At 39.6% G+C, this 475944-nt stretch overlaps 2 protein-coding genes and 2 long non-coding RNA genes across 6 annotated transcripts; 1 reads left to right on the top strand and 3 right to left on the bottom strand.

Moving 5' to 3' along the window:
- Positions 1-42025: 42025 nt before the first annotated feature.
- Positions 42026-371026, bottom strand: LOC134565593 (uncharacterized). Its single transcript, XR_010083946.1, has 16 exons — positions 370279-371026; positions 303129-303254; positions 278234-278337; positions 275471-275553; positions 272402-272465; positions 270009-270588; positions 258098-259429; positions 257545-258013; positions 257192-257328; positions 232472-232577; positions 107255-107381; positions 105664-105767; positions 102332-102464; positions 58507-58655; positions 44501-44690; positions 42026-42712 (listed from the first exon to the last, which is right to left on the bottom strand). It is a non-coding gene; the product is annotated as an uncharacterized LOC134565593 (long non-coding RNA).
- Positions 237550-242901, bottom strand: LOC134565600 (uncharacterized). The gene is made up of 3 exons (XR_010083947.1): positions 242623-242901; positions 240576-240693; positions 237550-239256 (listed from the first exon to the last, which is right to left on the bottom strand). It is a non-coding gene; the product is annotated as an uncharacterized LOC134565600 (long non-coding RNA).
- A 2797-nt stretch (positions 371027-373823) lies between the features above and the next one.
- Positions 373824-376021, top strand: ID2 (inhibitor of DNA binding 2). The gene is made up of 3 exons (XM_063425210.1): positions 373824-374282; positions 374474-374538; positions 375212-376021. The coding sequence occupies exons 1-2, from the start codon at positions 373935-373937 to the stop codon at positions 374528-374530; spliced, it is 405 nt and encodes a 134-aa protein (XP_063281280.1). The 5' UTR covers positions 373824-373934; the 3' UTR covers positions 374531-374538; positions 375212-376021.
- A 21243-nt stretch (positions 376022-397264) lies between these two features.
- KIDINS220 (kinase D interacting substrate 220) lies at positions 397265-472362 on the bottom strand. 3 transcript variants are annotated; one of them, XM_063425199.1, is made up of 30 exons: positions 472206-472361; positions 466207-466345; positions 464872-465021; positions 460531-460629; positions 459042-459140; positions 457535-457633; positions 456467-456568; positions 455943-456041; positions 454836-455033; positions 452830-452928; positions 450411-450509; positions 449653-449751; positions 448518-448695; positions 447832-447996; positions 446288-446467; positions 445770-445935; positions 444712-444863; positions 442073-442362; positions 438486-438626; positions 437644-437887; positions 437387-437475; positions 436273-436417; positions 434563-434725; positions 419052-419230; positions 415786-416012; positions 411517-411627; positions 404495-404641; positions 402678-402776; positions 401565-401813; positions 397265-399658 (listed from the first exon to the last, which is right to left on the bottom strand). In XM_063425199.1, the coding sequence occupies exons 3-30, from the start codon at positions 464977-464979 to the stop codon at positions 398390-398392; spliced, it is 5295 nt and encodes a 1764-aa protein (XP_063281269.1). In that variant the 5' UTR covers positions 464980-465021; positions 466207-466345; positions 472206-472361; the 3' UTR covers positions 397265-398389. The 3 variants fall into 3 exon arrangements, with proteins under 3 accessions (XP_063281269.1, XP_063281261.1, XP_063281256.1); XM_063425191.1 differs by having other exon boundaries at positions 466217-466345; XM_063425186.1 differs by lacking the exon at positions 466207-466345 and having other exon boundaries at positions 472206-472362.
- Positions 472363-475944: the final 3582 nt, after the last annotated feature.

Below are 475944 nucleotides of genomic sequence, written 5' to 3'. Positions count from 1 at the left end.
CTTCTGGTCACTAGTGACTTCAGTGTTTGAAAAGAGTTTCTTTGCTTACACAGATTGGTAGAAGAATGGTCTTTACAATGACAGAGATCTCTGGAACTAACTGAAGTGCTCTTTGTGGAAGGTGTTTGGCTTGTAGCAGAAGTAGGCACCGAAAAAAATCTCTTTCAACTTCCACTTCCTTGTAGAATAGAAAGTAATTACTTTGGGTGTAGATGCTGCCCATGATCCTCTCCCTCAGGATGGTCTTCCTGTTTCCCTTGATGTTTTTCCTCTTTTTTTGACACTTGAAGAGGAGCCTTACATTTTACGAAGGTTCAAATATTTGTCTGAATCTAATTCTCCCATATTCAGCACCAAGATATCAAGACAACCTGTGAGAGGAGGGGGAAATGTATTAACAAAGGGATGCAAACAATATTGTAATTACCTGCTTTATGACTTGCTGTATGCTACTGTGTGCTGTTGTAGTAGACTGCTGAGGCCACCAGAAGATAAGAACATCTCTCACCTCTCACAGCCTGTTGGAACAACAACCTGGATACAAATGCCTGCTCCACACACCCCTATGCCCCCTTCCTCTGTCAGCCAATGGGTTCCATTCTGTTCCTACAGCTGCCAAGCTGTGCCCTGTGTACCATCAGCAGGCCATGAGGTTGTGCTAATGATCAGCACAAGTCTAGTGAAGTGTGATAATCAGTCATTATGTCGCCTTTGTGCTCAGTAAACGCGTGGACCAGTAGGATATGTAGCGGCAACAGGGATGTCCAATGGTTGGCCAAAACACTTCCTGATTCATCAGAAATGTTGTGGGTTGAACAGTAGCTTTAGGCTTCAAAAAATGAAAAACTCTGTTTCGAGCTGTAAGGCTGTTTTAAGTTGTACCAGCTATGATGTCAAATCCCAAATAACAACTTACCAAGTTTTCTGCCTGCATCTTCTTAGAACCCTCTCTGCATAGTTTCTTGGTGAAATTAAGGTTTCCAGGGTTTTCACTCCTCTTAGTCCCTCTGATCCAGCAGAAGTTTTATTTCTTCTGCTATAGTAACAATGTCTTGGCTCTGCCCCAGAAAACCTACTGAAAACACTGAGGCTGTAGTATTGCCACTGATGACACAACGTGGCTTCTGAATACCTTTGATCCAGCTGAAGAAGACATCAGTGTCCTTGATCTCATAGACATTTCATAGTACTATAGTTACAAACATATGTTCTACTTGTGAACCTAGTATATTTAATGAAGATAAATATTTCAAGGCCATCAATATGCAATATTGGCAATTTATGCCTATATGTTTACTGATTATTGCAGTCACTCTTAAGAAAGCTTTTGAATCCCACTCTTACAAGTCTGACACAACTGTCTCTCAGAAGCAGTGAATGAAAACAGAGCTGAAACACACAAAGCTGAACAACTCCTTTTCACAGAATCACAGAATCACAGAGTCATGGAATCACAGAATCACAGAATCAATTACAGAATCACAGAGCAAGTTGGAAGGGACCTACAAGGATCGTCAAGTCAAAGTCCTGGCCTGCATAGCACAGGACAGCCCCAAGAGTCCCACCATGTGCCCAAGAGCATGGTCCAAATCCTTCTTCAGTTCTGTAAGGCCTGGTGCTGTGACCACTTTCCTGAGGAGCCTGTTCCAGTGCCACCCTCTGGGTGGAGAATCTTTTCCCAAAATCTGACATAAATCCCCCTTTGATTCAACTTCAGGCTATTTCTTTAGGTGCTTTCATTGGTCACCAGAGAGAATGTATCAGTGTCTGCCCCTTCTTTTCCCTTCATGAGAAACTTGTAACTGCGGTGAGGTCTCCCCTCAGTCTGCTCCAGGCTGAACAGAACAAGTGACCTGAGCCACTCCTCATACACCTTCCCCTCAAGATCCTTCACCATTTCCATGGCCCACCTTTGGATATCCTCTCATAGTTTAATGTCTTTCTCACATTGTGGCACCCAGAACTGCCCCCAGCACTGGAGGTGAGGCTGCCCCAGCCCAGAGCAGAGTAGGACAATCCCCTCCCTTGCTTGGCTGGTGATGCTGTACCTGATAACCCCAGGGCACAGTTGGCCCTCTAGAGGAAAGCACAAGGTCAACTTTTATAATTTCAGCTGCTTAAATTTAAGCACCTTGCTCTATAGTAAGGCCTTTAGGCGACTTAATTTTTACTGAGGTGAATCACATAAAGCAGCCAAGATTAAAAATAAAAATAATCCTATCCCAGGTCCTGAGGAATAAAAATGCTTTGAGAAAGATTACATGGGATGTTTAGTGTTCAGAGCCATCAGCTCTCAATAGTTCATAGAGAATAGATTCATTTCTCTGTCCTACAGGGAGCACCAAGCCTAGCTGAAAACAGTGATGAGTTGTGTGGGATCTCCACTTCACCATCAGGAGTCCGAATTCTCCCTCAGATATCCAAGTACCTCAATAGTCATAGTTAATTAATGACTGTCCTTCCTCATACATATCTCTTAAAAAAAAAAAAAACAAAAAAAAGAACACCAAAATAACTCAAGACCTACACTTTCAACCTTTGGAGCCCTGAAACAGAGGACCCTCAAACTACTGGACATTTTTATCATTACAACCAGCTCTCCATCCATTACAGTATTTTTACTGGTCTCTGAGCTTAGACATCATGTTGTGTCTTTTGCTATAAGAGCCAAAAGTTCGAATTTCAGAAAAATCAAAGACCATATAAGGACATGGATATGGAAGTGTTAAGTTAATGGCTGGACACAACGATTTTAGAGGTCTTTTATAACATAAATAATTCTATGATTGTATAAGGAACTCCTGAAAGAAAAATATTTACACCTGAAATGATAGGGCTTGGCTTGCTCCTTGAGTTGCCAGTGCTTCTGACCCAATACACAGTATGTCAGAAATCTCCATTGGAGCAATTTCATTTGATCCCAGTCAGTGAACACAGTCATAGAATGCAGGAATTATTTCTTCCCATTTGACTATCTCCTAGTGTTCTGTGAAATAAACCAAATATATATGTTCCAGAATCAAAAAGTCCAAAATCTTAATACATTCTGTATCTTTGATTGTATTTTATGATAAAAGTAACTTCATTAGTTTTAGTATTAAAATCAGCTTCACTTAGGTTGCCTGAAAAAAGTATTTAATTCCTTTTGCTTTAAGAAAATAAACTGCCAAATCAGTATTTAGGTTACAATCTCTAGAGGGAAATCTGCCCAAGAACTAAAAACCGCAGTTGTCACAGCGAATGATCAGTTAATAAGGGGCTGTCCACAAAATACATGCAGTAATTTGAGTTGCTTTCGAAAGTCAAGAGAATGCTGTGCAATTCATTAATTTAGTATGAATACTGAAATATTTGTCGTTTCTCTTGAAAAAGTAACTAGTGAAGTGACACTGCTTAAGTGGAAATCTCAATGTCTCATTAAAAAAACCAGTAGATTTCTAGCCCTCATATTTGTGGCAAATGTTGAATCACACCATAGAAAGGCAAATCAGAAAAGAATTTTTTAAAAAATATTATAGTTTTTAAGTTTCATTATTGCATGAGGTTGATAATGTTTCATGATCCCAGCCTCAGATATACATTTTTTACCTGGAAAATACTTTGGAAGTCCATTAAAAACATAGCAAAATGCACAACTTCATTAAAAATAGTCTGTTGGGCAAGCTTATGAAAGAAGGATTTCAATACTCAATAAGCACAACATAGAAGAAGGTGGTGCTGCTCTGTAGCCCACTGGCTTTTCAGAAGAAAGCTTCCATTATGCTATAAAAGCAACAGAGAAGAAGCCATTTAAATACTTTGCCTCCATCCCCCTGTTTATTATGTGGCTGTTCAGTGGATTATGAAGTCTGTGTGTTTCAGGAGTAACTGGAAAAGGTAATGCATGCCTAAAACATCCAGTTCTGGCAAACTGTTTTCAATTAAAGGTCATAGCAGGAAATGTGGAAGCTTCCTTCACATCTGCCTTAGGACTTACAGGTCCTGATCACTCACCTTTTATTGATCTTTATTTTTTTGTTCATTTTTCCTTCCTTGTTCAGGTTTTGTCCTCTTCTTCCTCACTTATCTTTGTTTTCTACTCTTATCTTTTCACAGAGAGTGATTCTCAAGTCCTTTGGTGAATTATTTTAAAATGCCCCATCCCAACAGCAGCTCTTCTCTTCCTGCTAGCTGCCTCCAGGAGCTGGCAGCAGAACAATCTAAATGAAACAATTGCTTTCAGAGATGCCCTTTTGGATTCTTTGATGCAGGAAGGGAATTCTAATAGTCACTGTGGAAACTCCATGGACCTTTCCAATTCCCAGTGAAGAGACTTCTAAGCCTTATCCACCAGAAGTCCTTAGCAGCTGCTGGACCACAAATGTCTGGCTGCTCTACAGACCACATATGGTAGAGGACGCTTCGATAATGAGTGAGAGATCTCTTGTCCACATCAACTGTACAAAACTTAATCATTGTTTCACCTTGCCTCTTTCCCAGAAATAGATCATCTACATGGAAGACAAAATAATATCCCTGGAAAAAGGATGATGGAAGAGTATTTGGTCATTGCATACACTGGAAGCAAGGATAAAAATTCAGTTTCTAATCAACATTTTTTTCCTAATATCTTCTGCTTTGATTAATAGCGATAGGCAAAGACGGGTCTTTCCACCACTGGAGGGGTTTTTTTTTGTGCAGCATTCTGTGGTAATACATATTTTTGCATTGTTCAAACAGAAAACATATTTTGCTGTTTCTTGAAAAGTCACACAATTCACACTGGGATTTTTTGCCTATCCTGATTTCTGTTCCAGAATCACTCAAACTGAGAGAGCTGAGTACTTTCCTTTGTATGAATGTATATGAAGCTAAACTGGGGTATTGTGAAAAACAGTTCACAAAGCCAGTAGAAAGCTATATATAAAATGATATTCTCATTTCAGATGAAGGCTGAGACAAAAAGGATATAGGTAAACACAGCTGCAACATTTTTAGGCATATAATCAAAGGCACAAAAAAATATTGGAAAACTATGTAATTATTGTAATTAAAATGTGAACAGTATTGATGGAAAATATCTTTAAAGCATATAAAATCAAAACAAATCTTTTAACATATGGGAATTTGTTCTACAGGAAAGATATGGCAGAACAAATGTACCAGTTACCTACTTCCTTCTTACTGCTAGTAGAAGTTGAAACTTCAGAGAGAGGCAAGAAATAGAAGAAATGTTCCTCAGTTCTGGTTCACTGAATCATCTGCTTTATGAAGAAATGGGAAACTAGCATCAAAACAATAACAGAAGGATATTTTAAAAATGTTCTGTATTAAGGCACTCACCTCTCCATCTGCATCTCCAATGTCATTCCCTTCTTATTTTGTGTTTCGGTATAATTTTCTTTCCTTCCTTCTTTTCAAGTCTTTTGATTCTGATCTTTTCCTTATTACCTGTAGATATTTTCCCTTTGTCTCTCTGAGACTGTCTCAGCAAGCAAGTACATGCTCAACTTTCAGTTGGAGTTTCTTCCACTGGGTTTAAGCACAGGTGAAAAATGAAACTGGTCTGTGGAAGACCCTTAAGCTCTCTATACAGTCTGTGCAGACGGGCAAGCACTCACCAGATGGAGTCACATTCCAAGCAGAAGCCAGACTAGACAGTTTGGTGTTCCAAAAGCTGCCATGGCTGTGCAGAACACCTGAGACAGTCAGGCACCTGAAGGAGGGCTCTTCCAAGGCTTTATCATTCCACAGAAGACAACCAAGGCCCCACAGAACTTTCCACTGCTTTGTCTTTCTTAGGTTCATGCTTTTTTTTTTTTTTTTTTTCCAGCAGGACCCCAACAACAATCTTCTATTCAGCAGTCATAACAGATGAGGAATAGTTCTGAAACCTAATGTGTTATGTGGCATATACCCACCCAAAAACTAGGGTAGTCTAAAGACTAAAATGACTGTATGCTACTCTACTGTCTACCCCTTGCCATGGCTCCAGTCATGCTGGAGTAAACCTAGCTACAGTCCTGCTAAATCCTCTTTCAAAGTGAGAAGTGCAGTGGCCTTGATATCACCTTTTCGGTGGCCTGTGAGTACAGCTGGATGCAGAACCATATTCTGCACTTCAGCACAGCCCTGGCCCTGCTCCTCATGCTCAGAGGCAATCTCTGTGCCTCTTACAGACCCCTCTCCAGTCAGTACAGGCTGGGAGGCATCAGTGGTCCTGAGAGTTGTATGAGGAGTGGAGTTACCTGCTCTAGAAAGTCAATGAAGTCCTAAAGCAGGGTGGTGAGAATGTACTGATAGCTCCACAAATGAAAATAGCTACCTGGCAATTGTTTGGAGAGATGGGTTTTTTCTGGTTTTCCATTCAGAAACAATTTTTCTCAATTTATCATTTGGAGGGAGATCTGACATCTTCCTTCCATAGAGAAACATTTAATTTTAAGATAATTTGCTCATAATACTTTGCTTTTGCATTGCTTCAAACAGAATGATTTCCCATTAAGATAAAGCAAGGATGAGCAGACTGGGACCACTGAACAGAGTGTTCTGGCAGAGCAGAGTAGCAGTATAATGACATTAAGAGTTTGATTTTTAAAACATTTAAAAAATAAATTAAATTACAAAATCAAATTTTAAAAAAATGTTCAAAATTGTCTAAGCAATACAGAGTCACTTGGAGGTCCTTCACAAATACAGAACAATTGGCTTCAACCACAGGCCTTAACTGCTCCAGCTGGACATTACCTGACCACTAAAGCCCTTTGGATGAGCCAGTAATGTTTAAATAATCCACATCCAGACACTATCTTACACCTTCCTTGGTGGACTGCGCTGCAAATGCCTGGTACAATTAATTAACATTGGGACCAAAACCAGAGTCTCCAGCTTCCAAAACAAATGCTCAGTCATGTAGCCAAAAGCACAGCTCCGATGGCATAAGCCAATTTACTCCCTGTTTTATTAAACTTTCACAGTGTTTAGAATCACTAAGGCACAGTAGGTCTGGCACTTCATGTTATGAACCTTGGTGAGCATTTCCTTACCCACCCAAACAGAAATGTAGCATCTATTGCTAACTCTGCTGTCTGAGGCATTTCTGTTCTACAAATCATATGTAATTTCTGTTCTGCAAATCATATGTAATGATGTGAAATTTGGCAATATATGTAACATACACGCCTGAGCCCAATTAAGACATGAATCTGCCTGCATATGTGAATGTGTCTGCTCCCTTTCTAAAAGTTTCAGCATTATTTTGTGGTCTGTGTGTTTCTCATGTCACTGTCTGTGATCATTCTTAATACTGGTGGCTATAGCAAACCTTCCCTCTCATCCACAATTCGCCCTCACTTACTTGCAATCATCTGAAAGTTAAGTTTCAAACATGAGTGGATTTTCTGGTTTTCCTGTATATTCAGCAGGCTGATGTAGACACCTCCAGGAGGCAATTTGTCCTGCCAAAACATAATTGTCAAGGAGGGTCATATGCCCTGAGGTGGCTCATCTCTCTCTGCTGATCACTGATGTAATCTAAGCACTGCCTTACAAATAAAGGGACTTCTCCTATGGCATGAATCACCTGGGATGCATCCCATCTCTGCATGCTATTGGCTTGCAAATTATAGCTCAGCTTTGTAATTTCAGATTAGTTTTCCATCTATAAATAAGGAGAGATTAAAGAAACTATGAAAAGTGCATTTCGTTACGTAATTTTGAAAATGTTCAAACACTGTATGCAATTTAAGGAGAACAACTGTCTTGGTTTAGGGTAAATTTGGGAGGAAATTTCAAAGGGGTCCCTCTAGAAAGTAGATTCAAGTGGTCCCCTCAACTGGTTTGGGAAAAGATTTCTTTGGATAAAAGTGGAAAAAATGGTTCTTTAACAAGCAAAGTATTCGCAAGCATTAAAAAATGAATAATACTAAACAATAAAACTTCTCAATGTTCTGAAAAGACGGCAAATTCAGAGAGTCTTGTGGGCTGTAGCTCAGCTCACTCAGCCTCTTGTCTCTGACTCTTATCTCTCACTCAGTCTCTTATCTGTCCTTCTGGTGCTGGAATGCAGCATCCCAGGCCCTGGTGGTTCACAGGTGTGAGCTCACGGTGTTTTTGTGGGTTTTTGGTCCACAGCAGGGCAAATCAGTTCCAAGAAAAGGAAAAGCCAAACTATGGGTAAAGTCTGGAGATCTGCAAAATTTTACTGGTTTTTACTTTTCTGTGGATGTTCTTTATAGAAATAAGTTTTATTGAAATACTTGTTGGACGGCACACAGCCAGAGGTAAGACCTGCTTGCTGGCCGCTCTTAGCTCTACTCATACCCTTGAGGGGAAGAAGAAATTGTTCTCTAGTCTCCATTGAGATTTTTGTCTTTATTCCTCTACCTTCCCAGCAAGAAGCAAGTGTAAAGAGCATTTTTTTAATGAATGTACAAGTATAAATTCCTTATAAGTTTAAGGATCCTACAAGTGTAAATTGATCAAATTTGGAGCCTTAGAACCAGCTCCCCAGGGAAGCAGTGGAGTCACTATCCTTGGAAGAGTTCAAAAAATGAGTAGACGTGACACTTCGTGATATGGTTTAGTGGCCACGGTGGTCAGGGGTTGGAAATGATGATCTGGGAGGCCTTTTCCAACCTTAATGATTTCATGATTCTATGAGAAGAGTATTCATAGCAAGGGAAGAACTCAACATTATGAATGGCATTAATTAGATTTCAACACCAACCCCTAGTCACCCAAAGTTCCCTTTGCACCCCCTTAGTAAAGAAAAATGTATGCTTTCATAATGTGATTAATCTGATAGACTTCAGACTGAGATGAAATTTTGGCCTTTGTAGCAGCCAGTTTTTCTCTTTTGATGATAAGGAAGCTTTATGGTGGCCAAATCAGCTGTAGAGATCTTAAATACAGATAGAAACATTTCACCCAATCTGGTGGTCATGGGAAAAGATCAATGTGCTTTGTATTTAATCACTTCCTAAATAGATTAAGGCAAAAGAAAATCATAGTGGTCACAAAAAAGATTTTCTCAAGTAGTGTGATTTAAGTTGCTACTATTCCTAATCAGACTTTCATCTCACCAGACCAGACTATATACTTTAGGGTGAGCTGAATGGTATTTTGCACTTCATTGACTAAATTGATATTTAGGCTGCATTGCCCATTGACCAAATCCAGCCTGTTATCTGGGATTGCCTAAGATAATTTTATATCAGTTATTTATATCAAGAACATTGCAAGATGAAGTTTTCTGTTTCTAATACACAGATCAACACAAGTGATTTTTTTTTCACCAAGAATGAGCTGGTTCTCTGAATGTTTTAAATTACTAAAAAATCATTCCACCCTTCTAATGCACTAGCCCTTTAAAGAACTCTTTCTAGACTTGCGAAGTAAAAATATGACTCTTGGTTCCCATATATTTAGAATTTTACAGGTTATTGAAACAGCATAAGCTGGAAATAATTGCGGTCAGCTGGATTGGTGCAATAATTTCATTTTAGTTCATTTCTAGCCTGTACTTGTTTTTAAAGCATCTTGTTGTTTCAACATCTGTCGCTTTTGAGATATAATTATCACTTCAGATTTGTTTTGTTTCAAAATAATCTTGAGCATCAGAGGTTATTTGTTTGTCCTTCTCCTCCATTTCATAGATGTAGGTGATTTATAGTAAACCAAATTCTTCTTCATTATCTATGCTCCCTAAGCCAGGTCCTCTGGTTGCCCCATTCTGACAGAACAGCAAGGTCTGAGTCTTTGTTTCTGCTGTACAACTTGCCAGATGCACTCTCCTGGCATATCTATATGACTTGGCTTTCTCCTTTAAGTATTTCTACCACACCATCTTTGATAGCATTTACATATGGTATTGAATGTTTCTTAATAATGTTGATACTCACCAAAAAAACCAAAAAACAAAAAACAAAAAACAAAAAAACAAAACCAACCAAACAAACAAACAACAAAAAAAAAAAAAAAAAACCACCACAACTAAAATCTTCCCAGTAGAAGAAATCTTTACTAATAGAAGTTGCGTGTTTTCTACTTTTTTTATGATAATAAAACTTTTTTTATGATAATAAAATCACTTTCTAACAGGACATGTTTCAAAGATTTCAATGGCACCTCTAATGCATATTTAATGTAAATTCTCCCATCATTAAAACTGCTTTGATGGTATTCCTGAAAGTTGTGTTGGGTACCTGCAGAAAGCAAGGGAGAAAGTAGGAGAAGAGAGGGAAAGAGTTGTGTGAATTTCTAGCTAGCACCTATCACAGAGTCCTAAAAACATCCACCAGTGTCCAGATTTCTTGAGAACATGAGACAGTCTTGTAGCGAGCAGAGGCGGTTTGGCTCATCATGCCTCATTCCCTTTTCCATCTACACCATGATGTCTTCTAATTGATTCTTTAATGACCTCCGTGTTTTTGCCTTAACTATCTTGCCTAGTAAGCCATTCCACACATTTATGATTCGCTGCTTGAAAAAAATGCTTCCTGACATCTGTTCTGAATTTGTTTTTCTTTAATTTTCATTTATGCCCTCTCGTTCGATCATCTGTGTTGGGCTGAAAATAGGAACCCATGTTGACATTTTCTGAACCATTTAAATTTTATGTTCTTTAATTAAAAAACTCCTTCTCAACTAGACAGAAGTCTAACCTGATGGTAGAGAATATAGTACTGTACTTAAAACAAAATAATACTTTTATAAATATAAAAATCCATTGATATGTATATTTAGTATTCCATAGTCCAACTCATCAATGTCTCCAAGAGAAAATTCCAACATTTGCTAAGATTCTCTCATAAATATAAAACAGGAATGGAATACACTGAAAACCTTAAAAAGGGCCAGGACTAAAGGAGATTTTTTTTCTGGTTTTGTCTAAGACAACCTTTATTTTAGGTTTTTATTCTTCTTTAGATGTCCTAATTATATGAACGTCAATGGAACTGAAGAATTCTCTTAGTCAGATTTTCACATTACGTAACCAATTTTCAAAAATACTAAGCATTTTACCTTTTCAAAATTTTTTTTTTTTTCAAAGATATCTCAACTTGGACTGCCACAGATTGAAATATCCTCTCAGTTCCTCTTAAAAGATGGAAAGAACTAAGAGCTTTCAGTAACTTTAATCACCACAGCTTTGTGATGCTAGTGCTCCAAGCCAAGCTCAAATTTTGACACTATATGCTTCTCCAATTGGTCTATGCTGTGAATTTATTTAAAATCATGCTTTTCAGTGTGTTTTTACTTCCTTCTGTTAGTCCTTCCTCTAATTTTCACTCATCATTTTTCTCCTTCCTTTTGCCAAACAGTGACTAAAATGTCAAGATGACCCTAATTTTCTAAAGTTTCAGTCACCATAGTCAAGAACAGTAGTAGCACTAAAAGTGATTTTCGCTTCAACCATTTTATGTGACTAATGAACAAATTTCTTTTTAGTCCTTCTGCTTAGCATGCTTAGGCAAATCTTTCCTGACATAGGTTCTGAGGACCATTGCCTATTCTAGTCTGGTATGCAAGCAGCCTCCTTGGGAAGAACAAAACAATAACCCAAACTATAGCTGTGAAAAAATGTAGATGATCATAGTGCCTCCCTGGGACCAAGTGGAATTTTGATGCCTTGGAATGTTCTTAAGAGGCAATACACTACTAGGTAGATTTTATAGCAAAAATCTCCCTTGTTAAAAACATGGGTATTCTTATCAGCACATTGAAGGCAAAAAGAAGACAGGAAAAATAGGTGAATATCATAAAGTTTCAAAAAAATTGAATGAGAAATTTTACCATTCTGAGTAATTTTAAATGCAGTTTTAGATCCCATGCCAATTTTCGGTACCATGCACTTAAGTACTATTTCTGGGAATGCAACTGATTTAGAAGAATCAAGTCCTGTCACTTCCCTGAGCCTGTATGCAGTATGGAAAAGGAGCCCTTGCTCTTTCTATGCACATCAGAAGTAGCCCAAAAGGAAAAAGACAAAGCTTGTACCATTTACTTTAACCTGCGGGCCATAGGGGAAAAAAGGGCCAGCACTAACCTCTCTCAACCAACTTAAGCAATAACTTTTCTCTGTTTCACTTTAGCACCTTTCTGCTTAGATCCTAACTTCCTTCTGCCAAATTCTTGTTGCCCTTCTTTTTACCTTAGCGTTATTCTCTGACTTTTTGTGTCGATGCTCTAAACATGTGTTCAGATGAGGTCATATATTACTATCCAAGCAGATAACAGGACCCAGGAGCTTCCAGTATGCCATGTTTGAGTGTCATATATCCTCCAGAACTTTGCTGGAGTTTGTACTGATTTTTGGGCCAAGTGCCTCGGCTGAGCCTGTATCAATAGAATTTCAGAAACATACACAGAAACAAAGGAATGCAGAATCAGTTTAACAGAACGAGAAGAGATAGCCATCTCAACAATTTTCTGGGGTAATTTGGCTTGATGTTTATGCTGAAAATTCATTTTGTTAGAGTGACTGATCTTCAGGAGAATTGTGTAATGAATGGACAGCTAGGTTAATGTCAACGTGCTGTTACAGGCAGAAGCCGAGAATTCTCTTTAATGTTGTCTCATTAGGAAGCTCCTGTGTAAGCATCTTTCCCGGAATACTGTGAGAATCTGTGCACCAGAGCTGGTGGGAGGGGACCTCCACCAGCTGCCAAACATGACATTTCTGGACAGGCTGCTGAACCCTCAGCAGGTGACATCTGTGAAGCAGCCTTTCATCTTCCTGTCTCTCAATGGCTGGGTACCTGCATGGGGCAGGGATCCCAGAGAGGCTCTATGAATGCAGCCTGTCTCTTTCTCCCAGCTGGGTTTCCACAGCCACAGGCTGAGGATCCCTGAATTTGAGCTTCCAGTGTCAACATCTGCTCTCAGTGCCTCTTTTGTCCATTTCTCTCTTTATGTGCTGACAGCTAAAGCCTGGGCCAGCCAATATAAACTGTCTGTAATCATCAGAACACAATCTACTGACTGTTTACAGCTTACAAGCAATAGGTATATCTTTTCACTTCTGTGATGTATTTAACTGAGTAGGAGAGTGATTAACCAGCAGAAAGGATTGAGCAGTTTAGAAATTTTTCAATTGCTGTAAAAAAGGAAAAGCTTAAAAGCATGATCTGAGTAAAAACCTAGGAAGAGATCATATCAGAAACATTTTAAATTATTTTTATTTAAATTCTTTAAATTTAAAACATTGGTACACAGATTGTGGTTTTCTAGAAGATCTTGCAAAAAATCAATTTTCTGACATGGGAAAAATAAAATAAAATGGAAAAAATAGAAAAGTGTTTTATTTTTTCATTTTCACAAAGTCCCCAAAAGGCAAATGTTCTTTTCACAAAATTCCAAGTGTTGTTAAATGTAATTTATTCATAACCATTAATGTTATCGCAATGAATACCAAATGAATTGCTAATCAGTGGCCACCCTGTTTTAAAGTGTTACCTATCCATCTGTCTGTTTTGCTAAAGGTACTTTTCACAACATATGTTTCTTTTGGCTCTTTGAGTGCCACTAGCAGAGGCGTAGTCACCCATCAGAAGGACATTCAAATACATAACAAGCAAAAAGTTGTTCAGAAGATTTCCATGTCTTGAACAGATATTTCTGGTTTACTTTTCTTTACGAAGGAAGAAAGGTTTTACCTCAGTGCTGGGTAAATGTGGGTGAGAAGATTATTTCCTGTGCCCAAAGGATAAGGACGTAATGGCAGGACATGGTGGAATGGCCTTCGGCTGACGGAGAGTAAGTTTAGGTATTAGCAAAAATTCTTTGCTGTGAGGGTGCTGAGGCACTGGAACAGTTTGCCCAGAGAGGTTATGGAATCTTCCTTCACTAAGGTGTTTATGACCAAACTGGATGTGGTTCTGAGTAACCTGGTCTGGTGGAATGTTCCCTGCCCATGGCAGGGGATTGGAACTAGATAATCTTTAAGGTCTCTTCCAACCCAAACCATTCTATGGTTCAGTGGATTAGAAGCATAAGATCTGGATACTTCTCTGACTTCTTTCACAGGCAACTTGGCCCTCATGATCTTGAGCCTTTTAGAATAGAGCAAGAACCTAAGTGGATGTTTACAATTTGAAATATCATTCAATATCAAATTGAATTTGCGTCCTAAATCAACTGTAAATAAATCAACCACTACTTTTGAGTATTTCTTGTTTGGTGTTTATAAAATGAGCATCCCAGCAAGCCTGTAATTGTAATAACTAATTTATAGATATTCATATTGAATATTGGGAGCCTTACACTAAAGGAGAGCAGTAACTGCATGGTATTACCACCTTCATGAAGTACATCTTCTGACACTGGTGAAACAGTACAGTCATTTTTTGCTACCTCTTATTTTCAGTTGACCAGTGCCAAAAATTTACTAAAACATGAATAATAGTTGATATGGACATGGCAGTGCTCGATAAGGAACATTGCCCTATGCACCAAATGTGAGATGTGCATGGCTGAACACCTGGCCTGGCCTGCCCTGGCTCTTCTGCAGGGGCACCACTCTTAAACCTTTGCACCCAGAGCCTGTCACAATAGCCACTGAGAGCAATAAAGATCTGAATTGCAGCCTGAGGGGAGATAGAAGCCTGAAATATACACCTTAGAAGCCAGCTGTGAGCAGGCAAAGTACCAAGAGATATCTTCACTACAGGAAAATAGTGAGTTTCTACTTCAGTATAGTTTAGAAAGCAAGATTAAACCACTGGATGATGTATTCAATATGAATAGGTGGTGACATGTGACAAGTCTTGTAATCCTAACAAATAATTTAGATTTATGTTCTTGCTGGAACATTCAGAAAGCATGTGTGTGTGTATATGAATATAAGTATTTAAAAATTAATTAAAATTTGAAGAAACTCTGAGTACTTGGTTGTGGATGTAGATCATGAGCATTTCTGAGTCTGTACCCATCAAGACTTTCTCTGTGGGTACAAGGCGTGGATGAAAGTTGGATAGTTATGAATACTACAGCATATAAACACAAATAATAATGAATAGCTCTACACTTCGCTACTTAGTTGTAATTCCAGACCATTATAATTCTGAAGTAATCTGCCAACTAGAATTTTAATGCAATGTCAATGTTACTAGATCCTGAGAATATTTCCAAAGCACCATCAACAAAGAGCCAAAATAGACCTGATTTTTGTCACTTTAAAAAAGTAATTTTTGCTCACAGTAAAGCAAGACCTCATAACTCAGAAGGAAACACAAGCACTCTCTGGGTCATCATCCTGCCCTTTGCCAGGAGTGTTTGCAAAAAAGATTAAAACAACAAAACACAAAAAGCAGTGATGTTCGTATCTCCAGTACTGCGGAGAACACAAATATTAAAGAATAAAGGTATAATTCTGTCTTCTTTAGCAATTATATCATGTAGGTAGCCAAGAAAAGTGTCATAAACCTTTCTAAATTATATTGGGGAATCAGTTATTCAATACTAATAAATTAATGTCATCTTCCAGAAATGTATACAACCCAGTCCTATTTGTATCTGCATTTACATTCAAGTGCATATATTTAATCTCAGCTCTCTCTTAAATTTCCAGTTCACAAAACCAATATCCTGGTTCAGCACCTTCTCAGTGAACAGATTCTCTGGAGAACACTGACAGGTTTTGCACAGTGTTCACCAGCATGAAGGCAGGAGAACCACCTGCTTGTGTTTGAAACTCTGTCATTTTAAAATTATATCATCTCAAATTCTTAGAGCTTCTTTGAATGAAAATACTCTAATTCGCTGCAGATTTATTTTCCTAATTCCAGATACGCAATTATTTTGTCATTTCAAAGTGCAGAAAATCAATGCAGTTCATAAAAAAAATTAACCAAAAGATAACAAATCCCCACCCCCCCCCAAAAAAAAAAAAACCAAAAAAACCCAAAAAAACCCAAGCAGCTAACCAACTTGGGAAGAAGGAAAAACACCTGAAGAACAAAATTATCAGTTGTGCAGAAAAAAAATAAACTGCTTGTTAAAAGTGCTGGTTAGTGAAGAACATCCTCTGGCCAAGGACAGGAATACAAATTGAGACAAATGGGCCTTGAATAAAATTTCTCTATTAATTTATTGGCCAAATGTATACATATTTTTTAAAGATTTGGGTTTAGGTTATTTGGGGTTTTTTCTGTTATTGCAAAGAATTTGTTTGCATTACAAACTTTGTGGAAATAATGATACTTTCCATCTGATTCTAATTTACTGTCAGAAAAATGTCAAGGAAGGAAGGGCAGAATCTTTTAGTGTTTATTTCTGCTGTTTGAAAATGCTCTGGAAAAGGCACTGTGACTCTGGTGGGGGCTCTTTGATGGAAGTTTTTATGAAGTTAATGTTGCAGAGAGATGGTCGGAAGCCCCCAACAAGCAGACTGTGGCGTGTCGGATGGTCAAACGATTCCATCTGTAGTTAAATCTGCTACTGGAAGCATTTATCAACCTCCCAGTTGTTTAATTTGGGATCCTGCTGCTCCCACACTCTATCTGGATTTTGTCATTTACTAGAACTGCACCCTTGTTAGGTTTGGAAAGAAAAGCAAAACCATGCAAATGTTTCAGCTGCTTCAGATACTCTTCAGAAACCAGAAATATTGAAAAACCAAACACTCTTAAAACTTTCCTCATGTTATCTGTTTTGTAGATAAGTGAGCAGGTTTTGAATAACTAAACTTCACTAACTTCAGTGTAAGCCTGGCTTTTTTTTTTACTGAAGAGACTCAAAACTAAACTGCAAATGGGAGCCATCCTCTCTTGAACGTGTAAAAATCTAAACTTTGATTTTTATAGCTTCATCCTTCTTCTCCAAACAGCTCAATCTAGCAGACCACATATGCCTATTTAACACTTCACCTTTCTCTCCTTTACCTTCAACTGCACCATTCTTCCCAGCAGTTCCACTGCTGGGCTGTGATATTCTCAATACAAGGGCAACTTAGAGCTTGTGCTCTCAGACCATTTCCTCTCTGCCAATCAGTTTATTCTAAAACTGCAGCTAAGATGCAGGACTTGTTGGCCTGAATAATTAACATATTATTCTTATGCATAAGGGAGTCTGGAGCTCCAAAGAGGATCTTTGGATATACTTCTCATTGCAATATTCCCTCTCCTTTAATATATTGTGAACCTTAAGTAGCTTAGCTGGAAAACATCTCTTTGTTATATTTTACCAGTGCACAGCAGCCATGTTACAGGATCCCTCCCAAGGGGAGAAGAGAGTTTCATTACAATTTGCATCTCATTCCTTTTCAAGCAGAAAGGGGGCATCACACAGAGCTCTTAACTGTGAGGAGGGTAGGCACATCAGGGGGATCTAGAGGTGGAAAGATCCAAATCTTGCTAGTAGTCATGTTAGCTAAGAACTCCAGTTAAACATTCCTGCTACTGGAATCAATACTTCTTCTAGTGATGCTGGATTGGCAATGTTCTAGCATGGCTGCAGAGACTAGAAAGAAAAGAAGGATAAGTCAATGGAAACTTAATAATAATGAACATGCTACCCCAAAACCAGCAGATGAATGAGAAAGAGGGAAACACAATGAGAGAGGAAGTGGGAAAAGGTATAAAATACAAACCCATGTACATGACTTCTGGGTAACAACCATACCAAGTATGGTTTAGAACGAGTACATTTTTTGTTCTAGTGTTGGCAGTGTAGTTGGAATATCCCTTTGAACAATGTGATCTGGATGCCAATATCATACTGTTGGAAGCATCTATAATAGGAGTAGTTTCATACTAATTTTTTATTGTGGATTTGATAGTAGCAAGAATTAATTGCAAGAACCTGCCTTAGTGTCAACTATGTTTGATACACTTCTCCCATTCAAACTGTTATAAAGAGAAAGAAAATAAGACCAAAGAGTAAAAGCTGAAAAGGAAAAAAAAAAATAGAGTGAAGAGAGGAAGGAAGAAGAGAGAAAAATTACAATAAAATGCTGTGGTGAATTTGCCTCAATTACCACCCAAGAACAAACTAGGCACTCGCTCACTTCCCTCTTTCTCTCCCCTACAGCTGGATGTGGGAGGAGAGAAGAATGAGATTGAGAGATTCTATGGGTCAAGGTGAAGGTGGGAAAATCACTTGCTAAATACTGCCACAGGCAAAACAAACCCAACTAGAGATGTTTAATTTATTGCAAATTACATAACTATTTAATTAGTCATTAGAGCATCGCAAAATAAAATGAGACAAGCATTAAGCTCTTAGGGGAAAAAAAATCACCTTTTCTTCCACTTTCCCAGGGAATGAGGACTCCTTTGTCCTTCCTTTCTTCCACTTCACTCATTCACTTCAGACTGCTCTCCACCCGCATTATTGATACAGGTTACACTCAGTCCCTGCAGCAAGGTAACAAGGGGCACCAAGGTGGAGTCAATTACACAGTAGTTTCTCTGTTTATCACCCTTTGCCTACACTCCACTGGGGGTTTTCTTCAGGCCAGAGTTCCATCTTTGTACACCTGCTTTCCCTCCTCTGACTTTGTTGTTCCCTCTTGTTTTTCATTCTTTTCTTTGCCTCTGGTGTTTTCTGGCCTTTCTCATACGTGTGTTCACAAAGATGCCATCAATTCAGCTGATAGGATCAGCTGTGCCCTGTGGCAGGTCTGCTTAGGAGATCCTAGATGTATCTGACAAGTCAGTCAGTCCCACCTTTCTTCCCCCAAGGACCACCCCCACAGCCCTCTCCACTGCCATAACTTTGCCATTCATACCAAATACATTTATGAGACATTTAGATCTATCTATACTTTCACTGATACTTTTGATGGGAGTGTCAGTCAGTGTCACACGTGACAGAGTATACTCTATGAACCAGAGTATACTTTATGTATGTGTGGAAGGATGCAAAAGAGTTGCAAAAATCTCAGTGGATAATTCCCTTTGTTCCAAATCAGTCTCTATTCCCTAAGATTCAAGAATTACTGTAGATTAATACAAGCCATGATGGCAACGTGTGCTATTTGCAGTTCATAAAAACATAGAATATGCTAAGTTGGAAAGAACCCACGATCATCAAAGTTCAACTCCTGCCACTGCATAGGACAGCCCCAAGAGTCACACCCTGTACCTGAGAGAATTATCCAAATGCTTCTTGAGCTCTGTCAGAAGCTGGAGCTGTAACCACTTCCCTGAGGATCCTGTCCCAGTGTCCAAACACCTTCTGGGTGAAGAACTCTTTTTGAATATCCAACCTAAACCTCCCCTGACTCAGCTGTAGGCCATTCCCTCAGGTCCTGTTAACAGTCACCACGCAGAGGAGAGCAATGCCTGCCCCTCACTTCCTCTTGTAAGGAAGCTACAACTGCAGTGAGGCCTCCCCTCAATCTCCTCCAGGCTGAATAGACCAAGTGACCTCAGCTTCTCCTCATACAACTCCTCCTCAAGGCCCTTCACCATCCTCGTTGCCCTCTTTTGGCAGTTTATAACTGCTTTATGTCCTTCTTGTGTTGTGGCACCCAGAACTGCCCCCAGCACTGGAGGTGAGGCTGCCCCAGCCCAGAGCAGAGGGAACGATCCCCTCCCTTGCCTGGCTGCCTGGTGCCCCCAGGAGAGGGCTGGCCCTCCTGGCTGCCAGGACAATGGCACCAGCCAGGACACCCCGCTCTCTTTCCTGAGCACTTCTCTCCAGCATCTCATTCCATAGTCTGTTTGTACATCCAGGACTGCTCCTTCGAGGGAGCAGAATCCAGCACCTGCTCAGAGCTGACCATGTGTAAAAAAGAACTGCCTGCCTTACAGAGACTGTTATTTCAGTCTCATAAGTTCAGTGAAGTTACACATTAAATTAAATTGAGCCAAGTCATCAGTGCTAGAAAAATGTTAGTATTTACTTCAGCTGCCAGATCCTGTTATTTTCCCAAATCAGCTTCCATGAAGCAACATCTATATTAGAAATGTGTCCCTCCTTCTCCTTCTTCTTCCACATCTCTACTTTATCCTCTTTCAACTGCTAGTCCAGGGATCTCATGTGTGTTCTGTTGGAACTGATTTGACTCCCTATGAATCCAGCAGTTCTGCCAGTCTCAATATTCTTCAGAGTAGGCTGTGAATTTGCTTGCTTAATTTTCAAACATAAAAATGGCTAGAAAGTCAGTTACCAATGAAAACTGAAGCAAACTGAATTTTCTAATGTTATATTCATAATAACCTTTTTAGCTAATACATAGCCTAATACTATGAGCCTGGTTTACAGTGCAATACCATCCTTAGCTCAAACTCTGGTTAAGTAAAGGAGTGAAAATGAAGACCCATTCCTAGCTCTTTTTCAAAATTAAAGCATTTAACACTATTACAAACAGAGCTTATAGCTGCTTTGTAGCTGTGGAAACAGCAATATAGAGTAAAAGCCAGAGAGCCCATATATTAGGTGCCCCAAGACAGAACCAATAAGTGGTATAAATGCATTCTATATGGCCTTTTGTAATTAGTAATTAAATGCCTGAAATAAATCCAAAGCCTTGCAAGAAGTCAGCTTTCCTTAGAAAACCTGTTTTCAAATGGCATCATACTTCAGCATTCTTCAACTTTGTGAGTTCACAGCATCTGCTGCTTAAATATAACAGCACATATGGCAGCATCATTTTAGAGAGCAATGTAAAAAAAGACTGAAGAAACTATTATGAGGACTGCTGTCATGCTCTTGGGGCACAATTGCAATCTTGTGTTCCCATACGGCACCTCTGGAGAAAGACTGTGGAGTTTTAATAGGGTAGATAGGGTCAAATACTGTATAATAAACTGACTCAAATGTTCTCTTTTTGTATTCACATTTTATTAGCTCCAAATTAAAGACACAATATAATTTAGGTCCTGACCTTTTTTTCTTGGACTAAAGGATGTGCTTGAAGTTTAGCCTGAGCCTAAGTGCTGTTTTGAAGTTTAAAGCAGCATTCATGCAAATCCCAGCAGATGCTGACACTCTATCTCTGGCAATCCAGTAATTAATTTGTAGATCATCATACACCACTTTTGTGAACTGGTATCACCATCTAACTATTCTTCCACTGGGCAAACGTGATTTTTATCAAAAATTTTTTTTTCTATCTGACTCATAGCAGAGAGGACTTGTGTCTCTCAGGGTCTAACACATGCATCTGGAATTCTATTGATGTTTCATTATTGACAGACTTTTATAACATGAAAACAACGAGGGTGCATTTTTGCCAACTAGGGTACAGCCTCAACCCAAAAGGAGAAGCACACCCAAGAGATTTCTGAAGATATAATTCTTTCATGAATTCCTGGAAATACTATTGCCATTTAATTGTATTAAAGAATGACATTATCCCCATTTGAGGAGTTATGTATCTTTGGAAGAGTGTGAAGGAAACTGATCCATCTCTTCTGTAAATAAAAATAGGCATGGTCACTATACAGGGATGATTTTTCCTTTCTGTCACTAACCACACACAGTAATTTTCAAAGGTGTGGGGAAGTTTTGAAAGTGAACAATTGGAAGTTCAAGGTCCTAAATGAGTTGACCACTGGGATTCTTTACCAGAACCAAGCAGAAATAACCCATCCCTTCTCTTGGTCCATGGAATCCCATTTGATTTGTGCTGTGATGGCTCTCACAGCAAATGAGTGCGTAAAAAATATAATTATTGGCAAGCAAACAGCACAAGGAAAGTCACTGGGAGATTGATATTGTCATGTACCTTCTCTTATGTTACTCACTTCTTGGATGTAAATTCAGTAGTGGGCAGTGGAACTTCTTGTCAAAAAGCATTAGTGAGCTGAGCAAGAATTTCAAAAAGAAAAATGAAATTTAGTGGCAACTACTTCTCTTTGTTTCTTTTTTCTCTCATAAGAAACTTTAAACTGTACTTTTTCACTCATTATTAGGTTATTTTTAGGTTATTCTTGGGTAATTTTGTAATACAAAATAAAATCCCAGAGCAGCAGAACAGCACTTCACGTAATTACTGGCATGTTCCTCTTCAAACAATACTTATATTTCCTTGTCTTTCTGTGACAGAATTGCATTAGAAAAATTGATCTCCCTGCAGCTGTCTAAAAAGACCCCCAATTTTTACCACTATAAATGCCATGCCAGAAGTATGATTTCATGAAGAACTCTTTCTCATTTACTGGCTCTCCTCAGAAGACTCAAACTGACATTTTTAGTTCAATCTATCACATGTAGGTTCACTTAGAAAGCAAGGGTTTATCTCACAGTCTGCTGAGTTCAGGAAGCATTTGGACAATGTTTTCAGAAACACAGTGTGATTCCTTGGCTGTCCTGGGCCAGAAGTTGGACTCGATGATTCCTGTGACTCCCTTCCAACTCAGCAAAATCTGTGATTGTGCAATGTGATCTTGAACCTGGTAGTCATCATTAACTTGTAAACTAAATTCATTCCACCAGTCCACTCTGGAGATTCAGCTTGCAATGTAATTGGTCCACATTCTGGTCTGTAGAGAAAGAGACATACAGATTACCAGTTTGTTTAAAAGGGATGTGTACCTAATGATTTCTTTCCTAAGACATGTACATGAGACACTGTACACCTCAAGGGTTTATTCTCAGGATAATATTATGATTCCAAAAAGGAATTGTTTGCATACCACCATCCCTGCAACTCTTGACCGCATATGGGTAGAGGAGGTATTCAGTGTCTGTGTCCTGCTTTTCTATATAAATTGGTACCCCCCTGAGCATTTCTCAAGATGTCAGAGCCTAGGACCATATTTTGATAGAAAAAAGTACTGGAAAACTGAAAATGTTTCATTAATTCTCCAGAAGATAAATTTAGAACAATTATTAGCAGAGAAAGCAACATTTTTATTTCAATTACTGTCTGAGGAAATATAAGATCTTAAAAGAACTCAGTATATTTTTGAGAAATATGAAGTACTGAGAATATTTTAGACTGCTCTTCTCCTTTTCTTTTTTACTAGTTCACACCTCCTTCCTTTGATATATAGAGTTTGTTTTTTATGAATACAAAAACAGGAATTTCATGCTGTGACCCAGATTTCTATCCCTTCACATACGTTCCCCTGTGCATCAAGTTTAAAAGCTAAAAAGACCCAGAGTTTTGCATGAAATTTGCAACTTTGATTTTTTCTTTTCTACTTTCAGATTTTTTTTTTTCGAAAATGAGTCATTTTATAGCAAAGGAAAAAGTCACATTTTACAAATATGGCCTCTAAGGAAAAATGTTAGGAGAAATTCTGTGTTATAGACAAGGAAAAACCAGATACCTACTTATCTAATGTGAGAGAGATCTTTAGTGCCAAGATCCTGAGTTTCTCTAGGTTTTATTATGATGAAATTAAAAGCCCATTACACTCCAGCTGCACTGTTCCAGAATAGACAAAGACTTTGAGACTGAGTTCAGCAAGGTAAAAAGATTAAAAGAAAATTCAAGCTACAATAGCAGATGAGGCAATAACTCAGCACAAAAGAGCCATATTTATAAAGTGATTGTACAGAATGCCTTTTAAAGCTGTCCTACACCTAGGATTTTCTACTAGCAATCTTTCCTCTAGGCTTCTGTTGTGACTTCTTTCCTTCTACTTCACGTGTGACTGTACTTGCCCTTTGTCTTCTGAAACATGTCTTCCAAAAGATGCTAAACCACCTTGTTGGCAATCAGTTGTTCACGACAGTTAAACAGATTCCCTCCTAAAGGATGAGCTCTGATTCTTAACAGATTTTTCAGAAAGAGATAAACTAAATAGCAATGTTAACCCCATATGTGAAGTTCTCTGTGGTCTTGTCCTAAAAGGCACCAAATGCTTAAACATGGAATCAAAGTTTACTTGAGGAGTCTCACAGCAGCAGTCTTATGTCTATCTCTATGTTTGTCTCAAAACGGGAACAGCGATGCTTGAATTAAAAATCCCAGGCATTCCTTCAAGAACTAGAGCCTGTATCTTCAACCAATAAACAGAACAAATGAGATTTTGTTTTGATCAAACCATAACATCACATTATGTCCTTATTTTTAAGAATGGGGATTCTTCCATGTTTAAACAAAAATAATTTCCTTCTCTCAACACTTGCCTTTGCTTTTTTTTAGAAAACAAACATCTTGTAGCTTTCTTTACAAAGGACATTTATAGAGAACAAATGGTTAGACTCTCAGTTCTCCTAATTTCACTTGCACTATTTATTATTTTTTGAATCTACAGAAAAGAAATTAGGTTTTGAATTTGAGTCAAATCAGTCATATTGCCTCCAAGACAACTAATAAAGGTGCTCTGCTCTTTATGAAGAACATTAGAATTGGTATAAAAACTGGTCTCAATCTATAACTTTACTAATTACCAGATTTTAGGTCGCTCTACAAATCAGATTCTCACAGTCATACAGTTCTGGCTTCAAGCTTAATCTCTGTTTGCCACAAATGTTCGGTGTCAACAACCTTGTTTATTGTACTACACCCATATATTAAAATGATGAGTACATTGTAAGAATTCATACAAATAAATTTGCTTCTAAACTAGTTAGACTATCTTTTTTTCACTTGGATGAAAGAATAAGTATAAAATAATTTGTTTGTCAGAACTGGAAACCGTACAATGCCAGAGTCCTAAATGCTGCAGAGCCATTAGTGAGAGAATGCTATAGCAGCATTCTGCTAGGAAAGAAATGTACATCCTGCTTGTTTGGGTAATAGTTCTTCCATTAGAGGCAATATTAGAATTTCAGCTTTTGATCTCTCCTTGTGGACCCCTTAAAATCCAAGCTGTGAAACAGCAGCTGATGCTTTACATACTATCACAACAGCCAGCAATATATGAAACCTGGAAACGGCATGCAAGGGAAATTAATGATGGGCTGTTAAGGGATATACAGTAACTCACGTTTGCATTACACAACATACAGCAAATTAAAGCTGCCTTTCCTTTGTTGTGCTGGTGATAGAACAAATAAACATCAGGCAGCAATGCAGAATGGCAATATCTGAGATTACCTTTAATTTCTAGAGAGCCCAGAAAAAAGGATATTTTTATCAGTAGTGCAGAACAAGCTCAGAAAGTTACACTGATCAGTAGACAGAAAATGAGCTTCATGTCACCAGCACTAGCCTGAATAATAGCATATGGTACAGTAGATCCACAGCAGGAAAAGCCAGATAGATCCTGAAACACTTATTTGTCAAATTAACAATTGCTAAAAGCACAACAATAACATAAGTGCATTTGTTTCTTTTCCGTGTGGGGGGTTTTTTAATATTTTTTGCATATGATTGCAAATAAGAAGCAATAAATGACTTCTTTTTGATTCACAAGGACTGTCTTGCATATATGTTGTCTCAATGCAAAGAAATCCATGTTGCTAAAGAACCAGAACATTGTAAGTACAATGCAAAATGGGTAAATTTGAGGGTTGAGTATTTATTTTCTTAATATGCCACGGGTTACAGAGTGTTTGTGATAAGGGTGGTATTTCAAGTTGTGAGAGTAAACATCTAGTGACTTCTGCTTAATATTTTGTTCTTAGGTGCTTTCAGGCTAAAAAAGTAAGGAGATTTTCTATGGATTCTTTAAAAAATGTGAGTGCATCTGAATTATTTTTTCTTAGTGTACTGTCAATTTCTATTGCATGATCGTATCTTTAATTAAATCAAGTTTGACTTAATTATGTTTAATTAACAAAAATGTTAAAAAAAACCCAGATGCTTCTTAACCTAAATCTCAAATACCATTTGTAGCCCTTCTTCAAAGTAAATTAGTGTTTCCTGTTGGAGCCTTTTGAAGAATTCCACACTGACTTCCCTTAGCTTTCATTCCCCTCAGTGGATGCATAGTTAGACACAGGTGGATGTTCTCTCAAAGAAATCTCAGCTTCATTGAAGGAGTAATATAAATCTAGGAGCCTCAAACAGAATACTATTATTATTACTATTTTTACAAGTGTTCAGTAAAAAGTGATGGCAAGCTAAAACTCTTTATAAAGGTTGTGCTGCAGCAGCCCTGAGACAGAAAATGTAAATTTTTTTTCTGAACAATGCCACAACATGACCATGAATGAAAAGTGTTCCAAGTCTGCCAAATGAGGTTTAGAAAATGTTACTATGTGTCACCAGGACTTCTGTAAATCATTTTGAAGCCTAAATTAATGGCAGGAGGAAAAGGATGGTGTGAGAGACTGAAATGTTAATGGTTAATGGCTCAGACAGTCAGCCATCTGCAGAAGCAGTGGTGTCTGCTGATGATGTGAATGGTAACAGCCCAGGTGCAGGGGCGTGAGCACCAGAGGATGGACAGGACAAATCAATGTTGATTTAGCAAGAACCTGGGTTGTGAGCCAGGTAAGGGAGGAGGCAGACAAGAAGCAGATCCTGTGAGCTGGGATAATGCTGTTTATCATGCCAATGTCCTCTTGCACAATGGGCTCAGGTGTGAAAACTCCACTCCATGGGACTATTAAGACATTCAAACACAGGCCTGAAGGTGTTCATCCCTTCTGCTGGGGAAAGACTGGCTCAGCCATGCTGACACGAGAAGCAGCTATGGTATGGTAGAAGGGGTCATAAAGAATCACAGACCCCTGAAGAGCTCTCAGACTCACTTCTGAAGCTTTCCACTAAGAGTGCACCTAATCCACAGTGTAACATCGTACAATGTAAAATTCACCTCTCCAGAGCAGGTATGTGGGTGTTCCTTCATAAACCTAAGTGTGTATTACACCAATGAACTTCACGTTTTGTGAGCTTTGCCTCATCCCCAATGGATCAAGACTATGACCATCACTTTGGTCAGAGGACATTGAAATTGCAGCAATCAAGTCTTGTTTCTGGATGGTGGTAATACCACAGAATCAGAAAATATGCTGAATTGGAAGGGACTCACAAGGATCATCATGTCCAGAACCTGGCCCTGCACAGACCATCCCCAAGTGTCACATCATGGACCCAAGATGCTTCTTGAGCTCTCTCAAGCTGGGTGCTGTGACCACTTCCCTCAGGAGCCTGTTCCAGTGCCCAAACACCTGCTGGGTGAAGAACCATTTTTTAATATCCAACCTAAACCACCTCCAACACAAATATCTTTCTACTCTTCTCCTTGCTTTCTCATTCTTTTTCTCTTCCTTCTCCCAACTTCTCAAAATATATTGTAACCCAAACTAAAGAATTCCATTCAATGTCTTACAAAGTGCCTTGTTTTGTCTGGATAAGTTAAAGTTGGCCAAGTTTAAGTTTGCTAAGTTAAAGTTCATAAAGTATCTTACTTTGCCTGGATGTGGTTTTAAATTTTGCCAAGTACCCTATTCTACCTTAATGTTCTAAACTTTGTGAGTAAATGTTTGTTATAGAACCTCCTGAGAATTTTGGTTTTTTCTCCCATGCGCCACCCAGGGTGAATCAAACAACCTTCCCCTAAAACTGCCGAGTGGATGGGGCATAACAGATGGGACATAGTCTTGTATCCATGTACATAGGCAAAAGTCATCTCAAGTCTGAATTTCTGTCTCATCACTTTACTTTGCTGGACAACACTGTTGATGGTCACGCCTCACCCTCCAGCCATGTAAGCAGGACATTTAGGTGTGTAGCACCATGTAAGAGTGCTACATACCAGTCTATAGCTGGCACTCTAAGGTGCAGAGCATTAGGAGAGGAGCCCAGCACACCATGTGCTGTCCCCTTTACTCATCCCCTAATTCCTCTATTTTGTCTCTCACCTGGTTGTTGGACACTAAGAACATCCATGTACCTCTTCCTGGTGGAGTTCCTGGCAGAGTTCCTGGCAGACCTACCCAAGGCAGCTGTAACTAAGCCAACTCTCAGAGCAGAAACAATTAGGTCGGTTGGTGAGGTGCCCTACTTAAGGTTGGTGACCCTTTTTAAGAGGAGACTCTTATTACCTTGGATTGGCATATTAATAAATTCACACCACTTTCAGGTGCAAGGACATACTCTCACTTCACTATCTCCTGTCCCATTTGTCCACAGACACATGCTCAGGTTAGAGGTATTTAGCGCAGTAAGAACTGTCAATATTTTATTTTCTCTGCAGCAGAAATGAATGCACCAAAGAAATTTTACTGACTGAAACACTATGTCTCTGAAAATGGGCAATAGCTGCAACAGAGGGAAGATAAAAGTCAGGGTCTGAAAACATGAAGTTTAACTTCTATGACAAAATTGGCGAATAAATACAATCTTTCTATGGATGTATTCCTTCCTCCCCTGTCCTTGTTCATAACCTCAGTCATAGCTGTGCAGGAAAAAATACCCTGAGAAGATTTTGTTATCATTTATTTTTTGTTACATTTATAATCTACCTATCATATGGTATTTTTATAACTTAAATTTCATAGAAAGATTGAATATGTATTTAAACTGTGTCTAAAGCTGTATGTTTAACATGCAAGCATCAATTCAATAAACCTGTCAGAATCCACATTTGACACTCCTGCTGCATCAAAAAAATAAAACTATCCTACTCTAAATGATATTCAAACAGACTAAATGATCCTTTTCCTGTTTCAGAGCAGGAATTCAAACCTTATTTGTTCAGGATGTCAAATTGCTGGCAACGAGTACTTGGCTTGGCACAGTGTAAATCCTGTACTTAAATTAAATGTGATACCTTTTGACTGAAAACATTCTGCCAATTTTTAAGGCATACACAACTAGGATTAAGAGACACTAATGGTGCATTTCTTGAAAGTGTTGCTAGTCACAAAAAAAAAGCAAAACTAGACAAACTATTTTATGGTACCACAGATTGGTCTGAAACATTAGGACACTGGTTTGTTCTTGAAGATCCCAGAGTCTGACCACTGTGCCTTATCTAGGCATTTATCCTGTAGTATAAATGGCTCCAAGCCATACCTTCATCTCCCTCCTAATGCAGTTTAGTCTGGTTCAGTCTTCTCCAGGAGCAGCACTAAACTCTGTACTCTTGCTAACTCCCCATTTAGACATTAACAGAAACAAAAAATATCCAAACACTCTATTCACACACACATACACATACACACACACACACACACACACATACACATACACAACACACACATTGCATCAAGAGCGTTTACAGACAAATCCCTAATTGCTCAAAAAGTGTCAGCTAAGATTATTCTTAAGCAAAACATAGAAAAAATGTTTAACTTTAGAATTCTACACTGTCAATAGTCTATATAAAAACTAATCCTCTTAAAATCCATCAATTTCAGTTTCCTACATAGTCAATGGAAAGAAGAAGGCATGTATATGGTGCATTTTATCCAACCTGTTCTAGATGTCTGTGTGAGGATGAGATTCACTGCACTCCAGAAGTACCTAATAATTTTCATTGCTTACCAAAAAGCTAGCACATGTGTAGATGGTGGATAAGGGGAATCTCACTTTAAATTTCCTGTGGTTTAGATATTTATAACTGATAAAATGAATCTCATCTTTAATATCTTATCCTATATGCAAAGCTTCCAGGTGATGCTCCTATCTGCACCTCTAAAAATGCCTCCTGTTCCACAAATACTCGTCCTAAGATTGGACTCCTATCTGTAATTATACCAAATGTTATAAAGCTCATATACTTCCATTGCCAGCTCCCACACTGCTTCAAGGGCCTCCTCCATCCTCTTTCACAAGGCTTTTAGTTCTGTAACCCATTATGTTGAACTTTGCTTCCAAATCCTTGATAATAGACAGATTTAGAAAGAATTTTTTTTTTCCTCATGAACACTAAACTATCTCAGGTACAATAACTTCTGCAGCTTCTCTTAATGTAGCATGAAGTAAATTTAAGCAAAGAAAGACACAGCCAGGTCTATGCATCACTTCAGATTCTAAATAAGCCTTGTGCTGGCTCTGAGAAGTGAAGTTCACCCTTTGGGAGGAATTTCTCTCAAGTCAGAAGAGAACAGAAGGAAACTCTGTTCTCTCTCTCCATAGAATTATATTCCCCTTATAAACAAACTTTGAATGTGAGACGCTCTGTAATGCCAAGGCTTCCAATTTTATCACAAGCCCAAACACAGTGGATTTCCCCCACACACCCCCATTAAATCCCAGCTCCTGGAGTCATGTGAATACCCAAGGAATTTCAGTTGTCTTATAAAAAGGTTGCATTTCTGGCCCACACAAAGGCAGAGGAAACCCTGCAAATGTGACCCCATTGCACCCTAAACACTCAAAACCAGAAGGCAAATAAAAGAAGCCAAGTACATTCAGTTGTATGATTTTCAGGCCAATCTCATGATTATTTCAAGCCTGATTCAAGATTTTTGGATGGTTTGGGTTGGCAGCACTGAAGACTTCATTATAGTTTCAAAGACTATAAAAAGAAAAAAGTTTCCAAGCTGTATAATTATCAAAATGATGGAGAGTCTGAAATACAGCAGGAATGACAGGCACACTTGGGCCAGCATTTTCAAATGGGGCCTGATAGAGCGTGCTTCAGCTATTTCATTGCCACATCCAGACACAGTGGACCTGATTAGCCTAAATATAGCTCTCACTGGAAATCAATTGGCTAAGGCAGGAGTTCAGCCACACAGGTCTTTTTCTTGACAACTGCCAGGGGTGAATTTCACCCTGAGAAAGTCACACGAGGAGGGAAGGATTGCTGACCTTACTCAGACTGTGTCTTGAGAAAGCAATTTGTACAATGCAGGACAGAGGTTTATTCAAAAACATGTGGAAGCGATTTATGGATTCTATTGAAGCTTTCTGGTATTAAAGCATTGAAATAAGTGCTACTCCCATACTTTGGTTTTAATAAGGGATATATTATGGTATTTCATCTTTAGACAGGATAGGCTTTAAACTAGCTTCCTAAAATCCATTGTCCTTTTATTCTCTTTTACTGTTCTACATTTCCTTGATTTTTCTTCTTTTTTTTCTTGATAGTCTAAACTTTGGCTGTAAGGCAGGCTTCAGAGAGTAAGGAAATACATGCTCTGTATATTCTTATTTGGCAAAAACTTTCTGTCCCCCTTCATGTTGAGTTTATTTCTCCCCAAGCAGTCCTGCTGACATTAAGAGGCATCTCCTAATGCCAGTGTGGCTGTAATATGGAAGAATATATAAAAGGAGGGTGAAACAGGCAAAGAGAGCCAGGAGGTAATTTAAAGGATGTAATGAGACAAACAAAAGCTTGTAATCTTTACATGGATTTTTCCATCGTGACTTATTCTTTCTTTCATTTAAGTCAATGGGAAAATTCCAACTGATTTTAGCAGCAATAGACAATGTTTCTTTCAGCCTATAACCATTTTTATGATATTGTATTACCATATTAAAATTTCCTATTTATAACAGAATTTTTTGCCTTTAAATTTAACTCTTAATTTAGTAGGAAAAATTCTACATTAATGACTAAATGCACCATGGTGTTCATGCACTTCCTCAACTTTAGTCACACAAGCAGGTCCACTGTTTTACTTTAAGAAAACTCACCCTCAAGTCAGCCCTGGTCATCACCAAATTTAAACCCTTTTTGCTTATTCTAAATAAATATATGTGCAGAAATTAGTCCTGAATCCCCATCAGCTCTGCTGCCACACAACACCAGGATGCACAACCCAGAACGAAATCGTTCTTGGTAACAACACCAAGCGAGCAGTTTGCATATCACCAGTGAGAGAAAAAAATGGGAAGATGCAGGAGTTCATGACTTTCCAGGGCCAGAGATTTAACATCAGTTACTTAATATCATGTAAAGAGGAAAGTCTCTTCACTTATTTATTTATTTGGGGGGAAGGAGGAGGGGGTGAGAGGCTCCTTCAGAAAACCTGCAGGCAGGAGGCCCCACACGGTGGGGGGAGAGGGGCTGATTTCACTTACAGGCGTCCTGGTAGCTATTCTACCTTCTTGAAACATTTTCCTGACAATCTTCAAAAGCAAAGTCCCAATTTGCATTTTTAATACTGTAATGTAATACGCTGTTACCGGGAGACACCCCTGAGTGTTATTACTTATCACTGGGCCATTATAAACAATCATGAAAGATTACAGTTGATCTGCCTGGCCAGATGCATTCTTGAAAACCCAGAAAGAGGGTTAAATGAGAACCAACATATGTAAAAGATTCACAATGCTATATTTCAAATAAGAAACATGTCGGGAGTGGGAAAAAAAAAAGCCAAAGAGCACAGTGGTTAAAGAAAAACTGAAAGAAAAACACATAATTGCTTTTAGTCTGTCATTTCCCCCCACAGAGTAGTAAATAAGCGCTTTGATACATAAAAGCCGTTATCAAACAGTAACAAATTAGTTCTTCACCATCTGTGATCCACGCAAGGGGGGTGACAGTTATAGGCAAGATTTTAAAATATGAAATCAACTATTTATGAACTGGCTTCAGAGTCTTGCTGTCTACTTTGCCTCTTAAAATGTGGCCACAAGAAAGAGCTGGGTTTTCGAAGCTAACAAAAAGCAGCCGCTGTGGTTCCACTGTTTAAATGATGCTAATTGCTGGCTGACATTCGTAAACAAGATGTTTCCTATCATTGCCTACTATAGCTCTTCGTCACTTTCCAGAATTATATCTCACATTAAAAAAAAAAAAAAATCATTACTCTGACCTTACCAAACCCTATTACTTTGAGCTTCTTTATGTTACACATGATTGGCCCATTATTTCATGCTAGACCCGCCACTTCAGAAATATTGAAACTTAGATATATTTCTTTCCTTGGTTCTTTGCCTTCCTGCTTTCCTTCTTGCCCTCCTTCTCACTTTCTCTCATGCAGGCACAGTTCCTCACTTTCTTGCTTTCTGCCTGGCTTCTTTTCTTTCTCTCTTTCTCTCCTCTCTCCCTTTCTTTTTTTTCAGCTTCTTTTTCTATATTTTCTTTTTTTTTCCCCTGCTGAAACATCTTCCTTTGGAACTGTATTGACAAACAAATATTTCAGCTCCTAATTTTAATAAGGAAAGTGCCAAATTTTTCATGATGTGCAAATTACTATATATTAATGGACAAGTAACCCTAACTTAATTTAGGAGAAGGAAAAAAACAACTCAAACCCACTCATTCTTTACTGGTGCATCTAGCATTTCTCTTTTGCTTCATTCCTCTGTGCAGAAGGGGTGTTTTTCTGGAGCGAAAGCAATTAAATCTCAGAGAGATGGTGGTAATTTGTTTCTGCTTGGGAAGTGAATGCTTTTGAAAAATGAGTTTGAATTGATCTAGGGTTTTTTCCATCTCTTCAATGAAAGAAACAAAACAGAACTAAAAGCCTGAAATGTAAGAGGCTCCATTACTTAGAAACTGCTGAGAATGGCTAGTATTATTTTTTTGAAAACAATGTTTTTTCTTGCAGTTTGGGGCAATATGAAAAGGAAAAAAATTACATTAACGTGCTGTGGATTGCTGTATTTCATGGGACAATCCAATGCCTTTGCAGTGTGTCATTTTGACTTTCAGTGAAATACAATGGACATTTCAGCAGGAATACAAAAGTGAAAAAGGATTGACCTTATTCCCACAAGCCCATATCCGTTGACTACAGTGCCAAGAGCTCTTTCATTTAGGTTAAGAGGCTCTGACTGACAACAATATATTTCTCTGCTGTCATCATTTTCTTCCAAGACAATAAAAGATGTACATGTGGTAAGTAAAAAGTACTATACAAAAAGACAAATCTATTTGCATCTGCTTAGGTCCTTGAACAGAGGAAATACATATTTGCTTGGGTGCCCTATGGTAACTGATAATTGAAATATGTGAATTATATGAAATAATCTGAATTTCTCACAAAGATCTCAGCATCTGTAGTGACATCTATCTCACCAAATGTAAGCTTGTATAATGTACGATAGGCATGAGAGCAGGCTGTCCAAACCCAGTGGAAGCAGATTTATCACATGATAACACATCAATATCACTGAATCTGTGACTGAGATAGGCAAACAAGCAGTGCGTAGAAAGACTCTTCTACAAGTATTCAACCCAAATAAAAATAGGCACTAAACACAGTACACAAACTGTCGTGTGTTTTTCTTTCATTAGAAGAGAAGTGTGGGGTCAGTCCTCAAATGTAAGCGTGGATGTCCAGCAATCAGTGAAATGAGTTCTCTCCCTACAGTCTTAAAGTGGTGTTAGGCAGAGTCTAACTCACCTCAGTCTGTAGCAGTAGTGGCCAACAATTTTCAATTCCAGCATTTTTAAAAGTAAAAATGGAAGAATTCTTTTCATTAAATGCACAATCACTTTGCTGAGTTATGAAAAATGTTCAGTCTACATTGCTATGATCAAAGTCTTGGTAGCATCAGTAGTATGGCAACATCAGCATTAAAATGTAACCCTTTCAATTCCATTCTGATAACTTAAATGATTTTAGATAGCAACATTTTAGCTATTATGACATAATTTATCTAAAAGATCAATGTATTTCTGAGATGACAACATTTTGCCATCAAGGTGCAATTTAAATTCACTGCATACCTTGTTAGGATAGTCACGACTCAGAAATGAAAGGGCTGGTAGGCTGCAATCTCAGCTGGAAGCAATTTGTCCTGGTAATTTCAGTGCTCCTGGCATTTATAACGATGCTTCTGAAAAGGATATAGCATGCTTTATACTTGCACCGTTAAAAAAAATCACATTTTCAACTTTTTCTCCACTTTCAAGAGTTATCTGAGATTTCTCCAGTAATTCAAGTATATCTCACTGATTCCTCCAGTACCATTCATTCTCTGTTTCTGCAATACATGAGTGTGACTCTCTGAGGCAGTAATGATTTTTGCTGGCTTCCAGCTGTTCCTGTTTGGTCTCAGGTGGCCTGGCTACCAGCCTGGACAGCAGTTTTCTATGTCTGTCATAACATTTCTGTTTCTTTTGCCTTTCAGCTGGATTTGGAAATTTGGTATTTGCTCAAGTTTAACTCTTGTGAAAAGAACAGCCAATTAACATCTGTTCAGGAGTAGGCACTCTTAGTTATTTTCTTATATTTAGCAATGTAAAGGACAATTTTTCATCTCCGCTATCAGTTTCTTTGAAAATATAACTGAATAAAAGTGTTCAATAGGATAAAGCCAGTAAAACACTTAAATAAGTGCCTAATTTCAGCATGAGAATAGCTGCAGTACCTTTAATACTTTCAGTTATTTTCCTCCTTCAGAAACCCTTTGCCTTTTAAAAAAGCTAATGTCTGTGGTTTCCCATGAAGAGCAGATTTCATTGTTTCATTTTGTTAATAACTAAAGCTTCCTTAGAGAAAGGTATAGCCATAGTTAGGATTTTGCTCAATATTACTGTTCTCAATGTCTCAATAGTTTTGAAAGAATTTGATGAATAAAACCAGACCAGAGTTAACTCAATTAGGTTATGTAGCCCATTTTCTACACATTGATCTTAAGCCACAGTCTGCTTTGGGCAGATAATGTATAGTTGATATATATGAGCAGTTCTAGAAGCCCTTTCACTTGCACAGGGTGTTCTATACAGAGGCACAGAACAGAAAACCACTTTTCAGGAGCACAAATGGATGCCTCATCAAATACTTTAAGATTTAATCAGAGGCCAAGCTGAAGCAGGATCATCACTGATGAGAACATATTGAAACTCCTTAATTAATTTGTTTTCTGAACCACATGCAGATTGTTATCTGTGAATCTGTGATCTGATACAATAACTAAATATATCTTCAGAGAAGCAAGAAATGTCCTAAAATTTTTGAAGTAAGCAATACTAATAAGTAATAAATAATGACAATATATCTCTGTCAGTGCTAGTGATGGAATACCAAATTATTTCTGATAAATACCAGGCTGGATTTAGTTTTCATCACTGCAAGATTATAGAACTGAACTGGTTTAATCTGGATCCACAGGGATTCTCAGGTACTGTTTTTGTAGTGCTGACAAACAGTCAGCCTCCAGTTCGTACTATACTGGTGCACAGTATTATGCTTTTTCCCAAGTGCAGGACTTAATTCTTGTTTCTGTTGGATTTCATGAGGCTCCTGTTCTTGGAGCCTGCTGAGGTCTGTCTGTCTGGACTGTCTCGGTCTTGTTCTCCAGTTATCAGTCTCTCTCCCCTGGCCTGTGCTGCCCTCACACATGCTATCTGTGTGAAGACTTTACCACCCCTTCTATCAAACACAAAGTGACATTAGCCTTTAAGCTCCCTCAACACGCTCATATGTATCCTGTCAGGTCCTGGAGTGTATGTGTGTGATCAGCTCACCCAAGTATCCCTAAGGTGACCCTCTGCAAAGCTTCAATGTGTTTCTATCACTCACAAATTTTACTTGGCCTGCAGATTCAAGAGGCCTGTGAAAGACCTTTTCTGTGAAGGCTCTGAGCAGCTCATTCATCTCCCAGCCCTCATGAGCTTGCTTGCACTATTCACTAGCAGCTCTGCATCTGCCCCGGTGTTTCCTTCACCAATAGGGAGTCCTGTGGAGGTCATTCATATTCATCATCCTTCACCAGTTTCCACTTGGCCAAGGTCTGGCTTTCCTAACTCCCCCAAAGTGTTTGGGTATATTCCTTCTTAGTTACTCTTCCCCACTCCACCTCTTCAAGTCTGCTTTTGAATTCAGTTTAAGTTCCCCATTCAGTCAAGCTAGTTTATTTTACAGTGGGGGGGATTGTTCTTGTGTTTTGAGAAAACTATATATAAGTCATCAAGCTTTTAATGGTTCCTTTGCTCTTCAAGGCATCTTCATAGGACCTCACTCATCTTCAAAGATCAGTTATTTCATTTTATAACTTAATCTCTTCAAAATGTGAGGTTTAGCAGTTCAGTAACCAAAATTTCTTGAGCTAGTTAACTTATAGCCTGTTATGAGATATCTGGCTTGTTTTCAGGGTAAATAAATGAGCCGCATAGACATTGCAGTAGGAAACTGTCATTTTCCTTAGTCTTCTCCATTATCTAGAGTAACTTCTCAGTCTCATAATTGCTTTAAAATTCTGACAATTTTGAACTCTGCTATATGAGTTTTGTATTTAACAGTCTCATACAAAAAAAAAAACAGAGAATTGTTTTCTACACTGCTAACAGAATCTGCATGTTTTTATTAACTCCTTTACATTTAGTATTTCATGTGGCAGTTGCAGATTTTCTGCTTCAGCATTAGAAGTTGATTTCCACATGAAGATAAAGGCAAAATACTATAAACAAACTTCAGCTGTCTTATGATGTGTTTGGATGCAAGAGTTTTTCTCCTTCCATACATACAAATAGAAATTAACCACTTGCAAGCGTCAGGATACTCTTTCCAGCCTTTCTTAACTATCTTTCAAGGAAGTTGAGTGCTGTCTTTGTCTGTCTCTAAAATCTCTTCCAAAGTTTTGACCCAGTGAGTTGGTGAATTCTGGATTCAGGCCACATTATACAATCACCAATTACTCCCTTTCTCTTCCAGATATATTTTTTCTCTCTAGGAAACTATCTTGGTTCAAAATACAATGTTATTGTATGTTTTCCAAAACACCTGTTTTGCCCAGATATGCCTTACTTCAGCTACTCCCTGAAACATGAACTCTAACCATTTAAAATCAAAATACTAAAACTGCAGTAAGACTTGATTTGAGTGGCACCTAAAGCTGTACTAGGTGTATTCTCATTTACCTGCCAAGTCATGCATGTCACATTCAGTTAAGTATTTAAACAAGGTGCTTATGATTATTTCAGTGTAGTTCTTGCAATGCTTGCCATTCTTTGCTTAAGAAATTATATAAATGCCATAAGGAAAACAAGTACCATGGTGTGCTAAACAGCCACTGTTTATGATAATTTCCTTTATTTGAAAAAGTTATTTGTTTTTTTCTTAGAAAAAACAAAATGCAGTAATGATCCAAAACAGTGTAATCTTGTTCTACCACAAATGTTGAATGCTGAAGTGTGTTTTAAGGGCCCAATCTAATCATAGATGTTTGTGTATATATATGACAAGTCTTTTTCCAATATTCTCAGAAATATATTTCTTAAATTGCTTCAGTATGCAGTCTGTATTTTCTGCAAGCAAATTTCTGCAAGCAAAAATTCTTAAAAATTATGCAATCCAGAAATCTATTACAGGATACCAGTACAGAACTGTCCCATAAATAGATCTCTTTACTGGCTGTAAGGGGTTAAATTTTAAAGTTTTCATATTTGTGTTCAGTTCAGATGAGACTAGTCAGTTTGGATGTTTATCTGAATACTCATGGATTTGAAAATTTAACTGGAAATCTTAAAAGAATCTAAATACTTTCTGCTCAAAATCAAGCCTGAAATATCTTGAGCACTGTCTTTGTTGTGGCATTTGGGTACTTGCTTTTCTAGTCTCATACAGAAACCAGAAGTGCAAAAGCTTGTAAAAACTAGAAGAATGGGAAAATTTGTTAACAAAACACTCAAAAATGTATGACTCTTTGGAGGTCTGAGGTATAGAGTTTGGGGTATTTGCCATTTATCTATAAAAGAAATATTCAGTATTCTCTTTCTGAGACTTGTGATCCTCTGTGAAGTGTATTACATAATATACTTTAAAATAAATATATTTTTATACAGTTATAAGCTATTTGTAAGAGCAGGGGTTCATTTCATCTGCATTATATTTATTTTTATTATATTTTCAATTGTGAAATTATGTGAATTAAAAGATTAATTCACTGATAACAATGACAGTTACTCTTTAGAAAAGAGGGAGACAGAACAAGGATTGGGAGAGAATAATCTGACTCTAGTAAGGTTTTTAGCTGCCCAGACTTGAACTTGTTGAACAATGGCAAGTTGCTTGTAGATCTTGAAGTCTGATCCTTGTGTGTATTTGGTGGACAGGTCTGAGTGCCTGGTTCTACCAGATTATCCAAGCAGCTCTTGTCATGTATGGGAGAAAGTGTTAACCAAATAGCTGAAGGAAAAAGCAAGTGTAAGACTTACTGAAGCACTGCTGTTTGTTCATAATTAGTTTAGAGGGAAGCTTACCCAGAAGCACACATATTGAAGAATGTCATGGCTCCAGACAAAACATTTCCCTTGTTTCCTAATACCATATATCCATTTGTAGATGAACAAATGCTTAAGACATTAACCTTTCTAGTACTAGGGGAAAAGAAAAGACCAAATCAAAATTTTCAAAATGAAAAGTTATACTTCTGAAGAACTTCTACTGAAGAATACAGAGAGAAGGAAATAAACTATAGTTAAAATACATATTAACTAACACAGCAAGCTCAGTGTTTGTGTCCTCTGATGTTTCATAAAGATTAAGACTGCTCTTCCTACAGAGTTATGTTCTCATTTACCACTTTATCATTGGGAAACAGGACTTTCGACACACTAGTGGATCAAATAATTTCTTTTAAAACTACTGGCCTAATTAATAGAAATATTCATAATAATGATGTTGTAATGAAATAAATTATGAAAAATTATTACTCATTCATACTGCCAAATGACCCTGGGTAAAAGTGCAATGATAAAACTCCTAAGGTATCAATTTTTAGAGATACCCAATTCTCGTTAAAAAATGTTTATATGTTTAATGTTCATCAGCTATTTGTAAATTCAATACTTAGGTCTTTGCAAAGGCTTTCAGACTTTTTGCCACATCAAGGGCCTCAGGAATCAATTTTTTTTTTTAATATTTTACTTATTACTTTGTCTTTCAAATCAGTGATCCAAATGCTCAATTCTTCACCTATTCTTTTTGTACTGTAGTCTATCACAGGCCCACTGCTACTGTCTGCTTCTGAGCAAATACCATCCCTTGACCCAGCTAGAGAAGTATTATGGAAGCTTAGTAGGAGCTAAAAAATCCCTGGATAACATGCTGGTGGGGGGGGGGAACACATCAAGAAGAACAGTGATGTAGTTTAACATCTCAAAACTAAATTTTAAAAGCAAAGGAAGGAATGTGGTCCTATAGATAGCATAGAGAAATGAAGAATAGGAAGAGAAAGAAAGAGAGAGAGAAAGAAAGAGGGAAAGAGAGAAAGAGAGAGGAAGTGAGAAAACAAGAAAAGCAAGAAAGTGAGAAAGCAAGCAAGAAAGAAAACAAGAAAGAAAGAAAGAAAGAAGAAAAGAAAGAATGCTTTTCCTAGGAAATGCTTCTTCTGAAAAGCTACTGACCAGTCAAGGCCACATTGGTCCTCCCCAGTCTATTGCTCAGTTGAGAAAACACACGAACACAGGGAAAGCAGTGCATTGACAATGCACTGACACCATGCTGTCCTCTGTGCCTTCTTAGAGTTTCTATCTGTGCTTTAAAAGTAGTTCTGAATCCATTTCTATGGATTAGGATGAGCAAGAGTTCCATTACAAACATGGAAAAGGGACTCCCTATGCTTGGTGGCCGTGCTCACCGAGGGTTGACTTCTAACTCTATCTGCCTGTTCTACATATAGGCTCTCTGGTCAGAAAACTCTTCCCTGTTTTACAGCCACACTCCAGTCCCAGTGATAAAAGGAAACAGGCATGAACTGAAACATGGGATGTATTGTCTGAGCACAAAGAAATATCTTTTCTTGGGAGAGTGAGCCCTGGAACAGATTGTCCAGACATGATGTGGAATGTCCATCCCTGGAGATATTCAGAAGCTGTATGGACATGATCCTGTGAAACAGGCTGCAGGACCAGGTCACCAGGTCACCAGACATCTAGAAGTTTCTTCCAACCTCAGCCATTCTGAGATTGTGTGCAACATGATCCTTCCTTCTGCCTCCTTCCAGCACAGAGTGATAATATATTCTTGACACACACTGGATGCAAGAGTTAAGAGTCCTGTGAGGTCATTTTCAGCTGAAGCCCATTTCTGTCACTAGCTGTCCTGGTTTAGGGGGAATTTGAGGCTAGGCTTTTACCCTCTACCATCTTTGAAGCAAAGCCAGGTTTTAGGGTATTTAGTGCTATGAGACCCAACTAAGAAGGTATACTTTAGCCTAGATAAACATGGAGGTTAATATTGTATTCAACCTAATGATCATTGCACTTAAGATTTGATATATCCTTCTTAACCTAACAGGAATAAGAACAGCTTTGAAAAAAAAATAAACTTCATTGTCTTCCAGCTCGCCAAATTTTTGTCATCAAAAGAGTTTTTACATATACAAAAAACTACATAATATTGATTATCACTTGCTGTATCAAGAATACTTTCCAAACCAGGAAATTTTCTCAGTAGTCAGCATTTCCACCTTTTTCTCTTCTGTATTTTAATGGTCTCCCATGAGGTATGACATTTCCCTGTTTTTAAAGATGAAACATAATATTTCATCCCTTGTTCATTTTGAGTTCCCCTCCTTCCTGTAAATCTGCTGTTTTTCAAAAGTGCCCCAGAAATTTTAAGTGTCATCTTTGGTTTTTTCTGTAAGAGTCTAACAGACATTAATAGTTAATTCATTTCTGGACAAATTCTAGAAACCATGAAGAGCTCATTGTGTTCCATAAGTAAAGTAAAAAATGAAGAGATATGGAAAAATTTCAAATGTGAAATTCCTCTAAAGGTTCAGCTGTCAACATTGCTGTAACGTCTCCTATTACTTGCTTGTGTTTTACATCTGTTGCAGGGTTTAGATATTTTTTTGTTAAAGTTTTGTACAAACATAGCAAAACCTATGGATTAAGTAAATTGAGATGTTTTGTATTTAGTTACTGAGGAAAGTTAAAATTGAACTAGGTAATTATGTCCAGATCTTTCTTTCTTTATTTCCATGATCATTCTTCATGCAGCATATTTACTACCTTTTTCAACTCAGAGCCTTGAGTGAACATATGTTAGACAGTAATTCATTTCTAAAACATTTATAGCTTTGCAATAATTGACATGCTATTTCAACAAAGAATTTCTACAACGTGTATTTTTCTTCTATCAGAATATATACAGTTAAAGGCATCACAGATGAGTAAAAGAAAGTAATGCAAACATCTTTCTTATCAGTTAAACTAAAAATGCAGTGGGTTCATTTTGGCCTTCAAGTTACAAAGTACATTTTCAGTCCCTACAGCAACAACAACTTGCATGTAAATACTAAAGTCAAGCCTCCTTCATGACTTGAATCATCCTTGAATTTCACAAATTTTTAATTTTTTTAATAATGTTGTAGTAGAAACACTATATTTACCTTTTAATTCATAATAAATTATTTTTCCCATCTGAATTAAATCACAGTAGGTGATTATTTAGTTACAGAGCACGAGGTCGGGACCAGGACCCTTTACCATCCAAAGGAAGCTAAGGGAAAACTGTGCACAGTAAAGTGTTGGGCTGGTTGAAAAATACTGAATTTCAAATGTTTTTCATGGAAAGTAAGACTTTTCAGTCGATGTGCTGACCAGAAAGAAATTCTTCTACACAGAACTATCAGCTGGTCTGCAAGCTAGAGCTAATCCAGCAGTATGTGCATCACACTGGAGATACTAAATCTTGGCGGCAGAAATCTTTGTGATAGGATTTATTGTTCTTGAGCAATACATCCCACGATGCTCTTTGACACTGGAGTTTATTTAATACGATCAGTCCCAGATTCTTTCTTCCAGACTCTCCTATTTCATTGCTCACAGTGGGTTCTTAGAAGTTCATTTTCTTACATGTGACTTCTTCATAAATATGAGACAGAAAGGTCTTATTTTATTTGCCATCTGTTTATACTCCCTCAATGTTCCTTTTCTACATTAACTTCCACATCTGGTTCCACACTTTCCATAGCAGGCCAAAATTATGGCCACATCTACTATCTTCACAACCCCTTCTCCATTTCATGAATTTATCTGCAGTAAAACTTGCCAGAGTAACAGTGTAATTTGAAGTTTTTTGGGGAAGTTCATTGCTTTGGGGTGCTTTGACTTCAAGCTTCTTTCCATTTTTGCCACTGAGGAAAAATTTGGAATATATGATTACTTCTAGGCATTACCATACCCATACTGTCCTTGTATCCTACTTGGAGTGTGGAATGTGTGCCAAGTGCCATGTGCTGTCCACTGTGAGGGTATGTTTAAAAGCTGGGGGATTTGCCCACAGAAAGGTGACTGAGATCTATGACTCATTTCATGTAATTTCTCAGAATAAACAGTTTTTACTTGGCTATGATTCCCCCCCTCCCTTGTTAGCTGAGCCAGATTTGCAATGGTGGCCTAGAAATAAGCGTGTCTGCTATGCTGAGACCATCAAGTTAGAAAGTCACTGTTTCCTTCTCCCATCATTCATTGTAATTGTTTTAATTCTTTTGACTTTGATCAAATGAGACCACTAAAAGTTCTACAATCTGACTGTCATGGCTATTCTTTTAAAAGCTCTCAGCTTTGTCAAATTTTTATTCTAATCCTCTTTTCCTGAAAGCTAAACAATGACAGGTCCCTCCCACTGATCTCTGCCCGTGTGTGTCCACCCCAATATTGTTCATACATGCTCTTCATGGGAAAAATGTACACAGAGATTTGAAGCAGAGGTTAGGATGTCAGGAAAAAACGTTTGATGGAATAACTTGACTGAAGGTGGTCAGCTGCACCAGCAAAACACCTGAGACTCTGAGTATATTCCTTGTCCACTCACTTTGTGTCCCCTGAATGTTTTCTAAGCATTTGAGAACTGCAGAAGTATCACCTGAGCTCCCTTTTCAAAGACACACCACAGAGGCTCCAGGGTTGTAACTAAGCAGCTCCACCACCAAGGGGTTATGCTGGTGAAATGTTACTATTTTCTGGTCTAGGCTTTTAGTTTTAGTAGTTTCATGCCACCTCTATTTCTATAGGATAATTTTAACTCCATAGCCAGACTTTTTCTGGAAAGTAGCAAGGCAATCAAGGTAACTTTTCATTGCTACTCAAAATAAACAGTCTATACTTTCTAGCAGTTTCTCAGTGTTTCTCAGTGTTCCTTAGTGATTTCTAAACTTCTCAGTTTTCTTTTAAATGCCAAAACAGATTGCCAGACTCTGGGGCATTAATTGCACCCTAGGTGCCAATCATTTCAAAAAAAACCTGCCCACAGATGTTGCAATGAGAATTGCAAATTCCATGAGTACTTCAGAAATGTTGGCCTTTTTTCAGAATCAGGCAAAAAAATCTGACCATGGGATCTTTCAAAAAATTTACCTTCACACATTGCAAACTATATTTTCACCTCCCTGGGAAGATTTGAGACATGATGCATATATATGTATATGAATATATATATATATATGATCTTCTAACGCCTCCATTCAATGTGTGTTCAAAAAGTACAGCATGTTTCTTACTTCTCTGAGTTTATCACAGGATGAGGGGGAGGAAAATAAAGAGTCAAAATTTGGTACTTTCAAGAGAAAAAAAAAACATTTGTGACACTGTGGAAACAGGAAGGAAGGAAGTTCTCCTTCATTCACTCAAAGGTAAAAGAGCTGGTTTTGATCCTGAGCACTTCTAATATTTAGAATCATAGAATCATAATCTCTATGCTAGACAAGTAATTAATTCTGTATTCCATGACAGAGTTATTTAGTTTGAGAAAAATCCTTAAGGTCACCTAGTCCAATCGTTCACCACAAACAGTGTACCCAAAAGCCATATCCACATGTTTTTCAAAAACTTCCAAGGATTTCACTACTTTCCTGGGTACCTTGTTCCAATAGCTAACCACATTTTCAGCAAAGACATTTTCCTAATACCCGATCTAAACATACTCTGTGGAACTTCAGGACATTTCCTCTTGTCCTGTCTCTTTTTAGGAGGAGATCTAGGTACACTCTCCTTTCAGGCAGAGAGCACTTTCCTTTGAAGAGAGCAATAAGGTCCTGCTGAGCTGCCTTTTCTCCAGATTAAACAACCCTGGCTTCTTCAGCTTCTTTTCATAGGGCTTGCACCTCATTGCCACTAGCAAAAACAAGAGACAGAAAAAGACAATGAGAATGAGCAGATTGATAGCTCTACATCCACAGAGGCCTCATAGCCAAGACCCAGTTAATCACGTTACCTGTGAGGTTATTAACACCATCTGCAGTGACCAGATGAATACAGATGACTGAGTAAAAAGATCAATTTCAAATATGTCCTGCTTTATTTTCTGTTGGCAGCTGATTATTTTCTACCCTAGTCTGGCAGTGTTTTCAGTAATAATGAAACTATCTTAGGGAATGAGTGCTTCTCAGCATTTCACAATAATTTGAGATCTTTATCACAATTAAGCTTTGTGAACTGAATCATATTCCTTCAGTTAGCTCTACATGATGCCATGTCAATTACAGTAATATAGGTATAAATTTTTTAAAATATTTTGTAACTATTTTTCTTTTGTTTTTCTGGTTTTTTCTGTATTTTTTTGAGTGCTTCCTTAATGCACACTAGTGGACTTATCACAGAAATCCATGGAAATATTGTGATAATATGATGTATGGTAAAAACATGCTCAAGTAATTTCTGAGTATTATATTTTCATAAGCTAGTCTTTTGTATCATAAAGAGAGCAATTTTCACCTTTTTATACAGGAAAATATTACATCCAAGATCTGTGATATAAGATCTAAATTTTCTCTTTTATGGAGGATCCAGCTAGCTTTATTTTGTCAGTTTCTCCAAACCAATGTGTTTGAAAGGAAAATTCAAACCTAATATACCATTCTTTTGTAGCCTTGACAATGTTTGGCCCTCAGCTTTGAAAACAACACTGTTTTGTTGGGAAAAAAAAGTGTTTTCAGATGTGATACTTTTAAAGTGATGTTGAGACATCTCAAAAATGCTTGGCATTAGCTAAGCTCTGCCCCAATTAAAGTCAAAAGATGTATTAACACCGCCTCCAACATGCACCAAATAGAGCCAGCAAGTCTCACTTTTCAAAATTTTATTCAGAGTTTGTGAGATAAAAAAGTACTTTTTAAAAAAGAAAAACAAATATTGGCTGGCCTGACAACTGCTCTGCAGACTGAGTCAAGTAGGATTATTTCTGACTTTTGCCACATCACCAATACCAAAATACTTTGCAAGCACTTTTTCAACTCATTAACTTTATGCAGCCCCATTACACTGAAGAAGATTGTACAACTCTTAGTGATGATGACAGATTCTACCCAGCAACTAAAGCAAAGCTTTTACCTCGTTATGTTGATGCGAAAAACAGCAGAGTATCTCACATACCTCTTTAACAAAACTGTGTGCTCCCTTTCAAGCAGATTAGCTCCAAGTAGTCAGAGAAGAGATAATGTTTACTGATAAAACTGTGATTGTAGAAATTTGTCTTTATTCCTCTCTGTGAACAGAATTCCTCTTAACAATAGGAACTTACACATCATACTTACACATCATAGAATGAAACAGAGGCACACATCACTTATAAATATTTGCTTCTTGTTTTCAGAGCAACAGTACTGTACTGAGTGTGATATAAAGGCCATACTGTGCCAATCCACGTAAGATTTAAAGTGTTACCTTCTTCTCAACAGCAGTCTGAGCATTTAGCTCAAGCTGTGCATACCTCTGTGTGACAAAGTCCCAAAGGTGTGTTGTGCAACTTCTCTACCAGACTCTAGAGGTGGTCATCACATTAATATGTGATTGTCTTTGTATGGGTTACGTCTTTTTCATAAAAGAGTCTCTGAAGAAAGCCAATACCCACCAACTCTGATGTAGATCCACCAAGCTCATCAGCGACGATGGTAGGATCTCTGGGAAAATGTACTTAACAACAGCCAGAGAGAGCAGTGAGAGTATGTGAGATAAACAGCTCTGGAGACAAGGTTGGTGAAAGAGGTGAAGGAGCAGTTGCTCCAGATACCAGAGCAGAGATTCCTCTGCAGCCCTTGGTGAGGCAGCTGTGCCCCTCATGTCCCTATAGAGGTTCATAGAGGAGCCCACACCAGAGCAGGGCATGTCCAAAAGATGCTGTGACCATGTGGGAAGCCCACACTAAAGCAAGGTCCTGGCAGGAGCTTTGTGTCTCTTTGGAGAGAGAAGCCCACACTGCAGCAAGTTTGCTGGCAGAAACCCATGGGGCAGCCACACTGGAGCAGCCTTTTCCTAAAGGATTGCACCCCATGGAAGGAACTCATACTGGAGCAGTTCATGAAGAGCTGTACTCATGGGAAGGAGTCATGTTGGAGAAGTTTGTAGGGAACTGTTTCCTGTGGGAGGGACCCCACGCTGGATCAAGAAGAGAGTATGAGTAGTCCTTGCCCTGAGGAGGAAGGAGACAAAGTGTGACAAACTGACCACAGTCCCCTTTCCCCTTCCTCCTATGCCAGTGGGATGGAGGAGGTAGAGAAAATCATGAGTTAAGCCTGGGAAGAAAGGAAGAGCCTGAAGCATTCACATTTTTCTTCCAGAGCAAGGAGCCCTACTTCTCAGGAAGTAGAAGTGAACATAGAAGTAGAGAACAAATCTTTAGGTTTTTTTAGCTTCCATGCTTGCCATTTGCTTTTGGTTTATGAAACTGCCTTTATCTTGACCCACAAGTTTTGTTCATCTTATTTTCTCGCCCCTACCCTCATGCTGCTGAGGAGGGAAGCAATAATGCAGCTTGATGTACACTTGGCATCCAGCCAAGATCAACCAACCACGACATATTAATATTTTTGATGAGATAGTTCTTACTCTTTGAGATTTTTCAATGAGTGATGAAAAGAAAATTCTATCATATAGTTTTAAAGAAGCATTAATGAAATATTGCATAACCTTTATCCTCAAACACACACAAGCTACCTCACACATTACAGGTATTGAAGTATCTCGGTGTTATGAGACACAATTCTTGTCACAGCAATCTCTTTTGACTATATTTTTTGCCATGACACATTTTCTAAGCTTATTTTAATCCTTTTCTTCAGGTAAACAGTAGTACTCAGTAAACATTACAACATTTTCTAGTTTTGAAGTCCAAGGGGTTGAAGGACACACTTTCAAATAAGAGAAGAGGAGAAAAAAAAATCAAATCAAAAAAGCTTTTAAAGACTTTAGGGCATACTTTCTCATGTACCAGGAGATTATTGTCCCTTGCAGATTTGATGCAGCCTCCTGCCGTATCAGACAAAGGTACTGCTCTCAACCAAATCCTGTGGAGCTGAAGCGTAGCTTAGATACACAGACAATGCTGGATTTTATAAGATCCAGGGATTTTCTTCCCCCTCTTCTCCCGTCGTGTGCGCCAGTGGTCCCCTGCTTCCTGTCTCCAGCTGATAGCAGTGGGAGGGTGGAGGGTCAGGGAGAAGGGAGGGTGGCTGGGGCGGGGGCTGGCAGTGTCTGACAAGTGAAACAGATGATGCCGTGCACCACCTATGTAAACAGAAATAGGCGCTGGGGCTGATGGAGCGCGGAGATATGACCCTGCCCATAGAGCCGCTGAGTCTAGACTCCAGATGTGTTCTCACTGTTACCAGGCCAATTCAGATCCAACTGGTAAATATTTCTACCAGATGACAGTGGGCTCAGTTACAGAAATGAGGACAAAGGACAAAAATAGGCAGAAAATGAGTACTGGGCATTATTGCTGCTTAGAAAAATATTCTGCATAGTTTTGGAGATGTTAAGGGGCAATTATTTAAATAGATCATATACATTCTTTTATTTTCTTACCATGTTCAGCTGAAAAAGTTCCAAGTCAAACTGAAGGCTATTTAGGCAAATTAGTCACTTAAAATGAACTGAAACAGAGGTCTGTAAAGGATAAAATAAAATTTATACTAGGACTCTACCATATGGACAAAAAGAAATGAGAAAAAACTATAGTGTTGATAACCTCAGGCTGGTAAATATAAGTTTATTGGGAAGTGAGTGTTATGTGATTTATTTACAGAAATGAGTGATTATGGAACAAGGACACTCTACAGAAACAAAGTTCAGGACAGAAACCCCTGTCTGCTGGTGTTTCATCACCCCATATGTAAGATTGGGACTCCTGATCCATGTGGTGCTCTGAATGTCGTAAAGTGTGTTAATTAAGGAGCAAGCAAGCACCACTGATGAAATCAAGGCTCTGACAGGATTTAATATTACATCCTTATTTTTATCTGAGGCTTTACATCTGCCTCAGAAAACTAGAGTGAAAAACAGAGCTCTGCAGTGACCTGAGCTCTTTTCTTCTGCCTTCTTCTTCATAGATGGTATCATGCCACATAACCACAGGCTGAAGATTTGTCTTTGCAGTGAGTTGCTGTTCTAGACAGTATATGGTAAGCACAGGAGTATAAGCACAGGAGAATATTATCTATATCCTTTGTGAAGACATTTGCAATTTACACAAGTATTATAAGGTCCTCTGTTTGAGTCCCATGTTTGCAAGATGACTGCCAATAAATGATTTCGGGAGAAGATGTGGACAGAAGAAGACACATGGCTTTAAACAGGCTCTTTCACTGATTGACAAAAGTAGGAGTCCTGCTTTTTACACTTGGGTTGAGATTGTCTGGCAGATGAGTAGGACAAAAACCACCATACATCAATGGAGATAAGATATAGAGTTCCAAATATAAAAGCAAATAATGTTTGGATAAACAAATTTGATTTTCAAATTTTCTTTCATATAATGAGAAGTTTCTATGAATGTTGTTATATTGTTTTGTAAACCATTTATTAGACTATAGAGGTTTCTTGGCACGTCTCACACCGAACATGTCGGTGAGAAACATATGATCTCAGCCTTGCAAGAGTATTTTGGGGGTGTTTTCCCCTCACCCCAGTAATTGGTAGCCAAATGCTTTTATATATGGGCATGCAAAAAGCATCCAGATCAGCAGAGATCAGAGCCATGATATCTATAAAAGTAAAGTTAGAAATGGCTTAGCTATTAAAATGATCACATTAAACAAGGAATAGCTTATTTCCTCACTTTGGACTCATAAACCAGCAGCAGGAGCTTTGAACTGAAGAAGAAAGGCTCCCTAATTTAAATGTTCTTTGAGAAGACCTTTTAAATAGTTAACCTGGTTATGTTATAACTGCAACTTTTTCTGTGCACACCTGTGAAGTGATTGCTTTGTGTTCAAAAGACAGAGTGGATTTACTTACTAATTGGCTCTCCTTGCACTATGTTCCTTTGCTTTTTCTCTTCCCTCTCATCTTCCCTTTGTGTTTGAGGAGCTCTAGCCAAATGTTAAATATTCCTGAGGAGAAGTTTGCAAGCAGTGGTACAAAATGGTTTGGCTGAATGCTCAGAGAATATCGGTATATATTCTCTGGTGAGCAGTAGTGTACTGTGAAATTGCTACATTTAATTGGGTTACAGCTGCTGATCATTTTGTGCAGCTATACTGGGGATTTACTAACAGATTATCTCACTTAACACAGTTTCTTTTCTCACACCTTTTCACCCATATACAAAGGAAAAGAAGGTACAAGACTGAGAATATGTGAATCTAAGCATTCAAGACACTGAAACTCTGTCTTTGAACAAAAACACAGTGCTTCATCCTTCCAGAGGGAGCACACTCTTAGCATTTATAGACCTAATGAATTGGCACCAAGCTCCACAGTACCAAAAATAAAGAATTAAAAAATGAAATAAATTAGACTTATAAGGCCTGAGGACAGAGAAGACACAATACAAAGTTTTGATTTTGGCAGAAACTAAAGGACATTGAGCAGACCTTACAAGAGAAAAAAACCCAACTTTTTGTTTCTTTCACCAGAGGATGCCTTCTCTTCCATCACTGTCTGTTCTCAACAGGAGTGACATCTAAGAACTTATCCCATTCTCTACTCCTTTCTTTCCTGAGAAAAGCTTTTTAAACAGTGAAGAACTCTTTGATCTGCTGGCTTCCTGTAACTATTCACAACATGGTTATTCAGCAGCTCCACCTCTGGCCAGGTCAATGAACATGCTTGAAGCAATATCACATAGTACTGCCTACAGAATATTAAAATATTCACCTTCCAAAACTTGTCTCACAGAAAATCTGCTGACTACTCAGCCTTCCTCCCCATGAATTAATCATCTATTTTTGGCTGACTGGGAGTAGGTGAGGACCTCCATGTCCCAAGAGTATTTAACTCTAAGAATGGAATGACACATCTCATGTTTTATTTATTAAGGGACACGCTAAATGTTTTCAGCATCAAGATTAATTATCCCAAATTTGTACACAAACATTTCTAATCTAGAACAAAGTGCCTGGAAATTAAAGGGTGAGAGAAATAGAGCTAGAAACCTGTGAGATAATATAAAGTTGAGAGTTGGAAACAACTGACATTTTCATGTACCATTAATACCTTGCCAAAATATCCAAATTGTCACAAAGGTTTCGAATATAGTTACATCAAAAAGTGGTTATAATGTAAGAAGATAAATATTTATTTCAAGACAATTCTAACGTAGTCTCTGAAGGAAGTAAATTTTGTTGGAAGATGTATTGATAACTGTGATGAAACAGATTTTTTAAAAACTACCTGAAATAAACAAATCCATTTTTTCAGTCCTGCACATAAATATTTGTTTGCCAATACAAATGCATTTTTAGATATACTATCTTAATATACTATCTAGATCATATAAAAGAACTATTGCGTAGTACGATCTCTCCCACCTTTCCCCTTTCCCTTTCCTTTTCCCTGTCCCTATTTTTTAATCTATCTCATAGGTTTTCATTTGTACTTTTAGACTCAAAAGCTCTTTAGACATCCAGTTGTGTGCTCATGTACAATGAGCTCAATGTTCCTAGCATGTGTATTTCGTCATTTTTGTTTTAAAGTTTTCTCCCAATTTTTGGTCACTCTTGTAAAATATTAGAAGGCAATTCATAAAATAATAGTGTGTTTAAGTTTGGGGTGGGGAGAAACATATGCATATATGATTTTATATGACAAAAAATAAAGTTTAAAAAAATTAATAGACATTTACTTTAGCTTAACTCATTTTTATTTGCAATGAAGACCTGTCACAGTAGTACTGCATAAGATAATACAACTTTTCTTGGGTTTTGTGGGGTTTTTTTGGAAACTGCTAAGACATCTTTTGATTCTTTTTAGAACAGTTGCATTTTCCACAGATTAGAAAAGGTTGAGAATCACTGCTCCAGAAAATCCCCACCGGAATGATGGGTAGGTATAGGCTAAGGTAATTAATGGCTATATTCATTAGATGGTTAGTGTGCAAGGGAGAAAGCCTGAATCAGAAAGTCATTTAATTTGCGAGGAAAAAAAAATACCTCAGAAAGTGCAGAATTTTCAGAGGCAGAGCAAAGAAGCCAAGGCACCAGCAGGAATATTTAGAATGGGCCCACACAGGAAGTTTCTGAGCAGAAGACAGGAAGAGATGGGAATTCAATCATTCCTAGTGGAAGTCAGGAGAGAGTTTGGGTTCACTAGGAACCAGCCAAGTTCACAATGAGTTATCTTGGTTCAGAGATAAATCTCTTTGATTCTGGAGAAAACTCATGCAGGAAAAATGTTCCTGATCTTCAAAAAGCCTCCAGGAAGACTTGAGCACAAACCTCAGGAATGATCCAGACCGTGAAACTGTTGGCTTACAGCAGGGAAACGAGGATAGGGACTGCATTTTTTGCTTCTTTCTTCTGAACTTCTTTTACTAAAGCATTACAGTTTTATCCTTTACTTTTCAATTAATACAGCAATGTTTAAAAAACAGAACACAGGTCTGAATGGGTGGCCCTACACTTACAAATTATGCAGTGCTTTCCAAAGGCTGGCAACAGGTAACTTTCACTGCTAAGTAGCTGAAATGATCTCATTATTAGTCCCATCCAAGAGAATGTCTGGGTATGGTGTAGGAACAAGAACAGGCCAAGCGCTCCAGCAGGCAGCTGGGGTGGGGCCATCCTGTTTGGAAGGCAGGACAGTTGGACAGTGTGGATACCAGTGTGGATACCAGTGTGAATACCAGTGTGAATACCAGTGTGAATACCAGTCCACTGATTCCAGTCTGCCTCAGTGCCAGGGGATCACACGACTGATTGGCTCACATAGATACAGACTCTGTGCATACATGTGCTGTGTTTCTCGTGCAGTCCCAAAAAGGCAAATCATAAACCAGCAACATCAGCACATTTAGTAGGATTATTGAAACTATATGAGAACTGCAAGAAATGTGTTAATTTCTTTTCAAGGTTAAAATATCAGTATCAAAATACGAAAAAAATCCTTGACTGTTGGAATTCTCACTCAAATCAATTTTACAGAATCAGAGAGTAGATAAGGTCAGAAGGCCTGCTTGGATATTGATTTGTCTAATCAAGGAGAATCAAGGAGAGCAGGCTGCCCAGGATCATGTCCAGACAATTTTGAATAACCCCCAGGAGAGACACTCTGCAAATTCTTTGGATCACCTGTTTCACTGCTCAGAAACTGTTATAGTAAAAGAGTTTTTCCAATGTTTAAATTGAATTTCCTTTATTTTGGTCTGTGCCTACAGCTTCTCATCCTTTAACTGGATACCACAGAGAAGTGCCTGGCTCCAGCTATCTTAGTCTCTCTTCATACATCAAATGCTTCAACTACTTCATCCTGTTCATGCCCTCTACTGGACTCACTCCAGTATTTCCATATCTTTGCTGGGAGCCCAGCAATGGATGCAGCACTTCAGCTGTGTTTCACCAGGGCTGAAGAGAGGGGAAGGATCACCTCCCTCAAACTTCTGGCAAAACATCAAAAGAGGAAAAAGTAATATTTCAGAAAAATTAGCTGGTGATCTCTAGATCCTTCCAAAGGCAAAAATTATTAACTCAGTTCAATGTGCTTCTAAATCAACTTTATGGCGTCTTGTGATTTTTTTAGGTATGAATTTTTCCCCTTTTTCACCTGAGACTTCTCATTAGATATCCTACACTCTCACTATAAGAAAAGAATATACAGATATAAAATTATACATAATAAGGAATAATTAATAAATTTGTAGTATTTATAAAATTATGCTAGTAAAGGAGGAGGATGGATACTGATGAAGAGTTTTTCCAAGGGAGAACTCATATAACTTAAAATCACGTTCCCACTTTTCTAGCACAATAGTCTATATAAATCATGGAAACAAATTATTAATATTTACTACTACACTGCCTGTAACAGTTTAAAGCTATGTTAACCTTGATTAGGATTTGCATACTTAAAACATAGTTTAGATTGAATTAAGTGATACTTTGGCATAGTTTTGGTTCATCTTTTCAGTTACTGTTGACAAAGACACAGCAGGATGATCAGTGTTTTTGAAGTATAAATATTTTTAAGCAAGTACATGGACTGCTTTTGGCAGTGTTTGGAGTCATTTAAAAAAAATCTGAGGGGTAAAAATTTGGTGCCCTGACAACACCCATTTCCTCTCAACATTTGATTTGGCACATTTCATTTATAATATCAGACTAATGCATTACCACTAGCCAGGGTAACTGGAAGATAATTATCCCTGGATGCCACGCTTGTAAGTCTGTTGTTACTAGAGGGATCCCATGGTGTTTCCTGCAACCCTCATGACCACACAGACAATATTATAACATCTACATCACCATGACTGTTTTCTGTCAGATTTCATCTTTCCTAGACTCCAAGTGTGGATAGCAGGGGAACACAGTGTGCTCACAGGTCTCACCTGGTAGGAAATCACTATGCAAAGGGAACATGACTCCAGCCCTCAGAGTGAGAACTGCAAATATAACCCAACATGTGCAACACAAACAACAGCAGACCATTAAACCCTTGTGTTCATTTGTCAGAATATTCTTATTTGGCTGTGCTGGCATACCCAGGGTTTTACTGGCAGAGATATAACTCCTTCCTAAATCTACAATAAGATTTCCTGAAGGGAGGACAGGGAAGAAAATGAGATGTATAGAACTGCAAACACCACAATGTGTCTCTCCCACATAGCATTGGAGGGCACTCAGACCAGGGCAATGCTTCAGACACTTTTGCTACATCTCCAGCAGTAAATGAAACAGGGCCAAAGACGTCATACATCATTTTAAGTGCTGGCACATCCCCGGACTGAGCTTGATCCATCCCTAGCTGGCAACTCCTTTAGGAAACCCCCAGCCATGGCTTAATGCCAGAGATCATTGTCAGGAGACAGTCCAGCCAAGACTAGAGAGTTCAGCAATAGGAACACCAGCACTGGTCATGCTTTGTGCCCTAGCACAGACACAGAAATTGTAACAAAGTCCAGTCTTCTTCCAGAATGTCAGACATTTACATAAAAGAAAGTTTATATAAAATAGCCCTTCCCACAAGCCACTGTTGATAAAATAGATCATGGGAAAGGATTGCCAGATAGTTGCTATTAACTTTTTTTTCTTAGTCCACTGTTTCTGTGCTTCTGTGCAGTATTTAGCCCAAGATGAACATGGCCCTAATCTGGGGATGTTGGAGGCTCCAGTAAAAATCATGCACATAGATCCAGTCACACTCCTTATTTTGTCCTCTAAGTTAATTGCAGTGTTCTTCAGGTGGAGTTTTCAACTTTGAAGACTTTTTCTTTCTGGAAACCAAACTGGTAAATGGGTGACTAAAGGAATTATAGTAAATTATTGATTTTTCCTAAGCAACTCTCCCCACTTTTCATGCAAATTAAGACATGCTCAATTAAAATTGAGCTAGAAAGTGCCCTTGCCCATGGCATAGGGATTGGAACTAGATGATTTTTAAGGTCCTTTTGAATCCAAACCATTTTATGTTTCTACAAAAAATGCTTTATTGTGTTTTACATTGTGATTAACTGGCCTCTCCTAGAGCAAAATAAGAAACCTCTAAAGTTTCCATCTCTAAAGTCTTGAAGAACATAACAGCATAGTCTTTAGCCATTCAGTTTTAAGTCATACTGATAGATTTGTCTCTTTCAAGAGAGCATTTTTTTCACAGGATTGTTCTACAAAATTTGCACGAGGAATTTGCACAAGGAATGTTGTGGAATTTTGCTAAAGATTAACAGAGAAAATTACATGGAAATTGCAAGCCCGGTCATCTAGCAACTGACTAGCCTGACCAGGCTTGACACCTAAAAGTGATCTGGCTGTAATCTGTGAATATATGTGTTGCACAGTCCTCCTTCTGCCTTTGGTAATAATTTCTGTATTGTGATCAAGAAACTTTGATAGAAGCTGGACACCTTTCTGCTTGGCCTGTGTGTGAACATCTAGGCTCCTAAACTGCTACATATGCAGAAAAGAGAATAAAATGTTAGACCAACATAAGTATTCATTCCAAAGGGATGTATTCCAAAGTGTGACCATTTGTCAAACTGAGGGCTGGTCTCCAGCTTGCCATTTTCTACAGCAGTGCTACATCCAGCATAGAGACTGTCTTCTGAATGTGACTTGAAAGTGCTTTAAACAGATTTCAGTGAGGTGAGGATGACTCTAGCTCACTGAATTGTCACTTCCATTGTAGTAGTATCTGGACAATTCATTGATACACATAAGCACAGTAAAAAAACACCCATCACTTCCTGTTCCACAAGTTTATAGTTAGCAGTGAGTAACTGATTTGAATTACTAAGCATTCAAAATCATAGTTAGAAGAAGTAGAACTTCCTATTTTGGAAGAAAAAAATAAAAATAATAAATCCACCACGTTCACGGGTGTTTCCAAAAAAAATGACTAATTTCCAGTCAAGCACGATTACAAGACCTAAAATGTTACATCCATTTTATAAAGACAAGTTTCTTCAGTCACGTAAAGCTTCTGGTAATAAATGTAACTTCTGTTTAAGACTAATATAAAACTGAATCTGCAAAATAATTCTCTGTATAAGGAGAACTTCCCTGTCACTCTTTTTCCATTAAAGTATTTATAACAGAGATCAGACAAAGTGTAGTCTGATGGAGAACAACACTTTATTCTCTTTTACTGAAAATAACACTGAAGCACAAAGGCACTATCTTCCACAAGATGTGCATTCATTGGAATCATTTGATACGGATTCATTGATTAAAAACTCGTGTAAACCCATTTCACACTTCAGTATGCTGTTGCATACAACCCACCAAGAGACTTAACATCTGTTTTTGCAACCTGCATTTTGGTCCAGTTCTGTGCATGTGCATCATTAAGAAATCCACTATATCAGTTTCCTTATCTGTGCACTGTAAAACACTTCTGAAGAGTTTTTGCTTTATAATTTAAAATTGCAAAAACTATCATTTCCAGAAGCCCATGGGCAAAAACTCTGTTCCTCTATGGCTTTACAGACTGAACATTTCCTGTTACATGCAAGAAATACTGAGTCCAGTAGGGTGTGGTACACAATTACACACATTGTTTTGTTAAAATAATTGTCTAGTGTCCATCAAATAAATCGTAAAAATAAAATCATGCCTTGAGACCTAATGGAACCAGTGGCTTTTATAATAATAAATACATTTACCAAAAAAAACCCCAAAAACTGATTTTCTGGGGTTTTTGACTTGTTGTTGTTGTTGTTGTTTTATTTTGGTTGAGGTTTGGGGGGCTTTTGTTGTCAGTTTGGTTTGGTTTGAGGTTTCTATTGCCAATCCTTCCTTTCCCAATCTATTGTAGAGAATGGAAGCACCATTTACTACACAAAAGTATCTGCTAAAAATCTGAGCTCTCAAAAAACATGGGCACTCTCTAAATCTTTAATGTCTGTATCACACTTTCTTCAGTACTTTCCTGCTTTTATTTTCTTTAATTAAGACTTGGAACATAATGTCTTTGGAGTGGAGAGCAAATCAATTCATGTAAACCTCTTCATATTTTTGTGTCCAAGTACTAGCTTAGAGTAAAATCCATGTGCATTACTTTTTCCTCTGTAAGTAGAGTTTTCATAGTCATGCAGTGCAGTACATCAGCTCAAATTTCCACATAAGCATCAAGAAAAACTGGAGTTGCACCACTCAACCTGTATAACCCACACACTCACTTTTCCCGTTATGCAGATTTCCAAATTATTGAATGAGGTATAAATTTTGAGTTACAGGGATCAAAGAAAGACAAAATATCAAAGGCATCTAGAAGACAGAAAGGTAGCAGAAAGGTCTTCAGCTTTGTCTCCAAAAAGTCAGTATGATATCAGCTTCCCCAAGCTTTCTAAGTGGTGGGCATGTATGTGTAGGTGGTTAAAATCTATTTCTGCTTTTATTGACTAGTGAGAATACCTAGGCAATTGCTAAGGGGGCATTACCAATGTTTGAGGTGCAGATAAGGTGTGTTGGTCCAGCCTGGAGCTATTTCCTCCTTAATATTGTTCCATTAACCCTTGTATTTTTGACATTAATTTTAATGGCATTTCATTGCAGTATTTCCTTAATGTATTTTCCTCAACGTTTCACTCTAGTCTTCTGAAATAATAACATTTTGTAATAATATGAAAAGAAAGAGAACCAAGATGTAATGCCAGTGCAAACCAACAAAAAATATTCCACTGCACCATCAAAGGATCTGATATCTTCTTGTTCTAAGGTATGCTTTTGGTGGATTGGGAAGATTGAAAATGGAAAATAAATGGTAGATCATCACAGGAAAAGGAAATAATTAGAAGTAACAAAAAAAGAAAGATGTAAGTGACCCTCTTAACAAAGCTGATGGAGAAAAATAGAAGGAAAGAGAAAGAATCAGTAGAGAGATTAATTTTTTTATCCAGATAAATTTTAATTCTCTGTGTACAACTATATAAATGTCTACAGTTCATTATATTTAGACCTATAATATAGGTCTCAAAGGGAACTCTTGTTCCCTTTGCTTAATATTTATTATTCAAATGAAAGTTTTTAAAACCCTTTAAAACAAAGATCATCATACTTCTACTAACCTTTTATTCCTTGGCATTTTCACATGGGGTACACTTTAAAATTATCTTCAGCATAGATGTTGTCCCTGCAAGACACTTCTGGACTTCTCCATGCAGTGAAGATGTGATTCTTCAGCAGTTTTTCAGGAGCCTGCTTCTCCCAAATGTGCCTAGAGCAAAGGAGGGAGAAACAGTATTTGACTGAACACTCCCCAAAGAGGGAAGGCTAAAGGTCAAAGTGAAAAGACAGAATTATTTTTCTTGGGAAGACACCCATTTTTTTCTTAGAGGAAGTCATTCCCATATTAGTAGATTTGCAATGCTGACCATGCTGCTATAGATACTACAAAAAAAAAGTCATTATGAAAGGTCTACAGCCTTAATATACCTTATATTTTAACATTAGCTGTGACAATCACTCTACGACTAGCTTTTCATCCCAGGTGCACTTCTGTCTAGCAAGAGAGCTGCAATTCAGCTTGCAATAAACATAACCCACTATAATAGGTTCATTTTGAAATTTTCACTTTAGATGTAATTTATAAGGATTAGATGCTGTACATCATGGTTCATAGAAACAATATAGAAAAGACAATTATTAGGACTAATTAAAAATTCACACATCTGGGACTATCGAAAAACACTTCAGAATAACTATTTATCTACCCAAATTGATATCAGACACAGTGAGAATACAAGAAAGACAGATGGATGCTATGTTTCTGGGAACATATACACTGCTAGTGGGTAAAATTATTTTGCTCATATCTCTGTTTATAGCTGTAAAAAACCAGCCCTCAGGTTCCAATAGAGAATGACACAAAATGTGACTTGTGCAAATGTAACATGTTGGTGCAATTGAGAAGACCTCACATATGTTGAATTGACTACAACACGGCATAAGCCACTCGGGGCATTTGGTTAACGAACTTAATTTAGCTCAGTAATTGCTGTATGAGAGCAAACAAATTGCCAAGTTATTTCTTATACTGTGCTTAACACTAGTTATTTTCCTTTCTTTTACTGTGTCTGACTTACTTTTTTTCTTTTTCTCCCTATTTCATCTTTATTTTAAGGAAGTTTTCTGTGACCCTATTAATAAAGTAGGCTCTGTGCTACACTCAGACACAGGAAAGTGCTTTTTTCTGACTGTGGTTTCCCAGGTTCCTGAAATTGACTGTATTGTAGTTTGAGGAATCCAGCAGTTTTCCTGAGTAATTTTTTTCTGATATAACTTGTTTATTTGTTAGAATTAAATCAGCAGATACGATTTCCTACCACATTAGTCAAGCCAAAAGAAGTGCTCTGAAGTAACAACAATTTGTTTCATTAATATTTATCCCATGAAAACATTTGTCTTACAGCTGAAAGTACTGAGTAGTTCTGCAAGTGGTTCATAAGAAGGATGAATATGTCAAGTCACCTATTTGAGCTCGCTGGCTGCTTTGTATATTACTATGAAAATAAGCCATGAGATATTATGGGTTTAACCATGATGGGAAAATAAAAAGTTCCTACTCTAGAGTTGACAACCAAGGAAAAATAATACTAATACCTGAATTGAAATAACAGAAAATAGGGGGATAAATAGAATTAGCACAATAAGCTATTCCTATGTCTACTTTATGGGTTTCATATATCTGTGATGTCTGCACAGGAACCATCTGCTTACTTCTCTTTACCATCAGTGTAGAGAGATGCATGTGAACTTTAGGATGAGATAAATCCATGATTCCCATCTGACTTGACTACTAAGTGTGTTGGGACTAGTTCAGACATAGCTTCTATGTGAAAAACACAACATTTGAGCAGGTGTATTCCACTCAGACTGCCAAATTATTCCTAAGGTTTTTGTAGGTTTCTTGGGAGAGGAAGGTGGTTTCTTTTTAGAGGGAAGTTTCAGAGGACAAGGAAATTATACTGATAAGGATTATGGGTTTTTTCCTCTATGTACAAAGAAGTCTATGGGAAAAAAGCACACAAAAATATAAACAATGACAATACAAAGATTGACATCAACTGCTAAGGCCAGCAGAAATCAACTTCTCTCCAGCAAATATGAATTAAGTAGGTAGAACCTGGGAGGGATTTAAAGATCGAGAAAGTGATTTAAAAGAAAAAGGGAAAATACTGAACTGATATTATTTCCTTGGCACAGTTTTATTGAAATCAAGAATCTATGTACCTTTACAACAGAAGAGAGAGGATAGAAACAAAAGGGGAAAATCGTATCTCTGAAGTAAAGATATGATTGAGATTAAAGATGTTGGAATTGATTAAGAATGAGGATGTAAGGAAAAATGCTTGTAAAATGTTTTCACAGTGAGAAACAATGAGAGAGAATACAGCTTACACACCTTCTAGATGCTCCAGGAAAAATCCACAAGACCTAGTGATACCCTAGATGGCAGAACATGGAGAGAGGGCCAAGTGAAAAACAACACTAAATTATATCACAAACAAGCAGGATGATGTCACAGTGATGAAGAAAATAAATATTGTGGACAGTTAAGTAGTTAGAATTCTTTTTTTAACTCAGCTTGATCTTTTAAAACATATGATGTAATAGTTGATTATTTTCTGTTTGGAGATCAGGAGAGAAATCTGAAGGAGAGCTTTGTCTGTGAGTCATCTGCAAAGAAACAGTGGTTGATTCTGCATGTGTTATTCAGAGATACAATATAGAAGGAAAGAAGAACAAGAAAAAAGAGTCTTATTAATAGATGATCAGTAACAAGAAACTATAAAAGAAAATACTTGAGGAATTGTCAGTAGTGGAAGAGGGAAAAACAACATATGTTGACGCCTCAAAAGCCAGTGGATGATGGAATTTTAAGAAGAGTATTTCAATGACGTGATGAAAATTGATAGCACAGGGTATTGAGTATAAGATTTGGCTAAGAAGGCATTTGAAATTTCACAAGAGTAATTTCAGCTGAATGAAACTGGTCTGTGGAGGGCTTGGGGAACAAAAATGGAGCAAGAGGACACAGCATACACAGGAGCGAAATACAAAGTGGTGCAGTAAGTGGAAAAGAAAATGGGGGCACAAGTGATTTCTTTTTTTTTTTTTTTTTTTTTTTTTTTTCTTTTTTTTTTTTTTTTTGATAAGGGGATATTAGCACAAAGTTCAAAAGAAGAATAAGAGAGGAACCATCCCTAACCTTGTTTCTTCAAGAGGTGTTCTTCTCTGGTCATTTGCTACCCAATTTCTTTAGTAAAAAATCCCTATTTTGTTAGCCACACTACTTTATTGCACTAACATGGCAAAGGACTATCCCAGTACTTCACTGTCAATTTTCAGCCCCTTCCTCCCAGAGGGAGTGCAGGGCAGTAGGGTGCTTCTGCACAGATTGCCCACTAGCACTTGCTGATAGTTAAATATGTCCCTCTTTGGGTGGTTATATGAATATAACCTGTCCCTGCCCTCCTCTGAGCCAGCAGTGTCTACCCCGGTCAGCAAGCTTCTGGCTCTCTAGCCACAGATGGTCTCTCTGGTAGCATAGCTACTGACTCTGATTTTTATTGATCAGCAGCAAACAAACCTCGCTGTGCACACAAGCTCAACAGCTGCTATTTCTTGAGCAGTTCATAATTCATGCTTTCTAATTTACCTATAGCAAGCTAACAGATCTGCACTTAGCTTTTAATGAAAGCAGAAGAGAGGGCCACAATACTGATGGCACTGGAAATGACGACAGGCAGACTTACATTATGCGAGTGGAAAGGTGTCAGAGTCATGCTGAGGTAAGACCAGGAGAGGATCAAAGTTAATGAATGTTGAAAGAGCCCCTTGTACATAACCAGAAGCCAAAAAGGGAACAACATTTGAAGACTGAGCTATGCAAACAGCCCTTTGACATGTGGGAGAGTTGTATCAAAGCTGGGAGTTGTACAAAGAGCTGAAAGAAGCAACAAATATTTGAGGCCTTAGGTGGGCCATGAGTATGAAAGTTAATGTCAGAGATGCTGCAACTATGAAGGAAGAGAGAACAAAATTAAGTTAGCATGTAGATGGGTAGAATGAGGTAGAGAATGAAAGGCATCAGCATGTTACAGAAGTGGAAGCTAGAGTCAAACACAGAGAAGAGCATAAGGGAGGGAACTTGGTGATATAAACCATTAATAATGCATATCCTTCAGCACTGTGTTTGAGCTCCGTGGCTTTTATCATACCAGATTAAAACATAGTACTTTTTATGATGGTACTTTAAGCTATTAACATGATCTCAGTTCTGCTTCCAGGATATCAAGAAATAACATAACTTACTGCTTTCTGCCCTTCCACCATACACCAGCATGACTGCAAGTTCAGTCCCTCTTTTTTTTTGTTAGGCTCTTTGTGGGTCAAGCTTCTCTTTTTCTTTTTTCTTTTCTCTTTCTTTATTTAAAAAAAAAGATTATAGATGTTATGTTTTTCTGTCCCTGTATTTGTTTGCATGTTACCTCTCTGATGTCATTCTCCACCCAGTGTTAATTCTCAGTACTCCTAAGAGTGTCTGTTCTATTAAATTAAGTCTGAATCCAATTCTATTGTGGTTGAAAATTATTACCATTCTGATGGCTGCTCAGTGTCCTTTCTGAAATGAACTCTGATCATGGTCCAGCTCCTGGTGGATGGTCCACATCTCCCAAGCACTGTTACAGCTGGCACTAGTTGGCACCCTCATTCTCAGTCTTAGTAGGCAGGTTAAGCACCAGATTGTGCAATGAATAATTTTCTCACTCCTGGGTGTGATCTACCTGTGTCCAAGTTGAAGCAGAATAAAGAGGCAGCAAAGGAAAGCCCAAGTAATTACTGCTTTTACTGTGCCATCGCTGTGACTCAGGTTGACAGGGCTTTTCACATTTTGTAATCTTGGAGTTAAATGTGAAACAAAGTCACTTATGAGATGCTCTTGAAAAATTATTTCTATTTCTATAATTCTTCAGTGAATGATAGTAATCTGAATACTAACACAATAACAGGTTGGCAAACATATTTTATTACCTTGTGGATGAGAAGTAATTCTCCAAAAAAGAAAGAGGGAACTTGTCATCCCACGCTTCAGTGGGATTCTCAGACATACTCCGTTAGAAGCCGAGTGCTATGGATGTCAGATGGTGGGTCCCCCAGGCTCCCTGGCAACCTGCATGCAGCTAAGAAAGAGGCAACAGCTTGCTTCAAGTACCCTTCCTAGAGATGACATAGTTAGATAAACCCAACAGGGAGTATAGCACGTGGAGGGAGCAGTCTGGTAAGAGGAAACCATTCCCTGTGGGACTGGCTCCATATTGCCACATGAAATGTTCAAAACACTGCTAGCCAGGAAAGTTGAATTTATTGCTTAATGAGCAGAGGACCCGGAAAAGATCATTGACAACTGCAGTGTAAACACAGCCACTTAATAGGGTGTTACTGAATGCCAAGAGGAAATTAAAAAAATCTGTCCTACAAGCAGCACTTTCTACCATATAGAATAAGATTGGAAAAAATAGAGAACACAGAAAGCAGCTGTAGAAAACAGATGAGATATTGGATATGGTGGAAAGAAGAGAAGAACTTATATCCAGAGGGCATTTTTTAGACTGCATTGAGTATAAGAGTTGTGTAAAAGAAAAGATGAAGGAAGACAAGCTAGCATAACAGCAGCAGAGTGACAGAAGTAACGCAAAATGACACTGTGACATTATTAAGAAGCTCAGCAACACACTCAACCTCCATCACAATGTCATCAGGACAGATGGCAACAATTGGCAAAGACAAGGCACAGCATGTCTGGAAAGCAATAAGAGCCTATAGAAGAAAAGAAATAATATGAGCAGCTATGGAAAACACAAGAGAATACTACAGATTTTTGTAGAGGTAAAACAACAATTTACCATCCACTATGCGTATTTGACACAACTGCCTAATATAGCTGACATAATTTCCCAATGTGTCAAAGATTTGCAAAGAATCAGGGTTTTCACAGAACTCATTACTATAATTTGGGGTTTTTTTAGTACCTGTGAGACCTATTGTGAAGGACTGCATCATGCTAGATACTTATCTAAATATGAATTAAAAAATAGTCTCTGCAAAATGAGTTTACAATAAAAACACTGCATGAAACAAAATATTTGGGTGCAGATTCAAAGAGGTATAATGAAAATGGCTGGTCTTCTAGGAGTGTCAGCAAAGATCAGAGAGAAATGACAAAAAAGAGGAAAGTGAACCTACTGAGAATGTGGCAGTATTGGATCATAAAGCTCTCACTTTTAAAATTAATTGAAAAAAACAGGACAGCAACAGCATACATGAAGGACATGAATGTAAGAAACAATAAACTTCAGATAGGAAGTAGAAACTTTAGGAAAAAAAATGAAAAATGTACAATTATACATGTGTAATAGTGCAAAATCTGAGATCGGGAAAGCACTAAATAAACAAAATTTTGAGAAACAGACCAGTTCAGCTGGAGTGCTGTATGCCAGGCAAGACACATGAAGCTTGTTCTTCCTACACCAGGGTCACCTGTCATGAAGTTCCCCCAGTATCACTGGGCAGTATCACAAAAAATTGAGCCTCCATATGTCGAGCTCCCACTGGAGGAGGAAGTTAAACTCTTCTGGCTAATTGAGCTCCTGGAAAAAAGGATCAAAAAATCTTCACAAGGTAGGGCAGCAGGTGCAAGAGGATTGAAGAAAAAAATATTTTACTAGCCAATAGTTAGAATTATATGGGCTTTGGCTGGACACGTTTTGTCTGAGAAGGTCTAGCCACATTTTTTTTAAGAAGAATTTAATATTCTTTATTTTTTCCTCTTTATTTTTGCACAAAGACACATTTTGAACATGAGTTACGAGAAATTTACAGAAAGGTAGAGAGCAGCAAAACATAAAAAAGGGAAGTGAGAAGCCGTATGTGGCACCAGGCCCTGCTGCTCAATTCCATGTGTGTTGGGTATTTGTTTGACCCTTCCCAGCTGTTGTGTACTTCCTGATCCCCCGGATAATACGAGCCCCTTGCCTGATCAGCTTCCAGATGCTATGCTGTTCCCAGTTCCTCCTGATCATAAGTCTCAACACCAACTCAGTTCCAGCTGCCATAACTCTCATCCCTCCTCACCGAAGAGCTCCCTACCCAACAGTTCCCCCAAATGTCATAACCTGCCTGACCCACCCCAGCTGTTGCAATCCTCCTGATCCCACACTGTAAAACCTCTTTGATTTGTCCCCTTCCCAGCTGCTCTGCCTATTACCACTGAAGGCTGTGGTCCAGATTCTATCTCCTTGAAGTGTCCTACAAGTCCAAAAATTTACTATTATAGCTCACAGATTCTTTACAGGATATAACTTTTCAGACAGATTTCAGAAAAAAATCCTGCTGCAGTAGATTTACAGTAGTAAAAAAACTGACAATGTAGATTTATCAGCATCTGGAATATTACAAAATTACATGCTATAATACAAACTATTTTGAATAACACTATATTAATATTATATTAATTGTATGTTATATAATATAAAATGTTTTTATTAGAAGATTATATAGGCTACACACATAAAGAAATAAAATTTAATAATGAGCATAGTATGATGCAATGAATATCGTTAAAATTTACTTTTATGTATGGTAACTGAAATTAAACTGCACAGAACACTGAAGCTCTCTTTACTTAAGAGCTGTCCACCAAACCTAGGCTTCAGACATCTTTATCCCCTTCTAACAGCATAGTCAAAACTTTCTTAACTTGTTTCAACTTCACTTTGTAAAACTGATGCAAAGAAACACTGGCATAAAGGGAATTCAGAGGTCCTCACAACCTAATACTGGAATTCGTAATTCTTTTTTGTATACAGATTGTTACAAATCAAGGTAAAAAAGCATTTATTTTTCAAACAAAACTATTAAATACATTAGGGGAATAAGCTCATTGTTTACATGATTTTCGTGTCTCTTGAACATACATTAAAAGGATCACAAGTCACAGTTTGTTACTATTTCACTTGAACAGTTTTCTCCAGAATTGCTGAAGAGTTCTCTATGTACCAATTGTTACGGTCTTCTAAAAGATTCAATTATTTATTTAGAAGGAGAGGGGAAAAAACAAAACAAGACAAAATGTGTAACTCAGATCACTACTCCTCTAACTCAAACAATCTATATTGAGTATACGGAGAAAGGATCTGTGCTTCAATATCTGTCTAAGTCAGCAGTACCCAAGGTAAACAGCAGCCAACATAATAATGTCTTCAGCTTTTCAGTAGTGGAGCTATTCCACCTCTATCCACAATTTCCCTGTTGTCCCATATACACTGTTAAAGGTGCTTTGATAGCTGTTTTAGCTGTCTTACCACACTTCCCCTTATTCCATGTCCATTTTGTGACCCTTCACCACACGTTGGTTAAGTACACACTGGTACCAGCTGTGGCATTTCCAGCTGGGGATGTGATGATTCACTGGAATGTGTGAGCCACAAGAGTAGCTACAGGTATCAGGAGCACCAGTTTAGGTAAAGGAATAATGGATCAATGCACTGTCTTACAAGCATGTCCATGCTATTCTCTAGACTTTGTAGTGACCATAGATTTGGCAACATGGAGTCAACTGAGAAACTGATGCCTGAAATAATCATCACTTTAAGTAGTTCTACACATGAGGAATTTATAGATCTGAACAACTGATTTTCTGTGTTACAGAGGAAATACAGCAATGTAACATTTCAATATTTTGAAGAGATTTTTGTACTTTTTTTATTTTTAGAATCACAAGTTTGCTGATGATGCTGCATAGCAGTCCCTATAAGTGGTAAAAGACCATTTATGTCTTCTTTTAAATAAGACCATGTAACCCAAAACCCATGCCTTCATGCCCCTCTGTACATACTGGGAAGAAATAAGAATAAATTCATCTCAGAATCACTAAGAGTAATTGTATCTCCTAATTTCACACATTTGCAAAACTGGGGTGTTAATCTCATGACAGACATTTCTGAAATGCTTCCATTTCTGTATAGTCATCAGTACAACAAAGGCAAAAAAACAAAACAGGAAACTGGAAAACAAAAATTACAGCAAAATATTTTAAGTCAGACACACTGTCAAAACTGACAAATTTATTTGTTGGCCTATAATTCTGAATTTGCAACGAAGTATTAAATAACAAGGGGTTTTGTGCTTGCATTATTTTTTTCATTAACAAGCTATTCTAAAACAAATTATATTAATGATATAACAGAGTAAACAAGCTAATAAAGACAAAATGCTTCAGTGAGAATTTAGAGAGGCAACAATAGGGAAATGTGAAAACAGGTAACATTTCTTTTTCAGGGAAAGAGACTTTCAGATACTATTCCTCTATGCCAAATTCTGATGGAATGCTTTCTATCTTTTTCCCTAATAAGGACAAGGGCTAGTCATTAAATGGTTTCTTTTAGTTATTAGCCAGAGTAGCTTTTTAACATCTTCATTGTACAAGGACACAATTTCTAGTAGAAGTTCTCAGAGGAAAATGTCTGACAAGGACAATGAAGAGCAGGCAAAAGGTGAGGAGATGCAGAGAAGATGTACACTCACAGCTGGTAGGTTAAATGTCTGCCTCAGACTTGACAGTTTCTATTAGCAGCAGTCCTGTGGATGGCAGTTCTATATATATGGGAATCTGAGGACAAGTGCAGTTCACAAGTAGGAACAAATGCAGAAAAATTAATATTTGCACAGGCTTCAGAAAAATACCCGTTCTCCTTTGTGTGTGTAAGAGAGAAAAAGAGAAATCTCTAGTAAATCATATCTCTAGGCCTCTGTTTCCCATTCATAAAAGAAACAATCAGGTAATTTTCTTCCTATCACAGCATGTATAATTTCTGATGCACAAATATTTGTCCTCACCTTCCTTAATGCATTTGTTTTGCATAAAATTGAAAATAATTGTTCCTTTCATTAACAGAGTGTGTTTTGTAGCATCAGGTACTTCATTAATTTTAATCTCAATTCCTACATTTGAGTTACTGCTGAATACTTCTTCTCAAGATAAGTGCAACACCTTTCATTTCTGTCTTTTTCTATCCCATATGTGTAGAATAGTTACACTGAATCCCTGGGGTCAGAAGAGACCAGGAAGTCAGGCTGATTTGTTAGGCCCCAAGGCCTGGCCTCAGGCACAAGTATGTACAGTCTGAGAGGTTCATTCTCATCCTCAGCACATATGTAATCTTTTTTATTGTTGATGGAAGTAATGCACCTACACTAAAAGACCTGGGGTTTTTTGTTTCTCCATTAAGAATATCAGAAACAGAGAGCAGAACTATCCAACCAGACAAGGAAATCTCTCCCTAGGGTGTGTTTTGCAGAGGAGCAATCTGGGATCCAACTTTTGAAATGAGAACTGTGATACATTCTTAAACTGAAATATGCTTGATACATATTATTATTGAAAGCTTCTCCCCAAATCTGGAGCAGTGCCAATAGACCATTCAAAGAGAACCACACCAGCCAGGTCCTGGCACGGTAGGTGTAGTGACACAGTAAAGTTGTTCAAAAATGAGAGCAGGAAGTATAGACACTATATCTCAAGAGGAGTTGCTCAGAACTGGATTTTGCTCTGTTATCCTTAAGGATACATTTCCTGTAAAGGAGATATATTGTCCCATTCACTTCATCCAGGTGAGGCTGCCTTAAGTCTGCCACCCAAGTGAGGGAGTAAAAGGAATTACTACAGGCCGCACAAAGTTACATTTAAAACTTGATACACATCCCTTTGAAATCACTAGTCCCTTTTAAATCAAATCCCTGATATCTCATGGTACAAACACTCCTATTCCACTTACGTAAACTTTAGTCTGAGGCCTATGTTTATGTTGGAAAAATATCCACAACAGAGATATCAGGAGTGCTTCTGGCTCAGTTCAAATCATCCTTAAGTGTTTTCTGCCCCACATTCTCCTCTCCTATTTTAAGGCAGCCCAGTTCTGTGCTTCATTGTTCAGCCATGCAGACGAGGAAGAGGAAGATGGGCAGAGCAGCAGTGCTGACCAGCAGCTCCCATGTACATGCTGTGAGCAAAACAAGACTGTCCTGGGCTGGAAGGTGCTGCTCCACAGCATAACTTAGTTTGTAGCAGTTCATCCTGAACTAAACTGGCTCTTTCCAACTCACAAGCCTGCCAGATGGCTGTAGCTGTCTGGGCACCCTTATCATAAGATGGCTGGGACAGCGACCGGCTCTGCTGGTGAGTCACTAAAGATGGGACAAATGGGAGCTGATCAGGATGGCAACTCCACTGAAGTGAGGACTGCAGCCTTGGACCAACAGCTCCCAGCCAGCTGTCACAGCATAAGCAGTCACTGTTAGTGAAGGAAGGGAGGGAGGGGGAAGGACACCTGTGGTTCGACAGAAAGGTGAGATTTTTTAAAGACTTGAAAATATAATTTCCATGGGAAATAGGATTCAGTAGTTTTGTAAGTCCTTGGATGCAAAAATAATAATTTTAAAAAATTATCTCATTATTTCACTCACAGGATTTAAACAATTTAAGACTCCACACAGAGGCAACAAGGCAAACAGAAGTGTTATATTTGTATACAAATGACCTTAAACTTTGTGGCTCCATGACAGTTTCATCAATCTAATGAAGTACTGTTGAATAAAAGTCCAGCATTTTCTGGCAACTAATCCACAGAGAATAAATTACGTAAGTTATTTCTTTGCCCCTTCAGGATTCAGGAAAAAAGATGTTTACTGAGGGACAGGACAGATGTATATGGGTCTGGAAATATAATTCTTATTGTTGTTAGCAGTGTCGGTGTTCCTGCTGTTGTCATCATTATTATTATTCAGATTTTTCCCTCAAAGTGAACCCCCCCTCATATTTGGATGATTAGACCACATTTGGACAACACTCCACCAGCTAGAAAAGCCTTCCTCCTTTGTATATTCAGAACAAGTTCCATAAGAAGTATCTCAGAAACATCTGCCTTCATTATAATTATATTTCTATTTCAGCTGCACCAAGCTATTTACAGATGAGCCTGTTCATAAAGAGCTTTATAATTAAGCAAACAGAAATATCTTTTTATAGGATGCAGATCTAGGGGTGATAATCACACACAAAATACACAGCAACAGTTGCAAATAGAGTGTTTAATGCTAGTTATATAGTTAGTGATGTGCTCAATAAAGCCTGACATGTCTTTGTTCCTAAATGTAAGAAAATATGGTCTTTACTACACAACTGTGCAAACTGCCTTTTTTGTATACAAAAGGCCATACATTTCAGGGGGTATGGCTTGAAAACCCTCCTGAAAACAAGCCCTCATGTCTCCAATGCAATATGATTATCCAGCTCTTGGTGGAAAAGGGAGCTGACAGCATACATATGAATTTCAGATATGTGACATCTTCCTTATGCATGAACTGTGACCTGATATTTCTGCTGCTGAACACCAAAAGACAAAGAAGTGAAATGAGAAAGTATTGGCAGAAGGAAAAAAGATAATCTATTATTTACCAAAATTATTGTCTGAAGTCTTTTCACAGTGTATGTGCTCCAGAAATTCAACTTTATCTATTCTGAAGAACATATTTGTCACTTACTTCTCTCAAGATTGCAAACTTGCTCTTTTGCAGCATTTTCTTGGAATTTTTATAACCATTTGTAGAGCAACAAGTGGGTTTGTAAACTGAACTGCTGTGATACACCATATGAATCCCAAGTGTGAGCAACGTGCCAAAGAAAACCACACAAAGATTAAATTAAACTATACATGACACCTCATTTTTCAAAAAAGGTTTTATTTGTAGGAATTTTTATAGTGGAGTTTTTTCCATCCTCACATTTAAATCAGCCAAAATAGATGTCTGAAAGAAGACAGCAGAAAACAGGCCCCTAGATACAACATAAAAAATAGCTATGAACAGAAGTGATGAGTACAATAACATACTTGCTAAGATCTTTGCTAAATCATGTGGAATGGCTTTAATAAATATATATATTCCAGGTGAGCTAAATACTCTAATTTGGTTTAAGAATGGCTTTATTTTTAAACCTTTGAACATATTATAAATATTTTAGTGAGATATTCCTAGAAAGATTTGAAAGAGAAATGTGAGGAAAATTTCAGTATTTATCAATATCCTTGAGTCTTTATAAGGGTTATTCATGCTTTCTACTTCAATTTGGTTTTACACATTAAACTTGGGTACTTTGCCTCCCTACAGCACCTCTCCTTTGTCTGTTGACTACACAGAATGAGGGCACAGAGCTACAAGTGTGCAATGAAAATACTCTCTTACATTCAACTGCACCACCTCTAAATTGATTTCTTCATTGCTATACCATGGATTTCAGAAAGCATTAAGTGATTCTTTATAATTAGGTTAGACAAACAATCTGAATCTTAATGATGGAATTACAAAAGTGTTCTGATGTCTGATTTGTACTTCTCTTTAATTTATGTTTAAAGGGTCTCCCAATAAACATCGAAAAATTACTTCATCAAATTTCTTGAAACCAAAATCTAAACAGCAGTTAAACACTGGGTAAGTTGTGGCAGTCCCTTCTCTCTCCAATCAGCATGTTATTCTCGTTTCTCCAGGCTTCTCAATCAAGCTCTTAGAGAAAGACATGTTACTGTTCTCTCTATGCAATGAAGCATAACGGAGTCAAGAACTGTCTCTCTTAGGTGCCACAACCATACAAACAGCAAACACTATAATATTGCTTCATCTGCAGAACTGCACAGAGCAAGGGACTCAAATAGAGAACAGTATTATGTCAACAAGAACATTGTTTCTGTATTATGTTTTCATGAACTAAAAGCAAGCTTGTTTTTTCATTATCAAAGGGTTTCTGGTTTAAATTACAGAGGGAGAAAAGAAATATGTCTAAGTGAGGTTACAAGATGTTTCTTGCCTACAATGTGGACAGCAAAATCTCAGAGAAAATAGCGTCCTCCCAAGGGATTGATGCTATTAAAAATATGACAGAAACCATATTTCAGATAAAATTGGGCAAGAAACAGGCAATCTCCTGATGATCAACATGATCAATCCCTGAAGCCTGGCTCAATGTGTGACTGTTAAGCTGTGGGAATGCGTGAAATTTGGCAGCCCTGAAATCTCAAGTCACACACACAAAAAACTGAAAGCATCATTGCTGTCTGTTTCAGGTTTGTTCCAGTTGTAGCTTCCTAGAATCATTGTCCCTGTCAAACAGATTCCAAATGAACTGATATTTCTAAAATTACAGCTACATTTCATTCACTTTTTAGTCCGCAGCTTGTGAGGCTTAGAACACAGTCCTAGATTTTGGTTGAAATTCCCAACTGGATAAAGTGTGGAAAGATAAATGTTAAAGAAGAAATTAAAACTGATCTTATTGATGGTTTCCATCACCTCTCTCCATCCTCCAGTATGATGTTGGAAGCAATGCAAATGCAAAGCATCTGATTCTTGAAGTCTTTGCTCCCAGAGGTGCAGGTTCTGGGCTAAGCATTCACTTTCTGGCTCATTCCCAGCTTGCTTTCAACTCACATTACTGCACTGTTCCAGACCAAAATCCAACTCCACATAAGAATGTTAAATGATAGAAATGGAGGAATTATAATGAAGACGCTTTCTATCAAGTACTCCTGATTGTGTGTGACTGCTGAGTTTCAATAGCTGCTGGCAAGCATCAGTTACTGGTGACTACTGGATAGCCTTTCTAGCTGAACAGTACAAAAGTAATACAGCTAAATGTGTGTACATCAGGTGAGCTAAAGATTTCATGATAACCTCAAAGCTGCAGATGAAGACCTGTCACTATTAAGCCTGAAATGCTGGTAGAGGCTGTGGGAGATGCAAGTGTCTACTTGCTATCTCAGGGCCAGCAAGGAGGTTTTAGGTGTTGTTTGATTCTCACATGTCAAATCATCTGCTCCATGTTGTCCCTACGATGTGGTCAGAAACTTATCAGAGAACTCTTTGATGCAATTCAGTGTGGGTTGGATGAAAGAATAACTTGTAGTAGACAAACACAAAGCCTCTGGACTAGGGTTGTGATGCCTTCTGTGTGGGTTATGTTTCATCAGCATATTCATAGCTTGCACCTCTGACAGATCTGAGTTTGAGTCTCAAGGTGTGAAAGTGTCGAGCTATCATCAAGTCCCATTTTCCCATGCATCAAGTTTCTCATGTTTATCAGGAGAGGAGAGCCATAAAGCTCCCTGGAGTGGATATCTTCTATTGTGACTGTAAAAAAGAAGAATAAGGATAAGAGTTGTAGTTGCCTTTATCAGTCTTCTCAGCCAAATAAGAGCTTTTCACTTAGTTCTTCTGCAAGAAGCTGACAATGGAGCTCCCAAGTTCTTGTCAGTATCAGAAGGAAAGGGATGTAGTCTTCCCATGTCTTTGAAAAGGACAGAAAATCCTTATGACAGGAAAAAAGGCATGGAAGGAATTAGCTTGGACAATGCACATTGTTAACAGTCTATCATCCACATTGTTAATGTGATGCGTGTGGTCTCCAATATCTGAACTGTGGGAATAACAGCAGCATGATAATTATATAATAAATATAATTTTTAAAATATCTAATTCATGGAATTTCATTTAGATAGTTTTTAAACTATCCTCACAAGAAAAAAAGAAAAAGAATGAATTAATGCTTCAGCTGAAGACTTGGAGAAGGTGAACAAGGAGAGTCAGATCGGAGAATGAAAGATAGCCAAGTCAAAATAACTCTTAAAATCAAGCTTGGCTTATAAGCTGTCAAAATTATGTTGCCATTGACTAAGAAAAAAAGAAAAGGTGAGTTATCAAAGTATATTTTTCTCTATTGAAATAAGTTTAATTTTAAAAGTAAGAGAGAAGGGGGAAGAAAAAGGCAGATAGACTGTCATCTTGAAAGCAAAGAATAAACTTAAAAGGGAAGCCCATCAGTTTTCTGTATGACCTTTAAACCTAAATCCTGAAAAAGCCCAGCATTCAGATCACAAGGTGAACAGTGGTCTGTTGAGACATGGCTCAAGATGAGGGGCATTAAACAAATAAGAAAACATCTTATCATGCATGTATTCTACAATAGAAACTGATGTTTTATTTACCTTTTCTAAATGCCTCTACAGCTTTTTTTATGGAGCGCTTAGCCCACTGCTAGGCTAATTGGGCTTGTTTAATAGACAAGTCCACATAAAACTGAAAAATAGGATACAGTATAATAAAAGATCACTGCAGGCAGTAAATATTCAGTTAAGGTGAGATGGTCATAGAATAGTTTCGTACAGTGGGAGGCAAGGGAGCAATGACTTGTTGTCTAAAAATGTCACTTTTCCTCTGACATTTGGAGCTCCAGATTTTTGGGAGCAGCAGATCCAACTGCAGGAAGGCAATACATCTGCTCCCGCTCCTTTGCTCCACTGCCCCAGCTCCCTGTTCTGGCACTACCAGGGCATGACAACAGTCAGTCCTCCACAACACTTGCTCTATACCATGGTCAGAAACTGGGAGAGACTGTTCCTTTTCCCCATGGTCAGACAGAATTAGCCCCTGGTGAACCCTAAACATGAGCAACTCGTGAGTCAGGGACAGAGGGAACCCCAGGGAGTTCATAAGGACAGGAGAAGATGTAAGCTTAGCAAACGAGAACGCAGTTGTGGCAAGCTGGTCAAAAGAACTTTCCTGGACTGCATTAGCCAAAAATCCTTTGTGAAAGAAATTATTAATAACAGATGCATCTGTACAGCAGAAAATAAAACCCTATTTTATCTATATATATTTGTTTTAAAAGAGCAGAATCTATTCAAAGCCGAATCAATAGTGGTACTACTGGAATTCATTTGGAATGGACAATGTTTGGCCTATTGCGTTAAATTCCTGAGGGTTTGCCTATTTTTGTATCAGATTACAGCTTTATTAGGTACAACTGTTTTTACATTGCATTTTTGTGATTAATGATGCTAAAAGGATTTTGGCATTTCAAAAGTTGTACACAAACCTAATGGGCAAAATCTTCTGTAAACTTCTTCTAAGCTCTTGGCAAACTTTCCTCAGGAGCAAATATTAACTCCAGATAGTGTTTATTAGCTTTTATAAAATAATCACTGTAATAGTGGCATGTAATTGCTAAAGGTAAGGAAACATCCAGGCCAAGATTTAATCAAGTTTGAGCTCCTTAATATAAAAAGGTCAGGAACAATTTATTTCTTGCTCAGTTTGTATTTAAAACAATGTAATATTCCTGATTTTTGTTTCATATACCAAGAGTGACTTCATACACAACATTCCCTGAATAAATTGTGTTCTTAACTAGAGATATATCTGAACAGCAGAGTTCAGGACCCACTTCATACTGACAAAGCATAGAGGCATTTGGACTTCAGATTTTAATTTGCACATTATATAGGGAAGAACAAACAAAACATTCAGATCTGACTCCAGCTCCATTGCCTTTTTTTACCTTCTGCCCAAATTTTGCAGGCAGGTTTTTATTGTGTTTCTGTAGCCAAGTTTTTGTTCACGGCTGTCCTGACAGCATCAGGCAAACAAGAACTTGTTCTTCAAAGGGATCAGTGTGAGTATGCCAGACTCATTAAGCTTTTACTTGTAATAAATTATAGGGTACAGCTGATAAAAAAAATCACATTAGGAGGAATACTACCATGACTTCTTGTATATGGTATCTTTCATGTAACAGGCATAAAAGTCTCTTGCAATTGCACCCTAGGAAGTAAGCCACACCTTCCTATTGAACCAGCGTGTGCCAGTAACTCCTCGATCAGAAACAGTGCAGAAACAGTTTTTTGACAAAGAGACATGAGGAAGGGTTAAAACAAGAATATAGACATAGCTAAGATGGTACCAGGTGAAAAACAAAAGGCTGGAATTGTCCCCGAAACAAAGGACTTCTGAGTTTAGTTCAGTACAAACACCACCATATAGCCTCACAATTTGGAATGCTAAGTAAGGTAGATTTACCATTTAGGGTTGATGTTACTGCAGATACCTCTAGTTCTCACTCTATGTGCAGTGAGGTTGTTAGTCATGCTTTTCTTTGAAGTTAAAGCCATAGCATAAGTTGCATATCAGGAGATGTGATCTCTCAGGCGTATCAAGCTGCATTAAGACATCCAAGTTCAGCTTCAACAGAGGAGACAGGTTCTTCTTGTTAGCTCAGCTGACATGTCTGCAAAATCAAATATGCTTGGGACCTTTCAGCACTGAGGATGACAAATTTGGAATGGTCTGTGTCTGTATTTGGCTCTCTTACTCTCCAAAGCAAAGTGGTTGCATCTAAAATGCTTTCTGGGTAAGGTCAACTCTGCATTCTTATTTGGAATTTATCTGGGAGAATGCCAGTTTGCTCAGGCAAAATCCATGCCTCTGATCAGCCTAACAATTTAACAACATGGATAACTGAGTTCTGGTAACTAGTTTTGTATGCTGAAGCTGGTAATTCACTAGGAAACAGAAACTTCGTGTATAATTATTCATAGGGGACTGTTTTGTCACTTTGTTCTGGGAAACAAATATATCCTTAGTCACAGGCCAGACCTGGAATCTGCCATTTTCCAGTTTGAAAAAACAGTGAGAGACTTGCCATGGAAGTCTTAAGACAAGGGTCTTACCAACAACATGAAGTGCTCTGTCTGGATAGGCAGGAATCAAACCCACAATGCCCACAGTGCAGAAATCCATCCATTCTCTAGTGCTAAATTTCATAGTTCTGTTTAAAAGAGCTCACAGAAACTAGTCCATTCCCCTTTTATAATCTGTTGAACATCAGCCATCAATCATATTTAATGTATATAAACATCTCTGCACAAAATCATAGGGGGTTCTAATTCAAACAAAACTATTAACTATAAGCTTTGAAACTCCTTTTTTATAATCATAAGATTTGCCTTTAGATTTGTCCTGATCAAACCAAAGTTATTTCAATGTTATTATTTTTCTAACCCTAGCTTTCTAGCATACACTGTGAAATCACAATACTGTACAGAGAAACACTGTAAATGGCTAATGACTTGCAGTTGTTATGCATTACATCATGGAAAGCAGCATTTCCCACTTCTTGGTTCTGGAGCTTCACTTAGAAAACCTGCTATTTCAGTGCCTCACGGGGCTCCCCAGCTCCACAGGTGTCAGAGCCTTCTATTTATCTAAATCACTTCTCCTATCAGCTGTGGAAAAGGTAGTATTAAACCTAAATATGTAAGCCTTTCCAGACCTGGACCTCATCCAGCTCCATGCAGAACCACACAGGTGTCTCTGAACACTGATTTCCAGGGCTCCAAGGGAATAGGGATCAGAAAAGACCACGCTGACCCTCTCCAAAACCAGCACAGGCTAAAGATTAGTTATACATGGGTTGTATATCTAATGATTGGCCTGCAAGATACACCTGGTTGAATAAAATATTTCTTATAAAATAATTTTTATAAACTTTCCTATCAGATGATCTTTTTGAAGAACTAAATGTGGGCATGTAACAGCTATCCAAAAATATAATCACTTACATATCATAACATAGTACTTATATGGAAAGAGGGAGAGAGTAGAGTACTTCAGAGGAGTCCTCTTAAGAATGTTTACAGAAGTCCAGAGTAGTGCAATTGTTTTCAGTGTTCCTCAGAAAAGTCTTTATCAGGCCTTGAAGAAAAAAAAGGAGTTTTCTTACTTCTCTTGATGAATTGGCTAACCACCTACCATAGCAGCCTAAGTAAAGAATTTTCCTTCAGGTAAGAATTTCTGCAAGAGAAATGAAAAATGTGAGAGGAAGGAACCCTCCCCACCCACTGCAGCTGGCCAGAGAGAGAGCTGGCATTTCTGACATCAGGACTGAGGCAAATGGCAACATGCAACAGACAGACTGACTTCTCACTCCACCACACATACCAGCATTCAAAAATGTTTGTACTGGTACAGATTACAGTCCTAGTGAGAACAAGTGCCATAGAATTTTTATTGTAATGCAGTTTTATGCATTATAAGAATACAGTGCTCACCGTAGAGTTGAGTAAAGCTAAAATTCATGCCTAGAAAATATATGTAATCTTGTGTTTGACAGTAGAGGACAAATATAATTCATGAATAAAAAAAAAATTAAAAAAAAAATTAAAATTTAAAAATTTAAAAATTTAAAAATTTAAAAATTTAAAAATTTAAAAATTTAAAAATTTAAAAAATAAAAATTTTTAAAAATTTAAAAATAAAAAATTAAAAAGAAAAAGAAAAAGAAGAAATGCAGAGAAAGGGCAAAGGAGAAAATGATAACATGAGATATTCACCTGAAAAGGCATTCATCAAAAATTATAGGTTTCATACATTTCTGGTCAGTTGATATATCTTTGTGAAAAAATTGCTTTTAAAATGAAAATACACATCTCAGAAGTAAACATGGTTTTCTGACAGAACAGGCTACACAGAAAAAGTACAGAGGCATAAGCAGAAATACATGTAGGACAATACGAAGTTTGCTTCAGTGTAGACATGATCTATGGAGAAGGGCAAGGCCTCCTTCCTCTGACCATCCCTGAGACTGTTTCTGTGGAACACTAGAAAAGAGCTGTACCTGCTGGCATACACACCTCTGCTTCTTCACCACTGTTAGTAAATTATGAGAAGAGAAAAAAAGAAAACTAACTTGATTTCCAGTCCATAAGGAATCTGCTCTGATTCAGTAAATCTCAAGTGTGATGTCCAAAATATCATGAGGAGCAGGCTCACACACTGAGGTGCACACACACAGATACACAGCAAAGCCAAACTTCTGGGATTGTGCCTGTTCACTTTCACCAGTCAGGCAGCACCTTCATGTGTTACCTTTGCAGTGATGATGTTAGATACATGTTTCAGACATAAAGTGAACCACAGGATCAAACTCTAGCTGTAATTTTATAATCACTCATCCAGAAGCATATTGTTATGTCAGTGTGACACTTATTCCAGTAAGAAAATACTGTTTACAAAATCTTTTTCTAAATATGTAATATCTACAGGATACTGAACACTCTGCTAATGACTGAAAACCAAAGTCCTTGTTTTAAAGGGTTCATAATCTAAATGAAAAGCATAGGCTCAAGACAGATTATGTGATGTAAGAAGCAAGCTAGTAGACAAAAAATTCTAGACATTGTTCTTTGGATATGGTACTTTTTAGAGAAAAATAAAAATCAAGATTTCCTAAAAATTTAGAGAACAATCCCACTTATTAAAGCCACAACAAGAAAGCATTTTGGAACGTTCCATGTTTCTCAGTTATGTTCTTTTGGGGTCTATTTTCATCCACTTTTTTGCAGGGCTTTCAGCCTGTGACTGAACAGAAAGTAGCCAATCTTTCTTTCTGGTTCATGTATATTACCTTGGTGCTGTTAGGTTTGCTTCTCCAAAACAGCAGGGTGCTGGGATTTTTTAAAGGTTTCCACAGAAATTAAGAGGAGAGGCATATAATACCTTCAACTCAAATTTATTTCTTTTAATTCATTTTATATGCATTTGGGGCCTAAATAACTCAAATGTAATTACTGAAAAGTAGCCTATTGTGTGACTCGCACCCCTTTGTGAGCAGCTATTGCCTTAACTCCAGATGCAGAGTGTTTTGTAACATGACTACACTCCATATTCCCTTTGTGGAGCATACAGACAAGCAGTGGATCCATTTTTCACTTGAATGCCAGAAGAGCTAAGCATATGTGTACAGTTACCCATTTATATAAAGGCCAGCAATCAATTACTGCTACTAGAAGGGGCACAGATGCAACAACTCACAACTGTATCTCTAAATAATAGTACCTCCCAAGCATACCCCAATAACAGATTAAAGCTGCTCCTGATAACACAATGTAGTCCTTAATATTTTGACTAATAAATGCCAACCTCTGGAAATGTGGTCTTGCATAACAGCAGCAATGACAGGAAAGAAATTTTAAGCATTCAAGTTACTGGTCTCTATCCAAATAATTACCACTAATAGCGTGGCTTGAAAACTTTAAAACATACATTTGTTTGAACAGAGTTCACTATGTGCAGGGCAAAAAAGGCGTCTCATACAAAAAAATTCTGGCAGCTGCACAGCGTACATATCATTATTACAGGTCTACAAGGGCTGTGTGAAATACAAATCAATGTGCAAGGGTTATCAGAGTGAAAGGGCAGAAATGAGAAAAATTTGGAACCAGCTACCCACATTTCTCTGAGCTAGATAACTACATCTTTCCTTTCTTCATTTTTCCTCTCTGTTACAAGCATCTGGAAAAAAAATTAATAAGGTGTGTTGGGAGGGGAGTCATGTCTGAAACCTTTTTCCTTTGCTTCAATAAGCTGGAAATCTCAGGATCTTTAGCAGCTGAGAATTTTTCCTCCTCCATGCAAAAAAAAAAACGGGGGGGGGATAGACTTTTCCTTCCTTAGCACAGATTTTTTAAAAAATTTTTTTTTAGACAGAGACTGGCACCTCTTTCTCTTAGAAACATTCTTTGATGAGAAAATATTTGTTAGGCAATTAGATTTTAGATAAAAGAATTAAACCAGCACTGTTCATGTACATTGCAATATGTAATACAGATAGACGTACATCTGGCTGAACACGCACCTACATTGTAATATAGTCTAAGAATTAAATTCCTTTAATGTATATATTCAAATACATGTACAAGACACAAAGACGCAACCTACAACTCAAAAAATAGCTAATGGCAGAATTAGCATTGTTCATGAAAACTTAATTCATTATCCCTTTGGGAATATATATCATGAGACAGTACAAGACATTACATCTGCACCACCTTCTAGTTTTGCATGGGACCTTGACTCATTCTCCTTGCCTTCTTCACTCAGTATGTGATGGCGTGAAGTTGTGCTGGGTATAGGATTATGAGCTTCTTTCTGAGCATTATTGCCATCCTGTCACCAGATTAACTGAATTATTCTCAAACATGAGTGAATACATCTGCCTGACACCACAAGTGTATTAAAAAAAAGAAAAAATAACAATACTACTGTATAACTTAGGAATTAATGAGATATTAAAACTAAAACTTTCTATTTAGAGGAATTTGTCAGCTGAAGAATCTAGTTTAAGACATGTGGAACCAGATGTCTCAGAAAAATAAATTTTTAGAGATCTTTGTGCATTCAAATGCAGCAACAACTAGTTGTGTCTGTAGGCAATCAACATTCCTATGAACCTGTAAGAGCATCCTGTGTTAATCTCCCTATATATAAAGAAGGGCCAAGAATGGCCTGTATAAGAATGAACAAGAGTAAAACTGTGGGTTGAAACAATGTGTGCTTAGGCACAAAAGAACCCTGTGGAGAACTGTAATCACAGAGTAATACTGCATTACTTCACACCTCTTGAGCCAAAAAGTTGTTCATCTTTGCTGCAACTCCTTGGCTCTTTGTCCATGCCCACTTACAAGATTAGGTTGTTTAGAGAATGCTCTTTAATAAATATGTTTCTAGCAAGTGCAATACCTATCTGGTGCACTAAATAAAAGTGATGCTGAAGCAAAATAAAATCTTTAAAACTCATATATTTGTTTAAATAAAAAGCAATATTTTTGAAATAGAAGGTACAAATACCCTGTAATTGAACAGGGTTATAGAATCGTTGAACCAGATAAATGCTGGAGTTAGAAAAATCTTCTAATTCCATTCCCTCTTTCATAGGAAGGGACACCTTTCACTAGACCAACTTGCTCAGGGCCCTGTCCAACCGGGCCTTAAACACTTGCAGGGAGGGGGCAGCCACAGCATCTCTGGACAATTTCTCCCAGTCTGGACTCATGTGTAGGACTGTCCCAAGCCAGGTGCAGTACCACACACTTGGACTTGTTAAAGTTCATTATATTCTCATGGGCCCTCTTCTCAAGCTTTTCTATCATACTATTATACTATATCAATTTGGAAAAACAATTTCCTGATAAATAGGCATGTTTCAATGGCAAACATGTTCTACAATATACTGTAATTGTGACATCTTTGAACACCAGATTCAAATCTTCTGTTTGAATATATGCAACTTCACAAGAGATAGGTAATTGTTTTCTAGTCAACTGTCTTAATTAATATACAGAAAACAAGTGAATTAAAATTATGTAAATATCTTTTTAAATAGTATTTCGCTTTTCAGACCGTCTACTCATCAAGTTAAAATTCTTCCAGTCTCACAGACAGGATTACAACCAATAATACTATCAGATGGAACTAAACTTGTCCAACAGGGTCTTTGACAAGTCCACAATATGAATTTTGTTCATTTGGGCCAAACAGGTAAGGAAGCATTACAGTAAATAATCCATTTTATGTAAATGTGATATACATTTTACAAAGGCATTACAGAGCAAACAAACATGCAGTTTCAGGAAGTCTGAACTAGGATGAAATTTTCATAGGATCATAGAATCATTTATATTTGAAAAAACCTTTAAGTTCATCAAGCCCTCCACTAATTGTGCTCCTAAGCACCACTACTCTCAGTCAGTCCAACCATTCAGCCCTGAGTCATTTTTGCAATCTTCTTCTGTGTGTGGTTCCCGTAAGTGCACAAGACAGTGCCTGAACTGGAACCACAGCTTCAGCTCTCTCCACAGCACCTCTTCTGGTAAAAAGAAAGGCATCTGGACATGCCTGCCATATCCTAGGTGCTGGATTTGATATCCATTTAGAGGAAAGACATATATGCCTTGTTAATGTGTATTGTCCATGTTCACTTAGAGTGCGTACGTGTACAAGAGAGCATTCAGTTTAAGAAAGGCCACCATATCAATGAGGTACTGGTGTTTCTCTTTTCTAAGCCATAGTGTCCTTGGGCTTTATAGGACAGCTTCCAAGTGAATAAGAAGTAAAAAGTCAGGGACAGTCTGGGAATATTAGAGTTTACATACTTACTTCCATACATGCTCAAACACTGTGTGAGTAGTGGCTGAACTGGATATAGATACTGTACATCTCTCCTTCAGAGTTCTTTGTATGGAGGCAAAGCATGGTTGGTGGAAAGCAACTTCGTCTGAAAGCTTAAAGATACTTGTACTGGTTTGAAAGCAAACCCAGTGAGACTCCAAGTCAGAAATACAATTTAATAGAGAAGAAATAACAAAAAAAGATAAAATAAAATAAATGCAATAATACAAAGGACAACTGACAGAATCAGAAATGCAAACCTGACACTCTGTTGGCCAGGGGGTTGGAACCAGTCCGAGATAAATCCTCCTGAAGTGACAGATGTGGCTCCATTGAAGTGGAAATGATCCTCAAGAAAAGGCCCAGCGGTCTTCTTGGAATCCAGTGGAAACAGGCTCCTTTGGTGTTTGGGATTGCTGGTTTTATCCTGGTGGAAAGGCTTTGGGTCCTCCCACTGGGTGGAGCATCTCACAATGGAATGAGGTGATGTTATCAGTCATGTGAGAGGCCTTAAATGGCCCATTCACAGGTGATGTCCCTTGGAGGAGGATGGGTACAGGAAGAGATAAGAAGGCACTGCCTTATCTGGTGTTATCAGGTGTCCCATTAACAGAAGGCATCTGCCCTCTTCCCCCCCTAGAGTTACAAGAGATAAGGAACAATATCTCCCAACCAACTTCAACAGATGAAAATAGAATACACATTTTTGGTTACATTTTTCAACCCAAGACAGATATTGCAGCAGCATAAAGAAAATAGGTCTTTCACCCTTGTCATTCCCTCCAATGAGGTATAGTGGGTTTTGCATTTCTTCCCAACACTGAACATTTGCTCAAACACAGAAAAATAACTTGGCAGACGTGTACAACAGCACCACCTGGTGATTCCCTGCAAGAGCCACCTGCTATCCCAGAACTGGTGTTATAAAACTAAAATCATCTGAGAAGCACTTCAAATACTTAAACACTGATGCTAATCTATATAAACTATTCTACATCTTAAATTGTTTGCATACTGTTTTGAAATTAATTATTCTTAGAATAATGTGTTCTTTCAATGATTCATGAGTAAGCTCAAGGGAGAAGCACATTTTTGAAATGGAATTGAACACATTGAAAAGGTTTTTGCACCATTAAGAGATTCATTGATGCTTTTAAAATTAAGATATTTTTAATCACTTAGTTGAAAAAGTATCATTATTGTTTAAATTAGTCTCTTGCAGCAAAAAGATTCTGATTTTCTTGAAAAAAAAATATGTTTTAAGATAATTTGGCCTGATTCTGAGCAAAGAAACCTTTCCTAAGACGTGTATTCTAGGAACATAAAAAAATGGTAAGATTGTACATAGCACAAAGTTCCCAGGTTGGCAAAAACTGCCAGGAATTAACTTTCCACAAAAATAAAAAACACATATTTTTTAATATGTCACACCCCAAGTAGTGAAATATCTTAGCTATTCCTTGAACTCTTTTGTTTGTTTGTTTGTTTGTTTGTTTTTTGTCTTTACAAGGATATTTTTTACAAAATACATGTCTAAATTTGAATGTAGCCTTAGGGACTAAATACTTCAGATGTACCAAAACTTGGACATATATATATAAAACACACAGAATTTCACTTTTAAAAGGAAGATTAACATCAATGAACACAAAGTTTAGATGGGTTCTAAGTTCTTGACCTCCCTTGCTGAAGACAATGGAAAATGTCCATTAACCAAACTAAGGCTTAAAAATGCGCATATGTAAATGTGTCTCTGTGTCTCTACATATCCCTACATATGCATATGTACATTCATTTCCATGGGTATGTGTATATAAGTGTAGAGTGACCTTAGAAGAAACCAGGCTTTCTAAAAATAAGATGATGATGGATGGTGGTTATACAATGGACTCCTTTTCTTCTCCAAAATTTGTGTGTGTCACCAAGTGCTAAAAAGCATAAAAAATTAATTAAGATTAGCTTTTTAAAAATGGAAATGTCTAAGCCCTACTTCTTGACAGCAGTCCTTATCCTCATCAGAGACAGATCAATCTGCAGCAGCAGCAGGCAGCTATTTGATGCCAGCGGATGGGGCCAGAGCCATGGGAAGTGCAGGGCTGTGGCTCTCGCATCTGCAGCTGCTGCATTCCTGTGCTCAGGACTGAGCCACACACACTACTTCTTGTGAGCAAGGCTATCACCAGTTTCACTTTTAGCCTCTTTATCTTTGTCTGGCATCTTCATTTACATAGATCAAATTATACCCTCTGCATGTGTGCATTATTTTAAATGTCTGGGGTTTGTTTTGTTTTTATTTAAATTTTTGATTCCAAGGATTCACTGGAAATACCTTGAGGTAAGGGGTAATAACCAGAACCTGAGCAGGTTAAATGGTGTTCTAAAGTGTATGTGATGGTATTTCTCTCCTGACTGGCTAACCCCTCTTTAGTAACACCTAAGACATGGTTACATCATTACATCCAGCCAGGACAAAGTGGCCTGAACTAATATTGCTTTAAGATGAAAACTCCTTCAGTGCAGCACAGCACTGTGAAGGGATCCATGCTTCATCTGAGAGAAGAAAACAGAACCAATACCACACTAATCTACAGCACACACCTGCTAATCCCAGGCTCACACTATGTGAGATTGAGAAGCTATCCTGAATCCTGCAGCTTCAACCTGACCTGCACCTTGGCTGGGAGTGTGAGCTTATAGTACTATATAATGAAATCATCTCCACTTAGGTATACCCCAGTTTCTTTATTTTCTTGGAGAAAAGAAATATCCTCATCTCTACTGCAATTTCCAGGTTTTCCTGTGACATTTACAGGACCAGTTTCAACCTGGCTGCCAGATAGAGGTGCCTGTATGATACCATTTCTGTTCTTCACCCTACAGCTGCGCTCCACAAGGACAGGAGGTGGTCCCAGGGCAGTGACTGCTCAGTGGGCTACAAGACCTATGTGGCAATAGGAAAATAAATAAAAGATTGTGTTTTCCTCTGTGGCCATGGGACTTAGACACTGCAGACAAAATATGAGCTGTATGGAAAATGTGGGGTCTCCTGGCTTTTTGATTGTTCTCCTTCAGGTAACTCATCTCCCCTTACTACATTTGTAAACATTAAAATACCTTAATCTAGGATATAAACTATATCGACTTCATTTTAGTAGTCTAGAGTATACAGAAATCTTAAATGTGGGTCTGCATTTTTCTAATATTATTTGTGTCATCTCTCTCACTCACATTCTGTTGTCATCTACGTTTTCTGTGCTCTGTTTTCACTACTCATTTTCACCTTCCCACATGCAGGATATCTCTGGCAAGGGACATTTATATTGTAAGTAACCTGAAAGTTTAAGTTTGCACTTATTGCACTAAAACTGTCAGAAGCCTTATTGCAATGGGGAAATGCACAGCCCTCCATGGCCTTGAAAACACAATGTAATGTACATGGGGCCTACAGTCTGTTAAACCCTCCAGGTACACAATTCTGCCATTCTATACATTCATGTTTGCCTATAAAACTTAAACTTTTATTTTGTTCTACAGAACAAATTTGAAATGAAGGCCTAGAAGAGAGTATGGGTCTGTTTGGCACATGATTCAATGGTGACTTCAAGGAAGAGAACTGTCTTATTTTAGGTTAGGAAAGAGAAAGTATCACTGAGACTCACCACCTGATTCAATCAGGGAACCAGCTTTAATACTAATGCGGCACTACTTTGTATGTTCAAATAAAAATAAATAAATAAAAAGTGCAAGTAGGTAAGCACAAAAGAGATGTGGGTTTGGCAGTAAGAAGGGCTTCTGGGGAAATCTAAATATTTACAGTGTATGCTTAATAAAAATGTTTCTTCTTAAGAAAAAGAGTTGTATTCTGGTTGGGCACTTTCCCTGAGGATCTTGAAGGAAACCCTGGCAGATGAAGTGCAAACTCACAAGGGAGCCTCAGTAGGTGGCACTCCTCCCCCTGAGTCAACAGAGGGGCTCAGATATGGATTAGAAGCTGTTCTTCTAAGGCGAAGGGGTCAAATTGTCTTGTATAAGATTTGGGATTTAACATACACATGTACACAAAAACATTTATATTCAAGCTGTAAATACATATGAAACTTAAACATCTAGGACCCAGCTTGCCTGGAGATACCTTTCTCCATATGTCTCAGTGTGACCCATTTCCTTCTAACTCCAGCTGTGGTGGTTGGAGGAACAGATGCTGTGGGGCCTGGAATGGACCAGAGGAGCAGACCATAGGCTATTGCAATACAAAAATGCTTTTGAGTATGAGGGGAAACTGTTACATCTTCTGTTTGCACAGGACATGACAAATGTAATTCTTTAGTTGCCCTATTTGGATAACTTCTGTTTGAAAATATAAAATCAACTTCTTGTTCTACACAGGAGATGACTGCAAAGTTTAGATATGTAATTTTTATAGTTGTATGGAATTTTTAAATTATTTTATTATGTTTAGAACCAAAAGTCTACAATAAGCAGTTACTATCAATATATACAGGGGAAATAATATATTTAAAACTAGCTAAGTCAGTTCTCATGTCAAAAATATTAATTTACACTGCAGTTCCTTCAGGATAGATTTTCCATATATTTTACTCAGCTGAACAATATTTCCTTAATACTTGCTGAAGGACTCACCAATCCATAAACGTAGTTCACACACCTCTATGCTATCTTCCAAATCAGAGTTTGGAAGAAAATTGTAAAGTCTAATGACAAACAGTCTCAAGAGGGAAAAGTAAGAAGATCTAGAAAATAAAGAATTGTTGGAACAGATATTAGAATTTTCCATTGCAAATTATCACCACGAACCGGCTGTCTGGGAAGCACTCCAACCTGATGTTGGGTTCTCTTTGATAACGTGGTGTTTCTAAGCAACATTTCTAGTCAGTCCGTATGTATGAGTGGTCAGCCACCACTTGGAAACTTCAAAACATGAATTTCTTTTGTTAGATGCAGATCCAATTTGCTGTTTGGTTTTCATATGAAAAATACAGCCGGCTTTTTAAGATACAGTTTTTAAAAGGGAAAAAAAAAAGGAAGGAGTGCTAAATATTGTAACACATTTCAACACATACAGCAGCACATTTAATTTATTCAATATTACATTAATGAACCCCTTTTTAGTTCTTAAGCTAAGCAGATGGGTATTCAGGTAGCATGTGTTGAAGTTGTCAAGAATTTATGTTCTAATTCCTTTCACATAGCAGCCGAAGGCACTTCTTACATAAGAATGACAGTGATAACAATTAGCTGATCTCTTCAGTCAATATGCTTCTACTGCAATCCTAGATTAAATATTTTTCAGAATTTGGACCTGCTGAACTAGAATTTCTGAAGTTCATTTCTTTCAAACCTTGTATGTGAAAAATATGTGAATTCCAATCCTAGAGAGTCCACAGACTGTCCAGCTTGCATCTATGCTTCAAACACATTCAGGAGCAAGGCATAAATAATGATTAGGTAATTCATAATTTAATTTGGAAACTGTTCCTATCTCACCCAAAAATAATTATAGTTTGATATATAGGGTTCATATCACTGATAAATAAAGAACAGGCATGTTCCTGTGAAGCAAGTAATAATCAGTTCTACAACAGACAGGCTCTCTCATCCTGACAGTAGAAGGGACCAGTCCAGTTCCTGGCTCATGGACTGAGACAGAGACCTGTAGACTGCTGGCAAGGATGGGAACACAATCGAGCCACAGGAGATCATAGTGTTTAGTGAAGTTAGGCACCATTTCCTGTGGCTCTGCTTGCATCTCAAAGAGACTCACTGCAGATCGTTGGCAAGAACAGTTGCATTCCACACTCATTGCACTCTACATTCAGGCAGAAAATATTTTAGATTTCTATAAAATCATCCTATCAAAATGAATATATTTTACCAACTCAGATCTGGAATACATGCATCCTACTAGCGCTAATTATAACAAGACATATGGTGAAACAGCATTTTAGATTGAGACAGTTTGGGGAATTTCTCTACTATGATTTCTTCTTGACACTGGAATCTTATGGACATCTGTCAGGATGTAAGTTCCAGCAGGAATGTGGCACACTCCGCTCCCTCTGATCCTTTTCTTCCATATTGACATAAAATCCACAGTAGGTGACAGAAAAGTTACTTGCACCTGGTTCATGGCTAAAAATACTGAGCCATTAAACTTTGATGATCCTCCATTTAAATGGAGCACACTTGGATAAAAATGGCAGCTATCCACAGCAAATGGTTATTTCAAGTCTGATTCCCAGGAAAGATAGTATTTGAACCACAGATTAGTTACCAAGAAGCAGACCATCTGATACACCTTATCTAAAGAAACCTGAGGTATAGCAAAGGGTTTAAAGAAGTTGTTTCCTCTGAGATTACTTCAGAAGAAAGAAAGAGGGAGCAGACAGGACAGAGAAAAACTCAGTGGTTCAGACCTGAAACTGGAGAAATATCATGGACATCCCAGAAAATTCTCTCCCTGACCAAGGGAGAGAACCGTCCAAGTTAAAAAGGAAACTTAAGCAGAAGGCTGAATGTGGAAATGTTTTGTCCATGGATGTGTGCTTCTGATGCTAGCTGAGAGAAAATGACATAATCTTTATCACACATTTGTTCACCTCAGCTATTTCATATCTTTGAGAAAATAAACTGTGGGTTTATGTCGACCATACTGTGGAGTTCTGGGAAAAGATATGCACAGAGAAGTAGGGGAGGAGGCAATGGGCTCTAGGAGTCTTCCTTTTCTGAAACAATAGTAGATAAAGAACATATCAAAGAAGTCTGCCAGAAAGAGAGGCTAAATTGTACTGAGGCTAAATCATAAGAAAGCTTAAAACATTTAGATATCTTGTAATATTACCCAAACACAGCAGCTTGGAATGTACAAAGAGAACTGAGCTTTATCAAGGCTATGACACACACAGTCCTAGTAAAATTAATTCATCTAGCCTGCAGCTATGTGTTCCTTTCTTAGCACACTGGCTCCCCTTGTTATAAGTCACAAGAGTATTTCTGTCACAGGCTGTCCCTTTCACAACAGCCAGTCTTCACACAGGCCTCAGTTTTGACTGCTCTTGTGAATCATGCCAAGGTGCAATAGATGGAGAGAGGGGCCTTTTTGACCTTCTCTACAGCATCCATCAGAGACCCAAGCAGTCCATGGACTTCCTGAGTGCAGAAGGAAAACCACCTAGTGCAACTTTTTGCATTTCAGGACCATGTGAAAATATGACCAGATGGATCACAGGTGCAGGCAGCTTCCTTCCCTAGGTCTGACTGCAGGCACTGGGGACACTTGTCACTACAGCACGAGTGGAACAGCATTTTGTGCCTTTTTCCACCAGTGCTGGATGAGGTATATTCTTCTTGATGTGCCTGGAGTGCCCTGTATCTTCATGGAGAAAGACATGGTTCTCCTCTGAAAATTTACTGAAACTATGGAAGATCTGTATCTCGCAGTCAACATATAGTCTTTTAACATTCAGCATGAGCAGCATTTAAGTTGTATAGAATTAAAAATCCCAAAGTCAAAAATAAATAAATAAATAAATAAAAGGATGTTGATTTAAGACTACAAACATTTAGGACCACAACCCCTGGAAAATACAGGTGGAGCTTCACCAACAAAAGTCATAAAAGAAATTCATCTGTAGAAAATTCACCACAAACACACTGAATGAATTCTCAAATAAAGGAAGCCAGCCATTAATTAATTTATATAAATTATTCTTTAATTTTTTTTAAGCTGGTGCTGTCTTCCATGAGCTGTGGGTGATTGCCCACTAATATGTTTGTCCCCAAATGCTATGAAGAGATCTGTGTGACAGGGAATTCCCAGGACAGACCTTGAGAACTGCACAAAAATCAAACCCAAGGTCCATCTAGGAGTTTCTTTAAAGAGCAGTGAAAAGTAGAAAAATAGTTAAAGAAAGTAAAAGTGCTAGGAAAACAATATGATATTTTGTCTATTACATCATTCCAGCTTCTAGTGCTGTGTAGATAAGTGATTCATAAGCCAGATGTTCTAACTTTGTGGTTAACACTGCCTGATTGATTTTCTGCTCTGGATTTTAACTGGTCACTACAGCTGTGGTTCAGACCATGGGATCATTTAATTTCCTTGTCTTATGAATATATCCATGCTTTCTACCTTGCAGGCCACTACACTTGAAGTAACTTTTGCCTATTACTTCATTTGATTCTTCCCATCTTAAAACTCAGCATTGCTCCAGAAAACCTCTGGTAAAGTAGCAATGAAAAGATTAATGAATGTAACTTTCAAATTGTGCATGTGCTCAAAAGCTTGATCCAAAATCCCTTTGCTGACTTAGCAAAAATCCAGCATCAATTTGAGTCAGATATATTCTACCTCCAATGTGATTTTGTTGTGAGAGATGCCAGAAAATTTCATGGCACTTGAAAACTAAAAAGTGATATAAATTAGGTTTGAACTTGAGATCCTGTATTACCAAGGTTTGTTCCCTGATTTAATTAAAGCAATAGTGTTTTCATTGCAAAAACAAACGGTTGTTAATTTGACAATGACATTTGGAATTATATTTACACAATATGCATCAGAATATTTTTGCCAGTTAACATGTTCAGTGAATATTCACAAAAATCCAGTATTTAGCCAGAACAGAGTTTAATATTATAGTACCAATAAACATTACAGTCCCTTTTGATAACCTTCATCAATCTCACCAGTCCCTGATTATGCCATTCAATACTGTGAAAAAATAGCAAAATCACTAATTTTTCACAGTCATCCAAACATCTTTGGGTGTTTGACAGATTTGTCTCTTGTCATTGTCTGTAAATATGAAATCAAGAGATCAGCTTTCTATACTAGAAATGACACCCAAACTTCACCCAAAGTTCACAAGATGGATCAGAGTCTTAAAAGACTCTTTCACGTCTTTGAAAATGGGGTCAAAGTTATCTATGTCACAACTGATCAGTACAACAGTACTGCCATTTGTCATTCCCTTTCTTTATTTCCTCCAAAATTTCTTGATCAGATAACACAGGATGAAGCCATCCTTACTGGGAGCTTTTCATTTCCTTTACCTGACAGCTATTGCTGGGAACAAAGCCATTTTCTTGGTCTGTGCTTGTATGACACAGCACATACATCAACACAGTATCCCAAGTATCAGCTCTTTCAGCTTGGTTCCTGTAGCTCCTTTTAAGCTGTTGTTTTATGCAGTCTGAAGATCTTGATTACCCTTCCTTGCTCACCTCAGTATTCACTATGACATTTCCCTCCTCTCTCCAGGACCCACAAGATGTAAGCCCTTCAGTGACTCTTCATAGCCTGCAATGGGAAGCTTCTTGAGGCTGCCAACACGGCAGCTAGCCTGCCTTCTGGTTTATGCAATTATTCTTCCAGGGAGAAGCCTGTACACACACCATCCTCTTACTCTCCTGATTCAAGCCTTTTCCTGCGCTTAACTGTCCTGTTCTGTTGTTCTCCCTTGTCAGCTTTAAAAGGTTCATTCCTCCTCCTATTTTTCCCATCGTACTCTCCCATCTCTCAGGTTTTGCCAAAATGTCTTCTGATGTTCCCAGAGAGTCCCCTCACCAGCAACTGACTTTTCCAAAAAAATTCTGCAAGCCTGCGACCATCCTACCCCTCTTTTTGCAGTTATTAGATTCAACACTCTTAATCAGTTCCAGTTGAAGTGCAAATGTTCAACCACAGGAAATTACACTTCAGTTTATTTGGCATCCCTCTGACAAACACTCCTCAACTTCACAGGATTGTACGGGTAAGTCCTTCCAGGATCAGAACACTTTCCAAAGACTTAGTTTGATTACCCAAAATATTTCAGGGTGCAAAATCAAATTTTATTCTTAAAATGTTCCTAATCTTTTAAAAGTCAGATCATACTTTACTTGAACCCTCCACCTCGGTGGTGAAGAGTTGTGTCCTACACAGGTTGTGAGAGATCCTTGGAGCTCCTCACTTGCACAGAGTCAATTAGAGAATGGGCAAGCTGGGCTCAGCACCTCCACCTCCCTTTGCTGTGGTGAGGTGATACATGTCCTGACAGTACCTTTGCAAACTGCATTGCTTTCATTGCATGGCTTTCTTTTTAAAAAAATAATTCCATTGCAGGCTTGACCCTTCAATGTGCTTGAGGTTAAGCATGTAAATATTTTAACTGATGTAAAAGAAATCGCCTACATGCCTGCACATGTGAGTAAATGTTTTGGTGGATCAGGCCAGAATGCCAAACACATTGTTGAATCAAGCAATGAGTATGTATATAAACAAGATCTTTACAAACTGACACAAACATAGCACTTGCATTTCTTTAAGAATCTCATAATTGAGTTCAGCTCTGGCTTAAAAGCACTGGTTTTAGTAGGAAAAGGCTAGCAATTAATTTAGCCTTACTTCTTTTTTGATGTGAAGACAAATTCCTTAAGTGAAATTCTGTGGTGTTAACTTTATTAGTTACAGACATATTTTCATCAGTTGCTATACAATGTTACATGATGATTTACAGTATTGACAATATGCAAAAACTTTGAAAATGTTTGGATTTCTATTTTTACCAAGCCTTAGTTGCTTTTATGAAGGATGGTGTTTGTGTTATTGGCCACTGGAGCTCAGCTAAGAACATCAGAACATAATCCTGCCCTGCCTCTGCAAGTAATGAATGCTTTTCCAGGCTGTAAAATGTTGGTGTTTTGTGGTTTCCTGAAAGGGAGATAGCAGCTAGCTGTTCCTGCTCTCGCTGAACATGGTGTCAGGGTTGTCAGCTTGTATCAGAGATTGCAGGCCCCTGCAGGCATCAGTGCAGAATTAGGGGAGGAGCATCCCTTTATTTTATTTTACCATCATGACTGCACCACTGCAAGTAATCTCCAACCTGATAGCTCCACTAATAGTCAGCCTGTTAACCACAGCTTCATGCTTCAGGAGAAGTAGCAGTGATGCTTTTATAATATCAAAAGTAAACAGGGTTTTACACATATTATTTTTATCTTGATTCTTTTTCTTTAGTAATGAAATTACTTTTAGTAATTGCTATGAATTTTCTTAAAACTTACAACACTTCTTTCTTTGCTCCTATTTCTATGCTGATATATATCACAAACCATTTTAAATGTCCCTCCAAAAGTCTCCCAATAGAATTCCTGCTTTATTGACTGATTTATTCTGCACTTTGAGAAGACAGAGCTTCCATTGATTGCTACATATTCATATAACTGTGATTATTTGTGTGGGGTAAGAAAATTGATAAAAAACTAGAAGCGACTATTTTTGCAAATGCATGTGGAAATATTCTAACCTCTCCAGTGCTGACCTCCTGTCTACAAGTGGAAGTTCCCTGCACCTCAAACGTGCTAGCATTAATGAGAATGATCTCTGCAAATGTGCTTCATGTAGCTGGGAAAGGAAAAGACTCCAAAGCTCTTGCTTGTTAACATTCTTCTTTGTTCCTGCCCTCTCCAACTCAAATGTTTTCTAGATATTTTTCTGGCAGCTTTAGCAGCATTAATGCATTCCAAACTAGAAAAGTTTCTACTTCAATATCTTACAACTAACTCAATATGTACTGACCTCAAACCCAGGATAGTAGTAATTTGATATTGCAGCTCATTACTGTTACTCCCAGCAAGTTTCCCCTTGGAAGTGCCTGATGCTTCCCCCTCCCTCTCACACACCCTCCCACCCTCCATTCAGAATTTGGTTTTAATTGTTTGGGAGAAAAAAATCAGACTGTGAGCCAACGATATATTTCCAGGGGGTACAAGATATTAATAGAGCTACATCGTGGCCCCATATATTGTAATAAACTGTGCTGTAATTTGTTTACCCACCGTAGACAGTAACTAACATTCAGATAAATGGAGTTGGCGCCTGTGAGATTTATGATATACTTCTGTGCTTAGCAATGTTTAATCAGGGAGTTAAAATATTACAGTGTAAAATCCTTTACAAGCATGCACAAACAGAGAACTACCATTAGAGGCTTGGCAGACATACTCGGTGTCAAATAGTACCTCCAGACACTCTCAAAACACAAAGAGGAATATTCAAAGCAGCTACTAACTGACTAGCATTATTTGAGAACCACGTCAGAGCTCATTTTTTTAGGGGGGCTTGCTTTTGAAGTGACAGAATGATAGGCAGGGACAAGTGGGCTTGTCTGCAGAGCCCATCAAGCTTAAAGAAGTTGGGGTGGGTGGAAAGTGTTGAGGTGGGGGGGGAAGGGAGGTGAATTTTGGTCAAAAAGGTGGTAGATGCCTGTCACAGAGCTTAGACTGTTTGGATAAGACAGGCTAGCATGTGGGGGGATCAGCATGAAGCATCACACCTGGAGGAAAAGACAACTAGCTCCAGCCTCAGTGCCATAAGCCTGGCTCCACAAAGTCTAGCCAACATCTGGAATGGATATCAAGAGACACAGTGCAGCCCTGACTGGCGCTCTACTCTACCTTTGTACTTTTCACTGCAAATTGAAAAGCAAAACAGACATCAAGGATATATTTATATAACTGTCTTCAAGCTGCATTTTCTACTCCCATCTGCTGCACATGATAAGTTTCAAGTGTTTTCTAATAAAAAAAAAGGATTTTTTTTTTTTTTTACTCCTTGTTCAGTATACAGACTGACCTTTTTTTATTCACAGTTTTAAAGGAACAGTAAATATTTTACAGCCAGAGGAAGTGTCAGCACTGCAAGGCTTTCTGCTATTGACATTATTTAACCACGCTGGCTATTGAGCCAAATGTGACAGGGTGTGAGTCTGTGCGTGTGCAGATGCCTGCATTTGCCTCGGTGTGCAAACGAGCTCGTTTGTGTGCGTTTGTATGAGCATGTGTGCTTTGAAGAGGAATGTTCCTGAGAATTTTTCACTATTTTCACATCATGCTGCTGTTATGTCACTCAAAGGGGGAGGTGAGCCCTGTATGTTCAAACAAGAGACCCTGTGGTAAAGTGCTCTTCAGGAGGGCCATGCTGAAGGAATGCAGCCTCCATATCAAAAAGGCTCTGGTTTTGCTCTCTGCTTCTCAGCTATGTAGCAGATGAGACCAGATCAGCCTTCTAGTCAGGTTGATTAATTATGAGGGAAAAAAACAGGATGAGAAATAGTTACATTTGACTGTGAAAATTCGCCTTCTGACCACAAGACACCAAGCTGGGCCTGGTCATACGTGGATTTTGGCAAAGACACAGACAGCATGGATTGATGCCCTCCTCAGTAAAACTGAAAATACTCAAATATTACAAAATATATTCTGGATCACATGGGCAGTGATGTGTATGCACAGTCATAAGAAAGTACAGTTATCTGAAGCAGTCAAGTTCAACCTATGAGAGACAGTAGAACCCAGAGAAACACATCCAGCCCTAAGAGATATCTCCTCTTTAGTACAGAGCCTGATCCCTATCTACCTCATTTATTGGTATAAATTAGAGACAGCTGCATTAGTTGGAGTTATACTCCATGTAAAAGGTTCAGAAAAAAAGCTTTTTGAGTCCAAAGGTGAGAAGTTTCACCAATACTAGTAACAGAAATAACAATCCTAGAGAAATTGGCTGGAACATCAAAAGTGTTATTTACTCGTTGCTCTCATTAGAAAGGAGAATCATACTGGCAAAAGCTCCAGCTTCTCCCCATATTGAAAAATTCCAGTTTTCAGCTGTTTTAATGAACAGGATATAGGGATGTAAAACATGCTGTTTTGTTTTGACTGCACAATTCACCTTGTAAGCCTGGATAACCAGTAATATCTCTATCCACTGCTTTGTAAAATATATATTACTCACACATTACAGGGAGAATTTGAGGCTTAAACAGTGTCACCACAATTAAAATAATCCTGAATTTTGTGTTGGAAATTTACTGCTGTGTTATAAACATCTATTGAAGGGAAAATATTTTTTTCTTTTCTTCCATGGGAAACAGTACCCTTTTTTCCATAAAATAGCATTCAAGAAAAAATATATTGTCTTTAATAGAAGGGGTTTTTTAAATAAAATATTTTTCAAGTGAAAAAATATTTTTTTCATCAACATTTCTTATACAAAAAAACCCCATCATTTCTAATTCAGTTTACTTGTAATATGCTTCAGACTTTTCAGTTAAAAAGTGATGTGTAAAATAATATATTAATAGCATGGTAAGAAGCTATATTGTGAGACCCCACGAATTTCAAAAGACATAGGAGATATTTTTAGCTGAACTTGTCTAAGTAATATCTCAATCAGTGAAATCTGAAGAGTGGATTATTCCATAACACCTATTGAAAATCTTTGTTTTACCTAATGAAACATTTGCTGTCTTCCATATTATGGAAGCAAATACAAATATCTGATTTGAATTTGCTGCTGTGTTATTAGCAGCAATTATTTTGTTAGACAGCTTAGAGATTTTTGTATTTGGGGTATTTTTTTACCATTTAAAAGCCTATAACTTCACTCCATTTGGAAAATGGAATAACATAGGATCTGTGAAGTGAAACTCACAAGAAAAAGTAAAGCTGGTGAGAAATCACAAAAAGGAGAAGCCTATTCTTTAACTGAAACCAGTTACTGTGAATGAATCAGGCAAATTTCACAGACACAAAAAAAAAAAAAACAAAAAAAAAAAAAAAAAAACAAACAAACAAAAAAACCACTAATAATTGCTTGCTCTACTAATTTTGAAAATATGTTTTTCCTTTGAAATCTCACTGGCAAATTTCAGGCATGTAAATTTCGAGTTTACTACTTCTGAAGCTATGGTCCCAAGTGAATTTATCACTACAAAAGTAGCATATGACAAAGAATTGCATGTGCTTTTAGTATAGAAACTCCAGTGGAAAGAAACTCCAGGCCAGTGTTTGGACACAAAGAAGGAACTACTATTTCTCAGCAGTATTTGAGATGTATTTTGTCGTGTATATCCATTCAAAATAAAAGCTCCATGAGTTTGCTTGCTGGATAGTAGGACATTTCATTTCCCTTTTAACAGAAGGGATCACATATCAAAGGAAAGCAGCCAGGTGGGTCAGAGGGAAACACCAGCATTTCCTGACCCCATTACTTGTTTACAGATAAACACCAGACAGCTGTAAAAGTGACAATGTTTTCACAAGAGCAAGAAGGAAACAGAACTGAATAAATCTAAAGAAACAGAAGTATATGTCTAAATTTGAAAGTCTTGAGTTTGTTTAATAATGTTTCTAATAGTATTTTAGAATATCTTCAATATTATGTCTCTATCATTTATTTGTATTGTTTCATTTATTTAATTCAAATTAAAGAAATTTTACTCTACAGAAGGTATAAAGAAACCAGAAAGTTATCTCTATGTAGTTGTAGTGACTTTGCAGTGAGGGTCTGCAGCAGACCACACCAGGTCACCTCATACAACACAGAGTAATGACATCTGCACACTGTAGAGTTAGACATCCCACACTGAAAGGCCCTGACTGCAAATTCAACATTAAGATTACATTAAACTCCTAAAATATGCTGAGTCAGGTTCAGTTTCTGAGTTTGTTCCTCCCTCATATTTCATGTGGTATATTTCTCAAACAGGGAACCTGCTCATTCTCTCTGTTTACCAGTTTCTGCCTGATAAAGTAGAACTGAAAACACTGTGTTGTGCTGGAACGTGAAGAAGTTCAGAGTTCAAAACAATTGCTTGCTGCAAAAATAAAGGAAGGCCTCTCCTATGAAATCTATGAACTCGAAACAGGGATACAGAACTAGTCTTTGCCAATAACTTTAACTTCATTTATCTATATTTGGCAAAAATTGTGCTGCAGCTGGAGACGAAATGCTGAGCTAAATAACTGCAGCGACGTGAGCTTCAAAACAGCAATTACTAAGCTGTGCTGTCTTGTGTAAGATTTTACTTTTATTTATTGTATTTAAAGAAACTCTGTATCAATGTACAGTACAACAAGGACTGCCTGATCAAATAATGCCTGATTGCAAGGCATCTCAGCTCCACTGTCAATATAAGTCAGTATTTAGCAAGGAAAACATGTTTTTCATGAAGCCAGACTACAGTGCTGTGCATGGCAGTTTTATAGTTCTATATACCTTTATATTGTCTCTAATTGCAAGGAGTAGCTCATATTAAACCTAAATTTGGCTTATCAAAAACAATGTATTTTTTTCTTAGTATTAGAAAAGCTAGTCGTTTTAAAAGGCTGATAGAAAAGTGCACACAGTCCTTTCTTTGTGGAAACAAGAACAAAAAAATCATAATAATGTTGGAGGAACTGCTCATCAACACTATTTCTATCATCTTTTTTAAAAAGAAAACAAGCAAGTTGGGGGCATGTTCCAGAGTCATCTCTTCTTTCCAGGCAGAGGGTTTTGTTCTCAAAAGAGAAGCCTAAGTAGCTGCAATTATGAGTATTCTGTGGTGCTAACTCCAGATATGTGTCTACTATCACAGTGCAGCCTCACAGTGGCCTCCCTCTAAAGCACTTCATCTAGGGACATGTTGACATTTCAGAGAAAGAAGAGGAGAAAATGAAGTGCCATATGAGTATTCTTCTACTTGTCCAAGAAAATGGATGCTGATGCCATAAATCTAGCTCCTTCCCAAAAAGTAATGTGACTGAAATAATATCACAATGCCAGAAAAGCTGACTAATTGTCTGGATTCCAAAACTGACATAATTTTTCCAAGATAACATAATAGTATTAGTAGTATCCAGTTCCTCAAACAGTGAGTTTTATCCTCATTTACCATATCTCTAATTCTTTTTCTCTTTACTCTCACAGACAGGAATTCTGATGCAGAATCCTCCCTTCTTTCAATTTCTTGGTCATTCATGAGATTTTTTAACCCTAATAAATACAAACCCTTTCACTATCTCAGTCATTTTCTAGATGCAGTCAGCAGCATTTCTTTGGGACAAAGTACCTTTCAGCAGATGGTTCCCAAACATTTAGGGCCAGTGGATCATTGCTGTCCTTTAAATTAATCAAAATTAATTAATTAATACTCTTATAATCTACTGAAGGTAATAGAAAAATCTTTAATACATCTCCAGATTTCATTTGCAGATCATCTCCCATGACTCCATTGACTGACCATGAATCACTGGTGAATACAAATCTTCTGATCTATCGTAAGCAGAACTGGTGACATTTTTTCTTCATCATCTCCATCCTGCAAGCATCTATGTCAGAGAAAGTAACCACGTGGATTATAGTAGGTAATATTGCATAATTTCTCACTAACTTCATCAATGTTAGATTTTTCTGGGCTTAGAGAGAACCAAGCTGGATGTTTATATGTCCTAAAATGCTTCTGTATTTATTTCAACATCCTGGTAAAGGCAAGAGATGGAGCTTTGCCTCTTGTTACCTCCTCTCAAGTTTTGGGCCTGCCTTGTTCAATTGAATAAACCTTAGTCCAGAACTATATATAGATATATGTCTTCTGCTCTGATTTTGTCACTCCAGTAGATCTGGTGATTCCATCCTCTGTTAAATTGCTTCATTTCTGAATAGAAATGAAATCAAAGCCAGGCTAAGCAAGCCAAGAAATGGCATAGGAGTCCAGTATGGATCTTCAGAATTTTTGATGGAATTTATCCACCTTTCATTAGGGGATATAGTCTGTCAAAGCCCGGCTTCTCTCTTCATTTATCCATGCTAGAGGTCACTCTTGCAGTTCCATAGAAATAATGTAGAAAAATAGAAATATTTCAGTGTTAACCTACAACTGCATCACCACCAAGTCATCTACAAGCTATAGTTGTTCTCATAGTACCTGTTAGTGTAGGAGATCTTTCAGAATGGAAATGAGGCATTGCAACGCACATGCATCCAGCAGCCATTTGCATCCTTAGATCAGCTCTGTTGAATTGACTGAAAAGCTAATTAAAAAGTCCCTCAAACCTGATATTCCAGCCTGAGCAAGTCAGTGATTAGCTGATCTTCATGGCCAGGTCCTCATACCTTGAAGGACATGAAAATCGTAGTTTTTTCTTGCTTTGCAAAGTCACTAAGAGATGGCAGAGTTAAACATTTCAACAGCCATCATTTTAAACTCAGTAAACCAAATGAGCCAAAGCATTCCAACATCAGTGCTAATGGTTTTAAAATACAGTTTGTTTTCTGTTTTTACATCAGAAAGCTCATACTTACATGGACATCCTGCTGAAAGAGAGACTGCACACATATTTCCAGGGTAATCTAAGTTTTACCAGAGGCTGCTAGGGATTAAGTGACTGGATGTTAAGGATGTTGACACTGATATATGGCTCTCGGCTTCTGCTTTAACATCTTACAGCCATCGCACATGTTCAGTGTTGTTTGGGCTGTGGTGTTTCAACATAACATGAAGCAGGAATTACAGCAACATATAATTTACAATGGAGAGTCTACATTTTACTTTCACGTACAGAACACATAGAGAATTCTTCCTTTTAAAGTAAAGTTTCCTTGTTAATTCATCACACACCACTAATCACCACCACTTAGGCGTCTTAAAGAAAATGATGTACCATGTATCAGAAAAACTGACAGGGCAAACGGCTGAAATTGAACACATCTGTACAAATTGCAAAGAAACTGCAGGACTCTTAAACAATAATAACAGCAGTCACATTTCTTTTCTAAAAATGGAATCATTTCCCTGCCATTTACAATAGTTTAGCATTTATGCACCTCCACAATTCTTCAAACCACTCATCTTGACTTGTTCAAGGCCTAGATTGTGGCTCTGTCTCTTTGGAAAGATCAACAACTAGACAAGAATGAAACAAAATAACATCCTGGCTACCTCTTCGTGTTTAGGAGGATAATAGCACTAAGGAATTGTCTCTTTGCTAACAAGGTTACATTCTGCTTCAGAAAGATTTTAGTGCACAAGGATGTCTGATTGCACTTACTCTTTGCACTGAGCTTACTCTCCATTATCTAATTCACTGCCCTGAAGTGAATTAGATAATTATCTTCTGTTCTATTTTTAGCTATTAAATAGGAAAGACTATGGTGTTGAAGCTTGTGTTAATGTATATGATTACCTTGGTAATATAATCATTTGGTATCTTCTTCTTCAAGGTGCTGATATGCATTAGCTGTCCTTTGTCCACTATAGAGTTTTCCTCCTCTGGGCTACAGTGTCAACTCTCATGTTCCCAGCTCCTCTGCAGCAGACTGGACAGAAAGTCTATGTCACCTTCACATCCACTCAGATAGAGACACAAGAAAATAATAAGTCTTCTAAAACAAGGAGCTTCTTCTGGGCCAGAAAGCCTTTCAGCTGAAATTCACACGGTAAGATATAGGCAACTCATAGTTTTTCCCACTCCTGCCTCAAGCAGACATTGTGCTTTGCCCTTGTAGAGACATGCATCTTCATTCATAAGGGGTGCTGACATCCTTTTTTCATAAGATAGCTGCAGTGCAGGTAAATTACTGTCACAGCAGTAAGGCAATTCCCATTTCCACACTCTTCTAATCTGCCTCTGCCTCACTTCAGCTCCTTATGCTGATTTGAGACAGTAATTCTTTCATTTTTATGCCAGATCAGGGCCATACTCACCAGCCCCTTAGCTTATGGTATATCACCTCTGTGAAGCTCGTGGGTTTTTTTGTTTATACCACAGAATTCACTTTCACCTGTTAAAAGAATAACTTAGCTCCACACATGGGAACATCCTGCATATTTCAACCAAGCACAGAATTGTTGTCATTCTGGCCTGGCTGCTGCCAGTGAATGTTCAGACACAAGGCAGTGATAAACCTCATATGGGAGCTAAAGTATCTTTTACAAGGAAGTGCACAATTGATAGCTGGTAACCTGCAATCATTTAAAAGGACCAGCAAATCATATTGCACATCATGAATTGTGGTTTCAGCAAGGAAATAAGTGACTAGATCATATTATTTGATAGCAAACAAAATAGGACAATAGTTTCTGAAGGGAAACTATTGTCCTATCTTTTCTAAACAAGAAAAAATAAAATACATGGAAAAAAATTCATGAGGTTTACTAGGCTCCAGACCCTCAATTTTCATTTGGTTGGTTGGCCTGTTGGGATTTTTTTGCTTGTTGTGGAGATATTTTGTTTCTTTATAGAGAGTGTAATATGGTTAATAACTAAGGATATACTGTTGATAGTAGATCTGGCCTGAATATCATTCAACCAACTTTCGCTATAAGGTCAGAAATAATAGTTACCCTGTTATTAAATCTATATTCTAGCACAAATACTTTGCTAGCACTTTCCTTCATATGGTTGACAGGAGCTAGGAGAAGCAATAATGAGGGACAATAACAGTGGAGTCTCATTCATCCTAAAACATTCCATAAAACTTAGTTTGTCATTTTCATCTGCCATGCTGAACTGCTTTTCCCTAAATTCCCAAGAACAGCCAGGTGAACCAGGAATGTATAAGACTGAAGATTAAACAGATTTCCTTTTCTTACTTGCAGTCAGATGAGGGGGGAGGGCTCCAAAAAAGCAGTTATTTTAACTGCTTTATTTTTTTGAGGAAAAAAATTTAAAAATGAGATGGTGCCTTTTAATTTGCTAATTAACAACTTTTAATGTGGAGAATATTGCCAAAATGGCTAGGATTATTTGATAAAGATTCATTAGAGAAGAAGAAAAATAGAAATTGAAGGAATGAAGATCTTAGATAGTTCAGAATGTTCCACTGAATCAAACAGAGCCAAGGATGCAATTTAGGGTACATATTTTCCAAATTTTTGTTTCCTGTATTTTCACATATTGCCTACTAAAGCAGCCATTATGAGCAACTTGATAGGTGCTGTGGGCTGATTATATGAAAAATCAAGATCAGGTGAAATAACACGCAGCATTTGCCAAGAAGTATAATTTCTGGAATTCTGAAATTATTTCTGGATTTATACTGAACAAATGCAATAAGGGTTTGAGAGCTAGATGTTGATAATGCTGCTGTCACTCTGGTTACTTACTCTATTCCAGTTATTACAGCTCTACCCAGACACATGAGACTGGTTCCATTCTGGCCTTCACTAAACACAATTTTAACCCATATCACTCTTCTCCAAAGAGAATGCCCAAAAACACTGAACTAGGCATGTAGACTATTCAGACACTCTCTACTTATTGGATATTTGTTATTTTGATATTACATGAATTGACAAGAAAATAGCCCAGTAGCCTAATGGCTACTGAGCCTGCAGACTACCTTAGCCTCAGGCACTGTTCTGAACCAGTCATAACACAACGTGAATATTATGTTAACATCTTTCCTTTTTCAGGCAAATGTCTTAACAAGAGACTTCCAATCAATCTAAACACTAACCTCCTCAATCTGTTTCTGGTGAGCAATCCACATTAGCTCAGTGGTCAGGGCATAAGAAACATGAAAGTGGCTTCTCATGCTCTTCCACTGATCAAGTCATTAATGCAATTGAAACAGTAATGACTTAACAGATTTTTTACCAGGACATCTTAACCAGATGGCTCACATTTCCCACTATGAGTAAGACACTGGGTTTCAGTCTTCACTAGGAGAAAAGAGGGAATGTCTCCCACACTGAATAAATAAATGACCAATACTTTAAACAGACTAAGCATGGAGAAAGAAGTGGGGTAAAAAGGAGATAATAATGGACAATGACTGTCTCAGGTCAAATAGACAGTAGGTTAAAAGTGGAATTAAAATTCAACCTTCTGTCAGCCAAACACAGACTCAGTTACTACAAAGCCTTCCCTACCCTCATTTCTTTTGCTGCTAGTTTTCCTACCTTATCAGACACATTCATCAAGGCACTTCACATCACCTGGCTTTAGAGCCCAAACACATTGTCCCTAAACTGTCCTCCATTTCTGGAGACATCCCTTCCTCTTAATCTGGAACAGGTTTTAAGATAACTGAGGTGAAATATCCCTCCAGATTGCAGTGTTTGACTAAAAGAGTGGCCTATAGTGGTGAAACTGAGCTAGGATGACTTCATTTCAGATGCCTGAACAGTGCAAGGGGAACCTCTATAATCCAGCTGCCCTGTCCACGTACAACAGCTGTTTACCCTACAGAGATATCATGATAGCTACCGCATGTTCCAAATCTTCAGAAAAGGTATCAAGTACACATTATTTTCACCACTTTGCAGTCAAATTCAAATTAATTTATAGGCTGATATTACTCTTCAATTCTAGAGAGACCCATCCTAAATTTTTACAGACATTTCAGTTAACAAAGACTAAGTTCCAACATACAGTAACTATCCTTAACAGCTGGCTTTTTAATGGCATCAAGACAAAGAATAGAAAATATTTCAGTGATGCTGACCAAGAGACGTGTCATCTCTTCATGAATAAGAAAAAGGGAAAAGCATTCCACAACTGAGCAAACTCACCACTGGAAGAGACAGAGAGGCAGCAAACAGGTGCAAAAAAACCCATTTTTTTTGCTCTAACTGGTTTTTTCCATATTCCAAAGGACAAACAGCAGAAGAGTTTTCTGTGAAAAGAAATAAATCCAGTCTTAGTCCAGAAGTGACTAGTCAATTAAAAGGGACAGTATCCAAACTCACACATTTTTAAGGATTAGGCCCATCACACACACACACACACACACACACACACACAGTTTTTCAATATTGTTCTCTGCAATAAAAACTGAGATTATTTTCTGAACAGGATGCCAGCTGCTTCCTGTTCATGCTACTAATACATAACACTGCCATTGTATCACATCAAGGGATCCTCACTCTGATCACCAGCCAGCAGAACAAATGCACTATATTAAGTAAATCCTCATAAAAGGCTGCAGAATCGGTTGGTGTAATTCAGCCTAGTCACACTGACTTCAGCAGCATTTTACTCCTGCTTAAGATCTAATCTGATTTGTAATTTATCTTTCACATGATTAACTAATTGCTGTACACTTATACGCAGGAAATCCAATTCTATAGGTTATGCATGGATCACATAGTTAGTCACACTTACATATTATGAACTCTCAGGTGCACTTGCAATGAAAAGGTACAAAAAGAGGAGAAACCTTCTTGTGGCATGAGCTGTCTTGCTCTCCTTTGCCATAAAGAAGCAGTCTATGACCTTCTGCAGCTCTTACTGTGAACATTCCCTTCCCTCCCAAGAGGCGATCTTCCCCAAGAAGCCACAGCCTCATTCCCTGTAACTCAAAACTGCTGTTACTATGGTTAATATTTCTGACTTGATTGGCACCACTAGTAATTGAACTGCAGTCTCTTGAGCACAGCAAGCTCTATTCATTAGCCCCTATTGTGTTAGGACACTGCATCAACCCACATTATTTTGCTGTGTAAAGGGGAGAAAATCAGCCATGAATACAAAGTTATGTTGCCACACAAAATTATGCAGTTTTGCTGTTGGATTAATTTTATGAAATTGAATAAAATATTGCACATAAATTTTATTTATGTCAATAACAGTGCAATACAGGAAAAGGCACCTTCATTTTGACTGCATAATATTATGTACATCTAAAACCCAAAATAGTTTAGTATCAGCTTTATGAGAAGACTTTTGGTTTTATCACATATTAACAAAACCTTTGCAGTCCTCTGTCTCCTCTTCTCCCCCTTTATACAGATAGAGTTACACTTTATATGAATTTGCTGATTTGAATGGATATGTGACAGAATGCTATATAAGTAATGAAAAGAACAATATAGCAGAAGCTTTCCTTCTGGTAAGGAAAAGGACACATAAGCTTTAAAATGCAGCTTTCAACTGCCTATTCAAACAAAGACTTATTGTATTTTATGTATTTTAGTTGGTTTTATAGGTGACACTATGGTATATATAAAGAAATTAGACCAATTAGAAATTACTTCATAAACCCTGTCAATTTTGAGCTGACAGTTTAATGGAAGGAGACAAAATATGAGAAATATTTTGTATTCTGATCCCATAAAAACTTCTGTAAATTAACAACCTCCAACATCAAGAAGATGGCCATACCAGCAAGTTGTTCCAGAGTTATCCTTCTGTTCATCCTGCTGCGTCTTTAATGTCATAAATATTCTCTTGGTTTCATCTTTGCAAAACTTTTCATATTTTGTCTGTTTTATTCCTTCTTCCTTTCTCCCTTAGACAGAAGGAGATGAGAGATGTCTGAGAAATGTTCATCACATAGGTTCTTTCCCATGGGGAAAAGAGCAAAAAAGAACACAGTAAGAGAAAAATTGGTACTAAAGGAAAAAGTTTTGCTTTATTCCATCAGCCTGCCTTGGCATTATGAGGTGGACCTTGGAAGACTGAAGAGCTTGCAGGGCTTCAGAAATGTGAGTTAGAGAAAGGTGATGCAAGAGAGAGCAAAAGACAATGCCAGATACTGACAGTGGACAAACTGCTTCTTATTGTAGCTTGTTATTGAGTGGAGTAAGATATTCTTCACACTCTCAGTGCCAAAATTCTCACCTTCCTACAAGTTATACTTTGTGTTGAAAAAGCAGTAATTTATTTCCAATTCCTTCCCTTTCCAGCCTCACCTGAATCCACTGTACTATGTAGAGACAAATAAGTTTACAAGGACAACTCACACAAAACCATACATGTTCTCATGTATACATGCAGACATGGACTCATACAACACAACAGTGCAAAAGATCAGCACGGACAGATTTGCCTCCCCAAGGTCATGGGATGGATGGCCTGTCAGTGGTTCTGACTTGTTTCAGCTCTCTCTGAGGATCTTCAGTGCTTGGAACATCAGAAAAAATCTAGTTGTGTCCCATTTTACACAAATTACTATAGAAGCACACAAAATTGGTAGCACTATATATTTAGATCTTTTTCCATAGCACGTAGATAATAACACTTATCTTTCCCTTTATCATTGTAAAGCTTACTTTGTATTTGCAAGGTACTTGTTTGATAAGATCCGCAGTTGCCAAAAGAAAATTCATGGCACTGTGAAAATTCCTTATCTGGTGCATGCCTGCTGCTGGGACTGCATATGAGGAGCACTAAGAGTGACAAATAGACTGTGAAATGCAGTATTAACTAAACCTGCTTCATTCTGAGTGAGTGATTCTCTGATGCCTAATATGCTGGTTGAGCCAACCTAGCAAGGTTTGGGGGACACACACTATTTCTCCCTTCCTCAAGTCAAGTTTAGATTAGATGGTCCAATAAATTTAAAGTCATTAGAGAGAGGACTGGCCAGCAGAAAACAACAAAATACTCATTTCTCAATAAAAAAGTTAAACTAATTTTTGATCTTTTCATCCAGCAGTCTCTGTCCATGTCATTCAATAACCAATGCAGGCGCCCTTTGGAAAACCATTTTATGTGATCAAGTAATAGTTTTCATAGCACACATGCCAATGAATATGTCGGCAGGAATCAGATCAAGGCCTGTGGCTCTCACAATATTAATGCATTAACACTTCTGATTACCTCATTTCCAACTGTAAGTTGTTTCAAATGTAATCTTCCATTAATTTATCTTTGAGTGTGCATAATCTATACAGCTACATGTCTTCTTATATTTAGTCTGCATTTGTAGGTTAAACTGGTAACTTGATGTACCAGCCCACATTCGGTACCAACAGCTGCGTGTTCTCCAGGGCTCTTCCAGGAAGAGCATTGCCAGCAAGTAGCAGGAGGTGATCCTGCCCCTCTACTCAGCCCTGGTGAGGCCACATCTGGAGTGCTGTGTCTTGGAGTTCTGGGCTCCTCAGTACAAGGGAGACATGGAACTCCTGAAGCAGATGCAGCGGAGGCTACAAAGATGATTACTTGACAGGAGCATCTTTCTTACAAGGAAAGAAAGCTGGACCTGTAGACTCGAGAAGAGGTGACTGAGAGTGGATCTCATCAATGTCTATGATATGAAGGCAGGATGCCAAAAGGATGAAGTCAGGCTCTGCTCAGTGGTGCTGGGCAACAGGACAAGAGGCAATGGACAGAAACAGTTGCACAGGAGGTTCCACCTCAATATGAAGAAGAACTCTGTTGTGCAAGGGACCATGCACTAGAACAGGCCACCCAGAGGGGCTGTGGAGTCTCCCTCACTGGACATGTTCCAGAACTTTCTGGACACAATCCCATGCAATGTGCTCCAGGATGACCCTGCTAAGCAGGAAGGTTGGACCAGATGCCCCGCTGTGGTCCCTTCCAACCTTACCCAGTCTGTTTTCTGCTCTTCTTTTCACTACCTCATCACCATGTGGGATTTACAGCATTAAGCATCTCCACAAATGGTCATTTCTGGCATGCATTAACTATACACACTTGTATTTCACAATTTACACAGTCTTCTTCAAGCTCCTGCTGGGACCACTGCAAGCAAATCTCATGTATGAGCAGACTGGTTATTTTCATGCCCGTCAGCTTTCATTCTTTTTGTTGGCCAACATGCCTGCTACATAAATAATCATGGTTTAAGAATAGAGCTGAATTCTATTTCTCTGTTTGACATGCTGAACTAACTGCAAATATTCTCAGCTCAGCTTTTTAGAACAGTTTGTAAACAGCACAAAAACCAGATGTGATTCAAAGGACACTCTCATGCAAATATAAAAAGTCATAATTCAAAGTACAATGTTAAGTCTCAGTAATTCACACCAATTTGAGCTTTCCACTTCAATGACAACAATCCTGACCTGACAAATACTACTGTGTAAATTTGTATAAAATTGAGTACACTACAGGGTCTCAAAATCATAGTCACATTACAATTATAGCAGTGGGCTTTTCCCTGGAGCCCAGTACATACACACAGATTTTCTAGAGTGCCTGAGGAATGTAGGTGCATAGGCACTACTGAAGGTCAGTGGGGTTTCCATGGCTAAATCCCTAAGACGTGTTGGAATCAGTCCACTGCAATTACTAATTCAGGTACCATATATACAGCTATTCACTTCTATATTTTAATATAGATAAAACAATGGGCTTCATTTGGATTGATTCTGAATCACACCTGCTTACATACCTTTACAATGAGGTAATACATGTTGATAAAGTCATCTCTAGTAGGAGAGACAGCATCTGAGTCTGGCTGTGGCTATTTATTATCTTTGCTTCTATTCTCTTGGGTTTTTTCTCTTTATATTCAGCATATCCCATTCTCAAGGTAATTTTTTCATGTGTGTTTTGATATACACAGTGTTTTTCTTCTTGGTCACACGCTTTCATCTCTGCATCACCACGCTGAATTCAGAAGGAATTAGTGACTTAGCTGCTTCCTTCTTTACGATCATGATGACAACATTTGTGTTAACTCTTTGTGTTCTGATAGAACTGAAGCAAAATTAAATGTGTTTGTTAACCAGAGACTAACAAAGTTTTTGAAGTTAGAGATTTGTCTGTGGTACCAGAACACTGTCAGGGACAAAAAACACAGTCCTACAACCCCTATAACCTTCCACCCATACCCATCCAGATTTACTCTCCCTCACTTTCCCAAACATGTAAGTGGGATTCTATCCCAGTTTTGCAGAGCACACTGGTCAGCAGCATTCTTTACCTTAGAACACTTCTATCCATTACAGCCCAAAATCCATCAGTGAAGGAGCAAATCATTCATATAACACGAGGCAATATTGTACCTGCATTATGTAAAGGGAGCGCTCCTTGAGCAAACATCAAGTGCTGGGGAGAAACCCCCAGCAGGAGACTGCACATGTGGTCTTCTCCCTGTGAGTCGCTGAGAGATGACAGACATGGATACAGAGCAGTGCTACAGATGGGCTACTCAAAGAGATGTGCACTGCACAGCAGCTGCTTGGACACACTGCTCACTGCTACATATTGGATTCCAGTGAGTAAAATGGTCACTGTTTCACTCCACAAATGTGAAGAACAAGTGCAGCAGAGTCCAGGTGTATGAATACATATTGAACTGAAACATTTGAAACTGTTTTGTTGAAGTATTCAAACAAACAATAAAAATAAAAGTCATTTTAGTAAAATATTATCCTAATGCTTGACCCAGAGTCCCAAAGACATAAGCCATGTGAGGACTGAATATTCAGTGTTCAGCTCCCTAACAACTGGAAAGCAGTAAGATTTAATTTTTTATGGCTGGAAGATAAATAACAGTCCCTGTAGGAAACTTCAAGTAGTATTGGAAAAGATTGGCCTTATTTGGTTTTGTTTTCTTTTACACAGGGTAATATAGTTGCTGAATCATTATTAATAATTGTTTATGTCACAGTAATGCCTTAAGCAACCCTCCAGGACAAATTCTAAAAAGGATAAACCCCAAGCAATAGCTCCAGCAGAGCAAGGGAGATTTTGTTTCCCCTGAATCTGGATCCACTTGCACCCACAGCTGAGCTGCTCCCCAAACTGCCAATGCCACCCATGCATGTGATATGTGGGGTGCTACAGAGCAAGTGGTACTACTTTCTTTCATCTGCTGTGGGAACTCCATCACCCCACAGATCCTTAAGTCCCCAAGAGATCTGTCAAGGAAAATAAAACAAGCTTGGCATGCATTGAGCTATGATAGTCAATCTGAATAATTCCCTAGCTTTGGTATCAGGCACCACGCAGCTCCCACTCACCTCAGTAGGAGGGAACTGGCCCTGTGCATTGCCCAATTTATCAACATGATACATGAAGCCTGTCTGGAAGATAAACAAGGGGACATATTGCGGTGACATACGAACTCTTCTCAAGTTGTGCATCCTAGGAGATAGATTACATGATGAACATGTGCAGTATGCCTTTTCCAGCTTGTGCTTCTGAACTGAACTGTGATGTCCTTCCTGAAGAAAAGCTGTGTTTTATCTCACAAATAAAGCTGGCTATCCTTTCAGGAGAAGCCTCTCAGAATTCAGTTCTCAGGTACCCAGGTTGCCTAATGAGGAGATTCATAACCCTTTGTGTGATGAACTTTTGTCTTACCCCTTTGCCTTACCCCTTTCTCTTTGGGGTAAGGCAAAGCAGTACATTTGCATTCAGAGAAAGACAAAGGAAAAAGAGCAAGCCTTATGATGTAAAACCATCACAGTCCCTGCCTGCCTCCTATCAAAGCTGTTTGCAAAGGCAAATCCACCTCAGTTCCATGCTTCCCCTCTAATTCACCATCACTTGAGAGAGAAGAAAGAGCAGACAACACAGCAATTTTTAAAAGGTATTAGGAGTAATATTGTGACAAACAAGTCAGCAGCATTTCAACACCTCCAAATACAGAATGGCTGAAGTGCACCTGTCAAAGCACAGCTACAGAACAAATTCTGGACTTGCCATCCACAGTGTAAAGTACGAAGGTGGGAAACCTCCAGGAACCTGAAAGACATGAAGACAGCTTCTCTTCTCCCAGCCAAATTAATCTGGGGACCTTTTCACTTCTTATGCCTTTGAAAACTTACCTTCCAAATGTAGTGAATGTTAGAGTTATTATAAAATCTGCTACACCTGAACTGCACTATCTGAAAACAGATTATCTGAAGATAGTAATCTTTTAATAACATCTTTTCAAATTCTCTGTTCTCCTCTTGTCATTGATATGTTGTCATATGCTCAAAATACATTGTAAGTATTGATGCTAAGCTTGTGTCACCTGGCTGGAGAAAACAGGTCAGCATTGGAGTTTTAAGAAATTGGTGACCAAATATAGCCCTCTTAAAATAAATATATTAGTATATGGGGAATATACAACCCAAATAGCTAGACTAACAAAGAAGTTGGCACTGGATATACATTTAGACTGTGTTGAAATATTATTTAAAATACTAGATGCCTTAATCCAGTTTTTTACATTCATACCAGTTACTCCAAGGCTATAGGAATTTGTATCTTACCTTGTTGTTTGTAGGGAATTATCCTGTAGTCCCAGGAACAGAAGTCAGTCAGTGTCCTGAGATCCCTGACTCACATCAATTCTTTCATCAGGTTGCTTACTGCTCCCTTGCAACCTTGCTCTCCTAATGCTGCAGCCTCTCTAGGTAGCACATTTGTGCTGGTGGCTCAGAGTTGCTGAGAAACTGGGCCAGCTGGGTGCTATCACCAGGTAAGAGCATCCAGCATCCAGATACTCCTGTGCATGTGGATTATCCTTTTGCCCTAAAGCATACAATTCAGCCCTTGAGATCTTAGGCCCTCAGTGGTAGCCTGGGTTACCCCAGGGCTACCAGGCTGGCACCCAAGTTTGGCTCTACAGGGCTCCAAGGAAAAAGCAAAATGTATTGGTAATGATAATTGGTAATGACCTATTCCTGCTCCAGCTGCATCTGTGTTATGTTACAGCTATGAAAATATGAGCAAACTAGAGACCTTTTTCTCACTAGTGATCTTTCCTTAAGCATGGTCCAGCCCTGATTCAAACATAGTCAAGACCTGAACAGGATGACCACATCTTAACAGCTCTTTTGGGATAATTCTTGTTACGTGTTCTGTCCCCATCCATCTCCAGCTATGTGCTGCTTAAATCCATTACAGGGACCTTGCTTGGCAGTTTATGTGTGGACAATCACATACCAGTAATTGATCGTACACTGTTAACCCAGGTTAGATGTAGCTTCTGTGTCCTCAGCTGTCAAGGGAGAGATTAACCCAACCACTGTTGTCCTGGGCTGGAGGCAGGGAGTCTCACTGAGAGAGTCTCACTCTATTCAATATTCAAAAAAAAATTGGGTCCACTTTTTGCCCTAAACCCACTCACACAGGGTGCTCAGGAAAGCCTGGGTGGCATTTAACACTGTGGTTGGTAAACCAAGACTTGGAAAGTGGTCAGAACTAGGACTGGCTAAGGTGTTGTATTTTAAAGTGTATCAAGACACTCCAAAAGAAGCAAAAGTAATGGGGTCTCCACATAATGGCAATAGGGCAGCCTAAAGGATTAATGAAACAAAAGGCACAGTTTTGTCACCTTGATACTCAGCTTCCATGCAGCTGAGTCTCCTCAGTCTCCTCAAAAATCCAAACACGCTCCCCTCTGCACAGAAACACAATCCACACATAAAGGAATATGCAATGCAATTTGGAGAAACAATATTAGGTTGGAAAATTTTGGACTCTTTCTCTTACAGACACAATCGGTGCCAGTTTTGTGTTTCTGTCTACCTGCACGAATGAAATAATCACCAGACTACAGCATTCTGCAGTAATGATCATTAACTGCAGTAGCAATATTGCAGACTCTAGGGCCTTATTGTAATCCTCCTCATTTCAGTGTTAAACTACTCTAACTTCATTAGCTTCACTGGAGATACTCCACTTTACACCTACATAATTGAGAGCAGAATCAAGCCTCCACTGCTGTGGAAAATACTGGGTAGTGCAGCACTTTTCAAATAAAATGTAATTAACATGAAATTCTAGATCCATATTGCAATTTGCAGAATGATCACTGTGGGTGCAACATGACTTCCAGCTCCCTCTCTCATCTTAATTTAGTTAGAAATAAGGCTGCTTGTGTAATATTTTCTCCATAGCAGGAAACAGGCATATTTCTTTTGCTATTGTTATTTTTTTCTCTTTATAAATCTTTGTCAACAAAGGATTACTAGCTCACCTGAGAGAGGCAGTTAAAGTCAGATACTTGCCCATAATTAGGGAAACTTGGAATCCTTGACAGTGAACACCTGGCTTCTCATTACTACCTGAATTTTATACTTCCAAGTGTTAATCTCTCCTCAGGGTTTGCCTTGGAGTTTCATTCTGGTATTCAATGAAACCATCAGGTTTTCCAGGCACTGACACCTTTGAAATGTTTTCCACATGGGAACCAATATGAAACATGTGTCATTATTACTGATTTCACTGTGTTGATTTCTATTATGGTAGCACCCTGGAAAAACAGTACAGACAGCAGTAATAAAATCTTTCATTGAATAACTTTATACAGCAGGAAGAGTTGTGCTTGAAGGGGCTTGCTCGATGGGGGGAGGGGGGTGGGCATTGCTATGATGAATGGTGTTATCATGATTATAACTTGGTTTAAAGGATTCTAAGAACTTGCACATTTTTTAGCCTTGAGAGTGAGTTCCACCAGTATTTCTTTCCTCTTAAAAGCCATCACTGCTGCCACTCCTCACAGCTCTAGATGAAATACGTGGGCTAGCTGGAACCTGGGAGCATGCTGATTGTGAACTCCCAGCTAACACTACAGAGCTACAGTTCAAGCAGATTACTCTAATTTCCTTCACTGAGTGCAGAATTTTCTTCCCAGTCTGTACCAGCCTTATGGGCAGGAAAATTTTCTCTTTCCCACAAGACCAAATGTGCAGGTAACTTTGTACTTTTTACTCCAGACACTGAAAAACCCAGGCAAAAGGATATCTCTGGAGCTTTTCTTCTGTTAATCAGAAGGATTTACTATCCTGTACCTGAATAAGGGTTGTTTAAATCACTCCAGGCTCAAAGCTCTTACTGACTATTGCAAGGCAATAGAGGTAATAAGAAGTCAAAATCCTCTGAAAGAAAAAAAGCCAAAGTAAGAGTTTCCATGAAGCTGAAACTCACTCAGAAACATGAAAACAAGTGACTTTTAAACAATAGTGCATCTGGTTTTGGAAAACACCAGGTGCCAATGAAAAGAAAAACACCCAGGTTTTCTTTCCTTGATCAAGTCCAAGCCCTGATGCTCTTGACAATTTTTAAAGTTTTCAGTGAAGTCAGGGAGAACAGACTTGCTGCAGGAATAACTAGCGTGCTCAGTGAAAGAAAATATGTAAAACCTGTTTGGGATCTGCAGTGGAAAGAAAAAAAAAAAGGAAGCAAAGCACTGGAAGATTTTGTGACTGATCTAAGCCTGAGCATCTGAATTAGTAGAAAAGAGCAGTTGTCATGGAATCCCAGAAAAATACTGAAGAAAACTGAGAAACACCCAGTTAACCTATGGTGAGCTTTATGTGTGAAATGAAGTAGGAATGCAAAATGTAATTAAAACATCAAGAACTCAAAAGTGCTCATCAAAGTAGTCTTTGTCTTGAAGATCAGTAACAAAAAATGGAGAACTACAAGGTTCAATTTAGATTCCAATATCATGTCTAATGTGTCAAAGATGCTAAAAATGAGCATCAATATAGTCCAGTAGAACAAGAGAGTTTGTTCTTCACAGATGACGTAGGAAATTTTATGTCCCTATTTCCCAGAACTCAGTTTCATTTAAAAGCAACCAGAGTCCAGTTGCTATTACTGACAAATGACATCTGAAATATTTTCCCCCGGACAATAATATTTTCTTTCTTTAGTTGCACAATTATGATGGGAGTTCTGGATACGGGCCTGGGAGACACTGCTGCGTATACTTTGAAGGAGACTACATAACCTTGTTATCAGAACTGGAATGCAAGCACATTTCCCCAGACCTTTTGTGAGGTCCCAGATGCATGGCATTTCCCAAATTCCTTGGGGATATCCTACAATCTTACCAGTCCCTTGGTTGTTTGTGGAGCAGCTACAGAGTACTGACTCCCACTCAGCTGAGCTCAGGTTAAAAAAATAAATATATCTTCATAAATATAAGCTTCAGATTATTCAGAAAATAAAAATAAAATAAGCCAAAAACAAACAAACAGAAAAAGCCACAGACCTGTACGATAGGAACAGTGTACATTATACACCTATATTTGTATGTCAAGCAAGGGAAAGTTTAACTTAGATGCTTCTTCCTTCAACACTTTTAAATCTCCATTGACTGTTTCACTTCCTGCATTAACCCCCTTCTCCTCAGCTCCCTACAGGCTGTTTCCCCTCTCTGTTGTAATACCCTTCCTCTCTCTGTCTTTGATTTTATGCAAATTTGGGTTGTCTGGAGTGATGGTTATAGAACTGAAAATAGAGTAATACAATAGTCCTGTGCTAGAGCTTTAGACTCAAACAAAACACAGAGGATCACTACCTGCTCAGATTGAAGCATTTCTGAGCACTCAATGCACCTTATGCAATTCTTCAGCTCTTACTATTTGTCTTACAGTTAAGTGTGTCAGGAATAAGTTGCCTCACAAGGCTACAGGGTAGATTTGTGCAACAATCCAGATCTCTGAGACTGTCTTGCATCACAGATATGTGCCCTGTCACAGGAATGACACAATGCCAGCTTTCCCACTTCTTCTTCTGCTATTATAGAGACTAATTCTCAGTTTTCTGTTAAAAAATCTCCATAGATGAGGTCATGAAATATGCTGTGGTCATGCCTCCTGCGAAGAGTTGGTGACTCTGCCTCAGTAAAACTGAGAAACTGAATTCACTGATGAAGTTACAAGGGAAATTGTTGGGCTCTGAAATGTTTCTCTGTATTCAACTCATAGATTCTCACAAGATGTGGAACTCTGAGGAAATGCTAATCTTAACAGCCATGATTTTACCAATTTTGGCTGAAGAGACTGAATGAAGAACCAGCTTTTGCTGCCTGTCAAGAGAAATAAGGAATAAAAAAAAATCCCAAAGGTATTTTAGAGACATACACAAAAGTAATGAAGGAGAAGGGTCAAAAAATCATAGGACAAAGAAATATGTACATTCGTGTGATGGGGAGAATCTGACTTACCTAATGGATCAGCTCAAGATGTGGAAATGCTGTCCTGTACAGAAAACAGCAAGAGAAATATCTAATCAGAAGCAAAAGTACCTGCTTCCAGCACAAATTATGTACCAAGGGAATAAGGAAAAGACAAAGAAATGTATATAGGATTTATCACATTTGACTTATGCGAGTAAGTAAGGAGTAAAAGAAAACCTAAACAGAGACCTCTGAGATAGTATCAATAAATATACCCATGCCATCCTTCATACTTGAAATATAAAATAGTGTGCTCACATACTTGTCACTAGTGATTTTTAGGAAAACATGTTTAAATTTGTGAAGTCTAAAGAACTGGTGGTTTTTTTAGTGGAAGGAACTAAAAAACAAGTTGTTTTGTATGGATAACAAATGTTTTATTTTGTGTTTTCCAATTCAGTCAACAGCAAAATATACTTCATTGCTAGCATCACTTGTGAGTCAGGCATATACACAAGAAAATAAAAAAAAACCAGATTTATGTTGTCTGTTACACTGGAGAAACCCAAGGGGAAATTCTGTTTGACAGCCAAAAAAAGAACACAGGGAGGAAAGAATTCTTAATTCAAAATCTCTAACTGGATTAAAGTGACAGGGAACAAATTACTACAAACCTCAGAAGCTGAGGACTTCCATCTCTAGGTGTGCTGGTGTTTCTGTTACGAGCCTCCACTTCAAATATAACTACAGAGACGAAATTGATTTTCTGGTTTTATGACCTTTTTAAAAGCACATTAATGTTCTACATAACTGAGTATTTGCACAGTACTTTATTATGTGAAATACCATTAATTTCAATGGGAGTTTGTGTAGTATGGTAACGATGTCATTAAACAGTGCTGTTAAACTCATTGGGCTATTTACCATCCTGAATTACACCTGGACACTCCCTCCCCCGAGCAGCACGGCTTCTCCCACACCTCTGTACCTGAGCCATACAGGGTGCCCCTGCTTCCCCTGGCTAGAAGAGGCCAAAGACCAAATCAGCAGCTGCAGGTAATGACTAACAGGAGGTTTTGAGACACGGCCCATGTTGTATCCATCTGCACAAGAGCAAGATTTGTCCAAAAGACACTTACAGACCTTTACTATGTGGCTATGCCATGAGTTGGAATGGTTTCATTTATTGCTCTATCCTAAAATGTTCCAGGTATTTTCTCACAACACCTTTGTGAAAAAGAAAAAGAGCAACTTCATTCCCTGGGGTTAAACTCATGTACACACAGAAGATATGATCTGCACACAGCAAATTCCTCCAGCAGCCTGAGCCTTGAGCAGCATCCTGGCCAGAAATTGCTTTACAGACCCATTCCTGCTTGCTGCAACAAGCTGGAACATCAGTATATGGCACGTTTCATAGGTGATTATTTCCATTTTAATCCATGGATAATAACTTGCATGTTTGAGAATTTCAAGACTTTGTCCTTTTAATATTGAGGCTATACACTATATCTTCAGGAAATGCTTGGAATAGGGGAGTTGAGTAAACTACACCATCTTTGAAGTAGTTTGAGGAAGTATAGTGCTCACCATCACTGTGCTAAAGTATTGTCAAACCTCTTTCCTGTGTGTGCCAAGCTCAGAGAAGAACATCTGTTTTCTTTACTACCCTATCCATGCTGGTTGCCTTGAAGAGAGGAGAGAAATTGATGCACAGATAGATTAGGGAATGTGAGGCTGGAATGCAGGCCTGCAGGAGGAGATCTGAGGCTTTTTATGGTTGAAAAACTCAATCTGAGTCAAGAATGTGCAGTCAAAAAGACCAGCTATACACTTGGAGTGCACTGAGCACTATGTAGCTAACTGATCAAAAGTGATTGTCCCATTATACTCAGCATTGGTGAGGCCTCACCTCCAATACTGTGTGTGGTTTTGGGCTTCACAATATCAGAAGGATATAAAACTTGAGAAAGTGCCCAAAGGAGGACAACAGAGGTGGAGGAAGGAGAGCTGGACATGACTTACCAGCACTGGCTGAGGATCTCAGGTTTGTTCAGCTCAGAAAAGAGAAGACTGAGCAGTAACCACATTGCTATCTGCAACCCCTCAAGGTGTGGAGCAGAGAGGGAGACACTGATCTCTTTTGCCCAGTGTCTGGTGATAGAACACAAGGGAATGGCTTTAAGCTGCATCAGATGAAGCTTGGATTGGATATGAGGAACAGGTTCCTCCCTGAAATCGAGCACTGAAAGAAACTCCCCAGGGAACAGGTCATTGCCTCAGGCCCGTTGAGTATTCAAGCAGCATTTGAACAGTGCACTTAGACACCTGATTTAAGTTTCAGGTTTCCCTGTATGGAATAAAGAGTTGGACACAATGATCCTTGTGAGTGCCTTCCAACTCAGGATCTTTTCTAAATTTATGCAAATACAGACAGTCCCATCCTCAGCTTTCCACTTGACCTGGAGCCAGCTTGCCAGAAAAGGCCAGAAACCAACAAGGGCTTGGTATGAGGGAAGCTCTCACTTTTCATCTTCACATCACAGCTTGTAGACCAAATTATCTCGTTGACTTTAACCTCTGTCACTTTCTTTCTCAGTAATGGGTTTTTTCTTTACAATGGTTTCTTCCTGTCCCACTGAAGTCAATGAGAAATAAGATCAAGCTCTTTTTTTTTGTTTGTTTTTGTTTTTTGTTTTTGTTTTTTTTGTTTGTTTGTTTGTTTTTGTTTGTTTGTTTGTTTTGGGGTGTTTTGGTATCTAATTTGGATTGCAAGTTGTACTGATTGACAGCACTACTACAACTGCATTGAATTGCTGCCCAACTCAGTAATCTACTTTGGTGTCTTAATTAACTAAAATCAAATTTGAATTGAATTGCTTTTCTTAGAAATCTTTTAGGATAGTTGTCAGTCCAAAGGTAAAGACTTTTTATAAAATAGCTGCTGCTTTTTATTTTGTATAATTGCTTTAGATAAAGATATTTTTCTTCATCTCTTACCACTTAGTACTTGCATTTTCTTATTTTGTTTTTTTTTCTATTTCCTTTTTCCATTTTTAATGTATTCTTTTCTCACTCTTACTTTTTTAATTAGCTCTATTTGAATTTAATTATTTATTCTCTTTCAGTTAACTCCTGTCTTACATAGACCACTATCTCACCATCCCCTTCAATAAAGCTGTCTCTCAGCTTCACCTGCCTCTTTGAATTCTCGACTCTCTAATTTATTTTTTTCTCTTCTAATTCCTCTCCCCTCAATAATTCTTATTTAACTCATGAGTTTCTGTTCCAGAAACAGAAGCTAAGTTTCTCCCCCTTCGCTTCCCTTACATCAATGCAATTCTGTGGGTCCTAAATGAGCAATATCAGATTTGTACCCTTTCTGGTGTAGAGAAGAGTCAGTCCCCCAAAGCAAACCCAGTTAGGAAAACGGAGATGTTTCCTTTAGAACACAGTGGGAAGCAACTCTTCAAAGTATGACAGATAATAGAAAAAAATTTCAATTTTCTGATCCTGTGAAGGGGGAAGTGCATTGCAGTAAGCAGATATTAAATATTCCTTCTCTTTATCCATTCCCTACCAACATTTCTCTTCCCATTCATCTTCTTTCTACAAAGTTCACATACAATGTCTTATGGGCACAGGTTCTGATCTTGTTTTTACTGCTTTTACTCTTCCTCCATTGTGTTAATTTCTGTTCACTTCTCTTGAGTTATACAAACATTAGCAGATCCAGGCTCTCTGTTGGGCTGGGATTTTCTCTTTTTTTTTTTTTTTTTTTACTTTTTAAATTTGATGTCCCAGCTGATCTTAGGCAGATGGCTTTTTTCATTTCAGGAGTAGCTTAAGTCTGCACTCTTCAACATACAGCAGTTATCAGTTAATGAGATGACTTGTACCCTTGTCCACACTTGCATCACTATGGCTGTTTAAATAAGCTGATGTGCTGCAACTGAGGATTAAACCATCTTTTTCAATCCTGCATGCACTGCAGCACAAGCTACTCACTCCAGCAACCACAGAAGAGATTGCAGTCCTGGGAAACCAAGATGAGCAGAAGCCCTTGTGCATTAAAGGTAAAGCAAATTCAGCAGCAGAAAAATGAAAAGAGGAACATATCCCCTCCCTGCTGTTCAGATGCTGCTGAAATCCCCTACCATTTTCTTTTCAATTATATATTGTTTTGTGTATTTTCACATCCTTTTTTAATCCACCTACCCATGCTTCATTTATGTAAGGTGGACTTTGAACCTACCAGAGTTAGAAAGGTTACCCCAAAATTCTTTTCTTTTCTACACCATTCTAAATCCATGCACTTAGAGTATAGGAAATATGTTCTAGAAAAAGAAGAAAATTCCTAATGTTGGAATAACATCTTTGGAACTTCACAGTTCCAGGGTGAGGTAACCACTCTAGTACCATGAAGCTCGAAGTAGAGTTACTTTTATAATAATATTACATTTGTTGACACCACTAGGAACTCAGAAATTTTGGCAAAATGGTTACAGAGTGTTGGTCCAATCCAAGTGTTGGACCCACCCTGATATTCAGCTATAAATGACTACCTGGCCATTTAAATTGGGGAGCTGAAGATAATTACATACATCTTTTGGTTGTTATTGATTAAAGAAACACCACAACCTATTTTCACCCTAGGTTCAGATGTAACCTCTCCTTTATATACAGACTGCAGAAAACAAAGGTGCTTTAAGGAAGGCTTGGAAACTGGTGTCAATTTGTCTGTACAAAAGTATAATTTTTTCAGAGAACCTAAATTAATTGTCCCATTTCCCTGCTGCAGAGATAAAATTAATAATGTTTCTTCATATGTGAAAACAATATTTGCACTGATGTGGTTATATTTGCCAAAACAAAAAAATCCTCAGTGAACGAATATTTTTTCTGTCATATTCTATTACTCCCTCCTCAGAAAAAATTATGGATTAGACTTCTTTAACTTATTAAAGTAGAGAGCTAAGGCACAATTCTTATAAGCAGCTTTATGTAGTACAAAGGCTCGGCAAGATCCCAACACAACTCTAAGCACTATGCAGACACCTACAGAAAGACAAATCCATATACCCACTCAACCTTGGAAGTTATTTATACCTGTGCAAAACATATTATACTGTCATTCTGGTTTGATGGTAACAGAGGTCCATCAGCTAATTAATTGTGTGCAGCACCAAAGTAGTGCTGAGGGACACAACAGTCCCTGCCCTGGCGGCTTCACAACTACTTTCCCATCCTTTCCTTGTTACACTTGTGTGAGCTCTACACACAGGCACCAAGTCTTCAGACTTAGAAAGGATTCAAAATAAAACACACCAAAACAAAAACCCCATTGTGTACTTTCTGATTAATTTTTGAGTGCACCTGAAGCAATTACAAGAGTAGAACTAGTATTGTTTATAGTGTCTGTCCCTTAATGTGCAACATAAGAGGAAACTTGGATCCCAACAGACATGGTCTCTAAAGACTTGGGAGATTGGCAAGGGTGTGGGTGAGCAAGGATACAAGGAAGGTTATTAAACATAAGCAAGGCACCTCTGCTTGCCCCTCTCAGCACAGACCAATGCAAATATGTGGTCTGAAAATTAACACAGTTAGGAAGGAAATATCCCACAGGGAGAATCAATACTCAGCAAAGGATAATGGGAACCCTGTGCAAGCAGCTGTGATCTGCCCTCTGAACATTAGCACCTGTCCAGGACAGCAATCAATGCTGGTCAATGGGCAGCTCTCCTTACAGCTCAATTCACAGTGATCGTTAGCTGGAACCAACGCGGTGGCACCCCATGCTGCCAAATGGTGTCCCTTTCTTGCTAAATGCAGACAAACAATGACTTCCCCAAACAACTGGCACTGATCTTTTTAATCTTCTGATTTGGCTTTTTGCAGTATACAAGGGGGATCCATAGAATCCACAACTAGAAATTAAGTTATTCAGCTTAATTTCAGAATTTGAAATGCCTGTCGTGTCAAGTCATGACAGGCACTTCAGTTCAGCCACAGTAGGAGTTTGGGTTTAACCATTTCCATCAGTGCCATGTTGGTCTTGTACTTTATTAATATTATTAATGAACCTCATTTATTACCGTTTCAAGAACAGTAGAAGAGTGAACTGGAGATGCTCCAAGCAGGTTTGTATTTGAATTATTTTCTACAGGACAGAGAAATTTTGCAGGCAGTGACTTTTACATCTCAGTTGCATCACTGAAGACTGCCTTGTTACTGCCTTTTGCACATCTCCATACAGTCACACTGGAACATAGTAAAAAGGGGGAAAATGGATATAAGCAAAGAGTCATCTCTTTCATGGGGTCCATTGGACAGGATGAGGAATTAGCTTGATGTAGTCAGCAACAGATCCTGAGAACATTTCTTTCATTCAGAAGGACCTTCTTGTCTCTGGTACAAGTAATAACAAACAATATCAAGGCCTACAAATTTTTTAGAAATTTTAAGCATATAATTTTGACCCATGACTGTATGGATCCTTGTAATAGTCTTCCAAATACTGTTGTTTTTCAGTATCCCAAGATAGTGTGAAATACTTGCAGTAAACTGAGCTCCAAGGAAATCAAAGCCTCATTCCTCTAAGTGCTATGCAACTACTCACATGCTCAAAACTAGAAGTGCTTCATTAGGAGTCTGTGAATCTTCCTTAAATACTAAAAGCCAGAAGGACATCTCCAGAAGTTTGCAGGAAATCATAATAGCCACTAAAAATTACTCCAGATCTCATGGTTCCCAGGCCCTCACTCTCAGCATAATAATACCCTGTGTCCCACTAGAGAACCCAGTAGCATTAACAAACACAGAAATGCAGATTGAGCTTACTGAGATGCCAGCAAGGGCGCTGAAAGGTAGACAGCTGAGCAGTGTACTGGAAAATGACCAGATATATTTAAACTGGCACGATCCAGTTAACTATATTCTGAACTGATGCCAAAAGTTCAGGGGCATTGTGAGCACATATTACATAAGGGACACACGTTTCTGCCATCTACTCCTGCTACTGAGCACAGCTGAGTGGAGAGCAGGGAGCAGAGGGCAGAGGATATCCTAGATTGTTCTTTCAAACTTGACACAGATTTCCATTTTGTCACGTTCTTAGCATGTGTGTTTATTTTCCTTGAATATTCAAGCATTTGGTGCTTTACAGTTGCCAGAGCTTATGAAAAGTGCATATTTAGCTCAAAGAGTTCCCAGATGTGAATTTCAAAATGACACTGTGTTGATTAGCTATAGAAGGCAGCCAGTCAAAGAGCAGGAGCAACAACATGTGACTTGGCATTCCCCAGCCAGCCAGAAAATAGTTACCCATTTAATTTTTCATGAATTTTCCAAAATCTGGGAATACAGCAAAACTTAAAAACAGGAACAAATGTTTCTGTTTTCTAATCTGTACTTCACCTCTTACCTTCTCTTCACTATTATTTTGCCTCCTCCTTTTGGTAAGGGGTCATAAGAAGACCTATGGGGTCTCTGGAATACACTTTCCAGGACTTAAAGGTTCCTTCTTAACTAAAGTTATCCCACAGTGAAGACACCTGGGGCTCTGCCCCACCTCTGGGGAAAAAAATGAAATTACAGTGAAATGCCTTTATTTTCTCTAAATGTTATGCATTGTTTGCAGCTGATCATTCATCATCACAGCTCCCCCCATGAATGATTCATGAGGGGACAGCTGTTCCCAGGGCCTCTGCTCCTGAGCTGCACATACCACAGGAGGCTTCCACGGGCTGGTTACAGCCAGAAGCTGAGCACCTGAGAAGTGCTAATGCTTCTTCAGCTCAAAGACCTTCATTTTTTTAAATGAAGGCAAGGCTAAAATGCACCCTAGCAGTTCAGTTAAGGGGTATGGAATGGGTAAGTGGGTTATATAGAGAAATAAAAAATGTTTCAAAGTGTACAATAAGCCAGACATCTGGGATTGGATATCCTGTAGAGGATTCTTCTAGTTTCTGCAAAATGTATGCATAAAGCACACAAAACTGCATTAAAGTGTTGACATGTTCTGCAGATATTATCTGATTTGTGTCTTATTTTTCAAGAAAAGAACACAATTTAAACTGCAGGCACTACAAAGTAAAGGCAGTTTTCATATCCGTTTCTGATTTTCTTCTGAGTCTCGTCTTTGTCTAACAAGCTGTATGTCTCACCATTTCATGAACAGCATACATAGTGCTTTCTACTGCAGGCAGAACTAAACTTCTACTAATGAGGCTTTCCTTCTTAATGATAATTTAAAAACTATATCTTCCCTCTCTCTTTACTGTTACCTCAACTGAAGAAGAAAGGCTTAAGAAAGAATTTTTTAAAATCTACTCAAAAGATCACAGTTGGTAATATTACAGTAATTGTTATTATAAATCAGCTCTTTAAAAAAAATATTACAATTTTACCCTAAGAAAATAGGAAACTTCCTGTAGAACTGAAGTGACAAACAATTTCTGCACTGTGTCTAATGTTGCAAAAAATCAGGAACATATCTGATGCCTTCTTCTTCTCCTTTGTATCCTTACCCTTAAAAAAAAAAAAAAAAGGCAAGGATAAATTACTTCCAGGACTATATTCTACTGGCAATTTAAGGAAATCTCTAGACCCCAACAACTTCACTGAAAAAAGAGTGATGCAACTCTTTCAGGCTCTACCAATAAAAAAAAAATAAAAAAAAAAAGAAAAAAGATTGGATTGCCAAAATCTGATGCCATTTCTAATAAACAGCATCTATGTTTTACATAGAGAAAATGTTACTTAGAATTTGGGACTTGTACTCTTTGAAACTGCTTCTATTGAAAAAAGCATAATGCACTGATATTTCAAAATAATAATTCCCAACTGGAAAGCTTCAAAAACTGCAGCCCAAGTTTGGAATTCACATGTCACTTCCTTCTTTAAGGAAGAGTACCTAACCACAATGCAGAATGGGATTAGCTATTTATTTTTAACCACACCGTTTTTGTGTAGGTGTTCTTTTATCCTTTTTGGCTAGTGTTTTCTCTCAGCCTCACTCTGACCTTTCACTCATACCACGACCCTCAGTCTACAAAGTATTGAAGGTTATTTATACAATCATCTACAATCATCTTTTATACAGAAGTAGGCAAGGGAAACTCAGTTGTTTGCATGCGCAGGAGGGCAATTTAAAATAGAATGAATTTCAGATGCAGTACTGGAATTCTTTACTATGTCTTCATAAGAGATGTACAAACCACTTAGTCTGCAGCGAACAAGGTTACAAGTCACACAGCGTACATACACTGGAATTACATGGTTTGTGGTAGACCTCTCTGACAGAGCCAAACTGTTCTCAATCTCCGGAGACAATGGGCTTGTGTTGATATAATGTTGTAGAATTTGACTTTAAATCAGTAAGCAGAAACACCAGACAAAAAACAACAGGCCTCTGCAGACATATGTCATTGATCAGATATTACTAGCATATGGAAATTTTTTTAGTTACCAAAGAAAACCTTTTGCTGTCTCCAGAAAGACCAAGACTATGTCTAGGGCAATCAAATGTTAGTATCTCCCTGAAAGCAGCAATGGTCACCTTTGCTGTAAGGGAATAGAACTATGGGAGGGTTTCCTCAGGGAAGAGGCAACAGGTCCAGCCACCTTTTTTCCCATTAACAACAGTTAGAGCAGTTCAAATTCCTCATCACAGAGACATGTGGCACCAACACCATCATACATGCCTGCAGCTGGCCACCAGCTGGTTTTGCCTCCATTCACCACCTCTCACTGAGTCCAGCTGTCCAGTCAGATTTTACCCAGTGGACAGTGTACCCATCTGAGCCTTGGCAGCTTCTCCAGAAAAATGTTCTGGGAAACTATGTCAAAGGCTTGACTAAAATCCACTTAACACCCACAGACTCTTCCCTATTTACTGATCACCTTGCCATAGGAGGAGATCAGTCTGGTCAAGAGGAGCTGCCTTTCATAGGACAGCCTGATGGCCTCATTGTCCTGCACGTAGCACAGGATGGCACTCCAGATGATCTGCTCCATGACATCCCTCAGTACCTAGGTCAGGCTAATAGGCCTGTAGTTCCCCATATCCTCCTTCCATCACTTCTTCTAGGTGAGCATCACATTTCTGAGCTGCAGTTAACTGCAGCTGACCAGGATTGCTGACCAGGAGTGCTTAGAAATAATCCAAGGTGAGCACTCCCACCCGCTCCCTCTGTGTTGGGTAGATCCCTTTGAGCCCTGCATGTGTCTAAGTGGTGTAGCAGGTTGTTAACTATTTCCACTTTTATTTTCCACTGCATTATGGGGCTTCATTCTGCTTTCCATCGATGTTTTCCAGCTCAGGGGCCTGTTAACCTTGAGAACAAGTAGTCTTATGTTAAAAACTGAGGCAAAGGAGGCATTATTACCTCAGCCTTTTCCTTATTCTTTGTCACTATGTTTTCCCCTACATCCAAAATCCATGGAGATTGTCCTTAGCCCTCCATCTGTTGCTCATGTATTTGCAGAAACATTTTTGATAGTTTTTACATCATTAAATAGATTAAATAGATTAGGTTCTAGTTGGTCTTTGGCCCTTCTAATTTTCTCCCTACATAAACTCATGGTATCCTTGTAGTCATCCTGAGATGCCTGACCCTTCTTCCAATGGTCAATAAACTCTCATTTTTGACTTGAATACCAGCTAAAGCTCTCTGTTCAGGCAAGCCTCTCTTATTTCCCACTGACTCATCTTTTAGCACATGGGGATGGCCTGCTCCTGTACCTGTGGGATTTTTTTGAGGAATGCCTTTTCTTAAAGAAAGTCTTCCTTGAGTCCTTTACTCTTCAGGAATGATTTCCAAGGGAGTCTGTCAACCAGGCTCCTACACAGGCCACAGTCTGCCAAGGTGGCAGTTCTGCTGATCCCCCTCCTTACTTCTCTAAGAATCAAAAATTCTATTATTTTTTGATTGCTATGCCCCAGATAGCCTCTGACCATCACATCACCACTAGTCCTTCTCTGTTCACAAACATAATGTCCATCAGGAAACACTCCCTAGTTGGTTCACCCATAAGTGCTCAGGAAATTAAAGCAACCAGCCCAGTTGTAGACATCTATACCCACGACTGAACTGTTCTTGGGTGATCTAAGAGAGATCCTGCAGGGGTTTCCTCAACTGAAAATCGATGAAGAAGAAAAAAAAATGCTGTGCATGTAATGGGCAAGAGTGGAAAGTCTTTGAACAAGTTAGCACCACAGTCACATAGTGACTTATGAAACATCTGTGGACTTTAAGCAGTGTTCTGTGATGCCGAATAAACCTTACAGATATGACAAAATAAAAATTTGAAAGGTTAGTTTTTCTTACAGTAACATTCACTACATTTTTTCTTTGAAAATCTTAGATTTCAGTTCCCACATAGAGTACTTTTGCATCCTTACTTGAACACAGTAAATATTTGAGAAAACACTGAAATAATTCATTCAGACATGTATTTTCAGAAAAAAAATCCAGCTACATGAAGGTCAGTTAGAAAGGGAATGATTTTGTAGGTGCTGTTGATCACTACCTAAAACATCACTTATCTTTCTGAAGAACTTGTCCTAGAATAATGCCAGACACTTTTTCCATAATACTAATAGGCTTCTATTTATATCCAGAATGTCATCTGGTTCATTTGCAGAGAAGTTTGTGTGCTGTGGCTCTTTTAAAGGCTACTAATTCCTGCAGAACAACTAACCCACTGCCCACTAACATCACTTTGGGAGACAACACCTTACCACTCACAGCTGAAGCTACTTCAGATCCACTCTGCCTTTGTGGCTGTACTTTCTGTGCAGTAAGTGGCAAAGAAAACTGTAAAGCAGAGATTGGACTAAATGACCTCCAAAGGTCATTCCTCTAAATCCATCACAGAATCACAGAATGGGTCAGGCTGGAAGGGATCACAGTGGCCATCTGGTCCAACATCTCTGCTTTGGCGGAGTCATCCCAGAGCACATTGTAAAGGACTGTGTTCAGATAGCTCTTTAATATCTCCAGTGAGGGAGACTCCACAGCCTCTCTGGGCAATCTTGTGCTTGGTCATATGTACAGTTAAGTTCTTCCTCAAAATGAAGTGGAATCTCCAGTGTATCAGTTTCTTCCCTTTCCCTCTTGTTCTATTGCTTGGCATGACCGAGAGGACTCTGGCTCTACCCTCTTAAGATCCTTCAGATATCCCTTCAGATACTTAATACATTGATGAGATACACTCTCAGTCACTTCTTCTGGAGGCTGAATAGGCTCAGCTCCCTCAGCCTTTTCTCATAAGAGAGATGCTCCAGTCCTTAAATTGTGCTTGCAGCCTCTGCTAGACCCAGTCCATGTCTCTCTGTACTGAGGAGTCCTCCCTCAACCTGCTGGTTGGGAGCCCTTCCTCAACCCTCAATGCTCTTCCTAATGCATACTTCTAAGCCAAAAGGACACACTGCTGGCTCATGGACAGCTTGTTGACTATCAAGACCCCTTCTCCACAGAGCTGCATCCCAGCAGGCCAGCCCCAGCCTGTGCTGGTGCCCGGGGTTATTCCTCCTCAGGTGCAAGACCCTGCATTTCTCTTTGTGAAATTTGAAACTGTTCCTCTCTGTCCCTCTCTCAAACCCGTTCAGGTCCTTCTCAAGGACTGCACAGCCCTCTGGGTGTTGATGCTCCTCACAGCTTTGTGTCACCAGGGAACTTGCTGAGGAGGCTTCTGCCCCTTCGTCCAAGTCACTGATGAACAAGTCAAACAGTATTGAACCTTGTCACACCACTAGTGACAGCCTCCCACTAGACTCTGTGCCACTGACTATCCTCTGGGGTCTGCTATTCAGTCAATTCTCAATCCACCTCGCTGTCCACACTCCCTGAGTTTGGACATACTCAGGGATATTGTAAGAGGCATGGTGGTGATGCAGTACATGAGACAAGAGATCCTCTTCCTGCAGGAAATTGAGGATTTACTGTCTGTTATTACTAGGCTGTTGTTACAGTTCTGCCATCTGAGGTGAGGTGATGCATGGGCTCACATCTTGATAATGTGAATTGTCTTCCTCTAATATACTTTTCCACATAAAATACTAATATATTTGTCTTTATAATTAATATACTTATAAATATTACAATTCATTATATAGCCCACACAACAAAATCTATTGATGACAGTGTGAGCTAAAATAAACCCCAAGCAACTCTTTGACAATTTAGCAATGTCTGTGCACAGTACTACATCTTTTAAGCAGAAGCCCACACATGAAAATAGAACATGAAACACCTTTCCTGGGGCTTTACAGCAACAAGGGTTTTACTGCCAGGAACAGAACAGTTCTCAGCCATGTTCAACAGTTGTGCAACACTGATTTGGAGCAATATCAGAATGGGATCCCCGCTTTGTGACAAAAATAGGGCTGACAAAGTTGTGGAAGGTGACAAAACTTAACAACAGATACAGCATGTGGTGGAAGGGAATGCTGCTTGGAGCATAACATAACACTCACAGCATTGCTGTTTGCAGGAATAGAGATGTTATTCCTGCCCACCCCATTCCCCCCAACAGACACACTCACACATTGTAATGAATCACAGATTAACCACTACGTTATTCCAGCAGATTCAAAGGGCTGTTGAAGAGTAGAAGGCTGTGGGGGTGGTTGTCCTGCTGCTAACAGTGCCAAAGAGTTGCCTCATTTCACTTGAGAGGAGGCATTCCAACATTACACGAACAGAAGGGCTTAAAGAGCCTCTTTTCCCATGTATGCTGGGTTTGCTATCATGAATGCAGGTCTCAGATATTAACCATTCCAGGTTATTTCAATTAACAGTCTGCTACCTGGTGTGCATGGCCAGGCACTCAAAATCCACAGGATGGTTCAAGGTATGCACACTTCAATGGAGAGACATGCTCTGACTTCCATCCTGGCTCACATGGGCTGAGGGTCAGGCTCTAAGAGTCTGCACATGACTGGTAATTTTTAAATTATTACAATGAAAGGAAAGACTGCCTTTTTAATGTCCAAGCACAACAGCTGCAATGTCATTGAAGTTGCATTCTGAGATGCTCCTAGACTGCAGCCCAAATAAGCATCTTAATGATACTTTGAAAATATGTAAAGCACTTCTTTCATATGCAATGATAATTCTGTCTGGGCACATTGTCTGTTTGTCCAGCCAGAACAGAATTAGAATTCATGAAACAGATTCTACTCCAATTCGCACAATGTGCAGCTACAGTAAAAATAAGAAGGTTACAGTGTGTGTAAATAAGGGGTGACTTGGACTACTTTATTTGTGACAATGATCTTACAATTAGATAACAGCTTTCAACCCCATGGAATCTCCAGATTCTCTGATGTGCTACACAAGGTTCTGCTTTATTTACATGACTCTACTGTTTAACAGTTCTTAACTAGCAGCTTCAGAAATTCCATAAACAATAAAACCTTTTATTGAAACAACAGAAATTTTAGGGAAGCAAACAACCTGTTCAGGAATTTGGGCAATAGGCAAGCACTTCACCTCTACTCCTATAAGAAATACCTTTAATGGAGCCTTTAATGATCACACATAATGATGGACTTGTCTTGTTACCATATAGACACGACAGCTTATCTGGCATAGTGTCCCAAAGGTGAGGACACAGAGGTGAAAGCAAATAGTGGTCCTAAAGGTGTATTGCTGACTCAAAGAAGTCCTTACCTGAAGTAATTCTTAGGTATTGTAATTGTATGTATGGTAATTACTGATTATGTTATATACTGAAATTTCAACATATTAGCATTTATACAGTATAAAAAATGTATGTGGTGCTAAACCAATAACAAAATGTAGGCTAGCTTCTTGTCTTTAAAAAGGGATAAATAAATTAAGTTCATCAGGGTGCACAGCATTGTCTACTGAAGGGAAGAGCCAAGGTCATGCAAGTTAGTACTACTGACATCTCAAAGGAAGCAAGTGATGATCTAAATGCAACACAGAAGAAAATAATGGCTGACAAAACACTAATAGCTGACTCTGTTAGTGGGAGGTGAGTTAGGAACAGACAAATGAAGCAATATAACTTCCAGAAAATCTTTCATATTCCCGCAACCCTTATATTAGGCCAGTGTAAATACAGCAGCATCTCAGGAAATATCTGATGTATCCCCAAGGCTATCACTGCTGTCACTGATACAGACATTTGGCTTTTGTGGGTTCTTCTAGAGCATGTGAAGTGTTATGCAGGAAGATAGGAGCTTGTCAAAAGCTCTTCCAGTCTGAAAGACAGTCCACCACTAATTTATAAACTCATAAAAGACAAAAAGGAACAGCTTAATTCCAAAATTCATGGCCTTTTGTAAGTAATGTCTTGCTATATAAAGTGAGACAACCTAATGAATGATTACAGAATCACAGAATCACAGAATCACAGATATCTGCTTGTCAGCACTCTGCACTCTATACATTTCCTCATAGTAATAAATTCAATAAAATCTGGAGATAGAGAAGTTTGTAGCTCTTCCCCATCCTGGCCTTTCACTTGGTTTTATCTAGAAAAGGCAATTGTCCATTTTCTTTTTTCAATAATAGCTCCTGTACTTAAAATAAGACCTGGGAACAGAGTTCAGGGAAGAGGAGAAGGATGCTAATATAACAGTATATGGTACTAATATACAGTAATATAATAGTGTATGCTAATATACTATTATATACTATTAATATATAGTAATATAGTAATATATTCTATTATAATAGTATACAGTACTGAGAAATTTTAAGAGGATTCATTAGGTGATGTCTACACAGCCACCACTGTGCAGGTGAATAAGGGAGGTATATCTTAGGGACAAACAACAAATCAAGAGTGAGACTCCATAAATCACATGGAGACAGAGGCCCCTGGGAACGGGCAGCATGGTCCTTGATAGTAAAGTGACTTCCATGAAAACGTATGGATGCCAGCATATGGTTACACCATCTGACTCCTTATTATATTTTAAAGGACAGGTCTGGTAATACCATGAGGTTATAATGCTACAGCAGTCCCCAGCATATGTGCTTCTCCCCAGCAATACTTTTGTCTCTTTCACACACCTATCAGGCTGTGTCTGTCTGACTGACTACAGCAAGTGACTTTGGCAGGGCAACACAGAGCCCTGAGGAGGAAGGGCTATAACATATTAATATCAGAATGTAGTTGATTACAATATAAGCCATGAGCTGAGATGAGCTGACTATAGCACACGACATGAAGAATGTGGCTGTCTGCAGGGTCCCGCCGGGAGAATGCATCTATCTATACCTACAGTGAGTGGTGACCCCAGGCAGCTGTCATGCAATCCGAGTGCTCTGATGGAGTTGTCACCTATCAAACCGTTGCACTGCCATTATTGTGGGTTTAAATACATCTCCTCTTGGCAGCTAACTAGGGTTTCTCTCCTGCAAGGGAGGAGGAGGAAGGAGTCTCAGTGGGTTTGTTAAGTTTGTGAATCTCCACCTTGACAGAAAGTTTCATCCTTCAACTGGCAAATGCCATTCAGCTCTTGCATTCAAGGGAGTGATTCCATTATTAAGAACCTGATTTATTTTTAATAACCCTTCTGCTGTTTATATAGGAACACTCTGAACATTATAATGTAAAAAAAATCCCTAAGGGTAATTTGTTTTGGAATAAATATACTGTTTGGGATTTTTTAAATAGTGAACTGTAGTCAAATGGGGTGTATTTTCTGTCTGATGTCTTACAAGACAGCACTGAAGTGTATGGAGTTTTTGTTTTCTGCTTCCAAAATATACAAGCAGCATTTAAATAATAAAGCATTACAAAAATGGGTCTAAATAAATTCTTAATAAAGAACAACCAGTCCTGCAACCAGACCTATCAGGCCCGTCCTTTCTGAAAGCCAAAGAGTCCACCTGCTCTGAGCTGACTGCTATATTTATATATGTATCAGACTGGGATTTGCCAGTTACTCTCTGCCAGTTGACAGAGCTCAGCCCTGCATGGTCTCACAGAGGATGCTTAGGATAACTCTGCATAGGGCTGTGGCCACGCTCTCCAGCTGGTGCAGCATGCCTTCCCTTGCCCAGCTCCCCTTAGGAGCAGTGGGCCCCTTCAGGCACTTATCTTCTCCTTAGTGGAGCAGCCCTTGACTTTCAGCTCTCACCTTCCCTGTCCAGATCTCCTACCCCAAAGGTTTCACAGGGAAGCATTAGCTGGCCTTACCTCTCTTTCTTCAGCACTGGTTCACAGGAGCCCATTTAAACATCCCCAGTTGGAGCTTTGGATATCACCCTCCATACACATAGATCAAGAAGTCTGAGCTTTTTCCACTTCAGCTGTATGAGCTATTAGTATGTGAATGTTTTGTCCCTTTCTTCCCCTAAAAAAGAAAGCTTTAAATGTTATTTGCTTTGGATTCTGAGAAGCACAAACTCTACCACATGGCAGACACATGTGAATCCATATGCTAGCATGTCTGTAAAGCCGAGAGAGATTAAAGCCTGAAGTTTCTATTAAATGCTCTCCTTTTTCTCTTGCATGCAACATTTTTAGATCAAGCTCTAAATGTTCACCGACTCATGAATATTTTCAAGTCAGCTCTGTTCACTGTGATAAATCGTGCTGCTTGGTTTAATGACAGATAGTTACCTGGAAACTTCTAATGTAAAATGGTTTATGGCCATCTGAGGGGAACAAAAAAAACTGTGATCTTTGCCTGACTGCTGGAACAGTATGACAGAGGAAACATACTGTATTCAAGCTCCACAGTGTGCCAACTTTCTTTCTTTCTTCTAGAAATGGACAGAACTGAAAGGAAAATGACTGCTGGCATATTGTGAAAGTACTTCCAAGCTTCAGTGATAGATGCAAACACAGACAAAACCCTTCATAGGCAATGAAAAGTTTTGCAAAGAAAACTGAAAAACATCCTATGAAAGAAACAGAACTATCATGTTTAGTCCTTCCAACAAAAAGAAACAGACGGTCTCTAGGCTTATGTTCCAGAGTCAGATTTATTGTAGTTGCTAAGCCAAATATAGATATTAAAGGATGTTATTCACAGTGTAAAAACCGCATATCATATTTGAAGCAACGTGGAAAAAAACCAAATTCTCTTATTTTACAGACCTTTTACAAGGATGGCACTGTCTCCCAGAAAGCCATTTACCTTGAATCACCTCACATGACCATGGTGCATGACCCTACAAACCAGCAGTTTTCTGACAAGGTATACCCTGAGTGAGCTGCCTTGTGATAGCAGCTTGGACCTAGACATCACACATCTGTAAATGTAGGACAGTCTCATTTAGCTGATCCCTACTGGCCATCAAATTCAACCCTTAAGTTAGAGGTCCCTCTGGGATAAGGAAACAGTTGTCCTCTCTTCAGGGGAAGAATAAGAGGAAAACTACTCATAGACAACAGAGTGTTGATATTCTTCCTCATGATGCTGACTGAGCAGCAGCAACTTTTACTGGAGTCATCATCAATTGTCTCACATGCACCACACCTGCGATAATGAAAACAGAGTTCTTGCAGTTCTTCCTTTGCCAATCCTTTTTTCCTAAATCAATCCTACCTGCCAAGCTCTTTGTAGAATAAGGCAACCCCTAATTCTGGAGAAATATGAAATTTCATTCCTTTGGGATAGTCATTTAAGAGGCAATGGAAAAATGGAAAAAATTTTCTCCCAGTGTTGGGTGGAATTGCATTAGCATAATACACGATTTTGCACTTAGCCTAAAAAAACGTGTTTCTTTTCTTGATTAGGAATAAATCACATTACACCCCCACAGCAGGGGGTTGGAACTACATGATCTATAAGGTCCCTTCCAACCCAAATCCTATGCTTCTAAGATAGTTACAGTACCATCATTAATACTGATTAACTTTCAGCTCTGAATTCTGAGTATGACCTGATATAGATTTCTTACAGGGTGAAAAGAAATTTCACTATTTTAATGATGAACGTCCACAAACGAAGACTCTTTTATCCAAAAGAATTGAAGGGAATAAACTATCAATTCTGATTTTCAGTGAGATATGCACATTAACTCCCAGTAGATGCCTTTGAAAATATTAGTCTGAAGAGCTCAGCCAAGAGTGAAATTTTGCTCAGTAAATCCAGAGAACACTACTAACATCAGTTGCAGTTGCACTGAGTGGGGAGGATGAAGGGTAATTACAGTCCCAGCTGCCAATTCACCTCAGTTGCAAGTAATCATGATTTGCACTGGAATTAGGAGATGGGGAGATACAAACACTCTGAAAATGAAGCCACTTTTTTAAATGCTAAAAGATGGACTTCACAGATAAGCACTTCATCTGTGTTTGAAAATCTTCACCTCAATGACTAGGGAAGGTCACTAAATTCACACAAGGATGTGAATCACATGAATATTATTGTGATCCCCAACAAGCTGACTATGCCTCCTCTTTTATTAAAAATATCATGAAGTATTTTAGCCCCTACCCAGATTACTATTTTTGCATCTTTTATGATTAGATAATGCTAACAATGAACTTCACATAACTACCATATTTTTTTTAAATAAAGTGATATGTATTTGTAGCAAAAGTACTGTTATTTATGACACAATTGTTACACTATGATATCACTGTTCTTTCCTAAACTATCCAGTTGTTGTTCTTTTATACATATCTGATAAACTAGTGTATTATTAAAATAGACCTCTCATAAAAGGTGTTATTTAAGCATAAGATTAGACCAGCAATCTATCACACCTGTAGCTCTTAGGGACCTCTGCAGGGATAAAGGAAGGCACATGTCTCTGCAAGTGCATCACTTCATTCCTGCCTCCCAGTCCTCTGTAATGTCCAGTGTTTCCCATAGAGGTGCCCTCTCAAAGTGATGTTGTTCTACACTCCAAGCACGTTCTCAAGCCAGCCCTACAACAGCCGCTGCATACAATTGCTGTTCTAATTTAGAGGAAACTCCATCCTAGAGTATTCATTATAGTAAATAAGGAGACAAGATACTTAAGGCAAAAAATAGAGCTCTACCATGTCACCTACCATTCTTAGCATCAAAAGTCATTTTCATACTATACCACTAAACATGACCATCAAAACAGAAATGGTAAGTGGGATCAAAGAAATTTCCTAGGGAGCCAAATCAGTTTTAATGTTTTGCAAAGCTTTTGGCTCAGTGGCTTATTGATAACATGAAACATTTCTCTTACACCACTCTGCACATTTATCAGAATATTTTCAATAGAAAACACTATTGCCTTCAGTGACCTGAGGCCAATTCTGAAGCAGGCATGTTGGCCTTACTAAGCAACCTGTATCTTACTGATAATCACTCAGAAAGCTTCAGTCCAGAGCAACTTATTGTTCTCATAATCATCATATCTGATCACCTTTAAGAGCAGATTATTTGGAAGCAGTAGGTAAAGATTAATAAATTAATGCCTTAAGTAAACACACCTGCATTTTCTCCACAGCAAACACTGCTGATCACTGATCTGTATCTAATCTCTTCCTTTCAGTGAAGCAATAAATTCAGCAATGATTTGGATCTCAATCCAGATTTGAAAGTTAGATATTTAATAGGCCAAACTAAGTCCATGATATGAAGAAAGTTAGAACTCAAACTCAAGAAAGAATATGATTGAGAACAATGCTGTCTCTTCTTTAACCTTAGCCCCCCACTTTGTAATTTTTTCAGCCTGACAGTTTCAACCTGCCTCAAAACCAGTCATCATAGAAAGCAACACTTTTACCTATTACTAACAGTCTTTGCTTTGTATGCTAGAGAGGGGAGGGGAGGGGAGGGGAGGGGAGGGGAGGGGAGGGGAGGGGAGGGGAGGGGAGGGGAGGGGAGGGGAGGGGAAGGGAGGGGAGGGGAGGAGAGGAGAGGGGAGGAGAGGAGAGGAGAGGAGAGGAGAGGAGAGGAGAGGAGAGGAGAGGAGAGGAGAGGAGAGGAGAGGAGAGGAGAGGAGAGGAGAGGAGAGGAGAGGAGAGGAGAGGAGAGGAGAGGAGAGGAGAGGAGAGGAGAGGAGAGGAGAGGAGAGGAGAGGAGAGGAGAGGAGAGGAGAGGAGAGGAGAGGAGAGGAGAGGAGAGGAGAGGAGAGGAGAGGAGAGGAGAGGAGAGGAGAGGAGAGGAGAGGAGAGGAGAGGAGAGGAGAGGAGAGGAGAGGAGAGGAGAGGAGAGGAGAGGAGAGGAGAGGAGAGGAGAGGAGAGGAGAGGAGAGGAGAGGAGAGGAGAGGAGAGGAGAGGAGAGGAGAGGAGAGGAGAATGGTTTTCCCCAGAGTAATTATCTCCCTACAGCAGCTGAGCTAATTGCTTTTAGCCTATGATTCTGTATTGTCATTTCACCTTTGCTGACTATTTTCTAAGCATGTTTCCTATTCATTTCCCAAAAAAAAAACCACTCCACCTTTTAGAGTGATGTAGTCCTTTCAAGGAGAGGTAAAGTACCTTGGTGCTTCTCAGAGTGAGTTTTAAGCACCTGAAATGCAAAGTTTAAGAGCACTACTCCTTATTCTCAGTGGAAACTATCCTGCAGTGGAAACTATCAGGTGAATAATTATGAAGAGTAGCTAAAAAATTCCACTTTTGTTCTCTCTGGGAAACATCTCATTACATCCACCTCTCAGGCTTCTCTGGACACAGGCATTTGTCTAATTCCAACTTAGCCATAAGTCACAGATTTGAAGCAGGAACTAATTCAGGCAAATTTGGGAACAAGGTCAGGAAAAAGGAGAAAACATACCAAAGGTCAAATTGGACTGTCATGATGGCCATGGGTTTAAAATACACAAATGTGGACCTGTTGTCCCACACACTTCACCCTGCTCTCACACACTTCCTAGCCACAGAGATCACCAGTATATACTATCACTCAGGTACTCCAACATTTTTATTATCACATGAAAAATATTACAGGAAAAAAAGCATGTTTTTTATTACCCAGTCTGCAAAACTCTTCTTAACCAACTCAAGGGAGAGTGGCCTTAAGCTGAAGGAGAGTAAGTTTAAACTAGACATTGTGTAAAATTTATTTACTGTGAATGTGATGAGGCATTGGAACAGGTTGCCCAGAAAGGTTGTGAACTGCACATCCTTGGAAGTTTTCAAGACGAGGATGGATGGAGCTCTGCAGAACCTGGCCTAGTGAAAGGTTCCCTACCCATGGCAGAAGCTTGGAACTAGATGATGTTTAAAGACCCTTCCAACCCAAACCATTCCATGATTCTACGTGCAATATCAAGCATGCTGTGACAGGAAACATCCTTCAGACAGGTTTACACAGTTCCACAGTCACAGTGAAATCCATACATGTGATATAGGGACACAGGTAGACTTTACTGTTTCACTTTCAGGTATATGTTAGAGGCTTGGTCTCTACACAGTCAGCAGATCAGCATAAATTTGTCTATACTTCCACTGCACATTTTATTGGTTTTCTCTGTACAGAGAAAATACACATCTAGTTTATGTCTAACATCTTCAGATTATTATTTTCAGACTAAATGTTGTTGTCTGGATTATGTGCAAAATGGGGAAGACAATTCATGTTATTTCTATTTTGTAACTCAGTATGGATGAGTCAGATGATGACTGTTTTCCAATCACTACATGCCTTTTGTCCTTCCAGATTTATATAGCACCATGATGATTTAAGGATCATAGTGATTTGCCATGGACCATTTTTATTATCAGAATTTAAAGACAAGGCCCAACAACTGGATCTCAAGAGCAATCTTGGGCACACAGACAAATTTGGTGAATAATAGATTAATAGATACAGAAATCTAAGGTTAAGAAGATGAAAATTGCATGCAATCATTCCAGTAAAAAAAATTGTCATGCTTTTTTGGAAACAAACATCTAATAAAATCTACTAAGATCCTCAAAGAAATTAAAGGTTATACTTTTCAGTTTGCATCTCCTGCTATTATGAGTATCCCAGGGTACTGTCAAAAAAACCCCAATATAAAATTCCCATTTTTCAGCTGGGGTGAATTTTGGTGCTATCTTGCAGAACAGGAAAAGTTTGGAGCATTACTGCAGTTGCATAAGCCTTTAGTAGCCTGTGTGGCTGAAATCTATGGGTTTAACTTGGACATGTCTAGCTAATAAGTGTTCAGAGTAGTTTTCATTCTACTGGTGTAGTGTGCAGGTGTGTCACATCCTGTTCTGATGTGACTAGCTGGGCACAAATGCCTCCCATAAAATTCATCCATGCCTTAGTGACTGTAAATCTGATTACCCCAAAATGTCTGTTGTACTTATGAAGTTCAAGCAAACAATGCCTCGGGAGTGCTTCATCAAATCCTTTCCCCCACAACAGGACAGTCTTTCATGAAGTACAAAGAACAGGTGTGCATGTGAGCTAAGTTGTCTACATTGTTTTATAATAAGCTCTCTCATTTTTTTTTACTTCAGCCCTGTGTCCATTAAATGCAATTCAGTGGGATCATCAGAGCTTGAAAGGGCAGATCAAACAGCACTGAGGATCCCAGCTGTGCAGGCCCCGGTTCAGAGTGAACATTAACCTAGGCATTCAGCACTAATTTATTCTGCTTGATACAGGAAAATGGTCTATTTCTGTGTTGTATGTTGGCCCCATTTTTTTTTTTTTTTTTTTTTTTACTTCTGGAAAAAAGTCATACAGATATGTAGAGAAAAAGAGAGAGAGAGAGATTTATGTATTTATGTGTGATGAACGAAGGCAATTTTTATATATGTACAAAAATACATGTGACAAGGAGAATTATACATTCATCTCCTGGCTAAATTTGAATATGCACAGGACTGGACTAGTATCTCAGAAGCCCTTCAGAGAAGCAGGCTATTTCTGTTATTGTTGTTGTTATTGTTGTTGTTATTATTGGTAAACACAATGATTCTACAAGCCCGTATTCATGTCTCTGTGGTGAAACCTGATGTCCGAGGCTGAGGATTGTGATGAAAATACATTTTTTAGGCAGAAGATGCTGATCAGTGATTGTACTTTAAAGGTAGAGAGTGAAACAATGTTGAGTTGGGGTTTTTCTCTCTTTTTTTTTCTTTTTAGTCCACTCTTAGCTAAAGTTCCAAACAGGGCTTCTACTAGAACCTGAAGACAAGAGATGTGCAAAGAGTAACTTGTCAGATAGGCTGCACCTCATGTGATAAAACTATATGTATATCTCTCCATTTTGCAATGTTTTTTTAACTGTGAGAGATGTAGAGTGGTACAAACCTTAAAAGCTAGTCCAGAACCAAAACCTGCAATTATCCCTTAGGTAAAGGAAAGCAACAGTACGGGGATTTGTGTCCATGATGATCATTGCACAAATAGTTAAATTATGGACTTTCTCTCTTGCTGTTCTTTGTTCTGTATCAGATTGTGCTACATTAAATATTTTGCTTGTTTTGATTTTTTCCTAAGTACTGAAGTTTATTTTAGATCAGTGAGGTGAAAAACATCTGAAAGGCTCATGAGACACCCTAAGCCTGCAAGTCCAGCATTTGCACCTGTCAGGATCATGGTTTCCTTCAACAGATTGCTAACTTGGAAATTTAGCAGACACACTTCTGCATTTATTTCCTTCCCTGCCTTAACATGAAAAGAAGCAGTATTGTGTAGGTAACATGTAATCAAAGGTTTCACTTGTCAGATTAAGTGGATTGTGATTTTTTTCAGAAGTGAAAGAAAGCTGCAGCAAACTCTGTCTGCGTTGCACAATCCCCCAGGCACACAGAGACAGTAGTTAGCTTGTGTTAGAGAATGTTAGAAGGATTAAAAGAGTACATAAAATAGGGGAGAAAAAAAGGAGTTACTCTGATTAAGGAAAGCAGTGGTTGCCTGTGTGTTTGCTCAAATCTTCACAGTCACATTAAAAGCCTAATTATTTTTAGTTAAGGATTCAGGTTCTAGTGAGGACAAGAACTATGAAGAGACAAAACTAATTAATGCAAAATATTCAAAGTCATGGAGCACAAAAAACTCTTCAATATCCATTTCCCTTAGACACATTTACATTAGTGAAAGGTACATCCAATAATATCACACAAATTTCTCCCACTGAAGTATTGCAACACTACTTCTTTTCTCCATTCTTGCTTAGCTTCAGAAATTGCTCTAGTATTTAATTTTTATCTAGTACATATATTTACAGAACAGAAAGGCAACAGATCCTGGGATCTGGACATTTACGGACAGCATGTATCAGAGCTACAGAAAGATACAAACAGTTTTCAGTCTGAAGGTCAACAATTTCAGAACCTTCTAAGCTCATTAGCAGTCTACAGATAAGCTCTGCTTTGAAAAGCAAGAAAATAAGAGCCTAAACTTCACCAAAAAGGGAGGATCAGACTTCTAGGTCACTTCCAGAAATCAGGTATAACTTTATTTGTATCTTTTGGAAATGAGTGCCTGCAGTCATGAACCCTATTGGAAAGTAATACTGTGTATTACTGGAACATAATATGAGCCTTCAGAAACTTTCAATAGAGCCCTCAGAAACCTACCTGCTTTTTAGAATACGGAGCTATGGCTTCAAAGCATCTTAACCTCACCTACAGCCTGGCTGCATCTGAGTCTTGCTTAACTTGGTGCTGCTGTGTGAAGGGGCCATTTGCTTTCCATTCTATCACAAATGCTCAGAAGCTGTTCCAGTTACTGCTTGGCCATAACACACTGTAAACCAAAATCACAACCAACAGTCAACATGAACGAGTGTGAATGAAACAGTACATTGCCTCCCCCATTGCCTTCTCCCTTTGGACAACCACCCTTTCCATGTCATCTCAGTAACACTAAGGAAGAGGACTGTAGGTGCCCCACAGCGGCTCATCATCTCAGAATTACATTTATGCTGAGCCAGATCCTCCAGCTTTCATGTGAGTTTATGCTGACAGTGCAGAGAAAAGCAGCTGCACAATAATGGAGACTCCTGCCCTACATTTCTATTTCTATCTAGCCCACAGGAACCATAAGAGGATGACCACATCAATCATAAACAATCCAAATGTATTTTGATGCATACTATGAAGTTGGATGAATGTTGCATTAAAAAAGGTTGGGCCTATTTGTTAAAATAGAAACCATGGATGCAATTACTTTCTACTTCCTGAATATTCAGTAGTTATGCTGTGCTGTTAATATGTTCAAAGGATGCACACGTGCATTGAAACATTTACAAGCACATTTGTGCTAATATTGATGGAGGTAACAATCTCACTGCTCTCTGGACACCTCTTCATCAAAATTAATTTCCCCAAATCAGGGGACAGAGACAATGTGTTTCTCAGTCTTTCTAATACAATATATAAAGCCTGAGGTTAAATAATCGCGAAAGCTAAGGAGATTACATAGATTGTTAAGCAAAGGAAAGGAATAAGAGAATTAACAAATATCCAATAAAATATAAAGGAGATTCATAGGTGAAGCATGAAAAAACATGCCCTAGAGTTAGTTGACACTTTATCATTCCAAATTCATCATAGTCATATCACAAAGACCTTGGAAACTTATCTTCACTTTTTATATTTACAGGGGGTACCTAAGGCAGCAACACAGAGTGAGGGACAGTCTCAGTCTTAAGCAGCCTTTTTGTCCAAAACAAGCAAGTGAGGTGGGTAATAGGATGAGGCCAGGGTAGATGCATCCTGTAGATGCTGACACTGAATCCCGTTTCAGAGGTGTGTCCCCAGCACTGCAGAGATGCCCCTTACAGGGTGGCTCTCCCCAGCTTTGCTGGAAAGTGGCAGCAGGCTGGGATACAGGCCAAGAAGCAGAAAAGTGCTGGCACCTGCCAGAGTGTGCTATGAGTAATTGACAACTGGGAGAGGAGAGAAAGTCCCTTCAACCTCTTTTCCCCTGGTAAACAGAAGCCCAGGTAAGCCACAGAGAAGTGATTTGTCCTGGTAGTCCTGCTACAAATTTAGGAAACCCCAGGCTTCCCAGCTCCCGACACACTGTGCTTCCTATTAAAGCGTATTTTTCTCGAGTGCTCTTTTCAATTAATGCCACACTGAAAACCTAGCTCACAGCAGGTCATCTATTAACAGGCCATATATCCATCCCATCCATCTTTCCACCCCAAAAAAAATCTTTTTTTGAAAAATATATTCCTCTGTGCCTTTCAATACCTAATCTGTAAGAACTGTGAAGGGAAGCTCAGATTGAAGGCTACAGACCTCAGCAATAGGCTTGCATCAAGTGTGAGCCATGCATTCATCCTTGCTGGCCTCTGTTTCATCACTGATTTATGCAGAGGTGTACACAAGCTACACACAGTCCTGAGAAAGCCGTTCAGTTGTCACTGGAATCAGCAAGAAGCTTTGAAGGACTAGGCATGGGCAAGTCTTCTGAGAAAGGTGTTTTTCACTAAAGAAAGATAATTAACGTGGCAAACTGGCATCCAAGTACAATATGAACCATGTAGCATTTTATTTCCTAAGTCGCACATTTCATGCTGTCTACCAGCTTTTAAAGGTCAAACGTGTAAACTTAAGAAGGTGTGTGAGTGTATACTAGTTGCAAAGCTCTTTTTTTGTCAGCTCTATGAAGCAATAACCCATGAAATATAGTTGATATCTCATGGGCACATTTCTCCATGCCTGCAAACATTTAAAATTGCACTTGTGGTACATAAAAAATTTATCATGATCTCACCCACAAATATAAATTTTATCCCACATAGGACAAAAAGACCTAGAAGCAGAAGCAGTGAACAGCTGAACATGAGCACAGTGTCATAAATTCATAACACTTACAGCTTTTTAACAACCAGTCATAAATGTGACTGATTTCAATTTAATTTATGAGACTTTGAGATAGTACCAGGAATACCTCCTCAAAACTGAGTTTTAAAACACAGTGAGTACAGTTATGGTCTTACTAGGATATTAGTTGAGGCAAACAGGATTGGGGTGGCCATCTGGAAGGTTCCTGAGCCATGCTGCATGTGCAGGGTCAGACAACTAGAGCTGAGTGGGCACCACCAAACTGCAGTGGAGATCCTACTACCACTCCAAGTCAACGGCACATCCCTCTCCAGCACAAACTACCACAAAGGGACACATAAACACAACTTATTAGCACCAAACACAGGGTTCCTCCTATGGGTACAGCTGGGCAATAGATGGCCAAGTCATCCATCATGGTAGTGTGGGGACTATTTCTCCTGCAGGTGACAACCAAATTCACCTCATCTCCACTGCTCCATCACATCCCCCAGATATTCACAAAAATCACACATATTTAGGTGGTTTTGTTTGGACTGGAATATTTTCTGGCCTTTTGGAAGGAAAGCCTTTTTGGGAAGGGACTGGAAGACAGGAAACAGCACCAACCAAGACAACAGGGGATGAAAGAAGTGAAACATTCTTGCTCAAGCTTGCTTCCTCAGGCATCACTAGAACAGCATGTGTAAATCAGAAGACATAAGTTAAAAATCTTCACTTTGAAAAAAGTGAAAACTTTGAAAAACGTGATGTTACCTTTCTCCCACAACTGTATTGTTTCAATACAGCATCTATGGTAAAAATAAAGAAAAAACCTAATTTTATCTACATGAATCTCATAAAATCTCTAAGACAAGCCTTGATATCCAGAAAATCAACAGAACTGTTTATTTTCTTGGACATAGAGACTGAATTTTATTTTGGGTCTGGCAAGAGGAAAATTTTTTAAATACCATGGGGAGCCAAAGTTTGCCTCAGAGCTCTCTCTTTCTGCACCTGTCAGAAATTTTATTTATTTGTTTTTTTTCTCAACTGTACATATTGGCAGTTTGGAAACCTAACAAACAAACAACTTGTATATTTTTCCTGTAACTTCATCAGGATAAAAACAGAAGGGAGAAAACATGTTTTACTACCTAAGTTTTTTGCTTCCAGCTTTATCTTATGTTCCACTTGTTCTTACACATGGAAGATAACAAGCAGTTCCTTGTGTTGCCTATGTGTGTGAAATAGAAGGCAAAATATTATGCCATAGTGTGAAGTTGTAATATTGTGCCTATTAAAACATCGAAACTAACTCAGTATAGAAAAAGACATGATGAGGTCAAGCTGCAGATGTATCCCTAAAGGTATGAACTAAGGAGGACATTTCAATCCCAATTATTTTTAAATGTATGTTGATAACTAAAGCACTTTTTTTCATGTTTTGAAGGATAATATATTTGCTAATAGGTAATGGTTACATCATCTGAAAAGGTAAAATGGTTTTATTATATTGATTTTTTTTAAATGGATAGCATTTAGATTTTTTTATCAAAAAACTAATTGACCAGTTACAGAGACAAAACCTCTAAGGACTGACAAGTTAGTGTTTTTTATTAGTTACTGGTAAGTACCTTAGACAAACTAAATGGGCATCATTAAAGAGACACGTGGTAGCCAATGTGAAATGTAATAGGGATGAGTTTCTGGTATAAAATTGTACAGAAATAACTGTTGTGAGTCCTGGATCAAAAAACAATACTGTATTCTCACAGTGCTTATAGTAATTCTTAAAGCAGTTTGGAAAATAATAGAGATAATGCTTATAGGTTCTGTAATAAAGAATAAGAAATAATAGTATACCACCAAAAATTTAGTGGTGTCAGCACTGGAGTCTGAGGAGATGATCTGTGCTTTAGGAAAGGCGTAGGAAAAGAAAAGGCAATGCCAATTGGCAGGACAGCCTTGGAGAACTTGCAGGGCTCTTTGCCTTAAAATAAAGTGGTTAATATGAAGATCTCTTCACAATAATCAGGGCAGCACCCAAAGAATCCAGATACATCCTGAACTGGAGTGCAAAGTTTCAACAGCCAAAAGTTCCAGTCATGGCCTAAGAAACCACTGATCTGATAAAAGACACATACCTGTATTTAAACATCCATTTCAGTTTGTATTCCTGAGACCATCATGGTTACTAAGCTATTGTTTCAGGTTCAGGGAATAAGAACACTCTCATCTCTGAGAAAAGCAAGAGAATCAATATACATTCAACAGTTTCACTGAGAAACAAAGATTTAAAAATACAGAATAGAATTTTATTGCTTCAATAAGAAATAACATTATCACCCAAAATATCTCACCTTTTCAAAGAAAAGATATATGGCTGGAAACCTCATCTCTGACTGTTAGTGGGATCTTTCACACAGACACAATTTAGGCTAAGTGATACTCCATTTATCCAACCAAGAATTAATCTGGAATCTCTTTTAATTTTCTGCAAATATTCCATAATTGCTTTTTTGCCTCCATCTTAAGATGAAGAAGCTAAACCAAGAAGAAATAGAGTTGCTTGTGTAGACAGCACATGTCAGTGAGCTGTGTCTTTCTCAGAGTGTGGCTTCTACTCCAATGGTAGAGGTGCAATTCTTTTATTTTCAGCTTCATCACAAAAAATATCAGAAAATTATACTTTAAGATGGCAGAACTAGAAGACTTTTCTTCATCTGTGTTTAGTCTTCCACTCATGACAGCTTGGATGTTAAATTTATCATTGTCTCTTTTAAAATAGATTGACCCCTAGGAGAGAGAAAGGACAGGTATTTATATTCTAATAGATGCAGGGACACAACTCACATTTGCTCTGGTGCTTCAGCTATTAACTAAAAATTAATATTAATCCTTGGAGGCTGAGGAGAGCAAAGGGTAACCTTTTCCTCTTGAATCAGTGGCTTGGAGAACTGACTGGAGAAAACTGAGCAAGATGTTTCTATGCTTTTAGTTCTTCATGTCAAAATATAGTTAGTCATATTTTTAGGGTGTTTTCAATAAATTCTTTCAAATATGACAGTTCCAAAACCATAGTTCTGATGTAGGCTCATGTCCGTTTGTACCAAGGAAGGAAATGTGACCATATTCAAGTAGCCTGTAGCAGAACATCAAATGCTAGAGCATCTAGAGCATTTAGCTTTAAAGAGTTTGGTGAGGCATTGTTGCTTACTGCTGTCACATCCTGAGTCTCCATGCACTCGAGAGGAAACAGCAGCCACAGCCACCAAACTGGACACCACTGCAGACAGTCTGAACAGCATCTCATGCCTGCAATCAAGATTTATTCAAGAAGTTTGCATGTGCCAGTGTAAAAATAACAGATTCCAGAAAGGCTTTAAAACTGTAAATATTAGGGTTATCAGAGCTAAACAATTAGCAACTGAGTCACACCAAAGGAGCAGTTACTCATGTGCACAGTACAACTTCAGTAGCAGATCCTAAATCTGACCTACTATAGTAACTAAAACATTCTCCCTACTCTTTCAGAATATTATACAATTGTCATCAATGTTTACCCACTCCAATTAAAACAAATATTCATCTTGGCACTCCAATTACAGGTAGTAGAACAGCTGTGGAGTTGTAAAAGAGAAATAGCCAAACACAGTTTTTCAGTACTGAAGTGTTACTGTTTTCTCTTTTTTTTTTGGATGCATAACTTTACTGATCCTGTGATGCAAAGCTTAAGCTAAACTTGTTCCTACTTTGCCATCAAAAGGATAATGTATGATTTTCAATGATTTTTTGACAGCCTAGCCACAAAACTTCCCAGATAAGAACCAGGGAAAAATTTTAACATTCATGTAACTAGTTGTTCCATAGCTCTGCACAATTCAGCTGAAAATTCATGCAAGCCTTTGGTCATCCAATGCAGAATGTACTTTTAGTTTCCTCATAGTCCCCAAATTCTGCCACATATATTTTACCAGAGAAGGAAAAATAGACTGGGGTGACTTAAAAAAAAAATAGATTAAATTAATCAGTTAATTAGAAAATTAATTAATTTTCATTGTTTTGTTTACTATCCCAGTACCTATATACCTTTTACGTGCATATCCATTGTGGGATCTTTTTATCTAATGATATAAAAATATAAGCCCAAACATTAAGCATATCACATCTACTGGTGATCATATATTTTGAATTTACTTGATCTTCTTGGGCTTTTCCCAGCTTTTTTTCATTTCATTTGGAGACAAAATGGATGGTTACATGATGGTATGCTTTTTTCCATGACACATGAGGCACCAGGTAACTAAGTATTGAAGACTCCAGGATCCAGACATTTTTTGATCTAAAAAATGACTTGGTCCATACAAGGAAGCATAGATAGACCAGCACCTCAGCCAACAGCTGGGAAGCAATAAGAGACACCGAAGGAGGTGGAGATGAAATTCATGAGATGTTGTTCTTGTCCTGGCTCTGCTGCTGGCTTACTTTACAACAAAAATGGAAAAGGAAGTTAAAATGTTGCACCTTCTGCAAAGAACAAGGAAGTCTTTGGGCAAGAATAAGCAAAAAAGAGCCAGGTAAAACTATTATTCTGGCACAATAACCACATAGCCACTGGAACCTATTGAGTCACATGGTCCTTATGTATCACTTGAGCTATCAAATCACAAAGCAGCTACACCCTGGAGAAATAGCTTTAGTCATCACATGGCTTCAGGACACCATGGGGGTTTCCAAAAGGCAGCCAGTACTGAGGACGTCCCAGCCCCCCACAGTCTGACAAAGAGCGGGGGCACACATGGCTCTGAACTGACACCAGAGTGTACATACATAATGCTGCTCTTAACCACGCTGCCATTTTTCTCCTTAAGCTGATCCTTTTCATTGTCCAGAAATGAACTTCCTTCCTTCCTTCCTTCCTTGTTTCCTTGTTTCCTTCCTTGTTTCCTTGTTTCCTTCCTTCCTTGTTTCCTTCCTTTCCTTCCTTTCCTTCCTTCCTTTCCTTCCTTCCTTCCTTCCTTCCTTCCTTCCTTCCTTCCTTCCTTCCTTCCTTCCTTCCTTCCTTCCTTCCTTCCTTCCTTCCTTCCTTCCTTCCTTCCTTCCTTCCTTCCTTCCTTCCTTCCTTCCTTCCTTCCTTCCTTCCTTCCTTCCTTCCTTCCTTCCTTCCTTCCTTCCTTCCTTCCTCCTCCTCCTCCTCCCAACCTGTCACAGTATGAGGATGTTTCCAAACTGCATGGAGAGCACTGTCAGGGTAGGAATAAACCACACCTGTAAAGGTAAGATTTTTTCTTCTTTAACCATGTAATTACAATCAGGAGAAAAGGGATATTAGACATACGTGAGATTTTGCTGTTTCACAAATGCTTTTATTCACCTTCCCACATGCACAGTAGACATCCAGCTAAATTTTAGTCATCTACCCTTCAGCTTGTGAGGAACAGTAAACCAATCTTACTGTTCTGAAAATGAATGGGTAGACCCACTAACGTTAGACAGACCTTGGCTAATGTAGACCAGAAACAATAAAAGTCCATGCAATTTACTGCTGTTTTAATGAAACATATTCACACTGAAGAAATGCTACTTCTTTTCTTTTACCAGCTCCACTCACTTTATTACACAATCTTCTGTGCCTGTGTCATTAAATCCACCAACTTTCTGGACCATAGCCTCTACAGACATCTTCCCTTGGTTAATGAATATCTTCCAGACAACATTCATTTTATTGACATCCATAAAAGTCCAGGGTTATTTGCCTTGCAAAAGTTAGATTTTATTGGCTGTGTATGCTTCAGTTAGTTAATTAAGAAGTAACCAGCAACAGCCTTGGCTTATCTTGATTTTGAGAACTTTGTCTGGGTCAATTTCCAGTGCTTTAACATGTCAGTTTAGCATGATTTTTTTTTTCCTGCACATTTTTCCATAGCCTAAAACAATGGCTAAAAATCATTTACTATTATTTCCTTTTATTGTAGTCATGCCTGAAGGTTCATACTCGACTGTGCATCTTGTATGTCTTCAAATACCATGACAAAAAAGGTCCATGTTTTCCAGAAGCTCACAATCCAAAAAAGTGGCATTAAAAGTTATATTATTAATGAAACATCACAAGGTGACATACTCATAAATAAAATTTAAAGTCTGTAGAAAAGCCACAGAAATTAGAAAAAATTTGAGGCGTTTTCTTCTGGTTTCTGTGTTAATAGACATCAAATGTTAAATGGATTTTAAATCCTGTAAAGGAAGTTCGTAATGCTGTATCTAAAAAACAGCAAGCATGTTTTAGGCATTAAATATAATTTGTTTGGTGAGGTTTTTTTCCTCCCATATTGGGTTTATTCACACCTCTGAGTACTCACATATTGATGATCAAACAAGCCTACTAACAAAGCTCAGCCTTGCTGAGTCTTCATGGTGTTCATTCAGTGATCAAGAGAGCGAACTGAACAGTCATTTTTGGTGGTGGCTCCTGATTACTGTGTGATGTCATTGCAGGAAGCTCGTCCCTCTCCTTCAGGTGCAGTGCAGGTGATTAGCAGGACTGGCATTTTTGCATCAGCCAAGGGCCAGGGCCAGTGTCTGAAGACAGAAAACCTCTTTGTGGCAGGGATGCTTGCTAGCAAACCTACAGTGAGATACAGCCAATAACCTTGCAGGATGAGGGTTGATCTATTCATCAAGTGTTTCCAAAGGGCACAGGTGAACAGAAAAATATTTGTGATTCAAAAATGTTTTCTGACAGTACAGAAGAAAATAGTCTTGGACACATCTGACTACAGATTTTTTTAACAGCTTTTCCATGTGTAACTCCCAACCATATGAGAAATGAAGGGCCATTTTCTATCCTTATAAAGTATATAATGGAATATTTGTTAGGCAGGTGACCCTTTTGCAGATACTTCTTGAACAAGGGTATTATATACTGCATGAAATCCTTCATACTTTGCATAGAGTGATCTTCTTACAATGTAGATTTTGTAGCAGGCTCATGGAGTAAAAGCAGAGGACATGGGACACATTTGAAGCTCTCCTCTAAAACACATGGTCCATGGTGCTTTCCCTACAGCACCATCTTCCCCAGCCCATTTTAACCTGATGATCTTTGCAATGTAGAAAGAATCCAAAGGTTTCCATTATATCAATCTTTTTCTTATTGTTACTTCTTTATAATAAAAAGTACATTTGCTGACCACAATCAAAGGTCTGTGTGCCTCTCCTCTTTGACTTGCTTTTGGAAAGAAAGGACAAAATCAAGTAATGGATTTTCTTGACTATTTTACACTACTTAATTTAGAATACTTTGTTGAAATACTGCATTGAACAGGAAGCCTCTCCCTGTCCCCTGAGGGCATTTATGATGCACTGATATACATGCTAAAGAAAGATTTGTGTTCCACATGGACCACGGCTTCAAAAATAGCAGCATCTCTGCAGTACAAAAGGTGCATTGCTCAGAGGGAATGTTCTGCAGTCAATCTGATGACTTCTGTGACCTTTTTCAACGAGATGAGGAAGATCATAAGACCTAAGCATTGCCCTCTTGGTCCCTAGCCTCAGAGCTGTCAGTGCCTTGGTGAAAGCTGTAGCTGCACATACTTCCCTTGTAGCGGTTGCTATCTGACACAAAAGATGACTTTGAAGACAGAGCCAGGCCAGCCATGGTGCCAAACCAACACAGGGCTGAATAAAATTTTAGACTGATAGCTGTGTTCCAATAATTACAATTATTAAAATATTTCCTGAATTTATCATTAGAAAAAGTAAGTCTAAAAATAATGATTCTTGTATGCAGTGGTCCAGAATTTTAAAAGATAACAAAAAACTCCCAGAAATCATTGATTGTGCATTGAGAGTGAAAGCTGTTTAATGTCTAGGAAGAAAAGCTAAGACATCTGGGTTGTTTTCTAAGCTCTGCCACAGATTTTTTTTCATCTCCTGGGGCTGGCTACTTAACTGTAGAAAACTGCTCAGCAGCTGCAGCCTGCAGCATGTTTGGAGCCCTGGACCTTCACTCACTAAGAATGGGGATCCAGCTGGGACACACTGGAGCTCTCTCATGGCCTTCAGGGGAAGAGGAGATTTCATCGTCCCACACAGCTTGGAGTGAAAGCAAAGAAATCATCCAGAACCTGGGCAAAGTGTGCCTAAGCTTCTCCAGTACTGACTTCATCTAAGAATACAAGGATAAAGGAGAGGAAAGATGGGAAAGGCAATATGAGGAAAAAAAAGATAGAAAGAAGGAAAGATGGGAAAATCTCCAGCTCCAGTAGGTCCTAAAGCACTGAAAGTATCTTCACATTAAAATGACTGTAAAAATACAAAGAGTTATTGTCTTTATATTTTTATATACACAAGGTGTTACTGTGTCTTTGTGGGTTATGCTAAGGGAGGAATATGTTGGCTGAAACACATCAAGAACCAATGCTAAAGAGCTGCTTGCCTAATTTGAGAAGCTGAAACATATAATAAGCACTAATACACCCTCAGAAAATTCTTATCCTTCACTTGCTTGCTTAAACTGTGCCCCCAAAACCTGTACAGAGGTCTGAGTCTTAGATTCAGACATTTCCAAACTTTTAACTGACAGAGAGCAGAAATGCCACTGGAAAAAGGAGCATCAACAGATGAGAGAGGAACATGGGCAATTGAACCTTCACCCTGACACATTTTCCCAGGGAAGCAGGCTCAGTGAAGGCAGAAATGCTGCTTGAGCAGAGTCTAAGACCCCAATGCAGAAAACGTTTAAACAGGTGCTTTTGATTAGAACAAGACTTGACCAGATACCTAAGTGCAATTTGACGAACTGATGCTTGATGAATGATTGCAGAATCAGACCCTTACATTATTCAGTTCAAAGTTGCTTTTAAAGACCCTTCACTTCAATGTTTATAATGCTCTCTTCTAGAAACATCACTATTCAACATAAACCTAATTTTTTTTTCTTTACCGTGGCATTAACTCCTGAAATTAAATTAATTAGTTGCTAATTTTCACTCTGTAAAAATGTGTTGACACAAGAAGTATAATAAACAGTGGTTGGGTCAGATAAATAGTGAAGCATTTACCTGACCCCAAGCCATTATTATAATTAGCTTCTTCTGACACATTACAGTGTGTTCTTCAATCTACCACTCACCAAACATGCAAAATGACATCCACACAACAGCACCAGTTCACAGTTCCTGGTGTACTGAGGAGAAATGCTTTCTGTCCCATAAACAGCATAGCAGAATGCAGTGTTAAGGACTTCCAAGGCTTTAAGCACTGTGGGCATGGCTGTTCTTTCAAGTTTTACTGGTTTTCTATTTCTTTTTTTAAGCATCATTTTACAGTAGAGTTGGAGATTCAATTTTCCGTCAGGAAAAATATAAAACTTCAACACCTCGGGAGTAACAACAGCAACAAATATCCAGCACTTATACAGAACTGCACCCACAGTGGAATCCTACAAGCCAACTGTGTATCGTGCTTATTGCCCTTTGTCATGAATTTCCTCTTATTTGAATATCTGGCAGTATTATGGATGAAAAAAAGAGATTCAATTTAAAGAAGATTATCAGCTGTTCTGAGTTTTTGAGTCAAATGCCAGATCTTTCCAGTTTTCACTATAAAATATAAACAGGTTATTTTTATGATCTGAAGAATTCTGGTTTGATTTTTTCTCCTTTTTTAAACAAAGGAATACATGATGTCATGGACAAACAAATATTGTGTTAGTTTGTTTCTAATAACGGACACATTTTTTAAAGTAAGGATAACAGGAAAAAAACAAGATAAAAGGAAAAAAAGATGAAGTTAGTGTTGAATGAATTAATAGCAGGCAGGTGGCTGGGTGGGTGTCATGGCAGATAAACACTGAGATGAAGCCAAGGTAATTATAATTATAATCTGGCTAGTAATGCTGTCAGCTGAGGGTGTATAAAAACCTCGGTAAGTTAATACAGAGATGATCAGATCAACCTCCTTCCTGCCTGATCCCACAAAACACAATCTCATATATTCAAACTGACATTTTATGCATTTTTATTTTCTGAGAATTTCATGTATGTTTTAAGAGAGCATGTTTTAAGAGAGCTATTCTGTTGTTACCAGAGTTTAACCAACTTTCCACTCTCCTCATGAAATCCTGGAAAACATGACTATGTAATCAGCTGAGTCTCTCCTGACCTCCATGTTGTGCTGGACAGAATTCACCACTTTCTATCATTCTCTTTCGCAGGCTTTCTCTCCCCACTGTGCTATTCACGGGGGTATAAAATGCTCAGGCAAACAGAAGTCAATGGCAGATGTGTCGGCAGCACTTCTTTCTGCAATTTGACTAAATGGATGTAGTCCATAAAAGCAGCCTTAATTAATGGAAACATTTTAAAGGCACTTATAATAAGCTGGGAAAACAGTTGCCAATAGTAAACTTTATTAACAAAGAATGTTTAAAAATTATGTTCCTGAAGGTGACAAAAGATTTGTGGTGGATTGACCTTGGCTGGGTGCCAGATGCCCACCAAAGCTGCTTTATCACTGCCCTCCTCAGCTGGGCAGAGGAGAGAAAGTATAATGAAAGGCTCATGGGTCAAGATAAGGGCAAGGAGACATCACTCACCAGTGACCATCATCGGCAAAACAGATTCCACTTGGGGAAATTAGTTTAATTTATTACAAATCAAACCATGGAGAAATAAAGTCAAATCTTGTAACACGTTTCCCCCTACCCTCCCTTTTACCCAGGATCAGCTTCCCTCCTGATTTCTCTGCCTCCTCCACACCAAAAGCATAGGGGGAGGGGGAATGGGGCTGTGGTCAGTTCATCATCTTGGGTCCTTTCTGCCCCTTTCTCCTCAGCAGGAGGACTCATGCTCTTCCACTGCTCCAGCATGAGGTCCACCCCACAGGAGACAGTCTCCACACACTTCCCCCCCATGAGTCTTTCCCATGGGTGACAGTTCTTTATGAACTGCTCCAGCATGGGTCCCTTTCATGGGGTGCACTCCTGCAGGAACAGGCTGCTCCAAACCTTACCCCACAGGGTCCCAAGTCCTACCAGCAAATTCTGTTCCAACACAGACTCCTCTCTGCACAAGGACACAGGTCCTGGCAGGAGTCTGCTCCAGTGCAGGCTTCCCATGGGGTCACACTCTCCTTCAGGCATCCCCTTCTCCTTGGTGGGCTGCAGGTGGATCTGTGCTCCATCCTGAACCTCCATGGGCTGCAGGGGCACAGCCTGTCTCACTCAGCTCTGGCACCTAGAGCAGCCCGTCCCCCTCCTTCTCCACTGACCTTGGGGAATGTTGGGTTGTTCTCTCACATATTCTCACTCGTTCCTCCAGCAGCTGTTGTACCCCAGTTTGGTGGGGTTTTCTCTCACTTCTTGACTATGTTATCCCCAGGCTGCCCTTCCATCACTGACGGGCTCAACCTTGGCCAGCAGTGGGTCTGCCTTGGAGACAGTGGGCATTGGCTCTGCCAGATATGGGGAAGCTTCTGGCAGCTTCTCACAGGAGCCACCCCTGTAGCCTCTACCTCTACCAAAACCTTGGCATGCAAACCCAATAAAAGATTTTATGTGAGCAGTATTTTAAAAAGGTATTTCTATTCAAATACTTTAAAAATCTTGCGGGACTCATGCTTGGGAGATTGCATGTTTTCTGGAGGATGAAACTGTGACAGGATAGCTTTCCTGCTCCTGTGTGACAGACAGGAAATGCTTTTACTCTGTCTCAAGAGTCTTTTATTATTTAGAGACCTGAACCTGAAAGGTGTTGAGTGCTCTCAGCTCTCACTGACTTCAGTGTCACCCAGTCCCCAGTTAGCTTCAGTGGGATCTGAGGAAACATCACATCCCATAGCAGGTGTTTACCCCCCAGAGCATCTCCTCTAGGGCATCCCAAATACAGAAACACCAAGGCCGCAATTCAGATCCAGCAGAGCTCTTAGATGTGTGATGTATGCTTAAGTCTCTCCTTAGCCTAACACTCTGCAGCAGGATTTAGTGACATGTCTAAAAATTAGTATGTTTTTAAATTATCTTATCTTCTTGAAAGAATATGGCAGACTTTTTTATTTTCTGTGAAAGATTTGACAATATGTCTTTTTAAGTAATGTCATATTTTTTAAAATGAAAAAAAAACCTATATAGTAAAATATATTCTCAGCAGGTAGATAACATGGACAAACCTCTTGTCATTTTCTAAAGCCATCACAATCTATTTTTGTTGACATATACTTTGCCTTGTTTTGTTGTGGCAGGGATTTTCATGGAGAAACTGAATAAGCCCCATGTTGTTGTTGCACCAAAGGAAATGTCTTTTCTTAGGAAAATGCCCCCTCACACACCATCTGACACTGGCTTTCCAATCAAATATAAAAAGTAAAAGCAAACTGTCTCCACCATCTGTGACAAAGTCCCTTTAATTCTTCAAACACTTCTCTGTAAAATGTGGCTATTAGTAATAGCCACACATTTTCCTGCATTTGTATATTAGAGCTGTTTTCTTTCATTCCTGATTGAGACAGAATCATTGTATTATTAATCCAGAGAAGTTCTCTGTGCTTTTTAATTCCAGAATAATGAAACTCATTGGAACTTGGCGGCATTGAGTCTTGCTGACTAATCATTGGCATTGGCTAATGGCAATTTCTAATCAAATCTTATTATTAAATCAGAATATAAAAGATTTAGAAAATGCAAGGTTGCAGCTAGAGGTCATTAGTCATGAGCACAAGAAGTAATCAATACAATTATGGTTGCTGGAAGTGTGTTGGATGGGCCAGGTGGCGCAGTGTGATAATGCGTTACCCTTTCACCCCGGGCGTCCTGCTCGCATCGCAGATAACGGCAGGGCTGCTGCCTCCCATCTAATCTCTGGTGGAGGCTTGAACGTGCAGAAACCACTAAAAGGGATTCAACAAAGTGGGCTAAATTCAGTTCTTGCTCACACTGGTGTAAATTTCCTGTGGAGTTATTCCACATTTATTCTTGTCCCGTTGCAAGGTTTTTAGCAGTCTCTTTTAAAACTAAGATATTGTTTGGGGTAGTAGGAACGAGATGGAAATGATCATTTTACAATGCCATCAACAGCCTAACATACTGATATTCACTGCAGTGCCAATATGAAGTAATAAAAATAAAGTCATTGCAGATTTATACTAAAGCTAACAAGTGCAGAGCTGTCTGTTAAGCAGTTTCTTGCAATTCCTTTCTGTAATGCGAATGTGATACTGAGGTTGCCTTATTTTCTTTGTCTTAGGAATGTATTTAAGAAAGGATCCTCAGGAAGAAAAAGAGGGCTTAGGAAAGGCTAAAAATTTTGAACGTCTAGGTAGCAGGTGGAGCTAGAAGCAATCTGTGAAAAAGCTAAACTTCATCCTAATAAATTATTTTATCTCTAGAGGATGAGATGGCACAAGAAAAGTTACACTACCTGTAAATCTGGCCCTACTAGCAAGGGTTCAAGTAAAAATATTACCATCCATAAGCATTTGGTTTCCAAAAGACATGTGTTTCTTTATCTCCTTTCAACAAAATTATTGGTTCAACTCCAATCTTAGGCAATTCTTTTAAGGATTTCACACATGCATCTGCCTGGACAAGGGGTGCTGGTCTCCTACCTCTCTCATCAGAGAACATTGAAAAATGCTTGGTTACCAGCAGCGATTGGTGTCTGGGGCATTCACACACCAAGAGTATTACCTTCTTTGAGAATTGCAAAATTTCCCTAAATATTTATTTTGGAATCCATTTTCTCTAACAAGAATGTCATTAGTTTCACTTTGTGTCATTGTATTCCTTGCATTCATCTATATATCTATCCTTTAATGCAAACAGAAGGAAATTCCAACACTGTAAAAATCCTGTGTTCATATGAAGGTGAGATTTCCTTACAAAAGCCCAACAGGCCAAAATAAGTACACTACTGATTTTTTCTTACTTTTTTGCAAACAGTGAAAATATCTCCTTTTTTATACATAATGTTTCATAATGTGAACCTCATATATATATGAATAAGAAATAAAACTTCACACAAGCTAACTAACTACTAACCATATAGACATAATTGCTTTTGGAAATATTGTACTTGAAGACATTTTCATGTCAGCTGTATGTGTTTGAGTATCATCATAACATGGTGTTTACACCAGATTAATACCATATGCTGTGTGGGAATTATGTCAGGTTATAAATGGAAATACAGTATAATATCTGAAATTCAGGAGTGCTTTAGAATCTGATTTCTGCTAAAGTGCTGCTATTCTAGAAGAACATAAGTTTGAATAACATTACTTTTGATTTACACCAGTATAGTGTGGATAGAAACCCATTCCAGCTGCCTTAAATTTTGTTAAACAAATGCTAAAATTATCACCAATTAAAACTGTTTCCACACACCGCTAGTGGATTCATGACCTCATTAACGCAGTCAGGAGTGCTGCCACAGAATCACGGTGAGACCTCAGATCTGATGAGAGTCATTTTTCTAGCTTTTCTTCTCCCAAAATGATGCCACTCTCCCATGTCTCCTCTAGGCCTCCTGTGAGTCCTGTCAACACATTTTAGCTCAAAGCTGAAAGCACTTCTTTAATCTGCATTTTACTCACTGCCTAAGTAATTTAGCAGTTGTCGAGTAGGTCAGGAATAGGAATAAGAGTACAAAATACTAAAGTGGGGAAAGGTGAGGGGTGTTTAGAACACAGCAGAAGTGAGCCTAAACAGAAAGCAGTTAAAAACAGAAAAGAAAGGCAATTTAAGGAGCAGAGCCAGAGTACCAAAGCCAGTAAAGTCCAAGAGAGCTTTCCACAGATTTTAATCAGATCCCCTGGGAATGACAGAGAGGAGAATAATGAAGGACATTGAGAGAGATGGCATCATTACAGTAAAAGGGCTTAGCAGAAGGGGAGAGGATCCTGACAGTAAGGGAAGGTTTACCAAGGGAGCATCCTCCCACACTGCCGAGGAGGAGGCAGCGGGCTCCTTCCTGGGCTGAGACAACCTGCTTCAGGAGCCAAGCTGCCACGTTAAGCCAGCATCGTGCTCCAGTCTCGATTCTGCTCTCCATGGGGCTCATTATCCCCAAAACCAGCACCGTGCTCGGGCTCCCACACGGAGAGGCTTCCCAGAGAGCCAGGGCAGCACAGGGGCAGAGCTGCAGTGGAGCTGGGTCACCCTCATGTCTCTGCAGACCTGACCCACCTCTGTTTCACATTCAGGCTGCTCAAAATTAGGCAAACACCTGACCCCTTGGACAGCTTCTTAAATTCACACTCAATTTTTTCTGAGCAGACCGTATTACTCAAGTCAGATTGGAAAAAAGGAAAAATATCAGAAAATTCCCTGAGTTTAAGTAATATTACATTATTAAATATACAGTATTATACAAGAAGCTTTCAGAAAATTACAGGATCTGAGAGCACAAAAATAAAGGGTGTATTGGTTACTCAGAAAACAAAATTCAGGTGTAAATTTTTAATTTAGAGTGAGATATGTATGCTAGCATCACAGCTTCTCATGTAAGATCCAAAGTATCTTCTAGATATTCCATGAATGCTTTCTGTGTGCTACACTAAGTTTTCCCATGCATTTTCCACTAAAACATATTCATGTTATTCACTCAAACGTTATTTAACTCTCTTAGGGATGACAGATTGCCATTTTGATTAAAAATTTAAGGGTTTGCTGTTGATTTGACCCTGATTCATACACTGAGTAGGACGTGATATCTTTCTTGCTAATCTAGTTCCAAGCAGATTTAAATATATATATATGTATATATATATAAACATATATATATAAAAACTATGTTGGAGGATTGAATGTAGAAGGAGAGCATTAACTCTGTCTTTACACGGGGCCTATTAATATGAAAATTGTTGTAATATGATTAACGGCTCCTCTTAACACCAAAGAGAGTAAGTCTTGAGAGATTATTCTGCAAGATGATAACATTTCCCTATCCAGTTTGTAACCCTAGGGAAAACTGAAAAAATATGGATTTTGACTTGAACAATAATGAAATGGTAAGTGATATAGCTTTGCTGTCTTATAATGACTGTATTAATTTGCAAGCTGTAGTGCTAAACCAGAATAGAGGTGCTCGAGGAGATATGCCTGTTATCTAGGCAACAGTTAATATGATGAAAATGCTATTTAGAAGCAGCTCCGCATTTTTATCATAAATATAACTTTAATTCCTTGAGAGTCTCCATAAAGTCCTGGTAGAATGTAATAAATGCAACATAATCTAAAAGAGAAGACTGTCATTTATAACCATTCCCAATATTAGTTATGGATCTTTTAAAGTTTAAAAGCACTTTCTGTAAGAGAATCTGTCTTATATATTCCATCCCATATTACTTCTCCAGTTTAGAAAAATGACTCAACTGTGATAAAGAGATTCAATTTTTACCTTTTGCTTGCTTTTTCAAGTTAGCATGGCAGACCTTATCTATTAATTTGCCAGGGAGAATTTCTCTTCAATGATGCTCTTTTCCCCAAAAGTGAAAGTCTTTTAAATTTTAATTTATTGTGGGAAGGAAGTACTCCACAAGCAAATGACAAAATGGAACTATATACAGAGTGATGCTTTATCACCTTTCATCAGGCTGGAAGTGCAAAGCTTTTGTGAATGCAATTCTCTTACAATTGTCAGAATTTTATATTACTGATATTTATATATGACTAGGCTGAATAAGCCTTTTTATTCACCGTGAGGCTGTCCTGTACAGATTTCATGTCATGTTTACTGAAGCTGAACTTAATTGACAAGACCATAAACCACAGCTATTTTTTCTATGACAATAGCCCAACTTCAGCTTTTGGGAAACAATATTTTTAAAGTTTCCTGGAAGTCAGCATAGTGGTCTGAGAGCTGTAGGACTGAACCAAGCAATAAAAACAGGGTCATAACGAGTAACATACAATTACACAATATGCAGTTCAGGTCTCAGTCAGAGCCTCTCTTGCCTGGCTTCTCCAAGGGACTTGTTTTGTCTTGTCTCTCCTTGTATCACAGTGCAAATATGCTGGCAGACTCTACACACACCTTTGGGCAAAAGATACAATGATGAGGTAGGATGAGAAGGAGCAGTGGCCTCTACATGCTGCAGTGCATCACCTCTTTGTACAGTGCACCTTTTGTACAAAGGGCTGTTCTCCTTCACAAGCCACTGCTCCAAGTGTTTCACCCTTGAGGATCCATTTTACAGTAGTACCTAACATGAGCTAACAGGGAGAGTCATAATGGGAGAGTATTCAAGATAGCATTGATAGATATTTGCTCTTACCTGGTTGCATAAAACAGACAATTAGTTCTTTTTTCTGTTTTCTTATGGAGTGCTGAATGAACTTATGGCCTAGACATTGTGGGAAGATCAGTTCAGCAGCTGCATGTTCCTTATGAGGCAGATGTCTGCAACAGTTGCTACAAACTTTGTAGGAAAGTGTGATATTTCCAAATATGTGGTAGTACGACAGAGTTAGCTGAGGATCCTCAAGGATGGGGAACTTTTAAATCCTTCTAGATAAGGGACAAAAAGAAACACTGCTTTCAAGGAAGGATTGGCTGTTCTAATTCTGCTTCAAGTAAAGAGAAAGTTTGGTTGATTTGGTTCAGACCATGTCTTCTGATGTTTACCTGTGCAGCAAATTATCAGGTTTTTTTCTCCATGTGACAGTGCCATCGAAATGTACTGCAACATGTTGAAGCAGACTTCCATCTCTGAAGGAGAAAATCACTAAGGGAAAAAAGTATGGGGAATGTATCAAAATGTGTATTCTGTCTGGATTTTCTTCATCAAATATAAAGCACCTCAAATTGTTCATCAGCCAAACCAGCAGCTGATTTATTGTAAATGAGAATGGGAATACTATGAGACAAGATTCTCTCTGCTTACCATGCACATGAGCAGCTGCTCTAATAAAAATTTTCTTTCAATATATTCTACACATTGACGCGATAGCCACAGATTTCTGTATCACTAAACACAAAAGCCTTCACCACCTCCTCCTGAGATAGAACTGACAGAGATTTACAGGGAATCTGAAGGATATTCTCCCCACACTAGTATTTTCCTTTAAACACTCTCATTTTAGTGAAGTAGGAAGTTAGTTCTTTTATTCAGCCTTGCTGTGCACAAAGTCTCAGTTTCTGTGCAGATTGCAGGATGTTATGGCATTGTCTATGTCAATATTGTCTGAGTGCATTCTTAAACTCTGTAGCTCTGAGCAGGTAGGATTCTGTCTGTACCTAAATGATAAGACTGTATCTGCTATAAATATAATAACATCATCCACACACACATGCAGATGGCTACAAAAGAGTAATGAGACATCTTGTTTTGCCAAATATGCAACAGAATGAAGGAAATCAGAGACTACTCTTTAGCTCTTGAAACTTTAAACATTTGAGTTCAGGTTCCTCTTGGCTCTGAGAATATTCAGCTTTTTATTATATTATTTTGTTCTTCCTTCCCCACTAAAATCTTAGTGCATGATTTAATTATAAATAAGAATCTTGGCACAGGTTTCAGTTTAAAGAGATTTTTTTTTCCACTAAATTTATGTCTTTTCTTCAGTGAAAGGACAAGTTTAAATTACAACAGGGAACACAATCATCCCATAAAGGTTTGGAAAAGCCCTCATTTTCTTCTAAAGCTTAAAATACTTTTCAAAAATTCACTCCCAGCAAGGTTCTTTCAACACAGCTATTAAAGTGTAAGTGACCATTTTCATTTAGGTTTATGCAAAAAGAATGTATTGTCATTTAAGTCTCCTGCCAGTTTCTCAGCTGGTATGAATCACCATTATTCCAGTCTAGTGGAGTAAAACTGCTGTACATCCAGTCCAGGATCTGGCTCCCATTTTCTATTAACTCAGAAAAAGTGTACCTGGATGAAATTCTCTAGCCTATGTTTTACAGGTAGTTAGACTCCAAGCTCTAATGATCTCTCTTCTGCCTTTGAAACCCATGAATCTAATGGAAATTATGTGCATGTATCAAGGGGAAAATATAACTGTTTACTGCACAAAATTCTTGTGCCTCATTTCACAAGACATAGAAACCTGGCTATTTCTTAAGCCAGAATTTCTTTTTGCAGTATTGATAATTATATTACAAACAGTAATTAGAACACAGAATTAATAAATCTTTTGCTTCTTCATTTGCACCAGTTTCCTATATTGTATTAGTAACCACACATTAGCTAATCAGCAGGTTGGGAGGGAAAGCTGCCAAAAGCAGATCTGATAATTGGCAGCAGTCAAACAATCATAGCAGGAAACTTTACACTTCCTGTGGACAAGGCTACTGATGGAGACAACACTGAGATAAAAAATTAGGGGGGAAAAAGCTAGGATGTTTAGTTCTTTCATGTTTCATTATCTCTTGTAAAACTGGATTCACATATCACAGGGAGATTTGCACAGAAACCATTTGGATAACCACCAGTGGTTAAGGAAAACTTGGTAATCTAGTGATCACCTAGAAATATTCACAGATTTGTCCTCTGCCAAATTTTACAGGCTATTTAAAACACAGTTATATTCTCTCTAAGTCCATACATGGTATAGTTATTACTGTAATAAGTGATCACTTGACATATTTCACTGTCCAACATTGCCCTGAGATAAATATCAACAAATCCATCCTCCAGCAAGGAAATTTAGACACTCATCAACTTAGTTTTAGACCAAATCCAACATTTTAGATGCCTCAGACAGTATTTAATTCAATATTCTAAATTTTCCCTCATCTAGTGCATAGACTTTGCACCACCTGAAGTTCTTTGTGATAAGACTAAACTTTCCCTAGTCATCTCAGTAATTCTCCTTCTAGACACAGATAGAAACACTTCCATTTTACAGTATAAAGAACCCAGGAATCCAAAATAGCTTTGAGTCCAAGCACCATCCACAGCTTGGGATCCTTAATTTATCTTCTTGCTGAAGGCATTCTTGCTAATGTTTTACATCAGATATCCCCAAGATTAAGTACAGTAATAGTATCTCAGAAAAGCAGAGCTGAAGAACTACCACTTCTGCTCATTCATTGGTGACTTGGTCCCTCCAGGCCACCACCTCTGTAAGTCTCTTTCACAAGGAGGAACATTTTCCCCAGGAAAACATCAGATTTCCTTACTGTAAAATGGCCTTTAACTGGACAGGCAGGACAATTCCAAGAATTGCACTAGAGGCTGTGACAGAAATAACTGGTATATATTCACTATATAAAGCAAAGAGGTAGGAGAAGGCACAAGATTATGAATCCTAATAATTAGCTTCCTATATCTTAATACACATAGTTCCTACATACCCACAAAGCCAGTATTTAAGAAACACACTTGGCACTAGCAGTTTCCACCATTTTCCCCTACTACTGAGAGCTAATCAGTGCCTTTCCTTAAACTGTAGCACCCCTCATGCCAAGATGTCAAATTAGGGACCAAATCCTAACAAATTTCTGACGTGCAGGAAGCCAATCTCTTTAGGCATCTTTTTTTCTTCCTAGAGATAAAATAACATGTAATTTCATGAAACAAATGGAGAGTGGGAAGGCTGAAAAAAACCCTGAACTTAAAATCACAGCAAAACAGAATGAAAGAATTTCAAATGGTAAAGGGAGAGGATACATAGGTCATGTATCTGGTCTGCCTAAATCCATCATCCTGTCACTGTTTTTACTATCTTTTACTTGGTTTTTGGCTGTGTTTCTAGTCCATGCATATATAGGGCCCCAAATACAGGGTTCTCATCTGCACAGTTTTTAAGGCAGGGAAAAAATAAACAAACACAAATTAATGTAAACTAATGACAAAAAACTAACACCTAAGAACAGTCAGTGCACTGCACTCATTTTCAAGCACCTTGAGACGATAAAGCTTCAAATAAAATATGAGGAGTCCACTGAGATGTACAAAAAGAGACATACAGAGTAGGAGCCACAAGAGCAAGGGCCAGTCCAGTATTTGAAACCAAACTGTCTTTGCTGACAATGAGGGTATATGCACTCCTTGGAAGGTGTGGGTTTTGAGCAGAGAGTTGTAATACTTTTGCTGTGTAGGAATATGATCACCATCTGCTCAAGTCTGTTGAAATTTTCCTCTAAGATTTCCTTTACAGATCTAAGATGGAGTTCTTTGGCCAGCAAATCCTGGGACTGCACATCCTACCCTGACCTGTGGTATCTCAAATATATGGAAAATGAGTCCACAGATTTGCCTTGCTTTCTCCTACGAAGTGCAGAATACTTTAAGCTCTCAAGCATAACAGGACTTCAAAGGATAATGTCATTACTACCAAGTATCAAAATCAGAAGGAAAATGCAGGGTAAAATGCCATCCTTGAGGTAATCCCCAATCTCCCAAAAATCTTAGCACGCTTTGCTTTTACTTTCAGTGCAAGCAGATCAGGACCTTCTGATAAACCATGTGTTTTGTGGATTAAATGTTCACATTTCCAAGGTCGCACAGCAAAAGGGAACGATAGTTTTCCTTTACAAATTTCAGATTTACCATTTAATTAATTGACTTTGGCAGTTGGCACACAACCTTTAAAAAAAAATCCTGAAATGTCAGCCTTGAACAGGGAAAAAAATAATTTGATGAATTTAATCGAAGTGCCAACCAAAGCACAAATGTTCCCTGTGGACCCGTTACAACACTGGAGTTCACAACTGATTGCTTGGGAATGAGCAAACTAATGCAGCAAAATATTTACTAACTAAGTAGATGTAGTTTAATATATACACTCTACTTGCCAGATATTTATACCTGTGTCCTGTAAAATGCTGAAATTTTCAAACTTGTTAAATTAATTAATTTGATTAAGGTAAATAAATAGAAATACAGCTTGGTCTTTTCCCAAACAAGAAGTTTCACTGACTGAGGGTATTCATATATTATTTCTTTTTTTGCTGTTTTGTTATTTTACAAATGTAATAAATGACAAAAAGATTGTTCTCCTTCTTACTCTACATACTTTTTGTGCAAATTATATATAGTTTACTGGATAGTCTTCAGAAATGAACTTCAGGTACCATCTGTATGTTTTTCTGGCACTATTTATTTGCAATTAACCAGGGCCTTATGTTTTATCCTCTGCAACTCAGAGTCTTAAATCCTGGAGGAGGTAAGTTTAGCAGAAGGGAATATTGAATTCAGCATCAGGCTTTCTAATGAGAAAAACCTATCCCACTGTTCCATATTTAAACCATTGTGACTGAGAAAGACTGTTCTTCCAAGGTAAAAAAAAATTCTCTCGGAAAAAAAAGTTTAAAACAAAAACAAAACCCCCTCGTTTTAATAGCACCTGCAAGTGCAGATTAAACTATTTGTAACGATTCATTAAACTTGATGGCTCAGATACTACACCAGTGAGAACAAGCTCCACTGATTTCACCAGAACACAAGGACTTAACTGATAACTGAGACACTGTAGCAATTTACCCCAGGTGACTCAAGGTGTCCAGTCACATAATAACCTTATCATGCCCCAGATCCTCTCCTGAGGTCAGTGTTTAAAAAGCAGAAGCTGCGAGAGCAAATATTCATGAGGCACCAGAAACTTTATTGGTGCTGGAGACCATTTCTTCTTCTCTTCTTTCAACCCACCACACTCATCCCACTCCACCCACAGAAACCACACATCTTGAAACTTGCAGATGCACTCATCTATCAGCAGAGACACACAGCATTGGGAGAGCACTTGAGCAAAATGCAGCAGGCTCAGAAAAATCCCTTTATTCATAAAATCACCCAAATTATCTGTGTGCAGCTTCCCATATGAGAAGTACTAATCAAAGATACAGCAATGAGGCAGAGCTATGAGCCATACCAACATTTTCCAGAAAGAAATACGCAGAAAAACACAGACAACTGCATCACCTATTAGCTAAATCACTTTTCCACTTCTGAACATGGAGTTAAACCGAGCAGGCAGCAAATATTTTGTCACAACATGGTACACCCCAGCTCTTCATAGCACTGCTTTCACTAATGGTATTTCACCGTACTGAATTCTGAGTGTTAGGTGGTTTAGCACTCTTCCCAGAAACACCCACCTGCGATTGTAAGATTGGTGGAAATGACTTGTGAGGCTGAAAATGTAAACTTTTCATCCCAGCCATTGGTCACATTCTCCTAAGCTGAGTGAAATTCTCTGAAATGTTATAGTATGCAAGTACATGTGTGAGCGAGCATGTATAAAAGCAAGTGAGGGAGTGGGTGGGGAAAATATGTGTGGTACAGAACAAATAAAGCAGAAAACCCCAACCTTATCTCTTGCTGTGCACAAGGAAAATCTATTTGTGTCAGTGCAAGTAATTCTGAAGCAAACAAACAAGACAAGAAGGAGTAAATGACCGTGTTTCCCTCCAGGTTTTTTTATATCATCCCTGAACATTGGTATCAACACATTAAGGAGAGAGAACTGGTGAATTTTACAAGCAGGAGAACATGAACAAACATCAACATAAAACAGGGAGCTAAGAAGTGATGATGATTACTGAAATCGGGCTGCCTGGTTAAATTAACTCAGGATGGGGGGAAAAAATGTAGCCAAACCACAAAATACTGGCGTCCCCATTTCATAAAAATAATTTTACCATTTTTTGGTATAAATTTACGGGAATCAAATAAGAAATACAGACAGTCTGAATTCCCCTGTCTCTTCTCAGGTTCATTAGCACCAAAGGGCACAATGAGGAAGCTGTGACTGGGAAGAAGTGGCCCTGCTCTGAGCATCTCCCCACTGTGGTCACAGCAACTGCCACACAGCTGCCCCACACATTCACATGTGGGCTTTGCATATCTTACAGATTACAAAACAGAACAACAGAAAGTACCCTTCAATATGAGAACAGTTTTTCTGCATGAGACCAAGAGCACTTCCAGCCTTTTATCTCATTTCCAGCAATGGAGCTAATGAAGGGCAAAAGAACAGGGCAAATATATACCCATAGTTTCTTGGTTGACTCATCCCTTTGTGATGTGTTGTCAGGAACTCTCTGATAAGAAGATATTTTAGTAGTTCTCTGTGGATTTTTATTCCACAAACATGTTTAACAGCTTTCTATGCATGTCTAAAATTCTTTTTCACTCATGAAATAATGAGTTCCACAGCTCAACTATGCACCTGGTATTTGTTTCAAATCTGCCATCCAGTGGTTTACATGTGGTGCTTTCTAGGTCCAGTGTTACCAGAAGGGTTAAATAATAATTTTGTATTCACCTCCCTCCTCCATGATCTCAGGCATTCCCTTCACTTGCTCCTTTCATACCAAAGACCCACAGTCGATTTTATCTCCATCTGAAGAAGCTGTTCCACACGCTTGACTGCCTCCCTTGCCTTCATCACTGTTGAGTTCTGGGCTGATGGTTTTGGAGAACTCAGATATTCCTTCTGGCTGATAAGAGCCAGTTCAAAAGCCACTACTGTGTATATAAGGTTAACACCTCTTTACACTTCTAGTTACTGAATTGTACCTGATATTTTGTCAGACAGTCAGTCAGTATCGTCATACTCCTCTGCAATTCCCTCCAGCATATACTTCTTCTAATAGTTTTATATTATTTGAAAACTAAGTTATTTCAATATTTGTTTTGCCAGATCCTCTACTGACTGTCTCTTGCTTATATTTTTGAGGGACTTCACTGATGATTTTCTGTTGGAAAAGCTGACAGTTTATTCTTATGCTTTTAACTAGTCCTTATGGAGAAGCAGAGATGCAGGAGAATAAGATGAAATAAATGTTAAAAATCAGTCTGTTATGATGAGTGCTGGAAGTTTCATTATTGGTGTTTGTTGTGGTACCTGTGTTACAAGGTTTACCAAATAAAAGCTTTTCCTAGAACACTCCACACTACGGAGCTAAGGATCTTTGATCAAGCAGCTATGTCATAAAGTTAAAAATAGTATCTTTTAGCTGAGAGCCCTTCATTAAATCTCTCATTAATAGCTCTGGAAAGGTTTTTGTATTGGGTTACTGTCAGATTTTCACCAAAAACATCTGCTTCTTTTGGAAATATGGATATTCTGAAAAAAATCCCCCAAATCCAAAGTACTTAAACTTGTAAATGGTGCCACAGTGGTGACTAATAGTAGTTGTATATGATTTGTCTTATTCTCTTTTCTCTGAGCAGGGCACTCTGGGTGGGTACTAAGATATTATTTCTCAGCATGCACTACGGCCACAGAGTTCAATGATGGAGCTTCAGTATTCAGACCCCAACCTGCCCTTCAAAAATAGCTGCAAGATACATGTAGAAAAACTCAATCATCTCCCACTATTTTCATTTTTTTTTATTATTAACAATTTTACTTGAGCTGAGTAATTTTGGAGTTCAGAAGGAATCTGATATCTGGGCTTCAAATGCTACCAAGCAGTTTAACAAATAATTTAGATGTACATTTTTAGAAATTCTAAATGCCCTATTTCCCTTCTACAGAAAGTATTAGGAAATGCTTACTATCCAGCCCTTTTCAATTACTGAATATTGGTAACTATTGATTTTTGCAAATGATCAGATTCTTTTGGAGGTACTATATGATCAGTAAGCTGCATTTCCAAGCCATAAAATGATACCATAACATAGATTGCATTTCAATAAACATTTGTAAATGCAGAGGATGTGTGCATCTTATTGGGTTGTTTTGTATTTTACAATATCATTATTTTGTTTTTGTTTACAAGGCTAATGTTCTGCTTTTGCTCTGTACGTCATTGCCTGCAAAGGTCCTTGATCCCTCCACATGCGAGAATCAGACTCTGCAAAAATCACGGTTCTTCTTCATTTCATGTCTAAGTCTTTGAGATGAGCCTAGGTGGCAGGTAGATGACCAGAAGTTATCTGGAACGAGGTAATTTAAAAACATGAAAGAAATAGATCTGCCTTCTCTGTACCTTGCTTTTAATTTTATAGTGAAACACTGAATTTATGTTCATAAGTTGTTTGGCTTTTTTAGAAACGTTTCTTTTTTATATTGTTGACTTTAGAAGATTCTCTTTTTACTTTTGTAATTCAAAATATGTAATTCACATATATTAGCAGCTTGGTAGAATTCATATTTTCCTAGGTTTTTTGGATTAGTCTCAATCAGAAGTGGCCAAAATGAAAAAGCCTGGCATGAGATTACACATCTGGTCATCCACCTCTGAAATACAGCAATATATATTTGTGAGTGGCTATGAGGTGACAGTATGGAAATCCTTCCATTTTCTCCTTTGTCCATTACTCAGAAGTTTTTTGACTTATCATCAAGGCACAGTGACAATCCCTAGGAGCAGGGAAGTCCAGGAGCCATGCCTGAGGTGCCTTAAACTCAGGGCAAAATGAATCCAGACAAGAGGTCAGGTTTTGTATATATGGTTTCCTTCCACACATTTCTACCCTAATCATGTCTTTTACATTTGCCTTGCCAATCACTTTCCCAAATTCATGGAAAACATAGTAAGAACACATAACGTCACTGGAAAGCTTCTGGATGAGATGGTTAACTATCAGTTCTTCCTCCAAGGAGATTTATTTGTGAATAAGACTTAATTGGTTGAAGTCTGCATTGCTATCACAGCAGTTACATATGCTTCCAAGATGTTACATGTGCTTACAGTTACATGTGCTTTTGCCAGACATGCAGGGTCAAGGAAAGAAAAACTGTGGGTAGGTATTGGGCCCAAGAAATCCCTTGTGAAAGGCTATTCATCAATGGTAGACAGATATTCTTTTCTTCTGCACTTAAAAATGGACAGAACGGACAGAATAGTCTTTCTAGATAGGTTCTTTTATAGATTTTATTTCTAGTGTCCTCTTTTTGCTTTCTTAAGTGGTCCCTTTTGTAAAGTATTCTTTTAACAGCAAGGACTGGACTGGGCAGAGCAAGTTCTTATAGTCCCTGCTGCTCTGTGGACTTTACTGCCAAACCATAATGCCATTGATCTGTTAAATAAAGGCAAACTTTGAAAAAACAGTAGTACCACTCCCTCTTCACAGTAATTTTTAATGAAATGTACTTTTCATGCAGCGACTTAATTTCAGTAGGACTAGCTCAGTAGGTAAGGTCAAGACTTTGTAAGAGCTGTAGAGGCTAATGTTGCTGATCTACACAAATTACATAGAGTGTCATAGCATTATTGCATATATTAGTTTATCAGGCCAACAAAATCAGTGCAAGAGATGCAGGGTTAGGACATAATATTAAAAGCAGTGTTCCTGTAGTTATATAGCTAATACAATGTTCGGACACCTGAACATGCAATTTGGAAATGGGAAAGTGCCAACCTCTATTTCTTTCTCAGACTGCAGTTTTTTATGTGGTCTTGAGGACCACCTGCCCTTACAGTGGTGTTACCTATTCCACAGAGGTGCTGTGAGCATTAGCTAATGACTCCTAAGTGCTTTGAATGCATAAAGCCACACGCCTTACAAATACATATATATATATATAATGAAATATAATTACATAGTTATTGGAAAAGTCCCCGATTGTCTCTTAGAAACAACTGTCACGCAGCACTTACTATACATAGGGAGTGACACATAATGATGAAGTAGTTAAAATGATACTCTTGCTTCTAGACAGAGCATTTGCATTTTTGGAGAAATTTCTTGTTTCTTTTCAGGGATTGGCATAAGAAGCTTTCAGAAATGCTAAAAATATCTTTTTATATTAACTAGCTTTCCTTTTCTTTGGGCTAAGCACACAAAGGTACAAAACCAGCTTTGATAGCTTCTGAATAATGACACTAAGGTTAGAAAACTGAAAATGATAATATGTTATATGAGCCTATTTTATATAGTAGTAGAGAACATTCATTACCAAAGAATTAATAAACTCTGAAGTTATGATTATATAATTTGCCCTTGGGCACAACATATACCCATAGTATCTCATCTAATGACTTTTGCATAGACCCTATAATTTCTCATCAAAGTAGGTAGGACAGCTTTTAGAAAAGATATGTTTTGAAACCTTAAAATTACTAAGAATCCAACAATACCTAAAAATAAATAAATAAATAAATTTTAAAAGGTGCTAGAATCTCAAAAGCATTACTTCTTGTGTGAACTTGTCCAGATTAAGCATTCCATCACAGGATCTTGCTATGACCTTTGTCTGCTAAATTAGAGACTGAGATTCCCCATGTACTGGAAAACTGTTTCTTTGCTTGGGACTTTGAGACCGTGATCAAGCCACCTCTTAACCTTCTCTCAGATAATCTAAGTTCCCTGATCTTCTTTAATCTCTCAAGGTCAGGCAGGATTTTCAGACTTTCAATTGTTCTTGCTCTTCTTTTCTGCAACCTTTGGAGTCTGCCTAAATCCTTCAGAAGTAAGGATATTCAGCAAAAGGATTACAAGATTCTGGGTTAGAAACCCATGGGAAACACCCATGCTCTGGAACACCAGTGATGGGAACAGTGTTAAAATCAGTGGCCATCAGTTTTTTGCATGGCCCCAGATAAGTCAGGCTGGAAGGCTGCTCTTATGATGGAAATGAGAGCATTCTCTTGACCCAGTGGCTGGAAGTGAGAAAAGGCAAAAAATTACAGGGCCAGAGCCACTAGAGCTTAGTCTTCAGCAGGAGAATTTGTATGCATAGGATTTTTCCAGTCTGAATTAGAACCAGACATTTTTTTTTAAATCTCAGAAATATCTAGGGAATTGATTCAGCTTTCCTCACACAATTTTATTAACGATACTAGCTTTTTTTTCATTCTTTATTTACTGCATCCCATGACAGCATTTACAAGATCTGTGATTGGGGAAATATCTCTTTAAACTTTACACATTGTTTTGATAAACCAAGTGTATTTCTATTACAGTCAAATATTAGCAGACCAGACTCCAATGACAGGGCAATTAATGGCTGAGAACACCTATATACATTAATATTTACATAACATGGTTATGAAACATTCTGCGAATTTGAAATTCACCATTTAACCCAAAATCACCTTGGTGATTTAGAAAATAGAACACTATCACACCTAATTTATAGATGTGTGGCTTAGCCAAAATTGTACTGTTGCACCAAATTGAAATTACTGCTGTGTACATAACAAAAGAAAATAGAAACAAGTTTTGTTGGGAGAGATCTGCATACAGGTGATCAAGGGTCACCTTCCTGGTAGTTCTGACTTACTGATAGATAAAATAAATCGCCATTAATAGGTTAAAAATAAAATAAAAAACTGAAATTATTAATAATGCCATTATCCTTATTCTCTCCTGTGTAATCTGCAAACTGCTGTCTAGGCTAATTCATCATTGCCCTAATGCTTGTTTACTTGTTACTGAAATGTGCATATAAATTGCTCCTAACAGAGAATAATGCATTGGTGTAAATCAGGTCACATGATGCTCGACAACAGTGAATGAGGGTTTGCATTTCTATTCTTTCTCTTTTCTTCCTACTCTTCTTGTCAGAACCCACCTGTGCATGCTCCCAGCCCCCAAAGGGATTTGGCAGTAACTGTCTAACGCTAATGCCATGCCCTCCACTCTGAGTGAAGAGTCAGGTGAGGTGCTGAAAAGACCCATTAGACATCAGTCCTTCTGCTGACATCTTCCTCTCCTTAACCATCTATCCTGCTCCATCCCTGAGAACCAACGCAGAAAAACCAGCCCTCCAGCCCAAAATTTTTACAGCAGTATGTGTCCTGCCAGTTTAAATTAGCTCTCTGTAAGTTCAGACAGTTCTGTAAGCAATAGAGCAATCAGCAGCACTTGCAGCCATTTCTCTAAGGGAAGAAATGTGAACAATAAAAACAATGCAGGTGTATAGGTCTTCTGCAAAAAAGTAGCAAGTCTTGTTATGTCCATTACTCTTGTGGGCATCCTAGGCAGTGTGGAATGTCTGGGGCAACAAATGCTGGCTTCAAAATACAGTGGTGCATTGTGTGTCTGAAATACTCATTATTATTACTGTGCACTTAAACACAGCTCTAAGAGAGTTCAAGGTCCCACCTGAGGAAAAGCTGGCTTAGGGTCTTGGCCAAGGTCAGCCTGCACTCAGAGGAAAGCCTAAGAGGCTTCTTCGCCCGGTGGGAGCATAACCCAGCTTTAAAAAGGAACTCTTAATTTCAGACAGAAGCTCGAACACCCATTCTGCTTCTTGTATGTCAGAGGCCAGGATAAAGGACAGGAAAAGAAAACTTCCATTCCCTTTGTTTCTAATGTATTTCTGCTTATCACTTTGTTGTATCATTTTGTGAGGCAGTTTCAAAGCTTTGTAGGCAGGCTGAATATTAACCATCGACTGCGATCCTCTCAGTCACTCCTGGCACAGGTTAATCCCTGTATCATAGGCTGCCACCAGTTTGCTAAGCAGCTTAAAAGGACATGTTATAACTTTGACAATGACCTGCTAATGGTTTTACATTTCTCAGAAGTATTATGAGCTATCTTTGTCATTTTTATCTTCTAATGAGATCAATAAATTTAGGAAGCAGACATAGATGGTGCAAACTGCAATGCCACAGCCAAGGACGTGGCATGTATAACTGTTAAACTATAAATAATAACGCAGGAACTATAATGAAACCTTGACTTTTACAGAGGAAAATCAAGTTGCAAGCACCACAGCATTAAAAAAAATCTCCACATTTTTTAGGAAAAGTGTAACTCTTTATTTCTTCTTTCATATCACACCATATCAATTCTTTAATGAAAAGCTTCACACTGAGATGTAGGTTTCACTTACTGATTTTTTTTTTTCCCCAGTGGTAAATAGCAGTTCTTGATGTTTGGACCCTCTGTCTCTGCCTTTGATGACTCTCCATGAAATAAGCATGTCAGATAAAAATTTTTGCACAGCTGCATGGCAGATCTTACCATGTATCATTAACTCTCCTTCTTCCTTCCAAACAACTACGACAAGCTCTAGGCTTTAAAAAAGCAGAGATTGCAGGTTGCTTTCAGTGTACAAAGCCACAACTTTGGGTGATATGGCAGGGTGATATCAGTTCACATGTCCCACATGTACCTGTTTACACCACACCTTGAGGCTGGGATCCTGGGCCATCTCTCAGCAGCATGAATACCAGAGAGGTTCCTTTGCAGAGTCCAAGTGGTCCCCAGAGATAACAAACCATTCTCAATATGTTTGCAAAAGGGATAGTTGCACACAACACCTGAATGGCCTGGGAGCAAGGTATCTTTACCTTCTCTGAGCTTTACACCTGTGGTTATCCTCTCCAGTGCATACTGGCCCAAACAAACATGAAAATAATCCAACATTCAGTGACCCTAAGACCCACGCTTAATTTCACTGTGTCTGCAGTTTCTGTTGAATGAATCAGAAGTTTCAAGTCAGCTGTGCCACTAGATGTTTCTCCAGTCAGTAACTATGTGCCCAGGAAGGTACAAACTGCATGGCAAAAGGTCTCTGGGAACACATGCCTTTGGGTATAAGAGTCCCAGGAAGAGAAACACCAAGGTAAGATAGCTAAATATTTAACTGGTCCTCATTTCTGCAGCATGCAAGCCCTTGCCACACAGTGGTTGTATTAAAGACAGAAAAAGAAAGGAAAGTACTATTTTACAATACATCAGCTGACTAAGCCTTCACATATGAATAAAATACAGTTTGCATTTCTTAGCCTATTATAGTTTTGATTTTACCAAACTCAATGTGAAAAATATACTGTGGCAAACCACTACACATCCTACCTGTTTCTTGTGTACAGAAGATTAATTCTATTTAATACGGTTTGGATCTGCATGCTAGTCAGATATAAAAATTATTTGACAATTAAATTTGATGTTTGATTTTTGCCTTGTACAATAATGATATCTTTATAGAGATTGCCCTTGACAATATTTATGAGATATTCCAGCAGAGCACAGGTACTCTTCCCCATTTTTAAACACAAAGTAAACTGTGCTGCTTGATTACAGAGCCTTACTCTGGAATACTACTTAAGCTGCAATAGTGTTAAATGTGGAATGAGATCCATACCAGCTGAATACATGTCTGTAAACAAAGAGAGGGCTAGCTTCTAATCCAAGTACCCCAGGAGTGCATAGCTTGACTTGAAAAAGGTTTTCCTATTGCAAAATGAAATGGTTTGGATTTTCTTTTTTAGCAAATGATCACAGGCAATGAAAATTAAAGCACTGAGCACCTTTGAACCACCAGCAGTTCCTGACTCAGTGCATTGCATTGTTGTGATGTCAGGAATGAGCCCCAGGAAGGCTTTCAGTGGCACTGCAGCAGTGCTGCTCTAAGTGCTTACTGCTGACATTGGCTCAGATGAGCCCCAGATACATGTGAGCAGAAAATCCATCACGGAAACTAGAGATTGGAGAAGGGAGAAAAACAAATCTCCAGTTAGCAAATACCTTTCAAACAATTGTACGCTCACAAACCAAGAACATATTTTTTCTGCCAGCTTTAAAAAATATTCCTTGTGATTTGGATGACAAAATTGGATTATGATTTCTACTAGGTGTTCATGGTGCCAAAGATGGACATGAGTGCTCAAATTACTGGTTTGTGTCTAAGAAAAAGCACAGAGTTTAACACACACATTGTTCCTCAAGTATATGTGAGGAGGACTAAAGCAAAGATACATGAGCAAAATTTAATGTAGGATTTATTTCTCCAGCAACACCTGCATTCTGCTCTTCACCTGTTCCAAAAGGAGGTTAATAAGGGCTCCAAAATGGAAATTCTGATTCCCAACTCTGTACCCTCCCTCACCGGATGCAGCAGCAAAATCTCTTTGATATCAAGAGAAAGAAAATAAACTGCACTGTTTGTTGGGAAGTTCATGTTGCCATATTCCAGATACTGTGAAAACCCACCTGGCCTTTTGTGGAGGGTTTCTCTCCTTTTTTATTTACCAGAACAAAACAACTCTTTCAGACTCTCCCTTTGCAGTGGAATGGGTGAAAACCATGTGGTGTCTCCAGCATGATCAGAGCACAAATCACCTCACTTGTTTCTGATTGTTTATAAAGTAGGTGTTTGTGCCTGATGTAGCAGGCTAGACTCCAGTCATTAGAGAGGAACAGAGGCTTCACTAATCTCAAATCAGATGTCAGCCTCAGGGTGACACCAATCATGCCCCAGCAGTGCTTATGTCTCCCTGAGGAGTGCTAAGTATGTCTAGAAAATGAGCTTAGACTTTGAGCAGTCACAGTGCACTCATCTATGGTCTACCTTGTTCTCCACCAATTTATATTCCATTTTCATGTCCATGGTTGCTGACAGCCCTGGTTTTCTTGCATCCTTACTATTTCTAGCCACAGTTTAAAACATTATCTATATCCAGCTTCCATTATACATCCAGCTTCCATTTTGCCTGGAACCACACACTTTTTGATCCCTCTAAGGTAGTAGGTAGTGGTTAATCTTATATCAGCTTGGAATCTAATATAATTTGATGAGTGCAGCATGTCTCAAAATCCTGAAATGCCACTGAAAATCAGTTACTTTCTGCATGCAGATGAGTAGGCCAGTGGAAGAAACACACTACAACTTGTCTCCATATCACATCCAGCTTGGCTCTAGCATTTGCAGAGCATTTAAATCCTAAAGTGAGAATCACCAAGCTGATACTATGGAACATCCAAAGAGCTGAGCAAAACAACACCTACCTTTGATGTAATAATCTGCAGGAGTGGAGGAGCTGTGAGAGACAGAGCCTCTGGATATTTCTATACCAAAACAGATCCAGGAAACTGATAGTAAGGAGACAGAAAGGATCAAAAGATTTTACAGCTATTACCTTCTGCTGTTTTTCAACTTTTTTCCAATACTTTATCTCAAAATATTAATCTCATTTCTAGTAAGAATGCTGTCTTCGTTAAATATATGTATTTTAATCAATTACTTGCTGAAAAAGCTATGGAATGATGTAAACCAGAACACAGAGTAGACAAGCAGTTAATTCATACTCTTGGAGCATCCGTGGTACATGGAGCTTTATGACATGTGAACATTTAACATTTCAACACAAAGATAAGAATTTATGTTTTATTTATGTTTTACAATTGCCTAGAGCATTGCATATGCACTTTCCAGCTTCACTAAAGACAAGCTAAATGCAAAGGCCCAATATTATTACAATGGATGGAAACTTAATGTCCACTGAAGCCATTGACCTAATTAAATATACGAGCCACCTAAATGTATTAACAAAGGTCTGCCTTTGAAGATGATATTGCAATGCCTATTTGAGAATATAAAACATGCTCCCACACACATGCAGTATCAGTGACACTGATGAATGAGTATTAGCATTTCAATGATGAAATGAGGAGACAGAAGTGAACACCACCTGATACTGTAAATAAGCGTGATTCAGAGAGAGGAGGAATAATTTTCTATCGACAGTCTAATCATGACCTCAGTCCCGACCTCAAAAGACCACTTTCCTTAGTGATTAGATCAGAGTTAATCCCACTGTGGCATGCACCCAGGTGTGTGAACTGAGCTGAAGTGGTTATGTGACAAATGCTGAATTTTTAATATTCAAAAACAGGACTAGGCATATCTTGCAAACGAAACTCAATTTGGGCACAGCAAGAATCCAATTTTTTTAACTCTTTTAACCAACCACACCTGAATTTTATGCAGCATATTTTAATACCTTATCAAGTGTTCCAATTTACTGGATTCCCTATAAATACTATTCATTACTAGAACTGCTCTGTCAGCTTTAAAACTCTGGTTTTTCAAGAAGATATACATGATGCTTTACGTGTCCAGATAATCAAAACACTATTGGGCTGGCAAGTATACAGCATTTTGCTGATAAGAGTACTGCAATAGTAATTCACAGTCCCAAGCTGAGCCCTCCAAAGACCATGGTCACTATGCAACTATGGTTATTGGTTAAACTTGCTCCATATAAAAGTACATTTCATTTCTTGATGCAGTTATCCATCCCCACTAACTCAGCTACACAATTTTCAACTGCCTGACTTGAGACTTTTTTTTTTAATTCATGCATTACAATAATCTCTGATCCCCAGCAGTAATACACTTCAGCACCTGAAATGTTTATCCTTAAAGCATGAAGTAGAAGAGAACTAACCACATGCTGCAACAGAGTGAACAGAGCAGCCTCCTGCAGTCATTCAGGAGGACTGTGTTCTCAAACAAACAAACAAACAAAAAAAAGGCATATTTTAAGTCTCAGATCTCAGCCAGACAAGATATCAACATGAGTCTGTGGTAATACATACAAGGTCCAAGGTTCAGCAGACAGAGTACCCAGGCTCTAAAATCAAGGATAAGCGCAGTGGTAGCAAATTGTTGCAATATCTTGATCCTACAGCTGACTGATCCCACAGACTGGTGAGTGGATCATAGATCCTGAATCCCTCCCTTTTCTGCACTGACCCACAGGGCCTTCTGCCACATGCAGAATCTGTAAGCCTTGTGCTGGCTGCAGGCCTGACATTTATATTCCCATAGAGAATCATGGAATCATTAAGGTTGGAAAATACCTCCAAGACCATCAAGTCCAACCTTTGTTCAAACACCACCAAGCCAACTAAACCACAGTACTAAGTCCTGTCATTTCTTCTTCACTTCCAGGGATGGCGACTCCACCACCTCCATGGGCAACCTTCAATGTTTGACCACCCTTTCTGTGAAAAAAATTCTTCTTGATGTCCAACCTGAACCTCCACTGGCCCAACTTGAGGCTATCTTTGGTATTTATTAGCATTTATTCATTGAGATGCTTCCGGATGTAAATACCTGGCTATTGCAATGGGATTTTATACACCCCTATTCTACCAAAACTTTTAAAAGCAGTAAGTGCTCTTTGAAGAGTCTCAATCATGCAGCAGCATTCAGGTCTGATGAGAACAGTTTTCAATAAGTGGTCACAAAGTGGTTTTAGTTTAAATGTCACTGTCAAGTGGCACAAGACAAATCAATTGTGATGAAGCATCTGCGAGATATCTGTTCTTAGGGTCAGATTTAAGAGACCCAACCTCATCTGAGATGAATTAATGCATACCTTTTTTAAGTACAGAAATTTCCCCTAATTCTGCACTAGCCATCAATTTGGTTTCAATATTACACTCTCAGGAAAGAACTGAAGCAAGTGCACTGACTTGTGGTGCACTGCTGCATACCAATAAAAACACTGAGCAATGGCAAGCTGAAATTTTAGGTACCTAAAAAAGTATACTCAAGTACCATTCTTGTCACTGTAGTTCAGGCTTGCCAGGCACAGTATCACACCATAAATATTGCCCCTCTCATATCAGTGTGAAAAAAAGCTAAATCCAGAAATATTGATGAAATCAGGAAGCACTTCTCACTCCATACCTGAACACTGCTACTGACCTTCCCTCTGGCTCTGCATCCTTTCAACTACTTTGAATTATTTATCAAAATCACAAACTAGGAAAAAGTCATTTGCACTCTTAGAGCATTAAGCTCTGAGCCTTGATTACATGTGCAGGAGGAATATTTACTCTTTAATCAGGACTGACTGTGGGGTGTGGAGGTAAGGCTATTTTGAAGATTAATTAGTTAATATTTGTACATGGCTTTGAAGATGCAAGATAGTAAGTATTTTTATGGCACCCAGCTAATGGCCTTAACTCTTTCAGCAATGCTGGTGTCAAGGCTTTGAAAAGTGGCCCATCTGAGTTGTTTTTAAATAAACCTTTGGAGGCTGTATCAATAAAATGCAGACAGAGTTTTCACGTTTGGTCCCAAACCTCCTTCCAATTCTGCCAAATCCTGCCAGCAAATGATACATTTTGAAAACATCAGTAGAAAAGGCAGGTAGTGGGATAACATACACTTTTATGTCCTTCTGATTCAGCATTTGGGCTTAACAAAGATGAGTGGCTTACATGTTACAAACGTGGTACATCTACTCTCACAACAGCCTGCTGAAGAAAACTATGAGCTTCCACGTTCATTTTGCAGATGAGGTGCTCTAAAAACCTTAGGTTTTTGAAAATTTGGACCTTTCTCCTATCCAGGTGGCTAAATCCCACAGTGGGATTTAGGTGCATAAGTATTTTCTGGATCTCAGCTTGTGTGACTTGCACAAGGTCAAGCACAGATCATACCTATAGTGTAAAGGGAGAAAAGTGTTCCAGGGTGCTCTAACCAGTGCTTCATTCCTTCTTTCCTATAACAGACAGATGAGCTCTCATGTTTTGCATTACGACAGTCATTTTAAAATAAGAGTTAAGGAGTTTAGCTTTATTCAGTCTCATCAAAAGTCAAATCCATGCAGAGGATCTGAGGTCATGAGAAGACATAAACACAATCCCTTTCTTAGGCAAGCACAGAATGTAAAATCACAGGGGATATTCAAACCGTGGGATGTACCAACTGCATCCCTTTTGTATACCACACAGCAGCTGGCCAGAGCACAGCATCAAGCCCCAGGAGGAAAATGGCTATTCTGACAGCCACAATACTGGTGTGCATCTGCCACTGTGAGAAGGGGAGATTATGAAAGCAGGAAAAACAATAAAGGTGGCACACTGGTGCCAGTCTGATATTCCAAGATCCATCCTCACGGAAGTTAAGAGGCCTCTTGGCATATGGCTTCAGCTGAGACCCTGGGTAAAATAAAACCCCAAGGTCTCCAGCTGAAAATACAAATGACAAATAAAGAGAAATTTCTGGGGGAGAGAGAATGGAATGAGCCACCATGCATATAACTGGCATTTAAATTCAGAAAACAAATGAGAATCTTGTTATCATCAATTATGACAAAACATAATGTCACATAAAAGCTCAAAAATGTAAGAGACAAGGTCCTTTGACTAAATATGCTCTAGCTTCATCCAGCACAAATTACATAGGCTGGAAAACTAAGCAGATTCTTACAGGATCAGGTATTATGTGAAGTGTTCAGGATTTAGGTTAATGAATACAGTGTTCTCCAGATGTTCCATCATTGTTCCAGAGTGGGAGGAAAACTGGCTGCAGACCAAATCAAATTTTTATGCTCCTCTTAGATAGTGCCAGACACTAAGATTTCACCAATACAACATCTGAGGCACAGAGACAACGCATCATGGTTGGATGACCCTATATTCAATCCATTTTGCTGAAGACAGGACAAATAAACTAAGAATCAGAACATTCAATGAGTCATATCAAAGGTATAAATTGAAAGTCAACACTTGTACTGCATATAATCTAGCTGAAAAAGAATTTATAGTCTGGAATTTCCCATTTAAACATTGCTGCTGCTTCTTGTAGATATGCTCCAAATGCTAACTTTAAACACTGCCAGTCCTTTCAAGTTGGGTTTTCTGCTTACTTTATAAAATCTTTAGGATGCACATTCTTCTCCAGAGTAATGGAGAGTTTGAGAAAAGAAATTAATTGCTAAAAATGCCTAGTTTGCTTAGGAAAAGGGCATCATTTAGTGTTTACCAAGGAGTAAAAAATCATCTTATTTTTTTAAACATTTCATTCTTGTTCTGTTAACAGAATTAAACAAGAAAGTTTCTGGGATATGCAGAAACAGAGATCACTAGAGAAAAAAAAAGCAGTCAGCATAACACTCTAGAAATGCCTAAGATGTGATGACAAGAATAGAGACAACATCTACACTGGCCAACAGAAACCCACCACAAGAAATAAACCAAGTTTTTCAAAAAATACCCAGAAATTAATAATAGTTTGCAAGTGCATTTTGAGCACATAGCTGATCCACTTGCTGAGAAATAAGAAAACTGATGTCAAGGAAAAGGATATACTTGGGTGATGTGTTTCAGTTTTGAGGCTTAAAAGCAGACTAGATGAGGTCTGCGACTGCAAAGGTAAGATCCAGTTCAGTTACACTAATCTGATTTGGTCCACAGTTGTGCTTAAATTGATCACTTAGCCTAAAGAACTGAAGGTAGGTGTTGGGAGGGGGAGGAGGGTGGAGGTACATGTGTGCTTGCTTCTGGGAACACATCCATAAGACCTAAACACCTGCACAGATGTTTTTTACACTCTCTGAAAGCAGGTCAGCAGTGAGCAGTCACTGGGCATGAAACAACATTAAACTATAAAACATTCTCCGCCTGGTGCTGGTGAGGATTTCAGTTTTGTGGCACAGGCAAGTATCTGGGACTACTGTGGATATATTCACTGTGAGTATTTAATGTGCTTGCTGCTTCATAGGTGGCCTTTCCCTACTGGCACACATCTGGGGGTCATACAACAGGAGAGAAAACAAAAAGGGAAGAAGAGGATGCCATTGGACTGCTGCCCAAGAATAGAGACTGACTGTGGCCCTCTTAAAGCCCAAGGGCTGTGCCAGGGGTGGAGAAAAAACTTCTGTGGCTTCAGGGACACAGCAGAACCTGGAAGCAGGAAGCTGCTGCACCATGGTGGAGATGTGGATGAGACAGGAGCTGTGGGCCAGCTGACTGAACACTATGCATGGAGCACATACCAAACTCAGCTTGTGCTAGGGCTAGGGCTGCATTTTCTCCTACTTCAGCAACAACCTGGATCAGGACAGTGAAAACTAAAACATAGTCACACCACTGAGAATTCATGGAAATGTATCTTGTTTGAGTACATCAATACTGAAATTCATCCAGAACACAGTGTTTAGACAATATTCCCTTATAAACCCAGTCTAACCAAACACAATAAAATAAAATTAAAGAAATGCACCCAAAATGTTTAAACTTTAAGGAAACCAAGAAATTCTCACCTTCATTTATTTCACCTTTCACTTCTCCAGTTGCAGAAACATGTCATGTAAGTGAAACAGTATTGACTGTTTCTTAAAAGGAAAAATCATTTGCATAATACAAAGCAATAGTTTCGCACAGCCTATTTTTACGTGTGTAAAAATGTAGCAAGATGATAAAGAAGGTGCTGTAGACTTAGAAATTCAGATTTCAGGTCTGGTTGACCTGTAGGTGAAATATTTGAACTGTTTGTATTCGTCTGGGGGATATCTTGTCTTTTAAACATAAAGCATGTTCTCTTCTGCCTGCATTTGCCTAAATAGATCTTAAATTTCCATTCAGCTCCAGTTTGTTGGCTTATTTCTTTTTAAGTAATTATTTATCAATTAGGCTTCTTGAGAGTAAACTATCTGAGGAGTTACACCTCCCCTCTCTTCAAATGTATGTGATAGATCTAATTATTTTTCTGTAAAACTACAAACAACCTTCTAAATAATGACAATCATTAGAAAACATTAGGGTCTGTCACTTACAATCTTTGCCAACTGCTGATAACATTTTATTACTGCTTAGAAAGGTTGATTAAATAGATTTAGTGAGGGTGAAAGATTAACAAAAAGGTATTTATGATAGAGACACTAAAACATAATATGTTCTCAGTAAACACTAGGAAAAAAAAATCCCTGTGACATTTATAGAGGTTGCTCAAGATACAGTTTTTCATCTGCACAATGAAACCGATAACAAGTTCTTACATGCTGGGGAAAAAAAAAAAATGACAGAAAGGCAGAGGAGCACATTACCTTTGCATGTCTCATGTCAAAGCGGGTGAGAAAGTGCTCTTCAAAAATAAACCATCTGAAACCCCTAAAGGAGCTCCTGGGAGTGCTCTTTGACCATTTGGACAAACTCCTTTGAAACTTCAGCAATGAAAATTAAAAAACCAGGCTGCCTAAGGGGTACATCTTTAAGCCTGGCCTTGGCCTCAGCCCATCCTCCCACAGCCCATGGAACAACAGACCCTGGTGGGGGTGTGCACTGCAGAGCACAGCAGCTGGATGCAGCCTACCTGGCACTCTGTGACAGGCCAGCAGGATGGACACCCGGGGTTTCCTCCTGCTCACCATTGACTGGAAGAGAGTGCTGCCAAAAACAGCCCAGCACGTTTCAGTGGAGAGGTTACTAAGGATGGGAGAACTGTAAGAGCATTTGGAGGTAACCACATCCCTCACCAGAGCTGATCTGGTGAGAGATCCCGTCACCCTCTGGAGAGGCCAGCCTTGCAGTGCATGGCCAAGACTCTGAGTGCCTGGTGCCCCAGGTGGGAACATGCATTGCTGTGGCACATTGCAGCCTCCCTCAAACAGCTGCTCATTTGTCCAGTCTCAGGGGCCACTCACAGGTATGACAAGTATTTAATGGACAGCTGGATCAGCTTGCTCCTCACTTCAGAACAGCCTCTGCTGAGGTCAGTGGGAAGGACCTGGTGCAGATGACAAGCAGGGGCCCAAACTCAGCAGTTACAAACCCAGGCCAAGGATGTGAAAGCAAGTGCCCAGCAGAGAGCTTCAGCTGTCCTAGCTCAGTCCTGACCTTCAGCTGCCTGCTCTGCCTCTCTTTACATCCCTAGCCACAGAGATGGAGCAGGAGGGTTCATCTGGTTTCCACTAGCCTGCAGCTCACCTTTGTGAAATAAATGGAGGTCTGTTCCAATAAGGTGTGAGTCACAGCATGCTGAGCATCCACAGTCAGACATCGGGGAGCAGGACAAGATACCAGGAGTGAGCTGGAGCAGACACTGGGAGGACTAACTGATTCAGACTACCCACCTAAAGGCAACACAGCAGGACTAGACAACCTGGCAAGGCCTTTTCTGACCTGATTCTATAATAAATAATCTTCTCTGCTTTTTGAGAACAATGGGCCAATATTTAACAGCACTCCACAACTGACTGACACCACAAAAATCATTTACCAGGAATAAATCACCAGTCAGATAACAGTCAAAACCAAACACATTTAAAAATAAAAACAATTTCTGTGCTGTGCATGCCTTGACACGTCCATAGCCAAATATACATATGCAGTCTGCACACGCATTAATATGGGGCTCATCAGAGAAGCCAAACAGCGGTGAAGCAGAATGAGTTTGTGGTTAATCTGAGCAGAGAGCCACTCTCTGCACCCTGTGAAAATGTTAGGACATTAAAGCACTGCAAAGTGGATGATAGATTACAGAATGTGTGAATGCAAGTTAACCTGACCCGAACCATTCCTCAAATGCACTACACAGGCAACACTCATTTCAGGGCTGACTCACAGCTTTCATGTTGAAAAGTGGAAAATTATTTTTAATGTCAAGTGATGGCCAAAGCTAAGGCTGTTAGTTATACCAGATGTAAACCCAACCCTGCCTCAGGTTTAGCTGTATCCTACTGCATCACAGCCAATACATAGCTCAAACACAACTTCTGAGATTAGGTTAAGTACTGACACTTTTTTTCCCTCATTCTTTCATACGTTGGAAATGAATAAAGCCTTGAAAAAGTATTTTCAGGCTGTATAAAGATACACAAAGAGCAATAAATGTAAACAAAAGTCTCATGTTTATGTGTTGATGTAGTGAGTCAGAATAAACATGACAGCTTTACCTGAGAAGTTAAAGTCTGAAAACAAACGTCTTATGTTTGGCAACAGACACAGAAGATTTTTAAAAGAAACACCAAAAATAAACTTAGCAACATACTTTACAACTCCCACAGGTAAGCCTCATTCACCCAGGCAGACTCACCAAAGTCAAGAAAAAGGCAGAATCCTGTGAAGCTGGGTGCTGAGCATCCCTCAGGCCCTGTATTCCACATGCTGCCTGTATCCCACACAGCTGCCCCTTGAAACCTGTCCCTGCAGGGCTAACCTGTTCAGACAGCAATCACTGTCCTGAAAACAATAACAAATTAGAAGTTTAGCAAAAGCTACCACAGTGAGCTAAACCCACAGGGCCCACATGGGAAAGAAAGAGACTGGGATAAGTACAGTTATTTATTTCCAGCTTTTATACACTGGACACCAGCTCAGGCAGAAAGTGACACACCACACTATGGCAAGGACTTGAACCTCATCAGGGAGTGCTGCCAGCCTCCTCCATCTCTTTGTTAATTCTTGTTCTGACCTCTGTGACACCTGAATTCCTCATGTATGATCCAGAAAGATGATTTTCTACCAGGGTAACAAGGAAAACAAGGGGATTGTGAAAGACACTGCTAACCCTGGATTGTGGTAATGGAAAGTTAATTCCATATAGTCTAAATCATTTTGGAGTAGACAATGAATAGAGTACTTCCACCTGGCAGAAATTCCAGTTCAACTATGACAAACCTACTCATCGAAGAAATAGAGGGAAATTTTGAAAGCTGGATAATTTGAGTAACAGGCATTTCATCAAAGAATAGATAAAAGAACAGAGGAACCACAAAAACTTCCACATTCTTACTGTCTGAACAAAGATAAATATCCTGAGTTGTAGTTCATCAGATGCAAAAGCATAAGATTAGAAGAGAAATCTGGATAGGTTGGATTTAGTAGGATGTCTGGCCCCAACCTCAGATAGAAGAAGTATTTCAATTATTACCTCCCAGTTAGAAGGTACCACAACACAAATTCACATCAAAAACATTGGTCTTTTTTCTGTATCCACCTGATTCAATAAAGCTACAATGGCAAAGTATTTTCCCCTTACATTTAAACCCAAAGGTCAGCAAAGCTGAGGTTAAACCAGGAGTTTTTAAATCAAGACTCTTTGCTCCTGGGTGCCAGTTTCCTTCTAGCTTGGGACACAGCTGCATAGGCAGAGCCATGTACTAACCACAACTGTACTAACCACAGACAGAGAAATGGTATCCTGCCTCTTTTATTTTTTCTTTTTTTAATAGTACAGTCATTTTAGGAATATATGCTAAAATAAATACATTCAAGAAGTAAGAGAATAATTGCCCTTCTCAGGGCTGTGAACTCTATTTTTTGCCTCTTCTAGCATAGAATCATTTCTTATACCTCAAGTATCACACATTCACTACTGATGTGTCTCAAGCTGAGGAAAGGGGAGTTATAACATGGTTCTCTGCGTGTTATATCTGGTGGGTTTTATTAGAAAATAAATGACCCTGTGTTATACGTGGTGGTTTTTGTTAGAAAGCAAATGAAACCTTAATTCTCCAAATTTACTGGCTAAATGATCAACTTTATCCTTCACTGAGTTCAGTTTGGCATCTTTTGAGGTCAGTGAGTTTTTTCATTGAATGTTACAATATATCATAATGAATCAATAATTATCCACAGTTGTTTGATAGATGTGATCTCTGTTATGTTCCACAGATATTAAGAGAATTTTCTGCTATGTTATTCATTTTCATTTTTCCTACTGCCCTGTGTGGACACTCTCTGCTTGTAGCCAAATTTCCAGCAGATTTTTTTTTCTGTTTAATGAAAGTGATCATTTTTCTAGAGAGGTTTCCTTTCTCTTGGTGGTATCTTAGCTGTTGACAAAATCAGTGTTCTTTGAGGAGCCAGGGCCCATACCTGCTGCCCTTAGGGTGGGAATAAGCTTCCTAGAAGGAATCATTGCTGAAGGTGATGGGACAAGCCCTGCATTGTAAAACCCCCTCATTCCCAGCCTAGAGGGTCCCCTGCCACTTCTGGGCCCATTCCCTATTGTGTCCTTCTAATATCGTCTCTCAGTATTACTCACCATTAATCTTCTTCCAGTTCTGCTTAAAATGATAAAAAAGCTGGAAAAATTTGGTGGTCCTATTACATTTCTTGAGGAAAAATCATTTAATTTGAAACATTTCCTCATTATTACTTTCTTTCTCTGAGTTCCTTCAATTTCATGAGTTGAGAGTACATAACTTTAGTTCCTGACCTTGAAGGAAATCTGATCCATCAGCAGAAATTTTATCTCTCTCCCTTGCACACACGTAGTACAGAAGCATATTGGTCAGAAAATAACAGAATAATGCATATGCCTATCAAATATGTTCAGTCTTGCAGGAGCTACCAAATATCTTTCTATGTACAAGAGGCAGAGTTCTTCAAGGAAAGCTAGAACATGTCAACTGCATTTTCTGTGGTCCCTAAAAGCCCTGGAAAGAAACACTGAACTTGAGGTTTAGTGTACGTTTTGTCCCCCTGTGGTGCACAAGACTCCCCTGCCTTGTGCTGATCAAGAAAATATTTTATATTAGTATAGTTTTCCTACTTTAACAGCTGCCTTTCTGTCCCACAGTATGCACAGGTGGAAATTTCTGTTGATATGGGAGATAATGAGGACTTAGTTGTTACTACACTGTGCCTATATATCAGTTTTCAGAATAGTTTTCTTATGCTAGCCAACATTAGAAATCATCCTCAGCACAAGCCAAGTCAAAAGACAGGAAAAATACTTACTTATAAAATCCAAAATAAGCAACAGAGTTGTTTAACATATGGCTAGCAAAAAGGAAAGAAAACTTTCTCTAAAATCAAGTCCAAGAGGCCCACCATCACCTCTTTTCTTCTTGTCTCACTTTGTATCTAGCTGCCAAACAAGATCTAAACAAGATCACTGACACGTTGACAGTTGTCTCAGAGCTGGTGTACACCCTCCATCACAAATATATATTCAGAGAGAGGAACTTGCAGCCAAGGAAGAAGGCTAATTTATAATCCTGAACTCCTCCTTGGATTTTTGCATGAAGGTTCATTCAAATTCATCTCCACTCCTTCATTCAGGTGTTGGCTTCAATGTCATCTCCCTGGATTATTTACTGGCCTAACATTTTCAAATGCAAATCTCCCTTCAATAGGCCAGGTGCAAATATCTCTTATCCTTTACTGAGCTATCAGTCAATCATTAATCCACAGAGGACCAAACACTCCCACTTATCAGGACAAATCTTAGTGTGAAGCTTTTCCAGGCTCCAAATTTCTTATTTCAAATCAGCATATAGATAGACAATCATAGCTGATGCTAACATTAAAGCATGATCCGTGCTTTTGGGGTAGACATCTGTGGGATGACTAATTCACTCCAGATTCTCCCTGAATATTACCACGAGCCCAGTGTGACATGGTCACCAGGCCTGCAGCAAAAGCAGAAAGAGTCCTTGTTGTCAAGTGTTAAGGACAAGCATTTCATAGTTCTTCAGAGTTTTAGGCTACAGGAATCCATGGCATCTGCAACAGAGGATCTGAATAGATGTATTCTTCCAGCAGATTCTGACATAATTTATTAATACAACATAAAAAAGGGGGGGAAAGCCACGGCAGAATCTGAGCCTAAGAATATCTTAAGCCTCAGCAACTCCTAGTCACCTTATAAAAAGTGCCAGAAAGTCAGATGGGCTGCTGACTTGCAGGTGACCCTCAGACAGCCCCAGGGCACAGCTCCTGCCTGAAGCTGACCCAGAGCAGGTGTACTGTGTATCAAAAAGCAAACCCCGCTCAGCTGTGCCTGCATCAGCACCTCAGCCCCCACACATCCCCTGGCCCCGCTCCAGGGAGCAGCTCTCTGAAACCAGAGCCTGCACCCAGGCACGCCGAGCGTGGCACTGCAGCGCTGACTCACTCTGTTTGGGGCTGCCCCCACATTTAAAAACATTTTGGTTATTGATCTGAAGATTCATGACTCACAGGCCCAATATAGCACCGAGTTTAAGAGACTGCTTTGTTCTTGGAAGTGACACATATGGTCTCCCCAGGGCAGCCACCCTCCTCTGCGACACCTGCTTCCTCAGAAGACACTCCACAAGGAGCTGAAGAGATGCACAAAAATTAAGGAACAGAGGAGCTGGGTTGTGCAGCTATCATTCCATCCACACACTCTTTCCTAGCCTGCAAGGCTCAGATGTGGCAAGATTCCCTTCTGTGGTGCATCACAGAGGATTACCATAAGGTCTCTTCTCACTTCCCAGGAGATGAAATTGAGATCTCCAGGACCATAAGGGATCATTCACTATGCGACACTGTCTAATTTAACAGCTTTAGACCAAAAGAAGAAATCATATTGGACTCTATACACCTAAAAAATGTGGCCTTGACCTGAAGAAGCACTCTCGAAAGCCACAGAAATAATTAGGGGGCAAACTTCAAGGATCTCACTAAATTCATATACAGAAGCAGCAGCAGCTGCAAGTGACCTTGTTGGTGCTCAGTCATGTTCAGAAAGTACAAGAGCATACTCTTTCATCGTGCTCTAGCATACTTTCCTTGCCTGGGGAAATTCATTCTGAATGTGTGATGTCTCTGAATTAACTGGCACGAGTTTTGTAATCAAGCACTGTTGAGCCAACAGGAAGGCAAGGACTTATGGTATTTTAGTGTGGAATACACACAAAAAAAGCCAAAAATTGGCCCAATATGCTGTAAAAGACCACAATACACGCATTCATTCATACAAAAATTAAGTATATAATCACATGATGAGCAAAGGACTTCATATGATGGTATACAAATTTAAAACACATACAACCCTATTTAAATAAACTGCACACTCTGCTAGATTCCAAAAAAGATGAAGTTACAGTAATTGTCACTTTCAGTTTTATATAATTTTCCAAATAAAAATGTGATAGTTGCCATTAACTAGTACTGACAATGCACATGCAGTACACACATTTGTCAATTTCATTAACCTTCCAAATTAGGTATTCACGGGGAGCTAATGGCAGCATAACACATCATTACAATATTCAATGCAATTTCATGGATATTATGTATAGGGAGAAATTTTAGGCTCTCTTGTTCTTACAGCTGTTAGAAAATATTACACTTTGCAAATATCACATTAGTGATCGGCAAATGCTAAATAGCAGAATCTGAATAGCTTGAATTATGTCCCACTCTCACGCCTCTCCTCATCAGGAATGGGGCTTGCCTCTATTTGTGTCACATTTGGCCATAAGTAAGAAGAGCAAATCATCTGCCTGGACTTTCCACTCTCCTCGCCATTGCTATTACAGCTTCCACAGCCCAAATTAGGATCCACGAGATTTGCTTTTAATTTATCCATTAACTTTCTTGATGACCTTGGGCAAATCACTTAATTTCTTGCATCTGCAACAATTTCTTCTTCAGGGGGCACAGTGCAGATAAAATCTGTTATGGATCATGAGGGTCTGAAGTACGGGTGAAAGGATTAATTTCCTTCTCATAACTCATAAGGGAGTTTTACTACAATGGGAAGAGGAGGTCTTCCAGCTGGAAATGGGAGTGGGAAGGCACTGGATATGAGAAGAAGAAAGTGGGCAGGTGTGGGAATAACAAGAAAAGAACAGGTACTTTGAATTATCTAAATTAAGGTTTATTTGGTGATGAGCTGGGAGAAGGTGAGTGCCTCTTCAGAAGAGAAGCAAAATGAAAGGATCTTAAATAAAAGAGTATTCTTAAGGAGTCAGAATGTGCGGAAAGTAACTTTGTGGTGCACAAAATTGAGAGATGGGTCATAGGATTGTACATCTCAAAAAATAACATGTTCTTACCATCAGCAAAGGAATATGAAAGGATAAGATTGTCCTGCAAGGCCAAAAGTGGACATAAATGACAGTTTAAAGGGTTTTCTTTTCTAGACCTCTTTGAATTCCTTTGAAAACCAGTCATATTTGAATAAAGTCAAAAGGACTGAACTTGATGGAAATTGCTCTAGCTTGAGCAGAAAATCCTTGATTCTAAGACTTTTGCCTATTTTGAATTGGAAAGTGTTTGGAAAAAAAATAAGGCATAGGAAATTCTCAATGGTTTTGCTTCTGATCAGCCTTAAAGTGTTTAAAAAATAAAAACCATCAGCAGTTATGGCAAAATAAACACCAACCCATGTGTAATCTAGGGAAACAACAAATTTCCATGCAAGCCATTCCCTACAAAAATGGTCAAGGTTACCCAAAGCAATTTTAATTGAGATTTGCCTTTCTGCTTGATGATCTTTTCCCTGCAGACCCTACATAGAGCTCAATATAAGACCTGTTTACCTTGTCAAACAGGACCAGACCTAAATGTCCCTATAGAATTCCTTACCAAAGGAAAGTGGAGTTCTGAAGGTGGCAGCATCGTGGACAGCACTAGCACAGTACTTCTAACCCAGTTTGCTATGTTGCATCTTAAAATATCTGAGGTTCCCTATTCATGGAAAATGCTTTGGATGGACCAGCTTCGCAACAGCCAGCTCGTGTTAATTTGAATCACTTTGGTTTGCTTTTCTCACTGTTGCTCTCACTGCCAAGGGCTGTCAAAACACATTGTCCTGCTTTCAGAAAAGAGCCCCATACTGTGTCATGGAGAGATACAAAACACAGCTGATAAAACTGCACAGAAGAGTTCAGCTGTCTTCCCAGTCTATGTATTTAAATAGCATTCTCCTATAGAAGTGAAGCAGTTTGTAAGTTAATTTGTCTTTCTTCCCCTACATATGGAGCACCTGCTTCTCTTAGCCACTGCATTTTGTATTTAGTTTTTTTCTTTTAGTTCAGTTTTCCATTTTGAAGGCTTGAGTACCAGGAAAGTGAGCTTTTAGCCTTCTTCCTCTCAGAAGAGTTAAAGTTATCCATCCAATCAGTTTGGGGGGGTTAAAAAATGCTGCATTGGCAGACTTTTATTGCTCAGTGTCTCAACTCCCTATTGTAACATACAGAGAAAATATAGAATAAGATGGGTGACTCTGCATCTCCAATAATATGTAGAAAAATAAAAAAAGTAATGTTCCAGCTTCTTTAAATTCTGGCCAGCACAAAACTGTCTGATAACTAGAAATAAAAATTAAAATAGAAAACTATATAAAAATAGCAAAATAAATAGCAACATTTTTTTCTTATAGTTGGAGATTTACCACCAACAGAAAAAGAGCAATCTTTAACACAGGAGAGAGGGAATATTTTAATAAGGTGCCGTGCCAATTTGGCTTGTTATTCCTAAGCATAAAGTATCCTGATGTACTTTAAATTAAAAAAAAAAAAAAGTTTAAGCCGGACAGAAGTGCCAGCAAATGTTATAAGCCAGTGGATAGTGGGTGGATGGTGTGAAAACGTTTCATAACTGCTAACAGCAACCCTGTTGTGAACCAAACAGCTGTGCACAGAACACAGGTGTGCTGCACAACAAGGGCTATTCATGCCTTCCCACAGGGTGCTGGCCAGGTTTGTGGAGCCACAGCTGACCACATAAAGCATTGAGGATGGAAAAGGCTGGGAGTGAAATGTCCACTAGAAGTGTAAACACCGGACGCCACACACACAAACACACACACACACACACGTACATTTTTAGCACATTTTGCTCACGGCTGTTACAATAAGAGGTAAGGAAAGACTATTCTACTGTGGGAAGCAGAGCACATAATGACACAGGAAGTTAATAGGAATGTTATGGGCATGAAAAAATAGGCAAATAAAACAGAATTGGGATACGGCACAAGCCAAAATAGTCATAATTTAACTGAACATGTTGTTCCAATAAATTCTTTCCTCAATGTATCAAAGGCATTTGTAATTATAGAAAATATAAAAGATATTCCAAATAATGCCAGCACAGGGGTTACAGATTCTCTTTCCTTTTACAAAACCTCCAAGAGAGAAGACAAATTTCAGGAAAGTAAAATATTATGGTTAAAAATTAAAACCATTTTCCTTTCATATGCTCTGCACAGTGTTTTTGCAGCTTTTCTTCTACAAATAAGAGTGCAGTAAATGTTGGGGGGAGGGTTGGGTTTTGTTTCTTTTTTTTAAACAGGACTTTTAGGAAATGGGTTAAAAAACAGTTCAAGTGAAAAAGGAATGATAATCAGGAACCCTTGAATTCTAATTCTGGATATAGAAATCCTGTGTTGGGCATCTCACTTGAACACACAAGCAAATATTATGATTCATTTGCAAAAGGTAAATTACCTCTGTGTAAAAGCAAAGGACTGCCTGCCCAAGCAGATTGTCTCTATCTATTGTACCTATTATGAAAAGGTAATTTTTTGTTAAAAACAGTCTCCAGATACAATATTTGTAGCCACATGGTACACATGAGGAATGAACACTTTCCAGTTGTAGGTACAGAAAAGCCACTTTTCATGAAAAAACATGGCAATGAAAATGCAGCATACCATAAGCATGATGCTGACTAATATCTCCACATTTTAAATTCTCACCAGCCAGTTCAAGGTGAAATGCCAGACAACACCAGCTTTGACACAGCAAAGCCCTGTCTGATTCCTACGACTGCTGGTGTTCCTGGCTACATTTCTGCTTTCAAAACAGACTACAAGTTATTGAGACTGAGCAGGGTTGATGTGTCAGCTAATAAAGTGACTCTATGATACAAATATGATATATCTATAATAAAATGAATAAGTGACATAGACATAGAAAATCTTACAATTCTCCAAGTACTCTTTTGCATCAGCACAGTGAAGAACCCTAGTTCCTCTTTCACATGATAGCCCCGTTTCAAAGACATTTAAATACTGAACCAAAAAATCCTGTTTGTTGCAGATGTAGGGCCTCAGTACAACTGTTAGAGACGAGGAAGAGCAGTCTCAGAGATGGGTTCACCGGGTGGCTGAAGCCACACATCTTTGGCTCCTGGCAGCAGAGGCCTAGATGTGTATCTGCCCAACGCTCAGAGTGTGGTGTCCCACCCATGAGCAGCAGCTGGTGGTCAGCCTCCTGAACCACACATCAGAAAACAGCACGCACAACCCTGCTCTTCGTGCACTATGGCCACTATCTGGGGTAAACTGAACATCCTCTCTCACCAACTACAAAGGTCTAGAGAAACGCTTTTATCGCATTGTTATTTTTGCTTTCTTCTAAGATGGCCCCACCTGTCACAGGAAAATGGGTCCCAAGATCAACCAAGATCAGCAATTTGCACGTTCGTTTTCGATGCTGTTTGAAAAGCTGATTAAAAATCCAGTGTTTGACACCATTAAAACACTTGAAACTGAATAACGGCCTGCAGATCTTCACTCATCCAGTGAGCACCAGCAGCTGTGCTCCAGCGGGACACGCATTTCTCATTAGTCACAATTTTGCCGATAAACCTCAAGAAATGGAGCCTTCTCAAGAAAACAAAGTGTAGTTCACACTCTACCTCTATTGAGTCCCAAGTCTCTCTGCCAAGCTGGTGGAAATGGCTTGATCACCCAGATTTGGGCTGAGTGTCCCAATTTATCACCTTTAATCTAAGAAATATTTAACATATTCAACCAGAGGAGTTAGTTCTGCTTCTTCTCACTGTTATTCCTGCATGAGTCTATTGATGTTGCAGGTATTTAGTCACACTTTCTTGTCTATAAAATATGCTGTAGAAATTTAAGTAGTGCTAAAGCAAAAATAGTGTAAAGACTGTCTAGCAGCTTGTAATTAGGAACATTTCATTCGTCACAGCTTACTTAGAAGTGATTTACACTTGCCTCAAAATGTTGAGCAAACCTGAAGCACATGCTCATAAAATTCTCAAATTCCTTTTGGAGATCTCCCTGTAACTGACAAACCCAGCTTCTTTCCAAAAGTACCAGAATTTGATGTTTAACAACTGAGTTATATCTATCTGTCTTGCAGCACTGCTGTAAGCCAGAATCCTGTATTTAGAGTCACTGAGCAAATTACAGGGCCATTGGATCTACTGTCTCTCAGTAAGTGCTGGTACTATACTGGAATCAACACATTTGGGTTATACATGATGTAAATTGTAAATTATAACCTTGAGAAAGGTTTTCAAAAACTAGAGGAGCTGAGGTTCTGGACAGTCATATTTGTCTGGACAGTCAAAGAATTGTTTAAAAAATGGCACTGGTTCTTCATTTATTCAATTACTATAGGTTTACTCTGGCTATGTTTGAGCAAAAGCAAGATCAAGTCCAGCCTAAGCAGACCTAACACCTTTAAAAGAAAACCTTCACATTGGCATTCTCAAATTAAACCTTCCAATCAATCTTACCGAAACCCTATTTTTGTGCTTTTTCATGTGGAAATGAATGACTTGCTGTTCTTTTGTGTGATAATTTAGCTAAGCAACAATTATTACTTTGTGTCCTCAGCTGTGGAAAGGACGAAGTTGAGTTACTTCAGTTCATTCCCTTTCCTCTCTCTTTGGAATTAATAATTATATATTTTTGTCTTCATAAGAAGTTTGCAACCAGAATAAATCAAACTCATCTGAATATTTACCTCACCTAAATATTACTATAGAAATTCAATTTCTAATCTCAAATACAGATAAAACTTTGCATTCATATTGTTTCTTCAAAATTGTTGATGTATTTTTTACAATTCCAGATAAAATTTTGCTGTTCAGTTTCTTAAAGAGATTTGCACATAAGGGTTAAGAACAAAAAATGAACAAAACAACTGTTGTGTAAAGGAAAGATACAGCACATAAAAAATAAAATCCTTGTTCATAAGATCCTTTTATTCAAGAACTGTGATTTCATAAAGTCCTTACAGCAAGCTTCTAGATAAATTAAAGAATGGATTAATAGAAATTAAACAAGTTATCTTTACAACAATAGATTAGTATACTATTAAGTCACACATATTATCTTCTCTTTATTTATTACAGTGATGAGCCCAGTAGCACTGGCATAGCTAATGCCAGTGCAAAAATTCAAAGCCCAGTGAAGCCTTCCATGTACAAATCACACTAATCACTTCTTAGAAGCAGATTACCTTCAAATGAGAAAATGTGAAGAAATTGCACCAACTGCAGCAAACAAAAACCCCACTAGTTATTTAAAGAAAATTGCACACAGCAATGTTGCCAAGATGTTACAGTGTCTCCATCACAGCTGGAGGTGGATGGCTTCTGTAGGCAATTCACATTTCAGATTCTTTTCCCACTGCCCACATGTTCAATTTTACTCAACAGCAAGCCCTATTTCTCCCTTATTTACCTTCTAAAGCAAAGCCTACAGTGGTGGGAATGAACACCGAAGTGACACTTAGAAAAAGCAACATCATTTGAACAGCTGTAGACAGTCTGTTATTTATCAGAAATTTTAACAAAGGCCAAAGGAAAAAAGCAGCAGTTCAGCAGAGAGCAAGTCCTGCCCTAGCACAGCTGTTACACAAGATGCAAAAATTTCAAAATGAGAAAGTAAACATCATTCTATATTCTAGAAAAGAGGTTTCTTGGGAAGATGTTTCTTCTCAGTCCTTGGAAAAAGCAAACTTAACACTAATGAAATGCAAATATTCCCCCACCTCCCTGAATACAAAAGCTGGGATGCAGTTGTGATTCTTTCTTTGTGGAATTACTTTGCCCACACTACCCACAGGGTAAAAAGCTACAGATGCTGGACAGACCCCCAGCAGCAGTAAACCAGGAATGTTTCATTGATGTTCACATTCACTGCTCTCAGGGATTGCTGGACAGGCACAGAATTCACAGACAGACTGTGCCAACAGATCACAACTTGGTGTACTGCAATTTGGGAAAACACACAGGGGTAAACTCCACTAACCAGATTTGTTAAAAGCACTGCAGAGAAATCCTTTCAAGGGTCCTTTCAACAGTTCTTTATTGAGGGCAGAAACTGATGATTCTGTGATATTAGTATTAAGTACTCCAAACTGTCCCCACTCTGCAGGTGGAGACAAACTGATGGTAGCTCTAGCATGAGAGTTTGCTTTGGCTGCTCTGTCATTTAGAGGCTTTCACTCCTCAATGCAGTCATTTACAGCTAAGATGGCAAATATACAGAAGAAAGAAAACCCCAAACCTTCCCTTGAAAGAAGGTGGTACATAAAAACATCCTCCTCTCAGCAAAAGGCAAGCCAAGCACAGCCCACCTTTGCACCAATAGTTCAGGTACTATACAGGTTGGCACTATTGGAGCCTGACATACAAAACAGCTTTACATGGAACTGTGTGCTCCTCAAAACACACACCCAACTTGTCAGAGATGTGGAGAGTTCCCCACTGCTCCCTCACATGGATGCAGGGCTGAAACTAATGCCTGCAGACTCTGTGGGAGTTGAGCAGTACATGGAGAGAGACAGAAGCAGAAGGTCTCACCACCTGTGCTTTGGTTGTCTTTAAACGTTTTATCAGCACCTGTCATCATCTTCCCTCATAGCTGGTTCCTAAAAATTAGAATAGGCCAGTTTTCCCAAGATAAACCAAACACCTGGAAAGCTGTTTGGAGTTACATACCCTGATTTACCAAAGGCAACATCTCAGGCATGAGATGACAGAGCATGCTAAGAAGTGGAAAGAGGTCATCTTTATGTCCTAATCTCTGTAAAGAGAGGTTTGGGGCATCGGCATCTTCCAAACGGTGTACAGGGAGATGAGGTGCCTGACCTAAGGCTAAAAAACCCGGCTGTGGGAAGCAGACACCTTATCTCCACTGAAGAGGATGATGGGCAGGTCCAAATCTGCCCTGTTTCAGATCTCAAACAGACAACAGCCTCAAGAGACAGAGATGGCCAGCGTCTGTGTCAGATGCATCTACCATAAGGTGATCCTCCAGCACGAGTGGTGCTGGCCACCCCTGCAGTGGCCAGGGCACCCCACACCTCCACTGGTACCACAGAGCAAACCACCCAGAAATGCAGGAGATAATACAAGATACAAGGGTGGCAGGGCAGGTATTTCTTTGTTTAATTGTACTGTTGGCAGTTTTCTTTTCTTCTTATTGTTACGTCTGGGGAAATCAGGGAAACAAGGTCTGGCCATCTGGGCATCTACAAGAGCAGCTGTGTTGCACAGACACCTGTGCCTCGCAGGGCTGACACCAAAAACCAGGCAGCACGGGCTCTGTATTTCTGAGCACCACTGATATACTCTGAATATTTTTCACACAAAACAAAAGGCAGCACACCATGGGAAAAACTGTATTTGAGGCATCTAGAAGTCAGATACAGGCTGGATATTAAATCTTAATCTTCTACCATCCTTTGAATGTCTGAATTGCTAGTACAGGGGCATTCTGGGATAAGCAGTATCCATCTCTCTCGTTGGAATAACTTCATTTTGTGTAAGCAACAACATATTAACAGGAAAGAGAATCCAAATCATCATTTTCCACCTACTATGGAGTTCTTCATTACATAAAGTCCCTATTTTTCTCCATGATTCCTAAAGAAAAATTTCTATTCAGGGAAGGGAGAGGCCCATGACAAAAAGGCTCAGGGGTCACTTCAGAGAACGACATTTCCTGCTCACCTCTAAGAACTGAGCTGTTGGTTAGTCTGGGGTGCAGGCTGGGGTAGTTGACCAGAAACTCTTCACAGTTAAGGCATCCTGGGTTTACAACAATCTGACATTTGCCGATGAAAATCTGTGTAGTCAGAATTATTGCTGACCGTCATTCCTCCTGACTCCATTCTACAGCTATTTCCCCTGGTTATTCAGTAAGCAGAAAGCTGCTGCAGTGCTCTGAATGCTCTGTGCCTTATATCATACCCCAAAGGTCCAAAGCAATACGCCAAAGAAATAACATTCTAGCTGTGCTCAGTTATAACACCATGGACAATGGAAAAAGCTCAATTTTCCAGTTATTAATAGAAAAATCAGAAACTTCTGAATTTTTAATAATTCACTTGTAAGATTTTCCTTTTTAAAACAAATATTCACTTTTCTAGGAATTGCTGACTACTGTGTTTATGAAATAGAGCCTATTTTTGCTGTGTCTAGGGAAGGATAAGGAAAACATGATGCACAAACTAGGAAAACTGTAGAAAAAATATTGGCTGCAAAATCTGTGCTCCTGAAGACAACCAAGGATAACATTTAACCAGAAACAGGTTTAGGCATTCAGCTGTCAGTATTTCCCTTAAGCACTGGAGACTCTCAGTCTGCAGATAAAATCCTGATTCACATAAATGTGTATTCTAAATAAGTGTATGAATCCACCAAATCTTTTCAGAAAATTTAGTGAGAAATGACCATTCAAAAACTGATGTGCATGCAAATTGAGATATATGTATCTATGACATATAATGAATTTCACTTTCAAAGTAAAATATAATTATTATTAGGAGAGCAGGATTAGTGTACACCCCTTAGCCAGGTGTTTACAGAAATTGCCTGTATGAAGCATGATAGGTTAAAACCCATTTATACTACTCGCATCCACAGCAGCATTTCCACATACAACCTCATATGTGTTTGAAATTTAAAACATATTAGCTCAGTGTTAACTTAGGACATCAATAAGGTCTCTTTCTGGAATAAGCTGAAATATTTTTTTTTCTTATCCATCAGCTGTTCACTAGAGATCCAAGGTGTATTTTCATGTTCACAAACTGTACCAATTGAAATACAAAAGCTGCAAAATGTAAGAGGGGAAAACAAAGACTGTAAAAATAATTTATGACGTTTTTAAAAAAAAAATATCAAAATAATTAATAAGAATTTATGTCACTCTCTCACTCAAATTTAACAGTCTACAGTGGCATTTGAACACTTGTGTCTTCTGCACAAATTTTGTTTAGCAGAAGATATAGCCTCTGTTAAAATAACTTCTAGGTTTTCTTTTCAAGTGACTCCCCTGCTGCTGGTAGGTAACTCTGCCATATATATTTATATCACACCTGATGTTTTTTGTGGCATAAAACCTATGGATATATATTTGCTCTCACACAATATACTGACAAAACTCTATGATCCAGTACTACTAATATTTTAAAGGATTCAAAATTTCAAAACAGAGTACAAAAAAAAAAAAAAAAAAAGAAACAAAACAACAAAACCCAAGGTTGTCTTAAAATAGGGGGCAAAGGGATTGTGAGCCAAATCCTACCTAAGGCAACAGAAGGATATGTAATGGCCACAGTGGTGCTTTGGATCACATCTAATATCTCTGTCCAATTGAAGCTAAAGCTATAAAGCAACTTAGCTTACTCAGATTCAGTGAATCTTATGTTTTGCAGATGCCTGATGAATGCCTTTAAATAAGCAATGCTCTGAATCAGGTCAGTTTTAAGAAGACATTTAAATGGATAGCAATAGCTTTTCCTTGGAGAGCACATTATAGATGTGAAATGCCCCAGCTGTACATTGCTGGAGGCTGGGACTGCACACTGTGGGAGTGCCCTGCTCCTGCACCATCCACCAGCATTTCCTGTCATCCTCTATCAGAAACAGGACACCAACCTGGGAGCCTTTGTCTAAAATGGCCTTTGAACCTTCTTATGCTCCATACAGAAAATCAAACAGGTATTTTTGCAATACTTCTTCCTTCTCCCCTCATACTCCCCACTCTCTCACAGTTACAGCATTCACAGTCATCATTCCATAAATTTTATTTTCAAATTTTTTTCATTCTAAATCACTGCCAAATTAAAACCAGGGTCATAGGATCAGTTATAGCCAAGAGCAACAAGCAAGTGGCTTAAACTTATTTCTTCTAATAACAGGGCAGTGTAGGGCTCTCCCTACCTAGCATTTTACTACAGCCTCTTCCAGAAGCATTAGCAGAAGATTACACAGTCCTTCTTGATTATCTCAGACCTTAAATTTATTATGCCCCTATCACACACAGCTATTATAGTAAACTGAAGGCTTGTAATTGCTCTCAGTGGGAGAAGGTTCAAGCCCTTTATTTCTTCCTCAGAAGGATATTGGGCCTGATCCAATTCAGGCCAGATTCATACTGTTTTCTTCTCTAAAAATCTATTTCCCTTTTTTTTTAGTTTAATTCAAGCTACAGGATACCATCTTTCTCTCTGGCCCTTGACCTTCTAGGTAACCTTTCTTTACACCAGAAATTATGTGTAGGAGAATATAATATTAATTAAAAGGCAGCATACTTTTACTATCAAATAAAAATATAATAATATTGCTGAAGAAAACGATCTTTACAGTGGTTCATCATATAGACAGCAAGTGAAATCAAAGTGTAGCTGTGAATCAGCATTAAGGACATAAGCATACTCCCCTCTGATGCAGATGCAGTCACTCAGTTGTGTTATCACTTGAATACAGGGGTGGGCTCCTTGCCCACTCACAAGCACTTTTCATTTGCTCCAGAAACCCCCTGAGGTTCTGCCAACAAGCTGAGAAGGAAAAGAGCCACTCACTCTGGGGTCCCCTCTGTGGCAACCCTGCTGCACAAATAACATGAGATATACCCACCCCTCACCCCTACACACACCTATGCATCACCTGCAACTGCAATCTGGTGAGATTGTGTCTGTTATCTTAAAGTAAGAGAATAGTTAGTTGTTCTCCGTGAAAACACAAACTTTGATGTCATTTTTTTTCCCAAGGCTATAAGAAATATTGTTCATTATGAATGGATATGCACAAGAAAAAAAGGCAGCTCAAAAATTTTGTAAGAGAACAAAATAAATAGTAGTGTTTGCAGGGGAAGGTGGGACTTTTATTCCAATTTGATGGCGTTTCCAAGAACTCTGAGTTTAACAGTAGCTCAATGGACAAACAGTCTACATATAAGCTTGGCTGTCACACATTATGAGTCTACAAAACCTACCACTCCCGAAAGATTTATTCACTGCTCAAGCTGCTCCACTCAAGAATCCCCCACAAAAATTGCTTCCAAAGAGGAAATGAATAGAGTTCTTCATGGGACAGAAATATGCTATAATCTGATTCAGAAAGTGATTAACATTGAAAAGATTGCTGATTTAGGAACATTAGTGACAAGTCCCCCAGCACTTGATTTTGTTCATAATCTGCACCACAAAGGCTAGTACTCTTTCCAGATCCTCACTGTCGAGTTAAAACAAGAAAAGGACTAAAACCAGCTTACAATATTTGCCAATTCTGGCTGTTGGTTTTGTCTTCTGTTTAAATGCTATTCATTTCTCCTTTACTACATTTTCAGCAGAAAACATTCAACTCTACAAAACTTAGATTTGGGAACAATTATGTATTTAGAAAAATTTCAAAGCTGAGAGCTTTTAGATAAGGAATTCTCATTTAATGAAGGATTAGAAAGTAACAAATTGATCATGTACTTATATTTTATAAAGCAGCTAACCAAGCTAAGATGGAAGATGAACACTGAAATGCCTAACTTTAATTGGTGAATTAAAACCCTTTACAGTCAAAATCCAATTGCATGATATATAGCACTGTTGAGCAAAGTTAATATCCTTTGGATGGATGTCATAATTTTCATAGCCTAAAATGTTTCATTTTAGTACTAAATTTCCTGTGTTACGTACTTATGTAATGTAGGGTTAATTTCAATACATGTACAATGCATGCCATGCTTATGTTACTAGAATATTCTGTCAATTTTAATTGAAATGTAACATTTTTTTTTCTGCTGCAGAGTACAAATCAGTCATTGCTTTCTCTCAGTCTCTCCAGTCAACTGCATAATAAAATACTTTTAAGACCACCCCCCATATTGTTGCCTTGTACAGCAAGTGGTGTAATATTTTGGTTTATATGTACTGATGACATACCTGAGTTTCTATATTTAAAAACTTCTACATTAGCAATGAACTGAAATTTGGACAATTTATGTGCTGAACTGTCAGAGTCTCTCTGGGAAGGCAAAGCTCAGCAACAATGCTGTGGCATGACACAAGATCCAAACCAAGGATGTTTGTGAAACAGCTTTCCTTGAGCCGAAGAGGTTTTATGAGGCTTCAGCACAGTAAAGCATTATTATGGCAGGACTATTAGGGCAGCTCACTGTTTACACAGCACAGTCCTATTTCTGGTGTATGCAAAAACAACCGTGAAAATATAGACTACTTAGACTACAAATACAAAATCTATTATCCTCAGAAATGTAGGGAGTTTTCACTGTTTCCTATAACAACCTTGTCACACTTTTTAAGAATTGTCATAATAAGGAAACAGTTACAGCACTGATTTGCTTAAAACTTTGCTACTGAGAACACTCCACTTTACAAATTGCCAATTAGTCATGTTCAAGTAGTTGCTACTACAAATTTGGTGGAATAAATAAGTAAAATAACAACTGCTTTGGTTTTTTTTCATTTTTAATCTACTGGAATTGACCTTTGGGAAACTGAGATTTTGAAACTGCTCTACATGCTGATTTAAAATATGGAACCTGGAATTTGCCCAAAATGATGATATCCTCATAAAAAGGCATGCTGGTCAAATTTGTTAGTATAAAGCATAGACATCTAGGCTTTAAAGACCCATGTGCTGAGAGAGTCTCACATTGACATGGCTTTAAAGGTCACATACATCCTCTGCCTCAATTGAACCCCAAGGGATGCTGTGGCTAAGCACACAAGATGTTCAGACACTACAATCAGGTTTAAATGGGCATATGGCAGAAGAAATCTGTTCCCATAGGAGGAGGAAAAGGAGAAGTAATATCACAAGCGAAATTAAGAAAAATCAGGATGACAGCATATTACGAAACTAATAGAAAGGGTGATACAAAAGGGAGGAGGTTGAGTAGCAGAGAGACACCAGAAATTAAGAAGGTAATTCTGGGAGCATGGCAATGCACTCAGTGTTCTTGCTGACCTTCAGCTGGAGGAAAATGTCATTCCTTTTGATACACAAGGGTTTTGGTATATTTCATATTTATCTAATGTTTTCAGTACAAAGCAATCTAGACTCAGGAAAAAAAAAGAGTTTGGTTTGAAAGCTTAATAAATGAGGGAGTTTACACAGAAGTAAAGAAGTAAATGAGGGATTATGGTTTTTTCCACCTGTTTAAAGACAAAGTGCTTTCATATTCTGGCATCTAGACCTCAGTCTTTCAGACACTACTGCCTCTGTCTGGCATGCCTCACTTACAGAGCAGAGGTCAACCTTGGTGAAAAGTTTGGACCCAAATCTGTCTATGATACTTTCTCCTTGGGTTTCCTTTCCTTGGCCTAATAAGGTAAAAATCAGCCTCAGAAAGAATTAACACTTTGTGAAATAGTTTTCCCTCCTCCATGTCTGAGCCCTGGTCTAAATATGAAGCTACAAATGCAGAAAGGCTCATTTGCCTTCCAAAATACATTTTTTGGTAGCCCGTAGCTCTGTAGTATCAATAAAAGTGTAAGGGGTAGGTCTGTGAGCACCTCTGTGCTATGGGCACAGGAGTGCATTGCATCACACTGATTTTTCACATAAGAAATTATACAGAGAACACAGATTTTTTTTAAAAAAACCCTTCCATCATACCTTTACTATCGTGCACATTTTTAAGCATCCATAAAGCATGAAAAAAATCACAAGACTTTCCATTTAAAAAACTCCTCAGGTCTACAAAGTCCTTTCTCCACCTGCCTGGAACAACATCATTTTGGGGAAGACTTTTCCACATGGACATGTGACAAATGATGCAAAAATCCTTTTCTGACACCTTCTCTATTGTATGTGAACACGGCAGGGAGTCTTTGGTGGCCCCCATCAGTCTGGGAGCTGGCTGCTGCTGGAACTGAGTACAGAATGGAAGAAAGGCAGTCCAAAAGAGGCACCACCAGGAGACGGAGAAAGAGAGGCAAATACAGGCAAATACCTCCTGGACCTGGCCCCCAGTTCAAGCTCTCACTTGGATGTGGACTCCTCTCCAACACGGTGCAGATGGCAAGTGCCTTTGCAGTGACTGGAAGGACTGGAGAGGCTCCTTTTTTCTATGTTTCAATTTTTTGTAGCTCATTTGCTTCCTTTGTTTTCCTTAGCAGTACATTCTAACAATATTTTAATTAAAGTCCTATCTATATACAACTTTGACTGCATCTTAATGAAGGTTTTTTTGTTGATAGTTTGGGGTTGGGTTTTGCTGTTTTGCTTTGGGTTTTTTTGGTCTGGTATTTTTCATTTATAGTTAAAATATCTAATTACCAAGGAAACTATAATGAAATCCACTAAATGTGAAACAACAAACAGAAATTCCAATTAGCAGGGGGACTGATAAAAGAATTTACATTTCCAAAGCTGTAGCCAGATACTTTTTCTTATTACATTACCTGTTATTCATTTCATGCTATCAAAGCTCCTTTGCAGAACAGAGAAGCATTTATAAATTCCAGCCATGATTCTTCAGCCAGATAAGCAGCATGTGAGAGAAGGAAGGAGTCAGCAGCAACAAAAGAAACATAGGAAGTTTCAGTGAGAGTTTGTGGTGAGAAAATGATGAGATTTTTGTCCTTTTCTATTTTTCCCACCTCTCTAAACTGTTTCACCTACAGGATTGCACTTAAATCCTTCAGATATTTTTTGCAAATTTTGATGTTAGAGCCAGTAGAAAATAACAACAGCTCCTAAGACTACTGTAAAATACTTCACCTGCACATAGGAAAAATTCTGTCAGAAGACATCTGACTAACTGCTGCTTTCATTGATTTTGCTCCCAAGAAGACTAATCATCTACAGCAATGTCACTCAGCATCACTCTGCTGAGAAGCTGCACCTCAGCTTTTGTTTACAGACTTTTTTAATTACCAGGCATGTCTCCCACAAATGAAGGAACTATTATGCACAGAGTAACAGCACTGTCACCATCACTGTGTTCAGGCAGACTCTGGAAATGATTAGCCCAACATAATGTTTTAGAAGAATGAATTGCAAGTTATCCATTTAAAAAACAAACAAACAAGCAAACAACTACAACACCAAACCTCTTCAATACATTTAACAGAATTTAGGTGGGAAATAGCAGTTGTAATGACATTACTTCAGTGTTATTAATAGAAAACCCCCGTCTCAAAACTCAGATGTATGGTAAATATTAGCATTGTTAAACAAAATTTTCAGCTGATGAAAAAATTAGACAGATGTAGGGATTTTTCATGTTTCACCTTTCAATGCTAATAGCCTGAGGAAAAGAAAATGTATTCTTTTCTAAACGTTTACCAAAAGTCCAAAACATTTTGTTTAAAGAAACAGAAAAATATAGGATTCTGAAAGACTGTTGATTTTTTTTTTAACTGTTTTTGTGGGAAACTCACTTCTTTTTCTCTGTCCATCCCTTTTTTTAGTCTCTCCTCCTCTGGAGAGACTCTGGCTGGAGCAGTGGCAGCCTGGAGATTGCCTCTGCATAACGGCAGCAGTGAAGTTCAAGCCAGGCTCCAGCTCCACAAGTCAACCCTGCTGCTTGACACTGGGGTGGTTGGGAGTGGAGTAGGTGGCACAAGGAGCCAAACTCACCCCTTGTTTCAGGAAAACCAAGAGCATTCTCTGAAATAATCACATCTGGCCAGGGTATAGGTAGCCCAGCACCCTTATACTAGGAATATACTCTGTGGAACCTCAGACTCACAGGTGGAAGGGCTGCAGAGAGAAATGGCCTGTGAGCCAGAAAAAAGAAGGAGAGCTCAAATACCCTTGACCAGGTCCTGGGAACCAGGATCTTGACAAATATTGTGAAAGTCAGCTATAGTTATCATTAACAATATGCACCACAAGCTCTGAAGACAGCATCAAAGAAAAACGTGGAACTGATTTTATCCTTTTCCTCAGTCCTCTTTGACTTTTAATTTCAATATCTGCTTCATCTTTTCCTATTTTGTTGTTTTGCCTCCTTTGTATTTTCTGCTTGCCACTACAAAATATTGAGTAATGCCTCTGTGTACTGGTAGGAAGATGTTCTGCTCCCCAGAGCTGCCTGTAATTCAGTGGTGTGGGAACTGATTCATGTGGCCATATATAATATGTATAGCACTTTGGGACCCTTTTGGAAGAAAGACACTATAGAACAGTCAGATAATTTGCATTATAAAGGTTCTAGTGCCTATTTCTTGGATTAGACACTTTAGGTTTGTATAATGTTTCTATATCAGAAGAAATAGCAGCCAAATTGGGAGAAAAAAAGTCTTTTCCCTGAGGTCAGATATACATTCCATATATTAAGTAATTCTATATTCATTATTCATTAGGATTCCGATTTTTATTTTGACTTCCAAAACATACTTCTTTTCCAGATTCTCTTTCATTGTTTAAAAACAAACCTTTGGAACATTCAAATCAAGATGTTGTTTTTTGAGTTTAACATAAACATGACTCTTTTCCAGCAGTAAACCCAACCGCAGAGGCAATTCCGAGCACCCAGCTCCTCAGACCATCAGATGAAACAGCACGGTCACTCTCTGTGATGGGAGAGTCCTCCTGTCACAGCAGGGAGCACCAGTGCTTCCTACAAACCAGTGTCCAGGAAGAGCCAGTAAGATTGATCTGAGGCAAAATGTTGTATTGCCTCTTCCTACAGGAAAAGTGCCTGGAGAAAGAGGGGCTGAGGTAAATGGGAATATCTGAATGAAGGAAACATCATAAGTAAAAGAGGTGTTAATATAGAAAGAACAGTAAAAATATAATTTCTGAATCCTCTGCTCTAGGTGTATTACCAATACAAATAAGATACCAATAAAAATAAAATTAGTTTCATTGACTTCAAACCTCAACTTATGCCAGATAAGAATCTGCCTGACTTAATTTTACCCTTTACCTTTTTAAATAAGGAAATTACAGTCTCTCCTTCTGCAACAGGTGAGCAGAACAGATTCTGTACCAATAATAATAATCCAAACTTTTTATATAGCTTTTAGCTTCTCTCAATAGTTTAGAAATGCCCCACAGAGTTTTTTTAATCCACATTGTAACATCAACTACTGCCCTGTACAATAGGCTTATTCCAGAATTTGTTGGAATTACTCCAGATACATTCAAATGAATGTACAATCACTCAGTATCCCTCTGACCAAATTTATAGATATGTGCCACACGGTCCTGTGCCAGCACAACACTAAATGGTCACATTTTCATGTCATTTCACATAAACAGACCCTTTTCCATTTTTAACTAATATTTTATAGTGAAGAAGCTGTTCAACATGATACTTCTGAGTGGAGGACACAGTCAGAGATTACACTTTAACGTGTACAAAAAGAACATCCTATTTTAAGCTATTATGAAGAACTCCTGCAGTTTATACAATTGCAGTGTTAGGACTGACCGGATCTGCTTCTTTATTGCATTGCAATCTAATTATTCTGCACTTTCTCCCACTTGGAGAGGGACCAAAAGTCCACTGCAGTTACCACAAATCTAGCTTTGGGTCAGGACCTTATTTCATAAGAAATAGTCTGTCTGCAGTAGGACTTACTGCTGATGCAAGCAGCTATTCAGTGTGGGTATGAATGTCACAGTCTGGTCCTGAGAATTTTCTTAAGAATTTTTCCATAACTCAGTTTGAGCAAAACCTATAAAAAAAATGATGCTACAGCAAACTACCCTAAGGAAACTACCCCAGTAGCGAGTGTGACAATGTTACCAAATAAAACAAGATAGACATCTGTTATTTAAGTTATTACTAAGCATTTGGTGTCATACTCAATAAATAATATTCCAGGAAGTTTAAATGTAATCCTGATGGACACTTAGCAAAAATAATTTTAAAATGAATAGCATATGTGGAGCATATCTGATGGTTTTCCACTCTAAAAAACGAAAGAGAGCTATTTGTGCCAGAAATTGACACTCTTCCAGTTATCACTGTGCTCCAATACAGTACACTGTGTGCATAAAATATCCTCCACTTTAATGTGCACCAGAAGTGTAGAGGGGGGAGTGAAAATGAAGGAAAAAACCCACCACTGCTGTAGCTAGGAATTCCAGGCTGCTGGTTATTAAAGTGCCCTTCGTTCACCTGCTCCATCCAAATCAGCAGCGCGGCGATTGGCGCTTGCTCTCGTAAGCGGTATTGTGTGAGCAGTGGGCAGCTGGAACCCTCCGAGAATCTTCACTTGTCAGAGATGAATCAATCATCTCAAAAGATGTCAGCATCTGCCCAAACCATTTTATATTAGAATAAATGGCAGATGGTGGTGTTTTTATATTTAATCAGTTCCACCAAATGCAGTTTCATCTCTTATAAAACTAAACCATCTGCAGTGTGTAGGTGTACAAATCTAGCTAAATGCCCACTGCAGAGCCTTTCCTCTTAAAGGTAAACTGTACATGTTTAATAATTGTGGATGTTAAGTTCACTAAATTTCAAAAGCTTTAACAAACCACCCTGGTTTTATAAACACTTTCGTTTTATTTTTATATTTCAAATATTTAATACAAATCGTCCATGCCTAACTCTTGCTTTTGAATCTTCTGTAAACTGATCATACTTGACAGTATTAAAATACTTTCTATGCAAGATCATTCCTTCCTTCTTTCTATATAACTTCAGGCCCAGCTTCATAAAGCATGGCACAGAAAGAGGCTTAGAACCTTGTCCAGGACAGAAGACCTCAACAGTGGTATAACTCAGGAAGAAAAAAGGTCTCACCCGGCAGAATCAGACCCGAAAGTCTTGACCATAGTGAGGCCTTCTCTTGACTTTAGCCTGGCTTTTAATACAATCTCCTGTAACAGCCTCATAGACAAACTGATCAAGCAACAGGCTAGATTAAATGGACAGTGAGGTGGACTGAGAACTGGCAGAACTGTTGAGATCAAAGGGCTGGAAAATAGCCATTAGTGGAATATTATAGTTTTAACATCTGGACCTGTACTGTTTAATTTCTTCACTAAGGACCTGGATGATGGGGTCACAGTGCACCCATAACAAGTTTGCAACCAATGGGAGTGGTTGTTGAATCAGATATTTGTGCTGCCATCCAGAGGGATCTCAACAGGCTTGAGAAATAGGCCAACAAGAAAGTCGTGATGTTCAAGCAAAGAGAAATGCTGAGTCCTGCAGCCCAGGATGAACCACCTCATGTGCCAGATATGCTGGGGACTGACCAGACTGAAGGTTGATTGGGAGCAAAACATCTTGCTGAGGACACAAAATTGAACACACACCTGCAATGCACCTTTGCATCAAGGAAGGTGAACAACTTCTTGGGCTGCATCAGGAAGAGTTTTGCAGCAGGTCAAGAGACATGATCCTTCTCTGCTCAGCACTAGTGAAAAATATCTGATGTGCTTCATCTAGTCCTGGGCTCCCTGGTTCAAAAGAAGCAAATATACAGGTGCATATCTGACAAAGAGTCACAAAGATGGTGAAGTGACTGCGGTCCAGTTGTGCAGAAGCTACTGTTCTTTGACTTCTTTTTTTATTTTTTCACAGTTTTTCCCTTTGTGGCTTTACTGACAGTACCATGGAAACGTACAAATCTCAAACAATTTCTCCAAAAAAACTTGGGTGAAGCCGGACCAACAACAGGCTGGATAGCTGATTTCAAGTACATTTCATGGGATTTGGTGGGACAAGAGGGGCAGCAATAAAGCAGTCACATATCATAGCACTGTCTTAAGTCCTTGAGCTTTTTTCCATTTTACTCAGTCAGCAGTGATGCTGGTATGCAACAGCCACCACAAATCAGAACAACTGACATAAACTAAACTCTGCACAAATGAAAATGAACAGTGAAAACACTTGTCTGGAGAACTAGAAGTTCTCCAACTTTCATGAAAAAAAAGCTAAATTCTCAATTAGAAAAAAAAATACAATCCAACAATGGAAAACAATAAAGATATATCTAGTTGTCTTGTAACTCTACAATTTTCAAAAGTGATGTAAAACCAAAACTTGCCATAAGTTAAGAAAAAAGACTCTTTGCTATGCCATAAACTTGCAGTACCAAGTCTACAATTTTCCTTAGGACTGTGGCAATAAACATGGTGTGAGGGTTTATGCATTGTTAAACTACCCTTACCTTTCAATCCAAGAGTAGCTGTGCATTGAGGAATGGCTACAGACTACAAGGAATCAGCTGGTGTGGGAAGCAGTTTGTAATCTTTCTACTTTTTCCGAAAAAGTGAAAATGTGAAAAGATAAAATGAGACTGAAATATCCCTGAGAAGGTACTTCCCAGGGAGCCCCTAGAAATGTAGGATAGGAGATACAACTGAAGTCAAGCCAATGGCTTGCATGGAAATCTGCTGCCCACATAGGCTGCACAACCCAATCGCATCAGCAGGATGGGGACAAGAGGTGCCAAGTACACCTTGTAGAGGAAAGAAAGATTTCATCTCAGAATGCTTTATGCTTCCCCTGTCTTCCATCCCACAGGGAAGAGGACAAAAATGTGGTTAGTGTTTGAAGGACAGTTCCTTCCCATTGTTTTATCTGAAGCAGAGCCCTTTTCTCTAGGTCATCTCCTATCCTGCCAGTCCACAGGGAGTAAGCAGACAGGTGCCCCAGCAGGGAAGTAGGGCACCCATCTAGGTTAACTCAGTGGTTTCCACTTATAGCGATTCATGGAAAGCTCTTCTTCAGTTTCAGCCCAAGTGCACTCACAAACAGTCCACTCTGGTTTCAGTTTGAGTTATTCTGTCAAATACAGCTCATTTGAAACCAAGCGACTCCTGAAACTGCTGTTTACAGCGTGAAAATGAAAACTATCCCTATGCTGTATTGTTTAAGACTTTGGGGATTTTAGTAACTTGAGAGCTCAATACTCAAAACTCAGAGTTTTTTTCTGAGTTACTAATTTAGTTTGGGCCTTTAGTCCCCCTGGGTCAGTCTTTTTTTCCAAAAGCTTCATATCTGTCTCTAAGGAGTCATTCAGGACATGTCTACACACTGTACAAAAGCCTAGCTTCAGTGTAGGCATCACTTGTACTCTTATGTCCATCTGTCTTCACCATACCTTGGTTCATTACAGTTTGTATTAATAAGCAGGGAAGTGGGGCCAAAAAAATCTATAATTGAAAAAGTCTCTTGTAAGGGTTATTGTCTGGACACAAGGGCAGGGCACTGAGAAGACTCAAATCTAGGAAAAGGCAGAATGTCAGTACTGGCTGCCAGAGCTAGAGCCTGGGAATTTTCCTACAGGCAGAAGAATGAAATGAAGCATTGATACAGTCCTACAGAAGCACATACTTTGCCTTGATAAAATCTCATAGATTAAGAAGCTGGGAAGGGCAAGCTGAGTAAGAAAGAAATCAAGACAAAAAATGGAGAGGGCAGTGGGCCAAGTAAGGAAGTAGGAACCAAATGACACCAAGCCCATGAAGAGCTGTGCACCACGGGAATGTTTGAACATAGACAGCTCCTGAAAGCAGTAGGGAAACAGAGGAAAGAAAAAGCAAGGAGCATATACTTTCTTCATTTTAGGAATGTACAAAAACAAAGTTTTGTGCAAAAATGCACATTTTTGTGTTCACAAATATCCATATACACTTATATATCCTTACATGTTCATGAGTGCATATGTTACTTCTTGTGTTATTTAAGAAAAAAATGTTACTAGTGTGCAAAGAGTGCAAAAGTGTTTGTCTGTTTGCTATCAGCTGTCACGTGCCCAAAGAATAAATTGTAAACTGACTTTTCCAATAGTAGTTCCAACATTCTCAGCAAAGATGAGCTGACACTAGTCAGGAGCTTGGTGGGGAGGCCAAAGGGGCTAATACAGCTGTGAAAGCATAACAGGCTGCCAGACTGTTTATTGGAAAATTGCCAGGGAAGTCAAAAGAAGAGCCCATGTTTCAAACCATCCAGTCAAAATGGAACTTGGGAATTCACCATAAGTCTGAAAGCTGAGTTAACACCAGCTCAGAGGTGCCCTACCAATGCTGTGACACATTTTAAATAACAGTTTGGTATTTGTATAAAATTCATACTTGATTTGTTCTAAGCCACTGACAAATCATCATTCCAAAGGGAAAGTCTCTGCAACACTAATTTAATCAAAACTGTTATTCAAAATATCCAAACAGATTTCTCCCAGATTCACACAAATGCATAAACACTTTATCTACAACATCTACATGTTTAGCTGCAAAGGACTGCTGTAATTAGTCTAGCTGCAGTCATGCCACAAAGTACTGGTCTGTGAGGCCCTGTCCTCACATCATTGATATTAAGATACATTCAGGGGTTTTTTATTATGGTCTACAGGTATCCTGCACACAGCTTTCAAAAGCACAGTGCAACAACAATACTACTGATTTTAGCCCACCCAACAGAGATAAATATATGGCACCCATAACAAGCCAAAATAAACTATTTCATTACTCAAAATCCTCATGATATAGATGAGGAAGGCACAAAAGGTATGGTAGATGAGCAAAGAATTACTGACACAAGAGCAGGAGGGTTTTCTGGGGAAAAATTGTACCAAGGATAGAAAATACAAGTGAGAAAGGATAGAGGTGTAGGCAGGGAACAGATATGAAGTTGCCAAACTAGTACAGGAAGGTGACCTGGCAGTGCAGGCAACATCTGTAAGGCCCTGAGTATGGGGTTGGGAATACTTCATGTGAGGCAGCCAAACAGGAAGACAATGAGTGACACAGAAGGAAAACAAAACTACTACTGGATCACTCAATCTACTGTCATGTCAAGTCTCAATGCAATTCACAGATTACAGATTTACCAGCTAACACACCCCTCACTGCAAATTCACAACTGAGCCAGCTGTACAGAAGTTTCCAATTTGACTGCACCACGAAGGCCGTTTCGCTCGCAGCACGGAGCAGTGCGTGAGGAGGGGGCTCTCATCTCCTGTCACTGTCATTCCACAACGTTCAGCACGCTGATGGGGGCATCCTGACTGAAATGCTCCTGCCTTGTGCAACCCCATGAGGGACCCAGACGGAGAAACCACGACACGGTCACGGTCTCCACTTAACAGGGACCAATTGTGTTGTGGTCATCAGCAGTTTGCCATTGGGGAAAGGAAAAGGGACTGTGCCAATTGCTTTGTTCCAACAATATTTCTTCCCAGCCTATTTATAATGCAATTTTAATGGCCATGGAGGACACATTGTTTGGCTGCTCAACTTAGGGAACACAACTAGCAACGAAGGAAGAGGAGGTACTGGAAGTACAGAAGTAATGGAAATCATAAAATATATGCTGCATCATCTTAAGCAGTCTCTTTTGTAACTCAGAGTAGCAAACTGGTAGAAAGGGTGAATTTTGGGGCTCAGAGTATTAATCTAGAGTTAGTCTCACCCACCAAATGCAAATACATTTCTCTTGGAGAAGTGGAGCTGTTCTGCATTTATACCAAAAATAAATGTGAGCAGAGCCTCATCCAACATGATAACTGCTTCTTCTGCTGATTTCTTTTGGCTTGTTTCTTTCTCACCCCACAAAACACTGTGTAATAGGCAAATGAACGTGGAGTTCTCCTGCAATAGATTAGATGAGTGAACAGAGGGAAATCAATTTCTAGATGGGTCCTAGTATGAACAAAACCAGAATGCCTAATGAGTGTTAGGATGATGAAGTTTGAGGAAGTCTACTATTAAATTATGTTAAACTAAAACAGCTTTGCTGTCTTCAATACATTTATTCCAAGTTTTGCACAGATAGAAACTGTGACTGGAATGTACAGAGTCCACAAAGTTGAGGAGCAGACTCTGGTAATTAGAGGGATTTCTGCTTCTTCTGATAATTAGAACTACACTGGATCAATCCCCAATTACACAATACATAAGGACAAAAGTCTAGTATTACTAACATGGGATATGACTGAGGAATGAATAGGAAGTTTCTCTTACAAGTTTTAAAAAAGAAATTCTTAGCAGGATTGGAACTAAAGACAGAGAAATTAATTTTTACAAGGACTTTTTAAACAAATCATATAAAAATAATAAAACATGCACATTCATGGTCACATGAGGGTGACCAGCAGAACAGATATGTGGAAGATATTCTCTAGCTGAGAGTTTAATTAGAAATTAAAATGTCATACACAATAATTACAACAGGTGTTCTCAAACTTTTTTGAAACACTTCCCTTGGAAGCCATAGTTTGCTTACCTTGCCTTATACTCTTCATACCTATTAAACTAAAAATGTATATACATAATTATGAACAAATTCAGACTCCTACTCTGAAACCCTATTTACAGCAACTAATAAGGCTTGAGATGGGCTGTTCAGTAGGATTCTCCATACTTCTCACAGTCCCCACCAGACAGCCTACTTTAAACCTTATAAATCACTGGACTGTGATAATAATTTATCAGAGGCACATTAAAGACAGAATTAGAAACAATCATCCTGTTGCCACACAGTGATGTTCTCTGACAAATATGACGATAGGCACCAGGCCAGAAAGTGCTCTTATCTGGAGCACTAATTACTACAGTGCTGTAAAAGAGCACTGTTCAATAAATGAACTTCTTCTGTAAGAGAACACCTTACATGCCAATGCTAAAGAAAAGTGTACAAATGCTTAAAAATTCAGGAGCCATCTGCAGATGTCGGGATGGAGCATTTGAGTCACCTCAGCAAGTTACCAATTCTGTGACATTCTTCACAGTGCACATTTTTGAGAGCAGATAATGATGACCAGGTTCTCCAGTTTGCTCCTGGATAGGAGCTGGTGATGGCTCTGGTCTGCAGGTGTCAGGAGTGATAGCAAGATACTGCTGCTGCTGGCAGTGACACGTTGAAGCCAAATGAGGTCCCGTGTTCAGGCTGCAAACAATTTTCTGGAGCAGAATTTGCAGAACTCCACTAGCAGCAGAGCTGAAGATGGCATTTCTAACTTGCATTAGGGTCCAATAACAGGGCACCCTCCAAAGCACTGATTCAGGTCTATATTTCTAACAAGGAATAAAAGAAAGACTTTATCTCTGATACTTTTGATCCCTTTAGTCTGATTCCATGTCTTTCTTGCTTCCTACAGGGTAATATCAGAAGAAAAGACACATTTGTGTCTTTATTTGTTCATTTATTTCATATTTTTACAAACCCAGAATCTTGGAAAAATAACTTTAAAAAAGGAGCGTCTGTCTGCAGGCATATGGACCCTGAGGGCTGCAAATGACAGCACACTTTCTGAATTACAAATTTTTCACTTAATTTTGAAACTGAAATGTCAGTCCTCAAAAAAATTTTCTTTTAATATCCAAATGCTAAAAAAACCCTGTTTCTGCTTAATTTATACCTACTCACATGTTTAACTTTTATTTCAAAAGGGATGCTTAAACATCCTGCTAACTGTTCACTGGTAGTCGTGGTTTCCAGCAACACCTTTTATGCCAGTTCCCTCATGAGTAAGAAAGGAGAAATCTCACACTATGAACCAAACTTTCATGACTAATTTTCCCATTCAGAGGATCAAAGTCGAAACCTAGTTTTGCAACACATGTAAACCCACATTTAATTTTAAGCTTTGTTCCCATAGCATGTATCTAAAGTTCAAAATTTTGCTGAATGGTGATTGCCATTAGTACATCTTTAGTGTTCAGCTGAATCAAGTAGAAATGCTGAAAAAGTTGGAAAACTAACTTGTATCACAAGGAACTTGAATACAATCTTTAAAGGCATCTACTTTTTAAGGTCAGATTGTAAGCTCTGATATACACTTTATATCTGCAACATCTCAGAAATGTATAAACACATCTGCCAAACTGGGATGCACATCTGTGGCCACTCCTGGTTACTAGACAGGCCATCAGATTCACATTGCATATGCATGTACGTTTCCTGGCTCCCTTCAGTACCTGACCTACTTGAGCTTCCTATGTGGAAGGGTATGGTTTAAGAAGCAAAGGTCATGAATGGCCCTCTTTATCCTCCACACCCTGCCCACAGACAGCAGGTGTACCTATGTAAGCTCCCCTGGAACATTCTCTGCTTGCAGCCATTGCAGCAGACATTTTGAAACAGGTTGTGCAAGCCCAAACCTACCAGAAATTATAACCACAACATTCGAATAAATTTTAAATGTCCAGGACATCCCCTTTGTCAGCTACAGAACACAAAAAACTCTCCTGTGATTTTACCTCAGTGCCATACCATCCCATAATGAGATTATACAACAAGCAAAACACGTCAAGGCTGGACTCAAGATTTTTAGGGGCATTCAATGTGTCAGCCTCCACGATAGGAAAAGTTATTCATCAGCTTTGCAGAAGACCTTTGTATGTATCAGAATGCCTCCTACATCACTGAACAAGTCTCTTCTGTCACCTACCACATGTCTGTAAAATATACACCACCTCCCATCCTCTGAGCACAATTTGAGGAGAAAAATCATCTTGCCTTCTGTCAACCCCAACTGGGAAATGAAACCTCTTATTACCTCACTCCTCTCTTGGCCTCCTCAGAGAGCACTGTTCAGAATTCTTTTCTCTGTGGAACTACATCAGTCACCATTATCAGCCTTCAACCTTTGCTAGATCTATTACACATCATTCTGTTAGTATGTTACAAAAATTATTTTCCACCCCTGATCAGAATTCAATGCATCTCAAGAAGTCCTATAAAAGGAATAGAGCCATCAGACATCATGTCATTCTGAAACAGCCCCAAAAAAACAAGTTGGCTTTTTAGAGGAGACAATAGGCTTTGAACTTGGTAATTACCATCTATTCCTGATGATTCTACATAGGAAAAGCCACAACCTCCCCTGCTCATGGAGGCTGCAGATGTAAACCCTTCATTATCACTTCTGCTATATAAATGTTCTTTTGCTTTTTCATGTATCTAACCTTTATAATGGTAAAGAAACTCAATTTTTAAACCAGCTTTAATTATATATTTTCCAGAGTGTTGCAAGAAAGTCTCTGGAGTGACTTACTTGTCTGAAAGGCAGAAAAGTTTGCACAAATGGGTTTTAAAACACTGCTTCCGACCCACAGAGCTATTTCTTTCATAGGGAACAGTAGACAAAGAAAGGAGACAGTGTTTGTTTCACACAAAAAAAAGAAAACAAACCGAACACTAAAGATAGAAAGAGTTTTCAGGAATCCAGTCACAAAGCAAATTTTTGTAAAGATTACAGATGGCAACTGGGACAGGCCCCTTTCAAGGCTATGTATCTAAATTGACTTTAGTGTCCACTATGATGTAAGATTCATAAAACACAAAGCCATTTTGCTCAACCCCCACATAATGTTCTTCTTGTGGTGCATTAGATTTTACATGTAAAATGACTGTATTTTTACAGACACTTAAGCACTTTAATCTTCAGAAAACAGAAGGTCAAATACCTTTAAAAGTCTGGGCCATTATCAGCTGGAAAGAAATTGGTAAAAGCAATTTTAGTCATTTGTTTCTTTTCTCTGTTCATCGTCAATATATCTTTTTCATATATTGGCCTAATTTAGACTGCAAGGTCTACTGAGCAGGGAATATGTTTTTACATTTATAGAGTGCCCCATAAATTTGTGACACTAGACGTGTTTTTATAATAATAAGTAAGGGAAAAAAATCAATTATTTCGGAGAAATGATACTTTCCTCTGTCAAGCAATTGATATTAATGCCTCCAGCAATAGCTGATATTGCTTTTATAAACACCAGAACCTCAAAAAAATCCTGAAAATTGTGCACATGTGTTTCCATAGTGTGTGCAGTTTGTATTCTTGGAAAATAATAAAGCATTTCAATGCAGGATGTCTCTTTACTCCTTGCTTACATAAAAGCACTCTGCTTATCAATGCACCTTCTTACATCCACATGGCTAAATCATTAATGAATCTCATGAGGTTTAACATCATCAAGTATAAGGTGCTGCACCTGGGCCAGGGCAACCCAGAATGGATCTAGGCTGAAGAGATCCACAGCAGCCCTGCCAAGAAGGACTTGGAGTGCTGGTGGGTAGAGGCTGGACAGGACCCAGCCATGTGCCCTTGCAGCCCAGAGAGCCAAACGTGTCCTGGGCTGCATCAAAGGCAGCGTGGGCAGGTCAAGGGAGGGGATTCTGCCCCTCTGCTCTGCCCTGCTGAGACCCCACCTGCAGGGCTGCATCAGCTCTGGGGCCCCAGCACAGGAAGGACAGGGACCTGTTGGAGCAGTCCAGAGGAGGCCACAAAGATGATCAGAGGGACAGAACAACTCTGCTATGAGGAAAGGCTTTAAGAAATGAGTTCGCTCTGCCTGGAAAAACAAGCATTAGGGGTGACCTAATTGTGACATTACAGTACCTGAAGAGAGGCTACAAGAAAGATGGAGAGGGACTTTTTACAAGGACAGATAGTGACAGAACAAGAGGGAATGCCTTCAAACGGATTAAAAAATGCAGGTTTAAATTAGACTGAGGAAGAGATTCCTTACTGTGAGGGTGTTTGAGGTACTGTTACAGGTTGCCTAGGGAAGTTGTGGATGCTTCATTCCTGGAAGCATTTCAAGTCAGGTTGGAGGGGGCTCTGAGCAGCCTGGTCTATTAAAAGGTGTCCCTGCCCATGGCAGGCAGGTTGGAACTGGATGATCTTTAAGGTCCCTTCCAACCCAGCCCATTCAACAATTCCATGATAAGGCCATCACATCAAATGGTCAGGATATGCACAAGTGAAGCACATGTAGTTCTTGTTTCATTATAAATTTCTTTGAAAACTTATGTAACTGCAGTATTTACCTTTATGTAGGCCTTTTGTTGTCTCAGCTTTTTAAAGTGCTTCTCTGGCCCACACTCCACAATACATAAAGTGTGGTTTTATGCATATAACACAGGCTCTAGTGGTATGCATGTAAAATGAATGCAAAATATGCAGCCAAGATAAACTCTGGCAGATCCAGAAAGCAGAGCAGAAGAAATCACGTTGTTCATTACCTTTAAAATCTCTTCCATTTGATTATATAACCAATAGAGGGAGAAAAGCACTTTTCCTTGCCAGATGTGCATTTTCCTGTAATTGAGCAGAACTTTGCAGGATGCCTACTCTCAGTTAGAATCCTTAGGAATTAATTGCTTTATTCACCTATTTCCATAGGACAAGGCCACTAAACAATGAGACCCATCAAACTTTAGAATTAAGGAAAAATACAGATAACATAGAAACAGGCAGGGCTTTTGGTGGCATGAAAGGACACCTCTAGCTAGTTAACAGGAATAGCCAATATATTCCTGATCCTAAGTGCAATGATTTTAACAGCTGGTCTCAAAAATAGATCCCATGATTAATACATTTGAAGCAAACCTGAGTTGCCAGATTAGGGCACTCTGTTGAGCAGTGGGAGCATTCGTTAAATTGCGCATCAGATACCCTTTGTCTGAGCGTGCTCCTGATAGCCACATTGTAAAGCTGATTCTCTAATATTCTCGGGATGCAATGTACTGCATTTTTTTCATCATTTCCTCTACATGTAAACTGATCTCCTGCGTTGAAGCAGTACTATTTAAAACAAAAGGGTTTGATTTATAGCCAGTCCCCAGCCTCATAAATCACACCTGCAGTGTGGTGCTCTGAGCTCCCTGTGTTCTGCCAGCATTTACGTTTTATAAATGATTTGGGTTTACCTCCCATTGTGATGGAGACTAATACAATCGCATTCTACTCTCCCAGCATTCACTCTTGCTGTTGCTCATTATTCCCACTGGGAATTCAGACCTAGTTTTTGCAAGCTTGTCAGGGGGGAAGGGAGTGAAGGTGGTGTGGGTTGTTTTGGTGGGTTTTTTTAAATTAAAGAACATTGAATTAAAAATTCATGTTTGCATTTTGCAGCTTTTTCTATCACTAGACATACTATGGAGTGGATTTTTTTCCTCCCTATTGACTTTGCTTATATTTAGGCTCCCATTTGCTAAGCTAATGGTTTGGAACTTAAGCAGGACAGCAGCTTGAAATGTTCAATATGCAGATTATTTGACCTTCAGAATAGCCCAGGTATGCACATCAGCCTTTCTAAAAACTGCATAAGGAGCTTAAATGATCATTTAAAAAAAAAAAAAAAAAAAAAAAAAATTACTTGAGTTCCCCAAAAGTCTAAGTGCAAAGATTTTATTTTTAATTCTAAGAATCTACTGAAATGCCAAAAAGATACTTACATAATATTTTGCAGTTATGTTTAAGACTCTCAACCATATAACAGTTCTAGTTGGTTAAGCACAGTTCAGACACTTGGAGTGTTCAGACACAAGGCTTGCTTCTTAGAGCTGACAGCCTTAACTCTTGAAACAAGGAATTATCCCTAAGTCATAGCACCATGCAAGTGAGATTGATGGGATTTGAGCACAAGCCTTTATTCCCTCTGTTTAAAAACAATCAGTGATTCAATTTGTTCAATTAATGACCATCATTGCTGCCTCTTTTTTGGTTAAATACTGCTGTTACTATACCCACAACCAACAGAGAACCAATTGTAGCTTGAGACTGGCAAAAGCCACAAACCTAAGTTACACTTCTGTCCCAAATACTCAGTACAACTTCGGTTTTGGAGCCCAGTCTTCTGAGCATTTAAATTGCAGTTTGTTATTTGATGAGTTGAAAAATTTAGACTTGAGATTTGAAAGGCCGCAGTACATATCAATGCATACTGAGATCAAACAGACCTAAATAGTTGCAAAAATATTTCTAAAATTAATAGCAGTTATTCAGAAAAGCTTCTCCCTTTTCAACATCATTTAGAGGTGGATTGGTATGTAGACCTGTTCTAGTTCAATGAAGGATTAAGCTAAACACTACTATTAAAAGTAGATTAAGTGAAACCAGAAGACATTTTGATTCCTGAATTAAAACTGTCCACACATGCACTTATGCAGGAAGAGCTTTTGTGCTTTAAATGCAAACCTTACTTTCATCCAAATTAACTTTCAAATGAAGGCAGCAAACCTGAATTATTGTGCCCATTGTCTGAGAATCCATATAAAATACTTGTATGAAAAGTAGGATACTGAAGTTCATAGTGTGGGCATAAAGAAAATCAGCTGTAGCAAACCTTGCTAGGTAACAACTAGCCTAATTTTTAGAACCTGTTTTTCCTTTATGTAGCAACTGATGGTGTAAAAAACAGTGATTTTGACAAGTGCTTCCAAAACAGAAGTTAGTGAATTTACACATTCTGAATGACTGCTTTTTTACTCTAGCAGTTCAAAATTATACTTTATTCTGGACCAATTACTGAGAAGTCAACACCAAGTTTTAATGTCAAAATTTGTTACCTCAAGTTTAAATTTGTTAAGTTTATAATCAAAATATGATATACCTATGAAAAATGACAGTAACTCTGCAAATATTGTCCATTTGATAATTTATCTTATTGCAGGACAAGGTAAGAAAAATAACACATGAACTTCCCCCCTCATTGCAATTATTGTTTGATCCACAGGTTAGTTTTACCATCAGATTTAACTGCAGGAAAAATTAATCATGCAAATCCTGGAAGAAATGCATAAGGTTAAATTACATCTTGTGCAGCCTTGTGCATGTAATTCCATACACTGTAAGAAGTCCTCTACTATGATTTTTTTAATGAAGCATCTTCATCCATATATATTCAGAACAGAGGTCCAGAATCATGAGCCTCATTCTGAAGTAGCTTCACATGCAACCATGTCCACTGAAATATTAGAGAATTTGATTGCAGGTTTAGTCCTTTATTATTTTTTGCAAGTCCATTTGATCCAACAGCGTGTGAGGCAGCATAGTCATGACATATAACATATCCATATACATTTGTTTCAAACAATCCTAAAATTCCACTGTTTCTTCCTGAAGGCAATGTCTTTATACAAGGTGCTCTCAAAAATAAACCTGTCATAAAAAATGTTTATGTTAAAAAAAGAGGGTTTGGTTGAGTGCATAAAACCTGCTCCCCCATCAAAACAAGCATTTGAGTTAACTCTGAAGCTTGATTTAAATGTTAGCAAAAGTGAAAAATTTATTGCCATCTTTACACAACAGAAAAAGGCATTAAATGTGCCCCAACATCTTCAATGAATGAAACTCATTTCAGTTATTGTAGCTATGTTTCAGTTAATGGCTTTGTTTATAATGTGAAGCAGCAGTTACAAGCTATATCTAAAACACTCATAAATTCATCCAATCACCTCTTAGATATTGGTGCAATCAATTTAAAGGAAATTGCTAAACTTCTGTTTCCTAAGTCTCCATTTGCACACACAACAGCAGCAGCTGAAAAAGTACAGTTTGATTTGCACACACAGTTTTGGCTTTTTCACAGACATTTCTGAAGACAGATATCTAGAATTTTGCTGGAAATTTTTCCCTCTTATGATTCCCTGCCTGCTAGGATTCTTGACATAGTCCATCCATCTGTTTTCTAAGTTAATCCTTATATAATAAAAAGTCTTGAAATCCACTATTTTATTGGAATCCAAATGTCTGTTCCAAATGCTCCTGTAATAGAGCTGATATTTTGAAAATACATTTAAATACTCAAATCTAGCAGAAGAGGACTGCCTATTTTCACTTCTGCAGCTCATTTACCCTGGGAAAAATCAATAAAGAAAATTTAACCAACAAAACTTGCCAAATAAATATCTGATAGATCCATTAATATACAATAATTATCAATAAAGGAGCCTTTCCTGGCAATGAATAACTTGCTGGAAGAACCATTAACTGTGAGAAATTTCGAATGCAGAGTGCAATCTGATCCAAAAAATACTTACTCATATTATCAAACCTTATTTTTACAAAATAATCCTGATTTGGGCAAGCCAGATGTAACATCCTGTTTAAGTACCATCACATACCTGCTGTTCCCTAGGTACATTAATAAAGTAGCATTTTTAGACCATTTGTTAAGTTCTGCAAATACTACTTATAAAATTACCTTAAAAGAAAAAAAAAAAAACCAAAACAGTTTCTTTCTTAAGAGCTTCTTAAAGTTGAGTTCTATGTTCCCATGGATACACTGCCTTGGTCCTATAATGGTCTTGCTTCAGCACAGAAAGCAGCAGAGAAACAAGACTAACTCCCAACATTTCATAGGATTAGAGCACCTTCATTAGCTAAGTGCTGCTCCAGTGCTGCCCAATGAAACACAACTTTTTTTATCTTTTTAGTTCTGAGAAATTCTTATGGGTCAAGGCCCCATAGTTGATCTCAGCATAAAAAAATATGCAGTTGTATAATTTCTCCCTAATACACCCCAGGCGCATTTCTCTGGCTGGTTCACACAGTGCCAGGTGGTTGCAAATTACTTATCATTATCCCAGCTCATTTGTACAACACTAAATATCATCACCAACCTCACCCCCAGAAATATGAAGTTCTCAGTTTATACACAGAATCCTGTTTTCTAGAAGAATTCCTAGAATGATGGAATGATTACCAATGTAAATAACAATCAAATACCTCTGCTCTGAAAAAAATTAGTTATTCTGAGATGTGGCATGAATCTCATCTTATCCAACTGTACACGTGAGGAATAATTCTCTGATGCTACAGGTTGTTCTGCTTTCTTGTTCTTTGACAAAGATGATCATTATGGTCCCCCAGATAAATCTCAAAGACATTTTTAAGGGACATGATTGGCAAAGAGAGAGCAATCTTGGAAGAAAAAGAAGCTATTAAAAAAAAAAGATATATTTCTTTAGATACAAAGGAGGCAGAGAAGGGTTACTAGTGGAATACACAGGTTTTTCATCTCTATATCAATACTTCAGATACAGCTGAGGTAGTCACTGATCAGAAGTGGTGAGTCTGCAAATGCGGCAAAACATCCAAGAGGCAGATATTATCAACAGCAGCATTAGAAATGCAAAAGAGGGAAAATAGGGTTAAATTAATATTAGCTTTCAAAATAACATTAAAACATCTCAAGAGAGAATACAGTTAAGAGAAATCCTATCTTCAGGGTGAGGTGAACTAGTGACCTAACAGCTGTTTTCTACAAGATGTTTTCAGATGAGTAACAGGTCCATTGCTGCACAGGGCAAATTAAATTTTCACTAGACTAACTTCTAAGATTGCTGCTGATCTTTCTAAAATTCATCAAAACTCCCCTCTGATCTGTTTCATAAAAAATTCATCATCTATGTTTGCTAGGTTCAGAATGGCCAGCAAAGTTCATCGTAAAGTCCTTTTTAATTAAAATATTATTGTTAAGCTCAATATTTTAAAAATCGCTACTAAATTCACAGTTTAGGGTATCCCAAGTGATGCTGTATCTAAATTACTGTGAAGATAGCCTGTGCATCCTGCTCCACCATCAACACCACTGGTTTTGCTGTTTACTGTTCAAGGCTCCTGAGCCTTGCAGCCATTTTCACTCAAACCAGGACATTGGATTCTGATGCTGCCTGGGCTTTCAGGATGCTGTGCAGAACAAATCACCATCATGGCCAATATCTGGAGAGCTGTGACACTGCTAGATGTGAGCTTGGCTCAGTGACTCCATTAGCCCCATCAATACCCATCCAATGGCCACGTGAGCAGCTATGTGATGTAGCAGCAGTCATTTCAGAACAATCATTGACTGACTTACTGCACAGACACAGAACTGACAATTAAATGAACTAACAGCTTTGGTTTGCTTGCCATGATCAATTTAAGCTACAATGCAGTCATGTGGGGAAAAGTTAGGAGCAGCATGACCAAGCCTAAACCACAGCTCCCATTTTGTGACACAGTGTCTTCCAATAGAGATTTCTTCTGTCAAGGGCAAATAAAGCATCTTAAAATTATTCTTAAAGGTGCACTTTTGGATGCAGGGAAATATATTTTTTCCAAGAAAAGTATGGAACAATTAAGTGGAGCAGCTGCTTCGTAGGCTGAGGACCCCTTGCCCTGTGCAAGGAAACTCCCTGTGTCTGGAAGGGAGTCTACTGAGTATTTGTATATAACCCATACCTGGGTCTGAGTCTTTGCTCTCTCACATAATGGGTATTTATATCCATGCAAAGACTGAAACATGGTCATTCTGAGCAGATTTTTACAGCCACTTTGCAGCCCATAGAGCAGGACAGTGGAAAGCTGGTCACCAAAGCCAGCACTGCAGATATTACATGCAGTAAAACTTATATTTACAGTATATTTTTCCATGCTCCTCTTAATCCACTTTTTTTTCCCCTCATTCTCGATACAGAAATGGTTTATTTACTTTTCATATCCCTATCCTGTCTGAAAAAGGTACATCACTCTTTAAAACTGATAAAAAACTAAGTCACACTGAAGAGGTTTTGTGAAACTTATCCAAGTTCTTCAGTGCAATTGACGTGTTTTCCTTTTAACATAGATATGGCAGAGTTAAATAGACTCCCTGGAGACTCCACAGTTATTTTCAGTAGCAACAAGAGCCTGTCCCAAACACAACTTCCAATCTGTCATCTCTCCTTGAATACTAAAAAAACCTCTTCGCCTTACAATGTACTGGAACCAACACTGTATAACAAAAACACCTGCAACACTCCAGTACCACCCAAATTATTTGCTTAGATATGTATCCCAATGCCACAATTGATCCCATGTAGATCAACTCAGAAGGACTGTGCACAGCCTTTTCTCAGTACCTACCAGCGTGGGAAGTTCCACTGCAAGATACACATTTCTGCCAGGCGCAACATATAGCATCTTGGAATTTTAAAAAAAAAGCACTAAGAGGGAAAAGATGTGCATAGAGGGAAACAAAGATTTAATGCAAGCTAGAAAGTTAGGTGAGTCCCTTCCAAAACCACTGATTTTTAAAATAAAGGGCCAACTTTCAGTAGTAGTTCTATGTAACAGCAAAAGTCAACAGTTAGAGAGAATTTATACTTTTTTGTTGGCCAGTGATTCATATTTTTACAGGCAAGTAATTAAGAGCATTTCCCACCATTCATCTTTTAAAACATTGGTATAGATACAGGATCTCTACATTTTTGGTGAAGTTATGGTTATTGCAGAACCGAGATCTTTGATTTCATGACAATAACAATCTGAAGTCTTAAACTTCAATAATAAAGTCTGGAGGCTGTTTTCATGGTGTTCTTATTATTTCTTGCAGGACTGTAAGATTACTCTTAAGAAAAGAAAACAAGATGCATTGTTTGAAAGTGATCACTCATTTGAGCATATGCATCATTTACAGAACATATTCACATTTCTCATGTTCCAAGTTTATGTAATAGTGTACTCCCCTTCCAAAAATTTGCATGCAAGCTCTGAAAATTTTTTCTCCTATTAGGAACAAAGTCCTACCCACATACATATTAGAACCTTTTAAATGTCTTTTCAAAAGGAGATGGGCCTTGGAATAAACCATGAGACATGAAAGGCTTGAAGAGTGCACACAATTCTCTTGTGAAGCACGAGACACGATGCTCTGACAGCACAGGCAGCCCTTTAACATTACTGTACATCAGCAATCCAACCTGTGCTCAGTCCCAGGGACGTTCCCCCGAGCCCACAGCCAGGCTGGGAACTGCCTCTGACATCCCTGGCACCAGCCCTTACACTATTGCTCGTGTCTCAGTCCCACTGCCAGGGCTGAGCAGCCACAGCGCCCAGCACAGAGGCACCTTGATAGCACCTGGAATGGAACACAGGATCTGGAGCTTAACCTGCCCTGACAGACAACAGAGACCATTGAAACCAGTGATATGGTGTGTGTGCACTTATACAGAAATCATGGCAAAGGAAGAGAAATGCAGTGCTATCCTGCTGTCTCTGCTCAAAAAACTTTGTTGGGACTGTATCAGTCGAAAAGTAACAAAGACATAGTATTTTGCTGTCTTAAGATATTTCTCAGTTCCATGGCACATGCATACAAAAGATAACTTTGGTTTCCTATTACTATGAATGCATTAAGCACAGCATCAAAAGTATTCCTGAAACCATTTTGTTTATCTTCTGGCACTGAATTTGATATGACTAGAAACAATTCAAAATTTGTTAAAATAATTTTTAAGCCAAATATTATCATCATCGAAGCTCATGCAAGTGCTCATGGCCATGCACTAGAAAAATAGGAATATCATATTATATTTGTCATGATTATTGATAATAAAACATTTTAGGATGGTTTGTAAGAACAATTGAGAGTGGTAAGGAATGGTTGTATTATTAAATTTCATCATTGGCCCAGTGGATTTAAGACAGCAAGTACACAGTCTCTTTCTGGTTTTTATTATTTACATGGATTTAGCTGTCCTCTATTAAATGATGTCATATAACCACTGACCAAAATAAGCAATTGATCAGATGAACAACATAGGAAGGTTTATCGTCTGTATGCAACATTGCAGACTTTTTGCAGTTTGAATACCTAAAGTGTCTTTCAGAAAAATGTGTCACCAAAGGAAATTAATTGGGATTAATTTAGCTGTCTCATTCTAGGATTGCAGCCTAATAGCAAATTCTCCCTGATGTCTTCCTATTCCTACTGCTCAGTGAGGTCAGACAGGAGGGGTTCAATGGGACACGTAATTTATTTTGCGATCAGTATTGACTTCTTGGTTTACAGTTTCTCATCAGTTTTATTTCAATGGGAGTAGTGACCAAACAGAAGACACGACTTGGTGTGTGACCAGCTCAAGAGACAGTTCATCCTCTGATTACTAAACACAGCATAGAATATTAAGAATCAACTTTTGCAAGCACCAGCTGAAAGATCTTTGTTACAAACTGCTGTGAGGTGTACATCCCCAGTGTTCATACTACAGCCATTTACTAGTGTTCATCCTACTTCGTGGAATCTTCACACTTCTTCCTGGAAGAGGAAGCCTCAATACAAACTTTCCACCTGCACACTCAAAAGCTATACCACGAAGAATCAAAACAGTTCTCTCACCTTTTCTGTGCTGAAGGAGCTGTTAGTTTCTTAAAAGTGGCACACGACCAACTGCTAACACCAAAAGCAACATTCCCAAAATTAAGACTGGGTAACAGATTTTGTTCAATGCCTTTAGGCCTTTGAATAACAAGATGTCAGCAGCCCAAATCAAGTAGCCACAGAATCAGTCATAGAATGGCTGGCATTAGAAGGGACCTCTGGGGATCAGCTGACCCAACTACCTTGCTCAGGAAGGGATACCTGAAGCAAGCTGCCCAAACCATGTCAAGATGGCTTTTAAATCTCCAAGGATGAAGACTTCACAGCCTTCTTGGGCAATTTTTGAGAGACCACACTCACCATGAAAAAGTCTTTCCTGATGTTCTAATAGCACCTGTTGTGCTCCTGTTTGAGCCCACAGCCTGCTAGAAAGATGGCAGAGAGAAACTACCTGGACTATTATGCAGAGTTGGAAGACAAGGAAGGTTTTGCTAAATGAGAAGACTTTAAAAATGTCTGTGCACAATTATAGGCTTCATACACATAAGGACCAGCTTTCCACTCTTTTAGTGGTCTTGTTATGAGCTCTGTGAGATTTGTCACAGCTTCTGTGACAAGCTCAAATTGCAACTTTTGTGCTCTTCTGCCTCTATCAAAAGATCAGCCTCACTCTCTGCAGTGATGGACACACATAAATAAATTACAGTGAAACTTCTGCAAACTGTCATCTGAAAAGGGCCAAGAAGTCCGATTTTCTTCATTGCAGAAGCTTTTAGTAGGAGTTTGAATCTTTGTTATGGGTTGTGGGGTTTTTTTCAGGAAAAATATTAATTTAATGTTTTTGAAATGATTTTGCCTTTCTTTGTGGGCATATCATCAAAGCATATTAGTTTAATACTTGCTATCGTTCATTTACTGGAGTAAAATCATTAAACACATGTCACTTCAAAACTGTGTGACATAATATGAAATTGAAATGACCTTTATTTTGGCATAGTAGTGCACTGAGTTAGAGTATTATGAAGTCCCAAGTGTTGCCTGTTTACAAATGCCAGACAGACTGCTACTATGGCTCTAATGTGCTCAGAGATTGTGCAGCCTGTGAGCGACTGTAACTAACTGAAAATAGTGAATTTACTGTTGGGGGGAAAGATGCACAGCTTACCAATGGGAAAAGCCACTACTTTGAGAAAATGGCTTAATTTATGTTGGAAATTTGATCGAATAGAAGTGGAAATTTTGATCAAGTACTCACTTTTGTTAGATGGTGTTTCAGTGTTTGGTCTCCTGTCTTGCAATCCATAAACTTGCATCTTGAGTCTAGGATACTTCTTCCCTTCCATATGGTTCTCACACCAAGTCTGTAAGAGTGACAGCTGAATGAGTCACAGTCATGCTTAACTTCAAGCACAAAGGTGTCTAATTCTAAGTCTTAAAAATGCACATGACTGGATCATAAAAAGCCACAAGCTGCTGCAACACAGATCTTCAAAGCACTGGTAGGGAGTGCACAGATGTGCATGTCAACCCTCTGCACCTACTGTGCCATTCTCAGGACTCAGGATAGTCAAACAAGAGTCAGATTTCCACTCATTTCCTGAGGTTGTTCAACAGCATCTGAGGGATGCTGTGGATCACTAAGATTCTGTCCCCTGGACCTTTTAACACATATTCAGCCATCCCCTCTCACATCAGGGGACTTCTCCTGAAGAGGTACAGCACTCCAAGACAAAGGCTTGACTGATTCTTGTATCTGTTCCAACAAGGAACACCACGGCTAAAGCCGTTGCAGTGTTTCACTGTGTCCAACTGAGGTCCTTCTCCTGAGGCCTAACAACACAAAAGGCATTTTGTAATAGCTCCCTTTGAAATCAAATTAGCGATGTTTCAAGGCGTGACCCGTAAAGGGCTGCTGTCCAGAGTGGACATGTGTTTGACAGATACATGTTCCACCTAGAGCCCCTCTTCAAGAGTACAGATGGAATCAAGATGTGTGAACAGAGCTCCAAAAGGGGAGCCATGGGATATCAGGATATACAGCAAAGCACTCTGCTTCAACAGAGAAAAAGGAAACAACATCAGATACAGTGTGAAATAGCTCACTCCAGTTGGTAGGACAGATTCTGACAGAAATATATAGGTATGATTATTGCAGAGAAAGATGCTATTCCATATGTGCAAAAGCTAGCAAAATATAGCCCAAATTAAACTATATAACCTTGTGCCAACTCCTTATAAAAGTCATAAAAAGTCACAATCTCCTACTTCCATTTGTCCATACACTCCAAAATGCTAAAAGTTATTGTGGGCTGTAGCTTAGAATACCCATGAACACAATTTGGAGACTAGGATTATATGGAAAGCATCCTATTTTTACCTGTCTAGCTATAAAATTAATAGAAAAGTTAGAAAAAGATGAGCTTCCATCTTCTTTCAAGTTTGCCACAATGTATGTGCTTTTGTGACAGAAAACTAACCAACCCCCCTGTCCTGCAGGGTCAGTTTTTCTGAAGCAGGAATGAAGATAAGAACTCCTATCCATAGTATATAAAACAGGAAAGCATTTGGTGGTTGGATTTTCCAAACATCCAAAGGTCCCATTTTGACTTTAGAGAGAAATTAATTTAAAGCACAGCAACTTCCTAATGTAATCCAGGCTTCAGCTCCATAACTCATTTTCACACAAATTCACAGACAAGAAAAAAAACACGCTAGTATATTGAAAACCCCTATAGCAGCCGAATTAAAAGAAACATCTGCTGTCAGGAACCCCATCAACTACTCCTTGTTGCCAGTGTCTTCTGTCTGAAAAGGGGACAGGACAGAGATTAACTATGTGTACTTTGCAAGATGAAACAGAGTCCAGGGCAAGACATAGACTGTGCATTCCTCACTATGGGTCAGGACCAGCCACTTCTGAAAAAAAACCAGGTACTTTAGGCCAGGACTAAGAGCCAAGGCTAAAATATCACAGTGAAAGATGCCTGTAGACAACAACAGCAGACTTCACTGATGGTAGAATGTAACTCACATCAGTTTCCCAATGGCTCATTTCTTTAATGATCTCCAAGACCTGCCTCTACTAATAGGAATGGCAACTGTTTCAGGAAATGGAACTCATTTCTACCTTCTCACAGAAAGGACAGTGGAGTATGCCATACTCTACACAGTTCAGACAAGGTTATAGCCAAGATTTGGCCCAGGTTCTTGCATATCTATCTTTTCAGCTGTATTTAATTACTTAAAAATCACTGACTAACACTTGTGATTTTCATATTATTTTTTCAGGAAATTACTTTAGAGATGAGAGAACTATCACAGTGATCACAGAACTATATGCAAGTGCCATCCTGATAAACTCACCATCCTGATAAACTCACCATCCCTGAGAAACATACACAATACAAGATTCAAATCCTAATATGAAATGCCAACTCAAAAAAGGTGGGAATTCAGCTCACTCTCCATGTTCAAGCAGATCTCCTCTGTTGGACTGCAGAGACGATCAGATTTGAGATTGACTTTGATCATTCCCTCAGGGCAGGAGTGAGGAAACCAAACTTCTACCACTAGGATTTATTTGATGGTGAATGACTTTGCATATGAATCCCAGTGTTGCCACAGCTCTTTCTCTTAGATTATAAACCCAGTAAAAGCTTTGACTAAGGATTAAGTTACTGAATGGCAATAGGATCATTCTCATCTGTGCCTCTTTCTCAGCAGCATAGGAACATCCTCCTATTGTTTCTGAAGCAGTAACAATAATATTTAAGTAGTAATAATATTCAAGTTCTCCACGTGACTATAAATGAACTTGGCCCTGGAAACTGTGCTGTTGGAGTAGTCCATTAAGAAAAAGTATAAAAAAAAAATGCATTGAAACACAGACTAAAGCGCAAAGGCAATGATCAGTCTGCCCTATCACCCATGTTAGTGAACAAGAGCCAACACTTACGCTTTGAGTTCCCCCCTAGATCGGCACCTTTTCCTTTCCAGTCCACCACAACATATTTACAGCTTTGTCTCTCAGCAGTCCCAACTGAGACTCCAGGGATCTCCACGGGCCCATCACAAATGTTATTTTTCTTGTGCTACTGCTGTTAAGAGCCAATAGAAGATATTCAGGAAGGAATTAAGAGTCAGTGATAATGTGATTTCTGTCATCCCCATAGGGTAAACACACTCTTCCTCCACTTCCCCATTTCAACACAGCTTCCCAATGTATATGCTACAGAAGTAAGCTTGCATTAGCTCTATCTGCACTACACAGTTGAACAAGCCTGGGACAGTTCTTTGGGATTACAGCTACTGTCTGCAAACATTTCCTATTCACATCATTTAACCCGCTTTACCTCCAAGACAAGATGGTCAGGTACCTGTTCAGAGTGGGTTCTGGGTTGGAGCTCATCCCTGAATGGTGCCTATAAATTATTTGAGAAATCTAGTTGGTCCAGATCTAAAGCCTGCAAGGAACTTTTCTATCACTTAATTGTAGACAATGTGGTGCTTGGGGATGCTTCCTCAATGTTTTCTTTAATAATATAGATATTGCTGTAGACAACAGGAAAAGAAACTCAAAATCATACAGAATCCAGTGACCAGTGTTCTGGTGTTACTGTTGTTTTCTTTTGTTTTCATTTAAACCCCTCATCAAAACAGCCTTCTACAGACTAATATCGTATTCTACTCATTTACAAAACTGTTCAATGTCCCTATGAACACCTTGATTAGCTGTCAATATATTATCAAATTTAAAGCATTATATTAGACACTGAAAATAATACGGGTACCTAAAACACACACAGAAATGATACAACCCTGTCAGACCAGAAGGGGTCTGTCTTTTAGATCTCCAGAAAGAAAAAGACTGAATTTCTCTTAAGGGGGTACCCAATCTGCACCATTCAGCAGATCTAAAACAAACTGAGTCATATTACAGAGCAAGCAAGCATTTACAGGTCTCTACTCTAGGACAGAGCTCCCCATCTCTTGTCTGAGTGTGACAGCTCCCACGCAAAGGTCACTGGTTTCTGGGTTACTCAAGCATTCAGTGTTGATGTAGAGTTGATCTGTTCTCACTCATTTACGCAGCTAGGACACATCAGCCCTCAGTTTCACCATACATTCTCAAACACACGGATAGACATGAGGACGGTAGTTTTAAATCCTTACAGAACAGAAAAGATCTTCCCTGCTCAGAGACAAAAATCCCTATCTCTCCCTGGCATCACTACTTGGTAGCAATAACTCCAAGGTGTTGAGACCACATTTAGCTTTACGGAATAAAACATAACAAGCTGTCAAAATGTGCATAAATAAATTAGAGTCATTATTCCAGCTTAAGGTTCTGGGGACATAAACAATCCTCTTGAAGTTCACTGTGACATTTTTTGCAGCAAGAGCCAAGCATTAAAATTATGTCCTGTATACAGAGAGCTGTAAATGCATTCTGTCTTAGGGCCTGGCACTGCAGCACAGAAATCAACAGGCCTGCCTTGGAATAGAAAATACAGCAGTTGAGAGCCAATTCCCTGCCCTGAGCACAAGTTTTATGGCACAGTCCATGTCCATATGGCTAAACTCTGTCCTGCCCACTCCCCAAAGAGGAGTTCTCATCCATATCTGCCTGCTTGGAAGAGTCCCCAGCTCTCAGTGCTGCCCTGACCCATCTCTAGGCCCAGCTGCAGAGAGCACTGGCTGGCACGGGCAGAACCCTGCCCCAGAGTGTGCTAACACCAAACTCCACAGGTCACCAATGCCACTGCTCCTGGCCCTGCCCAGTGCACCAACACAGCACAGTCTGGGACTTCTGCTGGGATACTACCCTAAATGTTTACCTTTTGTAAGTGACTTCCAGCTGTATGATAAGAAATGCAGAAAGTGAGATCAAAAAAAGACATGAGGAATGAAGACATGCACACATTTTTTGTGTATAGGGATATAAAGGAGCTGTACCAGGTACACATATCCACATATCCATCACTAAGCAATTACATAAACTTAGGAAACTGTGTGATATCAAGATAAACCTACAGTGATACCCCCACAGCACAGTCTCCGGCAACTCTCTGCGACTCAGAGACTTCCCAGACAAAAAGCGGTACCCTGGTATTTAAAAGGCTTCTGAGGATTCTTCTCAAAGAAAATGAACTCTGGAATTAAATGCTGTATAATTAAAAATCCCATGAAAATAAGCTTCAGCAATTTGATTTATAAACAAGGAGCAAACCCATTCATTCAGAAAACATACTTTACATCAAAAGAACATCAAAACAAGGATGAACAAGAGTCGTGTCATTACAAAAAAGCATCAAGCTGAAAGCTACAATCTCTAAGAGCAAAATGGCACTGACATTGTGACAGAAGGCTTTTGCTTGAGCTCAGTGCACATAAAACACAACAGAATCAAATTTTGTAGCATATTCAAGGCAGAACCTGCTATGGAAGAAATCAAAACAAATGGCTAGTAACTCCGGGAAAATGCAAGATCCCTCATATTTTGCAATCAACAATTGTTAAAGCAAATTTTTTTCTAACTTTTTTTTTTTTGTATATGCCTTTAAGGTTTTGAAAAACCACCACAGCAACTGCATCTTTGGGTTCTGATGGGTATTTTTGAGCTACTTGCTAAATCCATATTAGGAGCTGAGGCAGCTGTGGCAGTATGAAGGATTGTTCCATTCCTGAGTAGGAAACATTCTTGCATTTTGTCCAGCTGAAATACTGTATTTCCACTGAAAATGCCATACTAATAAGCTCACTGGTGATGTTTATCTAGAAATTATTAAGACAGAAAAACTTTTGATTTCTTTGTCTCACCCTTCTCTTTCTCTTCAATGTGGGATCAAGTGGGTCAAACCAAAAATCTAAATGCATTTCCCCCCTAATTATAAAAGAAATAGATATTTTGTTATTTTTGTCTTTATGTATCAAAAAACATACCAAGGTAGAATCATCCTGTTTTCCAAAACTTGTTGTTGACCATTGAAAGGAAAGACTCCCTAGAAATTCACCTAGCACAGAAAAGTTCTTTCTTGCTCTGTGCATACTCACAGCGTCACAACAATGCAGATGCAAGCTTTAAGATCCATGATCTGACTCCTCTGAGATTTCCCCTCTCCTCCATGTACATTGTAAACATGACACAAATGCAATCCAATATTTTTATTTGGGAAATCATGGAAAGTTACAGAAATTAATTTGGAGCAGATGGCAGAACAATTCTGACTAGGACAGAAATCAGGAAGAGTACAAAGTCTTCTGCCAAACTTGGGAAGGAGGTAAAAAGGATTTATGGATTTATGCTTCTATAGATCACTATCTGATATATATTAGAGGAATGCTGGTTATGTCATTCAATTCTCTTCTGCCAAAAATTTCCTCATCTGCAAAATGGTGACAGCAGTACTGCCAACCTCACAGGGATCCTGTGAGGACAATGACCTGTTTTCCAGTGTTCTTACACTGGGCAAGTATTAGATGAAGGACAGAGGAGCCCATCACCACCCTATGGTCTCCTCAAACGCCAGAGAAGGATTATAGGGCTCCTGAATGCTAAGCAGATCTATTCATGTGTGATCATTTTACCTAAACCAGCATTGGCCTGGATTCCTCAGATCACTCATCTCCTTCAGTTCAGAACACAACCACTACACCAATGCAAGATAAAAAATACGGCGCTTACAATTATATGTGTAAGATAAAAATCATCAAGAAACAGAATAAATGAATCTAACAATATCAGTTCAGAATATATTTGAGTTGCAAAGAATTAAAAAAAAAGGGGAGAAGACCCCAAAACTGTGTAAAATGATCATTCAGACTAACCAGCAATTCTAGTAAGCCAGCCATACAGCAAGAGCTCAGGGATCAGCTTGGTAGGGAAAATAAGCATTCTTGTGATGTGTAAGCCATAATGAGAGCAGCAGGGTGAAACAAGCCCCTCAAAAATACTCCATTGTCAGTGCAGCAACATCCTCTCAGAAGGAACAGTTTCATATGACAGCATCCCAAAGTCTTTCACTTGGTGATTTCCATGTCCTGGAACATATTATGGAAAGAACAGAGGCATCACTACAAGAAATCCCTGGAAACAGGTTAATGCACAGGAGAGGCAGCTTTACAGAAAGGCACCATGAGGTTCTCCATTTCTTTTGCTCTCAGCCTATCTTGTGGCAGGATAAAAGAAAGACAATAAATATGTGAATCACAAAAAAAAAAAAAAAAAAAAAAAAAAAAAAAAAAAAAAAAAAAAAACACCACCTAGGACATATTTTTCAAAAAATAATGTGTGTACAAGATTATATCCCATTTCTTTCCTCTCTGTTGTTACAGTCCAGCTTAGATAGGCATGCCTTATCACTAAAGAAAATACAGGCAATTAAATATGGGAATCAATGTCAAGTCAATTGTCTGTGTTCTTATGAAACCATTTCACCATTCTTCCACAAACTGGAAAATATTTAGCAAGAGGTGTGCAAACTGGGACCAGGTGCAAGGGTGTGCTTGAAAGGTGAGTATCATCTGCTGGAAGCAGATCTAGACAGAAGGATTCAGCATGAAAAATAATTCCTTATTAATCCAGATATAGAATTTTTTCCCTCTGGCCTGAAAATATTTGTTACTTTCATTTTGAAACTAAGTTTTCTATTCATACTTCCAACAACAAACTGTCAACTGCTGTTACAAAATTTACAGTGTTTCACAGAAAAACCTACTGACTTCAGCAAAACATTCTTCTGCTTGGTCACATAGACCAAAGCATTTGAGCATTTGGAAAACACAGCATAGAATAAAACATTCAGCCATTAAAAGTCATTTATCCATTTAGTTTTCCTCTAACAGCCTTTCAGAGCTTCAGTTCAGTAACATGAAAACCTCCCAAATCTGGAAGTGGTCAGTCTGCAGAGAAAGCACTTTCCAACAGCTTTGATGTCTCCTAGTGAGACTCTACATTACTCCAGAAGCTCCACTGCAGGAATATAAGAGCTGAAATTTGTCCTTATATTTCGTACCACTAAAATCCAGCACAATCCCCATTTGGAAGACTTAAGTGAGACTTAAGCAGTACATAGCCTCATACCAAGTCTTCTTTGTGTTGGCACAAATTTCACCCAGGCAAGACAATATTTGCTCAGGTGCAGTACCTTGGGTGAGAGTTAATCCCTTTCATTTCTGACACAATACTTATTATGTACAATAACTAATAAAAGCCACTCTTGAGATCGACAACCTACACATTTTCAATTTCCTCTCATGTACTGTAGTCTTTCATAAGCTCCTTTGATCCTGTATAGGTGTCAATCTTTACATGCATATAGGTCACAAGGAAGTTCATCTCACGTTAATAGCCCAGTCACCTTCAGATACGTGGATTTCAAGCCATTTCCATTTCCAAATTTCAGTTTATCATCTTACTTTAGTTATTGCATTCTTCTCAAATATATGAAGCAACAGAGACTGTGATCTTGCTTGGACCTGTATTAAAAAGGAAAAAGTCATTTCAAATATCAAAGCTTCCTTCTTGTCTGGCCAGTTGGAGACACACGTGCACACTGTGCTCTTCCCTGTCAAGGGAAAGGTGGGCCAGGGTCTTTGGGGCCTACTGACCCTGGTGCAGTATTCTGGACATAGCAATTGGTCTGAAATCACACAAAATGCAGAATCAAATCATGTGGCCTCATGAAATCTGAGCTGAGGACTCTGAATTTGGAGAAATGCAGAGGGCTACCTAATGCAGGCACTTCTAGAAGAGCCCTTATGAACACAGGGCACGACTGTACCCTTGTCTTCCTCCAGCCCCAGATGCTGAGCACAGCCTTTCACGAGTGCCCAAGCCCTTCACAAGGCTGGATTTTGTTACAGCCTGAAATCCCTGCTCAAAGTAAAACATCCTCCATAGCTTTTTTCTTTTTTCCACAAACCACCAGCACAGAAAGTTCTGCCTTCTTTGGTGTTTCAAACAGGACCAGAGGCTGCCAGTGACAGAGTGCAAGACAAGAGGGCCTGGACTTAATCTTTTCTGAGAAGGCAAACTTTACAGAAATGTTTGTTTTCACTCTGCTGTTCAACATTCCAGCTAGTGGGAAGCTTCAGAAACTTGTTCCAATGGCTTGTTTCTCCTGCTCCCTCCCATGGCAAATTGAAATCAATATTTTTAGATTCTTGTCATTCCCTTGAAGACTCTCTCTCCCTCCCTTTCCGAGGTCACACAAACTTTGCTTTGGACTCCAAACTATTAATTTTTCACATTACTCGTTTTAGGTGTCTGAAAAGCTTCTTACTCATCAGCCCATAGAAGGACGTGTTCTTTTTCTTTTTTTCTTTTCCTTTTTAAGACAAATAAGAGATACAGATCTCAGCAAAAGAAATTAAGTCTCTTCCATGCCATTGCAACAAGGTGTCTCCAAGACTGACTTGAAGTCCCCCCTCCTTGGCACACACCTGCTGGCTTTGCTTCATGATCAGAGTGCTTTGCTTCCATAGGTACAGGGCACAGAGAAAAAAAATCTGTGCCAATTGAGGAAATCGGGAGTGCTTTTCTAATGATAAGGCAAAATAACTTCAGGGAATTGTTGTGAAGCCAAATTCATTTTCCACAGGTCACCAAACACTGTGTCAAACATTACTGACTTTTGGTAGCCATGAGCTTAAGTTAGGCTTACACTCTAACTAGCCCAGTATCAGCTTCAGGAGCTCATGGGGACTGCTGTCAGCTATGCCTGGAAAAGAGATGAACATGTAACAGGAAGTGGCCTGTGAAGCAAGAAGCAGCCTTCCTCATTTACCAGAAGTTCCCTTTTCTGCTCAGCTCCTCTTCCAGACTCGTTTGGACTAGCAGAGGAATATACCAGTGCAGTCCTGCCTGTCAGCAGGGAAGAATGTTTGTGCATCTGATTCCTCTATCTCTCCACCAGAGCTTTGCTCTTGGATCTCCTGAGGCTCCTGATAACCTCCTGTATTACTGCAGCTGTTTGTTTAACATACACCCATAAAATGCTTGAGGTTGCCACATTGCCCTTTTCTCCTGTCCACACCCAGGATCTTCTCATCTTCTTACACACAGTAAACAATTCCCCACAGGGTCCACATTTGTTATGATAACTCACCAGCCCATTCAAATGTCAGCTCTGATGCACACAATGCAGCAAGCTTGTGCAGTGCTGTCAGGTAAGACTTTACTGATGCGCTCAAGCTTTACCAATAAAATAATATTTGTGCTCTCAAAACCATCTACCGAAGTCTCCCAGAATGCCATAGCAAGAGCTACAAAGTATTTTTAAGGAAAAACAAAAAAAAGAGAGAGAAAATATTTTTCATCATAGAGACTTCAGCAAGTCAGCTTATGTAGACAGGTTGGAAAGCATTTTGTGAAGGTATAAAGACAGTTTTGTGCTGTTCACTTACACAATTCCTTTGGTTGAGTACAAGTTGGATGCAAGTAGTACCATAATCAAGTATTTCTGGTCTGGTCCTCGAGTGGGCAGAATACAACTGAAATCCAGATAATCCACATTTTTTACATCCGATAAACCAGGATGGCATACAGGAGGGCAAAACAAACCAATTTACAAACATCCCTATCCAAATTTTTGGCCTGAAAAATCTGCTGAGCTGCTTTTGCTTGTTTGGAAAAAGTCTTAAGCCTAGATCAGCAAGAAGGTCTTTCCTTGCTGCATTTCTTCATGCCTGCCTGGGACAAGGTCCTGTACAACTATTTTTGTGCTCAGGACGTCTGTTTGAGATGTGAGTCCTAAGTCCCCTCCCCTGCAGACTCCTGAGAATATACTCTGACAGAGTGTACTATGCACAGTTTCTTCATTCTCTTGTCTCTTGAGATTCCCTTTTTGATAAACACAAAAGTCTAAATGTATGCAAACGCGTAGCATACACAGCCAAAAGGGAGAGAATGAAAGCATTAGGAAATCAGTATTAAGGATCTTTGTTTAATACTACAAATATCTGGAAGCATTTCTTTGCACATACCTTTCTGGAAGTCCACAGCCTATTTCCCAGTCAAAGAAAACATGTTGTCCATGCAACAGCAATAAAGCTGTCACACCGCCTTCAGCTGTAACTAGCAATCTGTCCATATCCAATACTTCATTGAAAAAGAAAAAGGTGCAGGCCCTAAATCTGGATGAATTGACTAGCAAAGGGCTGTGTACCTAAAGTTCAGCTCACTTTTTTCTTGGCAAAAGCATTTAAATCCTCTAATGGAGATTTATGTCATTTTGTCTGGGTGCCCTTCCCACAGAGGCTTCAGAAATTAATCACACTTCCTCCACAATCATGGAAAGATCCCCAAGTTAGCATGAAATTACCTTTCAAAAAATTTTACCTCATTTTTTCCACCTGTCTCTCTTCACCAAAACACCTGTACTGGCTGAAAACTCCACATACCATATTTTACACTTATGGAGAATTGATCTGTGATAGTTAACAAAATTCCACAAATGATTAGGACTATAACACCTTCAACATTTCTTAAATTGTTTTACAGACGTGGCTGCTGTTTGATCAGACTCACAGAGACCTGTAAATTCAATAGCTTTAGAGATATTTTCTTATTTTGCAATTTCAAAGAGCTCCAGACTTGTCATTCATTTTAGAGACCAGCAATAAACTACTCCCTTATTCATTATTTTTTGCCATATTTCATCTTTCATTAGAAGATGCAAAGCACCCTGACAAACAGGAACTGAAAAATAAAATATTGAAGCAGGAAGCTCTGTTTGTAAAGATGTCAGTTTAATGTATGCAAAATGAAAGATATTTTATAAAACCTATTAATAAAAATATTCCCAAGCTAAACCAAAGTTAACTGCAGCATTTCTGGTCTATTTTAAACAATATTGGTTTCATAACTAATTATCTCCCAATTATTAATATTTTTTTCTTGATGAACTCTGTGCTGCCTCATCCTAATGAAAGTGCTGCAAGGTAATACAACAGTTACACGACAATGCAAATAGGACCCATTCAATTTGCACAAAAAAAGGTTGCAAGGAGCAATTAGCACTTCATTAATATGATATAAAATGCTAATTTGCCATATATCCCAAGCGACTCAAAACTCCTTTCCATCCATATGTGCAAATAATAGTTAATATGATGCAGTGTGTGTGAACCAGGTTCATGGTGCATTAGCTGGAATCCCTGTGTCAGTTTTCAGTATAATAGCTATTAGTTAATATGAACAGTAGCTCACATTTAACCTGTGACAGCAGTGTTAAATGATAAAAGGATCTGTTGGCAGCAATATCTCATAATTCCACCCTGGTAAAGTTCTCCCTTCCTTGCTATCCAGGATGAAGTATTGGAAACTGACTTCTAATCTAATTTATAAAGCAGATTGAAATGAAGTGCTGGGTGCACTCAGCTCTGCTGCTCAGCATTTTGAGAAGCAAGATCATTCCTGGTGAATTGCACAGCTCAGGCGCTGAAGCACTCACTGGCAGCTTCTAATGATCAAAGTATTTGACTTAAATAATTGATTTATTTATACCAGTAAAGAAGCTCCAGGGGGTTGTGAATATTATGAGATATAATCACACCACTAGGGAATTAGAGACCCTCAGATGTGCCTTGTGCTTGCTAATGCCCTACGGGTGTGATTAGGATATCACACATCAAAGGAATTTGCTCTAAATTTTTTCACATAATAAATTAATAAAAATAATTTATTTAAATAATTCCATTGATTTAACAGGACAGATCTGATGCAAGATACAGTATGCAGAGAACTACAATGAAGTGTGTTGATCTAGGACACTACAGAAGCCCTGACCATCTTCAGCTAACACCCAAGCACCAGCAGCATCATCTGGCTAGTGTGTCCCTTATGAGGAGGCATTATCATCACCTCAAAGCTTACTGTCTGCAGTGAGCATTCCCAGATACGTCAGTCAGCCTGCATTGTCTGAGATGGAGTAAAATGGTGCTCTCTAACAAATCCTTTCAAGAGGAGAAATGCTGATTAACAGTGACACACAGGGCGGTACAGCATTCTGGCACAGGTAGGCAAAGCGTGGGGTGCAATACCTCATGGACAACCCAGGCTCTTCTGGCCAGGTTGTATTCAGGTATTTTAACCCCTACCTTAATGGCTTATATGGTTTGACCATTTGACCACGAGGATTTTACAGTCTTTAATGCACTTCTTATCCCAACATTAAAAAACATTAGGGAAGTGTTCTTGTGTCAGTTATAAGAAATTGAGCTATCCAGAGACCAAATAACCTCCTCAAGGGCACACTGACAGTCTGGGCAGACCACAGGATTAAACTTACTGACTTTCTGCAATACATTTCAGAAGATTTCAGAAATACACCAGTTTTTCCACAATGATGTTACAGCAACAAGCAATTACCTTCATGTTATCTTTAACCTAGTGTGCTGTAAGGGAAGTATTTAGATGTTCCAATTCTTTAAAGACAATTCTTGTCTTTATCCCAGGACCCACAGGGAAGCATTTATGGCAGTGACAGGAAAAACAAAGGCACCTTTTTAGAGAAGAGTTGTGAAAAAAACCCTGTAGATCCTTTCAGTGCCATAGAAAGGCATGGAGACAGAAAGCAAAATATGGGGGCAATTTCTGCCGTGGACAAACTAGTACTCCAGGTGCAAAAATACAATTGCTGTTCTCAGGTTGCAGAAAGAATGAGTGAATAAGACCCTTTGAACCCATGTCTGAACTTCCCTGGGGTTAGTCCTAGTCTGTTTTATATTGCTTTAGATCCCTCTTAAGATGTTGCAAAAGAACTCCAGAACTGTAATGTTGTTTAAACTAGCCATGCAAGCTCTAAGTGAAGAAATCAACCACAATTATAAATTCCTGCAGAAGCAACATCTCTATCACTAAAATTAGAAAGGGAGAAGCATCAAGAGATTTGTTCATGCCTATGGGAAAATCCTGAGATTGTGTTTGACTTCCCCACACTAAAGCCTCATTCCCATCCCTGTATATGTGTTCTGATTTAGGAGCAACAAGCATTGTATGTGCTGGCTAGGTCTATTATCAACTTATGCCACAGAATGAGATACCCTTGGGCACATCACAAGCAGACATCCATCAAATGCTTTTATTGCAAGGATCACATCTGAAATCAGCTTCAAATACACACAAAATTCGGTCTCTCTCTCTTACTGAGTTCAAAGGAAACTCTCCTGTCTTGGAATTTCAAGATTTGAACTGAGCCTGGAGTTATGCAGTCCACTGAAAGTGCTACATGTAGCATGCTGTGTTGAAAATAAATGTACACATTTTTCTATGTTTATACCCCTTTTCCTTTCTTTACCTCATTTTTCCAACATGCACATAATAAATACAGCCCATCCTACAGATTAAGCAGTTTCACTTAAGTGCACAAGAGCACTTATGACTCCCCAGCACTAAGGATCCAGCACTGTGCATTGGTTGGGCTCTGGCAGAACTTCAGCAAGGATGCAGACCCCACATTTAGGTAGGGCTTAATCTGCCCATATGGTCTTGTAACATCATGAGTATTTGCTTTGTTCTGCTTATGTTTCTCATCTGCCTGGGTTCTCCCATGCCAATTTACCCTTGTAGAACTGAGTTTAATACTATTACCATGAGGAACCATTAAAACTCAGAAAAAGTCTTTCTATCTAGGCCCACCTTTAAAAAAGTACAAAATATCTGTAAATCCCTGGCATATCTATCATCATCAGAGACAGAGTCATGTCACTGACTCTGACCCCAATTTCAAATTCTTAGTACTGGTATGACTGCTAACTACAGCTTCAACAGCTACTGATCTGAGGGAGTCCTGTGCTGACTGCAAAATCTCAGATGTGATCCCAGTTTAGATTATAATAAAGTTTAATAATTCTGATCCTTCTGATATCCCAGTATGCATCCCATAACACGGCTGCCTGTTAGTTAAGACTGAAAATACCAACAGTCTACCCTTGAAGCAGACTGTCAAGTTTACAAAGAGCCAGCAGAGATCAAGGATTATTAACAACATTGGCTCTCAGAACTGAGGTTTTTTTAAACAGTGTCTGTTTTGTTATCTATATCATCCATGACCTGTGTGTTATTCTCAAGGATAGCAACAGCTACACCACCTTGAGCAAACCAACTTCTTAGGAGACTAGAGAAGTGAATCACTGAGAGAGAGCTCACAACAGAAAGCAGCCCCAGTGTCTCAGCAGTAAAAATACCTATTCATGACTGGAGACAAAACTTGAAAGTCAATGAAACAAAATAGTATTAAAAGCTGAAGCTGATCAATATACTAGAATTTTCCATGTTTGTTTATAACTGAAAATATTATTTACATCTCTATGGGATTTAAAATCCTCTCTCCTTGTGTACAACAATATTCTTTGCTTTAGCTCCAGTTATGGGTGGACAGCATTTCTCAAAAGCAAACTTCAGCAGAGCAACACTCAACATGGAGAGGCCCTGCACCTACAATTAACACAACAGAGCAGGCTGACCAGCCAGCCACAGCTGAAGTCAGAGGCAGGAAGGTAACTGCATGCCAGTACAGCTGTATGAACCACAGGCTTCAACAGGAGCTTTCATGAGCAGGATCTGACCTTGAAGGCTCAGCTGCAGTAAATCAAGAATGGTGCTAACTAACACATGGCTCTTTGCACAAACTTGCCTCCATCCTCATCCTCCATTGCAGGAATTTTGTCTGCAGTGGAATTGGTCTGCCAAATAACATCCAAGTGGAAGATACAAAGTAAAGAAATAAGTCAGGATAGAAACACTGGGGCATAAGAAACCAAGAACTGACTCAGCAATAGGAGTGGGCTTTGTAACTTAAAAGGGGGGTGTAGTTCTCCTAGGAGCAGCTTTCCCTTCTGCAGAAAGCCATTCTTCCTTAGCCTCTCTCACTGCATGAATTCAGTTGGAATTCAGTGGTTGTGTCCCAGGCATTGTGAAATATTAGTGCTGTCAGCATTTGCAGCTGTAGGAAGTCAGATATAAGCCCTAGTGCCACAGTATGCTGCTGGCAATGGAGCCTGGTAGCCCTATCACCAACTAGGGCATTCAGCACAAAAAAAAAATAATAAACCACAGACTTGGTGATCAACAAAAGACCTGGCTGCTTATTCTGCCTGGAAAGGAAATTCCCTCCTTTTGAGCTGGCTGTTAAAGTACCACTCTTCTCTGAAAAACTCCTGTTGTAACATGACATCCTCCACCCAAACCAACAAAGCTCCCCAGCAAGAGTTTCAGATCTGGAATTTGAGGTAGGTAAGTGAATCCACACTAGCTCTCCTGCAATAGGGAAAAGGATTTTTAGGGGCACTTATCACTCAGCAAGTCTGAGGACAAGCAATATGACAGATGTAAGAGCAAAAGTGAGGCACTACAGCTCAAAATTATCTTTCTGGGTACTGACTTCCTGCTCTGGACACCCTCTGTTCATGGAAGGAGTCATTCTGCCTTGCATGGCTGCCTGCTCTGCATTCCTCCTCCCCATTTTGAGGCCAGTGGGGCCTTCATTCTGAGGTTTGCAAATTGAATAAACAAAATGCTTTTCACTGCGAGGCCACATTCAGTCCTTGGTGTATGTTTGTAATGATATAGCCAAAACTATCCAGGGAGGAACCCAATGACATGTTTTCACACGAGGGAGAAAGAGCATTACTTATCTTTCCAGGGCTTTATATTGTTCCTTATAAAATGAGTAGGAAATTTGTCTTTCATGTCAAAGAGAGTAGAAACCTGCACTATAAATTTAAAATTGAGTTTTCAAGGTGTTGAGGGTTTTTTTAACTCCTGCTTTTTTCAATAAACTTGCAAAATGGGACAAGCTTCTTTGCCACCAATAAAAAAAAACAAACACAGAACTCATTACTCCTTAGCAGCCATTGTACATCACAGGAGCACTGTTTCTTAAAGGGCATCCCCCTTCCAATGAAGAACTGCAATGCTTTCTAGTAAAACGTCTAAACCTAACCCTTCATTACTTCAAGTTCCCCACCTTGTGCCCAGCCTGACAGCCTTGGAGCCTGTGAAAGGAGGAATGTAATGAATATACATTAATGTTATAGATTTTCCACAGTTCTTGTTCTGGTGTGACTAGATTTATGTATGGAGCAGTTTGAATGTAATTCATCACGATTATACATAGCATTGACTTCAACATTTCTGCAGGTAGCACCGTCTCCAAACTCTCTTTGCCACATCTGTATAAAGGAACTGAGAAGTGGTGACACAATGTTCATTTGTTTTGGTGGAAAGACTCAATTAAAACAACATAACAGAGTCTAAAAAAATACTAATCTGTGAAAAAATGTGAAAGTGAGTTAAGTAAAACCTTCAAATATTCCCTTGTTCATGACAAGCTGTGTGGGCTGACAGCTTGTCCCAAGGGAGTGAGAGGTCTTAGAAAAAGCCCTGCTACAAAAGGACTGGCTGTTAAGGCAAATCCCCACCAGTCGGAGCCCTGAGGAGGGTGAAGCCCAGCTATTGATGCCCAAACACAGAGAAGACATTGTGAAGGAAATATGGGGGATCAGAATGGCAGTGGAGGAAACAAAATAGGGACTGCCTCCCACACGGGGGAACAACAAACCTGTGAAAATAAGGAAGTGCTTTTTCACTAGACAGATTTTTAAGGAAGAAATACATATTGCATGACTTTCAAATGCTACCTGGGCCATTAGCAATCTCCATGCTACCACATCTTGAGGCATGGGGGGAGACAAGAAGGCAGGTTATTAAAAGTAAAATGGAAATACAAGGAGAGTTCTTTTCAAGTAAGAATCTGTCTTTGGAGGGGGCAAAAAAAAATAATAAAGTGGCCTCAAGTATTACTGAGTTCCCATTTTCATTCCAAGTTCTGCAATAGCCATTGTTGTTCCCCAAGCACCAGGGTCCTCAGGCCTTGTCACCAGCGCTCTCATTTCGCAAAGAATTGCAGTTCAACAAGACCATATTCTGAAGCCTTTTTTTCCCACACACAAGCTATAACCACGAATGTAATGAAAACTGTTAGAAACAGTCATTTTAGACAGTCTCAGTTGGGAGTAGGTGAAAGAGAGGAAGAAGAGCCATGTAAGGAAATTTGAGTCTCTGAAGCTGAGAGTAACTTCACAGAAGGAGGATTGTTGGACAGCAAAACTCTTTTGTTGATTTACACTGTCCAGAGCTATAAATGGATTATAATTGAAAACAATTATAATAATTTACAGTTAGAGAGTGCTTGTAATCAAAGAACTTAAAGGTGATTTTATACATTTGCATTTCTCATATGTCGCTTCACTTCTCTTTGTAGTTACTCCTATAGCTGTTTCATGGTATACTAGACAGGAGTCCTGAAATGCTATGCCCCAGGACACAGTCAGAACAGCTAACAGGACCACAAAATTCCTCCTCCCAAGCCCCAGGTCTCACCAAAATCCCAAAGATATCTATACAGGCAATGCTGATATGTGATATGACTATAATGACTAAAGACAAAAGAAAACATTGAAGAAAAATTCAGGACTAAGGAAAGACACAAACTTTCCTTATTAAGTACTCTAATGTTGTATCTCTAAATCTCTTGGTCAGCTCCTAAGTTCTAATACTTGAGCAGTAGGAGAACAAATTACAAGAGATCTGCACATGAAAGAATACATCCCATCTGTGAAGTTGGATTTACTTCCCCCAAAGCTTTATTCCCCATGAACCTTCTCACATGAAGAAAATCCACTAAGGGAGAGAAATCTACATGCAACATCCATTCTTCACAGTGAATTGCCTAACACGAAGGTTGTTCCCACAAAGTAGGCAGAGTATTCATCTGTGGAAGCATAATTAAAAGACATTTGTGCAGTTCTTGGAGTTCTCAAAGAGATGTGGCCAGCAACACCCAGGACAGCTCATTAGCAGCCTGGTTTTCTCATGACATGAACTTTCTTGCATACCCTATGGCAGTTTCCACTAAGAGTAGTATTGCATTTGTTTAAATTTGCATTAAAAACAGAAATACTTTGTTTCTTAGAAGGCAAAATCCTCCCAGCAATTACTAGATGAGCATCTCTTCTTTCATTTTAAAAAATAAAAGGAGCTGTCTCTGGTGTGTGTCAAGAGCTGCAGGGACTATATGGAGCTTGCAACATTCAATCTACCAAAGAGGTTGAAGGCAGCTCACAGGCCTAAGACAATGCCAGCAGGGCACTCACAGGGAGGTGACAACAGAACAGCCACATAGCCCTGCAATATCTCAGACAGCCCTGCCCTGAGCCTCTGGTGGTCTCCAAAAGTTTGTGAGAAGGGATGCAGTGCCAACAAGCATTATTCCTTACTTTTCCCGTATTCTACAGCCCCTGTCCTGGGCCTGGTAATACTGAAGTTCATCTCTCTGAGCACAATTAAACAGAATAAAATATCAGGTTTAGCATCAGTAATCACAAAGAGCTCCCCTCCAAATCTCCCCCCAGGCTGCACAGCCCTGAACAGGACGATATCCCTGTCCCTCACAGAACAGGCCTTTGTCTTGAGACACAGAGCCAGGAACAGTGTGTACCATGCCTTGCTTTAACATACTCAAAGTTTCGTCTTTTAGAAGGTCATCCTGTGTTGGCAATTCTGTGCTCAGGAACTGACAGCAACAAAAAACACCCAGCCCAGCTGAAGTGATGCTGGATGGGCCCTCACATTGTTAAAATTACAAATTTGCAATATTGTGCTGCTTAGGAGCTGCATCCACAGGCCCCACAGCACTGTGGGCACCCTGTGAACTCTAATAAATGTGACAGATCATTAATTACCAGACCTATGACAGATTATTTCTTGCAGAGGCACCATATAATTGTATCAAAAATGAGTGTGTGGCTTTTGAACAAATCACATGGCGACAGCAGCATTTGTTTGAAAGGCCTCACACACCAAACTAACATAATCTCCACAGAACTACCTTAGCTGACTACACAGCAGGCACCTTTACTGACGGTGATACAAAGAAAACTACAATAACATGGGGAGAGTTTGGGAATCCCAGATTCTCCAGCTGCCAGTTGCTACTTGATGTCTATTTTCATCTCAAAATCACAGAGAAAGACCTGGGGATTTAAAACATACTGTCAATATTGTAGCAACATTTGTGGAACTTGGATGTAAGTAGAAAAGCATTCACAGGGAAGACTTCGGAGGAATTGCTTGAAACTTGGTCTGTGTGCACTGCTGGAATGCTTAGTGCTTCTCCAACAAAGTTCCAGTTTAGTTTTACAAGCATGGCAGCCTTTGCACATTAGCACACGTTATGTGAAACATCACCCCACTTCCCCAAAATAGCAGCTCTAATGAGTTTCATGGTAGCTCTCCTGCTGATCCAACATAAATTTATGAGCAATTCAAGGAGCTGAGAGGGTGCCTGGGCCGATGCATTGGCCCAAGTGCAGGCACACTGCAGAATGGCTTCTGCCCACACAGGCACTGTGTGCTGGCTAATGAACAGGGAGACACAAATACAGTCACACCACAGTTCATTAATAAGTTCAGATGAAGTAGTAACAACCTTTGGAAAGTGTTCAACAAGATCACTCAAAAATGTAGTAGTCTGGATACAACTTTTTATTGGGAAACAGAAGCTAAGACTCATTGGTACTCAAAGGTTAAGCCTCTGTCCTCCAGCAGACATACAGGAGATGGAAGGAAAGAGACAAAAAGATAGAATGTTTTCCATGCTCTCCCTTCTTCCACTAAATGCACACAGGTCCCTCCAGAAGCCAGCAGTAAGCCTGGGCTCCACCTGAGGGCATCATCTTGACACAAGGACACAGATTAGGTTTAAATGCAGTACTCAATCCCCAAATGGGAATATTAATATTTATCTTCTATTCTTTGAGGCTCCTGTAACAGGGCACAGGAGCTGGGCAAAGCAATATGACTCATGAGGAGATATCAATCACTGGTACAACTGGAACTTTGAGAGCCTAAAGATAAATTTCTCTGGCAAGGTGGATAGCATTGCTTCTGTGGAAGTATGAAAAGCAGCCAACATGCTATAATCCCAACTCCTAACATATGATCAGACACATACTGGACTTCTGTTCAAAACATCACTATTTTGCCACATGACAAGAAACACACAACTAGAAAGAGAAGTGGAATGACAAAACTGGCACCTTGGTCCATGACCAAGGTGAAGGCACACACCCACAGCCTGTAAGGCGACTAAGAGAGATCCCAACACTTGCGGCTACAGCAGAAACATCCAAGCACACAGCTGGAAATTCAAGAGCCCTTACACCACAGAGCCCAACACACTGCCATCATAGAAGGAAAGAGTTTTTCACGTATGACAATTATACAAGAAGGAGTGCCCCATCAAAATACCCAGGCATTCTGCAAATCACTACCTGCCTACAGCTGCAGGGCCTTTGAAGCAGCAGGTTGCTGGCCTTGAGCTGGATGGATTGATTAAACAGCATAAGTTGGATATGACTGGCAAGACTTCAAATTGGGCAAACCTACCCCAGAAGGATAAAGGCCTGTATTATCGTTTTTAAGCTCTTCCCACCACCCAAAGAAGCTCGCAAGGTGAACTGCTCTGTTCCCATCAATTCCCCCTATAATATCTATTTTCCAGGAGGCAGGAACCAGGCCTAGTTACTATAATCATGTCCTAGCTCTTAAGATCTTGCCCTCCTTTCTGCACTGGGAGCATATTTAACCTGATATGTATTTGGTCAGCCTCTCACTATCACACATACAATTAAGTTCAGCTTCTGAAAGTTCTACCTGTAATTGGAGCCAGCTGCAACCTTTCTGACACATACTAATTGCTAGTAATGATTTAAGTGCAGTCAATTCACATGCTGCAATTGTTTTAAATAAAGGAATCTCTCCTACCTTTTCCTTGAGAAAAATCTGTTAATCTTTGCTGCTGACTTATCAAATCCTCCAGTCACCTGTTTGCCATCATTTTCATGAGCTGATAACGTGTTTATTAGAGCCATAATATGCAGGTGGAAGCATAAAGGTCTCATTTGGTGGAGTATGAATTCTGTCTCATACATCTGTATGGAAAAGCTTGCCTCAGAAAAGAATAAGTTCCAAAATAGTATCTTTTATTCTTTTCAAATGAAATATTAGTTCTTTTAAGCTCAGTACATATCTCAAAATACCATTTGGATGTGTATGACAGGTTGGTTTTTGTTAAGCTCAAGGTACCATCATTGCCTGTGGTAAATCTATCTAGCCTTAGTTAATTTCCATTTAATTCTATACTCCTTTTAATTATTTTCATATATAAAAGCAAGTTCTACAAAATAATAAAATCTCATGTGGATTCTATAAGGCTGGTTTAAGAGTGCTTCCCACAAAGTATTTTATTTTCCTGCAGAAGGCCTGACCTGAGATACTGAAGACAACACACTTCTGACAGAATGAGCCCAGCATCTCTTTGGAAATTTTGCTTTCCTTTCCAGACTGTTTGGGGGTTATGGTTGGGGTTTGGGGTTTTTTGGGGGGGTTAGATTGGTTTTTAAGGCATGCTAGGGAATTTAGTACAGTCTGTGCACTGAGTTTATCAGTCCACATTTCCCACCAATGAGTTATGCAGAGTGGACAACCAGATAGCAAATGGACATTCTGCTGCAGCTGAGTCCACTGGTCCTTTGGCTGATTTATGTGTGTGTTGTACTGAATGCACTTAGCTCCTGGGGTAGCATATACTAAAACTCAGCTTTAAATGAGGTCTAACTCAGGTATCTGCCATCTCCAGAAAGACATTCATAACCCTTGCCTCACCTGTGAGATTCTGCAGGAGAAGAAAAAATGTATGGACCAGAATTAAAACAAGGATATTCTGCCAAATATTTTTAATTATCTGAAAGAGAAGAGAAATAAGTAAAAAAAAGTACTGACCAGCCACTCAAGGAGTCAAGGCAGATTTTTCATATGAAAAAAAAAAAAAAGCCTGAATTAAAAGACAAAATGTATAAAAAGAAAAAAAAGAAAAAGCCGTAAACAAGAGGCAAAATGAAAACCTAAATTATGATTGGTCCAAACCTTTCAAGTACAAGAGGAACTTCTTAATTTGAGTTAGGATTCCTTGAATTGGCTCCTAAAAACATAAAGTAGGGGTCTAATGCTAGGACAGTATCTGGTTTACTATAAAACAAATCTAGCATATAATAATTTCCTTCCACTATTCCCATGACTTGTGGCACAGGCCCAAACCCTCTTCCATAATTCACGTCCAAGCCTCCCAGAAGAGATGTGATGGCCAGATTGTTAGTTTTAGTGTATGAGTAGTTTGGATGAAATGACAAATGCTAGTGATCAGTCATACTGTGGAGAAGAGGTGACCACAGTTATGAGCAAAGGGCAGAGCTCCACTGGCATTTTATTATTAGCATCTTGAATATGTGAAAAAAGTTGTGGTTTTTTTAAGGTAAATAACATTTTCCTACCTAACTGGCCAGTCCTTGGGGACAATTTGTTAGTCATTCCGCAGCATGAGCCAATTCCTCTTTTCCAGAGAGGAGAACAGAATGTCTCAGCAGATCCAGTAGTCTACCGGGCTGATGTTCCGAGGCACCTTACAACTCCTAAAGTCTGCTTCTGTGCCCAGTAATCCCCTGAATCTGCATTTTACACAAACTCTGAGCCAGTGCTGACCATGCCCAGACTAACGCCTCCTGGAATAGCCTTCCCTACCGCTGAAAACCTTGCCAGAGTAAATAATGTACCAGTTTGCTGATGCAGCCTATTCCAGAACTCCTCCTAGCTTTAACCTTTCCAAATAGTCCCTAAAAGTAAAATACAGTTAATCTATGCCTCTGACTCATCAGATTATTCATTCCAAATTTTATGTTTGTTGTTAATTACCCCCTTTTTCTTCCTGTTTGCAGATTGATCATAAATCAATCCATCAAAACATGTGAGAAACAAGTCCCAGCTTCATGGTCTTTGCTCGCAACTCATTGCTCTTGATAGAAGAGTGATCATTTCTACCACATGTTATTTCCTCCTTGTCCCTGACTACTTGGCTGAAATTCTTGAATCGAGGAGAATCCTAACAAGTATCAAATAATGTATGAACCTTTGACATAGCATTGCAGAAAGAAAAAGCATTTCTACTAAAATTTGGGAACATTCCACATTCACCAGTTTTTCTAAAAATACCTCTTAGATATCCCAGTATTAGCAAATGAAAAAGAACTGGGGAATATAATGACAAAACAGTGAAGAAAGAAATGGAAAAAATCTTGCAACATTTGACTGTAAATGCTATCATTGAAGAGATCATATTATGCAGTTAGTTCTATCTAACCACCTCACCTAAAACTTGTGGCACTTAGAGATAATTCAAGAGTGGAAAGCAGAAAGGCAGAGGCCTGCCTCAAAGGGCCAGCAACATCCTTTTTTTCTCTCAGAGAAGTTCCTACTTTATGTGTGGTGTCCCACATGCCCATTGGACCACAAGCTCTAAGGAGGAGCACTAAGCCAGTTATTCCTGTTTTTGAAGGGGAAGTGAGGGGAGAGACAGGAGGAGGCAAAAATGGTGGTGACTGCTGGAGAAGCAGAATCTGAAGATCAAGATTTCCTGCCTGAGATTAGAAGAAAAATTACTGAAAAAAGAACTATGTCTCCTTGGATATTTTCCGACACTTCCCAAAATGTATCTAAACAGCACTGGTCTTATCAGATAGAGGCACTGAGAGATGGATGTGAGCCAGCTGACAACCATGGTGAGCAAAGGAGGGCAAGGGACAGCCAACATGAATGCTCAGGCTACTGCAGAGCAGGGGAAAGCATATGCAGCTATTTCCCAGGCTGCCCCTTAAGCATAGAGAAAGGAGAGGAACACCACAGAAACAAAGCAGGCCATGCTCGAACCCCTGGGTGATAAACATTTAAGGACAGGGTAGAAAAGAATTGCTTAGAGCCATTACAAACCCAGCAGTGTTGAGTTCAGCCTGGGCCAAGGCACTCCAGCCCAGCTTTGCCAAACTTGGCAGTGGCTCCATACAAACCTAAGCAGCCTCTTACCTTCCTATCTGATGGGCTCTTAACGCAGTTCCTCCATCTCCCACGTGTGAACAGTTGTAATATTATGTTCTTACTTGCTGTAGGATACCAGAGCTGTAATAGCAGGGGAAAGGCTGGAGACAAATCAGGATGAGAACCTGGGATTAAAGAAAAATTTATTAATTGTCATTAATAAAAAACCTACACAGAGTTACAAGTTTCTGTATTTATCATGTGAACTTCCCTTGAAAACAAACAACCCCTAGTTCCCTGAGGACTTTTCCAACAGTCACTGAAGATATCTAATGAGGCAATATTTAAGAGACCTAATTATAAGAAAAAATAAACCTTGATAACAATCTTATCCCACGTACAGCTCAAATATGACTCAGAGTTTATTTTAATAATCCTCTCAGGTTAACACAACACAGTCCAAGTTGCACTGTAGCAATGCAGCTACTGAGAGATCATGAAAGGGAGCTAGGAAATCACCCACAACTGGACGTCTGACCAAACAGAGGTGAAAGACCAGAGATGTGCTATGTAAGGCTGCAAATAGCAGCCTTGAGAAAGCAGGGCTTTGCATTGCAAACTCATATCATTATATCAATTTTGGCCACTTTGCTCTGATCACCTGTGTCAACAAGGCATTTCCTCTGTTCTGTACCTTGAGCCACATTGCTGCACCTGCCCTTGAGGGAGGAGTTATTGGATTAACCCAGCTTCCTCTTATCTGTGTTTACTCACCAAAATTACTCTGCAGAGAAAACTCCCTGAAATCAGTCCCGGAGCTGCAGTTTCACTCATATGCAAAAACTCAGATGTAGCATTAAGCATGCAGAGCTGAAAAAAAAAAAAAAGAAAAAAGAAAAGACAAAGAAAAAGAAAAATAGAAAAAAAAATTTTAAAATAGAAAAAAAGAGTTACCTCATTGTGAGTAACCACCACAAGCCAGGCTGGGTGAAGTCACTGGGGATTTTTCTTTCCAGCACGCCCACATCACTGGGACTCTTTCAGAGGGACAGACACCTGCAGTGCTGCTGGGCAAAGGCAAACATTTTTCCCCCACTTTCCCTGAACTGGGGGAGAAGAAAGTGGGAAACCACCAGAATAGACAAGGAAACAGGTTCAGATATGTTACTTTTACTGCTTGTGTTGGGCCAATAGGGAAAAAAAAAAAAAAAAAAAAAAAAAAAGGTAGAGTCATAAGGAATTCTGCTTGCTAACACTAGTGTTGGCTTTGCTCCAAGCCCATGACCCTTACAACATGTAGCTATAGGATTGCTGGGCAAGCTGCTGGAGTCACTGAAGCAAGAGAGAGAAATCCCCAGATTTCCTACTGTGTGTAATTCTGCATAGCATGAGCTAACCATAACCCCCCTGAGATAGCTCTTGGTTTTAGTCTCAAAATGGCCCCAAAAACACATGCACACACACACACACACACACACCAAAAAAAAAAAAAAAAAAAAAAAAAAAAAAAAAAAAAAAAAAAACAAACCACAAAGACAGTAACATTTTGTTAGTTAAAGCAGCCTTCCAATCCTGAACTGGGAATAAAATCTCAGAGCTGTATGCCTAGTTGCTGAGGTGGAGAGAGATACAGCTTCTAATGAGTCTTCCCACCAAACAATCGGCTTCTTCAAGGTGAGCAGAGATTTCAACCGAAGGATAAACAGGAAACTGTTAATGACAACCTTAAAAGGTTAGATAAGAAAACAGGTTCCAAAGTACCTTATATTTATCTACTTGGCTTTCACCTGCAGATACTTGTCACCACTTACTGCCTCCTCTGCAGGCCATTAATGACCCACTGTATTTCTTACAGAAGATTTCACACTAAGTCATTTGTGTGAAAGAACTGTAAAGTCATATCTGTTTGGGAAAAATTGAAAATATTCTCCTTAAAGGCAAAGGAAACAGGATACTTCTCTCACCTGTAAATGGTAATTTGCCTCTGCTGAGACCTTTCTCTAATAATATAAGCCTGTACTTAATCAAAACCAGTGACTTGCATCTTAAACCCAGGAACTCCAAAGATACTCCTTTGGCACATCCCCTGAACCTTCAACATACTGTTTTCTAAGGAACTGCATTTTTTCACAGCATTCCAAAGCTCAGGAATGACACCACCATCAATGATACAACTCTCATCATGACATCAGGGCCAATTCAAAATTCAATGAAGACAAAACATACCGGTGTAACTGATGCAAGTTGGAGCTGGATCTTGCAGCTTTCTAAGCCCTTGTGCCACTTCTGCAGAAGACAAGCAAATCCTGGTCAAAACCAGCCTATACCCACAACTCTGCCACACTGCAGTTTCAAAGAAATATGCCACCATTTTGCAAAGGTGAGAAGGAGAGTAGGGTATCGCCACACTGAAATATTTTCTTAGCCTATCTTTCTAAGTACTTATAGCAGTGCTTCTGAAGTCTCCTTCTTCTGTCAAGTGGAAAATTTCTGAGATTCCAGAGGCCCACATGTGACTTGGCTAGAAAAATGCAAGGCCCAACCTTTTAGCACACAGGCCACCCACATGAACAGATCACTCACAGGACCTGGGATAAGAAGTCTGAGCTCTCAAATAAATCAAGAGTTTGACCTTGGATGGGTTTAGCAGAGCTTAGAATCAAATCTAGGGAGTCAAACACACATGAATATTGTGGCCCTTTGCTGCTACAGCTTCCCAATAGAAGACAATGATCAGTGTTGAGGAATAACTCAGTTAACAGGAATGTAGAGTGTTCACAGAGGTATATTGGAATACTAGACATTTCAAGACATAGAGAAGAAGAGATGGGAAAACACAATTTCTCCCCAGAGGAAGGAAAATTAGGGCAGAAATTAAAAAGAATAATTGACAGATAGCATTCTCAAATACAACCTGCTAAGTTGAGAGGACCTGCATACCTACAACATAGAATGTATCTAAGGTATTGTGATGACTTGGTACCACATCATTTTCTGGTTGTTTGTGAGTTTACATAGCTGCAAGACAATAATTTTCCCCAATAAAATCATTCAGCAAGCAGATTTCTAGTGATTCACTCAACTTCTAAAATAAACACTATCACAGCTGATTATAAGCTCTTAGCCGTGCTGTAACTGCTGTCATGTTCAGATACACAGGAGTATAACACTTCCTTCAATAACAATACCAGAAAAATGACATTCATTTTCTAAGTCAAGCAAGGTCTTACTTTCAGCTTGAGGGCATTCAGCTGTCTGCCTGTAATATGGGAACTTTTCAATGTCATCTCTAGGCAAGCCCAATGTTCAGGGAAAGTTCTACAAATCAAAGCATAGACCATATGATTTTGATGACAACTCGCTCACCCAAAGAGAAAAGTGCAGGATGCATGCAATACCTTGCCTCTCCCCAGTCAAACCAATACCTTTATTTCCCCCTGCAATGGTTTATATACTGAAAAGAAAAATAACAATGGCTATTAACCATCTGCTTCTCACCCCATTACAGCTAAAATGTGGTCAACTGAATAATTTACTTCTTTTTCCTCTGCCTGGGAGATAAGACTGGTGGGAAGGAAAATTATATTCCCAGCTCCTAGCACAGGAACAAATAAGGGACCTTCAGCAAATGAGAGAGAGATGAGAGAGATAAGGAGGCCCCTATTTTCTGGTAGAGATGGAAGTGGGGATACTAAGCACAAGAAGGCAAACCTGAAACAAGCAGGAATGTTTGAAGAGGCAGTAGATGGGAGAGGAGCCTGGAGAGACCCCCCAGGGGAAAAACACAGTGCAGGAAATTCTCAGTGCCATATTCAGGGCTGCAGAATACACACCACATGGTGATTTTCAATATTATTACAGTTTTCTGAAACTAGTTAACAGGGTCCCCCTGACAGCCTGAGAAGTTTTTATGAGACAGATTTGGTGAAGTGGGTTGAAATAAATTCACGAGAGATGCTGGACTTCCTCTGAGTTGTGCAGAGCACTGGAGAGGCAGAAAGAGAGAGAGTAGGCAAAGGTACAAGCTGACTGTCACACCTGGGGACAGCCAAGAAGCACAGTGTTGGCCTGCACGTACACTGAGGACTGGTGCTTGCTGATAAAGAGGCAGCATTTTTACCTCAGGGTAGCCAACATGCATGTCGAGGTAAAATAACAGTGACAATGAGGCACAGCAAGTTTTACCATGAGGTGACTTGCCAAGATGAGTATTGCACCCTGCCTGGGGTTGACCTGAGGGAATTTACCTCATGGTAAAGCTAATGTGTGCTGCCTTCGCTGAGATTTCTTATTCAGGCAGTTGACATATACCTTTGTTACCCTGAGGAGAAACCACTCAGGCTTTTCTGACAGCGAAAATCTGATGATTCACATCTTGGTGCCCTGTTCAAGAAACTGAAACCATTTTGCATTTGCTCTGGGTGTCATTAGTAATTTTTCTTCACTTACTTTCACTTAAAAGCATATAATTTGACCAATACACAGATGTATATGCTCACCATACAGGCTTCTGCAAATTTTGCAAATAATTTTTTCATATACTGCAGACATACTTTACTTTTAATTTCTGCACAGGGCCATGTTTCACCATGTCGTTTTCTTGCAAACAGTTCAGAGGAAATTAATACAACACAAATTAAAATTTTAACCAAAATCACTATGGAGGAATAACCTATCTTCTTCTTTTAATTAAAATAAACCTTATTGTTCAGCATTTTAAAAAGGAATTAAAAGTCAACACACAGGTGAAAATCCTTTCATGCATATATAACTCATTATTCTGCTCATGTGCCAGTATCACAACACACCAAATAAATACATATTAAACTTTTCACAAGTATTAATTATTGAGAAGAGAGCTAAATTTTTGCATGAATATTATTAAAACATTATCAGAACCTTCCACACTAAACTCACTGAGGATCAGTTTCATACTCCTTGCATCCCTCATATATATGCTGGGCAATAACTGTGAGCAATTTATGGTAGGGATGGCCCTTCCTTATTTAAGAAATGGTCAATACTGTATATAATTTCAGTCCTACGTCACTCTAACAATGATCTGTGACAATCAGTAGCAATCTTAATAGTTTATAAATCCCTTCTAAAGGATGTTAGAGAATGGCCTTTTAATTAATCTTGGCCTCTTCATAGAAATATAGCGTAAGAAATGGATAGTTTTTAAGGTGTCTCCTTCAATCAGGCAAGATAGAACAGGCTGGTCAAGTTTTCTCTGATCCTCTTCCACACTCTCGTGCCCCAGTAAAATGACCTCTCCAACTCCACGGTACCATGAGCAGCCAGCAGATGGATACAACTGGTGGATGCTCTCCCATTACAAAACTCTACAAGGTTGTGCATCTGCACACAGCAGTCAGAAAGACGTGGTGTGCCTGCATTAAGTATTTTGTACTCCATGGCAGATAAGCTCTCAGCTGCTACCCGTGGCATTTCCCACCAGGATAACAGGAATACATCTGCAGGCACATCCTGGCCAAGATCCAGGTCCCACGTCTGCCCTGCGCCACCATTTTGGGTGTCTCTGCCCTTTGCACGGTCACATTGGGACTTCAGCAATGTGGGAGACCTATGCAGCTTCACCAGCCTCCAGGAAGCTGGGTCACATATCAGGCAGAAGTTAAGCATGCACACACGAACGTCTAGATTTGGGCTTAGATACTCCTCTCAACCCTCTCAAAAGACTAAAACTTTCCAGGCTTCCAGCTACATGAACACTGAATATCTTTGTAGAAATAGTTTTGTAGTCACAACTATTGCAGTGATAGCAAGTTCACAAGCATAAAAAACACCTTCTTATCCATCTCCTAGAGCACTGCAAAGGTCGGAAGAGTTTTTCCACCTGATTAATTGGTTTTCACTATAGGACAAATTTATGGATTACGTAGTTGCTCTGAGTTGGAATATGCAAAGATAGTATTAGCAACCAATGCATTATACAATGCAGTAAAAGATGACCTGGGGTTTCTTCTATTTCAGAGGTTTGGGTCATGCTTCCAACCTTTATTGTACTGATAGAAAGGTTAAAAAATTAGTATCCTAGTGAAAGCCAAGATCCTCAGAGCCATTACCTTCATTAGGGAGCTAGAAAAATGTCAAATATTACAAGAATCAAAACACAAAGCACAAGGAAAAACAACCAACAATCCAAAGGAATACCAAATCTGCCATGCCAAACCAGGCCAACCCTTCATGTCCATCCCACTCCTAGCAGGAGCATTTAATCACTGCCTCAGATTTCAAGAAAGACAACAACCCCATAATGCACCTGACAAATTACAAAATGCTGTATATGGATAAGGGAAAATCCTTCCTGATCCCTACAGAGGCTAGCCAATGTGCTCAAATATGAGATTTAATTAAGCCCGTATTATTACTTCAAATGTTACAACTGTTCATAACGTTTTTTCTAGGTCTTTTCAATCCAACATGGCATTCACATTTACAGCCTTCCGTGTCTCAGAAGTCCACCAGCTCAGCCTCACGCTGTGAGGAACCTTCTGTGGATGAATAAAGTTTACTGGCCCTTTTGCCTCATTTTCTTAATACAACACCATGCCAGGCAGAAATCTATAGCTTTTTTGATGATGTTGCCCACCTCAGGCAGTCACCTCCAAATCCACATGGATGTTGGCTGGGTGACAGAGTAGTGAGGTTGAGAGAAGGAAAGGAAATCATTGAAAAAGTGCATCAGGACTAGCAGCACAGTGCCTTCTCAAGCTTGCCTAGACACCCTGAGTTTGCCCTCATGTGAAAAATTAGGACTATATCTGTACCGGTGCAATTATTAATAAAAAACTATAATAAACTATATTATTGTTACTTCAGCTTCCCTTCTAGAACATCCTCCACTTTCTGCCTCTGCAATCCCACAAAACTTTACTTTTAACATGTTGAAAGCAGCAGATAAGAGAGAAACAAAACCTCAGGTCCAACTATAAGGAGAAAAGGAAGGAAGGAAGAGGGAAGGCAACAAGTTAATAATTGTTCAGAATCTGAAGTCTACAGTAAAGAAGGAAATAGTTTTGTGCTGTTAAACAAACACCTTACTAATGACAGAGTCTCCTGCCCATTTCCCACAATCCTCTGGATAATTTTTTTTTAAAAAGGATATGTAGGTTCAGCCTGTGCCTTCCAAAAGGTCGATTCTGAACAAAATTACTTAGAGGGGGAATGAGAAAGGAGAACTGACAGGGAAGTCAATTCGGAGAAGAAAATTCTTCACCCTCAAATTACACAGTACCTCATTTTGGAAACTGCAGAGTAATACTTCAGCAGTCCTGGAGCAGAGTGAGACCCTTGGCAATGCCAGCTGACAATCTGCCCCAACTCTGGCTGCAGCACTGCAGAGCCAGCGAGGCCAGGAGCCCCACAGCCACAGCTCACTGCTGGGGCCACTTCTGAACTGGAAACAGTTTTCTACAGGGGAAACAGGGATTTCCAATGGAAATTTTTGCTTTTGAAGGAATTAGGTGTCTTTCTGTAAACCTGTATAACTGCAAAGCAGCTTATCAATAAACCAGAGTTCAGCAGAAGTCCACCAGCACTGGAGCCCTTGCCCAATGTACAGGAGCTGACGGTGGTGGTGTCCCACTTGAAGGGATGGCTTTAGAAAAACAGCAACCTCCCAGTGCTTATGAGGATAACCAGCAAGGAGACAGAGGCATGTCCTTCACAGTGGTACACAGCGAGAGGGCAGTGAGCATAAGTGGGGTTCAGACTGGATTTGAGGAAAATATTTAATATATTATTTAATATAAAAAGCCTTTGAAATCAAGCAGGGGAACAGGATGTCCAAAGAGGTTATGCAATCTTCATTCCTGAGGGTTTTCAATACCTGACTGGACAAAGCCTAGAGCAACCTGGTCTGATCTTTTAGCTGACCCTATTTTGAGTAAAAGGTTTCACATGGGGCTAAGGTCCCTTCTAACCTGAATGATCTTAGGATCTTAAAATTCTCTGCTCCACTATACACAGATTTAAGAACTGAACTATTTGGAGCAGATGAACTCATTCAGATGCAAACCACACCACCCCCTTGCATCTCCTTTAAATTGTGTTAGAAATCATTCAGCTTATCATCATCATCAGTGCCCATCTATCTGCAGTTTGTGTGACTAGAGAGCTCATCAAGTAATTCTGTTATCTGACACTTGTTTATAAACCTTTCTACAGCATTTACAAATGCTGTGCAAACAGTGCACTAATGATAATGAATTAAGGCTCCTGCAACATCCAGACCACACCCTGCAGCACCGATTCCCTGCAAGGCTTGGAGAGGCTCTATCCCGTCCCTTTAGCTGTTTTAGTTCGGTGTCTTTATGGATTGCATTGCCCGTGATACTGAGGGGCCTGTTTGCCCTCCAGCACGGCATCATTAGGCTTTACTGTCATTACCTACCTAAAAGTTTTGAGGAGCAAAGCAGAGCAAATGTGGCAACTCCTTTTAGATAATAGTGCTTTTCTTCCTGTTAATGTCACACTGGTAAAATCTGTCAATATCAAACAAGCATATGTTATCTAATTAAAGACTTTGAGGGCTCTCAGCAGTCTTGAGATCAGCCTCTGAAATGTGAGGACGTTCAGCATGCAACAATAAATGCACTGGGTCCTAAGGTCATTAAAGTCCAACACAATGTATATGAAGTCACTGCAAAAATTCTAATAAAACTTTACAGGCTTTGGAACAAGCAAACAGGGCAGGAACAGCAGATTGCTGTGATTTTGGAGAGCTTTGTGATTTTCCCGTTTGGCAAAGCAAAATGTTAAGAATAGGAATCCAGGGAACAACAAAAGTATAGGCTTCAAACTTTTCACTGTCCTATAACACAGTAACGTCACACTCTTCAAAGTATTCATCTCTGCAACACCTCTGCAAGGTAAATACAGCACCCTTGTTTTCCAGATTCAGAAGTGAGGCACTGGAAAACTAAGTGGTATGTTGAAAATCAAACAATCTATAGAGAACTGAATCCAGGTCTTCCAAATCCCAGGCTATTATCTAGACCTGGTACACATGGTTAACATATATTTTCTTACAAAAATCAAAGTGTTTTCATCCTCAGAACAGGTCTGCAAAGATTTTCTAAAACACCTAATCTTCTCTCAATTTACCAAGATTTCAATTTTTCAAAATTTAGACAAACATTTGACTGAAATGTAACACAGTAAGTGTTCAAACTAGATTATTTTTGAACACTGAAGTGGGATTACCTTGGAAATTTTTAATTGCATGTGCTTTCCCTACCTTTTTATTTCTATTTCTGTACAGGAATAAACCATTGCTGGTTGAAAAGATGCAAAGACTGGGGTCGTGGTGTCTACAAACTACAAGATTAGACAAGTAAAATCTACCACAACACCTGCTGCTCTTCTAGATGCCCCACACACAGCACTTTTAGCAAGAATTACTGAGTCAAGAGATACCTAATTAGCACTTAGTCTGCATCTGACCTTCTGCATCTGACCCAGGTGCAGAAATGAATATGATAGCTGAAGTTTCAGTTTTCTAGCTTTCTGTTTTTAATAAAAAAACCTGTTCTTCTGTCAAGAAAGAGTTGAATGGAAGGGGTTTTTGAGCAATCCCATTGCCAAGTACTCTCAAGGCCCATTAATTTACCCAGTAAGGGCATTTAGTGTCTCTAAGTGCTCAATACTTTTGTACTTGACCCTCTGGGATCAACATAACACAATACTCAGAGGCAGAAAACTAGTTCCAGGTAGATCTAAAAGTCCTAAAAAGTGTTGATGCACATTCACTGGCAGATTTAACTGGGATGGATGAAGAATTCACCACTGCCAGCTGTAACCTCTGTCCCTCTTTTTGAAGCTACCATCCCAGGGAGGCTTTAGCAGAACAAGTATCCCCTCTCAAGTCCCCAGGGTTTACAGCCTGAAGTCAGCAGGATCTCACAGGACAGCAGGCCCTCAGTTCCCTGGCCAGGGTGCAGGCACACATCACATCCCACCAGCCCCTGGCAGGGCACAGGGTGGGGAGGGAAGGGAGCTGGAGCCGTTTCTCCTTCAGCTGCCTCTGACTGAACTCTCACCAAGCATGAGTCAACACCCAAAGCCGGTTAGCGGGCTGCCAGCATACAGCTCTGCTGGTTTATAAAAAGGAATGACCCTATAAAAATAGTTGGGGCTCAAGCCTTCAGCATGCACATCTGCGCTCTGAGACAGACTCTAAGGTCACTTTGAATCACGAAATTAAATACATGACTAGTGAAATCCAAGAAAAATGAGTGCCTTTCCCTTTGAGTCTGAACTTTTATCTGCTCATCTGAACATTTTGCAAAAAACAACAGAAAACCTATTACAAAGATTGCTGGTGCATGAAATGATTGAGAAATATTTGCAGTTTGAAAGCAGTTTCACTTCCTGCCTGATACCACAATGAAGCTTTTTAATAAAGTTAACATAGCTGTTGCTTTACATCTATGTCCTTATTTTGTCTGTTTTATATTTCTTGAATACTTATGTTAAAAAAAACCCCACATCTCCTGAAGCCAGAAGTTCCTGAGTTTTCATTGTAAGTTGCACTGCTGATAATGTACTAATGTTTCTAATAATAATACTTTATGCTTATACTGTAGAGCAGCTTTCATCCAAATACTTCAATGCATCCTACCAATTTTAGCTAAGCTACCTAAATATAAGCATACCATTTAACAGCTGGGCAGCCTGAAAGATTTTGTGACCCTCTTTCCACCAGCATAGAGGCTGAAGAAGTATGTTATAGAGTCCTGAGTTAAAATACTCCAGGAACCATTAAACTATACTGCCTGTGCAACACCTATTCACAGCAGTTAAGCTCCAGAGCTGAGAGAATACTAATTAAATTAATTTTGCAAATGCTTGTGTGCTGCTATTTGTAAGGTTGTGTTCCAATATGCAGACAAGCTGTTAGATAGTCATAAAATGTATTTGTAAGTTGTGAAAGAATGTGTAATGAATTTCAGCATGAATAACTATCTAAAGACTGTCCTACGAAATAGAAAACATAACAAAAAGCTATCATATGTCCCCTACTATTATTTTTGGTTACTTAAAATGTTTCAGCTGCCCACTCAAAAAGTCACGTGAGCGCTATCGTAATCTTGCAAGCTCTCTTTCTAGAAACTATTGCACAGTGTCCAGAATAAAAAAGCTAAATTTATTCTTTACATTTTTAACAAATACAGCTAAATGCAAAGCCAAATACCATTCTGACCCACAAAGGAATTGCTACAGGGATGGCTGGCCAATTGTTCTTGCTTTTAGTTCCAAAGCAGACTTCTTTGACAGCCTCCTCCAAGGTGGTGTAATTGGCAGTGGTAGCATGGCCATTACCCCATTAAAATCACACAGCCAAACGTTGGTAACACAGTGATAACCCAGCCCATGCTCTGCACTGCCTCACAGGTCATGTTTCTTGCATCTTTTTCTGAAGCCATCTGAGGGCATCTGTTGGCTGTTGGACTTGGTGGACTCTGGGCCAGTTCTTGCAGGATGATGGACATTCTTGTATAACTACATAATAACTACATAACTACATAAAAAAAATGTGACATAGATGTTAAAAGTCTTCTTTTTTAACCATTTTCTTCCAATATGGTTAGACATGCATATTTAAACTGAAGGCTCTTATTTCTAAAGGGCTAAATGAGTTGCAAGGCCCACACCAAAATATGATTATGGTTAGTGACAAATGTGGGAAACACACAGTAAGATAGGGTGTGAAGGACAGGAAGCAAAGATGATATCTGGGTGATTCATGTGGGCCTCTGTCTTCCAAACAAAAAATTTATTGCCCAGGGACAATCCCAGAGTGAGCTGGTGTGAAACCATCATAATATGTATATCCTTCTGCCTAGGATAGACTTGTGTACTTTACATTCTCCCAGTGCATCACACTGGAAGTGTTATGCACCAGGACCTGAAACAACTGGAAATAGCAGAAATCATAGAGAAAAGCTTCTTCTGATGTGAAGAGTTTTCCCTTCCCTTCAGGGAGTCCTGGCAGCAGTCTGAGGCTTTCACTGTCCTCTGTCTCAGCAGGCACATTGCCCACTGCCCACCATGACACAGGGAAGGGCTGAACAGGCAGCAGACACAAAGGATTTGCAGCACATGTTTCCAGGTGGGCAGTGTCACTGTGGTCCTGCAGAATCTCCAGTACTTTGAAATACTGCTTTTATCCTTCCAATTTTCTTTAAGCATACTATTTCTTTTTTGTTTTCTGATCTTGGCTATGCACTCAAACACACAGAGATCATCAGATCACCAGAGCAGGGCTGGGCTGGCAGTGTCCCTCTGTACACACATACTCCTGGCAGGATGACCATGTTTCAAGCATGACACCAACAGTAGACAACAATTCAAGTGAATATATGAAAGGAAACATGGAAATTGGAGGACAACTTTTCCCTGTTTCAGCAGGAAAAACAGGATCAATTTATAACAAGGGATAAGGTTTTCTAATGATGGAGTTATCACTGTATACTTTTTTTCTGGTAATTCTCAGAATTTCTACTGTCTGTGTGAGGATATCTTCTATAGCCATACCCCTCATCCTTGCATTGCAACCCACTAACCTTACTCTTTCCCAATACCTTCATAATCCCCACTCCAACCTCTTATGGCTGTAAAAATTCCATACAGACCTACATACCTGGAACAGACAGAACATACAAATCTATATTCATTTTCAGGCATATAAAGAACATTCAGGCAACACTCCTGTGTTCTTCAAATCCTCTTCTCTGCATTGCCCAAGATTTAGGACAAACCCTGGTATCTCCTTTTAAAAACAGATAATGGCACAAACTGCAATGTTAAGAGTGCTGGGAATTGCCTCTCTCCATACCTGTATTCCAATAGACCTGAGCACTTGTCAGTCAGGGTACTAGCTTGACTTCTCTTTGCTCCAGAGAGATCAGGCTGTATTCTTCATCCTGTCTGGCTAAGATATAAAATATATATGCATCTATCATATGTAGAGTGGATGTTACTGTGTTGATGAGCACTGTAATAAATCACAGGTTACACAATAAAACAAAACAATGACCCGTATCATAGGAATAACAACTGGTAAACATGCTGTCTCCCTTTTTATAGAGCATTTCAGATTTTGTCTGGGTTTTACTGCACTGCAAGAAACATTTTCTTTGTGTTACTTTATTCTTCTCTTTTATTCTCCTTTAAAATCAATGGAGATTTGTTCTACAGTTACAGAATTTTTTGGTTTTGTCTTATATACCCCTCTACTATCCACATAAATGCAACAAGATCAACCAGCCAAGTACAACTAAAGCAATCTTGGAAATAACAGGAATAAAAGTGATATATTCCCCAACCCTTCCTTCACGACACAAACAAAAAGTTGCTAAACAGTACAAGCCAGCTAACATAAAAATCTCCAGCATTGTTCTCCTCTTGATGCTGATCTAAAAGGAAAAAAAAGGGAAAATATGAGAGAGGGAAAAAAAAGCATGGACAAGTACAGTTATAAGGACAAAAATAAATTCTCATGTAGGGTATTGTATCAAATTTCCAAAGTCTTTCCTGGTGTTTACCGAATACCTCCTCATTGATTCAACTAACAGAGGATATAGCAGTCTATTGACTCAGCTAGTGTGGCTGCAAGTTGTATGTGAGTACATAGACACATATTAAACAAATTTTAGAAACAAAAAGTAGTTTTTAGTACATCACCCCACTCAACATGGCTGTAGCAATGCTGCCAATTTTGCTGCAGTTTAATATAGATTTCCTATGGAAATTAATTCCACATGCTGAAGGCTTACTGGTTAATGCCTATGAGTCACTCATTTATCTGTTTTGCATTTATCGACTGTCAATGTCACAGAATAACCCCCACCTTCTCTTGTTATGAGACAGTGAATAGTAGCTCCTCATGTTTCCTCTATTCAGTAGTTTCCAATAAGAGCCTTATGCTTCTCAAGGAAATTTTACAGTGTATTATATGTCTTTTTACACAGGCTTCCTAACTAAGATCATTACACTCTTACTTAGTCTATTTTGTTTCATACTAAGTTTGTGAGACAATCAAATATTTATAGTATAATTAGTAACCTCCTAAATTGTAGAGTATATTGTTAATATTTTCCTTATCAATCTGTTTCTTTTCAGATTAAAAGCAGTTGTTAGGTGAAGACATGTAAACATAATTGCTAAAATGAGAGTGGATGTTGTGTATTTGCTTTCTCCATGAGATCTCATGTAATTCTGTAGGGTTGACTGAGCATTGTTAAGGTTGTAGTTTGTAAGGTTTGTAGCATGTGTGAGGTTTGCAAGGAAAGTATTGTTAACCAAAGCTGAATCCTCTTATTCTGGTTTTTATTCTACTTTATTCTGCTTCAGCAAGATTTCACCTGGGAGGTTTTCAGCTCAGAAACAGCCTGAAGTCACTGTTTCACTTTAAGGAAGCATATCTAGGGAGACCAATTTCCCTTCTGTATTATGAGTGCTCTTCATACATATAAGCGACAATTATAGGTCAGGGCCTGATTCTCAGCTTACCACAACAATTGTGGAACTATTAATGTCCACTGAGCTTCTCCTAATACAATAGAGATTTCTAAACCATGCAATCAGTTAAGATAAATATTAAAGTTTTGTAAATGACCTTCTGAGGATCCTGGTGACCATATGTTTGAATTCTGAACATGCATACTGGACATAAACATCAGCACATGATTTTCAAACAAATTATGAAATTGGTTTTGTTAAAAGCAACATTTGCTAAAAAGTCTCTTAGTGAATGAATTTCTGCACTTAACAGAAAGCAAGAAAACAATTGCTTCCAATAATTGGACAGTTTGATTAGAGGCAGGTAGTGCAGAGCTGAGAAAACTGGAGCCATGAAGCAAATTTTAATGTCAAGTGCACTTCCTTTTCTTTAGGATCCAAAAGCATAACATGCAAATTGCTTCCAAAAAAAAAAAAAAAAAAAAATAAAAACAGTTTCTATTTATTATCCCTTCTGGTAGTCTATCTGTAGTAGAAGTTTGCAGCTTGGAAAGAGTTGCATACTTGATGCTCATCATACACATTGATGCAGGTATAAAAAGAACAGAGAAAGACTTAGGAGAAAGAAAAAAAAGAAAAAGTGTTTAAGATTTCCTTGAAAGTGTAGGCAAGAGATATAGTGTTGTGGCAAGGACCTGTTCTTGTAAACTCCAATTCAAACAACACACCCCCACTAATTATCAACTGTAGCTTTATTACTTTTATTACCAGTACTCTGAGGAGTCCCAACGATGAACACCATTCTGGGCAGCATAAAAAGAAGCACTTTGGACTGCAATGGAAATAAATTGAATTTGGCTCTTGCTGAAATTTCAGTGTGTATCAATCTCAATTGCCACACAAGCAAATACAATAACCAGACTCAGCCCACATTAAGCCAGACACCATGTCTACTCAAGAAGAAACTGAAGTCTTGCCATGGGATGGGAAAGAGGTTGACCATACAGCCGATCTGAAGTACACAGAATACTGAACACTGAACTGAGATAGAATTAGCTTTTTTCTTCATAGCCCACTTCACATTGATCATTCATAAGAGTATGGTTTTAACAACTGAAGGATAAAAGCCCTAGGGACAAATTTGCTGCTGGTGTAGACCAACATATAACTCTGATCAGTATTTGGTGTACGAAATAAGTCTGAACCAAAGAAACTTCCGCCTCAGAGGATGACAGCACACCAGAAACTGCCAGTGCCACCAGCTTCTCTGGAAGCTGACTCCTCATGTGTTGAGGTGGGAGATGCTCATCACTGCCATTCTGAGATGGTGCAGAGGACGTGACCTCATCCCACCCAGAGCCCGCTGCACATCTTGACGGCAGGCGAGAACAGGAAAAAGCCCCGCGCGGGGCCCGGTGCGTGGGAGGAGGAAGCCGCCTTGGTTAGCTGTCACCCGGCACGACTGCAAGCAGCTGCACACTCCCACTCCCACCACCTGCATCCTACCAGCGAGCTACACCTCTGATCTGGACTGAGACGCTGTGTGAGCACAAATTTGCCACCCCAGTGCTGCCGGGAAGGGGTAGATGTGCAAATGGTGGCACTAAACCACCAAGCGTGGTGAGCAATGTGGTGGCAGGAAGGAGCTGCTCAAGTGCAAGGCAAAGCTTGCAAGGGCCACTCCCAGGCTTGTGAGCCTTCCCTGTCACACTGCTCCCAGCTGGGCCCAATTCCCTCTCCTAGCCATGGGTGTGGGAGTGCCTTTGGGCAAAGCTTGTCCCAGAAGCACTATCTAGTGAAGTACATTAGCAAAATGCACACAGATCAGCTCAGAGGCATCAGCTGTGATCACAGGCAGGGCTGACACCTGTGCAGAATACAGGTGGATGACTTAAAAACATGTGATGGGGTAGAACAAACCAGCCCAGCTGGTGCTGGAATGAGAAACAACCAACACATACATGGATATGTTGGTACTATTACAACACCAATATTTTCACAAGGAAGATAAGTACTGAACAATATCTTTACTGTACCAGGCACAAACTTAACTTCAGTCAACATCAGCCATGCATGACCTCTTCTCCATCTATTCTTTCCCTCAACAAGGTATTTATTACAGGCAACAGCAGGCATACTTGCAGGGCAAGTGACTTTTTGCATCAGTACTTGCACCTTTTAAATGAGGATAACATGCTGTATATTATATCCCAGATATTTACAAATTAGGCTTAGTAACAACAGTAAGGGATAGCAGAAATTCCAAGTGGTTGCTTAATACCAGGAAAAATGATCTTTATTAAAGAAAATCACTAATTCTAAAAGACAGAAGTGAGACTATATAAAATTTAGGAATATCTATGTGCCTCTAACACACTTCACTGGTCAGTGTGTTAGAACTTGTTAGTTCCAGCTCAAAATATCATCTTTTTCTCAGTTGTCCCAAAATTGTCCTTATTTTGCCATTAACCTCTTCCAGAGCAGTCCAGCCAGGACCCAGCAAGATGATTGTCAAGCCCAGCATTGGTTCAGTAGTGACCAGACAAAAGGATTTGATGCAATAGGAAGAGTCATTACCTGCAAAGTGGGAAAATGAGCACTTTCTGAGCAACTCCTGGAGCAACTGGAGCTCATGCCTTCCTTATCAAGTCTCTAAGACACCCACTAAGATGAGAGGAAACGGAACTGTTTTGAACATAACACTCTGGATGCTGGCCTGGAAGAGGCTCCCTAAAACTAGAAACCTGCTTCTCAGCATTGAATAAGCTTGATCATCCTGTGTTACATTTATAATAGCCACTTATTGCATAGGATTTGTAAATTTAATTTTAATCCCAATAAAAATCCTCCAAAATTATTTCCACTTCCTCAGAGAAGTCAAAACAAAAGAAATTTTCTTTGGTAGACTTAGTATTTTTCAGGCAGACATGCTGACTATGGATAATCAAATCACACTATTTAAGCTCTCTTACTGTACTCCTCTTCAGGTTTTCTAGCCTCCTCCACATGGATATTTCCTCTTTTCATACTACAGTATTTAGCTAAATGAAGCAAAAGCACAGGGACACACTAGAATAAAGTCAACACAGACTTTAAAGATGTTTAGGCATTTAGCTCCCCTGGCATTAGGAACAGGACATCTCACAAAATCTGGTTCTTAGAGTGGGAGCAGAACAAAACTGCATTGCTCTGTGCACCTGGAGTCTGATTGCTGTGTTTGAAAATGATTTTTTATCACCAAAGCAGAGAGAAAGCAGGCACAAATCAGCTGGACATAACATCAATAACTATGCAAGGGAGGAGGAATTCCTGTCCTTATTTTGTTAAATCTCCAGAAATTCCAGTCTAAATAGGCCTAGTCCAGAATCAACTGCTACTGTGAAATGCAATCTCCTCACTAACCTACTATTTTCCAGTTCAGGCACAAGACACCTCTCTCAATTCATCCTGTTGCAACAAAGATTCTACAGTACACACAATAATAACAAAAAGATTCTACTAAAGCAAGCCCCTCCAAGCAGCACTGGGTCTCCTGGGAGGACCAGCTGAGAGAGCAGAGACATTATGTCTGCTTTTACTGAAGGTGCTCAGATACTCCAGCAATGAGTGTGATGCAGAAACACAAATTAAATAGAAACCACCCAGCTGACAAGACTGATGTACTTGGATTCTCTCTAAGTCGTCACTGACATTGCACACTCTTGCCAGTCCTCCAGCACCTCCCAGTTTTCTCATGTTGTCCCCATTGCCTCAGAATTCAGAGAAGCTGGTTACCTAGGCATGTGTTATATCGACCTTGAGAAATTGAGTTTTCAGGCATTTTGATTTCATGATCACCTGTGCAGGTCTGATCCTGATCTTCTCTAGTAATTCTCTTTTCTCCCTTGGGAAATTTCTGCCATCTGTTCCCTTATTCTTTCCTGAAAATGGAGGAAAAAATATAGCTTTTAGCAACACCCTGAGTAAATGTTTTCACTTTCTCTCACAGGCCACATCATCCCTTACAGTAGCCTGTTATTCCAAATGCACTGCAAGCAAATACATTTAATTGTATTTTAAAGTGAGCAAAGGTTTCAATTATCAGTTTCATTCTTGCCCAGTGCATATATTTATTTGAAACACTTATGCATGTTTCCTTTCATTTACCATCTGTCTTATTTTATTTCCATTCATTCTTTCTGTTATGCATTGTCATCTAATGTAGAGCATTATAACAGAAGTCAGGTCTTCTAATTTAACTGCTTATCCCACAAACTCATGATGTGACCCTGTGTGTGTTATTAAGCCTTAATAAGTCTCATTTCCTACCTTTAAAAAGGACGTTGTCTGTTTGAACCATCACATTAAAACTGTTTAATTTAATCAGAGTAACAATACTTTCTAAATGTTAGGTACTATTTCCATTTCATGCCAATCATGCCACCCACATTAACAAACTCCTCTGTGTTTACTTTCTGGGCTCACACATATGTCAGAATCTACTTCCAGGCTCTGGGTCTGCAATGAACAGGTAAATTTCATTTTGTAGAGATCTGTCTTGCTCCTGACCAATCTTCCCTTCTCAGCAACTTTTCTCCAAAAATTATCTTTCATGAAAACATGAAGAAAAAAAAGTTAAAAAGAAACTGAATTTTTAAGCTGAACAACAGATAATGTAATACATAATAATGTAATGTAAGAATAATTTGGTCCCTTATTCTGCTAATTACTGTCTTTTTTAGTAAGAGTATCTGAATGTACACATCCACCCAAAGTATTTTCAACACAATGCAATCAACACTGAAATGAGGAACAAGACCCTAGGAAAAATAATTTAGGGATGGACCCCATCTATTTATATGTGGCTCAGAGAGGTGCAGAAAGCCTGTAACACTCAAATAATGGTAATGAATTGAAAATGGACACAATGTGTTTTGCTTTGATTTGTTTGGGGTCTTGTTCAACTTTGGTTTTTTAACTCCACTTTGATATAACTCAAAACAGTTGGCAGAGATAGATTACTCTTGTTTTATTTGGAAGTGTCTTATTAATATTTAGCTCCAAAAACTCTACTTTCTTTAGCAAAGCAAAAATACCTTTCCTGCTCAGAGTAACTCAACAAAACCTCATTTGGTTACTGCCACTGAAAACTTTGCAGTCACAAGTCCAGGTGGCCTTTATGCTTCAGGCAATAATTTGCTAACACCTTTTACACATCGAGCCCCAGCTACATTCCTGAGATGCTCAAAACTCCCCTAAACATCATTTGCACATTAGAACATTCAAGAAACATAGAATCAGACCCAAGGAAAGCAGAACATGTGTTATGCAATTTACTGGGGTAGCAACCACACAATTATCATTTGTCCTTGCTTATAGGAGGTTACATCAGCTCTTCAGGTCTGGTTGCTCTAGCAGAGAGAATTGCCTATCAGTTGCTTTCTATTATGTCAGATAGGTCTGCTCTGGGCACCTTCAGTCACACACATGGGTGGGAGACAGTTTATAAGTGGAAGAGTGTGAGGATTTTTGTTATTCCTTTGAAGTACGAAGGCTGGATCAATGGCTTGATCCTAGCCATTGAAAGGAGCAGAGTTGAGTGCCTCGGCTCTGGAGCAGAGTGCCTGTTTCATGTTTGATATTTCTCTCCTCTGACCAGATAAAAAGGAACAGGGAGAAAACACAGTCATGACACTTTACCTCACCTTACCTAAACCTGTACAGCAAAATTATTCACATTTGGACATTCAATGCTCCGCAGCAGGAGCAATCCAGGAAACTTTAAAGCTCTGAAAACCACAACTTTTTCTCTAAGATGCACTTCACTTCTTCTTTTTTTTTTTTTAGTGATTCCTGACTAGTTGTTACAAAGCTCATAATTACCATATATACCTCCATAAGAATGCTGCTACTTCTCTGTCCTGGACCCTTAGATATTTCCCCTCAGCCAACATTCATGAGTTTTACCTAGGATTTTGTTTTCTAAAATTTTCCTTCTTCCTACAACATTAAAGCTATCTATTTTTAGGTCACCTGGTGTCTCAAGTGCTCACCACTAGTTTCTTCCTGTCTGATTGTTTAAACCTCCTGCAGAGATCTCTGCCCACTAACCACTATTAAAGAGCAGGTAGGAGCTGCAGAAGATCTGACACCTCAGCAACTATTTTGTTTGTTCTCAAAGACTAAGTGACTACTATCTTACATTCATCACCCAAAGATAATCATACACATCTACTAGCCAAAAGAGTACTGCTACACAAATACAAGTGTTAACATTATACAGATTGTTACATGAATTCAACAGGGATACCATTTCCCCATTGTCTTTTGTAAGTCTTTCTTTGACTCCAGGGCTTAATTTTTCCTTCTTCCCTACAGGAGGATATTTCCCCTTGTGCTCTGTTTCACAAGACTACAGCACTTCCCAAGTGGTTATGGATTTATTTGGCAACATCAGCCTCTTATACTCTGTCTTTGCCTCAAGTTCCTTACACCTAGAGCTCAGTCATCAGCCTGCTGTGACTTTGACTCCTCAGGCTGCTCCATCTCCAGTCCACTTAGCTGCCTTCTACTTCCCAAATATCTACTTGAGAAGTGCTGAGTAGCATAACTTGCTCTAACCTCTCACTTTTGCACTCATGCAGCTTCGGAGGCCTTGTCCCAAGGCACATATCCCTGCAGTGAAATATCCACTTCTTTAGACTCACACGTGGCAGACTCATCCCCTAGAAAAAAAAAAGAAGGGGAAAGGGCTTGTTTCACCTACAGACCTTACAGGCTCAGCTGATCCCCTGGTAGAGGAAGACATTTAGGATATGTATTGCTGCCATAAATTGTAGGTAGTTAAAAGGAAAAAGAACCCTGTGGAGATATCTGAAATCTAATCTCAGACAGGCAGCAATCTAAAATAAACTACAGCTGGTGTTTCAGCTTTGATTCTGCTGCCACCAAAGGCAAATGGCACAATTCCCATTGATTCCAATTAAATCATAGACTAGGACCTCTTCTTACTCATCTTTCTTTTTTTGATGCCTCTATCTGCTTTTCAGTTGTAAATTTCCCTGCAATACTGCTCTCAGGACCATAAAAAATTCTGAGAAATCCATACAAGTGCAAATTTTGTTACTATTTTTTAATAAGAAAACAGGGAAGATTTTTCACTTTCCTAATTAATGGCATGGAAGAAAAAGCAGCATCATTTTGTGCTAATGGTTTAGTTGGTTTCAGTTAGGGCTAGAATGTGTCCTAAGAACCAACATACTTTCCATACATCCTATACTTCAGAAAAAAAGCACTCTCTTATGACAGTAAATACATAAATGCAAGAATGCAACTGTTAACCATTTTGCAGTGATATGGGTGTTTAACCCTTTTGCATCTAGCTTGACCTTGATATGCCTTATCTCAAAGCAGAACATGCACACACTTGTTTTTAGGCTGCACTCACACACGTGTACAGAGGAAGCTGTGGTGCTGTGCAGCATCCTTCCATTGGTGCTGCCATTCCTGTGGGAGTTGCATTGCCACCAGCTATGCAGCTTTTTGCTTCTCTCACTGTTCTTACAAGGACAGCCAGAGGGTCTCCTGGTTTCCACTTCAATGGTGACACAGAGCACGACACAATCTATGCTGTGAGCAGTTCAGCTCCAGCTGTTCTGAGACACTTCGGGGAAAAGTTTCAGGGCTGTCAGCTCCTGCACTTTGCTGGGTTCATTGTCCTTTTTCCTGGAGGTCTGCCCTTGAAACACTGGCCTTCATGGTTGCAGAGAAAAGCCTGAAAACACAGAATCTTACAGTATTTTAAGTGTGACTCATGACTTTTTGCCATGAAGGGCACATACAATTGCCTCCTTTCAACTTCCCTTTGTCTCTTTGCATGCAGCCGCACCTGCAGATGTTCAGGGAGGAGTGCCTGCACTCATCCACCCTAACAGCAGCTTCTGTGTATGCAAAAGTCAGCACCCGCTTGCACAGGTGTCACTATTCCCAACGGGCTGGTGCAGAGGTTCTGCTTGATGGGGCTGCAAGTGTGCAGGCAGTTGCCCCTTTGAGCAAACTAGTCTCTGAAAATCACATTTTAGCAAAGTAGAACAGCTTTTTCCATGTGTTCCATCCACAGAACTTTTTTTAAAGTAGTTTTACAATGTTAGATATACGGATATGTATCTCAGACTTTTTTTTCCACTGTTACTATCTGACCTTCCCAGTTATTTCACACAAAGCCTAGAGCTCAGTTAGCTGTTTCTAATGGCTGCTGCTCAGAGTGTTCAGCTCACAGAGGAAGAACCAGCCCAAACAAGCACCACGGCACAGGGGATTAGAAGTGCCCATCATAATTATCACCAGTTCTTCTCAGCTTTCTCCAGGGTGTGGGAGATGCATGGCCCTGGTACCACAGCCAATGTGTCTGGGATGCTGGCAGGCCAGTCAGGGAACCAGCCACTCTGCCCTGTACCCTCTCCCAGAACATTCCCTGTTGACTTCATAGCATGCCAGGGTCATATAGCAACACCAAACCAAAAACCTTTGTAATTTAAATTAATCTTAAAATAGATTTTAAAAACATATACTAACAAAAATCTCAAAGAGCTCTATCATTTTGCCTCAAAGACGGCAAAAGAGTTTTGCTCCTTCTCCAAACCAAAAGGCCAGAGCCCTGACCCCCAGCAGAATCCCATCCTGGGACTCAGCAGGCAGAAGACCTTCCACAAGCTGACAACAAGTTTTCTGTGTCCAGCAGATCACCCAAAGCACCTTGCTGCTTTCAGAGCACTACAGAGGGAGCATGGGCTCTCATTTCTCTTTAAACTCCCTGGATCACTTAATGAATAAATGACACTAGGTGATGGTATCGACACCATGGCAGCCCCAAGGGAACCTGCCCAGAAATGGCCTCAGAGAGCTTCAGCACAAAGCTGCTCAAAGAAATCATCTCTACAGATACCTTTAATAAGGCCTATGACTCAGAGAGCACTTAGCAATGAGTGTCGGAGGTAGCTGAGCATCATTACCCCATTCAGATGGGGAAAACCAGACTCTCTGGGCTAAGTGATTTGCCTGCAGCCCCGCAGCACCTGGCAGACCTCAGGGCAGGAACTAAGGCTAGGGCTATGGTGCACTAACTCATGGCACAGAGCCAGCGCATCCCACCTGCCTCAGAGGGGTTACAGCCCACTTGCTCTTCTGCATGCATGGGGTGAGTGTGACCCCACAAATCCTTTTGCCTGAGGCAGGAAGAAATATAAATTTAACTGCCTATTATTACCATTAAATATGCTTCACCAGCCTAGTCCCACCTTATCAGTATGGAATACATGAATTTAACATTTACATTTAACAAAATGTTAAAAATTAAAGTGTAAGTGGCTGAACTCAGTAATGCCAATAGTTGCATTTGATAAAGTAACATGTTTGTGATTATGGAATTTTGCTAGACACATTCTGAAAATAACATCTTATTTGTACAATGAATGGTTACACTAATCAGTGCAAGGGTTTAAATAGTCTTAAGTATATTAGCATAATAACTTATGAAGCACATGTAGTTTATAAATGAATTAACAGCTACAAATTAAAGAAATGTCTGCTTTTTAAAGCATCTGCCTTTTCTTTTTTTTTAAATGATAATAAAAAGAAAGCATTCTGATTTTCAAATGCTCTCAGACTGTGCAGTGTGGAAATGCCTGCTTGCACCCTCCACTCTTCAACAAGCTCAGCCCCCCAGGAGGATTCAGGGGCAGCTCAGAGGAAGTAGGACTCTGCATGGATGAAGCTTTGCAGACCCCAGGAACTCTCATCAGTTCTAACTCATTCCAGTTCAAGATTTTTTTACGCTGCATTAGGGTTAAGCTGTTTTAGGTTTCAAAAGTGCTTGCACCTTCCCAGACATTAGAAAAGGTGTATTTTTATTAATAGGATGATTTTACAGGCCTATTGAGTCTTCTGAAGTGAACAGGATACATGATTCCCACTCTGTTCTCCCTCATTCCTACACATCTTTTTCATGTATTAAGCAAAGGAGGATGACTTGGTCACTTCTCCCTGAGGTCAGACATACATCAGCCAACCTGACTTCCCATTTCCCTTGGAGATGAGGAAGAAAAGTGCCTACATGGCTGCTCTCCAGTCAGGGATGATGCCACCTTAAGTCTACACTGAAGAAATCCCAGCTGGAAAGACCCTCTCCAGCCCCATATCACAGCCTCCATTGAACATGCAAAGGCACACACATGATGGAGATACAGATGTTCCCATTTCCTGGCATAGAAACTGACAGGTGGAATTATTACAAAAAGAAACATAGGAAGAGGAATAAGAAATGGTCGCTAAGAATGAGACATATACGATAGGAATGAGGAGACAGAACCAAAGCAAGGTTCTTCTGAACAGAACTGGTAGTGAGATAGAGGAGTCTGTCACCAAAGAACACTGCAAATAGTGCATGGCTTCAAGATGCAGTTACACAAATCAACAAGTCAGATATCCATTTGGGCACTAGCCATAGACTTCAGTGGCTTAAGAAGGCAGGAAACTGATAAGGAAATATTCCTGCTTTTGCCATATATACCCTTCTCTGGGCATCAGATTGACCATTGTCAAAAGACAGAGCTGGACCAGCCATTTTATATTTTTGTGGTTTTTACTCCAGAGTGGCAGAGGTGGAAGTTGAGAACTGCATTTTCCAAAAGACAAAGCACAGGGGAAAGTTTTACCCCAAGGAGACTGACTTGTCCCTTAGTCTCTTGCACAAGATCACTTCAACAAGCTCGTTCACCTCCTTCCTTAACACCCTCCCCACCCACAAAATACAACAGTAATGGGTGTGTAGGGGCTGTGTTAAACACCTCTTGTCCCCTCACTGTCCAGCCCAGCCTGGACACAGCCCTGACAGAGGCTCATGAATCCTTCTCATGCTGCAGTTTCACTGTGGACAATTGGCAACTACTTGTGGGCAAAGCAAAAATTTAGTAAACACATTTCTCTTTTGGTTATACTACTACTACTGCTTTTTTTTCCCTATGGAAAAAAATACTAGTAAAGCATATTTAGCCCTTCACACACACCAAGTCTTCAAAGGTGAATTTACCTTTTAATTTGGACCTTTTTTTAATTTAATTTTATTTTATTTTATCTTCCTGACTGTCTGGGAACCACTGCGAGGCAGTAATCAGGAGCCTTGCACTAGAAGTCCAACCTTCTGGCCCAACTCCCTAGTAAATATACTGCTATTTTCATCTTAGATTAAGGGCAGCCCAGCCACCTCTCACACTGAGAAGTATTAAAAATACTTCCCTCAGTTCTCAGAAAGAGAATAATCTAAACTCTCAAACTAACTGAACTGAAAAAGAAAAAAGAAAAAAAAAAAAAAGAGGAAGCCTTAGTGTGAAGAGCTATTATTATGTCTTCTCACATTTTGCTGTAGCTAAAAGCATGAGTTGTATATATAACTAATGCACCACCCACCCAAGCAAAAATACTTGCTTGAAAAAGTAAAGGCATGCCTGTCAGAACTCATCCTCTTCCATTCAGTCTCTATTGTATATTTTTGTTCCTGTGATAAATTAGCCCACTACTTCTCAGGTGATTCTAGCATTTCAAATTTGAACACAGGACATGCTCAAGTAAAATCATATAGTAGCTTCACTAGTAGTCTGAACTCACAGGGAGCTAGTGCTCTGCAAAGCAAAACCGAAATGTGAAGGTAATGGGGTGAAAGTTTGAGGCCTGCCCTCCACTTGCACTCACTCACACACATTAATGTTTCCATCCTGGCAGCTATAAACACTGTTTACCATCAAACACCTGCAACAGATTTCCAATGCTCTCATGCTTGCAGTCTAGGTTTGCATGTAATCTGTTTTGTATGCTAGTACACAGCAGAAACCCGAGACTGCCCTGGAGGGTTATGGTTTGTAGGTGGAGCTGCCTGGTCACATCTTTCTTAGTGTTCTCATTTCTGTCTTTCTCCTTCAAAATTCTAAATGTCCTTCTCAGTGTCAGCACCAACTGGAATTCTTTTTTTCATTAAGCATAGCTAACATCTACATCAGCCTAAGCTGTAGTCATTTTCTGGTTACACAGACTTTCCAGCCAGTGAATAGGAACAGAGAAAGATACACAGAGACACCTCTCAGTGAGGCAAATAGGGTCTTTGCACAAGCATCTTGCAATTTTAGCTCTAGAACCAGGCTTACAAATATAGAGAGGAAATCAAAGAGATTTTATTTTATCTTTTCATGAAAAAATGGCACAGTCTGTGACCAGCCATGCTTTTGAAACCACTGCCTTCCACAAATTCTTGGAATTTTCTTGAATTGTAATACAGGGTTGAGAATTTCTAGGCAAGACTCAAAATATTTACAGGTGGTTTTACAAGGATATTCCAGTATATCTTGGGCCTCTGCTGTATACCATTACTAATGGTAAGATAAAGAACAGCTCTTCTTACTAATTTTACTGCTTTCAGGATCTCAAAACAAACTCAAGTTCACTGTAGCTGGCTCAGATCCTAACTTTCACACAAAAGGAAATTATTATCCTGTAGCATAATGTGCAGGAAAAACCCCAATGCCGTGCATTATTCCTGGACCAGGTGACCTCCCCAGCCACCATATGTTTCTCCATCATGCCCTTATGATGCACCCTAATTCCTCCTTAACAACCCATGACAGAAACCTGGGTAGAGTGGGATGAGAAGATAATTTCCATCATTTCTCAGGTAACTGTTCCTCCAGTATATCTGACACATAAGGCAATGTTGCCTGTGCTCCAAGGGAGAGTTTTAATAAGTATCTAGACTGAGCTAGCAAAGGTGTACAATTTGGGAGCAAGGTGCTCCAACAAGCACCATTATGTATACATTTTGCAACGTGTAGCTGAGGTCAGCATTAATACATAGACATAAATAACTGCTGGCATGCAAGGACATAATAAGACATTCCAGAAGATCTCTTTTAAGATGAAGCATTTGAGTCTGCTCCCTAAGCACTGCAAGGTATAATTCAGGTATTTATGAAGTTCATGAGTTCAAAGGCTTTGCTAGGTCGCAAGAAGTGATGGATGTGATGATATAGTAGAATAAAACCCTGATGCAAGACTTGTGTTCTGATTTGATCTGAAACCACAGACACAGCTCTGCTCAACATAGAAGAAATCCCTGAGATTATTCCCTGGGTACAGTTTTGCCATACAGAGCCTATGTTTCCTAGGCTTGGGGTGCACAGGAAGGCCCATGTAACTACTGAGCCCTCCTGAAAAGTGGGGTTTAGTATTCCTGTGCTGATTTTTCTGTTGTTATAAGTTTGGGGCTTTTAAATCATGCTAATGTGTCTAGAGATTGCAATGGGAGCGTGTTTGAGAAATCCAAAAATAAAATAATGTAATGCAGCCAAATACTTAATTACCAACATGTGCATCTGTTGTCAAACCATACGCTAAGTGAGTGGCACTGCTCATTAGTTCTGCTTTCAGGAGCTACCAGGCGTTCGTGTCATCACTACCAAGAGTCTTCTGAGTCTGAATCATCCCCGGAAAGGACAGACTCTGTCACTCATGCAGTCGCTGTTAACAAGAATGCTGATGGCGTAGCAGGTGTTTCCTCCACTTCTCTAAACCTGGAAAGGTTCTGGCACAGCTTCCCTCCAATTTTCCCTCTTCAGAAAGGAAAAACAATCTTTCTCTCCTGGCTCACATGAGCAGGCAGGCATGTTCCAATAACTCAGGTATTGGATACAATTGCTCCTATTCACTCTGTTGCCTACAATACTGTGTGATTATCGTGCTCTGCTAGGTCCTCAGGAAAGAATGCTGGTTTATCCCGTCCAATCCCTTTTCATGCAATAAAACTCTAGCCCAGTGAAACAGAAGGGGGTCTGTGACACACAGCAGTAAAAAAGGGCCACTTACTATTTAGCTGACCCATTAATTTGGCAGTAGGTTTGAAATGCTCTTCCAAAGCTGCTGACTGATAAGTCCTTTCAAACCTTTAAGGGCATCTGATATTCTGAAATGGGCTTGGAAAACTTTCTGTGCTTTGTCCACATGAAGCAAATGCCAGCTGGGATCTAAAGAAAAGAGCAGTGTTACTACCAGGAAAACAACACACCAGTGCCAAAGGTAGGCTAGAAAGGATCTGAGCAATCCCAAATACGGGTCACAGCCTGATAAGACATTAGAGTAAAAGCTCTACAGAGCTGGCTGCTCCAGTAGACACTGAATGTACGTCCTGGTTAGCTCTTGCAGTACTGAGGGTCTAGGGCTGGCTCACTCCTTTCTAGGGATTGCCCAGGAATGGGGCTGATCCCCCTGCTCATGCAGTCAGTGTAGCCTCCTGTCATTTTAGGTAGGCTGTAGTAGACCACTGCTTGCCTCACACCTCACTCTGGCGACTCTCCTTTGGCAGCTTTCCACCTGTCCTGGTGTGCAAGCTCTGATCCAGCCCACGCTGAGGATGCAGCAGAGAATCAAGGAGCCATAGCTGGGCTTCATCCCAGACACAGCTTTGCTAGATTCCAGTTACATCCCAGCCCAGATCCACTCAGTTATCCCCCTTTCTCTGAACCAGAAAGGCACAACCTAGGTCTCTTCCCTCACTTTTGAAATTACTTTTGGGCTTTTAGACAGGGTTCTTTATAAAGGAAAAACTCCCAGTTAGCCAACACTGAATGTGGCCAAGCCCAAGCTCAGATAGTGGCATTTGGAAGGGCACAGCAACTTGAGGTTCTCCCCAGGTTGCTGCTACAGAGCTGGAGAGGGCAGGAATTCCCCTTCCTTCCCTATGCCCACTTTTCTGTGGAACAAAACAGCCGAACCAAATCCTTCTCTTTTTTTCCAAACAGCTGAAGATGGCCCAAGCACTCCTTTCCACTCATAATCAAATACACATTTTCTTTTTAGTACGGTGGCTCCCAAGAGCTAAAGTTCAAGCTGGAACATTGAAACACACAGCTTAAATCACCAGTAGGACACCTCTGGTGCTGACACTGATGTACCCAGCTTGGAGCTGTTCAGGGCTTGGACAGTACTGGCCCTCTGTGCTCCAGAATTCCCCTCTGCAAGCTTTCCTGTCACTGCCAGCTGCAGGAACCAACACTGCCTGCAGCAAATGTGTCACATATAGGTAGGTCACTAAATGTCATGCCCAAATGCAACACAGGACCAGATGCCATTAGGGAAAGAAAAGAAAAAAAATCATGTTGATGTAAGCACTATGCTTTTACTTCCCCAAGTCTGACAGGCCTCCTACACAGCCAGCAGCAAGTAGCTATTTCCCTTGTAATATCATCAGCTTCCAGTAATGTTCACTTGCCTGTTTTTAATACCCTCTACAGCCCTTCCTACCACCCTGTGATAAATCCCTTCCCCTCTACTGTTTCATAACTGTCCAGACCTTTTTCCTCTCTCTCCCCACCACATCTGGCTTCTAGACCATTCTCCACTTCTCTCTGTTAGCATTTTCAAAGCTTATCTAGGGCTCAACAGACTTTTTTCCCCTTCTTGGTAGTGGAGGGAAGAGGAGGGAGGACCTGCTGTTTAGCTGGCTTTGGCAAGCCTGGGCAGCTCTAGCTGAACTCCCCAGCCCTCTGCCAAGAACAGTCTAAATAGGAGCACCAGAAACATCTTTTAATGTCATTTGTATTAATATTTTTGGAATTAGGCAGACTTGAATTTGCTTTTAAAACATTGAAAAACAGAGGGAAAGGGTTGGCAACCATGTGAAGCTCAAACTGTATCACACACAGTACTGTCATAAGAAAGTAGCTATAACATGAGCATCTAAGCCATTTGTATCAAAGGACTATTTTTCCATCACTTTATTTAACAAAGATGTTCTAAAAAATACTTCTCTCAGGTTTTGAACAGAAGAAACCATTCCTGTCTTTGCTCATCCTAAGCAATGCACAATAGTTCAATGTTCTTAAGAAGAAGACCCTGTCTCCTAAGGTATATGCAAAAGGAAAAACAAGGCAGACCAGGATGAAAAGGACTTTTGTGCCTTTTGTCTCTCCAGCTCCTTTCTTTGGTAACACATTCTTCATGCCAGAGAAGCAGTGTGAGCCTCAGAAAGGCCCCTGGCTTGCTACCTACTCTCATAACCAGGTCCAAACTATTCCTTAAAATTTCACTCTGTCTGCCTTAACATTTCTTCTGTGATTATCAGAGATTTCCTCCAGACTCACTGGACTACCAGTTTTAATATCTTACAAGATCAGATGAAGGATCACTCAGCCAGCATTTTGAAGGAGAGTTAAAGCCAGCCAGATTCCTGGCACCTTCCTTACTTCTCAAACTTTGGTTTCAGAGGGGTGGAGACAACACTTAGGGATAGACTCAAAGGATAACATTTAGAGAAAGACAGTCAAGGTTTTAGGCTGGTTTTCTGATGTTCAAAGCAAGTACAAATTAGGCCATGAAAATTTCAGGTATAAAGGAACTGGAGACACTGCTCATGTAGAAATGGGGCTGGACAGGGAGAGGGGTTGTTCAGCCTTGGATCTTGGGCACTGCACAGTTCTCAACTTAAGGACAACTTCCTCTTCCTCATCCCACACACAATGCAGCACAAAGGCTTCAGATGCTTCAGTGCTGCAAGGATGTCACATAAGCACCCCAGTGAGGCAAAGCAGATGCCCCCAGTAACAGTGATTTGCCACTGGCTATCCTCAGCTTGGGTTTATGTCTCCAACATGATGATCCCCATGCCTGAACTTCTGGGTGGATAGAGCCAGCAGGTCTGCTTTGAGACAGTACCCACAGCAACTTACAACCACAAGTGAAAGGCCTCTTGACAATAACAAAATATAGGTTTAGAAGCATGAAAGAAAGCAAAATAATCTGTAGGAGTAATCTTGATATATATGCACACTTTAGGAGGGAAAACAGATAAGAATCTTTCAGGTGAATTAGAGGGCATACACTTGCATAGGAATAATGCCTCTTGAGTCTACAGTAATTTCATGATTAACATCTGCTTTCTTGGCCAAGGAATGCTGGTTTCTATTTTTCCATAACCCAACCCTTGCTCCTACCTTCTTAGAGGGGTTTTTGCATTTTAGTTGTCTCAGTAGGAGAAATCATACTCATTCCAACTCAGTTTGCATTTAAAAAATTTCTCAGGCTTTTATTTGTCCCCTCTGTATGCCCCCTCCCCTCAGGTTCTTATTTATCAGGCTCTATTTAATCCCCCTAAATTTATTCTCTCATTTAAAAAATACAAGGAATTTAAAATTGCTAGATTTCTCCTAGACTTCTGATCATCTCTCTCAGTTGCTATTATCAATATGGATAGCAGCATAATTCATTTTGTCACAGGCAGAAGAGAAGGAGTCTATGCATTTCACCAAGATTTAGAAGTCCCTTAAAGCTTGAGAGGAACTTGTCAAAGTCTTTAAAATGTTTTGGCCTCATCTTGTGATGTCTCCCTTCTGAAGAGAACCTTTCTGAGGAGCTAGCAAGACTAAAAATTTCCTCTTTTTTACATCCAAGTGAACACCTTTCTCTTAAAAAAAAACAAAAGCTGCCTTACAACAAGTGTTATTATTTGAAGGTTGGTTCACAGACTTGCCTTTGGCAAGTAAAACTTGCCTTTGGCTTCTATGACAGAAGGCAGCCCAGTCCTGGAGGTCAGTTAAGTGTGTGCCTCATTTACAAGTGTGACCTGAAAATCTGCAGTGCTGAAAAACTTTTCTTTCTAGGAAGAAAAGAAGGTTGTACACTCATACTTCTCCGCATACTTCATGGGAAGTAGGAGAGCTTAAACATGACTGATACTATCTGCACTTTTCCAGAAAGCAATAAGTTTTGGGGTTTTTTTTTAATTTCTTGCTGCCATATCCTAAACATGACTATCATTTTGCATTATTATAATATTTTGAGTTGGTTTGATATGCTGTACATTGTTCCTTCTGTAAAACAAGATCTATGCAGGAAATTTGATAAAGTAATTTTATGTCTTCTATTCATTGCTACTACTTCTGTTTGCTGACAAATTAAATTCCAGTCATCTGAGTCAGCCTTGAATTTTAGATCATCATCCCATTCTCCATGTTTTGTCAAATACACTTGTATGTGTAACTACACATAGAAACCTACAAACCATCTACATGACACTCTCTCACTTCGCAAATTAGAAGAAATTAGTTCTTCCAAAGTTACTTAGATTCCACAATCACTTTCCATCCCACTTTTCAAAGCTATATCATTACCAAACTTGTATTGCCTTCTGCATACAGAAGGTATTTTATTAGCTGAAGCCTACTTCCTTGCTCCAAAGTTACTACAGCCAAAGAGCCTGGCCATGAGTGGGAAGTGACAGCTCAGAGAACAGCCCTGGGAGTGCATCCACAGGATGGCCTGGACCAGCACAGTGTGTGTGTGTGTACTGAGGCAGGGCACTGACCCTTTCACTCCTCTCACGCCGTCCAGCCCAGCACCAGCCCTGCCCTGCCTGCACGGCCCCTCTGCTCGCTGGGCTGCCAGTGACGGAGGGGGTGATCTGACCTGCACCAGGAGGCAGCTCACATCCTGGCAATGCTCTTCTGAGACAAACAAATAAAACAAAAATCCAAGCCAAGAACTCCAGGAAGGGCTGAAGGAACAGTCGGATGTGGCCAAGAGTCAGAGGCATATGGGCTACTGCACTAGGCAACCAAACAGGGCCAGGGCATGGGCCCAAGCACTGGCACAGCATCACCCACTGCTCCACTGTCAGTGCTGTCCTTGGCACAGGTTTGTTCCAGGCAACCAGCTCTCCCTCACACAGTGCCTGAATACCTTCAGCAATAAGCAGGGACCATTCCCAATGCACAGTTTGGATGGGCCACCTTGTTAGGGTGGGAGAGGAAGAGTGCCAAAAGCAGTGACACTCCCGTGGCCACTCCTTGTGGCCAGTGAGTAGTTCCCTGGCCTATTTCATTCTCTAATGTAGAAGCAATTTTGAATACCACAATTCATTCAGCACAGAGAACTCGCCAGGATAAGAACTGCCTCTTAGGAGGCCTGCCACAACCACTCCAATATAGCAAACTCAGCTTTTTTTCTATTCTTTTTCTCCCTGAGACATTTCTGTACAGTCTATTTAATCTCCCCTCAGTCTTCATGCATTGTCTGGGCTGATTTTTAATTGACCAGAAAATTACATGACTGCATCTATTAGGCCAAAGCACTATTTCACCTTGATGTGGCCCTCGAACAGAAATTGTAGATTGCATCTCCAAGCAGTAATCCTCTACCTTACAAAACCCTCCTCCTCTCTCATGGTCATTCTGCCCCTGAATCTAAGCTTCTCCTATTGGATCCAATTCCAAATACATTAAGTACAAGCTGAGATCAGCAGAGGCAAGTTATAAGAGAGATAAAGATCCTGTTTAAAAGAAAAACTGTTTCTGATTAAGGTAATGCTATTATCAATTTCCATTTTCAAAGAGCATTACAAACATCAAATAATTTTTGCAATAGCTAAGAGAGTTAGATATCTAAGCATTGTTATGCATATCTTGCAGAAAAACAGGTGGTAAATAAGAGGACAAAATCACCTGCTAATTTAGGATTTCTTTGGTTTTTGAGCCCTTCCATTCCAAACAAAACTGAAGTGTCTCACATCACAGGCCACATGAAAAACACAGCTTTCTTGTCACTTTTCCATGACACTATGACACCATTGTCATGACAAAAGTTTCCACTGCTCAACACATGTAAAAAATACAGAACAAGTTAGGAAACTGATGTTTTCAAGCTGAATTATCTGTCCTCAGGCTGAATCTTCTTACCTTCTTACCTTTTGTAAATATAACTGATGTAATCAGGTAGCTTCTACAAAAAGAATTTATGTCATTTTCTCACCTTTTGTAAATGTAACTAATGTCATCAGATAATTTCTACAATAGAAGTTGCTTAATAAAAGAAGTACTTTGTGTTTCAAGCATTGCATTAGATTATGTCACACTAATAGATATGCATTAGTTAGTTGGAGAATATGTGTTAGATAGGAAGTTTCATGTAAATTTTACTGTATAAAAGATGTAACTTTTTACCCCTTGGTGTGCTTGATTTGTGGAAACCTTCACCTTTCACCCTGCACAGAACAAACAGTGTCTCCTTTCTAAACCTGAGTTCCTAAAATCAGCAACAAAAGGAACCAGGACAAGACAACATCAGGAATTGCTGGTACTCAGCCTACAGCTCAAACCACTGGGCAGCATTGCTTTTCACAGCTCAAGAGATTCACAGGTCCACGGGGAGAAAGGGCAAGCATGCACTAGAGCAGAAATCTGCCTGCTGCAGACCACAGAATACATCTGCATTAGGTAAAAGTATAGATGTGCATAAACACTGAAAAAAGCTAGTGGCTGGACAAACACTGACTAATAAGGATGAGATAGATTTCTGTGAGTGTAGCCCAGGTGTTTTTTGTAAAACTCACAGGGACTTTCTTATAAAGTATCAAGGTGAAACAGTGTTCAGCTTAAAATGGGTTTTAGCAAATTCAGATGGACCAGTTTTCCTGCTTGGGTGCTTATCATATTCCCTTTCTGTGGCTGCAGTGACTCCTTCCACTGCTCTGCTACCCTGCCCACCTCAGCCCCAGAGTCCTGCTTGACTCTCTGCTGCCCTTATCAGCCCTGATGCAGTCTGGTGTTTGCAACTAAGTGAAGGTGACCAACACAAACTTTCTGCAGACCTTCCTTCCTTTTTTCCTTCCTTCCCAGAGCTGCAACCTTTCCTGTGCTGCAGTCTCTTGCTCGCCCATGGCTTGAAATCATTATGCACTAGTTGCAAACAAATGTGAATAAATTACAGTAATATTCAAATAAGGGGAAGAAGGAGTAACAGAGAGGGTGACTAGGAAACCAAGGAAGAAATGGTAATTGACTCAAATAGATTGATTTGCCCCGCTTGCTCAAAAAATTAATTACCAAAAAAAAATCCTAAATTAAGAATTAAAAGCTCACAATAAGAGGAGCCAAAAGGTTTTTCTCTGGAATCTATTATGAGTATCTGAAAAGGGATTGTGTCTAATTAGACATCATTTTGCATCAAGATGACCTCATATAATAATTAGAGATATGCTAAATTACTTGGAAATAATTGAAATTATTGGATATCCTCTGTGACTGCCAGTTTGGAAGCTTTCATGTTCACATTGATCCTACACACCTCAGTTTCTTTTGGCTGGAAGTTGGATCTTTAGCAGGTATGTAACAGGCAAAAAAAAGCCAGCATTCTTCAAAATCTCCATCAGGTGACAGACACTTTAAAAGACAAGAGAGATGTACAAATTTTCATGTAACAAAACCATGATCTAAATGTGGCAGGTACTCAGCACTATTTGCATTGTATTTCCTAAGCACAACATTCACAATGCAAACAAACATCAGTAATTATTATCTTTAAAACTAATTTATCCACAAATATTTTGGACTTCTAAAACATACTGCTCTAGGATGTTGCATATTGCAAAAATGTTTGCCCAAGTTTAACAAGTGTCTGTTGCTCCTTCAGTCCTCTGGACGGGCTTGGTGAATCAATCAAACTCCAACTACTTCAGTGGCTACAGAAAGGGAGGGAAGACATGTCTAGCACCCTGGGCTGCAGACATGCTGGGTTGTGTGATGTGGGTAAGAAAATGCCAGTCATGCTAGAAAACACTCACAAAGTCAGGTCAGAAAGTCAGGTCAATGGTAAGACAAGAAACTGCAGTAAAGCAAGGAACAGCTACAGGAGATCCTCCTGTATTTCAGCATCTTTCTGATCCACATGGGGCTCTGGAAGGATCGAGCAACAGTGAGCAAAAGACACTGAGAGAAAAGGGAGCCTGCATACCCTGAAGTGGAGCCTGAGGAAAGGAACAGCTTCAGAGCTGCCCACAATGCTTTGAAAGGCACAAAGAATTAGGGCTCGCTCAGCTACAGCAGCCCTTGCAAGGGGGCAGCTACAAATCTGTCTGGACAGAACAAATACAAAACCTCCTCCAGAATGAAAGAGCATGCACTAGCCTCCATGTCAGTGTGGCAGCCAAACAGGCAAGATGGGAAACTTCGCTTTTGTGGGAACAGCTAAGGGTGTCATAGGCTGGCTGCAGCTGATATGACTGATCTCAGGAAATACGATTACAACATATCTTCCTTCTCAGTGTCCACTTTTGAGACTATTTCACAAGGCATGGATATGGATCTTTCTGAAGGCAAGCACACAAAGATGGCCAGCACACAAAGGAAGGCAAGAAACCCCAGCAGACTAGCACTACCCAAATACTCAGCAAAAGTACAGGTCCACACAGCTCAGACCTGCAGAGGTACCCGGATGCCTGAGTACCCATGCTGCTCTGTGCCCTGCAATTTCAGTATGCAGAGTAAAAAGTCCTGTGATTTGTGCACTTGTAAAACAGGCCAGCATCTGAGCTGGGAAGAGAAGGCACATTTCCCACATCCAGGCCCACATCCCACAACCACAGGTCTCTGAGTCTCACCACTGACATGCATGACTGGTGGCACAGCCCAGCCACCATAACCTCATTCATTTCCAGAATGGCTCTGTACGTCTTGGCTGCTGCAGAGATTTAGAAACAATGTTTTAATATTTTGTGGCATTGACTTACCCATTCATTGTGTAGTGACATTAGCACACATGAATAATCATAAAATTAAAAAAGGATAATTAATATTTAACTTTGCCAGAGGGATGTACTTAAGGGAGAAACCATGTTTTAGAAAGAGCAGCCGATATTTGTCAGCTGGAGAACAGAACTAATTAGATGCATCAGGCAGTGGTGACACGAAGTTGAAAAACAGCTTGTCAACTCTGAAATGACTTATAGCAAATGATTATATATAAAGATGCTTTGTTATACTCTCACACACAGGTGTGTTCCTCATTTTCCAAACGCTTCCTGTGCCTTTTGTTCCTGTAGTAAAACAGGTGCAAAGCAGATTGCCCACTCATAGATATACCATAATTAGGTAGAACAAGATATGTGGTCCATTTCTTGTGCCCAAACCAACAAGGTATTGAACACTGAAGTACCCTCCATTCTCACTGATTTAAGTGGAAGATGGTCAACAACTTATAGGATCAAAGGTTTGATGTCTGAACCACATAAGGAAAGTGATGTAGGGGATGAGGCAACAAACCAGGAGGCCAAATTCGTGTCTGTTGTAATGCTGGTTGACTGCAGCCAGACAGTTCATTGATCATAGCAAAGGATTTGCCCCAGGGTGTTTTAATTTAAAACAGATTGACATTAATCTGAAGAACAAATCACCCAAATCCTAAACTCTGATCTGATGCAAGTCAGATGCAATATGACAGCAACTCAATCTCCTGGGCAGCCGAGATGCTCGCTTTGACTTCACACTCATTTCCAAACGGTGTCTGTAAGTTCTCGAATGCTGTTGGAACAGGCCCAGCAAGGAGTAATTTATCCAAGGTAGAGGTACAGATCCTTCAGAACACACAAAAGCTACCAGGAAAGTGAAGCTTCAAGGGGGAATGGAGTGCAGGTGCTGAGAAGGGGAAGGGGCCACTTTAGGAAGTAAGTGCTTGATTAGTGAATGAGCAATGCTAATGCTGAGCAAACAAAACAGAAGCATAAATTCTGAGACACCGGTTAAACTGCAATCAAGAAGTACTCTAAAAAGCTTATTAACTTACCTAGGAAATTGAACACAAACTGTTTGAATTGAGCTGCTCAAACAATAAAAACATTTGAAATGTCCTGAAAGTAATTTGTTTAACACAGTATTTGAGCTGTCACAAAAACAAAAGACAATATTTCTCTCCATCCACAACAAAATCACATCAATACACACACTCTGGCACCAAAGAACAGTATTTAAAGCTGTATGTAGCTGTAATACATTGCTTGTATTTATAGTCCTGGTATGATTGGTTTCTACAGAAAAATTATGTCCACAGACAGCATGTTTTGTTCCTCCTCATTACTCATATGCAAGAATGAAAGATCTATTACAACATACTCTTCCTTCCACCTGCTTTGATGAACTGCCTCAGAGCTCTCTGGGGAGACTGCTGCAAAGCCTGTGACTTACAGCTCAGGCCCAGCCAGCAGACACTGGATTGCAAGAGCAGACTCAAAGGTCAGTTCAGAGCAGCACAGGCAGCAGATTGCAACTCCATTTCTAAAAGCAAAGGACACCGCTGTGGTACAGGTGATTCCCCTCAAGCCTATACCCTCACAAAGGAAAAACTTAACAGATCTGCCTTTAGGGACAAATGTAAAAAGTTCAACTTGAAACTCTAACACCTGTTTCACAGAGACTTCTCCATATTGCATATTATTTAAAAATTGCAGTTCACCTCAGGACCATTTCTCACTAAGTCAGCTAATGATTTCTATGTCTGCTCAGTTTTCCTAAGAGACTGTTTTCTTTTGCTCAGGTCTACGTAGCAAACCCATCATTGTGATATCTCAACACCTCCCTGCAGTGTGACAACCCACTTCCCTGATGTGCATCTGTCATACCTTGATCTTTCTTTTTTTCTCTTCTCCTCCCATGGAGAAATCTTCATAGATGAAAATAAATATGAATATATTCAGTTCACTTTTCAAAAATAGCTATATAATGTATTTATACTTTCATCTATTATATCATATGGTTATTGATGCTTGCTATTATCTGTACTTTCAGTACTGAAGGCAGAGTTAAGAAATACATCTTAGTAAAGTACCCAGTTTTCTGGTAGGTCATACATTTTACTGAAATTTATTCCACAGACTTGTGTAAGAACCTGAGAAATTTTAGCAGAAGCAAAAAAGGGGAAATATTTTTTACAAAGCCTCAGACAATCTATCAGGTGTTCATGCAACACATGTTGTAGATAAGCTCTGAGAACTCAAACTGGACATAGCAGATACCTAAACAGAGAGGAAGATAACATTGTGACTAACACTGAGCTTTGTACTCACCAGAGTACACATCAGAGGTGTGACCACCCCGAATTGCTGATGGCACTGACCTGGAGAAGCTGAATGCTTTGTCCTTTGCCCCGTGCCAGATCACTGCAGGGTTACAAACAGAAACTGGGGCATTAGGACAGAACTTCGTGGTCTAATTAAGTGGTAACCAGCACCTTGATTACACAGACTTACATCCATCTGCAAAGAGAGGCAATTGACACATTTCCCATTGCGTTTTTTGCAAGCACACATGCAACTGCAACACTGAATGTGCAGCATCTACACATGGCTTTGAGTATTTCCTCAAGTCTATTTTCCTTTAACCCTTTCAAGCATTCTGACTGCTGTTAATTACAGCTTTAGAGAGAAACACATCAGTGTATTTCCTAGAGATACAGAGGTTTCAATACACACATCTGCACAGCATTAATTTCCTAAACAGTCCTGCACAAAACAGCATTTCTGTCATTACATTTTTAATACAACAATTCCCATGGGAAACTGTTGATGAGGACTGGGATACAGATGAAGAGAAAGCAGAAAGATTGTAAGATGAAGGGTTGTTCTCAGCCTACAGATGAATGATGGTTCTTGTAGGAGCTTATCGTTAAATACAGATGAATGATAGATTCTGCCATTTTTAGTAAAAACTACTAAACCAACAGGAAGGCTGGATTTGATGGAAGAGTTTTTTAAGTGAAGAACTTCCTTGAGAATAAGAAAATATTTCAGGTGTGGAAATCATCAAAGTCCACGGATACTTCTGACAACAACCAGAGCCAAATTGGCTCTTTTAGCTCCTTTTCCCATGACTGGATGGGCAGAGGAGATCATAGAATATCTACAGATCACACCACAGCGTGGGTAGAGGAGGATTTCAACATAGGGACACAGGGCCATCAGATATCAAAATGCTGTAGTAGCTTAGATGATCAGATTGAGCCATGGCAAAGCTATCCTAATGGCCCACAAACACTGTTTTAGGGCAATCTGTACTGTCAGCTACATCACTTGTGAGCAGGAGCACGTATCCTGTGAGTTTTGACAGTCCAGTTCACCATCAGTAACTCATTAACTCAAACGCCTGCAACTGTCCGCCCATTATCGTCTGACCTTGGGAAAGCCACTCTCACCTGATTGTGTTAATCTATTAATTGCTCCCTGGCAGCTGCTGATCCTCCTTGTCTTTTTCTGAAGTGGAGATGTGGCGGATTCAGGCTTTATACAGCATTGTGCTTTAGATTCCCCATCAGAAAAGTAGAGATAGTAACATTTACATACCTCAGCAGGTAGTTTGAATGCTTAATTAATCCTTTCAAAGCTCCTTAAAATATAGATAAGTAAAAAAAAAAAAACAACTTTTAATATAGTTTTCACCGTGTAATTAAAAAAGTACAAAAAGCTGTTTTGCCAAGCAATAAATAGCTATTTAAAATAATTCAAAACTTACTAAACTATTCATTACTTTAAGATCTGGTAAAAAGCAAAGACCCTTTGAGAACGGTCTTAATGTGACCTGATGTTTAGTTAGAACAAATTCAAAGGCAACAACTCACTCATGATTAAAATAACGTGATTTCTGCCATTTCTTTTAATGAAATTCAGTCAAATTTCACATTTTGTAGTTAAAGCCTTTGAATACCTGGAACCCTGGGAAATACCAGCCTGTCAACCTCACACCTCTGTTTGGGAAGATCATTGAACATGGCCCTCAAGAAGCTACGTTAAGGCACGTGAAGGACAAGGAGGGAATTCAAGACAGGCAGCACAGCTTCACCACGGGGAAGCCCTGCCTGACTCTGTGATGGAGTGACTGCAGCAGTGGAGAAGGGAAGAGATACAGGTGTCACTTATCTCAACTTCCCTAAAGCCTTTCACACAGTCCCCCCAGCATCCTTCTCTCTATACTAGGGAGTTATGGATTCTCTGGGTAGACTGTTAGATGGGTCAGAGAGTGGTTGGACACTCAGATTCAGAGGATTGTGATCAACAGCTCAGAGTCCTGATGGACATCAGTGACCAGTGGTGTCCACAGGGGTCCATGCTGGGACCAATGTTTTTAATATCTGCATTAATTACATAAACAAAGGAATTGAGTACACACTCAGCAGATTTTCATATGGCACCAAGCTGAATGTTGTTGTCAACACACCGGAGGGATGGGATGCCATCCAGAGGGAATTGGGCTCAAGGGATTCCCATGAGGTTATGACCAAGCAGTTATATGACCAAGTACAAGGTGCTGCACCTGGATGGAGCAACTCCTGGTATCAATCCAGGCTGGGGGATGAACAGATCCAGAGCACCCTGGCTGAGAAGGATTTAGGAGTGCTGTGGGTGAAAGGCTGGACATGACCCAGCCACGTGCCCTTGCAGCCCAGAGAGCCAAAAGTGTCCTGGGCTGCATCAAAGGCAGCGTGGGCAGAGGTGAGGGAGGGGATTCTGCCCCTCTGCTCTGCTCTGGTGAGAGCCCACCTGCAGGGCTGCATCAGCTCTGGGGTCCCAGCACAGGAAGGACACGGACCTGTTGGAGTGAGTCCAGAGGAGGCCACCAAGTTGCTCAGAGGCATGGAGCACCTCTGCTGTGAGGAAAAACTGAAATTATTGTGATTGTTCAGCCTGGAGAAAGGAAAGCTTCAGGACAACCTAATTGTGGCCTTCCAGCACCTGAAAGGAGCCTACAAGAAAGATGGAGAAGGGCTACTTAAGGGGCATCTAGTGACAGGACAAGGGGGAATGGCTTCAAACATAGAGTAGTTTTAGATTAGATATTAGGAAGAAATTCTTTACCATGAGGGTAGTGAGGCACTGGAGCAGATTGCCCAGAAAAGTATAGATGCTCCACCCCTGGAAGTATGCAAGGCCAGGCTAGAGGGGTCTCTGAGCAACCTGATTTATTTAAAGTCATCCCTAATGATGGCAGGGGGATGGAACTTGATAATCTTTAAGGTCCCTTCCAATCCAAGCCATTATTTGATTCTGTGGCTCTGTGAATGCAATTTAACATGAGCCTGCTCCATGACAAAAGCTCCCTCCACCAGGAGCTGTCACTGAGACACAGCACTACCAGCATTCCCATATACTATGCAAGACATGATGTGCACCCTGCTAGGAGGTCATGAGGATGAACAGATCATTTGCTTGGTTAGTCAAAGTCACACAAACTGGCCCAACTGGAATCCAGAAAGGCTTAGGTATGCAAAGGGAAACAGTTACAGGCTGTCTGTCCACTGGAAAGGCCGTCATTCAGGTCCACACCCAAACTGCACATCAGCACCATCCAACAGACCTTGACCATGGTAAGAGACACAGAAGGCACACACGAGGTCCTTTGTGCCAGGAAAGGTAAGAATCATGAGTGAGAGAGAACACACAATGCAGGAGTCTTCTGTTCCAGGAATACATCTCAGATAGTCCCATTTCTCCAGCCAGGTACATATATATTCTGGATTACAGAATATATTTTGCTTTGGTTTTTAATCAATGATGTCTCAGCTCAGAATGCGCCATGAATGCTCAGCAGAGCATTGATAATATAGCCAGTAATAATATTCCCAGGCTGTATATGGGACAAAAGCCCAACCTTAGTTGCAGGGGGTAGACACAATACCAACAGGTCCTGAGAAATCCACAACCCCCCCAGCAAAAGTCACCCTGTGGCTTTTTAGCCATTTACACCTGTGTTTAAAAAAAATACAAAAACCTCCTGCTTTTCCCTGATGAAGTTTTACATCTAGATTTCAAAGGTATGAAAGATTCCAGAGGCTTGCAGAACTGAGTACTCATGGCCTATATATTTCTGATTAGCTATTACAATTTATAAAAAATATTTTACTAATTTGACAGACTTTATTAGTACAGAGGTTAATTGCCTTTCTCTGACACATTTTCGCTGCCTACATCTGTGTCACAACACTATTTGCTTCATTAGTTTTTAAAGTGGAATAGCTAAAACTCAGGTTACTGAAATAATATGACTGTGCTTCTGCACCACACTATTTGCTTGCAATTCAGCTGATGAATCACCTACATTGCAAGCAGAGCTGGCCTTGCATTTGGAGGAATGCCAAGAAAACAGGTCAGTGTTATCAGCTGTAGGCACTGCTACCCCTTTTCATTTCCCTTGCCATCTTCCAAAAACAGTTCTTTCCTGCAAGAAGGTATTAAGAGTTAAGATGACAGCTGCTGAAATATTTCTTTCTCTTTATTGGAAAGCTTTATTTCTTATTGCACCTATTTTTCAAGTCTGATTTGTGGTTTTAGCAAAACACAAGGTTTGGCTAGGAGTTCTGGTCTTTAGGCCATTACTGAGAGGAACACATTGGTGCTGACTGAATGATAAAGTAGGAAAAGGATTAGTTGACACACACTAGCACCTACTGAGCAAAGGACAAAACAGAAACATAGGTTTCCTGCTGTGAAAATGTGCCTGTCCCAATGGAACATCTCTATCTTGCAGCCAATGTCCGAAAATGCCAGAGGATGTGTCTGAAGTGCTGCTGTGATGGTCTGTGTGATACTGGCCCACCACAGCAAATGAGGAGAGCACAAGACCGTGGCTGCCCCAAGCAGCCAACAATCCAATTAAGGCAGTAAGAGAAAGCTGACATACAGTAACTGTAAGGAAAAGATGAAACTATATGGGCATAACTCTGCTTTTTTTTTATTTTTAATACTATGCTTGAGCAGGAATTACAAGATAAAATAAGAGATATTGAGTATGCTATCCCAGGAGTTTCTTCCTGCCCTCTGTTCCCATGTCAGATGAAGGAAAGAGTCATGTGCAGCACAGCTGCTTCCCAACTGGGGCTGTGTGTTACAGAAGGGATCGCTCTCACGCTGTGGATGAATGTGTGAGTCAGCCAGAGCATGTCCTTTCACTTTCTGTCCTAAATGTGCCTCTGTGCACAGTTCACTGCCTAACTCAGACACACATTCATTGGGTATGAAGTCCCACAAAAAATCACCCTTCACCACTGACGATAAAATGCCTTTAAGCACTCCTGACTTTGCCCCCTCAATTGTCATAGCCTGCCTTCCTCCAACAATTTCTTCTCTCCTTTCTCTTCCTCACTGCAGTCTCTGTTTAATGTAAGGAGGAGTCTAGGAACATGTGCCTTCAGTAATGTGAGAGTACAGAAGAAAAACATCTGGAGGAAAGCTCAGGTGTAACGGCCCCAAAAAGATGCCTCCAGACCATGCGTGTGGCTTGTCCTGCATGGCTCATGGATGGGTGCAGTGTCAGCACAGGGCTGACCCCCAGCCCTGGGCCAGCATGTGGAAGGAGAGCCAGCCACAGCCAAGGGAGACAAGTTCCCTCACTCCTACACCCACTCTGCACAGACCCAGCTCACTCCAGAGCGAACAGTGTGGATGCAGCAAGCCCATCCCAGACTGACTTCACCGGCAACAGCATGGATGTGAGCTAGTCTGCAGTAACTTGCTGACCAGACAAGGCTTATTCTCTGCTGCTGGTCACAGGGGTGATATGAGCAACCCTGATATGCCACAAGCCAGAATGTCAGTGGTCTCATCCCAAGATATGCCACAGCTTGCATGGCAGCCCTGAGCTGGTTTGTACAAGCTCACTGTGGCACAGGCTAGGAGAATCCCAAGAGAACAGCAAGGAGCTCACTCCAATCACCTGCCCAGCTTTGTTCCCGATTCTGAGCAGCTGAAACACAGCTACACATTGCTGTGGCTACGCTGGGTTTGATACCCAGCTCAGTGCTACCTCGAGCACAGCTGAAAGTGCACATCCAGATTACAGGAGAGACCCAGCACAAGCTGCCTTTGGACAACAGCTTCTCTCTGTGCAGCAATTCCCCTGCACATCCCTGCCTCCTCCTTCCACTCACTGCACAACAAAGTCACTGAGTACAGTGCACACGGGCAAGAAACATAATTACACACACACACACACAATATCTTGAGCCTTTCATAATTACATTTTAAACTGGTTTACTAAGAATCCTTTCAGCTAATCATTTTCACCCAACTCTAATAAACTCTAAGCACTAAAACAAATATACAACATCTTTACCTGGTGTAGTCCCTCTTTTCTGCCTTAAGCCCTCACACTCCAGTTTGTTGGGCATTGGGAATTTGGATATGGCCAGTTTTAGGTTCAATTTTCGTTATGAGCAAGCACTAGGCTTTCATTCTAAGCCACCAAAATGCACTGGCAAAATTCACACGTGCAAACTAGTGTCTGCTTCCGTCTCTGTGGAATCCCACAAATATTTTCTTCACTTTCAGTTCCCGCGCCTCAGGATAGCTCATAAATGTATGGCTGAAACAGGATGCAAAAACTTGATCCAAACAGATGCCTGATTCTCATTCAAAATCAGAAACTGGATTACTTTCCCTTACAACTGAGTCTGAACCAAAGAAGCTCAGACTGCACCAAGGGAAGCAGTTCACAGCTTCTTACTTGCTATGCAAAAGATCTTACACACACAACTGTAAAATCTGCATTTTCATGAGCAAGTCAGCATTTCTTTGAGCTGTCTCTGGCCTACACTTGGCTGCCTGCAGCTTGCATACACAGTTTAGGAAAGGAGGCTCAAAAATTCAACCCCAAGTATCTTCAATTTAACTCACCAGAGCTGTGCACTTCCCATAGTCTTCTAGCTGCCTTTCATGACATGACCACTTTCTCTCTCCTTTACCTTTCTGGGTAAGTCCTGTGTTGGCTGGAGCCAGGCAGCAGGTGTAAAACCTTGAGAACTGTGAAGGAGAAGGACAGTAATTTTCCCTCAGTTCATACACACCCTTACTAACTCAGCAGCACAGCAGTGTGAATCTAGCTCTCAGCAATGCTTTAATAGCAAAGCTGAAGTTGTGAAGCTTCATTACTTTTAAAATATACAACACAGTTCTGCATATTCACTGATATACATTATGCTCCATCTTACAGCACAGAGTGCTGCTTTCCAGCCACCCAGCCCGGTGCTTTATTCCTACTTTACTCCTTCCCAGAACTCTGTAAGGCTGCCTACTATTTTTAGCTCCTCTTTGTGGGTGGTGAGGGAGAAACCAAGAGGTTAACTGCTTTGTTTGATGGCTCGGCATGGGCACCGTCCTCTACCCCCACAGGGCTGCCAAGGTCTAAACCCAGCAGGAGTGTCCTGGTCTGTAAGGGCGGTTTCTGAGGTAGTCACTGGTCTGGGAGAGGTGGGAGGAGAGGTGGATTGCCATGCTCCAGAGACAGAAAAACATGTCAGTATTTTAATCACTGGACAGAAAAACAAGTAAAGAGGAAATTAAGTTTCCAAAATACTTTTTTTTAATCCACAACGTGAGTCGCCTCACCTGCTACCAGCTGGCTCACAGGGATTATTTGCCCTTGGGCTTTTGCCTTTCCTTGCCACATGCCCTCCTCAAAGCAGCTGTGACCACATCATGCTCCCCTCAGCACTGACTCACTCCCTGCTTCTCCACAGGACCTGAGCAAGCTATTTGCCCTCAGTCAACTCTTGTTTATGGGTTCTGATACAAAAGACAAGTGTTCATGTGGCATACTGTATCTAGGAAAATGTCATGCTTCATACATTTAGTTATCAACCACTATGCCAAGTGCTTTATGTTATCTACAAAAAGCAGACTTCAGAGGGAAATGAACTACAGCAAATCAAAGTCTATTACTGGGAAAGAGAGGAGAGTTGTAAGCCAGGCTTGCAGCATTCTTCCAGCTGCATAACTTTCTAAATAACTTTACCCAGCTGAAGAATCAATAAATGGTCACCCAGTTGCAATCAAAAATTACAATTCATGTACTGTTACCCAGAGGGGCTTTTCTAAGCCCCCAGGGCACAACTGCAGCAGACAGCAGCACACTAGGTCAGAGACAGCAAAAAGAAGGGTGAAAAATGTCTCATACCTCCCCAGCAGCTGGGAGGGAAGCAAGGAGAAAGAAAGAAAAGAACTCATCCCACCAATGTCTCCAGAGGCCCCTGGCACCCACCTCCAAACTCAAAGCAGGGCAGCACTTGGGCTGACCCTCCCACCCTCACGGGCAGGGCTGAGTGCTGCACAGCAGGACAGGGTGGGGACGGGCACAGCCTCAGCCCTGCTGCAATGAATTCATTTCTCCCCTGCTCTGTGGTTGTCCATCTGCCCTTACGGATACACACTGCAGCAGAGCCTGGACCAAAGTGCTCCCTACCTGCAGAAATTCCCTACTCTCTGCAGTCTCTAGTTTTATAACAGGTGCCAGCCCTGCACAGGAACAGGAGGACAACAGAGCCTCATCCATCAGTTAGCTCTGTAGCCAAGTCCATAGCCACCCCTCAAAATATAACCCAGGTATTTTCATCATAGTACAAACCAGTTCATTCCTGGAATGAAACAAATGGGATTCTTTTTTTCTGATCTTGATTCTCAAAGACTGAGAGCCACTGAATAAAAGATGGCTTTGAAACATGCCAGCTTTTCTGGAATCTGAGAGAAGGAATATGAAATTCATAAATTAAACCTTAGCTGAATCTTTATAGCTGTTCATTTGTATTGGGTCAAGACAAAATCAGGAGCCCACATTTATTAAAACTTCGATAGTTTGGACACTGGACTTGCATCTGGATCTGTCAGCGTGGGTGTACATATATCAGCAGTGAGGAAATTACCATAGGAAATTAAAGGCACCAACACACAAATCTGCAGCCAGTAAGAACAATAAAGAGGAACTGTTTAAATTTATCAGGAACAAACAAAATCCTAACAATGGGAGAGCTCCCCAGCTAGATAGGAATCTCAAAATTGTCAGTCATGATTCATAGAAGAAGAAATATTCAATAAATATTTCAGGTTTGTATTTGGAAACTAGTAGGATGATGTATTCTTATCTCATAGTGATAAGGAAACACTTTCTATTCCATCAGTTACTTAAGGGAAAGTTAAACAGCTGCTATCAAAACTGAACATTTTTCAATCAGCAGCACTTGGTAAGTTGCACCTCAGCATACTAAAGAAAAGTGCCAAAGAGTTTCCTAAAATGTTTGTGTTGATTTTTCACACATCTGCGACCACTGGAGAGCTTCCAGAAGACTGGAGGAGATTTACAGAGAGTACAAAAAGCAGGCTGGGCAACCACAGGCTGACTAGCCTAACGCTGATCCACGAGTCAAGCAGATTGATGTGAAGGATTAGTGAGAGAACAGTCCTTACATGACTGATACTACCCAGGGTAGCTGCTGGCCTGGAGATGACACAATTCAGCAAGTCCCCTCTGCTTCCGTGTCTCATTTTCCTTGCACCTTCATCCTGCTCAGATGGGCACTTGTGGGTCAGAGTTGAAAAAGGCTTAAAAGATAGCAGTGTAATTAATAGTCATCAGCATGACTTCATGGAAGTGTCTTGTCAAATGAGCTCGGTGTTGCTTTTTAGTGAAATTACCAGTTTAGCTGATAAAGATAGCTGTGTCTATGTCATGGGTTTCAACATCTGTGAGGCATTTAACTCAGTCCCACATGGCGTTCTGATTAAAATAATTAGCACTATCCAGAATTAATGCACCTCTTATTAAATCGATTAAAAGCTGGTGAGCCAAAAATGAGCCAAAGGCAATCCTAAATGAATCATCCCCATCTTCAGAAGATATTTAATGGGATCCCCTAGAAACCTCTTAGCCCAGTGCTGCTCACTATCCTTAGGAATTATTTGAAGAAAATGGAAATATGTTGCTATTAAAAGATAGATCTCATTTCAAAATTGCTGGAATAGTAAATGATGGAGAGAAAAATAGTTGTATTGGCAGATCTGCATCACTGGGTCGAGTGGATTCACTGGAACCCAAGTTTTAATAAGCCAGTGCACCAATGCACCAGTGCCTTAAAATCTACAACTCACTCAATACATGGCAGGAGCCCTGCAGTAAGTCCTAATGAGTAATTTCCATTTTAGCATTCTGTGGTTCTCGGTTGGACTGGATTTTTCCTAGGTATGTCAATTAAATTTACCAGGACAGAAAGCAGCAACAGTGCTGGGCATTGAATCCAGAGTATTCACACTTGCTGGCTCTAGGACAAACCTCTCCAAGAATCCTCAACGTATTGCTGAGATTTTCAGGCTCCTTCAAAAGGTGTTTATGAACAAAAATACCTCCCTCACCCCCACCTATCATCATTAGGTTTCCGAATGAATGTTGAATGGGAAAGGATGGACACAATCCCTTTACCACTTTGCAGGAAGACATCTCTGCCTTGTTTCTCATTTGCGACACTGTCATGAGCATTCAGTCTCTCAGAAGCTCAGCAGTGAATTCCACTGTGTGAGCCAAATTTCTTCTACCCCTTGACTTTCCATGTGATCTGCCTCAGCCTTTGGCCCAAGCACTCCTGTTTCCAGACATGCAGTTAGGCTGCAGGGCTGAATGGGACATGGACACAGCTTTATCCATGCCTTCCCTGTGCTTAATCTTACAGAACCTGCTACTGGTGGTGTGCATCTGGGCTTAGCAAAATGCATACAAGAAATCTCAGGAAATCCCACACTGTCCCATACACCAGTATAAGGATCTATTACATGCTGAGTCATAAACCTCATAAGGGTTTAAAGTGATTTTTTTCTTTAAAAAAAAAACAAACAAAAAAAAAAAAAAACAAAAAAAAAAAAAAAAAAAAACAAAAAAAAAAAAACAAAAAAAAACAAAAAAAAAACACACAACTACAAGTGGGTAGTCTTTGAGCTCTTCTTTTTTGATAGGCTGGAGCACCAGAGTCTCTCTAGCCAATTCCTGCTTCACTGAACATTCATCTCGTCAGGACTCACTCAGGGGCTCCTGGGAAGGGAAGAGTCGGGACAGAAGGGTGGAGAACAAACCCTGGGTTAGTAGCCCTGACTCCAGTGACTTTGTTCCTTCAGAACAGATGTTTCTCAACAGTAAACCTAAACCTGCCCTCACAGGAGCAAGAGGAGCAAGGGATGTGTCCATGAATAGTGGCCCTCCACAGCTATTGCACCCTGGCAATAGGGACACCTCCAAACTGAGCTCAGTACATGACCACTGTGCCATCAGCTCAGTCCCAGCTTGGATAGCAAAGCTATTTTCCAAAAGGCTTAGGCAGAGGAATTATGTTTCTGTAAAACACCAAATTCAGGATTCAGAGCAGGGACTTGTGACCTCAGCTGCCCTAACATCTGTGTGGGACAACTTGGCAAAGGAGGTAAGAAGAATACCAAATTCTGGGCTTGTGGGCTGATGAAGTTAGTTATAACTTTTGTTAGAAACAATTTTATGCTTTCAAAGCCTCAACCATAACACTGCAACAGTGCTAGAATGGAGATAAGACTGATACCACCTAAGAAATACAAGGTGTATTTCTTAAGAGTGACATTCTTTAATTGCCATGACACTACATATGAAGAAATCCTGTCTACAAAACTCCAGAGCAGCCTTTGGAGATCCTCCATCCAAGAAATAACGCAGCACAAGGCTCAGCAAGCTCACCATTGCCTGTGTGCCTGTCGGAGCTGACTAAAAGACCAGTAGCAGCTGGCAGGAAATGGGTAAGAAAGCTGACCACAGATAAACTGTAGGATGCTGAAGAGTAGCAGAAGATATACTCTGGGAGAGGAAGCCAAGTTGTCAGGCCACACCGTAGTCTAGTGCATACAGTACATAGAGTCGGCGATTGAAGCGTGTGCCAGCAGATAATGGTCAGGGGCCACAGCTGTCAGGCAGCGATGCAGGAACTCCAAGGAGCCTGAAGCAGAGTGTGGTACAGCTGCGGATGCTTCTGTTGAGCGGGATAAAGCCTGCCTGTCTCAGGGGTACCAGAGCAAATGCAGTGTCATGTGAGCAGTACTAAATAATCAGGCTCACAATGCTTATTGAAATCGGCATTGATCGAAACAGGATAGCAGTGAAAGCTCCTCAGAGCCGGGGCTGATCAGAGCTTACGTGAGAGCACACAAACACTGCGTAGCCTAAATGAAACAATGTTCATGTTTCATACTGCTTTTACAGGTAATGCTCCCGGCAGCGTCAGGGAGTGTTTTTCCTCTGTGCTGCAGATTTGGGAAGCCAGCAGCTGTGCAGAGGCGGGTGGGGGATTTACCTCCACTTCAGCAGGAGCAGGACAGAGCCTCAGGTATCATTTAACATTGAAGGCTGTGCCCAGGCTGAGTGCTAGTGTATCTGCTGTGGAGATACTGAACTTTATTCATTATATGATGAAGGTAATTATGGGTCATTAACCTGCTGGGTGGGAAACAGTGCAGCATGCTGAGGGGATCCAGGAGAAATGTGATGACAGAGCAGAGCATGTTTTGCTGGTTTTGCCAAACAGCCAGAAAGTGGCTGCTAGATCACACAGGGATCAAAGAGCAGGAGTTTAAAATACATCAGGTAATGGTTTATAAATGGTCGTTCTTAGTCATGCTGCTCTCTAGGAGGCTTTTTCAGATGATCCATTGGCTGAAACCTTATTTCAGGCTCATGAAGCTCCTAAGGTAAAGGGAAAGAGCCTCATCCAGACCCACAGCTATGTGTGTAACAAGAGCTGCTCAATGAGAGAAGGCAGGACTCTGACAGGCAACACTGGCCTTTAGACAGTTCTAGGAGACGCCCACGCTCACCCCCAGTGCCCGAAGGAAGAATTAAGCATGCTCCAGCTGTGCAGAGACCTGTCAGCATGAGGGAGAGCCGCTGCCGAGGCAGCACCACCGCACAGAGAGGCAAGGGGAGGGCTCCGAGCCTGCCGGTCAGCCAGGGGCAGAAACTGCCCTGCAGCCTGGCAGCAAGAGGGGCAGGAGAACTGCTGTGTGGGGACACATCACATCTTCCTGCTCACCCTGCACAACAAGAGGAGCTGACGCACTAACTGATCTGACATTTGCTTTGGTGTTTTGTTTTTTTTCTTGAATTCCAAGCGTTCTCTAAATAATGGGAACAACGGGGCTTTGCACCTGGGAAGGCCGTTGTGCATTTCTCTCCGATAGGCAGGATATCAGGGTTAGCTAAATATGAGTTCAGCTGCGGGACTGACTCACTGCTTGTTCCTGGAACTGTCTGAAGGAGGGGAGGATGCTGTGGGCAGGCTCTAACTGTATCATCTGGGTTAGGGCCGGTAGCAGATGGTCCTAAAAACATACTTCCATGTGGGTTTAAAATAGCGCAGCACCCACAATCAGCTGAATGGGGAAATGTGAAAAAGGCTTGTCACACAAGGAATGCTGCTGTGAAGATCTGCAGTCAGGAGGGGATCCAAAGTTTCACCAGCCCTCACAGTGTAGAAGTGCCCAAGGCTGCCTCCTCGCTCACATTGGCTCACACCGCTGCCATGTCCCACCAGCCCTGGCAAAGGGATTCTGGCCTTCCCATCATATTTCATGCAAGAGAACAAACTTTTCCCCCCCACCATAAAATAAAATGAGGAAACTTTCCCTTAAAGCAGCTTTTCTATTTAAGCACTGTCCACTGCATAAGCTTAAGCCTGAAAAACTGCACCGGAAAAAAAAAAGAATCCCTTGTCCTTTGTGAGTCAACCTACTGTAGTGCTGGTCAGCAGCAACAGCCCTAAATACTCTGAGGCTATAGTTACATCCTGCTGGCTGCTCTGATGCCACACACAGAGTAAAAGAGGGGGTGACAGGGGAGGAATTGGCAGACGCCACCAAGGCATCAAGCAGGCGGCTCTGCCGAAGAGGCAGCTAAACTACCCCGGGGTCAGCAGGGAGCAGCCCAGGGAGCCTTGGAAAGATGCCTTGAGTGCAAACCTTACCTGAGTCTCCACACCATGCAGCAGCCCAAGGAGAGTGTCCAGCTGGACGTGGGAAGCACAGCAGTGCAGGGAGCACTGCAGGGCTGCTCTCTTCCTTTCCCCTGCCCACCCGAGACCGACCTCATGCAGCCAGCGGTGGCTGTCCTCACCTCAGAGGTGAACATTTCCTTAGCTCCCTCTACAACAGCACAGAGACCCCTTCCTGCACACCTCCGGGGACTCTGCCAGCTGACATCTTCTACTTGAAGAGTGATGGGGTGACTTGCTTCTCAATACTCAGTTTAAGTCCCAAAACTCGCTATGCCTGAGCGAGTGGGATGAAGTGAAAACTGAGGAACTGCATTGCTATTGTGTGCTCGACTTTCTTAGGCTGATGGGTACAGAGATGCTGCAGAAAAAAGAACACCTTTGTATTCCCCCAGTCCTCCCTGCTGTAAGGGCTGTTACTGACCAAATAACTTGACTCCTCTTCATTCCCCATATTTGTGTCTCAGTAGGTATGCAAATACACCAGTAAAGGTTTCTTGCTTCTTCTCTTCCCCACCTCCTGCCTTTTTGCCATGCAAGCACCAAGAGCAATCTGGCCTGTAACCTTTAGAGGAAGAGAAATATCACAGGCACATCTGTTTTTACAGCTAATTGCCAACAGTTTTTGAAATGGGCAGAAGTAGCACAGATGAACAAAAAGAGTTCCCTTAGAAGCCCTGGCCACTGTGGGAGCCTGGCTCTAGCTCCTAGAGCAGTTCATGGCACGTCCCACTGACGCCAGAAAAACACATCGAGGTTTGCTTGTGATTGCACCAACTCCTGGTGGAAATTGGTCCAGCCCCCTTTGCTCCGCTGGAACTTGCATGAGTACACAGCAGTGCATGTGGTCCTCGGTTTGAAACATGTTTCGAAAGCAAAGATTTTCCTAGGCGTTACCCCAGTCTCAAAAAGTAAACACATGGTGTCTACACCTTGTGCTTAGTTTTCAACATCTCCTGTAAACTGCTTTTAGCCCTGCAAGAAAGCATTTCAAAATGCATTTTAAAAAAATATTCTCTGTGTTTCATTTGACTGGTTTTTATCAGCACAGAACTATTAGTACAGCACTGGCTTGTTACATGCTTACTGCCAATATAATAAAGGGTGTAACAAGAGATGTTTTAGATGAATATTATTTATTACTGCCAATAGTTGCAAAGAAAGTGCTCATTTGGGCAGAGTGGGCTGAGGGGAGGAAGGGCTGTTCTGGTTTTCGCTGCAGCCTTCACTCATTAGTTTTTCCAGAAAGCATTAAGCTTTCCGCCTGCACTTGTAGTTCACATCCCACAGTTTTATCTAGACAGAGCAATTTTAAGAGATTGCAAGCTATTTGAGTTCACACAGGGTTGCCCTTTTCACCCATGTCTTCACATTTTGGTTCTAGCCAGCAGCAGTAAGGAGCTTCCCTCCACATTCATCACTACCTAGCCTTGCAAAACAGACACAGTGTTGCAGAAATGGCCACTTCTTCTGTTTAAACTAGAGTTGCACAAATTGGGCAGGGCACTTTTCTAGATGCAGAGAAAGACACAAAGGCACAGTCTTAAAAATATCTGAATAGCACTTCTGTTTCTGCCTGCAAGTACACACAGAAGAAATTCTCCAGAATCAATAAGATAATCTTTTTCCTTATTGCTTATGCAAACTATATGCCCCTTTAACTAGAAATCACCTCCCCAGGATCCTGCCTAATTTTACTGCCCCTCCGTCTCTCCCCAAGAATTCAACATACAATAGTGAAATAGTGAGCCTAACATATGCTGCAGTCTGAGTACATAATATTTTGCAATAAATGTAAATTATATATATATAAACAGAAAGAGAATGACTGTGAGAAAGAACCACCCTACCTACTTCCCATTCATGTTATGCAAACACCTTTCACATGTGTCTTTGCTCACTGAATGCAAACAGTGAGTATGCACACAGCTATGCCCACAAAGCACACATTCCTTATTAAAACCCATGCAACAAATTTGTATCTGATTGACTTTTAAATCCTTCATCTTCCCACAACTACATCTTCCCCAGATCTAGTGGTCCAAATCCTGTTCACTTCTTCAGGCAGTCTGTTGCAGTCAGGGTCTTCTGCTTCCATCAGTGGAAAGCGTCCTCCCATACCTGGGAGTGCTGCTGGCTTGAACGCCAGGACTGGTCACATCCAGATTTACACCATCAGCAACAAGGTGATAAGTGGAGTTTGGTATTGTGCAAGGGGAATAGACTGCTTTCCAACAAGGCAATATTTTTATGGAAAATTAAGGCACACAAGGACATTAACATGCTTCATTTTCACATAGGGGAAAGTTTTTCTCAGATTATTTTTAGAAAGATTTACTGGTTTTAATTTTGGTAGTTGGATCCTAAAAAAGGAAGCATGGCACATGGCCTCTTAAAAAGTTGCAAAACCCACTCTCAATAAAATTTAATATGCCCTGACTTGGCTTTCCTTTAATGTGCACTGTGTGAAGTACAGTGGTATAACATTTTTAGCATCAATCATTTCAGCACACTTCTGAGTAATGCGACTACCTCACACCTCTGCAGAGAGGACGTTTATTCAACAGGGCCACTTATTTTCTCTGCACTATGTGCACGTCTGCACACCCACAAACCTGTGCATCACTGGCAGCCTCTCCTTGCTCTCCAACATTACTGCCCAGTGGTGGAGTCACAAAGTGCACGGAGATCAAGAGAACTGTGCTGACACAAACTCACTTCAGCAGACCAGACTGTCATCCTAGCAAAACAGGAGCGCTGGAAAGTCCACGTACTATGTTCTCTGGGTGAGCACTGTGATGTCTGTGTGTATGTCTAGGTAAATGTCCCATCCACTAATCCTTGATGGATCAAAAGTGGCCAAATCTACTGCTGTAGGGAACCGATGGAGTCCTGTGTAATAAATAATTGGCTCCAGGAAAGAATTTTGCTGCCATAGCTATTATGTGAAAGCAGCACTACTGTAGATTGTATTATTTATTGCACATTTATGTCACTGGTGCAATCAGGAGAGTGCAGCATAAAATGAGGAGGAGCAGGGCTATCTAGCTCACCAAGTTCAGTCCCTCCAAAATCATATAAATAGATGTTCTGCCCAGAATGGCCTGTAAATACTGTGAACATTTTCTCTGTCACACCCACACCCCCACACCCCACCTGAAATAGATAAAAAGTGTAGAGAATCACAGGGAACGTGAGACATGAAAGTGTCCATGTTCTGAGCCCAGAAGTAACAGAGAATTTCCTTCCATCCCCTAACTGACCAGTAACATTTTGGCTAACACAGACTACCTTGAACTGCAAACCAAAACTTTCTACAGGGTGGGTTAAATACCAAGACTGTACAGAAGGGGACTTCAGGAAGAAGCCCTTGCTAGTCAGTATGTTCCTTGTTAATCTTGTTCGTCAGCGTGTCACTGCAAAACACATAAATAAGACCATATTCCCCATAGGCAAAGCTATAAAGTAGCAAAGTAAAAACTACTGCTGATTTAAAGCAAGAATCCCCATTTTCCTAAAGCTAGTTTTCCTCTAGGAAACATTTCTCATAAAACACAGAGACCAAGTGCATCTGAGTTTTTAAAAGGGACAGTCAGATCAGTTCAACTTTGACCCACTCATGTGAGATATTCACTAGACTTTTCAAAGGAACAGGTTGGTTTGAAAGCAGAATTGTAATTACACTTCATATGTAATGATCCAGTTACCACCTAAGACTGATTTTCAAAAATTGGATATGAATTGGCCACAGGACCTGGTTAAAAGGAAGTTCGTAGAAAGAGAGCACGTGAAATCTACAGCCAAAATACATATGGCCTAATTTAAAAACAGGATTAAAGGAAATTCACAGAGTCATTTTGCTGCCAGATTTAATTAGTATGTTTAATATGTGAGATCACCTGAATCTACTTCTACTTGTTTTGTGTCCCATTAGGAGTTTCACAGGAGCAGTAATATGATTGAGTGGCCCCTGTGAGGGATGAAGCTTAGGCTGCTTTGAAACAAATTGAATTAATTTGAGATGATTCTTTCCAGGTATGACATTCTTGGAAACAGATGTGGGGATAAGGAGGGAGGGCATCAAAAGTACAGATATATAGACCTAAAACTGTACCCACCCTTTTGTATAAACATCGGCACCCTTTTAAATATTTCCAGAAATACTGTAATGCTAGAAAGCCTGTTCACATAAGAGTACAATTGATGATACTCCATAGAATTAGGTTACCATTTGAGATACTACAATGACAAGGGTTCTCACAAATTTTTCATCTCTATCGCTTCTCTAAAATGTGAAAGATGTGGGGACTGGGTCATGCAACCTTTTTTATAAGATGTTAAAAAAGAGTCAATTTGTACTTAGACATTTCACGGTGAGTGAAACAGGCCAGATTCCAGTTGGCTGGCTGAGACAAGGCCATTGTGGAGGAAAGGGAGCCTTATTTTGAGTGGCATTCACAGCTCTTCCACTAGATTTCACTATTGTTGATTGATTTTACATGGAAGTCACTCAGGGGTTTACATTGCAAACTCCTAAATAGGATAGAGCAGATTTATACTGTTTCCCAAACAAATGGTATCACAAATGCTTTAAATAGTAGAGTTACATACCTAAAATACTAAATAACAGCAGAGGAGGTAGAGGTAAGGGCAATAAGGATAATATCAGGAGAAAAAATGTTCTGAGACTCAGAACATCAAAAATTTACACCCAACTCTGTAAGCTACAAGTGCTCAGCTCGCCTGCAAACAAGCCCATGCATATGCATTCTCATTTTAACCTACAAAAACATTTCAAAATCCAGGCCCTGATCTGGCAAGATGCTGAATGTTTTCCTTTTTCATCAGACAAGCCTCTAAAGAGATACTGAAGCGTGCATACTGTAGGAGCCGAAGCGCAGCCACAAAGGCTAATTTACCCAGCCAAAAAGCAGTCATTGCTGCCACTGCTATGCAGACATACCCACTGCCTTCAGCAAAACTTTAGTGAAGACTGAGGGCACTTGTCACTTCACAGGGAGCACTCAGTGTCTTCCAGGCTCACATTGGGTCTACATATGGATGAGCCGAATATTTTTCACTACAAACACTCTTCCCCTTCCAGGCCTCCTTCGCTTTCAGTTCTGAAGGGTGAATTCATTGAAAACATCTGCACTACTAGAAACATTCTGTGCTTTTTCCAAACCTCATCCCCATGGTGGCTCTGTAGTAATGGAGAATAGACAGAGCTGCATAACATGAACCTGCAAGCAGTGAACTGCTGTAGGGAGAGGATACCAAATGCTGGAGCTTTGCTTCCAGTACCTAGGCACTACATGGGCTCTGCTCACCTTCTGCTCTCTGCCACACAGCCAAAAGGTTTCCCCCTCTGCCATATAGCCAAAAGGCTTCCACAGCTACTGCCACACCCCTCCACATCACTCTAACTTCCACTATACAGAACACAGCTTAAACAAATTCCACTCAGCAGTCTGTCATGTTACCTTCTGCACACCTAGGAGTTCCTGCAGGCTTCCCTTGGTATCAAGGCCAGTTCTGGAATTGGTTTTGGGATATTTGACATAATTGCTATCTTTCCTTCTTTTATCATTTTTTCTAATTTTCTTTAACTTTTCAGACTTGCAGCACTAAAGAAAGGGCTCTGTAACCATGTCACAACAGCACAGTAGAGGCGTAAATGGGACTGATCCTGTGTTGTTCACAAGCAGCAGCAATGTACTGGGCTAAGACTGCAAGAGCAGGTTTATGGCAGTAAACTTTAATGAGCCAGATGAAATCTTCAAACAAGGGAAAGGAAAAGATGTATTTTTGTTTGGGGAATAAGGGATGTGGACCAGCCTTCAGCAGGCCTACCAGGAAGGCATGTGTAAGGGCTTGCGTGGCCATCTGTTTCTCCTCCTTATCAGCACTCCAGTGCCAGCTGCCTCTGTGGCTGAGCCGTCCCACGAGCAGGTCCCCTGCCCGGTCCTGTGCTGCCTCTGTCTACTCCTCACTAATCCCACATAGCTCTAGGAACTGCTTCCTACCGGCCCCGTTTGCCCCACCCCACTGTAAACCCCACATAAATCACAGGGGAAGCTGGCGTGGCCCCGGCGGTGCCTGCCAGCACTGCTGCTCCTTTCCCCCGCAGTGGCTGAGGCACACGAGTGGATGCTGCGCTTGCTTTCCTTCCCGTGTTCTCCAGCCTGCTGAGCCTCCATTTCCTGCAGTGCCATAGAAGTGTGGTCCAAGCCTGAACAACCATGGGATTTATGTTTGCTGACCTAGCACCCACATCCCGGTGCTGCCGTGCCCAAACTGCAATTAAAGCTGCAAAAGCAGCCCAGAAGTCGATACCCCGGATAGACAGGCAAGATAAGAAGCTAATAGCAGATAGACGGGCTGATAGGCGAGCTGAAAGCTGCAGCCACCTGGGAGCCAGGCACGGTGATGCAATCCAGCAGGGGCAGTTGCCAAAGCCGTTCTGACAACAGAGGCCAGGGTGGGCAGCGCGCCCGCAGGGGCGCCGCGGAGGGGAGCAGGGTCCATCTGCGCCGAGGTGTGAAAACAGCGGAGCCACAGCCAGGCTCCCTTTGGGGCGTCTCGCAGCGCTGGCAGCACAGCACTGCACTAAGCCCTGTGCTCAGAGACCATGAACAACCGCGATTGAAAAAATATGTGGAACCTGGCTAAAGGACAGCAAGCTGCTGGGGGAATGGAAGGGGAAGGCAGGAGAGCGTGGTAGGCTCTGGATGTCTGGGGGATACTGACCCCAGGAAGGGTGTGGAGGCCAAGTAAGAGAGCAAGAAATCACCTAGGATGCTAAGTCTTGCATTACTGTTCCCTGAATGAAATACTGGATAAAATTAGGAGAACAATGAAACCCAGCCAGGCAGGACAGGCTGGCAGATGCACTGGCGCTTCATCCCCTTTGCATTCCAGCACCTCTGTAAACAGGGACGAAGGCATTGCTCCCACAGCTCACCCAAGGCACAGCAGCCAGACCTGGCCTTCTCAATTCACTTGCAAAGGTGGAGAGGATCCATCTCTATTGTAATATCTTTCAGCCCAGGAGGCATGGTCACGGACCAACCATGAACACAATTCAGGACAAAACAATCATGCCACTCCTCAAAGAATTACCTGTTGATCTAAGCGTATGAGAAGTAACAGCAATTGGATGTAGTCTCTCCACCAGGGACTTAGAAATTCACAGTGAGCTGCCACAGCACTTTCACTAGCTTTTCAGCCTTCTCTTTAGCTTTACTGCTTTCCAGCCAACAAATTAGTCTATACAAAAGCCAACACTGAATGCGATTTTCACTTTAACCTACATGTCGAACTTCAATGTCTTCAGTGAATCCAGGGTTAGAGAAAGACTGATGTAGTTTGCAGGGTGGGTTTATAAACTCAAATCTGTCCCAGATTATTACAGACTGTTGCTATTATATATCTAATAATATCAACTTCATAATTTAACTGTTTGTCTCCAAGTACGACAGCTATTTCCTACCAGGTCCCAAATACTGCTACCAGCACAGCAGGAGGTGCCTTTGTCACAGACGTCCACATCAAGACTAAGGATGGTGCAGGAGTGACAGCTGAACTAGAGTGGGAAGTACTTGCTCTTACTTCACTGTTGAAGGATCTAGCACGGCAACGCAGCAAAGGTTATCACCATTATCACCAACACTGGCTTCCAGAACTTCCCTTCCCTGGGCTGTCAACTGAACTAGTCATTACAAACCTCTGATTACCTCTTGGAGGAGAGTCAATAGTCTGTACAGCCTATTTCCTATTTTACTTTCAAGTGATGATTTGTATTACAAAACAAGGTATGATCCTGGTGTCCTTCTGCTAGGTGCTGCAAAAAGTTTTTTGAGGTTTTTTTTGCAAAGAGAACCTAAAAGCTAAAACCAAAAAATATTAAGGAAAAAAGTGAAATGGAGAGGAGCTGTTCTACAAATTCATCAAACCTAAATTCCTATTGAAGAATACATTCTCACTTGAAGAAGTGACTAAGGAGCCTACCGGAGTTTCTGTGGATTTTACTGAGACTGAACACTAGAATTATTTGAAACAGACAGGCTAAAACTTCCTGACCAAACACCCTAAATGATGTACAAATGTGGATTTGAGTGAGATATGAATTCTGACTGGACCCAGTCCCATGAAGGTCAATCCCATGTCATACAGTACAAAGCATAACTAAGATTATAGAGAACTCAAAATAAATCCTTGTTCTGCTTTGGTAATTTTCATTTATAGAGATGCAAAGTACAAATATTTATAAACAATATTCTTACAGGAATTTGAGGGTATTCTTCCTTTTCAAATAAGCACTATTTAAAGAAATTTTGAGCTCACTTAAAATGAGATGCAATGTGTGAGTATGCATAGCTTTGTTGGAGAAAATAAATATTATTTAAAATAAAATTAGCATTTGAAAACCTCTGCCACTAATCCCAACCAATCCGCCTGGCAAGCTTGAAGGCAAACATGCAAGAAAGACTCAGATAATGCAATGATGCAAGATGCAAAAGAATCTGCTTGCTTGGGTAAGATAGAAGATCACTATTTAACACCACCAAGACAACACCTCCAGGCTCTTTTATTTCAGTACTAAGCTAAGCTGACTCCATTTAGCTCACAAAGTGTGTTGAGACCAGATGATGATGAAGTCAGAGGCAAGATAACTGGAGATTAAACTTTACAGATATTTCTGTTCCTGAAATTACTTCCCTTTCTATACTCAGCTAGTGGCTCTGGCTCACAAGTTTCTTATTCCCTCTTAATAATGTTAAAAACAATTTAACCAGATGAGGATCAGATTCTAAAGTTTTGTTACTCTGTTAGAAGAAAGTAAAATTAATGGTGCTTTAAAGCCTCCAGAAGGCCAGCAAGAGGGGCATGGGGCATGCTGTGACCTAGTGTAAAAAAGGAAGAAATTCCAGCCCCAGTTTCCTCAGCCACCTTAAGTTCAGAGACACAGAAGGAATCATATACCTGCAAAATGCAAATGAGGAAGGGGATGTGATGGACTGCAGGGCATAGGTAGTTTACTCAACAGTATAAACAATAAGTAAGAAGAAGAGCTTGTGAGAACAACAGTGGAAGGGGTGCTTCAGAAGTGCAAGGAAACACAGCTCCAAACCCACAGAGCTATCGGTGCTGTCTGCATGCTTCTATGCTGAGTGTTATTTTGAGGAGGTGAGGAATGCAAGGCAGGGGGTCTGTGGTCTATGGTTTGTTTTCCCATCAATACATATGTCTGACTTCGAGTAAAAGATTAACGAGACAGCTAGCAAATGTCCTAGGAGACAAATGGGTAAAAGGCTGTTTGTACATGTCAGTTGAGGGAGGGCTCATTCTCGTCTCTCAGTCTCTGAATGAATCTGCTGGGATGCACACCTGCACCAGGAAGACTTCCTTGACAAGGTAACCCTTTCCTCTGCAGAACACATGAGCATGTCAGCATACAGCTTACCTTACACGAACATTCTTTCAGTCAATGTGGTTTGGAAAGAACCTTCCACCTACTTTTTTTCTGCATGTGACGTACATTACTGTATGTTACAGAAAAGCCCCAGGTAAAGTAATGGAAACTCTATCCAGCAGCTATGCACCTGGTGTTTTTGCATTTCCCAACAGATATTACAGTTGCTGGAATGATGTGTGAATCTTCTACACCACCTCCTATTGACAATTTATTTTAGGTGTGGCATGAGAGAGATCTGAGATATTGATACTAATGACCCACAGCCTGTTGCTAAAGAGAAGGAAGAAAGGAAGTAAGGGAATTTATAGTTTAAAAAAAGAAGAAAATGCCAAACTATAAAATCACACAAATATTTACATTCTACTACTTTTGACAGTAACCATTCTATTACAGACCAAAAACACTGCAAACAGGCATGCTGACAATTTAATATTTCCAGGATGGTCATGGTGGAGGGAAGAACAAGTAGACTGTGGCTAAAACTCACCTTTTCTAGGTATCAAAAACTCTGTTGTGTTTTCCTGTCCTGTTGGCAATCTGTGCTACTGGTGAACCCTCAGAGTTGATGGTGTAATGGTGTTGGCCTGAGTCCCACTGCAAGGAATGCAGTGGCACCCAGTCAACCACCAGTACTAACCACAATCTCCTTGCATATCTTAACTAACCTGGCAGGTCAACTTTGTGTAGTAATGCCACAAAAAAAATGGGAGCCCCTTTTCTTTTCCTCACTATTCTTTTTTTCTGTTCTTTTTTGCTCTTTTCTGGCAAAGTCTGAGGAAGTTAAGCAGATTCCCTAAGGAGAGAAGTGACCCACCACTTGTAACACTGTCACAACCTTCAACACCTCGTGTTCTGATTTCTGCTTTACTTGAAACCTGTCAAGTGTGAGTCACATCCATTTCCCTTATGCCATGATAGGGAGGAATGCTGACATGTGGGAACTGACAAAGAAGCATGAGGGAGCCGATGTTCACCTCTTAAACCTGACGAAATTTGCTGGTGAATCACAGGGTAAGAACTTGACCTCACCCACGAAGTTTCGTGAAGATTAAAAGAACTTCCTTGTACCTCCTTGCTGTGCCTCTGACTACCAGATTTATTGTCTGGAGATGAGCAGCTAAACCACCCCAGAAAGCTCAAGGAGAGTGAGTTCAAGTCTTGTCAAGGGCCATCTTTGACAACCTAGCTCAAAATAACATAAGCTACAGCTTTTGATGAGTCAAGAACAACCAGTCCCTCTGTTGAACACATCAGACAGATGTGGTTGGCTGAGGAAAGGAACATACTGAACCACCCCAGGCCCTTTCATATCAGTGACATCAGATATATTTTGGTGTGAGAACTTTGGAGCTTTGAATGAGAAGGTGAAGTTGCAGGAAATTAGTCCTCAAGCAATGTTTCTATCTCACTTAAGTCTGACAACTGCATGCAAGCAAGCACAGGATAAGTTTATCCAAAACAGCTGAGAAATGTTAGGAAACTATAAGACCATCTACAACTACCCCTGAAAAGCAGGAAAAGGAAACCATGAAATGAACGTGCTTTGCTATGAACGGAACAGCCTCATGTAGGCAAGGTCCTTAGTCACCTGGGGATTAAAATGATCCCAATACTTGAGCTTTCTTTACGCTTCTGACTGCAGCTCTTGAACTGAGGATCTGGCCCACAGTCACTGCCAGGGTGCTGTGTCCCTCCTCCCTAAGAGTGCTGCCAAAATGCAGGAAATAAGACATATGTTGGTCCATCCTGTACTGTACTCTTACTTCTATTTTTTTTCCATCTTTGCAGCTGCAAAATACAACTGAGCAAGTTAAATTCCACTTCCCTTGAACACGGAAGCCAGCAGTGCATTTTGTCACATGGTCACATCAGCAGACAACAACAAGCGCAGTCACCTGGTGAAACAATCCACACAGAGATTTGGAAGGGAAATTTCCTTCGGGCAGGTGACACTGGACATCTGGCAGTCCTCTACTTCTGATCTGAGAGCAACACCCACACTGTAGGGCGTGCTGCCAGAAGCTGCACCCACCTGGGATGTAGCCAGCCCAAGATGAAAGGGAGCACCAAATCCAGAAGGGATGATTAGCATTCACTGCTGTTGTTCAGGACACAAGTACCTGGGAACATGCTAGTTCCCCTTAGGTGTTCAGTACTGCATGGAAAAGTCAGGGAACTAAGAAAGTTAATCAGGTCAGAGCCAGGCTTGCATATGCTTTCTCCACAGGAATTAAAAACTATTTGCCAAATATTCAGATTGGGTAATTGCTACCCGTACTACTAAGGATATGCAGCCCAAAAGTAGATAATTGCTTAGAGGTTCTGATAGATTGCATCACTCTCTGCCAAAGTATATGGCAGAATGAGAATTATCAACACAATTATCCTTGTAAAGATTCAAGCCTGTGCATACAGCGGAGCTGAACCCATCATGGCTGGCTGGCTGAAGCAGAAAAAACATTGACCCTCAGACTGTTCATAGGAAAGCAATCATTTGATCCTGAACTCCAGAAGCATTTGTGGAATCCAGAGATTCCCTGAAATTCTTAGGACACAGGGGACAAGCACTTATCCCTGCTCTAAAATATTCATTTGACCAAAGCTAATTTCACCCCAATGTCTAGTTATGAGATCATTGTTCTAGCAGCATACAGGTTTAGTCTCATACTGCCACATACTTAATGACCAAATGCAACTTGGAGCAGAGCCTGTACTGTCCATCAAGAATGCTGCTGTGTGGTTTAAAAAAATCCATCATCCATTGTATTTAACTATAAAGCTGTAGTGAAAATCAGGCTACTTCTAACAAAAATCTTTAGGTACAAGGAAGATTAGGAAATAGAAAGACTAGGCAAACAAAATACCACAACCCAATTGTGTGTGAGAGTATGAGATTCCCGCAGCATTTCAGAAACACATTTCTTCTCTGTAACCAAACAGCAATATAATCCAGAGAAGAGAACAGATATTTATTCAAATTTTCACTATTCCAGTCAGTCATGCATACAGTGCTGACTCAGGAGCAAACATTAAAAAGCAGGAGCCATGTGGGAACTTAGAAATCTAATTGTACATCTCCCAGGGGGAATCATTACAACAGTGTCAAACAGGCCTTAAGCAGGAGGAATGAATAGGTGGGGGAGATCTGACAGCAGGGGGAAACAGTGCTGCCAGAAAAGGCCCCCACAACAACAGGTACAATCGACAGCACAGCCTTCGGACCGAGGCTTTGAGGGAGAAAACTGATAGCCCATATGAAAAGTAAACAAGGAAGACATGGTACAAATACAATAAGGAGAGAGAATATATTAAAATATCCAGTACAGGCCCCACTCCTGAGTGCCATTAGGAGATTATACTTCTCCTTGTTTTCTTAGGTTTATAACTGAAATAGCTAATTTTAGACATGACAGCAAACAAGCAAACTCATCTGCATCTCTAAGAAAACTGGAAGATGGCAATATTATTCAAGGTACAACACCTAGCCATAGATTAAATACTAATTAAGTACTAATTAAAGGTTGAATTCAGTACCTTCAGAAAATGCCTATTCAACACAACAAGGGTATTTTGCCTAACTGTGTAATATAGTTTTATTTTACTTTGCATAGTAAATGTTAGTGTAAAAAGACCACAGAGCTTTAGTGATGGGCTGAAACTTAGGAAAGGCCTGTATGTATTAATATTTGACTTCAGAAAATACGTAAATCACTTCAATAACACTGTGTTTGTCTTCTGTAGGAGATAGTGGATAGTCGACAGCCTTTCTTTCATTGTTGGGTGGATCATCAAATTAGTGTCTAAATTAAGGATCTGATTAATCTGAATTAAATAATTTGTCAATACAAGTAAAATCATTGCAAATTTAACATTGCAAATTACATTTCTGGAGGGATTTTGTTGGAGTTTTTTTCCTCTTATTACCATGAAGAATAGGGATTTTTATCAATGCCCAAATCACAGCTCCCTTAAACTGGGAGGTTTCCAAAATTCTGATTGTGTACCATGTCTCTCTCTCCTACATATTAAAAAAATGCTTCTTTATCTATTGTGAAAGTATCTTTTTTCTTGAGACAGGAACTACAAATTCTACTCCTCCCATTCACAGCAAAAAGAACATTACTCCCTAAACAGCACCACTTAATCCAAAACAAACAGCAAGATATCTAAAATATCCTTTCGTTTACTTAGGGATGTGAGACTCAAGAGACAGAGTACCTCCTTCTTGGAACAAAGGAAGGAGAGAGGGTGGATTCAAAAGGGCTGTAATCAAAAGGGTCTAACTCATCTACAAGTACCATGGTCACATTTATGAGTGTTTCCACAGGAAAAAAATGTGTCAGAAGGACATCCTGGGTTGGAATGCAGTAGAATTGATTCCGACAAGCCCTGGAATGTTGCTGGTTTTCATGATAGAGCTGTTAATCTTATAATAAAGTAACTTTTGAATATATTTTGCACTCAGTGATGAGCTCTACTAGCAGTGACCTCAGTGTGAGCACCCCTCCCCAGTAACAGGGCTGTGGAAATATTGCTGGAGGCAGGTCTTGCATTGCTCTCTTTTGTCTCTCCACTTAAGCTTTGCAGAAAGATACTACCAGAAGCACTGAAAGGCCATAAAACTGAAAACATCATTTTAAATCAAAAGGCTTTTAGTGGTTGTCTTAAAGGGGCTATCTGTGTTCCCAATAGTGACTATAGCAATTACATGATGAAAACATCTAGGCAGGTGCATAATTTACAAAGAAAAAGGACATCCTCTCCCTTTAGGAGAGGTCAGGCTTTATATTTCAGTAGGTCTGTTTGGCTAACAAAGGAGAAAAAATGAGGACAGAATGAAAGGAGGAGTGGAGCAGGATAGAAAAAAAAAAGATGAGATGAGAGAAAAGAATGGGCAGCAGAAAAAACAGCAGGGAAGGAGGATGAAAGAGAAGAATGACATCTGACTTGGACAAGGGGTGAACCACAAACCTAGTCACTGCCAGTGTCCAGGACAAAAATAACTCATTTGTCCAGCAGCTGCCAGTGCAGCAGGACAGCGTCCCCCGCACTGCTCTGCCCAGCACAGCCCCAGCCCCCTTCCAGGTCTGCCCCTTTCCCTGTGCTGAGTGGCAAAACTCAGGGTGCTCTTGCAGTCCCTGTGGTTGTGGTTAGGAAACTGCCGCATGATGGGTCTCAATAGAAAAAGTATTTTAATACAAGAAAAACAGGAAACTCGAGCACGTTTTGAGTCTAATTCAATTTCAGTTCCGTGATTCCTTTATTTTCTATGGACAAAAGGCATGTAACAAAATTATGAACTGGGACGTGAAGAAAGCAGAACTGTGCACATGACAGATAAAACTGGCTCATTATGTGAAAACTGAAGCCATGCAAAATAAAAATGCAGAGCAGATTAGAGCACCTCTCATCCAAAAACCAGTTAGAACCAGTCAAGCACATCCCAGCACCTGGACAGAGTTTGAGCAGAACATATATGAACTGGCACAGGTCACAGTTTCACAAAAGGAGACCAGGTTATGAAGAAATGCAAATATTCTTTCTTCATTTTAAGCTGAAAGCAACCTCTGGTTTAGGAATCTTCAGAGACACGGTACAAGGTACCAGTTCAATGTCAGCTGCCTCACACTCTCTTTGCAATATCATCAGTGCATTTTAGTGCTAATGTACTAAAGCATGACACTAGCTAAAGATAACCACATTCTATTGAGAAACATAACAATAGAAATAATGGAATAAGCACTTCATGCAATTTGCTAGGAATGTAGTTTGGACACCAACAGCCAAAACAAACTAAAATGGCAAATGCAAGGACTCTATTTTGAAAAGATCTGCAAACAGACTCAGCAGCTTTACAGGGGGTCATATTTTCCACAAGGATAAACTGTCCTTGAACAATATTTTCAGCGTTCTGGGTATTAACCTGCTTTCTTTTCATATGGATTGTTCTCACCTACACTCCTTTTCCTTGAACAAATATTTACCGTGACCAATAAAATTCTGCTCTCCATTTACGAGTTAAACAGCATCGCATTCCCACACGCTGCCTCATATACGTCTGCTTTATATACACTGGGCATACGTGCCCACAGCAAATGACATCTCCAAACTACGTCTGGGGGAATTATTTTAAGCAATCATATTCACTGTAGATTTCAGTCCTGATTCATCAATACATTTAATTCGCTGTGGTATTAGATCTGTGAGCAAGGGGAATGAAATATTCAGCTGAAGGAAGAAGGTGACATATTTCACCAGTGATAAAGCATTTCTGTGAGCATGTGAAAGAGTGATGCCTGATGCATTGCTCATAAGCATGAGAGTAAACACATCATCTGCACAGGGAACTAGTGACATGTCTAATTTCAAGAAAGCAACAAAAGGTATTTTTAGTGAATTATTCATACACTTCTAAATGTATTCAAGGGTTTTACCAGGTCAGAGTTAAAGTGGACAAATTACAGCCAGCAAGATGCCAGCAGTCTGTAGGTGATAAGCATGCTGGACTCTGCCTACTACTGTTATTCATTCATTATTCACTTATTATTATTTGCTGCTCATTGTCTTGAAAATTTCAGTAAACAAGTCAGAAATTGAAAGAATCCTTAGATATGAATGACAATCATCCAGCACAAACTATATATGAAGAGAAAGGGTGAAAAATTCACAGGTTATCATATATAAATACATCATCTAAGCCTCTTTTCTACCCAGGGGACAGACTCTGCACAACGGGGCCCACCAGTGTCTATGCTGTGTTTGTATAGGTTTGGGGAAGTCAGGGACTGTGCTCCACATGCAGGTCCTTTTTGCTGAATTCCCCTCCAGGGGTGCAGGGGTGAAGAGGAACACATCTCTCATGAACACCTGCAACCAGCAGTTCCTTCCTCAGACACTTAAATAGATTTTCCTCACACTACAGTAAAACAAGATACTGGCTGTTCCCCTTCATACACCCCAAAATATAAATAGTTGTATTAACAAAAAAGAAGGTGAGAACTGCAGCAGGTTACTCTGGGATGGAACAGTAGAGCTATGGTGGACTTGAGTTTAATTCAGAAATCTCAGTTTCTCTGCAGCGTCCCCCAAAATAGGCTGAGGTTCAGACTGCATGGCATGCCTTAGCTCTATCACAAGCACACTTACATACCTCGTTTAGAACTGCTCCTAGTCTTACAAATCTCTCTCAAGTCTTCTGAGACTAGTGGTATCTGACAAAGATCAATACTGCACCCAGTATTGTTTGACTTGTTCATCAGTGACTTGGATGAAGGGGCAGAAGCCTCCTCAGCAAGTTCCCTGGTGACACAAAGCTGTGAGGAGCACCAACACCCCAGAGGGCTGTGCAGCCCTTGAGAAGGACCTGAACGGGTTTGAGAGAGGGACAGAGAGGAACAGTTTCAAATTCACAAAGGCAATGCAGGGTCTTGCACCTAGGGAGGAATAACCCCGGGCACCAGCACAGGCTGGGGCTGGCCTGCTGGGATGCAGGTGCCAAGAGGATGGACCAGGCTCTTCTCAGCAATAGGACAAGAGGCAACAGGCAGAAACTGATGTACAGGAAATTCCCCCTCAATATGAAAAAGAACTTCTTTAGTGTGCAGGTGACTGAGCACTGGAACAGGTTGTCCGGGGAGGTTATGGAGTCTCCCTCACTGGAGATATTCAAGAACTGTCTGGATGCAATTCTGTGCAATGTGCTCTAGGGTGGCACAAGATTTAGCAGGAAGGTTGGATCAGATGACCCACTGTGATGCCTTCCAATCCAACCCACTTTGTGATTCTTATCTTTACAAAAAAGGCCCAGGGGCCACAGACTATCTGAGAGATCCAATTGGATGGAGAAAGTGGTGCATCCACACAGGCAGCAACATGAATGGATTGTGTATGGTCTCCTAATTGTTATTTGACTAGGATTGGACCTAGCTTGGCTTAGGGCCTATTGAAGCCTGATGTTTAAAATTATTAACATGGGCATACATGCTGTGTTTTCTATTTTATACATGCATTTGGTTTTTGTCAAGATAATTATACTTCAGGACAAGTGATAGCCACAAGGCAACCAACCACCAAGCTGAGCCCAATGGCAAGGGAAGCACCAACTTCCCTTGGGTGCAAGGAGGAGTAATATATCAGCACAGTGCCTTGGCAAAAGCAGAAGAGGGTGAGAATTCCTGTCCAGAAAAGAGATGTCTGTCCAGAATGAGGAAGGACAGGTTAAACAGCCCACGCTACCTGCTCTGTACGAGGAGGTGCCCTCTCTACAACAAGCCCTCAGTAGCAAACACCAGTGAAGCATTAAGCAGCGAGAAAATTAAGTAAACCACCAACATGCTGGAAACAGCAAAAACTATTTGCTTTGGTACATGTGCAAAATGTATATGCCTGGGCTGACTGGAATAGCAAGAGATGCAAATCCAGGACTGAGAGGGAAGGGTGAGAAGCTGCACTGCTGGGCAAAAAAAAAATATATGATCCCATGTGCTGATCTCAAAGGAAATCCAGATGGTCTCCTGATAATCTTAAGATAGAAGATTTCAGATCCTTCAGGCCAAAAAATGGGAACTACACACAATCACTTAGGCTGCAAAACACTTTTATCACCAAATCCAACCATAAACCTGACACTACCAAGTCCAGCACTAAACTGTGGCCCTAAGTGCCACATTTACACATTTTTAAATACCACCAGGGATGGTGACTCAACCACTTCCCTGGGTAGCCTGTTCCAATGCTTAACAATCTATTTGGGAAGCAATTTTTCCTAACAGCCAATCTAAACATCCCCTGGTGCAACTTGAGGCTATTTCCTCTTGTCCTATCACTTGTTACTTGGGAGAAGAGACCAACTCCCAGCTCAATGCAACCTCCTTTCAGATATTTGCAGCATGTGATAAGGTCTCCCCTGAGTCTCCTTTTCTCCAGAGTAAACAACCCTAGTTCCTGCAGCTGCTCCTCACAGGACTTGTTCACTAGATCCTTCACCAGCATGAGACAGTCATATCCCAATGCTGGGGAGACTTTCTTGTTCACCAAGTTGCTTGTTTGTAAGGTATTTTTTTCTCTTTGCAGCAAGCATGTTCTATACTAACATCTGCTTGACAATTTGATATTTGAAAGCTGTGTCATCTGTAACTTCATCTGGCTCATTTGAGCAAATTAATCTTATGTCATACACTAAAGATCTTTACTTTTACTTTAAGATGACCTTATTTCCAAATTTGTAAACTCTGCTTTACAGAGAAAACATCTTTTCATCTGTTATTTGGCCACTATCAAGCATTTAGCAACAAGAGCATAGACCAAGTCATACTCCTCTGCACACCATGCAATAAAAACAAGAATGTCTCTCTTTTAAATAGTCCCTACTTAGGCCACAGTGCTGGTTTCAGGGGCTTTTCCAGTACTTTTGAGAAGAGACAATAGGCTGAGTTAGACAGCAGTGGCAAACAGCCAATGTGCAGGTGAGAAACGAAAGGGAACCCTAACTTCATCTCTGCCCAACATTCCCACGGGCTTGACCCCTTTCAGCCTCTATAAATAAGATTTCACTGATTTTTCTTAAAAAAGATGCTACTGGGAATAACTAAGAAGTCATTAAGCACAGTAAATAACTAAAATAGATAATATTGTTGTAAAAATATACTGAAGAATTGTGTTTTATGATGCATGAGCTTTGCTGTGCTGGGTAAAGTAACTTAATAAATTGCAAAATTAATTTGTCCACAGAAAATCTTCCAGTCAACCCATGCAAATTAGCACAGTTCTGTTGAAATGCATTATATTTCAATACTGCTTTTAATCAGAGGGTCTCAAAATATATTTGTGATCTTTAATTAATAAGACATACTTCCTTGAGCTGTGGAAGCGTGATTATATCATATACAGCAGTAGTCTCACTGCATTTTTCCACAAGTGTAACACTGTACTATTGTATGAGTGGGCTCATATAATAGCAGCAAGCTCTGACCATTGCCTTGTTTCTGGTTTGCCAGTGTGCCAGTTATGTGAACATGTGCATATCCCTGTGTTGCCATAGCTATTCTTTCCCTCCCTGTGCAGGTACAAAAGATACAAGCTGGTGGGAGGATATTAAACTCACAACAAGTTTTTCTCAAATGCCTATTTCTCTGCAATTTTGCAGTGGGATCCTCCAAAGGAGAAGCAGCAACAGAAGTGGAAAGGGCATGTGTTTGTGTACTCATGTGCATGTATGAGTGACAAATCAGAACATCACACAGCAGAATCATGTAGCGTCTGAGAAACAGATAGGTAAGCCTAACATTTACTATTCAAAAAGTGCATACCTAATTTTTCTTGCTAATCATGCAAATTATTCATGGTGAAAGAGATTTAAAAATACTATTTAGTTTTAACTATGTATTCTTATTTGAAGACTAGAAGAAAAGTATTATTTTACAGATAGTGATCAGATACCAGGAGACTTAACTTTCCCACAGTTGCATTGTAGGTCTGTGCTCATACTGCAGTTGCATCCAACCAAATTGCTGTTAATTCTGCTTACCACATCAGTGCCTAAGAACTACTGCAAGTGTAGTGCCTTCACTCTCACCAGGCTCTGTGCACACAGGGCTGCAGGCAGGCCCTGCTGGAGGGCTCACAGCAGGAACAAAAAATGGAGGAAAGGCTGGAGGACAGGCAGTACCACGGCCAGCAAATTGTGCAGGTTTTAGAGAAAGTGGGGTGTGTGGAAGTGACTGATGAGGAAAGGGTTAAAGAGAAACAGGTCAGGAGAGATGAGGATAAACAGACAAGGAGCAAAAATGAAGTGAAAGGTCTGTAGGGATTGGCAATATGCAGAAAAGAGAGAGACAGAGCTCCAGCGAAAGAGGATGGGGTACAGAAAATGCTCCAGAAGTGCAGCAAGGTCTCACAGCATCTAACAGTCTCTATTTCAGCAACTCTGGTAGCTGTTCCTCTCTGTGGTTCAGGGGAGGCATCACTTGTGTCCTAACATCCTCTGAGCAAAAGAGCTCCCTACACAACCCTGCAGTGAGGGAAGGGGGAGGGATGGGCACTGACCAGAGCCCATCTACTTCCCCATCTCCTCACAGCCAGCTCAGCCCTGACTGCCTCTGCAGCTGCTCTTCCAGCTAAAGAGCTCGGCCACAAGGCCAACCACAAGCCCAAACTTCTCCTGCTAGTTGGTTCACCACTTGCATCTCACATAACAGGCCTGCTCTGAGCGTGCTGAGAACACATTGAACATTCCTGCTTCTCTTCCATATCCACACCATTTCCCTTTCCAGTTCAGATGAGCAGAAATATACATGCAATAGATGAGAGAGGAGCAGAGGAAAGAGGAGAAAAGATGGAGCTTTCTGGCTCATCAGCCAGATGGCTTTTTAGCCAAGTGTACTGACAAACATCCAATACTGCTAAAAGCTGTTCCTATTAAACCAAACTGAATTTGAAGGACAGAGCTCAATCTTTATTATTTTTTTGTCAAAAACCCCAGATTTCAAAGTCTACTGTACCTAATGGTTATGTCATGCCCCCGTTTCTACAGCAGATCACAGTTCATGATAGGTGGAAATGGAAGATGGAGGCACTGGCTCTATCCTCCATATCCCCATCCCCTGGGAGGAAATGGAATTCAAGGGGATGGATGTACAACCACCTCCCGTGGTATCTTGCCAGTGCTCTGCCCCTGAGTCCATTATGATTAATGCTGATCCACCACCTGGAGCCTGTGTTGGCGGTTCATGCTGTTTTTCATGGCGAGTAACCATAGTAAGCATGTGTAATAGATCTCCACCCACATTTTTGAAGAGTTCTGGGATTGCTGGAAAGATGAAGCAAAGTTAAACTGGACTGTACCATGTAACTGAGTTCCCTGTGGATCTACTTTCTGCTGACGGGCTTGTAGCAAAGGCTTTGTTTCCCTTGAGGATATATTAGGAGCAGCAAGAAATGGCTTACAGCAGGGTCACTTCTCAACAGGCAGCAGGAAAGAGAAGATATTTTCTTCTCCTAAGCCATTCTGAATCCTGCTCAGAAGCAAGTTTCTCTCCAGAATCCTTCAGACATTGTGACACAGTTCACTGCCTCTAAAAGGCTGACCTTCAAACAAGAGTATCAAAGTTAGGGCAACAGGTTTCTGAAACATTTCAAACAGTTTCTTGTGAGTCATCATTAAAATGGTCATTTGTGGGTAAGAACAAAATCCTGAGCAAAGGTTACCCCTCAAATGCTTTTGAAAAGCCATGTGCTGTGTCAAACAAAACCGTTACAACACAAGCTGCAACCTATTTCCAACATCCAGAGCCAGGGATCATATAAAACTATCAGATTAGATTTGTATTGTAAAGTTTCTACTAAAATAAAGTCATGCCTGATCACACTGATATACTACACCCTATACATAGGTAAATCAATATTATCATTACCCCCCAGAGTGCAATACTCCAGCTAGGTTTGGTAATTAAAGCAGACTGCATTTAACAGAATATCAGAAATATTTATGACGTCTTTAAACAATTGCAAGCCTGAAGGCTAGAGCCCTGATGATTCAAAGTACAAAAGCAGGATTTTGACAGCAATTCGTGGTAAGAGAATTTTCTTTCTCCATTTGGCACACTACCATCAGATCCCCTGCCTACAATTCAGCCCCACAGTAAATACCCAAGTCACATACAGCACTCGAACACACCCGCAGGCACCCAAAGCTTCATTTGTTGCAAACTACCACTGCTTGCTTGACTTCAGCACAACTGTGTGCAGTACCTGAGGATCTGGCCCAGGGAACATATTCCATCAGAAACTGAAAAGCACCAGTTTTAATGTGCTTTTGACAGATTAATGAGGTTGGTGTTGTTTTTTAAAATAACATCCTTTAGTTCATGAGAAGTCTTCTGCATTTTTGTATTACAACAACCATCTTAAGCTCATCTGCAAGGTTTCAGGCCAATGCCAACAGACAGTACAGCCAGGCACTGATGTTTGGGGCTTACAAGTTACTACATTTCAATCACCAAACTAAAGGGCCTAGAATCTCATCTGATATTTCAAACTTCACCCTTCAGAAGTGCAGGTTATGAGCATGGACTGAGACTGTGGGTGCAACCAAGACAGAGCCCAGCTTCACAACACGCCCCACGAATTCTGATATCTCCATCCTCACCACACTTTCCCAGATAAGATGCTTTGTTTTAATGTTGAGACCACTGGGAATGTGATGAGCAGGCTCTGGTTTAATAGCAGAGTATTCATGTCTTTCTGTCCAATCACTAAAGTGGGTAGGTCAGTAGGATCAGAAGTTTAGAGAAGTTTACAAAATAAAATCTGCTATTAATACAGTCTAGGTGGTTTGGGTTTGGGTTTTTTTTACTAGAGTAGCTCATAAGAAGACTCACAGACTCATCTGTTCATTCTCAAGAAATGGAAACTCCTTAACTCACTGCATATTTAATTGGAAAACCCAGGGCCCAATGATGTACCCTGAGCCCTACCACCCAAGGAAGCACTGCAATTTGATAACACATTAAACTGTGTCAGCAACTTCTAGGTATAGACATTGAAAATCTTTACAAGTAGTGGTCAATTGCTTGTTGAAGAAGAGTAGCTGTTTGAGTGTCCCTTCATCTGGTTGCTGCCATCCCTCTGCCAGGAGCTGCCCACACCACAGAGCTCCTCTTCATTCCTACTAGAAATGCTAGCAGGTTAATTTAACACAAGAAAAGCTCTTTACTTTAGTCTGGCTGACATTACCCTGAAGCAGATCCTCACTGTCTCTTTTCACATGGCTTTCAGGGCAATGGCATTACAAAAAAAAAAAAAAAAAAAAAAAAAAAAAAAAAAGTTGGTAACCAGCAACAAAAAGGAAAGCATGTCTCACTGATGGATGTCTACCACATCCTAAAACACAAAACATCAGATGAAATCTGCAGGCAAAACCAATCTTTGCATGCCAGTCTCTTTCCTTTGAAAGAGATTAAAGAAAAATTAATTGCAGTGAAAAACTACTCCTTTACCAAAACAAAATCTGGGGAAATTCTAGGAACACATACCTTGGAGAAAAAGAATGCATTCTGGAAATTATTAACAACTAGTTGATTTCCCTTACGGTAATGTTAGAATTGGAAGCTAAGGAAACCTGCAGTAAATTTCAGCAGATGGATCTCAATTTCCCTTCTCTAGTGCTCAGATGTGAATGTTAACATGATAGTAAATTTTGGCCACAGCAACTTTTTTCCTTGATTTTTATTTCGTTCCTGTGAAACTCTGAAAGTGTTTTTTATCTTTTTTTAATTTCAGTCTGGTTTATGTTCTTCAGATTTTATTTTTCTGTATAACTGCCCAAAATGCTGAGTGTTATGGTGATATACACAAATTTCAAACTCAGTTTCCAAGGCTTTCTTCTGGAAAATGCCAGTTTCCTCTAGAACGCTCATTTTCTATGGGAAAAAAAAAATGTTGAGCTTCTTGTCTTTTCTCAGGTTGGATCTCATTTCAAACTTGCAGTGATTTGTCACCTTTTCATCCAAATCTTGGAATATAATTCAAGATGATTTTCCAATTAGCCAGATCTTGAAGTAGAGTGGAGGAGGAACTTCTGTGGAGCTTGCATTGGTCTGTAGGTTTCCCCTGTAGCTGCTGACGAAAATCATCTCTTGATGATGATAAGGAAAGGAAAGGAGGAAAGGAGGCTTCAAAGAATGGGAATACCCAGTGGAAAAGAAAAACCTTTGCAAAGAATTTAAGATTTCTATTCCACTCTGTCCTTATTGTCAGCAAATCTCAAAACAAATATAAATAGTGCCACTTAGCACTAATATAACTGACTCCTTCATGTTCCCCCATCCTTCTTTTGTTAATATAAGCCCCACTGAAAATGAAACCCAGTAACTTCTGATCAGTCTAGGCATGGAAACCAATGCTGCATTATGCAGACAAGAAGGATCTCCCTGATTTCAAACAGAAGTCTGAAAAACCAAGCGAGACCAGTCCAACACAGCCAGTCCCTGGGCCAAGTCCCCCATGCCCCTTCCCAGACGTCCCTCAGCCAAGGCTTGCCTATTCCCTGCTGCTGCAGACCTGGGTCTTTTCACACCAGAATACAGCACTCATGCCAAGTTGTGAAGTGGTTTTACGAGGTGGAAAGGCACCAGCTAGGGGCTAAAGAAAGGCCAATAAACTCCTCTAACTTGTAACAAAATAACAGATTTAAACCCAGGTCAACTGAGGTGAAGGGCAAGTGCATTAATCGCCTGTATTAACAAGGCTCTGTGTGCCTGCAGCAGCCCTCAATTGGAAAAGACAGTACATCTTCCTGTAAATAAGACAAATAAACAGCAGCTACAACAACAACTCTTCCCCCAATTTCTTTTACTTTTCATTAAATGAGTAATCTGACTTTTATGAAGTCCTCTTCAAAGGCTGTGCAGGCCTGTCTTTGTAAGTGTGCCTGTTTACACCACACGAACACTCCAAGATGTACATCACAGCCTGCCTGGAAAGGAACCTCAGCCAGTTTTGTTCTTAAGTGATAATCGAAGAAATCCTCTGTCACGTGTTGCTGCAGTGTGAGTTGGCCATGCCAGGACGAAGAGTCATGCAGATGTTACCCAAATGCTTCCATTAAGTTAATCTTCCTCAGAAGAGCCCTTCTGCTGCCAAGTACTTAAGAGTGTCACTTGGGATTTAGATGCCATTTTTGTTCACTACTGAAGACTGGTCATGTGTAGGAATCTGCAGCCTTGATAATAGGGTTTACAGAACACCATGAAAATAGATTACTGACTGCTGAAAACATTTTTAAAAGACAAAGTTACCTTTTTTACTAGCCTTAAGTGCTTTCTGGCATGGAAGACTTAATGGTTGTTTACTCCAGTATGTTTTTTAGAATGTCAGCTTAGAACAAAATAAGGATCATCATAATAATTAGCTGAGATGCTGACAATATGAACCAAGAGATCACTAAATGTTTTCATCCACATCATTTTAAAAAACAAAACTGTATTTCTGTGATCAGAAATACTTTTTCAATTGTCCTAGCATATGCTGTTATCTCAGTAATGAAACCAGTTTTGCTTTTTTCCTTTTTTAACTCAGTTGTTATGTGGGAAGATGTAGTAGTATAAAATAGCAGGAAATAGTATGAGTAAATTTAACTTGAAAAGTTTAGTATGTGTTTTAGAGAAAAGATTAACAAGACCTATTTTTTTCAACTGTCTTTTCATCTGTTTTTTTTATCTTGCATTTGTTTCAGCCAAGCAATTCCAACAGTTCAGAAGGACAGATGTTCCATCTCATTCTATTCCCAGACAAGTCACTCTGTAAAATTACATTTCTTTTGAAACATTAGTACAACAGTTTAAAGACCATCAGAAGTTTTAAAGGCAAATTGCAGAGGAATAATCAGCAATGTGTTTGGATCTAGTTTCTTTACTGTCTTTTTTTTAGTTGTAGAACCACTCCTCAGCAAGACACTTTCAAATTTATTTTCCACCTTGTGGTTCTTCCTGGTTTGCATCTATATAGTACCACAAACCTCAGTGCAACCTGAGCAGAGTATGTGTATTTGTGATATTCAAGGGTGATGGGTTCAGGGATGTGTTCAGTGAACCAAGGCATACCAATACACATCACAAGGAGAAAAACATGATTTAAAATACACTGTTTTGCTGACTGGCTAATCAAAGCCTACTCAATAAGGACATTCAGATCACACAGCTGCATTTTATATCATCACTGTTAATCTGCTTGTGCTGATACATTTCTACAACAAGGCCAGAGAGGTAGAAAACTTTGATTGATGCTCTCAGGAACCACACACCTGCACTGTCTCTTCCTGAACAGGTTAGTGATGGCACAAGAATTAAATACAAAGTTTCAAGAAAAGCAAATTGGGATTCAAAAGCAGTCACTTAACCAAGAGAGCCAGAAATGAACCCATGTGTGTGCATCTGTACTATTGCTTTAGTTGGGATGACAGGCACTCTTTTGAGTCAAACTTCCCAATCATCCCCATTTACTGCACTGGGGCTCACACTGCAGAGTGGCCAGAGTTGTCCAGGTATGAACACTGATGCTTGTAGAATGGAAATAATGCCTTACATCCATCTTATATGGTTAAACTCAGACACAAGCTTCAGGAAAATATAGAATTAGGCCCAGTATCTCAAATCTTGAGAATAACTGATCAGATCAATTAAGTACAACTCATATGATATATTATATACATATTTGATTTTTTTGTATCCCATTAAATATAATGGGATACAAAAAAATCCTCCTAGGCCAATCAGTTCCCAGAAAACACAGACTCAAGTTTACTAACATTGACAATGTGAATTTGTTGCTTAAAGCCTGCAAATACACACAAACAACAACTTTGCATGTGAGTATTTTATGTAACCCCAGTGTTGCCTACACATACTAAACCTTATCACATACATCATTGTTACCATATCAAGACATCATCAAGACCAAGAGCTTCATAGAGGAATCTTGTGCATCCTTTTATTCTGTTCCCAAGATTCACCATGTGAAATGGTGATAGATGAGCTCAGGCCAAAATACTCAGCTTAAGGCAGTTCACAGAGCCCAGCTTCATCCACCCTCCCGGATCAGATGCTGCTTGTTCGAGGCACACTGAAGATCTTCAAAGGCACCACTAGAGATAGTGGTAAAGAACTTTATGTTTGGGCTTTTTTTTTCTTTATTTGTAGCTATTTTGGAGTTAATCACCTAAGGTTACTGTCAATGGAAAGAAACTGGCCCCGTCAGAGTATCACTCTATTGTGATCTGAACCCCACTTTTATGGAAGGACAGCTGACTATAAAAATAATCAGGTGCAATAGTGGAAAATTCTTGCCATCTTAATGTCACTAGGAATTTTACTATCAATTTCTACTAACAAAGTAAGGTTTCATGGCAATTGTGGATAAGTTTTGGTTGTTTAGCACTATTTACAGCAGCAGTTTGTCTACTCCCTCTAGCAGGAATTCAAAAGGAAAAAAAAAAAAGATGCTCATGTTTGAGTGCAGAAATAGAAAATTTTATTGTGTTAAGCTCCCTGAAAGCAAGATGGCACTCAGTGAAGAGTGTATTAGGTCAAATCCAATTATTTAGTTACTCCAAAGAGGTCAGTGGAATTGCAGCACAGCTGAATTTGGTCCAGCTCTGCAGGTTAAGAAAATTGAGCTAAATTCTGCCCAAGGAACATGCACTGAAGTAAGACTACACATTTAGCAGACAGGAAAAAAATGAGCTTATGCCACACACAGGATCAAGTCATGCTTGCTCTGGCAGTGTAAATCTCTTACCAAATGCAGTGGACTTACTCCTCTAATTTGAAGAAGAGAGATTTGGATTTTTCTTCTTATAGTTACATATAAGAATGTGATCACATTAGGAAGATTTTCTGTCATCACTTTTCCTTCAATTACAAAACAGAATACTGAGGGTAGGGGATGTTATGAAATCACAGTATTGGACTGAATCCCAAAACAAGGATTATATTAAATAAAAAGGGGAATTCAAACTTGTTTCATGGCTGTGATGCTTCAGTTTTACTTAGATAATTCTAACAAAACTAATACTCGTGTCTGATTTACAAATGTGCACATACCAAATATGGAATGGAAGATCTTGGGAGCTTTTCTGGAAAAATGTGGAAAATGCAAAAGAAAAACCTGTTTTTATTACTATATGAGTAATCTTATCCACTAACATCGGTACAATAATGAACTAAGATAACCTGTAGCTCCAATCACACAAATAGCCCCTTTTTCACACAATTCAGTGAGTTAGACTTCGCTTTCTACCAAAGCAGCTAGAAAGCAGTTTTTCATCTAATATTATCATGCACTAGTTACAGCTAATGCTCTATGCTTAGAAATTTTCAAACTACTTTCTTTATCATTAAATGTAACATAGCTTTTGGACTTTCAGAATCCTGCAGGTATTCTTAGGATTTTGCTTAACGGGAGATGCAAACTGGGATCCTCATATCTATTCAGCTGCAGTTCTTGAATTCCATTGAACAAGGTGCTTACCTTCCTCTGAGGATGCAAACCCCAGTTTCCCACAAAAATAATCCATCTATATTTCACAGAAAGAGGATACAAATGTGAGCTTTTCAGGCTGAGCCCTGAATGAAAATGTGAGAAAGACTTAAGGAAAAAAACTTCCTGTGTAATGAGAGCAGTTTAGCTTTAAGTATCATCTGCTTTTTAAATTTTCAGACACTAGAAAGACTAAAATATCACATAAATGTTACATTTTAAAAAAGGAAAGTCCTGGAAGCAACAGAAATAAATGGAGCTCTCAGTGGCAAATTCTGCACCCTTTCCGTGGGAGTCAGCCTGAGGAAGTGGGAGTAGAATCACACTAATTGGTAACAAAGTCATTTGGTTCACTCCTAGACTGGTACTAATTTCATTATTACACTATATAGAAATGTATAATTATTTACAAATAATTTCACAAATAAATTGCCTGAATTTACACATGAATAAATCAGGCCAAAGCTAGGTTTTGCTCTGGAAAAAGTGTTTTCCAGCAGCTTGTAAGGGCCCAGACTTTCAGACAGTGCCTCTGTATGATGTGTTGATCCTCTGTGCGAATTGGTTTAACACTAACGATACGCGGCACACAAAAACTCACACGGGCTGAACATTGCAAGGCTGCCAATTTAATTTGAAATGACTTGACAGAAAATCTCTAGGCCACCAAATGCTATTATAAAGCACTGTATTCTCATTAAAGGTCTGAGCCCTTTTTTTTCTCCCCGAGGGCAGGCTCCTCGTGAGGCTGTCCCTCTGGCATAACATGTGATAGAGCTAATCTGTCTTCACTTGGACAGCATTGCGGATATGCAAACCCAGGTGGCACTAATAGGTTTACAGTAATAACTATGGAATTGGATACAGTATGTTACACTGTGAGAAATTCCCACAGATCAATTCTTGTGGTGAAGGTTAACCAACAGACATAGAGCCATAATATTCTGTTTTCATGGGTCTGTTAACAATTTTATGGGTTTAAAAATAAAAGAAGAAAGACTCTCCCACATTTGGACAGAATATAAATATTTAACTTTTCAAACATATCTACAATATATGTGCATAAGAAATGATCTCTTGGAAACACAACTTCTGTTGTCAGTAATTCCAGCACAAACCTGGAGGAATTCCATTGGTTTCAAAGAAAGATTCTGCTCTCTAAGTGAGAGCAGAATATGCCCCCAAAATATATGTAACATAAGATTGTGTCATACAATTTTGTTCGTACATTTTAGTGGCAGTATTGTAACTTTATTATTAGAAATTACAACTAGAATAAAATTAGCTGCATAATCATAATGCACTATACATTTGAAAATATCCTTGTTGTAGTAAAGCATTATAGCCAGAGACACAAAATTGTGATCTCACCATTTGTGGTCATTAGAGATCCCATGGTACTCTTTGTAAGATTAGGGGTTTTAATCTCAGGGTGCTGGCCAAATTCCAGCAAGGGTAATTACATTCTCTCTACCTAAATTCCCCACATTTCACCTAGGGTGGTTGCATTTCCATGGTGCATGAAGTGTTCTTTGCATGTGGACTTTAAAATTCTGTACCTATTTGTGTAAAAGGTGTTGTAAAACATGTGATACCCTTGTTACAAATAAGTTAAAGTCCATCCATTCCAGAAAACAGAAAGAGCCATCTGTCAATCAACTGCAACATTTAATGTACTGATTAAAACCATCATTTCAGCTCAAGAGGCACTCCTGTATTGTGGTATGTTATAGTCTTTGCAGTCATAAATTCCATACCCCTGTTAGCTACCACAGATGGAACATATTGAGAAGTTAAACACACAGCACTGGTGACTGAAGAGGATGTATACAACTACACTGCAAATTCACCCAGCTTGTCAGCCCCCAAACAGCACTGTTACCAGCTCAAGCCAGAGCATCTGTCTCCCTTGAGACTAACAAAGAGATCTATCTCCTAAAGGCAGCATAATCGTCTAGAAGGGGGAGTTTGGAAACTGCAAACAAAGCCAGGCAAAAGAAATACATTTCTCAATTCACAGCCACCTGAGCACTTACAAGGCAGGGTACCTGTCTACCTGCAGACAGGATGATGGGCCTCTGCCTCCCCAGGCAATTTATTACTCCCTCAGATGATTCAGGTAGTGCCTCCTACTGCAACACCTACTCATCCTCACTAGTAAGCAAAGACATATGGAAAGAGGGATGATGTACTCTGCAGCACTGTGAGATGGTTTTCCAGCCCAGAATGCCACCTCATGTGTGCCTTGTGCCTATGATTTTGTCAGCCATTTTGGTTCATCTTCCACAAAAATAAATGACCTGGAAGTAATATAGCAAAGCATCATAAGAAAAAATAGCCATGAAAAATACTTCCAAGCCTTCCTTTCACCAGCATCTCCTTGTCACATTTTTGACAGTCAGATTTTCACTAAGAAATGTGATATTCCTCAAGCACAGAATAAAATCATTAGATTTGAGTTTCATATACTTAATTCATTTACTAAGGAGTAAAACAACCTCTCAGGATTGTTCTAATAATTGATCCAGTGAGTCATGGCCCAGGTCTTGGGATGCTCAGTCTAGCAGAATGGCATCATCATTTGGACTGAGACTGTTGCACAGAACCAAGTCATGTACAATTCATTAACTTCTCAGAGTCTATCCTGACGAAACCAGACTTAGATATCTATCTATCTATCTATCTATCTATCTATCTATCTATCTATCTATCTATCTATCTATCTATCTATCTACCTTTCTATTTGTCTATCCATCTATTTATCCATGCTAATTGCTTAACAAACAAGTCACTTGTGTTGGGTGGTGCCATGTACAATATTGAAGTGTAACACCAAGTGCAACTGGAAGCAGGAAATCACTGATTTTCAATTGATATTGTTATTAGGCAGACACTGTTGCACTGAATTAGCACAAAATTATCTGATGCATGAAAAAACTACCATTAATCAAGGTAATACTAAGTGAACTTAAATGCAAACTTCAAACAGTTTTTCTCATTTGTTTGAGCCTTCCACATCAATCTACACAACCCACTTACATAAGATACAGTTTATTGCTAAGGTGAATGTTTTCTTCTGTATTTACAAAATGTCTCACATGTGAGCCTTCTCATCAGAAAAAGACTTTATACAGCAGTTTCTCCTAAAAGGTTGTTTGACAACCGATACCATGCAACTGCACTGCCAACCCTTTCTTCCCCTAGAGAAAAGTGGAGGTATTTCAGACACATCTGATAACAATTTCAATAGCCTGTCTTTTTAATTTTGAATCTTCAGATTACCACACTATATCAGCATCATTTTTGTTTTGATGTGGGATCATATTCAACCTGTATATGGCTAACTTAGGGATCACAACCAGTGCAGTCTCAAAGTTCAAGAGAACAGCATTCCTTCAGATCACACATAATCCTGGGCTTTCAGACCCAACTCTGTAGGCAGTCAATGAAGAGAAGTTAAATTAGAGTTGTGTAATACAATAGTCTGTTTCTGTTTATGCTTTGCATTGCACAGACATATTAAAATATGGAGTAACCCTATACAAAGGTATCTCTGTGAGGTATCCAGTTGGAATACAGTCTCCCTTTGATCCACATCTTGTCAATAAGGATAGAAAGACACCTCAACACAATAAACAGGTGAACTAACAGAATTGTGAACAGAAACAAACTGTTATGTCCACTAAGTACAAAGAAATGACACAGAAATGCTGACCAGCAAAAACCTAAAGAAAGGTAGGAATGGTTCTCAGTTCTATCAAGCTCTGGTTTTTACATCTTATTTGTATGATGCTTTCTTACCATAAGTGCTTCCAAAGACACAGATTCCTTCATGCTCTATTGATCAGGGCCTTCAATTATAGCAATATCTTTGAACAACAGAGGAAAACAAAATTATTTTCCACCAAAATATTTAAACAATAAAATTTCAGTAGATTTTTCCTACTTTGCCTCTGAGAAAAATGCCTGAGTCTTCTAGCTTTAGAGAAAGGTCTGCATTTAAAGCCAATTAATAAATTACTTAATTAATAAATTGGCAGCTTCTGAAATGGTTACCACATTTTGAGTTACTCACATCTAAACCCAGCCTTTTCTCAATTCTTCCTCTCTCAGTGAAATTTCAGTGAAATCTGTTCCTACAATATCACACCATCAACCTCTGAATTTTCTTTATCTCAAATAGATCTCTTTCCTCAAAAAGGTTATCCAGTATTCTTTGCTACACAGACTCTCAAAACTACAACTAACTCAGTTTTATTCTTCACCAACTCATCCTCACCTCTCCTTTTCTCCATCCCGAGACATCAGCAGTCCTCATTTTCTCATTTTGCAACCCACATTCCCCAATACAAATCACAGCACTGAAATCACTGCTCTGCTTTGTTCTCTACCAGCTTATCTCCCTCTACTAGTCCCTTCCCTCCCTCTATCATATCTGTCAAACAGCACAAGTTTCCCAACCTCTCTTTCCTCCTTCTAAGCTATCTCTGAATTACCCCATGTGACTCCTACTCCCGTTCTCATCTTTCTGCCCCTCTCTTTCAGGCTTTGCTCTCTCTTTTGTTATTCACCAAGTTACTTTTCTCCTCCTTTGTCATTCATCTGCAGTGCATTTCTCCCATGAAGTATCTAAATCATAATACTACAGAGAGATTTTTAGATCTCCGTTAATAGGAAATGTGGATGTTGAACCAGTGTATTTCCCACAGCTCAACACTGATTGTCTCACTCAGCCAAGTCTTGTAGGCTCCATGGGCAGTAGCATTTTCCCCTTGTATATCTGTACAGTACCAAGTGCTCTCCTGGAGCTCGGCAAATAATAAAGCAGTTGTGTATCTTAAAGGAACAAGATAACACAGTAATAATGATCATAAGCATATGCAGTAACTTTTCTCCAGATGGATCCCAAAGCACTCTATACCATTTGCCAATTAACAGTACAAAATGAAGTATTTACATAGGAATAATTTCACCCACGAACAATGGCATAATGCCAGCCATGCCTTAATTGCATGAAGTTACACAATACAAATTTAAGAGAGGAAGTGAAGACTCACGTCATATTTCCAGGGAGAATTAAGGCTGGAGTACTAAAATTACCAAAACTAGTAGTAAAATGCAAATAAATTCACAATACAATAAATTACACTTATTTCCAGAATTGTGGAAACATCTTAACAATTGTTATCTGTCAATGATGAGAATAGTTAAACCCAACCCAAACTCTGAACATTTTCAAAGATTCCTGCAATTAAAAAAAACAAAAACAAAAACAAAATCAAAACCACCCAAAACCTGAATAACTTTATTAAAAACTGGAAACCAGCCAGGACATGAGACCTCTTCAACAATTGTTGTAGTGATTTCACTCATCATAAACTGGGACTACACATTTCCATGTTGTGGAAATAAAAAAAAAAAAACAATTTGACTGTGCATACATATATCCAGAGTCAAATTTTAATTTAAATTAATTAGATTAATAAAAGCTGAAGTAATTTCTGCTCATTTTTTTTCTACACATTGAAAAAGTCACAGGTAATTTTACCACTAATATTCAAACCAAGGTTCCATAAGTAAATGTAACACTTAGTTCTCAAAAGACTTTGAATTGGGTGAAGTCCTGGCATTGGTCAAATAATTTAGAATGATTTCACTAACTTTAACACAGTCAGAGTACCTCACAGTCCATGGGGTAGAGGAGTGTATAATGAAAAAATATTTTGAATAAATTACTCAATGATTGCTCAAAATTTATGAATAATTTATTTGGAAAAGAGTATTCAACCATACATGAAGCTCGTCAAAGAGGGGCAAATATATTTCTGAGTCATTTATTCAACAATTAATGGAAAAAACTATTCACAAATGTCATTCAAATAAGCTCTAGACTATAGTAATTTGGTTTCCAGTTGACTCATTATGCCTTTTAGAAAAGTTCCAAGTTTTCCTGCACACTAAGCATGCTCTCATTATTTGAGATCCTCTTGTTTCTAATTTTCCCTCTCCCCCAGGAAAATAACATCTTTTTCCAGTACCACCACCACTACTGCAGGCCTGAACGGCTTTGACTGCAAGCCCAGTATCCAACTCTTATGGAATGATCTTTCCCTTCATCAAGAAGCCTGAAGTAAAGAAAAATGAACATATTTTTATATATATTTCTATATGTTTGCATTTCTGAATGTATCTACTAGGTGGGGAGCTGCGAAGAAATCCACCTTAGAACAAGGGCAGAGGAAACACATCAGAGGTGAGACAAGAGTTGGGATCTGCATCCTTCACAGCCTCTCTTCCAGCCATGTCCACACCTGGACACACGTGCCTGGAGTGATCCAGGAGCACCAGGGCACAGCCAGAGAGGAGTTCCCTGCTCCAAGCCACAACCGGATTCATTGCAACCACTGCAAGAGAAGGAGGTTGCTCTTGAAAAAAACTCCTGGCATTTCATGTAACTATGCTTTCTTAACTATAGAAAAGTTAGATGCAGGAAATTCATGTTGTTATCATTGTTTTTCCAATATGCATTTAACATGTAGCATTGTAAACACTGGCTGGTGTTCCTGCCTCGATGGGATTTTCCCAGTGCTTTGAGCACAGTATAATGAAGTGCACTCATCTTTCAACAACTTGACACTTTTTTTTTTCAAATGCAACTTAAACAATAAAGGTCAGATTTAAAGACACAGCAAGACAAACAGCTCTCCTTTACTCTTTTGTTTTAAATGTTATTTGCTAGCATTTAATGAGAATTTCCAAGGCACTGCAAATCACCAAGAGAAAACAGGAATGAACTGCTAAGAAGAATTTACCTGAAAAGCAGGGAGAGGTAGAAGAAGGGCTGTATGATGCTCTGATATGAATAAGTACTCTTTGTACACAATGTGTGCAGAAATTGGTGACTTATTTCTTGTGCTCCGATTAAGAACAAAGGCAAAGTGAAACAAGCAGAAAAGATCAGAGTGTAAGGCTGTTCAATAGCTATTCCAAAGCAAAACAGACACTGTTTTTCAACCAGATCTGCTTTAAAATAATGGCTCATAGAGCTAGGTACAATATTTTCTTAATTTAGAATTTTATAATGCAATTTAATTTGGCAACTAGAATATATATAATCATCACCAGAATGTAAATGCCATAATCCTCCTGATATCTATCCTACCTTCTCTTTTTGATGCTATTTTGGTTTGACTCTGAGAAATTGTACCACACCAAGTATTGCTTTAATTAATAAAGGTTAAGCATAGCTGAGTGCTGCTTAGTGAAGTCTTATTTACCTGAATAAATAACTGCCTAGAAATGATGAATACACACGGCAATGTGCATGCTTTCATTTCCACATCACATACATCAACTCCCACTGTGCACTAGAGTTATGTGCCCTGTATCAAGTTATGTGCCCTGTATCAACTCAAAGAGATTTATTTAACAGGGCATAATTTTGAAGGTAAGTTTTGAATCCTTGGACTGTTTGTTGGCCTATACCAAAGAACCCAGGTCTGGAGCCGGAGAGAGGATAAAAAGTACGTGATGTGGTTTACGGTGCACGTCACTCTCCATTTATCCATCCGAGCCTCACCTGAAGCTGCACGGTGCCAAGGACAAGACACCACTGCAGGTGCTGCCTTTCAGAGGAGAGGTACAGCCAGTGTTAGCCTACATGAAACCAGCAGAGGGATGAGGTCATGGCTGGGAACAAAAGAAGCAATTTGGGGAACCTGCTGATCAGTGAACAGCCCTGGGGCTTAGCACAGGCTTGGCAGGATCTTCAATCCTCTGACCTCGCTGATTAGCAAGATGGGAGAAGGGAGGAGAGGGAAGGAGTTTGTAAGGAAGATGAAAGAGCAATTGAATCCTGACAAAAACAACCTTCCTGAGACCCCTGTGTCTAATGTCAGCAGCTAATTTGCATTTTCACATTTAATTTGGACACTGCTGGACCAAAGCCTCCCAGGCACAACCTGTCACCACGCTGGTTTCAATGGTGCTAAAGTGGGATACATTTGTCCTGTAGACTACATATTAAACTACCATCATCTCTACGCTTGTAGCACTAGACTGAGATTGCTCTTTGACGTTTATTTCAACAGCAGCCCTGCCACATATTACAGCATTCATGCCACTGACCATTTAACAACCAACACTCTGAAAGAAAAGAAAAGAAGCCTCTTTCTTTTTCCCTCCCCTGTCCAGCAGATCAATGTTCAGGTCCCATCCACTCTCTGTGGAAATGACCCTCTGTAAATATCCTGTTACCTAATATTTACTGCACTGGCACAGAGTCCCAAAGGTAAACTTGAAAAGAGGTGAGTTCAGCCCTCGTAAACAACTAACCAAGAAATGCTCTGGGAACAGCCAGCACGTAGGATTCCTTTGCTGTAGCAGGGCTACAAAAGCCATTCACAGCACCCTTCTTGACACTGCTTTACTTCTTCAGGACTCTGCTTGCTAATAAAACTGCAAAAGGATTAACCAAGGAGTTTCACAGAAATCGCCACAAAATGTCTTAGCATTTTAAAGCAGAAAACCCTTGGCATCGATTTTACAGATGACATACTGAAAAGGTTGGGGTTTTTTGTTATTTTTTTTTTTTTCTGTTAAAGAAAATAGGATTAGAGGTAGAGGCTTTTATATACCACCACTTCTGAGACATATGTTCTGCTCTCCCACCAGTTATGAAGTGATTACTGGAGTGGCACAAACAGATTTTTTTAACAAAGTAAAGGTGTGATTTTCTCAGGTTCTGTGAGAACATGCACACTTATTTTTACCAACCCAATCTGTTTTCCAGTAGTTTAATGTCCGCAGGGTTTATAAGGCTATCTTAGGTGTTGGAATCAACACAGTTTGCAGGGTGCTACCTGACTATGAAAGTTTAAAGAAAAAGACACAGAGAAAGCAGAAATGATATAAGACTCAAAGTAACTTGGGGACCAATTTAAATATACAAAAAGATTGACTTTTTTAGCTGTTTGCCCTTATACAGTACTCTAAAGCCTGAAGGTCTTCATATCATAAATACTTCCTTAGTTTTAGAAACCTCACTGAAGATCTATCCCTAAATAATTTACATATACAGACTTTTAAAAGTATTATTTTTAGCCCCAAAAAAGGAATTTGATCTTATGAACTCTTACAGCAATTCCCATGTGGAGAGTGGGACTTGATTTCTTGTACTTTGTCTGTTTAAGCTGGTCATAAAATGTTACCAAAGGTACAACTGAAGAGATCTGATTTTATATCCATTCACACTAAGTATATAAAAACAAAAAAAAAAAAGGAGATTTCACTACAAGGCAGTGTAGAGAAAGTGTTCACATCTGAATTGGACTGCTCACCTATTCCAGATTCTCAGCCAAAAATCTCTAAATGCACCAACAGAAGGCAATGCTCCTCCAAGAGGTTCTTAAAGCTGAATTTTGGTCTGTTACACTGGGACAAAATTAGAATAACCACTTCAAATGCATTGAAGATACTCAGGACCAGAGGAAGTGAGAACAAAATTTGGTAGGGACTGTACAGGGAAGTAGTCAGTTAACATTTAATCCTTGATTAAAATCTTCACGGTTGAGTGTCCATAAAAGAATTTACACTAGTTTAAAAAACAGTTTATCTGAAAACCCTTTCATGGAGATATTTCAGGCTACCATACAGCATCTTAGCTCATAATTTAGCAACATAATCTAGACTGTACATTTCCATCCTGGTTGAAATCTATGAATTTGAAATTCTGCAAAGTTTTGGTGCTATTTTAAGTATAACATTTAAAAAAAAAAAAAAAAAAAAAAAAAAAAAAAAAAAAAAAGAGCCTCCTTTTCTGAATCACTGAAACTTTACAGGTAGATAAAAGTCTTAAATAGGACAATATCCCTTCAGTATTTTTCTGCTCAAAAGGTTTTACTTTGTCAGGACTCTTAAGGCAAGAGGGCTGTAGGGTATTTTGTTGACACAAGATAGCTCAGCCCTCCTAATCGAATTTTTTCAGGAAAACAGTCTTCATCTTTAGCTCTACACTGAGAGATCGGACAGTGAGGTCAAAATCATTAGTCCCTGACAAAAGCCTTAGCAGGTCCCACTAAGCATGCTCAGTAGGATTTGTTGTTGTTGTTGTTGTTGCTTGTTACTTTGGATGAAAAGTATCCTCTCCTTGAAAATTGGGATTTTCAGTGCATCCTCACATGACTCAGTCTGGGCACATCCACAGGAGCAGAGAGGTCTTGTGCTCACAGCAGCACAGGTGGTGCAGACCCTTTGGCACAGGGCTGCCCCCTGCACTTGGGGCCCCTTTGAAATGCAGCTTTCATGAAATCAGAAGTTTAACTGTAAAGTTGAAAGGAAAATGGAGACTGGGAAAAACTCTATACATCAAAACTTAGAGAACAGATAATCCTTTTGTAGGAAGTACCCAGAGATAGCTCTGGACATTTAGAACTCTTACAATGCCAAAGGCACTTGTGACATCCAAGTTGTTCTTAGAGCTTTGTTTTTCTCTGCTTGCCCATTACAGTATTTCCTACTGTTGAAAGAGCTCCTCAGTGATGGAACTGATGATCTTTCACTCAGGTTTTTTTTACATAAGTTATCTCCTCCTACCCCATTCCTTTATTTCCTGATAGCTGTACCAAATTTGTATCAGACAAAGCTATGAAAAAGTAGACATTCCCATTTTAAAATTTACTATGTGCACTGTTTTATCCCATACCTACACAACAATAACCTCAAACACCTTGCATGAATTATAACATGGTATTTTCATTTACTTTTACTATCTGTAGATTTGGTGTACAATAAACTGATGGGGCAATTAATGTAACTCTGATCAGAGACTTCAGTGATGAGTAATGCCCAGCAAATAACTTATATTTGAATTCAGGCTTTCCTTACCTTTTTTGCTTTTATTCATACCTCAAATACTTTTGGGGAAGAAGGCTTCTGCTGAGGCATCCTATACAAGGTACTGAATGCTTGACAGCAGTCACTACTTTGTGATTGAACTGCACTGGTATTTCTTAAAAGTAAGAGGTCATATGTCACAAAGCAATGTCAGGGTCTGAACCTCTCCTCTTAAAGATTACTAAAAATTTTTAAATCCCATTTGCAACAGGAAGAGCATGCTAGTGCTAATATTGCAGAGTATGTTTGTACTCAAAACGTTCATAAGATTTCATAATGCTATATTCTAATGAAATAAAAATATCTTACATAGTATTAACATCAAATTGAACAGAAACTCATGCTCTGTGATAGATTATTTCCAAGAAGAAAAGCTTTTCAAAGTTCTTCCTGCCTGAAGCTTGCTTTTTTAGATTTGCTGTGAAATGAAACAAGATTTTTAAAGAGTGGAGATTTGGAAAAAACACAGAAACTATGTAATCTCTCCACTGTAAATACCCATGCTGAACTGACAAAGGAGAGTAGAAGGTGTATGCAAAATCACTGCAAATAAATTGCTACATGTGCTGTATCTCGTAGAACTGCTGAACAGTTTTTATTACATTTTTGTTCATTGGAGATTGCTATAGAGATCTCTGCATTGCAAGTAGCCACACCATTTTAGTGCTTTGCTGTTTCAGAAGAGCAGATTTTCTTGATTAATAACAAAAGGTTTTGTTGGGATCAGAGCTGTTTCCCACCATCTCTATGCAAACCCGGCAACACAAACTGTGTACATTAGCATTTCAAGGAGCCTCCTATTAATGATGGCAAGAAAAGCTTCTCTCGGTGGGTAAAATCCATTTTGTCCTCTCTTGTGACATCTGTTCTAACTTTTAAAGCCAGAAAGGAAACTAGATAATGCCAGAGAGTCTTTTGATTTACTGTATTGGCACTTGTGATGATGCTTCAGACTATAAAAGCATGTAACCCTAGTGGACATACATGACTGTGTAAATGTGAACATCTGCATATTCCCACAACATAGGGTGAATTGAACAAGTAATTCCAAAGTTCTTTGTTAAACTTTTAACTACCTTTTCTTTTTTTCAAGATTTCATAATTATACTTTCAATTACTTCTATACCACACAAAATTCAACATTTTAAATTGTATTTTTATGTAAATGTTTACTACTACATATGTTTTTATAATTAATTTCATTTCCCCAAAGCTTTTCTTTTTCTTACATTTTTGTGAGTGAAGACATTTAAGCAAATAGAGTTGGAGTTACAGAAACATGGTTAAAAGAATAAAACCCCAAACAGTGTAGAAAAAGAAAATGTAAACTAAACCCTGCAGATTTCTTACCTCTTTACACCATCTGTGCAGTACTGCTCTTAGGCCTTTTACATTGGTCATCCTGGGAACAAAGCTGAAGGCAGATTCCAGCAGTTTTTCCATTCACTATTCATTCAGAGGTTCATCAGCTCCATATGGATCCAGCCAACTGCTGTGTTAAATCAGAGCCTTTTCCCAGAATTGACATGGTAATGAAGTCATGGTATTGCTCACAGAAAAGGCCTCCATAGGTATTTTCCTCTCTAACAAATCCAGCCTTTTCACCCCATTCACTCCCTAAAATTATCTCATAACATTACAACATCTGTGAACTGGGTTTTTGCCTTTTAATGTCTAGCATGTTTTATTACATGACTATGCATTACGTACTGGTTAACAAGACTCCTACACAACCAAGGAAATAAACTTGCACTCTTCCCTGCTCAGATTGTTTCGTCCCCGTTTAATTTATATCTACTGTATTTATTTTTCTGCAGATAGAGCTGTCCAAATTATTGATATACAAGATTAAGTTTTGGGGTTTTTTTTATTTCTATAAGAAAGTGGCTTCAGAAATATTCCAGAATGAAAAATTGTTTAACCACAAAACGGTAAATCCATCAATACAAAAAATTGCTAAAGATAATTAGCATTAATGGCAACTATGTTCTAAAAGTTTCCTTCTGTTCATCATATGTATGAGCTTTGCTTTAAGAGCAACAGTTCAATATTTTTTTAAGGAATAAATATAAAAAAGTTTACTTCTGCAATACTTCATCTGCAATAAATATGTAGATACTGCCCTGATATGAAAATACAAGGTAGCTTTATTGGAAAACTATGTCTTTCTTGTAGCAATAATATACTTGAACAAATATTATCTATGAAATGTGTACCATTATAGACGTGTATGTGTGTCCAAGGTTAGCCATGTGCTGACTGAAGAGATTAGTCTGTTATTTACACTGAGTGTAGGGGTTTGAGATGGTCTGTCAATATATGATTCACTTCTGGTCTGCATATATGCTGATTTTTTTAATATATATATCTATGAGTTAACCCTGTGTCCTGGTAAATTCTGGCATTTTGGATTGGAAAGCAGAAAGATGCAGAAAGATAAAGCACACACAGTTCCCCTCCTGCACCCCAGCAGAACATCCATCCAAGTGCCTCAGCCAGAGGGAAGCAGAATGGCCTATGACAGACAGTGGGTGCATGGGACAAGGGACTAAAGGCTCCTCTTAGAGGAGCTGTGGTGTCCCTCCTGACCACTCTTCACACTGCTGGTCCCAGCACCTAAGGCAGATATGGCAGAGTTACTGCATGTGCAGACAAGGACAATAAAACCATCAAAGGGATAGAACAGTTGCTCCAAGAAGAAATAAGTGACTCAAAGAGATTAGAGCTCAAATTTGATGAGGAGCTAGTTGGGAGAAGGAATCTAAGTAAAGTTTCTAGAATCACAAAGCAGAAATCTTCAGCAACTTCTGCAATTCTACAACTAGGGGTCACTTGATGAAATCAGTAAGCGATTTACTTAAAAGAGGGAAAAGCACTTCTTTACAAAGCATCTACTGAACTTCTGGAGCCTGCTGATGCAGAAGGGTGAGGAGGGAAACTGCAGGTGTAGGATCATTAAAAAATGAGATAACCTGATGGACCATGAGTCCATAGGCAGATGCTGAAAGGGCTAAGCATGGCTACAGTCCAACATTCTAACACAACTGCTCCAGGTGTAGGAGGGAAGTGAAGAAGAATGAATTGCAGAAAGTGACCAGGCTAATATGGTATCCTAATGGTATCCTAAATAACATTTCCTGTTTCTGCTTTCAGACACCCGGACAACTGGTGTGACCCAACTAGTGTCATTGCAAAGTTCTTTTTTACATCTTGTGAATGTCATTCAGCCATCACTCAGATCCTAGAGCCTAGTGTTGTCCTACTGAAACAATGACTGCCACACTCTGCCAAAACTGGCATCAACCAGAGATCTGCTATTCAAAGTAAAGCCATCTAAAGGTAGATGGAGTATAAGACCAAGTCATAGAGAACAAGGAACTGCTTTGAAGCAGAAAATGAGGGATATCTTTTTTTTCATCTGGTACAAAAATTTCACGGTGTCTCCAGTATCAGAAGACACACTACCAATGAGTGACAATTAATGGTTGTTTCATGTGGGGGCTCCAACTGGATATCAGAAGCCATGTATAGCCAATGACAGCATCTGTGCTGGATTAGTTCCTGGGGAAAAATATCCTTGTCTGCACATACTGTAGTGAGATGCACCATGATTCTTGGGATGTAGGTTACTAAGTCAGAAAAGGAGCAACAAAAATACTGGTAGAATATATATGTTCCTTATGGGTAAATTATCTCATTATTAGTGGGATTAGCCAAACAAAAATGTCTTTAATCCTGACATCTATATGTCTGTGATGTTTAAGAATACAGAAGTCCAAGTCTGAAGATATTCCTTCTATACTTGTAATTCCAGAGGGCTAGAGAGCTGTAAATACAGTGACAGCTCCACCAGCACAATTACTCAGAAACACTACCCAGGGTGCATCCAAGCCTGACCTGGGATAAATGCCAACAGCCCCAAGAAGAGTAAAGAAGCACTTGATGAACATGAACAACATCCTTAAAATACTTCTGGCAACTGGGGGAAAAAAATTAGCTGCTTGTATAAAAATAGAAAGAAATTAAGAACAAATAACATCTGCAAAGAAAGACTGCACAAGAAAAGCATATGGAACTACTATAGTAGATTATGCAAAAGAATACCCTTTACACAATAAATTTGTTTTACCTATCCATGAAAACCAGCTGCTGAGTCAGAGTCAGCCCACTCCATTTGTTCATGCTTTGGCTTTCAAGTAAACTAAACTTTCTAGCACCTAACACAATGCTAACTGCTGACACAGGGAGTACAGAGCAAAGACAAACACCACTCTACCTACAGGCCTCTCTGGAACCTCTGAATTCAGACAGGACTCCACCTTGTGAAGTGATACTGGGCCTTGAGGCAACAACTGCTGCAGGAAAAATGTGGAACTGAGAGCAACGCCCAGGCGAGTTTCAAGTCCTGGTTAGTAAATCCTGCTGAGGCACCCTCACACACCAAAAGGATGGTTTCTACCAAGGTTTTCTGCTTCCTTTTGGCACCAGGCAGTTATGAAGAGGAAATGTTATCGCTATCCTCAAGAAATCACACACACTGTCTCCATAGCACAGTATGTCTCCTCCTTTCCAGGCAGCAGAGTTTCCAAGCTGGTTAAAGCCAAGCTGTCCCGCATAGCAGAGAGCTGAGGTGTTGACTGGCCCCTTGGAGAGAGGTGGAGAGCTGGGGGAGGGGACACAAATCCCCAGCGCTGCTAAGGAAGATGCACTTGCTCTGAGGATAAATGCTAAAGAAGTTGGCCATTCTCTGTGTTTGGACACCTACTGACAACTGATCTCATCCTTTCTTGGAAAGAGCTTTTTAACTATTCAGTGCACTTTAGACCTCTTTATTCACAAATAGCTGTTTCAATGTAGCCTGGGGCATGGATGTATGGCATTGTGTTGCAATTGCCTCCACAATATTTGCAAAGGGAGTGTTTATCTATTAGGTATTATGCATCTCCCCCACTTGCTTCTTCCTAGAGGCTACTATGAAGAACTACGCAGTCATGGCTCGAAAGTCCTTTAACCCAGTATACAAACAACCATCTCTCTGAACAGCTTACACAATGTATTTACAAAATGACTACACCAAATATTCTGAGATTTTGATGCAGCATCTCCTTGTCTGCCACTTACCTATCAGCCTGTGGAGATGTATGCCAAAGGTAATGGTGATGGAGGGAAAAGACTGCTGGTTTGAAATGGGACACTTGCACCTGGTCAGAATGGTGTCCATTCCGTGGTCAGAGCTCCTCAGCTCTGCTCTCAATTGCTCTAACTGGCAGAAGATAAGGAGGTAAATCTGTCTCCACAGCCAAGATTTGCAGGTGAAAACCTGTATTCTAGCTCCTTCTTGCATGCCTGCAACAGTGCTTTCCACTGCAATTTCTGCACAGGTACAGGTTGTTTGATTCAGTGACACTACCAGAGACAGGAAAAAAAATCCCTTTGTTCCTCAATTACATTTATTAGATTTGTAATAAATGAAAGCAAATGAAAACATAATTTTGTTGGAATAAGAACCACCCTTTGCAGCCTCGTTCAGTGCATCCCACCCTGGATGAAACAGCATCTACTTCCCATCTACTGAGGAATTTGAGGCAGCAAGATAATCAGTTAATTCCAGTTACATTAATAAGCTGGAAAAAAAGTCTCCAACATGAAGAACAGCTTTGCTAGCCACTCAGAAGAGAGGCTGCCTTAAGACAGAGGTTTGCTGCCAACCCAGCAGCCTCCATTTGGGATGTCACAAAGAGGCCTCCAAGCTTGGCAAAAGCTGAGGATTCATGTAGGACCAATTGAAGCTGCGACAGATTCTAAAATATCAGAAGGGACTTCACGTCCCTCTGAAAGATATTGAAAAGATCTGGGGCACAGGTAGTGTTCTCTTTTATCCTCCCACTAGGGCACTGGCACCCAGGCAAAGTGAAACAAGTGCATGGGTTGAAGGACTGGCCAAAAGATTGGTGCCATGCTCAGAGCTTTGATCTGGGGTGTGCCTTCAAGAGACTGGGCATGTCACAGCAGATGGGGCACACCTGCCCAAGCGGGGTACAAGTGCTTTGGGGAGCAAGCTGGTGGGACTTATTAGCCAGGGCTTTAAACTAGATTCAGTGAGGAAGAGGATGCTCTAGCAGGTGTCAGCAAGGAACAAGGAAACAACAGCCCTAAAGCAGGGAAAAAACTACAGATCATCGCAAAGAAATTGGAGAGGGCTCCTCCCAAAGGATGATCAACAGCCCAGTTACACTAATGCATGCAGCAGGGTAACAAGCAGGATGAGTTGGAAACCATGGTGCAATTAGAAAGCTACAACCTAATTGCTATCACAGAAAGATGGTGGGATGAGTTGTCGTGTTTAACTGAAGCACGGCATCAGAGGCCCACAAGCCTTTCAGAAGAGACAGGCTGGGAAGGGTGACCAGGGGGTTTGCACCCTGTGCTAAGGATGGGATAGATTGTGAAGGGCTGCCACTGAGTAGCAGCCATGAACAGGTTGAGAGCTTGGAGGTAAAAATCTAGGACAGGACCAACAAAAGACACCTGGTGATGGGGGTCTACTCTAGGCCACCTGTCAGGGGGAGCCTGTTGACAAGGCTTTTTGCTTCACATACAGGAACCATCACACTTGCAAGTTCTCATCCTGATGGGTGATTTCAACCACCCAGACATCTGCTGGGAAAGCAGCACAGCTGGCTGCAAGCAGTGCAGGAGACTCCTGGAGTGTGGAGAGGACAACTTCCTGGCCTAGGTGTTAGACAAGGCAAGCAGAGGTGAGGCATTACTGGGCCCAGTGCTCACCAGCGTGGATGAGCTTACAAAAGGAATTAAGATTGGAGGCAGCTTTTTCATTTCTGGGCAAGTACTTTCAGCTTCCCCCTCATCTGTTCCATTCTCGAATGGCTGCTATCCTTGCCACTTCTTTACAGTTTTGTTTTTCATTGGATGTTTGTGTTTAGGTATATACTTCATCATACTGTTTCAAATCAAACCACTACCTGCTGGTTTTGTTTGCATTGACCAACAGCTCCCTAATAATTGCTGCCTCTACATTTAATACATCACAAGCCACAGAAGGCTCTTGAAATTAACACTGCAGATAATTTGTAGGATTATAATCCACAGATACATAAATCAATAAAGAAATTTAGTTCAACTAAAGGCCATCCATACTTTCCAAACTAAAAATTAAACAGTCAAGTAGTAAAGTATTTCACTGGTTACTTCTGCATTTATCTTCTAGATGTCTTTTTTGGCCCTCCATAAGAGCACAAACCGTTCAGATAAGTGTTAGGGCACAGAAAAGGAACACATCCATAAAATAAGGTACTCATTAAGAGTAAATTTCAGCATCCAGATTCCTTGCTGATATGCCAAGAAAATCAAGATGAAGGACTGGCAGGGATTTCAGGCCTGCTGTATATATTCTTCTGTAATTTCTTTTAAGATGAGGTGGGAGAAAATGTGCTTAGTTGTTTGTAAGACTCTTTTAAAAGAAGCAAAGTTGGCTTTGAAGTTCACAAACTTGTGAATATTTTAGCTCAGGGCTGTTATATTGAACTGCTTGTTAAGTGCAGCAGGAACAATCTGTTGCACTATTAATTTAAGAGATCTATATACCTGCACTACCAATGATCTGGCATTAAGAAAAGAGAGCGTGCATCCTTCATGAGATCTGATCCTGCAGTGAACTTCACGTTGGCAGGTTATGCATCAGTCTGGAATTTGCAGCTGGACAAACTACCAAGTTCCTACTTTCTTTTCTTTATAGTTTGTTTACAGCTTTTGCAAGTTGCTTAATTTTGTGTCAGTTTAGAAACTTTAGGTGATCACCAACTGATCATTGAGTTCAGTCAGAGGTGTGTCAACAATTTGAGTTCATTTGCATTTAGCTTATTTAGCCACATTAACTGCAGCCCTAGCAGAGCCCAGGTACAGAAGCATCAGAAACAGAAAAACAGACAAAAGATTTCAATAATCAAAGCATTTGAGAACCTGCAGGGTGTTACACAGCACTGGAGCAGGTGCACAGTTGGGTATGCATTGGCCTCTATCCCTGTGGTGGGTGCATAGGCCACTCCAGAAAGGCATAGTATAACAAAAAATCACAATTACATAGGGTGGAAATTAGTTGCTGGAATAAGAGAAACAGTTTCAGTGTCTATCTGTCAGTGTCAGTTTTTAAGTTAATGGTCAGTGACTGCTGAGCCATGGAACTGACTCGGAAGCATAGTTTGGGACTCTGGTTTGACTCTCCCTGGAGACTGAGCTTACTGATTATATGTTCACTGACTACAACTGGTGCCATTTGAGGTGGCAAGAAGATGAAAGCAGGCTCTCCTCAGGGGTGCCAGCAAGAAGGCAACAGGCAGAAATGTAGAGGAAGATGAACAAGGAAGTTCCACCTGAACATGAGGAAGAACAACCTTCCTGTGTGAGTGACCAGAACAGGTTACCCAGAGAGGCTGTGCAGTCTCCCTCACCAGAGATATTGAAGAACTATCTGGACACAAATGTGTCCAATGTGCTCTAGGACGACCCTGCAGGAGCAGGGAGGTTGGAACAGATGACCCACTGAGGCCCCTCCCAACCTGACCCATTCTGTGATTCTGTGGTATGTCTCATCTGAAGTCCAGAAATCCTGCTCCTGAACGAGCAACTCTGCAAGACTCCATTTTAGTCACTTGGACTTTGTGAGAGACAGAAGTACAAAAACATACATCCTACCACTAACAACAGACACCTCGTGATTGCAGTGCAAGGGATGTTGCTACAGAATGTCTTATGGATATTTATGGAGAACAGAAAGGTGCATTCTGGAAAAGCAGACAAAAACTGCAACCCAGATTTTCTGGGCAATTTTTACAGCAAAATTTTACAAATTTGTCACAGATATGCATAAATAAAGGCAGCCTTTGAACTGTATGTTATATGCAGCAGGCTGTTGCTAATGAGCCTCAAAGAGGAAAGCAGTGATAGATCAGGCAGCTTCTCTTCTAGTTAGAAACATACTTAACTGGTTTGAGGCAAAAAAGTTCCCCGGTTTTTTCTCATTGGAATTGACTCCTTACAATTAAGGCTAATCCTTAATCTAATGTTTACTCAGTCTACTGCTTTTCTGCATTCTGCATTGTCCACATCTGGCATTACACTTTGTATTTATTTTAGTCAATATACATTTATTCATCAGCTGTGTTCATTCTAGCTATGCTTGGGATGGCGATTTCATTCTAAGTCTCCACATACATCAGTGGATACATTACCTTTCAGCTCAGCTTTCTCATGCTTGTTCTCAAGTCAGAACTTGCATATTTTTCTGAAAGTTAGAAGCAAACATGCGCTCCTTCCTGAACCTCTCATATTTAAATGTGAGAACACAACATTTTAACAAAATGCTTCTGATAGAGATTAGTTTATTTCTCTTTATGAGTCTTTCAATTTTAAAGCAACTCTGATGTTATAGGAACAAGTGTTTCCTTAAATGCTATCACAAAAGGGAGAAAGGCACAAGACTGTCTAGGAAAGGTGAGGTTTGTAAGGAAAAGGAACACCACCACTCTCATTTGTGCATGAACTCCAACAGGAGGGTGAAGCATGTGACTGTGAGAAAGTTTGAGTCACATTTGCATACAAATAGTTAAAGAGCACTCAAATGAGTCATGAAAATTCACTCTGTTTCTAAAAATGAGTGGAAATGCTAATGCAATGGTAAGGCTGAGATTTCAATTGATGATAAGCAAAAATATTTACTGTTCTGGTTTCAAAGAGACTCTAACTTCTGCTCATTATTCCTACCTACTACAACAGCCCATGCAACATTCATTCAATTCAGATCTTGCCAGTATTTATCTATATACATTTTTTTTACTATTTGGGTATTTTTTGTGCAATACCATATTATTTTTTCCTGCATTAATGGTGAACTATGTGACATGACAAGAGGTAATAGTGAAATCCTATGAAAAAATCATAAATATACTTAAATTCTGTGTCCTGATAAAAACAGAATGGTCTAGGATGGTCTAATGTGTTGTTCAGGAAAGCAAGGAAGGTGTCAGTGCTGGGATTTGTGCAAAGAGAAAGATGGCAAGGGAAAAGAGAGAACCTTTTTTGGAAGAAGGCATGTGTGTTTACTTGCAGAGCTGTGTAAAGGCAGTATTAGAGGATGATGGAAAATCAGTTAGGATGAGTACAGTTTTCTGTCACTACAATGACACAAAAATTTTAAAAAATTAAGAATATGTGAGTGCTGCTCATGTCCAGGGCACAGGAGACAAAGCAGCAGGCTTACCACAGCTTGAAGAGCTCACTCTCCATTTACAAACATTTATAAAAGCCAAGGTAATGCAGCAAAGAGCAGAAAGTACAAAGGATTTTTCCTTCTCCAGGACTAAGTGAAGCAGCAGAACAGCTCAGACAGATGACTCTCACTGACAACCCTGCTCCCATAGCAGCTATCACTAGCACCCATCCACACCACAGGTAACACTCCCAGTGCTCTAGGGAATTCATCACGTGAGGACTACAGGAAAGAAGTACTGCCTGACTTTTGCATCTGTCATCCTCACAAGCCGCCTGGTTTTAAAACATTAGCAAAAATGGCAAGGTAACAGCTTGTGTTTGTTCTGTCATCCCCCCACTTCAAGACCCCTGACGCACTGACAGACAGACTGCGGGTCAGGTTCTGCTCTGCCCCGTTCTTTCTGTCGTTATTTACACCTGAACAAACTGAGTGCAAAACATGCAAAATGGTACCATTTTGTTTTGATAGTGTTTTACCCTCACTTCACAGGGGTGAGAATGAATAGACAGGGTGCAAGGCAGTGGAGAATCAGGGATTCTGTGTATTAAAAAACAGTGCAGACAGCCACAGAAAGTGTCAAACACCATATAAAAGGACTGCTCATGCATTCATGCTCAGCATCTGTGATCTGGACAGTATAAACAGAAGTCACTGTCTTTGGGCTATGGGGATTTTACAGGGTTTTGTTTATATCATTTAAAAATCAGCAGACCTGCTAGGCTGAATGTTGCAGGATGCTTTGCAAACAGCAATCTCACCCATTACAGAAGCTTCTGGGGCTTACGAGAGGAATTCCCTCATTATCAATAGGTGGTGAAGGTTATTGTCAGATGACTGATATTGGCTCTCTGCCACATGATGCTGGAGCCTACAATATGAATTAAAAACCCTTAAACAATTTGAAGAATTGCCTGGCTGAAGCTCTGATTATTTAGAATGCCTTCCCCTTCCATATGGAGTTGGGCAAGTAGTATCAACTAGGAGGAAAGCCCTTCTGCCACTCTGAAGGATTAAGATCTGTGGCTTCATATGCAAGAAAGTCACCTCCTCAAAAGAGATCTTTGATGTTTACAGGCAGGATGTGCTAACAAAGCCTGAAAGGGTGGACTTTAGTCCCTCAGCCAGGCACAAGAGCTGAATTTGCAGATGTGCAAGAGCCAGGAAGGATGGAAGCAGCACGGTGGCTGAAAGCAAACTGGGACAGTTGGGAGTGAAAGAGAGGGGAGGTGACAACCAGCAGAGCCAAGAGCTGCTCCTGTCTGTGTCACATTCCAATGACAGCTGATGGTTACTAAAATGGCATCATGGCCTTGCTGTCCCCAGCAGGAAAGGGGTCGACAGCAGATCTGCAGTAGGAAGACCATGAGCACATTTTCACACAGGCTGCCTCGAAAACATTTTAACTTCCACTCTGCCCAGCTACCGTCAGCAAAACCCACAGACACGAGGGGTGGTGTGCATCTTAAGGAGGGATTTGAAGGTGAGTGGCTGGAAAGGATTGTCCAGACCTTTGTCCCACACATGAAGGATAGGACACAGGAAAACGTGAAGACATCTGTGAAGTAAAAGGATGAACATGTGGTACGGGCCGGCATCGCTACCAGAGCAAAGGCCATGTTCAGCTATACAGTAAGTTAATAGTGCTAAAAAGAGCAGATAAAGAGTCCAAAAAAAGAGCAAGGGGTTTTTTGCCTGGAGCACAGAGGATGTTAGGTGAAGCTGGTGGTTGTAGATGCAGGTTTTCCTCTTTAATCATCTGGTTTGTGAATTGATGGCAGTTTTTGCTGTTTGGAAGAAAACCTCACGCATTCTGGGATTTTGTTTTGGTCTCCCTCATACTGCAAGCACTCTTCAGAGCTATTAAGTTGAACAGCCACTAGTTAAGCACTTAAAGATGGGCTCTGACAGGTTTCCCAAGCTGCTTCTGAAATGTATTTGGCAAATAAATTCCTCCTCATCTGCTAATTTCAGACTTTTAAAATAATTTAGCTCTCAAGTACATAACATAATGTTATTATCTTGTTCTTTACAATCTGAGGGCAGAATCTATTTAGAACGTGAGCAGGCTGGCTATGTGCAAGTGACAAGCTTTAGATAAAATTCACTTGCCAACCCAGAGCAGTGAAACAAATTCCCTCTCTGCTCTCACAGGCACCTGTTACACTAGCCAAAAAACAGCCACATCCCACATACACATTCACAAGCACACCTGAAGCTGAATCCAAAGCTGTGACGTGACAGGGAGAGTTTTCCTGGGTCTCACTGGATTTACATCAGGCCCCAAAGGTGTAAAGCATGAAGACTACTGAGTCCCCACTGCCTGAAGGAGTTTCCACTGCCTGTTTCATGTCTTACCCACAGCCACCCCCATAACAGCTGATTCACACAGACAGCCTGCTTATTCTATACAAGAATGTACATTTGCAGCTTATATACATGTGCTTCACTCCACAAAACACTACCAAAATAGCAGAAAAGAGAGAAATTGGCACACTACAGACTGCTCCTTAAAACAATTCTGCAAGGTGTGTTGCTGCTCTCAGTACAGAGCAGAGAGTATCATGTCCCCAAATAGCTATGCCTTTATCAGGTTTAAAAAAGGAGCATCTGCATTACAGGAAAAAAATACCCAGTCAATAAAAAAATTACCAAAAACTTTCCCATGACATTTTTCCTTCACAGAATCTATAAAAGCACTTCTGAAAACAAAGCAGAAGCTCACATAAGGAAAAATACAATCACGCTTCAGAAGAAAACCAAGATTATTCTCCTGAACATTTTCTCGGGAAATTCTCAAAGAAGTGGTCTGATTTTTACAAGGCCTGTCAAAAACCAAGGCTTCATGTCCCATTCTTCCCAGTTCAGACGCAATTTAGAATTTCCATTGCACCAGGTGAATGTCCTAAATGACAACTTCTGGAGTGTTTCTTATCTGAGGATTATAAGAACCTCACTGGATCAACCCAGAGCCTATGTCTCCCATAACCCAGGAAACTTATTTAACTAGGGCTAAAATCACCAGAGTTTACCTCACAAGTTGTCCTAACAGGAGGCAGAAATACAAGAAACTTCTTCAGAAGCATTCACTTTCTGGATAGTGTTGCTTATTTTAGCTTGACATTTCAAATGAAAGAAATCTAAATTGATGAAGAAATCTGAAAGTTGAATTCTCCCTCTCACATTCCCCTTTAATCCTTAGACTTCCTTGTTCCTGCTCCAAGTCCTCATCCAGCTGTGACTGGTACTTTCTCTGGTCTCTGGCAGTCACCCTACTGTCACTGCACCTCCATGTGATTTCCTAGCTGGAGAGCAGGAGGTGGAATCTCTCTTTGGGCCCTGAAAAGCTGGAAAGGACAGCAGAATGCCTCATTAAAATTATTACTTCTGCCACCCCGGAATCTTTTCCCACTTTTATTAGAATATATTCGGTACTACCCTCAAAAGGGATATTCCCTTTTCAAGAACAAGGAAAAAGAAGAAAGAAAAAAGAAAAAAAATAATAAAGAAGAAGCTGTTATCTTTAAACCAATGGTAATATGTGAAGCAGCTGGTCAGAAAATGTACTGGCTACTAACTCTAGTTCAGTCTGCCAAACTTGTGATCGATGGGACCTGTTACTTCAAGTGGTGTTTTCATCATAATTTAGATCTTAAAGGACAATTCCCATTGGATTAATGAGTTCCCATGTGATAAACAGTTTCCTGACACAGGCCTGCCCTAAGTGACTTGTCCATCATCTCACATAAAAAAACTTTGTGGCAGAGATATGGATTAAGTCCTCCAGAACATAATTCAGCTGTTTTAAGGAATATCTTCCTTCTTTGTGTGCCTTCTACAACAACTGAGGTAAGGCTTCCATAAAAAGCAACCTCCCTCACCACATAAGTCCCATCTATGCCACAAAGGAATACAGCAGCAGATTGCACAGCTAACAACAGGCAGAAATGCACAAAACTTACAACTATGAGTATCTAGCCTAGAGGTTACACCCTGTGGACTGTGCAGCAGCACTCCACCAAACCAGAGTCAGAAATGCTTCAAGTCTGAGAACCAACTCGACATGGGACATCCACATCAAGGCCAGGGTGTCTAGTTAAACCACATGCTAAGGCTAAGGACAGCTGGACTCAGAAATCAAGAGAGCATCAAGGATAGAGTTAGGCTTTGAGACCTCTGTATTAGGTAGAAATAAGTAATCACAGAAGCAACGATTTTCTCAATTGTCTGTAAACTGAGTCTTTAAAGACAGGCTTAGATGCAGATATCAACCAGACACATGCCATAAATCAAGTGAGGTGAATCCCATCTCCGGAACCAAGAGACCTGTGAAAGGGAACAAGGAACACAAAACTATCGCTAATGAAGTGAAAACAAGCAGAGTGATAAGGAAAGAAAAAAAGAAACTGCTGAAATTCCAAATTCTGATTGCTCAACAGAGAACAGCTGAGATGCTCAGCTAGGTATAAATGAGCTGTTTTGTTCTGGCTCAAAGTATTTCAATAAGTCTGTGCATCCTTTTAATATTTTCAGATCTTTTGTCTCTGTTGTAAACAATAGCTCGAGGCCTTAAATAATTTTAGTCCATTCCAAATTATTTTTATTATATTATGTTGCCAAATTTAGATATATATCCTCCGCATTTTGATAAAAGAAGTAGAAGGGTTTCTCAACCATGTCTTTTTGAATAGTTGAAGGCATTCAGCTCTATGGAGTGATTGACATGAACAACATGGTGGCATCATCTCCAATTGTACTCATAGCTAAAAACCCATCAGAAGAATATATTACTGTAATTTTGCCAAACTGGACACTTATTTTCCACAATTGTTTCTACAATCTAAAATTTGCAAATTGACTGGACAATAAGCTTTTGGTGACCCTTAACCAAAATTGTCTTCCCCTGGAATCATCCATTTGCAAAGAATATGTGTGCACCAAGCTCAGACCAGCACAGAAAACACTTGCACTCCAGTAATCTGATAAGAAAGCTGGGTGACCTTTTGCTGATCTCTGATGAAACAATTAAGTAGATAGTTGGGATTTATGCTGCAGTACACCACAGCACTATTCCAACTATCAAAAATGAAAAAACTATAGGTTTTTGAAACTGAAAATTACAGACTCGTCTCTTAAGAGCTAGTATTAAAGGTGATATTTTTAAAGCCATCCAACCTCCAGTTTTAGAAGTTAGACACAGATTTTTCTGGGTATTCAAGTGCATCAAATGCAGTATACACTTAATCCATTTTCCATAGTGCTTCATTTTCTTCCATTTAAATACAGAGATTTTCAGCTTTCTGAAATACCCAACTGTAGCCTTGTAATATCTTCAAACAATTTTTACGCATATTTTACACATCTAGCTCCTCCCTTAGAAGCAGCAAGTAGTGCCTCGAGTCAATTAGACCATCCGCAAAAGAAGTGTGCAAAATGACATGTAATGGTTCCACACTTACATTTCACACACCTGGCACCAGGATCCCCGAGCACACACCAGGGACACACGTGGCCACACGGCCTTCAGGCTCTACAGGCTCAGCAATACTTCAGCCCAAGACATTTCACCCCAGCTGTCCCTGCCCAGCCTTCCAGTGGAAGGAATGACCATGATACAGAGAATGACCATGAGACGGAACTCAACTAACTTTGACTACATACCCAAATTTTAAAGACTAAATTTGGGTATGATGAATCAGAAAAATTACTCATCCACAGTGGAATACACCTCGCTCGGCATCTCTAAGTCAGGCTCCTGGCTGAAATTGGTTGTCTGGCTCCTGCTGAGAACTGATGGCGAGCAAAGGGCCCCCAGCGAGGAGATTCACTCCATCCTGAGAGAGGTGTCAGATGGGCACAGAATGAATCACTCTCTGCAGGTGTCTCTTGTTCTCTCTTCCCACTGACTATAGAGAGATGAGACATAAAACCTCTGAATAGCAAAGATAAGGTGAGATGAACCTCACCCTCAAGAATGGGTGAGTCTGCCAGGCCAGCAGGCCCAGACTTCAGGCTTCTTGCCATCCAGGAGATGCCTTTACCCCTGAGCTACAGTGTTAGGCTCCCTCTTGTTTATAATGCCTCTGGCCTTCTGAAATTTGCATCTGTTTCTTTACTGTGGCAAGCTTGAACAGGATGGGTGGGTGTCCTCCACCTTAGCCTTATCTCTGGTCGTTAGGGTTGCTTTGCAAGCAGGAGGGAGTTTATATCAGCTCTGATGAGGAGAACATTGAATCTGCATCACTCACTTCCAGGACAAGTGCTCTCATGAGAAAAACTGCTCATGAGAAAGCAGCAGTTCTTTTCCTTCTTTGCCCCTGAACTTTCCGGCAGCTCCAGCTGCTGCACCTTGTGCTAGGCTCCACGCTGTCAGTGTGCATTTAACCATGATCTAGCACACACCTCCTGGACCAGGCCTCTCCAGAGACTTAGACACATACCTCTTTTGTGTGTCCCAGGTGGCTTTATGCAGGCGACAGTCACTAAGAAAGTCAGCCTAACCTAGATAATGCTCATTCTGGGCCAATAAAGAAGCAAAGTTTTAACAGCCTAGGGAACTTCACTAGAGCTCTTGTGGTTCAACAGGACTCATGAGGGTGCACACCCATTTGGGATGCTGTGCACATATGTTGTTAAACTGCACTTCCAGTTCCCAAACCCTGAGTGGAATTAGGCTTTCCTGACCATAGAAAATTTTTGTCCAAAAAGGACTCAGAATGCTGTGGGTCCTGTATTGACATAACCTATAACAATAGCTTTGGAAAAGTTAAATTAGTACTGCCTGCTTAATATTACAAAGCTTTCCACCATGGAACTGAGGTATTCTTCCTGAAGACAACAGGAAGGCCAGATTGACCAACAATTAGATGCCAGTTGCAGAACAGACTCAATTTCTCCTCTATGTTCATGAAACATTATCATTATTGAGGAAAAACAAAATACACAGAGCACACTCCGTAAACACACTTACACTTGAAATTATCATAATTTTACAATTTGGGAGGTGGAGTGGGGTGTGTGTGCCTAAAACCATACCCTGAACAGATTTGCAAAATCTTCCCCCACCATGCCAATTCCCAATCCCTCACTTTTTTTTTCAGTGAAATTAAGCCAAGTTTTTTGTGATCTTATTCCCACAGGCCAGTACCTAAAGATCAAAATTGGGCCAAAGTGGAGACTGAGGGGAGCTGGACCAGCCAGCCAGATAACTAACAAAAGAATAAACCCATTTTTTACTCCTTGGTTTATTCCTTATTGCATGTGAGATACTGTCAGTAATTTGCCGCCTGGCCCCTTCTCCCTTTTCTATCCTGAATAGATTTTCCAGAGAATTGGTGGGGAGTGCAAAATCTGCAACATTTTAGACCTACATTAATTTAAAGGTATCACTAGAAAAGCTACACTAGATGAAAACCATCTGCTACATAAGCCATGCACTAATAAGTGAACTTGCTTGATCCCAGATTTTTAGCACAACCATGCTAAGTTAGAGAACCACTTAACTGGTTCACTTCAAGCACTTATAGAGGATGGTATGTAACTTAATTAAAACATAGATGTTGCATTAATGAAATAGTTAAAGATTTTTAAAAACAAATGTATTTGTCTTTGAGTAAAAACATAAGAGTTAATACACGGATCTAACACACCTTATACCAGTAGAACTTACTACGCCAGAGAGATGCTGCTCTCAGGAAGATTTCACAGCAAATTTCTTCAAGTAGAATCAGGTAAGCAATAGCCCTTTGCAGATAGCAGTTTATGTAGCAAAGCCTTCATGGCACTGGTCCTACTTACAAAAAAGAGAAATCCTACAAAACAGAAGTAAACATTAGAACTAAAGCATCTGAATTTGGATTTGATATAAATGTTGCAGCAAAACCATGCAATTCACATGGAAACACCCCTCTTTGCAGGGTGGTGCTGGAAAACACAGTTTGAGTAAAAGTCATTTTACTGCACAGCAGCAGTTTAGGAATATGATCATAAAATGATACACATGTCAAAACAGAATCCAAACAAAGGCCTGGCCTTCCTATAGTCCAACACTTCTAGCCAAAATGGAGATGTCTCCAAAGAATGAAAAAACATTTATGTTTTGCCAAAATACTTCCAAAGCATCCCAACAACACACAGCTTGGGATTAATAGCAGCAGATGAGAGATGCTTAAAAGCGGGGGATGAAGGGAATGATACTGTGCGAAAGCAACGTTATTCAAAAGCACAGGGAGGAAAGGGGAAAAGAGATGTTAAAAGCTGGCGGATCTGTGGCATCTGCAAACACGGCCCAGAAAAGAATGGAGTTTGGAAATGGGTCTCGGAGAAGGTGTATGCACACGTTCCTTGCAGCAGCAGCCGGAGGGGTTCGGACCGGGTGGGTGGAAGCTGCGGGCAGGGCATTCTCGTGCCCAGTGAAGGAGCCGAGGCGAGCGAGCTCTGCCACCAGCCCCAGGGCCCAAAAGCCGCAGAGCAGGACGCGAAGAGCCCTGCCAGGGGGAGCACGGGGGTGCCGGGAGGCAGGACTGCTGCTCCCGACACACAGCTGCTCGCAGAGCGCCGCGGGACACGGGAGATGTCACCCTGCTGCTGCCGCTCCGGGGCTGCCCACGCATACGGAGTGCCCGGGGCCCCGCTCCCCAGGAGGGGCACGGCAGCGCTGTCCCACGCTCGGCAGCGCTGTCCCACGCACAGCAGCGCTGTCCCACGCTCGGCAGCGCTGTCCCACGGACAGCAGCGCTGTCCCACGCTCGGCAGCGCTGTCCCACGGACAGCAGCGCTGTCCCCACGCTCGGCAGCGCTGTCCCGCTCTCGGCAGCGCTGTCCCACCCTCGGCAGCGCTGTCCCACGCTCGGCAGCGCTATCCCACGCACGGCAGCGCTGTCCCACGCACAGCAGCGCTGTCCCACCCTCGGCAGCGCTGTCCCACGCTCGGCAGCGCTGTCCCACTCTCGGCAGCGCTGTCCCACGCTGTTCCAAGCCCGGTGGCCGCGCTCCGCGGGGCCCGGCCCGCCTGGCACCGGCTGCGGCCGCACACGCGGGACACGCGCGGGGCGTGGGACAGTGGCCGCAGGCGCGCCCCTGCCAGCCGGGTCTGCAGCGCTGGGCCAGGGGCACGGGGAGGGCTGCTGCCGGCACGGCGAGGAGTGGGAAACAGGGAAAAGTAGAAGGAAAAAAAAACACAACTCCCTTCCCCCAAGGCAGCTGCGGAGTGTGCTGAAACCCCCTTTTAGGCACAATCAGCCCCGAGCATCTGGGCAAGGATGAGGTGGGTGCAAAGTGCACGGGGAGGAAATGTGTCAGCTGCAGCATCCGAGAGCAGCGGAGCAAGCTCAGACGGGAAATGAGCTTGCGAAGTGCACCCGACAAGATGATCGTGGGGATAAGTTGCTTCTATGGAAACTGCAGCCCGATGAACCAAAAAACAGTTTGATGGCAAAGTTTTAGCAGGAGCCGGCTCATGCCTGGTTTCAGCTACATTCCCCACCCCTTAAGAAAAAAATAAAAAAGAAATGAAGACAAAGCTGCACAATGTGTTTCTTGTTATGGACAAAAAAAAAAAAAAAAAAAAAAAAAGTTTGGGAAAAAAAAAGAAAAAATGAAGGGGGAAAAAAGGAAAAAAAATGGGGACACAGGTTTTTTCCTGTATGGGCCACATCATATTAAGCTGTAAGTTTAGTTCTGGACAAACAATCTCTTGTTGCATCTCTGGGATGGAGGTTAATGAATTCCCACAGATGATGTTGGCCAAACAGTGGTCGGCTTGTGACTTGATTTCCAGCATCATGATGTGAGGGGATCAGTATAGAAAAGCACTTTGAAGGGAAGAGGCTGCCTACAGCAGGATTGTTTCTACAAGCTAATTGTACTGAGTGCAGCTGCACAAAGCTGGATCAACAGTAATAGAAGGCGGCGCAGACTTCCTGACGCCAGCCCCGCAGAGCTCCCACCAACAGCCTGGCAATTCCAGATTGTTTTCCAGACCTTATCTCTCCCCCAAGTTTTTTTTTTTTTTCTTCTTCTTCTTCTTCTTTCGCCTTTTTTTTTTTTTTTTTTTAATTTTGTGACCGGAACAAAAGTAACAGGAAAATCCTTTGTGAAAGTAGAAAATGCTGTTACAGATCGGTGCCTTTCGCAGAAGTTGTAACTAAATATTTTGCATGCATTACTCTCCCCCTCCCCCCCAAAAGAAAGAGAGAAAGAAAGGGGGAAAAAAAAAAGCCAACCCCCAAACTTCTACAACTTTAAATGAATTGGAAACGTGAGGCAAACAAAAGGGAGCGGGTAGTTAAATCGGCCGAGTTTAGCGAGATATTTTACCTGGTACATTGAAAACTCCTGTATCAAAACATTTGGACACCCCGCTTGGACAGGCTGGATGGTGTCAATGACTTGGAACCGGGCCAATTTTAACAGATTTTTTTTTTTTTTAAGTCTGGTTTGATGGCTTAAATACGAGGCAATTAAAGCTATTTACATTATTACTGGATGTTTTAGATAGATTTCATTAGCGGCAAGGGACAGGGCCGCGGAGGAACGCGCCGGTCCTCAAGGGGGGCGGCAGCGCCGTGCCGCAGCTCCTGCCTGGAGCCCCGGGAGAAGCCTGGCCGCGGGGTGACTGTGTGACCCTGGGCTGGGCTAGAAAGACCTTCAGAGGCGAAAGAAAGGCAGCCTCCAAAAAAACCCATGAAAACACTTTTTTGAGGGGGGCTGGGGATTTGGGGGGCGAAGGGGTGCGGCAGGACCGGACCCCCACTCTCTACCCCCTTCGGAGCCTGGGAAGCGCGGCCCGTTCCTTCCCGCCCGGGTCGCGGCAACCCGGCCCCGCAGGGCAGCCCGGCTGGGGGGCGAGCGGCGCCGGCACCTTTCCCCCCCTCGTCCATCCGCGATTTTGGCCGGTTTACACTTTCCTCTCTCCTTTCTGCGGGCTCCCCCCGCCTTCCCACATTCCCTCGTCCTCCCCCCGCGGCATGGCGGGGCGTCCGGCGGCGGCCCCCGCTGCAGGTGCGCCCGGGAGGGGGAAGCGGGGCCGGGCCGCCGCCGCGGGCGCAGCCCCGGTCGCCATGGCAGCCGCCTGAGCGGCGCCGCCGGGCCCGGGCGGCGCGGGCGGGGGGGGCGGCGGCGAGGGGCTGATGTCACGGGGCTGGCGCCGCGCAGTCCGGGCCGGCCCCGGGCGCGGGGCGGGGCGCGGGGGCGCGTGGGGGGACGGCGCCCCCGGGGCGGCCGCGCTCCGCCGCCGCTCCGCGCACCCAGCGCCGCCGCGGGCTGGCGCCGGGCGGGGGAACCAGCGCAGCCCCGGGTTTGTGATCCCGGGGCCGCGGAGGCGAAAGCGGCGCTTTGCGGCGGCGATCCCTCACAGATGTTTGCGGCGCGGCTGGGAACTGGCTGTAAAAGTCCCAGCTGAAAACTAAGAGGCGGACGCTCTGCTCCCGAGGCGCTCGGAGCTGCCTCCCCCCGGGACGGGTCCTGGAAAAGCCCCCGTGGAGTAGCTCGCTGCCCCCCACTTCGCTGGTTTCGGGCTCTCCCCCCTTGGCCCGCAGCCCCCCCGGCTCGCCAGGGACCGCCGCGGCTGCGACACCGCTCGTGGGTCCCGTGTCGGAGCGCAGGAGCTCCCAAAGCTAGCGAGCCGCTGCCAAAGCCTTCAGTGGTAGAACAGCAGAGCTGAGGGAATGAAATGTTAGGGAAAGCCACTTCAGCCGCTCTCCCGGGGGAAGCGGAGCCTGGCTGCTCGCCGGGTCTCCTTCGCGTGCAGAAAGCGCACATGACAGTCATTTGATGACAGAGCAAATAGCCAGGTTAGCCTCTCCACACAACTTCCCGGTGTTCCAAAAAGCCTGCTAAGCCCTCAGTGCGGAAACCCGAAAGCAATAATACGGGGTCCTGTGCAGTGCCCGGCCGGCGGTGCTGCTGCACTGTCCAAGAACGGCCAACAGTGATGGGAGAGGCAGGAACATATTTACGTTGTAAAATATTACACCAAAACCACTCAACATTTCTTCCACTGGTGCCTTCACTAGACAGAAACGCAAGCATGTTGCAGGACCAAAACCTGTGGCCGCAGGTCAAGTATCACCACCAATTGGTATGTCAGAGATGTAAGGGTTGAAGTCACCCTAAGTCGTGATTTTAAGTAAGTCGTTAATTGGCAGGGTGTTTTTTATTATTATTTACTCTCTGTAACTGCACTTGAACAGTGTACTTGTCTTCCTATCAGATTGAATGTCGAGATTCACTTTCACCCTTCACGTTTCTAAACGCGTTGAATTGTGTTCCTGTCAGCCTCGGCACCGCCTCCAGTCCACCCCGGAGAACAGCCCCGGGACAAACACCCTGGTGTGACAGTCACCAAAGTGCCCTGTTAAAAGAATAGCCAACCACCAGCTCAGGAATGCTACGTTAATTGGAAAAAAAACCTGATGTGGCTCTTGATAGCTTTGTCTCCAAGTGGCCGTAATGTTCCTCTCTCACAGCCCCGACCCCCTTCGTGTAGCTATGCAACAACCGCGCAGATAAATCTAGTATTTGTCTGCTTTTCATATTTATGATTGGCAGCACAATCCTCACTGATTTTATGGATGTATGCGTTTACTATGGGTTTTGTTTGCAATGAGCACTAACGTGCTTTAAGCATCTGTATGGTTTTACAATTAGAGCATTGCTACGATTTGTGGAGAATTTCATTTATATTAGTTGTGTATACACGTTCAAGCTTTTTTAAGTTGAACTCTCCTTAGGCAGTGTGTGGAAGGGAAGGTGGAAGCTGTGTCCTTTTGTTATACAGCCGGTAGCATAAGCAAGATACAGGAAAATACAATGGAACTAAAATAAAAGGGAATCAAAGTCACTTCTCCAGCTCAACAAAACAAAACAGAAAAACCCCGAAAACTTTTTCCTCTGGAATGTTTCTGGAAGATGTTTCATTGGCTGCAACCAAAAGCTGCTAAAAGTACAGCGTGTAGTAAGCATTTGCATTTGTCACCAGAAACAATCTATGCATAATTAATGGCAGTACTGTGTCAGGAGCACTGATAGGGCGCAGATGAGCAGCCTTTCAAGGGTAATACATGTAAATGCACTTCCAGTATGCAGATTTGCTTAATGATCTCCAATTAATAGCATCATCTGAAGTAGCCCTGTTCTCAGGAAGCAGGGCGCAAGGAGTGACGCCTGCCTGGCTGGTGGGTGCTCAGTGTCCCTTTCTCGCCAGGACGGAAAGTTGCAGTGGGGTTTATAGGCTTATTTTATCTTTAATATTGATTTATTTCATTCCTGCTTACAACCGCAGCCTACAGCGCTGGCTACAAACTCGGCCATTGACTTTGGCAGCCGTGTCCTAAGCGGGGACATGCAAACACGGCCGGGATGCTCCAATTCACAGTGACCTGGGGAAGGCTCAACCCTCGCCATCCCTCGCTGCAGCGGGAACTGCGCGTCCTGCACCGCCGTGCGAGCCCGCGCAGAGATCGGGGTGCGGCGGAGGGCAGGGAGCGGGCAGGGAGGGACAGGAGGCACGGGGGGGATGCCTGAGGGCACAGGGGGGAATGCCTGGGGGCACGGGGGGGAATGCCTGAGGGCACGGGGGGGAATGCCTGAGGGCACGGGGGGGAATGCCTGAGGGCACGGGGGGGATGCCTGAGGGCACAGGGAAGCGCCGAACACCCCCACGGCCCCGCGCGGGCCCGCACAGCCCCGCGCACTATTTACTCCCTCAGCTGTGCGCGCGGCCACGCCCCCCGCCGCCATTGGCTGCGCGGGCGGAAGGCCCCACCAGTGAGGGCGCCCCGCGCTGATGGACGTGCCGGTGGCCACCAATGGCAGCGAGCGCGGGCCGGGCCCGGCGGCGGCCGCCGTATAAGAGCGGCGGCGCAGCGCCGTCCCTCAGTGCGAGCTCCGGTAGCGCCAGAGCGGTAGCACAGCGCTCCGCAGGCTTCAGCACGCCCGCCCGCTGGAATCGCGCTCTCCGTCCCTCTGCAAGCATGAAAGCCTTCAGCCCGGTGCGGTCCGTCAGGAAAACCGGCCTCTCGGAGCACAACCTGGGCATCTCTCGGAGCAAGACGCCCGTGGATGATCCAATGAGCCTGCTGTACAACATGAACGACTGCTACTCCAAGCTGAAGGAGCTGGTGCCCAGCATCCCGCAGAACAAGAAAGTGAGCAAGATGGAAATCTTGCAGCACGTCATCGACTACATCCTGGACCTGCAGATCGCCTTGGACTCGCATCCCAGCATCGTCAGCCTGCACCACCAGAGACCCGGGCAGAACCCTTCCTCCAGAACTCCTCTGACCACCCTCAACACAGACATCAGCATCCTCTCGCTACAGGTAAGTGCCTCCCCGCGCCCCGGCTGGCCGCCGAGCCGGACCGAGGAGCTCGGGCGGCGGTGACAGCGCCCGCGGCGGGGCTGGGAGCGGACCGCCCCGGGGGAAGCGCTGCGGGAGCCGGGACAATCCGCGCCCGCTGCCCTGCGAGCGCTCGGCCGCCTCGCCCTTACCCTGCTCTTGTTCTCCCGCAGGCGTCCGAGTTCCCCTCAGAGCTCATGTCAGGCGACAGCAAAGCACTTTGTGGCTGAATCAAACGGTGAGTGCAGTGCGCCTTTTCCCTAAACTTCGGGTAAAAACTGCCTCCCCGGGGAATGGGAGGCGTGATGGCAAGTGCTAAAAATAGGTCCCGAAAGTTGATTAGGAGATGCCTTTGTAATCAGTAAGAAATGAGACTAATAACTGAGTTTTGAGGTCCTAAATGTGTGTGTGTGTCGCTAAGATTCACCCAGCAGCACAGGCTCCTCTGATCCTGCTCTCTGCTTAATGCAAATTCTTATCTGTTCTTGGAGCCTTAACTTCCTGGGCCAAAGTGACTGATTAAGTTGGGAATCTTGGCACAATTCCTTGAATTCTATGATGTGGGATTGTCTGTGCTATCAGTTAAATAAGCAACTGCTTTTAATCAAATAATTGCTCTAAGAGGCAGACTGGCGCCTCTGAACACTGCGTTTACAGAGATCTAAATAAAGATTGGACTGAGAATCCTCTTTCTAGCCTTTCCCTGGAGTGTATGTTATTTTTATGTTCAATTTGTGCTCTTGAGAGCGAGTGTGTGAGCGTGTATGTGTTGCATCTGGACGCCAGGGTTTGCCCAATCTCTGAGTGTTTGGTTAAATGTTCAAACTGTGGCTTCCTCTCTGGCGCCAGTCTGTCCGGATCTCTGCCCTGTTAGCATTCTCCTAAATATGCCTCTTTTCAATCTCTTGCAGGTGTTCCACTGATGAGATTTTTTTTTTCTTTTGCACAAGAAAATGTCTACAGGATTTTTTTTTTTTTTGAGGTGCTGAATTTATTTTTCAGCTGTATCTGGAGGGGGAAATCCACATTCAAGAAAAAGGACCTTTTAAAATGAATAAAGAAGAAAAAATCAAGATTGATCTTTATCCCCACCCCATTTTTCAACTTGGACTGAACCTAGTTATTTATGAAGAGACTCTTAAATACCCTTTCCCTAGTTGGAAGGCTTCCTTTATATACTATTCCCAACGTGGGGAGCGAAACAAAAATCTCACAAGGAGTTGCCCATTTTAAAGCAGACTTTGCCTTTTTTCCAAAGGTGGAGCGTGAGTACCAGAAGGATCCAGTGTTCAGTTTTTTAGGAAAGTCTGTGGTCAGAAATTACCTTTTTGACACAAACCTAGGACTGAATGCTGTGTATATATTTATATATAAATATATATATATGAGTGAAACCTTGTGAACTCTTTAATTAGAGTTTTCTTGTATAGTGGCAGAAATATACATTTCTGCAAAAAGTGTAATGATGTACTTAATCATGCTAAACTTTTTATAAAAGTTTAGTTGTAAACTTAACCCTTTTTATACAAAATAAATCAAGTGTGTTTCTTGAACTGATTGCTTGCTTTATTCTTTGGGGACCAACTGTTTGCTGGCTTTGATTTGTGTTGTTTTTGTGGTTGGGTTGGTTTTTTTTAATACTTATACATTGTTATGAATTTATCAAGTAAAAATTCAAGTATGTAGAGACTATAAAGAATAAAATTACCTGAAGTGAATAATTCTTGTAACTTGGAAAATCTTATTTGAGTGTATATTGCAATCTTCTAAGTCATCTGCCTGTAAACAGTGTGAAAGGAACTAGAAAAGGAATTTATTACACAAGGGATGCTATTGACAAAAGTGCTTGGAAATGTACAAAAGCAGTTAATCCTGAGGCATTCCCATGGAGTATTGCCTTTTCTCTTCCCTCCCACCCCTCTGAATGATTCAGTTCGGGGTAGTAATGGCCCAGGTCTGTTAATTTGCGCTTAGAATAATCACTCAGCATTAAAGGTTGTGGGTGGTTATTAGTGCCCCAACTATGAAATTTCTCTTAGAAGGCTTTGACTGTGAGAGTTGGTGATGCGTTAACATGGGATCTAGAATGATGAAGTGACTGTGGCCTTTCCTCACTGGAATTTTCATGCTTCCATGCAATATTTCAATGAAATTGGCTTTCTAATCAGTTGCAGCAGCTTCTCCATATGACTAAGATACTGAGAATTGAGTTAAATCGCTGTTGTGTTACTGATTAAACTTTGGCTGCTCCTACAGGGACTCTCTCCATAAGAATTAAATTAAATTTGAAATAGGAGTCTAAGTTCCTGAAAGCCAGAAACGGTTTATTTCTTCTTTTGCCCTCAGAAGTGATGCAGTATCCCTTATTATTCCAGGGACACTCACTGTACCCCATGGAACCACTGTTCATTAAATATGTGTAGTTGTCATAAGACAGTGGATGTGGGAACTGTGCTTTATCAGATGACATTCTAATTTAAGCGCACGCATAAACTTCCCCGAAATGAGAAGTTAACTTGTGAGTCCTGCTTGGGATTTTTAAGAGAGTCACTTGTAATCTGAAAGGAAGAAACCCCTCTGGTGCTGGGGGTAAGTACAGCTCTGGCAGGCCCGGGCTGCGGGCCCCAGGGAGGCGTTCGGGGTTCTGCGCTCCGGGGACTCTTAGTGTGAAAGGCCGGAGCCTCACCTGGGCCGGCGACACTTTCCCCAGCGAGCAGGTGGGTGGGTGGCGCTCCGGGGCAGCGGCAGCTGCCTCTCCTTGCCCTTGACACCAAATCCATTCACGTAGGCTGGGAGAAAGCCAGCTCTGATCTCTTAATACTGACGCTGCCCTGCCCAAGCAGGAGCGCGCCCTCTCAGAGGATCAATGCGATCAGGAGACGAGAAGGGTTAGCAAAAGCTGGGACGGGCCGGGGGGTGGGGAGGGAAGGACACGGCCCGGAGCCGCTCTGCATCTCCCGGTGCCCAGCCCCGGGGCTTAGGGAGAGCTCCGCGCAGCACACACCGGCTGTGCCTCCTGTGGCCAAACCTCGCTACTGTCCCAGCGCCCGGAGCGCAGCGCTCGCTGCAGCTTCTGCAATCGGCGTTTAACCCTGACAGCCCAGTAGTGAAATACTTCATTGCCGCAAATCAGCACGCCTCGGCCCCTAAAATACTCTTTTTCCTGTATATTTTACCCAACTCTTAACAGCAACACATTCGGGGTTGTAATCAGAGTGTTGAGATCTTCCAAACCAGTAACAATCCAATGCAATCGCCACCAAATTTCACCGTCAAAAGTAATTTTTCACCCTGCTGCACATTTCAAGACTGTGAAACAACACTAAGTAACTTTAAACCCACAGTTCATTTTATAAAATTAAAGAGCTGCAACGGTCAGATCACTGTAATTGTTTAAGACCAGCCCCTCTGGAAACTACAGCGTTTACACTTTGGTATTTTTAAGCTCAGGATGATTAACACACTTGTAGAATGAAACCGATTTTCTTATCATGCATAGCCAAAAGAGAAATTCACAATTTACAAGGCGTGGGGAGCTGAGCAGGAAAACAAACAAACATGTTTTTAAAAATGTAAATTAAGAAAGGAACACATTTTTCCTCTTTCTGAATTAACTAATTCCTCGACTTGACAATGCAATCCTATGATCAGAACTGGGGGCTTAAATTAGGTCCTCCTTTAGAGACTGACCCATTGTTTTTTTCTTAAGATTTTGTCATTCAAAGATAAACAGCAAGGTCAAAGCTGAGTGCTCAAAGCTTTAATATTAATTCTTTGAGTTTCCTTGAAGACGTGGGATTTCTTTATTCTATACCATTGTCATTGTCCCTCCAGAACACATCAGAAAAATCTGTGACGTTTTCACCACTTTCCCTGGCCCATTTACTGTCTCCGTACACAGTCCTGTTGTCCATTGTCCTGTTAACTGAGCAGCTGAACACAACGGATCAAGACGACCTGCAGTCAAGTATGTGACAGCCAAATAGTTTTGGTGACAATCGTATTTAAACTCTGCAATTTGTTTTTGAGTAGGTGTGCATGAAAGTTGCAAATGCACCTACAGACAATTCCACACGGCGGTGCGGGGAAAACAGAGATACAAGAAGAGTCATCCAGAACAGAGGTTTCCAAACCTGGCTTTTCTTGTGTATCGCCCTTAGCAACACACGGCCCTGCTCCCAATCTTATCCCAGTCAGAATCGACAGGCTCACACCCACGGGCGGCAGGAGTCCCTGCAGCCCATCCGCAGGTAAGGGAAACGCAGAGGGCAGGCTGGCGTTTGTTTACTCACCCCCGGGCAACCAGCATTGTGTCTATCGCACCGAAACCATGCGGGAGCCACTCGCAGAACCGGTGCCAATATTTTGACAAACAGCGGGCCGCGGGCGCTGCCCGGAGCCCGGCGGGCTCGGCGGGGCCGCGCTGCGTGGAGGGGCAGTGCCCCCCTCCGGCCGGCCGCGCACGGCACCGCCCGGGCGGGCTCCGCGCCCAGCGATGCGCGCTTCGCTCCCGCGGCCGTGAAAACCTGCGGGAAAGCTGCTCCGAAACACCGAACACTTCGCTCGTAAAGCAACGAGAACAGCACCGACTGATAGAACTGATTTGTGTTTGACTCTGGAAAGTAAACCGCGTTCTCCAAACAGTCTAAGTGTGTGTTAAGGATTCTTCTATAGAACACTTTGCAGTCTGGATCAATTAATGCAATATGGGAAAGATAAAATTATGATTTGCTAATGAGAATTAGCTGTGAGCAAGAATCTCCTCCTGTGTTTACCACTGCCCTTGCTTACTTACAAGAAATGATTTACAGCTTTTACTGGAAGCTGTAAAGAAGAGGGAGAGCATAATGCAACTGTTGCATGGCAAAAGAAAACGCCGGCATTAAATTCTGTTCAGAAAAAGGTTTTCACAAATGTACTCTGTGAAACTACTGCTTTGCAGAAAGGATCAGTATTTTCCAATTCTACAGATAAATTAGAACACTGGATCTTTGAAATCAAATTTGTTTTACCCACATTACCATATTGCTCTCTAGAACAGCCATTAAGTTATCACAATTCCAAAGCATAGGAGCCAAATGCAAACAGTATTTCAATAAAAGCAGCTGATATTGCTACAGCAACTGATTGTGTGAGCTACTAGCTAAGGTATATTGAAGGAGAAAACAAAGGACAAAACAAACAAATGCAATTACTTTTGGAGTCACTCATGGTGACTGAGAGGAATTTATATTTCAGTTGATTGCTTGTCTTGAAAAAAAATATTTTAAAAGGGCTGTCACTGCACTGGGCAAGATCTATAAATAGGGCCAAACTGAGAAAAATTAATTGCACAGGAAGCTCTGCAGTGGACTTACTGCTGTTAGCTGCCTTAGAAGACAGCACCTCACTAGCTATTTCACAAGAACACGATGAATGGATATATAAAATGACATTATGTGAAGCAACAAGGCCTATCCAGATTTGAAACAATTAAACTAACTGCATTACTTGCAAAAAAGAGTTTGTTTTTATAATTTCTAGTAAGTATCACCACAAATTACACCCTGTCTGTGACTGTTTTATGAATAGATCAGGTATTTCTCCTTAAAACTAACAGCCTGAAACAGCTTTTAAGTTCTACTACTGATGGCAGAACTTCCAAAGCTCATACACCGTTGTTTGGGGGGGTTTTTTGGTTTTGTTTTTGTTTTGTTTTTAATTTTCTTTTTCAGAACTGGACTGTAAACCTGATGAATTTCTCTTTCATTTGGACAAGAACAAATATCTGAGCAGACACAGGACCAGCACCATTGCCTCAGTTAAGCCCAACTCTTGCTAACAGCTGCAGTATCTGATGCTGATGGAAGAGTGCAAGATCAGCTTTGGGTGGTACTGCCTCCATCATCTCACATGCTCCTAGAACAGCTTTCCTCATATTTTTGGCATGGAGGTTCACTTTGATGCACTGTTTCTCAACACAGAACTTGCATATCCTATTGGAGTTACACCTGTCACCTTATTTTTTTTCTTGTCCTGAGAAAAGACATAGTGCTCTGAAGGGGGAGAGAGAGGCAGGAAGAAAAAGGGAGGATAGAAATTACATAAGACTAAGTATCTTCTGCATGCTAGACTGTAAAAGATCAAAGGAGCTTATCTGGCCTTTAAAAAACAATGAGGTTGAAGTTTGAGTTGTGTTTTGAGTTTTGTGCAAGTTTCTTTCCCCTGGAGTAGAGAGCCCAACCTTCACCCCAGACAGACCCTCTCACTCAGAGGGGTCTGAACAGAACTGAGCTGGGTTGGCTACACTGGACACCAGCACCCCAGGGAAATTCAGTGTCTTACAAAGCCTCTAACAGTGTCCTTCAGCCAGATTTTCTGTCGAGCTCACTGCCCACCCACAGGCCCTTTGTGACCTTTTAGAATCTGTGCAGTACTTGAGAAGAAGGAATGTGGTAACACTCTACTGTAAACCAATGCAGAGAGCAGAGAACAGAGAAGAATTGGTGCTCAACAGCAGCTGCTGGGATTTCTGCATTCTTCAGAGCAGTAGCTTCACACCCAGCTGTAACATATTAATGCCTCTAGAAAAGAGAGTCCCACACAGCATCAGAAAGACACAGACCTACCTCAGGGGAACTGGAGGAAATGTTTCTCATGGACATCATTATGCAGGAGGTTAACTACTAGAGATTCTTACTTTCCATTCATTAAGGGTAGAGGAGGTTTGCTTCAAGAACAAGAGTAAACAAAACAAAACAAACCCCCCAAAAACCATAAAAACCAAACCAAACCCCAAACAAAACAGAAACAAACAAACAAAAATCAGACCAAGAATATTAATATGTAAGTATTTTTTTAAGGTCAGATTCAGTGTCTGTCTGAGTTAACATACAGGAGTGAAGTGATGGGCAGGCTATTTCAGGGAGACTGGTCAAGCTACATAGCTACATTTCCCAACTTCTTGGGAAAGTATCTTCCTAGTGCTTTCCCAACTTCTTGGGAAAGTATTTTCCTAGTGCTTTCTTTTCTCTCCATAAGTATATGAGAACACAGTGCCACTGCTAGGGGTTTGCTTCTTTGAGTTAAAAAAATTCTGTAAAATGCATTAAGTAATCTCCCATTAGTACTTTTCAAAAGATGTAACAGTGAGAAGCTGAGTAAATCACATGCCAAATCTGTAAACTCAGTCTAGCTCTTGTTAGAAAGCTGGTTTACAGCACATAGATATTCTCACCCAGCAGATATGAAGGTGCTACACATGTGGACACATTTTTTACTGTCTTTACTAATTCCCATTTTGCTCTCATTATCACATCGTTGCACTTACCACTCTTTCAGAAAAAGTGGGAAGTGCTGGTTGGACCTCATCCTGTAAGTATCAAGACATCACAATACCTATAAAATTCTAAATTCCACTGTAAATCTGATTCCTCATTCAAATTTTAAGAATTCCTTGGATATTTTATTTTTGACTGAATTACTTTAATTCATGCACCTATCGAAGTTTAAAAGTTTAATTGAGAAGAAAAAGCTACACTTAAAGGGTAGAAGTTTGGACCCTTGTAGTAAACATATACATAAAAACACCACATCCAAAATGCAATTGGCAGTTTATTGACAGCATGAAAACAATTTTCCTAATCTGAATATCTGACACAGAGTGTCACTAATATTTAATGGTGTGTCGTTAACTGGCAGCTTTGAATACTTACTAATATTTTCATTTCTATTTTACAAGGCTTTGAGGTAAACAGTATTTTGAAAAATGATAAAACAAAGGTGGCTGAGCAGTACTTGTAAGGGGAAGGGGAGCACTTCTGGAGAGATATCCAAAGGCAGAAGCTTCCTGGACTATGGTAGTCCTGGAAGGAAGCAGATTTGTTAGTTATGAGCCTAAAAATAACCAAAAGTTTTCAAATAGAAAAAGAAACTCAGAAGCCAGGCATCAAAGTGAGAAAAATAAAGCAGATACTTCAGGATTTATTGCTATTCCACTGAAAAATATGATGTAACCACACCCTGCCACAAAACAATGGAAATGTGACTACAAGTGGAAGAATGAGACAGATACACAGAACAAAAAGAATAAGTGATATCATGTACACACACACATACAAGAAAATTCTGAAGAAAATTATTCTGCCAGGGGAAGGGAAGAAAAGTAGGTTTTATGCAAAGAATTGCAGGAAATGGAAACACGAAAAACACAATGGATGAGGTAAAAAAGTAGTGTCCATGTAAGAAAGAGGCAGAACAGAAGAAAGTTTATTTGCTATGTAGAAAGTGAATGCGGTAACAAATTCTACAAGAACAAAAGCAGAGCTATTAGAACAAAAGTATCTAAAACTTACTGGTCTCGTGAACTCAAGAAGGGCATGGACAGATTTATTCTTTAGCCTCTCTGAGGAGTTTTAAGAAACAGCTAAAAATCCCTCTTCTAATTCCACAGTATTTACAAATATAAAATGTTAGTTCCAGCCAGCCTTGTACCTCAATCAGAGTATAAATTACTTTTTTTTTGTTTGTTTTTGGTATTATTCACACTGCATAACCTATGGAAAATAAAGAATTTTAGTCCTTGATAACTATATCTCCCATAACAGACTAAATTTAACATTTCCTGGGGAAAAAATAATTAGCTGTAAAAGTGTTTCTTTAAAATTTCCTTTTGCAGGTTCAATTGCTAGGAAAATTATGAATGAATCACCTTCAGTAACACAATTCCTGCCAAGCATACAGTAACAACAAAATATTATCATAGGAAGCGTGTAATTCACGAAAAGCATGGAGAACAAAAAGTAGGTCAGCTTTGAGAGCTTATTTTTTTAGATTCCATGTTGGAGTTTATTAGATAGTGTTATTTCTTATTTAATCCTGTGTATTTGTAACATTTATGATCTCACATATGATTTCAGGGGGTTACCAATAAACATGTAAATAAAAAATGAGGAGCATTTTTTAATATTGTTTACATTAGGAATAAAATGTGGGGGGGGGGTTCTCCTTCAGAACTCTATGTAGCTAAGGATAAAAAAGACTATGATTATTTCAAAAATAATAGACATAATGAAGAGAGTTTAGTAAATGACAGAGGAAAGGAGGACTGACACTAAAACCATGAATTTCTCCATCAATCAGATTTTCCAATGAAAGTCATTCACTAAGAAACAATAACAGCAGGTTCTTTTGATATACAAGTTTAAGGCTTACAAAGGAAAAACAGCTCTGTGAGGGCTATTTTTGAGGGCAAGAATTCATGCAGTAACTCAAAGAGAGGGAGTGGATGTTGACCTGGAGTGGTCCAGCACTTTTCCAATCCTGAAAAAGGACACCTCTGTAGTACAAGTGGGAAGCATGACTGGAGTGTGTGAGCAAGACCTAAGCAAACTTTCACTCTTAAGCTGGGTACCAACACCACAAAACACTGTCCAGTACAGACCTCAGTGTTGCAGACAGCCATGGAAGATACACAAGGCTCCACTGACACCCAAATCTCTGCAACCTGACTGCTCCTGACCCTCAAACAGCTTTTTCAGTCATCCTCATCATCTGCATGAGCTGACCTGAAGGCATCAGACTGAAACATAGACATGCCCAAAAACAAATGCCTAAGGGCTTCAGTGGAGGTATACTTGAATTATTACTTGGCATAATCAATTACTGGATATCTGTCCTTATCTTTGAGACAGTGTCACATGGGACCTAAAGGTAAATGTAGGGTAACTGTGTGGCAATTTGATGTAATCATCACAAAAAAAGGTCTTAAAAGAAGCACACTTCCAGAAAGATCTTCAGAGAGAGATGCCTCTAAGCAACTGAATGTTTTGCTGAAGAGATATTTAGAGATGTTCTTCTGTTTTCTGGAAAGAAAAAAAAAAAGAGCTTTATAAATGTAATCAATTTCAAGTATTTTAGAAGTATTAGCTTACCATCACTTAGTCTCTGAACTGTTGCTGAAATGTACTTTCAATTTTTTTGATCAACTGATGATTTCCACAGTTTTCTTAAGCACTTAATTACAAGTCAGGAAAGAAAGTTAATTTCATTAGATTCTTATAGAGTTGATGAATGATTTAAGGTGTCCATGAAAACACTTATAAGCAACAAAAACTTCTTACCTTTCCCTTCAACGTTCTGGCATTTCAGCAGCTCAAACCAGTAATTTATCAGCTGTTGAAGGTGATGAAACAGGGCTCCACTGATGTGGGGGAGACACGATCTTGTGGTTAAGACCTTGAACTGGGAGCTATAAGACATTAGCCCAAATTTCCCACAGACTTTGTATGCGACCTCTGCAAGTCATTTCACTCCTTCATGTTCTATCAATCTGTAAAAATGGGAAATATCATTCTCCCTCTCAGGAATTTTATGAACTAACATGTCTCATGCTGGGCTACCTTTGTAATACTATCAATGGGAGCATCTTGGGCACTAAAATTGGTCATTTATCATGTGAAATTGTACCTGCCACGCACTAACACAATTGCCAGTCACAACTTGGCAGTTACATGGCCCAGAAGTCCTCCCAGAGTAGCATTATGTTTTACAGAGGATCAGTATCAACAGGAGAGATTCCATTGCAATAGGCCAAAGAATGGTCCTTATGATGCCTTAAGTTTTAGCTTTCATATTTTCCAGATTCTGTACTGCATTGATGTATAACTCTGAACTTCATATAAAGTATTAGCAAGTTCTCCCCACAGTTTGGACAAAACAATCCTTTCCCAGCCCGAGAACCAAGGACACCATTGCAGCTTCAGGCCCCAAAAGTGCAAACAACAGCGAATTGAGGAGAGCAGACTGGGAGGATGGGACTTCATAACCTGAAGCTGTAATTGGACAATTGACCCCAATATGGAAATGAACCACAACTTATAAAAGTGTGAAAACTCATGACCTGTGGTCCATCTTGGGTGTAGCCATGGCCAGGCTCTTGTACTGCCCAAGGTGAATCCTTTGAAGGCCTTTTAATAAACACCTACTCTATTCCTTTAACACTGTCTAGCTCTGTTCCTGGTAGCCTCTCAAGGCATCACTGATCCTGTTGGAAGCATTAATGTAGGTTCAAGCCCTATTGTTTGTATCACTAAGAAAAAAGAGCCAGGGAGAAAGCATAAACACTGAGCAGCCACAGATCCCTGGGTGAAGTAAAAGCAGTTTCTTTGGCCAGAATGCAAATCAGGTAACATGATTTTATATCATGTACTTGAATTCTTAAAAAAATCCATACATTTAATTATCCATGTTAATAACATTATAACATGAATGCAAACATCCAACAGGACAATAGGCTGGGCATAAGATCACTGTGCAAAATACAAGTCATACTTGTGACTGGAAGTCTGACCATCAAGCACATGAACAAGGAGCTATAATCTGATATGCAAAATATACTGGTCTGCTCCTCCACCTGAACTGACAGCCACTGTACCCCACACAGCTGGAATGGCCTGGGTGATGGTTATCTTTGCCTCCAGACAGCTTTGTGTTGCCTGGCTCTTTCTATTCCAAAGCAGGATCTTTTGCATTTGAACTTCTGTTCATGGACCTGCTCCAAGGGGGAATTTGGCAACTTTTTCTCTTTCATGGGTATTTATATTGAGGCCTACTTCATCAGTGAATTTCCCCAAAACATGTTTTATTTGGCACATGTTGTTTTTCCTCTGGGAGTCCCATCAATGCTGAATGCAGTGACAGCTGATGTTTGAAACAAATTTCTGTGCATTTTGAAATGTAAAACCAAAAAGTGCAAACCAGAGTGGCAGGAGGTCATCTTATGATCCATTCATTTATAATACTCTCAAACATTCCCAGTGAATGAAATTCCACAACTTAGCATCACTGATACTGGTTTAATAGAAAGGTTTTATTTTCAGAATACAGGGGAGGGGTTTCCACCACAAATTGGAAGCTGATTATTTTGTGCTTCACTGATGGAGCTTATAATCTTTTTGTAACAGTATTTTATATCTGAAGAAATCATGTCCATTCAACCTTCCTCTAAATCCAACTCTTCCAATATTGCATACCTGTAAAGTCATATTTTCTGTATGTTTTTGCCATTCTTCTCCATTGCTTATTAAAATTGCTCAGGTCTGGACACAGTACACCTTCAGCAGCAGGACACACCTCTCCTGGATTGGATAATCTCCAATTAATTCACCCATCAGACAGTTCCCTTCTTCCCTCTCACTTCCACAGTACCATTTACCTTCTTAGCTTACTACTGGTTTAGCCACACTGAAACCCCGTTGTCCTCTGCAGTATTTCAGTGGCTTATAATCAATTTTATATTTGGATCTGATTTCACTTTCAGAAGTGCAATACTTTATACTTGCCTTTACTGAATGGCATCATGTTAATTAACAGTTTTCTGGGTATCAGTAATTCTGTCCTTTGAGATAAGGCATGTTCAGACAACAGCAAACTCTGAGATTCCAGCAATAAGGTTGCTAATTGAGGTACTGAACAAGAATGGACCAAACAGACCCCCACATGACCCTACTGTGACATGAGATAACTGATGACCACTCCAGGTTTACCTTTTCTAGCAGTCTGCTTTCACTCCATTGCATGATTTGCTTAAGCTTCAATGATAAAAGTCTTACTGCAGTCAAACATATCACATCTGCTGTATCCATCTTCTGCAGGTTGGTTACTCAGACACAGGAGGAAATTGGAGCAACTTGATAAGGGTCATTCCTGAAAACTTAATATTGACTTTCAAACTTTCAGTTTAATCACCTGATGAATAATAAAAGCTTGATAAATAAAGTTCTTCCAGATGTCAAAGGAAAGATAGCTCCCCAGGCCCTCCCTTTTTGCCTTGTGATTCCAGATATTCCCCTCCTATCTTGTAGTAGCTGTATCTCCATGATATAGCTGTCTCTCCATTTCTCCAAGAAAACAGATCATGGTTTATAGATTGTTTTTACTGGATCCATAATTTCCATAGAAAGCACAGCTTGGCCGTACTGACTTGAGGCAGTCACTGAAAGAAAAATAAGTATGCTTAAGTTACTATCTGGACAAAAACTCCTGGTATGCTAGATAGGTCTAAGTGTTCAGAACCTCTCATTTCTGATCTCAGAAGTTTGTTTGTTTTAATAATTATTGATTTCTTAGTATTGCAGAAATCCCCATAATAATTTAGCATTGTAAGATAATTGGAGACAAGAAAAAGATACAAGCCAAACAGTTATGAGGAGTCAATTTATCTTGGATTTTTTTTCTGTTTCTGCTTGTTTCTTTTCAGAAAGCATTAAAAATAAGGTCTTACAACAGATAAACATGAATGAATTCTGAAGATATTTTCTTAAGAATTTTCAAATCCAGATAATTCTAAGATATCTGAATTTAATACATTTCAGTGCTACACAGCATCAACATGGAAGATTTTAATGACTATCCTCAGTAATTTTTTTCCTGAGATCTCTCTTCTTTAGCAGTGATTTACTTTCTTAGAAGTGTTGTTCATTTACATATTTATATTGTAACTGCACATGTTCCCAGGCAGTTAAGAATTTTCAACCTTTGCACTACCCACGGCGTGTGTTCACACCACATCCTCACACATACTTCAGATACAGGTGCTGTGTCATCTCAGTCCTGGCTCTGCTACAGAACTCAGAGTTCTCACAAAGATTTGCCCTTCCGTGCAACCTATGAGTACTTTTTTCTCCATTTTTAAATGTGTATTTCAACATCTCTGTGCATTACTCTCAGTGACCTGGAAAGAGGTGTCACAGCCCTCATTTTGAGACCGACAGATCCATCTCAGAAGCTCAGCAGCAACCCCCAGGTTCCTGTGTGATGCCACAACTCTCACTGAATATCAGCTCAAAGCCTGTTGGCTCTGCTCTCAGCAGAGAAGAGCTTCACAGCTATCTGCAGTGGAGACTCTCAAGGGTTGCCAGCGTTCTGACGAACTGCACCACTCTGGGCAAGTTCCACTATAGTCATGTCATAAATCATCATCCTGCTTTAGCAGCCTTTACAGACAGCATTGCTTTGCTACTAACATGGTCCTGACTTGATCCCGTGAAGACAAAATCACCCCCTCTTATCATCCTGGTCATGAAAGAACAGTCTAGGAATGGGAGGCTACATAAAACTGCATTCCCTAGTTAAAATATAATTGCTTGGGAAGAGGGAAAGCTATAGGACTTCACTTTATCCAGAGAAGTGACAGTGGCAGTGACAGTCCTAAATGTGGATTTCACCAGCTCTCCAAACGATGTTACAATCTGAAGTGACATTATCATGAATGGCAATGCTGTAAACTCCTCTGAGGTTCTGTCCTGCAGTCCTAGCCCTGATCATTACCTGTTTGTTTCTGTTGGTCTTCGACACTGGAACAATTTAATTCAGCCTAGAGAACCTCTGAGAACCCTGAATTGAACACGTGTGGCTGCTGCACCAAGGTAACGCTGCCAAGCGAACGTGGAGCAGACAACAGGATGGTTGAGCTTCTTTAGCTCCAACAGAAAGTCCAAAGTCTGGACACTCAGGCAAGAGAGAAGAAACAGAAGGCTTTTTAGACCATTCTCCCTTTATGCCCTTGAGAAGGATCTCTCCCATAGCATAGGAACATCAGTACCCTAACCCTGACAGACACCCAGTACTCACACTGAAATAGGAACACTGAGTGGACTAGGATGGGTAAAGATTGAGATGTTATTTTGAGATTTGTTACTGACAGATAGATATTAAAAAAAATAAAACAAACTGAAGGTTATTTTTTTCTAGAAAGACTAGAAAGGAGCTCATCACAGTAGGAGGATGACTGTCTAAGTACTTTCCACAGCCTGAAAAGATTCCTGAAGAGAAAAAAATGGAGTTTTTGCCCTCCCCCGAACTCCAGGGGCTATTTAAATATAGGTGGTTTTTTTTCTTTCTTTTCATCTACTGTCCCTGAAACAAAACAACAAAAATTTGAAGAACCATAAAGTAGTTGACAGAACCTGAGCCAACTGATCTTCTGTTTTAGAAGCAAACAGATCTTATGTTTTTGAAGACAGTTATTCAAGCAAAAGAGTCATGGTCCATCTCAGATGAGCAGTGGCAGGTCTCTGCTAAAGGACAATTAATCCCAACAAAAGTAATCTGCATTTGTTCTGAAAGTCCAAATAATTTCAAGGATGCGAATAAAATAACTGTCCCCTTCCTATACTGGAAAATTACAGAAGTAGGACTACTTTCCTGAATTTGAATTTTAAGCATAAATACCTTCTCTTGCAAATCTAGAATGAATCACCATTGTATTTTTTTGCTTGAGAGTAAAGGGTCTATGCAGATTAGTTCTATGGATCTCAGTTTTGCAAAGTACCACCAGGTGCTTAAAGAAATTACTATACAAAGAGACTTGAAATTTGATGTGAAGACAAAAAATGAAAAATAAAAACTACTGAGCACTGTAGCCATGGACAACAAAATTAAAGACTCTGGTTCATATTAGCATATAAAAAGATCTGATGAAGCTGAGCTAGTCTGTCATCAGATGGAAGAGAGGCAGAAGGTAGCACAGATGGTGAAAACAGAGGAAATTATTCATGGTTCCTCGTCACACCTTGAAAGAAGCTACTGAAAAGATGATGTTGAAAATTAAGACCAGAAGGCATCCTGGAACAACAAAACCTCTAAACTCTCCTTTATATTCCAAAGGTGTAAATATGTCCTGGGGTTAAATAGGCTTATGGTTTGATGATTTGTCCTTTATAGAAAATGAAAAAAATATCAAGATTTCTTTTTATCTTTCAGAGTAAAAATATCTGAACACCAAAGGTTGGCTCCTGGGTCTTTATACAAATGTAGAACCTTTCAGATTCTTCAGATTACTTGAAAGCAAGTGCTAAAATGTCCTGCACATAACACTATTTGCAGTGCCACTCAGCCCTGCATCACCAAGCATAACTTAGAGAACCATGAGTAAAATTAACCCTTCCTGAGTTCGACTATAAAGTTCTAGAATTTTAACAGACTACTTAGAATGCAGATGAGCTGACAACTGTCCTTATCCTGTGAGCAATCATTGCCTGATTATTTACCAGGAACAGATGCAAGGAAACAAAGAAGCAGATTTTCCCCCCACAAAATAAAGTTTGAAGGTTCTTTCCCTTGGCAGACAGAAATTAGTGCATTTTTCTTTTTGGATGTGTCCACAATACCATCCACATATAAAGATATCAGATAAAATGTATTTTAAAACCAGCTTTGTGGACTGTGAATATGTATATCCTGTGAATTTTCCAGGACCTAAGGAAGAGGATGGAGAGAAGTGAGAGAAAAAATTATTGTAGAACTTAGAACATACTTAGGCTGTAAAACCTTCCTTGGGTAAAACCCCCCACCAATTAAGTATCGTCATCCAAGCAAAAAACCACCACCACCACCGCAGTACAACAGCATTTTCTGTCATTGGTGAAGTGGAAAAAATGCGGAGTACAGCAGTTCTGAGGTTATCACGAGAAGGTTTGGGAAGGTAAGTCACACTGTCAGCAAACAAAGCCCCAAGTACCAGTCAGGAGTTGAGGCAGGACTGAAACAGTTCCAAGGACACGATGTTCTCCTGCACCAAACAGGGAGTGGGGGCAAGACAGGACAGGAGCGTGTCCAGCAATATGGGAAAGCAAACATATACTCAGTCCCAGGTGACAATATTCATGCCTAAAGCTAGAATCATTCTAAGTTGGAATCCCAGGTTTTGTCAGAAGTAGAGGATCATAAACAGGCTGCAAGGTTTATAGCAAAACAGAGAACATAAGGCGGATGGAAAAAAAAATGCTGGGTAATGAGAAAAACTTAATAGGAATTTTCAGTTTAGATTTCAGGACTTCTTATTGTTTCAATGAACATAAAATAAAGGTGGTCTCTCAACAAAAGTCCATTTTGACTGGCAGATGAAAGCTCAGGACTCTTCTAAAATATATATATAATTCTGTATTCTACCACTGCTGAGGTGGGAAAGGATTTTTGGTGTCTAAAATGAACCTAGGGAAGTTTTTGCTGCCTCTCAAAAGTACTACAACAAATGAGGCAGATTCGATGGTACCGCAATATGTAAACATATTCAAGAATATGGATTGCTTTTAGCCAAGCACAAACCATCACATTATTTCAGAAGAAATATTCAAAACCAAAAAAGTTAAATCTCTGCTGATTGCTTCCCTGTGGTTTCATTAGTGAGGCAAGGCAGTAAGGCATCACAATATTTCCATTTTAGTTTTAACTGTTCCCCACAGTCAATATTTTATGCCTTTGTTTTTGTTTCTAGGTTCCAGGGACATACATAAACTATTCAAATTTTCCTTTTGTTTTCTACCATGAGAAATCCTAGAGACAAAGAAAAATCTTATAATGGACCACTAGCATTCCTTTCCTCCCCCTCTCTTTCATAAACAATAAACTTACTGTACTCCAGTAATGATATACAGACAGTATGATTTACTCACAAAGATAATTTTGCAATCCAGGTAACTTCTGTAAGAAGCAACAGGATTTGCAATTTCAGTAGTCAGACCTGAAACATGAAAGAACCCTGAACACTTTGATGTGTAATGGCAGCTCTAAAAAGTCACATAACAAAAAGTGTGCTCCATTGCTGGAATCCCATCTTTAAAAGACCAACTCTCTGTTAGAGACTGAAATGGTTAATGGTTTAAACACTGTAAAAATCATCAGAGGACTTCTGCCCACTCTAGCAAACTGCAAAGAAGCTGTTCATCTGGAGCAGTGCAGCCCAGCCCATCCCATCCCGATTATGCCTACTGACAGCAGTTTGGAAAGTGATAGGCACTTGAGATAAGATAAAGGGCTGCTATTGTCCAATCATCCCAGGTCGGGAGAAGAATTTATCCACAAGTGATCCTGGAGAGAGACTGGAATGCTGAAAGCTCAAACATTCAGGGGCAAGCTGGAGACGAACCTGGCCAGGTGCAGAGAGCGAGCTCGCCTCCACAGGCCACAGCTGGTGCTGAAGAAGGGAAGGGAAGCGGCAACCCCGAGGCTCGGGGAGCTGAGCTCTCTTCTTGTCCTTACTGAAGGGAACTCAGCTGTGCTAGCTCCCATGGCCGGAAAGTCCTGGGACATTCGCGCTCAGCCTGAAGGTTTTCATCTCTGCTGCTGGGCTGATACAGACAGCTAATAGACAGCTCTAAAGCCTTAGAAGGTTTCAAAGGCTTCCAAAGAGTCCCGTGAATCACAACATTAATCCACAATCATCATCCATTGTGAAAGTCCTCACCCCAGGAGAAGCACCTGGGCGTTCCCATTCCCACCTGACCCTGTGTTGATAAAAACTCAATAGATGCAGTGTTTTAGGGGGTTCTGTGTGACTTCTCCCACCACCTGATGGTCTGCAACCACCACTTTGATTAACAGACATCGTAATTGCAACTGTGGTAAGGATGCCTTGTGCTAGTGAGAATTTTGTCCCTTCCTTATACATTTTAAAGCATATATTGTAATACTAATATAGATAACAGTAGCCAAAATGGCTACATACCTGCATTCCACTGCAACCAAACTGTTCTGCAACAAACCCTACATATATTTAGAAAGACCAACCATTCAGTGCCTTCCACTCTAAGCTGCCCCAAGGCAGCCATTAACAAGAATCTGCATTACCCTCGACTCTCTGGAGGTGGGTTGCAACACTCTCAGTTATAACCTTTTACTACATAAAATGTCACACAATCTCTCCTGTCTTTTGTTTCCTCCAAAAGGCTTTGTTCATCTAAAATATCCCAGGGATTTTTTTTTTCTTTCTCCTTAGAAGAAGGTGACCCGAAAAATAACGATAAAATAAGAAAAGGAAATTGGCCAACAGAATTTCCTTTAGAAGTTTATCCACTGTCACCATCACAACAATTTGGGGGAAAGGACACCACCTGTTAATGCTTTTTAATGCCCAAACATTCGGTGTTGTCAGTATCAGTCTTCTTAAAGAACTAAAATCACATGATTGCAAAATCCATTTCTAAGAACCCTGCAGCTCTGAATCTTACTTCATGGAAGACAAGGCATAAATATCTAAACCAAAACTTCACCAAAGTATTAACTGTATCACAGGAGTTAGACCCGCACATGAAAATAAAAATGTTAGACTCAAAGCTTGAAATAGTGTGATATTATTTATACTATGAATTTTTTTCAGGCACCCATTTTGCCTTCTGTTAAAATTCAGAAACCTGTAAGAATATGTCAATCTTATGAAACTGTTCTGTATTCCCAAGGAGAAAGATTCTAAGTAAATTTTTTGCCCACTCTGCCCTTAATCTAATGAAATAGGCCTTAAGAAAGATAACTGAAGCCTAGAAAATAAAATGCACAAGGCTGCCAGAAAACAGCATGTAAGTTTAGCACACTCATTCCAGTCTTCTCTGCTAACTGGAATTTGAATTTTGCTCCAAGTTCTCCTCACTACAGCTTCTAAACAGCACAGAAAAGACCAAAATCCCCAAAGCAGTCTTTCCCTCACACCAATTCTACAGTGTTTGATGTGCTGAGCCCCGATGCCCACCGGCTAGCCCCTTTTCCAGGATGGCATCACCGGGAGTGGCCGCCCCAGCCCAGCGCAGATCCCGGAGAGTGAGGCAGGGCCGCCGCTCTTCCCGCAGCAGCGGCTGCCCCACGGAAGGGAAGGCTGTGCATGGAATCTGCGTCAGGGACCAGCAGGAAAGAGAGAGGGGGCTGCGGTCTGAGTCCAAAAGTAAATTTACTAACTTATTCCTCAGCTGTCAGGGACAGAGAAGAGAAAGGGCAGCTCACTTACACCGCCTTTTAAGGAGGGGTGGAACTAGGGGCAGTACAACACAGGAACCGATCAGGGGCCAACAGGGGGGAGCCAAAGGAGGAACTTAAAAACCCACATCCCGTAACAGAGCACAAGGGGAGAGCACAGCTTGAACACTCCAATGGGGGTTCGATCGGACCAGAACTCTCCAGAACCAGGGGAAGGGATAATCCCTGATTGACATCTGGGAATGTGGGCTGATCCACAAGGAGTTGGCTTGAGGGAAGATGGACATAGGGGTTTCTAGACACAGGGGAAGGGCTTTTGGGATAAATGACACAAGGAAGGGAGGGGATAACTCGGGGTAAACCCATTCTCCGCTCAGGGGAGAAAACAGGGCCCAACCATCTGAAAACTTTAACAATAATAGAAATGCACCGCCACAAACGTTCTTCTCTCGTGTGTCTGAAAATTCACGAACTGGCATGAACACTTCTATTTTACCACTATTGTAGTTTTCATTTATGAAACCTCAAATATTCAATTTGGCAATTTCTTAGTAATGTGTTTAGAAATTTAAATAAACCTGTAACAGATGATAAAGATGATAAAGCTCTGCTTGTGTTATCTTGTAGCCATGCAAAGAACTTCCCGTATTCTTACAGCGAGGTCCAGAAAGCTTCCCATGAGAGCTGGGAAAAAAGAGACTGTGGATTCTGTTGACAGAAGTGAACAGCTGAGCTCCAGACCACAAGAGAAACCACTTATTTTCAGCATTCTGTATAAACCCATGCTAAGCGTGTCTCAGGAAAATTTCCCAAAGATTACATAAATCAAAAAGGGGAAGAAACAAAAAAAAATTTAACAGTATTTGAAAAGAAAACTTAAGAAACTTAAGAAAGTCTGCAAACTTACCAACGTCCCATACCTATTCTGCTGTGTGGGCAAAGTCACACAGGGTGATCAGATATCCCAGCGTGATCAGGACAAGCACAAACTAGAGACTTTTTTTCCAGATTTCCAAGAATTTTACCAGACCATCATTTTGTTGCAAGTTTTACAAGTCAAATGTAAGAATTTCCCTCTCTCACTTCCTCAGAAACTGCAACCCTGGAAAGGGCTGGCAAATAGCCACAAGAGTCTCATATAAAACCTGGAATGTTACTTGCATCCAATTTTTCTTTCCAAAAGCGGTTTATTTTCACCCTACCATGCAATCTTATCCAGGCATCATAACATGAGGACAAGCTAAACTGTGCTTTTAAGATTCAGTTAGACAAAGTAGTCATGGTTTCAGGTTCCTGTATGTTCAAAATTAGAGTGGATACATAAACTATCATTACAAGAGTTCTGGAAAGTGGAGAGTACCAGAAATAAGTTTGCAGTTGTCTTATTGTTTTATACTTTTCATACATTTCCATTTTCCATGGAACTCTTGGGTTCCATGATTCCCACAAGTCACAGAGCTAACATTAAATATTTCAACACTGGAAAATGTTTATGGTTTCTCAACTTGAAAAACTGTGCAACTGTGCAAGCAAGTAGCCATAGAAACTGTGGTAGAGAAAAAAAAATCAGCTAGGAAACTGTAGTGTATTTTTAATTCTTGCAAATGTTATTCCATTATATTCTACATGTGAAAAAACCATTAAACATTTACAATAGCTAACATAGACTTCTGTCATATACTAAAGGACACTTTCTGCTCTGTTGAATTAAATATTCCATTTTCTTCTTTGTTTTCTCCCCTCTCCCTTTATCATACTACCATATTTTCTTCTGTTAGCTTATGAACATCTGTATAAAAAAACCCTCAAAAATTCACTGTCTCATTATTTTTACACAAGTAGATTCTGAGAGTCAGTTATATTTACCATCCTGTTAAAAGCCAGCTTTTATGGCATGCTGCTCTTAAACTGGCTATGAAGCATTCATATTTCCCAATTCTAGGAACTTTGCTAGGAAAGCATTAAATAAAAAGTCCATGAACACATTTGATGATATACACTAGAGCCTGTATTATTATTATTATATAATGCAGTTGAAGCAGTCCATGAAACTGGACGGAACTGCTGTTTGGAACTGAAATGACTTTAGGTACCCACATCCCATGTGTGGAACAGATCAACATACCCAAAGGGAGAATTGCATTAAGTCCTGAGCCATCTTACACAAAAAACCTTCTTTTATCTATTGCTTCCTAGTGATGGTAAGCAATTCCATTGGTATTTGTGAACACAAGACAGAAACACTGAAAAGTTTTCCACTCAATCACCTCTTTCGTCCAAATGGTGGTATTTTATGAAGACTTGAGGGATAAAACTTTCAGGAAGAAAAATACCTCAAAACCATATGACAATTTGTCCTTCACCTATTTGGAGGAGTTAAGAAAAAATGATTCAAAATAATTGGTATCTTTTGTCAATACTCTATGTCTAAATGAAGAAGGCTACACTTGTCTTCTCTTACAAAATAATTATGTTTCTGTCAAAAGCTTTTACATCCCAAAAATGTCTGAGACCAAAGTAATGTACTCTTATTTTTAAGACTAAGAACCCAACCCAAAAAACTGTTCCCAAAGCCTTGGCAAAGTATTATGAAGCTACACAGGCACTGGGAACTTCTTATTGTGTTTTGGAAGGCTTTGGCTGAACTATTACTCTAATAGTACACACAAGTTTCCAGTACTTCTGTAACACTGATGAGTAAATTTTAATTTTTAATTCAACCAAATAACACACCAACCAAATCCAGAAATATACAGGTCACATCTCCAGTGCTGTCATGTATAAGTCATCCATGGAATGAAAAATCAGAGTCTAGATAAAGGCAGAAACATTTCTGTTGACTCTGGCATAGAAATGCATCCTCCAGATTTGGAAAACAAAGGCCAAGGCCACAAGGTCCCTTGGGAAGCATCTAGTAGGAGATGCACTGGGACACAAGCAAAGCTGTGCAGAGTTACCAGCACACGTGACTGCCAAAACAGCAGGAATACTGCTCCGGACAAGTGAGAGGTGTCCACTTCTCTGCAGCTCACAGCACTTCATTTAGAAATGTCTGCTTTGGCAATTTCATTTATCAAATGCATTTTTATATTTATTTAGTATTATATTAAAAATTATATTGTTTTAATGCATTCTAAAAAATATAATCTGGGAAGTACTTTAACCATAACAACATGAATTTAACATTTTTATCAAGTGAAGAAACAACATACTGCAAATAAAAAGAAATTTGGACACAATCCCAACATGACAAATTATTTTTTATTTTCTTTCTACTAGCAGACTCTAGCTTGAACAATTCTTCCTCAAAACCATGCAGAGATCACTGGACAGCACAAGTATTTGCTATAACACCATTCAGGTACATTACTTAGATGACAAAAAATATCTGCAAACACTGTACTTCAGAAATAAAGAAGCTGGAGTACAGCTTTGACAAGATTCCAAAAGGTATGCATTAGTTTTAAAATGGCAAACACTGCTTATTTTTCTTTTCAGAAGCAAATGATAAACACTGTACCAAGGAAAAACCATGCACAGCCACAAAGGCTTCATAAATTCAAACATCATATTCATACTTTATCCTTACAATATTTTAATGTGGTGGTTGCATCTACTGAGACCATCTATTCAGTGACAGCAAAATTGCGTACCTATAATAAATAACGGATCCACTAAGTCAATGATAAAGTATTACCTTATAAATAACTGCCAATTCCAGGGACACATCAAAACAACATTCCTTACAAACCTTACCACCGTTCTACCCAAAGTTCACAAATTTAACAGTAACTACTGAACATACAGAGAGCAAAAGCATACATATAGCCAAACAAGTACCTTAACACTCAAATTTCCACATATGTAATTTGTGTAGCACACATTAATTCATAAATTAATGCAAAGTTTGGTAAGGGTGTCACAGATTGTAATATTCAATGTTTGGGCATCTTGTACATCAAATGACAAGAATGGACAGTATTAACTTTACTTGTGAATATGGAGAATTAACGGAATGCTTAGATGGGATAAGTAATACATATCCCAAGAGAAAAGCAAAATCACCTTGTACTTTTCATAATTAAACCATACCTCTGTAAAATCTGCCCCGACCAAACCTTTGCACAGTGTTTTAACAAAGAACTGATTTGCCATGCTGATAACTACTGCTTTTGTATATGGGGAAGGTCTGAAGTAGTTTGCTTCTTGTAAAAATTACTCCTCCTTTCAGAGAAAATGACTGACAATAATCTAGGCCTTCTTTTACAATATTGAAAGCTTGAACTAGAGAGATTAATATAACCACAGACTGGCAAAGGATTCCAAGCTACAATTCATGAGCATACTCTTTTTAACCTGGCTGCTTCTCACAGGATACTCTCTCTCTCTTCTCCAAAACCAGCGCCCTCTGAGGCTGCAACGGTGTGGAGCTCCGATGAATCTTTTGAAAGCCTGGTATAGCTTGAACGCTGGCCTCGCTTGTGAGCAACCGTCTTCAGGTTCTCATTCTGAACTGCAGTGGAATTGGAGCCTGAGCCAGGGTGCAGGATAATTTGAGATGGATCTCTGATACCTTGTATTTCTTCAAAATTTTGATTACCTCGATTGCTTGGAGCACTGTTGTTATTTAAGGTGACTGTACTAGGGGTTCTGTTTAAATTATAGACTTTCTGGCAGGCTGGCCAGCTCTCTTCGGGGCTACTTGCTATCAGGCTGCTTTCAGAAGGGCTCTTCTTATCTTCTGAGCAAATAGACATGCGAACCACAGCTGGATCTTGAAGGCCACTAAGGCTGTGTGGAATTCCTCTTTTTGCACTGTGACTGTCATCTTCAAGCTCAATGAGATTTGCCTTTTCGAGCTGTGAATCATCTGCTCCTTCATTGTGGAGGGAATGATTTGGAGAACTTTCGTTGGATCTTACACCAGAGTCAGACGAATCTTTCTTATCCAAAAGGGCATCTGTCAAATACTCCTTTGCTTTGATGAAGGTTCTAATAGGTTCAGAACCATGTTCTGGAGATTTGGGCTGCTTCTCTATTTTGATATCTGTTTTCTTATCTTTACCTTCCTTGAGAAGCGGAGTATTATCTGATTCTTCAGTCCCTGATTCATCTTCATCACTGGGAAGTTTCTGATACCGGAGAGTAACTCCCTTAAGCTTTAAATCTGCAGCCTGGAAAATACTTGTTCTTTCCAAGGACTTCTTTCCTGGGAGAAGCTTGGAACCAGACTGATCAGATTTTTCATCTTCTTCAGTAATAGGATCCAAAGGAGATGCATCATTAGTAGAAACACCTGAAGTACTGTAATCAACATCATTTCTCTTCAGCAAAAAGGACTTTCTTCCATCATCTTGTTTCTGTTCAGCATCTTTTCCTTTTTCCTGTTCTGCACTGGAGTGCAGGGAGCCCCCTGACGTGCTCTGGCCCATATAGAAAGCACTTGAGCTATGAGGGGAAGACCTCCCACTTACTGTGGTAGAACTGGCACCTCCTTCTAACTGTGACATTTGAGCAATATACTCTCTATATGCATCTCTGTACTCTGCCTGCACCTTGTCTGTAAGCTTTGATATTTCAATACTAGAATCCTGGGAGTTAAGACTTGAAAGACTTGGAGTTCTACGAGTTTGTGACTGGAAAAAAAAAAGAAGAGAGAAAGGTAACAGTTAAATGAACTATTTATTTTTACTTTTATCAATCTTCTTAAATGAAATAACTCAGAGTATTAAATATGTACTTATTCATTTTGTTGCTGCAAATAAGATTATGCAAGTGAAACTGTAAACACTATAATTCAAATATGCTTACTATAAACATATATATGGAATCACACACACAAACTAAACTTAGAAAATGTTCTTATTGTTGGTTCCTATAATGGAAAATTTCCACAAAACAAGCATTTTATCCAGTGCATTTGAGACTAACTCTTTTGAGTATATAGCTATAAAAACTGGATTTGTATGTCAAGATGGGCTTTTCTAAGACATTTCACACATTCACAAAATTTGCATTTTATATTAGAAATACAGTAAGAATTCATCTAAATGTTGAACATCTCTCAAAAGACCCCCACCATACACACTTCAATATATCCTGGCAAAATTCCATTGCATACATCTGATTTCAGAAAAAGCAGTTTTCTGACAAACATAACCCTCTTCACTCTCATGTCTGCTTTTAGAATTCGGTTTTATTTCTCACTACCCTACTCTGATTTGATTGGTAACATATTAAACTAATTTCCCCAAGTGCAGTCTGTCTTGCCAATGATGATCCCTGATGAGTGATCTCTCCCTTATCCCTTATCATGTCCCACATATTTCCTAATTGTCCATTATATTTCCTCTCCCCTACCCAGCTGAGGAGGGCAGTGATAAAGAAGCTTTGGTGGGTACCTGGAATCCAGCCAGGGTCAACTCACCACAACAGAGAAGCTGCAGTACTAATCAGTATTGACTTAAAAAATTCTAACAGGTGAATTCTAATGTTTTCTTAAGGACAAAGTACCTTTCTCACTCCTTTGATTCAACTTCAGATAACTATATAGGCATCAGAAACACTATTTATTTGATGTATTTGACATCAAATATATCAAATGTGTAATGCCACTTTGGTCTAGAAAAAGCACACATTGATACTCCACGGAAACGGGCAGAATATCCTACAAACAGGCAGAATACAAGAATATCCTACAAACATACGCGAGCGTGCATGCACACACTCAGCAGTATCTGGGATAGAAATCTGTCTCTGGGATATATATCCCAAACCCACTATGACAATGTTGATTATTAAAAGTGTCACCTATAGTTAGGAATTTCGGGTGTCTTTTTATTTTGTTGCACCTTCAAGATTTTATCATTTACTTTTAGAGATGAAAAGGGTTCACTCCACTGGGTTGGTTGTTTCTTTTTTTATTTTTAATTCTAACTACTTCTTAGCCACCAACAGATTTGTCTTAAGGACAGACAAATGAAAACCCAACACTTCAGGTGGTCTCATAAGAAGCAGAAAAAAACTGACCACAACCTATGGCAGAAACCACAGCTGGAGAAGGATGTCAGTTCTGGAATCTATGAACAGGTTAGGCATTGTAAGGACAAGGATCTGATGTCATGGAGCACTCCAGTTGTCTATTTTCAAAAACCTAACAAATATATTTGTTGAATGAGCTAACCTCTGGTTAGCACATAGCTAAAATATTTAATACACAAAGCCTGAATAATACAAAGATACAGAAGCCTTGGAAGATACCACCCTAAGCTGGATGAGAAAACCATGATAGCTTTAGTTTTTTTGTCATGAAGAATGATTACTGGAACAGATGAATAATTTTCAGATGGCAAGGACTAAAGACTTCAAGTCAGAGCATGCTTAGAGTTTATGTCTCTGTAGAACTAGGCTTTACCAACACTGAGAACAGAAAGCATCTCAACTGTCCTAGAGATTTATTTCTTGACTTGTCTATATCCAAGACTGGAAAACCCCTCTTTTCCATACAGGTAAGCAAGCAGAATACATTTCTCTATTAAATACCTGCCAACTTAAGTTACTATGGCGTGGAGGAGCTTCATCAAGACCAATAGTGTTGAGTTCCTCAAAGCTGAAGTTCAGTGTGTAGGGAGCTTGGCCAGCGAGACCAGTCAGCTCAGTGTGGGGCAGCTCGGTGTTGTGGCCGGGACGGCGAGTGAGGTCGCTGTGAGGAATCGCAGCGGTGCCGTGCTCCGTCGCTCCACGGGCATCTTCCTGAGCAGCCTGATTTTCTGAATTTCTCATTTCAAGTATCTTAACATGCAAAGAGAGACAGTTTAAAGGTAATTACATAAATAGAAGAAGTTATAAAAATTGATAAACAAGAATTCCTTTAAAAATAGGGACAAGGAATCCACAGCTGTAAAAGTGTACCTGTATATGCAGTTTTGACCACGGAAAAGTACAAAGAAAAATAATTTAATAATTCTTTTGTATTTACAAATTATTCTTATTACTGCTTGAACTCTTGAAAGAACTCATATGCCACAAAAATACTTAAATTCTTGTAAAACTAGTAAGTGATACATTACACATTTTAAAGCAAAACCAAATGCTTTGTATCTAACAATGAATTTCATCATGTAATTCTCAGTGCTTTCAAGACTGACTTACAGTTGAGAGACATACTGTTATTTCAAGAAAGAAAACTGGCAATAGTCTAAAAATACTTTAGAGAAAACTCAGGTCTCTGCAATGTGTAACCCTCACTGTTAACAGCCTGGCTGCCCAATTCCTTGCACTTATTATTACGCATACTTTGAATTTCCTGGCTAACTTCAACAGCAGAACAGAGATTTAAAACAGAGTTCAGTTCTGACCATTTCATTAAAATAGGTAAATTTGAAAAGGGAACCCATACAGGAAAAAACAGATACCCTCAAAAAAGGAGGCAAAACTTCAGAGTTCACAATCAAGATGCAAATCCATAGGCAAACAGTTATTCCTTAGTGCTTAAGACATAAAGTCAAAGTAATAAAACAGCAGATGCATTCATGCCTTAAGACAGTACTTACAAACTTAAAGATGATGATAACAACAAAGCAACCAGAAAGAAAAAATATTCATATTCAAAAAGACTAATTTAGGATGACCTGAATGCTGAACAGAAGGTCTTACCATGCTCCTGAACAGGTGCCAGTCACCAAAATTCATATTCATTTCTTTTTTCAGTTCATCAATGTTGCACTGAGCCAAGACACGGCCATTTATATTTGCCTAGAACAATAAAACGAAATAATGTAAATTATGGATACAAGACTTACGGCATGCCAGTAACAGACTAAAAAGGTGGAGGTAAAGCTGGATGCAAACTACTAGTGAAATTTCCCAAAGCCACTATTAAGTCCAATTCTATATAATAACCGTTTTATAGAAGTATATTCAGTGATAATTGCTGATGTACAAGAAAGAGCTATGTGTCATGGAAAAAATGGAAATATTAAACCCATTAAAAATGTGTATATGAAAGGCAATACGATCGTGTCCTACATACAGACAAGGAAACAACACATAGATGGTGGAAAATTTCAGGGACAATAAGCCACATTAATCTGCTTCAATTTCTCCAACTCAGAATACAAATGGACTGCAGACACCCAAGCATTTGAAGATAATCTGAGAATGAAGTCCCAGGCAGCATCTGACCCCTGGCTTGAGGCATCTAAGATCAAGTAGTACCTTCATTAAGTTCTCTCTGTACATAAAACAAGCTTACATTCCTCCCATCATCAGAAATACCCAGGGACAGAAGATTAGACTTCTTTCCAATGTTCATCATCAGAGATCAACACAGAAGTGTTCAAACAACATCTATATTCTAGAAAGGTGATTCCTTACATTCGGCATGTTTGTATAGTGTTTAACTTCCAAAAGCACCAAATTCAACACAGAATCATTTTCATTACATAACAAAAGAGGTATTTTTATACCATGTATCAGTGTATGGACAGAATGTAAAAGAGGAATCATGTCTTAGGGATCTCAATGGTTTTGTTCCCATATCCCAGCAGATGGTCTTAGTAAAACCAGGAAAAAGACCAGGCTGAGCCATTTTCATCCTTCTTTTTTACAAGATATTCCTTGTAAAAATGCAAGAATACAAATAAGAGGAATCTCATTAGAGATAACTGATGAGCACATTCTTTTTGCACTCTGGAGCAACGGAAGCAACTGCAGCTTCACTTAATGACCTGCAATCTAACATCCTACTTCTTGCTTTAAGTAACTTTGCTGGAGCTTTCTATGATAAATCTGTCATAATACTCCTTGAATCAACATCCTTCCCCTGTTATTTAGATACGATAGGTTCCAGGACAAGGCGAGCTCAGCAAAAACACTGACTAATGACAACCTTCATATTTTCTCCTTCTTTGTAAAAAAGAGCACACAGAATGGTGACAAAAAAGTTAAAGAGCAAAAAATAATTCTGGATTTCTGTACCTATCGCAGAAAAGAGAAGAGGCAGAAAAACACAGTGACCTTTTTCTGAAGCAAATAGTGTGGACTGTGACAAAGAAATGGAACCATCTTCACCACTAACTTACAAGAGGAGAGATGTGCCAATTTCTCACAGAGAAAAAAGAAAGGGATATTGCTACCTAGATATAGAACACATTTGCAACCCTTTTTATTTTTTTATTACATGTGGCAATTTTGAAAACATTTTTCTTGCTTCTTTTCTCAGATTAACCAGTCTCATCAGCATTTATATTTCTGACTGTTTGTCCTTTTCAACAGCAAGCATTTTCTCTGAAAAACGAATGTATTGTATTAAAATGTCCTCCAAACTTGTCATGCACAGAACTTAGGGTCTTATTTTAACAACTGATGTGTTTAAATAAACATTTTCAAGAAAAGAGGCAACTAAATATTTTCCTTTCCTTGTGTATCTCCATGTTTAGGAACTAAACACATAAATGCAATTCAGCTGATACCTTTTTTATAGTTGCAGAGTACTGAGGCAGCATGCTCTGGTCCAGGCCATCTATCTGCTTTAGCTTCTCACACACGGCTTCCACACTCATTGTGCTCAGAGACACGTGGGATACTCCTGTGGCTGACCCTGTGCCTGCTCCTGCTCCCTGTAAATGAGAAAACGTGCACATGAGACTTGTTCCAGGACTCAGTACACCCAGAAATTCACAACACACACTAACACAAATCAAGCTGTGTTCAACTACATTTTAAAATTAAGAGATGAGAATAAAAATGCACAGGCATTTTTAATTACTATCAGAATATCTATATATTGGGAAACATTCATTTTATGTATTTATAGGAGAAAAAAACCCAGCATCTTGAGTTCTGCCTTTGTGACAAAATAACCTTCTTACATAATTTTAAGAAAAGAAACATAAAAATCAGAAATATTAAGTACAGATTAATCAATTTACAATGCTGTTTCACTCACAAGTTTTCCCCTAACTTTAGAAGTTAGTTTGGTTTTGAGGTTCTGCTCTGTAACACAAGAGTTGTCCTGTTAATGCTGCTAGTTTCTCAGCATTTCAAAGAAAGGGTGGAAAACAAATGCATCTGCAGGTAGACAGAATATTAAGGCAGTATGTCCTTTCAAAAAAAAAAACCACATAGGAAAAAAACCTGGATGGGAACTTACGCACAGTTACACTAGTGATTCCAAATTCCTAAAATTAAAATCAGAATCAGTTCTATCATTCAGAAAATATTTGTATGCTCTCTACTTGTGAGAGAGGTTGCATCCTCCCTTATTTCAGAACATGAAGTTTTGGGTTCAGCATTGTAGACTGTGCACCAAACAGCTCATTTTGGGAGGATGCAAAAGAGCTTCTAAGCTTCCGAGGTCACCATCACATGCACAAACCCTGGGATGTAAAAGTGCATTTTGACTATCCAGTTAATCAAGTTTTATTATATTTCTCAAATCACCAATGAAAACTGGTTCTGGAGTTGTAATATTGTCTCCCATTTTTATTTAATTACTTTGAAGGTGTTGAATCTTTCCGAGTTAATATAAATTACTAGATCCCAATATATTGCCTATGAAAACCAAGAGTTATTACAAAGAATTCCATTAACCTTATCTGAGTTATCTAAACCAGGATATTTACAAAGACTTCATTCAACTAGTAATTCCAAGGCAGCAATCCAAAACCCCATTATCTACTACCTCCGAGTTATTTCTGACTTACTGTTATCAAAGATATCCTGATCTGAGGAGCTTGGCACACTCCCCATCCAAGCTACTCTAAGTTTCAAAGTTTAGATGATATTACATGTAATTCCCCCAAAATTCTCCACTAGGTGTCCTTGAAATGGACTTAATCTGTGTAACTATCAGCTTCATTTGGGAACACTACTGGGAGTTGTGGGGAATTTGAATCTGGCAGTTCACACACCTTGAAATAGCTGGGTCACCAATCTTTGTTTCTTTAACCATTCCTAATTTTTTTAATGTCATGTCAAATGGATAATAAACAAACAACAGTTATATCCCATTTTCTGGGAAGGCAATCTACCAAAATTACTGCAGAAAAATTAAACATTTTAATTCCACTCCAGTCTAGGCACTCAGCTGGGGCTTGGTATTCCTTTAGAGGACATGCCAGCTACTTTTCAGATTCTGCAATGCCACTCTAATTAGGTGCCTGCAATACCTAATTAGTTATCATAAAGGCACATAAAGGACAAATTTTAGGTCTTGATTTTGCCTAATTTTTAGCACATTTTAAATCTGTATCATGTCAAGGATATAAGTCAACCATCAAAATGATGAAAATGACAGAATGAAGCTTCACCCGTAATCTAGTTATCATATACGACTTTTAGATACATCTTAAATTTTCCTCTTTAAGAAATCACTGTGGGTCTTTCTTCAGAATACCAGCTTTATCCATTATTTCCTCATAAACACACTATTTACTATTGGCATGAGTTAGATAATACATCAATAAAGACAACATACTAAGTTAATTCAAATCTTAATTATTTTTTGAAAGAAGGCTTATCAATTAAAATAAAAGAAACTGTTATAGCTAAAATTACATTGTGGCGCTACTAAAATAAATGATCCTTAAGCAACATGTGTTAGCAATTGCCTTTGTTCTCAGAATCTATTAAATACGTTATCTATGATATACCCAGAAATAAATGAAGAAAAGTTTTAAATGCTTCTCATTTGACAGATTCTCGTTCAGATCAAAATATTTTTCTAACAATCAAGGACAAGTAATTCTTTCTGCACGCGTTAACACCTTGTTTAGAAATTTTGCTTTGAGTGTATAAAAAGGATACATAAAAGCTGAAATATTTAGACTATTTTTGTTAAAGTGTGAACTGTTTGAAATACATGCACATTAATCCAAATCATTCTTTATGAAAAGCACTCTCTGAAGAATAAGTAATGTAATAGCTTTAGGGATATTGTCATCATGTAAGTGAATTAAAACTGTACTTAAACTGACACATTTTTCAGCCTTAGTGGTTTTGTTAGAGATGCTTACAGAACATTAGTCTGAAAAGTATTTGCCATGCAAAAGCTAAAAGCAGCTTGTCAAAACAAACCTCAAGGCTAGTAATGAGCATTAGTTTACAGACAGCCCAGCATGGAGCACCAGTATGAGAGCTTCTGGAATGACTCTGAAACAAGTGAATGTGAATTCACAGAAAGTGGCTGTACCTGTCTGTTTTTGTTTAACTCAGACTTACACAGCTTTGAGAAAAGGACAAAAAGAAACAGCTTAAGTGACATCACGAAGGTTGAACATACAGATAACATGCTTTGAAGTAAACAGAGGAAATCAGGGTTAGGATAGACACAGGATATTTTCATAATGTGATGAAACTTTTAAAATAGGTCTTAAAAATATACATTTAGGGTATGCTATACAAATACTATTTTTACGAGCAGACTATTCTGTTTTGCATTTGTAAAAAAAATACTTGCTATATTCTGTTTTGCATAAAGGTTTTAAATTATGTTTCTGACAGAAAATCCTCCTTTTAATGAAAAACATTCTCCTGCCATTTCAAGATCACATTATACTAAACAATGTACCTCAAATAACTTGTCAAACTTCTATCTAACCAAACCTGCCAACTCCCCTCGCCCCCATCCCCCTGAAAAAGCCCCAGAAACAAACCAGCACCACCCACAGAACAGAAAAGTTATTTCTTCTAAGCAAATATATTCAAAGCACAAAAATGCTACACAAAAGCACTGGAAAATCCATAAGAAAACTCCGATGCCATACACATTTTAATTCATGCTCAAACTTTTGAAAAGTACTTCCAGTTTGTTAAGAAGTACTCTGTGTTTATCTATACCACATGCTCTGGGCCACGTTAGTCTTCATTCAAAGCACACATACTACGTCTTAAGGGATTATATATTCAGTGCAGTATGAAAAAATGTATTTTAAAAAGTAATTACGTTGGAACAAGTTACTTCCTAAGAAGTCAAAATTAACAATGCAAACTAAAGCACAAAATCAAATTTATGACAGATAAGCACTGCTAATGCTAGCTTGATTCCTAATATAAAAAAGGGATTCTGTGAACCATTCCATGTTACCATTCCATGACTGGTAACACTGCAATCCACCTTCAAACTCTTCAAAAGGGCACTCTAGAAGTTTTTGAAGTTATTCAGAAATAAGCATTTGTACAGTAAAACCAGCAGAAATGCATGTTTGTCTCCATCACAGATGTCAAAGGCCAGCATCTTAAGACTATTTTCATTAGTGATTCAAGCTGATAACCTAAAATTTGCAATGCACCTTCATGCTGATACAACTAAATAGAAGGTATTTGGTCAACTTACCAGTTTGACATCTGTGTTTTGATCCATTCAGCAAAGAACAGTGAACTATGGTCTGAGATAGACAAGTCTTATCATCAGCAACAGAATCTCAGTACAGAAGGTGGCTGAAGCAAAATTTTTGATACAGGATGACTATACCCAAAATATTCCTGATTTCTACTAAGCTGACCTAGACTTATACAGATGTGATGATGGTCTGGAATTTCAGAACTTCCAACATCAGACTGACAAGAACAGCAGACCCATAACTAGATCACGTAAGAGCCTCCTAACAGCTCTGTCAACTCATGAAATAAACAGAAATTATGATCTGTATGAAAAAAAGAATTGTACTCCTGAGTAATCCTGTTTTTTCACCCTGTTATGACTCCAACATTCAAAACAATGATTAGTCTCTATTTTACACAGGAGTTGCAGCATTCTTGGCTCCTTGCCAGTTTAGTATGAAAGACAATTTTGATTCTACATGCTCCTCTTGTTTTCAATCACCAAACCAATTACACATCTTGGTGTTCATTAACTACTTTGTGCAGATTTTTTTAGTTTATTTAATTACTTTGCGTGCACCAAACCATTTAATAAGTTGGATCACTTATACAGTAGCAACGACCCATCAATTAAGAGCTACCTAAATAGCTGGATGAAATTATTGTACCCATCATCTACAGATAATTGTAGCACATAACACAAATATAATATTGTTTTCTTTCATAGAAAATTCAATAAAGTTGACAAAAGAAGTGGATTTAGAGTAGATGAAACCATGATAAAACATCACATACCATATCCTGACTAACAACCTTCTTGTCAAGTTCCCAAGAGACTTTAAAAAAAATTCAGAGTTTTAGATTTACACCATAGGTTAGACACTGCTAAGTCTTAGAAAATGTATGATCTGATATACTGCATTACAGACTCACAATAGTACAAATTAAATTAAAAAACAGATTTAACCAAATCTTCCATTATCATTATCTCCAAGGAAGGGGGTTTTTTTAATGCTTTAATTCCTGTATTTTCTTACTTAGAGGCAATAGGTTACTTAACTTATAGGAGTCTTTTAAACTGCTGTTTGAAGCTGCACCTAAATGTGCTCTAAGATATACACTCAGCAGCAAGCAGACGAGCACCCAGTTCCAGTTCTGCTGCTGGAACTCATTCACTACTTTGCCCCAAGACTAAATCCCACTTTTCCAGGCTTATGTCCCTTCTCACACTCACAGGGACACTCTTCAGCCATCACACTAATACTTTTGAAAAAGTCCTTAATTCTCCTTGCACTGACAAGTCTCAAAGGTTTGGGAAGAGAATGAGATATTGAGATAAAGAATCAAACACAAGGATGGCATTTCCAAAGGAAAAATTACTCTAAAGTCATCCCTTCACACAAGGTAGCAAATGACTTGGGAGAGAGAAATTTAGTGTACCTTTTCCATTGCACTGTATGTACATAGTTTCTCAGTGAAAGTTATGTACAGTTTGGAGTTTGTGTGGAGTTTGGTTTTTTTCATTGCACAATAGTAGAAAAACATTTTTGCAATGATATACTAAAAGAAAAAGTAAATGCAATCAAACTATAATTGTTGCCAACAACTATTGGCAGCAAATATTAAGAGAATCATGACAGTCACATTAAACTCTTTGTTTTGGTATAAATCACAATTACCATAATTAGAGTTAAAACATATACAAAAAAGATCAAATGCTAAGTATGAATACTGAGGATAAAACAAAACAAGACATAGAAAAGGTAACTGTTAACATTCTGACTCGAGAATAAGCTTATGACCAGCAATGTTTTATTCTTCCATTTCTATCAGAGCTGCCTTATACTGTGTTACCTGCAATAGTTTTATGTCACCAACTAAAGAAGTAGGGTTTGGGCGAGAGAGTTGATGGAAGCAGAAAAACACAATTACTTCTAAAACTTAAACACTGAATGACCAGCTTTCATTCTACACTCTGTTTAGCTACCACGACACTTTACTGAAAGCTCACCACAGCTACTGAGAAAGGCAAGGGGAAAACTACAGGGGAAAATAGAGTATGTCTTACAAGTGAAATATTAGCTTTGAAATTCATTCACGAACTACATTAGTTTTCAACTACTCTATTTGCCCACCAAAGCCACTGATGCAGTGTTAGTGAACTGCAGTTATGATTAATGCAGACTCATTACTGCTGAAAAAGCAATGAGATGCTAAAATTTCCACACCACATGACTACTCATTTACCATTGAGGGGTCTGTGGGTGAAGGAAGCCCCTCATCAGCATCCTCCTTGATAACATCCTAACAACAACAAAATATTATGGTTTGGGTAAAAATGATCAAGGGCTCAACAAAAATTATGAAGTAAACAGTGAATGAGAATAATCTCATAATAGTACATAATTCAATAGAAACACATTTATTTCTCTAAGTGATTAAAGATTTTACCATCTTTTAACAGCCTTGCTCATTGTATCAATACCCTAGAATTAACACGATCAACAAGTGAGGCTTTTACTTTTTTTTCTTTCCTTAGTTCATAATTCCATTTGAACAGCCATCTGTCAGTAAAATAAATACTGTTAAAAAGGAAATTTATTATTCTATAGGAAGTTAGAAAAGTCTGCTAGTTTTGCCCTTCTAATGGGTAAAGTTGAATTATATATACTTGCAAAAACATTTAAGATAAATGTATTTTGTTTTAGTTAAATATTAAAAATATTTCTTTTAACATTCTTTCAGATCTTCCAGTTTCTAGCATTCTTTACAACATTAAAGGATAGAATTTTATCTTCTCCAGATACAAAGAATTTGTATTATTTTAAAAAAATGAACATAAATTTACAAGTAGCACTCATTTTCTTATATCACTACATCTATTTTGGTACTACAGTTGGCATTTTCATTAATTTATTTTTTGCCAGTATCACAGGTCATTCTCCTCTAATCTTTATATGTGGATGCTAGAACTGGTTTTCCTCTGTAAGGAATTTCAAAAGTTAAAACAAAATACATTTACATTACATGTTAATAACATCTTTGCTTAAAATATTTCTAATATAAAGCTTATACTTGTCTAACAGAAAATTATCATTAATAACCTTCATTTTCATTACTCGCTATATTTATTGTCTAGGTTAGTATTTGAATTACCCTTCAAAATACTTACTAGGCCATTGTTCTGATCTCTGGACAAACTCGTTTTTAGTGGTGGACGTGAGATGAGATGAGAACTGCCAGGGTAATACCTTGGCATGTAAAGATATGGGGCAAAGAATGGCTATGGAAAAAAAAAGGTGTAACAAAAAAGGGACAAACAATTACACAAATCAAAATGTAATAATAAAATAAAAATCATTACAACAAAACACATCCTCAAGTTGAATTTCAGAAAGTAGAAAAGAGCAATTACTAAGAGCTTTCTTTAATTTTTGCATTGAACCATTGAACAGAATTCAATCAAAAGCTCTGGAGTGAGTTCTTCAAAATCCCTCAGCAAATGACCCCCTTTTCTTCCTCCGAGCCAATGGGTGCTCTGGTACAGTTTTCTGGAGGAACAGAGTCAGAATGGGTTTGGTAGCTACACTCTAACATCTGTTTGCAATATGGGAAAAGGATAATTTAACAATAATTCTGACAATTTCACTCTCTGACCTTCTAAACTAAAAATCAGATGCTCAGTAAAACTTTGAGGTATTCATAATAGCCAAGACAATTGTACTAAATAAACAAAAAATGTGATACATAACAGCATCACTAGAACTTCCCATATTTGTGGCACTCAATCTGGGGGGTTCCACAAACACTAGATTTTATAAACTTATGAATAGATGATTATAGCAGACAGTATTGCAGCTTTGTTTAGCTAGAAATACATTAATGCATATTGTTCAATACAAATACCATTTTAAGGGACAGTGTTAATTTAGACTTTAGGAAAAGCAGAATTAAAGCACTCATTCCTTTCATCTCATTGTCCAGTTCTTAATAAAACTTCCAAAATAAAATAAAACAAAATAAAATAAAAACAAGTAAAAAATAGCAAAACACCATAAAAACCTAAAAGAAATCTCAAAACAATGGCTGTATTACTAATTTCCGATCTTTCTATGTGTAGCATTTTCAAAATTGTATTATCCTGATACTTTAGAAAAGAACATATTATCTGATTTGTGTTTCTGCACATGACAGGATTCTGATTAGGCTACAGCACCAAATCCAGTATAGAGTAAATAATTCTCTGACTCAAGGGAGAATCTATGAGGAAGGAGTAAAATTTGTTGAAATATTCCACTTTAGATCTGCCAATAAGGACCTAAAAACTTCTGCATTCAGAAGCAGCTCTAAATGAACTGAGAAATTCATGCTTAATTTCTGAGTATATAATTTATGTAGACAACATATGCTACAGCTCCAAGTTCTTTATGAAAAATAAAAATGGTTCCATATTCTTAGCTGCTAGAGGTAGATTCTGAGCACTTTCACACAATTATCACAAAAATTTTATATGCTCTTCCAACATAGGAAGTTACCCAATATTCACTGTAACCATTAGTCTGAAGGGGGAAGTTTGGTTACCTAGCCTTTGTCTTATATATTATTTGGCTAGTATAGAATGATGCAGGAAAGTTCACTGAATTAGAACTATTCCACTGTCATAAGGCACCTTCTACAAATAATACAAAGGTTTTTTTAAAAGAGAGATTAATTTCCAGAAAACATCACAGAATAATTTAATGCCTCAGTCTTCCACTGATAGCTTAAACCATGTGGAAAACCCCCAAGCATGAAATGCTTAATGATCAAACTGCATTCAAGTGCCCGGCTCTCACTGCAGAGCCTCTTCTCTGAAACACACAGGGAGCTTGCTGCTTGCATGATACCAGCTACAAAGCAATGGAAAAATCTGTCCACTAAGGCAATTATCCCACAATCCTCTCATAACTTCTAATCAACCCCTCAGCACATTTCAGCTACTCCACTGTTTCCCAGCTGCGGGATTAATTCTCCATTACAGGCCAAGCACTACTTCATTTGAAGTACAATACAGGTTATCATGAAAACATGAGATCAATATAAATATATATTGGGCATGAACCAGTGCAGAATTGCTCTTCAGTTCTGCAGATAGCCTACAAAGCTTAATGGATGTAGCAAAACATCATTTTTTCCAGACATCAAAGAATTTTCTCCTCTTTTGTGAAGAAAAAAAAAAAAAAAAAAAAAAGTATTCATACCATATAATACCATAATTTCTTGTTCCTACCCAGGAAATCCCAATTAGACCTGCCTACTGCTCTGACCTTCCCTATAAGAAACATCATCTCCACAATGATCCATGACAGCAGCAATTTTGAGACGCTGAACTTGAATTCAGCTTTCAGCCAGGCCATTAGACAGTGGTACATGTCCAGTTTAGCCCTATACTGAGAGCCAGAGTGCTAAATTGAAAAGCTTCTAAATGGGACCATAATCTTCCCTTTACAGCTAACTAGAGGGAGAACTGGGTTTTAAACCAAAAACTAACAGATTACATCACAGGAAGTCCAAGGTCCGTAACATAGGAGAATCTAAAGAAAAAAGAAGAAACATACCTAATAAAAAAACCAAACATATTTTCCAAAAATAAAGAGTGTTTTCCCCAACAGCTCAAGGGGGTTTTCGTTTTCCTTTAGAATAAATGAATGCTTGAAGACAACAGGACAGGAACAATTTACTAGTCAGAATAAAGTACATATCCCCAGAACTGAGGATGTTTTTGAATAAAATCCGGCCATTTCCACATAAGTATCTGAATCCATTGTGTTGTGTCACACCAGCATCCAAGACCTCTCTCAGAAACTTCTACTGGGCAGAGTCTATTCTTCACTTGCTATTCTTTTTTTTAAACACCATTTTTACAAAAACCTGGGAAATTAAATATGACTGAAAATGCTGAAGGAAACAGTTTTTCAGGATTAATTTTCTACTTTTAAAAGCTTCTCATCACTTATCTCAGTATGTGGTGTTCATGACAGTTCCTTTATGAGTCCAAAGTAATGAATACAGTTCTCTGACAATATTTATTAAGTGACACACTAAAAACAATTATACTTTAGAAGGGCAGTATAAAATTCCAGTGAGAAAGGTCAAAATTGAAGTATTTTAGTCTTCAGCAGGCAAAAAAGTAAGCACATCTGTAACCCTTAACACAAATGAACAAATAAACTCTTTGTAAGAACAGCTTATGACTCACCAATAATTATTTCCCTAATGTTTATTGGAGCCAAAACCCCCATACACGTTTCAACAGTTTATCATCCCTGACTTTAAATCTTGTCATGTACAGTAACACAAAACAGGGCAAAACAGACACAAAAACAGGGTTTCCATGAATGAAAGTTTCCAATGAAACAGCTACTTGGACTAGTCTGAGTTGGTATCAGCATAAATATTCATGTGTCAAGCATTTATCCGTGTTGGACTACTTCAAAATATGTTATTTTATGTTATTTTCAACAAAACAACATACTGTCACTGTCTTGAAGGTATATAAGAATAATTTTAGAATAGATAACTTTAAAAGTTCTGGCCTACATATACTTTTTTTTTTGCCTTAAGTTAACAAACACTGATTTAGGAATAACTCAATTTATTTTTCAGCTTAATAGGTTATATGTTTATCTACAGTCAAATCTACTTAATGTTGAGGCTATTTCCTGTATATAGAAGTAAGCGATGACTTATATCAGCTCTCTGTGGTTTTTTCATTATAGTACTGCAGAAAAAAAAAAAAAGTGAAAAATAAAGTTTAAAAATACTGAACACATCCCACAAAACCAGAAAGCTTAGACTCTCTCTGACTATACAGTAAAGCACTTCATTCAATTTTCAGTGAGCCATTGCCGGGACTATGTTTTCTGAGGCCCACAAATAGCTCAAAAATGTATGTTTTATGCAATTCATGTTAATTCCTTTAAACTAGTACAACACCAGCTTAGGGAAAAGATCATGGAATAACTTTAAAAAGAGACAAAAGGGAAGACAGACATTCAGACATTATAATTTATCTCCCCACTTGAGTTTCTGTATGTTTTAACAAAAGTCACCAAAAAAATATGCGATCCCTTTCAACGTCTGTGAGCATGTGAACAACTGAGCACAGTTTATCCTCCACCCAAAAGAAAAAAGAAAACCAAACAGAAAAACCTGCAATACCCTACAACTGAGCAGTGTCTCAAAATTATTGTTTCCCCTTTGTAACTTGTTTTTCTGATGCCATTTACCATATTTTGTCCCCAGACAACAGTGACTAAACATTACTGCAAAATTTGTCAGCCTTTGGACTTTTCTCCACTCCTAAATAAAACTTGCATGGGCATTTTAATATTTAATAGATGACATCTGCAGCATTACCAGCCTAAATCAGAAGAATGTTAATTGGATCTCGATTATTTACCCGATTGTAAAACGGATGCTGAGGTCCTGTCATACCACTATAGTAACTGCTGTGAGGCTGTGGGGATAAAACTCCACTATTGAAAGGCCCATTGAAAGAGGTTGTGGAAGAGCAAGCTGAGGAAGGCTGACTGAACAGAGATGTTGTTCTAGCAGGTGCCTCATGCAAAGGCAAGGTGGGATAAGGAAGTCCTCCAATATTCATCTGATCTCTTGCAGCACGAACGTCTGAAAAATAAATTGGTAACAAGAATAAGATTTTACTTGAAGCGTTTGGAAATTTTTTTATTTGTTTGCCAACTCACTACAGTACATTTTTGTATGTTTAACTCCAATCAGAACTCATCAAGTAGAACATCAAGCAGGTCAAATTTCAGCTGGATTTGGTTGATTTCTCTTGATGATCATATCTACACAGGAGTCTTTAGGAAAGTTAGGATGGTTTATTACATAAACTTATGTAGCATACTAAATTTCTCTAAACATTTAGATGGTTTTTTTTGAATGTGGCATAAAGGAACCTAACAGTCATCTCCAAGAGAAGCTGCTCCAAGGCTGGTCTGTGCCATGGCAGAGTAACAAATTCCAGCACACAGGGGCCTCTTCTGATCCACTAGGGGCTGTCAATGCACTCACAGCAGGTGCTACAGAAACCTGGGTGTTGCCAAAGAACCAAGGGTCCCCAAAAAGCCTCAGCCCAGGGAGTTTGTGCAGTCAGGGGTGCAGGAAAGGTGTAGTCACCCTGCCCATGAGGTGAGCTCCCTTGGTGGTCATCATCCTCTCAGAAGGAGCTCAGATATGGCATCCACAAGGCACAAACCTACAGTCCTCTGCACTCACCAGAAATGTGACAACACAAACAGAGCTCCCATCTGGGTCTCAGGCTGTGGGGAGGGGCCAGAGCCTGTCACCAGTGTCAGATGGCAGTAGAAACAACAGCTGGGTGAGATATGACCAGGCAGACAACTCTGGTCCAGCCTGGTGGCAGAGTTAAGTAAGCAGAAAGATTAAGAAGCATGAGAGAGTCAGAGGAATCATGCTCTGGCCTCCCTGAGACAGAACAGCCACCAGAAAAAAGCTAAGATCCAGGGGACCCTGTATTCTCCCCACAACAGGCAAAAGGCACCTGTGCCAGGGGACATTCATGCTGGACATCAGCAAAAATTTCTCCACTGAAAGTCATATGGAGATCAGCCAGGAACTCCCGAGGTAACAGAAACCAACAGGAAACCACTGAAATACTTCAAAGGAATGAAAGGGTGTTCCTCTAAGAAGGTGACACAGCTGACAGCCCAGCTGAGGTGCCTCCACCCAGTGCACACAGAGCGGGCAGCTAGCAGGAGGAGCTGGAAGCTGCTAGAATGCTGTGACCTGGCTGCCATTCCAGAAACTTGGTGGATGTCCTATGACTGGAGTGCAACTATTGATGGCTGCAGGTTGTTCCAATGGGACAGGAGAGGAAGGAGGTGAGGAGAGGTTGCCCTCGACATCAAGAGATGGAGATTGCAAACTCTTAAAAACAGTAGCAAGGAGGACCCTAGGAACCAGCAGCCTGTCACAGCCTCACCTCTGTGCCTCTGAAGATCATGGAACAGATCCTCTGAGAAGTTCTGCTAAGGTACATGGAGGACAGAGGTGATTCAAGACAGGCAGCAACAGCTTCAACACAGGGCAATCCTGCCTGATCAACCCTGTGGCCTCCTGTGATGGAGTGACTGCAATCAGTGGACAAGGGAAGTGCTACAGATATCACCTATCTGGACTTCTACAAAGCTTTTCATGTAGTCCCCCACAATATCCTTCTCTCTACATTGGAGATGCATTTGATGGGAAGACTGTTACACAGATAAGAAATTGGGTGTGGACAATTGCATCCAGAGGGTAGTGGTCAATGGCTTAGAGTCCCAACAGACATCAGTGACAAGTGGTGTCCCTCAGGTCTGTACTGGAACCAGTTATTCAGGATGAATGCATCCTCAGCCCGTCTGCAGATGACACCAAGCTGAGTGGTGCAGTGACACTTGAGGGATGGGATGCCATCCAGAGGGACCTGGACAAGCTCAAGAAGGGGACCTATGGGAATCTCAGGAGGTTTAATAAGATCACTTGGGTTGGGTCAACCCTCAGTAACACTACATGCTGGGGGATGAACAAATGCAGAGGAACCCTGCTGAAAAGGATTTGGGGGTGCTGGTAGATGAGAGGCTGGGCTTGGCCCAGCCATGTGCCCTTGTACCTCAAAAAGCCAAAAGTGTCCTGGGCTGCATCCAAAGCAGTGTGGGCAGCAGGTCAGGGAGTGGATTCTGCCTCTCTGCTCTGCTCTGGTGAGACCCCACCTGCAGGGCTGCATCAGCTCTGGGGTCCCCAGCAGAGGAAAGACATCAATGTATTTGAGCAACTTCAGAGGAGGCCACAAAGATGACTGATGAGGCATGGAACACGTCTCCCATGAAGAAAGGCTGAGAGAATTGGGATTTTTCAGAGAAGACTTTGGGGTGACCTAATTGCTGCCTTCCAGCACCCAGAGAGAGCCTACAAGAAAGGCGGAGAAAAACTATTTACAGGGACATGTAGTGACAAGGGGGAATGGCTTCAAACCAGAGAGTAGGCTTAGGTTAGATGTTAGGAAGAAATTCTTTACCATGACAGTGGCGAGGTACTGGAGCAGGTTGACCAGAGAACTTACAGATGCCCCAACACTGGAAGGGATCAAGATCAGGTTGAATGGGGTTCTGAGTAACCTGGTATAGTGAAAGGTGTCCCTGCACATGGCAGGGGGTTTGGAACTAGATCATCTTTAAGGTCCCTTCCAACCTAAGCCATTACAAGTGTCTAAGGAACAACTCTCCTAGGAGGAAAGGCTGACAAAGTTGGGGTTCTTCAGCCTGGAGAAGACTTTGTTTCACTGACTTCATTTCTACAGGATTTTGGATGTATTTTCAAAATTGTTAACAAAGATCTGAAGTCAACTTGCATCTCTTCTACTAAAATAGTGTTGTGTGTGTTGGTTTCCTCCATCTCCTAAAGTGTAATGCAAAGAAAGAACAGTGGACTTCACCCTCCAAAAGAGAAGTTTTAGTCTAGGATGGTCTGGCTGTTACAGCAAAACTATTAAGTGAAACTGAATGGCCTCTTACTGAATTCAAATCAGACAAACTGAAGGTATGATTTGATGAGAAAATGAGTGTTCCATGTGACATGCCAAGTAGCTCCACTTACAATAAATAATAGATTTGTCATTTTCCATTTATTTGAAAGCATACTTGCCTGCAATGATTTCTCGTAGCTTGGGATCCAAGTTCACTGTACAAGGCAAAAAGGTTCTTACATCACGTGCAACAAGGACAGGTGCTCGTGAGGATAAAAATACTTCAAAGTTCCGTATATCTCCATCAATTTCAAGTAGAGGTTCAACATCTTTAGTTGTGGGAATATTCTTTGAAATTCTGGGGGGTGAAATTAGATACATCATAAACCATATTCATTAGAGTATGACTTCAGTTTATAAAGTAATATTCTAGGGTGAAATACTAGGACACTTGCATCCATCCTCTCTGTTCTCTGAAAAATAAGAGAACCCATAAAGAGCTGCACTGTCTGCAGAAAGATCAATGTAACATTTTCTAATATGCAAAAATCCTCAAACTGCTGAACAATCTGATCTAATGGTATGCTTCAGAGAAATGTCAAAGAAATCATACATCAATAATGTCAAATACAAAGTAAGGGGAAGTTAACATTCGTGAACTTATTTAACCCCAAGTATCTATTCAAATTCCTACACCCAATTCAGAAATTCCATGGGAAAAATAATCTCATTTTTAAACTAACTTTTTGTAACAGGAACAGCCATCTTAGAAGCTGATCAAAATCTAACTGTGTATCCATTGTAAAAAGGGGGCAAACAAACACCTGCTTTCAAGCAATTCACCTTCTAAGAAAAAGCCACAAACAAATGAAAACAACAAAACTGTGAGACGTGATCAATGTAATGGGCTGTTCATGCATTATGAGTTGTCAAGCAACAGTGGGGGTTTTGTGAGCTCTAGTATAAAGGGGAGTTTCAGGAAGGAACAAGTAGAAGGATTAAATGTTAGTCTTGTGGAAGTTTACGAAAAGCTCCTACCAAGCAAGTGGTGGAGGCTGACATTGTTCAGGTTCCTATAAGATGGACCTATCTTATTTGATGTTTCATTGCATAGTACTGATGAAGGCATCAGTGCTGGTATCTCATATCAAATGAGGAATGATAGTCTAAATTAAAGATTACTAAAATGAAAAAGTACTTCTTACATCCAGCATAATAAAAATGTAAACAGTGAAAGAATGCACTGAGAATGGTGAACATAGTTACAGTAATGGCTATAAAGTGACTGTGACACCCCTCCACATGGATACCAGTGAAGTAACCACACTGTACATAAAGAAGGCCACTTTATATAAATACAAAATTAATTATTATTTTTAATAGCTCTTTTCAAAGGCATGTTAGGACTACAACTCCATGATAAAGGGGAACAGCATAGATACATTGGCTGCTCTGTGAGCTGCTGTAACTTGCTTAAAAGAAGAAGATAGCATAGAACAAAGAAAGTGTAAGCGACTTTCTGACTACTGGACAATTTCTCTGATTACTGGACAATTAAAAGAGCTAAGGTAACTACCAATACTGTCATGGGGGAAATGAGTGCACTGATGCATGGATGGGAAGGGAGAAAGGAGACTCATGCACACTCAGTAAATCATCAGTACACCCAGGAATCTCTTACATGAAGTAAATTCAAACTCACATTGTGTCTTTGAAAAGAAAAAAACAAACACTTAAAAGAAACTCCCAACTGGTTGTAACTGAATTGTATTTTTAATAGAACTAATGAACTAAATCTACCATTAGCTGAACAATCGTATCCTATTTCACAATTTGTTTGCTTTTTAAAACCAGACAAATCTTTTTTAATCTTTATTTTTAGATCTTCCATAGAGAGAATTTTATGTACCATGGGATTATTCCAGAGACAAAAGTGGCAGATTTACACAGAATACTTAGCATTTAATGTTAAGAAAAATAAAATAATTGAAAATCAATGCTACATGCTTGAAGTAAGTGCAACTCCATTGCATTAAAAATGTATTTCAGCTGTGTTAATCTTTTAATCTGATATTTTATGACATTCTTGCCATATACTAGGAGTGGAATTAACAAATTCCTATAAATTTTACCAGAAAACAATGGACCATGTACCTAACAGACAAAGGATACTGCCATATCATGCTGTCATAAACAGTGTCTGTGAATAACTTCATTCACAGTGAGAGATTACTTTATAGTACAGGAAAAATGTAACAAATATAAAGCAGAAAAGCAAGTGTAGCTTATTCTAACAAAGGTTCTGATTCTGCAAATCATTATGAGACATTGTCCAGATAGCAGCTGGATTATCCATTTTAGGGAAGCTCAGTGTATGTAAGACTTCAGAGTCTCCAGCCTTAAGAGAATAAAAGGTGGTGCTTTTGTGAGAAGACAAATGTGACACTCAAAGGTTGCAATTTCAAATAATGGGAACAGTTCATTCTCTGTTAGAGTTTAAAGAAATCTAACATAAGCTGAAAGTAGTCCTAACCTCAGGGAGTGAAGGGCCAAAATTAAAAATAAGAACATTGGTAGTATGAAAGTAAAACTTCTATACTCCACAGAATCTGAGAAATTCATAATTTACACTAATATTTAGCTAGTACCTTAGGTTGTTCTATTTAGCCTTATATAAAACTACAACTAAACTGGCTGTAAATGTGTATGCTTTAAATCAAACATCAGATGGTAAAAAACCCCAAGATTCTTAATGCAGACTTTTCTTACATATATTCATTATATATATTTACTGTTAGTATACAGTATACACAGTATATACAGGAGTTCAACACTGGAAAAGTAAAAATTAAATCACTTTTCAAGTCAGGAACTGAAGAGTTAAGGAGTGGCCTACTTCAACACTTCAATCTACAAAACAAAAAGCCAAAAGGGAATGTGACATAGATTTAAATAAAACACACAGCTGATGAATCACATGAAACAAATTAGCTGATTTTTAATGCCAGCTCTACTTAAGTCTGAATGCGAACAGTGTTCCGAATACGATGAACAAAGCTACTGTTCAGAAGCCAATAGCCCACTGCTGGTGTGCAGATTGAAGTCTCTATTCTAACCTCCTGAGCTCAATGTCTTAAACTACGCCTTTGAAAGAAATATTTATGTAAATGATAATCTTTTGGCAAAGAGCCACAAAAACCATACGTGCCTGCACTTCTCAGATAAAAAAATAAAAGGTTAGCATTTAAAGCACTTTAGGAGTTACTTTTTCTAAAATATAAGCACGCAGATCTAAAAATAAAGCACTGTGAACACACTATTCTCATTTTGGAGCTAGATTCCTGAGGCAAAAGAATTATTTTTTAAATCAAAAACATCAAAAGTGTCCATGTTACAGACTGTCTGTTTCCAGGATAAACTACTTGAATTTAGAAGGAATGAAGCTAAAACAAAACATTTCATTGATTGAAGTTAACCTTAAAAATTCATTCCACTACTCTTCACATCTCTTTCCCATGAGCAGCTGAAACTAAAAACTGCTTTCACTGTGGAGTAAATTATATTGCAACAATGATGAATTATTTCTGGCTTTCTCCTCAAATACACATAACTTAGTGTAAGTACACAGAGGTACATCATCTTATCTTTCATTCAAGAGACTGTAAATTAGATTCAAATTTGTTCGAATGATGTTCACCTTGTACTTCCATGACAGACTTAAAAAATAACCATTATGGTCTAACAGTGTGTCCAGCACTGAATGTTGCCAGAACAGCTCAGAGGAAGGTGTTAAGCTGTTGCACCTTTTGACCATCTCCTTCACTACCCTGCTAGGTGGTGACAAAACGGCAACAGCCAAAATCAGCCTCCTTCATCTGCACTAGAGGTGCCCACATTGCCTATGCCATCGGTTATGTCAGGCCAACAGGATTTACCCACCTCTTCCCCCAGCCAGGGGTTTTGGGGCAAGTGCTCAAGGCTGGCTCTGACAGTGTATGTAAGTTTCTTCTATCCTGAGTATCCAGGCTGCGGTGACAAAAGCCGTGAGAAGCCTCATGGCAGGGAACAGCTTTGAAGCTCAGACCTTTGCCCTTGGTCCTCCTTCAAGCTACATCTCTGCACCTTTGGTCTCGACCTCGACCACTGGCTTAACTTCCTGCTCGATGTGTGCCTTGTGCCTGCACACCACAGGGCTGTTTGCTGTCCCTGCTTATGTCACTGAACCTGCTCTGCTTTTCCCGTTTGGCTTCTGAGGGATTGCTCCCTTTGGCCATGCCTGCCTTGCTGCCCTCCTCAGCTCCCAGCTCACCCTATCTCATGGAGCAGCCTCTCCTGCTGTTGCCATCCTGATGGAAGGTTGACTTCTTTCCAAGCCCTCATACCCCACAGAGTTGTTCTCCCTGCTCTTTCCAAACCTCTCACCCTGAAGGTGAAAACAAATACATGCTTCAAATTAATCTTCGCACACCTAATTTTTTTTCCTCATGTGTTTTACAAGAGCAAGCAACTGCAAGGACAAGAGTCATTTAACTTTTTCACTTCATAAAAAGCAAATTACTTAACTAATTGCTATTAAATAATGGAGCAACAGAAGGCATGAGCATGAAGGCACGTCATGTTTTATCTATCATATGCTTTTTAATTTTTTCCTCTCAATATAGTACAAGTCAAAAATGTTGCTTAAAATAATGAAATAATTTCTCATTAAAAATGGGAAAAAAAATTCTTGAGATTTGATACTAGAAACACAAAACTAGAAAATATTGGCCACTATGGAATAAAATATGAAATTTTGATGCTTAACTGTCAGCAAATTAGACTTTTGATCTCTAATACCTAATCATCAAATCCTTCTAATACTATGCTTTGCACTGAGGTTACTTATCCTACTCTTCTCATGTCTGGTCAATATAGTGACAGTGTTAGAAGCTCTCACACAAATAGCTCCAGGAACTTTGCAGTACTATCAACACATCAGCAACTGTGCTGCAAATATTCTCTCAAACTGAGAATTGCAACAGGTCATTTGGACACTGAAAAAGAACAGTTGCTTATATGCCCATTTGTATAAAGACAGGAATAAAAAGTCATCACACACTCAATAATATAACAGAAGGGAATAAAGCTTTATCTTAATAAAGACCAAAAGAAGAGAAAGCTATAGTTTGATATATCTATGTAGACAAAAATTCAAGTCCCCTCAGCGCATATTAAGCAGAAGAGACTTCACTGAACAGATGCAATAGCTATTTAAAAACTCCTATTACCATAGGTATTCAGGAAAGCTTGCTTTGCAAAACTGACTCTATTCAAGTACCAGCAGATAAATCACCTCTCCTCAGTGTTCCTGCTTTTGATCATTTCAGAAAGTAAAAAACATTCTGATGCTTAAAAGACTGATATTTATTAAACTAATCTCCCACACCCAGTATCACACACTGTCACTGAGCCATGTTAAAAAGTGCTGTTCTTTAAACAACTCTCTGGCATAGTTTATGATTAAAATAAAGTGTTAAAGCAGTTACAAATGCCCGTATTCATTCACAGCTTTGCAGTGCTATTTGAATCACAAAAGGGAAAAGAATTTTTTAAAAGGTGGGCATCAACCACCTACTACTCAACTGGTACATTGCCTTTTAACACTGAGACCACACTATTAGCACAGTAAGAAACGTAATAACTTTATGTGCCCTGCATTTTAAGTAAGAGGCAATAAAAGGAAACGGAAAAACAAAAAGCAGGTTAAATATTTTAGAAGTAATGCCTCACTGTGAGGTCTACAAGAATACTAAATTGTCTACTTAAAGGAAGTGATTAATTTAAACCTGGCCTGGGCAAAGATGATTGCAGAGAACATTATAATCAGAGTGATGAATGTGGCACCTTCCACAGCTTTTTCATTTTTAATTTCTATAATCACTAAATAGCTACACTTCTTAAATTAATACATCAATAGGCATTAAGCAACTCACAAATCCCTCTAAAGTTCATTTCACCCTTTTTCTTAAACAGTGTCAAAACTGGAATTAACATAATAACCTTCCAGAAAAGTTACATTTCAATGATCTTGCTCAATTTTAACATTTAAAATATCTAGAGATTTGATGAAAGCCTGTAACATACTTTTCTAAAAGAATAATTCAATACATACTTGTCTAAAGCACTGTAATGAGAAAGTAAACAGATAATGCTTATCTTCCGTTTTTATTTTACTTCTTTTCTTCTTACTTATGTATATTAACAAAAAAAACCTCAAATGATTTAAACAAAAGCTTTTAGCTCAACACATAATTGCAACAAAATTACAATAATTGTACCAATTAAAATAATCCTGAATGAACAGTTTGTCATCTTAATGTTCCAATGGTTTATAGAAGGATCTACTTAATTAGCTGAAATTGCTTTCCAATGTTAGTATCAAATGTCATTTGTTAAAAGTTGAACGATTTTGAAAATAATTTAACAAAGCAATTTTACAAAACACCAAGAACCAACATTTTCTTTTCAGCTGAATAAAGCAAGCAGATGTGTCATCAAATTGCTATAAAAATAAATGAGCCTTTATATGGAGAAAAATAAATTTTACTACTAGTGCTACAGAATACTATTTTTTTATGAAATCAAATTTTTTAATGAAATAATTTCATATCATGTATATCTTGGTGGTATTTTTAGTATGCTATAAATATACTTTCTTAAATTGAAGTAGTAAACAATCAAGGAAAAGTATTCCACCGTATATGAAACAGAAAAATGTTTTAACCTGACTAAGTGATTTCTTAATTTGATTACCATGGGTGTATCACACAAGAGATCTGAATCTATCAGGAAAACATGACACCAACGAAACCACGTTATAGAACTCCAAATCTATAGTAATGAACTGCTGTTTCACTTACAACTAAACTAGTTTTTGCCAGTTTAATTTCAAGAAAAAAGGAAAAGAATGAAAGAAAAACAGGTCCGTGTTTGATTTCAAGAAGGGGTAACTTCAGTAAAGACTGGGAAAAAACCCAAGCAAAATCATATACCAGTGCCGAAACTGAACTAGAACTGAAGAAATTAAGAAACAACAATTCTTTCTATTATTGGTAAATTAGACAAAGCATATATATTCCACAGTTCATCCCTTGGAATGGTGTAAGAGTTGCAAAAGCATTAAAATGAAAGTAACACATGAGCTATGGCTCACTTAGATCCTCTGGTTCCCTTCATCCCCTGAAACACCCCCCTTCCTCCACCCCCCCCCCAAAAAAAAAAAAGAAAAAAGAATGCTGAATTAAAGAAAGAACTGTTATGCTATTCTTCTAAATTTGGTGCATTCTGCCTCGGCATGTCGTATTGCCATCCAATTTGCCATCCATCATAGGTAGGCATGCACACATATGTGCACAAAGACTTTATCAAAGAGGAAAAGTGATGGATGAATTATATGTTGCTAAGTTTTAAATAACGGTTACCTACAACCATTATTTAAAGTATAACCATTTTCTTGTCCTGAAAAATCTCTTTTTCAAAATCAAAGAATTCTTGATTTCCATAGTTTCCTTCAGCTTCCCAAAAAGCATATTTTCAAAGAGATTAAGGAAGGGTGGAGATCGTAATCTGAACAGATGGCTCATGAGTTTCTTCTATCCTGAGCCAAGCTCTTCTGTTCTAATATTTTTAATAAATATATAAAAATAGTCACAGAAATTTAGGGACCATCAGCTATTTGGTGATATCCTCATAAAATATCCTCATAAAAAAATCAGAAAGTTCTGTCTTAATATTCTGCTTTGGTCAAAGTCCCTGTCTTAACACCCCAGTTTAGTCAAAGTCTGGGCAAAGAATGACAGGTAGGACTGTCCCTCATGACATCAAGCCCAACAAGCAGATTAACATCAAAAGCAGCCAGTAGGAAGCACTTGAATAGAAGGTTGTGTGAATACCTGAATTCTGTAGCATTAAATGAATTGTATATTCAGTCATAAGAGACAAGCACCATCTCCTTCCCAGCACCTTTAAGCACTGATGTCATGGTCTCTCTTAGGACTTATCTCCTCAGATACACCGGCCTTACATTTCTCACAGTTTCAGCAGATAATGGCTAGAATTATATTCAGAAAGATACAGAACCCAGATCCTAACCTCACAAGAGGGAGGACAATATTTGCCACACATCTACCTAATGCCTGGGTGAATGTTCTACCTATCTGCTATCTGAGCGTGACCATGAGGACTTCACACTGACTTTTTTCCTTCCAAAGGGCCCTCTGTAAGAGGTAGATCACTAAATTGTTCTGGTAGCCTGCAGTACATTCCCTGTCATTTTCTTTCCAAAGGCCAACTGGAAGCTTTTTACAGTGGCCTTGCCTCCCTGGACAACACATTTTGCTCACCAGCACCAGAAGGTTCCTGCAACTTGTCACACAGCCTGTCCCAACACTTGGTATAACTATTTTAGACACATTTATCTTAGAATTTAAGTAGCCTTTGCTGCTGTGCTTTGTGCTGAAATTCATTTTTTCCTCCTGCTGCAAACATGCTCAAAACACTTTTTTTTTGTCCTTCACTTGGCTTTTAAGGGCTTCAGTTACCGACTGAATAGGTTCTGGGTGCAAGGTAAGCCTCACTTTAGCAATTCTGTGCATTCACAACAGCAGAAACGATTTCACGGGAACTTGAGGGGTAAAAATTCAGACCATCCATAGTTTCTCAAGTATCTAGAAATTTATAGTCATTTTCTGAAATGCAAGACAAGACATTCTTGAACTCAATTGGCACATGCATGCCTGAAGTTGCACTTGTATAGAACTTACAGTCCAGCTACCAACAGCTCTAAGAAGTGGCAGACTGATAAATCTGCCATATATAGAACTGGTTATCTCATAAATACAGAAATTCTCCCTAATGTCTCCGGAAGGGCAAAAGCCTCTGGAAGGACAGGCAAGAGAGTTACAAAATTATTTTAGTGATTTCTAGGAACTTTTTCCAATTGACAAAGTACTGCAGAATTTGATTTCTGCCATGATAAGAACGATACGAGAGATAAAATGTGTTCAACAGATTAACTTATTTAGTGAGGCAGTTTAATGAGGACAGGGACTGGGAAGACATTTGTTCTCATACAATCAGTTTTAATAGCATGATTTCTGTTCAACGAGGTGGTAAAATCAATCCCTGAGATCTTTAGTCTTAAGAAGTAGAAAATATCAAGAAACAAAGATGACCAAGACTCAGAGCCTCAAACTGAAATGAAAAAAATAGGACTTTTGGGGAAGATAAAAATAAATTAAACAAATGTCTTAAGAATGAGGAGAGCTGGAGAAGAGAGGAGGTAGTAGTCTGGAAAAACAGAGTCGTCACTGCTTAATGTGAGACCACAGCTTTCCTCGGCCTCTTAAATATATCTGCTTTGGTATAACCATTTTGAAATGTGGTGACTAGAAACTCAGTCTTTAGAACTTAGAAAAATCACAGATTTGTATAATACAATACATTTTGCCCTTCCATTGATTTGTTAGGGACTCCTAAAGACACTCATTTTCTGACTGCAGTGGGGCACAGAACATTTTTCACAGAAATCAGCAACAATTTATGAATTCCTTCCCTTAGTGCAGATTTACTGCCCACTATTGTGTTAGCAGGATTATAGATGAGATGATTTTCTCCAGTAGGGTATGATACCCATATCCACAATGACTTTGATCTGCAACTTACAGCTACTTCCACAACCCTCTGAGAAATGGGTATCCTGGTTATATGCCCACATGACATCTCCCTCTGTCAGACTATTCACAGGTATGTCAAATAGCACAAGAATTATCTTTGGAAGCCTCACCTAAAGTTTCTCATGAGACAATTCTCCTATATTTTGCTTCCTTCTTTGTTTTCCTGGGGCAATTATGCCTGTTATTATCTTAGATTTTAATACATTTAGCTATTTCTAGATTAAGATCTTGCTTTAAATGTCTTCAATTTCAAAATACTTCCTTGTCTTCTTCCTATGTTCATTGACTCTGTTGAGAATCCAGTTTCTTGAAATGTATCTTTCTACAAAAGCCACAGTGACTTTTCCCAAGATATCATTTATTTATATCTGGCACTGTCATTTATTCTGGTGTCATGGATGCTTTACTTGCCTTCACAAGAGAGTACATTCCCATAGCTGGCTAATTTACAAGTCTAAGAAGTCTCAGTTGCAAACATTCAACAGAAACTTGCTTTAATCTGACAACTTAATTCTCTTAGAAATTTATTTGCAGAAAGTCTACATATTTTATTCCACTTCAGAGCTTTAAAAATTTGCCTTTTGCAACTTCTGCAAACCACTTTGGCATTACACAAAATTGACATTAGGAAGACTCCTAGTAGCATGGAAGAGAATGCAGCACAACATAAATGTAGACGAATATTAACTCTATGTCATAGCTATATATAAAATGGTAAAGATAATCAAATTAGACCAGGATGGAGAGATGGGTAATGACAACAATGAGCTTGACCACTGAATAACCTAAACACAAAAGGGTAGGGAGAAAAAATCATTTAATTAAGAGCTTAAACTGCTAAGGAGAGAGACTACATGAAAATCCCGATGATGAGAAAAGGCAACACATAACCTGAAGGAGTAAATACTACTGCTAATAAATATACTAATAAATATAATAGGTGGAAAGCAAGACCAACCAGACCAGCAGAGAGAGAGGCTGAAATGAGAGGACAGAAGGACAGAAGTGAGATGATACAGCAGTCAGTTTAAGGAAGTAAAAAGAGTAAAGATATTTTTGTCAAGCATATAGACTGAAAGTCAACAAAGCAAATTCAGTATTTTCTTTTCAAAATTTGCCACAGTGACAAAGCATGGGCTTGTTTCCCTCTATAAAATATTGAGAGTATAGAGCCACTATCTGTTACTAAGAGATGTTACGTGACCCCAGATCATAAAGATTCTTCACAAAGGTGTACCTATATTGCAAATTGAAGCCTAATTTTGTTTAGGAGACTGTGGGGTTTTTTTTTTCTGTTTTTGGTTAGGTTTTCTGTGTTTTTTAATTGGTTTTGTGGTTTGGGTTTGTTGTTTTGTTTTTGTTGGTTTGTTGTTGCTGTCGTGTTGTTGTCTTTGTTGTTTTGTGGGGGGAGTCTGTGTTCTTTTGGTTTTGGTGGATTTTTTTGTGAGGGTTTTTGTTTGTTTGTTTGTTGGGTTTTTTTGTTGTACACCCTGGACAAAAGTTCATGGTATAATATTCAGCAGGTTTTTCATCTCTGCATAGCATGATACAGGAAAGATCTATTTCTCCAGACAGACCTAGTTTCATACTCATTAATGTAGTCTTTGATATTCACAGTATCTATAGAAAAAGACAATTTTCATTTCCCCAACAAGCCTATAAGAATAGGCTTGTTGGGGAAACGAAGCCTATAAGAATAGCCTATAAGAATAGTTAGCTTTATTTTAAATGACAAACTGAAGCACAGAGATATAAATATACTTACTTAGTTACCAAATTGAGGTATCCATTTTTTTCAGAATACTCCACCAACTCAAAGCAGAGCTCCCAGTAGCTCCAGATATAGCTCTGAACACTGAGTACTTAGCAATATCAGCCTACAGGACTATAAGCTGTACATCACCTCCCCAGAGAGGGACAAATACTATCCAAGTGAAAGGTACTACAGAGGTGACTAGTCCAGCATCACACAAACTCTGACTAATAGTTGTGGAACAGCTTTTAGTTGTCCTAGTTTAGTTAGTGCATTCTTTTCAACTCCAACAGATGGCACTGCAATGTGACAGCAAATGGCCCTCTCCTTTACTACAGTTTGCAAAATTCAATTCTGGACATTACAAGATAGGAATCCCATGGAGACAAAATAGCATATAATCATGGAAATCATATATCATTGTGCCTGCACAGAGGGGAATTAACTCAAGACTATATTTATTCTTTTACTTCTTAGTGCTTGACTATCCGATTCTTTTTATTTTCCTGTGTTTTTTATATGTCGGGAAAATATCACTTTCCCCTGGAAACCCTGAAACCCAAGGCTCCGGTGCCAGCGCTCCCACGGCTGTGCCGAGCACGGAGCGCCACCTGCGGGCAGCGCGCCGAACAATCCCTGCGCCAGCCGCGCTGCCGGCGACACGGCCGGGGACAGCCCGCCCCGCGGACACGGCAGGGGACAGTCCGCCCCGGGGACACGGCAGGGGACAGCCCGCCCCGGGGACACGGCCGGGGACAGTCCGCCCCGGGGACACGGCCGGGGACAGCCCGCCCCGGGGACACGGCCGGGGACAGCCCGCCCCGGGGGACACAACTGGAGACAGCCCGCCCCGGGGACACGGCAGGGGACAGCCCGCCTCGGGGACACAACTGGAGACAGCCCGCCCCGGGGACACGGCAGGGGACAGCCCGCCTCGGGGACAGTCCGCCTGGGGGACACGGCCGGGGACAGCCCGCCCCGGGGGACATGGCTGGGGACAGCCCTCCTCCGGGACACGGCCGGGGACAGCCCGCCTCGGAGACAGCCCGCCCCGGGGACACGGCCGGGGATAGCCCGCCCCGGGGGACACAACTGGAGACAGCCCGCCCCGGGGACACGGCCGGGGACAGCCCGCCCCGGGGACACGGCAGTAGGGCAGCACGGTCTGAAGTGCCCCGTGACACCGGAGCGCACACAGCGATCACCTCCGCTGCAGGGAGCTGGAACGATCAGCTCAGTGCGGTCGCCCTCTGCTCCGCACAGCCTGCAGCGGAGGGGAAGGCAATGGAGAGGTCTCATTGCAAGGGAATCCTGGTGATTCAAAAGCTTTTTAACATATGATGTTTTAAAATCTGGAAAAACAACTGTAATATCAAAGCATTCTCCTTACACGGAGAATGTGATCAAGTGTGAAACTTGCATTTAACACAGAACCTACAAGATTCCTTTCAGCTAAGAGAGAGTCCAAGCAGCAACCCTAAGACTGCAGTGTCACAATAAAAAGTAGTTTGACACAAGGAAAGCTATAGGAAAACTATATTCTTGATTCTGATCTAAAATATCAAGATTAAAAAAAAAAACCCAAAAAACCCCAAAAACTTGAAGAATAAAAAACAGAGAACAAGTAACAAAGTCAGTACAGAAATAAGCTACATAATTATCAAAATCTGGTATCTATTTATGAGACTACAAATGGGAAAGCTGCTCTATAAACAAATAAAACTTAGAAAACTGAAACTGAAGTTTTAAAAGAGGAAGTAACTTTGAAATGACACTGAAACAGTTATTTGAGCCAAGTTACTTTAAACAGTTGCAGATAAAAAGAAGAGCAATGACACAGAAAGGATTACTTTGGATAAAACGGAATTTTTAGAGCTCTAGATAATCCCAGAGAGGAGTTCACAGACTTTTTCACATTCAGCATATGGTAAAGATGATCACCCAAATCACCAGACAGATGAGACTTCAGCTTTGTCAATACTTCAGGAGAGTTAAATATTTAATTCCTTACACAGGTTCAACAGCAGGGGCTGTTGAGAGACACCAATTCTCTTCCTGAGCACTCAGCAACATCATTGTTAGAAAACTTTTTTTAAATTGCTAAAGTCATTTAGATTTATCATTTTCGTATCAAATAATCCCGTTCATGTTTTTTGCTAAAGAGAAAATCCTTCTGAATATTGGTTTTGTTTTCCTTTTCCTTGTTTTTCTGGTACTGAAGGTAGAATACAGTCAGCTTTCCTTAAAAGATTATGATCACCTTCCCTGTTCCAATACATTGTACAGGGTTCTTCACTGTTTCTTCCCATTATGTACTCTGGCTTTAAACACAAAAAAAATTACCTATAGGCTTGTTATTGTCAGTTATGAACCAGCAGTCTACTCAAGTGGCTGTATCACTTCCAAACTACCTGGATCGCAAGAGGTACAACACAGCAGCAGTCATGAATCTCCTCCACACCTTAACTAATAAACCCTGACACGCTCCAGCTGGCACTGAGCATCAACAGCTCAAGTGTTTGTGCTAACAACAAACAATCCAGAACCCAAATAAGTTATTCACATTCAATTGTGAATGTCCTTTTCTTGTATTCATGCTGGTTTACTACAATTTAACATCTGTTAATACTGGAATTGCTAGCACCCATTTATGAGAATAAATAACGTCTCCAATACCTCCTTTGGTTCATCAAAAGACAAACATTGTTATGTCTTGAAGACAGCTTGGGACTTCCATCACCCTAAAGTGATTTATTACTGTAGATGCCATAATCAGAAAACTATAATGAGTTTGTTGGACAAATACTGAAAATATAAAATTGTGAAACATGCCATACAGAAATCTAAATAAGGAGAAGTTTGAACAAAAAGCATGAGAGGAGAGGGAATTCCTTTGATGATTCTGAATTACTGCACTTAGCTGATCACATAAACATTTGTGACACTTAGCGTGTGAACGCACAATGGAAAGATGGGTTCCCAGTGCTTTACCTTTGATTTCACAGGTATATTATACTCCCAGAGAAAATGCAAAACCCAAAAACTGGGTCTGCCCTCTAGAGGAGAGTGTTTTCTAATCATGCACTTAATTTACCTGTGAAGTCTGGTATTTCTAAAATCGTCTTCTAACTCAAAGCCACTTCAGTCTACTACTTGCTCTCTTCACCTTCATTGTTTTCAGTCCTCTGTCTCATCATGCCCAATCTATCCTTGTCCCTTTACCTTCTGAGATTTCTGTGTTCAGACCTTAACTGCACTTCAACTTCTCTTTCCTAATAAAACTCATTCAATCTTTCCCAAACAATCCTAATTCCATTCTCAGCCCACCCCAGACCCTCACACAGTTCATCTCCTATTCCTTCACTTTTAGTGCAGGGCACACTTCCAATATTTTCTCCCCAAGTTCACTCCCCTGGACCCCGCAAAATCTCTAGATTTTCTGGTAACTTGTTCAATCAGTCACAATCGTCTCTCTTTACCTCAGCTGTTCTTTGCATCTGAGCTCAATTATATTTTATCCAAGTCAAACTTTTCTTTCTTTTTCCTGACTCTGATTCTCAGATGCTGCATTTCTTCTATAGACTCCACTCTCAGTCACATTCTCTCTCTTCCATTCTTCCCACTGTCATAAAGTCACAACCCACAAATCCTTTCTTTCAAGCAGAGAGTTCTGGAAAGAGATGTTCACTGGCAACACGGGGCAATTTGTTCTCAGCAGCAATACCTACACAACTCTATTGGACAGCAACTTGTAGAGAAACGGAGAAAGTCATGCCTCTTTTTCACATCCCTTAACTGCAGCACATGGCATTGCCATGGCACACCTGCTAAGCACAAAACCTTCAGAGATTTTTATCAGTAAGGCCAGCTTCTGCTGGGCTTATTTCAGATTAACAAAGAAGTGGAAAAAATACCCAACTTGTAGCTAGGCCAAGGTAAAGATGAAAAGGATATCAAGAGACAAAAGTACAGCTAGCTGCCTGTGAAAGAATTCCTGTACAGTTCTCTTTGGTCTAAATACAAAGCACTCATTCATACATGGTGCATCAAATAGCAATGAAAGTCACTTAGAAGCTTTTAAAAGTTAGCAGAAGAGGGTAAGATGGTGGGAATTTTAGATTACAACCTGATAAATGTTTGAAAGCCATGTTATTCTGGTGATCATTAATAATAATCATTATTTTAACCACTGTAAGTGCACACCATTACCAGAACAATGACTACCTCTCATAGATGGTTTTTAAAGTCAGGTGATCTGGAACACCTTCAGTCTCTTCAAGATGCAGGATGATCCATGATGTTCTATATGGCCACTGTTCTGTGAGATTGATCCAACTTGCCAGTCTGTCCCAATTGAATGTGATCTGATTAGCTCTCAATAAACGACCTAAGAGAACAAGGAAGGAAAAAAGAAAACATAGAGGATTTTTTCTCCCTTGTGAAAGACACCTTTTTTCCTCTCAAAATAACACCTATGTTACTTTGTTATTAACTGATCTGTGAACTTCCTGCTATTATATTTTTAGCCCAGTAAATTCAAAATCATCACAAGTTGCATCTAAAATATAATTTTACAATCTAATGAAAATCCTTGCAAATCCTGGTGAAAATATGAAACTCTCCACAAGTGTCAACTTCAGCTGCAAGTTAAACATTAATTACTATCATTCTGTTACTGGTGAATCTTAACTTCAACATAATTCAATAAAGAATTTCATACAGCATTAATTTCTCCATGTAAACACAGAATTTCATGCAAATACTTTGATACATTTCCTATGCATTGGCATATGAAATGTGGTCAAAACAAGTTAAGCACACAACTGCCAACTTCAATAGCCGATATAGTAAAATTCAAAGCTATAAAAGCTGTAAGTTAGTAAGACAAGGTATAAATTACAAACAAAGTTATTTTAAAAACCAGAAAAAGTTATGGCTGCAATTTATGCATTTGAAGTTTCAGCAAATATTCTATAATTCCTTTATTAATATCTGTAATGGCATGTAACCTACAGCCTGAAGGCTCTGTTCATAAAGCTGTTTATGAAATCATGTCAAACCACACATTGTCCTACACTAAAAGTGTTCTTGAAAGGTCTTTTTTTTAGTTTAATTTTACAACTGACATTTTGTGATTTTGTTACACTTTCGTAACTGCATTACAATTTGCCAAAACAAGATAAGCTACATGCTACAATTTGCAGTGACAAGCTAAGAGTCAGCACACTTATTTAAAACATTAGCCCAAGATTTGAGATTGTAGATTTATGCTCTTAACTCTACCCAGTGTGAAAAGTAACTCAGTTTCTTTGTTCTGGGTAGCTGCAGGGCTACCCAGTGCCGTCTAGTGTCTGTAATAGGAAAGACAGTAAATAATCACTCTCCATTCACTTAACTACATGAAACATGTTTTTATTAAACCTCCGTAAAACCTCCAGGTTTTAAACTTCAAAGATATCAACACCTTGACTGTTTTGCTGAAGAAAAACAAGTGAGAAAATGCTTTTTTGCCTCACACAATCATTTAGGGAAAAAGGACTCCAAATACTCATAGCAAAAATGAACAGGATATATACCTGGTTTCCCCCCACAGCTTACCTTTTCAGATGTCATCACTGCAATCTTTGTTCACACTACAGGAAACTGTAATTTTCTTATCCCATTTCAAAATAAAAAAATACAAAAGTTCCTAAAAATGTAGACTAGAATCATTTGTCTCCCAAATGAAGCCAATGAAACAACAAATATCTTAAATTCTATGCAGAATGGCCTATAACTTTTTCTTACATTCTGGAAGAGTTTGCTTCAGCAGGATTTTCAAAAGCAACACATGGACTGCCTTGTTTGATTTAGTTTACACACTAGAAAGTCTGCGTGTAACTACAAGCAGCCAAACACAACCCTGTTTTCTGCACACGTGCATGTCACACTTACCCGTCACTGAAACAATATTTAGCAACCTCCTCATGGTCTGAGGGCTGATATCACTGAACCAATCCTCTGTGACCAACAGCTTGGTCAAATCAAAAGACATTTGGCGAGTAATGGTCCTCTGCATCTGGCGCCTTCGATAAGTATCCTGAAAATGAAACAAAACCCCAAGGAATACTGATTAGTATCAAAAGCTTTTATGTATTTTCAGTTTTACTTGATAATCAAGTTAAAGCCTTTGTTAGTCGTGAGGTTGACAGGTAATATCAAACATACAAGAATTTAATTCTGATTTAGCTGTGTAAAAGCTGAACATTATTTCCACAGAAGCCAAGAAGTGGTAACAGCTACACATGTTACTTCCCTACCAATTCTGACATGGCAAAATAGAGTGATATAGCAAAATATTTTGTAAAAAGATTACAACTTTCAGCATTTCCATCATTGCTTCCTACTGTCTCTCCAAAGGGTTGATACCATCCATTTACTAACTACATGTAAAAATTGAAGTGACTATCAGGTTCCTCTGCTACAGAACTCCTGAAGTCTCTACCAACGGGAGCTCAAAAACCTCAGAATTCTCAGACTGTGTCACTTTTCACAACTTTCTAGATACCTTTTATTCAACCACTTTATGATTTCATGTAAAAATGAAAGAAGAGAAAGCACAAAAAATTTGGTAGACATTGCAGTACAAGTCTACTACTTAATAATTGAAATTCTTTGATTTACTCAATTACTGCCCCTTGTTGCAACATCCTGCAATGAACTGATACCATGCTTACACAAAAAAAATGCAAAATATACACACATACACACACCATAGCTCCTACCAGATTTGCTGTATCATCTCAGCATTCATAGAGAGCTGTATTTAATTTTTTGTGGAAAGGAATACTTTGGTGAGCAAGCAAACATCTTCCTCTCTGACGGAGCATCAGTCTACTGATTTAAAAATGGACTTTTCTTACATGGATCATTTATAGAAATGTCAGAAGAATGGTGTGATAAGTCTTCCAAGTTGCTATTATTGAAAATGTCAAAGAAAAAAAAAAGAAAAAAAGAAAGAAAAAAAGATTTTACCAGTATCTCTATTTAGACTAAAAATCCTTCTCACCCGCCTGTTGAGCGCAGTTTTACTACCAAGTTTGGTCATGTCTCCAAGACTGTTCTGAGAAACTCTCCTGTCAACCTCTTCATGCAATCCTATGGAAAGGAGAACAAAGATAGGCATTTTCTCCAGTCATATATATTTGCCTGACCTATAAAAATAATACTAATGATCTGTCAGTTATTTAAACAGTTTCTTCCCAAACTCAGATTTTGGATCATTAGTATCTGTAATACTCTTATCACTCTCCTGCATAACCTCACCTGCATTATCTGCATAAGGAATATCTCCATTGGTTGTTGAAGCTACCATCATTTTTTTTGCATTACTAAGCCCCCGGCTGTTCAGGAAAACAGGCAAATGGACAATATTTCGCATGTAATCATGGCCATTTATGTTTGAATCACGTAGAACACTGTTGAGATTCTGGTTAATTGCCTTTATAATAATGTGTGGATCACTTGCAAAAATTGCAATGAACGGGCCCTTTGAAAACAAGACTCGCACCTGTAAAAAAGCAGACAGTACACCTTGTCAGTAACAACTAACTGGAGCTGCAGATCATTTGAGCATTTGGCTCAACATTTTATATTCATTCTGTTCATGGAACAAACCCGACAGGCCAAGAGATATATGGAGATGTCAGCTTCTTCTGTATAGATATCTAACGTTAGGAACTCATCCACAGTTAGAAATAAGCACACTCAACAATTTAACAGCAGAATTTACAGAGGAAGTCATCACCAAGGATGCATCATGCAGTAATGTTCCAGCCCCCCACAAATACTCAGCATTTAGGTATTTTTCCTCTAAACTATTTCCAGGGTAAATATGAAAAACTGCAAACATTTTAAGTTTGTTTCACCAGAATAATTATTTTCCATAGTTTATATTTGATTATTTCAAACCTTTTCAGAAGTACTAAGATGCAATTTAACTTTCAACTTTTAAAACCCATCACTCTTAGCATTATAGTTATACCACTGTACACAAATATTAATTACTACAACACAGCCTTCTTTTTACAGAAAACACACAATAACTATGTATCTGAGTTTATCTGTATATAATCCAGAGCTTATCTTTATAAAATGATCCAACTCACAGTATCAAGCATCTGTAAAACCTTGTCCTGTTCACAAGCATCCAATCCATCAATAATTACAACAAGCCTTGTCTGATTCTGAGTGAAGCTGTCAATGGTTTTTGCCATTTTGGCCATCAGTTCCACTTCACATTTCAAAACCTATAAAAATGAAAAATAAAGAAGGAAAAAATATTAACTCTATAATACTTAAAACTGATAAAAATACATATATTTCCTTTTGCAGATTGCTATTTGTCCCAAAAATACTTCAGTAAGATCACAAGAATAAATTTACAAATACTCAAATTGAAAAGTCCTAAAATGTGATTTTCAATATATTTATTTCCCATTTGAACAAAAATGTACAGCAGAAACATATATTCCACTCTGACATAACAAACTATCCTTATTTAAAATATATTAAAATACATTACAATGTTATTTAAGAAAATAATATTTATGCACAGGGAAACATTATTTCAGAAGTAAATAAAAGAGCATTTGTAGCTTCAGCTAGTCCTCAAAAATTGCTTTGCATAAAATGCACAGCAAAATTTTCTATCTGTCTTCCAGCCAAGCACATTATGCTATTACTCTAATGCTCAGTCATTGCTATTCAAGACAGGCAGTCTGATAATTTGTTAAGCTTTTCAACATTGTTACACATGTAACAACCGCCCATAACATAGAAACAAAGGTGGAATTCGCCTGCCCTAACTTCAGCAGCTAACAGGTAGACACTAAAATCTGACCTCTTAACCAGCAGAATCATTAGAATGTGCACAGCAAGATGACATAAAACAGATGAACAATTCTCCAGAAATACCTACTTCTCTCCTTTGATGGCAAAGGGTGAACCTAATTCCTAACAGGCTGAAGTCATGTCAGATAAATACATCTCAACAAACATTGTCAAGAAACACAGTACCAAGACATAATCAGGTCTTCTGTGCTGCAAAAACATGACACCAGGCATGCTGGCATCAGAAGGGATTCACTTTTCTCAAAGGGCAAAGAGAGCCTTTGACCAGGAGCCAACAGGTTTAATTGACAGAGCTTTCAACAAGACATGACAGGGGAGGGGGATAATACCAGGCTTGCCCATAACAAACTATGGCACGACAGACCTAGGTTAGAAGGATGCAGTGCTAGTGAGGACCCTCTGAGATGTGCTGGCCACACAGGAGCACGCTTGGAAGTCTCATGGAGATGAGGCAGAGGCTCCTGAGGTAACAGAAGCCAACAGGAAACCACTGAAATACTTCAAAGGAATGAAAGGGTGTTCCTCTAAGAAGGTGACACAGCTGACAGCCCAGCTGAGGTGCCTCCACCCAGTGCACACAGAGCGGGCAGCTAGCAGGAGGAGCTGGAAGCTGCCAGACTGCTGTGACCTGGCTGCCATTCCAGAAACTTGGTGGATGTCCTATGACTGGAGTGCAACTATTGATGGCTGCAGGTTGTTCCAATGGGACAGGAGAGGAAGGAGGGGAGGAGAGGTTGCCCTCGACATCAAGAGATGGACAGATCAGAAAGGGATACCTCTGAGAAGCAGAGGTAGAGTCCGCTCTGGTGGAGTCATTGCATAAAAATTTGCAAGGACCAGACCAATAAACAACACCTTGGGTTTTGTGTCTGTAACAGGCCTGATCAAGGGGAGCCTGTTGACGAAGCCTTTGTGTCCCAGCTACAGAAGGCATCATGCTCATGGGCTTGCGTCCTCCTGGGGAACTCAGATGACCCCAACATCTGGAAATCCAGCCTCATGAGCTGGAAATCCTGCCAGCAATCCAGGACATGGAGGGTAACTTCTTCAGCTAGGTAACAGACAAGCCCCACCACAAGAGGAGCACCACTGGACCTCACGGTCACTGATGGAAGTGAGCTAATTGGGGATGTCAAGCTTGGAGGCAGCCTGGGCTGTAGTGACCACACACTGGTGGAGTTTGCAGGCCTGAGGGATATGGGTCAGGTAAGCAGTAAAGTCAGCACACCACATTTTAGGGAAGCAAACTTTTAGCTCAACAGACCCCCGGAAAACTGCGCACAGGGACAACGCAGCTGGTGGATCTTCTAAGGATGCTTCCCATGGAACACAAAAGCTTGTAATCCCCAGGTATAGGAAAACTGGCAAAGAAGACTAAAAGCTGGCTGTACTGAGTAGAGACCTGCTGGTCAAACCAAAGACCAAGAAATAAATGCACAGGCCGCACAAGCAAGCACAGGTATGCTAGGAAGAGTACAGGGAGATAGTCTGGTTGTGAGGGAGATAATGTGGTTGTTTCCTAGTGAGGAAAGCCAAGGCACAGCTGGAGCTGAACTTGTCAAGAGATGCAAAAAATAAAAAAAGGGTCAACATCTCAGTGTCCCAATGGACATCATGACAAGTGCTGTCCCTCAGAGGTCCACACTGGGGCCAGTGTTATTTAATATCTACATTAATGATATGAATGAAGGGATTGAGTGCATCCTCAGCAAGTTTGGGGATGACATCAAGGGAAGTGGTGCAGTTGACACACCTGAGGGACAGGATACCATCCAGGGACCTGAGCAAGCTCAAGAAGTGGGTTCCTGAGGTTCAACAAGGCCAAGCACAAGGCCCTGCACCTGTGTACTGAATCCCTGGTATCGATCCAGGCTGGGCAATGAACAGATGCAGAGGAGCTGTGCCAAGAAGGACTTGGATGCTGTGGGTGAAAGGCTGGATACGGTCCAGCCATGTGGCCTTGCAGCCCAGAAAGCCAAATGTGTCCTGGGCTGCATCCAAAGCTCCGTGGGCAGAGGTCAGGGAGGGGATTCTGCCCCTCTGGTGAGACCCCACCTGCAGGGCTGCATCAGCTCTGCACTCATGAGCCCAGGAATGACACCAGCATATGGGAGCAAGTCCAGAGGAGGCCACAAAGATGATTAGAGGGATAGAGTACATCTGCTGTGATGAAAGGCTGAGAGAACTGGGATTACTCAGCCTGAAGAAGATTCTGGGGAGATGTTTATTGTGGCTTTCTAGTACCACAAGAGGCCTCATATAATCTACAAAGTGAATAATCACAATGCTACATTTTACTTTCAAATAATTGGATATAGAATATCTGATGACAGCCTGAGAGTATATTTATCAGTTTATAGATACAGGCCAGCAAAATAATAGTATTTTCTACCATTTTTCATTAAATATGTGGAGTGTTTTGGAATGTTCTTTCAGTGCTACAATTCCTTTCTTAGCAAAGAGGTCTTGTACACAAAGTTAGGCTTGTTTTTACACCTTTAGAAGATTCTCAAAGTCATTCTTTCTAATGTTATGAGCCCAAGTAAGCTTTTACTAAATAATGGTAATTGAGATTTGTTTTCCAAGTACTTCCTTCCCAGCAAAAATAAAATCAGAAAACTGAGCCCCCAAACTTAACATTCACAATTAAGCAGATAGATCTCATATACTAAGCATAATTACCACTGGCAGGGAAGCGTTCCACTCAGTAAAAACTCATCACCTCTCACTCTTTTGTTGTGAGACTCGGCCTGATTAAATTAATGGTGCCCCAACTTAATAATGCTCCATGTTTGGGGGTTTGTTTTATTCTCTTTAAGGGCCAATTCATACAAATGCTCACCTTCATGAACCCCTCGCTTTTCAACTTGTGAAGTTTGGAGGCAGCGCTGTGAAGGCGTTTTCTCTGAGAATTCAAAACTGAATCCATCACCTGCCACCAAGTGCGGCAATTCAAGAAAAAGGCCAAACCAACAATACAGGTCACTGTTATGAGAATAACATTCACTGTCATGTTGGCTGACTCCACATTAAAAATTGCCAAGAGGGCAATCGCAGAAACAACACAAGACAAGATGAACAGGAAAATCACAAAGGATGGGAGGCAGCAAGTTTTCTTCCATTTCTTTTTACCTAGGAAACAAGTATTGTTGTTAGTATTACTGTACAATGTAACGACAGGTGAGTGCAAAATCTATTAACTCGGATACTCCTCATAAAACACTAACTGGCACAAAAGCTTACTGCAGTGTTACCACCCAGTCACAAACGAGTGGAAAAAAATCTATTATTTGCCAAAACTCCTGGAAATTATGAAGCAGAGATATTCCTTTAATTTTCAGTTAATTTCCATCATTTCAAGAAATTCTGGATGGAAATGACAATTTTGTATCAGTGCTATCGCCCCTTTTTGTGGCATGTCTTTGTAAAGTGTATTTATGTAAATAAATTGTAGGACAACAGTACAGGAACTACTCAGTTTTAAACTGGAATCTGGTACTTACGTAATCTAATAGTAACGGTACCATTGAGGAACTAAACCAAAATTGCAAGCTGCAACCTGAGGCCATCCTTTCTTGCATGCTAAAACACACACGAATGGGAAAACTGCAGTAAATATGGTTTGGACAGTTCACAAAGGCCCCAGAGGAGAGTACAGAGCTCCTGACTTCAAGTGGACTGACAATAAAGAAGCAAATACTGCAGCTGGAGCTTAGCACAGCTAAATCAGTGACCAAAGAAACAGCATTTTCCAGAGCAGCAGTCTCTGTCTTTAGGACTTGTACATATCCAGTGGTACATCTAGAAGATTGCTATCTTCTGTACACATTTGTTGGTAACAACAGAATAGCAATGAACTGAAGCAAAATTACGACAGATAAAAATCAGTACTTGAACTGCAGGGGGAAAATCAGAATTTTAATATGCTAAGTAGAAAGAATACCCAAGGTTTGTATGTGGCCCTTATATTATTCTCTACACCAAGGTATGAGTTGGAAAGGTTTTTCACACTGCTGACATAAGTGACTCACAGGATTGTGCTGCAGGACAAAGCAACAGAAATGCATAATGACAGAAGTGAGGGGCAAGAAACGAAGGGGAACAGCTCAGATATAATTAGATTCAGTTCTAGACAAAAGTAGAAATGTAAGCATTCTCTTACTAGAACGAGACAGAACTGAATTAGAGACACATTTAAATATGAAAAATGAAATGACAGTTGAAAGAAGTATGTCTGCACATTTACAGATATAAAAGCAATTAAGATACAGAAGGCCAAAAATAAACCTCTATGGGATTTCTGTGAACATCTAGAGGTAATAAACCTATGACTCTGGACCTGTAAACAACTGGAAAAAAGGAGAGAATGTGCAAGATCATCAAACAGATAAAATAAATTTTAGAAATCAATTAGATAATTGGGCAGAGCATATGAAGGCAACAGAGCAAAGAATACAAGTGAATATAAGATTACAAATGAAAGGGAAAAGATGATTACTGCAAATAATCACAAGAAGCCAGCACTACACTGCCATTCCCAAGACAGCTTCAGGAGAAATTACAGCATCATGAAAGCTGTTTCACTGAGATTAAGGAGAGGAACTGCAGAACCTGACATGGAAAAAAAGGGTGAAAAAATCCACACATCCCTTTCGTAAAGAATGCTTAGTGAATTTGAAAAAGAACAATGAGGAGTAAGTTGTGTTCAGCACACAGCTGAACATAGCAAACATAGCATTTTTTTCCAGCCTCTGCAGGACTGAAGAGTCTGAACATTTCACTTTGTGAAAGGTGACAGATTCCTCAATTTGTAGACAAAAAGAAATGCAAAGTAACTGATACATACTAAACTTAAAGTACAAATAAGTCTTCAATTAATTGAAAGTTAAGCTCAAGAACTTCTTCACAATATCACAGTCTGCATATTTCTTTTTCTAGAAATCTACAGATGGAACAGAACAAAAAAGCTTGTTCTGTTTGGATCAAGTAGGTATAGTTCATCCCATCTTGCTCATACTAATCACAGCAATTCAGAGGATTGGACCAATATGTTCTACACATGTATTATTTCCAAGAATAAGTAGTGGTCACTCATATAAGCTCTAAATTAAAATCAAATAATCTAAACAGACCTCTCGTAGCAATACACAAAAACACACTTTTCCCTTTATCTGACTCAGACACGATGACTTAATTGCTATGGAAATATGCTGCATATATAAGGATGTAATGTAAATATACATTTCCACTGACATTTCTGAAAACTATACTTCAAAATATTATTATGTTAATAAAATCAAGATTAGCAAATAAAACTAAGGGCATTTTTTCTCTTCCAAAGAGTTTCCCCTTCTCTATGAATTTCTGCATGGCTACAACAATTTCTAAAAAGAGCTTATAATGCAAAAAACAGAAGCCCTGGTAACAGTGTACTGAAATGGAATAATTGGAAATGTCATTCAGGTAAAAAAAAAAACAAACCTTGTGTATCTTCTGTCTTGAAAACTCGAAATAGCCTTGTTGCTAGGAAACCAAATTCCCTTTCACATGCATCAGAGAGGGTAGCAATCATCTCAGCCAGGGAAGTCTCTCCACCTACACTGGACAGTCTATTGTAGTCTGTAAACAAAAATCTGAAAGAGAAAAAAAACCCATGTATTTTGTATATTTCAGTATGCTTCAGAAAACTTTAAATATTTTCTGGCAACTAAAACAAAAGTCTTGCTGCATCTCTGTAGCTTAAAGTTTTTTTAAGTGGTACAAAATGTAAAACACTAATCTTTCAAAAAACCTACATGGAATTTAACTACTTTTCCATTTATCAACCTCTTCTTTGCCCCACTTCTTATTCTAAAACTTGATTTCTTAAAAAGATAAAAATTCTCACATCACTAATAGTACCTTAGATGACAGTAAAAATATGAAAATATCTTTAAGACGCCAAAACTTAATATTGACAAATATTTTCAAAACTGCATTCTGACCTGTTTTTAACTATTTATAGGTGATTACAAAAATTACAGAAACATAAGACCACATCAAAGCACCACAAGGCTAAAATAGAAGTCTTTAAACAATAGAACTAAATGAAATTTTCAAACACACAGCATAAATTTTCTTGTTTTCAGGTAAACTAGAAGCTTTGAACAGTCTGATGTTCTACTTACAGGGAGGGAAAAAACCCCCAAACCTTAACAGAAGTAATCAGTGCAACAAGCATTAAACATACATAATACACAAGAAGCTACACTAGAAAATTCTTATTTTATCTAGTATGAATTTTTATTAGTACAATAGCCAAACCCCCTAATTCTAAAAAGCACTAACTTTCCCCAACTTTGGCAGATAGTTTTTCTTGAAAACACTACTACCTTCTTCACACTAAAAAGTTTATGATCTTCTAGGGCTACTGTTTTTCAAACAGGAATCTCAAAAACTTTTCCTAAGAAGCTAAACAACCACATTAATATGCACAGCTTGAGAAGTATCAGAGTGAGCCTGACCAATTTACTCAAGAAGAAATAAATGAAATAACTAACCTGACAGGTAAAGCTTTAGTGGTTTGCTCTGGTAGTTCTGGTGGGTTCACAAACATGAGTTTGAGAAGCAACTCTAAATATCCAACATGTCTTGCCAACCTTGTACTTAACACCCAGGCCCAGTTCCATCTCTCCCCTTCTCTCCGGCCACCAAAGTAAATTACAGCTAAAATGTTAAAAAGATGTTACGGTTTTAATTCAGTCAACATTGACAGCTGAAATAATCAGGAGGTTTGAACAGATAAAGCATGAAGTTCTGTAAAAAAGTTATGAATTTTTAGCAGTTAGGCTAGAAATGGGAATGGTAAGAGTAACACAATGAAATTAATCATTCTTTGTTCTCAAAAAATCCTTCTTTGTTCTCAAGAATGTCCTCTCCCAAATTATACGCAAAGCAAAGGGTCCTTATTGTCCACAAAACCCTTTAGTATTTTTTCTGAATGGTGAAGCATATCTAAAAAGCAATATTTAATACCAAAAATAGATAAAAACCACAATGAATTCCACATAAGACTTACTAAAGAAAATGTAGAGAACAGCTAATAAGCTGAGTGACACTGCTATTCCAAGCTTTGCGTCCACTGTGAAAGCAAGCAACAAACCCAAACCTCCACACAGCAAAAGTGTGAGGAATACAATAAGCCAGGAGAACTGAAACAGAGGTTCAATCTGCTGTCCTGCAAAAGTCTTCATTTCATCTAAAACAAAAAGACAAAGACCAGTTAACATATGAAGTCACTCAAGAACAGATCATTTTTGAAAAGAACTTTTTCAGCAGACTGTATAACTTATCCCAATTATTGATCCAAAAAAAAAAAAAAAAAAGAAAATGATGCTTGAATTCTTCTCCAAACATTACTGCAAAACCTTAAGTTTTCATTCATGCAATGAATGAAAACATTTATATATCCAATACTCAGATTCTTTGCTGCAGATTTTCTACTTTTGAAAGTATATTAAAAGTCATGCCATTTCCTATCCTCCTTCAAAAGTGTAAAATTGTATTTTATGACACTAATAAAAATAAATCCACCATATCTGTCAAAAAACCCCACCCAAGCCCCAAAATCTCCATCACTGAAGCACGGACTGTGTTACTCAAATAGTCAGATATAAGAGTAGAATGTGAAGGCTGTAGCATTATTTCTGTTTGTTGACTCTTATTTAGTAAAACAGGAATTCCTGAAGGAACTGATTTAGGTTCTGCTGAATAAGAAATAATAGATACACAATCCAGAATAAAAACAGGAATGAGGAACAGGAAGAAAACACTGAAAAAGTGTTTTAGAAGTGTCATCAGCAATAAATATCACAGTCAAATACATATGCTTTTTGCTTATGACATGGACCAGGAAGTGAAAAAAATGCAAAGATCCCATTTTGGCTAATAGAGAAATCACAGAAAATAAGAAATACCAAGACTGGTAGAACTATTTTGAATTATATTGAAACATCTCAGAAAAACACCCTTTATAAGAAAATGCTAACACTTAATAAGATGTCTATTTCCAGCAGGAAAAATACTGATTTATTTCATATACTGCATTTGTCCTCCTCTATCATTTCAGAAAGTTAAAAAACCTCAAAGTAAGAGAGAGGAAAGGGGAAGAAAACTAGATGCAAAGAACATACACTACAGAGAATAAAATATTAATAGCCTGATAATTGTTCTTAAGCATTAAAAACAAAAGGACACATAGGATGCATGATAAATAAATACTGCAGCAGAAGAGGTGTGAACCAGCTCAGACACACAAACAGGCCCAGCAAAGCGTATTTTGGCAGCCAGATTTTCTGCAGTACCTAAAAGGTAGATTCACCGCTGCAGGAAACTCACAGGAAAATAGACACAAGCACTTAAAGGCTGTCTTGACATTGCATAAATGAACAAAGCAATCTTCGGATGAACTCACCACAGTAAAATTTAAATCCTTTCATCACAGAAACAGAGACCAGATACAACATTACATGGACCAACAACCCTCACAAAAACTAGTAACTCCAATGTAATGCTTTTCATAGATAGGCTGGAAGTACTGAAGAGACTAAATCAAGTTTTTACCTTCCAGTTTCTTAAGCAGGAAAGATTTTCCACTTCCCCACTGTGCATACAAGCCTACACAGATGGGTGGCTGCATGGTTGGTTCGCTCAGAATATCAGCCAAAGCACTGCTGTACAGATCATAGCCCAGCATGTCACCGTCAGACTCCGTGGGAGACAAGTGTCCTGCAACACAAATACCATGCTGCACAACTTTGCTCTAACACAGCTCTTCAACATGACAATTTGCATACAGAAAGTCATGACACATTCACCCATATTTGTATATATACTCCTGCCATATAACAGCTGTTATTATTTGTACATTCCTGTTCAAAGAAATTTTAAATCATCCACATAAATGATAAATAATTATCACAACTATTAAAGCCTACTACAAGACTCAAGACCCCAACTCACAGGAAGTCAAAGAAAGTAATTCCTACACAAGCAAGATCCAAACAAAAACAAAGTGATCAACAGAAGTCACAGAGTATCCAACGCCTAAAGCCAAAAGAAAAGGTATATTTGACCTTTCCCAGGCTTTTAGAGTGATGGAGCTTTTTGCCAACTGATTATTTTTAAGCTTTTTCATTAGGTGCAACATTAATATATCAAAAAAATCTGTAGCCACTTTTCAATACATAATTGAATAAACTGGATTGTCAATATATGAGTGATTAAAAAAAATAAATACTTATACTTACTGGCACCAAATATCTGTGTTAAAATACTCTTCTGGTGGCTACAGTCAATATTGTAAGGGGTTTCTCCTGTCTTGTTGGGCCTATAAAGCAATCGGCCATCTTTTGGATTTCTTAAGAGTAATTCAGCAAGTTTTCGGCTTCTTCCACGAATAGCAATGTGAAGTGGAGTATCTCCTTTCTGCAATTAAGTGAAAAGCTAGTAATATCTAACATGAATTCCTAAGATTATGGACAGACCATGTGTTCAACACTGTTTCAGAAGCATTATTTCCCTGAAACAAATCTTAGGGCACTTTCAAAAGCATCAGTGCCTTACAGCAAGTAATTTTCCCCTTGAAAAAGCATTACAAATGTTTCAGAGAAGACATGAAAAAACAGTTCTTAGAATGCTAAACCTCTTAAGAAAGAAGACACTGCCTTCTTTCTTAAATGCTTATATTAATATCCTAAAGTTCATGAAAGCTGAGTCTCTGTGTAGAAACAAATGTCTACAGGCAAACTCAGAGACTTGTCTGGAATAAGAGATAGTGCTTGTTAGAATTGTTTCAGTGTCTGCTCAGATGTCCCCAAAAACTTCCCAGTAAAAGCCTTTTTATTGCATCAAAACAATATTATTACTTCTTCACCCTAAATATAATAGTAAGAGAAATTAAAAAGCACCAAATAAATGCCCCTGTATTTAAAAGGTTTGCAGTCAAAGTAGGTAATGCATAAGAAAATAGCAATAACCAGCTGTATTTGTCCTTGGCATCCTTTAATTTAATGTCTATTAAACAAAAACTAATATTAGTAACAAATAACAACCATTTTCTATGCTCTTCTTCAAGTGTACAAAGAATTAGTTGTTTTATCTGTGAAAGTTTTATTCCTGGCCTGGATTATTTTTTTCAAGTTAAGAGCAGCCTAATGCAAAACAAACCAAAACCCAACAATATACTCATGGTGGAAACAAATTTACACTTAAGTGTCTGATCTATTTAATTATTAAATATATGGGAAACTAAGCATTTAAGTCTTTTGGTCTAGTTAATTATTAAGCTCTCTTTCTGTATTAGCTTTGACAGCTCCCTCCAAAATCCTGCTGCAAAACTAAAATGATTAAATACACTAAAGTAAACAAACAAATATTCTTTACCTTGTCTACAGCAGAGACCTTAGCTCCTTTATCCAGAAGAAGCTCTACTATTTCAATATTTCTCATCTTGGTTGCCTTTATAAGCGGCGTTTCTCCATCCTAAAATGGAAAAGTAGGACTAATATAAAGATCTCTGTATACCCAAAACTAAGAAAAAAAATAGTGATTGAGTAACAAATTAAAACAATTATTTTTAAGATAATTAAAATTAAATATGCCACTGTGCAAGCAACATTTTAGCACCTGTATCTGTGAAAAAGTATCTCAGAACCAGTTTTCTAGATTGATCAGAATCAAATAACAAAATACATTTCTGCCAATAATAGTGTCAAAATAGAGAAAGACAAAATTCAGATATAATACAAAATAATTGAAAAGATTTCAATGCTGTGCCAACTACTTCTCTTGTTTTTTTCCTTACTGTTGCACATGTCTGAATCATGCCTAGTAATATCAGAAACCTTTTTCCTCAGTTTCCAGTAGCATCTGCTCTTTGCTCCTTATAGCTGGTCATGTCAAGGATGCTGAGGTAAAGAATCCACATGTTCCCTGCTATCCAGGATTTAACAGCATATCATATTTATCAACAGAGCAAACATTACTATTGTTGAGAAGCCTTATTTCAGAAAAAAAAATAACAGTATTCAAGGTACCAATACTTCACAAAAACTGAATTTGGTATGATCTTCACATCACACAGGAGCCAAGAAAAGAGCAAATGTTTTAAAAAACAATTCAATTAAAATTCTAATTGTTACCTTGGTACATGTTTCAGTATCAGGGTTGCATTGCAGGATATCCCTCACCATTGTAGCATTTCCTTTCTCAACTGCCCAATATAAAGCAGTTTTATTATCCTAAAAAAAACCAGAGTATTAAACACTATCAGTATTTTCATTTAGTTGGATTAATTTCAAAAACAGTATTTGAAGTACAACCACTATACTTTGAAAATTGCATATAATACAGCAATTTTTAGCACAGCTCAAGGCAAAGGGAAAGGTCAACAAATCTAATTGGCACAACAGTAGAATTTAGAGGGAAGGATGCAAATTTGGCTAGGGAATATAAATTTATTTTGAAAAAAACCTCTGTGAAATATATTAAGAGCTTTAACAATACAAGCAGACTCAACCTGTCTTGAAAAAGTTTCTGAAACGACATGTAAATATTCAGTTCTAACTCAAATATAGAAGTTACCTAATGAAATAAAACAACTTTTTTTTCAGAGGCCATGAAAGCTGCAAAGATGTAAAAGTAGATGGACAAGAAAGTCAACACAAAGTACAAGAATGCTGACCAGCCAGACATTTTATCAGTAAACCTGGGGGAAGGTTCATAGCTGTAAATCTGCTTGTGTCATCTTTTTCCCCCCAGTGATGTGTGGATGTGAGCTACCCCAGAAAGTCTGCACACATGCAATCTTTCTGTAGCCTAGTGACTACACCACGACTCTTTCTGTTCAATGCATATTTTGGTAGAGACATTTGAGAAAAGCCTCTGAACACACACCTGCTTTGAAGCAGGAATGTCTAAGTGCCCCTTGCAGCCTTCTGCCTTGCTTGCTTCTTTCATTTGCAGCTCTTTCTTTTCTGCTCATGGGCTTCACAGCAAACTGAGTTTAAAGCCTTTCTCAACAGTTTAACAAGCCCAGTCACTAAGATTTCTTTCCTCTCAAATCACTTGGGTTTCATCTTCTCTGTCCTTCAGTGAGCTGGCCTCCAAGACAGCCTGAGCTGTCCATCAGCTACACAGGCAGGCAGAGGTCTGCCAGGTGCTCCCAGATGGATCCTTCCCCCTCCCAGAAGGGCTAAGGAAAACTCCACCTGAGCCCCTACCTGCCCCAACTCTCACTCTCAAGAGCCCTTCAGTCATGTTCTATCTGCTGAAGGTATCTGCCAGCTAGTGACCATATGAACAAATGAATCAGCAAGGAACACCGTTGCTGGAAGGCTGGACAAGCCTCTGCAAGATTTCTGAAATGTCAAATTTGGGCAGTCAACACATCTCTCCCAGAACAGGCCTGGCCAGCAGGCAGGTGCTGCACTACCAAACAGCAGGGGAGTAGCACTCATCTCCAATTTCAATACTGCTGGTCCTAAACAATGATCTGAAGTGCAAAGGCAGAACATTGCTCTGATGGTACTGACTCCTGCTGTGCCTTCTGTAAGGCTGCAAAAGCATTCTCTAGGTCAACCACTACAAATTGCCACTCAAGCAACCTCACACTGCCAGAAGTCACAAGAGTCCCTGCTACCAAAGACGTTGCGTCCTTGTACTGTTTCTGTATTGCTTCAGTCATAGCAAGATGTTGAAAAGCTTCAGATTTTCAAATCCATGTCACAGCCAGAAGCTGAGACACATGGGTTGCCAATAGCAGGTTAGAGGAAGAAATCCAAGTGCTACTTTTTCTTCAAAATAAAAGCTTGGTGGCTTCTCAGAGAGGCTCTGCAGCAGCAGCAGGCATTGAACCTTTGCAGCTCTCAGTGACTAGTTAGTTTTGTGTTCAAACTTGGCAGAACACGTGTGCCGACAAAGCAAAGTGACTGGAATAGCTTCAAGCAAAAGAATGCAAGTTGAATGTAACAAAAACAAGTACCATGCTGAGTGAGAGAGCTTCCAGCAGAAGAGTAAAATTAATACCTTAATCAAAGGACAAAAAAGGAAGAAGGGGTAGGTAGAAAACACGGAAATCACTGACAACATCGTCTAACAGAAAGCAACACAGAAAGCTGGTAGAGACAAGACCCAGCCAAGCACAGTGACCAAGCACAGAACCGCTCTGACAACAGATATAATCTCAGGTGCACCACATTTCATTGATATTCTATTTAAAACACGATTTAAATCATTATATTGTCTTTTAAAGTATGTCATTATTTTAAATCTGTTCAGTAGTACAGATGAAGTAAGTTCAGTTTACATCTTTTGCTTTTCGACCCTTATACAATTAACTGAAAAAACTGTGCTTAATAAGGCATTGCAATTACATGTATCTTAGATCTTAAAACCTGCACAGTAATGTGATGTATTTTACTGTTGGATGGAATTTGAGTTTCCTACAGAGCAGACAGAGCAAACTTTAAAGCTCTGTTTTCAGGAACACTGTATAATTGTTTGGTATACAAATTCACATCCTATTTAAGAAGTACTCTAACATTTACACTGTGTACTTACCTGACCTCTGATATCTATATCAGCATATTTATGGAGCAGGGCCCTCACAATTTCAACATGACCACCTCTAACAGCTCCAATCAACACTGTATCTCCACTCTAAAAAAAATGTGAAAGAATATCGAACATCAATTAATATTATTTACCAATAAGAAGTTCAAAAGAATGAATTATAGCTTCCAAATATACACTATGCCTATTTACATTAAGAAATACCCGCTCATTTTAAAATAAGAGGATAGAAAAAATAGAACAATCTTTGAAAAAATGGGTATGTAATACAAAAAAATCTGGACTTTCTTTTTCATTGTTCAGGAAAACAAACACTCCAAATAGGTCTAGTTAAAACCCCAGCATAAATTAATAATAAATATGAAAAAAACCAGTTGGTTTTCATTCACAGGAAGCCCAAACACTCCTAGTAATAACCTACTTCCAATCAGACAACAATATTGTCTGTCTCCTTGAGATGTCTCACAGCTGACAAAAGCTCCTCAGAAATTTTGAATAAATTTATGCCTTTCTTTTTGTGCAGATTTGACTGCTATCTTGTTTACATACACTATGCTATTATAAAGAAAAAAATGCAAAAGGCTGATTTCATCACAGATCAAAATAAAAAATATTTTGGTATAGTAAATGAAGTTGCATATACTTAAAACAAAGTTACAATTGTGCTTAAGGCTTCTGATTTTAACACACTTAAGGACATGCCAGAATTTCAGAAATTACCTTATACTCCTGAAACTGCCTAGTACTCCTTATATGATGAAACAGGAAAAATAAATAAAAGTATAGCAAAATCACAGGTGTGGAACTCAGAGAGCCCAGCAGTAGGAAATGTCCCATCAATCAGTCATTACATACTTCGCAAACCAAGAAATTTTCTTTATCAAAACCTACTCTAGCATCTGAAACTAAGAGTACTCATTGTTAGGTGTATTTATAACGCAATGAGATGTGCTGAAAGCTGTAATTTCTCCTTCCTGAAAGCACAGAAATGCAGACTGTTGTAGAACATTGTGGCAGAAGAGGTGCTAAGAGGGACTGCAGTGTATTTTCTTAAATATTTTTAAAGTTTGCTTTGATATGTGCCTGAGGTCAACTTTGTTGTGACATGCAACACTGTACACTGCCACCTGAGAAATGCACTGACACTTGAAACACAGAAAAATGCATCCAAAAATCCTTTTAAATCTATGAGGCAAATATCAGGAAGCTTTCCTCTGTTCTCTGCAACCCGAAGCAATCCAACTTAGGGATTGGGAATGCAGCCTCAAAAAGGTATTAGTGCTCTGAAGTAAGTCAGTGACCTTGACAGAGACATCTAACTTTAGGTATCTAACCAACTACAGCCTCAGGACCTGTCTCTGACACCTCAGAAACTCCTGACTATCCTGAGGGCACTGCAGACTGTGCAAAGCACCTGTGTAAGTAACCAAATAAAATCCTGAGCTGCCAGCAAGCAGGATCCACACTCTGGGCACTGTTCATGTCCATCTCTACTGAGTAATGCATGTATAGATCAGGCACACAGCGTTACGTTTACATCTCTTAACCCAGAGCTGAAATCTCCCTCTCATATATGCAATATATACTATATGCTTTCTAGTCAAAAGTTTCATTGTAAAAGATAAAGGTACATGCTAAATTAAATACATTCTTTTTTACAGAATCCAAGGTTTACAGTTTTAGCAGCACTATCCCATCTCAAACCTATAGATTAGTTCAGGATTAGTCTTATGTTACAGACATGTCATATGCCCTATGTTCTCAAATCGAGCATCTCAAAGAAAAAGAATAGTTTCAGTTGATCCTTTACCTTCCCATGGCAACATTTACCTCTTAATGTACTTGTAAAACAGCAATACACAAAAATACCCCTAGATGGCAGAAAAATTAGAAAGCCAGAAAAATCACATATTTACAAATCTGTGTACACTGGTATTTAAACATAAACTATAGATATATATATAAAACAAGAATTATGATGAAAATTGACTCACTCTGTCAGGAATGTTCACGTAAGTTCCAGCATCAAGAAGATCCTGCACAATTTCAGTATGTCCCTCCTTTGACGCAATCATCAAAGCTGTATTTCCATCTTTATCTGTGAGGTTTACATTTGGATTCCTTTTCAGTATTTCTTTTACTGAGTCAGTATAGCCACCCTTCACTGCTACAATAAGTGCAGTCATAGAATTCTTTAAATAAAAGCAAAAGATTTTATTGTGGATATAGCAATCTTCATTATATCAGCAGTTAAAATATGAAGAGAACTCTCACTAATATTACTATCTTAATCATCCAAATGCTACTTCAGTTTTGTTCTTTAAAGTGCACCAAAAAACATGCTTTTTAAAATCAAAGAAATAAACTAAGAGCAACAGTACAGAACACTGCAAATGTAAAAAGTAAAGTTCAGATCAGTTTATTCTAGCTCCTGAATGCCACACATACAATAAAATAATTTTCTTGTCATATGGGAACATAGTATTATCAGAGTCTACCAATACTACTCACAAAGAGGATTTTTGAAGAACTTCAGAAATAATCACATGAATCCCAAAAGATTTTCTACTCTTCCACTTAATTTTTAATAGATTTTCTTTTGTTTTGACAAACAATTTAAATGCAATCTGTTTTATTTAAAAACAATATGCTGCTGAAACTTCTGAAAAAAAATTCAATTTCTGAAAAGTTGCGGTCACCCTTATTATCACCAAAAGATGTTTTGTGTTTGATTTGCTTTTCAGATGATGCTGAGGAATAAGATACTTGACGTGTGAGGCCTGGATAATGAATGAATTTTAACAGCATGAACCTTCAGATAACAATTACCTAAATTAATTTAAGGTCATTAAAATTTACACTTAACATACCAGTGTATCCACTGTCAATACAACTCCCTAGCTACATCATAATTTTATTAAAAGGCATAAAGAAATTTCACTAACTCTCACATGCAGTCAACAAATAGCTGGAAAGCAAAACACTCCAACACCAACATTTCATCTTGTTTCGTGTATTTCTTGGTATTTGTTTTATTAAAAAACTCAGACACACAGATGAAAAATGCACTGAAAAATGCACTGAAAAATGCAGTTACTTACAGCTCCTTCTTGATCAACATCAGCTCCCATCTGCAGCAGGTATTTCACACACTCCAAATGACCTTTCCTTGCTGCCCAAACCAGTGGGGTGGTTCCATACTGAAAAAACATTCACAACGTTTTATCATATTGCTTTCTGTATTTAGTATCCCATACAATGTAGTATTTATCCTATACTTCATTACTCTAGTTTTTACAAAAACATAATTGGGTCTTGCGAATTAACATACGCATTTGAAAAGCCACTTCGACTTTTCTTTTGTAGATAGCTGTAAGAATTATTTTTCTATACAACCTAGAATAGCAAGGTTTCCAGTAGCTCAGAAAATAGAATTATTTCACAACCATCTTGAGCATACTATGGAAAAATCTCTTTCAAGCATAATTTACTCTAGCATGCTAATTCTAATCTCATGGGTAAAATATAACAGCAAGTGTTTTCCTAATCAAGAACTCATAGATCTCCTTTTACAAGAAATTTATCAAACATGACAGAAATTAAGTATTATACAGGCATAACTTACTTTGTCAGAGCAGTTCACTTTAGCTCCGTGCTGCAGTAAGAGGTGGACTATATCTGCGTGGCCCCGTCCTGCTGCCCAAATAATTGGATAAACACTGTATTGCTTAGAATTAAAAAACAAATAAATAATTATAGTCTCATGTATTTTAATTATTTTACATCAACAAAACAAGTCTCAAGAGAAGTTAAACCCATAGAAAAATGAATATACAGAAATAAATCCAACAACATTATCAATAATGGTTATCTAGTACATTACCTAGATGATAGCCAGGAAGATGTTCACTGTTTTGAATCAGTTTTGATTTATAGCTCTTTAAACAAGGTTTGTAAATTCACATCCTTGTCTTAATAGGAACATTTGTAAGGTAGAAAGGAAACAACAGACAGCTATGTAATATCCCTGAGTAATCAGGGCTGCAGAGGAGCTGTGCCATGCACACAGACACTGCACATGCAAACCAAAGAAAATCAGTCATTACAACAGTTGTTCTGGCCACTGGGGTTCTCCCTTCACTGCTCGTTGCCTCAAACAGCAGAGAACTGACAGCATAAACAAATTGTTCAGCTCCTACACTTCTGCAGAAAACGCTTACAAATGAATTAAATCTCAAAATCTTAGGGTGCTTTTATGCTCCAACATGAATGGTATATGTTCATATGATCTAAACCATTATGAAACAATTAAAGCAAATTATGGTTTCGAAATTGCACACATTATTTACTCCATCAGCTTCTACAGATGCAGAAATATGACAGTTGTTATACTAGTAACATTAGATGCACTACTTATCTTTTCTATTATTTCCTCCCCTGATAATTTGAATCTTAGTATGAGCTATACAACCATTTTCTTCAATTAAAAAAAAATTCAATATTATTAAAAAAGCCAGTGGCAATCACACAGATTATTAAAGCAAGCCCTTTATAAAGTACAGTGATGTCATGAAAAAATGAAAAAATGTCATACTGCAAAAAATGCAAAATGTTTAATCAAGATAGTAAGATGAGTGTACAATTCAAGACTTCAAACACTTGGGAGGAGGCGATGTTTAAAACTAAAACTTACCATGCCTGTGATGTTTGGATTTGCTCCTTTCTCAAGCAGCAGTTTAGCCACTTCAGTACGGCCTTTGTATGATGCCCACATCAGGGCAGTCCATCCTCCCTAGTAAACACAATTCAAAGAAATGTGAAAACTGTAAAATACTTAGAAATATAACTAATGACTTTTATTTCATTTTGGTTTTGTCTTAAGACTATTCCGCAAATTCAAAATATAGTAAAGATTGACCACAAAATGTTGTAATCCTATGTATTTAGAATAAATAATAAGCTCCTGTATGGAAGTACTAATTTCCTGTTACATGCAAAACTCAGGAAAATATCATGTCCTTAATGCTGCTGAACACTAAATTCAAATTTCAAATGCACAGAAATCCAACCATTGGATTTAAAGGAAAAAAAAAAACCACACCACTATTTTAAAGTCTAGACTCCAAATCAATTAACATGGAAAGTTTATTTTTGATTTCTGGAGCAGGGAGAATAAGAGCAATTAATTCCAAACTACACTGGTGTGTTCATTTAAGTTTGTAAGCTAGGAGACAATGAGGTTTCACTGCCTAAGGCATTTGACAGGTCAGATAAACAAATTTCATTTTAAAATAACAGTACGCCTCCAGCAATTGTAAGCACAATTTTTCTTTCTTTATAATACACTTTTGGAGATGTGAAAGATCCCCCTGACTGACAGAGGTCTAGAAATCAAGCAGCTTGACCATGTGAATGTGCTTAACACTGAACAAAAAATCTTGGTTAGCAAAGATGCCTCAGCTTTCAGGCAGAGTGGCACTTCAATTCAAGGAAGCACTTGGACTCACCCCTAGTGGTTTCCCACAATTCAATTTAAGCAGAACAGAATTAGTCCTTGCAGGTACCTAATTCCATCTTCTGTCAATGGAGACAGTTTATAGCCCTTCAGGGCCATCTGACCTTCCACTCATGTCAGCAGCTGTTGTAACTCTTTCGATGGGCTGGGCTGCAGTGCCCACTTTTCCATATAAAAATTTGGCAAGATGAACGAAAGCAAGTGTTAGGAGACTGAAAACAGGGACCGCTGTATGAATAATCACAGCTGCCCAGAGTAAAAGTAAATACAGACAGGTATCTTCTGGGAAAGATAATGTTAGTTTTACCAGAATACTTAAAAAAAAAAGCCAACACCACCCAAAAAAACCTCCAACTAAAAAACCCACAAAACAACTCTCTTCCCATAAAAAACTCTCACCCACACAAAACACACCCAAAAATCAAACTGTTCTTCAATTCAGCTTTTTTCCAAACCAAATTAAGGGGGGAAAAACAGCCCTAGTAAACCAGCTGCCATTATTAACACTAAAGCAATCATTTTACAAGTGTAAAAAGCAGTATTTAACTACATATTCTTTTTCATTTCAGCAGCACTGGGTACATAGTGTAAAAATGAAAGATCTTTCCTTAGTTTTATGGAATTAAACCTCTCCAACTCACAAAACTGTTTTTCTATTTTATTTTTACACTAAGACAACACATACCAAATCTCGATGCTCCAAATTGACATTATGATTCAGTAGCTCTGCTACAATAGCTGCATGCCCTTCTTTAGCTGCTGAAATAAGAGCTGTCCAGTTGTCCTAGAAAAAAAAGGAAAAAATGTTATAAAGTAATATTCAATATTTCAATGCAAGTAACCTTGTCTTTCAAATGTTTAATCCACAACAGGAAGTACAGAAACCCTTAAAATAGCTATCCTTCAAAAAAATAATAAAAGTACTAATAAACCCACAGCATGCCAGTTATACACATGAAAATAACAGAGCAACTACTCCAAATTATGTGCTCTCCTACCCAGTATCTAGCCCTTTCCACTCCTCAGTTCACTGCAGGTTATCTTAATAAATATATGGAGGAAGCAGCACCTACAAAGGATTAGAAAATGAGGTCAAGACATTAAAAGCTGCTGAAAGGGAATGAGATGCTAACCAGGACCACAGAAAACAGTGGCAGTGGGTCTCTACATATAGTGTGTGACAGCACTGATGGAGTGTAGTCTGGACCACAGCTTTTCACATTTCTGATCACTTCAGGAAGATAGATTTCCCCTTGCATTATGCTTATTTCCCCTCCACTGCTCAAAGCTCATCCAGGTGTGGATTGGTTGTTTTATATGCTACACACTTATAAAATACAGCAACAGTTTATAAAGTAGCTGTCCTTCCTAAAAGCATGGAAATTGTGGCATTTATAGCAATTGTAATAAATGTCTCAAAATAATAGAGACTTGGTTGGTTGGTAGGTTTTGTTGTTCTGGATTTTTTAGGTGACAGATTCTACAGAAGACCTTGATGCCCATATTTTACACTTAAACTAAGCACAGAAGTAAAAAACCCAAGTTTATCCAAGATATCCTTTTCCTGTTTATCACTCTTCATTGGAATATACAAACCTTTCAAAACTGTCTAACAATATCTCTGTTCTATTCACCCTTTTTGGGCATCTTCCATCTGTAGTCAACCTCTTTTGCTGAGGCACAAAGACAATTCATAAATTTGAAACCCCTCTCTGTCACAGTTCTGGCTTTCATCTGAAATAATCCTTTAACCTAAATTCTCCCTAGGTATTTGCTGAAAAAATACCAAAACCAAATAAAAATTCAACACAAACAAATAAACAAAAATTCAACCCACTGACATACCTCAACAACACTGAGACGAACAAAATCACCTGGACCTCATCTTTGAGGCTGTATGTCTCTATTCTGTTTTCCCAGAAGAAACACCAGCAAATTCAGCAGAGATCAAGATGTTTTAAACATCTGAGGAATATCCCTACTCTTTACGAGGACTCGAAGAAATATAAAAGCTAAGCAATTTTGTATAAAATTTCTCTTACATGTCATCATTTTCCACCTGCTTTTTTCCTTCCTGAGCTCAACATTAACCTAAATTCCCTTTCTTTGCCTTGCCCCTTAAAATTTCTTGTTCCTCCACGGTTAGGTGCCATCACATAAGCACTAATACTTACTGCATCCTCCAGGTTGCAGTTAGCTCCCTTCTTGAGAAGCTCCTGGACAATTTCTAAATTGCCTTGCTCAGCAGCCAACATCAGTGGAGTCTGGCCATTCTGAAAAGGAAGTGATAGGAAAATAGATCCATTGGGAAGTGATGAAAATTACACACATACCTATGCAATAAAAACCCAGAAACTACAGAGCAACATTGTTTCCATTTTTAATTGCCACTGAGCAGTAGTAAGAAGGACTGGAGTTGAAACCACACAGTATACTTGCAATAAAAATGGAGAATATGGTATTAAACCCTGCCTCATAGGAGATTAAGATACAAACACAAAAAACCCCCAGACATTTCAGACATTAAAAAAGGCTACTAAAAGAAAAAAAGTTACATTATTAAATATCTACCTTTCTGAATTATTTGCTCACTGAAGACATCTCCAATACTGGTACATCTTTACTACTTGGAGCAACTCACATTGTTAAAAAAATAATAAAGAAATATATCTACCTTAGGAACCACAATGGCCATTAAAATGGCCATGAAACATTGATTCAGAGGAATATTTGCTAAAGCCTTGTAAAAAATAGTCAGGTTATATAGCCCACTTTTATCTCACAGCACAGGAAATACAGACATCACTCCTGTCCTATGCAACGTGGGTTCTTAGCAGACAGTCTCATCTCAGGGAAGATGAAAGATAGAAAAGCTGGTTTATTTGCCTTCAGAAGTATTTTAAAAGTCAGTCAGAATCTGTCACCCTTCCATCAGCCTACTTTCGTGTCAGAAAATTTCTGAGCTACAACTGCTCTGCATGCTGCAAAGTAAAACTTGATGAATTTTACAGTAAATTTATTAATTAAAAGTTTAAGAAATTAAGTGAATTTTTCCTGACCTCGCTTCTGTTTTTTATCTCTACCATATAGAAAACTCAAATTATCTAGTCTCTAAATAATGCAAAAGCTACATGTTAGGAGCTATGCACCAGCAATTTCCCTGGAAAGATTAAAAATCAATGCAGAATCACAATACAGTAATATCACTAATCTTCATAACTGAAAATATTAACAATACCATTAATAAAGATACTTGATGACTCTTTCTGCTTTTTACACACACAGAATCAAAGAAATGCATGGATTCTTTCAAAAACACTTTCTGGCCCATCAGCTGTTCTTTATGCAATTACATCTATAAGGTAATTTTTCACAAAGAAAAATTATGCTGTCATGTAAGTTTATGTTGTTATAACTGTACATTGTATACATTCAAAACGACACCATTGCTTTAGGATCCTAAAGGATATTTTGTATCAACAAGAAGTAGTTTTAGATCTGGTCATAAAAAAAAGAATTTAAATGCTCAAAAAATCAAAACAAAATCAAATGCTACTTCTTAGAAAAGAACAGCTCTCTTTGGAATAGAAAACAGTCGTAACTTTTGCTCTTTAAGATATATGCAAGTTAATAAGTTGGGAATACACATGCCAAGTGATTTCAGCAATCCTGACTGACTACTCTGCCTTCTGTGATGGCATCACTGCTCAGTGGATACAGACCTGAGACATTGTTTATCCCATATCTAGCATGGATTTCAACATCATCTGCCACAACAGCCAGGGACACTGATGAAGTACCAGCTAGACAAATGGACAGTGAGGTGCTCTGACACTGCCTGCAGTGCTGGGCTCAGAGCATGGGGATCAGCAGTACAAAGTCCAGCTGGAGGCCAGTCACTGGTGCAGAGAATCAATATTGGGATCCTATTGAACCCTTTCACTAAGGACTGCGGCAAAGGCACAGTGTGCACCTTGGCAGCCTGGACAAGGCTGGGACGAGTGGCTGAGGCAGCAGACAGCCGTGCTGCCATCCGGGGCACTGACAGGCCGGGCAGGCAGGAACCTCACTGCACTGAGCACAGGCTGGGACAGCCAGAGGGAACTGCAGGCAATCTGTGAAGAGAGGCTGCGACTGCCCTGCGTCAGACACAGGCAGCTCCAGCTGGCTCCAACCAACCCACCTCCAGACACAGGACTCGATAACCTCCAAGGATCCCTTCCAAGCAGTGCTTTAGCAAAACATACAAAATCCCCTATTTTAGCCTGACCATTCTTCTCTCCTCCTTCTGAACAGTCACTATTGTTATCTTCCACAAGTGGATAACACAAAAGGATAATACATTCCAAGTAAAAGTATGTCTGGGCAAGAAGAGGCTATGGATGGTAAAATCATTCCCTCCTGTAAGAAGTGCCATACAGCTGCAGACTGCCTTTGGTTTTCTGAGACAGATGTAGAATTTTCTACAGGGGTACTGAAAACATCCTTGCCTTTTTGTTAGAAGACGCTAAAACGCAAGTATAATGTTATAATGTTTAGCAACCATCACAAAGATTTCACCAACACAGAAACAAAAAATAATTACTAAATCTGTGACCTCCAATTCATTCTTAAAAGTTGTCCAAGAGTCTAGACACTCCACAACAACTAAATGCCCATATTTCTCACATGCACATCAAGGACTGTCTATCTGTACATCACAGCTCAGCCCAAGTATTGCAATAACCAAATTATAAAGGAGCACATCTGTATAATTTTAGGAAAATCAATTAGTGGTGCCACCTTACAGGCTAGCGCTCTAGCAGTCCGTGAGAGAACACAAGATTCAGAATTGAACATACAGAAGCTCCTTCAGTACCAAGAACAGAAAGAAAGGCACATCAAGAGAAAGTGGAGGCTGTTAGGATCAAAGTGTATCACACAAAGCAAGCATCTATCATTAGCTGGTAATTCATGTGTCTGGTATGAGAGAAAAAAAATCACACAAGTGGAAGGATGTGCAGAGAAAAGACAGAGAGGTTGAGACTTCCCCCACTTAACTGTAACTGATGGTGTTAATGCCATAAAATCATCCCTACACAACCTGACCGAGTTGAACCTTTTCTGGCAACTGACCACAATCAGGATAAAAAGGGCTGGTAACAATGTGGGTGATCCCATCACTGGGCAAGCCACTGCAGCCTGGGAGGTCCTGGCATTAGCAAACCTTAGCTTGCCAGCAATCTTTTTAGAACTCCAAAGGCACTCTTCTTTTGGTATTTTCTTTTACCCAAGAGGAAAAGATGTCTTGGCAGATCCAGAACTGGAAACTGAACTGCACTCAAAGCTATGGAATTCCAAGGAAGAGCTATCATTTAAACAAAACACCTATCATACATATGTACCATCCCAAAAAGGGGTTTAAAACTGATGCAAACCACACACGTCTGTCTGCAGAAATGACCTCAAAGACAGAAAAAAACAGGTATCAGGAAAATGATCCCTGCAAAAGGCAGTTAATGAAACCCAGGACTACATTTAGTCCCACCAATAAGTGAAGAAAAATTTAGAAAAGAAGGTGAAGGCAGTGACACTTGATAAAATCAACACGATCTGTCTGATTTCAGCCATGTTGTTGAAAGGAATTGCCAGCAGAGGGAACAGACATTCCCCTTCTCAGATATGCTACATGCCAGGTGGTGAGGTTCATATGTGTGCTCTGAAACTTAAGAATTCTCCCATCTGAAATACTTCAGCATATGTGCATACACAGCATGGAATGAATGTGCCAACAATGAAACAAAACTGTCTTAATTGAAACCAGATCTAATAACTACAGTAAAGCTAAACTCTGTACATTGTTTTCACATTTGCATGATGCTTTTTGGGTTTCAGTAATATATGCCATTGGACTTCTTTCCAAAAACATATTCTTTCTATCTTATGCAGATTTGAAAAACTGATCAATATAACAGATTCTGAATAATTTTCATATAAACTCCCTACCGTGTATCAAGACTTTTGTGTACTTCTGGTAAACTCTAGACATATAGAGTTGGATAGCCTCTTGGATATATATTTTTTCATCTAGATGAGCATATGCTCATGTAAGTTATAGTATATGCTTTTATTTGGATTGTATAACAAAGTATATCTTGACTGAAAACCAGGATGTGAGGCAAGGGTTATCACCAAACCAGGTTTCACCACAAAACCAACAGGGCATATGCAGTTGGATCTGTGAACTAAGAAACAAGTCTTAGCCACAGAAATACAGGTATAAACACCATTCAAAACGTAAGGATATAGCTGCATTTTCCAGCTCGGAAGAACACTCTAGAAAGCAAATACTGTGAAAGATGCTTGAGGTGCTGTCAGAGACTGAACACACAGTGTTCAGGGTATGCAAAGGTAAGCAATCACTTAAAAACAAAACTGAAATTTCTATATTAAATAACCAGTGTGATCTCACTAATTATTCATTTTGTAACTAATAAGCTGCAATGTGAAAATGACCTTTTCAAAAATCATCTTACCTCATTTCTCTCATCAACATCCCTGCACTTCTCCAGAAGCGCTTTCAGAGCAGGAACATTTCCTTCTTCTACGTAGGTCAACAGACTCTGACTCATCAGACTCGCCATCTTCACACACTATTTCAAATGCTTCTTGATAACAAAGCTTACCTGTAATTCAGGAAAGAAAAAAACCAGCATAAGTAACAGCTATGACATTTGACATCGGAAAGCATGAACTGTATATGCTAAGAAGTTATTGGCTGGGTACAAACACCTGCCATTCTCCTCAACAAAACACTTTGGAGATGTGCATTAAAAGGCACATTTCCATGAAAAGTCTGAACTCTCTAGTTCTTAGAAAATTATAGAAATTATTCTAACTGTTACACGTTATCTAAATAAATATTTTGAATGGAATGTATATATGTATATGCAGCATTATAGCAATATCTATATGTTACATACTTTACATATACTAGTTATATTTACAATATAACCCTTATCCTTTATCTGTATAAGCAGATCATTGAGACTAATCAGCATTACAAAATACAGTGATTCTAGCTAAACTGCAGCCATATGGAACGCTGAGAAATACAATTTACTAAATCAATTATCACCCACTTTATGCAGACATGCCTGCATGTGATGGCACGTTGTTAACTTGCTAGTCAAACATAACATGGCTTCTGTTGACTGATTATGTTTTTAACCTCTCATATGCAAGATAGCAAAGGTTTTTCTTTCTTAAGGCAGACCACTAAGAACCATTTCAGATTTCCTAAAAAGCTGTGCCCAGTAAGTTCAGAGCACCATTAGTACTACTGTGTTAAATTTATACACACACAGCGACAGAAGCTGAGTACCTTACTGCACTAAATTAAATTTCACTGGATGCAGAACAGGTCACGGGACTAAACACAAGACTACACCAGCCCTTCACACCTTTCTCCTCACCAGTGGTTGACATGATCATGCTCTCTGGCTTTTTCTTGTAACAGCAGAGGAAAACCTCCAGTTTAGTGTTAGCTAAAGCCGACTGTTTAGGCTATTCTCTCCCAGGGAGAAGCCAGACTAGTGGCTTTCCCAGGCAAATACTCTTACTTTTATTCTCAAATCAAAGCAGACAATTAATTTTTCTGTGCTTCCAACTGAAGCAGAACAAAGGAGATAAGAGGAGGCAAGCAAGAACTTCACTGTGCTTAGCACAGAGAAGTTAATTTAGATTTGGAGATTTAAATCAAATAACCCAGCTCCACTTTAAATTGCTTATACAGTCTGTAACACTATCCTTTTTCCTTTACCAAGTATATATAGTCATACACACTGTTCTCAGGATATGTTAGATACTACCTGAGCTCACCTACAGCAATGCAGCCATCAGATGACCCACATACAGAAATGCCTTGCTCAAATAATGCCAGATAACACCTCAGTTAAGATGACAGCAGCTCTGAGCACGTGTAGATGAAATTCAGGTGCACGTGAATGTCTAGTGACAAAAGAAACCACAGACATTGTTTAAAACCCACACCTGAAACCAGTAAAAAAAACAAACTAGATTTGACACGTAAAGCCCTGCAGCAGTTTTCCTAGGCACTGCCCAAGCAGCCAGCCTGCCCCACAAGAAAGCTATAAATAAACTAAGAACACAAAAGGTCTGCCACATTTATCATACTGTTAAATTACCATCAAAGGGGCTGAGCAGCACAACAGTGCTGGTATATATTTGTCTCCATTTTTTCAGTAGGAGGAAGAGCCAATTGAGAGGTTGCAAACTTAAAAACAAAAGTAACACTAAAACCACACAAAATATGAAAGGTTTGAAAAGAAATGGCAATTTTACAGACTCAGTGTGGACACATTGGCTCCTCCTGCCACTTCAGACACAAGGAACACCCGGGAAGTTACCATCAAGCCTGGCATCCAGTTGCCATCCAGAACAGCACACCCCCCTTACAGCCTGCAGCAGCATCTTACAGCCCTGGGCAGGTGTCTCAGATATTCTCAGGCACTTAAAATGATATTAGATATTCACATATACCTGTATTCCCCTCATTATTTTTTACATATGATAACAGAAATTCGTGAAGTGTGATTTGCTGCTAGCTCCACTGCCACCACAGGCATTTTCTGCTTTTCCTGTGCTATCTCCCAGCTTCCTCCCGTAGCTGTACCTTCAATTCCTGTGCTATTTTCTGTACCAAATACTAAATTGAAAACTGTATTAAGAACATCCCCAAAACATGACTAAATATGTCTCACTTAAATGATTTATACTCTGCAGTTGCTATCAAAATTTCACGAATTAATTCTTAGCTAGTGTGAAAAGAAAGAAAGTATTCAGCATTGCTTTTTCCTCAAAGTAAGATTCTTCCCTTGATGTTCCCTCTGGGCATATTTCCAAAAGGCAGAGGCAGCCCTGCTGCACTGGAGATAAGCATCCTGCTTCAGAAATCCCAGTTGGCAACAGTGCAGCTTCTGCCTTCATGCAGAGCTGAATCCTTAGAGACAGCTTAAACCTCTGACTAACAGCAAAACTCCTGATGCCAATGAACACTTCTAGAGATGTGTTTATAAACTTCATGTTAAAATTACTTTTATAAAATGATAAAAGATTTGTGCCAGTAAAACATCTCCAAAATATTAATATTTCCTGTCCCCTATGCTTTGCTGTCACATCCCTTTCTCAGAATTAGTAACAGTCTATTTTATAAAAGAATCACAAAACCAAATAATTATGCATTTTATATCCTCATGCTTTTATTTGCCCTTTTTCAGGCAAGCTTGTTAGAGCATCCAAAAGATTAACATCTCTGGAGGGCTTTAGGAAAACACAGTTTAGGGACAACAACAACCACCAAACACACAAAAATCTCCCCACCACTCCAGAAACAAAGATAAATAAAAAAACAGTGGTATTACAATTTTTGGAAACTTTGCTTTATTTCTTCCCCACCAAGAACAAAGAACATGCCCAAAATACGCCTGAATGGGTCTGCTCATGATACTTTCACTCATGACAGCAACTCAACATCAGCTGAATACAGCCACAGTCCACCTTTTTATTAAACAAAATGTATGTTATGAAAATGTACTCAACGTCCATATGGGTGCTGGTCATTCAAGTGTGATTTCTCCCAGTGCTTCAGATTTCTTTATAATAATCATAAAAACTGAAGCAAGACTCTGAGGAACAGTCTCTGGCTACAGAAACAATTCTACTGTGGTCCCTCTATTGAAAAAAGCTCCTGAAATATAAATTCATACAGTTTTCAAACAACCCTGGAATAAAAAGAAAACTCTAAGGTTTATCCTTGACCAGATTAGAGGATGAGAACTTAATCCCTGCCAAATTTCATAAATACAGTGCAAAACCAGTATCATTCAAGAACACCCTAAACATAAATGGTCCTTAATTGCTCAATTAACACATTTACTTTTTTTGACACAGTAAAAGTATTTTCACAAACTCTAAGAAATTTCAGTTAAAACCAGGATTCTATATGGAAACCAATCTGCTTTCCAATAAGGATAAAGCCATTATTTCTCTCTTCTACCTGAGCGAGCTAATTTCCAGTGCAAAACCCTGCTCTTCATTCACAATCCAAACTTTCAAGCCTTGGGCAAAAATTTGGGCAAAACCAATCCAAATCTCACAGTGCCCTTGGGCAGCAAATCCTGGTATTTTACAAAACTAACAATACACCAAGAACTATGAAAAAATATAAAGTGCATTAATGCTCAGGTGAAGGCAATGTTTGCACAGGTATTAACCAGTTTTTGTAAGGCTTTGGCATCCTGACCTGAAGCAGACTAACATTATCGGTGTTTTGGAAAGACTGCAAAAATTTTGGAATTTAAAACACTAGTTTCTCTCAACAACACCAGTATTGACAGCAGAGGTCCTGATAACTCAAATCTGCAGGTATTTTATGTATTCTCAGAGCCTCTTACCAGTTACTAAGTATATAAGAAATATTATTACTCACTAATCATAATTTTTACACAAATCTTCTGCATGTCTTTTTAATTGTGAAAACAGTGATCTTTTATGAATAAATATCAAAATTGGTCAACAACTCTAGCATTATTGAGAATAACTACTGGAAACAAACAAAAAAAAAAAAGAATGTTAAGAGAGTAATGACATTAAATTCATACTTTTTATGATACAATGAAAAGATGGTTGCTACTCTTTAATGCCTCCTTCCTTTTCCAAACACAAAGCCACCTTCCCAACATGCAACATGCTGGCAGATCTTTCAGCTAACTACAAAAGGAAATAATTACTATGCTGCTGAAATCTGAGCACGTACAACTCAAATGTGTAAATGTACAGCATTTCACCCTTAAGAACTTAAGAATCATCTTTTCAAATTAGAATTTAAAAAATGTGAAATGTAAGAATTGTACACATGAAATTTATTATAAAAAACTAACAAAAGTCAGTTTCATATTCTCATGTTTTTATGCTTTATGATGGCATAAAGAAATGAAAATCATGCTGAAACATCACCTTTACTTACACCACACAGAATCTTACTAACTTACAACCATTGCCCCGCCTTTACAACACCTTATTGTAATCCCTTCCTAAATGGATATACTTCCTAAACATGAAGAGATCACAAGTCAGGCATCACATGAAGTGGCAAATATTTTAAAATATTCTTTCTATTGGGACTGAGTCAACCAGGATACTGTTTAAAGAACAAATTTTCAGACCAGCTGAAATGAGTCTCTCAAAATATTAATTTCTCATATTCAGAGTCAGAGAAATAACAAATCTAAGTTTCCATAAGTAGTCTACACCCACACTTCTTCTCCAGTGTCTGAAATTCCAGTGTGACTAATGACCTTATGATGCATTTCTGCTTTTCCCTATTTATCTGGGAAAATTCATTCTACGTCTCTTAACCACATTTCTGTTATGCAGGTGAGAAGAATTTTTTTAAAAATACCTTATTTTTGTTTATTAGAAAGAACAAAAATGAGTAACTCTAAAATATCAAAAGACACAAAAAGTTAACTACAGCTAGACACACAGATATTCTTTTGAAATCTGAAACCAATATAACTGAAAAAATTTGCACAAAAAAAGATCTCCATTGTAACCATCATAACTACACACAATAAGAAGTAGGGGAAATTTGAAATACACAAGTCCTTCTTTTCTACTTTACGTGCTCAAAGCAACAACCATTTCCAAATACTGTAGTGATGGATTTTTCTTAGTTTTAATAAAGTGAAACAGGCTGAGGATTACATATAAAAGACTGGAAAGATGTAAATCTATATTTAAAATGCAGAGTTGGTTGTTAGATGATAGCAACTATCAGACATGCCTATGCTCAGTTCTGGTTAAAAACATCAGTTAAAAAAAATCAGCTCAAGTGTGAAGTATCTGATAATAGGATTTATACTGTATCACAGAAATATGTCCACCTTCAAGACCAAATTTAAATATTGTTAATGAACAGTAACATATTGCTAAGAACACCTGAATTCTAAGACAAAATTCAATTACTAAACAAAATACAAGGTGCTCAGTCCCACAAATCATTATTTCAGGTTTTAAATAAATCAGATAAAAGAAAGCAACCAGAAACAATTCTTAATATTAAGAGATTTCCTTAAATTATACTGATAACACAAATCAATTGTCAAAACCTGTACATAATACATAAAAGCTCAAGAAAGTCTGCAATGCCATCTTACAGGCACAAGTTGTATGACAAAAATCTAACTTTTTGAGTGTTTCCACTTAAGAAGAGTAAATGGTGTGGTGTACAACTTTAAAAAAATACAGCACCATTTCATAAGCTGTGATCACGCAGAATTTCAAGCAGATTTTAATTTCTTAATAACTAATTTATTTTAAATAAACACTGTAGCAGAACAAAGAACAGATGCCTACCCAGTAGACATTTTTAACATGTTCTGATCTCAGAAAAATATCTTCTGTTTTTCTGTCCATTTCTTTACTATTTGATGGGGAGAAGGACTGTCAGGTAATTAATCAGGTAAGGATTCAAACACTTTTCCAGCAAAAGACATATTACTGTATTATTTCTCCATTAATCCTTTACCAAAATTTATAGAGAGGAAATCACTTTTCCAATTAATTTTTAAGCATATATGCAAAGTGGCAAAGCCCCACTACCTTCAAGACATATTACTGCTCTTTCAGTGATGTCCTGTGGCAGGACCTGAGGCAATGGGCAGAAACTGAAACATAGAATCAAGCTGGAAAAGACCTCTGAGAGATCACTGAATCTAACCTGCAATTGAACACACTGTGTCAACCAGACCATGGCACTGTTTCCTTAAACACCTCCGGGGTCAGTGACTCCAGCACTCCCCGGGCACTCCACTGCAATGTCTAACCACTCTTTCTGAGACGAAATCCTTCCTAACATCCAGCCTAAACGTTCCCCGGCACAGCTTGAGGCCACACTGTGTTGTTCTATCGCTTGTCGCCTGGGAGAAGAGGCTGATCCCCCCTTGGCTACATCCTCCTTTCAGGTAGCTGTAGAGACTGATCAGGGCACCCCCGAGCCTCCTTCTCTTCCAGGCTAAACACCCGCAGCACTCCCTGGGCCGTTCCGCGTTAGACTTGTGCTCCAGAGCCTTCACCAGCTCCTCTGCATCCCGAGGAGTCTCTGAGCATCAGGAAACACCGCTACTGTGAGGGTGACCCAGCACCGGCACGGGCTGCAGTCTCCGTGCTTGGAGACACACCAAAGCCCTCTGGGCACGGGCCGGGAGATCCACTCCTGTTGTCCCTACTCGAGAAGAGTTGGACCCTATGACCCGCGGATGTCCCTCCCATCCTCAACCCTTCTGTTATTCTTTACCTTGGAAATCAGATGCCAAAAACTTCCCTGACGTGTCGAACCCTTATCTAGCTTTCCGAGTCAACAGGAGACACACGGTACAAGAGGCTCCTCCACCCCCGGGACAGGGGTGACAGGGATCCCCGGCCGTGCCCGCGGCACCCAGGGGACGCTTCACCCCCGGTGCGCCGTCCTCGACACCCGCACACCGAGCCCGGCCCGCCCCGCACACGGCACCGCCGGAACCCCGGGATACCCAGGGCAGAGCGGGGCGGGCGCACCGCCGCTCCCGACCCGCGGCCCTGCGCTGAGAGGACCGGGGCGTGAGGGGACCGGGTCCCGAGCCACGGCGGCCTTGAACCGCCCGAGCCCAGCCCTCCCCTGGGGCGCCGCCGGGAGCGGCCCCGCGGCGCCCTTTGTTTGGCAGCGGGAGCGCCGCCTCCCCCACAGCCCCGTGCCCTTCCCCTGCCCTTCCGCGGCCGGGCCGCGCCGCCGCCTTCCGCCTCTACTCACCCCACGGCCGGGCTCACTCGGCCCCTGCGGCGGCTGCCCGGGCCCAGCCGGAGCCTGACACAGAGGGAGGCGGCGGCCCCGAGCGCTGCTCAGCTCGGCCCGGCAGCGCCCGCCATCTTCCGCCGCTGCTCTCCGCCCGCCCGGGCCGTGACGCGCGGGGGCGGCCCCGGCCGCGCCCATCGCCGCGGGCGGCGGCGGCGGCGGGCACGGGAGCGGCCCTGCCCGGGAGCGCCGCGGCAGCGCCGGCGGGCCGGGCCGGGCCGGAGCGCAGCGCTGGGCAGCGCAGAGGGTGGCACCGCCCTGGAGAGCCACCAGCAGTCACCCCTCGGTGAAAGGGGGGAAAGGGTCGCGAACAATCGCTGCCTGGTGTACGGACAGACTGCGGAACGAGAGGCCGGAAAGCAGCGCCGCGGAAAGCGACCTCACCTGGAGCCCTGGGGGCAGTCTTGGGCACCACAGTGTAAGAAAGACATAAAGAAAGCCGTTAGAGAGCCCCCAAAGGAGGGCAACGAACAGTGAGAAGGGCCTGGAGCCGAGGAAAGACGAGGAGTGGCCGAGGTCTCTTGTCTTTTCAGTCTGGGGAAGAGTGAGTAGAGGCCTCAGTACAGGTACAGCTGCCTGGTGTGGGAAGGAGGAGGGGCAGGCACTGATCTCCTGCTTCTCTGGGGTGGCCAGTGGCAGGACCTGAGGGAACAGCGTGACACAGAGTCGGGAGGCTGAATGGTAGAAAAAGGTTCTTCATCCAGAGGGTGGTTGGCACTGGAATAGGCTCTCCAGGGAAGTCGTCAGGACCAAGGCAGACAGAGTTCAAGAAGCATTTGGACAATGCTGTCATGCCCATCGTGTGACTCTTGGGGTTGTCCTGTGTATGGCCAGGAGCTGGACTTTATGATTCCAGTTGGTCCCTTCCAACTCAGAATATTGTATGTTTCTGTGGTTTATACACAGGAGCTGTCAGTATCCTCCCAAGTGCAACTCCTCCTTTAAGGCTGGGTTGTAATTTCCATGCAAGTTACATAACCTCAGCTGACTTCTGTGAATGCGAACCAGAAGGGTCTTCACCTGGGCAGGGTCCTTTTGACCTGTAGGAGTGAGTTTTAGTATAATAATCAAGACAGACCAACTATAGGATACGTGGACCTTGAGTCTTTTGCCAAGCTGGCAACATAGACATGCACCAAGATCTTGATTTACTTCATCCTTGGCCCTTGATAGCTCCAGGATGTCCTGACTAAGGGATGCTAGCTGCTGTCTGTTCTACTTATTGTCTCCATTCTTGCTGATTAGACTTGAAATTATATAAAGACCAAATATCAAGTACATCCTGATTTAAGATAATTTTGATGTAATGCACATTTTATGATACCACGACATACCTTCAGACCTACCAGCTTCTCTCAGACTCCCCCACAGCCCAGATGTCCAAGCAGCTTCATGGGTATTTTGAAATTCTCCTCTCAGCCCAGGCCAGGGTGTGCATGGCTGCAGCTGCCTGATGCCATTCCCAATATGTTCTTCAGTTCTTCCATCAGTGCTTTCAGTGATGATAAAACACACCCAGTGACTGTAAAATGTCATTTCCATCTTCAGCACAGTCCAAATCCATGATAATGGATGTGTTTAATTCATCTGGACAACTAGATGAGGGATGATTTCTGATAACTACAGCAATAACTTTTCCTCAGGAGATCATGGAACCTTGCCTAAACCAAAGATGGCAACAAACCAGCGAGGGAAAGGAGAATAGTCCCCACAGTACTGCTTACTTCTAAGGCTACTGAGTTTCAAGGGTCAAAGCATTGATATAATTCTTTAAAACACTGAGATCTTCAATCTCAGTAAAGAGCCATGACTGTTTCCTTCTTAAAGAAACATCTGACAGGGCTTCCTCTATACCCCAAATACTTATAAACCAGAAACCATGCAGCAAGGGTTTTACTCACTTTTTAAAGCATGAATTCTCCAATGACCTTAAAGTCTTCACACCCTGATAAATTATATCACTTCCTTACATGCTCTGAAGTTGTTAATACAAAGCAAAGGCACAAGCTGTGAAATTCAAAAGCTAAATCCACCTAATCTTGCACCCAAACATTGGTTCAGCTGAAAAACTGGGGAAAATTAAGTACATAAAACACATTCTCCTTCTTTACACTTATTTGCAGAAATGAAATGTGAACAAATGGAGGATGAGTCCCTGCAGTTAATGTGGGGCTGAAAAAGGTTCTCTGCACCACCTGAACATATACATAAGGGCCACTCCCAAGGAAGAGTGGTCCTGCTGCTTCAGGCACCCATATAATCTTGTGTACTTAAGAGAAACCACACTCTGACAAGACTGCCTGTGTTAGCCTTTTAAGGTTTACAGACTTGGAAACACTTCCAAGATATTACTCCTTTTTCATACTTTATACAAAAATGTATATTAGTATCTCACTTCATAATCTCCCATCACCCAAATCCTTATTTGAATACCATAGTGTTCCCCCCCATCAGGTGTTAGCTGTGTTCTCACCATATAGTTAAAAATTCCAGACAGAAACTGTAGTTCCTTCCCTCCTGCATAAAAAGGAATTGTACAAACACCATGAATATGGAGGCAGAAAAGGCATTTTGCATGGGTCCTTCTCTATCCCCCACTTTTGTTTCAGATGAGCCCAGCTCCTGACATCCTTGTGCTCTTCTAACCTTTACCCTGTGCTTAGATTAGGAGCAACACTTCCCCCTCCCCCAGTGACTAATTCACATTGGGATTGAAACATGGTACAACTGTGCTTTATTCAGTTTGGAAAGACCATGAGCAGCCCCCATGGAGAAGTAACTCCTTTGCTACTATACAGGCCCACCTTAGGAAGAGTGGTAAGATGTACTGCCAAACTGCTGCAGATGGACACATCTCCAACTCTCATGTAATAAATAGGTTGAAGACATCTCCTCCTGGAATTACTTCTGTATTCTATACTCAAACATCTTGCATGTTATCAGGAAGTTACTCAGATGGAACTAAGTTAATTATAGGCAGGCACAGGAAAATATCTGCTGGCTCCAGGGTGCTCTTAATCATGAGTCTTTCTGTGCAGCAACTTAACAATTTACAACACTTTGTAGCAGAAAACTGTATTTTATTTTAATCTCCTCAAATGAGTTTTTCACTAAATGCAGCAACGTTTAGTTCATGAGGACACTTCATACTCCTGACTGAGTCTGTTGTGAATTCAAATTTGAGAAGGCAATTTCCGTCGCAGTCTAACTTCTGGTTAAAATGACATTCACCAGAGTTTCTATAAGTGCATCTGTAGTCCTCTGTGTTGGAATGGCAAGTATGTTCATCTCCTGTGATACAGCTTGCTAAAAGAGAATTCTAAACACAGAAGGCTCAAAAGTATCATTGCTCCAGTAGGGCCTTTCAAGAGAACATCACACATTCCACATTCCTCTACGGTGGGACCCCTGGCAAAAAGAGATCTGGAAAAAGATGTCTTCAAAAAGTTACACTGTCTTTATAAAGTTTGTACTGAAGTGGAATTAATACCAGATCAAAAGAAGAGAGAAAATTATTCAGTGTGAGACAGGAAGTGATGGAAACAGCCCCTCTTTAGTAGTGACACATAATAACTCTTCTCCAACAATCTAAGCTCACACAGTAAAAACCTGCAGGTCCTGGAGTCTCAGCTAGCTGTGACATACTGTCACCCACCAACAGAAACTGCCTAATCAGTCCTGGTAGCTGAGTTTCAAA

Source organism: Prinia subflava, chromosome 2 (assembly GCF_021018805.1).
Source record: "Prinia subflava isolate CZ2003 ecotype Zambia chromosome 2, Cam_Psub_1.2, whole genome shotgun sequence".
Taxonomy (NCBI): domain Eukaryota; kingdom Metazoa; phylum Chordata; class Aves; order Passeriformes; family Cisticolidae; genus Prinia; species Prinia subflava.
This window is presented reverse-complemented; position numbering and strand designations above follow the sequence as displayed.

What these genes read in the sequence shown, in the direction of transcription:
- ID2 (XM_063425210.1), top strand. Translation starts at nt 373,935, where the DNA reads ATGAAAGCCTTCAGCCCGGTGCGGTCCGTCAGGAAAACCGGCCTCTCG. An exon ending in TCAGCATCCTCTCGCTACAG is followed by an intron (nt 374,283 to 374,473) that starts GTAAGTGCCTCC and finishes GTTCTCCCGCAG; the next exon opens with GCGTCCGAGTTCCCCTCAGA.
- KIDINS220 (XM_063425186.1), bottom strand. Translation starts at nt 464,979, where the DNA reads ATGGCGAGTCTGATGAGTCAGAGTCTGTTGACCTACGTAGAAGAAGGA. An exon ending in CCTGCTTAAGAAACTGGAAG is followed by an intron (nt 446,468 to 447,831) that starts GTAAAAACTTGA and finishes TTTTTGTTTTAG; the next exon opens with ATGAAATGAAGACTTTTGCA. An exon ending in TTTTACAGATGCTTGATACT is followed by an intron (nt 437,888 to 438,485) that starts GTGAGTTGGATC and finishes GCTTTTTTACAG; the next exon opens with GTGCGAGTCTTGTTTTCAAA.